Source organism: Scyliorhinus canicula, chromosome 6, assembly GCF_902713615.1.
Source record: "Scyliorhinus canicula chromosome 6, sScyCan1.1, whole genome shotgun sequence".
NCBI classification, from domain to species: domain Eukaryota; kingdom Metazoa; phylum Chordata; class Chondrichthyes; order Carcharhiniformes; family Scyliorhinidae; genus Scyliorhinus; species Scyliorhinus canicula.
The window spans coordinates 53843094-54419809 of NC_052151.1; the positions used below are offsets into that span (position 1 = coordinate 53843094).

A 576716-nucleotide genomic window follows, 5' to 3' on the forward strand; every position below is an offset into this window, starting at 1 on the left:
TTGTGTAACCTGTTAGTGGAGAAACTGGACAGTTCTGTTGTTGTTGGTTCACCTCAGTTCTATCACACAACGGAAGCTGTGGAAACTATCAGGTAACATGGGCAACTTTATATATCCATTACCCAGTAGCAAAACATATTTAATGGTTTGAGAAATTGACTTAAGACGAGCTTTATTCCTTATCCTCAAACTATGAACCCTAGTTCTGGACTCCCCATCATCGGGACCATTCTTTATGAATCTGCTCTGTCTAATCCTTAAATTCTAAGTTTATCTCACTCTTCTAAACTGCAATGAATTTAATCCTAGCCAACTCTCCTCATACAAGAATAATAAACTTTGTCACAAATAGGCTTACATTAACACTATGAAAAGCCCCTAGTCACCACATTCCAGTGCCTGTTCAGGTACACAGAGGGAGAATTCCAAATTACCTAACAGGCACGTCTTTCGGGACTTGTGGGAGGAAACTGGAGCACCCGGAGGAAACCCATGTAGACACAGGGAGAACATGCGGACTCCGCACAGTGACTTGGAATCAAACTTGAAACCCTGGTGCGGTGAAGCAACAATGCTAACCACTGTGCTACTGTGTCGTCCATTATGACAGTCCTGCCATCCAGGAATCAGCCTGGTAAGCTTTGCTGCACTCCCTCCATAGCAAGGACATCCTTCCTCATACAAGGTGGAAGAGTTAATTACTAGGGGACGTAGGTTTAATGAGCGAGGGAAGTGTTTTACAAAGAGGATAGTGGATGCCTGGAACTCGTTGCCGGAGGAGGTGGTGAAGCATGTACGATAGTGACATTTAAGGGGCCTCTTGACAAATATATGAATAGGATGGGAATGGAGGGATACGGACCCCGGAATTGTAGAAGTTTTTAATTTAGACGGGCAGTATGATCAGCGCAGACTTGGAGGGCCGAAGGGCCTGTTCCTGTGCTACACGTTTCTTTGTTCTAAGGACACCTTACTCCAGGTGTGGCCTACTAATGCCCTATACATTTGTAGTAAAACATTTTACGTAAGTAAAATTTTCAGACCGTAAAGAGGTTGCAGTCTCTTGGTATACTGAGCAAAATGTTTTTTAAAAACTTACATTAATATAGCTTCTTTCACTACTTCATGATATTTAAAATGTTTCACAACTGAGGAAATACTTTTGAAGGAAAGTCTCAGTTGTAAGAATACAGAGCAGCCAATTTGCAAGGTCCCACAATGAGAAAAACAACCAGTTAATCTGTTTTATTGATGTTGATTGAGGGATTAATATTGACCAGAGCACTGGAGAATTCTCCACTCTTTGAGTTGTATACCTTTGGACAATAAGACTTTGGCTTAATGTCCCATTCAAAAAGCAGCACCTTCACCGATCTCCATGGGGACCCTTCAATGTAACTTTGAGACAGAGGCACCTTTAATGCACCTTTGATGTAACTTTGAGATCAGGTTCAGCCCCCCGCCACCCACAAGTGGCTGTGTGATCCTTGCCAGCACTTTGAAATTGCACAGAGTGCTGTTTGGGCGGCATGGTAACATAGTGGTTAGCACTGTGGCTTCATAACTCCGAGGTTCGATTCCCGGCTTAGGTCACTCTGTGTGGAGTTTGCACGTTCTCCCCATGTCTGTGTGGGTTTCCTCCAGGTGCTCTGGTTTTCATCCCACAGTCCCGAAAGACGTGCTGTTAGGTAATTTGGACATTCTGAATTCTCCCTCTGTGCATAGTGGATAATCAGAGGCTTTTTCCCAGGGTAGAGGGGCCAATTACTAGGGGGCATAGGTTTAAGGTGAGAGGGGCAAGGTTTCGAGGAGGGTAGTGGCTGTCTGGAACCTGCTGCCGGAGGAGGTGGAGGAAACAGGGATGATCGTGACGTTTAAGGGGCGTCTTGACAAGTACATGAATAGGGTGGAAATGGAGGGATACGGACCCCGGAAGTGTAGAAGATTTTAGTTTAGACGGGCAGCATGGTCGGCGCAGGCTTGGAGGGCCAAAGGGCCTGTTTTTGTGCTGAACGTTTCTTTGTTCTTTGTTCTTAAACTCAAATCCTCTCACTATGATGGCAACATAATACTTGCCTTCTTTACTGCCTGCTGTACCTGCACGCTTACTTGACTGATGCACAAGAACACCAAGATCTCACTGAGTATAACAATAATCTTTATTAGTGTCACAAGTAGGCTTACATTAACACTGCAATGAAGTTAACGTGAAAATTCCCTAGTCGCCAGACTAAGGCGCCTGTTCAACTACGCTGAGGGAGAATGCAGAATGTCCAATTCACCTAATAAGCATATCTTTCGAGGCTTGTGGGAGGAAACCAGAGTGCCCGGAGGAAACCCACACAGACATGGGGAGAACGTGCTGACTCCGCACAGACAGTGACCCAAGCTGGGAGTTCATTCTTTGAATGCTCGCCACTATCCTTCTTTTCACTAATGTTTCCCAATCCGTCCTATTCAGCTCATGCCTCATACTATCATAGTTACCTATAATGAGGCTCAGGACACTGGTCTCAGAATCAACTACCTCACTATCCATCTTGATAAAGAATAAATAAATATATATATATATATATACAAAAAACTCAAAAGATGTGAAACATTTTAGTCACATGTCTAACCGGACTCCCTGGCACTAAGGTTCATAAAAAAATCTAAATGAAACAAACCCTTTTTATCTTCCTTAACAGACAAATATATATGTAAAACTTTTAATTTAAGATGATATATTTTTCAATTCTACAGTTATTAAAACGCAATGCCTGGACATTTTTTTCTATTTGGAGAGCCCTGCCTTTGTAACTTCTAGCAAGTATAAGTAAGCCACATTGTTAGCCCAATTGATGAACTTAAATTGGTTGTTTGTGTAATTCGTAGCACGGCCAGATAAAATGGTTAGTGTCGCCCAAATGTGGAATCGTATCTAATGTTGGACACTATGTTCGGAGCTTTGGAAGCATGAGCTGGATGTATTGAAAATATTACTTCAAACAGAAAGACTATGGCCTGTCTTGAGCCTTTTTCAGTTCAAAGCTTAGAGACAACTCTGGTACATTCCTCGTAGCAACAGCTCGACCAATCAGAGTCAACTTGCCTTTTTTAAATTAAACAAACACTTGGGGGAGTAACTGTTCCCTTGTGCAATCACTGTGGCAATGCCTTGACCAAGCAGAGTGCACTTGACAACCAGCCAGCAACCTTTTTCTTATACAATATAAATTGTTCCTGTTGAAATTTGGTATTCCTCCATCAGTCCTTCTGAGTACAAGACAAAGCTTCCTCACCATGTCTCCTTTCTAAGAAACATTCAAGAACCATTTAGGACAGAGGTGGGGAGAAATTTCTTCACTCAGAGGGTGGTGAGCCTGTGGAATTCGTTACCACAGGAAGTGGTTGAGGTTAGAATATTGTATATTTTAAAGAAGCAGTTAGATATAGCATTGGGGCGAAGGGGATCAAAGGATATGGGGGATGGAAGTCGTGAGTAGGCTATTCAGTTGGATAATCAGCCTCCCCCTGCTCCTATTTTCTATGTTTCTATGTTAACTCGCTTGATTAGCATCCCGTCCACCATCTTTTTAAAAAAACGTTTATTAAGTAATTTTTCATAGTCAATGCAACCCGAATCAAACAGAAAAAAAGACAAAGCATTACAATAAAAAAAAGGGAGAACAACCCACCTAATTAACAAAAAGTGACCATCACCAAACCCCTAACAACTGACGGTGACTAACTCTTTAAATGTGGAAATCAATGGTTGTCATCTCCACTGACCCCCTGATGGTGAACTTGACCTTTTCCAAATGCAGAAATGAGATTAAGTCACCCAGCCAAGCAGATGCACTAGACGAGAGGGGGATCTCTACCCAAGGAAAATTAATCTCCATGCTATCAATGAGGCAAAGGCAAGGACATCCACTGTCACCCCAGACTCATTGGCGAATCCCACACCCTGGATATGGCCACTAGCGGGCACTGATCATAATCCACATGGATCTGTTAACATCTCTTTACAATGTATCCAAAACAATTACTTGTCGGGTCACCCTGGCATATGATGGAGAAAAAATACAATGACCTTCGGACTGTACCGTCAGGCTGGACCCTGAGTTTGGGTTGATAGAAAAGGAGTGTTTCAGGTGCTGCCAATTTTGTTTACTGTAGGAGGAATTGTATTGTACTCCATTACAAATGAAGAAAATTAATTTCATTGTTTTGATTTTTAATTCTGCAGGAATTGTGGAAATATAAAGTAGTTATGGTACAAGTTATAATATTGTGAAGTTATCAAGACAGTTGGAGAATTTATTGATCCAGAAATCTTGACATATAGCAGATGAATAATAAAACTACAATAAATTACACTAACACGGGGGCGGCGGGATGGCAGTGGTTAACACTGCTGCCTCATGACACCGAGGACCTGGGTTCGATCCCGGCCACAGGTCACTGGCCATGTGGAGTTTTCACATTTTCCCCGTGTCTACGATGGTCTCACCCCCACAACCCAAAGATGCGCAGGGTAGGTGGATTGGCCACGCTACCTTACCCCTTAAATGGAAACATTTTAAAATAATTACACTAATTCTTCAGAGAATCTGCTGATTTCCTGCTATAATTTAGGTGGAAGATTCCTGGAATTTCCTGTGGTAATCCAGAGTTCACGTTATACTGCAGATAAGGTTGGTGCATGGGCTAACGAGTGAACGACAAAGTTAATTCTTGTGCCTCACCTACATATCCTGCCCAAATCATTGCCTGGCCGACATGTGATAACAGAAATATCAGTAGCAGGTGGCTCAGGGAATGGTTTTATTTATTTATTGTCACGTGTACCGAGGTACAGTGAAAAGTATTGATTTGCTTACAGTCCAGGCAGATTACTGCATACATGAAAACAATAAACATACTATAAATAACAGTAATAAAAGCTGTGGGAAGAGGATCTGTAGGGGAGAGTCGCTATGCTCTGGCACCACCTTGAGGGGGAAAAAAACATTTTTTAAAACAGCTGCAGCCTCAGCCTGTTGTAATGTTCATTCCCTTCTTTGATCTTAGTCCTGCATCACTGCCTTCGCTTCTCCTTTCTCTTGTTTCTCCTCCTCTGCTCCTCCAGCTGTTGCTGTTGGACAGGGGTTTTCTTCCTGTTCCTGACTCCCCCGGACCCGGCCTACTCCTGCTGCTGGGGGAATCTGGGCCCAGCACAAGTCAAGTCTGTCAGGGTGCTCCAGGAGAGGAAGCCCAGGGCAGGGGAGGCCCAATATTTCCTTTTGGGACTCTGAGGAAGATTATATTCTGGCCCCAGCAACTGTTTCTAGCATGTTTCGCTCACCACTGCTACCCTGTCCTTACAATGTCAGATTAGACATTGATATCAGAGCACAACTACCAATTTGGGGGCCCCGATCACATTCACTTTCGCAATGTGAAAAAAGGAGTCCGCTAAATTAGGACCAATAAGGGCTAGGTAAGTCTGCCGCTCCACTTTATCTACCCTGCCGCTTATTTATTAGCAGTGAGTTAAAATCTGCGGCCTTATTGTCACCTGTAATCTCTTTCAACTGAAAATGCATAAATTAAAATTTAAACCAAAGTCCATTTTGTTTTATATAGGCGACAAGCATGTCTTCGAGCTGTTGCTAACTCAAGGCGTAAAGCATTTGAAGTATGCCGATTACTTGGCCAGACCCTGGGCAGACCTTTGATCGTCCGGGAAGAAGAAACCAAAGAAAGCGATGGTCTAACCTCTGAAACAGCAACACCAGACAATACGAGGTCATTGACAATTCAGCAGCAAATTAACAATGCATCTGTGACTGTTTGTTCCAAAGTGTTTGTGACTTTTGAGCTTAAATCAAAAGATAATCTCAAAAGGAATAATTAAGGAAATCCCTTTTGAATTTACAAATTAAAGCTTTTCAGGAAACCAGCTGCATTTTTAAAAATGCCAGTGAATGTTTTAAACATGCATAAAATGCAGTTTTGTGAAAGGCAATTGAAAGGTGTAAGTGCTACATTAGCTGGTCCTTAGCAGTGCTAATTTTTAATATGCTGCTTAATGTAAGCAAAATGGATCCATTGGTCTTGTGCATGATGGCACCTGCTGCTTCTACTTATTCAACTCATCACCAGTAACCAAGGCAACATGGAACTGATGTTAACTTGTAGCAATCAATATCAATGATCCCTGGGAACAAAAAGTTATTAATGCACTTTTTGATCAAATACAGGACTATGTGGCAAATTATATTTTTGAACAGTCGTTATCCTCAATCTTTTTCCGCCATTTCACTATTGTTTGATCAATCGTCATTGTTGTGCAGATAAAAAATGGAGAAGGAAATGAATGTTGATGGTACAGATCTGTTTCAAGTTGTGACGTTGCTGAATTAATGAGGGATGTAACCCTGGCAGTTAACTGCAGCAGCGTTGTGCCTACTAATGCACACAGTAGAATTTGCATGGGTTTGGCAGACAGGTGTAAAACGAGCATCCACTTTTGATGGTGTGTTGGGGTTGTAGAACCTGGAATACCTACCCCTCTACTGTACTGAGTAGGATATATGCTGCCATCCCCCACCAAACTTATACAGGGAACCAGTGCAAATAATCTTTTTTTAAATCTCTGGTCTGGGAATCCCCTCCCACTTGGGGAGCATGTGTCATAGTCATAAGTGGTTTACAACATGTAAAGAGGCCCTATAACCTATCATGTCGGCACCAGCCATCAAGCACCTATTTATGTCACCCACATCTCAGTGGCTATTTTGGCCTCAAGCTATTTGTCAAATTCCAGAAGAGGAGGCAGGAAATGAGACCCTGGCCCCATGTCCTCTGTTGTCATTGACCTTTAGTGGAGATGCTGCCATTTACAAAATCAAGCAGGGAATCCCATCTTAGGCTGGAACCTGGCATGTCCACACCCTGCCCTATATACAAGCCCTCCCAACAGCACTTGTCAGAATAATGGCGGGAGTCTGTTGGAGTATCTGAAAATATTCTGGCATCCTTCACTTGGAAAGGAGTGCAGTTTCTAACAATTGCTGTGATCTAATCTTTTATTAAAATTCAACAGATGTGAATCAGCAAAGTGTGTCAGAATAACATATCCCCTGGTTTATGGTTGAGAACCAATACATTGTCCAGTGACATGACAGTAATTTTAGTTTTTGTGGGAATGTGGAACGAATACTTAAAACAATTTCAGACAATATGTAAGACTTTGGTTTGGCAAAAAACATTTATTTTTCTAAAGTGATAAGGATCTTTTAAAACCATCCAAATAAAGAGGATTTATTTTTGTTACAATGTACTCCAATTGCTCAAGTACCATTAAAGTTATTTACAATTGAACATCTGCTTTACAATATACTACTCCACACCAAGTACTTAGTACTTTGCATACCTAAACTTGTGATTTCACAAGCTGACTTGTCCCTTGGCCACTGCACTCTTCATGTACCCGGGTCATGATTGTCAGCTGGATATTTAACCTTACCTTAGTTGCAGGGAGGAGGTACTGAAGCCAAGCTTGATCTTCGTACCCAATATGCAAATATGAATATTTGTATCGGGATCACAGAATCCTTACAGTGCAAAAGGCACTGTATCGGAGGTAGTGGTATCGCTGGATTAGTAAACCAGAGTCATACTCAAGGGACCTGGATTCGAACCCTGCCATGACAGATGGTCAAATTTCAATTTAAGAAAAATCTGGAATTTGAAGGTGACCGTGAAATCCTTATCGATTGTCGGAAAAACCTATCTGGTTCACTAAGGAAAAAAATCTGTCATCCTTACCTGGTCTGGCCTACATGTGACTCCAGACTCACAGCAATGTGGCTGACTCAAAGAGAGGCAAGTTCAGTAAAATCACTTGCTTGAGTGATTGGAATGCACTTACCTCTATAAAATCTGGGATTTCACCACTGAACCGTGAAGGGAGATGAATGAATCAAAGCTGCAGATGGTTTGTAAAAGTTGTGAACCACAGCCCATTGCTAGAACGCTATGAATGGCTTGCAGCTAATGGGTATGGGAACCAGAGACAGGTCACAGCTGTTCTCCTTGAAGGAATGGTATCATGGAGTTTCAAGGTAAGTGCTACATCTATAGCTCTCACTGTCCAGCCTGAATTGCTCTCTAGCTTCCAGACAGGGTGTCTCTTCTGTGGGGTGGGGGGGAGCCTATTACAGGGGTTCCTGGAGAAATGCTTGGGGGGGCGGGGGAGGGGGTCTAGTTGAGGAGGTGTGGGAAGGAAGTACATTGTGGGAATTGGCACTTGGATGGTCTCGACCAGTGTGACAGACCTCACAAGGGGGCAACTATTGCTCCCCTTGGCCCACCGCCAGGTCCACCTCGCCAGGGCTATGCAGGTAGAGACCACGTGCTCGCGTGATTCCTGACCGCGGGGACCGGAGAATCACGGAAGGCTGAGCATAGAGTACCAGATCCGTTAAATAGTTGCAAATGTGTCATTAAGACCAATTTGCATTTATCTACTTGCCCCTCTGGTGCACATCGTGGACCTCTTTCACGCCGCAAACCTAAATACCTCAGTCCTTAGGTCTGAATTAGGGGTATCTTAAATGGACACAATGGAATTGAAGCGTGAGATGTTTTAATTAAAATTCCGCTTCCCTTTCTCTTTCCTGGAATTCCATCTCCTTTCATTCATACACCCGAGAAAAATTAATAGAAATGCAACGTCAAGCATTCAATGCTTATACAGTCATGTGGACACAAACACACAAGTATCAGGAAGGGAAGTTAAGAGTCTAATAAAAGTTAGAAGAATATATGGGTAAGTGTCCTTTGATTATCCTTGAGGTGTAGATTTTTAAATGTTGTGGCTGATTTGGATTAGTTGATTTCATGGATCCAGTCAGATGTAGAGGATGTTGCAATTATTAGATCTCTGGTAGACCTCGCTAGTAGATTTCCAGTAAAGTTAGCCTCTGAACTGGGTAATACAATTGTTCCAAAAGAGGCATAGCCCAGCTTTCAACCGTTTCCTTTTCTGAAAATGTCTCTGCAGTGGCTACAGCCTGGCCTGTTATACTTCATCCATTGTGTATTTCCAGGGTTTTGTGTGCGTCTGCCTGGGGGTAGTCATTGTTTCAATATCCAGCACTTTGCATTTTATTAACATCACTCCTTATTTCGACCGGTCTCTGAATTGTAGAAAATATCTCTCCCTTCACACTCCATGAGGGGACTTGTTTCCTTCACAGCTTCGCCTTGGAAGGTGGTCTTGCATTTTTAAGCAGGTTGTTCTGTCTCATTTCAAATTGCAAAATTTCCAGTCAATTCAAAGTTTGAAAATCATATTTTCAAAATTAAAGGGGCATAGCCTTGTGACACACCCAAGAGACCTGTGTTTGGGAGACAGAACCAGTGGAATTTAGGGGTTGACGCAGTAACTATTCCCCTTCTGATGTCAGGTGGGAAGGGTGGACAGAAATCTCATCCCTTTCTCATTTAGCACAGTAAAAGATTGAGATCCAGTGAAACTATATCCAATCCTAAATTCCACCCAGCCTGTGCACTCCCCTATAGTGTTTCCAGAAACCCATGAATTTCAGGGCATAGGTATTATTTTTGTTGTTACAAAATAAGTACATTCAAATTAAACATTCAAGGACAAGGCCGGAATGCTACTTTTTCAGGTTGTTTGACTTAACCAATCTCATTTGTTCTTCAAAAAACATGAATAAAGTCATCTATGCTTCGTTATAAAGTAATTCTGTTGCTCTTTAATTACCATGACCATAATTGTTTCTGATCAGAGAGACCTTTGGTTATAAATGGTGGATGAATGATGGTATCCTTTGACTCCAATCCAATTCCTAGGATATCTTGATTTGAATAATTTAGATTTAGGGTCAGTGGATCCAGAGTTACAAAATTTATGCTGATTTCTTGAAAGAATATGACATGGTAGTTTCTGTTTGTTTGCTATGGTGAGTACAGGGTTGTTCTGACCTGAAGAGAAATAGCTCATAAAAATTAAGTTTAATAAAACGGAGTTAAGAATGAGTTACAAAATGAGAGCAAAGACTTCAGGTTTATAGCTCACTTCCAACATGAAAGATTAAGTGACAAAACCCATCAGCCTGAAACATGTATTCTATTTCCAAAAAATGTTGATTGAATATGCAAAATAGATCACACCTCATTAGGTAGCCACAACCTTTTATTCATAGGAATTCATGAACGGAACAAAAGTTCTCAAATTGCAATACAAATCTGCATTTTTAAAAACGAGGGTGATATGACAGCAATGGTACAAAATTTATACCAAGCATATTTTAAATATCAACAATACTGTTACATGTTCTGTTCCAATGGAATGGTTTAGAGGCAAAAATGCATTTTTTTCAACATAAGGATATGAAGTATCAAGGATGCATTTAATCAGCTGTCTGACCAAACATGCAGAGTTGCATGTTTTGAATATACAAGTTGCAACAGCTTACATTTTGTTTTCCTAGTGCAAGTATGCCTGCATCTTTGTACATGATGGCACAGTGCCAGGGACCGGGTTCAAATCTGGCCTGGGTGACTGTGTGGAGTTTGCATGTTCTTTCCATGTTTATGTGAGTTTCCACCAGCTTCTCCCACAGGTTAGATGGACTGGCCATGATCAATGCACAGGGTTACAAGGATATGGCGGGGGGAAATGGGCCAATGTAGAGTGCTCATTTGGAGGGTCGGTGCAGACTAAGGGCCGAATGGCCTCCTGCACTGTTGAGATTCTATGGATGTATGAATATGTAAGCTAAACTAGGGTTCTGTCAAACAATGTTACTTTAGTGGATAATGAATGACTGCTTAATTGCCTATATTTACTCCCCTCCACTCTTGGGTGCATACTAGCCACCACAGGAAGTTCAAGAGGCAACTTATTCAAACATACAAGATCCTGAGGCGTCTTGACAGCACAGATGTGGAAAGGACATTTCCTCTTGTGGGAGAATCTAGAATTAGGGGTCACTGTTTAAAAATAAGGTGTCACGGTTCAAATCCTGAAAATTGAATTCAATAAAAATCTGGAATTAAAGGTCTAGCCATGATCTTGAAACCATTGTCAATTGTCGTAAAAATCCATTTGGTTTACTAATGCCCTTTTGAACCATAGAATTCCTACAGCGCAGGAGGCCATTCGGCCCATTGAGTCTGCATCAACCCTCTGAAAGAGCACTCTACCGAGGCCCACCCCCTCTCTACCACCCCTGACCTGCACAGCCTTGGACACTATGCAGCAATTTAGCATGGCCAATCCACTTAATCTGGACATCTTTGGACTGTTGGAGATAAACTAGAGCACCTGGAGGAAACCCACGCAGACATGAGGAGAAAGTGCAAACTCCAGTCACCCAAGGCCGGAATTGAACCTGGGTCCCTGGCACTGTGAGGCAGCAGTGCTAACCACTGTGTCACCTTTAGGGAAGGCAATCTGACATCCTTACCTGGTCTGGCCTCAGCAATGTGGTTGACTCTTAAACGGGCCGAGCAAGCCAACCATTCAGTCCAAGGACTGAGACAATTGGTGATGAACAATAAATGCAACCACCCACATCCCATTTAGGATTAAAAAAGGTTAGAGATGTGGGATACAGCTACCCATGGTTATTAATGTATTACAATGTAAAGTCAAACGTTTGATAACAGGAGTATTGTACAGGCTAAAAGCCAATGATACGCTGTGCCGCTGTTAAAGGAAGACAGGAATTTAATAATTTTTTCAAAAAAAATATCGAAAACATAAATTTGATTTTGTACAGTAATTTAGCCATCTTGCAATTATTTTATATTTCAAAGGAAATAACAATAAATACGAGTTTTCTTTAAAGAGTTTTGGCATTATATTTTAAATCCATTTGTATTCAAGGCATTCATGAATTTCAAGTATTCATATTAATTCTCCTGGTGCAAAATATACTTTGTGTATCATTTGGCAATTAAAACCATTCAGTCATGGGGGTAGACTTGCAACAGCCAAGGCATCATTATGTACTGGTCTCCATCAAACATGCTGAAATAATATATTAACAGAGGGTGGTACACCTAAAAACAACAAAATGCAAAACTGATCAGAATCCAGTGAACAAATATAATGTGGATAACAAATCTGAAACCTCAGCCTGGGGGGTGGTCGAGTTCTATACACAGCCTTGAAGTCCTGGAGTAGGTGGGATAAAAATTTGCCATTGCGTCCACTTTCAAGTCTCAATTACTATCCAACCACCTCTACATGTATGTGGAGGTTAGGTGAAGGCAGGATTGGATCTCAGCTGTGGCGTCGCATCCAGTTACATAGACTAGCAACACATTCTATCAAAGCCCATGGGCGGGATTCTCTGACCCCCCCCCCCCCCCCCCCCCCGGTCAGAGAATCGCTGGGGGGGGGGGGGGGAACCACGTGAATCCCGCCCCCACCGGCTGCCAAATTCTCAGGCACCGGAGATTTGGCGGGGGCGGGAAACGCGTCGCGCCGGTCAGCGGCCGCTCACAGCGGCGCCCCCCGGCGATTCCCCAATCTGCGGGGCACAAACCACTCCGGCGGCGGGCCGCCCCAATCACGCCACTTCGTCCCTCCGCGACCCCCCCCACCCCGCCTCTCCAGGTACAGGAGAATCCTGCCCCACATGTGCCTAATGGGTGCTCAGGAGGGGTACTGTGGAATTGTATCCCAGGAAATTAGGGCAATGCGTCCGGGGATGAAACGGAAGGAAATTAGTGGGAAAGAGGAACAAATCTGGGGTCCATAACCAGCAATAAGTTGAGGGAGAAAAATGATTAGAAGATGTTCAGTCCTTGAAGCTCGCCATTTCAAGGTCTCAACTGAAACCTAAGCATAATGGTGATTATTAAGCTTGACTGTTTCCATCTTGGTTTAGCTCCATTTCCTTGTACTTTAACAATATCGGGTATCAGGACTAGTCCTGAATCACTCACTTCCATAGGTGATTTACTTCATCCAGTTGCTTTTTTATAACAAATCAGTATTACTTTGCGCTCAAATTTTTGGCACTGGATTTTCCTTCTCCTTCACTAAGGCAACTCTTTTGCTTGTAGGTTGACAGCTTATTTCATTTCCACTCAAATTCACAAGAATTTGTTTTGTAAACTATCTTCAATATGGCAGTTGTTGAACAATCTCACCCAGTCTAGTCTGAAACACTAAAATAGTCTGTCAAGACCATGATCAAATGGACAATTAAATCTTGATGTGTTTCTAGACATCACTTTGTGATAAGTGGATGACGGCTAACTGGTGTTTTGTATGATGCTCCGATCGCATTTCGGCATAAAATTTCAATCTCCGTCACCTCAGCTTTTCCACAGCACCTCATCCCCAAATCTACCACACTTAAAGACATACCTGAACACCAGTTACTATGGCCATCTCACTCTCTGGAATATAGGCGGTTTCTGAATTTCTTCCATCATCTGAATGAATCAAAACTTTATAATGGGGAGTATTTCTCAAATTCTATAGATAAAAATACACCAGTGGTTATGTTCCTATGCAATAAAAGTAAAGCATTATCCTCTTGCATAATTAAAACTGTTCCAGCAGAAAATAACCCACATTTTATTCCATGGTCCTGATTGGCTAGTTTCAAAGTGACAGGGAAACAAAACAAAAAAGTCAAGATTATTCCTTAAAATATTACTCATACTTACCAAAATACTACAGCAAAACATACATCAGGCTACTTGGCCTGGATTACCTTTCCTTCCTTTGAAAACTATCCCTAATTTCTGACACGCAATGTCAGAAATATACTTTCCATCTGCTTTTAGCACCATGGACTGAATGTTGTGCTGGGGGCCGGGTCTCTATTCCTCTGACATGGAAGCCAGTGACAGGTCCACCTGCGTTTGACCAGCTACCCATTGGCAATTTATGGCCAACAGACCGTCCTTGGCACGAGGCAGGCCTTTCGCCCCGCCGGAGAGGAAGTCCCACCCCTGAGAGCTGCCAGCCAATCAGAGGGCTGAGAGCTACCTTGTTCCTGCAGTGCCATCTGGAGCCATAGCCACTGTTGGGACTACATGCAGCCTTAAAGAAGAGGGTTTTTAAATTTGTTCCATGGGACGTGGTCGTCACAGGCTGTGCCAGCATTTATTGCCCATCCCTAGTTGACCTTGAGGGGGCAGTTAAGAGTCAACCACATTGCTGTGGGTCTGGAGTCACATATAGGCCAGACTAGGTAAGGTTGGCAGGTTCTTCCCCGAAAGGACATTAGTAAACCAGATGGGTTTTTAATGACAATCAACAATTGTTTCACAGTCATTATTAGTCTTTTAATTCCAAGTTTTTATTTAATTCAAACTTCACCATCTGCAGTGGTGGGATTTGACTTTGGGTCCCCAAAGCATTGCTCTGGATCTCTGATTTATTAGTCCAGTGACAATACTACTCTGCCACCACCTCCCCTTGCCAATGAAGACCAGTCTGAAAGGCAAGCCTGATTTCGCACTGAAGCCAAGCTAGGGTGGGAGAATTACCATGGAGGTGTGGTGCCTCAGATGAGCACTGAGTGACTAAAAGGGACCCACCCACTTGACCGGCCACCAATCCCGTCAGGTTTCATCTGATGTCCCAGACACTTGGCACCAACCTCCCCCACCACTGGTAAAATTGCAGTGGGAGCAGGCATGGTTTTGGTATGGTGCTACTGTCATGATGCTCAATCTTATATCACCCTCTCTCGCAACTTCCAGAGGTCTATAAAATGTGACACCGGAGTGTAAATGGACATCAATGGCAGGCTAGATCAAGCTGAACTTCAGACAGATAATTCAGTGAATTTGATCCAAAATACATGAAAAGATAAACCTTCTTCTTGCAAAGCATTTCTGCTGTTAACCTGTTATTATCTTAGTAATGAGAAATAAATAGTATGTGGACAGATATCTCAACAGATGCCAGCGCATTTAACAAAGGTTCCTTTGTGCATCCCTCTCATACCTGCATGTCCAATGAATATCTTTCGTTAAGCCACTCTTCTGGGGCTTTTGCTCTCTCATCCCAGCCCACAATTACACCATAGTATCTGTCCTGCTTGTGTGTGAAGACCTGTCCAACTCTGTAGTTGACAGACAGTGGCCTTGGAGACCGAGGCTCAGTTGAGTCTAAGTAAACAAGTAGGAAATGGCATTTTAGTGTGCATTGAAATTTAATTTGGAGCCTCAAAATAATTCTCATAGTGGGAATATTATTCATGTACAAGCTTACATTTTAAATTGTCACTTCAAATTATTTTGATGCAATTGTGTTATTTTTGGACACTGGGTAGCACATTAAAGTTGGTAGGAGACCTTTCTCCTATCAATGTGGGATAGATTCAGTTCCTAGCCTTGGAGACGAAAGAATATTCTGGTAACTTGTGATCATTCAATTCCCTAAGCTCTAAATAGCCTTGTTAATGAAATTGAGATTTTTATCCAAGCATGATGCACATTTGTCCTTGTGCATTTAAGTGTCAAAACTATCTCACTCAGCTAAAAACAGAAAGTTTCCTGAAGCATGGCAAAGTTGATTAGTAAACAATGCTGAGATAGCAAAGCTACAACAAATTGAGATCTTAAGAATGTACAGATGTTACAGTGCTCACCATACAACATTTAGGCAACACAACTCACTAAGGCTCCTTAGCAGCACCTTCCAAACCCTCGACCACCATCATCTAGACGGACAAGCGTAGCAGAAACCTGGGAATACCACCACCTGGAGGTTCCACTCTAAGTCATTCACCACCTTGACTTGGAAATATATCACCATTCCTTCACTGTCATTGGGGCAACATCCTGGAGCTCCCTCCCTAACTGCACTGTCGTTGTACCTACACCTCAAGGACTGAGTGGTTCAAGAAGGCAACTCACCACCACCTACTGAAGGGCAACTAGGGAAGGGCAATAAATACTGGCCTAACCAGTGACGCCCACATCCCATAAATGAATTTTTTTTTAAATGATATCAGGGATCAAAGACACAAATTTAAGGTATAAGAAGAATCTGAGGAATCGTGGAAATTAAGAGTTCAATTTAGAGCAAGTTACTTTTGTAACCATGAGTTATGGAACCAAATTCACAAGTGAAAGTGAACCGTCATTTTGACCTGAAGTTTGCAAAGGTGGAGAGTCTCTCCATTTTTACGAAAATGGCAGCAGAGGCCCAAATATGGAAGTCCTGCCCCTGAACACAATCATTTCTGCAGCATTTTTGTGGCGAGGTGGTGGTTCTGGGTGGGGAGGCGGGGGCGGGGGGGGGGGGGGGGGGGGGGGGCGTGTTCTACATTGCACATGGATGGTTCACAGTTGCACCTGGACATGCTAAACTGCAGTTGATTGTTAGTGAGATATCTAAAAAACTTGTGAACTTTAGACATGGTAGAATGATTAGAGCTCCCACAGTTCTTTTGAGGGGTGGTGTATACTTTTGCACCGGTATGGTACCCTTATGGATGTGACCCCAGGACACTTTTAGTAGAGGCAACGTGTCCTTTGGGGTTGTTAAAAGTAGACAGAAGTGCACATAAAAAGTGCATAAACTCCCTGGAACTGTCGAGCTCATCAGAACACTCAAGAGTGCTGTCAAAAGGAACATAGAAAGTAAAAACCAGAGTAAGCCATTCAGCCCTTCGAGACTGCTCTGCTACTCATTGTGATCATGGCTGATCATCTGACTCAGTAAACTGTTCCCACTTTCTCCCCATATCCTTTGATTCCTTTAACCCCATGAGCTATATCTATTTCCTTCTTGGCTGGATTCTCCTTCCAGCGACGCCGGAATTGGTAAATACGATAGGTCAGCCGAAAATTGATGCCAATGCCAGGCGCCCAATGGAATGCCATGCTCTGGTGCCTCCAGAGCGGCATGAATGCATTCCACGCTGTACAGGTGTGGAATGCAAATTGTACAGTAAACGGCATTGGCATGTTATTAAAGGGCCTGACATGGTAATTTCCTGGCCCCCTATGATGCTCCGTCTCCGCCGGGAGAAATTACCGACGGCGAGTACTTGTGGTACTTAAAATCAGGAAACAGGCACCGTGGCTGCTGAGGGAGAGAAAGAAAGGGTACAAAAAGTGTCCAACATCGCTATAGTGTGCTGACAGTTGTGCCACTGGCTTCGGTGTGGTTTTGGGGGTGTAAGGCAGCCATGCAGCTGCGCATGACGCTGACTGCCCACTGTAAATGTAGTGCCACAGGTCATATGGATGCCTCCCCAGGCTAACCCCCCTAGTACCTTCTAATCCCAGCTGACCCATCAATGGGATGGGTGTGTTCCAGCAGTGCCATCTTCTTGGCTGGGATGAGGGTGTGTGGGGAGTGGAATGCCTATATGCAGCTCCTGCTTCTCAGGCTCTCCAGTGCTAATCCCAACCTTGGATGCCAGTGTTCAATTAACTTGCGCTCGTTCCACTAGGTGCCTGTGCTATCCCATTAGGATGTCCTGAATCGCTCCAGGACTGGCACCACTTTCAGGGCCATAGCACTCATACCATTCAGTCCCGATGTCAGCACTTAGTCTCTGAAACGGAGAATACGGCCCACAATGTTGTGGCCTCAACTGATTTCTAAGAGAATTCCACAGGCTCACCACTCTCTGGGTGAAGAAATTCCTCCTCATCTGAGTCCCAAATGGTTTACCTCATATTCTCAGATTGTGATGACTAGTTCTGGACTCTTCCCCTCCCCCTCCCCTGTATTGGGGATGTCCTTCCTGTATCTACCCTATCTCATCCTGCTAGAATTTTATAGGTTTCTATGAGATTCCCCCTCACTGTTCTAAATTCCAGCGAATATAATCCTAACCGACTCAATCACTCCTCTGTCCCGCTATCCGAGGAATGCGTCTGGTAAACCTTTACTGCGCTCCCTATATAGCAAGAACATCCTCAGATAAGGGGACTAAAACCACACACAATATTCCATGTGTGGCCTCACCAAGGTCCTGTATAATTGCAGCAAGACATCCCTGCTCCTGTACTCGAATCCTCTCACTAAGAAAGTCAACATACCATTTACCTTCTTTACCACCTGCTGCACCTGATTGCTTACTTTCAGAAACTGGTGCACAAGGACAACCAGGTTTTGTTGCACATTCCCCTCTCTCAATTTTTAGCCATTCAAATAATAATCTGCCTTCTTGTTTTTGCAATCAAAGTGGATAACCTCACATATATCCACTCAAAAGCATCAAAAGGAACTTTCAAGAGAACAGTCACAGTTGTCAAGCTGTCAAGGCATTTAAAATTCCTTCCCTTTAATTTAAATTAAAATAAATTTAATTTAAATATTTGGGGGTGGGAGAATTGTCTGTAGTGTTTAAAAAAAGCAGTTTTTTTTTCTTTGTCTGTTGACGGGATTAGTGATGTATAATTAATTTCACAACCTTTCATTACCACAGTGGGGTGTCTGTCAGTACCTGATTAGCAGTTTCAAGTGGTTGCAAAATCTTTGGAGCGGAGATATGAATTCCAATCTTATTTGTATATAAATAGTGAACTCATCAATAGGCATTTAAGAACATCATTTAATCTCAGCATGGGTCCTGAGGCCTGCCCCGATAGGTATTGGGTGAATTGCATGGTAGATATAAGGGCAAAGGGGTGTGAGCCATGGCTTGGCATAATTTGGCACTAAGTTGGCATGGAGACTATAAAATGCCATGGGGGTGGGCAGAGGGACATAGGAGTTTATAAAATAAAATAGGGGTAGGCATAGGTTCACATAGAGGGTATGAAGGACCATGAAAATGAAAATGAAATGAAAATCGCTTATTGTCACGAGTAGGCTTCAATGAAGTTACTGTGAAAAGCCCCTAGTCGCCACATTCCGGCGCCTGTCCGGGGAGGCTGGTACGGGAATCGAACCGTGCTGCTGGCCTGCTTTAAAAGCCAGCGATTTAGCTGAGTTAGCTAAACCAGCCCCTAGTGAGCTAAACCAGGACCATGGGGGTTGGTCAGCAGGCATAGGTTGGCATGGATTGTATGAAGGGTAGGAAGGAGGCATGCCTGGGGCTTGGTGAGTGTGTGGGGGGTGAGAAGGTGAGGGGGAGGGCTGTTTTTTGTTTCACAGTCTTTTTTCATTGTTTCGAGGCAGGCCTTTTGCCCAGGGCCCCTCTGCACCCTGCAGTCTCCATATTCATTCTGGGATCAGCAGCCACAACTCCCATACACCCTGGCACCCTCCAATAATGAGACTCCAGAGCTCTGGGGCACTTTTGCCTCGGTTGGGTTTGGTGAGCCGGGAATTATTCTGATATTTTCACCCCTGCCCCGGGAGCAAAGGTTCTGCCGATTTACCTCTTACACAAATAGTGATGGATAGGTGGAGAAAATTATTAAATTTACAATGGAGCTGCTTTTTTATTTTGGCAAAACAAGTGACTGAGATGTGCAACATATCAAAGTACACTCTTCAGATCAAACAAGGGGCGGCACTGTGGTTAGCACTGCTGCCTCACAGCTCCAGAGTTCAATTCCGGCCTCGGGTGACTGACTGTGTGGAGTTTGCATGTTCACCCAGTGTCTGCGTGTGTTTCCTTCGGGTGCTCCGGTTTCCTCCCACAGTCCAAAGTTGTACAGGTTAGATGGATTGGCCATGCTGAATTGCCCCTTAGTGTTCAAAACGTTAGGTTGGGTTACTGGAATTACGGGGATAGGGAGGAGGCGTGGGATTAAGTGGGGTGCTCTTTCCAAGGGCCAGTGCAGATTCGATGGGCTGAATGGCCTCCTGCCCTGTCCATTTTATGATTCTATCTGATGGTATTTTCTGCTCCCAAGGTACCTGTAAAGTAATCATCATTTTCTTTCAATCGAAAGACTTCCACAGCTGGGGATTCATCAGGAAGATCTTCAAACTGGATAGATCTGCAGAACATCAGAGAAAGTGTGACATTTCCTGGAAAATCCTTGCCCCACTCAATAAAACCGCATGCCTGAAGTGAAGCAGAAAAAATAACTTTCCCTAAATTATTGGTGGTGTAGTGGTATTGTCACTGGGCTAGAAACCCAGAGACCCAGGATAATGCTCCGAGGATCTGGATTCAAATTCCACCATGGCAGATGGTGAATTTTGAATTCAATGGTTGTCATAAAAATCCATCTTGTTCATTAGTATATTTTAAGGAAGGAAATCTGCCATCCTTATTTGGCTTGTCTGGCCTACATGTGACTCAAGAGCCACAACAATGTGCTTGACCCTTAAATGACCTAGCAAGCCACATTTTGTGATAACATATGGTTGAATACTTAGCCGTCAGCAGCAGTAAGCAATTGCTAAGGACTATATCACCATCAAACACATGTTCCATAAGGATCAAAACTGTGGCGCATCTATCCGATTCCATAGCAGGTCGCGTATCACCTCCTTCCTCTCTGACCTATATTCGTTTTATATTGCTAGTAAACAGAAAAATCCTTTTTCTTATCTTTACATCTGATACTCCCTCCAGGAAGCAATCTGGAAATGTAAGACAGAGCAAGCCGAGTTATCAACAAGATAATAACCAGAAAAACTCATATTTATTTCCACTTGGAAGGTGAAGAGTTTTCTGATCCAGCCCGAAGTCAACGGAAGTTTGGCCAGTCTGTCAAATTTTCCATCCCTCCCGCAAGTATTCCTGCTGAGGGCGGGACTGGAAAATCCCAACTTCTAAGATGCTTCAGATAAACGCCAGGAAAATGGGCCTTCCTCCAGGAAAAGGAAGTTTAGGAGGGGTGAGATGGGTCAACAACATGAGGATTTTTTATTCTTAAGGAGAAGAGGTCAATGGAGATTCATAGAGGGAATTGCAGAGCAGAACCCAAGCGGCTGAAGAGAGTGTGCCACAAATGAAGGAATGATCAAGAGTTGGGGAATAATACATAGAAGATCAGATTCATATACGTGTTGGGTCGGGTTGAGGGGCATGCTTGGGGATATAGAGAGGCAATAATGGATTCAAAAGATGAGAGCAATGGTTTTAAATTGAATGTATTGGGGAACAAGGGGACAATTTAAGTCGGGAGAAAAGGGTGACTTAACATGGGATTGGGATGCATGTGGCAGAGGTTTGAACAAGTTGGGAGTTTGCGGAGAAAGGGCAGAAAGGATTTGAATGGAATGGTTGAGCCTGAAAGAGCTAAAGATCGTGTCTTAGTGGTAGAAATAGGGAAAATTGTGAAGATAGAAGTAAAGCAGTCCCGGTAGTTGAGAGGATTCTGGGGTCCAAATCTCTGCTCAGACCCGAGAAATTCCAGAGTTTTAGGCATGGAAATCTCGATTACTGAGAGTGGACGGGCAGGGAATCTGTTTCCAGCCCTTTATGCACCAGAGGAAAAATTGCAACAGGAACACTGTCAGGCTGATGGGCAACAGGTAAATAAAGAGGCATCACAGATATATCTAATGCTACATAAATATCTTCCTTTATGATTTTAGGATTTGTATGCAGATGTTGTCAATAACAGAGGTTAAATGCTTATGCCAGTTAGTTTGCCCAGAATCCTACCTCTCTTTTAGATTCCATTCCATTAGCCAGTCCTTCCATGCTTGTAAATTTAAATACGATCTTCTGAATCTGTTCCAGTTATTGATTAACCTTTTAAAAAAGGAATTAGAAACATTCAATATATTAGGGAGTGAGGGAGAGAGAGAAAGAGAAAAATACAAGATCTTTGGATCATAAGAATTAGGAGCAGGAGTAGGCTGTTTGGCCACTTGATCCTGCTCATCATTCAGTAAGAACATCAATGAGGTGATTGCGGCTTTAACTCCACTTTCCTGCTGGCCACCCCACAACCCTTGATTCCCTTATTGATCGAAAAATCTGCAGACACGTGTTCAGGCCTTGATACATGAAACTCGTGTCATCCTGCAAAGGTAGGGCATGCTCAGAAATTACTTTCCATATATTGTGTAACAACTCACTCCTTTGTTTCTAGAAACCATTAGGTTCCAGAGCAACATGATGCTCCCAATCTCACCAGGAGGGGCAGGACCAAGGGAGGACTGTACTTCTCCACGTGGGAAGAACATTAGCCCACTGCCAGAGCTGGAAAGTAGGGTGACAGTCCCATTAACTGGAAAATTGTGTGAAATGAGAACAGATAGCAAATAGCACCTTCGTTCTAATCAGTAAAATAATGAATCTAGTAATGGAATGCCTGATATGATCTGAAGAAATCCATCAAAGATGCAAAGCTCGAGGCCCAGGCTAGCCACACGGACCCCGCCATCTATGGCAAGGTCTGCAAAGCATAACAGGCTACAAGATGAAAGCATGTAAAATTGCCGTCCCCAACGCACCCTTCCCTGATGAGCTCAACGCTTTGAGCAAGAGGTCAGTGAGAACGAGTCCTTCACCCCAGAAGCCTCGGATGAACTTGTATCTGAGATGATCATTAATTCAGATGTCAGAGTAGCCTTCTCGAAGGTCAACCCACGGAAAGCCACTGGCCCATGGAAAGCAGTGGGGTATCCGGACGAGCACTCAGGTCTTGCGCAGATCAGCTGGCGGGGGTATTCGCAGACATCTCCAACCTCTTTCCAACAATCTGAGGTCCCTATGTGCTTCAAGAAGACGACCATCATCCCTGTACCAAAGAAAAGCCAAGCAGCGTGCCTAAATGACTATCATCCAGTGGCTCTGCCATCCATCATCATGAAGTGCTTCGAAAGGTTAGTCATGGCACGAATCAACTCCAGCCTCCCGGATTGCCTTGATCTACTACAGTTCACCTACCGCTGTAACAGGTCCACAGCAGACGCCATCTCCATGGCCCTGCACTCTCCCTGGAACATCTAGATCACAAAGACACCTATGTCAGACTCCTATTTATTGACTTTAGCTCAGCCTTCAACACCATCATTCCTACAAAACTCATCTCCAAACTCCGTGGCCTTGGCCTTGACTCCTCCCTCGGCGACCTGAACTTTCTAATCCACACGCCACAATCAGTAAGGATAGGCAACAACACCTCCTCCATGATCATCCTCAACACCGGTTCCCCACAAGGCTGTGTCCTCAGCCCCCTACTATACTCTTTATACACCTATGACTGTGTGGCCAAATTCCCCTCCAACTCAATTTTCAAATTTGCTGATGATACCATCGTAGAGGGTCGGATTTCAAACAATGATGACACAGAGTGCAGGAATGAGATAGAGAATCTAGTGAACTGGTGCGACAATAATAATCTCTCACTCAACATCAACAAAACGAAGAAAATTGTCATTGACTTCAGGAAGCGTAGTGGAGAACATGCCCCTGTCTACGTCAATGGGAGCGAAGTAGAAAGTGTCGAGAGCTTCAAGTTTTTAGGTGTATAGATCACCAACAATCTGTGCTGGTTCCCGATATGCCGACACTATAGTTAAGAAAGCCCACCAACGACTCCACTTTCTCAGAAGACTAAGGAAATTTGGCATGTCAGCTACGACTCTCACCAACTTCTACAGATGCACCATAGAAAGCATTCTTTCTGGTTGTATTATAGCTTGATATGGAGTCTGCTCTGCCCAAGACCGCAGGAAACTACAAAAGGTCGTGAATGTAGCCCAGTCTATCACGCAAACCAGCCTCCCATCCATTGATTCTGTCTACAATTCCCGCTGCCTCGGAAAGGCAGCCAGCATAATTAAGGACCCCACGCATCCCGGACATATTCTCTTCCACCTTCTTCCATCAGGAAAAAGACACCAAAGTTTGAGGTCACGTACCAACCGACTCAAGAACAGCTTCTTCCTTACTTCCATCACACTTTTGAATGGACCTACCTCGTATTAAGTTGAGCTTTTCTCTACACCTTGCTATAACTGTAACATTATATTCTGCAGTCGCTCCTTCCTTCCCTATGTATGGTATGCATTGATTGTGCAGCAAGAAACAATACTTTTCACTGTATACTAATACATGTGACAATAATAAATCAAATCAAATCAAATGGTTCCACGATTAAAATATTTGCTTCATATTCTCATAGATTTCAGCCGTAGAACCATAGAAAATGTTAGAGTGCAGAAAGAGACCACTCTGTTATATCTGCACCAGTTAAACAAGTGAAAAATAAATTAGCCGCTCATTTTAATCTCCCTTTCCAATATCTGGTCCATGGTCTTGCCGGTTACAGCACTATAGGAGCCGATCCAGGTGCCTTTCAAATGAGTTGAGTATGGTAGGCTCACCGCCAACTTCGGCAGTGAATTCCAGACGTCCAGCACACTCCGAATGAAAAGAATTTTCCTCATGTCCTACCCCTTCTCCCCATCACGTTACATCTAGGGGCTGGTTTAGCTCACTGAGCTAAATCACTGGCTTTTAAAGCAGACCAAGCAGGCCAGCAGCACGGTTCGATTCCTGTACCAGCCTCCCGGACAGGCACCGGAATGTGGCGACTAGGGGCTTTTCACAGTAACTTCATTGAAGCCTACTCGTGACAATAAGCGATTTTCATTTCATTTCATTTGTTCTAAGGAAAACAATCCTGACCTATCAAATCCCGTCTCATAGCTGCAGTTATCAAGCCCTGGCAACATTCTTGTAAATCTCCTCAGCACTCTCTCCAGTGCATTTTGTCCTTCTTATAATGTGGTGACCAGAACTGCAGACAAAATTCCAGCTGTGGTCTAACCAGCGGTTTATGCAGTTCCATAATTACATCCCTTCTTTTATATTCAATACCTTGTCCAACAAAGGAGATTATTCCATATGCTTTCTTGAAACCGTTTCCACCAGTCCTTCCCCTAACAAAACCATGATCAATCCATGCCTTTCTAAGTAACAGTTTATCCTGCCTCAGAATTGTTTCCAATAATTTTCTCACCACTGAAGACAGATTGACCAGACTACGGTTTTCTGGCCTATTCCTTGTACCCTTTTAAAATAATGGCACACAACATTCGCAGAGCTCCAATGTTCTGGGACCTCGCCTGTATCAAATGATGATTGGAAAATGATCCTCAGAGCACCCATTATTTTCTCCCTGGCTTCCTTCAACAGCCTGGGATACAACCCATCGGGCCCTGGTGATTTATCCACCTTCAAGGATGCCAGTCCCTCCAGTATTTCCTCTCTCACTATGCTTATTGTATCTAATATTTCACACAATTAGATAGAAACTTGGATATGAGAAGTAGATATCTAAACTCACCAAATGTGAACCAATGCTAAACCAGATTAGAAGTTTCACCTTTTTCAAGCAGCTGGGATTGTATTTGGAAGAAACAAAATAAATAAATCAGTATTTATTATAATCTATGTGAATCTTTTTCAGGAGAAATGATTCATATAGTTTTGACAGATCCATTTTTGTATTGTTGTTACCCACACAGCCTAATTAACAGGAAACCATAAGGCCACATGGCACAAGTGTTAATAGTAATGAGAGCTTCATAAGCATGCAGTCTTCACAATGTTACACAACATTTAAATCCTTTTTTCATCTTTCATTTGTTTCAGCTATACTACACTAATGAACAATTAATTGTATTTTACTTTCACAGATGTCATTACTGTTGATTTTTCTGTGAGAGAATGTGTACGCTAACTTTCAAAACGTGTCTATGCCTTTTCCAGTACACTTACTGAAATGCATTTTATACCTCCAAAACTAAACCAGGGCAGCAATTAGCAGAGTGACAGCATATTGTCAAGTATCTCACTAAAGACAAAGCAACACCTTTTATTTCCGTTTCATCCATCCGTCAGCATGATAAACAAAGAGAGTATGTTAGCATTACAGTAGTAAGCAAGATAATTGTTCCATCAGGGCTTTGCCCACTGTTTGCTAGACAAATCCAAAACTAATCCCACTGTCTCACTCTCTCTTTTGGGAAATACGGTCATAATTGGTCATTTGAATGCTGTTAGGGAACAGAGACAGTTTAAATAATTCATATTTGCATTTGTGGGTATTGAAATCAGGTACAAATTTACGATTAAGCTTAATTTGTGTTTTTGTATTTGTCTACTATGAAAAGGTTAAAACTTCAGTTAGCTTCATGTGAAACAAAGGTGCCTACAAGTCTATAGTTTAGTTTCACTGCATTGTAATTCAGGGTTTATGATATAAAAGCAGTTACAGTGGGTAAAAAAAGTCCTTAGATGTTGCTGGGCAACCAGAGACTCGCACTGAAAAGCTGAAGCAGTTAGTCAGTCTGAGACCAGGTAACTGCGAAGCAAGAAGCTTTCTCCAGAGGTTTGTCAGTGGATAATAAAGTAAGAGGCAGAAAGCAAGTTCCAGATGCAAAAAAACAGAAAGTTCCAGAAACCCAGGAATGAAAGAGAGGTAGGTCCTAGGCAGACTGAAGTTAAAGGGACAAAGAACCAGAATCTGAAGTTACCGAAGTTAAAAGGGAAGAGGGAGGCTCCTAGTTAAAGACAGGGCTGCAAGGTGCAGACCTGGAATTGAGAAACCAGACATCCTAAGGTTGGTGACACCTTAATACAGCCCGTGAATCAGTAGTGTCCAGTTGATGTGGCTGGGAACCTGACAGATCCTGTGGAAGTTTGCATGCACATGGTAATCCAGGGTAGAGGAATACCGAAAGGAGAGGTTGAAATTATGGATGTGGCTCCTTGGTGAAGGTATCTGAGAGAAAGCCTTGTGTAAGAGAAAATTCCAAAGCTTGTCCATTGAGAGTGGAGTTTGAAAACCCTTGCGTGCATGTCAGAGTTCCAATGAGACCAGTTGGCTCACAGTATGACTAGCATCTGGGGGGATTTGATGGGAAATCCATGGATGTTATATTGGGTGGCATCTGTCACTTGGTTTCAGAGTGTGGTGTGTCTGACCACAGGTCGCCTGTTGGCTTAAATGGATTGTGCATTTACTGAAAACATAGAGTATAAGATAACGTTGTAACAAGGCGGTGTGCCAACTGAGGCGAGCAAGGAGTGCAGTTTACGAGCATGGGATAGTGCGGGGCGGGGCGGGGCGGGGGGGGGGGGGGGGGGTGGACAGAGCATCGAGTGTCCTTACATGCCGATGACTTGTTATATGTGTCGGAACCGAGTGTGTCAATAGGGGGAATATTGGAGCTGCTTCGGGTGTTTGGGTCTTTCTCAGGGTACAAATTAAATCGAGACAAGAGTGAGTACTTTGTGGTGTCTTGGCTGGGGGTGGGGGCAGGGATAGGGGCGCTGCCATTCCGTAGGGCAGGGGCTCACTTTAGATACCTGGGGTATAGGTTGCCCGGGAGTGGGGGGGGGGGGGCAGGTAGAACATTTCTAGTTTGGTGGGGAGAGTGAAAGCTGATCTGGCAAGGTGGGATGGTCTCCCTCTGTCACTAGCGGGTCGGGTACAAGCGGTTAAAATGAATGTGTTGGCGTGATTTCTGTTTATTTTCCAATGCCTGCCAATTTTCCTGCCAAAGGCTTTTTCCAGAGAGATTGAGGGAAGGATTATCTCGTTCATATGGGGAGGGAAGGTGGCCAGAATGAGAAAGGTGCTACTACAGAGGGGAAGGCAGGTAGGGGGTTTCAGTCTTCCGAAACCGACGAATTATTACTGGGCAGCGAATGTGGAAAAGGTGCGGGGCTTGGTCAGAGGGGTTGATTCCCAGTAGGTCAGAATGGAGGAGAGTTTGTGCAGGGGGTCGGGATTGATGGCGCTAGCAACAGCGCTGCTCCCGATGGCCCCGGGCAATTACTCAGTGAGTCCGGTAATAATAGCTTCATTGAGAATTTGGAGGCAGTTTCACCAACACTTCGGATTGGGGGCAGGGTCAAGGGAAATGCCGATTTGGTGGAACCACAGATTAGAGCCAGGGAAGTGGGATGGAAATTTTCGGAAATGGGAAGAGAAGGGAATTAAGATGCTAAAAGATTTGTTTCTTGGGGGTCGGTTTGCAGGAGCTGGAAGCGAAGTATGGGCTGGAGCAGGGAGAAATGTTTAGATACATGCAGGTTCTAGATTTTGCCAGAATGGAGATACAGAGCTTCCCGGTGGAGCCGGCCTCCACATTGCTGGAGGAGGTGCTGACGACAAGGGGACTGGAGAAGGGGGTAGTGTCGGCGGTTTACGGAGCTATCTTTGAAGAGGAGAAGGCACCACTGGAAGGGATCAAAGCAAAGTAGGAGGAAGAGTTGGAAGAGGGTATGGAGGAGGGGTTCTAGCGTGAGGTGCTCCGGAGAGTGAACGCCTCCACTTTGTGCGCGAAGTTGGGGCTGATACAGCTGAAGGTGGTATACAGAGCACACCTCACAAGGGCAAGGATAAGCCGATTCTTTGAAAGGGTAGAAGATGTGTGTGAATGTTGCGGGGGGCGGGAGGGGGGGCGCAAATCACGTTCATATGTTTTGGTTCTGTCCAAAGCTAGAGGATTACTGGAAGGAGGTTTTTAGGGTAATCACTAAAGTGGTGCACGTGAAACTGGACCCGGGCCCTCAGGAGGCCATATTCGGGGTGTCGGACCAGCCGGGGTTGGAAACGGGTGCGGAGGCAGATGTTGTAGCCTTTGCCTCGTTTATCGCCCGAAGAGGGATCCTGATAGGTTGGAGAGCAACCTCTCCACCCTGTGCCCTGGCATGGCGGGGGGACCTGTTAGAATTCTTGACTCTTGAGAAGGTTAAGTTTGAACTGAGGGGAAGGATGGAGGGGTTCTACAATTCATGGGCACTATTCATTATGCACTTTCAAGAACTGGATAACAGCGAACATTAGTTGGGGGGGGGGGGGGGGGGGGGAATGTGGACTGTGTATGTTCATGGTGACTATGGGTGATTCCTGATTCCTTTTTGTCATTTGTTTATGTTAACAGGCAGGCTAATGTTTGGGGTTTGGTGGGAGGATGGGATCGTTGTTATTGATATGGGGATTGACATTATATTCATTACTGATTATTGTTTATTGATGGTGGGTGCAAATTTGGGAGAAAATGTGAAAAAGGAGAATAAAAATATTTTAAAAAAAGATAACGTTGTAACTTGTGTTATTCTTGCAGATTTGTATTCAAAAGACCACAAGACATAGGAGCAGAATTAGGCCACTCGGCCCATCAAGTCTGCTCCACCATTCATCCCCATTTTCCTGCCTTCTCCCCACGACTTCAGAGAGTCGTGAATACCGCCCAGTCCATCACACGAACCTGCCTCCCATCCATCGATTCCATCTACACCTCCCGCTGCCGGGGGAAAGCAGGCAGCATAATCAAGGATCCCTCCCACCCGGCTTACTCACGCTTCCAACTTCTTCCATCGGGCAGGAGATTCAGAAGTCTGAGAACACGGACGAACAGACTCAAAAACAGCTTCTTCCCCACTGTCACCAGACTCCTAAACGACCCTTTTATGGACTGTCCTCATTAATACTACACCCTGTCTGCTTCATCCGATGCCAATGCTTATGTAGTTACATTGTATATATTGTGTAGCCCTATTATGTATTCTCATGTACTTTCTTGAATTCTGTTCAATTCCCTTTCTTCCAATGTACTGAATGATCTGTTGAGCTGCTTGCAGAAAAATACTTTTCACTGTACCTCGGTACACGTGACAATAAACAAATCCAATCCAATCCAATCCAATCCAATGACCCCTGATCCCCTTATTAATCAAGAACCTCGGTATTAAAGGCACTCAGTGAATTGGCCTCCACATCCTTCTACGACAAAGAGTTCCACAGATTCACCACCCTCTGGCTGAAGAAATCACTCCTCATCTCTGTTTTAAAGGATCACCCCTTTAGTCTGAGACTGTGTCCTCTGGTTCCGTTTTACCTACAAGTGGAAACATCCTTTCCATGTCCATTATATCCTGGCCTCGCAGTAATAATAATAATATAATAATAATAATAATCGCTTATTGTCACAAGTAGGCTTCAATGAAGTTACTGTGAAATGCCCCTAGTCGCCACATTCCGGCGCCTGTTCTGGAGGCTGGTACGGGAATTGAACCCTCACTGCTGGCATTGTTCTGCATTACAAACCAGCTGTTTAGCCCACTGTTAGTATAGAGGTATATATGGGGTGAAGGAGTAATGTATTATAATTAATCTTTTCTTGTTTGTGACTGACCTCCACTCCCTTTCTTCCGGGGTGCCGACAGCGTTTTTTCGGAGCGGCATTGTGGTTAGCACTGCTGCCTCACAGCTCCAGGGATCCAGGTTCAATTCCTGCCTCGGGTGTGGAGTTTGCACTTTCTCGCCATGCCTGCATGGGTTTCTCCACATGCTCCCGTTTCCCCCCACAGTCCAAAGATGTGCAGATTAGGTGGATTGGCCATGCTAAATTGCCCCTTAGTTATTTGCCAACATTCCAAATCTGGAAGTCTTGTATTTGCAATGTTGACCCAAAGAATAATCCATTATCACAGTACACACAATCATTCAGATTGTTCTAATTGTGGGATGATTGTTCTGACGTTGCATATTGTTTACTGTTTGACATGGAAGTGTTTCTTAAGTCAATATAAAAACAGACTTTGGGTTAGTTGATCAGATCAAGACTGGTAAATTGCAGGCTAAGGTTGATTTGCCGTGGATGAAAAGGGGTAGAACTTGGAGTGTGGAGGATGAAGAGTGTGGGGTGGAATGCACTATCTTGAGAGGGGAGGGGCGAGAAGGAGGAAGAGGAGGAGGAAGGGAGAGAGAGAGAGAGAGATACTGTGGGGCCGAGGGAGAGAGACTACAGAGCCTAGGGAGAGAGAGAGACAGAGAGAGTGTGTGGGGCCCAGGGATGAGAGGCAGGGTCCAGGGAGAAAGAGAGGCTGTGGGGCCCAAGGAAAAAGAGAGACTTCTTTTGTTACCTTACTGTAGTGTGTTTGGTAGCACTACGGCATGTAACACGCGTTACTCAATCCAGTTGCTGCAGAGGCTTTCTGCAGCTTGATGAAGGCGGCTCGAAGTCGTCCAGAGGTATTGAAAGGTTTATTGAGTAACAGAATTTAACAACTGCGTGAGTTCTTACTTTAAGATCAATACCAGTAGAAAGGTTACAATGTTTATATACAGTAGCTATGTCTGACCACACTAGTAGCCCTGAACTAGATCTATGCTCCTGCTCTCATCACAGTCTAATCACCAAGAGAGGCAGCGAGCCGCTTGCATCTGGCTTTTATACCCGCCAGTGCTGCCCCCTAGTGATCTTTCAATTTCCCATTAACCCTTTATGTACATACCCATGTAAAGATCACTCCAACACTGTGGGGCCCAAGGAGAGAGAGAGAGACTGTGAGGCCCGGGGAGAGAGAGAGACTGTGAGGCCCGGGGAGAGAGAGATTGTGGGGCCCAGAGGGAGAGAGACTGGGGCCCGAGGAGAGACAGAGACTATGGGGCCGGGGGAGACTAGAGCACAGGGGTGAGGGTGGTGGTGCTGTGGGGCCTGGGAGCGTTAGAGACTGTTGAGCCCGGGGAGGTGGGGGAGTGAGAAGACACAGTGCCTGGGTAGGGAATGAAGTGAGCCCCCCACAAAGGAGAGGGTGTTGACAGTGTGTGACAAAGAGAGCGAGCAAACGAGCAAGTGAGTGATCGAGTGTGCCTGGTTCATTCCCTGTCAGAGGGTTCTGTCACCCTCATACTGACATACTCACATAAACCTCTCAGCCACTTTCACAGTGGGTGATGGTGAGTGAGACCATCATGAGACTGGGAGTGAGCACAACACACAATCACACACTGCACTCTAATGGTCATTTTTATAATTCCTCTTTAAATGAGCAATTTATTGCTTTGACTTTACTATGTTTTGCTCAGCAAGTTTTGTTTCAAACATGACATTTTGTTCACATTTCTGAAATCTGCTCATTGTGTCCCCCCCCCCCCCCCCCCCCCCCCCCCCCCACCCCCCCACGCAAAAGGGTTGGACAAGCCTGAGAGAGAGGAACACATTTCAGGCAAATTACAGAGGTGCAAAAACTATAAAGTCATGATACTGGGGGTACTTGAATATATTTGTCACATAGCGTTGGTGGGCCATTGGCATCATCTTCTACTCCGGGTTTCTTCAAATCTCCCTCAGTCCACGACTCAATGTTATCCACCCATCCGGGTTTTCTTCTTCCACTTCTGTTTTTAACTCTCAGATTCTCCTTCAATTGCTACCAGGACAAGGCTTTCAGGCCTGTACTTTAATGAACTGCTCTTGGTACATTAATTATTCTAATATATACTTGCATGCAAAGGTCAGAGGTGGAGAAGGGTTTCCAAAGTATGCTCAGGAGAGTTTTCTAGATCAGTGTGTTTCTAACCTAACCAGGAAGGAGGTACTGCTGGATCTGTTCCTGGGGAACGAGGAGGGTCAAAGTGGATCAAGTATTTGTGGGGAAATACTTTGCGGACAGTGATGATTATGACATTAGGTTTAAGTTAGCCATGGGAAAGAGCAATGGACAAGCCAAAGTAATAATGGTTAACTGTTGGAGTGCCTACCTCAGTGGGGTGAGAAAAGATCTGACCCAGGTGAATTGGGATCAAAGATTGGCAGGTAACATCTGATGGAACATTGGATTGCCTTTAAAGAGATGGTTCAGGTACAGTCGAGGAACGTTCTCACAAGAGGAGAAGGATAGGACAAGCAAAGTCTGATCTCCCTGAATGAGATAGAGATAGAGGGTGCAATCAAACGGAAACGTTTCTAAGTGTTATTTATGGCGGGTTTTGCTAGACATTTTCCGCCGGCTCATTTCCCACCGCGATCTAACCACATTCACGTCATTTTCGTGGGCCCTGGGGAGTTTCTCACCGGCTTAGCCCACATTAAGAGTTATTTTCAACACTGGGGAGCTGAACTCGCTGACCAGACCAGCTCCACACAGATCGGGCCGCCATTTTGAAAGGGTGCCCCGATCTCTAAGTGAGCTTGTGGGACCCCACACCCCCACCAATCGGCAATGTCACCCCCCACAAATACTGCATAACCCCGCCCTCAAGTGATGACACCTGCCATTGGGTCCCCTCCTCTTCAGCAACCCCTGCCCCCTTCCAGGACCCCCAACCTTCAACCCCCCCCCCCCCCCCCCCCCCCACACTCAACCTCCCAGAGGCCCCTTCTTACCTGTCCTGGAACCCATTCCCATCCACCCACCCCACCCTTCATAGCCCTCCTCCAACCTCCTTTCATTGGCACTGCCCCCCTCAGGCCCTGACCCATGGCAGTGCCACTCTAGCACCACCACCGTGGCAGTGCTTCTGCCAGCTTTGCAGTGTCACCAGTGGCACTGCCATGCTGCGCTCCCGGCAGTGCCACAATGGCAGTGCTAAGGTGCTAGCCTGGCAGTGTCTTGGTGCCCATGTTCCAGGAGGAGGGCTAAGGAGCCACCCTGTACTGTCCCTGGCCACCCAAGGGCCTCTAATGGCCTGGGGCCCGGGTGCTGTTCCGCTTGGTCCACATTTGTGTGGATCAGTACGGAATAGCACCCGGCTGCAGCCTCCCTGGGGAGGCTGGTAGATCCTGGATGAGCTCACTTAAGTAGGTTTTAAACCTACTTAAGTGAATGCAGCTTGGCCACACCCATTGTGGGCAAAATCCTGATTGTGCTGCCTTGCGAGGTCCAGGTAGATCTCGCGAGGCATATTGGCTGCAGGAGGCTTTACCCGGCATGTACCTGCCATGCTGCGCTCCCGGTCGAGTGTGTCAGGACCGTAGATCGCGCCCAGAGAGTTAAATGAAACATAAAAAGGATTATTGGTCACAATTTTCCAATCCTCCTTTGATACAGGGGTGGCGCCAGAGGACTGGAGAATTGCAAATGTTACATCCGTGTTCAGAAAAGGGTATAAATAGAGGCTTGGAATGTAAAAGCCAGGAAGTTATGATAAGCCTGTAATAAAACTCTGCTTCAACCTCTACTGAAGTACTGAATCAGGTTTCGGGCACCAGACTTCAGAATGGATGTGAAGGCACAGAAAATATTATTTCTGACAGCAGCTCCTGGATTTAACTGCATATGTGCAGAAGTTAGAAGTTGCTGCCACTGATTTACCCTGTTGGATCGCCATGATAAGGGTCTTGCTGTTATTAATATGACCAAATCTGGGCTTTGGGCCACTGTGCTCAATTCTGGGCACCGTATTTCAGGAATGATTAATCATAGAATTTACAGTGCAGAAGGAGGCCATTCGGCCCATCGAGTCTGCAACGGCTCCTGGAAAGAGCACCCTACCCAAGGTTAACACCTCCACCCAATCCCCATAACGCAGTAACCCCACCCAACACTAAGGGCAATTTTGGACACTAAGGGCAATTTATCATGTCCAATCCACCTAACTTGCACATCTTTGGACTGTGGTAGGAAACCGGAGCACCCGGAGGAAACCCACGCACACACGGGGAGGATGTGCAGACTCCGCACAGACAGTGACCCAAGCCGGAATCGAACCTGGGACCCTGGAGCTGTGAAGCGATTGTGCTATCCACAATGCTACCGTGCTGTACCGATGATGGTCAATCCTTAGAGAGGGTGAAGAGGATGTTCACTAGAATCTGACCGGGGATGAGGGATTTCAGTTATGTGATGGCACTGAATTCTAATAATGAAAATAACAATCTTTATTATTGTCACAAGTAGGCTTACATTAACACTGCAATGAAGTTACTGTGAAAAGCCCCTAGTCGTCACATTCTAGCGTCTGTTCGGGTACACAGAGGGAGAATTCAGAATGTCCAAATTCTCTAACAGCACATCTTTCGGGACTTGTGGGAGGAAACTGGAGCACCCGGAGGAAACCCACGCACACATAGGGAGAATGTGCACTCTGTAAAGACAGTGACCCAATCAAACCTGGGACCCTGGCACTGTGAAGCAACAGTGCTAACCACTGTGCTACCAAACCGCCCTGAGCTGGAGTTGTTTTGCTTAAAGCAGAGAAGGTTAAGATATTTGGTAAGGATGTTCAAAATCATGAATGGTTTCAATAGAGTAAATAATGATAAATAATTTCCAGTGGTAGGAGGTAACCAGAGAACGCACATTTAATGTGATTGGTGAAAGAAGAAACACAGCAAGTTCTTGTGATCTGGGATGCATTGCCTGAAAGTGTGGAGTTAGCAGATTGAATTATTACGTTTAACAGAAAATTGGATAAATACTTTTAAATATTGTTTTTTTTCCACAGGGATATGGTGGTGGGGGAGGGGGGGGGGGCGGTGGAGGGGAAAGCAGGGTGGTGAGAGTAATTGGCAAACTCGATCAAAGAGCCAGGCATGCTTGAAGAGTCGAATGGCCCTCCTTATCTGTGCTGCCTCATTCTATGTGAATAGAAGAAGCTCAGACAGTATTGAACATGTTCAGTCTATTGTACCACAGTAGTAAATGCTGCTTTTGATCACTTATTTTGTTGTTAACCCACTGACCCACAGTCAGAAAGCAAATGCTGGACCACATGTAATGAAATGATAAGATTATGGATAGGCAATATGATTATAACCAGGATTCCCCAAATAAAGTCCAACAGTATAGTGCATTATATTTTGCTTTTCTGCTGTATATTGGGTAGATCAAGTCATTTAAGAAGCATTAAATCCTGAGTTCTGCTGATCACTGCATCAGTGAATAGCAGTGACAAAGTAAAAACCTACCAGCAGAAACTTCGATTGAAAATACATTTTGGAGGCTGTAAAATGCGCCTGGAGTTTATCCCACATTCCGACACGGGCACAGGGAGAAGGCACACTGCCTTTTCATCTTGCTGTACTTGACGCTGACACTGGTTCCACAGAGTCCATGAGGTGAGGAGTTCCCTATCCCAGCAATGGCACAATGTTAAAAACACCAACAGATGTGTAAAAAATGTAATATTACCTTCTTGATGCCTGAATGCGTTGGGTAGAATCACTGCCAGACCACCGAGATAAAAAATACTGTACAGGAAGTGCAGATATTAATAAACCAATCTGAAAAACAGCAGCTGCAGTTAGCTGAGGCATCCCAGTTGTCACCACCCTCTCCTTTCACTAACAATTGGAGGATTCGAAGATAACCAACTTGCACTGCTGTCAATTGAAAGCACAAGAATATTAAATACATGGCAATTTTATTTTGAAAATCACGTAATGTACAGGAAATCGCACATTCCAAGTTTGACACTATTAAAGCAACAAAATACATGATATCGGACTCCCAGGTATTTTATATTCAGTCAGATGTTCATTTTGTTAAACTTAATTTTGCACGGCAATCTACCAGGTCTTCTAATTATGCAAAAGCTTCACATGTGTTGTGAATATGAACAAAATAAATAAACGCTAAAAAAAGATGTAACAAAATGAGGAGCATTATATTAAAATGCTACATAGCATATTGACAAAGTGTGTTGTGATTATTCCCTCTCCCACCCCAGGTCTTTGAATGCGACTGGCAATCCACGAGTTTTAATACAGTATTTCCAATGTTAAGGCACTGATACTCGGTAGCAACATAGAGATCAATACAATTGTGTGCAGCAGTCATTGGAAACTGTTTAGTTATAGGTTGGCAACAAATGACTTTATTCCAGTGCACTCCACCCAATGTCAATTTTCTTTTGAATGCAGCAGGCTACATTTCCAGGAGTGTTGGCAGTCCTGCACAATCTATACATACCACATAAAGTAAACCCAAGGCATTGCTGACAAATTCACTATAACAATGACTTTCATTTACAAGGTGACCTTAATGTAGAAAAGGGACTTCCTAGAGTTCAATATAGTTCATACCCATCTCCAAATCTCTTGGGCGCGATTCTCCGCAAATGCGGAGAGTCGTAAAGGCTGCCGTGAAACTCGCCGTGTTTCACGGCAGCCTCCGCGCCCCCTCCCGGGACCCGATTCTCCCCCCCGGTCGGGGCTAGCAGCGCGGTCCCACAAAGCACAGCATCGCAGGTTTAGCGACCGTCGCTAAGCCCGCGCGCCAAGGGTCACGGCGGCTGACGCGCACGATGACGTCAGCCGCGCATGCGCGGATTGGAAGGCTCCAACCCGCGCATGCGCAGATGACATCATCATGCATATGCGTCAAACCCGCGCATGCGTGGGCCGTCATGCCCCTCAGCCGCCCCGCGGACTGATCCTGCGGGGCGGTGGAGGAACAAAGAGTGCGCGGGTTTCGGACCCGCTGCCCACGATCGGTGCCCACCGATCGCGGACCCATGCCACCCTTGGCACGGCCGTGCCAATCGGTGCCATGGTTGTCGGGAACGGCACTTTGCGGCCGTTTTCACGAATGGTGAGAGCAGGTGTGTTTGCGTTCGTGAAAATGGCCGTAAAGGCCTGGGAACTCGGCCCATCGGCTAGGGGAGAATCGCTGTTCGCAGTAAAAAAACGGCGAGCAGCGATTCGTGTCGTGGCGCAGCCGTGGGGGGGGGGGGAGAAAAGCGGGAGGTCGGGAAAAATGTTGGGAAGGCCCTCCCGCTATTCTCCGACCCGTCGTGGGCAGCGGAGAATCGCGCCCCTTATGTTTTCCAGCACTTTGCAGAATGCATGAAACTTTCCACCCATACACCACTTCAGCTAAAAAAAACAACTTGCCTAATTCAGTGCTGCTAGATATTATTGTCCTCTTGATCTTGATGTCTCAGAACGGAGCTATTTGCCCATGGCACATCAGGAGAGCATTACCTTAAAAATAAAAATTGAATAAAGCAAGAAATAAGAATGGCGCATTTAAACATTTTATTTCCATTAGACCATAAGACAGAGGTGCAGAATTAGGCCACTCGGCCCATCGAGTCTGCTCCGCCATTCAATCAATGGCTGACATGTTTCTCATCTTTCTCCCCATAACCCCTGATCCCCTTATTAATCAAGAACCTCTGTCTTAAAGGCACTCAATGAATTGGCCTCCGCAGCCTTCTACGGTAAAGAGTTCCACAGATTCAACAACCTCTGGCTGAAGAAATTCCTCCTCATCTCTGTTTTAAAGGATCGTCCCTTTAGTCTGAGATGGTGTCCTCTGGTTCTAGTTTTTCCTACAAGTGGAAACATCCTCTCCACGTCCACTCTATCCAGGCCTCGCAGTATCCTGTAAGTTTCAATAAGATCCCCCCTCATCTTTCTAAACTCCAACAAGTACAGACCCAGTTCTCAACTGTCAAAAAACACATCATAGTAAATTAAGTCATTTTGAAGTTTATAACACCTACCATCATTTCAAAGAGACCAAGGTCTTGACATTTAATGGGTCTCTCATTGTTTTGCATTAAAATCAGGTCTCAAGTATTAAGGGCAGCTTCTCAGAGTGGTTTGACGTGGAGTGACATCAGGCTCTGATGTTTCTGTTTATTGTGTACAAAAATTTGCATTTGGGTCTGACGGAAATGTTACCTAAATTTGCATACTGTAGAAATATATTTATTCTCCATTTACAGAAAAGGAGGAAGTGTAAATAATTTACAGAAAGAAAACAAGTGGCACATAGTGATAAGTTGGCGGAAATCGTTTAAAAAAAAGGACACAATTTCAATATCAATAAATGTGAGGGAGTGTAAGAAATAAAAATGGGAATTAAACTTTGTATAAAGGAAAGATGAGAGAGATGAAAGAGTCAGAAGGTCTGGTTCACAGAAGAATAAGTTGCACCAAGTGGCGATAAAAAGAATGAATGGATATTGGGTTTCAAATAATCAATCCCGATACCATAATCAATGAGGACTTTAAAATGGGCAGGGGGAAATGTCTGTTCCATGCTAGGGTACAAACTTTAAAATAGTGTTTCAATTGTAGCTCGTGTTAGTTCTAGGATCTCTCTTTGTAGTTTGCAACAATTCAGCAATTTTTAAAGTTAAAATGTAAATCATAGAATCTCTACTGTGCAGAATAAGGCTATTTAGTCCACCAAGTCTGCACCAACCCTCTGAAAGAGCACCCCACCCCACCCTATCACAGCAACCCACTAGGAACAGCTTCTTCTCCACAGCTACTAGACTCCTCAACGACTCTCCCTCGTCGCTGTAAGATTCACAACACCCGATGCTGCTCTTGCTCATGTATTGTTTTGTTTGGCCTTGTTCTGCACTGTAACCAATCACCATTTGTTGATGTAACATTTGTCAATGTACTCTGTCGATTATTCTTTTGTCTACTATGTATATGTTCCCTTGGCCGCAGAAAAATACTTTTCATTGTACTTCGGTACATGTGACAATAAATATCAATCAGTCAATCACCCAGCCTACACATCTTTGGACACTAAGAGGCAATTAAGCATGGCCAATTCACCCAACCTGCACATCTTTGGACTGTGGGAGGAAACTGGAGCACCCGGAGGAAATCCACGTAGACATGAGGAGAGCATGCAGACTCCACACAGTCAGTCACCAAGGCTGGAAATAAACATGGGTCCCCGACACTATGAGGCAGCAGTGCTACGTGCCACCCACTCTCTACTCCCCAAAGAGAGCAATCATTCTCAATTCCCCACATTTTTTCTCCAAAGTATCTCAGATCTCAGGCAATATATTAATCATAGCCGAGACAACCTACCAGTTGGTTGGCAACCTGGTAGTTGGGCTCCAATAGTACTGAAATGAATCAACAGACAAGTGGAGAAAAGTAATCCAAGGAATAAGCCATAGCAACTATGCCATAGCATAGTACCCATTTAGAGAAATACGTAACTACACCGTTCTGAGTACCTTCCCACAGTTCACAGAATTTACAGTGCAGGAGGCCATTCGGCCCATCAAATCTGCACCGGCCCTTGGAAATAGCACCCTATCTAAACCCACACCTCCACCCTACCCACACACTTCCACCCTATCCCTGTAACCCCACCTTAACTTTTTTTGGACACTAAGGGCAATTTAGCACAGCCAGTCCACCTACCCCTGCACATCTTTGGACTGTGGGAGGAAACCGGAGCACCCAGAGGAAACCCACGCAGACACGGGGAGAACGTGCAGACTCCGCACAGACAGTGGCCCAAGCCGGGAATCGAACCTCGGACCCTGGCGCTGTGAAGCCACAGTGCTATCCACTATGCTACCATGCTGCTCCTTGGTCAGGAACTCAAGCTAGTGGAGGAACTTGAATCATGCCCACCCACAAAGGGGTACATTTGAACTTCAATAGTTCATAACTGCACTTTCTCAATTCAAAAGATGTAGCACAAAAGATGATGGTTATGGTTGTTGAAAGTCAGTCAGTCAGCCCCAGAGGTTCACTGATGTTTGCACAATGTTCAGCAAGCACCCTCTGCAATTCTTCAAATACTGAATTCCTTGTCTATATGCTACAAAACCTGGATAACTTTAAGGTTTGTGCTGAAAAGTGGCAAGTAATGCTTGTACCACACAAGTGCAAATCTGACCATCTTCCTTTGACATTCAATGGTATTACCACCATCAACAATCAATTATATAAATACTGGCTACAAGAGCAGGTCAGGGGCTAGGAATTCTGCAGCGAGTCGCTCACCTCCTGATTCCCCAAAGCTTGTCCACCATCTACAAGACACAAGTCAGGAGCGTGATGGAATATTCTCCAATTGCCTGGTGATGGCTTCAATATGCAACATCATTTAAGATGAAGTAACACACTTGGCTGGCTGCCCATTCATCGCTTTAAACATTCACTCCCTCTACCACTGATGCAGTGACAGCAGAGTGTACCATATACTAAGATGCACTGCAGCAAATCTTCAAACTTGCTTCGCCAGCACCTTCCAAACCCACAACTTCTACCACCTAGATGAACAAGGGCAGCAGATGCATGGGAACATCAACACCTACGGTTTCCCTCCAAGCCGTACGACACCCTGACATGGAACAATATCACCCTATTCCTTCATTGTTTCTCGGTCAAAATCCTTGAACTCCACTTTGGTTACGCCTACACCAGGTGGACTGCAGCAGTTTAAGGTAGCAGCTCATCACCAGCATCTCAAGGACAATTAGGGATGGGCAACAAACGTTGGCTCTGCCAGCAACATTCACATCTCATGAAAGGATCAGAAAATGGGAACGAGACAGTGACTTAACAACAATTTCTTCTACAAAATTTCTACTTACATCAACTCCCATCTTATTAATATTTCCGCTGAGCTCATCCTTCACAATCCACCTTTAGGGTTGGGGTTCTCCTCCAGATAAAGGAAACAGGAGTCTGGGTCCCGAACCAGCCCCCAGGAGTAAACTGTATTTGGGATATTCACGAAGGTGCACGGAGACAGGTTCCCTGTCTAATTCAGTGTCGTGGGTGGACTTTCAAAACTGGATGTCCTATCACAGTCCTTCCAGCTGGAACAGCACAGCAATGAATGGTTAAGTAACTGACAGGCTGCTGCAACATGGAATACCCTCACACCATGTTTAAACAAAATACTGCTGAGTTCTGAAGGGCAGCCTTTGGCTGCACCTTCACCCAGTCAGAGAAAGAAGGGCTTCGGGTCTGTTGCTCTGTCTGCCACAGAGTGACCACCTCCAGGCAGTTCAACTGCTCCCACCCCTGTATGGTCAGGAAATTGAAAAATCCAGTTGGCCTCTTTTGAATGCATTTAACAAGGCTTTTATAACAAATCTATTTGCGACATGTACCATGAGGGTGGGTCACCCTGCTGGCTCTGAACCCCTTTCCAAAATTGCCAGTATAAGCAAACTGGCAAACTTGCTGGCTCCAGTATTTTGGGGCCTCATCCTCCACCATTCCCTCTTTCGTCAAGGCCTGTGAGTTCCACCCTTCATATTTAGATGGAGATTAATTTGATTACACATTTATTTCTTAATTTCCACAGTGATGCAGTTGTGACGAACCATTCACATCACAGACCAAGACACAGCTTAGTTATGAGGGGGAAACGTCAGACTTGGGATATTTTCTGGATTTAAAAAAAAATCACAGGCTGGTCACAACCCAGGAAAGATTTGTGGACCACCCATTGTTAGGAGACCCTGCTTGCATCATTTGAAGAACCTGTTTTTGTCAGCTTGTTTAAAATTGAGCTTAAAGACAGGTCTGAACATTCCAGTCGTCCTGGGGAATACTAAATTAGGCACAACATCTATCCCTTGCTTTGGCCAGGGAATATAAGTCTTCCACTTCAATTGTGGACGGAGATGTGAATCTCTAAATATGACTGATCACACAACATTCTTAAATCTTGAGCTGGAAGAGCAGCACGTTAGCACAGTGGTTCACAGCTCCAGGGTCCCAGGTTTAATTCCCGGCTTGGGTCACTGTCTGTGGAGTCTGCATGTTCTCCCTGTATCTGCGTGAGTTTCCTCCGGGTGCTCCTGTTTCCTCCCACAAGTTTCGAAAGACGTGCTGTTAGGTAATTTGGACAATCTGAATTCTCCCTCAGTGTACCAGAACAGACGCCGGAGTGTGGCGACTAGGGACTTTTCACGGTAGCTTCATTGCAGCATTAATGTAAGCCAACTTGTGACAATAAAGATTATTATTATGCGCCTTAAGCAGCATCTCCCACATTAAAGTAACAGCAGGGATATGCTCCCAGTGGTCAATGAAGCCGCATCAAGAAACGAAACATAAGGTGAATGTTATCTGGTATAACTTTGATTGTGGTCATGGATTGGTAACTGAGGCCATTTCCTCACTGCCCTCACTGTCGTGAGCAACCAGCCAAAGAAAATATGGGGAAGGTATTTTTTTGTTGGGAGGTAGATACATGCGCAGTGATTTTCTATTACAAAGTTCAAATGGCCGAACACAACAGAGGTCAAGCCTCCTACAAGCATTCTCCCATTTCCAAAGGGCAACATGGTGGCTAGCGCTGCTGCCTCAAAGCGCCAGGGACTCAGGTTGGATTTAAGCCTTGGGTGACTGTGGAGTTTGTTCGTTCTCCCCATGTCTGTGGGTTTCCTCCAGATTCTCTGGCTTCCTCCCATAGTCCAAAGATGTGCAGGTTAGATGGATTGGCCATGATAAATTGCCCCTTACTGTCCAATGATGTGCAGGTTAGTTAAGGTTACAGGGATGGGGTAGGAGAGAGGGCCTAAATTGGGTGCTCTTTCACAGGGTTGGTGCAGACTCGATGGGCCGAATGGCCTCCTTCTGCACTGTAGGGAATCTATGAATATGGAAAATAATGCCCTAAGAATAACCCCGTATATAATAATGCCCTGAGAATAAAAAGTTTTGATGCTTGTAAGTACGAATGAGGAAGCAAAATTGCCTCTGAACTTAATCTCAATGCGTCAGCAACAGACTTGAAAGTGGTCTTTTACTGGGTTGAGAAAGCCTTTGAATATCTGATGCCGACTAAAGAATCGGCACACAACATTCCGCTCTCCATAGGCGAAAGTTTCTTTAAAGCGGCGGTTGGCGATCAGCAGCGGTAACCGGAGCACATTTTCTCGAATGGGATTGTGAGATGCGGAGTCACAACTCTGGAGGAAGTAGACCGGAGCTCGGGACTTTATTTTGAAATGTAATTCACCTAACATTGCAAGTGCAAAATAAACGCTGCTCTCAGAAAGCAGCCCAATCCACCGGCGCCCCGGCAAATTATAAACTTCATTACAAATCACAGAAACCACGAAATATGATGTGGAGCTTCTTTCGCAACAAATAAGAACAGAAATCTTAGAAATAAAAAAAAAATGACATCATTAAAAAAACTTCCAGCTATAAAACATGTTGCGAGCTCCTTTCAAACCAGCCGGCTACTGACTTTGTAACTTTTGAGACCGGTCATTTGCAAAGCACTAAGAGTTGGATCTGGAGCAAAGGATTAAATTGAACAGTGAACATGGAACGGGCCCGACTTACCAAACACTGGATATTCTATTGTGTGGATTTTGTGGGGGAGGGAAAAGAAAGTCAGGCCCGGCCTCTGTAGCTCTTTCTATCAGACTGAACCCACGGGGGGTGGGGGGGGGCTTTGATCGCATTCACCGTCCGCTGTCATCGGCGATTGGCACCTCACCACATCATGCAAGCCGCATCTCTCTCCCTCCCGCCTGCCTGCCTGCAACTGGGTGTAAACAGGAACTGAGAGAGAAACACATCATGCAAAACAAGTGTGTTGTGTTGTGTGTGCGTGTGTCCCTCCGATTCGGCACTTCCTTAACCCAGCGGCCTGGCACATCGCCCCCAAAGGACCGCAGGTGGCGGCGACCTGGTCGCCTCCGTCTCCTCATCCAATAATTTCGCCCCACGACTTGCTCAGCCGCCGTTTCCAGCGTCGCCACGTCCCTCAGCACGGGGGCGGGGGGAGGACGCAGCGCTGCTTCCCAGCAACTATCGATGGATCAAAAATTCAGCACTCAGGTGCAGCCTGCCGATTGGGTCCGTACTTCAACCAGACAAATACTACACATGTGCATTTAAAACAAAACATTCTTGTGCACTTCTCGTCACCAGCTGTCAACAGGAAGGTTCAGTCCAGTTGCTGCGCATTGGACCATCTTTCAGCTGCAGGATCCTGAAAAGAATTGATCACAATTGTGGAAAGAAATCGAGAAAACAAATATTCCCAAAGGTCACCGAGCATTAACATCAAGAGCATACATGACGGAAAGGATAATTATCTTTTTTAAGTACAGGAAGAATAATTGTCATAAATAATGCATTGCAAGTTCTACTGAAGCCAGCTAATTATAGCATTTGCAGAGATTCAGATTTATGGGGAAATGCATTGAATAATTTTAGAAAAGAGCAAGGATATGTTCTATGAAATGGGAATATATGGATACTTTATGATGGGGAGCCAATGTTAGCAAAGACAGGGTAAGTGGATTTGCTACTTGCATATTGAAATGCCTACAGTTTTATGGTCATTGCTGTCAGAATGTTGCTGACAACAGCAGCATTTATTATCCATTCCTAATTGCTCAAGAAGGTGATGGTGAACTACCTTCTTGAATACAACTGAGTGGCTTGCAGGGCCAAATAGAAGGGCATTTCAGAGTAAATCATACTGCTGACAGTCACATAGAGGCTAGACGGGTAATGGTGGCTGAGTTCTTTTCCTAAAGTACATTAATGAACCAGATGGGATTTTGCGACAATGTGGCAGTTTCATATCACCATCACTGACACTAGCCTTTTATTTTATTTTAGTTAACTCTGATTTAGCTTCCTCGGCTACCACGGTGGGATTTAATTATTTTAAATTTGATGTTCTAAGGGCACAGTAAGAAGTCTTACAACACCAGGTTAAAGTGCAACAGGTTTGTTGTAAATCACGAGTACATGTTTATCTTCATCTTGCCAAGGTCATCCCCATACCTCCGCTACTTGTCTTCAAACAACCACGCAACCTCAAACAAACCATTGTTTGCAGCAAACTACCCAGCATTCAGAACAGCAACCAGGACACCACACAACCCTGCCATGGCAATCTCTGCAAGACGTGCCAGATCATCGACCATTACACGTGAGAACACCGTCCACCAGGTACGTGGTACATACTCGTGCGACTCGACCAATGTAGTCTACCTCTTACGCTGCAGGAAAGGATGTCCCAAAGTGTGGTACATTGTCGAGACCACGCAGATGCTGCAACAATGGATGAATGGACATCACGTGACAATCACCAGGCAGGAATGTTCCCTTCCAGTCGGGGAACACTTCAGCAGTCAAGGGCATTCAGCCTCTGATCTTCGGGTAAGGCGGCCTTCAGGTCGCGCGACAACGCAAAATCGCTGAGCAGAAACTGATAGCCATGTTCCACACGCATGAGTATGGCCTCAATTGGGACCTTGGATTCCCGTCTCATTACATTCACCCCCCACCATCTGGCCTGGGCTTGCGAAATCCTACCGACTGTCCTAGCTTGAGACAATTCACAACTCTTTAACCTGTGATTATCCCTCTCTTCAGTTGCTCCGCAAAGACTTGCATTCAAAGTATCGTATTACATCTTTGACTTTGTCTATATATTTGTGTTTCTGGAATCTTCCTCTTCATTCACCTGAAGAAGGAGCAGTGCTCCGAAAGCTAATGATTCGAAACAAACCTGTTGGACTTTAACCTGGTGTTGTAAGACTTCTTACTGTGCCCACCCCAGTCCAACGCCGGCATCTCCACATCTCGCCTAAAGGGGGAAGAGAGTTGAGGTCATCCCCAAACCCCTATTTGGCCAGTTTACTCCACAGCAGGCAGGCCATCAATTCGCTTGAGGCAAGAACTCTGCCCCCTTTAGGGAGGAAATCTCACCTCCAGGAGATGCTGGCCTATCAAACGCCACTGGCCACTGCAGCCAATGCCAACGACGATTGCTGCTGGAAGTAATTGGGGTCGGTGGGGATGGGGATGTAGCAGCAGGAATCGCCAAGACCAGGGGCGTGTGCGCCATACAGGATGGTGTAGATCTGATATTGTCCATTCAGCTCTTTATCTTTCCATTTTAACCAGCAACTGTACAAAAATCTTAAATATACAGATGCATATACTTACCAGTGAGGGCATTGAGATCACATCTTCAAGGTAGCATCGATTACGTATCATTTTATTTTCAATAACTCTTGATATAAAACCAACAATATTTTTTTTCCACAGCTTTATCAACTTGAGGTACTGCCTATACCACATGATCCATGTCCAGACCCCCAAGTTCTTGGTAGGACCTAGTTCGGGATTGGTAGAGCGCGATCTAGACAAAATAAAACAGAGTGCCGTTCTAGGCAGAATTAGTGGGGTTGTTCCTGTTGCTGACCCTGCTGTCTACCGCCATTCGTGCTTGGGCGGGGTAAGCCCTGATGAAGCTGCACTTAGCCACATTTCCAACAAGTGGAGCTCCTCAGTGCAGAAAGGGACCAGGACACCATTTCTGGTGCCGGACAGGGCACCTCTAGGTCCGATCCCCAACATGAGTACTGCCAAACTGGCACCCACATGATACGGCCCGGTTGTCCAGGATGCAGTACCAGGCTGGAAGCGCCAAGGTGCCTGGCAGACCCCCCCCCCCACCCCAGGTATTGTTCCACCTGACCCCTGTTTGTGGGGACCAGTATGGAATGGCATCCGGCTGGGGCTCCTTGGAGAGGCCAGTAGATGCCAGGTGGCCGCTCGATCCAGTGAAGGCAGTGGCAAATCAGCTTCTAAGCCGACTTCACTCTGCGAGACTGCATCCTGCCCATTGTGGGTGGGATCCAGATCACAAGATCTGAGGTGTAAAGGTGTCGGGCAACCCGTGGGAGGTTTCTCCTGGGGTCTACAGGACATGCCGTTCGGGTGCCCATAACATTTTGTTTAATGGAGACAAAGTCTGAGATTCAAGGCACCTGCTAATAGAATAAAGACAAACAAAAGTAAACTCTACTATACTATATCAGGTCAAAGATAAAACAACTTACAACATTTATTTTATACTCTAACTGTCATTCAGGGCAATATGAAGTACATATGAACTAACAGGCAAACTGTGGTCAGACACACCTCACTGCACATTACATTACAAATGTGAGCAAGACAGTCCATGGATTTCTCAACAACCCGCCCAGACAACAGTAACACAGTGAGTCAACCTCTCTCACAAGGAATTCCAGTCTTCATCTTCGAAGATCTTGACATGGAGATGCCGGTGTTGGACTGGGGTGAGCACATTAATCTGGTGTTGTAAGACTTCTTAAAGTCCAACAGGTTTTTTCGAATCTCTCGACAGGTCCGGCAGTGAGGGGACCGGGGTTTGCTTCAGGGAGCCATGTGATCGGGGCGCCATTTAGAGCACAGCTCCTTCATCAGGAAGCTATAGAAATGCGAGGGAGAAAGGAATAGGAGGATATGTTGCTGAAAGAGTTAGAGAAGGGTCGTGTGGGCAGCACAGAGGCACTGCTGCCTCACGGTGCTGAGGACCCAGGCTCGATCTCGGCTCTGGGTCGCTGACTGTATGGAGTTTGCACATTCTCCCTGTGTTTGCGTGGGTTTTGTCATAATATACACCAGTATATCATGGTGCAGACACACACTGATGGACACACACAGGGACCAATCAACATTTACAAACACCGCAGCCAATCACCAGTTAGAATACACACACTATAAAGGCAGAGGGCACCACGGTTCCCGCTCATTTCTGGGTGCTGCCTCTGAGTGTAACAAGAACTCATCCAGCCCAGCACAGACTCACAACACGTGCTGAGAGAATCAACTGGTTCGGACACGGCTTAGGTCTCTAGTTTAAGTTAGCATCATTTAGACCCACAGTCATCGTGTGTTAGTTAGTTAGAAATAGTTAATAAAATTGAGTTGAACCTTCATCAGTGTTGGAAGTGTCTGTTCATCTCTCAAGTCTACACTAGCCAACACTTCAGGTTTCGCCCTTACAACTCAAAAGATATGCAGGGTAGGTGGATTGATCACACTAAATTACCCCTTAATTGGAGAAGAATGAATTGGGTACTCTAAATTTTTTTTTTTTTTAAAAGAGAAGGATCGTGTGGACTACAAATACTGGTAATGAACTTTTTGAGTCAAATGGCCAAGTCGTGTGCAGTACTAAGAAATATAATAATATGCAATATTGCACCTGCAAGAAAGTAAGTTAAAGATGAATCGACTGAATCTAAAGAAATGGTATTTTTTTTTTCATTAAATGGTTTCTCCCAATTTTTCTCCTGTGCCTATATCTTATTTTTACAGTCAAATTGCTTCAAATTGTTTACTTCTATGACATCACTTGGTAAATAACCCAAGACTATGTTTCCTAAAGTGTACAATACCCTTTTGATATCCTAATCCAGGTGATGTGTAGAGTTGGCAGGAAGTGATGAACAGAAAGCTTTGAAAAATCAAATAGAAATTTAAAAAAAATTAATGTATCTATTTGTTTATTTAAAAATAGGAATATTTTTTCACTGCAGTTTGTGGCGGTACTCATTACACATTTGATAATCCAGTTGGACATAATATTAATTTAGTGTCAGAAGTAGTCTTACATCAAAACTGCAATGAAGTTACTGTAAAACCCCAGAGTCGCCACATTCCGACACGTGTTCGGGTACACAGGAGAATCCAGAATGTCCAATTCACCTAACAAGCACGTCTTTCAGGACTTGTGGGAGGAAACCGGAGCACCCAGACGAAACCCACGCAGACACATGGAAAACGTGCAGTCAGAGTGACCCAAGCCGGGAATCAAACCCGGGTCCCTGGCACTGTGATACTGTGCCGCCCATTAAACATTTAGTTTAAAAAAGGATGCTACACATAAAATGCTCAACAGAAAGTGCTTTTCATATCAAATCATAAAGTTTATAACATTACATCAAAAACCACAGAACACTGTAAATTTTGCTACAATTGCTGTAACAATAAACGTTCCACGAGGAGGAATGTAACACTCTGATTGTAACACCAATACATAATTCAAGATAATTGAAGATTTTTAAAAAAATACACCAGTTCTCATCAGCATGTACAATCTTACTTCCATTCAATACATATCGCAACTACTCAGAATATTCAACTTAAGGATTTATTTTGGACCTTTTGCACATCAGCATTTTCCTATCTTCTAACTTTGTATGCCCCACAATGGATATTGTCAGTTCTACGGAATGAAGTGATGATTTGGTGTTAAGAAAATTCAGATGGTACTTAGATAGATAGAAGATTGAGGAATGGTGGAATATTCAGGCTGTATTGTAAGTGAAAAATACCTCAATTACATAATGCAAAGGTATCAGAAGTAGAATAAATGGTACTCCTTAGGGGATGGAGTTTATAATAGAACACAAAGGAAAATAATGAATAATTAAAACACAATGCAGTTTTCTCCATGGGAAACATCAAGTATGGAACACCGATGAACTGCCAGTGAATTATATTATCCACTCTCCTCTCCTAAACGCTGAGAGAGAAATTTCAATCACACAAAAATACAATCTTTATCCAAATACACATTTTTCAATTGGTTTAGATACTCGGAGATCGGAATATTTGAATTGGACCGTTTAAATCTCAACACAGCCACTGAGCAAGCATACATTTGTTACTGTACATAACATGATGGAAACTTTAAACTAATATTAAGCCAATGATAGATGTGACGTGTGAATGGTTTAGAATATAAGGTGGCATGAATTTTCAATTCACCTCACTGATGACAACATGAACTTGCATTTGTATAGCACCATTAAGGTCATAACATATCCAAGACACTTCACAGGAGTATTATTAAACTAAATATGGCACCAAGTCACATAAGGATATATTAGCAATGATGGTTAAAGATAGTAGTTTTATGGAGCATCTCAGAAGAAGAAAATTAAGTTGAGAAGCAAAAGAGCTGATTAGAATCAGAAATGTGTAAGAGGCCTGAATTGGAAGAACATAAGTATTTAGGACGGGCTTAAGGCTGGAAGACATTACAAAGATAGGGAGAAAAAGACCATGGAGGTGTTTGAAAACAAGTACAAGAATTGCAAAATCGAGGTGTGACTCAACTGGCAACCGATGTAAGTCAGTAAGCACAGTGGTGATGGGTGAATGGGACTCATTGTGAGATGTGCCATGTGAGAGTATCTTTAAGAAATGGGTATTTATCAGTGATGTCAGAGTGTGGGTGGAGCTGGGCTGTCTGTCAGCTTTTTACTTTCAATTTGCTGCAGGGTGTGTTTTAGTTTCGGTTTCAGAGCTGCAGTCACAGCCAGGTGTATTAGAGTCTCTCTCTGTAATCAAAAGAATGTAAATCGATCCTTTGGTGATTTAAAACTAATAACTGCTTTCAGTAGTGACTTTAACCTGATGTGCTTCTGTTAAAAGTTCTTTTTTTAAGTCTTATGTTAAAAGGTCAGCTTAAGGATTACTTAGTGTTGTATTCTTTGGGTGTTGTATTTGAATTGATGGTTGCTAAGATGTTCACTGCATGTTGTAAAAAGGTTAACTTGAGTTCATAGAATAGACATTGTTTTGCTTTAAAATATACTTTCCCATTTCTGCTGTACCACATCTATCGAGTGGGCCGTTTGCTCCCCATACCACAATCTAGTAAAAGTTGTGGGTCAGGTGAACTCCATGATACACTTTGGGGTTCTCGAAACCCTGGCCCACAACAGATGGGAAACAGAGTTTTTGAATGACTTAACTTCATGCAGGGTGGAAGACTGGAGACTGGTCAGGAGAGCTTTTGAATGGTCAAATATAGAGGTAACTAAGGCATGGATGATTGTTTCAGCAAGAGGTGACCTAATGTGGGGTGGAGTCAGGTGACACTATGGAATGAAAATAGGCAGTCTTAGTGATGGTGTAAATATGTCGTTGGCATGTGGCGGGATAAAATACAACACTTAGTATCAAGTCTAGTTTAACTTCAGATAATTGCCAGGGAGGGGTGTGTGCATTTGGTGGCTAGGTGATGGGGTTTCTGAACGAAATCAAAGGCAATGGGCAGAATTTTCCCAAGCCATTGAAGGCATGTGGGTGGGAGAGTCCTGGAAATTGACATTGGATCAGGGTCCCAAGGTGATCCCACCCATTGCAAGCTCTGCCCAACATGGAATTAAAGAGTGGGAAACCGCCTTGGATCTGAAGGATAAGTAACTAAGCAGCTAGTGAGCTTGTTAAGAAGCCAATTATGAAGTTCATGGGTGGCCTCCCTGCAGCTTTATTCTCGACAGAAGGAGGCACCCGTCGTTGGCAGGCGGTGGGATCTTCTGGTCAAATAATTGGGATTTTCCCTTTGAATCCACCCCATGTCACCAGGAAAACCGTGCAGGGATACGCCACCAGTGGGACTGGAATATCCCACCAGTGCAAACAGCCGTAAGATCTTGTCCCTTTAGTTCTGGATCCTGAGATTCCTTGCTATGGAACATGTTTTTTAATATGTCAGCAAATCACCCAGGTGACCAAGTGGGAATGCAAAGTGGGAAGAGCTTCTTCAGTGAAATTGGCAACTGGGAAGAGTTTGATTAGCTAAACTGAAGAGCTTCAGTCATCACCCTTGAGAGATGGCTGCTCAAAGCTTTCCTTCTCTTTATGTTTGCCAACCTTTTGGAAGGCACTTTACCTGTCTTGCATTTCACTCATCTTCAGCTGCACATCTCTACTGCCGGCCTTCACCATAACATACGTAACCATACCTTCCACCTGTGCTGAGGCCACACCACTGACAACAGCTCCAGCAGGAGCAACACCAGCAGCAGCACCAGAGTCCTTCCTCCTCTGCTGCATGTCCCAATACTGGGCAGATGTGATGGACACCAAGATCCAGCTGGAAGGAGACAGAGGAGATCTCAACCTATCTGAGCACCTGTTCCTCGGGATGTTCAGGCTCTTATGGCAGGTTTCAGCTGATATCTGCAGCCTCCTGTGCAACAAGTCATTCATTTCAACGGTCAAGGTGGGTACATGCTGACAATGGGCAATAAGGTACATGTCAATTGAGGGCATCCCATGACCCCTCAAGGCCCTGGCCTCTCACCAGCATGTTTCCTCTTTTCCATAATAACAGAAAGCAGAGTTTTCAGTGCTCATAATGGTTTGAGTGCAGGGGAGGAATAAACACAACTTACAGAAGGTGACTGTGAGGCATGGGTACATGAAGTATGAGGATTGACTGTTTAGATGACGATGCGAGGAGGAGCCTCGATAGAGAGGAATGGGTGCAGCAGTAAACGTATTACCATCAGGAGTATCGTGCAGGAGACTTTGAGCAAGTCAGTATCGTGTCTGGCACCTGAAAGCGTTATGCTATTCACGTCATGCCTTCCTGAGGTCCTGGATCTTCTTGGTGCAGTCTGCAGGAAGAACAGGCCTGTTGCTGACTTCCTCAACCACTTTGATCCATACCTACTTGGCTGGGGAGGTTATCCTCTGCCTCTTGTTCTTGGGCAAGCTCCTCATTGCAGTCTCGCAGATCCCACAATAGGACTCCCAAGCAAGAGTGAGTCACCTGGGGAGCAACCTTCTTGGGTCTCCTCTCCATTCTAATGGTTGCTGCAGTGCAAAAAGCTCAGGTTCTGGTGAGCTTTCTGACACAAGCAGTGGTCCCTTTAATTAGAAATCCTTCCTTTGACAGAGACTGGTCACGTCATCCCACTCTACCACCCTCCTTAATTGGTTCTGGAGTCCGAAGGCGGGATAATAATTGGTTTATTCTGGTAGAGAGCCAAGGCTGGGCACGCTGTTCATGGAGTTGGATTCTAAACCAGAAAATGGTTTTGCCATTTCAACATGGGCTAAATTGGTAATAATTGACCAATGACTTTGGTCTTCCCAATATTTAATCGGAAGAAATTCCTTCTTATCCAATACTCAGTGTCAATTATGCAGTCTGATAATTTAGCAGCAGTGGAAGGTTCAAGAAAGGTAGGGGTAAAGTAGAGCCGAATGTCATCTGTACACATGTGGAAACAAAAGTTGTTTTTGAATAATGTCGCTAAGGGGCAGTACGAAGATGAAAAAGGGGGGGGGGGGGGGGGGGGGGGGGGAGCCAAGGCTGAATTTAGCAATTACACCAAAGGTAGTAACTCAGGAGGGGGGAGTAGAAACCATTGTAAGTCAATCTCTGGCTATGAGTGGATAGATAAGAATGAAACCAAGCAAGCGCAGATCAAAGGATCTGAAGAGGTTTAAAGCCTTGTGATGTGTTTTGGGTTTCTATGAAGTAAGAGCTGCTACTTTCTACACTTCTGTCTGAGGCAGGTGTAAGGGATTAGTAAGTGAAAAAGCAGTGATTTTCTGTCTGGACTGCTCTTTAGCTTTCTGGCAGGGATGACGGTTGGAGGGATCTCCGATATGGGAGTGGGGTGATATGGGGGTCTCTGATATGGGGGGGGCGGGGTCTCTGATATGGGGGTCTCTGCTATTGGGGAGGGGGGGTCTGTGCTATTGGGGGGGGGGGTCTCTGATCTGGGGGTGTCTCTGATATGGGGTCTCTGACATGGGGAGGGTCTCTGATACGGGGAGGGACTCTGATATGGGGGAGGGTCTGATATGGGGAGGGTCTCTGATATGGGGAGGGACTCTGATATGGGGGAGGGACTCTGACATGGGGGAGGGACTGACATGGGGAAGGGACTCTGACATGGGGAAGGGTCTCTGACATCGGGGTCTCTGATATGGGGGAGGGTCTCTGATATGGGGAGGGTCTCTGATATGGGGAGGGTCTCTGATATGGGGGAGGGTCTCTGATATGGGGGTCTCTGACATGTGGGAGTGTCTCTGATACGGATGTGTGATGGGGATTTATTGGGGGGGGGATCTCTGGTGGGGAGGATTTGCATTGTGGGGAGGGGGAAAGAGGCACTCTCTGATGGACTTTAGGGGCACCTACATTACATACTTACCCCCTTGGCCCTCTACGAAGTCCATCGTGTCATGGCCATGCTTAAAAATACATGCACCAATCTATACCTGCGCAATTCAGGCTGAGAGGACCGGAGCATCACGGAGGCTTGGAGAATTGGGTGCCTAGCCCATTAATCAGATGCAAGTGGGTTCAAATGGCCCATTTGCACCCTGTCGCTGGCGCAGGGCATGTAGCTCGCTGCCGGCAGGGCACCAAAGCATCAGGATGGGATCGGCACTTTTGCCTGTTTCATCGCCGGATCGGGAACTCCGCCACTGGTGGTGGAGAATCCACTCCAAGATCACTGATTGGGGTAATATCTATCACAATGGAAGATGGCTGTGCTTGTTGGAGGCCAATTATCTTAGACCAAGGACACTGCTGCAGGAGTTCTTCAGGGTAGTGTCCATGTCCTGACCTGAACTACATTCAGCCTTGGGTTGAAGTGGCAAGTAGCATTCATGCCACATGCATGTTGGGCAATGAGCATCTTCAACAAGAGAGAATCCAGCCTTCTACCCTAAGCATTCGATAGCATTAACATTGTTCAATTTCCCACATCATGGGAGTTACCATTGACCAGAAACTTAAATGGTCCAGCCTAAACAAACACTGTTGGCACAAGGACAGGCCAGAGGCTGTGCATTCTGAAGTTGATAGCTCACCTGCTCATGCCCAGCCCCAAAGTCTGCATATCACTTGCACAGCAAAAGTCAGGAATGTGATGGGACACTCTTCATTGGCTGGATGAATGCAGCTCCAAAAATTGAAAAGATCAACACCATTCAGAACAAAGCAGTCCAGTGATTGACATCCCATTCATTACTTTAAATATTCACTCCCTCCACCACCTGAGGTAACGCCCTGTAAACTGTTTGGATGATGAAGGGCTCAGTGTTTTTGATATTTAAAAAATATTTGGTGTGACAAAATATTTGGTATGACCAGAAGATTCCACCCCTGGCAACTGTCGAGCCGCCTTCCGCTGCCGTGGTACACTCTTATTATTCAAATAGGCAACCATTATTTGGTCAATTAGTCAGCAGTTATTATCCTCGTTTTCCTAACATATTCATTCTTGTGCAATACCCATTTGTACGGTCCTTTCACTTAACAAAATCTACCAGGTTAAATAAAAGGGAATATTTTTTCCAGTTCTTAACTCCATTGTACTTTTCAGTGGCATGCACTGTACTCCTGTCAGATAACTAACACAGCAGTCTTAACCCAGTTTCATAGGCCTACAAGTCAATAATTTGATGATAAAACAAGCATCTTACTGAGATAGACTATGATTTAAGGCCATCATAGGCACATAGAGGTATTCTTTCTCAAGTTGGCAACAAAGCACATTTTGGAGGTGTTATGAAGATGTGCTGTATAGAATATAAATTTAAAATGGGCTGAATTCTCTACTTCGTGACGGCAGCAGCGAGAATTGCAATCGGGCGGAACGAATAAAATACGTTTGCACCTGTCGCTGATTCCTAGAGTATGCTCTGTTCCCTCGCAGGCGACATTATCAGATTTGTGCCCCACGCTGGGGGTCCATGCAAAACCGTCATTTGCATGGATTTAAATATCATTAGCAGCTTGGACACCTCATGCTCCACCCCTCGGCGATGCTCCGTCCCTCTTAGGTGGAAATCTCATGGGCCCGAATTGTTGCAAGTATTTACAAGCAGGGCCTGGGCATCATGGCTGCTGAGGGGGAGCTGGAGGCTTAAAAAACCCTCACAAAGCCTCATTAACTGTCGGGCTTGCTGGTGGTGGCTGCCCAGCTGGGGGCAGTAGAGGAGAATGGCTTGGTGCCAAGTCTATGGACTCAGGGTGTCTCCCTCGGGAACGGGGTGGCCTGGTTTAGACCACTGTTGCTGCAGTATGTGTTTTAGATGAACCTCTTTGGTGCTACTTACACTGCTGACTGTGTCCTCTGGATGCTTATTGAGCCTCTGGTGATTTGGGGAGCCCACCCAGCCCACACCTCGGGAAATCCTCACCCCAGCAGCATCATAAAGCGGATGGGCGTGGCCAAGCTCAATCAATGGTCCATCAGAAGTTCTGCCCCACTGCAGAGGATCAGCAGAGCTCACCTCAACCAGAGGACACCTGCACAGTGGCCTTTGGAACCCTTCCTGGTTCTCTGCCGCTCTCAGGGTAGAGGCCTCATCAGTGATCCACACCCCTCAGAATCACGAGTTGTCTTCTCCTGGTGTGGTTGGCAGCACTGACTGCCTCTGCCACCACCTCCCAGAGGGTGTTCAGGAGGGCGGGCTTGAGCCTCTGTCCCACCCTCTCCTCATTGGTATTAAGCAGTGGGTCCACCTCGGACTTCCGACCTTGGGGCCAGGTCTTCTCTGAGCCACCTTTGTGACAGCAGTGAATGTGTGGCAAGTGGAACGCTTAAAAACAGCTCCAGCTGTCAGGCTCTTTAGCACTAACTCCGGCCTCAGTGGTTACTACGCCCGCAGGGCCAGGAATCGCTTCAATTCGCGATGGCAGAGTGCTGGCCCACTTGCCTGTCCTGAATCGCTTACCGAATAGCACGCCCAACGGTACGCACCTCAAGCGAAAATGCGAATCGCCCGCTATTCAGTCCCATGGGAACGCTTAGCCTCTCAAACAGAGAAATCAGCCTAATGTCATTGGTTGGGTATGTTGAACATTTTTTGAAAAAAAGAACACTTCTGTTAAACAAAGGACACTGGCCCGCCCATCAGCGTGATGTACTGGGAACCACCCCTCGAGGTTTTTAGCAGCCATTGGTGCTGGTGGCTTCAATGCTGCTTTTCCCACCCTCTCTCTGCCAAAAAAAGATAAAACTCAGTCAGTGAATCTTCAGAGCTCTCAGAGGCAGAGGCCCAATTGAAACCAGAGCTCACGTGATCCAGCTCGAGTGTAAAATATATTGAATTTGAACTAACAGTCAGAGTCTGCCACAGGGACTGTGATAGCTTGCCCCATTATAGGGAGAGTTTTCAGAGGGTCATGTGACCCGTTCACCCAATTGGGCGGAACGCACAAATCCTGCAGCGCAGACATGATTTTCCATGCCAATTTTGGAGTGTGAAGTTGAGGAGTACAGTAGTCTTTATCTCACTCTCTGTAAATAGTTTCATACTTTAATAAACTGTTTATTCATTGATCTACTTTGTGGTCGGCAGTCCTTCAGGATATTACATCTGGCAACATGGATCGAGGGCCTTCCTACTACTCCAGAAATCAGGAAGCCTTTTTGTGTGAAAAAAAAGTTTAAGAGTGTAAAAATCTCCCTGTTGATAATAATAATCTTTAGTAGTGTCACAAGTAGGCTTACATTAACACAGCAATGAAGTTACTGTCAAAATCCCCTGGATTGATTCCCATTCTGACGGCTGTTCGGGTACATAGAGGGAGAATTCAGAATGTCTGCGGCGAGAATTCACCTAACAGCATGTCTTTCGGGACTTGTGGGAGGAAACTGGAGCACCCTGAGGAAACCCACGCAGACACAGGGAGAACGTACAAACTTTGCACAGTCAGTGATCCTGGGTCCCTGGCACTGTGAAGCAGCAGAGCTAAACACTGTGTTACGGTGCCGTCCCTTGGGAAACATGAGCCATTCGACCCTAACTCGGAGCACATCGAACACTTGCACACATTGTTTTTTTAAGGCCAATGAAATTGAGGCGAGGGGATGAAAAGAGTAGTAGCTGCAGATAATCCTATTAACAGCCTGTGGGGCTCCGGCCAACAAAGCGTTTCAGGAGCTTGTGAAATTATTCAAGGGACATTATCACCAAAAGCCCTCGGTGATAATGCAATGATACAATTTAATTCAATGACACGGGAGACGATAGCGGTGTTCGTGACACATCTAAGACAAATGGCTGAATAGTCCTATTTCATAGAATATAATCATAGAATTTACAGTGCCAAAGGAGGTCATTCAGCCCATCAAGTCTGCACCGGCCCTTACAAACAGCACCCAACTGAAGCCCACGTATCTACCCTATCCCCGTAACCCAGCTTAACGTTTTGTGGTCACTAAGGGCAATTTAGCATGGCCAATCCACCTAACCTGCACATCTTTGGACTGTGGGAGGAAACCAGATCACCCGGAGGAAACTCACACAGACACGGGGAGAACGTGCAGACTCCGCACAGACAGTGAACCAAGCCGGGAATCGAATCTGGGACCCTGGAGTTGTGAAGCGACTGTGGTAACCATTATGCTACCGTGCTGCCCTTGCAGGTCTGCACTCAATGACATTTTGAGAAACAGGCTAGTTTGCGGTGTTAATGACGCAGCCATACAACAGAAATTATTAGCAGAGGCAGAGATGACCTTAAAGACGGCATTAGACATTTCCCGGGCTATGGAAAGTGCCAATAGTAGTGGGGGGCAAGGGCCAAATTTGATGGGCTGAGATTGGCTTCACCAAATTGGATTAAATTAGCTAGAAATCTTCAAAATTAATAAAGGAGATTTTCATGATATCTTTAAAAAAACAGGTGTTCCAAGGTGAGTTAGGCAAGATACAGGGCTTAAAAGCTAAATTTTACATGGATCCTGAGGCCACACCTAAGTTATACAGAGCCTGACCCATTGCCCTATGCCTTGCATGAGAAGGTTGAGTTAAACTCGAGTGGTTGGAAGATTTAGGCATCATCAAGCCTGTACAGTTTTCAGAGTAGGCAGCTCCCATTGTGCCAGTGATTAAGCCATATAGAATCATTAATATATATGGAGACTATAAATTAGCTGTGAATCAGGCAGCAAAATTGGACTGATACCCAATACCAAGAATTGAAGATTGATACGCTATATTAGCTCAAGGTTTAACTTAGACTAAACTTGATATGAACCATGTGTACCAACAATTAGAGTTAATTATTTATTTAAATATTTATTAGTGTCACAAGTTGGCTTACATTAACAGTCAATGAAGTTACTGTGAAAAGCCCCTCGTTGTCACACTCCGGCAACTGTTCGGGTACACTGAAGGAGAATTCAGAATGCCCAATTCACCTAACAGCACATCTTTTAGGACTTGTGGGAGGAAACCCACGCAGACACGGCGAGAACTTGCAGACTCCGCACAGACAGTGACCCAAGCCGGGAATCAAACCAGTGCTAACCACTGTGCTACCATGCCGTTAGATGAGGCATCTAGGGAATTTGTATTTATAAATACCCACAAACACTTGTGCTAGCTACCCAAGTACCTTTTGGAGTCTTACCTGTGTGTGCAATTTTCCCGCGCACGATGGAAAGCTTACTACAGGACCTACCTAAGGTGGTTGTATATCTCGATGAAGTAATACTTATAGGAGCTGCCAAAGATGAGCACCTAACATCGAGATTCAAATCAAATTTACCTCTACTGCTGGAGCACCTAGTAATGAATTATGATGGTCCCAAAGAATTGGGAAATCCTCGGACCGACTTACCTTATAAGGGACTTTGTTGCGTTCCACTGGCTGTATAATATTGGAAATAGTTCCATTGTTATTGAAATGTGTTGAACAGGAACTTAAAGAGGGAGGGATATGGTAGCATGCCCCTTTAAAAGGTGAGTTCTCGGGCAGCACGGTGGTGCAGTGTATAGCACTGCTGCTTCATGGAGCCAATGTTCCAGGTTTGAATTCCGGCCCCGAGTCACTGTCCGTGTGGTGTTTGCACATTCTCCCCGTTTGAGTGGGTTTCGGCCCCACAACCCAAAGATGTGCAAGGTAGGTGGATTGGCCACACTGAATTGCCCCTTAATTGGAAAAATTAATTGGGTACTAAAAATTTATGAAAAAAAGGTGCGCTCTCAGAGGGTCATGTGATCAATTTGGCCAATTGGGCTGGAGCGCACGAATCCTTTGGCTGAGCGCAGGTTTTCCTTGCCAGTTTGAAGTCTGTAGTACTCACTCTCTGTAAATAGTTACCTACCTTAATAAAGTGTTCATTCATTGATCGACTTGATGGTCGCCTGTCTTACAGGATACTACAGTGATAGAAGGTCTCGCCTTCTCTCTCTTTTTATCTGAAACCTCACCGATCAAAGTTGAGTTGTTTGTGGTTTGAAAACCCACCAGAAGACCTCATTACTGCAAACTGAGAGAGATCCAAATCAGCATCACTGTCTCCAAGAGAAAAGTGAGACAATCAGCTATGACAGTTCCCTGCTCCTTTGAAAAACCCAAGTATCAGCACCAACTTGGAATGTCGTAACCGAGCATCCGGACCATCCATGAATAACTTTTATTTCTGACTCTCAACTTTTACTTAGCCAAGGTTCAGATCTGATAGTCTGCAGTGTTTTTTTGCATGCTTGCAGGCAGGGACAGCGAGGAAGGCAGTGGTTTGGTGTGTGCTGCTCTACATTCGTGGGTAGTTGCACATATTTACACATTTAAAAATCTTTTGTTAATAATTTCTGCCCTTTTTCTTAAGTAAATTATAGCAATAAAGCTAACTATTTACTTTATAATTTGAGGAATCTGGCTGCCTTGATTGTTGCCGATCTACACACACTTAAGTATATATAGAATATATGTAGAATTGGCAATTTTGGGTTGATTCTCCGACTTGTGACGCCGGAAACGCGAATAACATTCGAGTGGAGAATTGGGCGACATGCAAAAATTGAGGTTTTTCACCTGGTGCCATGCTCCGGACCCTCCCTGGTGGCAAAAACAAGGTTTGCGGCCCACTCCAGGAGTGCACCATGGAGACTTGGGACTGGGACACGTACCTCAGCAAGTGAGACATGTCCCTCTGGGACTGTGACATGACCCAAGGTCAGTCAACACCCATCCAATGCTCTTGATGCCCACATCCATGACCTTTTGTGAATGGGCCCAGTTCTGGAGTGCCGCAGCAATGCCCATTTGGTTCCCGGTACATGTCTGCCTGTGACTGGGCTCCCCTGTCCAGCGCCTCAGCCATTGACCGTGGGGATTGTTGCAAGCCTTGGACATCTTGATTCATAGCTGTAACTTCTTTCCTCAGGTTTCTACAGTGGATACCACCTGTAAAGTGTTGGCCTGAGAAGCACACGTTGTTGTCACCATCTCCAAGGCGGTTGGACTCCAACTGCATCTGCAGAGGTTGGAAAGTTGCTGACAACCCCTCTTGTAAATCCTGGCCCTGTGTCTGCATCTGTACCAGTGATGGGACCATACTTTCCAAAAGCGCATTACCTGTCGACTACAGCTGTTTCCTATGATCAGACAGCCCTCCAACCGCCTATTCCCTCGGGTGTTTCTGCCCCTACCTGATGTGCACTTTATACATTCTGCAGCACATCAGAAGGTGACCCAGGAGCCTCTTCATCAAAATGCCCCACCGAGGTGCTAGTCTATGCGATGGTGGAGGGTGCAGGTGACAGCAGTGACGAGAAATCGGTGTCTTTCCCAGACTGGTGCTCTGGGTGTGCAGGGAATGTGACTGAGAGGGGGGGGGGGGGGGGGGGGGCAGCGACCCCGGATGGCCTGGCCTGGTCTGATGGTGATCCTGCAAGACAAAAGACATGGTGAGATCTTGAGGAGGAGTGGTCTGTGGAAGAGGGGTAACTCACTTGCTATAGGGACATCATTTTGCATTGGGAGCTCACCTGGTTGCTGGCTGCTGACCTCTACTTCGGATACAGCCCTTTTATCCGCCTCGCCTCCTAGTCCAGCGCCCTCAGCTCTGCGGAGGTTTAGATTCTGAGATCTGGGAAGTCCCCGCTGGTTTTCTGCTGCTCCCGGCGATTATGGTCCGCCTTGTCCTAGGGGACACATAAAGGACATGGTGAGACACATGGAAGCGAGTTCTACCGGGGGGTGAGGGAGATGAAGGCGGGTGGCTTTTGGTTGGCCCCTAGGTGAGTGGCAGGGTTACGTGAGGAGTGAGGGACAGGAGTGATGCCAGGGGGACAGAGGTGGTGACTCACCTGAGCTGCCCTGAGGTCATTAATCCTCTTTCGGCACTGGGTCCCACTGCTCCTGATTAGGCTGGCAGCACTGACCGCCTCTGCCACCTCCTCCCAGGCCCTGTTTAGGATGTCCGGCTTGAGTGTCCTACCCATCCTGAGGAAGAGGGTATCCAGCCTCTCCTCCATGGCATCCAGCATTCTGTCAAGCTCAGATTCAGTGAACCTTGGGGCAGGTCTCCTTTGTGCTATCTTCTTGACTGGAATGAGTGTTTGGGGAGGGGAGTCCTTATAAGCAGCACCAGCTTGTCAGACTCTCCAGGGCCAATTCCGGACCCAGGGAATCAGATGCCAGCATGAATGTGAATTGCTCTAGAGTGGGCAAGTGCGGGCCTACTTGCATGTTCTCAATCGCTCCCTAAATAGCACCCCCAAAGGGAATGTGAACGGCACGCAATTCAGTCCTGGCGGTAACACTTCAGGCTGGAATCTCCCGCCTGCCGCAAGAACGCCATGGGCGAGCCGCGTACAATGGAGAACTCCATTGATCTCCGGTGGGATCCTCCGGTCGCCCGGCGGACGCGGCCGAAGAATCCCACCCAAATTCTCTCAAACGGAGAATCCTGACCATCAGCCTTTTAAACCCAAACTCTGTTCATGACCAACCCGGGAATGCGACCAAGGGGGGAGTTAGTTCACCACTCCTCACCTGGTAACAACAAAAAATGTTTTAACTCCATATTTAACAGATTGGGCTAAGAGTTAAATTTTCTCAGACTGACATCCCCCACAGCCAGTATAAGGTAAACTGCTCCACACCAAATTTCTTTCCATTTCTGCCAGTGCAAAATTTCTATAGAGTGCCTCTACTATATAAACGTTTTCCATTCCGAGCAATTTGGTCCTGCACCATTGAAAATGGAGTTGGGTGCAAAGATATGTAAAAGCACATGAAAATGTTTACTCGTGTCATTATAACAACATTAGCTGATCTACTGCAAATCTTAATCTACTGATTATTAGCTTGATAAAATGAGGGCAGTAATAAGGACTTTAGTGAATATTAGATACTTTAGCGAACATTAGCTACTCTAACAATCAAAGATAATATTATTTGTGTGTAGCCTTGTTTAAATTTTCTTTGTGCTGTCCAGATTTTCTGTTTTCAGCAGTAAACTGCAATATTTGTCATTTAAAAACTAGTTTTGATGTTGAAGAAGTAGTCTACATGGACTTCAGTAAGTATTTGACAAGGTCCTGCATGGAGCTTGATCAAGAAGGTAAGAGCTCATAGGATCCAGAGCAATTTGGCAAATTGGATCCAAAATTGACTTTGTGGCAGGAGGCAGAGGAGGTGGTCAAAGGTTGTTTTTGTGACTGGAAGCATGTGTCCAGTGGTGTACTGGAGGGATCGTTGCTGGGTCCCTTGCTGTTTGTAGTGTACATTGATGATCTAGACTGGAATGTGGCAGAAACGATCAGTAAATTCGCAGAAGACACAAAAATTGGTGGTGTGGTAAATAGCGAGGAAGTAAGCATTAGATTACAGGACAACATAGATAGGCAGAACAGTGGAAAGTGGAATTTAGCCCTGAAAAGTGTGAGGTGATGCATTTTGGGAGGACGAACAATGCAAAGGAATGCACAATGAATGGTAGGACAGTAAGAAGTATAGAAGACCAGAGTGGCCTTGGGTGCATGTTCAAAGATGGCAGGAGAGGTAGATCAAGTGGTTAAGAAGGCATGTGGAATACTTGGGCAGCACAGTGGGTAGCACTGTTGCTTCACAGCTCCAGGGTCCCAGGTTCGATTCCCACCTTGGGTCACTGTCTGTGCAGAGTCTGCACATTCTCCCCGTCTGCGTGGGTTCCCTCCAGATGCTCCAGTTTCCTCCCACATTTCCCGAAAGACATGCTGTTAGGTAATTTGGACATTCTGAATTCTCTCTCTGTATACCTGAACAGGTGCCGGAATGTGGCGACTAGGGGCTTTTCACAGTAACATCATTGCAGTGTTAATGCAAGCCTACTTGTGACAATAAAGATTATTATTAGCCGAGGCATAAAATATAAGAGCAGGAAGATTATGTTGGAGCTCTATAAAACGCTCGTTGACCACAGCTGGAGTACTGTGTGCAGTTCTGGTTGCCACACTATAGGAAGGATGTGATTGCACTCGAGAGGGAGCAGAGGAGATTCACTGGGATATTGTCTAGGCTGGATCATTTCAACTATGAAGAGAGGCTGGTTAGGGTGGGGTTTTTCTCCTTGGAACAGAGATGGCTAAAGGGGGACCTGATTGAGGTGTACCAAGTTCTGGGACACAGATAGAGTAGATAGGAAGAAACTGTGTCCCTTCGTAGAGTGGTCTGTAACCAAGGAGCATAGATTTAAGGGAAGGGGCAGGAGATTTCAAAGGGGTTTGAGGAAAGCCGTTTTCACCCAGAGGGTGGTGGGAATCTGGAACTCACTGCCTGAAAGCCTAAAAGGTTGATAGAGGTGGATGATCCCTTACAACATTTAAGTAGCATTTAGGTGAACACTTGAAACATCATAGCACACATGGCTATGAAACAAAGCGCTGGGAAATGGGATTGGGACAGATAGATGCTCGATGGCTGGTGCGGCACAATGAGCTGAAGAGCCTCCTTTTGTGCTGTAAAACAAAATGTTGGTATTCCAGTGTTTAATCTTTAAAGTTTTCAAATTTAATCTATTACTCATTGTGGGTCTGTTGCTGATTGACCTTTGTAAGAGGATGTGGCTCGTTTATGTGCATATAACATATTCCTATAATACAAACCCATCAATTAAAATAACTTTCCCATCAAGTAAAATAATACTAAAGCTTTTTGAAAAAGTATTTGAAATTGGAAGTTTTGATTTAAATCAGGAAGCCTTGTTGGCTATTAATTATTGTCAAGTCTTTAAGAACAAAAGTTACAATTTCTCCAACCCACATACTATTGATAAAAGAGGGTTATATTACTGAAAAAACAAATGGTGCACTTTTCTTTTCATGCTGGCCAGAATCTATTTAAATAAAGTCGTCATAGTCCCAGATGACCCTTTTGAGGGGAGGAGCTGACTGGTTATGATTTAATCTGATTAGGGCAGCACGGTGGCCTAGTGGTTATCACGGCGCTGAGGTCCCAGGTTCGATCCCGGCTCTGGGTGACTGTCCGTGTGGAGTTTGCACATTCTCCCCGTGTCTGCGTGGGTTTCGCCCCCACAACCCAAAAATGTGCAGGCTAGGTGGATTGAACACGCTAAATTGCCCCTTAATTGGAAAAAATAATTGGGCAATCTAAATTTATAAAAAAAAATTTTTTTTAAATGATTTAATCTGAGGATCACCACACCTCAGGCGAGGGACAAGGTTCAGAAGATGGGGCCTTCAAGAATAGCTTTGGTCAGTATGGGGATAGATTACTAAGTTTGTAAAATAGCCTTTATGGTTACAAAATTTTTCTCTTGTTATTAACATTAGTTACAACCCAACTATCAAAGACTGCAATTATTATTCTACAACAATATTATTAAATAATAATAACTTTTTATTGTCACGAGTATGAAGTTACTGTGAAAAGCCCCTAGTCGCCACATTCTGACGCCTGTTCGGTAAGTTGGTATGGAAATTGAGCCCGCGCTGCTGGCCTTGTTCTGCATCACAAACCAGCTGTTTAGCCCACTGAGCTAAACCAGCCTGTGCTTATAGTGTGCACACTGTTTTAAGATTTCATCAGCAGTTAAAAGCCGAATAGGGATAAAATGCTGCACATAAAATCTAAGTAAGCTGACATCCATACCTTGCAGTGCTGGTTATGCAGCACTTATCAAAACACTCAAAAGCAGAATATGGTCATCATGCTTGAGAGTTCTCACTTAATTGTGGACAGAAATTTAGAACATAGTATACTGAAACAATCAACTAGTCTGTGGAGATAGGAAAGCAAATAAAGCAAAATACTGCAGGTGCTGGAAATCTTTGTGTTCTGATGAATGATCTGAAACATTAATTCTACCTTTCTCTCTCCACAGATGCTTGCCAAGCTGCTTAGTGCTCCGTGCATATTTTGTCTTCAACTAAAGTGGTGCTGCATAAGACCACTGCAAGTAGAGCTGCTCTGTTTGGAACTCCTGAACAATGTCCCCTGAGGACAGCAGCCTACCATCTCCATCTGAAATTAGTACATTGGTGCCATTTGCAACGCTTTGCACTCTTAGTAATCCGATCAACTTGGAAAAGTTTTCTATTTTGTTGAATTGATGCTGTTACCATAAAGGGAAAATGATAAATAGGCTGTTCTTTAAACAAGCTCTCTCGTTTGATGTTGGTGAGATCTGTGGCCAACTACTTAGCTGATTTGGTGTGTATTCAGTGGTGGTGACTTGGGACGATTCAGTGATTCAATAGTTTATTATGACAATGACCTTGGAGGGCAGCACCGTGGATCCAGGTTAGACCTGGCCACGGGTCTATGTGGAACTTGCACATTCTCCCAGTGTCTGCTTGGGTCTCACCCCCACAACCCAAAGAACCCAGGTAGGTGGATTGGCCACACTAAATTGCCCCTTAATTGGAAAAAAAATAGAATTGGGTACTCTAAATTTATTTTTAAAAATGACAACGACCTTGGCTGTGAGAACCAAATGTTGTAAATTCTTTGAAGGTTGGCCTCCAGAAACCCCATTTGTGAAGCGCTGGGACTGGCAAAGCAGGTCCGAGGGGCTGCACGGCTTACTTCTGCTCCTACTTCTTGTGTTTAATTTCTGAGACCGCCTTCCCCTGACACAGCCATTAAATGTGGGTCCTGGAATAAAACACTGGCGTGTGTATATAATGCATGCAATATAATCGCAATGGCTTTGCTTAACCCTCAAGAACTCCTCAAAATCTAAATACAGCATTGGAACCCTGCAAATACACGTCCACGCTTTGGAAGATGCAAAAGGAATGATGGCTGGAAGAAAAACAGTTATAATAGGAAATAAAAGTCCTGCAATGCAAAAAATCAACAGGGGTTAGGGAAACAAAGGTTTTTCTTCAGGTGGCTCACCATTGACTACTGACGGTTCTTCCAGTCCTGACGATGCCCACGTTGTTTTGCGCGGTTCACCCGTCCAGTCACTGGGGAACTTGTTGGGTGTGGGACTGGAAGATCTCGCTGGCTGGAAGGGCTGGAAAATCCTGCCCAATACATTGATCAGAAACTAAAACAATCCAAGTGATTTTATTCAGGTTTCTACTGTCTTAATTTCAAATGGGTGAGCATTACTAGAGCAAGGAATTAGTGTGGGATCTTTTTGGGTAACATTTTAAGCAGTGCTGATTCAACTGCAAAATTCCAGCATTTATTTTCTGGCCATAACATATATACACTCTGAGAGTTGGGTCACAAAACGTCATGTCTGATTTTATAGCCCGCACTCACTGCTTGATGGCACTCTATGGTATGTGTGGAAATTGAGGCTTAGGTACAGCCAGATAGACGTGGAGGAAAAAAAATCACCTGCACACATCCCGTTCCTCTTAATTGGCTTCTCATTTGTCATGGTAGAAACCTCTGATCAGGTGGCCTTGGTGATTATAGAGAGACAAAATATCAACCATGACATTTGTAAGAACAGCTTTCAGAATAACACTGGAGTTACTGCAGCTTGCTCTACGATGGAAGACGATCTGTTTTGTTTTTAGAATCCAGGTGAGTCATTGTTGTATTATATGTACTTTTAAAAAAAATTTGCAGACACATTTCGCATTTGGGAAATTATTCATGGAAATTCATTGAAAGCAGTAAAATTCAAGATCTTATATTTTTTAATGAAGTATCCACAGGTGTTGTCACAAAAACTTGAAATATGATTACTAACCATCTTAAAAATCATCCAATTACTCCTGGCATAATAAGGAAGAAAGATTTTATTAGCCCAAAGACATATATAAAATTCATGATGCTACTTAAACAATATTTGCTGTAATGATAACAGAAAAAATAAACGTGTCATTGATTAATGCGAACAACCCTCATCAAATGTTCAGATATACACCAACAAAATATCCTGAAAATTCAATAAACAAGCACAGTGGCAACTGAGTTTTCCAAAAGGCCAATTTTTCTTCTCAGAATTACTTCTTTTTGCGTATTAGATGTGTTTTATACAGCATTGTTCTTTTTCATTATTGATTTATTTTAATCCCAGACTGTCAAACATAATGAGCCAAAAATTCAACTGGCTTGAAAATAGTAATAGAGGGTCTGATCCCTGCACCTTAATAAACTGGCTCAAGGTGCCGATAATGGGTGTCGCCACGCAGATCACCAGGAAAGAGATTTCAATCATTGGGTAAGGCCTGCAACTATTCTCAAGAATATTATTAATATGGGTCGGTGACTAGGGTAGGAATGGAGGGTGGTGACGGTGATTGGAGAGGGCCACGGTCATGAGAAATGGTGACTGGGGTTTTAATGTGGTGCTGTTAGGAGCACTCCTATTCCTTTGTACCTCATGTTGTTAAGATTACACGTTTACGAATGGGACATAAATTTATGATCAGTTGATTAGAAATTGCCGGAGAATTACATGTCACATATTAAAAACAGGCACCACGAGGTACTGAAGAAATTGAGAAAAAAAACTAAGTAGGAACTATTTTTATTGGTTGTCTTAGTTAATAGTATCAAAATAAGATGTTGGCAAATTAGTTTTAAGAGTCAGAATTCTTAAAACATATAAACTTCAATCTACAAAATTCAGACATTTAAATATAAAATATAGAAGTATAATTATAATTGTACTTTTTAAAATTCAAGTCTCCGATTTATATTAAAAAGATGAACTCTAAAGATGTACATGTTTATGAAATTGTATTATACTTCGGAGCGTGGTCTGGAATTTCCATTAATTTCAAGGGGGGGGGGGGGGGGAAAGAAAAGGTTATTTCAGTTTGCAAAAATTGCCTGTTAACCATTGTTAAACCAAGCATGCAAGTCATATACCTTAGGCAAAAGTGTCTCCTTAGTATTGAGGCTAACGTTTTGAATAGATACCTAAACGCTACCATAATTGTAAATAGAGGGAATGCCAGCATAAACAAAATCAATACTTTACATCAGTCATTAAAGTGGGTGTTTATGCAATATTTACATACATTTTCTTCACTTTTATTTCATCTATGTAACCAAAATACATAAATTAACATGTTAAGAAACTTAATACATTCGTTTTTACTCTTTCTTTCCACCATGGGTAAAGGAGGAAGCAGCTTGCATACTTTGGCTGCATGTTCAAATACAAATAAATCGTGAATGCTCAAACTTAATAAAGACAAAGATCAACCTCTCATGAAACAATTTTCTTGAATTAAGTTTTATTTTAAAAATAGGATCGGAATAAAGATCCTAAGGGAAATGGCAAAATGCTGTTCTGCAGAGATGAACATTATAAAGGGAGTACATATAATATATACGGTGTAAGGAGTTTCCTGTTTTCCGCTGCAAATTAGTTTTGATAAACCCATTGTAATGGTGTTTGAAGGGAATAAATATTTCTCGCAATGAGCAACATTTTGGTTATGTACTGATGTTTCAAAATGCTGTTAAGACCTCTAGAAACCCACAAATCTTCACAAAACAGCATTAACTCAAGTAAAATTCCAAACACAGTATATATTATATGACAAGCATTTCAGTGAGTGAATTAAAATGTTAACCTAATCTAGGGGTTCTGATGACATTCATGAACAATTCAGATTTAATTCTTATCAGAATCCCTTAAACAGGATATGGCCTCAAAACCCACTCACAATTATTCATTAATTTATTTACACCATGTCTGACAAAGAATTACAAAAGGGAAAGAGACATTTTAATTGAGTTTGCGGGAGCATTACTGTTAAGAACCAGCAAGACTGAAACAAGGTCACATTAAACTTGTACAGAAAGTGACAATTATTTCTTGGTTCACTGGGTATTAAAAAAAATCTGAAACAGCCATTTAAACAAAATCCAGAATATTTACCATAATAACAATCTCCAACTTAATTGGATACAACACACTGCTTGGTATCTTAATGAGCATGATTCTCCTATAAATGTCTGTAATAATTGTAAGTGATGAATTGCAAAACTGTTTTCTTAACACTAACAGTTAATACAGAAATAACAGGTAAGAGGGAAAACAACCATTTGTTTTAAAAATCCAATCAAATAACAATGGTAAACCAAGAAATAAAAACTGTCACATTACTTCAGAAAAATGAATAGCAAAAGAAAACAAGCTCACCTCAGTGAGAAGATTACAGTCAAATCAAACATCAACCGTAGGTTGCCAAGGAGAAATCAGAATGGGAACAAAGTTCTTAAATGTCTTAAAGAAATATTCTGCTTAAGAATGTACTGTTTACATTTGGCAGTTTGGAAGAAAAATGATCTACAATCATGTACACATTTACTGCATGCAGTGCATGGCATCCCATCACTTTCAATAGTGATTATCTGTTCTCGCATGTTTAAAAACACAGTTTTGCTTGTTATTTACATAGAATTGGTGGTGTCAAAAGGTAGAAAACCTCCGGAGTGTAATAATCTTTGTCCCGGCCCTAACCATTAACAATAGAAAAAAAATTATATATTCAAGGCACAATCACCAAATGCTATACCTTTTGAGGGAAGATATCGACTTAATGTAGCATAACAGACATAGGCAGAAAGTGCACAAAAACAACACTGTGTAGTAATGTACTATTTGCAAACATCCAATAAAAAGTAATTTGACCACTTAATTACGGATTACAAAAAAGCCAACTTTCCTTTAAAATCAGAAAATAGGGAGCAAGCTCCAGAACAGATTACTCTATGGAATGAATGTTTCTCCATAGAAAGCCCAAGTAAGCATAATTGAGCTAATATTCATATACAATGGGACCTTTAAACCATGACAATTGTTATTTGCGTACCAGTGCCAAATAAGTTCCCATGAAATCCTGTATTGTTGAACGGGCGGGGGAAATTCTCACAAACTATACAAGTCTGGAAATTTCAGCACGATTCACATGCTTGGTCATTCTAAAATCTCATAACCAATTTCCCAACCATCAAAGGAGCTGGGCATGTTCTTATAAACCCTTTATAAAGCATTTATATGTGCATGTGCTATAAAGCCATTTGAACAGATGGCATAATTCAACCCCATCCCTGTACTATATCTTAAAATATTTTTTCTACTTACAATATACAATTTGTGTGTATGTGTGCGAATGCATGTTAGTGAAAACATAACTAAAACCAGTCTCCTTCTCTTCCTCGGCAAGTTATTTTTATCCTGATTGTATAAGGTAAGCAAGAGACAACCACTCAGTTCCAGTGCAATGCAGTCTTTTTTTTTTGTTTGCCTCTACATTCAATAAATGGGAGAAGCAGCTTACAATTACTTCAGAATAGTGGGAACATGATAGGCTATCTGTGCAATTCTTTGGAAAGCTTGAATTGCAGGTGCCCAAATGCACTTGAAGTCAAGCCTCTGCAGCACATGATGACTGGCAAATAAGCAAGGACTGATTGTTAAATTGTGGAGGGGAGGAGGAAGGGGAAGAACAACTTAAAATTATCTATCCAAATGCATTTTTGGTGGCATAAAAACACAATCATACCTGTTTAGTAATAATGAGCAGATGGTTACACATAGCTAGTAGTGCAAACACTTTCAAACATTTTCTGATTGTGAGCGAGTGTATGAAATTATCAGAAACTGGAAATTTAAGGCATGAAAGTGGAAAATCTTTTGACCTTAGGCTTTGGGGGCATATATTTTCGGATTCAAACGAGAGGAAAAGTCATCTTTTAACACCCGTACCAACTTGGTATTTAAGACTTCAACCTAAATGTGGTCACTGAAGAGTGGGAGCGCATTTGCAGACCAATCAACGATAAACAACACTATTCTAAACCTTTCCTTATAGGATGCAAGACAGTGCAGCACAGATGTTCTGTATAGAAGATAAATAAAACTACACATATGAATGTCTCTCAACACTAACAAATTTAAGGAATAACTGAAGAGTTTAAAAAATACTGACCAGAGTATATTTTTGAAATTAATTGACCGTTACTGCAGATGTTTGGGGGCTGCAAACATTTAACCTAAACATTACACGTGCTTGCAGGGATACTAAAACATGACAATCGCATTTTGAATGTATTTGAATTTATTATTTTAGATGACTTATAAATTCTTGGTAGGTACAAATAACAGTTTAAAAACAGAATGGAATACCTAAAATATCTCTGAACATAAAATAATGAAAATCAGAAGTTTAAAAGGCAGTTTTAAAAAGGAACTCGTCAAATTTAGTGGCAACCAATTGTCAATCATTACAGTTCTGTCAAATGCAAATACTAACTGATCCCAGCCCTCTAATCTGCAAGTTTGCCCCCACAACCTAAACAAAACCAGAATCTGTGGTTCTTCAGAGAACAGAAGATGGAAGTAGAAGGTGAAAATGTACATCAAAATGCCAAGATTCTACCGTGAATTAATGCTGGCAAAACATCAAAGATTTGTGCATTGAGATAGTGCACCAGGCAGTAGCTAACAAATACCAAACAAGATTTTAAACTCTCTAGAGATTAAATGTTTCATTTAACAAATCAGTCCTTGCTCATTTTGCCTTCTGATTAAACCAAACTCAAATCATATCTCCAAGCAGTCTGCAAGTGAGAATGCAGTGACCTCAAGTGCACCAATCCCTTACCTGTTCTTGTCTAAACAAGAAGCCTCATTGAGTAGACAAAACCCTACAGTTGTTTACCAACCAATCAGGTTAGCCTTTGCTTTTTCAGTCAGTTTCCGCAGCCTGCCCCTACTGGATGTTCCAAAAGTTAAAGAGGAATCTTCAAACAGTAGCTGCCTTTGCTCTTCCTCTGAATCCTCCTCATTGTAGCACGTTGTCCGTCTACCTTGATTCCTCGTTTTCATGACAGATTTAGAGCCCACGGCCTCCTCAGTCCTTTTGTCATCTTCCACAGGCTCTGCAGACTCAATGGGCTCCACAGGCTCCTCATGCTTCCTTCTGTTGCTCCTCGTCTGCATTTTACGTTTAGCAGCAACTGTCAATTTGGATTTAGCTTGTAGACTCTTTCCTTTGGGTTTCCTGCCTCTTGTTGGTTTCTTCTGCAAAGATTTTCTTTGTGTGTTGCTCTCTGAACTAGAGCTGCTTTCTGAGGTAGCTTCTTCACCATTTTCATTGGATGTGTCTTTTTTTACTTCTGCTTTCTTCATTTCATTCTGTTGTTGAATAATAAGTAGTTCTTTTTTACTTTTCCTACCTCTTTTCTTACCAGGTCCTTTTAGACTTTTTACTTCCTGCGGCTTCCTACCAGGACCTCTCTTGACCACAGATTCAGAGATACATGCACTGTGTCCATTTATTTGTGGAGTCTTCTGTGCTGAAGATTCAGCTTTGATGTCACCTTATATTAAAGGGAATATAAATATGTACGTTAAAACATACATATATAAAGCTAATATAAAATGTAAACAAGTCACATTATATTCAGAATAATTTAATAGAGTCATAGAGGTTTACAGCATCTGACAGTTAAATTTTTTTCCTTCAAATGAAGTTAATGGTGCACAAGTTAAGTTTGGGTCAAAGGCATACCCTTGTCCACTCTTTCATATTTAGGCATAGCTGAATATTTTCTCTTAAATTACCTATCAAATTTAATTTACTTAAACTTAAGAAGCAAACATAATACAAATTTGAAAACTCCTTCCCTTAAACCCTTGTGCCTCTGCATTTATTTTTTTAGAAACCTAGTCAAAACCTATCTTTATGAAAATTCCTTAGTCACCCCTCCTAATGGGCAAGGCTTTCTGGCCTCCCCGCGGTGTGTTTCTTGGTGGCAGCAACAACAGCCTGCCATTGGCCAGCAGTGGGATCTACGAGTACCGGCTCTGCCAATGGGATTACCCATCCAATCCAACCCGCTGTGCCACTGTGGTGTGCCATTGCTGGGACCAGAATATCCCACTGCCATCAACTGCCAGAAGATGTTGCCCAATATCTCCCTCCATGGCACGGCATCCATTCCCCTACCTATCTCCATTGTGAAGCATCTTTGGAAAATTTGGACTTCAAAGGCACTCGAAATAGTCATGCAAATGGTAGGTGTCATTACAGATTCAGATGTCAAATCTTGTTCCTGCTGGCTTTCCAACTTTCATAAATTATGACCCTACCAAAGCCTAGCCATCCATGTATAATTCCACAGACCCTTAACCACCACTATATTTACTGACTTACACTAGGTCCCTGTACTGCAATGCATTAAATTTAAAATTCTTACTTTAATTTTCAAATGCATCTATAATCCTCCAATCTTATAGCTAATCATTTGATCTCCAAACCTGCCTATTTGTATATTCCACCCTACCTTTGTATGGCCAGTCACAGCATAGCTTGTAGCAGCCTCTGCCATATCCTCTGGAATTTCCTATATTCACCAATTCTAAAAACTTTTATGAGGTATGTGGGATTTTGTTTTACATAAAGGCACTATATAAATATAAGGGGTTGGATTCTCTGGTCGCCAACGCCAAAATCGCATTCGGCGATCAGCTGGAGAATCAAAGTTCCCGACCGAATCGAGAGCGGCGCCGCTTTCGCGATACGTACGCTGCGTGACGTATCGACGGCCACAGGATGTTGCTTGAGGCTCTTCAACCAATGCTCCACCCCTTACCGGCCGAGTTCCTGACGGCGCCGGTCGCATGTGTTCTCATCCGTTGGGAACTCGATGTGGCGGCTGCGGACTCAGTCCAGCGCCGCCATTGTCAGGGGAGGGCCAATCCGCGGGCAGGTGGGGACGTTATCAGGGGCTGGGGCACTGTGGGGGGGGGGGGGGGTGGTCCGGGGCGCACGAGCCGGCCAAAGGGTGGGGCACTATTTTGTGGGCCGGGTCCGTGAGCAACCTCCGTCACGTAGCACCGCACGCACGTGTGGCCATAGACCTGGCAATTCTCCGGCCGTATCGTCAGCTAGAGCTGGACGCTCTACGCTGCCGGCATGCCAACCCCCGACCAAGGAGGATCGGTGGCTGTTTTAAGCCATTTCTTACACACCGGCGTGAGGACACAGCCCCAGAAATGGCGAATCCAGCCCAAGGTGTTGTTATTGCAAAGGTACCCCAGCACAGAAAAGTTTTGAAACCCCACCGCCCTAAAATGCAGGATATGGTTAGCGTATAATCTGCTGACTATGTGTGTGCAAAATTACAAAGACTTCTTCTGGTTGCTATGCATTAGTAACACTCTAGCATTATGACAAAGATGCCCTGCATTAGAAGCATTGGAAATGTAGCAGGAGCATTTTCTGGTTGTTGCGTTAGCAGTATTGTAAATATGGGATGAATTTCAGAACCCGCCGTGGAGTGTTCCTCAGTGGCAGGAGGCGGCCCGTCATTGGCTGGCTGCGGGATCTTCTGGCCCTGCCACTGTCTTTGGGCTTTCCCACTGAACCCACCCCCGCTGTTGGGAAATCCGTGGCGGAGGTCATCATCGTCGGGATCAGAAGATTTCTTCTTTCCAACAAAAAACAGTACAGCATAGGAACAGGCCCTTCAGCCCTCCAGGCCTGCACCGATCACGTGTCCTATCTAGACCAACTGCCTGTATCCTTCTTTACCCCGTCTGTTCATGTGCCTATCCAGATAAGTCTTAAAGGACGCTAACGTATCTGCCTCAACCACCTCAATTGGCAGGGCATTCCAGGCCACCACCACCCTGTGTGTAAAAAACTTCCCCAGCACATCTCCACTGAACCTATCCCTCCTCACTTTGAACTTGCACCCCCTTGTAATTGTCATTTCCACCCTGGGAAAATGTCTCCCAACTGTTCACCCTATCTATACCGCTCATAATTTTATAAACTTCTATCAGGTCGCCCCTCAGCCTCCATCTCTCTAGGGAGAACAATCCCAGTCCGTGTGGAGTTTGCACACTCTCCCCGCATTTGCGTGCCCCCACAACCCAAAAGATGTGCAGGGCAGGTGGATTGCCACGCTAGATTGCCCCTTAATTGAAAAAAATTGGGTACTCTAAATTTACATTAAGAAGTTTTTTAAGATACTTGCCTTTAGGTTGTTTAAATGGTGTTGATTTATTTCGACGTGTTAACCTCCTTTTCTCAGGCTTTTCATCTGTCAATGAAGTCTGAGTATTGTGTTTTGATTCCGATAGTTTAGGATAACAAAGATTGTTCTGGGCTTTCGATGGCTTAGCGTTATGGTCTGCTGAAACATATTAAAAAGAAAAATGTCTTAATTACATAATAGGTGGGAAATTGGGCTTGTTTACACCTATTTCTGGGCACAAGTGTCCTTTAAACTCCAAAAGATGACCGCAATGCGTGTGCAAATTGCGATGGTCACTTTATTAGTGAGGACCTTCACACACGGGCAGTGAAAGGGCAATGCAGAGCAGGAAGATCAAGACATCAACCTGCATGCAACATTAATTTAATAATAGCACTACCATTTAGGAGCTTAGCACTTCAGCCAACACTCTCTTAATTTGGCACAACTGAACACACATTCTACAGCAGGAGGGTCCCCCTACAGCCAGTTCTATTTAAAGGAATCATCAACTACTTACAGATTATTTGTGATTGAATTCGTCTAGCTATTGCTATAATTCTACAAGTGTTCAGTGCTTTCTATAATTGTTCTCAGTTGCAAACGTCTGCAGGGAGTGCTATGGCAGCTGAAGAAGGTTTTTTTTTGTTGCTAACTTCTGCACAAACCAAATGCTCCCAATGGATACATCAGTAGGCATTACCCTATGGAATGCAGCATGCCTTGGACAATGAGCAGAGCTGGACAAGCTGTTGGAAGAGTGAGGAGAAAGGTTCACGGCAATAAGCCGTGTTTTCAAAGAATGTTCAAAAGACAATTCTCCTGCTTAAACCTCAGGGAAGATAAAGTGTGAGATGTCTGTGCTTTACTAATAATACCCTTCCTGAAATGCCACCTCCTGCAGCAAGAACTGCAACCATGGAGCATAACAACAACTGCATTGGCTATACGGCCTACCTTGGCAATGAATATTTATGCTTCATGGCTCCTTCCAGGCTGGAGATGCAGCATGCAGTCTGCTGTTGTGGAAGGGAAATCACTGAAACTCTCTACTCAAAAAAAAACTAATTACATTCACCCTCTCCTTCCAGAGGACAGGCCTGTGGAAAACTGCAGCTTTCCCCTTGGCGCAAGGCGCCAATGACTTCATGCACACTGCGTGCCACTTGTCAACACCATCCCCTATACTGGAAGGGAAACAGATCCCACTCCCGCCAATTCCAACTGGTGTGTGACCGTAGCACAGAATCATGCAGGACACGCAGCCCTAGTATCCTGGTGGCCGCCATGTTGCCTTCAATCTGCATAGTCCTCTGTGCCATCAGCATTTGAGCCACAACAACAAACCCAAAGGTTGTTACAAGGGGCTACCCACAGGTGATGTGGCTGAAGACTTTGGTGTGCAAGCCCACATACACAGTGAAAACCGTGCTACCACATGACACGTCATAGTGGAAAATACTGGCATGCCGAAACACCAGACAGACTCTGCCCAGGCCGTTGAAGGCAGGTCCCGCTGCGTTTGAGTTGGGAATGTTACAGAAACAGATGTTGTGTTGGATTTGGAGTTGGCAAGTTGTGTGCTTTCTTCTCCTGTACGGGCAGTTGAGTGTTGGTAATGGCTTGTGCAGAGAGGATGGAAGGACATCATTAGTTAAGGTAACGGTGAACCATGGGTGTAAGACGATAGGAGGTTGAAGGTGAGTGTTGGCTGCTCAGATGCGGATGTCATGAGCAGCCTGGAATGTGTTGACCTGAAGTGACCTGTGCAGGGGATTGCTTTTTAATGCCACTCAGCGTTCCCAACCTCCTGAAGTCCTGGATTCTTCCTGGCACATTGTCTCCAGGTTCGAGAGACACCCCCCTCCCGGTTTTCCGATGGCAGAGACGGCTCGTTGTTGGCTGCTTGCGGATCGCGAGATACATTTCACACAGTAACCACAGCCATTATGGCAGATGTCTGAGCTTCAACTGCAGCACTTTGACATTGGGACAAATTTTGTTGTGCATAGCCATCAGTGTTCCTCAGTAGGATGCCTAATTGAACAAGAACAATACAGCACATGAATAGGCCGTTCAGCCCTCCAAGCCTGAACCTGTCTTACCACGCTTTGCCATATTCCTCTATACCTCTAGTGCCATATTCCTCTCTATCCATCCTATCCATGTACCTGTCGAGATGCCTTTTGAACACCGTTAATGTATCTGCTTCCACAACCTCCCCTGGCAGCACATTCCAGGCACTCACCATCCTCTGTGTAAAAAACCTGACTCGCACATCTCCTCTAAACTTTGCCCCACAGACCTTAAACCTATGCCCCCTGGTGACTGACCCCTCCGCCCTGGGAAAGAGTGCCTGCCTATCCACTCTATCCATGCCCCTCATAATCATGTAGGTCTCTATCGGGTTGCCCATCAACCTTTGTTGTTCTAATGGAAACAGTCCGCGTCTATTCAGCCTCCCCGCAAGGCTAACACCCTCCAGACCAGGCAACATCCTGGTAAACCTCCTCTGCACCCTCTCCAAAGCTTCTGGTAGTGTGGCGACCAGAAATGTGGGCAATATTTCAAGTGCGGCCTTACCAAGGTTCTATACAACTGTAGCATGACTTGTCAATTTCTATGCTCGATGCCCCGTCCAATGAAGGCAAGCATTCCGTACTTTCTTGACTACCTTACCCCTTGTGTTGCCACTTTCAAAGATCTGTGGACCTGTAAACTCAGAACTCTCTGACTTTCTGTATTCCTAAGAGTTTTGCCATTTACTGTATATTTCCCCTTTATGTTAGACGTACCAAATGCATTACCTCACATTTGTCTGGATTAAATTCCATTTGCCATTTCTCTGCCCAAGTTTCCAACCTATCTGTATCTTGCTGTATCCTGACAATCCTCAACACTATCTGCCACTCCACCAACATTGGTGTCATCCGCAAATTTACTAATCAGACTAGCTACATTTTCCTCCAAATTGTTTATGTATATTACTAACAACAGAGGCCGCAGCACAGATCGCTGTGGAACACCACTAGTCACAACCGATCATTCAGAAAAACACCCTTCTACTGCTATCCTTTACCTTCTGTGACCGAGCCAGTTCTGTATCCAATGAAATGTTTATCTGAGTCCTATTAAGCACAGCCTTAGTGTAACCTTGCTCTGCAATGAGGTTGGGCCTGCACTATGCTTGCCCCTCATGCCCAATATCTTACCATGTGCAGATCCTGTTTCCAATCTATCTTCTTAGATTGTGTTGTGTAAGTATCTGAACAAGCGGTTGTGAGTGGGAAGTCAGAAGACGCTGCTGTGTTTTCAACATTGGTTAAACCAATAATGGCCAGCAGGGTCTCCTCCATGGGGGTGAGGACATCATGTGCACTTGTTTGTGTTCAATTAACTCTGACTGCCATGTCAATGAGTGTTGTGCAATCTGTTTTGCAAGCTAAGAGCTGTGGACATGCAGTTGTGCACGTGGTGAGGGTGAGGTAAAGCTCATGAAAGTCAGATACGAGACCCGAATGCTCGAGACTGTTGATAATTGAGTGATGAGGATGAGGAAACTGAGCAGTCTCTGTGGTCCAGTGGGTTGGATGTGACACCTGAAGTTACAACTGACTGTGGCCACTCATGTGAGGCCATTAAACATCTTGTGGCACTTTATTCAAGTCCTTTGGGTTTGACACTTAGCATTGACCTGCATGGCTACCTGCTCAGACTGCCTTTTAAGACTGTGTTTGGAGGGCTGGATGACACCCTGCAGCTCAAATCTCCCACTTTCAACCTCCTCCAAGGGCCCTGGTGCATCATCCAAAAACCTGAGAACACACAGTTTTCCTTGTTGCACCATTTTACACTGTTCCTGGGTCAGATTCCCTTCCTGAATGACAGCCAGCCCTTACTCCAGCCGCGATGTGTTGTTCCCTTTAGGAGGTGCAGGCTAGCTTTAAATGGTGCCTTAAGTTATGATTCTGGGTTCTCTGCTGATGTATACAGCCCATGAAGAGCAGCTTTAACACTGGCTGCACGCAGCAATCATTGAAATGATGAGGCAGCATTAAGCAGGCATGCGGCCTTCATTCCATTGAATGGGCATGGGCTAATCGTGCATCACAATCCCCAGACCTGTTTTTGCTAATACTCCAATTTACCCTACTTTGTCTTTCCTTTTCCCATTAGAATAATTGTATTGTGATTTTTTCCTATGAAGAACTTCTTTCCCCCCAAAATAGCATTGGATAACACTGGATAGTCATAACAATGTTCACATAATTCTAAATTATTGCAGCAGGCAATTAACAAATAACAGTCTGGGTCTAATAACTCAAGTGACAAAGTGCTTGGATCCTGAAAATGTTATTCAAATTTCTCTTCCCACAATGAAGGATTCAATAGGCAGAGCCCTACATGGAACTTGGTGCTCCAAGAGGAGCCAAACAAGTTGTGTCCTACTGGCTCAGCTGCACAGGTGGGAGAGCGGATCAGTAACCAATGAAAGAGATGATGTGGAGATGCCGGCGTTGGATTGGGGTGAGCACAGTAACAAGTGTTACAACACCACGTTAAAGTCCAAGGGTTTGTTTTGAATCACTAGCTTTCGGAGCACTGCTCCTTCACCTGAGGAAGGAGCAGTGCTCCAAAAGCTAGTGATTCAAACAACCCTGTTGGACTTTAACCTGGCAATGAAAGAGAGTAGAGGATGAACTGTTGAGCATGGAGAATCTGAGAGTAACCTAGCAAACTGGAGCCCAAATCCCACCATGGCGGTTGAGGATTTAAACTCAGCACAAAAGTGACCAGGACGTTGTTGGATTGCTGTAAAAGTCCATCTGTTTCACTGAAGTCCTGAGGGAAGGAGACCTACCAACTTTACTTGTTCAGACCTGCACTGATTCCAGTTCCAGACAAGCTTGATTTATCCTCGACTTCCTTTGTAAGCAATTCAGTTATGTCAAACTGCAGTGGTTCATGGAGAAGGTGGGAAAAGTTGGTTTTCCAGAAATACCCATATCCCAAGAATTAATCAAACCTTGGTCAAAATGCCTTATTCTTACATGGGTTTGAGGGTTGCTGGCAAGGGCAACATTTGTTACCCATCCCCAATTGCCCTTGAGAAGGTGGTGATGAGCTACCTTCTTGAGCTGCTGCAGTCCACCTGGTCAAGGTCCACTACAGCTGGGATGGAGATTGCATGTTTTTGGCAATGAAGGAACGGTGAGATAGTTCAAAGTCAGGATGGCGCATGTCCTGAAGGGGAACATGCAGCTGGTAATTTCCTAATCATTTGCTACCCTTGTCCTTCAAGGTGGTGTTGGTCGTGGATTTAGATGGTGCTTGTCAAAGGAGCTTTGGCGAGTTGTTGCAATGCATCTTATCGATGCTGTGCACTGCTGCCACTATGGTGGGTGGGGTGCCAATCTAGTAGGCTACTATGTCCTGGATGGTGTTGATTTTAGTGTTGTTGGTAGCTGCACACATCCAGGAAAATGGAGAATAATCAATTGCAATCCTGTCTTGCAGGTGGTGGACTGGCTTTGGGGAGTCACAGGCAAGTTACTCACAGCAGAATTCCAAGCTTCTGACCTCTTGTATATATGGCTGGTCCAGTTCAGGTTCTGCTCAATGGTAATGCCTAGGATGTTGATAGTTGGGAATTCAGTAATGGTAATGTCATTGAACGTCGGGGCAGATGGCCAGATTGTGTCTTCAATGGAATGGCCACTCACTGCCTGGCACTTATGTGGTGTGAATGTTAATTGCCCCATATCAGCCCAAGCCTAATGTTATCCAGATCCTACTGTATAATAATAATCCCTCATTGTCACAAGTAGGCTTCAGTGAAGTTACTGTGAAAAGCCCCTAGCTTTATATGGAAATGGAAGAGATTGTATATGGATCTTACTGTGTATGGACACGACAGATTGGTTCTACTGGGCCACTATTCATTAAAATTTAGATGGATGAGAGGAGAACTGATTGAAACGTATAAACTTCTAACAGCAGAACAGTGAGTGGCATTAAAAACGGAAATGAGGAGAGTATAGACCACAGCGCCTCATTGGTACCCAGGTTTGAGTTGTGAGATCTGTTCTGTATCTATCCCATTTAGCACAGCAATTGTGCCACACAATATGATGAAGGACTACACAATGACTGTGTGGTGTTCGCTCCAATACTGTCATGGGCAGATGCGCTGCAAGGTGGGACCAAGGTATTGAACTTGATGATCAGCCATTATCATAATGAATGGCGGAGCATGCTCTTAGGGCCGAATGACCTCCTCCTGCTTCTATTTTCTATGTTTCTAAGTAGACTGGTGAGGGCAAGGTCAAGTAGGTTTCCTCCGTTAGCAAATTTGATTCACTCCACGTGATGTCAAGACACAGCTGAAGTCACTGGATACAGCAAAGGTGATGGGCTCTGCAATGCTGAAGACTTGTGCTTCCGAATGAGCTGCTGCTATAGCCAAGCTGTTCCAGTTGGTTTCAGTCCCACTGGCCTCAGACCGAGCCTGGTAGATATGACCTTCAGAACTCAGCCAGCTCAGTCAGTAGTGGTGCTACCAAACTCCTCTTCTTGAAGAGCATTGAAAGCCTCCGCCCAGAGTACATTCTGTGACTTGCTACCCTGGGTGCTTCTTCACAAGTGCAAACCAGATGGATTTTTACGATAGCTTCAAGGTCACTATTACTGAGACGAGCTTATTCCAGATTCATTAATTGAATTTAAATTCCTCCAATTGCCATGATGGGAATTTAACTTGACTCCCGAAGCATGAGTCCGGGCCTCTAGATTATTATTCCAGTAATTTTACCACTGTGCTACTGCTCCCCGAATAAGCACCATTAGGGATGTAGAGGGTTTAGGGATGGAATTCAAGAGAATTTATCCATCAAAGATAAAGCATGGTTGTCCATTCAGGGCTTGAGATAGCAGTGGGATTGGAGGCAGGGAGGGTGGGTGTGTGTGTGCGTGCGTGCGTGTGTGGGAAGATGCCATAAAGTCTGTAGTTGTAAGAGTAGTGTTCAAAGGAGTGGGTTGTAGAAATAAGGATGGTTGATATACAAGATGATGAATTTTAAACTGGAGTTATTAAAACCAACATATATCAGTAAGAACACAGGTGATGGGCAAGCAGCACTTGCGACAGGCTAAGATATGAGCACATTGGTTCAAATCTACAAATAGTATCAGGCAGAAGCACGCAAAAATAGTTGATTCTAGAGTTGCCATACACATCAATTGGAGATTCAGATGAAGATTTGCTGAGGTTGAATTGGTAGCTGATGATGCTACAGAAGATACAAGGATAGAAGTTTAGCATGGATGTCAAACAGGTTGCTATGGTTGCGAACAGTTAAATTCAGTTTGAGGAGGTGGCTGGGGAGATAATGGTGGCAAAGCTACTAAATGTGTGGCGAGGTCCAAGGATAATGTGAAGACTGAAGTGTCTTCACAATATTCAGCCAAGATTACATTCACTACAAACAATGGAAATGTAATGAATATCTGCAAATATAAACCCATAAATGTTTGCCAATTTTTAATGTCAGGTTTTATAAATTGAGTGCCCAAAACACAGCTACATGTTGCAGGAGAGGATATTAAGAACCTGGCTGCAGAGGGGCAACCAGCCCTGTAGGTTTAATCATCTACTAATCGCAAACGTATGAAATCTATGCTTCAGTGTTCATAAAATTATACCTATTTAATGTTGTCGTTCTTCTCTCCCCCCCTGCCCCCTTACCCCACCCCGGCCACACACACACAACTTTGCTGCATTTTATTTGGCAAGTAGTTGGCAGCACAGTGCGTTAAGAATTTTACCAACTCCAACAATAAGATATCGAGCAACAAAACCTTTCACTTACTTGCACTTCCTGTTGATGCTGCAACAGATGATTTTGAAACTGCTGCTACCGTCCCTAACGGAGATGGTGTTTCAGTTACAGAGGTGGTCCCCGGTCGTAGCCTTGTGCTTCTGGTTCGGACGACAGAAGCAGATTCGCCAGCCTTGCCGTTGGCCTGAATAACCGAGGTTTTCATACCTGCCGATCTCACAGGCAGAGATAAGAGTGAAGAAATGGGCTGCTCCACCTTGGCTTGGGGTTTTAAAAACCTTCGTTTCCTTTCAGGGCTGCAAGTAAAACAGGGATTATCATTACATAGCCACAATTGAAACCCTCATTTTTTGGCTGCAAGGTTTTTCCTTTTTCAGCATTATTCAAGGGAAGTGGTAAGAAATTTCATTATCATCTTATTCTTTGCTGCAAACCATTCGGCTAAATAAAAGACACAACTAATTCAAATTCACATCACTGTTTGTTTGAATCAAAGAATGGTAAATTACAAGAATAATTTATTTCTAGCTTGTCCCTTCATCCGTTAACAAAATGCTCCTTGTATGAAATGTTTCTTAATTCAACATCAGAATCACTGTGTTGCATTTCAACTCCATTGACAATACCAACCTACCTATCAATAGAATCACTGAATCTTACAACACTGAGAAGGCCATCGTGTCCCTCTAAAAGAGCTATCCAATTAGTCTAACATCCTTGCTCATTTCCCAGAGCAAATATTTCCTTTTCATGTGTCCAATTCCCTTTGAAGGTCACCATTGGATGGGCTTCTCCCCACCCTTTCGGGTAGCACATTCCAGATTATAACAACTCATTAAAATAAATCATATTCAACTCTGATTCTTTTGCCGATTACAGTATTTCAAATTTGCGTCCTCTGGTGATTGACCCTCAGCAGATTCAATTTCTTTAACATCATGCTCAAAGAAAACTTTTCTATATACATGCTTGAAGCTCTATTAAAAACAAATTCAAACCTCAGGAAGAAATTAAATGAAAAATCACTTATTGTCTCAAGTAGGCTACAAATGAAGTTCATGTGAAAAGCCCCTAGTCGCCACATTCCGGTGCCTGTTCGGGGAGGCTGGTACGGGAATTGAACCGTGCTGCTGGCCTGCCTTGGTCTGCTTTAAAAGCCAGTGATTTAGCCCTGTGCTAAACCAGCCCCAAAACCAAGTTTTTACAAAACTTTTGTATTCTGGTTTCCAATATTTTTTCATTTGATTTGTGCTAATTGCGCATGGCATATATGATTAACCGACCAAGAGGGGCAGGCAGGAAGCCAGCAAACAGACGCCTGCGGTCGGTATTCAATTCAGCTATAGTGAAGTTCACTGTACTTGCTTGGGGTAGCACATTATCCCAATTTTCTCTCCCTGTGCAAATCTTCTGTATCTTCTACTAAATTCACAGCCTAGATCAACCTCTACCATCACCTCAAATGCTGGACTTGATAACTTTGAGAATTTGCCTCAATCAATCTTTGAAATTTTGACCATGAGTCACCAAACTTCCCAACATTTGTCCTGTTATATATGATGTAGATTTTTTAAAAAGCTATCTATTTGACCATTTTGCTTGCTTTATCAAATATTCATCCATTACCATTTTAAAAAACATTATGGATTTTGTTTCCACCACTGTCTCTGATGTGCATTTCTTCTCTCAACAACGTTCTACATAATTTTTAAAAACGTTTTACTTCTCTGGCACAGGTGGCACAGTGGTTGGCACTGCTGCCTCACAGCACCAGGCACCCAGATTCAATGCCAGCCTTGGGTGACCGTCTGTGTGGAGTTTGCACATTCTCCCCGTGTCTACGGGCTTTCCTCCCACAGTCCAAAGATGTGCAAGTTAGGTGGATTGGCCATGATACAAATTGCCCGTTAGTGCCCAAAGATGTGCAGGTTAGGTGGTGTTACGGGGATAGGGGAGGGGAGTGAGCCTAGGTAGGGGTGCTCTATCGGAGGGTTGGTGCAGACTCAATGGGCTGATTGGCCTTCTTCTGCACTGCAGGGGTTCTATGATTCTTTGCTCTTTTGGTTCTGAAAAGAATGCAAGAATTAGGAGCAGCACTAGAACCATACTTTCAATATGATTATGACTGACTTGCCTCAACTCCACTTTCCCATCTACTCCCCATGTCCCTTGATTCCGAGAGACTAAAAATCTGCCTATTTCAGTTAAATAGACTTGACAAAGGGATATCCTACTGTGGGCGAGAATTCCAAAGATTCACAACCCTCTGGGCGAAGGCATTTCACCCAAGTTATTGTCCCCTTGTCCCAAGTCTGTGCCCCATTCTCTAGATTCCGCAGCTTGGGGGGAAAAATCTCTCAATGTCCACCCTGTCAAGCCCCTTGAGAATCCTGTATGTTTCTACACGCTCAATTCTTCTCAACTCCAAAGAATATAAACCCAATTTACTCAGACTCTATTCATAGGACAACTCTCTAATCCCAGGAACTAATCCAGTGAACCTTCACTGTACTGCCTCCAAGGCAACTATATCCCTCCTTAAATATGGAGACCAAAACTGTGCACAGTTCTTTAGGTGCGGTCTCACCAAAGCTCTGTACAATTTCAGAACGACTTCCTAATTATTGCACTCCATTCCACTTCCAATAAAGTCCATAGGTGGGATTCTCCGTTGCCCGACGCCGAAATCTGGAACAGCGATCGGGTGGAGAATGGCTCCCGACGTCGAAATCACGGCAGGTGCCGGTGTGATGTCGGGTCGTGATGCTCCCCGCCCCTTCCAAATTGGCATCATCAAGATGCGTGCCGCGCGTAGTCGCAACCCCGTTTGAATACAATTATCGGGCCCACCGTTATGCTCCACCTCCGATGGGCCAAGTTGCCGATGTCACGGGCCACGTATGGTCTCAGCGGTTTTGAGCCTGTCTGTACTAGCAAAACAAAAATCACCAGTTATTCTAGCCTAACTAAAGCTTAATGGGTGCGATTCTCTGCCCTCACGCCGGGTGGGAGAATAGCGGGAGGGCCTCCCGACATTTTTCACTCCCTCCCGCTATTCTCCCCCCCCCCCCACACCCGACCCACGCCACGAATCGCCGCTCGCCATTTTTTACGGCGAGCGCCGATTCTCCGAGGCCGATGGGCCAGGCCTTCACGCCCGTTTCAACACGGCAGCAAACACACCTGCTCGCTGCCATCGTGAAACGGGCGGCAGATGCCCGTTTGGGGGCCCGATTGGCACGGCAGTACCATGGCTGTGACAAGGGGGGCATAGGCCTGCGATCGGTGTCCACCGATCGCGGGCCGTGCGTCCGTAACGGACGCACTCCTTTCCCTCCGCCGCCCCGCAAGATCAAGCCGCCACGCCTTGCGGGGCGGCTGAGGGAAAAGACGCCAACTGTGCATGCGCGGGTTGGCGTTGTCCAACCTGTGCATGCGCGGATGATGTCATCGGCCGTGTCAGCCGGCGTGACGCTTGACGTGGGGCCTTGACGACAGTCGTCAAGGCCGCACCGCCATGACGCACGGGGCCGCGCTCCTAGCCCCGCCCGGGGGGGGGGGGGGGAATCGGCCCCGGAAGTGGCCGTGAAGGCTGCCGTGGGTCATGGCCTGTCCCACGGCAACCTTGACGATTCTCCGCATTTACGGGGAATCTCGCCCCTTATCTCTGGTATCAATCTAGCGCCTCTATATATCCTCTCCATGACCTTGCCATTCTGCTTGAGGGTGCTCCAAACTGAACACCATGTTCTAACTACAGTCGAATCAATGATTTGTCCAGGTTTAACATTATTACTTTCCATTTTACTGACCATCAACATTTTAAGATTTGTGCATTTTGAGCCACAAGTTTCTCCTTTTTATTAAACCAATTTATGTCCCATGTTCTATATTTCGTTCCACCATCTATTATGCTGCTCCTTTTACATTCTATATCATTCATTCCAAAATGCATTGCCTCAAATTTATTTGCATTACATTTCATCCCAATCTAGATACTGGATTTTCTAGCTTTGCTATATCCTCCTGAATTTAATTACATTTCTTCTCAATTAACCATGTTAAATATTTTGAGTATACATATATATATATCTTAAGAGCAACAATAGTCCCAGCCATTTACCCAAGGAAATGCATCACTGTTTACATTCCTTCAGTCCAAACAAAAATCATTACGCGCAACTTTTTTTCTCATAAAAAGTGAATTACTGCGGATGCTGAAAATCTGAAATAAGAACAGAAAATGCTGTCAACAAATCAACCAGCAATTGTGGAGAGAGAAAGAGTTAATGTTGCAAGTTGATGCCCCTACTGCTTGAGCCAAAAGAAGACATAATTTCCTCCATGTCTGGGAACATCATCTAAAGCCTCGGTTAACATGATAAAGGAGCAGTAAGAAGATTTGACCATATCAGCCTGACCGCAATTTAGGGCAATTCCCCGAGGATTCTGGTGAATTTGAAAATTGTGATTCAGATGCCACCATCCCATTCTTTCCCTCATCGCCCCCATCGATGCATTCACTTTGTCTCCTCCTATCTCTCTCCCGATCAACACCATACCCCCAAAAAAATTGAGATCCACTGTTTCATACGATAAAATGAACCGATAATTATCACTCTTTGTCAGTGTTATAACTTCTGATGACGCCCATAAATATACTTCTCCAGACCTCTTACAAAGGAGCAGCATAATAGATGGTGGAACGAAATATAGAACATAAAACTGTACAGCACAGTACAGGCCCTTCGGCCCACAATGTTGTGCCGAACTAGTCTGAAACTAAGATCAAATCAACCTACTCCCTATCATTCTAGTGCACTCCATATGCTTGTCCAATAACTGCTTGAAAGTTCCTAAAGTGTCCGACTCCGCTACCGTAGCTGGGAGTGCATTCCACGCCCCAACCACTCTCTGAGTAAATAACCTACTTCTAACATCCCTCCTATATCTTCCACCATGAACCTTACTAGTTATGCCCCCTTGTAACAGCTACATCCACCAGAGGAAATAGTCGCTGAACGTCCACTATATCTATCTCTCCCATCATCTTATACACCTCAATTAAGTCACCTCTCATCCTCCTTCGCTCCAATGAGAAAAGCCTCAACCTTTCCTCATAAGACCTACCCTCCAATCCAGGCAGCATCCTCGTAAATCTCCTTTGCACCCTTGCCAATGCTTCCACATCCTTCCTATAATGAGGTGAACAGAACTGCACACAATACTCCAAATGTGGTCTAACCAAGGTCTTGTACAGTTGCAGCAGAACCTCACGGCTCTTAAACTCAATCCCCCGTTAATAAATGCTAACACACGACAGGCTTTCTTCACGGCTCTATCCACTTGGGTGGCAACTTTCAGAGATCTATGGGCACGAACTCAGAGATCTCTCTGCTCCTCCACACACTTCAAAACCCTGCCGTTAACCCTGTAATCCGCATTCAAATTTGTCCTACCAAAATGAATCACCTCACACTTATCAGGGTTAAACTCTATCTGCCACTTTTCAGCCCAGATCTGCATCCTAGCAATGTCTCTTTGCAGCCTACAACAGCCCTCCACATTATCCACTACTCCACCAATCTTGGGTGTCAACAGCAAATTTACTAACCCAACTTTCAACTCCATCATCCACGTCATTAATAAAAATCACAAATAGCAGAGGACCCAGCACTTATCCCTGTGGTACACAGCTGGTGACTGGGCTCCAGGATGAAAATTTACCATCTACCACCATCCTCTGTCTTCTATGTGATAGCCAGTTACTGATCCAATCGACCAAATTTCCTTCAATGCTATGTCTCCTTACTTTCTGCATGAGCCGACCATGGGGCACCTTATCAAACGCCTTACTAAAATCTATATATACGACATCAACTGCTCTACCTTCATCTAGGTACTTAGTTACCTCCTTAAAGAATACAATCAAAGTTGTGAGGCAAGACTTACCGCTCACAAATCCGTGCTGACTATGCTGGATTAAGCTGTATCTTTCCAAATGATCATAAATCCTATCCCTCAGGACCCTTTCCAATGATTTACCTATGATCGAAGTGAGACTAACCGGCTTATAATTCCCAGGGTTATACCTATTCCCTTTCTTGAACAAGGGGACAACATTCACCTCTCTCCAGTCTTCTGGCACTATTCCTGTAGACAGTGAGGACATAAAGATCAAAGCCAAAGGCTCTGCAATCTCATTCCTCGCCTCCCAAAGAATCCTATGATATATCCCATCAGTCCCAGGGGCCTTATCTATCCGCGGGCTTCTCAAAATTTCCAACACATCTTACTTCCGAATATCTACCTCCTCCAGCCTATCAGCCTGTATCGCACTATCCTCCTCAACAACATGGCCCCTCTCCTTTGTGAACACCGAAGAAAAGGATTCATTTAGGGCCTCTCCTATATCTTCAGACTCCATGCACACATTCCCACTACTGTCCTTGACCGGCCCTAACTTCGCCTTGGTCATTCTTTTATTCCTCACATAAGTGTAAAAAGCCTTGTGGTTTTCCTTGATCCTAACCGCCAAGGACTTCTCATGCTCCCTTCTAGCTCTCTTAAGCCCTTTCTTGAGCTCCTTCCTAGTATCTTGTATCCCTCAAGTGCCCTAACTGAAACTTGTTTTCTCATCCTTACATAAGCCCCCTTCTTCCGCTTGACAAGACATTCAACCTCTTTTGTAAACCATGGTTCCCTCACTCGACCATTCCCTCCCTGCCTGACAGGGACATACAATCAAGGACATGCAGTATTTGCTCCTTGAACAAGCTCCACATCTCAATTGTGCCTATCCCTGACAGTTTCTGTTTCCAGTTTCCATCTTATGTTCCCCAATTCTTGCCTAATCGCATCGTAATTATCCTTTCCCCAGTTATAAACCTTGCCCTGCCGTATGTTCCTATCCCTCTCCATTGCTATAGGGAAAGTCACCAAATTGTGGTCACTATCTCCAAAGTGCTCTCCCATAACCAAATCTAACACGTGGCCCGGTTCATTACCCAGTACCAAATCCAATGTGGCCCCGCCTCTTGCCGGTCTATCTACATATTGTGTGAGGAAGCCCTCCTGCACACACTGGATAAAAATAGTTCCATCCAAATTATTCAAATTATAGTGGTTCCAATCAATATTTGGAAAGTTAAAGTCACCCATGACAACTACCCTGTGACTACTGCACCTATCCAAAATCTGCATTGCAATCTTTTCCTCCACTTCTCTGTTTTGTCTGGGGGCCTATAGAAAACTCCTAACAAAGTGGCCGCTCCTTTCCTATTTCTAACTTCAGCCCACACTACCTCAGTAGACAAATTCTCCTCAAACTGCCTTTCTGTAGGGTTTGGTACGTTTCGGCGTAGCCCATTTGGCGTAGCTGATTCGGCGTGGCCGATTCGGCATCAGGGAAATAATTGGACTATTCGGCGCAGCCGTTTAGGTGCCAGGACATTTCGACGTCATCAGCATCTCTATATTTAAAATATTTAAACTGTCTTTAAAATTTTGCAAATACTGTATTATAAAATACAATTAATTAAAAAACCTAGTAAAGCTATTTAATCTTAGAAATTACTTCTTCATTTCGTAATTATGAGCAATACTCATTGGACAGTGAGAATCTTTTTCCTCGGATGGTGATGACCAACACGAGGGAACATAGCTTTAAATTGAGGGGTGGTAGATATAGGACAGATGTCAGAGGCAGTTTCTTTACTCAGAGAGTAGTAGGGGTGTGGAACGCCCTGCCTGCAACAGTAGTAGACTCGCCAACTTTAAGGGCATTTAAGTGGTCACTGGATAGACATATGGATGAAAATGGAATAGTGTAGGTCAGATAGGCTTCAGATGGTTTCACAGGTCGGCGCAACATCGAGGGCCGAAGGGCCCGTACTGCGCTGTAGTGTTCTATGTTCTATTTTAATACCCCTCAGGAATTCAATAGGATCTAATGATTCAACTTCCAATATGACTTTTTTGATCCGTTCATCAGCATCTCTATATTTTTTTAGCTTTTTGGGGGGCGGATATCCAGCTGTCAACTTTTCGAGAAATGCATCACGTCCTTTCTGAACTTTCCGTAAGGCATCATTAAATTTCCAGATTGAAGGATGATGCATTCCTAGCTCATATTGCAAACGTCGATTGGCAGCTTCGGCGTGATTGTTGGTGCGATCTTCATTATTTAGAGTTCGCTCATAAAGGTTCCATACCTCGGGAGCGAAGAGAGGGGTCATCCTTGCATTTCGACGCCTATTCAGTCGTCCAATATAAGTATCCTCAAACCAATGGAACAAGACTATTAGTTCATTTGACGGCAAAACGTCTCTCCGCCGAAAAATTCCTCCGTCGAATCGGCTACGCCAAATGGGCCACGCCGAAACGTCCCATTCCCCTTTCTGCAGCCATTATACTATCCTTGATTAACACTACGCTACTCCTCCTCCTCTTTTATCACCTTCCCTAATCTTACTGAAACATCTAAACCCCAGAATCTATATAACCTCATAATGAAACACATAACTATATTCTGTGCCATAGTGAACATTTTTGCATTCTATAGGGCTTTAAACAATCACCATTATTTTACACGGGCAGCATTGACAAAATCCTGTTCAACATGTGAAAACAATTTAAATACCTTGAAAGCTTCACTAAATAGGCTGAAATGTGCATTAGCAGGAACAGTTTAATACTTTGAGACAAGACTAGATTAACAAATCATCAGTTTGTTGTTACACGGCTTTGTTCAATCTGTCTTTTTTGGTGATTTTGTGAGGTTTTAATATTCAGTTTGTTTCACGCAGAAAACAAAATAATATTAGATCTCCATTCTCAAAATAAAACCACTTCAATGTGCCCTGAATTAACATACCTTGATGCAGCACTGCTAGAGGGGGAGCTACTTCTTCTCCGCTTGCGCCGTTGGATGGAAGCCTTCTTTCTCGAGTAGAATCGAACTGCTGCCTTATAATCAGATATGATGGAGCTCATGTGTTCTTCAAACATTGCCGACAGTCGTAAACTCATACTGTAGATCTGGTGAGAATGAATGCTTTTTTAAGGGTCCAAATAACACGGCGGCATTTCATCGTAAATAAGGTGACCGTTACATGCTAGAATATTAGATTACTTTAGAACTTTGTTAAATAGGCTGTTTTGTTACAACAGTGTTTCCCAAATGAGGGGTGATATTTCCCTGGTGAGGCTCGATGACTTTGGAGCCATGGCACACTGGGCATTATTTTACATTACATCATCAATAAGTAATGCAATCTGCTGAATTCTGAAACTCCTTCAGAAACAGATTTTTTTTAGTACGATTGAAAGAATGGGGAAGTTCTCCATAGCATGCCCAATATTTAAGTCTCAACGAATAAGTGAAAAAAATTGAACTGGCCAATTATTCCATTGTTCTTTGTGGGATGTTGTGGCACGTAAACGATCAATTGTGCTTGGTTACATTATAACAAGGTTGCATTCCAAAAATCAAGTTTTTTAATTGGCTATGAAAGCACTTCGACAAATCCTCGAGTCATTAAAAGCACTCTAAATGCAACTTCTTTCCTTACAGTTCAATGCAATGTCACCTGTGAGCGGATGTCACAATCTAAAACTTTATAGTCAATGAGCAATTCTTTAAAAGACAATAAATTTCAATTCTCAAGAGTTCCTTCGTAGCAGTAGTTATTTTGTAGCAATGTGTACATCCCTACTGAGAATGATCACTAATTTTGTTTCAAGAAGCTCGGAGATGTTTTGCAGATATCAAGCGGCTGGTTGATTTGGAATGTTACTTCCAGCCGGTTACACAAGGAGAAGGAAAACAGGTGAGAGTCATTTGGCTATTTCGCTAGGCATGGAAGCTCTTTTTAATGCTAATTCCTTGCTTTTTGCACATAACGGGTGCGAGAGATTCAAACCCATCTAGATACCTTCAGAGCGAAGTGGGGGGGGGGGGAGGAGGAGGAAGAGCGAGAGAATGAGAATTCTAGCCCTGTAATATTTCTAAAAGGGCTATGTAAATATCCAGATTTTTGGATGGACAAGTCATGAAAAGTAAATCTACTTCCTACTTTGTCCACAGATGAATGGCCAACAAACAGGATGTACTCGTTTCTAAAATGTCAATCGCAAAAATCAAAACCAACATCATGCTCTGACTTTCTTACTTATTTTGAATAGATCATACGTCATTTTAACTGTCAGCTTACCCTTGACTTTTTGCTGGGAGTGTAAGACTTGGAGTTGCTAAAAACAAGGCGCACATCTTTACGCACTTCCATTGGCGTCTCATAATTTCCAGCTTCCAGTGTCTCTTGAACGGTTCCAAAATCCATTGGGGTGTCAACGATGTCTCTATAATCCTAGAATGAACAGAATGTTTACAAAAATAAGACCACCAATTTAAGAAATTAAGGCAAAGATCAAGAACGTGCAAGTGACATAATCAGTTAGCATGAATGCTTTCCCATGATGAAACATGTCCCAGGAATTTCCTCACCTATCTCCTAAGCGATTGGCTAAGTTTAATGAAAACATAAAATGAAATTGGAGTAATTACATTTGCACGGCTCCAGGGGTCAAGCAATAAAATGGACTGAATGAATTACTCCACGGAAAGCCAGCACAGACATGGTAGCATGGTGGTTAGCATCAATGCTTCACAGCTCCAGGGTCCCAGGTTCGGTTCCCGGCTGGGTCACTGTCTGTGCGGAGTCTGCACGTCCTCCCCGTGTGTGCGTGGGTTTCCTCCGGGTGCTCCGGTTTCCTCCCACAGTCCAAAGATGTGCGGGTTAGGTGGATTGGCCATGCTAAATTGCCCGTAGTGTCCTAAAAAGTAAGGTTAAGGGGGAGTTGTTGGGTTACGGGTATAGGGTGGATACGTGAGTTTGAGTAGGGTGATCATTGCTCGGCACAACATTGAGGGCCGAAGGGCCTGTTCTGTGCTGTACTGTTCTAAAGACACAATGGGTCGAATGACCACAAGTGCTGTAAATTACTTTCTAGACTTCTGCCAAAGTAATTTCTGGTGTTGGTCTATGTATCACAATAGTACTGGTGAAGTTGTGTGTAAAACAAAAAGTACAAATAAATATCCTTAACATAAACAGGAAATGTTGGAAATACTCAGCAAGTAAAATTGTAAGAATGGTCGAATACAATATGAATGTCTATTTAAGTGTCCAAATAACACACAAGTAATTTTATTGTGATAAGCTCAACAATACAGTTTGTAAGAATGGGTTTAGGGATGAGAAACTTACGTTCTGAAGATAGATTGGGACTGTTCCCCTTGGAAAGAGGAAGGAAAAGAAGAGATTTGATAGAAGTGTTCAAAATCATGAGGGGGCTGGACAGGGTAGATCGGGAGAATCTGTTCCCACTTGTGAAAGAATCAAGAACCAGAGGGCACAGATTAAAAAGTGATTTGCAAAAGACACAAATGTGATGTGGGAAAAAACTTTTTCGCACAAGTGGTTCAGGTTAGGAATGCACTGCCTGGAGGTGTGGTGCAGGCAGGTTCAATAAAGGCATCCAAGAGGGAATTAGATAATTACTTGATTAAAACAATGTGCAGGGTTACGGGGAAAAGGCAGCGGAATGGCACTCGGTCATGATGCGCATTTGGAGAGCCAGTGCCAACACAATGGGTCAACTGGCCTCCTTCTGCACCGTAATAATTCTGTGAATACATTACAGTGTACAAGATTTAAGAAATTTGTCAAATAAGCAGTCTTGTTTAAATGTTTCCCAGACGAAGGGTGACATTTCTCAGGTGAGGCTTCACCAGGAGGCATGACAAACTACATTATTTTGCATCACATCATTGACAATATTGCAACTCCTTCATAAATGGAGAATCTTTGGGGCGCGCTATTCAAAGAACAGGAAAGTTCTTCAAGTGTATTGTCCAATGTTAAGTCTTAAACAATATGCCAAAAAAGGATTAGTTGGTCAATTACTCCATAGTTCTTTGTGGGACGTTGTGGCATCTAAATTGCATATTGTACTTAGTTACATTTTTTAAAATAAACATTTTATTGAGGTATTTTTTGGTGTTATAACAACAACACGATAAACAATGTACATGAAACTATAAACATAGTGTGAAAGCCGTCTCCCTCACTTACAGGTCCCACCTTTGTTAACCCCCTGTTCAAAGCTAAACTACCCCCCCCCCCCCCCCACCCTTCTGCTGACAATTAATTTTCCACGAAGAAGTTGACAACGGTTGCCACCTCCGGGCGAACCCTAACAGTGACCCTCTCAAGGCGAACTTGATTTTCTCCAAACAGAGAAAGCTGGCCATGTCTGATAGCCAGGTCTCCAGCTTCGGGGGCTTTGAGTCCCTCCAAGCTAATAGTATCCGTCTCCGGGCTACCAGGGAAGCAAAGGCCAGAATGTCTGCCTCTTTCTCCTCCTGGATACCCGGGTCTTCAGACACCCCAAAAATCACCACCTGTGGACTCAGCGCCACCCTTGTTTTTAACACCGTGGACATGACATCTGCAAACCTCCGCCAAAATCCCCTAAGCTTCGGACATGCCCAGAACATGTGGACATGGTTCGCTGGTCCTCCTGCACATTTTGCACACCTGTCTTCCACAACAAAAAAATCTGCTCATCCGGGCCACTGTCATGTGAGCCCGATGAACGACCTTGAATTGTATCAGGTTGAGCCTGGCACATGTTGCAGACGTGTTGACTCTACTCAACGCGTCTGCCCATAGACCATCCTCTATCTCTCCTCCCAGCTCCCCCTCCCACTTGCGCTTCAGCTCCTCGGTCTGCGTCTCCTCCGACCCCATAAGCTCCTTGTAAATGTCCGAGACACTCCCTTCTCCTACCCATCCTCTGGAAACTATCCTGTCCTGAATCCCCCTAAGCGGTAGGAGCGGGAAGGTTGACACCTGTTTACGTAGGAAGTCCCGCACCTGCAGATACCTGAATTTGTTTCCCCATGCCAACCCAAACTTCTCCTCCAGCGCCCTCGTACTCGGAAAGCTCCCCTCTATAAACATATCCCCCATCCTCTCAATCCCTGCTCTCCGCCATATCCGGAACCCCCATCCATACTTCCCGGGGCAAACTGGTGATTATTACAGATTGCGGACCAGACCGATGCTCCCTCTGTTCCCACATGTGTCCACCATTACCCCCAGACTCTCAGGGCCGCAAACCACCACGGGGCTGGTGGAGTACCGTGCCGGCGGGAACGGCAGAGGCACAGTTACCAACGCCCCCAAACTGGTGCCCTTGCATGAAGCCGCTTCCTTACTCTCCCATGCCGACCCCTCCCCCATCACCCACTTCCTGATCATGGCTGTATTCGCCGCCCAGTAATAGTTACTAAAATTTGGCAGCGCCAGCCCGCCCTCTCCCCGACTCCGCTCAAGCATTACCTTCCTGACTTGAGGGGTCATGCCCGCCCAAACAAAGTCAGAGATCACTTTGTTGACCTGTTTAAAAAAGGACCACAGAATAAAGATGGGGAGACATTGAAACACGAACAGGAATCGCGGGTGGACCGTCATCTTCACAGTCTGCACCCTCCCAGCTAATGACAACGGGAGCACGTCCCATCTCCAAAAGCTGTCCTTCATTTGGTCTACTAGCTGGGCCAGATTTGAATTATGCAGCCGGTCCCATTCCCACACCACTTGAATGCCTAGGTACCTAACGCTTCCCCCTACTAATCTAAACAGCAGCTCCCCCAATCGCCTCTCCTATCCCTTCGCCTGGATCGCAAACATCTCACTTTTCCCCCATATTTAGCTTGTACCCCGCAAACAGGGCAAATTCCCCTAGAAGCCTCATGATTTCTTCCATCCGCTCTCACGGGTCCGATACATACAGAAGCAGGTCGTCTGCATACAGCGAGACTCTGTGCTCCACTACCCCCCGGACCAACCCCTTGAGGCTCTCAGGGCAATTGCCAACGGCTCTATAGCTAGCGCGAACAACAGTGGGGAGAGGGGGGAAATCCCTGTCTCGTCCCCCGGTGCAGTCTAAAATAGTCCGATGTTGTCCTATTCATCCGTACACTTGCAACAGGAGCAACACTTGATACAGCAACCTGACCCAGTCAATAAAGTCCCTCCCAAATCTGAACCGTCCCACTACCGCCCACAGATAATCCTCTTCTACCCAATCAAAAGCCTTTTCTGCATCCATTGCGATCACTACCCCTACCTTCCGGGGGCATCATGATCACATTTAACAGCTGTCTTACATTGGCCACCATCTACCTACCCTTAACAAACCCCAACTGGTCCTCCCCAATAAAGTCCGGAACACAATCCTCAATCCTGGAGGACAAAATTTTGGCCAGCAGTTAGGCGTCGACATTCAACAGGGATATCTGCCTGTAGGACCCACACTGCTCCGGGTTCTTGTCCCGCTTCAGAATCAGCAAAATCGTGGCCTGTGACATCGTCGGGGGCAGCGCCCTCTTTTCCTTGCCTCATTGAACATCCTCATCAAGCCTGGCCCCAATGTCCCAGAGAACCTTTTATAAAACTTCACTGGGTACCCGTCCGGCCCCGGGGCTTTGCCCACCTGCATGGCCTTCAGACCCTCCACTATCTCTTCCAACTCGATCGGGGCCCCCAGCCCTTCTACCAGCTCCCTGTCCACCTTTGGGAAATTCAGCCCCCCAAGAAGTACCTCATCCCCTCCGGCCCTGTAGGGGGTTCCAATCTATACAGCCTACTGTAGAAATCCCTAAACACCTTATTCACCCCTGCTGAATCTCCAACCAGGTTCCAATCTCCGTAATTTACTCTCCCTGGCTGCTTCCCTCTTTCTCAGCTGCTGTGCAAGCATTCTGCTGGCCTTCTCTCCATACTCATAAATCACCCCCCTCGCCTTTCTCAGCTGCTCTACCATCCTACCTGTGGTTAACAAGCCGAACTCCACCTATAGCCTCCGCCGTTCCCTTAAAAGCCCTGCCTCTGGGGTCTCTGCATATCTCCTATCGACCTGTAGTATCTCCTTTATCAGTCGGTCCGTCTCTGTCCTGTCTACCATCTCCCTAACGGCCCGTATCGAGATCAGCTCCCCTCTGACCACCGCCTTCAGTGCTTCCCAGCCCACGCTGCTGAAATTTCTCCCGTGTCGTTGACCTGCAGGTAGTTCTGAATACATTTCCTCAGCCGTTCGCACACCCCTTCGTCAGCCAAAAGTCCCACATCTAACCTTCAGTGCGGGCGCTAGTTACTGTCTTTACTAACCTGCAGGTCAACCCAGTGCGGAGCATGGTCTGAGATTGTGATCGCTGAGTACCCCATGTCCACTACCCCTGCCAGTAAGGCCCTGCTCAATATGAAGAAATCGATCCGGGAGTACACTTTGTGCACGTGTGATGAGAAGGAGAACTCCTTCACCCTCAGCTGCCCAAATCTCCATGGATCCAGCATGCCCCCATCTGCTCCATGAACCCTTTTAGTTCCTTTGCTGGCACCCTGCCCGTTTACAAGCTTGACCGGTCCAGGCCAAGGTCAATAACTGTGTTGAAGTCCCCTCCCATGACCAATCTGTGCGAGTCCAGGTCCGGTATCTTCCCCAGCAACTTCTTTACAAACTCCCCATCATCCCAATTTGGCGCATACACATTTACTAATACCACCTGCACCCCCTCCAGTTTCCCACTGACCATAATGTACCGGCCTCCCTCCACAACTATTCTACCCGCCTCAAACACCACCCGCTTATTGATCAGGATCGCGACCCCTCAAGTCTTTGAGTCCAGTCCCGAGTGAAGTATCTGACTGACCCAGCCTTTCCTCAATCTAATCTGGTCAGTTACTCGAAGGTGCATCGCCTGCAACATTACCACGTCCACCTTCAGTCCCCTAAGATGCACGAACACACGTGCCCTCTTGACCGGCCCATTTAACCCGCAAATATTCCAGGTGATCAGCCTAGTTGGGGGCTCATTGCCCCCCCCCTTTCGCCGATCAGCCATCCCCTTTTTTGTGCCCACCTCGAGCCCATCTCCACGCCTCCACCGGCCCGCCCCCAGACCTCCGCCCCAAACCTCCTCTCTGTCCCTTGGCCCAAGTCCGCCCTCGTCAGCAGAACATTCCCCCCCCCCCCCCCTCGTAACAACACTCTGTAACCCAACCCCTTTGACAAACCGAACATATGCACACCCCCCACTGCGCTTTCGTGAGCTAGCCTGCCCAGCTAGCTTGGTGGCCCCCATCCCTGCCGCTGGATAGTCTCTCACCTATTATTCCCCCCCCCCCCCCACCCCTGCTCATGCAAACATACTCCAACATCAAACAATCCCCACACAATTGCCCGACAGAAAAACACCAAAATCTAAACAAACACACCTCCATCCCCCAGCAGTACAAATGAAAATCTTAACTCAGTCAGCTCTACCGCTGGTCCCAAATCAATGCAAAGGGCATTACAAACAGCTTCCACAAAACAAAAAAAAAGAAACCTTTTTGTTTAAAAGAACAGAGAAACCAAAAGAAAAAAAGAAACCCATGAACGCTGAAGCAAAGTTCAAAAGTTCTCAGTCCACCAACAGTCCTTTCCTTTTCATAAAGTCCAGCGTGTCCTCAGGCGACTTGAAATAAAGATGCTGTTCCTCGTTCGTGACCCAGAGACGGGCCGGATACAACAGTCCGTACTTCACCTTTTTCTTAAAAAGGATCGATCTAATCTGATCTTCTCCTGGCCACCTCCACACCCAGGTCTTGGTAGACCCACAGGATACCATTGCTCCACTTACAGCTCCGTGTCTGCTTTGCCCACTGTAGAATGCACTCCTTATTCAAGTACCCGTGGAATCTCACCACCATTGCCCTCGGGGTGGGGGGGGGGTCTCTCCCGTTCGCAGCTTCCTTGCGAGTGCTCTGTGAGCCCTGCCCATCTCAAAGGGACCCCTCCGGGAGCCCAATGATTCTCACGTTCTGCCAGCGGGACCTATTCTCTCGGTCCTCCACCTTCTCCAGGAGCTTCTTCTGTCGGTCTCTCAGCATCCCCACCTCTAACTCCACCGCAATTTGATGTTCCTCCTGCTCAGCCAGAGCCTTCTCTCCCTTCTGGATCGCCCGATCTTGGGCGTCCAATCTATGCTCCAACCGCTCAATCGACTCTTTTATCGGGTCCAAGCAGTCCCGTTTCGGCTTAGCAAAGCATCAGCTGCTCCGTTGACCGCTGGGTCGGCAAGCCAGAGGTCCGGTCCTCCGCCATGCTGTCTCCCACTGCAGCTTCAGCCCAAGCCTTCTCTGTCTTTCTGTTTCTGCCTTTACGAGCACCTCTAGTCCTTCTCTCCATGCACCGATGTGGGAATTCAGTGCACAATTGCCTCTATCTTCAGTTTTACAGTTCAAGTCCGGTAGAAAATCGGGGGGAAAGGTCCAAAAGTCCGACCCGAGCGGGAGCCACCAAATGTGCGACTTACTCCTTCATTGCCGCCACCGGAAGTTCGCTTAGATACATTTTAACAAGATTATATTCCAAAAAAGTTACTTACTTGGCTGTGAAACACTTTGGCAAATTCTCAAATCATTAAACACACTCTCTAAATGCAAGTTCTTTCCTTCCTTCAAAGTCAATTGACCTGAAGTGTTAACTCTGTTTCTCTCCACAGATGCTGCCTGACCTGCTGAGCATTTCCAGCTATTTTTGATTTTATTTCAGATTTTCAACATGTTTTGCTTTTCTATCCTTAATTTAGTGCAGCAAGTATTTCTTGCTACAGACAGCACTGACTTTTTTTAGGATAATAAGAAAAAGTACAAACGCTGGAAATCAGAAATAAAAATAGACAATACTAGAAAGGTACAGATCAGTCATCATCTGCAGATAAAGAGAGAAATTAGTGCTTTGGGTGAGATGGTAACTTATTTTATCATAAGACTATAAGACAGAGGAGTATTCGGACCATTGAGTCTGCTCCACCATTCAATCATGGCTGATATGTTTCTCATCCCCTTTCTCCTGCCTTCTCCCCATAACCACTGATGCCCTTATTAATGAAGAATTTATCTATCTGTCTTGCAGGCACTCAGTGATTTGGCCTCCACAGCCTTCTGGGGCAATGAGTTCCACATATTCACCACCCCCTGGCTGAAGCAATTCCTTCTCATCTCTGTTTTAAAGGATCGTTTCTTTAGTCTGAGATTATGTCCTCTGGTTCTAGTTTGTCCTACAAGTGGAAACATCCTCTCCATGTCCTCTCTATCTAGGCCTCTCAGCATTCTGTAAGTTTCAATAAGATCCTCCCTCATCCTTCTAAACTCCTTAGAGTACAGGCCCAGGGTCCTCAACAGCTCCTCATACGACAAGCTCTTCATTCTGGATCTATTCTTGTGAACCTCCTGTGGACCCTTTCCAAGGCCAGCACATCCTTCCTTAGAAAGGAGGCCCAAAACTGCTTATAATACTCCAAATAGAGTCTCATCAGAACCTTATACAGCTTCGCCAGTAGCCTTTTCTTTTAGATGAAAATCCTATTGCACATTATTGTTATGATGTGGAGATGCCAGCGTTGGACTGGGGTGAGCACAGTAAGAAGTCTTACGACACCAGGTTAAAGTCCAACATGTTTGTTTCCAACACTAGCTTTTGGAGCACTGCTCCTTCCTCAGGTGAATGAAGAGGTATGTTCCAGAAACATATATATAGACAAATTCAAAGATGCCAGACAATGCTTAGAATGCGAGCATTTGCAGGTAATTAAATCTTTACAGATCCAGAGATAGGGGTAGCCCCAGGTTAAAGAGGTGTGAATTATCTCAAGTCAGAACAGTTGGTAGGATTTCGCAAGCCCAGGCCAGACGGTGGGGGTGAACGTAATGAGACATGAATCCCAGGTCCCGGTTGAGGCCGCACTCATGTGTGCGGAACTTGGCTATAAGTTTCTGCTCGGCGATTCTGATTTGTCACGCGTCCTGAAGGCCGCCTTGGAGAACGCTCACCCGGAGATCAGACGCTGAATGCCCTTGACTGCTGAAGTGTTCCCCGACTGGAACATTCCTGCCTGGTGATTGTCGCGTGATGTCTGTTCATTCATTGTTGCAGCGTCTGCATGGTCTCGCCAATGTACCACGCTTCGGGACATCCTTTCCTGCAGCGTAAAAGGTAAACAACGTTGGCCAAGTTGCACAAGAATGTACCGAGTACCTGGTGGGTGGTGTTCTCACGTGTAATGGTGGTATCCATGCCGATAATTTGGCATGTCTTGCAGAGATTGCCATGGCAGGGTTGTGTGGTGTCGTGGTCACTGTTCTGAAGGCTGGGTAGTTTGCTGCAAACAATGGTTTGTTTGAGGCTGCGCGGTTGTTTGAAGGCAAGTAGTGGGGGTGTGGGGATGACCTTGGCAAGATTATCTTAATCAATGACGTGCTGAAGGCTGCGAAGAAGACGTCGTAGTTTCTCCACTCCGGGTAAGTACTGGATGACGAAGGGTACTCTGGTCGGTTGTGTCCCGTGTTTGTCTTTTAAGGAGGCCGGTACGGTTTTTTGCTGTGACGCGTTGGAACTGTCGATCGATGAGTCGAGCGCCATATCCTGGTCGTACGAGGGCATCATTCAGCGTCTGTAGATATCTGTTGCGCTCCTCCTCGTCTGAGCAGATCCTGTGTATACAGAGGGCTTGTCTATAGGTGATGGCTTCTTTAATGTGTTTAGGGTGGAAGCTGGAGAAGTGGAGCATCGCGAGGTTATCCGTCGGCTTGCGGTAAAGCAAAGTGCTGAGGTGGCCAACCTTGATGTAGACGAGTGTGTCCAAGAATGCAACTGATTTTGGAGAGTAATCCATGGCGAGTCTGATGGTGGGATGGAACTTATTGATCTCATCGTGTAGTCGTTTCAGTGATTCTTCGCTGTGGGTCCAAAGGAAAAAAATGTCATCGATGTATCTGGTGTATAACGTCGGTTGAAGGTCCTGTGTGGTGAGGAGGTCTTGTTCAAACTTGTGCATGAAGATGTTGGCTTATTGAGGTGCGAATTTGGTCCACATGGCTGTTCCGTGGGTCTGGATGAAGAACTTGTTGTCGACGGTGAAGCCGTTGTGATCCAGAATGAAGCGGATGAGTTGCAGAATTGCGCCTGGAGATTGGCAGTTGTTGGTGTTGAGTACTGAATTGTTTATTGTTAGTAATTTTATATCTTTTTATCTGAATTCCTTGATCAGGTCCTATGACTTGTTCAGAGTTTATAACTGCAATTCACTTTTGGGTAGGCATTTTTTTTCAACCACAAAGCCTTATTCAACAAACCCAAGAATGACCACATAGACACGGTTGTTTGACTTTCTACAGTTCCCTAGATCAATTATAAGTTCTTACAAAGCCACATTTCACATAAAATTTTTCTTTCACAGTGGCTCTGGGTCACTGTGTGGAATTTTCACATTCTTCCTGTGTTTGCATGGCTTTTACCCCTACAACCCAAAAAAGTGCAAGGTAGGTGGATTGGCCACGCTAAATTGCCCCTAATTGGAAAAAAAAGTTTGCTAACATTTTAAACTTCAACAAACGCAACAAACATTCGACAATGAGCAACGCTGGTGTCCCAACAGATTTTAGGTTTAACTTGCTTCAAGTAATCAAAGAACTGGGGCGGAATTCTCTGAGCTTCCGCGCTGAAATCGCGATTGGCGCGGGGCAGAGAATGGGCACTGACGCTGAAAACCGGTGCGACGTTGCTCCCGCGATTCTCCAGTCCCCGTAGAATCGCCGCGAATTGCACGCACGCACGTGGTCTACGCGGCACAGGTAGGGGGGCCATTGACAGAGGCCCTCCCATGATTCACAGACGACAACTGGCCGAGTTCCCGACTGAATGGTTCGAACCACGGTTTGCCTGTCAGGAACGGTCAGGTTAACAATCAGGGGCACCAATCCACAGGCGCGCGCAATCTCGGTGGGGGGGGCTATATTTTTGGGGCCACTCTGCATTGTGAGCCGCCAAAGGCCACTGCCGTGCGCATGCGCGGACTCCTGACTGGACGCGCAGGGCCCCATATCGGCAGGCAGAGCTGCGTGGAGTATTCCGGGGTCCTGCTAGCCCCCTTCAGGGTGGTGAAGAAAGTCCAGAGTGAAACGCTCACATTTTGACGCTGGAGTGGGGACATAGCCCCATTATTGGAGAATCCCGCCACTTATATTTGGGTTTACAGTTTAGCAACTGATGTAATATTTTAACTATACCTAATTGATTACTCATAATCTTGCAAATTTCTGGGTTTCGCAAAACTGACACTTACAGATTGCCATAAACCTTGGATTTCTGGGTCAAGGAATATGGATGTTGCTGGCAAGGCCAGTATTTAATGTCCATTCGTAACTTTTCTTCAGAAGGTGATGATGAGCTGCATTCTTTAACGACTGTTAGGTACGGACGTCTTGTTCATATCCCAATGACGATGAAGGAGCCTTGACATATTTCCAAGCCAGCATGCCACGGAAGGGAACTTCCAAGTGATGTATTGATGTGCTTGCTGTTCTTGCTCGTAGGGGTTGTGGGTTTCAGAGGTGCCAATGAAGAAATTTTGATGTGTTGCTGCAATGTATCTTCGAGGTAAGGCATACTGTTGCCATGTGCGTCAATTCTGCAGGGAGTGAATGTTTTAGGTGGGGCTGCACGGCGGCTAGCACTGCTGCCTCACAACGCCAGGGACCCGGGCTCGATTCTGACCTCAGGTGAATGTCCGTGTCGAGTTTGCACATTTTCCACGTGTCTGCTGGGGGTTTCCTCCTGGTGCTTCGGTTTCTTCCCACAGTCCAAAGATGTGCAGGTTAGGTGGATTGGCTATGCTAAATTGCCCCTTAGTGTCCAAAGGTTATGTGGGCTTACGGGGATGGAGCAGGTGATTGGGCCTAGGTAGCGAGTACTTTCAGAGGGCCAGTGTAGACTCGCTGGGCCGAATGGCCTCCTTCTACACTATAGGGATTCTATGATTCAGGTGATGGATACTGTGCCAATTCGGCAGACTACTTTGTCCTGGAAGGTGTTCAGTTTCTTGAATGTGGTTCACACTGTTGCTTCACAGAGCCAGAGTCCCAGGTTTGGTTCCTGGCTTGGGTCACTGTCTGTGCGGAGTTTGCACGTGCGCCCCTGTCTGCTTGGGTTTCCTCCGGGTGCTCCGGTTTCCACCCACAAGTCCCAAAAGACGTGCTGTGAGGTAATTTCGACATTCTGAATTCTCCCTCTGTGGACCTGAACAGGCGCCGCAATGTGAATGAAATGAAATTAAAATGTGGCGACTAGGGCATTTTCACAGTAACTTCATTGCAGTGTTTTTTTAAGTAAATATTTTTATTCTCCATTTTCACATTTTCTTCAGAATTTACACCCCAACAACAAACAGTAAACGGTAATGAATACAATGTCAATCCCCTTATCAACAATAACGATCCCATCCTCCCACCACCCCCTAAATAAACCCTACCAAGGTGGGAAAAAAAAGGAAAAAAAGAAAAAGGAATTAGGAATCGCCTATGGTCACCATTGAGCTGCACTCATCTAGGCAAGTGGACAGTATTGCTTCACGCTCCTGACTTGTGCCTTGTAGATGATGAAAAGACTTTGAGGAGCCAGGAGGTGAGTTACTCACTGCAGAATTACCAGCTTTTGACCTGCTCTTCCAGCCAATTGCAACTTAAAGCAAGATGGTTGCAAGGAAAGGTAGTCCAGCTAAAAGAAAAGCAAATACAGCAACACGCAGTAATTTACCAGTGGAAGTTCAGGTGAAATAAAATAACAACCCTGCGGTGAAGGTGAAACAATGTGGCTTTGGAGGACTGCCTCCTTGTTGCTCTCGGAATCCACTGTCACCCTTTTCCACTTCCAGGTTCAACCTGCACGACGGTCCAGCTCTCTGTTCAGAACCTTCCTGCAAGCTAGACGAATCCTGAGTCCGACAACCCCTCACCCTCATCCAAGCTTGGAGTTTTCCAAACAGCACTGAAACTCCTACGGTCTTTCAGTGAAAACTCTTACAATCCCGGACCAACTAAAGAGTATTTTATGTAGGTAGGCTGCATTGTGGGGGAAGGATATACCGATGTGTCTGAAATTTGTGATGTGGTTTATTTTCAAAGGAATCAGAAGTGAAGTGAGATCATGCGGATCAGCATCAAAATCTTGAAAATGCTACACAGCAAAGCTGGGACACGAGGCTGGATTCTCTGATTTTGAGGTTATGTCCGGAGGAAGTGTCTGGTTTTACGATAAAAGAATTGGCGAGGCCCCTGCACCGACGCTCTGATCGGTGAGGGGCTAGCAGCTGCACCACGTAAAACGCACGGTCTTCCCAATATAAACGCCTGGAGAATTGCCAGGTACGTGGCCGTGCATGCACATGGCGACGACTTGCAGCGGTCGCGCCGTACAACATGGCGACGGCCGTACACGGACCCAGCCTGCCAGATAGTGGACACCCCCTCGCCCATCCCACCAGTACCCCCAGCCCTCGCTGAAGACGCCCCCCCCCCGCCGGCCTGCGGCGGCACTGGACACAGTCGGCAGCCGCTACGCCGGGTTCACGAATACTGAGAGCACACGTGTCCCACGCCGTTGGGAACTCAGCCCATCGGGGGTGGAGCGTCAGGGGAGGGCCTTCAGGTAATGTCCTGAGGCTGACTCAACGGCGTGCGGCGTACTCCTCAATGACGCCATTTTGGAGTGGGCATCCGAAAACGAGTGCCGCCCCTGATTCAGTCGTAAACACGGATTCTCCGCTCGCTCGCCGATTACGATATCGGCGTCGGGCAACGCAGAATCCCACCCATGATCTCCATACCCAATTCTACAACCTGCGAATTGCAAGGGTCCTGCGGGCAGAGTTTTCAAAATTTCCCTTTCATATATATATATTTTAAAGCACTTGACTAAAATTCCTTGATTTAATTTTTAAAAAAACGATGATGTAGACAGCACATAACCAAGTAAGTTAAAGCAGGTATTTACATACTGGATACTGAAATAAATCCACAGGCCGACGGAAAGGCTCCGAGTCTTCACACTGAAAGATTAGATGCAGCAGCTCTCTGCAGCGCACCTTCCAGGCGTTAATGTCAGGTGGCTGAACACGATTACGCGGTTTCCTCCTTGGCTGGTTTTCCTGCAATTCCCCAAAACACAAGAATTCAATGTTTATGCCTACAACATGTACATATATCACAATAAAAACAATATAAAATGCTGGAATCATTCAGCAGGTCAGGTAGCATATTTGCAGAGGTGTACTCAGTACAGACAGTGACCCAGAATTAATGGGTTGGATTAGATGCTGTAGGCGGGCTCCCTACACCCCAACTTAAATGTCAGGTGCAAACTACAGCCGTTCGAACTGCACGCCCCTCCGCCCCCCCCCTCCTTTAATTCTCCAGCTGACAGTCTTTTAATTGATATGAAGCAAGATTTCCACCCCTCTTTGGGAGGAAGTCCAGCTTCACAGAGCTGCTACCCAATTAGAGGCCGGCAGCTCTACAGTACTGGCAGTTCCTCCAAGTACAGTGACTACTGTTGGTGCTTCAGTGAGGACATCAAGAAGGCACTCAGTGATGGACTAGACCTTCGGGCGAGCCTGGGATCTGGCTGGGGCTTGGCTGGCAGGTCCTAGCAAGGGGGTGGCGGGGGGAGGCAGCTATTTTGGATAGTTTGGGAGGGGGAACCTATGATTGGCATCTGGGACCAAAATGGAGAAAGACCTCACAAATGGACAGCAGCCCTTAATGTCAAACCCAGGTAGAGACATCTCCCATCACCATTGAAGATGGGTGACAGTGGGATAAGGCCTACAAGTGGGCATTAATCAGGCGAGCAGCACACCATATGCCTCCCTGCCACTTGTAAAATGGCAGCATAGGCAGGCAGTGGGCAAGGTATACGATTTTATGTTTGCTTTCTTGCCAGTGGTGGCCTGTGGAATCCACGCCAACATTTCAGGTCTGCGAACCTTTCATCAAACTCCTTATTCTCTCACTGGACACTGCTCGACCATCTGTGCATTTGAAACATTTTGTGTTTTCATTTCAGATTCCCAGCATTGATAGTATTTTGCTTTCATAAACACATGTTTAATTCTTTTCATCATTCTCTGTGGAAAAGCTTCCATGCAACATGTACTCCAGACAGCCTAGCTAAGAACAGATGTTAATCATACAGATTATATCAGGATTGAACCTGTGTCCATGCATTCTATTCATAACATGCTGAAGCATGAGCGCCCTGTTATTTCCAAAATGGTCAACTTTGAGTACTCTAGCCATATTAAAAAATGAATGTCTTGCGAATACAAGAAAAGTTGGAGATAAAAAAAGGACATTCATGGCATTGAGGTTTTTCTCAGAAATGCATTGCAGCTAAAATGCACGAATAACATACTGTACCATCTAGGGACCAACTGCCACACCTGCCTGCTGCTGTGCTGACCACAAGCACCAAGCACCAGGAGCTGGAATTCTCCAGTTGCGTAAGCGCCAGAGCCACAGCTCGAATAGGAATTCCCTGAAGAGGTCAAGGTCCCTTCAAAACCACCCACTCACCCGATGCTCAGCCGAACCCCAGTCTCTACACATTCTAAACCTCAGTCTCTGAACACTTGAGCCCAGGCGTTGCCAAAGTGGAAACCCACGCAAACACGGGGAGAATATACAGACTCCACACAGACAGTGACCCGAGCCGGGAATCGAACCCAGGTCCCTGGTGCTGTGAAGCAACAGTGCTAACCATTGTGCTACCGTGTCGCCTTATGTGCCACTTATATCACCCACTAACAAGCCAATAGTGTACACTGAGCAGACAATTAGTATTTCATCAACTACAGTATATTGAAACATCTACTGGTATTTTAGATCAGGCTTTTTCAAACTCAGGGTTGCAACCCTCGGATGGATTGTGGGGATGGTCGTGAGTGATTGGTCGTAGCCCTCCCGATTGCGGGAAAAGCGCCCAACAGCCATAACTGGCTTTAGTCTGAGCAAGAATCTCTCAGCCCTATGACCCCAGGGCCCGGCACACACAGACTGAGAAGTCCATCACACATCCCTGCAGATCATCCAGGGCAACTCGACCATCACTCGCGCCTTGACTGCTAACCACTGTGAAACCCCCAGAGCATACTTAATTTGCATGCCTGACCCAACAGAGGAAAGTCAGAACTCTAGCATTGAATATACTTCTCCATGCAGCAGGAACTCGCCATGTTACTAACATGCCAGTATGAATGAGACAATGCCTGTATAGTTCGGAACTTCCTAGCGTTCAGTTCCTCAGGCCACAGAAAAGAAAATGGAATAAAATAAAATTCATTTCATTTTTTCTCTGATGGGGGAGGCAGTTTATTATTGTACTTTATATGTAATATAGAATACAATTTTTCTTCTCCACTCAAAAAAAAGAGTAAATAATAACGCATTACACCAGCTGCTTTAGGCTACATGCATTTGTGCTGAGACTTCTGTTACACAGAAATAAGATCAAGTTACCTTCTTATTCTTGGTGGAGGTTCCTGGAACATCAGAATTCTCTGCCTCATCATCCTTATAACCAGAAAATAGGACAGAACAATGTGACAAACATTCCAGATAGAAAGAAAAAACTATTAACATGGTATGGATGATTGTGGAGCGTTAGGTGTTAGATCACATCACAGGTTTACTTGAGGTTCAAGAATATTTTCTGCAAATTTCAAGACATTGTATGTCCATACACATTGACGACTAAATAATTAGGGATTTAATCTGATTGTTAATACAGGGAATTAATGGCTGGTTAATCTGCCGAGCAGTATTTCACACTCGTGTGCAGACGTAAAAGGTCTTTAATATTAACTAATATTGGGCTGAATCGTGTTGAGGGAGGCAGTGGCCCCAAGCCAGGCCAGAAAGCTGGGGCAAAGCCATGCCAGAAAGCTGGGGGCAAAGCCAGGCCAGAAAGCTGGGGGCAACCCCATCTCAGCTGTTTCCAGGAGACCAGAAACAATTCTGTGGCAATCACGCAATCAATTGCTTGGCATTAGGGCTCCTGTTCAAGAGCCTTGATCCCAGGAAAGCAGACAGTTCTTTCATCCTATCAAAGCAACTAGGAACAGTGGCTACTGATGGGACCACACCCAGGCTGCAGCTGTGTCAGGGGTACCGCCCTGGGACCAGGCCCCGGTGAAGGAGGCCACTGGTTGGAGAGGGTGGATGAGGTATTTCTCACTCTGAGCCACATGGCTGGCCCCAAGATTTTACTGGACGGTCTTCGTAAGTGGCACTGGGAAAAGACCCTTAGACCGGCTTTTAATTGGTCATTTTGAGGTCTCAATTGGTTGCTTTGCAGGAAGACCATTCTCCACCTTTCTGAGCTGTTGAGAGTATTCCAGTGTTGGAGACTCCACACAGACAACAGCATCCCCCGCCCCCCACTTCCCAACCCACACACCAGAACCCCATTAAATTCCACCCATTGTATGCACTTCCAGCAATATATTCATTTTCCCAGGGTGTAACAATTCCGGCAATAATATGATACTGATTAGCGGGTTAACTCTCCATCAAAAGTATCAATTCTTGTTGGGTCCAGTTCCATGAGCACTCCCAGTACAAAAATCCAAGTGCTCATTCTTAATATGGTCCTAGGCAGTGATTACTGACAGGCAACTCAATCACAGGGAGCATCACATTAGTGTTAGATCCTATCCTTGGTCGAAGTGTAAGCACGTGCACTTGATAATGAGGGGTGACTGGGCAGCAATTAGCAACAGGGATGCTGACTTATTTAATTTTGCCCTGTGAAGCCAGAGATGTTGGGGTCAATTATGGTTCCCAGTCACTGTCCTCTATGAGATCAGCTAACTCGGGACAGAATGAGGATCAAACTATGCACTCCTAGCCTGGACATAATGGTAATCCAATGTCTGACTCACTATGGAGTCAGATAAACTTAATGAATGTATTTTCTTTTACACATAAAATAGCCTACTTTGCCAGATTTCAGCCTTTGAAAATTAATCTCTGTTCATTTTCTCATTGTTATTTACCTCATCTTCCTCATCTGACATCATTTTCTTCTTTAGGTTATTGTAGAATGGAAGGATGTCAGTAGAACTCTGGTCTCTGAAACAATAAATAATAAGACAACAAAAGTGAAAGATATAGCACCTTTCGTGAATACTGGACATTGCAAAGCAATTTACAGCCAATATAGTTCTTTTTGAAGTCACTGTTGTAAAGTCAGAGATGTAGCAGACAATTTGCAAACAGCAAGCTCTCACACACAGCAAAATGATCATGACCAGCTGATCTGTCATTTGTGGGGCTGTTTGAGGGATAAATATTATAGGATCACAGAATCATACAGTACAGAAGAGGTTGTTTGTCCCATCAAGCTTGCACAGACAAAACAACTACTCTAAACTATACTAATCCCACTTCCCAGTATGTGGCCAATAGCTTTGAATGTTATGACATTTCAAGTGCTCATTTGGATTGGATTTATCATCATGTGAAAAGTATTGTTCTGCGCACAGTCCAGACAGATCGTTCCATACATGAAAAACATCGGACATACGATAAATACGCAAAGTTAATACACAGACATCGGATGAAGCATACGGACTTTAGTGCTACTCAGTAGAGAAGATGCATGGAGAGATCTGTTTGGTCCATAAGAGCGTCATTCGGGAGTCTGGTAACAGTGGGTAAGAAGCTGTTTTTGAATCTGTTGGTGTATGTGCTCAGACTTTTGTATCTCCTGCCTGATGGAAGCAGTTGGAAAAGAGAATAACCCGGATGGGAGGAGTCTTTGATTATGCTGCCCACTTTTACAGGGCAGCGGGAGGTGTAGATGAAGTCACTGGATGGGAGACGGGTTTTCGTGATGGACTAGGCTGTGTTCACGACTGTCTGTAGTTTCATATGGTCTTGGGCCGAGCAGTTGTCATACCAGGCTGTGATGCAGCTAGATAGGATGCTGTCTATGGTGCATCTGTAACATAAGAGTCAACGTGGACATGCTGAAAGTCCTCAATTTGCTGAGGCAGTATAGGCGCTGTTGTGTTTTTTTAGTTGTCGCATCAACATGGGTGGACGAGGACAGATTGTTGGTGATATGCACACCTAGGAATTTGAAGCTGTTAACCATCTCCACCTCGGCACCATTGATTCAAACAGGGATGTGTACGATACTTTGCTTCCTGAAGTCAATGACCAACTTCATAGTTTTGCTGACGTTGAGGGAGAGATTGTTGTCGTTACACCACACCACTAGGTTCTCTATCTCCCCCCTGTACTCTGACTCATCATTGTTTAAGATCCAACCTACTATGGTCGTGTTATTAGCAAACTTGTAGATGGAGTTGGAGCCAAATTTTGCCACAGTCATGTGGGTATAGTGAGTATAGTAGGAGGTAAGTATGCAGCCTTGTGGGGCCCCAGTATTAAGGATTATCATGGAGGACGTGTTGTTGTTTAACCTTACTGATTGTGGTCTACTGGTCAGGAAGACGTGGATCCAGTTGCAATGGGAGGAGCCAAGTTCATCCAAGTACTTTTTAAAGATTGTGAAGTTTCCTGCCTCAACTACCTTCCCAGGCAGCGCATTGCAAATTTCCACTACCCTCTGGGTGAAAACATATTTCCCCAAATCTCACCTTTCACCTTAAAATTATACCCTTTTGTTATTGACCTTTCAACAAAGCTGCTTTCCATCCACCCCCCCATGGCCCTCATAATCTTATACATCTCAATCAGGTCCCTTCTCAGCCTTCTCTACTTCAAAGAAAACAACCCGAGCTTATCAAGCCTCTCTTCATAACTAAAATGCTCCCTTCCAGGCAACATTCTTGTGAATCTCCTCTGCACCATCCCTTGTGCAATCACATCACTCCTATAATGAGGTGACCAGAACTGAACACAGTATTCCAACTCTGGCCTAACCAAAGTCATGTATAGCACCAACATAACTCCCCCACCCTTATAATCTATGCCACGATTCAGAACGCCCTGTATGCCTTTTTAATGACCTCAGTAACCTGCCCTGTCGTCTTCAGGGGTTTGTGGACAAGCACCCCAAGATCCCTCTGTTCCTCTGACCTTCCTAGTATTCTGCTATTCATTAAATAGTCCCTTGTTATGTTACTCCTTCCAAAGTGCGCCACCTCATACTTTTCAAAGTTAAATTCCATCTGCCACTGATCTGCCCATCTGACCAACCCGTTGATATCCTGCTGTAACCCAAGACCTTCTTCTTCATTGTCAACCATCCAACTAATCTGCAAACTTATTTATCACCACCCCCACACACACATTTTCTTCATATATCTATATATATATATAACAAACATTCAGCAACCCAAGCACTGATTCCTGTGGTACACCATTGGACACCAGTCTCCAGTCACACAAACAAGTGTCGACCACTACTCTGTCTCCTATCACTAAGCCAATTTTGGATCAAACTTGCCAGGTTACCTTGGATCCCATATACCTTTAGCTTCTTTATCAGTCCCCCATGTTGGACCTTGTCAAAGCCTTTGCTGAAATCCATTTAAACTACATCAACTGCACACCTGGTCACATCCTCAAAAAGTTAAATTAAATTTGAGGCAAACCTCCCTCTGACAAACCCATGCTCACTGTCCCTGATCAAACCTTGCTTCTCCAAATAATTTTACTAACAGTTTCCCTACCAACGATGTGAGATTCGCTGGTCTGCAATTCCCTGGTTTACCCCTGCCACCCTCTTGAAAAGTGGAACCACATTCACATCTTTCAGTCCTCTGGTACCTTCCCTGTGGCCAGAGAGGAATTAGAAATTAGAGTCATAACCTCTGTAATTTCCTCCCACGATAGCCTGGGATACAACTCATCTGGATCTGGAGACTTGTCCTCCTTTAAGCTTGCCAAAACCTCCAGTACCTCCTCACTGCCTATATCAAACTGCTCAAGAACCTCACAGTCCCTCTGCCTGAATTCTGCACCCACATACTGCCCTGTCTTTGCTCTCATAATTGCTTTTTTGAGTTCCCCCCCTGCACTTTTTATACTCCACAAGGGCCTCTGTAGATTTGCTCCCTTTGTACCTCTTAAAAACATCCGTTTTCCTTCCTGTCCAGTCTTGAATATTCTCAGACATCCAGGGTTCTGAGGTGTGGGCAGCACGATAGCAGTGATTAGAACTGTTGCTACACAGCTCCAGGGTCCCAGGGTTCAATTCCTGTCTTGGATCACTGTCTGTGCAGAGTCTGCACATTCTCCCCGTGTCTGCGTGGGTTTCCTTTGGGTGCTCCGGTTTCCTCCCACAGTCCAAATATGAGGTTAGGTGGACTGGTCATCCAAAATTGCCCTTCGTGTCCAAAAAAGGTTAGCTGGGGTAACTGGGATGAGGTGGAAGTGTGGGCTTATGCAGGGTCGGTACAGACTCGATGGGCCGAATGGCCTCCTTCTGCACTGTAAATTCTACGATTCACTTGCTGCTCCTACATTTCACCCTAAAGGGAACATTTCGGACCTGTACTCGTGCCAATTCCATTTGGACACCCCCCACTGTTCAGCTGTAGATTTACCCAGATGTAACTGTTCCCAGTCTACTTTGAAAAGACCCTTATTTAATAAAATTAGCCTTCCCTGATACAAAACAATATTTTTCAGACCATCTTTTGCTTTTTTGTGACATGGTTAAAAAGTAGAGTGTTGTGGTCGCTATCATTAAAATGCTCCCCCACTGCCACCTCAAACACCTGTCCGACTTCGTTCCTCAAAACTATGGCCAGCACTGAACCATCCCTGGTTGGACTTTGAGACGTTAATATAAAAAGCTCTCTTTAATACATAGAACATAGAATTTACAGTGCACAAGGAGGCCATTCGGCCCATTGAGTCTGCACCGGTCCTTGGAAAGAGCACCCTACTTAAGCCCCACACCTCCACCCTATCCCCGTAACCACACCTAACATTTTTGGACACTAAGGGCAATTTAGCATGGCCAATCCACCGAAGCTGCACACCTTTGGACTGTGAACCCAGAGGAAACCCATGTAGACAGAGTGACCCAAGCTGGGAGTTGAACCTGGGACCCTGGCGCTGTGAAGCAACTGTGCTAACTTCTGATACATTTCAAGAAATCTTCTCCCTCTAAACCCTTTACAATGTCTCAATTAATGTTGGGGAAGTTGAAATCCCCTAATATTATTATTGTTTTCACACACCTCAGTGGTCGACATATCGTCTCCTCTATTGCCCGCTGATTATTCGGTTGTCTAGATGACACTCTCAGCAGTGTGACTGCCCCCTTTTTATTCATAAATTCTACCCACAAAGCCTCATTAAAGACCCTTCCAAGATATCATCCCTCCTCCTTACTGCAGATGCCTTAATAATATCCAGGACAACAAGATAACTCCTGTGAACATCTTCAAAATATTTAATGATTTAATCAAAAAAAAGAGCCCCGTAATTGAACGGGACTCATTATTTTCACAGGCCTTGGCGGGGAACACCCTCGAGGCTGCACTTACCTTCATTTCCTGCTCTGAGGGTCTCTGCTCATCAGTGCAGGAAGAGATCGGGGGACCATTGTGAAATCTCTCTCGATCTCCCAACGTGACTTCCAGACTACCCCCCCCCCCCACCCAACCGTAAACTTACCTGTTGGGCGGTCCTTGAGCCCCTGCACCAACCTCATCAGTAGTGCCAAGGTGCCACCCTGCCCAGAGGCCGGTCGCCTGGGAGACCCCCAAAGTGCTGTTCCGCTTGATTCCCATCTGTGGAGACCAGTGCTAAGCGGTGTCCAGCTGGGGTCTCCTCGGCAAAGATGATTTCATCCCGGGGGCTGGTTAGATCTGGCAAGTGCATATTCAAGTGTGCAGCTAAGTATGCAAATTTGGGTCCCGCCATTGTGGCTGGGAGCCAGATCGCGATGTCTCACAAGATCCTGTTAGATCTTGTGAGCTGTGGCGAGCTGGGTAAATTTCGCAAGATTTCCCGGCCTTGTTGCATTTCAAGTCGGGCGCGATGCAGCCAATAGATTACGCCCAGTGTTTTCGTTATTTTGCGTCACCTGAAAAGGCAGACGGAACACTGGTTAGGAAGGACAGGCATAAAAGAATAGGTGGTGGTGTGGCACTGCTGGTTAAAGAAGAAATTAACACAATAGTGAGAAAGGATATTAGCTCTGACAATGTGGAGTCTGTCAGGGTAGAGTTGAGAAATACCAAGGGACAAAAACATTAGTGGGTGTCATATATAGACCCCTAAACTGCAGTGGTGATGTTGGGAATGGCATTAAACACAAAATTAGAGTTGCATGTAATAAGGGAATATCGGTGATCATGGATGATTTTAATCTGCACATAGATTGGGCAAATCAAATTAGCCACAATGCCGTAGAGGAGGAATTCCTGGAATGTAAACGGGATGGCTTTCTTGACCAAGATGTGGAGGAACCAACTAGACAGCAGGCCATCTTAGACTGGGTACTGTGTAATGAGATCGGAATCATTGCCAATCTGGCTGTGCGAGAACCCTTGGGGATGTGCGACCATAACATGATGGAATTTTTTATCAAGATGGAGAGAGAAGTAGTTGATTCGGAGACTCGGGTGCTGAATCTTATTGAAGGAAACTATGAAGGTATGAGGTGTGAATTGGTCTTGATAGATTGTGGAGAATTACTTAAAGGGATGACAGGGGATAGGCAATTGCAAACATTCAAGGAACACATGGGGAAACTGCAGCAAATGTTCATTCCTGTCTGGCACAAAAGCAAAATGGGTATGAAGGCCAATCCATGGCTTACAAAGGAAATTAGAAATAGTATCTGATCCAAGGAAGAAGCATACAGATTGGCAAGAAAAATAATAGGTCTGCGGATTGGGAGCAGATTAGAATTCAGCAAAGAAAGAGCAAGGGATTGATTAAGAAGGGGAAAATACACAAAACGTAACCTTGCATGGAACATAAAGACTGACACTAAGCATTTCTATGGATATGTGAAGGGAAATAGATTGGTAAAGACAAATGTCGGCCCGCTACAGGGGAAATGTACAATAAGAGACAAAGAAATGGTTGAGAAATTGAATACATACTTTGGTTTTGTCTTCACAAAAGAGGACACAAATCAGATACCAGAAATGTTGGAGAATGAAAGGTTTAATGAGAGGGAAGAACTGAGGGAGATCAATATTAGTAGAGAAATGGTGCTGTGAAAATTGATGGGATAAATCCCCACGGCCGGATAATATGCATTCCAGAGTGCTCCAGGAGGTGGCTCTGGAAATAGTGGATGCATTGATAGTCATCTTCTGTGATTCTATAGACTCTGGAATAGTCCCTACATAATAATAATAATAATAATTGCTTATTGTCACAAGTAGGCTTCAATGAAGTTACTGTGAAAAGCCCCTAGTCGCCACATTCAGTCGCCTGTTCGTGCTGCTGGTCTTGTTCTGCATTACAAGCCAGCTATTTAGCCCACTGTGCTAAACCAGCCCCATAGCATTGGAGGGTCGCTAATGTCACTCCAATATTCAAAACGGGAGGTAGAGAGAAAACAGAATTATAGACCAGTAAGCCTAACTGGGGTAGTGAGGAAAATTCTTGAATCCATTATCAAGGATTTTACACGGAACATTTAGAAAGCAGTGGCAGGATCAGTCAGCATGGAGTTACGAAGGGGAAATCATGCTTCACAAATCAGTTGGAATTCTTTGAAGATGTAGCTAGTACAGTTGACAAGGGGGAGCCAGTCGCTGTGGTATATTTGGACTTTCAGAAGGTGTTTGACAAAGTTCAACATCAGAGATTATTGTGCAAGATTAAAGCGCATGGGATTGGGGGAAACGTATTGAGATGGATAGAAAACTGGTTGGCAGAGAGGAAACAAAACGTAGGAATGAATGGGTCCTTTTCAAATTGGCAGGCAGTAACTAATAGTGCCACAGGGATCAGTGCTGGGACCCCAGCTATTCACAATATATATTAATGATTTGGATGATGGAACAAAATGTAACATCTCAAAGTTTGCAGATGATACCAAGTTGGGTGGGAGGGTGAAATGTGACAAGGATTCAGAGATCCTGCAGCATAATCTGGACAGGTTGGGCGAGTGGGCAAATCAATGGCAGATGCAATATAATTTGGATAAGTGTGAGGTTATTCAATTTGGAAGCAAAAACAGTAAGGCAGATTCTACCTGAATGGTTGTAAATTGGGAGAGGTGAGTGTGCAGTGAGACCTGGGTGTCCTTGTGCACCAGTCACTTAAGGTAAGCATGCAGGTGTAGCAGGCGGTAAAGAAGGCTAATCGTATGTTGGCCTTCATTGTGAGAGGTTTCTAGTATAGAAGCAGGGATGTGTTGCTGCAATTATGCAGGACTTTGGTGAGGCCACATCTGGAGTATTGTGTGCAGTTTTGGTCTCCTTCTCGGAGGAAGGATGTTCTTTCTCTTGACGGAGTACAGCGCAGGTTTACCAGACTGATTCCAGGGATGGTGGGACTGTCATATGAGGGGAGATTGACCAGATTAAGATTGTTCTCGCTGGAGTTCAGAAGAATGAGGGAGGATCTCAGAGATTTATAAAATTCTAACAGGACTAGACAGGGTAGATGCTGGTTTAGCACAGGGCTAAATCGCTGGCTTTTAAAGCAGACCAAGGCTGCCCAGCAGCCCGGTTCAATTCCCGTACCAGCCTCCCCAAACAGGCGGCGGAATGTGGCGACTAGGGGCTTTTCACAGCAACTTCATTTTGATGCCTACTTGTGACAATAAGCGATTTTCATGCAGGGAAGATGTTCCCGATGGTGGGTGTGTCCAAAACCCAAGGTCACAGTCTGAGGATTCAGGGTAAACCATTTCGGACAAAGATGAGGAGCTATTTCTTCACCCAAAGAGTGGCGAGCCTGTGGAATTCATTACCACAGGAAGCAGTTGACGCTAAAACATTGAATATATTCAAGAGGCAGCTAGATACAGCACTTGGGGCGAATGGGATCAAACGTTATGGGGAGAAAGCAGGATTAGACTATTGAGTTGGATGATCAACCATGATCGTGATAAATGACGGAGCAGGCTCGAAGGGCCAAAAGGCCTCCACCTGCTCCAATCTTCTATGTTTCTACGTATCTCCTCCTGAAGATGGCATCTCCAGCAGCACTGCAGTGGAATGTCAACTTTGATTTTTGTGCTCAAGTACTGGAGAGGGATTTGAACCTAGAACCTTCTGAATCAAGAGGCGATAATGCTGTCAAGTGACTCATAAGTAAATAAATGTGAACAGTTAAACCTTTGGACATATTCAAAAGGCCGCTTCATCAACAAAATGACTTCTGGCTGTTCATAGATATCAGTGGAAAAGGAAAAATAACAGTTTGTAGCTGTTTATACCTCCAGTGATGACATTTCCATTTTGAACATTAAGATTTTAAAAGTACACTAAGGATATTATTACACTGTATCACTTCAGGTAAGGGTACAAGCTGACTTTCTTTTAAAATGTTTGGATTGAATTATGCATAAGAATTCAAAGAATCGTAACAGAAAGGTAACAAAATATGTGTTTAGCGTGAATTATAAAAGGAAGAATTATTTAAAAAATATTAGCACTGAATGACTTCTACCAAGCTTTTTCTGAAGAAGTTAATGTGCATGGAGTTAGTCTCTTTGAAGCTTTATAATAATAATAATTTTATTGTCACAAGTATGAAGTTACTACAAAAAGCTCCTAGTCGCCACATTCTGACACCTGTTCGGGTAAGCTGGTACGGGAATTGAACCCGCGCTGCTGGCCTTGTTCGGCATCACATACCAGCTGTCTAGTCCACTGAGCTAAAACAGCCCTATTCACATCTGAACCAAGACCGCCATTCAATGATAATACCCAGTGGACGGAATTCTCCTGCCGCTCCCGCCTGGCGACCGGTGTATCTCGCCCGAGGTCAATGGAGCTTTCCATTGTCAGCATCTCGCCCGTGGCGATCTGGTGGGGCAGAAGAATCCAGCCCCATATCTTTACTTGAATTATGTAGGAAAATAATACTGGGCGCAATTCTCCCAAACAGTTTCTAAGTGGGGACTTCCGGTGGCGGCATGTAGGAGGAGGTCGCACGTTGGATGGCTCCTGTACGAGGCTTGATTTTTTGGAAATTAATGCCCGGTCCCAGGGGAAATGCGGCAATTGCCCCAGTGGGGTCGAGGACATCGGCCGAGGTGCGGGAGCAGGGTGAGAAATTGAAGGGAGTGGAGGAGGCCTTAATGCAACAGAGATCAATTCACCGCGATGGGCGATGACCTGCAGAGGGTGGTGCAAGCTAACAAGGGTCTGCGAGCCAAAGTGCAGGACCTGGATAACAGATCTAGGCGGCAAAATCTGAGGATCGTGGGCCTGCCAAAAGGGGTGGAGGGCTCGAGGCCGACGGGATATTTTGGCAAGATGTTGATGGTAGGCATGATGTGGAGATGCCGGCGTTGGACTGGGGTGAGCACAGTAAGAAGTCTTACAACACCAGATTAAATTCCAACAGGTTTGTTTCAAACACTAGCTTCCTCAGGTCCTGAGGAAGGAGCAGTGCTCCGAAAGCTAGTGTTTGAAACAAACCTGTTGGACTTTAATCTGGTATTGTAAGACTTCTTGCCAAGGTGTTGGATGAGCTGTTGGGGGAGGGGGAAGATTCCTCGCGGTACAAATGTGGTCGGACTCATAGGCCGTGGAGGCCTAAACCAAAGGCGAATGAGCCACCAAGAGCAGTTACTATTTGTTTCCGTCGGTACCGCATGAGGGAGAAGGTCCTGTGTTGGGCAAAGCAGAAGTGGGAGGTGCAGTGGGCTGGAGCTGGTATACGTATATTGACTGTGGAGTTGGCAAGGAGGCATGCGGTCTTCGGCCGAGTAAAGACGGCACTGTATAGCAGGGTGCGCTTCGGCGTAGTGTATCCAGTTACGTTGAGGGTGACCTACAAGTCCAAAGGCTTTTATTTCAAGACTCTGGAAGTGACGGAGGTGTTTGTGAAGGCAGAAGGACTGGGTAGAAGTGAGAAATGGGACTGAGGATTACCCTTGGACTGAGGGTAGGGGGGCAGTGGACAAGTGTATGAAGCTCTATTAATAATAATCGCTTATTGGCACAAGTAGGCTTCAATGAAGTTACTGTGAAAAGCCCTGAGTCGCCACATTTAAGCTGCTGTTTGGGGCAGCTGGTACGGGAATTGAACCCGCGCTGCTCACATTGTTCTGCATTGCAAGCCAGCTATTTAGCACACTGTGCTAAACCAGCCTTTATTTGTCACTTTATGGTTGTTATATGTGCTAAATGAGCTATTTGCCTATTTGGGCTGGGTAAGAGTTGAGATTTTCTTTTGCAATGATGATTCTTTGGGGTTTGTGTATTTACACTGGGTTTGTGTGTTGAAGGGGATTTCTTTGTTTTCCTAGGACCGGGCAGGTTGTGTTTTCTTTTGGTTGTTTATTGACAAAAATGTAAAAAATGAGGAGAATAAAAAGATTTTTAAAAAGCCAAACTATTTTTAAGTTAATTTCTGGTGGGTTTTTCAGAGAGTTTCCCGCTGGCTCTGTCGGCGATTTTCCCACCGCTATTCAATGAGACTTAGTTACACTTTTGGACGTTGGGATGTTTCTCACCTTTTTAGCCCACACTTAGAATTTATTTTAGCACTGAAAAGCTGAATCAGAGATCGGGCCATCATTTTGAAAGGGTGCCCCAATGTCTATGTGAGTTTGTGGGATCCGCCACACCCCCCAACCCATGAGCAATGTCACCCCCCCCCCCCCACACAGATGGACACTACCCCCCTCCCTCCACGTGAGGACACCCCACTACGGGATCCATGGAAGTCCCCCATTTCAAGTCCTCCTAATCCCCCTTATTGCACACCCTCCCTTCCAGGACCCCCATACGTCATCCCTCAAACCTCCCGGAGGCCCTATGTACCTGCTCTGCACATCCCCATGCTTCAAACCGCCGCCCCCAACCTTCCTTTCATGAGCATGGCCCTCCTCAGGCTGACCCTTGGCAGTGCCACCCTTGCACCCAAGCAGTGCTCCAGCCAGCTTGGCAGTGTCATTTGGGCACCTTGCCAGTACGAGGGTGGCAGTGCAAGGTGTCAACGTTCCAGGGGAGAGCCAGGGAGCCACCCTGCGCTGACCTTGACCACCCAGGGGCCTCCCATAGCCTGGGAGACCCCCCCTGGGTGCCGTTCCGTCTGGTCCACATTCTCGGAGACCAGCACTGATCGGCGCCAAGCTGCAGCCTCCCCGAGGAGGCTGGTGAACCAAGGGAGTCCGGTGTATCCTGGGTAGGGATGTCTTAAGTAGGTTTACGACCTACTTCAGCGAGCGTCATTTGGTGCCATCCCTTTTGGGCGGAATTCCAAATCCAATGTTTCATGGGCTTGTGTGAATCCAGCGAGGCTCGGAAGTGATATTGGAGATAAAGAGTCGTCCAAACTGAATGGGAAGAGCTCAATGTGAATTTTGCTGATTAACCCTCAAATGAAATTCCCACCAGCTCCAAGCTGCCATGTATTGCACAGAGGGCCATGGAAAGCCTCCAAAATGTTACAGCAGTAGCATAATAAACTAACAAAAGCATTACAAGTGCCTAAGATTTTAACTTGTGGGTAATGGTAAGATTTGACACATTGGTACCAAAAAAATGATCATGAAAGCTGCCAGATGATTCATGTGCCTGTACGTGGGCATCTGTTACCCTGGTTAATGTGTGACTCTCATGCCACCTAGTTGTTGCGTATCTCCTAACGTGAAATAAATACTTATATGTATATATGCTAATGAGCACAAAACAAATATAACCTGTTAAATAAAACAGCTACTTATTTTGAAAGACAAAACACTTTAGCAAGTTTTATTGTACAGATAAGAGCACAGGCAGGTTATAATGTAGCCATTCTTCCTGGAACACACTCAATTAAGCACTGAAATTTCTTGGTTAAGAAAATGTTCCCATTTCTATACCGAATTTACAAATGAAACTGTTGCTGAAGCATCCTTAGATTACTGACACACAATGTATCAGAATAACATTGAAACCAGAGCCCCTCTTTGTCTTCTTCGCAACATATTTTAAAAGTATCATCTGCAAATGTAGATACCATGTAATAATAATCATAATCTTTATGGTTGTCACAAGTAGGCTTACATCAACACTGCAATGAAGTTACTGTGAAAATCCCCTAGTCCCAACACTGCAGCGCCTGTTTGGGTACATAGAGGAGAATTCAGAATGTCCAATTCACTTAACAATCATGTCTTTCAGAACTTGTGGGAGGAAACCGGAGCACCTGGAGGAAACCCACGCAGAGATGGGGAGAATGTGCAGACTCCACACAGAGAGTGACCCAAGCCGGGACTCTAACCCGGGTCCCTGGCGCTGTGAAGCAACAGTGCTAACCACTGTGCTACAGTGTTTTCGCTCCCCTCATGTAATTCATGATATAAATTATAAAAAGTTGAGGCCCCAGCACAGGCTCCGCTTGTCGCAACCTGCTAATTAGATAATGACCCATTAATGACCCATAAATGACCCATTTATGCATACTCACTGATTTTTGCCAGCCAGTCAATCTTCTACCCCCTACATGGTGTGCTTTAATTTTCCATACTAAACTTTGATGTGGCATCTTATCAAATGCTTTCTGGAAATCCAAGTACAGTAGGGCTACAGGCTCCCCTTTATCCACAGCATGTTACTCCTTCCGGAAACTCCAATAAATTGGTTAAACTTGATTTCCCTTTCACAAAGCCATGCCGAATTTTCCCCGATTATCTTGAGAGTTTCGGTGTTTCCAACTATAACCTCCTCAATGATTGGTTCCAACAACTTTCCCACGACAGACATCAAGCTAACTGGCATGCAGTTTCCTGCTTTCTGCCTCCCTCCATTTTTGAATAGAGGGGATATATTTGCTACTTTCCAGTCTGATGGAACCTTTCCATGATTCCCGTGATTTTGGAAAATTAGCACCAGTGTATCTACTACCCCATTAGCCACCTCTTTTAAGAACTTAGGATGGAGCCCACCAGTACCCAGAAACCTGTCAGCTCGCAGCTCCATCAGTTTGCTCAGTGCTGCTTCCCTATTGACTGCAATTTCACCTGTCTCCTTTCCACCTCCTGATATACAGCTATTACTGGAATTTTTTTTGTATCCTTGATGATAAACACAGAAGCAAATTACTTGTTCATTTTATCTGACATTTCCCGATTATTGATGACTAACTCCCTATTGTCATTCTCTAGAGCAGTGTTTTTCAAATTTTTTTTCTGCCGACCCACTTTTATCAAATGACCAGCCTGCGCGGCCCACGACTATGTACTATGATATAATGAAAAAATGTTGATCTTCTATATACTGTTTCCTGGTACAGCATGCACTAAAATGAAGGTATTTAATATGTTCTGTATTCGCAAATAGATGTGTGCATGTTCAATTTGAATGTTGTATTGCAGTGTTATGTTTTAATCAGCAATGGGAATGAATGCAGACTGGGTGGAAACATTGGAAATTCACTTGCAGTTGTTACTGAGAAGCCGGACCCCTGCCTCCCACATGGCCCAGTGAGGAGTTGCGTTGAAATCGAATAGCCCCAAACAACAAGCTAGTCAGTGTTCATTTAAAAATCAGTGAAACCTGCTTCCATTTTGCACATCTACTCACAACTTTGAAGAGAGAGAAAGAAAAAATATTCAATAAAACGTGGAATCTTCCTAGGTGAGTTTAAATTCCGCCTAAATTAGATTTAAAATTAGATTTAAATTAGAGTCTAAATTAGATTTAGCCACTGCGTGTTTTAATAAAGCTGCAGGAAGAGTGGGGACAATCAACAGAACAGCGGAGACACTCTGAGCTTCTCACCCTTCATCAATTAGCATCTTTTTGCTTTCACAACAGAATGTAAGGAAGGCAGAGCGTTAGGCAGAACCTGACTTTGTGTTCAATCAGAGGCGTTGTGCCAGTGGAGACAGTGTTCAGGAAAGATTTAGTTAGTGCAGTATTTTATCGGTTAGGGCCCAGGGAGTGGGGAAACATGCATTGCAACCTCAGATGTTCAACTATGTGTGGGGGCGGACCTAAAGAGTGACACACGTCGGGGATCATTTTTGGCGACTCATTTTCAGCATCCCGTGACCCACCCCAGGTCGCGACCCTCACTTTGAAAAACACTGCTCTAGAGGATCTACACTGACTTTACTCATTTTTTTCCTTTTTAAATAACTGTAGAAATTCTTGCTATCCATATTTACATGTCTAACCAGCCTTCTCTTAATACTCTAATTTACTGCTCCTGATTTCTGCTGGTCTTTATATTCTGACCAATCATTCAGCATGATAGCACAGTGGACAGCACTGTTGCTTCACAGAGCCAGAGTCCCAGGTTTGAATCTCGGCTTGGTCACTGTCTATGTGGAGTCTGCATGTTGTCCCTTGTCTGTGTGGGTTTCCTCTGGGTGCTATGGCTTCTTCCCACAGGTCCCGAAACATGTGCTGTTAGGTAATTTGGACATTCTGAATTCTCCCTCTGTGTACCCGAACATGCGCCGGAATGCGGCGACTAGGGGATTTTCACAGTAATTTCATTGCAGTGTTAATGTAAGCCTATTTGTGACAATAAAGATTATTATTTATATTATCTGTCCTACCAGTTATATATGCTTTTTCCTTATGTTTGAAGGTTTCCTTAACCATGGATGGTGGGTCCTCCCTTTGAATTGTTCTTTATCATTGGAATACTGTATACATATTCAGAATATTATGACATATTCCTTGAAATGTCTGCCGGTATATCTCCATTGATCTATCCTCTAGCCTAGTATCCCAGTTCATTTCAGCTAGCTCAACTTTCATGCTCACATTGTTGCTCTTATTTACGTTTAAAATACTAGTCTTAGACCCACTCTTCTTCCTTTCAAACTGGATGCAATATTCAATTGTGTGTGGGGCGGATCTAAACAGATTTTGGTCACTGCTACCTAGGGTACAACTACTATGAGGTCATTAGTTAATCTTGTTACATTATACAATACCAAATTTAATATAACGTGCTCCAGAACATGCTGGTCTAAGAAACTATCTTGAAATTAGTACTCCTCATCCAGGCTATTACTGCCATTCCTCTCCCTGACAACTGTCTGCAGCGAAACAGATTTTTTTCTGAACCTTAAGTGTCATATTGACTCAGAGATGAGCTGCTGGCCACATATCTTTTCCATCATAAAGACTACCTATCCCCCACCTCCGTAACACGACCAGACTCCTGAGGCTGAAATCCACATCATGCATTTGTTGCTTTAGACTTGACTATTCCAACGAACACTAGGTAGATTTTCCACATTTTATCCTATGTAAAGTTGTCATCTAAAACTCTGCTGCTGTCCTTACTCATACCAAGTCCCGGCACCCCTGGACACGTTGATCTACTTTGTTAATGAATTCTTTAATTTAAAAAATCCTATCATTGTTTTCATGTGCCTCCAAGGCCTTGCCTCTCCCAAGCTCTAATCTCCTCCAGTCCTACAAAGCCTCTGAGATATCTGCATCTTGTGCATCCCTGAATTTAATTCTTCACCACACGTGGCCATCACTTTTTAATGCTCCACAATTGCCTCTCTAAACTTTTGCGCCTCCCTGCCTCTATTTTTTACCTTTAAGACCTACCTCTTTGAGCAAGTTCTGGCCATCTTCTTACTACTTCCTGGGGTGGCTTTATAAGAACATAAGAACATAAGAACTAGGAGCAGGAGTAGGCCATCTGGCCCCTCGAGCCTGCTCCGCCATTCAATGAGATCATGGCTGATCTTTTGTGGACTCAGCTCCACTTTCCGGCCCGAACACCATAACCCTTAATCCCTTTATTCTTCAAAAAACTATCTATCTTTACCTTAAAAACATGTAATGAAGGAGCCTCAACTGCTTCACTGGGCAAGGAATTCCATAGATTCACAACCCTTTGGGTGAAGAAGTTCCTCCTAAACTCAGTCCTAAATCTACTTCCCCTTATTTTGAGGCTATGCCCCCTAGTTCTGCTGTCACCCGCCAGTGGAAACAATCTGCCCGCATCTATCCTATCTATTCCCTTCATAATTTTAAATGTTTCTATAAGATCCCCCCTCATCCTTCTAAATTCCAACGAGTACAGTCCTAGTCTACTCAACCTCTCCTCATAATCCAACCCCTTCAGCTCTGTGATTAACCTAGTGAATCTCCTCTGCACACCCTCCAGCGCCAGTACGTCCTTTCTCAAGTAAGGAGACCAAAACTGAACACAATACTCCAGGTGTGGCCGCACTAACACCTTATACAATTGCAACATAACCTCCCTAGTCTTAAACTCCATCCCTCTAGCAATGAAGGACAAAATTCCATTTGCCTTCTTAATCACCTGTTGCACTTGTAAACCAACCTTCTGTGACTCATGCACTAGCACACCCAAGTCTCTCTGAACAGCGGCATGCTTTAATATTTTATCGTTTAAATAATAATCCCGTTTGCTGTTATTCCTACCAAAATGGATAACCTCACATTTGTCAACATTGTATTCCATCTGCCAGACCCGAGCCCATTCACTTAACCTATCCAAATCCCTCTGCAGACTTCCAGTATCCTCTGCACTTTTCGCTTTACCACTCATCGTAGTGTCATCTGCAAACTTGGACACATTGCCCTTGGTCCCCAACTCCAAATCATCTATGTAAATTGTGAACAATTGTGGGCCCAACACGGATCCCTGAGGGACACCACTAGCTACTGATTGCCAACCAGAGAAACACCCATTTATCCCAACTCTTTGCTTTCTATTAATTAACCAATCCTCTATCCATGCTACTACTTTACCCTTAATGCCATGCATCTTTATCTTATGCAGCAACCTTTTGTGTGGCACCTTGTCAAAGGCTTTCTGGAAATCCAGATATACCACATCCATCGGCTCCCCGTTATCTACTGCACTGGTAATGTCCTCAAAAAATTCCACTAAATTAGTTAGGCATGACCTGCCTTTAACAAACCCATGCTGCGTCTGCCCAATGGGACAATTTCTATCCAGATGCCTCGCAATTTCTTCCTTGATGATAGATTCCAGCATCTTCCCTATTACCGAAGTTAAACTCACTGGCCTATAATTTCCTGCTTTCTGCCTACCTCCTTTTTTAAACAGTGGCATCACGTTTGCTAATTTCTTAACTTGATTTGATAACTTATCTGTGAAGCACCATGCAATGCTTTACTACATTGAAGGCTCCACAGAAATACAAGTTGTTGTTGTGGGGATGAAAATAAATAATCTACAGTGTCTGCCTTCCTTTCTTCATGTACCTTTTCCCTTAAGCTTGTCCAGTTGTTAATCAGGCAGAACATGACACGTATTTGGTATGGGTAACAAAATGTTGTCTCTTCGGGTGTGACAGAGATATACTAGGTGCAGTATTTTTACATAGACAAACAGATGCACAACAAAGGAAAACTTACTTTATGAACTGCAGGAGAACATCGATGACTAATTTGGCAGATTTAACTATGGGGCTTCCAGGTTCATTGAAAGTCCGTGCATTGTGTTCAATATATCGTACCTCCCACATCAGAGATGACATGCGTCTGAAAAATAATAGCTTCACTTTACTTAACCATCTTAAATTTAAACTATTACAAAAGTCAGTGAAGGCCACCAGGAATGGCTGCGCGGGAGGAGAAATATACTACCATCGAGCTTCCAGAGAATGCCGCACCCAGCATAACAACACTCAAAAGAGGACAAAAATAAGTTTCCATCAGCATTTATTCATGCCATTCTTCATTTAACACAAACCAAAATCAAAGTTGAGTTGGGGGGGTCGGGTCGGAGGAGGGGGGCGGAGGGGGCGGAGGGGGGGGGGGGGGGGGGGGGGGGGGGGGGGTGACCTGGTACATGATCGGGACCCACCGATCGGCGGGCCGGTCTCTCTGTCGGCAGGCCTCCTTTCTTCCACCGGCGAGCCTGGATCCATCCGCCATGTTTGTGCGGGGCGGCCTGGGGGAGGGCGGCCACCGCGCATGCGCTGGTTGGCACCGGCCCAACTGCGCATGCGCGGGACCCGAGTCTTTTACGCGGCGCCGGGTCTCAGACGCCGGTCACGCACTCCTTGATGGCGCCCCCTAGCACATGGCGCCCCGGGCGACTGCCCGAGTTGCCGGTACCTTGAGCCGGCCCTGTAGGTAAATTGGCCACGCTAAATTGGCCCTTAAGTTGGAAAAAAGTAATTGGGTACTCTAAATTTTTAAAAATATAATATTTATTGTTACAAGTAGGCTTACATTGCAATGAAGTTACCATGAAAATCCCCTGGTCGCCGCAATCCGGCGCCTGTTCTGGTACACAGAGGGAGAATTCAGATTGTCCAAATTACAACAGCATGTCTTTCGGAAACCGGAGCGCCCGGAGGAAACCCACGCAGACACAGGGAGAACGTGCAGACTCCGCACAGACAGTGACCCAGCCGGGAATCGAACCTGGGACCCTGGCGCTGTGAAGTCATAGTGCTAACCACTATGCTACCATGCTGCCTTTATAAAAACAAATCAAAGTTGAGTTATCAATGAAGTATGTCAGGGGCTAAAAGACCAATAAATAATTAAAGGAGAAATCTGTCATTAAATATACCCATTCATTTCGGGAATGTAACTGGATAAGGATAAACAATGCCCTTTTTTTTAAACCTTCCATTGTCTTGCATTATTTTTGAAGTAACAGTGGACATTTCTGCTAATCTCGGCACCTAAATTCCCAACATTCATTACCAGAAAGCAAAGTTCCACGATAGGTGCATGAATTTGCAAATTCTAACAGTACAAATCACTATCATTTATACCCTTTTGCAGATATTTCACAGCAGATGCATCATTATCGCTTCAGCAGCCACTGAAATATAATGAAACAGACTGCAGTGTCAACACAGATCTTATCCTCAAATCTTAATTAGGACTTTAACATACAAGCTTTTGGTTCAGAGGCTAGAATGTTACCAGTGAGTTCAGCTGACACATAGGGCGCGATTCTCCGCAACGACGATGTGTGGGAGAATAGCGGGAGGTCTGCTCCCGCACCTCCCGCTATTCTCCCCCCCCCCCCCCCCCCCCCCAAAATGGCATGTCCGGTTTTGCGACACGCCGCTCGGAGAAACGTCGGCCGCCGTCCACAATTCTCCAGCCCGAGCGGCCTGCTGTTCCCGACCTGTTCACGACGGCGGCAACCACACCTGGTCGCTGCCGACGTGAACTTGGCACGCCAGGTAAGTGTGGGGTCTGTGGGGGGTGGATCGGGGATCGAGAACCACGACCGTGCTCGGGAGGGGACGGGCCCGCGATCGGTGCCCACCGATCGTCAGGTTGGCGTCTCAAGGGGACGCACTCTTTCCCCTCCGCCGCCCCGCAAGATCAAGCCGCCACGTCTTGCGGGGCGGCTGAGGGTATAAAGACCGCAACCGCGCATGCACGGGTTTGAGCTGCCCAACCCGCACATGCGCGGCTGACGTCATTAGGCGCTGCCGCGGCGTCATTCTTGGCGCGCCGGGCCTTGAAGCCAGGGACAAGGTCCGGCAGCCGAGATTCCCGGTACGGCCCTCCTATCCCCCCGGGGAGGGGAGAATAGGGGGCCGGGAGAGGCTTCCGACGCCGTCGTGAACCTCTCCGGGTTTCACGACGGCGTCGGGCCTTGCGGAGAATTCCGCCCATAGTTCTTTCTGAGAGTTGACCCTTCCTTCGTGAGCAATTGAAGGTAAATGCTGGCAGTGAATTTGTTCATTTTACAATAGGTAAAAATTGTCAGGACTTTTAAAATAAATACAAAGCAATTTTTCTCTCTACAATACTGATTGTAGCCCACACAATTTTAGCATTCCTCACATTGCAATTCGTCCTCCTCAGTAAAGATGACTGAATTGCCAGCCTATGGGCATTTCCTAACTGCTGTCAAAGGCACTCAAGTATTTGCTCCCCCTTAATTCTGGCACTTGTTTCCCTCATTGAGTGAAGAGACAAATCTGAGCTAGTGCAGGTGAATTCACCCTCTAACCTTTTCCTTCTTTCATCTGTCCAAGAGCAATGCAACTTCCTGCTACTAAACTGAGACAATAACCTGAGAAGCTGTCTTGAGCTTTTGACGTGTTATTCCATGTCCTGATACATAAGGGTGGCACAGAGGTTAGCACTGCTGCCTCATAGCACTAGGGACCCAGGTTTAATTTAGGCTTTGGGTCACTGTATGGAGTAAATACATTCCCCCTGTGTCTGCGTGGGTTTCCTCCGGGTGCTCCGGTTTCGTCTCACGTGTGCTGCTTAGGTGGATTGGCCATGCTAAATTGCCCCTTAATGTCCAGGAGTGTGCAGGTTACGTTATGGGGCTACGGGAATAGGGCAGAGTGGACAATTGAGTGGACCTAGGTAGGGTGATCTTTCAAAGGGTCGGTTCAGACTCGATGGGCCGAATGGTCTCCTTCTGCACTGTAGTGGTTCTATGATTAAGCACGTTGCCCGAGGTGGTCTGCTACAGCAGATCAAGGCACAAGTCACTTGTTCCCCTAAAAAGGAATATTTCATTATGGTATAGCCCTTCATCTGACAGCAAGTAGATCAACATCTGTCAAAATTGAGATTCGAATTTCTAATCCCCGAGTTAAATGCCCACGTTCTATCACCCATGGGTACTGGTTCCCCCTGCACCTTTACTCTTGGTCTCATATGAAATAAAGTTCAAACTCACCTGAAAAACCTATTCTCTACCCTCTCTTTAATTGTGTTGAGGTCCGTGGGGTAAGCCACTACTGTACAATATAAAGGATAAGCCTGGAGGTCCACAGGGGCCACAAATGGAGCAGCAATGTCTGAAATGAGATTGTAAATGTTTTGAGTAATTTACAATATGAAAAATTACTGCACCTAAACTGTTATATTCTAAATGTTGAAAATTCCACCTCTGTCCAATTGCTAAAACAGAACAGAATATTTACAGAAATTAAAATGTTTTCAATGCCAAATTAAGTGAACATAATAAATCTCCTCATGGAAGGCACTTCATTCAGATCGCATCATAGTTTGAGGACATCATTCATTGATGTCTTGTTCCTAATATTGCTCCACTTACCTCATTATAGGAAGTGGTGCTCTGATGGATGTTTTTTTTAATCCTTAAGGTATACTGTATGTACGAGAGATATTTGTGATACTTGTAAAACATACGAGTTGCCCATAGCAAAGCAGAAAGATAGATTTTAGTGTTTACTGTCCCCAGGCTTCAGGCACAGACAGGTAATTCAACACACAAATCTGTAGAAAATTTGTTTGGCTGTATTGCCACCCAATTTAGGCCCCACTCCATTAAGTGGTGGGACCTAGGGTGGGCATTTGGAAAACAGCATTTGATTCTGTTCGAAGTAAATGGGGAGCTTCATTAGGTAATTCAAAAGGGTATAGAAAAGGGCACTGCTCCATTTTACAGCTTATAGGTGTGATGGACACCAGCGTCAGGCTGACCTTCAGGCAGAAGAACCTTCAGGAAGCTCAAATATTTGTGCTTAAGCTACTTGCTCATTTTTAAAAAAAATCTGCAGGCTCTTAGGATTCCAAGGAGAAACTGTGCCTGCTTCTTTGCAGCCAAATCTGCATTGTTATCAGAGGTGGATTTGCTTTGGCAGATATTCTGCTGTTGTGGAAAGAGAACCCCAGTGACATCACTGTGAGATATAAATGTCCTATGTATATTTATGCTGGTTGGCACTTCAGATTTACCCCAATAACAGGATGTCATATTTTCTTTTGTGCAGTACCATTAAGGTATGGTGAAGTGATTAAATGAACCTGCCATGAAGTCACCAGTTATTTCAGCAGGTCTTGGCACACGTACGGGAAAAATGTAGAGACTTCTTCTTGAAACATTTGTCAACATAACAGCAGAAACCAAGGAGTACCATCGACTGACTTTTTCTGTAAATGGTTGGCACATACAGGTCTGCTGTGGCCTGAAAGTTGGCTGCAGCTCTTTGTAGACATGGTACAATGTTACTCCCAGGGACATCATGCTATGGTGTGGTACAAAAGCAAGGGCAACAGATGCATGGGAACACCACTTCTTGCAAGTACCTCTTCAAGCAATATACCATCAACTTGGAACTGTATCACCATTTCTTCACTGTCACTGGGCCAAAATCCTGGAACACCATTCCCAACAGTATTGTTGGTATACATACACCATGTGGACTGCAGTAGTCCAGGTTGGATTGAGAAGGGTAGTTAGGGACGGGCAACAAATGATGGTTTAGCCAGCGATGCCCACATCCTGTGAAATAAGAAGACAATGACTTCAAGGAAACATGTCAAGGTCTTGAAGAGAGGGCAGAGAAGATTTACTAGAATATCAGGGATCATAAGCTTCTGTTGTGCAGAAAGGTTGGAGAGGTGGGATTATTCCACTTGAGTATGTAAAATTTAAGTTTAAAAGAGATGTTTAAAATTATGAAGGACTTTGATACAGCTATTTTGAAATGTTGTTTTCAATGGTAGGATGGTCAGAAACTAGGTCTTGCAGCATGCAGATGCAAACTTCTACATTATCTGAATAGAAGCGAACACTGCAATTAACAGCAAACATGTTTACTTCTGACCTTAAAATGGAGGGAAGGTCACTGAAGCAGTTAAAGATCACTGGGTCGGACACTGCCTGAGAAACATATGCAGAAATGTCCAGGACCGAAAATGATTTGACCTCCAGCAAACTCATCTAAATTCCTTTGTGCTAGATATGACTCCAGCCACCAGAGAGTTTTCCCTCTGATTCCTATTGACATCAATTTTATGAAGGTCCCTAATGCTGCATTTGATCAAATGTTGCCTTGAAGTCAAGGACAGCAAGTCTCATCTCCACTCTGAATTCAGCTCTTTTGCCCATGTTTGGCCCGATGCTGTAGTGAGTTCTGGAGCCGGATGCTCCTGGTGGAACCCAAACTAAGCATAAGTGAGTAGGTTAGTGCAGAACAAGTGGCACTTGATTCCACTGTCAGCACTTTGTTTTTTTTTTAATTTAGAGTACCCAATTATTTTTTCCAATTAAGGGGCAATTTAGCGTGGCCAATCCACCTACCCTGCACATCTTTGGGTTGTGGGGGTGAACGTGCAAACTCCACATGGACAGTGACCCAGGGCCGGGATTTGAACCCGGGTCCTCAGCGCCGTAGGCAGCAATGCTAACCACTGTGCCACCGTGCTGCGTCTGTCATCACTTTGTTGATGACCGAGAGTAGGCTGATGGGGCAGAAATGGAATGGGTTGGATTTATCTTGTTCTTTTGTGGACAGGAGGTACTTGGGGGTACTTTCCACTTTTTCCAGCAGATGCCAGTGTTGTAGCTGTAGTGTAACAGTTTGGCTAAGAGTGTGGCGAGTTCTGAAGCACTACATCTGCGATGTTGTTAGTCTTCATAGCTTCTGCTATACATGATCCATTGGTTGCAACACACCTTAGCTCTTGCTGCACACGCTGTCTAGCATGTATGAGGTCCTGCATTGTCACTTAACCAGGTTGACACAAAATTTTCAGATATGATTGGTGCTGCTCCTTGCATACACTTCTAATTGAACCAGACTGTCACCTAGCTTGATGATAATGTTGGAGATATTCCTGGCTATCAGATTACAAAAGTAGTGGAATACAATTCTACTGCGGCTGATGCTTTGCAGCAGCTTATTTGACTAACTTTGACCCGCTAGATTGCAATTAGCATTCTGACAGTTCCATAGGTTATAATGGAGGGCATCCTAGGTGTTAAGATGCAACTTCACCTCCACGGGGTCTGTGCTGTAGTCACTCCTAACAATACGGAGGATGAGGTCCTATAGGTTTTCCCCCTTGTGATGGTTTCCTCACCACCTACCACAGGCCCAGTCTGGCAGTTATGTCCGTCAGGACCAGGCTAGCTCGGACAGTAGTGGTGCTACTGAGCCATTCATGGTAAGGACATTGAACTCCCCCACCCAGTGCATGTTCTGTACCCTTGCACCCCTCTGTGTTTTCTTCCAACTGCTATCAATTGATTCGTTAGCTGAGGGAGGTCAAACGGTGGTATTCAGCAGGAGGTTTCCTTGCCCATGCTTGACCGGATGCCATGAAACCTCACCGGGTTGTGAGTCAATGTGACAGGGCACATCGAGGGATGATGATGGCTGAGTCTGAGACATTAGGTGAAAGATATGGGCTGGGATTCTCCGAGCCTGCGACGGGTCCAATTGCAGTCACCCTGGCACCGGTCGGGTTGCCGCGGAAATAGGCTCCCGCGGCGATTCTCTACGGGCGACGGGCCGAACTCCCGCCGCGTTTCACCAAGTCCCGCCGACATGATTCCAACCTGGTACCACCCAGCGGGAGCTCGGGCCCGCGGCCGCTGTGGACATCCTGGTGGGGAATGGGAGGATCTGACTCTGCGGGGGGGGGGGGGGGGGGCAGCATCCACGGTGTCCAGGCCCGTGATCGGGGACTTCCGATCAATCAGCGGACGGCCCGATCTGGAGGGGGGCTACCTCCTTCCGCACGGGCTGTTAGGTCCCCGACATGTTGCTCCGTGCTGGTGCGGTAACGGCAACCACGCGCATGTGCGGACCTGTGCCGGCCTTGCAGGGCCGCCTTAGCAGCGTGCAGCACTCCGGCGCCGTGCTAGACCCCAAAAACCAGTGAATTGCCGGGTCAGGAGGCCCGTTGACGCCGGCGTACACCACTCCAGTGTTTACGACGGAGTCAACACTTGACCGGGATTTTGGAGAATCCCAGCCATGATTTGTAAGTATTACTATGCCAGGCTGTTGGGTCACTAGTCTGGTGGGTTCAGCTCAGTCCCCAAATGACAGCAGGGGGAACACTGGAAGGCTAGCTGGGATGCTGTGTCCAGTCCGCACATTGATGCAGGGTGATCTGCATCATGAGGCTTTGATTCACCCCAAAAAATTATTTTGGAATTATAGAGACAAATTTGAAGAAACACAGAGATCAAGTGACTTTGACTCACAGCTCAAGATGGCCGAGCCCAATTTGCATTACTATACATTCCACATTTCAGTTCATTGGGGTAGTGTGAAAATCGCAAAGACAATGGCTTCAGGTGAGTGCGAAGGGCTTCTCACTAGCACAACATTGAAGACAATCATCTGAGGTATTCAACTGTTGGAGATGGGGCTTTCCGACTAAACATTTGACAATGGGATCCTGACTAAGTTAGCTTCCAGACATGAGCTAGACAAGTCACCTTTGGAATATACAGGCAATGGCTGGATATTTCCGGCTCTTCACGTTGGCAGGATCTTCCGGTCCCACTGACGGCCCCGCAGCGGGTTATCTTCAACGGGAAACCCCAATGTTAATGAAAGGACCTGAAGTTCCCACCACTGGCCAACAGTGGGCCGCCTCAGCTGCCACAAATTTTGTGGCAGGTCGTACGCCAAATCGCGTCTATGATTTCTCAGGGAGAAGACCCATGGTGGATCCTCCTGTGTCCTTTTTTCTCTAAGCGTCGAGCCCCGTTTGCTGACTGTGATCATCCAAGGATGCCCTGCTACAGTCAGAGATTTTGTAAAAGAATCCAATCAGCACAACCGTCTCTCAAAAAAAACACACCCAACTCAGTCATGTGCATCTTTAAATTGAAGGCATTAAGATCATCAAATTCATCCTGAAGCCAGCTGAGTCACCAAACCACAGGCTCTTATAATCTTTTATTTTATGGACTTTAATTTGGCGACCTACCCTTCCCCACTGTGTAATCTGTTTTTTGTGTGTGTATGAACATTGAGTGTGTGCCCTAACCTCTTTCTTTATTAAACTCAAATAAACCTGTTCTTTTACTTACTTCATTGGCAATTATACCCTTTCCCAAACAAAAATGTGTGATCGAATGAGGAGAGGGCAAACAAGAGAAAAATTCAACCCCTTCTCACCTGGCCGTAACAGAAATTTGGGAAAGGGAATTCCAAAGAGAAGAAAAGGAGGAAGATTAAGTTTTTCAGAGAGAGAAACAAGAAAGGGACTTAATGCAGCTCGAACTGAGTAAGGAAAGACCTACTCTACTATGTGAAGACACAGCTAGGCAGGGAACTGCCCCTAACTCAGGGCTGGGTGCCGAGTCCTTAACGTTCTCCCAGCTAATACCAAAATTTCATGAGGAGGAGGTGGGAGAATTTTTCATCTCACTTCGAAAGCCTGCAAAATAGCTGAAGTGGTCAGCAGAAGGCGAGACCCTGCCACTGCAAAGCAAATTAACAGGAAAGACCCATGAGAGTTATTGCATATTGTCCGAGTGAAATTTATCAAATTAGGAGATGACCAAAAAAGCTAACTGAAATGAAATGAAAATCACTTATTGTCACAAGTAGGCTTCAAATGAAGTTACTGTGAAAAGCCCATAGTCGCCTCATTCCGGCGCCTGTTCGGGGAGGCTGGTACGGGAATTGAACCCGCGCAGCTGGCCTGCCTTGGTCTGCTTTAAAAGCCAGCTATTTATGGGCTCGTACTCGTGCTGGAAGCATACCACCAGAACTTCTGAACTCTCCGAGAATGGCCGGAACAAGCGCACATCTAGTTCGAAAGAGTTAAGCAATTTGCTTTCAACTGGTGGGTACAGGTGCTAAAGATAGAGTTCACCTATGAAAGGTGACACTTGTCAAGGGATTCAAAAACGAACTTCCTATTTCCATAAAAATCCACACAGAGGGACAAAAACGTTAAGACGAGGCAGGCAGTAAATCTGGCTGATGATGATGAGCTTGTCCCTGAGTCTCAAGGGAAAGACTTCCCTAGTCATCCCCAAAATCTGGAAAATGATAGAAGATGAAGGGTGATAGGAGAATGAACAGCCACTGGTGAGAAGGGAAAGCTGAAAACATAGGGCCTTAAAGAAAGGTGCCAAGATTAGGAGTAAAGCCTGAACGCCTGAGTTACTTAACCTTTTCGAACTATATGTGTGTCGGCTCGGGCCATTATTGGAGAGTTCAGAATTTTCGGTGTTATGCTTCTAGTACGAGCTCATACACACCCCAATTAGTATTTTAGGACATTTCAGAATTTATTGCCCTAATTGCGTCCCTGTAAACATACCTCTTGCGAGTGCACGAATGTGTAACAAAATCCTCAAACGTTACCAGGATTTTGAATCTACATTAGAAAGGAAAGATGGCTCCTAACCCTCGGGTGAAGCAACATTCCTAGCCATATTTAGGGATACAGGACCCACCCAATCCCTTCTGCTGTGAAACAGCATGACCTTTCCACCAGAGAGCTCATGGAATGCGAACTGTATCAGGGGAAGTTATACGCCCATACCTTTGCATCTAGTGCACCAGGAATGCTACCTTATTTCAGGGCTTGTAACTGTGGGGATTGCCCCCAGTTTACCTGTAGACGGGGTTGATCCACTCCTGGGTAATGAAGTGCCGGGGGAGAAGGCGTCAGCTTCCCGAAAGCTCAGCAGATACCCCTCCTTACAAGACATGTGAAGTGAATCACTTGGGCTGGTATAATGAGTGCACATACACACTGTGATACATATAATTCTGTGTTCAACTTTTATAATATGTTTTCAAATGAAGCATTTCTGGTTAAGATGTTTTAATCTGAGCCTGGTCCCATGACTATATTTTTGAATTCACAAAAGTAAACCATGAGTTTTTATGGCAATCTGGTAGATTCATGGTTGTCATTACGGAGACTAGCCTTGGATTCCAGGTTTATTAAATTAACTCATATTTACAGAAGTCCAGGCCTCTGGATTGCAAGTTCAGTAACAGAACCACTATGTTATCATGTCCGTAAAATAGATGACTAAAGAAAAAAGGTGAACGATAAAACTGTTGGACTGGAAAGTGGCAAACCTCAATGGACCTAGACCAAGTAATTGGAAATGAGGACTGGATCAGCAATCAACAATATTTTGCATTAAAATGGATGAAATACAGATTAAATGCATTCCAATTAGGAGTAATGAGCAATTATGGGATGTCAATGGCTGTCATTTCATGGATAAATAAGGAGATTTGCACAAAAAGGTTATTGAAGAAGGAGATATACAAGGGAGTAAAAGAAAAGAAAGACCTACAATTCTGGTCACCACATTATAGGAAGGATGTGATTGCATTGGAGGGGGTGCAGAGAAGATTCACCAGAATGTTGCCTGGGATGGATCATTTAAGTTATAAAGACAGGTTGGATAGGCTTGCATTGTTTTCTCTGGAGGGGTGACCTGATTGAGGTGTAAAAGATTATGAGGAGCGTGGACAGGAAGCAGCTGTTCACCTTATTTGAAGGGTCAGTTACGAGGAACACAAGTTTAAAGTGAGGGGTGGGAGGTTTAGAGGGGATTTGAGAAAACCTTTTTTACCCAGAGAGTGGCGACAGTCTGGAATGCATTACCTGGGAAGGTGGTAGAGGCGGGATGCCTCACATCCTTTAAAAAGTACCTGGATGAGTACTTGGCATGCCATAACATTCAATGCTATGGGCCAAGTGCTATGGGCAAGTGGGGCAGCACGGTAGTTAGCACAGTTGCTTCACAGTCCCCCAGGTTCGATTCCCAGATTGGGTCACTGTCTGTGTGGAGTCTGCGCGTTCTCCCCGTGTTTGTGTGGGTTTCTTCCGGGTGCTCCAGTTTCCTCCCACAGTCCAAAGATGTGCAGGTTAGGTGGATTGGCCAAGCTAAATTGCCCTTAGTGTCCAAAATGGTTTGGTGGGGTTACTGGGTTGCCGTGATAGGGTGGGGCATGGGCTTAAGTAGGGTGCTCTTTCCAGGGGCGGGTGCAGGCTCGATGGGCCGAATGGCCTCCTTCTACACTGTAAATTCTACGATTCTAAGTGGGATTAGGTGGTCAGGTGAGGGCCTTTCATGCATCAGTGCAGACTCAATGGGTCAAAGGGCCTCTTCTGCACTGTAGAATGCTACAATGCAGAAGATTATTAAAGATACAGAAGGGAAGCAAAAGAGATGCCAGAAATGCCAAAGGGGAGGTCAAATTAAAGGGAGTTAGTAAGAACATTTGGGAGTTACCCTTTATCGTAGAATCATAGAATTTACAGTGCAGAAGGAGGTCATTCGGCCCATCGAGGCTGCACCGGCACTAGGAAAGAGCACCCTACATAAGCTCACGCCTCCACCCTAACCCCACAACTCTATCTAACATTTTTTGAGCATGAAGGGCAATTTTCATGGCCAATCCACCTAACCTGCACATCTTTGGACTGTGAGAGGAAACCAGAGAACCCGGAGGAAACCCACACAGACACGGGGAGAACGTGCAGACTCCACACAGACAGTGACCCAAGCCGTGAATTGAACCTGGGACCCTGGAGCTGTGAAGAAACTGGGCTAACCACTGTGCTACCGTGCTGCCCTTATACATGGTAAATTATAGAAATTAAGAATTTCTAGTTAGATGTCTTGCCAAAACTGCCACTAACAGTAGGATCATACCAGGGCATGCATGACAATTTACTTAATTAAAAATTAAAAATGATGGAAATGTACAGGGCAATCATTTTCTGAAACGGACAGACAAGTTAATGTTTCAAGTGCAGTTCTTCGTCAAAGTTGAACTAAAAATCACAATATATCAGGGGTTAAGTGAAAAGAATTGGAGATCTCAACCCACCTCAAGTCAATATCATATGCTTCCTAATTAGTTACAGGAGCACTGGCAGAAGCCTGGAAAAATACTTTGATTTCTGGTTCAGGATCTAGTTGGCGAGCATGGAGTTCTGAAGGCGACGTGAAATTAACTTAAAAGGGACATTTACGTTTGCCCACAGATCCACATTCCAACTGTACGTTTGATTTAATTTAGTTACTTCAGGTTTCCTTGGATAAGAACATACCCAGCGTTATGAGCTGACTGATCCCTCCATGAATTCTTTCACATTCAGCATCTCTCTTCCTGCAGCCCCATTCTCCTTCCTGAGATTTGTACAGCTGTATCTTATGCTCAGCAGCAGTCAAGGGAACACTTGACCCAGGTTCAGTGGGGAAAACAGCTGAAATACATAAGTACAGTTGATACAAAAGGAAATAATGCATTTCTGAGATTCCCTTCTTAACAGAAAGTCAAAACTAACTCATTCCAATGCTGATAAAGTTTATTACAAACCTTTTATCAAAACAAAAATATCAACTAACTATGTGCATGTATGTGTAGCTGGACACACAAGAGCAGATGTGGAAAAGCGAAACCCCTTCATAATTATAAGAATAACAATCTTAGTGTCACAAGTAGGCCTACATTAACACTGCAATGAAGTTACTGTGAAAAGCCCCCAATCGCCACATTGTGGCGCCTGTTTGGGTACACGGAGGGAGAATTTCAGAATGTCCAAATTACCTAACAAGCACATCTTTCGGGACTTGTGGGGGGGAAACCGGAACACCCAGAGGAAACCCACGCAGACGCAAGGAGAACGTGCAGACTCCGCACAGACAGTGCCCCAAGTCGGGAATCGAACCTGGGACCCTGGCACTGTGAAGCAACAGTGCTAACCACTGTGCTTTTCTATCAGGTCATCGCTCATTCTTCTATTTTACCGGGAAAAGAGCTCCAGCTTTTCTTGTTGCCGAGTCCTCACAGCTCTGGTGACGTCCTTCGAAATCTTTCTTGCACTTTCACAAGATCTTGTTGTTGTCATAGTCTTTTGTTATACGGAGACCAGAGGCATGCTCAAAACTCTTAAGTGTGCTTTAACGAAGGCTCAAGATAAAATTTCAACATAACTTGTCTGTTTTTCAATTCTGTTCCTTGAGGAATGATCCTAGTGCTTTGTTTGCACTTTATTTATGGCTTTGTTAACATTCGGGTTAACAGAGTGGGAAGGCAAAGCAGCAAGAGGGCAAAATGGGATGAAATACAGATACATAAGAAATAGGAGCAGGAGTGGGCTTTTCAGCCCTTTGAGCCTGCTCCGCCATTCATTATGATAATGATTGACCATGCAACTCAGTAACTTATGGGGTGAGGGGCTACTGAGGAACACGTGATGGGGGAATGTGAAAAAGGGCCAAAGAGCCATGTTTTAACCCACAACTCCAACCCAAAATATAGATTTCAGTTATCATTTTCATCTCTTTCACCCAAACAAAAGAAGGAGAAGACAGGCAGAGTAGCAGAAGAAGCCGGGGAAAAGCAGAAGAAATTTAAGGAAAGAAAACGACAGAGAAAGATATACAAGCAGAAGAGGACAGTGCGGAAGCAGCAAGATGAAGGCAACAGATGATGAGAGAGACCACGTTCTTTAACCTGACATGTGCACCACCACCAAACGTCTAATACTTGTACACTTTCATCATATTACAAAAAATTTTTTACAATTGAAAGCTTTGTCATTGGGCTAGTGAAGTGATACATCAGCGACACATAAGAGCGCTCAGGAAATTCCATCAGCAATGCTTCTGGCACAATATCCGGATTTAATGGGAGGACCATCGAGCAAATGCTAGTGCTCTTTAAGCTAGTACCACAATCAATCAGGCGAAATACCTCCAAAATCAACTGCAATTGGACTTGGTACTGTGTCCAGGTGGCCGGAAAGCATCACCCTCAGAAGCACTCTTGAAGCACAACATTGACATTAGTGATTGGGAAGAGCTTGCAACGAATCATTCAAAATGACAACTTATCAATGACGTTGCTTCATGCTTTGGATCACAATGTCATTTTGATGATGAAGAGCAGCGGTGGAGAAGGGAAGAAAGAGAAGCAAACTCTTGAGTCCTACTACCTTGTGGGGCATCTTACCCATGAACTCAAAGATCTGTGGATCGAGAATAAGCCTGTTCAGTCACCTGAAGTCTAATTGCAGAAACCTGCGACCCTGAGTAGACGTCGTTCCCAAATCAAGGGACAACCAGCGACAATGACCTGTAAAGTCTGAAAGGACATTCTCAACCTGCTTTTGAATATTTGTCTAATATCAAATAAGTTTGGAAAAATTTTAACAGAGTGGCAAAGCAGCAAGAAGACAAAATGGGATGAAACACAGAAACATAAGAAATAGGAGCAGGACTGGGCTTTTCAAACCTTAGAGCCTGCTCCGCCATTCATTATGATCATGTTTGACCATGTAACTCAGTAACCTATGGGGTGAGGGGCTACTGAGGCACAAGTGATGGGGGAATGTGAAAAGGGCCAAAGAGCCATGTTTTAACCCACAACTCCAACCCAAAATAGCAAAGGCTTGAGAAAAATATTTAGGCTGCTGGTTGACCGAACAGTCCTGGGAAATTGCACAGGAGTGTCAAATCCAAACCCAGCATTTTCAGAAGCTGAGACTTTCCACTAAAAACTTTAATGAAGGCATGAAGGATAATAACGTGACATTTAGTCATGTTATTGTGAAGCTTCTGAATTTTAAATTTTGTTTAAAACCTTGTTAGAAATTTTACATTGGAAGAAAAATTAGTCGATTCTGAGTAATTTGTAGAGAAAACATAGTTAGGATCCTGTTCAATGGGATATGGCTAGCAATATCTGCCTTCTCAATTCAACTCCTCAATGCTCAGCTCCGAATACAGTGCCCTCCTCAGCAATTCAGACATTTTAAAATTGATTTTTCCATAAGAAATATTGACATAGGGCTCAGGGTCATACATGCCACATTTAACCTAACGGATAGATACATTTAACATACCTTATTTTATAAATGCTAGACATTAAAACAGGCAGCCAAGTAAACATTCAACTAGTGTTATTTATTACATTCTGACGACTAATGGATCTAATGTTCAAAATTTATCAACGAACATTGTAAAATATTACTGCCAAATCTGTGTGGGCTGTTGTACAGCCAACTGAACAGCTTTTCTGGAAGGGGTGGGGCTAATGTATGACCTCCTGGGTTGACCTGATTGCTGAGGAACAGAATTGAAGCAATCATGTTCGTGATTTACAACTTCACATTAGCAAGCATCATCGAAAGCCAACATCAATCACAGTCACAAAAACAATACAGCCTAACTGCTGCAACGTTTCCACTAAATCCCCCCATCCCACACACATGAATCTTCTCTCCTCCTATTTAAATCCACCTACAGCCAGGTGATAACATTACGAAGCACATTTGAGAATAAAATATAACGGCTACGTTATGTACCTTTAAAAAAAATTTCAATTTCAAATTTTCAACAATTTTTACAAAACGCAAGTAAACCCCTCCCCCCTCTCAAACTCCCCCCCCCCCCCCCCCCAGACAGCAACCAGATCCCCAAAATGTAAGACAAACAAACCCCATCTCTGGCACTTTATGTGGCTTGTATTGTAAGCTTGTTGCATAGTCACCCATTTTTGAAAGATGAACTCACAAGAACACATTTCGACCAATTGGTATACTCCGTGATGAATCTGCAGGAAGCAATCTGAAAGGAACATTGTACTAGTTCTGCCTATCCACCTCACTACTAGCCAAGAAAATTTGTCTTAAACTGACCCCTCAACACAAGAATGGTAACTTTTTGATTGGGATGGTCCAGCTTTAATTACAAAGCTGCTCACTCGTCAGCACATCACATTCTGACAGCTATGATCAGATATTCAGAACATGCTACACAACAAATGTCACACAAGCTATTTTTACCCAGGCGTAGCAATTCACTTTCGCTTCCTTAATCATCAATCTTCTGAAGATTGCAATAACATTTCTATATCAGAATTAAAGTGTGCTGATGCTCATATAAAAATCAACTGAGCAATGGTGTTCCTCAATTTATTTTCTAATTCTACTTCAAAATACTCAGCATTGGCTATGGAAAATTGTAAAACCTAACATGTAACTGCAAGCTCTGTATAACTGTTTCCATAGTTGCCATGTTAATAAAAGCAGTCAGGTGTTTTGCATATAAAAATCCCAAAAGATATAAAAAATATGACTTGACAAAGCACTGTACAATATGTATGGTTATGGTTCCTCCTATAATTCATTTAGTACAAAATACCTGCCCATCGCTATACAAAATCAGCACATGAAAGAAAATAGAAACACACGCACACGTGTATACACACACACACGCACACACACACACTCGCACACACTTACCAGTAATCCCTAATATGCACATATCTGATATCTAATGTTTGATAGACTATAAGTTGTAGTTAAAGCAAAAATATTCTTGGGTGATTCTTGAGTTTTCCCTGCACATACCATCAGCTGGTATCACTTCCATATCCCAAGGGCTCATCTTTTCAGTGTCTCCATTATCCCAGCTGGAAGTAGAAAGGCAAAATATAAGCCCCTGAGCCTGTAATAATATTTCAAGTTGAAAACATCACTCTTAGGTATTTCACAACCAGCTCTAGAAACAGAGGCAGATCCCTCAAGAAAACGGACCTTAATTGACCTGTGAACTATCTTAATTATCCACCCGTTGTTTGCTGGTAGTGTTAGTCCATTTGTCTCAATCCTGCCTCCGGAAAAATGGTCTGGGATTGGGATGGTTCTGGAAAGCCAGCATGGCAGCCACCAACACAAATTTATGCATATGCCCACCTAATTCTATCCCAGTCATTCAGAGAAATCTACTTCTCAGTCTCTCCAAAGCTACTTTATGCTTCCACATTGGAAAATGAGCCCATGCCTACAATTCTCTACCATGCCTGCAATTATGATGTCAAACATGTTATTGTGAGAAGGCAACTTTAAGCGGCAAAGCAGGAGTCTTCCTAACGGTGTTGCAGAGGTTTGGGGATGTGGAGGAGCAGAGAACATACATCCGCGAGACGGAGGCGAGTGAAGGAGAGAGGATTGAGGGATGAGGAGAAAAGAAGGAAAGGTGGGGAGGAAGAGAATGGAGAGCCCGGGGAGAGCAAGAGAGTGCAACAGGGAGTTGAGGGAAGAGAGAGACAGAGGCGAGAGAAGCTGGGGGGTGCGAGAGGGGGGGGGGGGGGGGGGGGGGGGGGGGGGGGGGTAAGGTGGAAAGAGAGATGGAGAGACGAGGGAACGACAGAGGCCGGGGAGCAAGGAAAAGACGGGGAGCAAGGGAGCGGGTGAGTCAGGGAAGCCCGAGGAAGGGAGTGGGGGTGGGTGGAGAGACAGGAAGGGGGGGGGGGGGAAGAGAGCAAGGGCCGAATGAGGAGCTCGAGGAGAGCAAGAAGCGACAGGTGAGAGGTGGAGTAGAAAGAGATGTTGAAAGTGACAGAGGGAAATGGGGAGAATTGTGATTGAGATGAGGAGATGCAGGGGAAAAATGACGATGGAATGGAGGGATGAGTAGAGAGAGAGTGAGAGGAATGAAAGAGATTGGAAATTAGGGGTAAGCGAGAGAGAGTTGGGGAAGTGGAGGAGAGCAAGTGAAAGACAGGGAGGTGGGGGTGAACAAGAGGCATGATGACAGGGGAGAGCAAGATAGGGAGCGTTACATTTATGTTTTCCAATCCACTTGACTTTTCTAGATTTGAGGGAATTTTGGAAGACTACAAGCAATGCATCCACTATCTCCACAGCCACCTCTTTAATGACCCTAGGATGCATACCATCTCATCCAGGGGACTTTTATCCTATTAGCTTTTCCTCATACATTTTTCTTGGTAGTGCAGGTCTATGGAGAGGTAATATGGGTTGAAGTTAGAAATAGGAAAGGAGCAGACACCTTGTTGGGAGTTTTCTATAGGCCCCCCCAATAGCAGCAGAGATGTGGAGGAACAGATTGGGAAACAGATTTTGGAAAGGTGCAGAAGTCACAGGGTAGTAGTCATGGGCGACTTCAACTTCCCAAACATTGAGTGGAAACTCTTTAGATCAAATAGTTTGGATGGGGTAGTGTTTGTGCAGTGTGTCCAGGAAGCTTTTCTAACACAGTATATAGATTGTCCGACCAGAGGGGAGGCCATATTGGATTGAGTACTTGGTAATGAACCAGGGCAGGTGATAGATTTGTTAGTGGGGGAGCATTTTGGAGGTAGTGACTGCAATTCTGTGACTTTCACTTTAGTAATGGAGAGGGATAGGTGCGAGCAACAGGGCAAGGTTTAAAATTGGGGGAAGGGTAAATACAATGCTGTCAGACAAGAATTGAAGTGCAGAAGTTGGGAACATAGGCTGTCAGGGAAGGACACAAGTGAAATGTGGAACTTGTTCAAGGAACAGGTACTGCGTGTCTTTGATATGTATGTCCCTGTCAGGCAGGGAAGAGATGGTCGAGTGAGGGAACCATGGTTGACAAGAGAGGTTGAATGTCTTGTTAAGAGGAAGAAGGAGACTTATGTAAGGCTGAAGAAACAAGGTTCAGACAGGGCGCTGGAGGGATACAAGATAGCCAGGAGGGAACTGAAGAAAGGGATTAGGAGAGCTAAGAGAGGGCATGAAAAATCTTTGGCGGGTAGGATCAAGGAAAACCCCAAGGCCTTTTACACATATGTGAGAAATATGAGAATGACTAGAGCGAGGGTAGGTCCGATTAAGGACAGTAGCGGGAGATTGTGTATTGAGTCTGAAGAGATAGGAGAGGTCTTGAACAAGTATTTTTCTTCAGTATTTACAAACGAGAGGGGCCATATTGTTGGAGAGGACAGCTTGAAGCAGACTGATAAGCTTGAGGAGATACTTGTCAGGAAGGCAGATGTGTTGCGCGTTTTGAAAAACTTGAGGATAGACAAGTCCCCCGGGCCTGACGGGATATATCCAAGGATTCTATGGGAAGCAAGAAATGAAATTGCAGAGCTGTTGGCAATGATCTTTTCGTCCTCGCTGTCAACAGGGGTGGTACCAGAGGATTGGAGAGTGGCGAATGTCGTGCCCCTGCTCAAAAAAGGGAATAGGGATAACCCTGGGAATTACAGGCCAGTTAGTCTTACTTTGGTGGTAGGCAAAGTAATGGAAAGGGTACTGAGGGATAGGATTTCTGAGCATCTGGAAAGGCATTGCTTGATTAGGGCTAGTCAGCACGGATTTGTGAGGGGTAGGTCTTGCCTTACAAGTCTTATTGAATTCTTTGAGGAGGTGACCAAGCATGTGGATGAAGGTAAAGCAGTGGATGTAGTGTACATGGATTTTAGTAAGGCATTTGATAAGGTTCCCCATGGTAGGCTTATGCAGAAAGTAAGGAGGCATGGGATAGTGGGAAATTTGGCCAGTTGGATAACAAACTGGCTAACCGATAGAAGTCAGAGAGTGGTGGTGGATGGCAAATATTCAGCCTGGAGCCCAGTTATCAGTGGCGTACCGCAGGGATCAGTTCTGGGTCCTCTGCTGTTTGTGATTTTCATTAACGACTTGGATGAGGGAGTTGAAGGGTGGGTCAGTAAATTTGCAGATGATACGAAGATTGGTGGAGTTGTGGATAGTGAGGAGGGCTGTTGTTGGCTTCAAAGAGACATAGATAGAATGCAGAGCTGGGCTGAGAAGTGGCAGATGGAGTTTAACCCTGACAAGTGTGAGGTTGTCCATTTTGGAAGGACAAATCTGAATGCGGAATACAGGGTTAATGGTAGGGTTCTTGGCAATGTGGAGGAGGAGAGAGATCTTGGGGTCTATGTTCATAGTTCTTTGAAAGTTGCCACTCAAGTGGATAGAGCTGTGAAGAAGGCCTATGGTGTGCTAGCGTTCATTAGCAGAGGGATTGAATTTAAGAGCCGTGAGGTGATGATGCAGCTGTACAAAACCTTGGTCAGGCCACATTTGGAGTACTGTGTGCAGTTCTGGTCACCTCATTTTAGGAAGGATGTGGAAGCTTTGGAAAAGGTGCAAAGGAGATTTACCAGGATGTTGCCTGGAATGGAGAGTAGGTCATACGAGGAAAGGTTGAGGGTGCTAGGCCTTTTCTCATTAGAACGGAGAAGGATGAGGGGCGACTTGATAGAGGTTTATAAGATGATCAGGGGAATAGATAGAGTAGACAGTCAGAGACTTTTTCCCCGGGTGGAACACACCATTACAAGGGGACATAAATTTAAGATAAATGGTGGAAGATATAGAGGGGATGTCAGAGGTAGGTTCTTTACCCAGAGAGTAGTGGGGGCATGGAATGCACTGCCTGTGGTAGTAGTTGAGTCGGAAAAGTTAGGGACCTTCAAGTGGCTATTGGATAGATACTTGGATTAGGGTAGAATAATGGAGTGTAGGTTAACTTCTTAAGGGCAGCACGGTAGCATTGTGGATAGCACAATTGCTTCACAGCTCCAGGGTCCCAAGTTCGATTTTGACTTGGGTTGCTGTCTGTGTGGAGTCTGCACATCCTCCCCGTGACTGCGTGGGTTTCCTCCGGGTACTCCGGTTTCCTCCCACAGTCCAAAGATGTGCAGGTTGGGTGGATTGGCCATGAAAAATTGTCCAAAATTCTATGATTAACCTAGGACAAAAGTTCGGCGCAACATCGTGAGCCGAAGGGCCTGTTCTGTGCTGTATTTCTCTATAGAATGTTGTTGCAGTGTAAATTGCTGTCAGTTTGAAATTAGGCATTCTTTTGCTCTTTCTGATGAGCGCAAGGTGCAAAACTTTGGGAACATGTCTCTCTTTTCAGCAATATTCAAGTACTTTTGCTCTCACGATAGTCCTAAATTCTTCCCTCCTCTTGCCCCTTGATTTTCTATGATGTTTTAGTGTCTAACATGTAGACAGATGCAAAATACTTGTTCACACACTGCGTAGACATAATTATAGCAGATGAAATTCAGTATGTGTAAGTGCAATGAAGTCCATACTGGAACCTGCTCAGCAAATGTCTTGAATTTGCTAGGACAGGAGCTGAACATGCAAAATTAATACAAAAGCAAAAAACTGCACTGTTTATGGTGGGAATCCCCAATTACTGAGCTCTCTCTTGAATCTAACAGTTGATTCAGCTTCAATAGATACGCAAATTTCACACATCCTAGTAATCCTATCCACGGAAAAATTTTAAATCCTTTTTATGTCTTAGTACTAATTCCAAACGTATGTCACTTGTTACCAATTTGTGAATCAGTGGTGAATTAACTCTTGGAATGCTTTTTGGGTAAGGTACTGGAAGCAAATACTTTGGAATTATTCAAGAGGCGGTTAGATGTTTTACGTTTAACTTTACATACAGTCACAGTGCTCTATCGTACCAGACATTGTAGCACTGGAATAGACTATCGGGATAGTCTGGCTGTAGAGGCTCCTGGCTTTCAATGGTCCCAAACCACCATGCATCATCAATCACTGACCGAAATCGATCACCTAAAGTGTTAGAGGAAAAAAGAACACAGGTATTCATATCAGCATAAAAAGCCTCTTCTTGTCAACTGTACTAAAATAATTCCAAGACAATCTTAAACAAATGGCACACTAGTTCATTTAAGTGTCAAGTGCTGGAAATTTCCATAGCCCCCCTGTAGGATCGCCCATTTCTCACCTATAGAATCGTTATGGCACATAATTTAATCGAAGGCCATCCAGTCCATGCTGGCTCTCCTCAGGAGCAATTCATGTACTTCCACTCCCCAGCCCTCTCCCCACATTCCTCCTTTCCATTTATATTTACTTGTTCTATTTTACAAAATTGGGGTCGCCTTATTGGCTCCACAATGTCCTGTTTAAATTTCAATAATTTCATGTCGAACTGTGGGAGACCCTGTGCAAGTATTTTATTAAAATACATGAATATTCAAGTGAAACTTTACAGTGAGCCAAATACACCATTTTTTAAAAATGATGATATTTGATCATATAATGAGCAATCTAATGCAAGTGCAACACCCACACATTCCTAACATATATTCGCTGGGAACTTTGGAATGAATGCAGTAGATAAAAGAGGGGACATGCTGATGTAATGCAACCCTGAAATATTGGTCATTGAGATCAAAACCTCACTGAGCACCCAAGGCCTGCCAGTGTGGTCAACAAGCAGAAAATAAGTACTCGAATACAATACACAACCTGTAAATGTTGTGTAATTATGGCCTGAGAGCAATTTAAATATGGCACCCACTCCAATTCTAGCTACAGAAATGGAAAACAAAATATAGATTCTTCTCCTTTGTATACCGTGGCATTAATTTGCCTCGGTCCAGTGCAAAATGCAGGTTGTAGAATCTGCAACCAGAAGCACTTCATGGCTATTTTTTGCTAAATAATGCATCCCTGGCAGCTTATTGAATTCTGCACCTTGAAAACCATTAAAATATACCATAAGCTGCCTCATTTTGTGGGACACAGTCAGATCAGCTGTGCATAGTTCTGGGTTGAATACTTGCAATGCATTGTCAATGCCATGTTCATGTTAAAATAATTGACTCCTATTTATTTTTTGTTAAACTGCTATATAGCATGTGCATTTGGGTTATTAGGTTTCTTTCTTCAATGTCACAAAGTCGATCACAATTCTGCAAGACAGATACAAACAGGAGCTATTAACCAGAGGTGACACCCAATAGCTTTTCTGCTACTATAGTCATTGAAATAATGAGCTTTGGAATTTATGACCAATGCCAAACAGAACACTCAAAAACAAACGAAAGTCATTTGATCCGCCTTTACATACCAATCTTCCATCGTCGAGATTTTGTCTCATCAAACTGCTGACGCAGCACTAGAAAATCAATTACATCTGGCATATCATGGTACCTACAGGCAAGATAAAAACGAACACAAAGACTAAATCCTTTACACACAACACAATCTTTTTTTCCCTCTCAACAAAACAGCAGGAATACTCCTCAATAAGGTCATAAACACACTCAGCCATAGGAGCCGAAATTGGCCATTCGACCCAACGTGTCTGTTCTGCCATTCAATGAGATGATGACAGATTTGACATTATCCTCAATTCCACTTTCCCGCCTTATCCTTAAGATTCCCTGACTGATGGGCGGCACGGTAGCACAGTGGTTAGTGCTGTTGTTTCACAGGGCCAGGGTCCAGCGGAGTCTGTACGTTCTCCGTGTCTGTGTGGATTTCCTCCGGGTGCTCCGGTTTCCTCCCACAAGTCCCGAAAAACATGCTGTTAGATAATTTGGAAATTCTGAATTCTCTCTGTACCCGAACAGGCAACAGAATGGGGCTTTTTACAGTAGCTGCAGTGTTAATGCAAGCCTACTTGTGACACTAAAGATTATTATTATTAAGAATCTGTCTATTTCAGGCTTGAACATATTGAATGACCCAGCTTCTACAGCTCTCTGCGGCAAAGGATTCCACAGATTCACTACCCACTGAGAGAAGAAATTCCTCCTCATCGCTGTCTAAATCAGAACCCATCTAGCTCCCACCCCCTCCTCCCAACAGAGCACACACTCATGCAACAATCCATCAAATAGCCCCCCCAACTTCCTGGGGGCAGTGCCAGGTTACCGCCAGGTATGATCTTCTCCCCCTGGGGGCTGTATTCACTGGTGCACCTCTGGCGGGATCTGCCGTGATTCAAGTCGACATGCCCTCACGCCAACATGATTAGGCAATCCAACTGGTGGTGGTGGGGGGGGGGGGGGGGGGGGGGGGGGGGGGGGGGGGGGGAAGAGAGAGAGAGAGAGAAGGAAGAGCTACAAACCTGATAATGATATTTTAATCTATTGTGGAAGTTGGGATTTCCGTTACGTCATTGCGGGATTTTTGGTTGCGCCCCCCCCCCCGGGAAAAAGGAGCAGAAATCCCCCCATGGAATCGGCAGCAGGTTATTAAAGATTTTTAGACATTTTGCCCAATACCGACATTTGATGAGACATTTAGAAAGTATACAGAGCATGCTGAAGTAGAAATCACAACTGCGTAATGATTGACTCCATCATGAGTGCAGTGAACTAGGTTGCAGCACTGGGGTATACAGAGCATGCTGAAGTAGAAATCACAACTGCGTAATGATTGACTCCATCATGAGTGCAGTGAACTAGGTTGCAGCACTGGGGAACACTGGAGTAAATCTTTGATTATGTGACAATAGAAAATAGATGATGGCGAGTTGACAGCCCTTTTCACAACTCTCCCAATTTCTATTTCCTTTGACTTTACCAAGTGAAATCTACTCCTTTTTGTGGAAACCTTAGATAATGAAGAAATTGAGCCTAGTCAAAAAGAAAAAGGAAGTATTTGTCATGGCTAGGAGGGAAGCATGTGTGGAATACAAGGAAAGTAGAAAGAAACCTAAGCAAGGAGTCAGGAGAGCTAAAAAGGGGGTCACAAAAAATCATTGGCCGGCAGGATTAAGGAAAATCCCAAGGGTTTTTATACATATATGAAGTGCAAGAGGGTAGCCAGAGAGGGTTGGCCCACTCAAAGACAGGGGAGGGAATCTATGCATGGAGCCAGAGGAATTGGGCGAGGTATTAAATTAGTATTTTGGTCAGTATTCCCCAAAGTGAAGGATCTGGTGGATGATGAGTCTGGGGAAGGGTGTGTAGATGGTTTGGATCATGTTGAGATCAAGAAGGAGAAGGTATTGGGGGTCTTGAAAAACATTAAGGTAGATAAGTCCCCAGGGCCTGATGGGATACACCCCAGAATACTGAGAGAGGCAAGGGAGGTAATTGTTGGGGCCTTGAGAGAAATCTTTGTATCCTCACTGGCTAGAGGGGAGGCCCCAGAGAATTGGAGAATAGCCAATGTTGTTCCTTTGTTTAAGAAGGGTAGCAAGGATATTACAGGCCTGTGAGCCTTACATCAGTGGTAGGGAAATAATTGGAGAGGATTTTTCGAGATAGGATTTACTCCCACTTGGAAATAAATGAACGTATTAGCGAGAGGCAACATGGTTTTGTGAAGGGACGGTCGTGTCTCATTAACTTGATAGAGTTTTTTGAGGAAGTGACAAAAATGTTTGATGAGGGTAGGGCAGTGGATGTTGTCTACATGGACTTCAGTAAGGCCTTTGTCAAGGTCCCTCATGGCAGACTGATACAGAAGGTGAAGTAGCATGGGATCAGAGGTGAACTGGCAAGATGGAAACAGAACTGGCCAGGTCATAGAAGGCAGAGTAGCAGCAATGGAAGGGTGCTTTTCTGATTGGAGGGCTGTGACTAGTGGCGTTCCTGAGGGATCAGTGCTGGGACCCTTGCTGTTTATAATATATACAAATGATTTGGAGGAAAACGTAACTGGTCTGATTAGTAAGTTGTAGATGACACAAAGTTTCCTGGAATTGCGGATAGCGATGAGGACCGTCAGTGGATACAGCGGGATATAGATCAATTGGAGACTTGGGCCGAGAGATGGCAGATGGAGTTTAATCTGGACAAATGCAACGTAATGCATTTTGGAAGGTCTAAAACAGATGGGAAATATACAGTAAACGGCAGAACCCCTGAGAGTATTGCTACGCAGAGAGATCTAGGTGTCCAGGTACACAGGTCACTAAAAGTAGCAACACAGGTGGAGAAGGTAGTCAAGAAGGCATCGGCTGGGGCATTGAGTTTAAAAATTGGCAAGTTTTATGTAGCTTTATAGAATTTTAGTTAGGCCACACTTGGAATGTAGTGTTCAATTCTGGTCGCCACCCTACCAGAAGGATGTGGTGGCTTTGGAGAGGATACAGAAAACATTTACCAGGATGTTGCCTGGTATGGAGGGCATCAGCTATGAGGAGAGGTTGTAGAAACGTGGTTTGTTCTCACTGGAATGACGAAGGTTGAGGGGCGACCTGGTAGAAGTCTACAAGATTATGAGTGGCATGGACAGAGTGGATAGTCAGAAGTTTTTTCCCAGGGTGGAAGAGTCAATTACTAAGGGACATACGTTTAAGGTGCGAAGGGCAAGGTTTAAAGGAGATGTATGAGGTACGTTTTTTGACACAGAGGGTGGTGGGGGCCTGGAACTCGCTGCTGGGGAAGGTAGTGAAAGCAGATACGATAATGACTTTTAAGGGGAGTCATGACAAATACATGAATAGGATGGGAGTAGAGGGATATGGACCCGAGAAGGGATGGGGATTTTATTCAGACGGGAAGCATGGTTGGTGCAGGGTTGGAGGGCCGAAGGGCCTGTTCCTGTGATGTAATAATCCTTTGTCCATTATAAATAGGTGGAAATAATAATAAATTTTATTTTAATAATGAGTTGCGTTCTACATTGGCTTAAACGAGTATCGGGGTTCACGATGGACCAGAGAATCGCAAAATTGGGATCCGTGCCCGAACTCATGCTCCGCACCCCCCGCCCCTCCCCCACACGCCAGAATCAAGATTCATGACAATGCGCCAGCGGGAGGATGTAAATGAATGGAATTAGGTCTTTTTTTTAAAATTTAGATTACCCAATTATTTTTTCCAATTAAGGGGCAATTTAGCGTGGCCAATCCACCTACTCTTCACATTTTTTTGGGTTATTGGGGCGAAACCCACGCAGACATGGGGAGAATGTGCAAACTCCACACAGACAGTGACCCAGAGCCGGGATCGAACCTGGGACCTCAGCGCTGTGAGGCGGTTGTGCTAACCACTAGGCCACCGTGCTGCCCTGGAATGACCAAACTGTATACATTTAGCAGGCCTGGCACCTAATGCTCTGGCTCTTATTGATTCTCCAGTTCCCGCGGCCAGGAATCACGCGAGTGTGGATCACTTGTGGTTTCTACCAGCATTTCCCTGGCATGGTGGACCTTGCGGTGGGCCTCGGGGGTGCCCCCAGAGCCCATCTAAGGGCTACCACCACCCCACCCCCCACCCCACTCCCAACAATGTACTACACCTGGCCATTCCTCCTCTACCAGACCACCCCTCCAGGGACCCACTTAATTAGGAGACCACCCCTCTAGGGACCCACTTAATTAGGAGACCACCCCCGAGACCCACTTAATAGGGACCCCCACCTGGATCCCCTATTAAAGGGAACCCCCATCTAGAGGGACCCCACACAGAGGCACCCTAACTAGATGGATCCCCCACAGGGACCCACTGACTAAAGGGACTCCACTCCCACATAAAAATATGACCTCTGTGTGGAAGCTAGAGAGCAGTCCGGCCTGGAATGGTACAATAGGTTGTACTGTCTCTTTCTCTCCATCTCCCCTCGCCCCCAACCTCCGATGAACTACTTTCTGCTCATTGCCATTTTAACAACTGAATTTCTAGCAGCATCAGCGAATGAAAGGCTGTGCCCCTGAATCTCTTGGTATACCCATAGTGCAATTTGGTACCCGACATAATGTTAACTTCTGAAAGGAACTGTGAATATTGGCGGTAAGAAGGAGCTGGGTCAAAAGAATTCCTGAAAACTCAGTTACATTATTGCTATTATATCAGGTGGAGAGTGACTGCTCTCTGACTGACAAGGGGATATCTTGGGCTTCCTGCCCTGGGTTTCTGGCCACCTCTCCTGACAATGTTTTTTGCCAGACCGGAACCAACCTCACCAACTAACCCCTCCCCACCCCCGAGCCCGCTGTGCAGATGGCAATTCCATTTATCAAGGTCCAATTACTACTTCCTATGAAAAAAAAACAGCTCTTACTTCATAGAAAACGCGCCTCCTGTCAGTTTGCCCGTGTCTGGGTCAATGAAAGCTAGTTTGATACAGCACAGAGACGGGGGTCCCACATCATATTTGATCCCAACTATTTTCACCAGCTCTTGTTCCTGCAAAAAGTAAAAATATATTTGATATTGTACCTTTAACTGTGGCTGTGTCTGCATCAGAGATGAGTACATCTGGTTTTAGCAGGACCTTTAGAACAGTGGGTTTACACTGTAGGACTTTGCATTTAATCATTTAAAGAGCAACCCGGTGGCAGATTCCTGCATTTTATTTATCGAGTCCAGCTTCTCAGTAAAAGGAAAAAGCTCGTTACACAGAGTGATTTTCTTTTCATCAGTCTGGCATCTGGCATGGACAAAGGGCCATAATCAGGTTTGGGATTTTCCTAATCATGTTCAATAAGAAATTCAAAGAGGTAGAGCTTCTGTTCGCCAACATAGTATGCACGCTCTGAACTTACCCTGAACCCAACACTTGTTGTGAATAAGGCCCTCACCACGCCCCCGCCCCCAACACTTGTTGTGAATAAGGCCCTCACCACGCCCCCGCCCCCAACACTTGTTGTGAATAAGGCCCTGTCGGAGGCAGGAGAGGAAATCAACAGGGAGAACCTGCTAAACTTGACCAGAGATCCACAGCTGAACCCACCAACAAACGAGCATTATAATTCATAATTCTTTAAGAACTACCCAGAGCGGGCAATCCCAGGCCATCTCTCCTCGTCGGTGATGATTTGCTTCCACACTAAAAATGGCTGAGGTGCCTGAGGAGTCCAATGCGCGGCTTACAGTCTGTCACAGCTGGGACAGGCAGCGATTGGAGAAGCGGGTGGGTGCAGTGTCTGGGTTGCCATATGGTCCTTTCACTCTTGAACCTTGGCTTCATCTTGCTCTCGGCGATGAAACTCAAAACTGTTCAGCTCCTTCCCAGATGCTTTTACTCCACATCGGGAGGCCTTGGGCCAGGGGTACAGCAGTTTGGGTGGGGGTTTTCTTTCCCCCACTTTTTCCAAGGATGCTTTGAGGGTGTCTTTGAAGCGTTTCCTCTGCCTTCCTGGGGCTCACCTGCTCTGTCGAAGGTCCAAGTGAACGCTTATTTCAGGAGATGCATGTCAGGCACACAGATGATGTGGTCCACCTCGCGGAGCTGATCAAACATTGTCAATGCTTTAGTTCAGGGCAGCACGGTAGCACAAGTGGCTAGCACTGTGGCTTCACAGCGCCAGTGTCCCAGGTTCGATTCCCCGCTGGCTCACTGTCTGTGCTGAGTCTGCACGTTCTCCCCGTGCGTGGGTTTCCTCCGGGTGCTCCGGTTTCCTCCCACAGTCCAAAGACGTGCAGATTAGGTGGATTGGCCATGTTTAATTGCCCTTAGTGTCCAAAAAGGTTAGGAGGGGTTATTGGGTTACGGGGATAGGGTGGAAGTGAGGGCTTCAGTGGGTCGGTGCAGACTCGATGGGCCGAATGGCCTCCTTCCGCACTGTATGTTCTATGTCAGTGGATTTACATGATCTTGCCGAGGTAGCGCTGGTGGTACATCTCCAGGGTTTTGATGCGCCTGCTGTACATAGTACATCTCTGAGACATACAGGAGGTTATTACGACTGCTCTGTAGATTATGAGCTTGGTGCTAGATCTGAGGTCCTTGTCGTCACTCTCTTCCTTGCGTGACCGAAAGCTGCGCTGGCATTGAAGACTGCCCTTTTTGACTGTAGGCTCCTAGCGTATGAAAAATGGTCCAGGTTTGATAACCAGGGGCCAGTGGTGTGTGTCAGGGACAGATGTGTCAAGGGCCTTGTCTTATGGATGCTTAGCGTAAGACTCATGCTATCATACACCCCAGTAATGGTGTGGATGATGGTTTCAAGCTCGGCCGAGTGTGCACAGATGCATGCATTGTCTGCATACCGTAGTTCAATGACAGAGGATAGGGCGACCTTGGATCTGGCCTGCAGATGGGCGAGGCTGACCAGATTCCAGTTTGTTCTGTAGTTTAACTCCACTCCAGTAGGGAACTAGCTCAGGGTGAGATGGAGCACTGCAGCAAGGAAGATTGAGAAGAACATTTGTGCAATGATACAGCCTGTCTTGACCCCAGTCCAAACACGAATTGTGTCTGTGGTGGATCCATTGGTGAGGATCGTGGCTTACATGTTATTGTGGAGAAGGCGGAGGAGGATGGCATCAAACATTTGGCGTAGCCAAAAAAGAGGAGGATGCTCCACAATCCCTCGCAGACAACAGTGTCAAAGACCTTTATGAGGTCAAAAAAGGCAATATACAAGGGTTGGTGGAGTTCCCTGCATTTCTCTTGTAGTTGCCCTATGTTGAAGATCATGTCTGTTGTGGCCCTTAGTGGGCAAAATCCACATTGTGACTTGGGGAGGCAGCCACAGTAAGAAGGTGATTAAGGAGGAAACTTGCAAAGACCTTTCCTGTGGCTGACAGCAGGGAAATTCCTCCATCGCGTAGATCTCCTGGCATGTTCTCCTCCTTAGAAGAATGCTTCTCTTTAGTACTTCAGTCGGGTTCCATCAACTCCTGTCCCCTTGTTGTTTAGCTCTCGGACGGCCTTTCCTACCTCGTGCCGGGTTTGGCTTGTGCTGAGGTGGTGACGGGTAGCTTGCTGCGGGATGGAGTCAAGGACACTCATGTTGAAGACATATTATCTATCTTTAGCTCTCTCCTCTTTAAAGGCAGAAAGAAGGTGTGATTCATTGAATTTCCTACCTCTACTTATACAGCTTGGATACAAGTTAAGATCCTGCCTAATGTTAGCACAGCTTCTGGATACTTCATTGTTACATAAGCCACTAGGTTCAATATCTTACAAATATTGATAAAATCAATGAGAGGTGGACTTCCCTGAGCCTTTTGATATTCCTTCATCTGCCCCATCCATTGTTAACACAAAACAGCTGGCAGAGAGGAATGGGGGTTGGAGATGTAACAAAATGAGTCTCTTTTATACTCAAAGTGCCCCTTGCAGTTACAGGGAGGACAAGTACCTCCAAACTTTAATGTGTGGAGGGTGGGAGATGGGAAGAATGGGGATAAAATTGGAGAGACAGTCAAACATGAGCCATTCTGCAGACCCAACAACAAAAGTTAAATCTCAGTATGCACAAGGGCCCCGATACAGGAGGTTACAGTGTACTTTCTGCAAGGACAATGGACATCAATTCATTATTACCACCACAAGGCATTTTAGGCAAGAATCTCTCTCTCCAAGGTTCTCTAAGCTACTGTCCTGATGAACGTTACCTGTACAAATGATCTCAGACAAACTGCCGACATGTCTCCAAAAATACTTTACCCGTAAATCCATCTTGTGCCACGCCTGCTTTTTAGTATTTATACGAAAAAGCTTTAGCTTCTTAGCCATTTCAACATAGGCTTCATGGCCTTGTCGAAAATAGTAGACCTAGAATTCAAACATTGAAAAAATTGTAGCGAGCTTGTTATTCCCAAAACAACACAATAAAATAAACAATCAATTTATGTTACAAAGCAATGATTCAGCACAGACAGTAAAGGAAGATTCCTGGGCCAATGTATAATAAGTCAACCATGACCAATGAAAATTCCTCAATTTGTCAGATGAGATATATATTGCAAGCAGAACTAAAATTTTAATTTATCTTCATGTTAAAACTTATATTTACTGGAAGTAGATATGGGGAAAAAAATGCTATCTTTAGCACAGATGCATGAAAAAGCACTCCTTTCACATATACATAAAAATTTCCTAGTAAAAATATGCTTTCACATATATTATAAATCACATTAGAAGCAATCACTCATGCATAATTCACACAGTTATCTGCATGAAATGCAGAGTTTGAATCTTGGAATCAATATAACAGGGAGGGACTTGGCAGTTTTTTTTTGGTGGGGATATAGTTGTGCGTTCATCAAAATGACAGATATTAGTGCTATGGAATGGAACATTTTCTCAGTTAAGACATGTAGTAGGAATATCAAGCAACACTAAATCAAGCACAACACACACAAAAAAATCTACCCATGCAATATGGATCAAAACCAAAAGAACACAAGTATCCCTTTCTTTACCCTATTGTGAGGTAAATCAAAGAACCAAGTAAACTAAATCAAATAAACTGAGGGACAAAAGGGATAATCCCTTAAAGGGGCACTGCATTAAACAAAAACAAATCACAAATAAAACTCAAGTTATCAATGATTGAAAGAGACAATAATGCACTCCAGGCAGAGAAGGCCTTGACAATGTTGGTGGACTCTGTGTGCTTCAGGAACACCCAGCCGCCCCTTTCTCTGCACCATCCTTATGGCCACCTGATTAATAGTGTCAATTCGGTAGAATTTGTAAGGGCAAACACTTCCTTTATTTTACAATAATTATGTACAGCTCCAGTAGTTTACTACTGGGTCTTCTCTAGTCTGTGCCTTACTGGCTGACTCTATTTATACAAAACCAAGTATTGTTTTTTTTAAAAATAATTTTTATTAAGATTTTCACAAAGTATCAAAAACAGAAAATATCAACAAGAAAACAGTATTAGCAACAACAAAAGAGAGAGAAAAAACCCACCCCCAGTAACTACAAAAACAAGAAATAGATTAGCACCCGGCATATTCAACAAACACATGTACACATTTCTCCCCTCCACCGAAACAAACCCCCCCCCCCCCCCCCCTCCCTCCCTCTCCCTTCTCCCTCCCTCCCCCCCCCCCTTCTCCCCTCCCTCCCCCCTCTCCTTCCTCCCCCCCTCCTCCCCCTTCCCTCCCCTCCCTCCCTCCCCCTCTCCAATTTGATGAACCCCGCCATATAATTGATCCAGGCCTCCACGCTTGGGGGCCTCGCATCCTTCCACTGAAGCAAAATCCTCCGCCGGGCTACTAGGGACGCAAAGGCCAGAACCTCTTTCACCTCCTGCACTCCCGGCTCCACTGCTACCCCAAATATCGCGAGTCACCAGCCTGGCTCGACCCTGGATCCTACCACCCTCGACACCGTGTTCGCTACCCCATTCCAAAATACCCCCAGCGCTGGGTATGCCCAGAACATATGGGCATGGTCCGCTGGGCTCCCCCAGCACCTAGCACACCTGTCTTCGCCCCCGAAGAACCTGCTCATCCTCGTCCCGGTCATATAAGCCCTATGTAGCACCTTGAACTGTATGAGGCTAAGCCTCGCACAAGAAGAGGAGGAATTCACTCTTTCCAGGGCATCCGCCCACGTCCACTCCTCAATCTCCTCACCCAGCTCCTCTTCCCATTTACCCTTCAGCTCCTCCACCGAGGCCTCATCTACCTCCTGCATTACGTGGTACACGTCCGAAATCCTCCCTCCTCCAACCCACACCCCCGAGAGCACCCTGTCCCGTACCCCACGCGGGGGCAGCAAGGGGAACCCCTCCACCTGCCGCCTGGCAAACATCCTAACCTGCATGTACCTAAACATGTTCCCCGGGGGAGCCCAAACTTCCCCTCCAACTCACCCAGGCTCGCAAACCTCCCATCTACAAACAGGTCCCTCAGCCTCCTAATACCTACCCTGTGCCAGCTAAGAAACCCGCCATCAATGCTCCCTGGAACAAACCGGTGGTTCCCCCGTATCGGGGACTCCGTCGAGCCCCCCACCTCCCCACTATGCCGTCTCCATTGCCCCCAAATTTTGAGGGTAGCCGCCACCACCGGGCTCGTGGTATACCTCGTTGGAGGGAGCGGCAACGGCGCCATTACCAGCGCCTCCAGGCTCGTGTCCAGACAGGACGCCATCTCCATCCTCTTCCATACTCTTCCCCGTCCATTACCCACTTACGCACCATCGCTGCGTTGGCAGCCCAATAGTACCCACAGAGGTTAGGCAGTGCCAGCACCCCCCTATCCCTGCCCCGCTCCAGAAAAACCCTTCTCACACTCGGGGTCCCGCGTGCCCATACAAACCCCGTAATACTCCTGTTGACCCTCCTAAAAAAGACCTTTGGGATAAGGATGGGGAGGCACTGGAACAGGAACAAAAACCTTGGGAGCACAGTCATCTTGATTGACTGCACCCTGCCCGCCAGCGACAGCGGCAACATGTCCCATCTTTTAAACTCCTCCTCCATTTGCTCCACCAGCTTGTGAGGTTAAGTTTGTGTAGGGCCCCCCAGCTCCCAGCCACCTGGACACCCGGGTACCTAAAGCTTCTCCCTGCCCTTTTCAGTGGGAGCCTACCAATCCCCTCCTCCTGATCCCCCGGGTGCACGACGGACAACTCACTCTTACCCAGGTTGAGCTTGTGCCCTGAAAAGCCCCCAAATTCCCTGAGAATCTTCATCACCTCCGGCATTCCCCCCACTGGGTCCGCCACATATAGCAACAAGCAACAAGTAAAGTGACACTCGGTGCTCCTCCCCACCCCGCACCAGACCCCTCCAATTCCCCGCCTCCCTCAACGCCATGGCCAGGGGCTCAATTGCCAACGCAAAGAGCAAGGGGGACACGGGACACCCCTGCCTCGTCCCCCGGTGCAACCAAAAGTACTCCGATCTCCTCCTATTCATGGCTACGCTCGCCATCGGGGCCTCATATAGCAGCCTCACCCAACTGACAAACTCCTCCCCGAACCCGAACCTTTCCAGCACCTCCCACAAGTACCCCCACTCAACCCTATCAAAGGCCTTCTCCGCGTCCAATGCCACCACTATCTCCGCCTCCCCTTCTACCGCCGGCATCATTATAACATTCAGAAGCCTACGTATGTTGGTGTTCAGCTGCCTTCCCTTCACAAACCCCGTCTGGTCCTCATGAATGACCCCCGGCACACAGTCCTCTATCCTTGTGGCCAAGATCTTCGCCAACAGCTTGGCATCCACATTTAACAGCGAGATCGGCATACATGATCCACACTACAGGGGGTCCTTGTCCCGCTTAAGGATCAAGGAAATCAGCGCCCGTGACATAGTCGGGGGCAAAGTCCCCCTCTCCCTTGCCTCGTTAAAGGTCCTAACCAACAGGGGGCCCAGCAGGTCTGCGTACATTTTATAAAGTTCAACTGGAAACCCATCCGGCCCCGGCGCCTTCCCCGACTGCATGCTGCCTATCCTAGTGACCAGCTCCTCCAGCTCAATCGGCGCCCCCAGCCCCTCCACGTGCCCCTCCTCCACCTTCGGAAATCTCAGCCTGTCCAAAAAGCGCCCCATTCCCTCCCCCTCCACCGGGGGTTCAGACCGGTACAATTCCCCATAAAAGTCCCTAAAGACCCCATTAACGTCTACCCCCCTCTGCACCACATTCCCTCCCCTATCCTTCACTCCACCAATCTCCCTGGCTGCGTCCCGCTTACGAAGCTGATGCGCCAGCATCCTACTCGCCTTCTCCCCATATTCATAAACCGCTCCCTGTGCCTTCCTCCACTGAGCTTCCGCCTTTCTGGTGGTCAGTAAGTCGAACTTGGCCTGAAGATTACGCCGCTCCCCCAGCAATCCCTCCTCCGGAGCCTCTGCGTATCTCCTGTCCACCCTCACCATCTCCCCCACCAACCTCTCCCTCTCTCTTTGCTCTCCCTATGGGCTCGGATGGAAATCAACTCCCCTCTAATCACCGCCTTCAATGCCTCCCAAACCGTCCCCACTCGGACCTCCCCATTATCATTGGCCTCTAGGTACCTCTTGATACACCCCCGAACCCGCCCGCCCACCTCCTCATCTGCCAGCAGCCCCACCCCCAGGCGCCAGAGTGGGCGCTGGTCCCTCTCCTCCCCCAGCTCGAGGTCCACCCAGTGCGGGGCATGATCCAAAATGACTATGACCGAATATTCGGCATCCTCCACCCTCGAAATCAGCCCCCTGCTCAGAACAAAAAAATCGATCCGGGAATAGGCTTTATGCACGTGGGAGAAAAATGAATACTCCCTGGCCCTCGGCCTCGCGAACCTCCAAGGATCCACCCCTCCCATCTGGTCCATAAACCCCCTCAATACCTTAGCCGCCGCGGGGCGTCCTGCCCGTCCTGGACATGGATCGATCCAATGGGGGATCCAGCACTGTATTAAAGTCCCCCCCAATATCAGGCTCCCGTCTCCAGATCCGGAATGCGGCCCAACATGCGCCGCATAAAACCCGCATCGTCCCAGTTCGGGGCATAGACATTCACCAGCACCACCCGCTCCCCCTGCAGCTTGCCGCTCACCATCACATACCTCCCGCCACTGTCAGCACCCCCTTTGATGCCTCAAACGACACCCTTTTTCCCACCAGGATTGCCACCTCCCGATTCTTTGCATCCAGCCCTGAATGAAACACATGGCCTACCCATCCCTTCCTCAGTCTAACCTGGTCTGCCACCTTCAGGTGCGTCTCCTGGAGCATAGCCACGTCCGCCTTCAGCCCCTACAGGTGCGTAAACACCCGGGCCCGTTTGACCGGCCCATTCAGCCCCCTCACATTCCAAGTAATCAGCCGGATCAGAGGGCTCCCTGCCCCCCTCCCCTGCCGACTAGCCATAACCCATCCCCTGCCCGCCCCAGGCCAGTGCCCCCCGCTCGGCCCGTTCCCCACAGCGGCAAACCCCCAACCCGGCCCCCCCTGCATACTCCAGCTCCTTCCTGGCCATTTCAGCAGCAACCCGGTATTCCCCCCCCCCCATCTCTCTCTCTCTCTCTCCCCCCCCCCCCCCCCCCCATCTCTCTCTTCCCCCCCCCCCCCCCCCCCCAAGGCTAGGACCCCTCCCAGCCGCGTTACTCCCTCCATAGCACTCCCGTGAGCCAGCTAACTTCTGCTGACCCCGGCGACTCCCGCCACATCTCCGACCACCCCCCCCCCCCCCCCCAAACGTGGGGCTACTTCTCCTCCCCCATGCCCATCAGCAGACCCTCCTCTTCCCCCTCCCGCTCTTGCGCGGGGAAAAAAAGCCTGCGCTTCTCAGCTCCGACCCCGCCCCCATCAACCCTCAGCGCGGGAAACAAAAGAAAAACCCTGCGCTTTCACCCTGCCCAACCCCGGCTCCTCTAGGGTAGCTCCCATTGTCGGCCCCCACCACCAGCTCCCCACATTCCAAGTCTACCCCCCGACTCGAGCCATCCACCGAACCCACGCAAAAAAACAGCGCCCCACCCACCCTAGAAACAACACACAACCAGCATAAAACAGAGAACCCCCCCACCAAAAATTAACACAGTTACATACAAACCCCACCCCCGGCCCTCAGCTAGAGTTCAACTTCTCGGCTTGCACAAAGGCCCACGCCTCCTCCGGGGACTCGAAGTAAAAGTGACGGTCCTTGTAGGTGACCCACAAACACGCCGGCTGCAACATGCCAAACTTCACACTCTTTCTGTGGAGCATCCGCCTTCGTCCAGTTGTACCCGGCCCTCCGCTTAGCCACCTCCGCACTCCAGTCCTGGTAGATCCGCACCACCGTGTTCTCCCACTTGCTGCTCCGCTCCTTCTTGGCCCACCTAAGCACGCACTCTCGGTCAACGAACTGGTGGAACCGCACCAGCACAGCCCGTGGCGGCTCATTCGGCTTGGGCCTCCTGGCCAGTATTCTGTGGACCCCCTCCAGCTCCAGGGAGCCCTGGAAGGACCCAGCTCCCATCAGCGAGTTCAGCAAGTCGACCACATAGGCCCCCAGGTCTGACCCCTCCAGCCCCTCCGTGAGGCCCAGGATCCGCAAATGTTCCCACCTCGACCAGTTCTCCATCTCCTCGAACCGCTCCTGCCACTTCTTATGGAGCGCCTCATGCATCTCCACCTTTACCGCGAGGGCTGAGGCCTCATCCTCTCTTTCAGAGGCTTGCCGGATTGCCACCCCCTGGGCTGTCTGCGTCTCCACTTTGAGCTCCCGAAAGCAGCGCTAGAGAGTCTCCTGCTGCTCCTGCGCCCACTGCCTCCGCCGGCCGCCATCTTGTTTTTCTTCCCCCGCTTTTTCCTAGGCGCTGCCACCGCTATTTTGCTCGCCCCACTCCTGGTCCAGACCATAGAACACTGGGGATCTGCTGCTGACACCGTCCCATGTCGGGAACTGTCGATCAAGTACTGCTGGGAGCCCTAAAAAGAGCCCAAAAGTCCGTTCCTGGCAGAAGCTGCCGAACGTGCGGCTTAGCTCCGCATAGCCGCAACCGGAAGTCCCAAAACCAAGTATTGTTAAGTGTCCCCCATTCCATTATCAGGGGAGCTGGTATTCTGCAAGATCCACGGAGTAGTTGATCATCCTCACCCCGTAAGACCCGTGCAGATTATAATAGTACCAAATTAAGAGCAGTTTGTGGTAATGGACTATTAACAGTCTCTGCTTGACAATGACATGTGGCCGGGATTTAGTGGGCCCCGTTAGCTGTGGGTGCAAAATCCATAATGGCTGTAAAATATTGCGAGACCAAAAACAGGATTTGCATCAATGACATTTCAGAGCCCAATCTTTCTGGGATCTCCCCGATGACATGATCGGGTTCACACCCAGGAAGCGTGCGAACCTGATTTGCCTCAATTTGAACTTATTATAATGTGTTTAGAGAGATTAAAGTCAAATCTCCAGACCTCATTAAATCTTCCCACCCACCAGGTGCGAGGTCACGCGGGCACAAATTACTACTACTTTTTAAAAACGGAAACCAGGCACAATGACCTCAGAGATGAAGGAAGGAGGAGAGCATCACTGTCTCCACCTAATACCAGGGAGTCCTAGGGGACCGAGCCCACGGGTTAGCTCCGGGGAAAATTAAAGCAGTAGCTGTCCAGGCGTTTAGAGGCCTGACAGCAGTGAAATCTCAGAATTATGCAGCCTGAGTAAGAAGGATGAATATGAGCCTTGCCTATCCCTGAAACAGAAAACAATTGTGGCCTCTAACATTCCTGAGCTTCACGCTCATCAAACTAATTGCCCATCATGAGTTAAGCCTTAACAATGTCAGCTGCACACAGTCTCAGTCAAGGATCGACCAACTAAAATAATTCAATGTCAAGGATAGGGGTGAATATTCAGGGTTCAAGGATAAACCTCTGGTACACTGGATCAAGAGGGACTGTGTCTGCATATGTGCCAAACCCTAGCACCTGCCATAGAGGATCCATTAGCCCTCAAGGAGGACATCACCATCCAGTTGGCCCTGCCCATGGGGGATGGGAGACCATGGAAACCTCCTGTCAGAATTCCCAATGATGCAGAGAATAAGGCAGGAGACAACCAGAGGTGAAAGCCAGACTCTCAAAGGGTGAACACATTGACCAGGACCGATCATGCAATAGAAATGGAAGGGCATCGGAGATATATGAGTGAGCGCTAGTAGCCAGGTGAGGTGTAGGATTGGCTACTTCCAGGACCAGGAGGCCAATGGGTAAGGGGAGGTACTGTAGTTGAGTGGCTGAGACATCTACTTGACTGTCTATCTCTCTTTCTCTCCAATTCCTCGCAGCTTACCAAGAGATATCAGAATGGAGCTGGCATCTCTGCTGATTACACTGCTGGAGCAGCACCAGGCTCGAGCAGCAACGAATGAAGCACCCAGGGAACACTAAGCGCCAGGAGACCAGGGGCCGGCAGGGCAGGCGGCCACACCAAAGGAACAGAGGGTGGTGTCTCTTTCGTGGACCTGTTGGACATGCGCCGCAAGAAACCCCGCCTCACCAGGGAGAGTGGCATATTCCTTCCAACGTAGCACCATGTGGAGGCGGAGGACATCCGCTCTCTGCAGCCGTGAAGGTCATGGCAGCACTCAATTTCCTTGCAATGGGTACGTTCCAGGGACCCACGGGTGACCTGTGTGGTATTTCGCAGTCATTGGCCCATAAGTGCATCCGTGAGGTCAAGGATACACTCTACGCAACGGCATCGGACTTCATTCATTCTGACCTGGGCGAGGCCCAACAGGAACAAAGGGCTGTGGTATTTGGTACCATATCTGGTCTGCCACAGCTTCAGGGCGTGATTGACTGCATTCATGTCTCTCAACGCACGCAATGGTAACAGGAATAGTTCCCCTCCCTTAATGTCCAGCTGGTGTGCGAGCACCAGATGAGGTTCATGCATGTGGGTGCACACTTTCCAGGGAACGTGCATGACTGCTTCATCCTTGGGCAATTGCAAATCTCTAGAATTTCTGAGGCTACCCCAGGCTGCAGAGATAGCTTGTTGGGAGCAAAGGTTACCCACTGAGGTCATTGCTGATGAGGCCAGTGCAGAGGCCTGAAACCAAAGCAGAGGCCTGGTACAACGAGGCTCACAGTGCCACCTGGTCTGTGACAGAGCAGAGCATTGGCCTCCTCAAGGTGTATTTTTGTTGCCTTGAAGGTCCGGCGGGGCCCTACAAAATAGTCCCCAAGGGTCTCCCCCATCGTGGTGGACTTCTATGCCCTACATAACCTGGTTCAGAAGCAGGGCGATAACCTCACTGATGAAGACTTGGAGGAGCTGAACGTCCAGAGGGGAGTCGAGGAAGAGGCTGAGGAGAAGCCGGAGGATGGAGGCCAGCTGGAGACAAGGGATCGCATGGGCAGGGCGATCATGGATGCCCTCATCGCAGCCCGCTGTAGGGCCAGCATGTTATCTGATAGCTCAACGAGCCACAAGACTGGAAGTAGCCTGCAGCCCATTCCCATAATGAGTAATGGGAGACTACAAGAGAAGAATGGGAAAGTCAAAAGATAAACGGTACACTATTTTCAGATATTAGTATGATCGATGAGCCATACATTAAATTCTCAGAACAATGCACAACAAGAGAACATTGTAAAATACAAAGGTGAAAATTAATAAAACTGAAGGGATTTTCTCACGGCAGTGAGATGAACCAGACCAACCTGGCCATATGTATCCCATGTTGAAATAAAAGAGTAAGCAGTTATCATAGCAGTAAAAGCGTAAAGTTATAATACCTCATCTCCCATTTGTGGTACAAAAGGGCAGCGCCTGGGCATAGTATCAGTAATCCACACAGGTGGAAGCCATTCTTCCAGAGTTTCTCCCTGCTTCGGTATGACTCCAGCTGGTGGTCCCTATAAAATCACAACATTTTCTATCAATCACATTTCTCCAGTGCAGCTATTTGCAAACGGCCTCTGTAGTGCAATCTATTAGCTTAAGTAACTATCAAACAGACACGCTCTCTTAAATTGATTCTACTGAAGGAACGGAAAAATCTTCACAAGTAGACCATCACCTTTATTCTTTTCTCCCTCGGTTTTCTTCTGATCTTTGGAGGTGCTGTGCCATCCTTATCCTCTTTATGCTTCTTCCTTTCCTTCTTGGTCTCTTTTTCTTTCCCTTTCTCTTTTTCTCCTTCGTCTTCTGAACTGCTGACAGCTTTTTTTGCTTGTTGTCGTGAAGATTTCTTTGGGGGCTGGAGGTTAATGCCGGCATCTGCTGTCCAGTCGGAATAGTCACTTGAATAGTCACTAGAAAAAGAGATCCATAATAAATGAAATGGCCATTGATCTGGAACACTAACTGTTTCTTGTCTTCGCACAGGCTGCCTGACGTGCTAAGTGCTTCCAGCACATTTTGATTTTATTGCCCAAACTACGCTTCAGACGTCTCCAGAATGCTTGCCTAATAATTTATTCAGCTTTATCCAGTTATGTGTACAAGCTTGGCTGCGCAAAGCAGCCTATATTTTTTGATGGCAGAGTAATTTAGATATGGGCATTTATCAGCAGGGTTTTAGGCCAATAAAGAGTGCTGCCTGCACCCAATTTTTCCCAGATGGTTCTTCTGAACAGCTACATGCGTGAAGTTGAACAGGTCATGACGGACAGTAATTTCAACTTTTGGCAATCATGTTAAATGGGCAATATGGAGTTGCCCCACTTTAGGTTGCTTCGATTTAGTACTGTGCATTGGATTCTCATTAATGTAGTTTCCTGGTCGGGTGCTGACCCAATCGGTGTCATTTTGGAGTGGCTTTTCCCACACCCCCGGCCACCGCTGAACCTTCTGTTGGCTGATCAACCAATTGCTGCCTCATCACTTGCGGCTTACTCCCACCACTCGGCAGCTCTGTAGGTTGCTCCCTGCTTCTCATCATTCATCCTCTGAGCCCTCGCTCACAGCAGGGGCCAGAGAGAGGGAAGTGGTCAGCGGGAGGGTTGGATAGTAGGTGGACAATGGTCCCGGGAGGTTCGGAAACAGAAGGGTCAGGGAGTTTATGGGTTGGGAGCTGGAGATGCGAGAAGTGGAAGACACAATGAGAAGGAGAGTCGATGAGTGGGAGGGACAGAGAAAGAGTTAGCATATTTCTTCCATATTTTTTAAATATACTTTACTTTACAACTTATTTAATTTACGAATATAGTAACTTAGCAATGTACGATATTTAAACTTACACAATATAAGTTTTAAAATTCAGACGGGAGGTTGCTACATAATCCAACTAAAGCTTTTATTTTGATTATAACAAGACAATCCGGTACACCTGTATGATGTCAGTCAATATGCTGTCACCTTTCTTTAGACTATTGCCAAGTGTTTACTTTTCTGTGTCACAAGGAGGCCAGGGGATTGGGGGGAGGAGGAGGAGGAGGAGGAGGAGAAGAAGAAGAAAAAGAAGAAGAGGAAGGACCAACAGAGGGGAGAACAGGCAGCGGGGAGTCCGGGGAGTGTGGGGAGACAGGAGAGGTGGGTGAAGGGAGACCGGGGTCATTTCATTTGCGGGGGGGGGGGTGGGAAGAGAGAGATTGGGCCGGTGGGGAGAGAGGACGGCGGGAAGGCGACGGGGATGGTGGGGAGCAAGCGGGTTGGCGGGGAAATAGGGGACGGCGGGGAGAGAGGAGAGGACGGCGGGGGGAGAGGGGGACGGCGGGGGGAGAGGCGGACGGCGGGGGGGAGAGGGGGACGGCGGGGGGAGAGGGGGACGGCGGGGGGAGAGGGGGACGGCGGGGGGAGAGGGGGACGGCGGGGGGAGAGGGGGACGGCGGGGGGAGAGGGGGACGGCGGGGGGAGAGGGGGACGGCGGGGGGAGAGGGGGACGGCGGGGGGAGAGGGGGACGGCGGGGGGGGAGGGGGACGGCGGGGGGAGAGGGGGACGGCGGGGGGAGAGGGGGACGGCCGGGGGAGAGGGGGGCGGCGGGGGGAGAGGGGGACGGCGGGGGGAGAGGGGGACGGCGGGGGGAGAGGGGGACGGCGGGGGGAGAGGGGGACGGCGGGGGGAGAGGGGGACGGCGGGGGGAGAGGGGGACGGCGGGGGGAGAGGGGGACGGCGGGGGGAGGGGGGGACGGCGGGGGGAGGGGGGGGCGGCGGGGGGAGAGGGGGACGGGGGGGAGAGGGGGACGGCGGGGGGGAGAGGGGGACGGCGGGGGAGAGGGGACGGCGGGGGAGAGGGGGACGGCGGGGGGAGAGGGGGACGGCGGGGGGAGAGGGGGACGGCGGGGGGAGAGGGGGACGGCGGGGGGAGAGGGGACGGCGGGGGGAGAGGGGGACGGCGGGGGAGAGGGGGACGGCGGGGGGAGAGGGGGACGGCGGGGGGAGAGGGGGACGGCGGGGGGAGAGGGGGACGGCGGGGGGAGAGGGGGACGGCGGGGGGAGAGGGGGACGGCGGGGGGAGAGGGGGAGGGGGGAGTGGGACGGCGGGGGGGGGGAGTGGGACGGCGGGGGGGATGTGGGACGGCGGGGGGGGGAGTGGGACGGCGGGGGGGGGGGAGGGGGACGGCGGGGGGGAGAGGGGGACGGCGGGGGGAGAGGGGGACGGCGGTGGGAGAGGGAGACGGCGGGGGGAGAGGGGGACGGCGGGGGGAGAGGGGGACGGCGGGGGGAGAGGGGGACGGCGGGGGGAGAGGGGGACGGCGGGGGGAGAGGGGGACGGCGGGGGGAGAGGGGGACGGCGGGGGGAGAGGGGGACGGCGGGGGGAGAGGGGGACGGCGGGGGGGAGAGGGGGCACGGCGGGGGGGAGAGGGGGCACGGCGGAGGGGGAGAGGGGCACGGCGGGGGGGAGAGGGGGCACGGCGGGGGGGAGAGGGGGCACGGCGGGGGGGGAGAGGGGGCACGGCGGGGGGAGAGGGGTACGGCGGGGGGGAGAGGGGGACGGCGGGGGAGAGGGGGACGGCGGGGGGAGAGGGGGACGGCGGGGGGAGAGGGGGACGGCGGGGGAAGAGGGGGTCGGCTGGGAGAGAGGGGGACGGCGGGGGGAGAGGGGGACGGCGGGGGGAGAGGGGGACGGCGGGGGGAGAGGGGGATGGCGAGGAGAAGGGGGCGGCGCGGAGAGGTCGACGTAGAGAGAGGTCGACGTTCTGCCAGTTGAAGGAAAATAAACTGAATACTTATGTATTGAGGAAAAGATTAATAACCCGTTGTTGAGTGTGTAAACTGCCACGGCAACAATATGCAGATAGTACTGGAGTAACTTCGCGATTTCTCTTTAAACCAGGGCCGGGATTCTCCCCTACCCAGCGGGGTGGAGGGTCCCGGCGTGTCGGAGTGGCGTGAACCACTCCGGCGTCGGGCCGGCCCAAAGGTGCGGGGCCAAGCCCTCACATTGAGGGGCATGGCCCACGCCGGAGTGGTTCCGGAGACGGCTGCGTGAACGGCCTTTGGCGCCATGGCAGCCAGGGCCGAAAGGATTCGCCAGCCGGCGTAAGTCCGTGCATGCGCCGGAGCGTCAGCGGCTGCTGACGTCATACCGGCGCATGCGCAGGGGAGGGGGTCTCTTCCGCATCCGCCATGGTGAAGGCCATGGCGGAGGCGGAACAAAAAGAGTGCCCCCACGGCACAGGCCCGCCCGCCAATCGGTGGGCCCCGATCACGGGCCACGCCACCGTGGGGGCACCTCCCAGGGTCAGATCGCCCCGCGCCCCCCCCCCCAGAACTCCGGAGCTCGCCCGCGCCGCCAGTCCCGCCGGGCAGGTAGGTGTTTTGATTCCCGCCGGCGGGAGAGGCCTCTCAGCGGCGGGACTTCGGCCCATCGCGGGCCAGAGAATCGCCGCAGGTTGCCCGCCGACTGGCGCGGGGGGCCCGCCGATCGGTGCGATTCCCGCTCCCGCCGAATCTCGGGTGGCGGAGAATTCGGGACACGGCGGGGGCGGGATTGACGCCAGCCCCGAGCGATTCTCCGACCCCCCGGGGGCTCGGAGAATCCCGCCCCAGGTCTCTCAGAATTCCCGGGAACTGACAAACCATAAATATCATGAAGCAGTTAGCAAAGACTGGGCCCATTGCAGAGACACACGCCTTAACGGGGTCTGCATCCAGCTAAAGAGAGTCCACACCCTCCACTCTTCCAAAAAAATGAAGTGGCGATGCCAGCGTTGGACTGGGGTGAGCACAGTAAGTAGTCTTACAACACCAGGTTAAAGTCCAAACATGTTTGTTTCAAAAACTAGCTTTCGGAGCACTGCTCCTTCCTCAGGTGAATGAAGAGGTATGTTCCAGAAACATATATATAGACAAATTCAAAGATGCCAGACAATGCTTAGAATGCAAGCATGAGCAGATGATTAAATCTTTACAGATCCAGAGATAGGAGCCAGAGGGTGGGGGATGAATGTAATGCGACATGAATCCCAGGTCCCGGTTGAGGCCGCACTCATGTGTGCGGAAATTGGCTATAAGTTTCTGCTCAGCGATTCTGTGTTTCAAAAAAATAAGTGGGATAAATTCAACTGGTTTTAACATCAGAGAGGCTGGATAAAGGGACAACAGTCCATCACTAAAGCCTGGTGATGCTGAGCAACAGGAGGCGATTGACAAAAGCTCTCGCGTAACTTTTAGTGATGCTCCAACGAGAACCATATCTGCAGTCAATGAAACCCAATGAAGCTTCCGCTAGAGGAGTATTTACCATCAGAAGAGTCGACAAGTGCCATGCGAGAGCTACCATGATGTCAATTTCTCAGTTTGAGGGTTAGATGTAATGCTGTTTTAATGCTTTGTGCAATGTTAGGTCAATAGATATAATTTGGGATTAAATAACACACATAACTTCGACTTCCGGTGACGGCGGGCGGGAGGCAGCCGTGCATTGGAGGGCTTCCGTTCGGGAACGGCATTTTCGGGGCTTTAAGCCCGGTGCAGGGGCCACAGAGGCGGCAAAAGCAGGGAGAAGGCAGAGAGGAGGCACAGTGAAGGAAAATGTCGAGGGTGAGCAAAGAAACGGCAGTAAAAAAAACAGCTGACGGTCCGTCGGGGAGTGGAAAGGTCACCAAGGAAAATGGAGGCTGGAGCATCAGGGGAGGCCACATTGCTTAAGGCTGAAGAAATAACTAAGGTGATGGCTGCGGAATTCGAAAGGCAGTTTACAAAATACATGGAGGCAATGAGGAATGAGATGAGGGAGGTTTTGAGTGTGTTGGTGGAGGAGGCGATTACCCCGGTGAGGACGGTGATGGCGAGCGCAGTGGCGGAGGTGCGGGAGGAGGGTGAGGCACTGAAGGAAGGGGAGGAGACATTATTGCAGCACGTTGATCAACTTACCTCGATGGGGGAAGGAGATGCGGAAGGTGATGGAGATTAACAAGGATCTGCGAGGAAAAATGGAAGACCTGGAAAACAGATCCAGGCGACAGAATCTGAGGATTGTGGGGCTGCCCGAAGGAGTTTAAGGACCGAGGCCGACTGAGTATTTTGCCGCGATGCTGGCGAAACTATTGGGGGATGGGAGGATATGAACTGGATTGGGTTCATCAGTCGTGGAGGCCTGTACCAAAGGCGAGTGAGCCGCCAAGGGTAGTGACTGTGCTTCCGTAGGTACAGTGTGAAAGAGAAGGTCCTGTGCTGGGCCAAGCAGAAGCGGGAGGTGCAGTGGGCTGGAGCTGGTATACGTGTATACCAGGACTTTACGGTGGAGCTGGCGAGGAGGCGGGCTGCTTTTAATCGGGTGAAGAGGGCACTGTACATTAGCAAGGTGCAGGGCGGCATTGTATATCCAGCGACGCTGAGGGTGACTTACAAGCTCAAGGACTTTTATTTTGGAACGGCGGAAGCAGCGGAGGTGTTTGCGAAGGCAGAAGGACTGTGGCAGAACTGAGAAATGGCCATGTGCCGATGTAACCTCATGACTGTATTTTCTTCTTTTATGTTTCACCCCGCGCGGGTGTATGGGCTAAAGGAGCCAATGTTGTATATATTTGGACAAGGGAAGTGATGGGACTTTCACTCGAAATGAGGGCTCTTTGGGGTGTAGGTGGATATGCGGGGTTTGTGTGCTGAAAGGGGATTTCTGGGCTTTCCTAGGGCCCGGCAAGGGGGAAAGGGACCCGGGCGGGGGCCTCCACGCTGGCCGGTTTAAGCTGGGTAATGAACAGGAGTGAGGTGGGGGGAGGGGCTGCGGCCATCGGAGCCTGGCAGAACAGGGTCCGAGGGGTCTAGCCGGGGTGGAAAGTTGGGGCGAAGGAACCGAAATTGGGGGGAGGAGTTTTACAAGAGGCAGTGGAGGGGAGGAGTTGGGGCGGGGTTTACAACTCTTGGGTACCATGTATAGTTTAATGGTGACCATGGGCGGGTCCCGGACTCCTTTTTCTTTTTCTCCTTTGTTTTTGTTTCCACCGTGGGAGGGTTTGTTTTATTGGATGCATATATTGACAGGTGGGCCGTTGTTTGGGGTGGTGGGAGGATGGGATCGTTGTTATTGTTAAGGGGATTGACTTTGTATTTGTTACCGTTTACTGTCTGTTGGTGGGGTGTAAATTTTGAAGGAAAATGTGAAAATGGAGAATAAAAACATTTTTTAAAAAACACGAAATAACTTCAAAGATCACTTGCCTGGAGCTGCTGCTTTCATTGTGCCAGGCATCCCCATCTTCCTCCGAGGTCACACCATTGACAGCACGGACTTCAGCCTCCTGAGGATTAAAATCAAATTCACTGAAGGTACTTATTTATATAACTAAAGGCATTTTACACAATACATTTCTTAAAATGCATGTTGTTCCTTGGAGTAAAGATGCATCAGATTAAGCTGTGCTATTTATTAATAATGAAATTTTAAAAGTGTTGGCATCTGAAGTCACAGTAGGTCACACTTACGAAAAATTCAGAAATTGTTGTGCACTGGGACTGTTGTCCACAACACAAAATGTTGTCAAACGATAAATGTTCTTTCAAACTTTTCCCAGTTACAACAGCAAGAGGAGGCACTTTCCTCGCCTGTGTGTCTTCACACCACTCTCACATGCAGTAGAACACATTGCAGTTCTAGGATGCGGGAAGCAGCCAAAATAATATACTCAAAACAGAAGCTGGTAAACCCCTTGTACAGCTTACAACCTTTTAAAATTCAATACTATGCAAAAAGCCACAATTCTTTATCTAATAAATTATCAATGCAATTATACCCTCCCATTGGATTTCCCAAAAGCCAGTTTTTGTTGTAACCCTCTGAACTTGGGTCTCTCTCGTTCATGTCAATTGAGAGAGGTGTCAATACCCTAAAGTGACTCCAGAGGCAGCTCACCCATTGAACAAAGTGAATGTGGGGAGGTAAGCTAAAATTGTCATGACAAATTTTAACTGTGGCCTGGACATCCAAAGATTTGATCTTGGGCTTTCTCTATGCTAAATTCATCACAGTTATGTCCAAATAATGAGTTTAACACTGAACAATTTTTACTCCAGTATTTCCAAAAGTATTTCTGTGCAAAATAAATCCATTCCGTTGAAAAGCTGTCTCTGTGACGTCTGGCCGAAATCAAATGTTGTGTCTTCTCGAGTTAGTGCATCAATTTGCATAATGGATATGACCCCCAGTACGCAAACTCGGTACCGTGACAACTTAAAGCCGTTAAAGCTTTAAATCCACAAAGTACCGATTTGAAGAATTAGTTGCATTAGCATCTCAAAATCTAAACTAAGTCAGCTCAATAAAGAGGGGGAAAAATGCATTTGTGTCTATAGTAATTATTCAAAAAATGGAAACTATAGAGAAGTTCCAAGGAAAACTTGTTTAACTGAACTATTTTTCACTTCATAATAAACAGTTTACAGACACAGAAAAAGTCAGTGCACTTTATTGCGTATAAAGCTTTGCGATATTCATAAGTTATTTTATATATTACGTTTATATTTGTCTATATTGTACATTATTTCAGTTGCAGTGAAGTTTATTTTTATTTGTTCATGGGATGTGGGCATCGCTGGCTGGGCCGGCATTTATTGCCCATCCCTGAGGTAATTTAAGAGTCAACCATATTGCTGTGGATCTGGAATCCCATGTAGGCCAGACCAGGTAAGGACGACAGATTTCCTTCCCCAGATGACATTAGTGAACCAGATGGATTTTTACTACAATCGACAATAGTTTCATGGTCAGACTATTAATTCCAGATTTATTTTCGTTGAATTTAAATTTCACCATCTGTCCTGGCGGGATTCGAACCCGGGTCCCCAGAGTATGACTCTGGGTTTTGGATTATTAGTCCAGCGACAATACTACTGCCTCCCCATATTTTGCACATTCTCCCCATGTCTGCGTGCGTCTCACTCCCACAACCCAAAGATGGGCAGGGCAGGTGGATTGGCCACGCTAAATTGCCCCTTAATTAGAAAAAAAATAATTGGGTCCTTGAAATGTTTTTCTTATTATTTCAGTTGCAGTGACAGTAACCTGTATTACCAACTGGAGAGAGAGATAGATTAAATTATCCAATGCAAACCTAATTATTATGAAAGCTACGTTTTTCTCCCAATGGAGCTCACCTCTGAGGAGCTGTTGTAATCTACATTCTGCTGTGAACTTCTGCTGCCCTCATCCATTGCAGACCGTGTGCAGTAATTGTGTATACTCTGGCGATTCTGTTTTCTCCCTTCTCCACTTTCTTGCAAGCGTTCGTATGAATGCATCTAGGAAGCAGGCAAGTGGGACAAGTAGATGAAGAGAGAGTTCTCAAAATATTTTTAAAACTTAAATTACTCTCAGAACGTCACATTGCACTTTTCTACTCAATTTTCAATATTAATTGCACCACCAAGTTTTGCAACAGTTTAAACTTTAAATTATTGCATGGTAAAAGCAGTATGATGGATTGCTGCAATGTAAACTTAACACTTCCTTTTCCTACTTCCATCTGGACTTTGGAACAAAATTAGATTTTACATGAAATGAGATCAGCAAGTTTAAGTGAATGTAGCTTCTGATAAAGTTGATAATTTCCTATATAAAAATGCTGTATTTTTTTTTTAAATAATTTTTATTGAAAAATTTTGAATTTATACAACAATAACGCACCATAGTAAAATACCAAAAATAACAATAATAAACATTCGCCCCACCTCCATGAACAACACAGCATTTTAACAACAATGCAAATTAACACAATATAAAGTTACAGAATAGACACTACAATAAGGAACACCACCCCCCCCCCCCCCCCCCCCCCCGGGGGTTGCTGCTGCTATTGACCAAGTTACCTATCTTTGAGCCAGGAAGTCCAGAAAAGGCTGCCATCGTTTATAGAACCCTTGTATTGATCCTCTCAGGGCAAATTTGACCCTTTCCAATTTTATAAATCCCGCCATGTCACTGATCCAGGTCTCTACACTTGGGGGCCTTGCATCCTTCCACTGTAGCAGAATCCTTCGTCGGGCTACTAGGGATGCAAAGGCCAGGACACCGGCCTCTTTCGCCTCCTGCACTCCCGGCTCTACTGCAACTCCAAAAATCGCGAGTCCCCACCCTGGTTTGACCCTGGATCCAACCACCTTCGACACCGTCCCCGCCACCCCCTTCCAGAATTCTTCCAGTGCTGGGCATGCCCAGAACATATGGGCGTGGTTCGCTGGACTCCCCGAACATCTGGTGCACCTGTCCTCACCCCCAAAGAACCTTCTCATCCTAGTCCCGGACATGTGGGCCCGGTGCAGCACCTTAAATTGGATGAGACTAAGCCTCGCACATGAGGAGGAAGAGTTGACTCTCTCCAAGGCATCCGCCCAAGTCCGGAAAGGCCTGGAAAATGTGCTTGACAGAAGTGAAGCCTAGGGACATTCAACTTAACTTGGGATCGATGTGAAAAAAATTTGCCCTCTCAACAATCTGATCTTGGGTCAACTGCTCCCTTCACCCGCTCCACACCAGTTTCCATTTTTTCAAAAAATAAACACTAGGAGGAATTTTCAAAATGAGCTTTGCAAAACCTCATTCCATAGGCATATACTCAACAGTAAATTCCTCGCTGGACAAATGGTTTCATACAATGTACATCTGCCATGTATTTCAAGTATTGTGGCTCCATTTTGTTCTGTGCAAAAAATGGTTCCTGAGACATGGATTTAACTGGTGTATAATATTTTGTCAGGGAAATTCAGGAATGGTAAAGAACTTTAGAAGCGCCCCATCACTCAACTGCAAGCTGCTTGCTCATTACATTTGTAAGTAAATCGAGAAATCTGCAGTGGAACTGGTCTATGTTAATGCTTTCAAAGTTACCATATGAAAATATTTCTAAAATTACTAATCCAGAATCTGATTAAACTCATCTCATTTAGTTACTGGAGTATTATTAATTCCTGTGGTTGGGATGTGTAGTAGAATCACTGGAAAAAGGTTTATAGTGGAGATCCCGAGGGGTTGGTGTCAGGAATCCTACTATTCCTGATATACATTATTGACCTAGACCTGGGTGTACAAGGATTCATTGCAAAGTTTATAAATAATTCAAAGTTTGGAAGCATTGTGAACTGTGAAGATGATTTGAGACCTTCAAAAGGAATAGACATGTTGGTGGAATGGGAAGACAAATGGGAGATGAAATTTAATGCAGAGAAGTGATTCATTTTGGTTGGAAGAGTACGGCGAGAGATTATAAAAGGTAAAATTCTAATGGAAGTACAGGAGTAGAGGGACCTGCATGTAGATGTGCATGTCATTGAAGGTTGAGAGAATGGTTAGCACAGCATACTAGACTTTAACATGAGGGCATAGAGTAGAAAAGCAAAGAAGTTATGTTAAGCTTCTATAAAGCACTAGTTTTCCCTCAACTGCATCCATTTCTGGGCGTCACACTTAAGGAAGGATATGAAGGCATTAGAAAGGGTGCCAAAATCATGATTGACAAATCTACTAGAATTCTTTGAAGATGTAACTAGTAGGGTTGACCAAGGAGAACCGGTGGATGTGGTATATTTAGACTTTCAGAAGGCTTTCGACAAGGTCTCACATAGCAGATTACTATGTAAAGTTAAAGCACATGGGATTACAGGTAGTGTCTCAGGATGGATAGAAAGCGGGTTAGCAAACAGGAAGCCAAAAGTTGGAATAAATGGGTCTTTTTCTGATTGGCAGGCAGTGACTAGTGGGATATTGCAAGGATCTGTGCTCGGACTCCAATTGTTCACATTATATATTAATGATTTGGGTGAGGGAACTAGGTGTTTTATCTCCAAATTTGTAGATTATAGAAAGTTGGGTGGGAGAGTGAGCTGTGAGGAGGATGCAGATAGGATTAACTGTTTTTCATGCGTATCTGGATTTTTTCTCCCAATATTAAATACATCACAATTGCTATTTATTCTGTTTTTTAAAACATATCACCTACAAAATTATGGTTAATCTTTCAAGCGTTAGTAAGTAACCAGATGACTTCAACAGACAATGCCAAGCAAAGCTTGAGCAAAAGTTGGCAGCTGTAATTTCATCTGCAAAATTAGGAATGTACGCAGCTGAGAAAATATTTTATCACATGAAGGAAAGAGGAATAAACGTGATTCATCCAGGCTGCTTTAACTTCACCTCCTAGTAGTCAGTTCAAGTGTGAAATTAACAGAGTGCGGGAAAGGTGTCTGACCTCTTAATTCCTGCTGCACTCTTAATTGCCCTCAATTAAATAGCTACTTTATTGTTAGCTCTTTTGTTACAAAATGTGTTTTTCAGTTTCATAATCACACACAAATGTGTGTCTTATATCACAGTATATATGGAAAGAGTCTCTGCAAACTCTAATACGAACAACACAAACGTTAATGAAGTAAGCTGAACCATAAAAACCTCATTTGCAGTGCTCCCTGAACAGATTTCAGCTAATTGCAAATCCATTGGATTTTTGTACATCAGATTCAGAAATGCTGTGCTTATACCCAAAGTACTGGTTTATTTCCCCTTTATAGATAAGAAGTTTACCCATCTATTTGAGGGTTCCGCAGAAAGCAAAAATAAAATAATTTTTTTTCTGATAATGGCTTGTTCCAGGATTAGGCTTTGGAATATTCGGAAGTTGTAAAAAAGAGGGACGTAATTGCTACCCTGGACCATCACCAAACTGAATTGTCTCTAAAATTGTAATATATTTTCTGTGAAAGATTCAGAACATGTAATAACTCCAGCAAATAAATCTAGCAAAATAGCTTTGCCATAATGCTGCAGAACTGGAAGGGGTCAGGAGCGAACAGAGCAGTTAGATATAAACAATGTGCTTTTCACCATCCAAGAGACAGCATCTCATATTTCTCAGGCTATCCTTTTGCAATTACTGGAAGTATCTGAAGGAGTAGTTACCTTGTTTTCTCGTTGAACCTGAATTGCTGATTTCTTTTTCTTTTCATATTTAAAAATGTTTATCTCCTCTTCCCCTTTGGCTGTTCTACATTCTTCCTGCTTACTGTAATATTAGAGAAGTATAATTACAAAAGAGAGCTCAGAGGCATACAGATACATCCATCGTTATTTATCCTACCACGCCATACAACCACTGAGGTAGCTACTAATTAGCTCCCCTCAAAAAAAAACATATTACAGATTGCTCCACTTTAAATGGACCCCGTGTAATTGGTAAAACGTCTATTAATTGATGCCTCACGTTAATTAGGTGCCTGTCTCCTCTTTCACAGCACAAGTGTCATGTACATTACGCATTGCAATTTTGAATTTCAGCAACACCTTAAGGACTGACTGAAAGCTTTATCTTTCGTTTCAGAGAGGGGAAAAATAATTAAAACAATTCTTTCCAGAATTATGTTTCGGCAGGAATTTGGTGGCAGAATTTTGGAAAAAAGCGACTGCCGTCTTCAAAATCTAGATGACAACTTGGCCTTGCAATGAGACGAGAAACTTTGGCAACGCAAACGGTCAAAAATGAAATTGGTTTTGGGCAGTCTCAATTCAATTCTTAAAGAGTAGTGTCAGTGTGGAGAGGTAAGCCCTAAATGTTTCACACAGAAACATAGGTTTGAATTTTATACTCTCCATCGATGGGTTTTGAGGAGGAGGAGGGGGGGGGGGTGGTAGAGAGCCTGGGCCTTGGGGTAGCTACTTTCGGGTTTTACCTGCCCAGCCTCAATTCTTCATTTTTTAAATTAATTTTTCCAATTAAGGGGCATTTTAACATGGCCAATCCATCTACCATGCACAGCATTGGGTTGTGGGGGTGAAGCCCATGCAAACATGGGGAGAATGTGCCCAGCCTCAATTTTTAGGTTGTCGGGCAACAACAGAGCAGGGGGGGGGAGGAGGGTATAGAATTTAAAAAAAACACATCTCTGGGTCGAAAGGGGGGTTGGGGTCATGTGCAACAAAAGCCCTCTTCTGATGCTGAGTGCAGCCATCCCACAAGGAGGCCCAGAGACCTCCAAACTTCCCTCGACCACTGGCCTCTTCCTCCAGGTGTGCCATCCCCTTCCAGGACCCCTACCAAATACCTGGCTTCCACGTCCTGCCATTTAGTCCCAGGCACGTCAGTGCAGTGCCCCTTACATCTAACACAGTGCTGTGCCTGGAGGGCCTGGAGAGCTATCGGTCAATCTGATTGATCAACAGCTCTCCAGGACGTAAATTCCTCCTTGTGACGGACGGACGTTCCACCTGTTAACAATCAAAGTTCGTTAAAGAGTGTAAAATGGCAGCAGGCTTGTTGGAGTTGGTGGGAATGGGTTCCCAGAGCCCCGCCATCTGATAAATTCAGGCCATAGAAGCTATACAATACAGCTGGTCTCACCAATGCCCTGTACAACTGCAGCAAGTCCTCTTGCAATGAAGGCCAACATACCAATTGCCTTCCTAATTACTTGCTGCACTCGCATTGGTTGCTTTCAGTGACTGGTGTTTAAGGACATTTATATTTCACTATCACCATTTAAATAATGCTCTGCCATTCTGTTTTTCATACCAAAGTAGATAAATTCATACTTCGTTGCACTGCATCTGACATGTATTTGCTCACTCACTCAACTTGTCTGAAGAGCCTTGAAGCCTCTTAACGTCCTCCTCACATTCCCATCAAGTATTGTGTCATCAGCAAACTTGAAAATATTACATTTGCTTCATAATCCATTGTTATATACATTGTGAATAGCTGGGGCCCCAAGCACTGAGCCTGCAGCACCTAACTCGTCACCACCTGCCACTTTGAAAAAGATCCATTTATTCCTACTCTCTGTTCCTGTCTGCTAACCAATTCTCAATCCATGCCAATATATTACCCCAAATCCCATGTGCTTTAATTTTTCACACTAACCTCTGTAAGACTTTATCAAAATCTTTCTGTAAACCTAAATACACCATATGCACTGGCTCTCCCTTGTCTACCCTGCAAATTATGTCATCAAAAGATTTCACCAAGCTTGTCAAACATGATTTCCCTTTCATAAATCCATGTCACTAATTATCTTCGGTTATGAAAATCTTGCTCCAAGTTGCAACAAATTTGCAGGATACTGAAAAGTGAGAGTTCTGACATTGGAGAAAAGGAATAATGCATGGGAATGTGATCACAATGTATAAATTCGGCAAATACTTACAACTGTCAGGATTGTTTATGAGTTTACATTTAAAAGTGATGCCCAAAATGGGAAAGTATTGCCGCTGAAGTGATATAAAATTTTACACTGCGAAATAAGTTTAAAAGCAAACATTAGATTTAAGATACTCAGTGCATTTAGTGTGATACTTTACCACAAACTGCTTTAGCATGGCTTTACAAACCATAATGTAGGTTGGATACTATATTTCAAAAGGTTACACAGAAGTGTAACTCACAGATTATTAGTCATACGCTAAAGATACATTTAACACCTTTAAATACGACAACAACAAAAAATGACAAGTAAGACTTCCATTTTGTTGTAATGAGTAAGTATTCCCACCTGGCTACACCTTGGGTTAGTTCTGGTACTACCACTCTTCGACTCCAGGCCACAAGGTCCCGTTCAGTGGCAATTTCGCTTCTTGGTGCATTACTGTGCATCTGCCGTACTCCTTCGATTTGTCCACTGCGTCTCAATCCAACATTTGGAGGTGAATGCATTTCAGAAGCCGAACTTTGAGAGCCTGGTATGAACAAATTCAGAAGCTTTGCAATGAATGTTACAATATCAAAGGCAGGTAAAACCGTAAATGGAGCTAATTTAGAAAAAGCATACTTCCGACACAATTTTATTTTTGGAAGCATCAATAAACAGTCAAACAACCACAAATACTGAATAGAAATAAGGAAAAGCAGGATAAGAGGGGCTTTCGAATCACTAACATTAACACAAAAATCGCAGTTTCAAATGCAGCTTGGATGAGTTTAATTCTTTCTGTAGATTTAGTTTTCCCAAGAAGCCTGCCATCAAATGATGTATAGAAAAGGCAGTAGTGATAATAACTTGTGTAAATGACAAATGATCGTAAATCATTCCTCCCAAAGTAATTAACGCCATTAATATGTGAATAGTTGTAGAAATCATAAAATTTTAAAAATAATAATTCAAAGGCTTCGCTGGCTCGGCCAGCATTTATTTCCCAAACCAATTGCCCTCGAGTTAGAACCCGAAGAATAATACATGTGCATGCAAATGTCATGATTATTGAGAGATTTTAAATATAGATTGCATTGTCTCAGAAGGGGTGCCAATTTAAGACTGAGATGAGGAGGAATTTCTTCTCTCAGAGGGTTGTGAGTCTTTGGAACTCCTTGATACAGAAAGCTGTAGGGGCAGATTCTTTGCGTATATTTAAGGCTGAGATAGACAGATTCTTGATCAATAAGAGAATCAAGGGTTACGGGGAAAGGTCAGGAAAGTGGATGTGGGGAATGTCAGATCAGCCATGATCCTACTGAATTGTCCAGCAGGATTGAGGGGCCAAATGACCTACTGCTGTTCCTTTTTCTCATGGTCTTAACAAGATTTACTTTGACATCAAAATGCTATTTTAAAGATCCGTTTTGCACGGGCCTTCACACGGACGGTTTATAGAATGGTCTAATTTGTTTTCATTTTCCTCTCGAGACGTTGGCAAGATTATATTAATCGTCCACTCTCAATTCCCCTAGTACAGTATTTATGAAGTAACAAAATGGAAGGACCTACCAAGCAATTTTAACAGAAAATTGAAGCTTAATGGTTGCGACTTATTTACATATTTGATTAAAACCTAATGAAGTTACACTTGCTGAGATTACAAATTTGTATGAGCTAATGTGTGGATTCCTGTGTGACAGCAAACAAATTCCCATTTGCAGAGCGCCTTAATACATGTTCAAAATCTAATGGTGGTAGGAATGCTGGGGCATTACTACATTGAAAATTAATTGTAGTACTGTGACTGGCTGTCTATTTCTAATTCTGTCACACTTAACTTTGTATTGCACTGTTATATTCCTGCTTGCAGTACACCCTGGGTAAAAGCAGCCGGAAATGATTTGCTGGGGAAATTGTGATTTGGACCTTCATCGACCAAATGGTAGAGTGGTAAGCTAAAAGGTAAAAAGTAAACCACCTGAGCCAGAGGCCCCAGATAGGGGGCAGAGAAATCAACAGTGCATAGAGCTAAGATAAAAAATAGCTAGGTATCAAGGCCCTCATGTTTTTCTTGCTTTAGTCAAGTTTGGCATTGGAATGTTTGTAAACTGAAGGAGTCTGAGTATGAGAAGCCAGAGAGTCTGACATGGCTTGGGCGGGCAGATGGATGAATGACATCTTTTGTAATGCAATAACAGCAAACTAACGATTGGGTTAAATCACTCTCTATAGTCTTTGCTATGTAAAGAGGCGATTCCCCGAGCAGAGGCAGTGTGTGTCTCACAAACTGATGCAATGTTACCTGGGGCACAAACAGGGAGGAGTTTTTTTTTGTTTTTTAAAAATAAATTTAGAGTACCCAATTCTTTTTTTTCCAATTAAGGGGCAATTTAGCGTGGTCAATCCTCCTAGCCTGCATATCTTCGGGTTGTGCGGGTGAAACGCACGCAAACACGGGGAGAATGTGCAAACTCCACAAGAAGAGTGCCCCAGAGCCGGGATCGAACCTGGGACCTCGACGACGTGAGGCAGCAGTGCTAACCACTGCGCCACTGTGCTGCAAACAAGCAGGGAGGAGTTAAAAGGAGATTGAATTTCTATCCAAGGCATTATGCCGCTGTGCTTTTATACTACTGCCCAAACATTAGCATGCGTCAAATCTTACTTATGCTGGATATAATACAATCAATGTCACTAATAAGGGTCATCACCAAACCATTTCAGAACTTGAGAATAAAAGGCAAAATGGTTAAATGACAATGATATGCCAAGTTCCTGATGACAAAAACATAGCATTTTTTGTGATGCATTGCATTGTTAGCCTCTTTCTTTCTTTCTTTATACAATATGTACAAGGTAATGTATGAAGTAGTATGTACAAGGCAAGGACAAGTCTCACTAAAGAAATGACGACATGCATTAGGACAGAGTTGAAGGCCTATATTATATAGGACCACACCTGGGTCCTAACCTCACTTGAGTCAGTGATGCGTCCTGGAGCACAAGAGGAGGCCACTTAACAGGCTGTTCCACATATGCCATCCAGGACACTGGGTCAGCAGCGCCATTGTAAACACAATATTTAGAGGCACATCAGTAACCAATATAGTCTACACTCATGCCACCAGTAATGAACTGACCGTCTGTGATTCATACATCGGCTCCTTTGGCATACATCTTTACTCAGAGAGGTAACCGATTCATGAAAAATAATTTGTTTTGGACCCTTTTAGTCCTTTGTCAGCTTCCAATTGATTTATGTTGAATTTAGTTCTACTTGGAAGTATCAGTTTAGCACACTGGGCTAAATCGCTGGCTTTTAAAGCAGACCAAGGCAGGCCAGCAGCACGGTTCAATTCCTGTACCAGCCATCCGAACAGGTGCCGGAATGTGGCGACTGGGGGCTTTTCACAGTAACTTCATTTGAAGCCTACTTGTGACGATAAGCTATTTTAATTTCATTTCATTTTCAATACTGAGAGACAGCACGGTACTCAATGTCTTCAAGTAATCATGAAGAATGGAATCATTTAACATACTATCTCAGGCTCATCCCCAGATTCTACATTGTTTGCATCCCTTCACCTGCCTGCTTACTGTTGCACCACTAAAATACTAACTTGCTGTCATGTTTATATATCTCCAGTTTAGTTTCAATAGGTCCCTTTTTGACCCTGTCTTTATCCTCAATGTTTCTATATGTTCTTCATTTGTCCTGGTGAACTCCTTCAGCTTTCTCCCCCCACAATTTATATATGCTGTTCTTAATTCTAATTGGGTTATATTAATTTGTTAATTTATTTAAGCATACAATAAATGTTTAGCACAGTGGGCTAAAACAGCTGGCTTGTATTGCAGAACAATGCCAGCAGCGCGGGTTCAATTCCCATACCAGTCTCCCCAAACAGGCACCGGAATGTGGCGACGAGGGGCTTTTCACAGTAACTTACTTGTGACAATAAGCGATTAATATTATATTTAATTACTATTATTCTGGTGGCAATTCTGAGTTCCGTAGGCTCAAATTGAAGTATATGGAGTGCACAAGAAAGGAGAGAATGAAGTGTATTTAAGTTTGATGCTGAAGGAGTATTGAGGCAGTCAACCATTTCATGCCAAACCCTGGAGCTCATGCTACTTTAGAAAGGAATTGTGGTATCTAATGCGATGGACAATAGTCAAGATCCCATCAAATCCTGCAGAAGCCCTCGGAAGTGACAATTTGGCCTTCTTGGACAGATGGATGAATGGTATAGATCTGTCCTATTCTAAACTTCCTGTTTTTTTTAAAAGAAGGCTATAAGAATGCATTTATTGAGCAGTTTTTAAATTATCCTACCTATTCTTCCTCTGTTCAAGGTGTTGTTGGTACCTGTAGTCAGTCTCTGGTCTTGTTCCTGTTGAAGTCGTTGAATAATGTTGTCTAAAGGGCTGATTTCATGGCTTGCTTGCTGACTAAGAACCTGGTTTAACCCTGAAGAGAAAGTGGCAAATAGAAAACCAGGAGGGTAAGCAAAAATAATTATTACTAACATAAATAATTATTAGCCAATCACTGTAGAAATGTTTGGTAACATTTTCCAAAATAGGTAACTTAGTAGAGTCTCGACTGGTGCACAATATTTTACTGAGCACCAATTCTTAAACAATGAACAAAAATAAAAATCAGGATTATATCCATATATGGCAATAGCAATATTTGAAAAATCTGAATTCCTGATTGCTACGCTTGGCATACTTAATCTACTTCCTGCACTCTACACAGTTACCCTGTTGAGACAATACTGTCCACGTACCTGTCCTTTTCTAGCTTGGCCTGTAACATGCCCTGAACATACATTTATATTCTTTAAATATGCTCTATTTTTGTTTAAGTTCACAGAAGTTGCCACATAGGAAGCATAAGGAAAGAAATATTTATTCACAGAAGAAAAAAGACTGGATAGGAGCAGACAGGAAACAAAGCGTAGAAATTAACGGGTCTTTAACAAATTAGCAGGCAGTGACTAGTACCACAGGGATCGGTGCTAGGACCCCAGTTATTTACAATATCTTTTCATGATTTAGATGAGGGAACAAAATGTCATATCCCCAAATTTGCAGATGACACCAAGTTGGGTGGGAGGGTGGGTTGTGAGGAGGATGCAGAGGTCCTTCAGTATTATTTGGACATGTTGAGTGAGTGGACAAATGAATGGCAGATGCAGTATAATTTGGATAAATGCAGGGTATCCACTTTGGTAGAAAAACAAGAAGGCAGACTATTATCTGAATGCCCATGAATTAGGAGAGGGGAACATACAACAAGACCTGGGTATCCACGTACACCTGTCACTGAAGGTAAGCATGCAGGTGCAGCAGGCTGTAAAGAATGCAAATGATATGTTGGCCTTCATAGGGAGAGAATTTGAGTACAGGAGCAGGGATGTCTCGCTGCAATTATACAGGGGCTTGGTGAGGCCACACCAGGAATATTGCATGCAGTGTTGGTGTCCTTATCCGAGGATGGATGTTCTAGCTATAGAGGAAGTGCAGCGAAGGTTGGCCAGACTGATTCTTGGGATTGAAGGACTGACGTACGAAGAGAGATTGAATCGGTTAGGATTGTATTCGCTAGAGTTCAGGGGAATGAGGGGGATCTCATAGAAACCTATAAAATTCTAACAGGACTGGACAGGGTTAATGCAGGAAGGATGTTCCCAGTGGTGGGTGTGTGCAGGACCAGGGGACACAGTCTGAGGATACAGAGTTGACCATTTAGGACAGAGATGAGGAAAAATTTCTTCACCCAGACAATGGTGAGCCTGTGGAATTCGTTACCCCAGGAAGTAGTTGAGTCCAAAACATTGTATGGTTTCAAGAAGCAGTTAGATATGGATATGGGGGAAAGCAGGATTAGGCTATTGAACTGGATGATCAGCCATGATCATAATGAATGGCGGAGCTGGCTTGAAGAGCCAAATGGCCTCCTCCTGCTCCTATTTGTTTTTATGTTTCTTTTCCTGAGACACTCCATACTCAGGTCCCAGAAGGGACTACCCGCGCCCAGCCCACACTCGGGCCAAGTTTTTATGTTCTATATATTTTATATAGCACGATGGCTTCACAGCTCCAGGGTCCCAGGTTCGATTCCCGGCTTGGGTCACTGTCTGTGTGGAGTTCGCACATTCTCCCAGTGTTTGCATGGGTATCCTTTAGGTGCTCCGGTTTCCTGCCAATAGTCCCGAAAGACGTGCTGTCAGGTAATTTGGACATTCTGAATTCTCCCCCTGTGTACCCAAACAGGCGCCGTAATGTGGCGACTAGGGGCTTTTCACAGGAACTTCATTGCAGTGTTAATGTAAGCCTATTTATGACATTAATAAAGATTATTATTATTATATTCTGGTTTGCTCTCCTGCTGATGAGGGAGCTCCACCCCTCAGTGTGGGGAGTTTGTACTCCACGAGACTCGCGGGGAGCCTGATCGGTCTGGCCCCGTGGATCTCATGCCGGTTACAATATACTAAACTCAGAAAAATATAAATGAGATGTACCATTTTGTCAAGACATCGATCCTTGGCGATATCGTTATCATCCACTTAACGAGTATCAGAAACAACACCGACTTAACAGAGCAATAAAAATTCCAACTATTGACAGGCAAAAATGTAACAAAAGAAACAACTTTTAACAGGTCATGTGCTTGCATTCCAGCAAAAGTGTAGATGTTTTTAAGTGAACATTAACCAAGTTCAGGAGAGCAAACATCTGTTTCAGAAATTTTAGCTTGTAACATAATCCATTACCTGTGGCAGACACACCCATCTGTGGGATGAGTTGGTCATCTTTACAGTTCTCGCGTCCAGGTACCAGTCGTTGGTATTTTGGTGGATGGGGATTGCCATCCACATCAACGAGGAATGGAGGTGGCATGAGATGTGGCGCCTGTTGTGTCTGCTCATCCAAGACATAGTTGTTGGCATCGCGAATTAAGGGTCGATAATCAGTGTGGAAGAACATCTGATCAGAAATCTACAGGAAAATATATTGAAAGATATTGGAATTTATTTTGAAAGCTTTGTTGAATTGATGGCATTTATCTTGGAGCATTTTCCATTGGGACCCACATAAATTAACCAAGTAGAAGAAACCATTATTATTGCTGAAATCAGAGACATCTTGCTGAAACTTTTCACCTTGCACTCATCAGGGCACACAATAATGGCAAATTTCAAATGATCACAACAATTTATACAGGGTGTTGACTGATTGGCAAGTCAACGCTGATGGACCAAGGCTTTGCCATGGAGAAACCAACGAGGAACAATTGCCTCCCCAAGCTCCAGGGTAAATCAAAAAACGTGCATGGTTTAAACATATCCTTTCATTTGCAGAGAACAGGTCACTGCATATGAGTATATACATTAATGAAATCACTGTTGCTGGATGCTGGAGATTCCCAACAGCTGACACCAGAAAAGGGGAAATAAATACGATCGCGTGATCTTTGCGGGCAACCATTTTTGAAGTCAGCAGTGAACATGATCACTTTGCTGCTGACCATAAAGCCCAGGCCATCATTACCAAAAACTTTAAAGACAATGTCTGTTTTCGATAAACATTTGTTCACCTACAGTCAATGTCCCCTGTATTTTTGGATATTCATTTATTTATATCAAACTGCATGTTATGTAGCACTTTCCAAAAACATGTCATGAGTTTTAGGTTTAAACTAATAAAAGTCAATAAAAAGCATTCTTCATTGTGGCACCTGAATAGAAAATCTTAACATTTGGTGTTTATGAAAAATAAAGATTTTGGAAAAAAAAAGAATGGTTACATATTTACCCGGCTGATATTTGCATGCAAAATACGTTGATCACATCCATAAAGTAAAGGAAGCAGTCATACCATCACTAAACCTTCCCAACCAGGCCAAAACAACAATATCCCGAATCATCATTTTACACCCTTTTTATTATTTTTTAAAAAAGATCAATAAGCTCAGATATACGCAACCGGAAAATGCTAAATTAATTAGTAGCTTCTGAAAAAAAACCACACAATATTGCAAGAAACAGTGGAATGGAAGAAAGTCATCAAACCCATACCCTCCAATGTACCAGACAAAGCCCATGCAACACAATCCAAAATGCCTGAGGAGGGCGCTTGATACCAGGTGAAACTCCTAAACAACAAATGTCCTCCAAGCCATGTACTGAACAACATACCAGGGATGTTTCCTAGCTATTTGATCACTCAGGCTTAGATCTATCTTTGTAACATTCAATGCAACTTCCTGCCAGATAACTATTCAACTATTTTTAATTCAGAGAATTAAACACTAACTCAGATGGAAGCTGATTCCACATGTAACTGTGTGGAAATATATTTCTAATGAATCTCTAACCGAGGATAGGGTTTCACGAGATTGAATCTATATCGTCTACACATCATCTGAAGCCAATAAGCCTTCTCACATCTATATGACCCATTAATTCATCACTTTAAAGACCCGAATGATGTATCTTCCCAATCTTCTTTTCATGTCGTATTTCTTGCCACCAGAGGTCATGAGTTCAAAGCCCACCACGTCAAGTTGTAAAAATGTATTCAATAAATCTGGTTAATTTGTGGACAAGTACTAGAAAATGAGCAAGAAATATGCTAGATTTTTGTAAAAATATAACCAATGTCTTTCAAGGAATGAATCTTGCTACCTCGACCTGTGACTACAGTTTCAGATTATGTGGCTCACTTTTAATGGCCTCAGGGAAACAATAAAAGGCCAAAAATTTAAATAAAGTTATGAAGCAACCGGAAGAAAAAACAGAATATGCTTAATGTCACTTTTGCTGACTTACAATAATAGATCAACAAACAAAAAAATTTGCAATCTGAAAGTAAAAAATCTCCTACATTATCAAAAATATCGATTCACTCATTTCCTTTTTTGCAAAGAGCGATCTTATTTCACACTGACAAACCCGTTCGTTACGGAATAACAGCCTGTAGGAAACACACATCTGGATAACTTTCTACCATACTCTTCTTGATCTCCAGTTTCCTATCTTCATGCTAAGTTAGCAGCTAAGAATTAAACATTTAAGTAATGAGGTCAAATTATAGCATAATCTAAATGTAGTTACACTGCTTTAGTCACAAAAAGAATTAGAAAATGTTCCTTACCAATACAAACAGAAAATTATATATATATTTTTTCCTTATGCATACCTTGTCATATTTGCTGCTTGAACCAAAACCAGAGATGAGAAGATGCCCATGGGAGTCAGTACATGCAAAATGCTGCCCATCAGGGGAGCATTTACAGTCAAACACTGCTCCATGCCCCTGACCCTCAATCTGAAAGATAAATACATACACAGCATGTAAAAATGAGCAGGAACATGCACAGGTAAAGCAGTTGTACATGTTGCATTACAAAAAAAAAATTAAATATTAGGATGATTAATAAAGAACGGAACGGTTAATTTTATTGAACCACATGGAACACTGAAATTATTGCACTTCTGGTCCTGGAGGTTTTTTTAAAAATTAGAATTACATAACTCCATTATATTCCCCAAGGACAAGAAACATTCTATAACCATACTCACCACAGAAATTAAGCCACATTTAATTCAAGAGAAGTTAGTGATTTAAAGATTAAAAACACCAGCAGCAATGGCAGAGAGACTATTCTGTTCTTTAGATGCAAAAGAAGTCTTGGAATTTTTGTAGAGTGGGCTAAAGCACAAGACAATTATTGAACTAATGCCCAAGGCTACCCGTTGAAAACAACCAGAACACTACATACAGTATTTCAGCTGCATGAATTACACTCATCGTCCCCACATGACTTAAGTGGCTTTAAATAGAACGAAGATCTCACAATTCCCAAGTAAATGTGCTGACAATGGTACGCACATTTGCATTTGTAGTGATTACTTGGGAGGGAGGTCGGTTTTAAGTGTTACACAGACTCTAGAAGTGACAGTCATTTGTAGCACCAAGGAATCAAGAGCTCTAGAATATTCAACTGGTTACAAACTAATGAAACTAAACTGACGCATAATTTCTATTCATAATAAGCTTTATAAAAATATACTTGAATACTGCTTGATCTTTTATCTTCCTAATATCAACTGAAAATACTAATGAGAGAGATCGCAAAAGAGAACAACAAAATCAGGGGCGGAATTCTCCGCTCCCGCGCGGCATCAGGAAGGCCGTCGTGAACTCGGCCGAGTTTCATGACGGCCTCAGAGACCGCTTCTCGCACCCTATTCACCCCCCCCCCCCCCCCCCCCCCCCCCCCCCCCCCCCGCCCAGGATGCTAGGAGCGGCGCTCCGTAAATCTCGGCCACCGGGCCTTGATGCTTGCGCCAAGGCGGTGCGCCGACAATGACGCGACGCCTAAGTGACGTCAGCCGCGCATATGCAGGTTGGCCGGCTCCAACCCGCGCTGGCGCGGCTGACGTCACGACAGCTGCCGGCTCCAACCCGCGCATGCGCGGTTGCCGTCTTCCCCTCCGCTGCTCCGCAAGACATGGAGGCTTGATCTTGCGGGGCGGTGGAGGGGAAAGAGTGCGTCTCTTGGAGATGTCGGCCCGACGATCGGTGGGCACTGATCGCGGGCCAGTCCCCTCCCGAGCACGGACGTGGTGCTCACTTCCCTCTCCGACCCCACAAGCCACAAACAAAACTTTGGCGCCATGTTCACGATGGCAGCGACCAAGTGTGGTTGCCGCCGTCGTGAACCGGTCGGGAACGTCAGGCCGCTTGGCCCATCCGGGCCGGAGAATCGGCGGTCGTCGTGAAAAATGGCAAGCAGCGATTCATCCGAGCGGGGGGGTGGGAGAATCGCGGGGGGGGTGCCAGGGCGGCGTGTCGTGAGTCGCCCGGCCCTCCCGCGATTCTCCCACCCGGCGTGGGGAGTGGAGAATTCCGCCCCAGGTTTCAGCTTTCTCAATTGCAAAGCTAAACCACTAAATATTTTACAATTAATTCCGGTTAACAAAGGCGGCTTGTAATATTCTATGGGATCGTGTAATATTGTTATCCAAAACCTCCACCAGGCAGTTCGGATTTGACAGGGAAAATAGGAAGTTACTATATAGAATAAAGCTCAGATATTTTCTCCAAAAACAAAACTGAGTTTCAAGAGCTGGATGAATGGCTACAAGAACAAGGCAGAGGTTGGGTACTTGGAGAAATTGGCCATTCTCTATCAAGTCAAAGCCCATCCGATTCAAGTGAGTGTGGTGGAATGTTCACCATCTGTTTGGGTGGATTTAGCCTGAATAACACTCAAAATCAGCACAATCCTGGACAGAAATTTCCTTAGTTGGTGCCCCACACTGGACTTGGTATCAATTCCACCCGTCACTCATACCCTCTCACAGACTGTATACAGCCTACAAGATTCACTGTTGTATATCACCCCAATTACTCTAATAACATTTTCATCCTCTACCACATCCACCATCAGGAATGGCAAGAACAGCAATGTTGTGGGAATGCAATCGCTTCCAACTTCTGTCGGGTATATAGCGCGGCTCGTTCATGATTGCTGGGTCTGTTCCTTGGAATTCCCTGGGCTGGATTCTCCCAGAATGGGGCTATGTCCCCACTTCGGCGTAAAAACGCTGTTGTTTCACTCCCCAGTTTCCTGGAAACAATGCAGGGGGCAGCAGGGACCCAGGGAGCTTCACACAGCTTTGGCTGCAAATACGGGCCCCCCATTTCCGGTTCCCAGTGCGCACACTGTAGCGGCCTCCAGCGGCCGCGCCAAGCACCATGGCGGCCTTGGACCGCGGACCAACCACAAGGCCCCCCTGGTGCTCGACACCCCCCCCCCCCCCCCCCCTCACCAGTGCCGCCGCGCAAGAGTACCGACCATATTAGTTCTACGCAGTTGGGAACTCGGCCGATCGGGAGCGGAATATCGCTGGGAGGGCCTCTGGCAATGGCATCCCAATTCGCGGACGAGCGATTCTCCGGAGCCCGGAGAATCGCCGGGCCCAATTCGGTCGGGAACTTCGATCCTCCGCCCCTGCGTCAAACGCGATTTTGGCGCGGGGGCTGCGGAGAATCCAGTCCCCTATCTAACATCATTGTGGGAACAAAATCAGCACAACAAGTACAGAAATTTAAGGAGATGGCCAAATACAGATGGGCAAGAATTGCACCTTACCAGTGTTGCCCACTTCCAGAGAACAAGTAATGTAAAAAGGGTGATGACCACAATCACCATCACCTTGGTTTAAAACAGGAACAAATTCCAAAACACTTCACAGGTGGCGTGACCAAATGCTTTGCTGAAGAACTCGCTTTTTCAGGGACAAAGGGTCACTGGAGGAATTGAAGGAAGCAATTCCGGAATACAGAATGTGTAGTTATAGAAACAACCACCAGTAGTAGAGTGAAGGAGAGGTGGTGCTGAGACAACAAAACGCAGTGGATTAAAATGGGGAGGCAGAGTGGGGAGAATTATGTCGCAATCCTTTCAAAAGTTACACCAATGGGGAGAGTGGAGCCATTGGAGTATTTTAAATTTGTAGCATTGTAAGCCATCATGGGTCAGTGAGGATACGGGTGCTGGGAGAGCAGGATTCAGTCTGGTACACAATATTTGGATTTGTCACCGAGGTACAGTGAAAAGTATTTTTCTGTGAGCAACACAAACAGATCATTTAGGAGATGAAAATAAAATAAAATACATAATAGGGCAACAGAAGGTACACACTATAAATACATAGACACCGCATCAGGTGAAGTATACAGGAGTGTAGAATTAATCAGGTCAGTCCATAAGAGGGTCGTTTAGGAGTCTGGTAACAGCGGGGAAGAAGCTGTTTTTGAATCTGTTTGTGCGTGTTCTCAGACTTTTGTATCTCCTGCCCGATGGAAGAAGTTGGAAGAGTGAGTAAGCTGGGTGGGAGGGGTCCCACCCAGGCAGCGGGAGGTGTTGATAGTCAATGGATGGGAGACAGGTTTGTGTGATGGACTGGGTGGTGTTCACGACTCTCTGAAGTTTCTTGTGAGAAGTTTCTTGTGGCAGTTTCTGAGCAGCTGCCACACCAAGCTATGATGCGGGGCCCAGGTATTGAGGACTATCATGGAGGTGTTGCTGTTTGTTTTTACTGATTGAGGTCTGTGGGTCAGAAAGTCGAAGATCCAGTTGCGGATTGAGGAGCCAAGTCCTAGGTTTTGGAGCTTTGATCTGAGCTTGGCTGGGATTATGATGTTGAAGGTGGAGCTGTAGTCAATAAATAGGATCTGGTTTAAGAGTCCTTGTCAAAATGCTCCAGGATGAGTGTAGGGCCAAGGAGATGGCGTCTGCTGTGGACCGATTGTAGCTGTATGCGAATTGGTAAGGGCCGCAGAGGCTTAAATTAACAGAAACATGAAGGGAATTGAGACTGGGAAGCTAGTCAGTAAAGTATTGGAGTAATGAGTCTGGAGGTGACAATGGGTGATTGCTAGTAGAGGTTGAGAGCGCGATTTAGAACAAGAACAAAGAAAATTACAGCACAGGAACAGGCCCTTCAGTCCTCCCAGCCTACGCAGATCCAGATCCTTTATCTAAACCAGTCGCCTATTTTCCAAGGATCTACTGCCCTCTGTTCCCCACCCGTTCATATATCTGTCTAGATGCATCTTAAATGATGCCATCGTGCCCACCTCTACCACCTCCGCTGGCAAAGCGTTCCAGGCACCCACCACCCTCAGTGTAAAAACCTTCCCACGCACATCTCGCTTAAACTTTCCCCCTTTCACCTTGAAATTGTGACCCCTTGTAATTGACACCCCCACTCTTGAAAAAAGCTTGTTGCTATCCACCCTGTCCATACCTCAATCAGGTCCCCCCTCAACCTCCATCTTTCCAACGAAAACAATCCTAATCTACTCAACCTTTCTTCATAGTTAGCACCCTCCATACCAGGCAACATCCTGGTGAACCTCCTCTACACCCTCTCTAAAGCATCCACATCCTTCTGGTAATGTGGTGACCAGAACTGCACGCAGTATTCCAAATGTGGCCTAACCAAAGTCCTATAAAACTATAACATGACCTGCCGGCTTTTGTACTCAATACCCCGTCCGATGAAGGCAAGCATGCTGTATGCCTTCTTGACCACTCTATCGACCTGCATTGCCACCTTCAGGGTACAATGGACCTGAACTCCCAGATCTCTCTGTACATCAATTTTCCCCAGGACTCTTCCATTTACCATATAGTCCGCTCTTGAATTAGATCTTCCAAAATGTATCACCTCGCATTTGCCTGGATTGAACTCCATCTGCCTTTCTCTGCCCAACTCTCCAATATATCTATATTTTGCTGTATTCTCTGACAGTCCTCCTCGCTATCTGCAACTCCACCAATCTTAGTATCATCTGCAAACTTGCTAATCAGACCACCTATACCTTCCTCCAGATCATTTATGTATATCACAAACAACAGTGGTCCGAGCACGGATCTCTGTGGAACACCACTAGTCACCTTTCTCCATTTTGAGACGCTCCCTTCCACCACTACTCTATCTCCTGTTGCCCAGCCAGTTCTTTATCCATCTAGCTAGTGCACCCTGAACCCCATACGACTTCACTTTTTCCATCAATCTGCCGTGGAAACTTTATCAAACGCCTTACTGAAGTCCATGTATATGACATCTACAGCCCTTCCCTCATCAATTAACTTTGTCACTTCCTCAAAGAATTCTATTAGGTTTATAAGACATGACCTTCCCTGCACAAAACAATGCTGCCTATCACTGATAAGTCTATTTTCTTCCAAATATGAATAGATCCTATCGCTCAGTATCTTCTCCAACAGTTTGCCTACCACTGACGTCAAGCTCACAGGTCTATAATTCCCTGGATTATCCCTGCTACCCTTCTTAAACAAAGGGACAACATTAGCAATTCTCCAGTCCTCCGGGACCTCACCCGTGCTCAAGGATGCTGCAAAGATATCTGTTAAGGCCCCAGCTATTTCGTCCCTCGCTTCCCTCAGTAACCTGGGATAGAACCCATCCGGTCCTGGGGACTTGTCCACCTTAATGCCTTTTAGAATACCTAAAACTTCCCCCTTCCTTATGACGGCTTGACCTAGAGTATTTAAACATCCACCCCTAGCCTCAACATCCGTCATGTCCCTCTCCTTGGTGAATACTGATGAAAGCACTCATTAAGAATCTCACCCATTTCCTCTGACTCCACGCATAAATTCCCTCTTTTGTCTTTGAGTGGGCCAATCCTTTCTCTAGTTACCCTCTTGCTCCTTATATACGAATAAAAGGCTTTGGGATTTTCCTTAACCCTGTTAGCCAAAGATATTTCATGACCACTTTTAGCCCTCTTTATTGCACGTTTGAGATTCGTCCTACTTTCCCGATATTCCTCCAAAGCTTCATCAGTTTTGAGTCGCCTCGATCTTATGTATGCTTCCTTTTTCATCTTAGCTAGTCTCACAATTCCACCCGTCATCCATGGTTCCCACTGTGTTATTTATAGCTTTGTCTAAAGGACTTGTTTTTAGCAGTGACACTAAACCCAAGTTAGATTTGAAGTGGAGACATGTAACAATAACTTTGAGATTCACTCTTGTGCCCAAATACGTCATGGCTGAGGCTTTCCAAATGTTATGTGTTTCCCACAAATGTAGTTAGAAGAATCAACAATAAGGCAACGTTGGGGGATCCATTTATATTAGAGTTGGGGGAACACATGGTGGTCCTCCCACGTTAATTAGGGATCATCAAAAATCATGATACTCAAAAAAAAAAGCTTCAAGTGCTTTTAAATTATCAGGGACTGGTTTAGCACACTGGGCTAAATCGCTGGCTTTTAAAGCATACCAAGGCAGGCCAGCAGCATGGTTCAATTCCCGTACCAGCCTCCCCGATCTAGGGGCTTTTCACAGTAACTTCGTTGAAGCCTACTTGTGACAATAAGCAATTTTCATTTCATTTCAAATTGTTCAGATTTAACTCCATTTAAACTGACAGCTCGGAGATAAGTCTGTCACCGAATCACAACAAAACACACCAATTTCAGCAGTATAATTCTAGGGAGCCATTTCCGGCCTTGTTCTCCCACAATCTGAACTACTCGAGCACCGAGTTAATACTTTCTAACAATCTTCGTGGTTACAAGAGACCATGGGTGAGATTCTCTGCAAATGCGGAGAGTCGTAAAGGCTGCCGTGAAACTGGCCGTGTTTCACGGCAGCCTTCACGCCCGTTCCCGGGACCCACGGCGCCGCGGCCTTAACGACTGTCGTTAAGGCCGCGCGCCAAGCCGGCTCCAACCCACGCATGCGCGGTTCCGCATTTCTCCACCGTCGCCCGACAAGATGTGGCGGCTTGATCTCGTCGGGCGGCAGAGGGGAAAGAGTGCATCCCTTTTGGACACAGGCCCGACGATCGGTGGGCACCGATCACGGGCATGTCCCCTCCCGAGCACAGCTGTGGTGCTCCCGCCCCAAACGGGCCTCTGGATGCCCCAAACGGGCATCCAGCGCACGTTTCTACGACGGCAGCAAGCAGGTGTGTTTGCTGCCGTGAAAAAACGGGCGTAAAGGCCCGGCCACTCAGCCCCGGAGAATCGGCGCTCGCCGTAAAAAACGGCGAGCGGCGATTTGTGACGTGGGTCGGGCGAGGGGGGGGGGGGGGGGGGGGGGGGAGAATAGCGGGAGTGCGCAAAAAATGTCGGGAGGCCCTCCCGCTATTCTCCCAACCGCAGAATCGCGCACCCCTATTTTCGTAAATATTTGCAATGCAAATAGTCAGCAGGGGTGCTGAAGACTTTATTTACTCATAATTACAATATGACTGAAAACATTCCTCTGGATTGAAGAAACCCAATTTCAGTTTTCCTATAAGGATTCCTGCTCAGAATCCTGTGGTACTGTAACCCTAAACATATATATCATAGAATTTACAGTGCTGAAGGAGGCCACTCGGCCCATTGAGTCTGCACCGGCTCTTGGAAAGAGCACCCTACCCAAGGTCAACACCTCCACCCTATCCCCATAACCTAGTAACCCCACCCAACACTAAGGGCAATTTTGGACACTAAGGGCAATTTATCATGGCCAATACGCCTAACCTGCACATCTTTGAACTGTGGGAGGAAACCGGAGCACCCGGAGGAAACCCACGCACACACGGGGAGGATGTGCAGACTCCGCACAGACAGTGATCCAAGCCGGAATCGAACCTGGGACCCTGGATCTGTGAAGCATTTGTGCTATCCACAATGCTACCGTGCTGCCCTCAAATCTGCTGCTGATATCAATTAAATAATGCAGGTCTCATTGGACAGAGAACAGGATCATTCTCTGCAATAAAATTATTCGGCTGGTATTGTTCACAGATTATTATTTGAAACTATATCTCTACAGATATTATGGGAGAACTAGGTCAGGCTCTGCGTTTATGCTCTTGTAGAAACGTCGGAACAAATTTTCACTCCCGATTTGGGAGCGCAATGACAGGAAAATCCCCAACACCCCAAACCTGTCTGTATAGTCTGATTTTTGTTCCGGGGGTGCTAATTGGAGTCGGGCCCGCCTCCCCCAGAAAGTTTTCAGAGGCAACTATGGGGCTACTGGGTGCGGAGCGGGCTGTTTAAGAGGCCCAACTCATGGCTCTGCAATTTTTTCCCAACCTTAAAAAGAAAAGAATAAAACCAAAATCAGCCCTCTAGCTCTTGCTTCTCATACCCCACCACCCACACACTTCTCATTCCCCATCCATGCCATCTAATGCCCCCACCTACCCCCATGACCTCCATACCGGCCATGCCAACCTACTCACCTCCATGGCTCTTTATAACCTATGCCAACTTACTGGCAACTCAAGGCAACCCATGCCTCATTTCTTCCATGCCACCTGATGCCCCTCTGCCAGCCCCTCATACCCTCCATGTCCACTTGTCCCTATACCCATCCCCATGGGCCTTTATAGAACCATGCCTCATCACCCTTAGTCCTTATACTTTCAACGGCAACCCACCCAGTATCCACCATGGATAGATCTCAGGAGCCATGGTGAGATAAAATAAAATTCTAAGTGTCTACTGATGACTTTACCATTTTAAAACTCTATAGCCACCCAAAGCTATCAAACTGTGGATTAACATCCCACCCTCCCACTGTGATGTTAGGCTGTGCAACCATTCATGCAGTGTTAATCATTTAATGATAGTCCTCCGGCTTGTGTGAACAGACAGCTAGTGAAGTTGCAAGCACCATTTTGTTTCAAATACAAGCAGTTATTTTTAAATGAGCTTGAGGTTTTAAATGCCTTGACAAAATGGGTTTTTACACACATTCATGTCTACTTCTTCCAAATGGGTACCTGGACCTCTCCCAAAAGGGTAACTGGACCTCTTCAAATAACTCTAGCAGGTTTGGACCTCAAATGTCAGAAGCCTACGATTTGTGTTTTGGCCATCCCCATTAACAGAAATTGCATCTGTTGAAGGCAGCTGCACTTTACATGCCTCCATGAACCATAGATATGCAAACTACAGCTCTCCCCTGCTCTCCCACACCACCGGAAATTGTGCTCATTAGGTTTGGGGTTAGGATTTTGAGAATCAGGGCTCCAGTCCCATTTTCGCTAAAGCACAGAGACCTTACTCAACAAAGATTTGGGCCATGATGTCTGAAGCATGCAGTATTTAGACACGTACATGCAAAATTCAGCAACCACTTGGAAGACCTACAATACCCACAGAACGACTGAAGTCACAACCTTCAGAAGAATGGAGATCGGCTAAGAGTCATAGGGATCTACAGCACGGACAACGGCCTTTGGCCCATCGCATCTGTACTGGACAAAATGACTGCCTAAGTATTCTAATTTTATTTTCCCATCGAGTCAAAATAGAGTTGGGGAGAAATTATATATCATTTGAAATGCATGCTTATGTTGTGCTATATGCAAAATATGCAGTGACCTGTAAATTGAATAGGTACATTTAGTGACAGCAAAATAATCCCACTATTCCATCCTGTTCAGTGATGCCTCTCCAAGGCTCGAGAGTAAAAACATTTCCATGCGCTAATGTATTTAATGATGTTCATTAAGTGCAAAAAAAGGCAACTAAACCAAAAGTATTTATAATACCAGAAAGGTGACAAAGTACCAAACCACTGGAAGATTTAAAGTAACTTTCTCTGTCAGCTGAAAATAAATAATTGTAACAATAATGGCAATTATCAATGCAAATAGGGTAAATTCATTTTTAAATTGCATTTATGCACTTCAAAAAAAACATAAACATTTGTACCATATTGAAATAAGATCGAATTTTCACTCCCCGCACTATGTCCCAAACGATCACATTGCCATCATGCCCTGCAGAGAAGAGGACCCTGGGATCAAAAGGATGAGGTTCAAGTACAAACACTTCATCTTCATGTCCCTGCAACAACAATGATGAATTATTAATAACCAGCAACACATGTATGGGAAATTAGTATGCTGCTTTTCTGAAAATATCAGCCACAAATAATTTTTTGAAATCGTATAGAGTCAGCTTATATGGAGCGAAAATGTATCATATTTTCTCAAAGTGCCGGACTCAAACTGAAACCCAGCATGTAGCTCTCCAGCTGCACAAACCAGGGGCGGAGTTCTCCGAAACTCCCGACGCCGTCGTGAAACCCGGAGTGTTTCACGACGGCGTCGGAGGCCACTCCTCGCCCCCTATCCCCCCCCCCCCCCCCCCCCCCGGGGGCTAGGAGCGGCGTTCCGTAAATGTCGGCCGCCGAGAATGACGCGGCCGGTGCGCCTAATGATGTCAGCCACGCATGCGTAGGCTGCCGTCTTCCCCTCCGCCGCCCCGCAAAACGTGGCGGCTTGATCTTGCGGGGCGGCGGAGGGGAAAGAGTGCGTCTCTTGGAGACGCCGGCCCAACGATCGGTGGGCACCGATCGCGGGCCAGTCCCCTCCCGAGCACGGCCATGGTGCTCACTCCCCTCTCCGCCCCCCACAAGCCACAAACGAACCTTTGGCGCCATGTTCACGCCGGCCGCGACCAGGTGTGGTTGCCGCTGGCGTGAACAGGTCGGGAACGGCAGGCCGCTCGGCCCATCCGGGCTGGAGTATCGCGGGTCGCCGTTCGAGCGGCGTGCCGCAAAACTCCATGGGGGGGGAGAGAGAGAGAGAGAGAGAGAGAGAGAGAGAGAGAGAGAGAGAGAGAGAGAGAGAGAGAGAATCGCAGGGTGTGCCAGAGCGGCCCTCCCGCGATTCTCCCGCCCGGCGTGGGACCGGAGAATTGCGCCCCAGTTTTCTTTCTAAATGTTGAGCCTCTCTGAGAAATCAGAAAGTGGCCGTGATTTACACCATCACCCTAAAAGGGCGGAGCCTGACGGAGCTGGCACCGGGGAGGCCTGGGCCCCCACCCATCTTGATCACCGCAGAAGTATTGTCAGCGTTCAACCCACTCAGTGCCCACTTTCCCCACCCCCTGCCTGCAAGATTTCCCCTCACTCCCCATGGGAAATACCCCTCACCATGGGGCTCCCACGAGGGCCCATCCTAGCTCTGCCCCTTGGCACAGGTCGGAAGTGCCAACCAGTGCCAGGGCACTGCGCGGCATGTTTTTCCATCCACTCCCTCACTGCCTCCCATCCTACCCAGAGGCTATATTTACCTTTGTGCACCGGGGGGCAATACTTACCTTTTCACCCCCAGGAGGGATGATGACCTTGACTGAATTTTGTCTTTCAAAACTTGTCGCAAACCTCGCCGATGTGAGGGGTAACATCAGGGGGGGGGGCATTTAAATTAATTCAAATCCATTAAAATGAAGTTCTCGCCCTCATGGGAGTGAACCATGCGACGTCACTGGAGGAAACCATATTTTTTCTCTGGATTTTCCACCTCCGTCGCCTTTCTCTCTGACGGTGAACACGGGCTGAAAATTTCTCCCCCCACCCCATCTAGTGATGACATCCAACTTTACCTATCCAAGCCCACCTTTTACTGAATAACCAGCTTTGTTCTTTGATACTGCCCATCAGGCATCAACTTTTGGATAAATAAGAATTAAGAATAGAATAGCCAAAACTGTTTATTTTTTATTTTTAATAAATTTAGAGTACCCAATTCATTTTTTCCAATTAAGGGGCAATTTAGCGTGTTCAATCCACCTAGCCTGCACATCTTTGGATTGTGGGGGTGAAACCCACGCAAACACAGGGAGAATGTGCAAACTCCACACGGACAGTGACCCAGAGCCGGATCGAACCTGGGACCTCGGCGCCGTGAGACTGCAGTGCTACTCACTGAGCCACCGTGCTGCCCAGAATAGCTAAAACTTGAGAAAAATGATGAGGATTATAAAATAAATAAGAGAGAGGGATTGGAAAGGGTGAGGGAACATGAAAACAATTGATATCAATGGAAAAAGAAAAAGCGAAGTACATAAGAAATAAAATGAAAGCAAACAAGTGTCATGGGAACATTTGGAGGAGGGGGGCAGGGTTTGCACCCGAGAGTGAGAGAGTGACAGAAATGTGTTTACAGCGAATGAAAGCTGGTCTGCAGGAATATCAGCAAGGTCGTAAATGAGGAACTATCAGAGAGAAATGATCAAAAGGACACCGTATTGAAAATTCAGTGGAAAAGGGAATTGGGCTAAAGCGGCGGGGTATGATAACTGTAACACTCCCTTGGAGAAAATGAAAATTATTAAGTCAGGGACTTCAAATCCAGTTTGTTTATTACAGCTGTGCATAAAGTGAGTTTTAGATGAAGAAAAAAAATGACGAATAATGACGGTCACGAATAACATGATTTGGCAGGAAATCTTGAAAAGAGAGGATTCTGTGCTGCTGAACCAGAATATAAATTTGATCACTGGTCTTAACATGGAGTACAAGAGTTGAGTGTTCCAGGCTGAAGGAAAGGTTTAAAAAAAGAGCTACGACTGCTAATCTTGATGTGGTGGCTTTGCTGCACGATGAAGCACTGGTCAGGATCAGACTTGTCTGCGATATCTCCCATGATCACAGAGTCGGTGCTGAAACATGAAGAGCAGTCGCTTTGAAAAGATACTAAAGAGTGGTCAAGACGAGCTTGCAGGTTTGGGAGAGAAAGAGAGACAAAAGAAGCCTTGGTGTACAGAACACATGGATTTACTCCAAGCCAGAGAGAGAGGAAGAAGGTAATCTTCATTTTGTAACACAAACTGAAAATTCTGATGATGTGCTAGATTAGGTTACTCAACACCAATACTGTAGCTTCTTACCATCAGAACATGTATAAGCTGACCAGTGCAAGAATTCCAAACCTTCAACGTAAGGTTATTGACTGCTGTAATAACAGTGTTGTCATGACGATCCCATGCCACCATGGTTACTTTCAGTTTGTTCACTTTATCTTCTAATCCTTGTGGATTATACCTTTTAAGAACAAGAATGGCTTATGTTAACAACATTCTTTCTAAAAGGAAACTAAACTTCTCAAAGTGTAAGACTTCTGAAAAAAACTTTTACATTTACATACACCTCATTGCGTCTCTCACCTGCTTCACATCTGGTAAAGTCCTCTGGGCTCCCGTGAATGTTAGAAATAAGCCACAAGCAGTACAATAGTCTACACATCATTCAATTAGTTTTAACTTGGACTCCACCACTTGACACTTAATAATAACAATTCAGTCATTTTATTCTCATTTCAACATGATAAAGCATAACATGTGCACATTTCTGGAACGTGTGCGACTCAAGCTTATAGCAAGCATACTAAAGCTTTTCTGAGAAATCACATTTTAAATAAATAATCTTTATTGTCACAAGTAGGCTTACATAAATACCGCAACAAAGTTACTATGAAAAGCCCCTTGTCGCCACATACCGGCGCCTGTTTGGGTACACGGAGGGAGAATTCAAAATGTCCAATTCACCTAACAAAGCCATCTTTCGTGACTTGTGGGAGGAAACTGGAGCACCTGGAGGAAACCCATGCAGACACAGGGAGAACGTGCAGACTCCGCACAGACAGCGACCCAAGCCGGGATTTAATAAGGGTTTAAATAAGAGTTTAGTGCACAGCACTTCGGAAGTGTAGCAAGATGTACCTGATATTAACCTACAATATCATCATTAACAACCTGTTAACCTGTGTTTTTACAGATCCACAAATAATCGCACGAACAATGTATCGCCACTTGTACAAAAGACACAGCGGAATAGGATGATGCAATGGCAGCTTCTCATAACTTTCAAAATGCATTTTACAGCACGAGGTTGTTCTCGTTGCTACTCCACTATCTATCAGCATTGTATCTTGTTTTCGTGCCCTGGCAGGTAACCCAGAGGTGATCCTGGGTGGTCTCCCAGATGACGAGAGGTCTTCTGAGCATTCAAAGGACACAGGCAGCACTCAGCCATGTGAGCAGCCAGGAGCCTGTAAGTAGCACCAAAGGGGTGCATTTAAAATACAGACCAGGCCACCGCGTTCCTGAGTGGGACACATAAAGCCCATGGACTCAACACCAAGCTACTGCCCCCGGCCTGGGCAGCCAGCCCCCCAGCAAGCCCGACAGTTTTCCACTTTTTAAATGTTTCTTTAGCCTCCCGTTCGCACTCCGCAGCCATGGCGCCCAATGCCCGTTTGTAAATACTTGTAGTAATTCGCATCAGTGTGACTGCTGCCTGCCTGAGAGGGTTGTGGCATCATGGAAGTGTCCAAGCCACTAATCACATTTAAATGCATGCAAATTCTGGTTTTACATGCCCTCGCCGACGTGAGATGCAAAACTAATTTTCGCTGCCTGGGAGGGGCCGGAGCATGGGCGCGGACCTCGATTTGTGAGGCAGAGCATACAGCCCAATATCTATGTCCAGTAAGCATCATCGGATGGCAGCACAGTAGTTAGCACTGCTGTCTCGCAGCGCCAGGAACCGGGTTCACTTGCAGTCTGGATTGACTGTCTGTGTGGAGTTTGCACATTCTCTCCGTGTCTGCGTGGGATTCCTCCAGGTGCTCCGGTTTCCTCCCAGTGCAAAAAAGTGCAGGTTAGGAGGGGACATGGGTTAGGGCGGGGGAGTGAGCCTAAGTAGGGTGCTCACTCAATGGTGCAGACTGGATGGGCCAAATGACCTCTTTCTGCACGGTAGGAATTCCATGGTTTTGCTATCTGGGTAAAACCTGACTTCTACTGGCCAGGAAAAAAACCTTAACAATAAATGCACGGGGTTCTCTGCCAACTAGTAAATTTAAATGCAGGTACAATGTCTCAAACCGGCAATCCTGGAACTGAACCCATGTGGCATTTCAGATCGTGCCGCTTTTCGGGTCAGGAGGTTTGGGCCAAGTCAGGTGGGGTTTAGGATCGCACGGACCCCTCCGAGCATGAGAACGACAGGCGCGGGAAGCAGATAACTAGTCGGCTTGCCACTGCAGCACTGAACTGAACAAGCCGGTAAGTTATTTTACTCATCTTATAATAATTAAAATTCAAGAGTGACAGCTTAAAAAAAGTCTTGTTTTCGGATTGCCAGACTCGAGACACTCTACCTGCATATAGAAAATGCAGCAGCATCTGCTTTCAGAAGAAATTAAGTTCCATTTCAGCTTCTCACACGGGTGTCTCCCAGAGTCAGGTTGAGACCTGACTCCGGAGATAAATGATCACTTTTGGACCATTACAAAGTAGAAAAGCAACAATACAAGTACCTCTGCATTCCCTGATGCGTATCAGCAAAATAAATTTGCGTTTATGTAGCATCTTTACCATAGCTAAATATTCCAAGGCACTTCACAAGAGCATTGCCAAAATTTGACAGTGGAAGATTGTACGGCTGGGACTACCCGAGTGCTCTTGCAGAGAGCAGGGCAGGTCAAATGTCCTCTTCTTCAGCTGGTACAGTGGTCAGCACAGTTGCTTCACAGCTCCAGGGTCCCAGGTTTGATTCCCAGCTTGGGTCACTGTCTTGGGTCACTGTCATGTTCTCCCCGTGCCTGCATGGGTTTCCTCCAGGTGCTCTGGTTTCCTCCCACAGTCCAAAGACATACAGGTTAGGTGGATTGGCCATGATAAATTGCCCTTAGTGTCCAAAAAGGTTAGGCAGGGTTACTGGATTACGGGGATAGGGTGGAGGCATGGGTTTAAGTAGGGTGCTCTTTCCAAGGGCCGGTGCAGACTCGATAGGCCGAATGGCCCCCTTCTGCATTCAAATTCTATGATTCTACTATTCTACATGAGAATGCCTGTTAAATCATATTAATCAAGAGACGATGGTAAAAGATGATAGCATCATGTTAAAGATGGACCTGCGATATGAGATGGTTACAGTGAGGGCAAAGGGATTTTAGAGTGTACCACGAACATCATACATAGGCAGTAGACAGATTTGGTACACCGATACTTGGATTTTGTCTGTGTACCTCGGCTCTGGAGAAGATGCTAAGGAGAGTTAACAGACTGCCATTTCTAGGAAACACTAGAACCAGAGGACAGAATCTCAGACTAAAGGGACGATCCTTTAAAACAGAAATGAGGAGGAATTTCTTCAGTCAGAGGGTGGTGAATCTGTGGAAGTCATTGCCGCAGAAGGCTGTGGAGGCCAAATCACTGAGTGTCTTTAAGACAGAGATAGATTGGTTCTAGATTAATAAGGGGATCAGGGGTTATGGGGTAAAGGCAGGAGAATGGGGATAAGAAAAATATCAGCCATGATTGAATGGCGGAGCAGACTCGATGGGCCGAGTGGCGTAATTCTGCTCCTATTTCTTATGGTCTTTTATATTTGAGTACAAGAAATACACAGAGGTTAGAAGACTAGGCCACAGATCTAGATTTCGTACCATATATTGACAGGTATTATGACAGTTAAAGTAAAATCCTCAATTGACATTTGTGATTTGGAAACCTGCTAGGTTTTTCCTTATGTTTTGAAATTCCAACATTTATATTCAAAGTAAACCAAAATGAAACAGAGTTTTATTTAGTACAATTGCAGTGATGTGAAGATTTGAGGCTAAACTGCACTTTTGACAGTGAACGTGAGATAACAGATCAGTTATTTCCGCATCTGCCATTGGTCCGCGGAAGGCATAATTTTCAGTGATCAGATTAACAACTGCAATGAGAACTGGCCCATTCTGTGAAGTAACATGATAACTAAAATCAGCTGTTTGGCTCCAATCACATCACAGGGATGGTCATTTCCAAACTTTTGTAATCAGAACCTTCTCTACCTGCAGCTCCACCCAAAGTTCAAGCCAAACTTCAGCTTCCCAGCGCTTGCAACACTGGCACATTTTCTGCCACGGACGCTATTTCTGCACTTTGCAGGCGTAGTTTGCGAACGGGAATATTTCTAGATTAATGTCCAGGGTGTTATAGTAATAACACTTTGTACCGTAGAGCAACATAAATGAAAAGATAGCTCTGGTCTCTCACCCAGCTGGCTTGACAGCCATGTCCAGTAAAATGCTTTTCCACTCTTGCCGTCGAAACTGCCAGATCCTTGCAGTCCCATCACGACTTCCGCTAACAAACCTACCAACAGAGCCAGAACCTCACATGAAAATTACATTAAATGTATATGAAAATAAGTTACGGGTGCGATAGCAGAGCTGCCATATAGGAAAGAATTAGAAAGGGTAGTGCCAGAGGATTGGCAGACAGCTAATCGGAGTCCTTTATTTAAAACAGAATTTAGAATAAATCGCGAGAAATATGGACCACTTAAGCTTAATGTCGGTGGTAGGAAAGATAATGCAATCTTTATTCAAAGATGTAACAGAAAAACATGCAGAAAGTGTAAACAGGTTCAACCCATCAATGATACAATAATGAGAACACAAATTTATGACAATCCCATAAAAGGAATAAAAGGACGATTAGAAAAAAATATTTACACAGGGCAGTTAGTATGTGAAATTCTATGCTTCAAACTATTGCTAAATCAAAATACATGAACTTTTCTAAAAGGGAATTAAAGATAGTTGCTTTAAAAAGAGCAATGATAAAACCTACTGAGAATCTGGAAGAGAGTGGATGCTCAAGAAGGGATATGGGGAGACAACAGAGCAGTGGGTTTAAATTAGAGTTACTCCAGCAAATAGTCGGTACAATCATGATGGACCAAATAGCTCTCTTTCCTATTAATGTCTGTTTCCATGAGAACAAAAATAATTTGCACAAAGTGGGGCGATGGCATAGTGGTATTGCTACTGGATTAGTAAATCAGAGTCCTAAAAATCTGGAATTTAAAATCTAATAATGACCATGAAACCGCTGTTGATTATCATAAAACCGTAAAAATCTATCTGGTTCATTGCCCTAATCCTTTAGGGAGAATGTTTGCCATCCTGCCTTGGCCTGGCCTACATGTGACTCCAGATCCACAGTAACGTGGTTAACTCTTAACAAGGGCAATTACAGATGGTCAATAAATGCTGGCACAGCCTGTGATGCCCACCACCCATGAATGAATTTTTAAAAACTTGATATTTGAGAGGCCAGTTTCTATCATATAATTCTAAAAATGTAAGTTTTGATGTACAAGAACAGTCAGGTTCACTGCATTAGGAAGCACAAACCAAGTCATCAGTTGACAAATGTTATCTAACAAACTGTAGCAATTACACGGATTTAAAGTTGCATGTCGTATTCTTATTCTTACCTGTCACTCATGTTGGAGAACTGAATACTGTCAACTTTGTCCTAACAGAAATGTAGACAGGAGTAAAAATTAGGTGACAGCAATCATTTGGCCATTTGAAAATAAATTAAACATCTATATTGGAATCTACATGCATGCCAAATATGGGTATCCATTTTGGTAGGAATAACAGCAAAAGGGATTATTATTCAAATGATAAAATATTAAAACATGCTGCTGTGCAGAGAGACCTGGGTGTGCTAGTGCATGAGTCGTAAAAAGTTGGTTTACAGGTGCAACGGGTGATTAAGGCGGCAAATGGAATTTTGTCCTTCATTGCTGGAGGGATGGCGTTTAAGACTAGGGAGGTTATGGTGCAATTGTACAAGGTGTAATGTGAGGCCACACCTGGAATATTATATTCAGTTTTGGTCTCCTTACCTGAGAAAGGATGTACTGGCGCTGGAGAGTGTGCAGAGGAGATTCACTAGGTTAATCCCAGAGTTGAAGGGGTTGGATTATGAGGAGAGGTTGAGTAGACTGGGATTGTACTTGTTGAAATTTAGAAGGATGAGGGGGGATCTTATAGAAACATATAAAAGTATGAAGGGAATAGATAGAATAGATGCGGGCAGGTTGTTTCCACTGGCGGGTGAAAGCAAAACTAAGGGGCATAGCCTCAAAATAAGGGGAAGTAGATTTAGGACTGAGTTTGGGAGGAGCATCTTCACCCAAAGGGTTGTGAATCTATGGAATTTCCTGCCCAGTGAAGCAGTTGAGGCTCCTTCATTAAATGTTTTTAAGATAAAGGTAGATAGTTTTTTGAAGAATAAAGGGATTAAGGGTTATGGTGTTCAGGCCGGAAAGTGGAGCCAAGTCCACAAAAGATCAGCCATGATCTCATTGAATGGCGGAGCAGGCTCGAGGGGCCAGATGGCCTACTCCTGCTCCTAGTTCTTATGTTCTAAATGTTCCATTTTATAGATAGGTAAACCTCTTGCATGGATTTTCCAATATTCAAAGAGCATCACGGTAACACAGTGCTTGAAAAATGAAAATCGCCTATTGTCACAAGTAGGCTTCAAATGAAGTTACTGTGAAAATCCCTTAGTCGCCACATTTCGACGCCTGTTCGGGGAGGCTGGTACGAGAATTGAACCATGCTGCTGACTTGCCTTAGTCTGCTTTAAAAGCCAGCTATTTATCCCTGTGTTAAACCAGCCCCTGTATTCACTGTTGCCTCAGTGCCAGGGTCCCAGGTTCATTTCCCGGCTTGGGTCACTGTCTGTGTGGAGTCTGCATGTTCTCCCTGTGTCTATGTGAGTTTCTTCTGGGTGCTCCATTTTCCTCCCACGTCCTAAAAGACGTGCTTGTTAGGTGAATTGGACATTCTGAATTCTCCCTCGGTATACCCGAACAGGCGCCGGAGTTTGGTGACTGGGGGCTTTTCACAGTAACTTCATTGCAGTGTTAATCTAAGCCTACTTGTGATAATAAAGATTATCAGTTGGCTGCCACAATTCCTTGTCATGCATGCGTTGGGCCCCTCGTAAGGATTTCCACTTGCAAAGTAAGCAGCAATTAGCTGTCCTGGTCTCAGGCATGCCAATAGATTCAAACTTTAGCAGTAGATTGAGCTGAGGAAGGAGCAGTGCTCCAAAAGCTAGTGTTTGAAACAAACATGTTGGATTTTAAGTAAGACTTCTTACGATATACAGGAGACCACATTGGGAGCAGCGAATGCAGTAGACCAAATTGGAAGAGATGCAAGTGAAACACTGCTTAACCTGGAATGAGTGTTTTGGGCCTGGAATGTTAAGCATGAAAGAGGTAACGGGGCAGGTGTTACACCTTCTGCGATTGCATGGGAAGGTGCCATGGGTGATGGGAGAGGTACTGGGTATGGTGGAGGAGTGGACTATATTGTCTCAGAGGGAGCGTTCTCTGCGGAATGCTGACAGAGGGAATGAAGGGAAGATGTGTTTGGTGGTGGCATCATGCTGGAGTTGGAGAAAATGGCGGAGGATTATGTTTTGCATACAGAGGCTGGTGGGATGAAATGTGAGAACGAGGGGGACTCTATCCTTGTTCTGGGAGGGAGTGGAGGGGGCGAGGGTAGTGCCGCGGAAGATGGACCGCACACTGTTGAGGGCCCTGTCCACAACTGTAGGTGGAAAATCACGGCTGAGGAAAAAGGAACACGTTTTCGAAGCACCATTTTGGAAAGTGGCATCATCGGAACAAATGCGACGGAGACAAAGCAGTTGAGAGAAAGGGATGGAGTTCTTACAGGGTGTAGGGTGCAAAGAGCTGTAGAGAATAGAGGGACATGCTTCACTTTCTTCCCACTTCTGGTTGAGACAATGTTGAAGTTATCACAATCAAGCCATGGTTATTGTAATTCCTTTTACATTATCAAGCTGTTAGCCCTTCAATCAAATTCTCAATGGAAGTACATCGGGCAGTGGGATCCAGCAGTAGCAGAAAACTGAACGACATTCTACCATAGAAAGGTGGGTGGGTACAGGCACCCAGGTGGGCTGCATGGTAGTGCAGTGGTTAGCACTGATACTTCACAGCTCCAGGGTTCCAGTTTTGATTCCTGGCTTGGGTCACTGTCTGTGTGGAGTCTGCACATTCTTCCTGTGTCTGCGTGGGTTTCCTCCAAGTGCTCCGGTTTCCTCCCACAGGTCCCGAAAGACGCGCTGTTAGGTGAATTGGATATTCTGAATTCTCCCACAGTGTACCCGAACAGGTGCCGAAATGTGGTGACTAGGGGCTTTTCACAGAAACTTCACTGCAGTGTTAATGTAAGCCTACTTGTGACAATAAAGATTATTATTATTAAATGTGAAGCAATGCATTTTGGAAATAAACAATACTGAGAGGCAGCGTAATCCAAATTGTTTTGAGGATGTTGCAAGAGGAGAGACCCCTGAGGTGCATAGTCACAAATCTTAGAAGGTGGCAGGGAAAGTTGATCAGGAGGTTAAGAAAGCCTATGGGATGCCCAGTCGGCCTTGTAAATAGTTGAAATGAATACAAAACAGGAAAGTCATGATAATTCTTAACAAATCATTGATTAGGCTCCAGCTGGAGTGCTGTGTGCAATTGTGTATTTTAGGAAGGATGTCAGGATCTTCAACAGGCAACAAGGAATGTTTATCATAGAATTTACAGTGTAGAAGGAGGCCACTCGGCCCATCGAGTCTGCATCGGCTCTTGGAAAGAGCACCCTACCCGAGGTCAACACCTCCACCCTATCCCCATAACCCACTAACCCCACCCAACACCAAGGGCAATTTTGGACACCAAGGGCAATTTATCATGGCCAATCCACCTAACCTGCACATCTTTGGACTATGGGAGGAAACCAGAGCACCCGGAGGAAACCCACACACACACGGGGAGGATGTGCAGACTCCGCACAGACAGTGACCCAAGCCGGAATCGAACCTGGGACCCTGGAGCTGTGAAGCAATTGTGCTATCCACAATGCTACCGTGCTAAAGTTTACTAGGATTCTACCAAGGATGGGGGACTTAGGTGATGTGGAGAAATTGGAAAAGTTGGAATTCTACGCCTTGCAGTGAAAAAGGTTATAGGGAGATCCAGTAGGTTTATTTGGGATTTTGATGGTTTCTCAGTTTTGTTCTGTTTCCTCTAGGGATCAAGGCAGTAACTAGATATCGTGGATTTAAAATCATGGGAGCGTAAAGAGAGAGGATTTTAGGATGAACTTTTTCACAGAGAGTTGTTAAGATTTGGAAAGCAGAATACATGGGAAAGTTCAAAAGAAATTTAACATGCACGGGAAGAGGACCAACGGGATGGGGCAAGAAGAAATAGCTGGGTGAGGACAGCTTTCCCCAAATAGCCGACACAGGTCCAAATTTCTCGTTTCCTGTTGCAAGATTCTTTGGTCACATTTAATTTTATTTCCAATATTCAACGTCATGACATTAATTTTGATTTCACCTTGGTAAATCAATTAATATCATTCCTAGAGAACAAAGATTCTTACAGTATGAAACTCCAACTCTGAAATCTTCTCAGGTTGCCCTGACCCAAAGTAGTAAACTCTTATAATATGGTCTGTGCTCCCTGTTGCCAAAAACATTCCACCTGTAAAGAAAAAGACAAGACTCATGTAAACGTTCGTTAGTCACATCTGACTAGGATTTAAAAGAACATATGTTTAATCAGCACCTTTCTCACAAGATGAAGAGTAGCACATTGACAGAAATAAACTGCCTATATGTGGCTTTCACACTCAAAATAAGCAAACCATCTAATCACATTTACAAGTCCTGCTTAGATTTATTTTCTTTCATCCAATTTGGTCTTGAATTATGTCATGGTTTATGCGGTAACCAGCGGGCCTGGAAGCAAGTCAATACTGGAGGTGGGACCGCGATGTCAGAAAATCCCCCGACTTTCATTGCCCACCTCCCAAGATGAATATTCAGCCCTAGGCGGATGTCAAACATGCAGCCACAGGACTAAAATGTCAACCATTCATGTTGCTTTCTGCTACCCTGTGATTCATCATCCCTGTTGGATCCCTTCTCTCTCCCTACCTACTTCTCAAAACCTGTCCAAAATTCTGGTTGAATCTTTCCCAGACAACAAATCATACCTTCCTTCCAAAAAGACAAAAGGATAGAGAAAGAAACAGAAAAAAGACAAAGCAAGTAGAAACTGGATTGTCATAAAAAAAATCTGGTTCACTAATGTCCTTCCACTGATGTCTAGTCTGCACATGGATCCAAATCCACAGCAATGTGGTTGACTCTCAACTGCCCTAAGAAATGGTTCAGCAAGCCATTCAGTTATATCAAACCACTACAGAGAAAGGCACCTACCCCATTCACTTCTCAACGGCAATTAGGGATGGTCAGGCAATAAATGCTGGCCTTGGCCTTCCCATGAACGGGCATAAATAAAAATTCTAAATTGAGGGAAGGCAGATGACATGTACATGATCACCCAGACAATGACATTGATTTCTAGTAAGGCATTCAAGGATTCAAACTTAAATTTAAGTATTATTTATTACGCACCACTGACAACTATTAATTGATTAGATATCATAGATTGTGGATTTCATGTTGCATATTAAACTCAACTAAACAATATGCCAACTAAACAAATTCCATGCCTTTTAAAAATAATTGATAACACTGAGTGTGAACATTTCTACTACATATAGAGACTGTTTGTGTAGATATTGATGTATTTCAAGGTTCCATATGCTTGACTGCTGGATTATGCTACCTTCTATACATTAAATAAATCTTAATAAGGACATAATTTATTTGCCAAGAAATATTGGAATCGAATTATGATACCGATGATAATTGTTGCAGCTGCAGTTCTTCTGAAGGCTCAAGTACATAAGAACATAAGAACTAGGAGCAGGAGTAGGCCATCTGGCCCCTCGAGCCTGCTCCGCCATTCAATGAGATCATGGCTGATCTTTTGTGGACTCAGCTCCACTTTCCGCCCCGAACACCATAACCCTTAATCCCTTTATTCTTCAAATAAATGTACCTTGCAGCAATAAATCACACTTTGCCAGCAAAATAACCTATGATTATTTTAAGTCCAATTAGCAGCGGTGTGATAATTGCCTTAAATGCAGGTACGTTGCACGCAACCTTGATTTTAATGAGGGTGAATCTATGAATGAATTTAGAATCACAGAATGACCACTAAAAGTAGGGGGCCATTTGGCCCAATATATGTATGTGGGCTCTCTACAAGAGGGAAGCTGGACCTACTTTCCTGCCTTTTCCACTCAGACCTGCACTATATTTCTCTTCAGATAATCATCCGATTCACTTTTGAAAGCCACAACTGAATCTCACCACATTCGCGGGAAGTTCATTCCAGATCCTAACCATTACCTGCGTGAAAAGGGTTTTCCTCGTGTTGCCTTTTTTTTTTGCCATTGATATTAAATGGTTGTCCTGGTGTTCTCCCATTTTTACTCTCTCCAGACCAACCCCTCATGATTTTCAACGTCTCTATCAAATCTTCTCCAGTCAAGATTGATTGAAAAGCAGTCTGAACTGTGGCTCAATTGGCAACATCCATGCTGCCCTCAGCAACCATTACAACGTCCCGCACATTCCTCACCGAGTTTGCCTGACTGGGTCCGGCAACCCCCACTTGCTGCAAGTGCAGCATCCATCGTCATCTCTCGTGTGACATGTGAGAGTACCTTTAAGAAATGGAGCAGCTCATTTTACTGAAGTTATGTCAGAGGGTGGGGTAGCTGAGTTGAGCTCACTTCTGCTTTTTGGGAGTTTTAGTTTCAGTTTTGAGGAAAAGAGCTTGGGTGTGTCTGTGTTTTGCAGGGAGCTGGATTTGCTGTGATCTGCCATGAAGACTATCTCTGAATCATTTGGGTGATTTAAACTCATAATAGTAATGTCTTTAACCTGATGTGTTTCTGTTGTTAACGGTGTTAAGTCATTTGGAGGTTTGAAGCAACATTTTGAGGGATTATTTAGTGTTGTCGTATTTTCGGGGTTATCTTTGGAGTAAGGGGTGGTAAATGATCCAATGTTTATTTAAAAAGGTTAATTTGAATTCATGGAATAAACATTGTTTTGTGTTTAAAAACCCATGTGTCCATAATTGTAATACCACACCTGGAGACAAAGCCGTGTGCTTCAAAAGCAACAATACATTAAAGGGAGAGGTTAGTTGAACTCCATGATACATTTTGGGGTTCTGAAAACGGCGCTCCCATAACACTGGGGGCTGGTTTAGCTCACTGGGCTAAATCGCTGGCTTTTAAAGCAGACCAAGCAGGCCAGCAGCACGGTTTGATTCCCGTACCAGCCTCCCCGGACAGGTGCCGGAATGTGGCGACTAGGGGCGTTTCACAGTAACTTCATTGACGCCTACTCGTGACAATAAGCGATTTTCATTTCATTTTTCATTTTATTTCATTTCATTTCATGCAGTGCTGGATCCATCGTTCCCGGAGTCGCATAATTAATGTTGTAAGTCACCTGCTCTACAATGCTCTCTCTCATTTGTGAAATTCAGGGGTCCTTAAATGTACCTGTGTATGTGCCATTAGAATAATCTATGCTCCCAGGACAATTGGAGTGACCCACTCCACATTAGGAAATGCTAACACCAGCTAGTCTAAAATTTCATTTGAAATGACTGGCAAATCAAATGAAAGATTTGCTGGTGCAATGCAACTAATTATAATTTTAGCAGTCAAAAGAAGCTTGTTTGACATTAATTTTCCTTAGGTAACCTGAGCTTGTAACTGAAATTCAAAGCAATTTTGCTTTAATAAAATTGTTGCTTGGATCAAAAATTAAACCAATTTATCCTCGGAAACAATGGGATTTATTTCTGAACCATATTTACAGAAATATAGGAAAACTAGTGACAAGCTAGAGTACAGAAGAGTCTACATGTTATTCAAACGTAGGACAGAAAAATAACCAAAAAATGAGAACCAGTTTTAATAATATTTATAAAGAGGTATCAAATATATATATGCAGAAGTAGCCGTTCCAGAATACACATTTGCATTTTCAATGTGTCATGTTTACGTGGCAATTTAATGTATGATTGTCAGGTGGTAGAACATGTTGAGCCAATGCACCACTGAAGTATAAAAGAAAGATTTTCAAAGACAATCCAAGGCTCAGACCCAAATCTATCAGAAACAGTCCAGAGATGGGACACAAGTACAATTAGTTAGACCCAAGGAAGGAGTTGGTGGTCACTTGTGATGCATCCCCCTATGGGGTAGGAGCCGTCTTAGCCCATAGAGGAAGGAATGGGGAAGAACGGTCAATAGCCTATGCTTCGAGGACCTTGGCGATGGCTGAGAGGAAGTATGCCCAAATCAGAAGGAAGGACTGGCGGTGATATTCGCAGTAAAAAAATTTCACCAGTATCTGTACGGGCGGAAATTCACCATAGTGACGGACCATAAGCCGTTATTAGGGTTATTAAAAGACAAGTCAATACCCCCGATTGCATCAGCTAGAATCCAACGCTGGGCGTTGCTACTGGCGGCATATAGGTACGTTCTGGAGCACAGACCGGGAACGCGAGTAGCACATGCAGATGCTTTGAGCAGACTTCCCCTCCCGGACACTCCGCCGCAAATACCAAAAGTAGAGGAGACAGTAATGACTCTAAATTTTTTGGACACCCTACCAGTAGACGCACAACATATTCGGTTGTGGACGCAAAAAGACCCAGTTTTAGCCAAGATGAAGCATTTACTGCTAACAGGGGAACTGGAAAGACCAGTGGAGCCCCAGATGCACCCGTACTGGAGCAGAAGGGACCAAATAACCGTTGAAGACGGTATCCTATTATGGGGAGCCCGGGTAATCGTCCCAGCTCAGGGCTGTCAGGGAATCTTAACTGAGTTACATCACGGACACCAGGGGTGTCTAAAATGAAGATGCTAGCTCGAAGCTACGTCTGGTGGCCAGGTTTGGACACAGACACAGCAGCCTTGGTACGTCGGTGCCAGGAGTGCCAACAGGGGCAAAGAGTGCCACCAGCGGCACCATTGCACCCGTGGGAATGGCCAGGCAGACCGTGGACCCGCCTGCATATTGACCATGCCGGCCCATTCATGGGCTCAATGTTTTTGGTGATAGTGGACGCCCACTCCAAATGGTTGGACGTCCACCGGGTAAACACGGCAAGCACAGCATCGACAATTGAAAAGCTCAGGGCCTCGTTTGCAACACATGGACTTCCGGAGGTATTGGTGTCGGACAACGGAACGGCATTCACAAGTGGGGAATTTGGAAAATTCCTGAAGGAAAACGGAGTCCGTCACATCAAAACGGCCCCTTACCATCCAGCAAACAACGGCCTGGCAGAGAGAGCTGTCCAGACACTTAAAGCGGGACTCAAGAAGCAGCCGGCAGCGTCAATGGACACAAAGCTCTCCCGCTGGCTGTTTGATTACAGGACCACACCGCATTCCACAACGGGCATACCGCCAGCTAACTCTTAATGGGAAGGCGGCTGCGAACGAGGCTGAGTCTCCTTTTCCCAAATTTAACGGGGAAAGTGGAGAAACAACAGGAGGCCCAACGCAGGGGGCATGATAATAGTCGGCAGCAGAGACATTTCCAGGTGGGGGCACCGGTTTGGGCCAAGAATTATGGGAATGGACCAACGTGGGTCAACGGCACGGTAGAGTCCCAAACAGGACCCATATCCTATGAGGTTTCAATAGGAGGTAAGGTGCTGAAGAAACACCTAGACCAAATAAGGGCAGCGGAACCACACCTGGAGGCAGGCGAAGCAGGACCGCCTCAAGCTGGGATAGCCCAGACGGAAAGGATACCCAGCCCCGAGCAATTTCTCCAGACCCCATCATCCAGTCATCAGAGTCGGAGATGGACACACTCGATGAGGCCGCCGCGACACCTCTCCCCGAGGAGGAGGAAGAACAACTTCCAAGGAGGTCTTCAAGGAAAAGACGGGCACCTATAAGGTACACCCCGCCCACTTTGGAGAACGACCCGGCGGACGACACAGAGGTGACAGACCCAGACATGAGGAGCAGGAAGAAGCTCAGAGGAATGCCAGCTGGCATCCAGCCTCCTCCGCAACTCCGCATCTCCGGCAACCTCGGCGCCAACTGGAAAATCTTCAAGCAAAAGTTCCTATTGTACATAGAGGTCACCGACCTCGAGGCAGCATCGGATGCCAGGAAGATCGCGCTATTTCTCTCCACTTTGGTGGATCACGCCATTCACATCTACATCTCCCTTACGTTCGCCGATGGCGAAGACAAAACAAAATTCAAAACAGTCCTGCTGAAGTTCGACAGCCACTGCGACATTGAGGTGAATGAGAGCTTTGAACGGTACATCTTCCAGCAGAGGCTTCAGGGTAAGGATGAACCTTTTCAGTCCTTCTTGACCCATCTCCGCATCCTAGCGCAGTCATGTAACTATGACTCAACGACTGATCCCATGATACGGGATCAGATCGTTTTCGGGGTCCACTCTGACTCCCTGCAGCGGCAGCTCCTTAAAATCAAACAGTTGACCCTCTCTGTCGCTATTGAGACGTGCGTTGTCCATGAGCATGCCAAGAATCGTTACTCCCACATCAGGGCGGCAGAAACTGCAAAGCTGGCCTCCCACGAGGCGGAAAGGGTGCAGGCCATCGCACAGATGCAGGGCCTGAGCATCGAGGAGAGTGGCTGTTTCGCGCGCTATTCCCAGATCCCTGTGCATGCGCGCCACGACCGAGTGGACAATGAGACCGACAACCCGACTGCGCAGGTGCGTACGTCGACCGAACGCACTGCGCATGCACGATGGCGCACGGAACGCGCTGACGTCAGCGTCATGACCTGTCTGAATTGTGGCTCCGCCCACTTAAAGCGGCAAAGTCCGGCAAAAGGAGGCCGATGTCTCCAGTGTGGCAAACTTGGCCACTACGCAGCCCTTTGCAGATCTGCTCCACCGCTCAGGAGCCAGCGATCCCGGCTGCGGCGCAGAAGTGTCCACTCGATACAGCAAGGCATGCCAGATTCCGACAGCCCAATGGACCCTGATACTGACTGCCTCAAGTCTCCATATCTGGTGAGCATCATAACCACACACAAGCTGGCCTCCACCATGCCTGCGCAACGCTCTCGATCCTCAGTGTGGATCCAGACGACGAGTGGTGTGCTGTCCTCACAGTTAACAAGGCTCGCATCCGATTTAAACTGGAAACCGGCGCATCTGCGAACCTCATCTCACAATCCGACCTCAATACCATCCAGGGCCGACCAAGCATTCTTCCACCGGCCTGCCAGCTCCTCGACTACAATGGCAATGCAATAGCTGCCAGTGGCTCGTGTCAACTAGGGGTATCCAACAACGCGATCAAGGCAACATTACGGTTTGAAATCGTCAGGCCTGACAGGGCGTTCCTGCTTGGTGCTCACCCCTGCAAGCTCCTGAACCTGGTTCAGCGAGTCCACACCATGTCGTCGTCACCGGCGACGGCCTCGCCCGATGGAAATTTGCAAGACGACATAGACGACATTATCACGCAGTACCACAGCGTATTCGATGGAATGGGCACACTCCCGTACCGATGTAAAATCCTGCTCAAGCCGAACGCCACATCTGTAATTCATGCACCACGCCGGGTGCCGGCATCCCTCAAGGATCGTCTGAAAAAGCAACTACAGGACCTCCAAGACCAGGGCATCATCTCGAAGGTCACAGAGCCAACAGACTGGGTCAGCTCCATGGTCTGCGTAAAGAAGCCATCAGGGGAGCTCCGCATTTGCATTGATGCTAAGGATTAAACCACAACATCATGCGAGAGCATTACCCGATCCCAAAACGTGAAGAGTTGACCAGTGAGATGGTCATGCCAAATTGCTTCAAGGGGAAATACAGCTGGACGCGTCCCGTCACAAGCTGTGCACGTCCAACACCCCGTTCGGTCACTACTGCTACAACCGCATGCCTTTCGGCATCATATCTGCCTCCGAAGAGTTTCACCGCATCATGGAGCAGATGATGGAGGGCATCGAGGGGGTGCGAGTATACGTGGACGACGTGGTTATCTGGTCCACAATGCCCCAGGAACACATCATTCGCCTCAAGCAGGTCTTCCAGTGAATACATGAACATGGTCTCCAGCTCAACAGGGCCAAGTGCTCATTTGGTCAATCGGATATTAAGTTTCTCGGTGACCACATCTCGCAGCAGGGTGTGCGGCCAGACGCTGACAAGGTGTTGCCGATCAACGCCATGAAGACCCCGGAGGACAAGACCCCGGAGGACAAGACTCCGCTTCCTCAGGATGGTCAACTTTCTCAGGAAATTCATTCCCAATATGGCATCCCACACCACGGCCCTCTGCCATCTCGTCAAGAAGTCAACGGACTTCCAGTGGCTGCCCACACATGAAGCGGAATGGCGTGAGCTGAAGGCAAAGCTCACCACAGCCCCAGTTCTAGCGTTCTTCGACCCAACCAAGGAAACCAAGATATCAATTGATACAAGCCAGGACGGCATTGGGGCGGTGCTCCTCAAGCGAGATGACTCCACGTCCTGGGCTCCAGTGGCATATACCTCCAGGGCCATGACGCCTACTGAGCAACGGTATGCCCAGATCGAAAAGGAGTGTCTGGGTCTCCTGACAGGAATAGTCAAGTTTCACGACTACGTTTACGGGCTGCCGAAATTCACGGTGGAAACGGACCACAGGCCTCTAGCCCACATAATCCAGAAGGATTTAAATGACTGAACACCTCGGTTACAGCAAATTCTTTTTTGACTCCGCTGCTATGACTTCGAACTTGTCTACACGCCAGGCAAAGAGCTGATCATTGCAGATGCCCTATCCCGGTCCATCACCACACCGTGTGAACAAGGTGACTTCATCTGCCACATAGAAGCGCAAGTGCAATTGTGTGCCACCAACCTCCCACCCTCTGACGAACGGGTGGTCCACATTCGTGAGAAAACGGCCAAGGATCCTCTACTGCATCGTGTGATGCAGCACCTTACCCATGGCTGGCAGAAGGGACAATGTCCCCAATTCTTTAACGTGAAAGACGAGCTGACGGTTGTGGAGGGAATCCTTCTGAAACTCGACAGGATCGTTATTCCTCAGAGCATGCAGGCTATGGTGCTGGGTCAACACCATGAGGGTCACCTTGGAGTCGAGAAATGCCAACATAGAGCTCGGGAGGCGGTTTATTGGCCAGGCATTAACCAGGTTATTGCCAACACAGTCTTCAACTGCCCCACCTGTCAGAAGTTTCAACCGGCTCAACCCAAGGAAACAGCATGAGATTGTGACCTCTCCGTGGTCCAAAATAGGTGTAGATCTTTTCAACGCCAAGGGGCGTGACTACATACCCCTGGTCGACTACTTCTCCAGTTACCCAGAAGTGGCGAAACTGTCCGACCTCACGTCGAAGGGGGTCATCAAAGCCCGCAAAGAAACATTCGCCAGGGATGGGATACCGCTCACGGTAATGAGCGACAATGGTCCATGCTTTTACAGCCAGGAATGGTCTGATTTTGCACAGTCCTACAACTTCCGTCACGTTACCTCCAGTCCCTACTACCCGCAATCAAACGGGAAGGCCGAGAAAGGGGTCCATATTGTCAAGCGGTTGCTGTGCAAAGCTGCAGACTCAGGCTCCGACTCAACCTAGCAATGCTGGCATTCAGGGCTACCCCACTGTCCACTGGGTTGCCTCCAGCGCAGGTGCTCATGAATCGCACTCTGAGGACCACAGTTCTCCAGGTATCCATGTTCCAGACCTTGGCCACCTCACGGTTTTACAAAAAATGCAGCAGTCGCGGGCCCAACAGAAGGCCACATATGATGCTCATGCCACGGATCTACCCGAGCTGGCTCCAGCCGATCATGTTCGCGTCCAGTTGCCTGAGGGCGGCTGGTCAGCCTCAGCTGTTGTTGCCAAACAAGTTGCCCCAAGGTCTTTCCTTGTCCGCTTGGCTGATGGCTCCCTGCTACGGCTCAACAGACGGGCATTGCGAAGAGTTCCACGCACACCACCTGACCGCAGTGCTCCGCCTGCCATCATATTTCCTCCAGACGTACCCTGCTATGAGGCCACCGATCTGCCAGCGATCCTGCTAGCCCACGCGACCACCACGATGGCAGCGATCCCACCTATCCACGTGCAGCGATAGACAAGAATTTGTCGCCCACCACAAAGACTGAATCTGTAGACTGAACTTTTGTAAATTTTGTGACTGAATTCATCGATTTGACCTTTGTAAATATTGCTTCGTTTGCCATGTATCTGCACTATCGACACCTTCCCATGTATATACGTTTGTTCAAGCACCCTTTGTATATAGTCAGGCATATATATATATACACGTATACATACTGAGTATTTATTTAACTAAAAAAAAGGGGAGATGTCATAATATCCACTCATGTATATAATGAGATGCAGACAGGCAGTGATTGACACACAGGATGACCAGTAAACATACAACACAGTACAGCCAATCACCAGACAGGACACTACCACTATAAAGCCAGAGGGCACTAGGTTTCCCGCTCTCTCGGGACTCAGCTACTGAGACAGTCAAGAGTCCACGAGCTAGCCAGTGCAAACACCATGCGGTAGCTAGTAAGTCTGGTCAGGCTGCTACAAGGTCACCAGTCAGATCAGTATAGTGTCGACCCACAGCTGAATATGTATAGCTGTTCTATAGTTGAATAAAATAGTGTTGGATCTTCTCCCGTGTTAGACGTCTGTTTCTAACTTCCCTGCATCGAGTGCAGTCCACATCGAACCAACCTGCCTAACACATCACCTTTAACATAATAAAAACAAAACTCAAGGTACAGGACAGGAATTTTATGAAGTAAGATTTGGTCTGAGCCACAGACAGCCGATGACCCAAAGCTTGGTCAAAGATGTAGGTTTTAAGAAGGATCTTAAAGGAGAAAAAAAGCAAGAGAGGCAGAGATGTTTCTGGGAGCATATTATAGGGCTTAATGGTGGAGCAATTAAAATCAAGGATGCAGAAGAGACCAGTTCGAGACCAATTAAAGAAGTGCAGCTATCTCAAAATATTATGTCGCTGGTGTTATAACTTGCCCAGACCCTATTGGCTGGGGACAATTGGTTACCCCATGTGGTCTTGGGGAATATGAGCTCCTCCCAATGAAGGGGCGGGGCAATCAATAGATCATAGAATTTACAGTGCAGCACAGTAGCATGGTGGTTAGCATAAATGCTTCACAGCTCCAGGGTCCCAGGTTCAGTTCCCGGCTGGGTCACTGTCTGTGCGGAGTCTGCACGTCCTCCCCGTGTGTGCGTGGGTTTCCTCCAGGTGCTCCGGTTTCCTCCCACAGTCCAAAGATGTGCAGGTTAGGTAGATTGGCCATGCTAAATTGCCCGTAGTGTCCTAAAAAGTAAGGTTAAGGGGGGTTGGGTTACGGGTATAGGGTGGATACGTGGGTTTGAGTAGGGTGATCATTGCTCGGCACAACATCGAGGGCCGAAGGGCCTGTTCTGTGCTGTACTGTTCTATGTTCTAGAAGGAGGCCATTCGGCCCATTGAGTCTGCACCGGCTCTTGGAAAGAGCACCCTACCCAAGGTCAACACCTCCACCCCATCCCCATAACCCAGTAACCCCACCCAACACTAAGGGCAATTTTGGACACTAAGGGCAATTTATCATGGCCAATCCACCTAACCTGCACATCTTTGGACTGTGGGAGGAAACCGGAGCACCCGGAGGAAACCCACGCACACACGGGGAGGATGTGCAGACTCCGCACAGACAGTGACCCAAACCGGAATCGAACCTGGGACCCTGGAGCTGTGAAGCCATTGTGCTGTCCACAATGCTACCGTGCTGCCCCTCAATTCAGCTGTACAAATAGAGCTGCCCAGTGTGGTACCGGCTAGCGAGAGAACCAGCAGTGAACTATTGGTGCTATGTAAATATGGTTGTACTCTACAAAGATGTGCTGGATCCCTCGTGGCCATCCTAAAAGCTGGATAGATAAGAGGGTCAGGGATACAGAGGGACTTGAAACAAGGATGAGATTCGAAAGCGAGGCCCTGTTAAACTGAGAACCAATGTAGGTCAGCGAGCACAAAGGTGATGAGTAAATCGGACAGACTTGGTGCGACTAAGGATACAGGCAATAGACTTTTGAATGACGTCAAGTTTATAGAGAGTAGAATACATGTAATGGGACGATGTATCAAATATGTAAAGAGAAAAAGGATGACTCTTTGCATCCAACTTTCTATCACTGGATAAAAGTGCATGTAAAAAATAAGAACACTAGCGATGGTCCCAGCAAAACCAAGGCAGAAGCCATCCACTCACCCAGATGAATATTTGCTTGTTTTAAAAGGCAACTGCATGCATCACAATAATGGCTACAAAGGTATTGGTCACCTCATTAATATCACGCAATGCACAGATGACCTAAGTAGGCGTTGGTACATATGAAGAAGCCTAGTCTTTGGGGAGTGGATGGGCAAAGGGATCACAAACAAGCCTATTTATGTAGTGCCTATAACAGAATAAAACATCCCATGGTGCAGTTTCTCTTTAATTTTACAAAAAGTTAATTTGCATTAGATTCAGCAACAAGTGAAAAATGAAACTAATGAAGTATCTACCTGAAAACCAAGAACTGGTCTGTAGTTTCTAGAAACAGGTAAAAGGTAAAATCGTCACAGTCCCAGATGGCCATAGGCTGCTTTCCTCTTTGAGGGGTGAGAGCTGACTGGTGGTGATTTAACCTGAGGATCACCACATCTCAGGCATGGGGCAAAGTTGATAAGGCGGGTCCTTCATGAATAATCTCAGCCGGTACAGGAATTGAACCCTCGCCTCTGGCATCGCTCTGCATCATGAACCAGCTATCTAGCCCTCCAAGCTAAACCAGCCCCTGCCAGTTGCTAACATAAAATATCCCAGGTGTATATTTTAAATTATGAGAGATTATATATTTGACATTTACCTCCACATTGAGTTTTAAAACAATTACTGTCACTCAGATCTCGCTTAAGGATCAACATCCTCAAATGTCACTTACCAGCACTGAAAGAAGAACAGATCATTTGGACCCCTGGCCTTGGTCGCTCAGTAAATTTAATTGGCCGATGGCTGTATTAAAAACAGAACATTAAAGGATTATCATTATGGTGGTCTTAACCAACATGTCTTATTTCAAACTGAGGCATAACACATTTTCTATTTACTTTGGAGAGAATTTTTTGCTCCTGGACATTAATATTATTTAAAGTGAAATTTGGCATCAGCAGCAATCATTAATATTGATTTTAAAAATAATTCCCATGTCAATGTCAAATTTTTATAAAATTAACCACTCAGGTGACATTTCTGAACAGGCTATTGGAATGACACACTTCAACGCTAATGTAAGAACAGTCTTCTGGTACAAGGGGCTGGATTCTCCAGTGCCCCTGCCGTGTGTTTCTCGGCAATGCGCCATTCACTAGCGGCAGGATTCTCTACTGCCGCCGCTTGTTAATGGGTCCCATTAAAGCCACCCCACGCCACCAGGAAACCCGTGGGCGGGGGTGCGCTGGCAGCGGCAACAGAGAATCTGAACGGCCAGAGAATCCCTGCCAAGAACTGAAAGAAACTCAAAGTTTGATATAATCTTTTTTTTTTTAAACTTCATGAATTCTAGTCATGAAAGGAAAACTTTTAAAATACAATGCAAAATTGTTAATAAAGGAGGAGTAGAAGCAGAACAATAAAGTACTCCTGTCCATCACACAAGCTATAAGGATACAGGACAATAAGCCGTTGTAGAATTGAAATTGGTGAATATTGTCTGTGGTCCTCACAAAACGAATATTTCACCCAAACAGAATAATGTATTGAACCGATACATTTTAGCATCTTCAACTCAAAGAAATTATAATTAAAATATTAGATCAATGTTCTAATAACCACCAATAAGATCACATTTCCAGCAGAAACTGGAGTTTGAGCTTTTTCCAGCTCCGGAGATAACACCTTTTTTAATGACATGAGTTACCTCAGGCATTTTGAACAGAAGGGAACGGGAACTGATATCTTAGAGACATAGAGGTTTACAGCATGAAAACAGGCCCTTTGGCCCAACTTGTCCATCCCAGTTTTTACCACTAAGCTAGTCCCAATTGCCCACATTTGTGCTGCTTCTATACCTGTCTTTCCCATATAACTGAGTTGATGTTTTTTACAAGACAAAATTGTACTCGCCTCTACGACTGCCTCTGGCAGTTCGTTCCAGACACTCATCACCCTCCATGTGAAAAAATTGCCCCTCTGGACCCTTTTGTATCTCTCCCCTCAAACCTATGCCCTCTAGTTTTAGATTTCCCTACCTTTGGGAAAAGATGTTGACTATCTACCTTGGGCTGGATTCTCCAATTTTGAGGCTATGTTCCCATGCTGGCGTGGGAACAGTGGCGTTTTACAACAGAAAAGATAGAGTAAAACGGCCACCGATCCTCCGTTTAGCTGGGTGCTAGCAGCGAGGCAGCGTAGAGCACCGGCTCGAGCTGCCGATACGGCCCGGAGAATTGCTGGGTCCGTGGCCGCACATGCTCACTGCGGCGGCTCCCCGTGCAACATGGCGCCGGCCGCTCGCGGACCCGGCCTGCAAAATAGTGCTTCCCCTTTGGCCGGCTCGCGCACCCCTCCCCCCCCCCCCCCCCCCCCCCCCCCCCACCCTGTCATAGTTCCCCTGCCCGCGGATTGACCCTCCCCTAACTGTAGTGGTGCTGGACTGAGGTTGCAGCCGCCATGTCGAGTTCCCGGCGGATGAGACCACATGCGACCGACGGCGTCCAAGTACGCTGTTTTGGACGGGCGGAGCATTGCGAAAGCGACACCGCCCCCAATTTGGTCGTGAACGGAGATTCTCCGGCCGATCGCCGAACGCGATCTATGCCATTCATTATTTTATCGAACTCTATAAGATCACCCCTAAGCCTCCCACGCGTCAGGGAAAATAAGTCCTAGTCTATCCAGCCTCTCCTTATAACTCAAACCATCAAGTCCCGGGAGCATCCTCGTAAATCTTTTCTGCACTCTTCATTACGCAACATAATCTTGCTCCTTTACTAATGTGTGACACTGATTCTTAGAAATTGCAACCACAACTTTAAATGTCAGGGGCTACACATGCACGGAGATGGGCACAGACTGACAGGCACACACTGTTGGGTTGCAAATCAGACTCCAAACTGGTTTATAAAAGCAGAGCTAAATGGCAGTACAAACACGATGCGGTGGGGGGGGGGGGGGGGGATAAAAGAGTTTACAACTGTTCTCGCCAACGGCGAACCCCGCTGTGCGTTTCCCAGCGGTGGGGATGGATTCAATGGGAAATCCTAATGACAGCGGCGGGACAAGAACATTCCGCCACCAGACAATAGCGGACCACCTCCTGAAGCAAGAAACACACCGTGTGTGTGTGGGGGGGGGGGGGGGAAGAGAGAGAGAGAGAGAGAGAGAGAGAGAGAGAGAGAGAGAGAGAGAGCGCGAATGTGGAAAATCCCCCCAGTAAGATGTCGTTCCTATTCTTTCAATTGCTCCTGTATTAGGTTTCATAACCATTAGAAAGCTGGACAATAGATAATGAGCTGGTTCCAAGTATCTTTGCATTGTTACATTATTTTACTTCACATTACAGGAATGACGCACTGAGCTGACTCAACAAATTTAATGAGTCAGAGTAGGAGGCAGTTCATTCAATGCCATTTTGAAGAATTCAAGAAAAAGTTATACATATTTCGAGGAGCATGTGGTAATCAAATTTAAGCAGCCTGGATTTTGTATTTCCAGTGGTTTCCCAAACCATATTGCAGATTTCTGGGAAACTCTGACTCACATTAATTCTGGAAAACACTAAAGAATTTGAATAGTCAGTCCATGAGCCAGCAAACATTCAAAGACATTTGCAGTCAGATCAACTGTTCTTCCAGCAAAGATTATAAACATGTTCAGCAGCAGCTTGAACAGATAAAAAATAGATCAATTTGTTTAGGATCCTATCAAGTCAAGTGATCAGCAGGTTTGGTTTTCATGAAAACGTTAAAGTCCTTTTTTTAACCCTACCTATTGAAAGTTAGCACATACTTTTTTAAAAATTGAGCACATGCTCAGGGGCTGGAATTCTCCACCGCTTCAGGAACTCTGCTACAAGCGGCGGAGAATCCTGCGTCCGGCAGAAAACGGGGTCGGCACCGAGAGCGAGGTTTGCGCCCCGCACCAGCGGGTGGATGCAAATAGGTCATTAATGTCCATTTGCATACTATTAACGCACCGAGCACCATATTCTCCTTGCCCCGGTGATACTCCGGTCCTCTGGGATGGGAATCACATGGGCGAGAATTGGTACAAATCTTGACAAGCACAGCCCTGACATGCTGTGGGCCAAGGGTCAACTTTTTGAGAGTTGCCCTAAAGTCCAGCAGAGGGCTACCCTCTCCAACAATACAAGATCTGCTCACTCCATCGCCACTAGATACCCTCCACAACCAGCGATCCCCTAATTAAAGCTTCTACACACATCCAATCCTGATGCATTGTTCCAATCATCTCCCTTCAGAAGTAGTCAGCTGTGAAACTAACAGAAAGCAATTAACTCTCTTTGATGTGGTCCTGGAGCTTCAAACATTGGCATAAACATTGGTTAGTTTCACAGCTGGCTACTTCAAAGTCATTCAGGCGTGAAGGGAGATGAATGAAACAATGCTGACAGCTGGGTGTGTGTGGAAGCTGTCAATCACAGCCCAGTAAAATCAATATCACAGAAACGAATGAAAGGCTTACAGATTAAAGGTCTGCAGAGGTTTAAACCGAGCTGACTTTCTCTCTTTCTAGGAATTGACAAGTGCAGCCTCATGTGTCAGCAGGTGTATTGCCCAGGTGAGTGTTAAAGCAGTGCCGTACTCCCTGCCATGCAAAAAATTGCATGGCTAAGGATTGGGAATTGCTATCCGATTTGTATTCCCCAGACAATTCAGCCAAGTTGGGAGAACATAGGGCGAAATTCTTCGGTCTCCGATGCCAAAATCGCTTTTGCCGGTCGGCCAGAGAATCCCCGTTTGAGTCGGAATCGGGGACATTTCGTGGTGCCGCCCCCTCCAACACAACGTACCCTAGGAGTACGCGCACACCATATTGACGTCCACTGACCCCGACCAGCCGAGTTTCTGACGGCGTGGGAATTTGTCAGGGACTCGGCGTGGCAGCTGCGGACTCAGTCCAGCGACACCACAGTGGGGGGGGGGGGGGGCCTGATCCACGGGCAGGGGTAACTTTGGCAGGGGTTGGGGCACTATTTGGCAGGCCGGGGCCGGGGCCGCGCGCGTTGTCACGGACCCGACAATTCTCTGTCCGTATCGGCAGCTGGAGCCGGGTGCTCTACACTGTCTGCCTGCTAGCCCCCCACCAGACAGGATCGGTGGCCGTTTTGCATCGATTTTTCAGTTGTAAAACGCCACTGTTATCTCAGGACATAGCCTGACAATCGGAGAATCCAGCCCATAGTCTCCCAAATGGAGAATCCTGCCCCTGGTCTCGTCCATAATTTCTAATATAAATGCCCATCAAAATTGACCATCACTTTGACCAAAATCTCCTGTCCTCATTCGCGGCCAGAATTTTCCAGTGCCGCTATGCTTTGGCTGGAAAGCCAAATTTTCCGTTCTCTCTCACAGACAGGGCCAGAGAATTCCTCCTATTGAATGGGAGGCACACAACCAAAATAAACCTTAAGCATACGATGATGTTTAAACATAAAGTGAATATTTTTCAGTGACATTTAAGATACAGAAGGTCATTCAGTGACCTCCTCTCAGCTCAGACATTTGCCACGTTACACAAAGGCAGTAGGTACCAAACAGCCACTCCGGCCAGAGAACAGTCTAACCAAGACAGTGATCAAACCACCAATCAGGTCAGAGAACAGTCTTACCAAGCCAGTAATCAAACAGCCAAGCCAAAGATGTGCAGGTTTGGTAGATTGGCCATGCTCAACATTGTCCCTTGTTTTCCAAAGATGTGCAGGTTAGGTGGGGCGGTGGGGATGGGGCAGGGAAGTGGGACAAATTAGAGTGCTCTTTCAGAGGGTCAGTGCAGAATCGATGAGCCGAATAGCCTCCTTCTGCACTGTAGGGAGTCTATGATTCTACGAAGTGTCAGAAGAGTTGCCGGCAATCACAGTCAGAGAAATCTCAGAACAGTTGGGGAGAATCAATTCAGGCGAGAAAGGGAAAACACAAAGAGCTTTAAGAGTTGTATATCATGTTATTAGAGCTTCAGTACTCAATCTAACAAATTAGTACCCACTGGTTAGTTGAACCAAAGTCAAAAGATGAAGAATGAATCCAAAGGAAGATTGCTCGGGATGATGACAGATTCTCACTTAGGTTTAAGAGCTCAAGAACTCAATTGTACTGCTAAGTACAGACCTGGAGTCACATGTAGGTCAGAGCAGGTAAGGATGACAGATTTCCTTCCCTAAAGGACATTAGTGAACCAGGCGGATTTTTACAACAATTGACAATGGTTTCATGCTCACTTTTCAACTTTAATTCCAGATTTTTATTGAACTTAAATTTTGTGGCGGGATTTGAACCCGGGTCCCCAGAGCATGACTCTGGGTCTCTGGATTACTCGTCCAGCGACAATACCACGACACCAATGACTCCCCCAAAGTGCCTCCCTTAAGTGCCTGTTGTAATATCAGTATCTTATAAAAATGCTGGCTGTACAGACTTGGACATTGATTAGATTTGTATTCTTTGTCTAGCAAGAGTGAATTAGTTCGGGCAGCACGGTGGCCTAGTGGTTAGCACAGCAGCCTCACGGCGCTGAGGTCCCAGGTTCGATCCCGGCACAGGGTCACTGTCCGTCTGGAGTTTGCACGTTCTCCCCATGTCTGCGTGGGTTTCACCCCCACAACCCAAAAAAATGTGCAGAGTAGGTGGATTGGCCACACTAAATTGACCCTTAATTGGAAAAAATAATTGGGTAATCTAAATTTTAAAAAAAATAGTGAATTAGTTCTCTTCACACAAGTTATATAGTTTTATCAAGATTGATTGACCCCAGACATACCAGTAGGAATTAAATATCTCTAAATGACTAAATTATCATTATATATTTCTTAGACATACTTGGTAAATTTCAAATCTAGTTTGTATGCATGAGGAAGGAGAAAAGACAAAAATTGGTCTGAATGATGAATATTGGAAAAGATTCTTAGGGGCAGGATTTACTCACATTTGGAAACAAATAGACTTATTAGTGGTTGGCGGCATGGCTTTGTGGAGGGGAGGTCGTGCCTCACTAACTTGATCGAGTTTTATGAGGAGATGACAAAAATAATTGATGAATGAAGGGCAGTGGGTGGTGTCTACATGGACATCAGTAAAGCCTTTGACAAAGTCCTTCATGGTAGACTGGTACAAAAGGTGAAGTCACATGGGACCAGAGCTGAGCTGGCAAGATACACAACTGGCTCGGTCATAGAAGACAGAGGGTAGCGGTGGAGGGGTGCGTTTCTGAATGGAAGGCTGTGGCTAGTGGTGTTCCGCAGGAATCAATGCTGGGACCTTAGTTGTTCATAGTATATATAAATGTTCTGGAGGAAAATGTAGCTGCTCTGAAAACACAAAGATTGGTGAAGTTGCAGATAGTGAAGAGGACTGTCAGAGGATGCAGCAGGATATAGATCAGTTGGTGATTTGGGCAGAGAAATGGCATATGGAGTTTAATCTGGACAAATGTGGAAGGTCTAATGCAAGTGGGAATTGTACAGTAAGTGGTAGAACCCGGAGGAGTATTGGCAGGCAGAGAGATCTGGGCGTACAGGTCCACAGATCACCGAATGTGGCAAAGCAGGTGGATAAGGCAGTCAAGAAGGCATACGAAATGCTTGTCTTCATTGGTTGGGACATTGAGTATAAAAAGTGTCATGTCAAGAAACTTGGTTAGGCCACATTTGGAATAGTGTGTACAATTCTGGTTACTACACTACCAAAAGGATGTGGATGTTTTGGAGAAGGTAAAGAAGAGGTTTACCAGAACATTGCCTGCTCTGCAGGGTATTAACTATGAGGAGAGGTTGGATAAACTCGGATTGTTTTCACTGGAACGACGGAGGTTGAGGGGCAACCAGATAGAGGTTTACAAAATTATGAGTTGCATGGACAGTGTGGATAGTCAGACGTTTTTTCCCCAGGGTGGAAAAGTCAATGACTAGAAGACATGGGCTTAAGAGCAGGAGGGAAAGTTTAGAGGAGATGTGCGATGCAAGTTTCTTTTACAGAGGGTGGTGAGTAGAACACGCTGCTAGGGGAGGTGGTGGAAGCAGCTACAATAGCAGTGTTTAAGTGGCACCTTAACAAATACATGAATAGGATGGGAATAAAGGGATATGGAAGTGGTTTTAGTTTAGACAGGCATCATGATCGGAGCAGGCTTGGAGGGCCAAAGGGCCTGTTCCTTTGCTGCACTGTTCTTTGTTCTTTGATACTGCTTGCCATATTTGGACTAAACATCTGAAGATCTGAAAGTATATTAGAGAAACATGGAATGTATTAAATCATGTACACTACTTACCCTGCACTTTTTTAAACAGAAGCCATGCCCAAAGATTAGTGAGTTTGCTGAAGATGTAACCAATTGTATGAAAACAGAGAAAATGAAGCAGCTTGGATAGAATGCTAACTGATAGACAAGAAGCAAGAGATTAGGGTTATGAGTGCTGTTCAAGTTCGTGAAAGATTGTAAGTGGTATGCTCCAGGTCACAATGCTGGGTTCACATTTATTCTCAAGGATTATCTAGATCATAAGAGCACAATATCAAATTATTTTAGTGACATAAAAGTAGTGCAATCAGCACTGTGGACAAAACGTCTTTAAGGGCACGTGGACAAATTATTAGAGCGGTAGAAGATGCAATTTACTGCAGATGTGTGTGAAATGATGCATGTTGAATGTAAAACCACATAGAATACACTCAATCAAAATATATAAAAAGAGAATTGGAGGCGCAAGTAGATAATGCGTTGAAAATAAAGGTACAGGAAAATTAACGATTAAAAGGCCAATACCAATTTGGGCTTTATAAACAAAAGCTGAGAGCACAAAAGCAAAGAGGCTAGAATTTTATTTATTTTTTACAAGATAGGTTGGTCACAGTTAGAGCACTGCATGCAGTTTTGAACACCCCGTTGCAAAAAGAACATTTAAGCCACAAAGGCATACAGCAGGATTTCATCAGGAGTGAGAAATTATGAGAGAAAGAGAAAGAGAGAGAGAGAGAGAAAGGAGAAGCTATTCTCACCGGCAGGATCTTCCGGTTCCGGTGGCGGCGAACCCCTGCCAGGTTCCCGATGGCAGGGGGTGGCCGAGAAACACGCCGCCAGGAGTGGAGAAGAGAGAGGAGAGACGCGGTAAGTCTCTCCGCCAAATAATAATGAGGGTTCATCGATTTCAAACACTTACCAAGAGATTCAGAGAAATTATTTAAAATGTCCTTACACAGAGGTGTTAAAACATGGAAGGCTTTCTCAAAAGAAACCGATGTGGCAGAGATCACTACATTTTTAATGGTTTGGGATAAATATTTGAAGCAGAGGAAGGTTTAAAGCTATTGGAAAAGAAGAGAGGTTGGATTCATTTAGTTTGCTGGAACAAATGGATTGAGTGGCATTCCTCTGAGATGTAGACCTTGATGGAATTACTCAGGAAAGTATTGCCTCAAAAAATGAATATCTCACACACTTGGAAATAGACTTTTTCTTAATACTGGGAGGGTTTTCATTAAAACTAAATCTTCATTCTGATGTGAAGAGCAGACGATCATGGTAAAAATTTGTATGGCCGGAATTAGCGAGATGACTGGTTTGCAAACATGCTAACTCAAATTCAATCAAAAATCCTGGCGCATATTTGAAATTTATCCCTGGACCACCCATCATTAAAACATGTAAATGCTATTATCATAGATACATAAATACATAGAAGATAGGAGCAGGAGGAGACCTTTTGGCCCTTCGAGCCTGCTCCGCCATTCATCACGATCATGGCTGATCATCCAACTCAATAGCCTAATCCTGCTGGTTCTAGACACACCCATCATTGGTAACATCTTCCCTGCATCTACCCTATCTAGCCCTGTTAGAATTTTATAAGTCTCTATGAGATTCCCCCATATTCTTCTGAACTCGAGCGAGAACAATCCCAACCTAGTTAATCACTTTACCCTTCATAATAAAACCTGGAATAAAAAGGTGACACCATTAATGGTGCCATAAAACTACTGGGTTGCTGTATAAAAATCAATCTGGTTTAGTGGTGCCCTTGAAAATCTGCCATTCTTACCTGGTGTAGTCTACAGTTGATATCAGACGTACAACCCTACTCTTAACTGCCCTGTGACATGACCAGCATCAGGATGGGAAATAAATGCTGACCAACAGACCAACCATGGCTTACAAACTAAATAAAGGCTATTATTAGGTCCAAAGAGGAGTCATATAAAGTTGCGAGAAAAGTAGAAAGCCTGAAGATTGGGAAAAGTTCAGGATCCAGCAAAAGAGGACCAGGTGATTGACTAAGTTGGGAACAATAGTCTCCAAGTAAACTTGAAATGAAAAATGAAATGAAAATCGCTTATTGTCACAAGTAGGCTTCAAATGAAGTTACTGTGAAAAGCCCCTAGTCGCCACATTCCGACGCCTGTTCGGGGAGGCTGTTACGGGAATCGAACCGTACTGCTGGCCTGCCTTGGTCTGCTTTCAAAGTCAGCGATTTAGCCCTGTGCTAAGCAGCCCCTTGACTTACAAATAAACTTACAAATAATATAACAATGGACTGCAAAAGCTTCTATAAATGTGTAAAAAGAAAATGATTGATGAAAAATGTAGGTCTCTTACATTTCAAAACAAGATAATTTACAATGGAGAACTACGAAATGGCAGAGCAATTAATAATATTAATAATCACTTACTGTCACAAGTAGGCTTCAATGAAGTTACTGTGGAAAGCCCCTAGTCGCCACATTCCGGCGCCTGTTCGGGGAGGCCGGTACGGGAATTGAACCCGAGCTGCTGGCATTGTTCTGCATTACAAACCAGCTGTTTAGCCCAGTGTGCTAAACCAGCCCCCAATGAAATAACTCCTTTAGTTTTTGTCTTCATGGAGGAAGACACAAATAACTTCTTAGAAATGCTAAGGAACCAAGAATCTAATAAGAAGGAGGAATCAAAGGAAATTAGCATTACACTAAAAGAAAGTGTTGCAGAATTAATAGATCTGAAAACTGATACCCACCACCTGATAATCTACATCCCAGGGTACTAAGGGAAGTGGTGGCCATGGAAATAATGGAAGCGTTGGATGTAATTTTCCAAAATTCTGTAGATTCTGGGACCCTCCCAGCAGATTGGAGGGTGGCAAAGGTAACTCCGTTATTTAAAAAGGGAGGGGAGCAAAAACATGGAATTACAGACTGGTTAGACTATCAACAGCAGGGAGAATATTAAAGTCCATTATAAATGATGCGATAAAAGGACGCTTCGGAAGCATTAATGGGATTAGACAAAGTCAACATGGATTTATGAAAGGGAAACCATGTGTGACCACCGTCCCAGAGTTTTTTGAGGACATAACTAGTAGAATAGGTATGAGTGAACCAGTGGACGTTATGTTTTGAGATTTTGAAAATGAAATTACATGAAAATCGCTTATTGTCACATGTAGACTTCAAATGAAGTTACTGTGAAAAGCCCCTAGTCGCTACATTCCGGCGCCTGTTCGGGGAGGCTGGCACGGGAATTGAACCCGCGCTGCTGGCTTTGTTCTGCTTTACAAGCCAGCTGTTTAGTGCGATTATCAGAAAGCTTTTGATCAAATCCCACATAAGAGGTAATGAACAAAATTTTTTATTTTTTTATTTTTTTTCAAATTTGGAGTAGCCAATTATTTTTTTCCAATTAAGGGGCAATTTAGCGTGGCCAATCCACCTAGCCTGCACATCTTTTGTGTTGTGGGGATGAAACCCACGCAGACACGGGGAGAATGTGCAAACTCCACACGGACAGTGACCCAGGGCCAGGATTCGAACCCGGGTCCTCAGCGCCGTAGGCACCGTAACCACTGTGCCACCGTGCTTAGGTAAGGAGACCAAAACTGCACACAATACTCCAGCTGTCGTCACATGTAATTTGGGGTAACATATTGGCATGGATTGAGAATTGATTAACAGACAGAAATAAATGGGATTTACGAAGCGGTAGGCAGTGACAAGTGGAGTCACAGAAGGATCACTGCTTGGGCTTCAGTATTCACAATACATATCAATAATTTAGGTACAGGAACCAAAATGTAATATTTTCACGTTTGCTGACGACATGAAACTTGGTGGAAATGTGAGTGGTGAGGATACGAAGAGGGTTTAAGGGGCTGGTTTAGCTCAGTGGGTTAAACAGCTGGTTTGTGATGCAGAACAAGGCCAGCAGCACAGGTTCAATTATGAATTCTCTCTCTGTGTACCCGAACAAGTGCCGGAATGTGGCGACTCGGGGCTTTTCACAGTAACTTCATTGCAGTGTTAATGTAAGCCTACTTGTGACAATAAAAAGATTATTATTGTTATTTTGACAAGTTGAGTGAATGAGCAAATACATCGCAGATGCAGTACATCGTGGATCAAAGTGAATCTATCCACTTCGGACGGAGAAACAGAATAGCAGAGTATTATTTAGATGGTGATAGATTGGGAAAGTTGAAGTACAAAGGGGCCTCGGTGTTCTTGTATACCAGTCACTGAAAAAAAAATGCAGGTACAGCAAGCAGTTAGGAAGGGAAATGGTATGTTGGGCTTTATTGCAAGAGGAAGTGAATACAGGAGCATGGATATCTTACTGTATCTGTACAGGACCTTGGTGAGACGACAGCTGGAGTATTGTGTGCAGTTTTGGTCTCCTTACCTAAGCAAGAATATACTTGCCATAGAAGGAGTGCAGTGAAGGTTCATTAGACTGATTCCTGGGATGGCAGGATTGTCGTACGAGGATTGGGTTGACTAAACAAAGAACAATACCACGCAGGAACAGGCCCTTCAAGCCTGCGCCGATCACGTGTCCTATCTAGACCAACCACTTGATTCCTTCTATCCCCCATCTGTTCATATGTCTATCCAGATAAGTCTTAAAGGTCGCTAACGTATCTGCCTCAACCACCTCACTTGGTAGTTCATTCCAGGCCACCATCACCCTGTGTGCAAAAAACTTCCCCCCGCACATCTCCACCGAACTTACACCCCCTCACCTTGAACTTGTGCCTCCTTGTATTTTTCAATTCCACTCCATATCCAAACCCCTAATAATTAAATAAAGTTCTATCAGGTCGCCCCACAGCCTCCATCTCTCTTGGGAGAAGAATCCCATTTTATTCAATCTCTCCTCATAGCGAATACCCTCCATACCAGGCAACATCCTGGTAAACCTTTTCTGTACTCTCTCCAAAGCCTCCACATCCTTCTGGTAGTGTGGTGACCAAAATTGGACACAGTATTCCAAATGTGGCCTAACCAACATTCTATATAACTAACATAATTTTTGAGCTTTTATACTCGGCACCCGGTCCTATAAAGACAAGCATGACATATGCTTTCTTTACCACCATTTCCATCTGTGGACCTGCACGCCAAGATCTCTCTGTGTGTCTCTATGCTCCTGATGGTTCTGCCATCTGATGGGCAGCACGGTAGCATTGTGGATAGCACAATTGCTGCACAGCTCCAGGGTCCCAGATTTGATTCCGGCTTGGGTCACTGTCTGTGCGGAGTCTGCACCTCCTCCCCGTGTGTGTGTGGGTTTCCTCCGGGTGCTCTGGTTTCCTCCCACAGTCCAAAGATGTGCAGGTTAGGTGGATTAGCCATGATAAATTGCCCTTAGTGTCCAAAATTGCCCCTAGTGTTGAGTGGGGTTACTGGGTTATGGGGATAGGGTGGATGTGTTGACCTTGGGTAGGGTGCTCGTTCCAAGAGCCGGTGCAGACTCGATGAGCCGAATGGCGTTTCCTTCTGAATTGGATTGACCAAAAAAGCATCACCTCGCATTTGTCTGGATTAAATTTCATCTGCCATTTCTCTGCCCAAGTTTGCAGCCTATCTATATCCTGTTGTATTCTCTGACGATCTTCATCACTATCGGCAACTCCTGCAATCTTAGTATCATCTGCAACTTGCTAACCAGATCCGCTATGTTTTCTTCCAAGTCATTTATATATATTAGAAAGAGCAGAGGTCCCAGTACTGATCCCTGCGGAACACCACTAGTGACAGACCTCCATTCAGAAAAACACCCTTCCACTGCTACCCTCTGTCTTCTATGGCCATGCCAGTTCTGTATCCATCCAGAAAGTTCACCCCTGACCCCATGTGATTTAATCTTTTACACCAGCCTGTCATGAGGGACCTTATCAAATGCTTTACTAAAGTTCATGTAGACAACATCCACAGCCTTTCCCTCATCAATCATTTTTGTCACCTCCTCAAAAAACACAATTAAATTAGTGAGACATGACTTCCCGCATACAAAACCATGCTGTCTGTCGCTAACAAGACCATTCACTTCAAAATGTGCAAAGATCCTGGGCGAGATTCTCCAACCCCCCCGCCAGGTCGGAGAATCGCCGTGGGGCGGCGTGAATCCCGCCTCGCCGCTCCAACACGGGCTGCCAAATACTCCGGCGCCGGTTTTTTTTGCAGTGGCGGGGATCGCGCCGCGCTGGTTGGGGGCCGTTGGTAGTGGACCCCCTGGCGATTCTCCGCACCCAGATGGGCCGAACGGTCGCCTGTTTTCGGCTAGTTCTGCCAGCGTGGAATAGACCAAATCCGTATCGGCGGGATCTGCCTCTCAGGGCGGCCTTTGGAGTCCTCAGGGGAACGTCGGGGGATCCGGCACCGGGGGGGGGCCCAGGCTGGCCTGATCCGCGATTGGGGCCCACCGATCTGCGGTCGGGCCTGTGCCGTGGGGGCACTCTTTCCCTCCGCCCCAGCCTGTGTAAAGCAACGCTATGGCCGCGCGGAGAAGAAACCCCCTGCGCATGCGCAGGAATCACGCCAGCGGTTCTGGGAACACGCTGGCACTCCTGCGCATGTGGCAACTTGCGCTGGCCGGCGGAGGCCCTTCGGCGCCGGTTGGCGCGGCGCCAACCACTCCAGCACCGGCCTAGCCCCCGAAGGTGCGGAGGGTTCCACACCTTCCGAGCGGCCCATCGCCGGAGTGGTTCATGCCACTCTTTGGCGCCAGTACGGCCCACCCCGCCGGACACCAGAGAATCCTGGCCACTATCTCTGAGAATCTTTTCCAACAATTTCACTATCACTGACAACAGGCTCAATGATTTATAGTTAACCTGGTTATCCTTGCAACCCGTCTTAAATAACGGTACAACATTGGCTACCCTCCAATCCTCTGGGATCTCACCTATGGCCAACAAGGACACAGATTTCTGTTAGATGCCCAGTGATTTCATCTCTTGTCTCCCTCAGTAATCTGGGGTAGATGCCATCTGGCACTGAGGATTTATCTACCTTAATGCTTTTTAACACACCTAACACTTCCTCCCTCGTAATAACAACTTGTTCTAAAGTGTTTACACATCCCTCTGAGACACCACCAATCAACGTGTCCATCTCCTTTGTGAATACAGATGCAAAATACTCATTAAGAATCTCACTTACTTCCTTTGGTTCTACACATAATTTTCCTCCTTTGTCCTTGAGTGCATCAACTCTTTCTCTAGCTACCCTGTGTTCACTGGAAGCTGGAAGAATGAGAGGGGATCTAATTGAAATGCATGAAATTCTGACAGGGTTGGACAGATTGGATGCAAGGATGTTGTTTCCTTTGGCTCGGTGTCTAGAAAAAGGAGGTCACATTCTCAGGATAGGGGGGGTATCCACTTAGGACTGAGAGGAGGGGAAACTTCTTCACTCAAAGGGTGGTGAACTTGTGGAATTCTCCACCACAGAAGGCTGTGGAGCAAAGTCACTGAATACATTTCAGAAGGAAACAGATAGATTTCAGGAGTCCAAAGATGTCAAGGATAAAGGGCAGAAATATGGTGCTGAGATAGAGGATCAGCCGTGATCATACTGACTGGCAGAGCAGACTTGAAGGGCTGAATAGCCTACTCCTGCTCGTATTTTCTATGTTTCTATGTGAGGATAGGTAGGGAAGTCAACTATGAAGAGGATATAAAGAATCGCCAAAAGGAGTGGGCAAAATTCTGGCAGATGGAGTATAATGTGGGAACATATGAACTTATCCACTTGGTCAAAAAGAATAAAAATGCAGTACAGTATTTAAATTTAGACAAATACGGTACAAAGGGATTTGAGTGTCTTTGTACACGAATCAGACAGACATGCGGAGAACATGCAGACTCTGCACAGACAGTGGCCCAGGCTGGGAATCGAGCCCAGGTCCATGACACTGTGAAGCAACAGTGCTAACCACTTGGCTACTGTGCCGCATATAAAAGGAGAGCTGTTTTGCTGCAATTGTAAAGGGCGTTGTTCATAGAATCCCTACAATGCAGGAGGCCATTCGACCCATCGAGTCTGCACCGGCCCTTGAGAAGAGCACCCTACTTAAGCCCATGTCTTCAGCCTATCAGCATAACCCAGTAGCCCTACCTCACCTTTTTGAAACTAAGAGGCAATTCAGCATGGCCAATCCACCTAACCTGCACATCTTTGGACTGCGGGAGGAAACTGGAGCGCCCAAAGGAAGCCCACGCAGAAACGGGGAGAACGTGCAAACTCCGCAACGTCACCCGAGGCTTGAATTAAACCCGAGACCCTGGAGTTGAGGCAGCAGTGCTAACCACTGTGCCACCATGTCACCCACATGTTGTCAATCACGAATCAAGGATATAGAAAGTAGACAGGGAAAATGAACTTCATGCCACAATCAGATCAGCCAGAGTCTTATCAAATGGCTAAGCAGGTTTGAGTGGCTGAATGGACTATTCTTGCTCTAAATTCGTATGTTCATATGTACAGGCAGAGTAATCCAGCCAGCAAAAAAACCAGTGGTGTCTGAAAACTGGACATTTTTTCTTGCACGGCACTGCCTTGACCCCACCTGGCAGAGCGTGGTGAAGTTCGAGGAGTTGCTGATATTTTCCAGGCTCCAGCGAACGTTGACCCCACCGAGCCACTGCAGATGTGGTGGAGACAGCCATACCCCGGAAGAACATTAAACGTTTGCAGAATCTAACCAGGTAGAATATCTAGCTATTTATTGTACTGGTGGGCAGGAAACAAGCCTATTCTTGCTGCACCAGATGGGGCGGTATTCTCCCCTGGTCCCGGCGTAGCGTAGTGGCGCCAACCACTCCGGCGTCGGGCCTCCCCAAAGGTGCGGAATTCTCCGCACCTTTAGGGGCTAGGCCCGGGCCGGAGTGGCTCCCGCTCCGCCGACTGGTGCCAACGGCCTTTGGTGCCACGCCGACCGGCATCGGAGCTAGCCGAAAGGCCTTCATTGGTCGGCGTGAGTCCGTGCATGCGCCGGAGCGTCAGCGGCTGCTGACGTCACCACCGGCGCATGCGCGGTGGAGGGGGTCTCTTTCGCCTCTGCCATGGTGGAGGCCGTGGCGGCGGCAGAAGAAAAAGAGTGCCCCCATGGCACAGGCCCGCCCGCCGATCGGTGGGCCCCAATCGCGGGCCAGGCCACCGTGGGGGCACCCCCAGGGGTCCGATCGCCCCGCGCCCCCCCCACAGGACCCCGGGGCCTGCTCGCGCCGCCGGCACAGAGGTGGTTTAAACTACGTTAGCGAGAGAGGCCTGACAGCGGCGGGACTTCGGCCCATCACCATCGGAGAAACACCGCGGGGTGCCCGCCGACTGGCGGGGCGCGATTCCCGCCCCCGCCGATTCCCGGGTGGCGGAGAATTCCGGCCACGCTGGCGTGGGATTTACGAAGGCCCCGGAATCGGGGGGGTGGGCGCGGAGAATTCTGCCCATGGTACCTATACTGTGTTTTGTTGCCTTTAAGGCCATCCAAATTGAACCCCACAGGCTTAAATTCAAATATAGCACTTGATTCCTAAAAGCCTTTAAAGTTCCATAGGCACTGGCTAGCATCTTGCAGCTGGATCAAGTCAGTTCAAAGAGAGTTCGGACTGAATTGAAGATTACTGTACAATCTTGCATGAATAAAAAAAAAAAATCTTAGTTACATTGACAGGGTATTTTTAGAATAATTTCAGTTCATTGATCTTTCCTCAGTTTAAACAGGGTGCACTGATATAGGGAAGTGGGGGGGAGAGGTTATTGAAACCAATGCGGGAGAAGTTAATTAATATCAGCAGGGATATGGCCATTAACCTAAAGTGCCTTGCAATCAGATTAGTTGCTTTTCCTCCATGCCCTATTCACTGAATTAAGGCATTCCGATTTTTTTACCCTGCAAACCAACAAGTTCCGAAATCCGGCATGGACCTGGCACTGAGGTTACCGGATTTGAGATACTCTACCTTTCTTTTTGTACGTGAATGGATTATGCGAACTGATGAAAAAATTTCAAACTGGGGTCGTTCAAATGGAAAGGCCTCCTGTGGCGTTATATTAAAATTGCTCAATTCAAACAATCGTGTTAATTCAATAATTCTTCCAGAAGAAAATGGCTTTGAGTTAACTGATGTAACCCACATTATTCTGTTCTGTTGAACTCCAGACTTTTAAATACCAAAATATGTCAAGAGCAATCAATTACAAAATATTATTTGCTTTAAGAAACTCTACTATCTATTTTTGAAAAGAAAGCACATCTCCTTACCTAAATTTGTACATGCCAGCATCCCACTGCCAGAAACAAACTGTGCCATCTGCTCCTGTGGAAGACAGGAATCTCATAGAGCCAGTGCACATTGGCGAAAACTGCAAAAGAAGGTTAAAAGGGTTAGCATCAAGCAACATACAAAAGCATATTTCATTGCCGAAATGTGCAACATGATTCAGCATAAAACATTTGTTAACTACGGACGATAAAAGTGGACTAGTTATAAAATCAATTTTCTCACTACCTTCCCCAAGAAGGTTCCAGATGCAGTTGTTTTCAGCCACTTTCACCATTCAATATTCTAACCACTAAGGCAGCAGGGCTCTGACAGGCAGGGAGGAAGAGTTATTGTTAGCGACTGTGTGAACAAACAAGCTCACTTGGCACCAAAATCCAGTTGAGAAAGATACTTGGCCGAACAGGTGGGGTTACAGTGGTGGGGCACCAAAATTGGCCTCAGTTTCCTTAAGCCAGGGAGTTTTCTTTTTTAAAAACTCAGCCAAATGCTCATGGTCACAACCGGAGACATTTGGCGTCATCCTGCCGGGAGCCGATTTATCGTCACATATACCGAGGTATGGGGAAAAGTATTATTCTGCGTACAGTCCAAACAGATTGTTCCATACATGGAAAAAACATAGGACATACATAAGGGGACAGCATGGTAGTAGTTTTAGCATAGTTGTTTCACGGCTCCAGGGTCCCAGGTTCGATTCCCGGCTTGGGTCACTGCCTGTGCGGAGTCTGCACGTTCTCCCTGCGTCTGCGTGGGTTTCCTCCGGGTGCTCCGGTTTCCTCCCACCGTCCAAAGATGTGCAGGTTAGGTGGATTGGCTGTGCTAAATTTCCCTTAGTGTCCAAAAAAGGTTAGATGGGGTTACAAGGATAGGGTGGAGGTGTGGGGATAGGGTGGAGGTATGGGCTTAGGTAGGGTGCTCTTTCCAAGGGCCGGTGCAGACTCGATGGGCCGAATGGCCTCCTTCTGCACTGTAAATTCTCTGATTCTATGATAAATACACAATGTAAATACATTGACACAGGCGTCGGTTGAAGCATACAGAGTGCAGTACTACTCAGTAGAGTAGAAGTGTGAAGAGATCAGATCAGTCCATACGAGACTCATTCAGGAGTCTGGTAACAGCAGGGAAGAAGCTGTTTTCGAACCTGTCAGTGCATGTTCTCAGACTTTTGTACCTCCTGCCCGATGGAAGAGATGGGAAGTGAAAACAACCCAGATGAGAGGGATCTTTGATAATGCTGCCCTCTCTCCCAATGCAGCGGGAGGTGTAGACAGAGTGTGAGGCAATTTAATACAAGAATGAAACTGTTAAATTTGCCATACTGGAGGACCAGGATAAGTGCCTGCAGAAGACAAGTACATGGATAAGGATTTAAGAAGCAGATGAAGGGCTCCCACTGTTAAGGTGCAGCAGTCAGAAGACAATTTATTGCTGGAGATGCTTTGGCTATGATCAGATCAGTAAGAAAGAGTAGGATCGGGTACGGCAATCCAAACATGCTGAGCAATGGAACAGAAGTACTGGAGGAAGTACTGGATGTGATCAACCATGCCAACAGTTGCAGAAAGATCCAGAGAGATAATGAACAATGGTCATAGTCATGGTATTGCATCATACATCGAGTACAGAAACAGGTCATTCTGTCCAACAAATCCATGCTGGTGCATATGTTCCATACAAGCTTCCTCTCATCCTTATTCATCGAACACTGTCAACATACCCATTTATTCCTCTCTCCCTCAAATTTCTCTGTAAATTCATCTATCCTAATCCTCTCAATCAGCCTTGTGTAAGCACTGGGTAAAGATATGCTACTCCTGAATTTTCTATTGGAATTATTAGTGAGCAGATTGTACTTTTGACTCTAGAATGTAATTTTGACATTTTGTTAAGAGTTATTATAAATAAATTATTTTTTATTGTCACAAGTAGGCTTACATTAACACTGCAATGAAGTTACTGCGAAAAGCCCCTAGTCGCCACATTCGGGCACCTGTTCGGGTACACAGAGAGAGACTTCAGAATTCTCAGCTGGTACGGGAATTGAACCCGCGCTGCTGGCCTCGTTCTGCAACACAAACCAGCTGTCTAGCCCAGAGCTAAAACAGCCCCACTCTATTTTCAGACTGTAGGAAAACATAAGTGAGATAGATATGGCCGTGCAGTTTGGAGATAACATCATAATCGAGGTCTAGAAAGAAAAGGAAGATTCAAGGTGGAGAGATCATTTGCAAGAAAAAAGGGATCAACCTGCTATTTCTTTTGAACAAGAGAGTGATGAAGGCAGATTTGACAGGGAGAGACAGTACCCAAGGAAACATAACCATCTTTGACTGCCCATATACAGTTACTATCTGCATTAATTTCAGATGGTGATGTTTTCCAAAACATCACCAAAAGTTGAAGGTGAGTTATACTGAGTGAACCCATTGGTTTCACAAAGCTCCTTCCATGTCAACTATATACAAAATCAAGAGATGCAGATCCTTCATTCATAAGTTCTTTAAAATCCCAGGTAAAATCATCTGATGAAAGGTCAACAGCCTGAAACTTTGGATGCAATTTTTCTACGTGTTGCGCCCGGTGCTGACCTCATTGCGCCGGGAGCAATGCCGGAGAGGTCCAAATCAGGCATTGCGCTGGGCACAGAATTGTGCACGACTCACGTAGTCTGCGGCACCCGACACAATCTGCGACCAATGAGCGCACGATCCAGATAGTCATATTTAAATGAGCCTAAATATCTGCGGCCTATTTGATGCTGCATTTTCCTGGCACCCAGGAGTCACTGGCCGCACTGGCAAGGACTTAACCGGGCACCTATTAGTACTGGTCTCCACAGGTGGAGACTTGACGTGATGGCCACTCTGGGGGTCTCCGAGGACATTGGAGCTGCCTAGCTTGTCAGGGCAGGGCAATCTTGGAGAAGCTGGTCTCACCAGCGAGTTCAGCTCCCCACTGTTGAAAAAATTTCTAAGTGTGGGCTACACCGTGAAGAAACTCCCCAAAGCCTAAAAACCAACTAAGTGTGGACGAATCCAGGTCTGGGATCACCCTCTAATAGCCGATGGAAAACACCACGCCAAACTGGCCCAAAATGATGCACAGGTAATTTATTTGGCTGCATCACGCCCTTTAACTCATGTTTCGCCTTCTACAGACGCTGCCTGGCCTGCTGAGTATTTCCGACATCTCTTTTTTATTTCAGAAATATTAATCGGCATGTGCAAATTAATTCTATTTTGTTCTTCCTAGCCTGTGTTTCCAGAATAACATCCTGCTTTGAATATTTTAGTTTTCCACAAATTAATACTCGCTTAAAAAATGTCAGTAAAAAAACATCCAAGCATAGTCTCGATTTGAAAGGCTTTGGGCTACAGTTTTGGACGGTGTTGGAGGGACTTTATAGCTATCATATTGTGTCCGTGGAGCTAAAATTACAGTTTTTGCACTAAGCTCTTCAGGTTTAAACTGCGCTCATTGTATTGACTGATCTTGCTAAAATCTCAGTTGTAAACTCCTGCAACCATTTTCCCGGACAAGAAGTTGACAAAGCTGCTGCATTCCTCAGATCCAGAAACAATTCCTCAGGCTCCCTAACAGCAGTGTTGCACCTCGATTGAAAAAAAAAGAGCAGAGGGAAAAACCCAGCAGCCAAAGATCAGTCAACCTCATGTCAGTGCTGCAAGGGACTTTTAGAGACAATGAGCCTCGACACAATTAACTGTTATTTGACAAACCATGGGCGAATCGATGAAAGCCAGCGCGGATTTGTTAACGGCAATGTCCAACTAACTTGATCAAGTTATTTGATGGAGTAACAAAGGCGATAGATGAGGGTGGTGCGATTACTGTTGTGTATAAAAGGTGAATGACGAAGTACCACAAGCATTTTTAAAGCCCATGGGAGTAAAGCAGCAGCATGGGTGTAAAATTTATTAAGGATAGAAAATAAAGATGGGCTGAGTGGCTCTTCAGACCAACTCCATTGTGGTGACCCCAAGGAACCACTATTTTCTTTTGTTATATATATTAATGACCTAAACTTGGGGACAGAGGGAACAAAGTTCACAGATAATTTGAAACTCAAAGGATGTAAATGCCTTAGAGGTGTGCAAAGCAGATTGACCAGAACCATATCAGGGTGAAATGATTCAATTATAGGGGGAGATTTGAAAAGCTGGGTTTTCTTCCTCAGGCAACAGCATGTTAAGAGACTTCATGGAGGTGTTCAAAATATAATAGAATAGAATCCCCACTGTACAGAAGGAGGCCATTCAGCCCATCAAGTCTGTACCAACCCTCTGAAAGAGCTCGCTACCCAGTACCGCTCCCCCACCCTATTCCTCTAACCCCACCTAACCTTTAGACACCAAGGGGAAATTTTGCATGCTCAATCCACCTGACCCGCACACCTTTGCATTTTCTTTCATTGGGTAAATAAAGATGACATTGTTTCCCGTGGCCGAGGTGTTGGTCGTCAGAAGGCACAGATTTAAGGGGCAGGAGTCTCCGACCCCACGCCGGGTTGGAGAATCGCCGTGCCGGTCGGCGGCATAAATTAGAGTAGGGACTTATCGGCGGGACCTGGTTGCGCAGGCGGCCTTCAGGGTCCTCGGGGGGGGATCTGGCTCCGGGAGGTGCCCCCACGGTGGATGGCCCGCGATCGGGGCCAACCGATCCGCAGGCGGGCCTGTGCCGTGGGGGCACTCTATTCCTCCACGTCAGCTGCTGTGGTCCTCCGCAATGGCTGACGCGGAAATGAACCTCCCCTTTGCACGCGCTGGGATGGGCGCTCCTACGCATGCGCCAACTCGCCCTTCAGCACCAGTTGGCGTGGCGCCAAGCCCCTTCTGCGCCGGCCGGCGGGTGCAAACCACTCCGGTGCCAGCCTAGCCCCTGAATGTGCGTAGGAGTCTGCACCTTCGGGGCGGCCTGACGCCAGAGTGGTTCACGCCACTCATTCACGCCGGAGTCGCCTGCCCCGCCGGTTCGCAGAGAATCCCGCCCAAGGTGTCTGGCAAAAGAATCAAAGGTAGCGAGTGGAAACATTTTTTAAAAAATGCGGCCAGTTGTTATGATTTCGATTGTGCTGGCTAATTGTATTGGCCATGCTAAATTGTCGCTTAGTGTCCAAAGGTTAGGTGGGATTATTGGATTACGGGGATGGGAGGCCATTCGTGCTCTTTCAGAGGGTTGGTGCAGACTTGATGGGCCCAATGTTCTCCTTCTGCAAAGTAGGGATTCTAGAGAGGTGGAAGCAGATTCAATAGCAACACTCACCAAAGAATTGGATAGCTCTACCAAAAGGTGGAACAGATATGATGTGCCCAAATGGCTTCCTTCTGCGCAGTATTCTATTAGTTTTAAAACCAAGTATGACCCTAGAGCAAGTGAAGGATTCACTACTGATGTAATGAGGCACTTATACCTTTATTGCATTAACTGCATGCATTTAGACATGCATAAGATTAATCAAATACTCAGTGAAGACATTTTTGCAGGAATAAAACAAAATATTGGCTTCATACGAATACAGAAAATTAGTGCCATATAGATTTAAAATGACTGTTTTCTGTAGGAGTGATCATTCGTTTCCAATGGCAGGAAGGTGCCTAAATTCTGTTTACAAATCAGTCTGTATTAAAGTAAAAATGAATAGCAGAGCATATTTAATGAAAAGTCATGGAGCAGCAAATCTGGGGTCCATATTAAGCCCCTCGCCACCAACCGCATGACAGGTAGGAAGGAGGCAGCCACATTAAAAGATTAAAATTTTCAAAATTAAACCCCAACCTGCTGTGTGAGATCTTGGTTATGCATTTTTATGGCAGCTAGTTGCATGGCATGCATGTGTCCCATTTCAGAGGGACAAGATCCCAGACTCAAAGCGTTAGCTCCCTTCTCTCTCAACAGATGCCGTCAGACCTGCTGTGATTGTCCAGTATTTTTTGATTTTGTTTCAGATTCTAGCATCCGCAGTAATTTTCTTTTAGCTTCATTATGATATTTAAATCATGCTCCTGCAGGACACTTTTGGAACTGGATTTAAGCATCACGCTTAACAGTTTGATTTTCCAAGGCTTAGGAAGCTTGGCAACTAACTGCAGAAGCGAAATGCTTTTTGCAACACTCCTTGTGAGCCTGGACAAGTAGAGGTGCTGCCCGCAACATCACGCACCCACCCACCCCACCCTCAACCAACCACCCAAACCCTTCCTTGCTGCTGCAACTGGCTGACTGCTCCAGAACCCATGTCCCAAGACTGATACCCACCACCCCTCCAATTTAACACAATATTTCACTCCCTCCCTACCGATTGCTAGTCCATCCTCCACCTTCCTTAATCTATGAGCTATCCCTCCATCCCACTCACCAGTCCAACCATCCCCAACAGCCCTCGACTATGGACCTCTGCTGCCAGCATCCCCACCAGACAGCTGGGAGGTCTTTCAATCTACCCAGCTTCACCAGAAGGGAAGAAAAATAAAAAATTGATATTGAGATCTTGGTGTTAAATTCGGCAGGATTTCCACGTCCACGTGATTTCCAGGTTTTGTCCGCCATCCAGATGTAAATGTCAGAGTCATTAACTCTGCCTCGTTCTCCGCAGATGCTCCTGGGCCCTTCTGTTTCTATTTCAAAATTCCTCCTTTATTTTTTCAGATCTCATTTTGGACTACATTTATTTTTAACGTTTATAGCTTGTCAACTTAATGTTCTGGTATCAAGTTTTAGATGGCAGGACCAATAACGGTTGATACGAAGTAATTGAGATTACCCAGATTATACGATTTCACATTCATAGAATCACAAAGTTACGTATTATGTTAAGGGATACATCTTTCAACAATTCCACAATGAAGGTGCATTAACATAAAGGAACAACCTGCCTTTAACTCTGAAAATACATTCCTTCTCTACAAACAACAAACATAATCAAATTAAATAAATATGAACATGCTCGTTACTGGTTCAAATACATGGAAATCTGGGAATTCTATGAGTCTCATAGCAATTATTTTTCCTATCAGTAGGAACACAGGATGCACAGTAACATTTTTATTAAATCTGCTAAAAGAAATTGCCCGTAGTGTAAGGTTAATGGGGGGATTGTTGGGTTACGGGTATACAGGTTACGTGGGTTTAAGTAGGGTGATCATTGCTCGGCACAACATCGAGGGCCGAAGGGCCTGTTCTGTGCTGTACTGTTCTAAATTCTAAATTCTAAATGCATCCTGCCTAAACATTTGCAGTTTTCTATTAATGTCAAGCAGCTCTTGCAAAATTTGGTCTAATCAGTGAAAAATGCTGCTTAGCAATCACGCCAAAGCAGCCAGCAGCTTCTACCAGGCGAAGAAAAACACCCACTAAATTAACAAAATTGCTGTTAGAAATAATATATTTGAGGAATGTTCTGTCTTTTAGCAATATCCATAATTAAAATTTGCTTTTAAAGCGTTATGTAATGCCCAGCACTTATCCGAACAAATACAATTAATGGCACTTAAATACGAATTGTTTAACACCGACAAAACTTATTTTGGACCCAAGTCCCAGTGAGCGAAAAATGTCAGCCTGCACTTGATACTAAAAAGTTGATCTTTACGGCAAAGTTTTAAGAGCCATGATTTGGGACATGGGTCTAAAATTATGTCTGGTAGCTATGATGGTTAAGTATTCAAAGAATTATCCTAGTTAAAGGCATAGGCCCCATTCTCAGGTCTCCGACATTCTGTAATCTGGCACGTGCAATGCATAATGGAAGATGTCGACAAGCATGCCTGTAGGTGCCATCATACTTACCTGATAGTGACCTTGGGAAATTCTTTCAATAAGCTCCAGCTGAACAGAGATGGAAAGCTGTATGTTGTGCTACAAAGGCAGCTGCAGCTAACATGCCAGCAATAGTCAACTGCAGACTTCAATCTGCCTCCTTCTCCTTCAAAGCATGCTGCTCTTTGGGAAGGCACTCAAGAGTGGAAAACAGTGCCACCCTCCTTGCAACCATCTCATACAGCACAACCTACCGCAGCAAACAAAATTTGGTTCTGAATGGCTTCTCACTTGCCTGTAACAACTTGTTCATGGCTTGTGGGCGCCTGAGAAAACGCCAGTACAAACATTTATTTGCAAGACATAATTTCCCCTAAGAAGGTTAAATTGCTGCAGTGCACGTTTGACATTACTGTTGTTTGACAGGAACTAGCTGTGACAAGGGAAGAATCATGATATATTTCTAATTCAGGATGGTGTGTGACTTGGAGAGGAATTTGAAGCTGGTATTGATCCAATGCGCAGGCTCCTAGGTGGTAGAGGTTATGGATCAGAGAAGTGCTTTTGAAGGAGCCTTGGTGATTTCCTGCAGCACATCTTATGGATGGTATGCACTACTTCCAGGCGCTTCATCCTGTATAGTATCAAGTTTCTGGAGTATTATTGCAGCTCCGCTCAACAGGCAAGTGGAAGAGTATTCCATCACATTCCTGACTTGAAAGGTTTTGGGAAGTCGGTTCTGAATCACTCACTGCAGAATACTCGGCCTTTAACTTGCTTATGTAGCCACAGTATTTATGTAGATGGTCCAGTTACATTTCTGGTTAATGGTAACTCTCCCAGGCAAAAACCTTAAATGAAAATTGCTTATTGTCACAAGTAGGCTTCAATGAAGTTACTGTGAAAAGCCCCTAGTCGCCACATTCCGGCGCCTGTCCGGGGAGGCTGGTACGGGAATCGAACCGTGCTGCTGGCCTGCTTGGTCTGCTTTAAAAGCCAGCGATTTAGCCCAGTGAGCTAAACCAGCCGCTGATGACGGGGAAATTGGTCATGATAATGTTCATTGAATGTCAAAGGAAGATGGTTAGATTTTCTATTGTTGGAAATAGTTGTTAGCTGGCACTAGGGGTTTGACTGTTAGCTCACAATTATTAGCCCAAACCTGACTATTATTGTTTCTTCCCAGTTCCTACCGATTTCAGTTCTGCTATGGCTTCTTGATGCCGCACTCAGTCAAATGTTTGAACCAAGGAATGAGGTCTGAAACCTGAAGAACCAAAAGTAAACTTCAGTGAGCACATTATCGCTAAATGCCACTTGATAGCACTATCGATGACACTTTCCGTTATTATGCTGATGACTGAGAATAAACTGATGGGGCAGTAACTGATGGCAGTGCATAACACTACGTAGATACACAGAAGATAGGAGCAGGAGGAGGCCTATTTTGCCCTTCAAGCCTGCTCCACCATTTATCACGATCATGGCTGATCATCCAACTCAATAGCCTAATCCTGCTTTCTCTCCATAACCTTTGATTCCATTCACTCCAAGTGCTATATCTAGCCACCTCTTGTATACATTCAATGCTTTAGAATCAACTACTTCCTGTGGTAATGAATTCCACAGGGTAACAACTCTTTGGGCGAAGAAATGTCTCATCTCTGTCCGAAATGGTTTACCCTGAATCCTCAGACTGTGACCCCGGTTTCTGGACACACCCACCATCAGGAACATCTTCCCCTGCATCTACCCTGTCTAGTCCTGTTAGAATTTTATAAGTCTCTATGACTCTATGAGATCCTCCCTCATTCTTCTGAGCTCCAGCGAGAACAATCCTAACCTTGTCAATCTTTCCTCAAATGACAGTCCCACCATCCCTGGAATCAGTCTGCTAAACCTGCGCTGCACTCCCTCGAGAGCAAGAACATCCTTCCTCTGAAAAGGAGGACAAAAACTGCACACAATATTCCAGGTGTGGCCTCACCAAGGCCCTGTATAATTGCAACACATTTCTGCTCCTGTACTCAAAACCTCTCGCAATGAAGGCCAAAATGCCATTCGCCTTCTTTCTCGTCTGCTGCACCTGAATGCTTACCTTCAGTGACTGGTGCACAAGGACACCCAGGTCCCGCTGCATACTTCCCTCTCCCAATTTACAACCGTTCCGGTAGTAATCTGCCTTCCTGTTTTTGTTTCCAAGGTGAATAACCTCACACTTATCCAAATTATACTGCATCTGCCATTGACTTGCCCAACCTGTCCAGATCATGCTGCAGGATCCCTGCATCCTCGTCACAATTCACCCTCCCTCCTATCTTGGTATCAACTGCAAACTTTGAGATCTTACATTTCGTTCCCTCATCCAAATCATTAATATATATTGTGACTTACCTCCAAGAGGGAAGTAAGTGTCTGTGTGCTCTGTTTCACAGAGACATGGTTCACCCCTGCCTCACCGAACTGTGCCATACAACCTGATGGCTTCTCAACACCCCACAGTGTTATCGGGCAAAGCGAAGCATGGAGGGGACTGCCTCCTCATCAACTCCTCCTGCTGCTCGCATGTGGCGATCCTGGTGACATACTGCTCCCATAGAGCACCTGACTGAGGTGCCACACATACTACCTTCCACAGGAGTTTACTTCTGCCATTACCATGGCGGTTTACATCCCACCCCAGGTGGAAGTGAAGAAGATGCTTGATGAATTGTACACCTCTATAAATAACAGTGAAACAGAATACCCGGAGGCCTTTTGCATCATGGCTGGGAAATTCAGCCAGGCGAACCTCAAGAGTGTACTGCCAAAATTCCACCAACACATCTCCTGTCCCAACGGCCAACATTCTCGGCCACTGCTACACAAACATCAAGGGCGCCTACCAATCGATCCCCGACCGCTCTTCGGAAAATCGGACCATAAGATGGTGCTCCTTCTCCCAGCATACAAGCAGAAACTTAAGTGGAGAGTCCAATTAAGAAGGTCAAGCAATGCTGGTCCAAGGCAACAGAATAGCTCCTATGTGACTAATTGGAGTCAGTGGACTGGTCCATATTCAAGAACTCAGCGACCAACCTAAACATGTATGCCACCACCGCCACAGACTTCATCAACAAATGTGTCGAAGACGGTGTACCAATGAAGGTAGTACATGCATTCCCCTACTGGAAACCATGGCTTAATTGAGAGATTGGCACTCTACTGAAGGCCAGATCTGAGGCATTCAAGACAGGCGACCCTGACCTGTTCTAGAAATCCAGGTACAACTTCCGCAAAGTCATCAGGGATGCCAAGAGACAATACTAGACTAAGCTAGTCACAGACTAACATCATGGATTCTAGTTGGTCTTTGCAAGGCTCAAACATGACAGGCTACAAAGCAAAGCCGAATAGAATCTCAAGTGGGAACGCACCACTCCCCGATGAACTCAATGCATCTGATGATCGGTTTGAACAGGAAACTGCCCCAGCAGCCTCAGACAAACCTATACCTACCGTCACAGCTTCCAAAGTCAAATCGGCCTTCTTGAAAGTGAGCCCTCGGAAAGCGACAGATCCTGACGGGGTCCCTGGTCGTGCACTCAGATCCTGTGCAGACCAACTTGCAGATGTGTTCATGGAAATCTTCAACCTCTCCCTACTCCATTCCGAGGTCCCCACCTACTTCAAGAAACCACCATCATACAGGTGCCAATTGAAGAATCAGGCAATGTGCCTCAATGACTATCGTCCAATGGCCTTGAGATCGATCATTATGAAGCGCTTCGAGAGGTCATGAGGCACATCAACTCCATACTCCCAGAATTCCTTGATCGACTGCAATTCGCATACCGCCACAACTGGTCCACAGCAAACACCATCTCCCTGACCTGACATTAATCCCTCGAGCATCTCGACAACAAGGACTCCTACCTCAGACTCTTATTCATTGACCACTGCTCCACCTTCAACATCATAAACCCAGCCAAGTTCATATCAAAACTCCAAAATCAAGGACTTGGCTCCTCACTGTGAAACGGGATCCTCACCCGTAGACCACAATCAGTAAGAATAAACAACAACACCCTCGACACGATAGTCAATACTGGGGCCCTACAAACTGCATACTTAGCCCCCTACTATACTCCCTATTGACACATGACTGTGTAGCAAAACTTGGCTCCAACTCCATCTACAAGTTTAATGATGACACAACCATAGTGTGTCAGATCTTGAACAACGATCAGTCAGCGTACAGGAGGGAGATAGAGAACCTAGTGGAGTGGTGCAACGACAACAATCTCTCCCTCAATATCAGCAAAACTAAAGAGCTGGTTATTGACTTCAGGGAGCAAAGTACCGTATACACCCCTGTCTGCATCAATGGTGCCGAGGTGGAGATGGTTGACAGTTTCAAATTCCTAGGTGTGCACATCACCAACAATCTATCCTGGTCCACCCACGTCAACCCTACGACCAAGAAAGTACCTATACTTCCTCAGGACGCAAAGGGAATTCGGCAAGTCCACATTGACTCTTACAGTTTTTACAGATACAACATAGAAAGCATCCTATCTGGCTGCATCTCAGTCTGGTATGGCAACTGCTCGGCCCAAGACCATAAGAAAGTGAACACAGCCTAGTCCATCACACGAACCATCCATTGACTCTGTCTACACCTCGCATTGGAAATAACCAAAGACCCTCCCACCCGGGTTATTAATTCTTCCAACTTTTTCTCTCAGGCAGGAGATACAAAAGTCTGAGAACACGCACTGACAGGTTCAAAAACAGCTTCTTCCCCACTGTTATCAGACTCCTGAATGACTCTCTTATGGACTGATCTGATCTCTTCACACACCTTCTCTACTGAGTAGTACTGCACTCCATATGCTCACCCGTTGCCTGTGTCTATGTATTTACATTGTGCATTTATGTATGACCTATTTTTTTTTCACATACAGAATGATCTGTCTGGATGTACGCAGAACAATACTTTTCACTGTACCTCGGTACATGTGACAATAAAACAAATCCAAATCCAGTAATGTCAGATTGGATTTGTCCTGCGTTTTGTGGACAATATAAACCAGGCTAATTTTTCACTTCGCCAGGTCGTTGCCAGTGGCCAGATGCCACTGTACTGGAGCAGCTTGAATAGAGGTGCAGCTAGTTCCTAAACACAAGTCATGGCTTTGCCTTGGGTTAGCTTTCCTTTATTTTCTTGCATCACTTCTTATCACATCAAATTTGACAAGCGATGCTAATCAATTGAAATGTTACTTTTAGGTTTTCCAAAGGTTGAAAGAATAATTGTCCATCATTCTGACACTTCAATGATTTGTCCGCATTGCTTTAAATTTAACCCAAATGCAATTTTCTAATCCAAACTACTAGTGAAATTGAGTACTAGTAGCACGTTACCTCCCGGACACTCTGGCTCCCAGCATCACCTAGAGCTTGAAGATGATTAACATTCCCACCTTTATATCAAGTGTTAGTATTTCGTGGTATGATTTGCACGACTTCTGACAATGCTCCGAGCTCATTTATGACAGTGCACAAAAGTCAGCCTCATTTATTCAACATTATTAATGCCCGAATGCTGAAGGGTAATTAGGGATGGGCCTAACTAGTGGCCTTGCCAGTGACGCCCCCATCACAGAATGAATAAATGCAAACCCCACTTTAAAAAAAAAAATCAATCATAATGGAACTCACGATTCAAAACTTCAATCTCAGCTAATCTTGGTTGCAATCACATTTGTAATTGACATTGTTGTCACCTGCATTGCTACGTATTTATGAGCCAACTTTGCTGTCATAATTTCTGGTTGCCTCTTAATTATACTGATATCTGGTTGGCTGGTGTGTCTTCTCTTCAGATAGAGAAATACAGCACAGAACAGGCCCTTCGGCCCGCGATGTTGCGCCGAACTTTTGTCCTAGGTTAATCATAGAATTTTGGACAATTTTTCATGGCCAATCCACCCAACCTGCACATCTTTGGACTGTGGGAGGAAACCGGAGTACCCGGAGGAAACCCACGCAGTCACGGGGAGGATGTGCAGACTCCACACAGACAGTGACCCAAGTCGAAATCGAACTTGGGACCCTGCAGCTGTGAAGCAATTGTGCTATCCACAATGCTACCGTGCTGCCCTTAAGAAGTTAACCTACACTCCATTATTCTACCCTAATCCAAGTACCTATCCAATAGCCGCTTGAAGGTCCCTAACTTTTCCGACTCAACTACTACCACAGGCAGTGCATTCCATGCCCCCACTACTCTCTGGGTAAAGAACCTACCTCTGACATCCCCTCTATATCTTCCACCATTTATCTTAAATTTATGTCCCCTTGTAATGGTGTGTTCCACCCGGGGAAAAAGTCTCTGACTGTCTACTCTATCTATTCCCCTGATCATCTTATAAACCTCTATCAAGTCGCCACTCATCCTTCTCCGTTCTAATGAGAAAAGGCCTAGCACCCTCAACCTTTCCTCGTATGACCTACTCTCCATTCCAGGCAACATCCTGGTAAATCTCCTTTGCACCTTTTCCAAAGCTTCCACATCCTTCCTAAAATGAGGTGACCAGAACTGCACACAGTACTCCAAATGTGCCCTGACCAAGGTTTTGTATAGCTGCATCATCACCTCACGGCTCTTAAATTCAATCCCTCTGCTAATGAACGCTAGCACACCATAGGCCTTCTTCACAGCTCTACCCACTTGAGTGGCAACTTTCAAAGAACTATGAACATAGACCCCAAGATCTCTCTGCTCCTCCACATTGCCAAGAACCCTACCATTAACCCTGTATTCCGCATTCATATTTGTCCTTCCAAAATGGACAACCTCACACTTGTCAGGGTTAAACTCCATCTGCCACTTCTCAGCCCAGCTCTGCATTCTATCTATGTCTCTTTGAAGCCGACAACAGCCCTCCTCACTATCCACAACTCCACCAATCTTCGTATCATCTGCAAATTTACTGACCCACCCTTCAACTCCCTCATCCAAGTCGTTAATGAAAATCACAAACAGCAGAGGACCCAGAACTGATCCCTGCGGTACGCCACTGATAACTGGGCTCCAGGCTGAATATTTGCCATCCACCACCACTCTCTGTTTTCTATCGGTTAGCCAGTTTGTTATCCAACTGGCCAAATTTCCCACTATCCCATGCCTCCTTACTTTCTGCATAAGCCTACCATGGGGAACCTTATCAAATGCCTTACTAAAATCCATGTACACTACATCCACTGCTTTACCTTCATCCACATGCTTGGTCACCTCCTCAAAGAATTCAATAAGACTTGTAAGGCAAGACCTACCCCTTACAAATCCGTGCTGACTATCCCTAATCAAGCAATGCCTTTCCAGATGCTCAGAAATCCTATCCCTCAGTACCCTTTCCATTACTTTGCCTACCACCGAAGTAAGACTAACTGGTCTGTAATTCCCAGGGTTATCCCTATTCCCTTTTTTGAACAGGGGCACGACATTCGCCACTCTCCAATCCTCTGGTACCACCCCTGTTGACAGCGAGGACGAAAAGATCATTGCCAACGGCTCTGCAATTTCATTTCTTGCTTCCCATAGAATCCTTGGATATATCCCGTCAGGCCCGGGGGACTTGTCTATCCTCAAGTTTTTCAAAACGCGCAACACATCTTCCTTCCTGACAAGTATCTCCTCAAGCTTATCAGTCTGCTTCACGCTGTCCTCTCCAACAATATGGCCCCTCTCGTTTGTAAATACTGAAGAAAAATACTTGTTCAAGACCTCTCCTATCTCTTCAGACTCAATACACAATCTCCCGCTACTGTCCTTAATCGGACCTACCCTCGCTCTAGTCATTCTCATATTTCTCACATATGTGTAAAAGGCCTTGGGGTTTTCCTTGATCCTACCCGCCAAAGATTTTTCATGCCCTCTCTTAGCTCTCCTAATCCCTTTCTTCAGTTCCCTCCTGGCTATCTTGTATCCCTCCAGCGCCCTGTCTGAACCTTGTTTCTTCAGCCTTACATAAGTCTCCTTCTTCCTCTTAACAAGACATTCAACCTCTCTTGTCAACCATGGTTCCCTCACTCGACCATCTCTTCCCTGCCTGACAGGGACATACATATCAAAGACACGCAGTACCTGTTCCTTGAACAAGTTCCACATTTCACTTGTGTCCTTCCCTGACAGCCTATGTTCCCAACGTCTGCACTTCAATTCTTGTCTGACAGCATTGTATTTACCCTTCCCCCAATTATAAACCTTGCCCTGTTGCTCGCACCTATCCCTCTCCATTACTAAAGTGAAAGTCACAGAATTGTGGTCACTACCTCCAAAATGCTCCCCCACTAACAAATCTATCACCTGCCCTGGTTCATTACCAAGTACTAAATCCAATATGGCCTCCCCTCTGGTCGGACAATCTACATACTGTGTTAGAAAAGCTTCCTGGACACACTGCACAAACAATAACCCATCCAAACTATTTGATCTAAAGAGTTTCCACTCAATGTTTGGGAAGTTGAAGTCGCCCATGACTACTACCCTGTGACTTCTGCACCTTTCCAAAATCTGTTTCCCAATCTGTTCCTCCACATCTCTGCTGCTATTGGGGGGCCTATAGAAAACTCCCAACAAGGTGACTGCTCCTTTCCTATTTCTAACTTCAACCCATATTACCTCAGTAGGCAGATCCCCCTCGAACTGCCTTTCTGCAGCTGTTATACTATCTCTAATTAACAATGCCACCCCCCCCCCCCCACCTCTTTTACCATCCTCCCTAATCTTGTTGAAACATCTATAACCAGGGACCTCCAACAACCATTTCTGCCCCTCTTCTATCCAAGGACATACATATCTGACAGCATTGTATTTACCCTTCCCCCAATTATAAACCTTGCCCTGTTGCTCGCACCTATCCCTCTCCATTACTAAAGTGAAAGTCAATTTGTTGTTAACAGGGAGTGATTTGCTGGGACAAACTTAGGAACATAAGAAATGGGAGCAGGAAGAGACTATTTTGCCCCTTTAATTAGATCCTGGCCAGTTTTCTACTTCAACTCCACCCTCCTGCCCTATTCCCAAAGCCCTTGATTGATTATAAGTAGGATAAGTTAGTATAAGGAACACTGGTATGTATACATATATTATTTTATTTTTATTTATTTTTTCCTAAAATTTTAGATTACCCAATTATTTTTTCCAATTAAGGGGCAATTTAGTGTGGCAAATCCACCTACTCTGCACATTTTTGGGTTGTGGGGGCGAAACCCACGCAGACACGGGGAGAATGTGCAAACTCCACACGGACAGTGACCCAGAGCCGGGATCGAACCTCAGCCCTCAGCGCTGTGAGGCGGTTATGCTAACCACTAGGCCACCGTGCTGCCCTGATCACACAATTCTAACCAAGTTACCAGATGGGCAAGTATCAGAATCTTGGGCAAACAAGCCTACGGTACATATATTAATATTAACAGCATAATACAATGTCAGTCAGTCAGATGTATTCAAAACTCACTTACCTGAAAACTCAAGGAAAAGCTATTGGATGTTCTTGGGAAAGCTGAAGAGCTCCTGAGTAGAATCTTCAGTGGAACAGATTGGATAGCATCCAATTCCATCCTGAACTCCCTTTTCAAATAGCTCAATTTTTTGTTCCTACCTCAACATGTAATTTCCTCTCTTAGGTTTATATTCTACTCACTCCTTTCCTTGATTTCCTCTCCCCATGTCCGATTATTCGTGTCTTGCCGCTTCCAGGTTTTCCCTTTCAGGATCCTATTCCCAACCTTGCCCTGCTCCCTCCACTCTCTGGATTCCTCCCCACATTGTTCCACTCCCGTCCTCACTCTACTTTCTCCTCTCTCAGGCTTTCCATCCCATATTTCATACCTGTCTGGTTGTTATTTCACCTCCTGAGTCACACTATTATTGCATTTTAAAGGGGAAAAAAAAGTTAATCACCGAAAACCGACATTAATGGCAGGAGTTGGCTATGGTTAATTATTAAACAATTAAGGGTTTACTTTACCTGCACGGATGTGATGGATGCAGTGTGACCCTGCAGAACTGCCAACGGCGCACATGTTCGGAGGCACCAAACCCGAATGATTTTATCACAGCTGCCTGCAGCAATCATGGTATTTTCATAGTTTACTGTCATGTCCGAGATTTCAGCAGAATGTCCTCGCAAAGTTGCCAGTAGTCTGCCATCATCTGTTGTCCAGATCTTCACCAGACAATCATCGGATCCCTGTACATTTAAGTTTTAAAGAATGTCAATTTATAGCTTGACTGATGCTATCAGACAGATTTATTCACAAGTTTTCCCATTCACCGTGTCGACACACATTGGTGCTTTATATCACAATAGCATGGATAATATATTATATACACAAACACACATTGTTGAGCAATTCCTTGATAAATACTCATCCTTATTTTCCCTCCACGGCCTCCCACATCCCTTCCCCAACGCCGCTCCATCTCTGTCATCTCCTCCAGCCCGGTGAACTCTCTGCGCTCATCTCATTCCGGCCCCTTGAGGATCCAGGTTTGATTGTCAGCTGTATCTACCAACTGCCTGGGCCCTAAGCGCTGAAATTTCTTGCCTAAGCCTTTCCATCTCTCCATGTCTTCATCCAGGGGCTGGATTAGCTCACTCAGCTAAATCGCTGGCTTTTAAAGCAGACCAAGCAGGCCAGCAGCACGGTTCGATTCCCGTACCAGCCTCCCCGGACAGGTGCCGGAATGTGGCGACTAGGGGCTTTTCACAGTAACTTCATTGAAGCCTACTCGTGACAATAAGCGATTTTCATTTCATTTCATTTCCTCCTCAAAACCTTCTTCTTTGACCATCTGCCCTCTACATGTAGCTCAGTGAAGTGCCCTGGGACATTTTATTATATGGAAGGCCCTTAATAAACACAAGCTGCTTTTACTGTCGACCACAAGTGTAGAAATCATCACCGGGACTTTTGCAGAGTACAAAGTCATTTCCAAACTGGGAACATTAACTAATTTTACTTCTAATAGTACAAGCAATTCCCCAAAGACCTTCTCCTCAGAATGTGCAGCCATTATATTTGTCATTCCTGGAATAAGAGCAATCTAACACACTGGCCACAAGAGCTGTTGCTCTGCTGGTAGAACCACATTGTGCCAGAAAATAAATCAAACCATTTATTCTTCAATAAAATGTGATTCCCTGATAGTTTGATCAATCAAACTCCTCAAAATCAACACAAATCATATTTATTTGGAAATCCTAAAATCTGAGAAGACAGCCAATTAAATGCTAAATTTGGCATGGATTTTTATCAGTCACACACTGTCTGGTTATAATACAGCTGTCATTATACCTACCGTTTGCAACATCATGTGATTGCTGACAACATTAATTGACCTGACAGCACCAAATGCTCAATGCAGAAGGCGTAGACAGATCTTCTAGGAATTCAGGGATACTGTGGGCTCAGGAAATCTTGGGTTGTAAATTAAGATGTGCAATTAAGATTGCGCATATATGTTCTTTTTAAACCTTCAAACTCTCTTGAGAGAAGGGAAAGTTGGGTCAATTTAGATTTTGGTCGAGCTCCTCGTGATCGAGGAGATATTTTGGTCCTTTGCAAAGAAAAACACAGACTATCAAAAGGAAATGCCTAATAGGAGGAACCAAGTGCACAAATGAAGGGTTACAGCAGGGTCGGAGGAGACTGGTGATGGCAAAGTCACTGCCAAACAGAAGCGTTCTTGAGGAGAAGGGAAAAGCCAAGGGCAGGGTGGAGAAACAGTGTAAGCGAGCTCAGCTGGAGAGGATCCAATGCTAAAACAAGCAACTATTTAACAGAATGGTGGTAAGGAGTAACCAGTATTAGACGAACAGGCAAGCTTGAGCGGTACAATATGGTTCCACAGTTCCAGACTTAGCAAATGTAAAACACAGGGAAATTGGCAAAATCAAGAAATGGGCTGTGCTTCATCACCCCATCTCACACTCTACTATTTAAATAGCCCCTCTGAATAGCAACATTTTTATTTAAAGGCACAGAGAAACTATACATTTCCTCAGCTCCGTAAACCTTTAAGAAAGATGCATTTTAAAAAATAAATTTAGAGTATCCAATTAATTTTTTTCCCCAATTAAAGGGCAATCTAGCATGGTCAATTCACCTACTCTGCACATCTTTGAGTTGTGGAGGTGAACCCCACACAGACACGGAGAGAATGTGCAAACTTCAGACGGACAGTGACCCGGGGCCGGGATCGAACCCCTGTCCTCAGTGCCATGAGGCAGCAGTGATAACCGCTACGCCACCATACCACCCTAGAAAGATCCATTTAACACACATCAGGCTACTTGCCATCTTCACAACAGCACGGCAATTGTCACAAAATAATGACAAATTTCTCCATTTCAAGGATCCAATTTCCTTTTGAAAACCACTATGAAATCTCCTTGCAAGACTTTCAGGCAGTGCATTCCAGTTCATGACTACTCACTATGTTAAACAATTTCTCTTAACTTCTGCTTAACTTCTGAAAATGATCTTATACCTGTGGATTACCAGCTCTTCTAACAGTGAGAGCAGCTTCTCCCTATCTACTTGATATTAAAACCCCTTACAATTTTGACAACCTCTATAAATGAATCTCCTCTCCACTTACTCTGCTCTAGGAGAACAAGCTCAGCTTCTCCAGTGTCTCCACATAACTGAAGTCCCTTAACCTGGTTCCATTCTGGTAAATTACTCCCTAAAGTGTGGTGCCCAGAATTAAAGACAATGCTCCAGCTGAGATCTAACCGGTGACTTAAAGGTTTAACATAAATTCCTTGCTTTTGAATTCTATGCCTTCATTATTTGTATCTATTCATAATGAAACATCAATATTAATATTAACATCTAAGTTTTTCTCCTTTCTTTTCCCATCATATGTTCGTCTCAAAAATTAACGCGGTGTTACTACACTCATTCTTCCACCTCAAGACTGTGGAATTAGATACCACCTAAGAAATTTCCCTTCTCCTACAATCTTTCAAATTTTTCAAATCTAACCTTGGTGTCACCAAATAACTGCTTCCTGATTTATCTGCGACGCAAATTTACGGGTCAGAAACAGAGTCACATTTTGGACACATTTACCAGGGTGTTAATCACCACTGGACGTTCAGAGAGCGACATCGCTATTTAACGGCACTTTGCTGGTTTTGTGGGTCCTGGCAAAGGACGGCCTGGCTAGGCCGCACTTGCATCATTTCCTGCACTGGCGAGCTGAGGGCAAGGCGCCCCTGGGCCTGATCCTTGGCATGGGCAACCTGGCACCCTGAGTGGCACTGCCAGGGTACCTGGGTGGCACTGCCATGATGCCAGGCTAGCAGTGCCAAGATGCCCAAGTGTCAGCAGAGTGCGAGGGTACCATCCTGCCCAGAGCATCGCCCAGGGTCTCTCAGATGGCTTGGGAGACCAGCAGCAGGTGCCATTATGCCTAGTCCATTTTTGTGGACACCAGTGCAAAACAGCACAATGGAGCGGTCTCCATGGCGAGACCATTAGTTTCCAGGCCCTGGGGGAAACAGACGAAGATATATTTAAATGAGCTTAATGGCTCACTTAAATATCTCGCCCAACGAGGGCGAAATCCAGATCTCGATGTCCCACGATTTAAACGGTCTTGTTGCGTCACCAAGTGACGAGGCCATTAAAAGGCTTCCTGGTTTACAAAGAACAAAGTACAGCACAGGAACAGGCCCTTCGGCCCTCCAAGCCTGCACCGACCTGCTGCCCGTCTAAACTAAAATCTTCTACACTTCCGGGGTCCGTATCCCTCTATTCCCATCCTATTCATGTATTTGTCAAGATCCCCCTTAAACATCACTATCGTCCCTGCTTCCACCACCTCCTCCAGCAGCGAGTTCCAGGCACCCAATACCCTCTGTGTAAAAAAAAAACTTACCCCATACATCTCCTCTAAACCTTGCTCCTCGCACCTTAAACCTATGTCCCCTAGTAACTGACCTCTCTGCCTGGAAAAAAAGTCTCTGACTATCCACTCTGTCTATGCCCCTCATAATTTTGTAGACCTCTATCAGGTCGCCCCTCAACCTCGTCGTTCCAGTGAGAACAAACTAAGTTTATTCAACCTCTCCTCATAGCTAATACCAGGCAACATCCTGGTAAGTCTTTTCTGCACCCTCTCTAAAGCCTCCACATCCTTCTGTTAGTGTGTCGACCAGAATTGAACATTGTACTCCAAGTGTGGCCTAACTAAGGTTCTCTAGAGCTGCAACATGACTTGCCAATTCTTACATTCAATGTCCCGGCCAATGAAGGCAAGCATGCCGAATGCCTTCTTGACTACCTTCTCCACCTGTATTGCCCCTTTCAGTGACCTGTGGAGCTGTACACCAATATCTTTCTGACTGTCAATACTCAAGGGTTCTACCATTCACTCTATATTCCCTACCTGTATTAGACCTTCCAAAATGCATTACCTCACATTTGTCCTGATTAAACTCCATCTGCCACCTCGCCGCCCAAGTCTCCAAATGATCTAAATCTTGCTGTATCCTCTGACAGTCCTCATTGCTATCCCCAATTCCACCAACCTTTGTGTCGTCAACAAACTTACTAATCAGACAGGTTACATTTTCCTCCAAATCCTTTATATATACTAGGAAGAGCAACGGTCCCAGTACTGATCCCTGCGGAACACCACTAGTCACAGCCCTCCAATCAGAAAAGCATCCTTCCATTGCTATTCTCTATGATCTAGCCAGTTCTGTATCCATCTTGCCAGCTCAACTCTGACCCCGTGTGACTTCACCTTTTGTACCAGTCTGCCATGAGGGGCCTTGTCAAAGGCCTTACTGAAGTCCATATAGACAACATCCAGTGCCCTACCTGCATCAATCATCTTTGTGACCCCCTCGAAAAACTCTATAAAGTTAGTGAGACAATATCTCTCCTTCACAAAACCTCTTAGCTGCCTCTCGCTAATATGACCACTTGCTTCCAAATGGGAATAGATCCTGTCTCAAAGAATTATCTCCAGTAATTTGCCTACCACTGACGTAAGGCACACCGGCCTGCAGTTCCCTGGATTATCCTTGCTGCTCTTCTTAAACAAAGGAACAACATTGGCTATTCTCCAGTCATCCGGGACATCACCTGAAGATAGTGAGGATCCAAAGACTTCTGTCAAGGCCTCAGCAATTTCCTCTCTTGCCTCCTTCAGTATTCTGGGGTAGATCCCATCTGGCCCTGGGGACTTATCCACCTTAATATTTTTCAAGAAGCCCAACACCTCGTCTTTTTGAATCTCAATGTGACCCAGGCTACATACCCTACATACCCTTCTTCTGACTCAACATCCACCAATTTCTTCTCTTTTGTGAATACTGGTGCAAAAATTCATTTAGTACCTCGCCCATTTCCGCTGGCTCCACACATCGATTCCCTCCTCTGTCCTTCAGTGGGTCAACCCTTTCCCTGGCTACCCTCTTGCTGTTTATGTACGTGTAAAAAGCCTTGAGATTTTCCTTAACCCTATTTACCAATGACTTTTCGTGACCCCTTTTAGCCCTCCTGACTCCTTGCTTAACTTCCTTCCTATTTTCCTTATATTGCACATAGGCTTTGTCTGTTCCCAGCCTTCTAGCCCTGACAAATCCCTCCTTTTTCTTTTTGACGAGGCCTACAATATCTCTCGTTATCCAAGGTTCCTGAAATTTGCCATATTTATCCTTCTTCGTCACAGGGACATGCCGGTCATGAATTCCTTTCAACTGACATTTGAAAGCCTCCCACATGTCAGATGTTGATTTACCCTCAAACATCCGCCCCAATCTAGGTTCTTCACTTCCCGTCTAATATTGTTACAATTAGCCTTCCCCCAATTTAGCATTCACCCTAGGACCACTCTTATCCTTGTTCACCAGCACTTTAAAACTTACTGAATTGTGGTCACTGTTCCCAAAATGCTCCCCTAGTGAAACTTCTACCACCTGGCTGGGCTTGTTCCCCAATACCCGGTCTAGTACAGCCCCTTCCCTAGTTGGACGAACTACATATTGTTTTCAGAGGCCCTCCTGGATGCTACTTACAAACTCTGCCCCGTCCACGCCCCTAGCACTAAATGAGTCCCAGTCAATATTGGGGAGGTTAAAATCTCCCATCACAAAACCCTGTTGCTTTTACTCCTTTCCAAAATCTGTCTACCTATCTGCTCCTCTATCTGCCGCTGGCTGTTGGGAGGCCTGTAGTAAACCCCCAACATTGTGGCTGCACCCTTCTTATTCCTGATCTCTACCCATATAGCCTCGCTGCCCTCTGGGGTGTCCACCCGTAGTAGAGCTGTGATATTCTACCTAACCAGTAACGCAACTCCACCGCCCCTTTTACATCCCCGTCTATCCCGCCTGAAACATCTAAATCCTGGAACGTTTAGCTGCCAATCCTGTCCGTTCCTCAACCAAGTCTCTGTAATGGCAACAACATCATAGTTCCAAGCACTAATCCAAGCTCTAATTCATCTGCCTTACCTGTTGCACTTCTTGCATTAAAATATATGCACTTCAGGCCATCAGTTCCGCTGTTTTCAGCAACATCTCCCTGCCTGTTCTTCCTCAGAGCCTAGTTCTCTCTCAATATTTTCACCTTCTGACCTATTGCTCCGGTACCCACCCCCCCGCCATACTAGTTTAAATCCTCCATACTAGTTTAAATAACACCAGCAAACCTCGCGGCCAGGATATTTATGCCTCTCCAGTTTAGATGCAACCCATCCTTATACAGGTCATACCTGCCCCGGAAGAGCTCCTAAGCTTCCCGTAACAGCTTCCCTGAACGTGGCGACTAGGGGCTTTTCACAGTAACTTCATTTGAAGCCTACTCGTGACAATAAGCGGTTTTCATTTTATTTTTTTCATTAGTGGTCCAGATAACGGAAACCCTCTCTCCTACACCAGCTGTTTCGCCACGTGTTTAGCTGCTCGATCTTCCTATTCCTAGCCTCACTGACACGTGACACAGGGAGTAATCCTGAGATCACAACCCTTGAGGTCCTGTCTTTTAACTTTCTGCCTAGCTCCCTGAACTCCTGCTGCACGACCTCATCCCCCTTCCTGCCTATGTCGTTAGTACCAATATGTATCTGTTGTTCTTTTCCGTCTTGGTCTGGTTGTGCACTAAGGACTTTGTCCCTTCACTTGGACTTTCCAACTGATTAAAATATTAAGCTAACCTTTTGTAATCAGAACCTACAATACTCACATAGAGGTGAGAACAACTCTGCCCTCATCAGTCTGTGTAGGTTTTCACTGTCCCTGTGAGCAAACTATACAATTCACACTTACCCACCCAGTACACATCCCCTTCAGCCCCTTTTACCACATGAGCATTGTTCCCCAATGGCTTGACAACCATGAGGGTTTAAAAACATTCTCTTAGTCCCATACATAAAAGGGCACGCGAAAAAAGAGGTTCTGCTTTCATGCGCATGCTAGTCAAAGTGGGATTCTAAACAATAACTGTGCTGTCACAAACAGGAGTTTTGGACTAATTGATTACTGCACTCACAGCCAAGATGAAAGAGCCAATCATTTCTTACGACTGCGAAAAGCCACCATATTTCTTTTGACCAAATTATTAGGTGCCACATCACCTTAATCCACAGTATGTCTGCTTTTATTACTATTTATTGACCTATTTAAGAAACCATAATGTACCACAGCCTATTCCTATTAAACCAAAGTAGCCTTCTGCTTGAAAAAAATTAAAATTATTCAGTAATCTGAACCATATTTAAATAAAACAACAAAAGAGCATTTTCCACAATTTCCATTCAAATTTATACATAATGCAAATTAAGCAGCTTTTAACTAAGAACATATGTATTATATATATCATAATGCATACATGCACATATAACTATTTATTTTTATTCATGATAAAATAAAACCACACGTACATTTATTCAAAACTGAGCTGCAATGTGCATGAGTACACAAGCAGGCATATGCATGATCGCAGACACCATTCAACTGCGTCCACCGGATGGTTAAATAAAGCACCCAGCTGATCTGACATCTTGGCTCTACTTATCCTTGGAGACTTCTACTCAAACAACATGCAGCTTATCTTCATGTTACTTTATCTTTATTAGCTTACGCTTGTGTTACCAAGTGAATGCTTCATACAAGAGACCTACTTGAATTCAGGAAGTCTCATCCTAGTTTCCAGTAAGACAACAGGCTGAAAAATATAATTTAGGAGTAAATGACACTCAGCCAACAACCTCCAAAGCCAAAGAGGAAAACCAAAATGGAAAGGGCGTTCAGTGGATGGGGCGGAGAATCCAGTTTCCCACACAAAATTGGGACCGGCGCTGGTTCTGCGATTCCCTGCCCCCCGAAAAGCGGCGTACATGGGGAGAATTCCTGACGGTGTGGGCCACTCATGGTCCCACCATCCATGATACCCGCGTAGCAGCTGCAGACTCAGTCCGGGGCCGCCACAGTCTAGGGAGGGCCGATTAGAGGGCAGGGGGCCTCATTGGGGACTGGGCTTTTTTTGTGCGGACGGGCGGCTCATCGGGGTCACTATTTCCAAGGTCCACATCCATGGGCTGAGTCCGCCATGGAGCACTACGCAGCCGCTGTAGGCCGCTGCCATACACATGCGCGGCCTCTGACCTGGACGTGCGGGGGGAGGGCGTATCGGCAGCTGGAGCTGCGAGCTCCCCGACAGCTGCCTGCTAGCCCCCTGCAAGGCTGTGAATCTGTGGCCTTTTGACACCAGTTTTCCTGGCGTAAAAGACCACAGTTTGTACAATGGCGTGGGAACATAGTCCCGAAAACGGAGAATTCAGCCCCATATTCTTGCAACAGAGGATACTCTTGAGATAGCACTCAAGTTAAAATTTTGGATTGAGCTTCTGAAGCTTTGCATTTGGATATTACCTGAGCAAGAGAGGCAGACAATTAGTGTCTAGAGTGGAATAAAGTACATCACTCTTCAGTGCAAGCATCTCTCACGTTGAAATGAAAGGAATTCAAATAGCTGCCATGGCATCACTGAAATACCCCAAGTACTTTGCACACAATTAGCTACAATAAAATGCAATCACTTTAATAAAAACCAATGCAGTAACTGTCCTGCACTCAAGTTCAGAAGAAATATATATATTTTTTTTAAAAACAGAAATTGATTCCCTCCAACATCGTGCCTTTCAGAATCCCCAAGAGGAGGCCACAGTAACAATGTATTCGGTCTCCCTTTAAGATAGGCAAAATACAAATGAGCTCCAAAAATCTCAAAAGTTCCAGATTTGGAATTTCATAACGTAACCCTGATTTGTTTTATTTCTTTCAGATCTATAGGAAACATATCTGTTTTTCCATTCTAAATTAAAGGAACACACAAGACAATTCTCGAAAACAGATTTGATAGCACAGCCAATCTATAAACTCAAGACGTGGCTGCCCTCTAAGTCAGGGATCCCATGCACAAAATCTATTTTCTCCAAAAGGCCCTATTTGTGGGTTTTTACCTCACCTTTTAAAAAAAATTTAGAGTACCCAATTCATTTTTTCCAAATAAGGGGCAATTTAACGGGGCCAATCCACCTACCCTGCACATCTTTGGGTTGTGGGGGCGAGACCCACGCAAACACAGGGAGAATGTGCAAACTCCAAACAGACAGTGACCCAGGGCCAGGATCGAACCTGGGACCTCGGCGCCGTGAGGCAGCAGTGCTAACACACTGCGCCACCGTGATATTCTAGTTTCTTCTCACCAACACGGTATTCCTTTCTCATATCATTGAATATGTGGTCAGTTTCCACATATATTCAAATAACGCCCAGCTCCTCCCCTCTCCTCTACCTTTCTCAATTCCTCACACTCCAATCTGTCAGCCTGCTGGTCTAGTAACCAAACTTCAGTGAGCTGCAATTTCCTCCAAGTTAAACATTGGGAAAATCAAGGCCATCATATGCACTCTCCGCCACTAACCAATTGCACTTGCCATCAATTCCATTCCCCTCACCAGCCGTTGTCTCAGGTTGAAAAAGACTGCTTAAATACTTTGCGTCTTCATCGACGCCAAGCTGAGCTCACAACCCATTAATACTGTGCATCGCTTACTTTCACTTTATCAAATCCTCACCTGCCTCAGCTCATCTGCTGCTAAAACCTTCATCCATGCATTTACTACTTTGGGATTTAATTAGTCCACTATTTCCCAGCTAATCCAGTAATGGTACTGAAGACTTGTGCTCCAGAACTAGCTGTGCCCCGAGCAAACTCGTTCCAAAACACCGACAACACTGGCATCTACCGGCAATGTGGAAAATTGCCCAGGTATGTCCTGGCCACAAATCCAACCCGGCCAATTACCGGCCTATCAGTCTACCTTAGCAAAGTTCCTTCAACAGCACCAGCATGGCCCCACCGACCGAGCAGAACAAGGGCAGCAGATGCATTGGAACACCACCATCTATAAGTTCCCCTCTAAGTCACGCATCATCCTGCCTTGTAATTATATCTTGTTCCTTCACGGTCAATGAGTCAAATTCTAGCACTCCCTCCCTAAAAGCACAGTGGGTGTTTCTATAGCACAGTGACTGAAGTGGTTAAAAAATACATCACACCAACACCTTAGAATCATAGAACCCCACAGTGCAGGAGTCCATTCGGCCCATCAAGTCCACACCGACCCTCTAAAAGCACACCCTACCGAGGCCTTCTCACCCGCCCTATTCCCGTAACCCCACCCAACCTACATAACTTTGGACACTAAGTGCCAATTTTATCATGGCCAATCCACCTGACACCTAAACTGCACATCTTACGGCTGTGAGAGGAAACTGGAATACCCGGAGGAAACCTACAGAGGAACGGGGAGACTCCACACAAACTCCACACAGTCACCCAAGGCAGGAATTGAACCTGGGACCCTGCCACTGTGAGGAAACAATGCTAACCATTGTGCCATCGTGCCACCCTCTCAAGAGTAATTAGGGATGGGCAATAAATACTGGCCTAGACATCTGCATCCCATGAAGAAATATAAAAAAATGATGGAAGAGGTAAGTGACAGCGGCACTTACTCAGCATAAACCTGCTCACTAATGCTCAGTTTGGGTTCCACCAGGACCATTGAGTTGCTGATCTCATTACAGCCTTGGTCCAAACATGGACCAAACTCGAGAGGTGAAGGGGGGGGGGAGAGACTCTAATTGACATCAAAGCAGCATTTGACAGAATATGGCATCAGGGAGCCCGAGCAAAACTGAAGTTAATGGGAATAAGGTTAATATTGGTGACATCTTAGTGACTATGGAAAACTTTCCACAGGCTGGAGTCATAGCGAGCACAAAGAAAGATGATTGTGGTTGTTGGAGGTCAATCATCTCAGTCCTAGGGCATCACTGCAGGCGTTCCTCATGGTAGAGTCCTAGACTCAAGTTTAGAATATTTGTCAGTGAAGCAAACCACGAGAACATGTTTTGAATCTTACACGATAAATTTTGGAAGGAATGGAAATCACTTCTGCTTTTCTAATGCTAAAAAAACCCGACATTTTGGGAAAACAAATGTATTTCGGCATAAAATTCAAAATGAGTCACGGCTTCATAAGAGAGCCTGTAAGTAAGCTGATGACATGCCTATTTATCAAACCATTTAGCCTGCATAACTACTCGCTGCAGTCTCTAACCAATGTGTACAGATGAACTGAAATGTATTAGCAGACTCTTAAATCTGTCAGTAGGCACTGTCATTAATAAAATTGCTTTATTTAATGCTTTGAAGTACTTTGCAACTATGGGCTTAGAAAACAAAGACGGAAATAAAAAATCAGCCAGGGTTTTCATTCCCGATTATTGTCCCTGCTGGAAAATGTGTGCATGTGTGCATGATGAGGGATATCAGAGCAGACACAAGTTGGTCAGCTGTGGTGCCCGACTTGTTATCTAGCTGCTGAATACCCTGATTAGCATGGCTTTCCAGGCTTCTATACGAATCACAGCTTAAGAAATGTAGCCACCCCTGCCTTCAGAACTATAAGAAAAACAGCAGAATGCGAACATCAAAAATGTTAAATAAACATATGCCCAGCCAGAATAATACGCAGAGGTTTGTCTTGCCAAACTGCTAGGCAAGGATGAAACTTGGTATATAAACATCTTGCAGTATGGAAGACAGATGGGGCTGCTTTTTACAGTCCCCAGACATGCTAAAGAGGGAGGTTCCACAAAAGGTGCAGTGTATGACAAATCCAATTCTTAAAGCTCTTTATTATAAGCACAGGCTTTATCCTATTTACATTGGATAAACACACCAGAGAAAATAATTTTCTCAAAATGGACAGGGATATTAGGATGAGAGGCCACCCTTATAAATTCATTATAAGATTTGGCTAGTTGCCACAAAACATACTGCCGAGGAGAGATGAATATGGACTTGTTACAGCCCTTCAAAAGGGAGCTTGGGAAGTGTCTCAGAGAAGACAATATAACCGGCTATGAGTGAATTTCTTGTTACATGGGATTATGCTGAGTTATGGACTTTGCCAGTCTGTGGGGCTGGTTCATTTTCGTTTGGAAGTCAGAAATAAATTTTACCAAAATTCTGCTGAATTTACAGCAGGTTTCCCCCTGTGCGTTTTGCTTAACCCACAAAAATCATGATAAGAGAGTGGATGAATGGTTGCATTGGAAAGAAACTACAGGAGCAGTTATGGTTATCCAGTTGTTATTGTGAATATCAATATCAGTTGCATTGATGACTCAGGGTGGGCTTGGTCGTTTGTTACTATTTTTATGCTGATTTTAATCGCTCGACAGCTTTCTTTCGCTTCTCACTTTTTCCAGATAGAACTGAAGTATCGCTGTTAAAGTCTACGGGCTCAATTTATTGCCTGGTCACGCCCAATTTGCCGTCAGGGCGAGAATGTTGAATCTCAGGTGAGGCTATTCACGAGATTTGCCACACTTGAAACGTCTGGTCAAATTTAATGAAATCTTGAGAGACGTTGCAATCCTGATCGTGCCCTCACTGGGCATTATGCAGATCAGCATATTTAAATGAGGCATTAGTACTGATTTCCACAAACGTGGACCAGTCGTAATGGTACCTGGAAGGGGGAGCTCCCAGGCCATTAGAGACCCCCGGATGGTCGGAGACGGGGCAGAGTGGCACCCTGGCACCTGAGCACCTTCGACCTGCCATGCTGACATCCTGAAAGTGCCACGCAGGCATCCTGCCACTGCCAGGGATCGGGTCCAGGGTGCCTTCCAAGGATTTTGGGGGGGGGGGAAAGAGAGCAGGGGAACGATCTGGGCAGCTCGACAAAATGGCAGCCCCCGATCTATGAGGTGTGTTTCCTGCTGGGTTCGCCAACAGGAAGTGACTCAAGTGTGGCCTCAGTGGAGAGAAACTCTCCGAGGTCAAAAGAAATGGCGAAGTGCTGCTAAATGGCGGGATTTCTCTCAGTGCTGCAGCTGCCAAGAAACACCCCGCTGGACGCACCCAAAAGCATAGATAGATTTTTTTTTTTCCATTGACCCGCGCCCTACTTCTCCGACCCAATTCATTAAAAATTAGGGAGGGAAGAAATTGCAAATGCATTTTTATGTTTTCCTGCCGCAAAATCATAAATTTCAGTCTTTAAGAATGGATTTCCATCGCCAAATTACAGATAGATGCCACCAGGTTTGGTGCAGCATGGTAGCATAGTGGTTAGCACAGTTGCTTCACAGCTCCAGGGTCCCAAGTTCGATTCCCGGCTTGGGTCACTGTCTGTGTGGAGTCTGCACATTCTCCCCATGTGTGCGTGGGTTTCCTCCGGGTGCTCCGGTTTCCTCCCACAGTCTAAAAATGTGCGGGTTAGGTGGACTGGCTATGCTAAATTGCTCTTAAGTGTCCAAAAAGGTTAATTGGGGTTACTGTGTTACTGGGATAAGGGGGTGGGGTGGAGGGAGTGTGTGCTTGAGTGGGGTGCTCTTTCCAAGGGCCGGTGGAGACTCGATGGGCCGAATGGTCTCCTTCTGCACTGTATATTCTATAATATAACAAATTGTCTTTAAATAACGTTTTTAACATAACTGACCACATAAACCACATTCTCATACAGTACCTTTGATGGCAATGAATCTTCCCAATTCCTGTATTTTTGTGCTTTGAATAATATTCTACGGCTTGGTCAAGTAATTGATAGTGGACCATGTAGACCTCCTGGTGGGGTAACACTCTCATTAACCAACACAGCTATTTTAAATGGGGGTGGTTTCATCCCCATCAGTCTGGGCCAGAATCAAATAGAGGTCCTGTACTGACAGAGCAGTCTGTTTGCACAATGTGCCACCAACTGCTTGTAAAGTGCATTTTCCAACTGTTTAACTGTTCTAAAATCCTGTCTCACAGAATCTTTCATAGCTGTCATTGGAAAGTTGGAGGAGACATCAAGGACAACTTCAGGAGGGTTGTTGTTTACAGTAAATGAATATTTATACAAGGAAGTCTGTCTGTGTTGATAAAAGATCAATATGTTCCTGCCAAGGGGCAAAGCTACAGTAGCAGTGATAGTTATTCAGTTGTTATCGTGACTATCGAATGCAATATATTAGATGGGTCCAGTAGCTGTTGAGCAGTATACTCTTGCTATGTGCATCTGTATGTGATCCTCAGGCCCAAATGTCATTCACATTCAATTAATCTCACTAGCCTTTTGTTTCTCCTTGGTTGAACTGCCAAATAAGATATTTCATGCAGTAAAAAAAAAATCAGATGCTGACACACAAGAATCTAAGGGGACCCCACAGAAACACTCATTATGTTGGGTTTGCTCCTGGAAAGGTGACTATAGCAGCCATGTGCCAAGTCCAGAGCCCAAACCAATCACTTTGCCAGATAAAAACTGAAAAACACCAAGGGACACAAAACATTAGTAGGGTATGTACATAGACCCCCAAACTGTAGTAGTGATTTTAGAAATAGTATTAAACAGGAAATTAGAGGACTCGATAAAGGAATGCCTATAATTATGGGTGACTTTAAAATGCATATAGATCGGTCAAAACAAATTAGTCACAATACCATAGAGGAGGAATTCCTGGGGTGCATACGGGATGGCTTTCTGGATAATTACATTGAGGAACCAACTGCAGAACAGGCCATCCTAGACTCAGTATTGTGTAATGAGAAAGGAATCATTGGCGATCTAGTTGCGCGAGACCCTTGGGGAAGAATATTTCATCAAGATGGAGAGTGACATAGATGATACTAGGGTCCCGAAGCTAAATAAAGGAAACCATGATTGTTTTTAAATTTTTTAAATTTAGAGTACCCAATTATTTTTTCTCCAATTAAGGGGCAATTTAGCATGGCCAATCCACCTACCCTGCACATTTTTGGGTTTTGGGGGTGAAACCCATGCAGACATGTGGAGAATGTGCAAACTCCACACATGCAGTGATCTGGGGTCGGGATCGAACCCAGGTCCTCAGCACCGTGAGGCAGCAGTGCTAACCACTGTGCCACCATGCTGCCCTAAGGAAACCATAATGACATGGACACAAGTTGGCTATGATGGATTGAGAAACGTTATTTAAAGGGGTGACGGTGAATAGTGTAAGGACCCTTCCTGTGGATTCCCTTATTTCCCATTTCTTTTTCTTTGTCGTCATCATTTCGATCCATGGATATTTAAGGAACATATACCTTTAAATCGAGCAGAGGAAGTGAGAACCCCCAAAGTTGTAAACTGGTACACTGCTATGGAGGTTTTGCTTCTGAACAGAAAAACTCAAGACTTTTTGGCACCCGAGATTTCGGAGGGATTTGGTTCAATTGGCTGGTTAGCAATGGCCATATTCTGCCCGGCGACAGGCGGTGATTGAGCCCTACCCAAGTGGGATGGTTTTCAGAGGACGCAAGAAGTGACAGTCGGATCCTGGACGCTGAGAGGAGCAGCTATGAGTGTCTGTCTCTCTCCAGAAATACTGCCTATCTGCTGTACATCTGAAACTGCAGAGATGTTTTTGAGACCTGGTTGAATCTACAGTGAAAACTATATACAGACCGCAAACAAAAACCTCCAACTGAAGGCTTAGATTGAAGACAGGTGTACTGAAAGATGTCCATCTGAAACAAAGGCTCGTATCCTTTTACTTTCATCATTATTTAACACCACTCTTTCCCCTCTGTATTTGCGACTTGCGTCTGTGTAGAACGTGGGGTGAATTAAAAAGGGGGAAGGGGCGGGTTAGGAATTAGATTATAGTTAACCTGTTGTATTTGCTGCATAGTTAATTATAGTTATTGCTATTATTTAAAAAAAAATTGTGTTTAAATTTACAAACATGGTGACTGTAGTTACTGGGCAGTCATAGACCAAAGACTTTGGGTATTTTCTAAGATGTGGAGATGCCGGCGTTGGACTGGGGTGAGCACAGTAAGAAGTGAAGGTGAAAGGAAGGAGCAGTGCTCCGAAAGCTCGTGTTTCAAACAAACCTGTTGGACTTTAATCTGGTGTTGTAAGACTTCTACTGTATTTTCTAAGAATTATTTGTTAATTTCAATTGTGTTGCAACTTCAGGTAATTGACCGCGCACTCTTCCAGGCTGTTGTAACAATAGGCAATGGTAAACATTCAAGGAGAGCATGGTTGAACTGCAACAATTGTTTATTCCTGTCTGGCGCAAAAGTAAAACAGGAAAGGTGGCCAAGTCATGGCTTACAACGGAGGTTAAAGATAGTATTAGATCCACATTAGAAGCATACAAATTGGCTAAAATAAACATACCTGAGGATTGGGAACAGTTTAGAATTCAGCATAGGACAACCAAGGGATTGATTAAGAAGGCGAAAATAGACTATGAGAGTAAGCTTGTGGGGAATATAAAAATTGACTGTTTCTATAGCTATGTGAAGAGAAAAGGAGTGGTGAAGACAGATGTAGAAATGTAGGTCCCTTACAGTCTGAAACAGGGGAATTTATAATGTGGAACAAATAAATGGCTGAACAACTAAATACATACTTTGGTTCTTTCTTCACGAAGGAGGGCACAGTTGAAGACTCTGTGTCTGTACTCGTTGGAGTTTTGAGGATGAGGGGCGATCTTGAAACTTAGAGGATACTGAGAGGCCTGGATAGAGTGGATGTGGTGAGAATGTTTCCACTTGTAGGAAAAACTAGAACCAGAAGACAGAATCTCAGACTAAAGGGACAATGCTTTAAAACAGAGATGAGGAGGAATTTCTTTAGCCAGAGGGTGGTAAATCTGTGGAAGTCTTTGCCGCAGAAAGCTGTGGAGGCCAAATCACTGAGTGTCTTTAAGACAGAGATAGGTGGGTTCTTGATCAATAAGGGGATCAGGGATTACAGGGAGAAGGCAGGAGAATGGGGATGAGAAAAATATCAGCCATGATTGAATGGTGGAGCAGACGTAATGGGCCGAGTGGCCTAATTCTGCTCCTATGTCTTATGGTCTAAACTGGGGAAAGCCGATTTTAATAAGAGCAGTTATGATTTGGCCAGAGTGGACTGGGAGCACACACTGTTTGGGAAATCTGTGACGGAACAGTGAGACGCATTGAAGAAGGAAATAAAGAGAGCACAAGGCCAACATGTTCCATTCAAGAATGCAGACGCAATGGGCCGAGTGGCCTAATTCTGCTTCTATGTCTTATGGACATAAATTACATACCAGAAATGTTTGGGAACACAGGGTTTAGTGAGAAAGGAACTGAAGGAAATCAGTATTAGTAGAGAAGTAGTATTGGTGAAGGTCGATAAATCCCCAGGGCCATAATCCCCATCCCCGAGTACTTAAGGAAGTGGCTCGAGAAATAGAGGTCATCTTCCAGGATTCTATAGACTCTGGTTCAGTTCCTGCAGATTGGAGGGTAGCTAATGTAACTCCACTATTTAAAAAGGAAGGTAGAAAGAAAGTGGGAAATTATAGACCAGCCAGCCTGATGTCAGAATTCTAAAATCCATTATCAAGGACTTTACCGCACTTGGAAAACTGTGGCTGGATCAAACAGAGTCTGCATGGAATAATGAAAAGGAAATCATGCTTGGCGATCCTACAGCAATTCTTCGAGGATGTAACGAGTAAAGTTGATGATGGGGAGCCAGTGGATATGGTTTATTTGGACTTCCAGAAGGTTTTCGACAATGTCCTACAGAAAATATCAGCATGTAAAATTAAAGTACATGGAATTAAGGGTAGTGTATTGAGATGGATAGAAAACTGGTTGGCAGGCAGGAAGCAAAGAGCAGGAATAAACAGGTATTTTTCCAAATGGCAGGCAATGAGTGCAGGGATCGGTGCTGCGATCCCAGCTATTCACAATATATATTAATGCTTTAGATGAGGGAACTAAATATAATATCTGCGTTTTTGGAGATGACACAAAGCTGGGTGAGCTGTGAGGAGGCTGGAGAAATCCTTCAGTGTGATTTGGACAAGTTGAGTGGGCAAATGAATGGCAGATGCAGCATAATTTGGATAAATGTGAAGTTATCCACTTTGGTAACAAAAATGGGAAGGCAGATTATTACTTGAATGGTCATGACTTTAGAGGGGAATGTGCAACAATACCTGGGTGTCCTTGTACACCAGTTGCTGAAGGCAAGTATACAGGTGCAGCAGGCGGTAAATCAGTCAAACAGCATGTTGGCCTTCATAGCAAAAGGATTAGAGCACAGGAGAGATACTGCAATTGTACAGGATCTTGGCAAGGCCATACCTGGAATATTGTGTCCAGTTTTGGTCTCCTTATCTGAGGAAGAATATTCTTGCTATAGAAGGAGTGCAGAAAAGGTTTGCCAGACTGATTCCTGGGATGACAAGATGACGTCCGAGGAGAGATTGAGTTGATCATGATTGTATTCGCTGAAGATTGAGGTGTGATCTCATAGAACCTTATAAAATTCCAACAGGACTAGACAGGATAGATGCAAGAAGGAGGGTCCCTCGGGTGGGGTGTCCAGAACCAGGGGTCACTGTCTGTGGATACGGGGCCAACCATTTAGGAATGAGATGAAGAGAAATTTTGTCACCCAGAGTGGTGAGCCTGTGGAATTCACTACCACAGAATACCTTTGAGTCCAAAACCTTGAATGGTTTCAAGAAGCAGCTACATATAGCACTTGGGGTGAAGGGGATCAAAGGATATGGGGGAAGGCGGGTTCAGGCTATTGAGTTGGATGATCAGCCACGGTCATAATGAATTGTGGAGCAGGTTCAAAGGGCTCCTATTTTCTATGTTTCTATGAATGTGGAAACAAAGTGCTGTGAGGTAGTGCACGTCTAACAGATTATCTGCAAGTTTCTGAAATACCAATTAATTTTGTTATCCGTACTGGGGTCAGCATAGAACATTTGATTGGGATGGGATTGTGATGATGGAAAATGTAGGAAAGAAAGGTTTTTTAAAAATTCATTCATAGGATGTAGAACTCGTTAGCAAGGTCAGCATTCATTGCCCATCCATAATTGCTCTTAAGAAGGTGGTAGTGAGCAGGGTTACTGCACATGTTCAGTCTCTTTTTAACCAAACTGCCCCTTCTCTCACTGCTTTCCCCAACCCTCCTGCTCACCCTCCCTCAACCTTCCCACTTGACATTTCCCTTTCTCGATCCTACCACTCAACTTCCCTCCCAATCGCTGCTACTCCCCAACACAACCCCATCCCTATGCTCCCATCCCTCGTCCGAACTCTCACCGCTTGTCATTCGCCGCCTCACTCACCACACCACTTGCTGAGGGTGTGGGCTCAGTAGAAAGGCGATGCAACAAGAGGGAGAGGGGCTGCAAGAGGGAGGGAGGGAGCAGGGCAGGTGGTGAGAAATAGAAAGCAAGTGGGCCCGAGGGGAATGTAGTGAGCGGGGTGCTCAGGCAAGGGTGATGGCAAGTTGGATCCAGGAAGCGGCTAGCTAGAGTTAAGTAGGATGTGCTAGTAGTTAAGAGTTCTTAAATTAGTAAGAACTAGGACTTTGGGATCAGTTAAGATCAGGATGGACAATAGCCTGCGTTCTGACATGATATAACATATACTGACTATTTATGTTGTTGTGATCTCTACATGGATATTTATTGAGAAAGGAAACCAAGTGATGAAAAATATTAATCAGCTACTCAAAAAATATCTTGTAGGACAGCACGGTAGCATTGTGGATAGCGCAATTGCTTCACAGCTCCAGGGTCCCAGGTTCGATTCCGACTTGGGTTACTGTCTGTGCGGAGTCTGCACGTCCTCACTGTGTGTGCGTGGGTTTCTTCCGGGTGCTCCGGTTTCCTCCCACAGTCCAAAGATGTGCAGGTTAGGTGGATTGGCCATGATAAATTGTCCTTAGTGTCCAAAATTGCTGGGGTTACTGGGTTATGGGGATAGGGTAGAGGTGTTGACCATGGGTGGGGTGCTCTTTCCAGGAGCCGGTGCAGACTCGATGGGCTGAATAGCCTCCTTCTGCATTGTAAATTCTATGTATGGCAGTTTGTGAAATGTACACCATTATTACAGTGCTAAAACCACAATCACCATTGGCAAGAATATATTCACAGCACAATTAAAAGGCAAAATGAGCAGCGATTGTCATTTCTGAACACAATTTCAAAACATAGTTGTCCATTTTACATGTTTCATTTCAAGGCAATAAAATATGAAAATTCACTCATAATTAACCAGTGACTTTTCTGCATAACTGTGCAAACTGGCATACTCCTGCCATCAAGAAAGTATATTCCATTTAGTTCGCTTTTGTTCACAGCATTTAGAGAGGTTGATGTGATATTTCAATGAATTAATTTTAATTCACTCACCAGGCTAGCGATATAACTCATGAACTGCGCAATGCATACACAGAATCAAAATGTTTACATGCAGTATTCAACTTATAAAATGAGTACATTTTTGTTTTGTTTAAAATTGATATTATTTTTGGATATTGGGGGCATTTTTGTGCTAATCATGGTCACTGATCACTGGAATATGAATAGCACCTCATTCAAAGCCCCCAGTGTGGGTTTCAAATACTCCCACTCTAGCCATAGTGCAACTGACATGCAGGGACAATGTTCTCTCTCTGTTCTCTCCCCAAAACATGCCATGGCCAAACATAAGAATAGCATCCTTTACACTATCAGTGAGGCATTTCCACTTTTCACAGCCATGTTCACAGTGGCTTATGAATTAAGTGCAAAATACTTTTAGTTTTATGCACTGGGTTTTGTCTTAGCATCTACAGAGTTGGCTTTCATCTCTGCAGTCTGCATTGAATTCAAACCCAGGTCCCAAAATGAAAACCATTCCCCACCACCACCACCTTTTCTTTTGATGTGTTTGATCACTTCCATTTTATGTTAGAAATACAAGGGGGCTGGAGCAAAATAAGCTAAACGTTGCTGAAGTAGAAACAGCAATGCTGCAATTTGTAAACAAATTAGAAGTGCAACTGGTTTATAAAAACGTGAACCTGGATACTAAAGACATTTAGATAAAAATATGCTTTTAAAAAATTGTTAAATTTTGTTATCATACTAAACAGAATGATATCATTAATTCTACCTCTCACAACTTCCACTATCGATTAATGGCAATATATAACAGCACAAAGTACTGAATTAGGGCTTAGAAGATCTCAATAGATTTTAAGAACAAACCAAAATGAATTATCAGTAATGAGCAGCTACTCTAAGCACCCCTATTTTTCAAAGTGAGATTCTAACTTATTCACTATTGAAGATCATCGTCTGTGGTTCATTACTTTCTGATACCACACAGTAAAAGTTTTACATGCAAAAGGTTTCCACTGTTAAATGTCATCATTGATTAGAAGTTACACATCCCACCTCCCCAAAGTTTCATTTTGAGGACTCACACCAACGTTAATGTTTCTTTTTAAAAACCCTCCTCAGAATCCAAAAGATCTAAAGCAACAGGAAGAAAGCAGCTAATTTACCCATTTATTTAGATAGTTCGCTTGCATTGAGCGTAGTTTTAAGGAAAGCTCCAGAATGTAATTTTACAGCCACTTTTCTGCATTGAGAAAAGAGAAAGAAAACAGCTACATATGCTTTAAGATAATTTTGTTTCATCTCTGTTCTGTTCTTTGATTACAATCATTACTTTTGCACTAAGGCTAGAGTGCAGCATATAGCAAGGCAGTCACAGACAGCGACACAACCATTCAACAACCCATGCAGTTTTCAAAGTTCTGTTCATATTATTAAATTAGTTACTGTAATTTTACAAGAATTCCACAACTTATTTTGAAAAATGCAAAATTTGACTCAGCTACTCAAAAATACTGGCACCAGCACTCAGAACTCCACTCTATTCCAATAATGCCAACTTGATCTACAATTACCCAAATTGGACACCCAGAACACTACGCTACCCCTGTTAATCTCCAAGATAAACCACGTGAGCGAGCTGCTTTTTGCACAGCTAAACCTTTGTACACCTGCTCTATATTGAAACCAACAAACTGAAATTTGCAGAACTTTGCAAAAGACAATTACAAAACAAATGCAGCATGAATACTGGACAGCACCAATAAACTTTGGGGACATATCCTAAGATGATGGCACTTACATATTTAGTTAACATCCCTAATCAACTGGCTGAGCAATAAATGCACCTTTTGCAGCAGAATGTTAAGCAAATGTAGCCTCTAAATCAGTTCCAGCTGTCAGAATGCTCCACTTGGAAAAGGATTAAGAAATGGCAGAGATTGGGACTGTCTACCCAAGTGCCACGAGCTTTCATGCAAATTTCAGAATGGCGGCTCCACTTGGAAAAAGAACATGGCTGAGGCTATGTTATGAATGGAAGATTCTTTTTGATTGAAGTGCCTGGTAATCTCAGACCTGCAGGTTAACATTGCAGGCTGTATTCCACAGCAGCTGCAGCAATGGAAAAACTGCACTCATGATCAGATTTCCATTTTCCGGCCATCAACATGTCCCAAGCAGGTTCCGCCGACTCACCGGCAGCAGCTATTTATATGTGCAGCCTTCAGCCCTGCTGCCTCTGCAACAGCCTCAGAAAACCCTTCTTCTCAATGATTCTCCAACCATACTGTAGCAGCTGCACTGCTTAATTTACATTAGAGTCATCAAATTCAAGCATGGAGCTTAAAGACAGCATAAAAGGAGCCATGACCTAAAGTCATGTGGACCAGACCATTACATACCCTATTCATGTAGTTTGTCCAATTCGGCTCAGACAAACCGTCATATTTTGGGTCAGAAAAAAAATATGGTGCAAAAATATAATTAGCTCAGTAAAAAAATACTCGACAATAATCTCATACAGGGTAGTGTCTTCCAATACATGGTTGCAAAACCATGCTGGTTGGTTTAGCTCACACTGCTAAATCGCTGGCTTTTAAAGCAGACCAGCAGCACGGTTCGATTCCCGTACCAGCCTCCCCGGACAGGCGCCGGAATGTGGCGACTAGGGGCTTTTCACAGTAACTTCATTGAAGCCTACTCGTGACAATAAGCGATTTTCATTTTCATTTTTTCATTTTCAAAAACAATACAGCATTGTTTCAAAAGTAGGACATAATTTAAATAACATTTGGGTTCAATGTGCGAGTGTTTTGAGACATGGCTTATTGTAAATGTAGCATGCTTAGGAGGGATGGGTGACTTTGAACCTGTGGTACCCAAAGGCTCACAACCACTGAGGGTGTCCTTGTACCACTTCTGGGTCTGTTTTTTTTAAATAAATTTAGAGTACCCAATTCATTTTTTCCAAATAAGGGTCAATTTAGCGTGGCCAGTCCACCTACCCTGCACATCTTTGGGTTGTGGGGTGAAACCCACGCAAACACGGGGAGAATGTGCAAATTCCACACGTACAGTGACCCAGAGCCGGGATTGAACCTGGGACCTCAGCACTGTGAGGCAGCAGGACTAACCCACTGCGCCACCGTGCTGCCCTACTTCTGAGTCTGTTATAGATGAACTGATGATGATTGATTGCTTTGATTCGCTAACAACTCCATTATCATTGTAGCTTATGTTTATGGTAAAAACAAGCAAACTAGACGGACCTTTCGGTTCACTCATCTAGCAATTCCTGCATTTCTATTTATCAGTCAGCTGCTACTTTGATTGAACTGCCTTCTTCTCAACATCGGTCTCACATACAAAAAAACAAATTCCCAAAACAAAATACATAAGCTTAGACAACAAATTGGGGGCTGGTTTAGCACACTGAGCTAAATCACTGGCTTTTAAAGCAGATTAAGACAGGCCAGCAGCACGGTTCAATTCCCGTACCAGCCTCCCCGAACAGGCGCCGGAATGTGGCGACATGGGGCTTTTCACAGTAACTTCATTGAAGCCTACTGGTGACAATAAGCGATTTTCATTTCATTTCATTTAAAGCTCCCCAACACAATTTTAATATCATTACATACCTATTAGAGAGGTGCTCCAAATGTTTTCAAATTCACTCCTTCAATACTGTGACTACAAGTACTGCTAACCTACGGTAACTTACTTACACAAGTACCCACTGTTCATGTGGGGTGAGTCTCAACAGTAAGTGATGGCTCTCAGTAGTATCATGCTAGGTTCGGTCCTGCCCTCATCAGAAATGCACAAACGTATTTTTCCAGCGCCCATTACCAGTGAGTATCAGAAGGGAAAAACCTGGCTGACTTTCCCTACCAACACAACGGTTTTGAGGCCAACCATAGTTTTCCTATCACAGCCCGAGCTGAGACCAGTTAATTGAGCTCAAACTGGTGATTGGAGCTGGTCTGCATGAATTATTTACTTCCTTGTTCAACCTGGAGGACCATGGAGAAGAGTGATTTGTTGGCATGCCAATGCTGTCAAAATATACAAAGGCAGCATTAAGGAAGCTTTCATTTCCAATAAAATCTCACATAATTATTACACTGACCCCAAAATACTATCTTTACGCATCATTGTTAAAATTATCTTTTTATTTCAAAATGGTCAAAGCAAAGGGAACGGTGGCACAGTGGTTAGCACTGCTGCCTCACAGTCCCAGGGACTTGGGTTCAATTCCGGCCTTGGGTCATTGTGTGGAGTTTGTATGTTCTCTCCGTGTCTGCGTGGGTTTCCTCCGGGTGCTCCGGTTTGCTCCCACACTCCAAAGATGTGCAAGTTAGGTGGATTGGCCATTCTAAAAATTGCCCCTTAGTGTCCACGGATGTGCAGGTTAGGTGGGGTTATGGGGTTACGGGAGTACGGCGGGGGGAATGTGATTAGGTAGGGAGCTCTTTCTGAAGGTCAGTGCAGATTTGACGTGCTGAATGGCCTCCTTCTGCACTGTAGTGATTATATGATTCTCCTAATAATTCATTAATGTATCTACTTAGTGATATCATAGAACATAGAACAATACAGCACTCAGCGCAATTTCATCCCAATAGACTGAACAAAGTTATCAGTACTCAAACACGGACTGTAATCACAGCATGAACCAGGATAAACATTTTTAAAAGTTTAATTTACCATCAAAGAGGTACAGCATACATTTAATACTCCCCTTTGGGTCACAGTCCTACATTGCAAACAGCCTTTCACAAGTTCATAAGATTTAGGAGCAGAATTGGTCCATTTGGCCCATCAGGTCTGCTCCACCAGTCAATTATGGCTGATCTCATCCTAGCCTCAACTCCACCGTCCTGTCCATTCTCCGTAACCCTTCAACCAATTACAAATTTAAACTCTGTCTAACTCCTCAAATTTACTCACTGTCCCAGCATTCACCGCAGTCTGGGGCAGCGAATTCCACAGATTCACAACCTTTTGCGGGAAGTACTTTCTCCTCAACTCTATTATAAATTTGCTGCCTCTTAATCTCTCATTCTAGCCTTTAATAAAAAACCTAACCTGATTAGGGACAAAGAATTCAATTACACTCCCAGCAACATTCAGATTTAGAAATTTAAAACAAAAAGTAAAGGAGGCAGATTTAAACCCGCAGGATATAAGAAAAACATGGTCGGAAGTTGGGAAGAGGACGACAAATTGGGTCATTGCTGTGCTTAGAATATTGTAGTAGTACAGCACAGGAGACCATTCAGCCCATCCAATACCCACTTGGCCCACACATCGGCCCTTGCACTATACTCCTGCAATTATTCTCCTGCAAGTATTTATCAAGACTCCCTTCTGAAAACTACTATTCACTCGGTTTCCAACACCTTACATACATTCTAAATGCGTAAACATATTTCTCTTCGTGTCACCGTTGATGCTTTTGCCAGTCACTTGGCAAAAGTGGGGCTGTTTAGCTCACAGGGCTAATCGCTGGCTTTGAAAGCAGACCAAGGCAAGCCAGCAGCACGGTTCGATTCCCGTAACAGCCTCCCCGAACAGGCGCCGGAATGTGGCGACTAGGGGCTTTTCACAGTAACTTCATTTGAAGCCTACTTGTGACAATAAGCGATTTTCATTTCATTGAAATCTGTGACCTCTGGTTATCAATCCTTCAGCTACTGGAAACAGTTTCCCTTTATTTGTCCTACCTAAACACTTAATAATTTTGAATACCCCCACTAAATCTCCCCTTAGTTTTCTCTGAGGAGAAGGAGCACAGCTTCTCCAGACCATCTACCTAACTATAAAGCCTGGAACCTGTCCAGTAAGTCTTCAGTGTCATGACAACAGATCAGATCACCGAATTACGTTACAGACATATTGAACTTTTAAGTAAGATATGTCTTTTTTTTTTAAAAGGGCACACAATGAGACTCAAAGTAGCCACTTGCTGGAAAATGTCATTGTGGACCACATTTGACCAACTCATCAGAGAGAACAAAATGTTGCACCTTTCTAAACAGAGACACTTCAAAGGAAGAGATACGATGCAAAAACTGAACTGTAAACTCCTGTGGAAGCTGATTACATAAACATAGACAATAGGAGCAGGATTTTGCAATTCAGCCCTTCGAGCCTGCTCCACCGTTAATTATGATCATGGCTGACATAGAACATAGAACATAGAACAGTACAGCACAGAACAGGCCCTTCGGCCCTCGATGTTGTGCCGAACAATGATCACCCTACTCAAACCCACGCTATACCCGTAACCCAACAACCCCCCCCCCAACCTTACTTTTAAGGACACTACGGGCAATTTAGCATGGCCAATCCACCTAACCCGCACATCTTTGGACTGTGGGAGGAAACCGGAGCACCCGGAGGAAACCCACGCACACACGGGGAGGACGTGCAGACTCCGCACAGACAGTGACCCAGCCAGGAACCGAACCTGGGACCCTGGAGCTGTGAAGCATTTATGCTAACCACCATGCTACCGTGCTGCCCATCCAACTCGGTAGCCTGTTTCCACTTTCCCCCCATATCCTTTGATACCTTTAGCCCCCCCCCCCCCCCCCCAAGTACTACATCTAACTCCTTCTTGAAAACATACAATGTTTCGGCCTCAACTGTTTTATGTGGTAGAGAATTCCACAGGCTCTTCACTCTCTGGATGAAGAAATGTCTCTTCAACTCAGTCCCAAAAGGTCTACCCTGCGTCCTTATACTATGATCCCAGGTTCTGAACAGCTCCACCATCGGGAAAATCCTTCCTGCATCTGCCATCTCCTGTGGGTAATAGACCCCATGTGGGCATGATGAGAGTTAAAATAAAGTAATTCTGAGCGCAAAACGTGGCGGAGGATTTACCGCACGTGCTTCACAGCAACGAGAGGCGGCCCATCATTGGCCAGCGACGGATCTTCTGGTCCCATTGTGGTCAGCAGTATTTCACATGGAATGCACTCCTTGCCACTGGGAGACTCGAGGTGGGGATGCACAGTCGACGGGACCAGAAGATCCTGCTGGCATGAACAGCTGGAAGGTTCTGACCGTTGTTGTATTTTTCCTCTTCCAGGAATACGCAAGAAAAGGGGTTGAAAAAGCAACTGCAACTCTGGTCTGTGTGTGGTGGTCTGATGTTCTTCTGCGCGAGTGAGTGCTGTGGAGGTCACAGCCAAAGACCATCCATTAAGCATCCCTGCACGTGCAGGTGAAAAAGTATCTCTCTCTGACTGCTGGAAGTCACAAGTCAGTAAAGCCACAGTCAAAAATGAAACTGGACTACTCCGCAGAACCAAGAATCTCCTAACCGACTGCTCAACTGCCAAAGTCAGCGCCATCGGAATCGTCCAACTTAACAGCCGCAACTTTTCACCATCTACTCCTCAAAGGCAAAGACCGATTCATATATATTTTTATAGGTGCTGCATTTTATTATTTTATTCTTGCATTTTAGTAATTAATAAACTCATTCTTTTTTTTAACTCAAGAAAGCCTGATTAAAGTGGCTCCTTTTAAAACATAAAATAAGTTTGGACTGGGGAACGGTATCCACAAGGGAAGGATCGTTTTTAAATTAACCCCATTGCGACAAATGAGGGGGTTGAATAAAGAAGAGGAGCCAGTTCACCCCTCCTCATCCAGGAGCGTAACAATTTGGGGATATCTCATCAGGAATCACTACATATTGGGGAATCTTGACTGGGCATCAGTCGGAACACCTGTCTGAATCCTTCACAAAGTTTCCATTTAATCCAAATTTCCCAGAATTGCTTACAATACTCCAACTGGGACCAAACTCACATTTTGTACAGGTTTAGCATAACTTTGTGCCTTTTGCAACCTTGGGCTCTATTGGTAAAGCCCAGGTTCAATATTCTTTATTAACTGCTCTGTGAATCTGTCCTACCACCTTTGAAGATTTATGCACATACATACTGAGGTCTCCATGTTCTTCCACCCACTTAAACATTGCACCATTTAGCATGTGTTGTCCCTTCTTGTCTCTTGAATAAGCATATGGTTTGGTTAAAAAAGGGAGTAGATAAGGGGCTTTAGGGCAAGCCTGCATCCGTGATATGCTCCTGTGCTATGTGGCAAATCATGGAAGCTTCAGTTGTCCCTGGCGGCCACGTGTGCTGGCGGTATGTCCAACTGCAACTACTGGCTAGCCGCATTTCGGAACTGGAGAGGGGGGTGGGTTCACTGTGGAGCAACCGCGATGCTCAGCAGGTCATGGATAGCACATTCAGTGAGGTGGTCACACTGCAAGTGAAGACTGAACAGGCAGAAAGGGCATAGGTGACCACCAAGCAGAGTAGAGAATGGGTGGTAGTGCAGGAGTCTCCTGTGGCCATCCCCCTTTCTAACAGATAAGGGGAGGTTATGTCTGACTAACTTGATTGCATTTTTCTAAGAGGTGACCATGTGTGTAGTTGAGGGGAATGCATTTGACATATCTTCTTGCACCTCAGCAAGACTTCTGATGATGTCCTACATGGAAGACGTGTAGCGAAGTTAAGAGCCATGGGATCCAAGGAAAACCGGCAAATTGGACCCAACATTGTCTGAGTTTCAGGAAGCAAGGAGTGATGGTCGAGGGGTATTTTTCTGACTGACTGTGTCCAGTGGGGTCCCGCAGGGATCAATATTAGTGCCCTTGATGTTTGCGCTTTATATAAATTATATGAACGTAGATGGGGTGATCCGTAAATTTGTGGATGGTACAAAAATTGGTGGGGTGGCAATTAGTGAGGAGGATTGCCTTTGATTACAGGAGGATAAAGATGGGCTGGTCAGATGGGCTGATCAGTGGCAAATGGAATTAAATCCGGATAAGTGTGAGGTGATGAACTTGGGCAGGACAAACAAGGAAAGGGAAATCATGATAAATGGCAGGACCCTGGGAAGCACCGAGGATCAGATGGATCTTGGTGTACATGTACACCGGTCCTTTAAGGTAGCAGAGCGGGTGGATACAGTGGTTACTAAGGCAATTGTAGTTAGTAACCAAGGCATGGGGTTTAAGAGGTTATGCTGGAACTGTAACTGAAACCATTGGTTAGGCCATAGCTAGAGTATTGTGTGCAGTTCTGGAATCCACTTTATAGGAAGGACGTGATAGCACTGGAAATGGTGCATAGTAGATTTACCAGGAATTTGCCTGGGTTGGAGAGCTTTAGCTATGAAGAGAGTTTGGATAGATTGGGGTTGTTTTCTTTGGAGAAGAGGAGACTGAGGAGGAAATGATTGAGATATACATAATTAAGAGGGGCATAGATAGAATAGACAGGAAGAAACTTTTCCCCTTGCTGGGGGAATCAATGACCAGGGGCATAGATTTAAGCTAAGGGGCAGGGACTTGAGGGGATGTAAGGGGAAACTTATTCACCCAAAGGGTGGTGAGAGTCTGGAACTCACTGCCTGAAAGGATGGTGGAGGCACAGGTCCTCATAACATTTAGGAAGTATTTAAATATGCACGTGCGAAGCCAAGGCACACAAGACTATGGGTCAAGTGCTGGAAAAGTGGATTGGAAAAGTTAGATGTTTGTTTTGACTGGAGCAGATGCGATGGGCCGAAGGGCCTTTTCTGTCTATAGCCCTGAATGACCCATGTGCAATGCGCCCTTACATATGAAGTTTCACATGTAGTTTGATCCCATTTTAGTACATAACTTTAATATGGTCAGAGGTGAGGCTGACAGGACCCAGAGCAAGACATAGCTGCACACATTAGTTTTCCCATTTCATATTCAATAGTTGTAGCCCTCCACCATTCCTCTTTACACTGTGACAATGTTATATTCATTTTACACGCTACCAATGAAACCAGAACATATATTTCAAGGTCTCTAAATATATAATAGTTATAGTGACAAAACCATTTGCTTTATTTTTGGTGATTTTGCCCCTATTCATCACTACTAACAAGTCATAAAACACCCATCAAGGATCCAACTTTACAATTTACAGTTCAGTAAATGAATCAGCCGAAACCTTTAAACCCTTTTACTTCTCCGGCAGGTTAGGTGGATTGGCTATGCTAAATTGCCCCTTAGGTGTCCAAAAGGTTGGGTGGGGTTATTGTGTTACGGGGATAGGATGGAGGCGTGGGCTCAGAATGGATGCCCTTTCCAAGCTCCGGTGCAGGCCCATTGGGCCGAATGGCCTCGTTCTGCATTGTAAATTCTATGGATTCTATGAAAAGATGAGTAATTTAATAGGTTAAGCCTGCATCAGCTCAACCTTCTATCTGCTTCAATATACAGATGGATACGTATATTTTATCTCCTTTACCACTAAAGAAAAAAACATGTTTGGAGTATACACAGCTGGCTTCACCCTCCCTATTATTTTGCACACATTAGCATAAAATGAAAATATCTCTGACAGCTAAACCATTTTTTAAAATGAACATTACGCTTGGTGTATGGGCCTCGCTGGCAAAGTCAGAATTTACTGCCCTTGAGTCTATTTCTTGAATAGCTGTGTCTTCTGGAGAAGTCAGTTCCACAATTTCGGAAAGGCAGGGAGTTCCAGGGTTGTGAATTACGTCCAGGAGGTAGGGAGGCGAGTCACTAGCTGCACAAAACTGAGCCTCTGACCTGCTCCATAAGCCACAGTTTATTATCCATCTATTACACTGGTTCTACGTTGACAAATCGGAGGCAGTCCTGGAGCAAGTCAGGACCCATTAATGGGCTAGCACTGGCACCACGTGCATCTAGTGCAATTGCAATGCATCACAGCATCTGATTCGCCACGGTCAGAATTGGCACTCGAGAGCCTGATAAGCTGCAGCTGTATATAAGCAGTCCACTCCCCACACACACTCATTCCAGCCAACAAGATGGCACCAGAAAAGCAACACCCCGTTTCAACGATGCGGAGTTAGAGATCCTGCTGGATACCAGACGAGAGGGGGAATCAACTTGTTCTTCAGGGTGGGAAAGCAGCTGCCATCCGCAGATGTTAACCGGGCCTGGATGCCACCCACCTGGGTGCAGGTGGCAGGGGCCGTGAGCCCCACCGCCTGGACCAGCCACAGTGGCAGGGCGGCAAGGGTAACCAGCCCCGTGCCCCGAACACCGCCCCCATCCCAACCCCCCACTGCCCCCCCAGTCCCACACCCATAGCCCCTCCCCACTCCACCTGGGCCCCACCTGGCAGACCGGTGGGCAGCGCTGGGCAACCCCCCAGGCCAGCCAGGGTGCTCCTAGCACCAAACCTGTCCCACACATGCATAGTCCCCACCCCTCTCCCAGAGGGTGATCGAACCTAACTCACCGGCAGGCCACCCACACACCACCCTGAACCACATGTCAACAACCATATCGCCAACCATGGCCGGTTACCCTGCACAGAGGCCTTGAGCAGCAGGACCCCTGATCTGCCTGTGTCCAAGTGTCACAAGCAGCCATGTACCAAGGCCACCTGGACATTGCTGCTGCGTTCCACGGCTTGGCCCAGTCACAAAGGGCCATGGCTGTGGACATCAACGGCATTGTCCTGCCACTGGTTGACATAATCCAATCACAGAGAGACCTGGCACGATCACTGAGTGACGTGGCACAGTCCCAGGTGGTGTGGCACAGTCCCAGGAGGACATGGCACAGTCCCTGTGTCCAATGGCAGTGAGCATTGAGACCCTAGTTGAGACAAGAACAGGCCAACAGGACTGGCAGCGACAGGTGGCTCCATCTGGTGCACCCCGCCCCCAGGTGTAGCTGGGGCGGGGGGGCGTTGGGCACCCCCAATATGCTAGTAGAATTTGCTACCACGGTCAGCCTCTGGTTCTGCAGGGCCCTCCCCAAGCAGCTTCTGTTCATAGAGCCTCAGTGCATCCACCAGGGCTGCAGCGGCTAGGATGATGGCAACTATGCCTGGTTGAATATCGAAATCCATTGTCTGCGGTGTGTAAAGTGCAGACATGTTAGCATGGTGGGTCCTGCAGTGCCTGATCAAGCCCAACAGACTGCACAGTGACCCTGGCCTGCATTGCAGCCTCTGCCCACTCATGTGTCCCCCCCCCCCCCCCCCCGGCCCTCTCTGACACTCTGCCCCCCACATCGTACCCCTGGTCCCGTTAGTACCCTGAACCAGGGGAGCCCCAGCACTCGTCCCTACTGGCAGGGGTGTCTGGTCTCATACATGCCAACTATAAGCTCTGCAGCCCCTGTCCCACGCCCTCCTGTGGGGTCTACTGTGGGCATCCTCCTTGGGTGGGCAGTGATGGCCCGCTAGCCGGGTGGTACCCAGGTATATGTGGGTGCGGGCACCCATATGGCCGAAGTCGCTCTGCTCAACCACTGTGGACGGTCAATGGGGTGCGCAGCAAGATGACAGCCTTGCAGGCCATGGCAATGGCGTCCCATTCCTGGAGACTGGTCCTAGCGGGGTCACCTCGACCCCACGGCCCATCCCCTAGTTACCCCTCTCTACTCCCCGCGGGCCTGACAGACGTCCCCCAGGCCGGGCCAGCGGCAGCACTGGCCTGCACAGTGGGTATACCTACTCCTCAAGGACTGCAGCAGTCCAAGAAGGCAACTCACCACCACCTTCTAAAGAGCAACTAGAGATGGGCAATAAATACTGGCCTAACCAGAGACGGCCACATCCCGCCAATTAATTTTTTAAAAAGCCTTTGAGCTGGGCCTTTAAAGCTGGGCCTTTGAGAACATGTCCTACCGCCTCCCTCAGCAGCCACAGTGCTTGCTTCCCGATTTTATATACCGCAATTGAATATTGCAATCAGGAATTTGTCTTGGCGGAGGTGGAGCATCGCTGAAGGCCGGGAAAATACCGAGTGGGGCAGTTAATGATCTGCCACGACGATTACTGTACAATGTGCATGGCTAAGCCAACATGCAGCGTAGAATGCATTCACACCGCTGTCGAGGGGCCGGAGCATAGCATTCCATTTGACGTTCGGCGCCGGCCACAATTTTCGAGTGACACGTGATTCTCCGCTCCATCGTATTTCCCGATTCCGGGGTATCAGCTGACGGAGAATCCCACCCATTGTCCTTGGCTTTGCTCCTGGAAATGCTGCTATGGAATTTGTATCCCCCTCCGCTGCCCACAGTCCGATGGCAAACAGGGTCCAAACATCATTGTGAGAGAGGGAGAGCCTTTCTGAAGCCTTCAGACGGTCCTTTTCCAGACTGCTCCAAAGCAAGCTGAGGCACGTAATAACAATATTTTAAAAAAGACAGATTCAATCATATGACTGCTCTCCATGATGATTGGGTATTCTGCAGAAGGTAATTAATTATCCCACGTCTAGAAAGACCAAAGCTATAAGTAATGTGGCCCTGGTGATTCATTTTCAGGGTCCATATCCAGGCAAATGCGAGGTGATGCATTTTGGAAGATCCAATTCAAGAGCAGACTATACGGTCAATGGAAGAGTCCTGGGGAAAATTGATATACAGAGAGATCTGGGAGTTCAGGTCCATTGTACCCTGAAGGTGGCAACGCAGGTCGATAAGAGTGGTCAAGAAGGCATACAGCATGCTTGCCTTCATCGGACGGGGTATTGAGTACAAGAGTCAGCAGGTCATGTTACAATTGTATAGGACTTTGGTTAGGCCACATTTGGAATACTGCATGCAGTTCTGGTTGCCACATTACCAGAAGGATGTGGATGCTTTAGAGAAGGTGCAGAGGAGGTTCACCAGGATGTTGCCTGGTATGGAGGGTGGTAGCTATGAAGAAAGGTTGAGTAGATTAGGATTATTTTCTTTGGAAAGACGGAGGTTGAGGGGGGACCTGATTGAGGTCTACAAAATTATGAGAGGTATGGACAGGGTTGATAGCAACAAGCTTTTTCCAAGAGTGGGGATGTCAATTACAAGGGGTCACGATTTCAAGGTGAGAGGGGGAAAGTTTAAGGGAGATGTGCGTGGGAAGTTTTTTTACGCAGAGGGTGGTGGGTGCCTGAAACGCTTTGCCAGCGGAGGTGGTAGAGGCTGGCACGATAGCATCATTTGTGATGCATCTAGACAGATATATTATCGGGCGGGGAACAGAGGGAAGTAGATCCTTGGAAAATAGGCGACAGGTTTAGATAAAGGATCTGGATCGGCACAGGCTGGAAGGGCCGAAGGGCCTGTTGCTGTGCTGTAATTTTATTTGTTCTTTGTTCTATCACATCTGAATGATCCATTCGTCCATGTAATGAGCTGGGAAGAAAGTATCAACTCCCATAAAGCAGCAGGAGCTCAGAGAGAGAGAGTGCCCATAGAGCAGTGGGAGTTTTGGGGGAGGGGGGGGGGGGGGGGAAGAGAGAGAGAGAGAGAGAGAGAGAGAGAGAGAGAGAGAGAGAGAGAGAGGGGGAGAGAGAGGGGGAGAGAGCCCAAAAAAGTAGAGAGAGAGAGAGAGACAGTAAGTTGATTGGTTGGTAAGTACAGGCCTTTCCGGACTCGACAGAGTAAACAATTGGTGAGTGGCAGGTGAGTTATTATATTATACAGACTGTAGTGAACACTTTGTAAAAAGGTATGCCAGTGCCATTCGGCCATGTGAAATATGAATCCTACAAGATGTGGGAAATCATGCAGCCAAAAATGCCATTGATGAGTACATCTGCATGAAGTGACACCAGCTGCAGAAACATGAGCCCGGGGTTGTGGAATTTAAGCTGGAGTCACTGTGGTACATCTGCATGGCTGAGGATTATCTGGATAGAACATTTAGAGGGGTGGTCACACTGCAGCTAAGAGGTACACAGGCAGAGAGTGAATGGGTGCCGCCAGTGTATACACAAGAGAAAGGCAGTTAACACAGGAATTGTTTGAGGCTACCTCGAGCACCACGGTTGGCACAGCTATACAGGAGAGGAGAAGGAAGAGTGGAAATGCTATTGTGGTAGAGCATTCCATAGTTAGGGGAGCAGACAGGCAGTTCTGCAGCCATAGACACAACTCCAGGATAGTATGTTACCTCCCTGGTGCTAGGGTCAAGGATGTCACAGAGTAACTGCAGGATTTTCTTTTGGGGAGGGGGAACAGTCAGAGGTCATGGTCCACAATGCGACCAATTTGAATTTGAATTGTTTTTGGAGCAAGCAATGAGATGGATTAAGGGTTGGCCCTGTCCACTCTGCGCATTGGCTGTTTCTTTAAGGACGGGATAAAAAAAAGTAACTAAATTGTTAAAAAATATCAAGGTAGATTCGTTTGAAGGGAAAGATAGGACATATAAATCCAGGCCACCCTGGGTGATGAGAGAGATAGGAGATGAAAATGAAATGGGAGGGAGAGCAAAAAATTAGTCAAGACAAATGTAGTCAGAATTCAGGGAAATTAGGGCGACAAAGAAATGGCAGAAGAATTGAACACATACTTTGGTTCTGTCTTCACAAAAGAGGGTACAAATAACCTCCCAGAAACCTTAGGGAACCAAGGGTCTATCTAGTGAGAGAGCAGAATTGAAGGAAATCAGGATTAATAAGAAAATGATGCTGGGGACATTCATCGGGTTAAAGGCTGACAAATCACCAGGACCTGATAATCTGCATCCCAGACTATTGAAGGAAGTGGCCATGGAAATACTGGATGAATTGGTGGTCACCTTCAAAAATTCCATGTCTCTGGAACAGTTCCTGCAGATTGGAGGGTGGCAAATGTGACCCCAGTATTTAAAAAGGGAGGGAGAGAAAAAAGGGAGAATTACGCACCACTTCGTCTGATATTAAGGAATGGAAACTGGCGGCCACCCATTCATTCACTGCCTGTGTACCTCTTAGCTGCAGTGTGACCACCCCTCTAAATGTGCTACTGACAGTGTAAGGAGTCTCTCGCTGTTTTATGTCCCAGGAACTTCACCCTGGCAATAAGGATGAAGTAAAATAACAGGCATTCCTTCCCAGTGTGAATTTTCTTTGGAGGGTTTTGTCCAAGGTTGAAACAGATAAATTTTTAATCATTAAGGGAATCAAGTGTCATGGGTATAAGGTTGGAAAGTGGAGTTGAGGAATATATCAGATCAGCCATGATCTCATTGAATAGTGGAGCGACTCAATGGGCCGAGTGGCCTACTTCTGCTCCTAAGTCTTCTATAGAAAGTTGCAGACAGCATTTCAAGCTGCAGACTTCGAGGTACACCCAGGTTGTGCTAGTGTACGCAAGTCAGATCTAACAAGCAGGGAAGCTTTTACAGAGATGTTTTATCATTGCTGCTGATGAACCTGGCAATGAGCAGAGACAATCTACCATCTTTGAAAGTGTATTTAGAGCCATCAACCTGTTCCCAGGTTGGCAAAGGTGAGTGGAGTGCTTTGAAGGTGCAATGGCAGGTTTTGCAATCACAGATGACAAGAGGAAAAATGCCTCACTTCTCCACTATGGTGGTGAACAATTGGAGGATATTTCTGAGACATTTACACCAGAGCAAAATGACTATGACTCAGCTACAAATTGGCTAACTTTCTATTGAAAAGCCCCAAAAAATACAACATACAAAAACAATTATCTTCAAATGTAGTTTGAACAGTGAAAATAGTGAAAAGAAAATCACACCCCAAATTCAATTCCTGTGAACACCAGGAAATCAGCTGCAAAGCAACAACTGCAGTCCGCAAAGAGAGCTGCGACTTGTCCAGACAATGGGCTGGATTCTCCCAAAAGACTCTGGCGTTTTACTGCCGTGTTCCCAATAAAAAAGAACACTTACTGCAGAGGGCTAGCAGGGACCCAGATTGATTCACGCCGCTTTAACTGCGAATACGGGTCCCTGCACTTCCCGTCTGGAGTCCGCGCGTGCGCACGGCTGAGGCCTCCAGCGGCCGCACTGAGCGCCATGGAGGCAGCTTCGGAATGTAGGCTCCCCTGATCGGCCGTGCACCCAAAATCTGTCTGGCCCAATCTGTCCCCCGGCCATCCATAAGGCACCCCCCCCCCCCCCCCCCCCCCCCCCGATCCCCCCACGCCCCTTATCAGGGCGGCCGCACGAGCATCCCGACCAGCCATAGTATGTTAGTTCCACGTCGTCAGGATCTTGGCCGGTCGGGAGTGGAGGACCTCTGGCAATGGCCTCCCAGCCGTGTGGAGTATTACACACACACACACACACGCCGATTTTGGGGCTCGGACAATCGTCGGACCGGCACCGGGCCCCGATTTCAGCACCAAATTAGATTCTCTGCCTGCACGCCGAACGCAATTTCAGCACGGGGCTACGGAGAATCCAGCCCAATGTTTCCACAAGGTTACCCACACCAAACAGTGTCCTGCTACTAGTAAACAGTGCAGGTCTTGTGGAAAATACAAAATCTTTTCTCATGTGTCGCTCATCAGCAAAATCAGTTACCTACATGAATACCAACAGAAAGGAGCCACATTTGCGTAACCACAACAAAAGGATGAGCAAATGTGGCCAGTGTGGAGGCGGATGGCCCTCAACATGCTTTGTGACTTATCTCAGGCACAGCCCCATATGACCCATTGGGCAGCACGGTAGCACAAGTGGATAGCACTGTGGCTTCACAGCGTCAGGGTCACAGGTTTGATTCCCTGCTGGCTCACTGTCTGTGCGGAGTCTGCATATTCTCCCCGTGTCTGCGTGGGTTTCCTCCGGGTGCCCCAGTTTCCTCCCACAGTCCAAAGACGTGCAGGTTAGGTGGATTGGCCATGATAAATTGCCCTTAGTGACCAAAAAGGTTAGGAGCGGTTATTGGGTTACGGGGATAGGGTGGAAGTGAGGGCTTAAGTGGGTCGGTGCAGACTCGATGGGCCGAATGGCCTCCTTCTGCACTGTATGTTCTATGTTCTATGACAGTGATCATAGAGGTCATATGGAGCTTTTTGCATATAAGACCCTGAGGAAATTTGATTTGAGTAGACACTGTTTCCACTTGTGGGAGAGTCTAGAACCAGAGGACATAATTTAAGAATACGAGGCCTACCATTTTAAGACAGGGATGAGGAGAAATATTTCCTCCCAAAGGGTCATTAGTATGTGAAACTCTCAAGCTCAGACAGAAGTGGAGGCTGTGCCTTTAAATTTACTCAAGGAAGAGTTGGACAGATTGATAGACAAAGGAGTCAAGAGTTATGGAAGAGCAGAAGACCAAATGGAGTTGAGAACACAAGATCAGGCATGGATGGCAGAACAAGCTCAAAGAGGTGAATGGTCTTCTGCTGCTCCCAAGTCCCATGTTCTAAAGACCATTGGTGCTTGAATGTAGATGCTCTCATAGAAGGAGGAGTATCTGTTGCTGTCATGGGAAACAAAACCTTCAGGATTGCCCCATTCTCTGCATACCAGGTAATGCAAACGTTTTTTCTTACAACAGTGACAAACCACTGAAATGTACCAAGACTTTTGAAATACCAATTTCATTCAAAGACACCACAACAAATGCTGTATTTTACAACATATCTGGAGATTGTGGCAAGCTTATTAGTTTTCACACAGCATTTGATTTTCACATGATTGCCATCACGTACGTGATTCCTACTCATACCACCAACATCCTTAAACTGTATGCTGATCACTTCACTGGCATTGGCAAAAAGAAAAAGGTACTACATGCAAGTTTCAGGTAGACCCCAAAATGCCCCCAGTCGTGCATCAAAGCCAACAAATACCATTTCAATATCAGGAAGCAGACCGAGAAGGAACACAGTAACTACTTGATTATTGAGAGAGATGAGCCGACCCATTAAGACTTACCCGTACAAGTCATCAAGAAACCCAAGAGCGAGGACCAGATTAGAATCCAAACTTGTGGCACAACGGTAGCACGTCTGACTGTAGATCAGAAGGATACGCGTTCAAATCACGTCAGCTCAGAGAGTTTGGGGGCCTGTTCAGATCAGTTGGCTAGACAGCAAGACCAACAGTGTAGGTTCAATTCCTGTACCAGCTGAGGTGATTCATGAAACCCGCTTTCTCAACATTGTCCCTCGTCTGAGGTGTGGTGATCCTCAAGTTATATCGCCACCAGACAGTTTTCTCCCTTCAAAGGAGAAAGCATCCTGTGGACATTGGGATTATGGCCACTTTATTATATGTTGTCACCAAACCAATTCCATACAACGAGGAAGATATTTGACACCAATAACTGCGGATATCAAAGAACAAGTACACCGTGCTAAACACTTCACTAAACTGGACCTCAATACAGGCTACCATCAAATTGAGTTTGCAGAAGAATAGAGAAAGTATTCACCTAAAACATTGGACAAGAGGCTCAACTTTGGAGTTGATTCAGCAGCTGAGGCATTTCAGCACATGATTCAATCTACATTCCAGGACTTGAAGGTGCCTGAACATCAGTGATGACATTCTCATTGATGGCCATAGTGAACTCAAAACATGCCTTACTGCATGACATGCCTTAAACATGCATGATTACAATGTCGTAGAGAACATAACCTTATCTTGAGAAAAGACAAGTGAGTGTTTGCTCAATGACAGCAGAATCAAATTCCTTGTCCTTTGTTCAGTGGCGTAGAGGTATCACTCGATCCACAGAAGGTTGGAGCCATTGCAAATGCTGAAGATCCTACAATGTGCAAAAAGTCCAAAGTCTGCTGGGACTCATCAGGTACCATAGTTACTTCATTGCTGACCTCACTACACTATTTGCCGCTCTATGGAATCTGACAAAGAGGCTATCAAGTGGGAGTGGACAGCACCACATAAACAGGCTACATTCAAGATCAAACAATGGTTGCCTGCAAGTTGCACAAATGCCTATTTCAACCCCAAGGTAACGAACGAGCTAGTCCTGTGTGCAAACCTAGTGCAGTTCTCGTGTAAAAATATGAGGCAGAGAACCCATCAATTGTTGCTACGGCATGGCAATCGCTAACATCCATAGAACAATGTTTTTCGCAAAAAGAGAAGCACTCTCACAAACATGGAGTATCTTACACTTTCATCATGACTGCTGTGGAACAGAGTTTGAAGTCATAACCAATCATAGATCAACTATCTGCACAGCTAAACCACGCAATCAAACAGAGTGCTGGACCCTCAAATTATAATAGTATAAATTCCATGTTGAACTTCAGCCAGGCAAGCTCAACCCTACTGTAGTGATATCATGGTTGTGTTGTAAAATCAGTACACAAGTGAATGCTCGGATCAGGTTCAGACTGCCTAGGGATCTGGGAGAGGTGATGCTTGCACATGTTATTCATCTGTTGCTTTAAATATATTTGACCCTCAGTTAATGTTAATAAATTATTTATATCTTTAGCTACAAAAGTGTTCTTGTAATACAACTCAGTGCATCCAACAACAACATTACATGGTACCAGGCCTGGACAGTATTAAATACGGAGATAAAACTATCGCATCATCGAGTGAAGCAACGATGTCCACAGAGGTTTGAAGATTTTGCAGACTGCAAAAATGAACAACATGGCGTCATTGAAGCCACCAATGAGTCTCAGATTTCATGGTAATATGGAGAGCAACTGGTGTGTGTTCAAACAACAATTTCATTTCTTTCTTACTACAGTAAATTTGGGAGTTCAAACAGATTTTCATAAGGTAGCGATGTGGCAGGGCCCGAAGAAATTGCTGTGTTTAATATGTTTAAATTTGCAGACAATGAAGATCCAGCAGAGGGCAGCAGAGCAGAGCTACTGATCAGCTGTTCTGGGGAAATTTGCATACGTGCAGTGCGGTCAGCCTAAGTTGAAGGTGAATCTGCGAAGGAGACCCGAGGAGTTTGAGTGAAGGCAATCATCCAGCAGAGGGCAGCAGAGCAGAGCTACTGATCAGCTGTTCTGGGGAAATTTGCATACGTGCAGTGCGGTCAGCCTAAGTTGAAGGTGAATCTGCGAAGGAGACCCGAGGAGTTTGAGTGAAGGCAATCATCCAGCAGAGGGCAGCAGAGCAGAGCTACTGATCAGCTGTTCTGGGGAAATTTGCATACGTGCAGTGCGGTCAGCCTTAGTTGAAGGTGAATCTGCGAAGGAGACCCGAGGAGTTTGAGTGAAGGCAATCATCCAGCAGAGGGCAGCAGAGCAGAGCTACTGATCAGCTGTTCTGGGGAAATTTGCATACGTGCAGTGCGGTCAGCCTAAGTTGAAGGTGAATCTGCGAAGGAGACCCGAGGAGTTTGAGTGAAGGCAATCATCCAGCAGAGGGCAGCAGAGCAGAGCTACTGATCAGCTGTTCTGGGGAAATTTGCATACGTGCAGTGCGGTCAGCCTAAATTGTAGGTGGTTTGTGGAGAGGCTGTTGGCAAGTGACAGTTAAACCCGAAACACTTCGTGAGTGTTTCCCACCCTACCTCCTCCTCTAACCAACCCCCCCACCCCACGGTGGTTGGGGAGCAGGGGCCTGTCGTGAAGGTGAGTGAGTGCCTTTAAATTTGCTTACCTTTCAGCGGGAGCAGGGTTTGAGGTAATATCAGGTAAGCTCTTCCTTTCTTTTTCTTTTTCTTGTTTTTTTTTTTAAATCTAGAGGTGATGTCAGGGAAGGCAGTACAATGCTCCTCCTGCAGAATGTTTGAGGTGAGGGACGCCGTCAGTGTCCCTGCTGATTTCATCTGTGGGAAGTGCACCCAACTCCAGCTCCTCAAAAACCGTGTTAGGGACCTGGAGCTTGAGCTGGATGAACTTCGGATCATTCGGGAGGCAGAGGGGGTCATAGATAGGAGCTTCAGGGAAGTAGTTACACCAAAGACTGGAGATAGATGGGTAACTGTAAGAGGGACTGGGAAGAAGCAGTCAGTGCAGGGACCCCCTGCGGTCGTTCCCCTGAGTAACAAGTATACCGTTTTGGATACTTGTGGGGGGGGGGACTTACCAGGGGTAAGCCATGGGATACGGGCCTCTGGCACGGAGTCTGTCCCTGTTGCTCAGAAGGGAAGGGGGGAAAGGACTAGAACATTAGTAATTGGGGACTCAATAGTCAGGGGCACAGATAGGAGATTTTGTGGGAGCGAGAGAGACTCACGTTTGGTATGTTGCCTCCCAGGTGCAAGGGTACGTGATGTCTCGGATCGTGTTTTCCGGGTCCTTAAGGGGGAGGGGGAGCAGCCCCAAGTCGTAGTCCACATTGGCACTAACGACATAGGTAGGAAAGGGGACAAGGATGTCAGGCAGGCCTTTAGGGAGCTAGGATGGAAGCTCAGAGCGAGAACAAACAGAGTTGTTATCTCTGGGTTGTTGCCCGTGCCACGTGATAGTGAGATGAGGAATAGGGAGAGAGAGCAATTAAACACGTGGCTACAGCGATGGTGCAGGCAGGAGGGATTCAGATTTCTGGATAACTGGGGCTCTTTCTGGGGAAGGTGGGACCTCTATAGACAGGATGGTCTACATCTGAACCTGAGGGGCACCAATATCCTGGGGGCGAGATTTGTTAGTGCTCTTTGGGGGGGTTTAAACTAATTCAGCAGGGGCATGGGAACCTGGATTGTAGTTTTGGGGTACGGGAGATTGAGAGTATAGAGGTCAGGAGCACAGATTTGACTTTGCAGGAGGGTGCCAGTGTTCAGGTAGGTGGTTTGAAGTGTGTCTACTTCAATGCCAGGAGTATACGAAATAAGGTAGGGGAACTGGCAGCATGGGTTGGTACCTGGGACTTCGATGTTGTGGCCATTTCAGAGACATGGATAGAGCAGGGACAGGAATGGTTGTTGCAGGTTCCGGGGTTTAGGTGTTTTAGTAAGCTCAGAGAAGGGGGCAAAAGAGGGGGAGGTGTGGCGCTGCTAGTCAAGGACAGTATTACGGTGGCGGAAAGGATGCTAGATGGGGACTCTTCTGAGGTAGTATGGGCTGAGGTTAGAAACAGGAAAGGAGAGGTCACCCTGTTGGGAGTTTTCTATAGGCCACCTAATAGTTCTAGGGATGTAGAGGAAAGGATGGCGAAGATGATTCTGGAAAAGAGCGAAAGTAACAGGGTAGTTGTTATGGGAGACTTTAACTTTCCAAATATTGACTGGAAAAGATATAGTTAGAGTACATTGGATGGGTCATTCTTTGTACAATGTGTGCAGGAGGGTTTCCTGACACAATATGTTGACAGGCCAACAAGAGGCGAGGCCACATTGGATTTGGTTTTGGGTAATGAACCAGGCCAGGTGTTAGATCTGGAGGTAGGTGAGCACTTTGGAAACAGTGACCACAATTCGGTGACCTTTACGTTAGTGATGGAAAGGGATAAGTATACCCCGCAGGGCAAGAGTTATAGCTGGGGGAAGGGCAATTATGATGCCATTAGACATGACTTAGGATGTGTTGGTTGGAGAAGTAGGCTGCAAGGGTTGGGCACACTGGATATGTGGAGCTTGTTCAAGGAACAGCTATTGCATGTTCTTGATAAGTACGTACCAGTCAGGCAGGGAGGAAGGGGTCGAGCGAGGGAACCGTGGTTTACCAAAGAAGTGGAATCTCTTGTTAAGAGGAAGAAGGAGGCCTATGTGAAGATGAGGCGTGAAGTTTCAGTTGGGGCGCTTGATATTTACAAGGAAGCGAGGAAGGATCTAAAGAGAGAGCTGAGACGAGCAAGGAGGGGACATGAGAAGTCTTTGGCAGGTAGGATCAAGGAAAACCCAAAAGCTTTCTATAGGTATGTCAGGAATAAAAGAATGACTAGGGTAAAAGTAGGGCCAGTCAAGGACAGTGGTGGGAAGTTGTGTGTGGAGGCTGAGGAGATAAGCGAGATACTAAATGAATACTTTTCGTCAGTATTCACTCAAGAAAAAGATAATATTGTGGAGGAGAATGCTGAGACCCAGGCTATTAGAATAGATGGCATTGAGGTGCGTAGGGAAGAAGTGTTGGCAATTCTGGACAAGGTGAAAATAGATAAGTCCCCGGGGCCGGATGGGATTTATCCTAGGATTCTCTGGGAAGCCAGGGAAGAGATTGCTGAGCCTTTGGCTTTGATTTTTAGGTCATCATTGGCTACAGGAATAGTGCCAGAGGACTGGAGGATAGCAAATGTGGTCCCTTTGTTCAAGAAGGGGAGTAGAGATAACCCCGGTAACTATAGGCCGGTGAGCCTAACGTCTGTGGTGGGTAAAGTCTTGGAGAGGATTATAAAAGATACGATTTATAATCATCTAGATAGGAATAATATGATTAGGGATAGTCAGCATGGTTTTGTGAAGGGTAGGTCATGCCTCACAAACCTTATCGAGTTCTTTGAGAAGGTGACTGAACAGGTAGACGAGGGTAGAGCAGTTGATGTGGTGTATATGGATTTCAGTAAAGCGTTTGATAAGGTTCCCCACGGTCGTCTATTGCAGAAAATACGGAGGCTGGGGATTGAGGGTGATTTAGAGATGTGGATCAGAAATTGGCTAGTTGAAAGAAGACAGAGAGTGGTAGTTGATGGGAAATGTTCAGAATGGAGTTCAGTTACGAGTGGCGTACCACAAGGATCTGTTCTGGGGCCGTTGCTGTTTGTCATTTTTATAAATGACCTAGAGGAGGGTGCAGAAGGATGGGTGAGTAAATTTGCAGACGACACTAAAGTCGGTGGAGTTGTAGACAGTGCGGAAGGATGTTGCAGGTTACAGAGGGACATAGATAAGCTGCAGAGCTGGGCTGAGAGGTGGCAAATGGAGTTTAATGTGGAGAAGTGTGAGGTGATTCACTTTGGAAAGAATAACAGAAATGCGGAATATTTGGCTAATGGTAAAATTCTTGGTAGGGTGGATGAGCAGAGGGATCTCGGTGTCCATGTACATAGATCCCTGAAAGTTGCCACCCAGGTTGATAGGGTTGTGAAGAAGGCCTATGGTGTGTTGGCCTTTATTGGTAGAGGGATTGAGTTCCGGAGCCATGAGGTCATGTTGCAGTTGTACAAAACTCTAGTACGGCCGCATTTGGAGTATTGCGTACAGTTCTGGTCGCCTCATTATAGGAAGGACGTGGAAGCTTTGGAACGGGTGCAGAGGAGATTTACCAGGATGTTGCCTGGTATGGAGGGAAAATCTTATGAGGAAAGGCTGATGGACTTGAGGTTGTTTTCGTTAGAGAGAAGAAGGTTAAGAGGTGACTTAATAGAGGCATACAAAATGATCAGAGGGTTAGATAGGGTGGACAGCGAGAGCCTTCTCCCGCGGATGGAGGTGGCTAGCACGAGGGGACATAGCCTTAAATTGAGGGGTAATAGATATAGGACAGAGGTCAGAGGTGGGTTTTTTACGCAAAGAGTGGTGAGGCCGTGGAATGCCCTACCTGCAACAGTAGTGAACACGCCAACATTGAGGGCATTTAAAAATTTATTGGATAAGCATATGGATGATAAGGGCATAGTGTAGGTTAGATGGCCTTTAGATTTTTTCCATGTCGGTGCAACATCGAGGGCCGAAGGGCCTGTACTGCGCTGTATCGTTCTATGTTCTATGTTCTATAGTAAAAATTTTAACAAAATAATTCGGAGATTTGATGAACATTGCCTCCCAGAAAGAATGGAATTTAGGAACGCTATGTGTTTAGATCAAACAAGCCACTGCAGTTGGTATACAGCATCCGTACAGGATTGAAGCAGTGTTCCAACGATTTTAAGCAAAATGTCTACAATTTCAGTGATGTGTTCACAGGTTGTGGTGCACTACTATTCACCTGCAAGATACAACTCAAAGAGGATGCAACACCTGTGATATATGCACCAAGAATACCTGCCGGATCGCCTCAAAAAGGAACATTCCTCCCAGTCGGGGAACACTTCAGCAGTCAAGGGCATTCAGCCTCTGATCTACGGGTAAGCGTTCTGCAAGGCGGCCTTCAGGACGCACGACAATGCAGAATCGCCGAGCAGAACTGATAGCCAAGTTCCGCACGCCTGATTACGGCCGCAACCGGGACTTTGGATTCATGTCTCACTACATTTAACTACATTTAACACTCCAGCATCTGGCCTGAACTTGCGAAATCCTAACAACTGTCCTGCCTTGAGAGAATTCACACCTCTTTATCCTGTGATTATCCCTCTGTCCAGTCGCTCTGTCTGGACCTGTAAAGACTTAATTACATGCAAAGACTTGCATTCAAAGTATCATCCCGTACTAGCCTCCCTGAACAGGGGCCGGAATGTGGCAACTAGGGGCTTGTCACAGTAACTTAATTTGAAGCCTATTTGTGACAATAAGCAATTTTCAATTAATTTCAGTTCATTCATTTTGCATCATTAGCTTTGTCTTTAGATGCTGTGTTTGTATAACCTACCTCTTTACTCCCCTGATGAAGGAGCTGTGCTCTGAAGCTAGTGATTCCAAATAAAGCTGTTGGATTTTAAACTGGTGTTGTAAGAACTCTTACTGTGCCCACTCCAGTCCAACGCCAGCATTTCCACATCAGTATTAATGTAAGCCTACTTGTGACAATAATAAAGATCCAAGGACCACAATGTCAAATCTTGGTGACAGTCTCAAGACGTCTGAACTACATGCAGGACGATAGATGGAGGTTAGTGTTGATTTTGCAGACTTGCACACTGCTGAACACTTATTTTTTGCCACTGACACCTACAGCAGATTCCCAATTCTGGAACTTCAACGAAAGCAGTCATCCCAAAGTTTGACCAGACCTTTGCCTGGTTAGAATCCTTCAAATCCTGAGTAGTAACAATGGACTTCCATTCAACAGTGATGAATTCAGTAAATTTGCAAACCATTTGGATTCCCACCCTATTTGTATGTAAATTGAAAAAAGTGATATGTACAGCTACAGACTGTCATAGAAGCTAGTGCTACACCATTTTCTGCGCAATTACAGAGTGACTTTTCACTCAACTATTGGAAAGCCTCCAGCTACACTCAACTTTGCACATCGTATGTGCATGTCATCTTGAGCTACTTCACAAAGCTAATGATCAACCAATAATTGAATGAAAACAGAAGGATCAAACGAGGCAATTGCAGAGCAAAATATGAAATTCAGAGGTACACCAGGAAATAAGAAACTTGTGAAAGTGGATGGTGATGTTGGGAAGCAAACAACCACTCATGACATTCAGCCATTTGTTGCGACCAATGGCGTCACAGTGGCACAGTGATTAGCGCTGCTGCCTCACAGCACCAAGGACCCGGGTTCGATTCCTACTTTAGGCGACTGACTGTGTGGAGTGCACATTCTTCCCGTGTCTGCATGGGTTTCCTCCGGGTGCTCTGGTTTCCTCCCCCAGTTCAAAGATGTGCAGGTTAGGTGGATTGGATATGCTGAATTGTCCCTTGCTGGGGTTACAAAGATAGGGTGGGGGAGTGGGCCTAAGTTAGGGTGCTCTTTCAGAGGATCGGTGCAGACTTGATGGGCCGAATGGCCTTCTTCTGTACTGTAGGAATTCTATGGTTCTATGAAAAGGATCAATGATCACTGCTGAGTGCAGTTTACAAATCGTCAAACAAAATACATTATTCTTCAAAGCACTGAAAATGCCATTCGTAGGCATTGAATCGGATTTCCACATCAGCATCTCAGGTAAGGAATGAGGTCAGACCTGAAGCTAGACGATAGCCTACTCATGACGGAAAACATCTTGCTTAGTATATTGAAAAGTGCAATGTTAATTTTGTTCACTCGAAGCTACCATACCTATTTCTACCAGCAGATGGTATCTGCTAAAGTATGCAGAAGCCGTTCAATAAAGGAAGCCATTGCTTTTGCATGCAATTTTAATTCTGGATGTTTCTGGCCATTTATGTCCCAAGAGCTTCAGTTGGGCAAACAGAGCTTCCCCTTCATGCTATTAGTTATATTTGTCATTTCTAGATGTTCTTCTATTCTCTCCTTTAGCAAATGTAATTTTCCCAACCGTCAATGTTAAGCTGTAACCGATGTTAAGCCATACTTCAAGACTTAGCCAGCTTGGTCAGCGGTGGTATTACCAAGCCATCTTTGGTGATGAACCTCAGTACCTTCCCCAATTGGTGTTCAATATGGAGGAACACTGATTATCAGCTGAGGGAGGGTGGTATGTGGCAGTCAGCAGGAGGACTCCCTGTGTAGGTCTGACTGGATCCCATCACAAGTCTTCACAAGTTGGCTTCACAAGCCAACTTAAGACTTCTACTGGCGATTTCAAGGACACTGAACATGAGGAATGATTTTGTGAGCATAATAGGAGCCTCACGGTAGCATGGTGGTTAGCATCAATGCTTCACAGCTCCAGGGTCCCAGGTTCGATTCCCGGCTGGGTCACTGTCTGTGTGGAGTCTGCACGTCCTCCCCGTGTGTGCGTGGGTTTCCTCCGGGTGCTCCGGTTTCCTCCCACAGTCCAAAGATGTGCGGGTTAGGTGGATTGGCCATGCTAAAATTGCCCGTAGTGTAAGGTTAATGGGGGGATTGTTGGGTTACGGGTATACGGATTACGTGGGTTTAAGTGGAGTGATCATTGCTCGGCACAACATCGAGGGCCGAAGGGCCTGTTCTGTGCTGTACTGTTCTATGTTCTATGTTCTAATGTTGCTTGACTTGTCGGTGGGGCAGCTCTCCCAACTTTGTCACAAGTTCGCAGGTGTAATGTGTGTACTCGGATGCTTAAATCACAATCGAGTAATCCATCCAGTTTTATTCTTTATAGCAATCTCACACAACCAACTGATTTGCTTGGCCATTTCAAAGGCGCTGAGGTCATATGAAGTGGTAGGTTTCTTTCCCTAAAAGGATTTTGGTGGAATTCTTTCTAGCAATTTGACAGCTCCACAATCACTTTAAGTAATAACTGGTCTCTATTTTAACTGAATTCAGGTTTTCATACTGCCAGCGTCAGATTTGAACTATGTTCTCTGGATTATTAGGGCAAATCTCTGGATTACTATCCCAGTTGCAAGACCAAGAGGTTTCCAGATCCAGAAATGTCTGGAATTGAAGCAGTCATGATCAGAGTTCAACTCAGATGGAGTAGATATGTAGGAGGCTGTTGATAAAATCCCAAATGTGGTATTCTAGTCTGCACTGTGAGCTGTTGAATGTGAAAGTTTAAAGAGTTAATTTCAATCTAAAGTCTAGTTTTACGAAGAACAAAGAAAAATACAGCACAGGACCAGGCCCTTCGGCCCTCCAAGCCTGTGCCGACCATGCTGCCCGTCTAAACTAAGATCTTCAACACTTCCGGGGTCCATATCCCTCTATTCCCATCCTGTTCATGTATTTGTCAAGATGCCCCTTAAATGTCACTATCGTCCCTGCTTCCACCGCCTCCTCCGGTAGCGAGTTCCAGGCACCCACTACTCTGTGTAAATAAACATGCTCGTACATCTCCTCTAAACCTTGCCCCTCGCGCTTTAAAGCTATGCCCCCCCAGTAATTGACCCCTCTACCCTGGGAAAAGGTCTCTGACTTTTGTTATCCTTTAATTTAACAATTAAGTCAAAATTATTACATAAGCCAGAAGTTAAGTTTTTTCAGTAACCACAGATGAGTCTACGGCGAGCAGATAAAGAGAAACTAGTTTTATTGCAAAGTAATAATATGTACAGAACATTCAGATCCCAGCTGGGTCAGAGGTGTTGGTTCCAAATCTGGCCAACCTTTATATCAAAGTCTATTACCCTGTCTATGGGCTGCCCACCCCTCAGCTGGGAGCTTGTACACAATGAGGCTCATGGGGAGACTAATTGCTCCAATCCCATAGGTCTCGTGTGGGTTATAAAATCCCTTCTGCAACAAAGTCTGATGAGGGTGGAGTAGGAGGATGTCTGCATCTTTTCGCTCGTGACTGCGCTTCTTGCGCCTACTGGGCCTAAATTGGCAATGAGAATAAAGGTGGAGTTGCAGTCGACGCTGCTGACTATCGGACGAACAACCACCTCCTCTGCACTGGTTGTAACAGTTTTATTCCCACCTTAAAACAGGGACATACAAGCTCTTCAAAATCAGCAGCTACTTCATTAACTAGTTGCTTAAACTGGTTTTTCGGAAGTAATTTGTTGTTTTGGGGGAACCATAAAGAGGGACTTTCCTCACTGCTGTTTCTTGTGTTTTATAAATTTAGAACACCCAATTCTTTTTTTTTCTAATTAAGGGCCAATTTAGCATGGCCGATTCACCTACCCTGCACATCTTTTTGGGTTGTGGGGGTGAGACCCACAGACATGGAGAGAACGTGCAAACTCCACACAGACAGTGACCCGAGCCTGGACCGAACCTGCGACCTCAGGACCGTGAGGCAACAGTGATAACCGCTGCGGCACGTTGCTGCCCCCCTCACTGTTGTGGTAATCTGAACTGAGTGCGCTGCATTGGGTGCACATAGTGTAGAGTGCACATAGCGGAAAGGGGACTTTAATGAGAGAAGGAGATCGATAAAGAAGGGCAAATGCATTCCTTTCTTTTTCTACCTTTTTTCAGCCTCCAGTAGCTGGCTCTTGCTTTGGTGCATGGGAAGAAGTTGATTAGCGAGTAACTGGTAAATTAATCGACTTATTCTAATTGTAATAAATAGTTTTTAAAGTTAAGGTAAGTGGTTAAGGTGTATTCTATTCCTAAGGTTTAAAAATAATGCAAATTGATGGTCAGGAAATAAAATAATCAGTAATCAATTAAAACTCATTAAAGGATGCCAGAACAGGTGATATGTGAAGGCTGCAGAATGTGGGAGCCCCTGAATGCCAGCGTGATCCAGGGCAAACACATCTATTGAGATTAGGTGGCGCAGTAGCACAGTGGTTAGCACTGTTGCTTCACAGTACCAGGGTTCCAGGTTTTCAATTCCCAGCTTGGGTCACTGTCTGTGCGGAGTCTCCCTGTATCTGCGTGGATTTCCTCCGGGTGCTCTGGTTTCCTCCCACAAGTCCTAAAAGATGTGCTGTTAGGTCATTTGGACATTCTGAATTCTCCCTCTGTGTACCCAAACAGGTGCTGGAATGTGGCGACTAGGGGCTTTTCACAGTAACTTCATTGCATGTTAATGTAAGCCTATTTGTGACAATAAAGATTATTATTACTGTAAGTGTTTACAGATCGAATCATTGGTCTGGAGGCCGAGCTGCAGACACTGCAGTCCATCAGTGCCAAAGTTACCTGATGCTTTGTATGAAGAGGAGGTTTTATCACTTAAAGTGGGGTCTTCTGATTTGGTGAGTGGTCAGGGACAAGAAGGTGTGAAGCAGGTAAGGTCCATGGGGCAGGAGTGCAGGCGCCTCATCTTTTGCAATCGTTCAATAGGGTTTGAGGTTCTCTTGAATGAAAGTGGAATCTGCAGGGTGGATGCACAAACTGACCATGGCACTGTAATCCAGGAAACCATTCATGTCAGAGGGGCAGAAGCAATGTAATGGTAGCATGGGACAATATAATGAGGGGGATTAACACTGTTCTGTGCAGAAAAAAATGAAAGTCCAAAAGACTGTCTTTCTACCTGGTGCCAGGGTTTGAGGCATCTGCTCAGATTGGGACAGGAACTTATCGTGGCCCACATGGGTACGTCTGTGTCAAATGGTTCCAAAGTGGAGAATAGTTGATAGCTTTAAGTTCCTGGGGGTCACCATCACCAAAAGTCGGTCCTGGTCCACTCACGTTGATGCAATAGACAAGAAAGCCCAACTATGTCTCTACTTCCTACAGAAGGTAAAGAAATTTGGCATGTCTGCATTGACTCTCTCAAACGTCTACAGATGCGCCATAGAGAGCATCCTGTCTGGCTACATTACAGCTTGGTATGGCAATTGCTCAGCCCAGGATCGCAAGAAATTGCAGTGTGGTGAACTAAGCCCAACGCATCACATAAGTTTGCCACCCTCCCATTGATTCTGACTACACCTCCCACTGCCTCAGAAAGGCAGACAGCATTGTTAGAGATCCTTCATACCCAGGCTTTGCCCTCTTCCAGACCCTTCCATCAAGCAGAAGATACAGAAGTCTGAAGACCTGCACATCCAGACATAGGAACAGCTTCTTTTCCACAGCTACTTGACCCCTCAACGACTATCCCTCGGGCTGATCTGTTCCCTGTAAGAACACTATTTACGACGCCCTATGCTGCTTTTGTTCATGTATTTGCTTTGTTTGGCCCCTTATTCCGCACTGTAACCAATCACTATTTGTTTATGTGCCATTTGTCGATGTACTCTGTCGATTATTCTTTTGCCTACTATGTGCGTACTGTGTACGTTCCGTTGGCCACAGAAAAATACTTTTGACTGTACTTCAGTACGTGACAATAAATATCAATCAATCAAATAGAGTATGAGGAGCTAGGCACTAAATTAAAAAGCAGAATCTCAAAGGTAATAATATCTTGGTTATTACCTGAGCCACATCCAAATAGGCAAAGGGAAAATTAACATGTGGTTCAAAGACGAGTGTGGTAAAAGTGGGTTCCAGTTCATGGTGCACTGGCACCAGTATTGAGGAAAATGGGATCTGCACCATTGGAATTGTCTACAGTTGAACTACGCTGGGACTGGTGTTTTGGAAAGCCACTTAACCAGGGTGGTAGAGAGAGTTTTAAACTAATTGTGGGGCAAGAGATCAAATCTGGGAAGATGTACACCAGAAATTAGATACAAGGCAAGAGAGAAGGGTATTAACATGTGAAATCATAAACTGAATGTGACAAAAAGGAATAAAGAGTACAAATCTAAAGACTAATACAGCTGTCTATGCCGGAGGTTGCAAACATAATAAAAGTACAAGACTACGGTGTCTGTATCTGAATGCACCTCGCATTCTAAACAAAACAGATGAACTGATAGCACAAATAGAAATAAGTATGATGTCTTCGCCATCACAGAGATATGGCAGCAGGATGATAGATTGGGACCTGAATACTAACAAGTATGTGACCTTTATTAAGGACAACAAGCTACAGAAAGCCGGAGGGGTGGTTCTGCTAATTAATGATGCTCTTAGAACATTAGAGAGGAATGACCTCAGTTCAGGAAACCATGATGTAAATGGGTTGAGATAAGAAATGACAATGGCAAAACGTCCCTTGTGGGAGTGATGTAGAGGCCCCTAATTATAAATTCATGGTATGACAGAGTATAAAGGAAAAAGTAAGAGGAGCTTGTCAAAAAGGTATGGTGATAATCACGTGGCACTTGAATCTATATATAGATTGGAAAAATTAGATGGGCAAAGGTAACCTGGATAAGGGGCTCACAGAATATTTTCAGGATAGTTTCTTAGAATAAAACATGTTCTGGAGCAGAGAGCAGGCTACGCTATCCCCGGTATTGTACAATGAGTGGGCATCCCTGGGTAGCAGTGATATGATTGAATTTTACATACAGTTGAAGGAGGGAAGAGTGGGTCCAAATCTAGTATTTTAACCTTAAATACGGGCAAGTGTATAGGAATGAAAGCAGAGCTAATTTAAGTGAAATGGTAAATGAGGTTAAGGGATAAGTCAATAGAGATGCAGGGGTAGAAGTTCATCAGGATCTTTCAAAATATTAGGGCTGGTTTAGCTCAGTGGGCTAGACAGCTAGTTTGTGACACAGAACAGGGCCAGAAGCGCGGGTTCAATTCCCGTACCAGCTTGCACGAACAGGCGCCGGAATGTGGCGACTAGGGGCTTTTCACAGTAACTTCATACTTGTGACAATAAAAGGTTCTTATTATTAATACACAGACATATTCCAACGAGGAAGAAAATGTATAAGTCCACGGAGGCAGGAGTCCCGTCACCAGAATTCCTTTTACTTACAAACCCAACAGCTGAACAACCATGACCATTCAGCCTGCTGTCTACACCGGGAGTGCAAAGGATCTGACACTTCCTGTTATATACACAGAAAGGGGTTCCCTGATTGGGCCGGCTCCTCCACTTCGGCCTCTGATGTAGGGGGGTTATAACGGCTAGGCACCCGTCCTTTCCAATGTAAGCGCCTGAGGGGCGGTTCGCCCCTTTCCTCCGGCGACAGGGTACAGCTGTGACATCATCCATGGTGTCCATATCCGAGTCCGATGTACTCACCAGTGGTGTCGGAGGGGCGTGAATAGTTTGTCGGGGAGGACTCTCCACGGTCCTTGGTATGCTGGTCTGAGTCAGCTCCGGGAGAGGAAACGAATCTGAGGCCCACAACTGGTTCAGGTGTTTCTTTATTACATGTTTTCCCACACGTATCTCATACGACACAGGTCCTGTCTTGGCTTTAACTGTTCCTGCTACCCATGTGGGTCCATTCGCGTAATTTCTGACCCAAACATTTTCACCCGTGTTGAACTGCCTTTCTCGGCGAGTGTTGTCGTGGCCATTCCCATGGGTGCAGCGGGTCTGCCGGTGGCACCTTCTGCCCTTGTTGGCATTCTTGGCACCGATCTACCAATGCCGCTATGTCTGTGTCCAGGCTCGGCCACCAGACATAGCTTCTGGACAGCATCTTCATTTTTGAGACTCCAAGGTGATGTAGTTCAACCAGCATAGCTCAACAACCTTGACTTGGAACTATTACTAGAGCCCCCCATAGCAGGATCCCGTCTTCCACGGTGATCTGCTCTCTTCTGCTCCAGTAAGGGTCGAATTCCGCCTGGACCGGTCTTTGCATCACCCCAGTTAGCACCATGTGTTTTATTTTTGATAAAACAGGGTCCCTTTGGGTCCATAAACGAATGTTTTGTGCGGCCACTGGAAGGGTATCCAGGAAATGTAACATCATTACCGTTTCCTCTATTTTGGGTACAAAAGGCGGGGCATCCGGTAATGGCAGCCTGCTTAGTGCACGGCGTTTGCCACCCAGATTCCTGGCCGATGCTCCAGTTGATACTGGTACGCTGCCAGTAGTAGGGCCCAGCGTTGGATCCAGGCTGAAGCTATTGGTGGTATTACTTTGTCTTCTTTCAACAAAACCAGCAATGGCTTGTGGCCTATAATCATAGTGAATTTCCGCCCGTACAAGTACTGGTGAAATTTCTTCACCGTGAAGATCACAACCAGTCCTTCCTTTTTAATTTGGGCGTACTTTCGTTTTGCTGCTGCCCGCATCCTGGAAGCAAACGCTACAGGTCGTTCCTGTCCGTTTTGCCCTCTGTGTGCCAAAATTGGACCAACGCCATACGGAGACGCGTCGCAAGTGAGCACCAACTCTTTCCTGGGTCGTAGTGTGCCAAGACGTTCTCTGAGGAAAGCTGTTGTTTTATCTTTGTGAAAGCTCTGTCTTGGCAGGCGGACCACTCCCAGGCTTGCCCCTTTTTTAGTAATTGGTGAAGGGGGTCCAAAATGGAAGCTCTGTTCTGTATGAACTTTCCATAATATGTCACCAGTCCTAAAAAAGACCTTAACCCCTGGATTGTGGTGGGGGGCCGGGGCATCTTTACTCGCCCGATCCTCCAAAGGGTGTAGCCCTGATTTGTCAACCTTGCACCCCAGATAGGTTACTTGAGGTGCTAGGAAAACACACTTGTCCCTCTTTAGGTGCACGCCTACTACTGAAAACCTCCCAAGGACTTCCTCCAGGTTTTGCAGGTGTTCTACCTTTGTTTTTCCTGTAATGGGGACGTTGTCCAGGTAAATGGCGACTTGCGGTAGCCCTTGCAATATATTCTCCATTGTCCTCTGGGATATCGCACAAGCTGACGATACCCTGAAGGGTAAATCTTGCATACTGAAAAAGGCCCTTCAGGGTGTTTATCATTGAGAATTTTGGGGACTCTTCTTCCCGCTTCAGCTGTAGATGTGTGTGGCTCATATCCAGCTTTGAGAATAGGAGTCCTCCAGCCAGCTTTACATACAAATTTTCAATCCGGGGAATTGAGTATTTGTCCAGCTGTGAGTAGCAATTAATCGTTTGTTTCAAATCTCCACAAAGACGGAACAAACCAGCCGGCTTCAGGGTAGGCACCATGGGTGCGCCCACTCTGCAAACTGGACCGGTTTTATTATTCCCTCACTCTCTAATCGTTTTATTTCCATATCAACTTTCTGCCTTAATGCGAAGGGTACTGGTCGGGCTTTGTAGAATTTTGGGGATGTCTCTGGATCTACATGCAATGTTGCCTTTGCTCCCTTTATTGTTCCAAGCCCTTCTCGGAAAACCTCTGGATTTTGCACAGGAGTTCACTTAGGCGGCTATTTTCCAGCTGGAAAACGTTTACCCAATCCAGCTGGATCTCTTTTAGCCGATTTCGTCCCAATAAGCTTGGCCCCACACCATTAAAGGCAGCCTAACCGGTTGCTCTCAGCCACAGTTACATGCGTTGTGCCCAACACTCTCAGCGGTTCCAGTGTATGGCCTGTTTTTCCGAGGTCCTGGTTAGGAATAAGGGTTGGAGTCCAGTGCGAATTTTATTGAATACTGTTTCCCCCATCACCGATGCGGCTGCTCCAGTGTCGACTTCCATCAGTATGGGACGTCCATTCAACTTTATGGATAATTTAATGGGTTTTGATTTCACCATTGTTACACAATTCAGTTGTTCCTCATCGGAGGTAGGTGGGCTTCTAGGGTATGCATTCTTCTGTACCCCAGCCTAAGTGACCTTCTCCAAGATGATGGTTTTGGGCTTCTATTTCTCCTTTCTGGCTTCGATCTCTGGCAGTAACTACAATATTTTGCCGGGCGAAAGGCTGCAGGCTGTCTGGACCTAATTTTCCCTTGCTTGGGATGGCTTCTGCGAGTGGGCCTGGTTAACTTAGTATCCGAGTCGTTCCAGAGGGTGGCTATGCAGTTGCCTGTCCCCCCAGCGGTAGTCCCTTAACTCAGTTTCACTGGTATGGGCGTCTAGCTCCATCCTAGTACCCTGTGGCTCATGTGCTCCGCTTGCCGCTTTTTCTAAGGACAAATCCAGCTGCAATGCTGGTTTGCAATCCAGCTCAGCCTCTGCTAACAGATGTTTTTTGTATTGCTAAATTATTTATTCCACATACCAAACGGTCTTGGAGCATCTCATTAAGCGCCAGGCCAAATTTGCAAGCCTCTGCTAATCGCCTTAATCTTGTTAAAAGGTTTTGTAACTGACTCCCAGTGTCTCGGAATGCTGAGTAAAACCGGTACCTTTGGATCAGAGGTGGCTTCGGGTCATTGTACTCTTTTACTTAGTCCGTCAATTCCTGGAACGTTTTCGTCTCTGGTGCCTCTGGAAAAGTGAGACTGCGCATAATGGCAAAGGCTGCTGGCCCACACCCAGTCAGCAGAATGACCCGTTGCTTTTCATCCAGAATTATATTGTTTGCTCTAAAGAAGTACTTCATCCGCTCTACATATTGGGCCCAGCCTTCCACTGCAGGGTCAAAAGAGTCAAATTTTCCGAATAAAGGCATTTTGCCTGTCAGTGGCTTACCCTCAATATGCGGCAGCTGCTGACAAGCAGGTTTCTTCGGGTCGTTCCATTTTCCTCGTCGCCACTGTAATAAGTCCACGGAGGCAGACGTCCTGTCACCAAAATTCCTTTTATTTACAAACCCAACAGCTGAAGAACCATGACCATTCCGTCTGCTGTCTACACCGGGAGTGCAGAGGATCTGACACTTCCTGTTATATACACAGAAAGGGGTTCCCTGATTGGGCCACTAATCAGGGAATTCGTATTCTAATTGGCCAATCTCAAAGGCCTGGCCTAAGTCATTACAGAAAAATTCCAAAGGACCGACCACCATCCATTGTTAAGATAAAGCATATAATTGTGTGAATTAGTTAGCTAGAAATAAAGACAGATAAGAATTTTTAAAGATACTTATATGAGAAGAATTAGTAAAGTTGTTGTTGAGGCAGCACAGTGGTTAGCACTGCTGCCTTACAGGGACAGGCTGGGCTTGTATTTGTTGAGTTTTGAAGAGTAAGAGGCAACATGATTGAAACATACAAGATCCTGAGAGGTCTTGACAGGGCAGATGTGGAAAGGATGTTTCCTCATGTGGGAGATTTTTGAACTTAGGGTCCCTGTTTAAAATTAAGGGGTCGTTAATTTAAGATGGAGATAAGAAGAATTTTTTTTCTCTGAGGGTCATGAGTCTTTGGAACTCTTTTCCCCAAAAGGGAAGGCGGTGGAAGCAGAATCTTTCAATATTTTCACGGCAGTGGTGAACAGATTCTCAATAGTAAGGGGGTGAAAGGTTATTGGGAGTAAGTGGGAGGTTAGTCAGATCGGCATGATCTTAGTCAATAGTGGAGTAGACTTGAAGAGCCAAGAGGCCCACTCCTGCTCCTAACTCATACGCCCATGGTCATACATTCACAACTTAAACTTGGACACCACCTGCGAGATAGGCAAGATCAAGGTTCATGGACTTCTTGAAGGCAAATATTAGGAAATGTGAAATGTCCACCATAGACTGGGAGAACAAAATATCTGGAGAGCAATCTTTGAACAGCAAATAACACAGCCAGCTAAGGCCAAAATGCAAGCCTGAAAGTCACACAATTCATCCTTGCCCGCGCTGTGGAAAGCCATATGTCTGCAGTCTGGCTCCACCACCACGTTAGAACACATAACAGACGATATGCAAGAAACAGCTATCTTCGATAATGAAGGGAAGCCAACAACAATGAGATCCATAGATCTATTCTGGATTTGTAACATTTAATTAATAGCATGGAAACAAGTAATTGATATCCATGAAAACTATCTTTCATTATTCACCATACTAATATATGGCATAATTTTCAACCCATTGTCTCAAACAACAATTTTTCAAGTCTTTCACAACTATGACCTCTCACAGGTCTAATTAATCTCTTCATGCTTCAAATGACTTTCTTAAGATAGGGTACAATATTCCCTATAATGGCCTAACTACCACTCGTACCTCCTTGTGCTTGTTTTCAATACTCTGAATCACTTTTTTTTTTAAAACAGCTTCTTCTGTCTGCACTCACACATTTAATACATTGGTGCAGTGGGCCAGATGACCTCCTTTTTTTTTTAGAATTAGAACAGTACAGCACAGAACAGGCCCTTCGGCCCTCAATGTTGTGCCGAGCAATGATCACCCTACTCAAGCCCACGTATCCACCCTATACCAGTAACCCAACAACCCCCATTAACATTATTTTTTAGGACACTAAGGGCAATTTAGCCTGGCCAATCCACCTAACCCGCACATCTTTGGACTGTGGGAGGAAACCGGAGCACCCGGAGGAAACCCACGCACACACGGGGAGGACGTGCAGACTCCGCACAGACAGTGCCCCAGCCGGGAATCGAACCTGGGACCCTGGAGCTGTGAAGCATTGATGCTAACCACCATGCTACCGTGCTGTTACTGTTATTTCAGAATATTCTTCAAAGCTGCCCTTTGCCACCTCTCCCTAAATATTAGTGGTCTATCTTTAATGACAAAGTCTTTTTTTTTAAACTTAAGAGTACCCAATTCATATTTTCCAATTAAGGGGCAATTTAGCGTGGCCAATCCATCTACCCAGCACATCTTTGGGTTGTGCGAAACCCACGCATATACGGGGAGAATGTGCAAACTCCACACAGACAGTGGCCCAGAGCTGGGATCGAACCTGGGACCTCAGTGCTGTGAGGCAGCAGGGCTAACCACTGTGCCGCCCTAATGATCAAAGTCTTAAGCAGCTGGATCAGCATCCAGAAAAGACACAGATTTGAGATAATTGGTAAAAGGCAACATGCGTAAAATAAACAATTTGTGCAGCAAGTTGTTATTATCTGGAATGACAGCAACTTCAATATTAACTTTCAAAAAGGGGGCTGGATAAGTACTGGACTTGAAAAGGAAAAATCTGCAAGGCTTCGGGGAAAGGGCAAGGCAGTGGGACCAATTTGACAGCTCTTACAGAAAGCCAGCAAAGACACAACGGTCCAAATGGCTTCCTGCTGTGCTGTATCATTCTATAGAACACTTCATTGTTCCACTATGCGTAGTGCAGAGTTCAATCAAAATTCACCCCCACAAAAATAGTTTCATGAAACTGAAAGTTGTATTAAAATGTGATTGTAAGTCAGCTACTTTCACACCTGTACACAGAAGGGCTCACTCAATATGTTCTATAGAACTGCTCAGGAGGTGTGAAGTGCAAAACGATATACAATAAATTACTACCTCATCGAGGGAGGTCCCTGGCATGTAATTTAGGAGTTCAATTCTGTGACAATTTGAATGTCCACCTTCAGGAAATTACATTTTAGATTACAGTTTTGATGTCCATAATTTGGCTGTTAACATTATTAACTTTAACAGTTATATTCATTCTGCCTCTTTTGGACTTACTAAATGAAACGGTAATTGTGTAGGAATCCAGCGGATATGAAGCACTTAAGTTTTATAAAGAATGTAGGTTAACATACAGGACACATTCTCCGAGACTATTACTGTCAGCTAAGAACCATATCCCACTGTTGAAAAACTATGAATAAGTAACTAATAATGAAACCAGAACTAAGTGTTTCTATTCTTTAGAAAAGGCACAAACACAAAATAAAGACATTCAGTATCTTTAGAGATTTAGTTCTCAAAATATTCATCTACTACCTGTCATTTAAACATCTAACAAGCACTCATTCATTTGAATATTTTTGCATAAAACATACACTTATATATTACACAACTGAGCTGTACTCATTTCGCAATGTGAAATGAAGCAGATTATGTAGCCAAAAAATGTCAATGTATGTTTAAGATAACCCATTATCTACATCCTACACAAATAATAAATGCAGTACTTCATTACAAATTATACTGATTTAGACTGAGTCAGACCCTACTGATGCATTGTTTGATTACGCTAAATTCATTTTATTTATTTTTCTCACCAATCTTGCCTCCTTCTGCATCTTCTCCTATATTTCATGGATGCCTCTTCTAGTACTTGCCTCAAGGGTTCATTCTTTATGTGTGAGTTTGTTGGCTCATTTATAACGAACAGCACAGCTAAGCTGATGCCCACACAACTGTACCTCCAGCAGAGGGTGTTAGCAGATCAAAAGCAGGAACTCGGACTAATTTTACACTTTTAACTCAGAAGTGCTGAATCAACCTGTGGTGCCTTTAACATCACGCAGAGTGAGTTTGGAATTGATTCCTACGGTATCGTTGGACCCGTCTTCTGCAAGCAAAAGGAATTTGGCCAGACATTGGGCCTTCTTTGAAATAAGTAAAAGCATGTGGGGAAAATAGCTCCCTCGTGCATTCTGCAAGGCTGTGCCTTGACTAATCTTGAGCTGACTTGCTAACCAATAAGCACCCTTTTCTCAAGCAGTTGAAATTGTTGTTCCCTTCGAAATTTGGTATTCTTGCAAGACAAAAAGCTTCAACAGCATGCCCCTTTCCTCAACAACACATGTTCTGCACTACCAACTGATTATTTGACCCTCCGGGCCAGATATCCATGCCTACGTCTATGTCAGAGTGGAGGCGGGCCAGCAGGAAACGTGGGGATGGATGGGTCGCGCTTCTGGGTTTCCTGTCCCCATTCCTATCGGCAACAATTTTTAGCATTGCGTTATGAAGTTATGGATCACATGCCCTAATGTAGAAGTCCTAACGTTGTCCACTGGTCATTTCAGAGGTGGGCATTTCAGATCACTTTAACATTTTGATGGAGTTGTGAAGGCTTCTGAAGGCAACATAGTTCACACCAGCTCCGAGATGTCATAAACCATGGGGGAGCCCTTGTCTGGAGCTCCATACAATCCCAACAGTAGAGAAATAGGCCATTCGGTCCATCGAGTCTGCACTGATCCTCTGAAAGAGCACCTTATCTAGGCCCGGTCCCCGTAACTCCACCTAACTGGCACATCTTTGGACACCAAGGGGAAATTTAGCATGGCCAATCCACCTTATCTATGCAACTTTGGAAAGTGGGAAGAAACCGGAGCAGCCAGAGGAAACCCCAAGCAGGCAGGGAGAGAACATGCACCTCCACACAGACAGTCACCCAAGATCAATATTGAATCTGGGTCCCTGGCGGTGTGAAGCAGCAGTGCTAACCACTGTGCCACCATGCCGCCCACGTTGGGAACCTTGGGGGGTCCCTTGATAGGCAAGTTCAAACGGTGCTGCCAGCTTCTTACAGAATAACCACACAGTTTACATGTTGCTGGCCTTACGAGGTAAGTGTTTAAGCACGTTCCTCGAAGGTGTTTAGAAGGTTTAGTCTGTTTCAGCCTGACGTCAATGGCAAGGTCAGAACATAGCAAGACAAACTGAAAATGAGTCATGATACACCAGGCATGAAATTTAGGAAGTTCAGTTTTGGGCAGTAAGTATTTGTGAAAACCACCAATGTGATGAGGACAAGTATGGAATTTGAGTTGTTGTAAACAGACTAGGTGCAATTACACGTTGAATGAAGAATGGAGACATACTCTGTCAGTGTCATTGACTTGAGAGGAAACCTGATGAAACAGGAAAATGGGAAACCTCGTACAGTCAAATTTCTCCTCAAGCCTAAAGTGAAAGTCAGAAATAAAAGGTTGCCAAGATACTGATAGTTTGCCAGTCTCACAGAATCCATTGGTAGAGCAAAATGAGACAAGAGGCGAGATTCTCTGGCCTCCCCCGCAGCTTGTTTCTCGCTGATGGGAGACAGCCTGCCACTGGCCAGCCATGGGATCTTCTGGTCCCGCCGCTGTCAATGGGGTTTCCTATTGAATCCACCCCACACCACCAGGAAGCCGGTGGCAGGGGTGCCCCATCGGCAGGACCTTGTGAACAGACAGAAGGTCTCGCCCAAGGTGTTTGATTAGGATTAATTTATAGTTGTCACAGACCCAACCGTTAAATGGAGTTGATAAGTCAAAGTTCAGGGGTTTGGCACATTTAAAGCTATTGAGAGCACACAGGCAAGTTCAATGGAAATAGAAGGGAGTATCCAGACAGAAAGAGAATGAAGCCAGATATGTTAATTGAAAGTATGTAAGAAGGAAGACGAAATATGTTGTTCTTTTCATTATTTCTTGAAAACATTTTTACTAAATGCAGCATGCTGCCATTAAGGGAAACTTTTTTTTAAAACATGTAAATAAGTTTGGCAGTACCAGTACGTGTTGGTTGTGATTACGGTAAAAAAGGAGTATAGAACTCAAACTGTTTAAATTTTCAGGTATTATTGATATTGGTTTAGTAATATCGCATTGACCACTTATGTCCATGTATTATTTTACATTTTAATGTAGTTGTTTTATTTTAAAGTGGCAAAAGATTGAATCATATGAGGTCAGGGGTGAACTAGCTGGATGGATTCAGAACTGGCTTGGTCTTAGAAGACAGAGGGTAGCAGTGGAAGGGTGTTTTTCCGAATGGAGGTCTGTAACTAGTGGTGTTCCACAGGGATCAGTACTGGGACCGTTGCTCTTTGTAATACATATAAATGACTTGGAAGAAAACGTAGAGGGTCCGATAAGCAAGTTTGCAGATGATATGAAGATTGCAGGAGTTGCAGATAGTGATGAAGATTGTCAGAGAATACAACAGGATATAGAGAGGCTGCAAATTTGGGCAAAGAAATGCCAGGTGGAATTTAATCCAGACAAATGCGAGGTGATGCATTTTGGTAGATCCAATTCAAGTGGGAGCTATAAAATAAATGGCAGAACCTTCAGGAGCACAGAGACACGGAGAGATCTCGGCGTGCAGGTCCACAGATAAAAGTGGCAGCACAGGTGGAAATGGTGGTAAAGAAAGTAAATGGCATGCTTGCCTTCATAGGACGGGGTATCGTGTATAAAAGCTCGAAAATAATGTTCCCGTTATATAAAAAGTTGGTACGGCCAGATTTGGAATACTGTGTTCAATTCTAGTCACCGCACTACCAGAAGGACGTGGAGGCTTTGGAGAGAGTACAGAAAAGATTTACCAGGATGCTGCCTGGTATGGAGGGTAATAGTTATGAGAAGTGATTGAATAAACTGGGGTTGTTCTCCCAAGAGAGACGGAGGCTGAGTGGCGACTTGATAAAAGTTAATAAAATTATGAACGGTATAGTTAGGGTGAACAGTTGGAGGCTTTTTCCCAGGGAGGAAATGGCAATTACAAAGGGGAACAAGTTCAAGGTGAGGGGGGAAAGATTTAGTGGAGATGTGCAGGGGCGTTTTTTTTTTTTACACAGAGGGTGGTGGTGGCCTGGAATGCACTGCTAAGTGAGATGGTTGAGTCAGATACGTTAACAACCTTTAAGACTTATCTGGATAGACACATGAACAGACGGAGTATAGAAAGATACAGGTTGTTGGTCTAGATAGGACACGTGATCGGCACAGGCTTGGAGGGTCGAAGGACCTGTTAATGTGCTGTATTGTTTTTTGTTCTTTTGAAAGGAATATAGCATATTGCAATGTCTGAACATTTGCGACATTGCCCTCTCTGTTAGAGAGATATCAATAAAGTTAGTTCACTCATGGCCTTTCCATATTTATTATTTTTGTGGGACATGGGCTTTGCTGGCTAGGCCAGCATTTTTACTGTCCATCCCGAATTGCCCTCGGGAAGGTGGTGGTGACCCACATTCTTGAACCACTGCAGTCCATGTGGTGGAGGTACACCCACAGTGCTGATAGGGGTGCGAGAGTGGCAGGACTGTAACCCAGCAACAGTGCAGGCCGCCTGCGGTTGAGCCTGTTAATGTGTTCTCATTGCAATAAGAACACAACCAGCTTCCAGAGGCAGACTCCAGCCCGTCCTTGCCAAACTATCTTGAAAATAGCATGGGCAGACACTGCCAGGATTGCAATATCATAAAATGGCTTGACTCACAATTCCAGCTCAAGAAGAAAATCCAGCTCCTAGTCTGTATAGCTCACCTCCACGCAGCTGAAGCACCATGGGAGCTCTAGACATTATTTCTGAACTAGCGAATACAGCAAATCTTACAGTTGAATCAGTTCCAATGGGACAGTAACATATTGTGTAGGGAAAGTTGAATCAACTAACCATCTTATCAGTAAATTAAATATAATCTTATTTCATGCCATGCAAATGCTTTCATGTTTACTTGCGTCATTAAACTTTTTACCAGTACTGAACACGCTGCATCTAATTCAACCTTACGTCTTTTGAGAATCAGGTGGGGAGATGGGGGTCAGGAGGTGAAAGTGGGAGAAGAAACGAATTTCACTTGAGCACTAGCCAATCCTACATCAATAATACCCTACCCAGTTTAACATCTAAACTTACAGTGATCACCTTCTGAGACGATTCACCAGAACAAATGGTTTCATAGTTTCATAGTATTTAGAGTGCAGAAGGAGGCCATTCGGCCCATCGAGTCTGAACAGGCTCTTGGAAAGAGCACCCTACTTCAGCCCACACCTTCACCCTATCCCTGTAACCCTGCAACCCCATCTAACCTAAGGGTAATTTAGCACGGTCAATTCACCTAACTTGCACATCTTTGGACTGTGGGAGGAAACCGGAGCACCCGGAGGAAACCCACGCAGACATGGGGAGAACATGCAGACTCCGCACAGACAGTGACCCAAGCGGGAATCAAACCTGGGACTCTGGCGCTGTGAAGCCATAGTGCTAACCACTATGCTCCATGCTGCCATTAGGAAACAGCAACCAAACTCACAATCACATGTACTACACCATTATGAGGTTGTTAACGAAGGTGAAAGGAAAGAGTTGTATTGTTCAATGCAACAAACATTGCACACACAAAATTAATTGAAACATTCAAACAAGGAAAATATGAAGACTGAATATTTTAGGATCTTGGAGAAATAAATATTGTCTGCATGGGTCTAACTCCCATAACACAAAAAGATATGCAGGGTAGGTGAATTGGCTACGATAAATTACCCATTAATTGGGAAAAAAAGAACTAGGTACTCTAAATTTATGGGGAAAAGAACAAATGATTATAAAGACTACAACAAAAAGAAAACAAAGACGTTACAAAAAAAGGCATACTTTAAATGGAATAGACTCGACTTCTGCATGTTATTTAACCATTGTGTAACACCCCTGAATGCAGCAGCTAATGAGAGTAGTTCCACTGGCAGCTACTGACCTTCAGGTAGCATGTCACCTGTAGTTCTGTCTACAACTCTAAAGCTTGTCCCTCACTGAAATCTTCAATCTATCTGACAACCTGAAGCACTAATCTGGCAGACTATCTGAACATTTAAGAGCACTATTAGTCTCCTAGTCAGCAAGTGTTAAATTCAAATCCTGTGAATGTCACTTAGTTTAAAGCATGCCTACGAAGCAGCAAAAGGTCAAGCATTTTCTCAAGAAAACCTTGAATGTCTAACAGGCTCAATAAAATCGGGGGGGGGGGGGGGGGGGGGGGGGGTTGGTGGTGGTGTTTGAATACAGTCTCGGGCAGTTCTTGATACTTGTCTTCTTGAGACAGAGGAATATTCTTTATCTGCTCACTTTTCTACAATTCTAGGATTCGTGCAATTGATTACAAGCTTGATAATATTTCTCCCAGATCAAAAGTATCTTTCAAGTTATAGATTAGTCCATAAAATATGTATTAGTATATTCTAATTTATCATGTCCTTATGAACAAACACAAAATTATCATTTTCCAAAATAATAATTCTTCTTGAAGAACATTGGGCATCATTTAGCTCAGTCGTCATCGAGATAGCTTGAATATGATGCAGCATGACATCAAGAGCACAGGTTCAATCCTTGTACCCTGGCTGTTGAAGGCCTTGGAGACCTGTCTCGTTGTCTTGACCCAGGGTCATGCCCCTCAAGCCATATATAACTAATTGACTGTCTTTAAAGGAGAGAGATGCCTATGGTCCTTTTGTGAACTATGACTAATTAACTATAAAGAACATGCTACAAGCTTCAATAGGAGGTTTGGTAGAATTGATCATCTATTTAGCAGCCTTAGGCAGAAAAGCAAGTTCTTAACTGGTGTGCAAAACAGCATACTCATTACATCCTATTATTTATTTTTTTTAAGTATTTTATATTGTACAATGAGAAAGGTGACAAGATATAGCCTACATTTTTGTTGCGTTTGTTGATTTGGGGTTTTGCTTTGAAAAGATGGAAAATAGCAGCAGCAGTAGAAATATATTACACCATTTTCCATTCTTCAGCAGTATTTGACATTTTAAAAACCATCATCACTTCAAATCCATTCAAGCCTTGCAACACAAACATGACAATTTCAATCATTCGTCACCTGCACACACTGGATTGCAAGCCCAAACTGACTACTTCAAAAGATACATCCGGATAGAACCCTGTTATCTTTCCGCACCAAGTCTTGGTCAGAAAGTTAACCAAGAGAAACAGTAAAACCTGAGAAAGTTATTTTCCAGATTGGACTAATTTTTTGTTTTACAAGTTAGGCAGGAACATATACAAAAAACAAATAACAATACAGCACAGGAACAGGCCCTTCGGCCCTTCGAGCTTGCTCCGATCACGTGTCCCATCTAGGCCAACCGCCTGTATCCTTCTATGCACCATCTGTTCATGAGTCTATCCAGATAAGTCTTAAAGGTCTCTAACGTATCTACCTCAACCACCTCACTTAACAGTGCATTCAAGGCCACCACCATCTCTGTGTAAAAAATTTCCCCTGCACATCTCCACTGAACCTTTCCCCCCCCTCACCTTGAACTTGTGCCCCTTTATAATTGTCATTTTCGCCCTGGGAAAAAGCCTCCAACTGTTCACCCTATCTATACCCCTCATAATTTTATAAACTTCTATCAGGTTGCCCCTCAGCTTCCGTCTCTCCAGGGAGAACAAACCCAGTTTCCTCAATCTCTCCTCACAGCTATTACCCTCCATACCAGGCCATTATTTCTGCAAATAATGTACATATTACAATGCAGGCAAGTACACTTGTGCAGAAACAATCTTTATTTAGCTTATTTCATAACACACATTTGTGTTAATCTAAATATGTGGACAGGAAAAATGGCAATGTACAAAATACATGACAGGAACCTTTTGCTAGCATCACACAAACTACAATAAAAAGGTTACTCAGTCAATTGTGCCTGTGCACGTGTCATCTCTTCAATAAGACGCCCAAATCTAATCCTTTTAGATTCCTTTTTAAATACTCAACTATTCTACGAAGCTCCTCAGAGAATTTTTATTTTAAAAATGAATTACTTATATAAATATTTTTGAGAAAGAGTCTTTCTTTATGTAAAATAGGCCAATAATTCTATATTTCCATCCGAATGAGCCTAACCTAAAGTCATCCGACCTCGATGAAATTCCCTTTCCCCAACCCATCAAATATATGCAGAACCAATTGTAAACTAAAAAATGAACATTTCTCCATTTGCATCCTCGTTTCCTTCAGGCAATAATTTGTGAAAGCAAAAGAAACCACAAAATCCTCACAGCACAAAAAAAGGAAGCAAAAATAAAACGCCAGCAAGCCTCTGGCAACTTTATCCGGAACTGCACAAGCAGTGTAACTGAGAGCACTAACAGTCTGATTTCAATTCCAAATCCTCAAAGGTATTTCATTAATATTATGTTTTACATGCATAAGCAACGATAACCACAGGCAATCATAATCAGTGCTTTGTATTTTTAAATAAAATGTAGCATCATTGGTGTCGTCTAAGAGCAGCACGGTAGCACAGTGGTTATCACAGTTGCTTCACAGCTCCAGGGTCCCAGGTTCGATTCCCGGCTTGGGTCACTGTCTGTGCAGAGTCTGAACGTTCTCCCCATGTCTGCGTGGGTTTTCTCCGGGTGCTCCGGTTTCCCCCCACAGTCCAAAGGTGTGCAGGTTGGGTGGATTGGCCATGATAAATTGCCCTTAGTGTCCAAAAAAGGTTAGCTGGGGTTACTGGGTTGCGGGGATAGGGTGGAGGCGTGGGCCTGAGTAGGGTGTTCTTTCCAAAAGCCAGTGCAGACTCGATGGGCCAAATGGCCTCCTTCTGCACTGTAAATTCTGTGATTCTATGATTCTTTTTATTCTTTCGGGGATGTGGACGTCACTGGCAAGTCCAGCATTTGTTGCCCACCTCTAACTGCTCTTGAAATGAGTGGTTTTCTCGGCCATTTCAGAGGGTAGTTGAGATTCATAGAAACATATATGGAAACACACATAGAAAATAGAAGCAGGAGGAGGCCATTCGGCCCTACGAGACTGCTCTGCCATTCATCATAGCTGATCATCAAGCTCAATACCCTGATCCCGCCTTCCCCCCATAGCCCTCACCAATGTCCTATACAATCGTAGTAAAACATACCGATTCCTATACTCAAATCCTCTCCCTATGAAGGCCAACATACCATTTGCCTGTTTTACTGCCTGTACCTGCGCACTTACTTTCAGTGACTGATACACGAGGACACCAAGGCCTCACTGAGTACCCATCTCTCTCAATTTATACCTATTCAAATAATAATCTGCCTTCCTATTTTTATTACCAAAGTGGATAACCTCACATTTATCCACGTTATGCTCCATCTGCCATGCATATGTCCACTCAGCCAGTCCAAACCCCGCTAAAGAATCTCTGCATCTTCTGCACAGTTCACCTTCCCACCCAACTTTGTATCATTTACAAATGTGGAAATACTACATTTAGTTCCCTCATCCAACTCATTAATATATAATGTGAAGAATTGGAGTCTTAGCACAGATCCTTGCGGTACCCCACGAACCACTGCATGCCGATCGGAATAAGACTAATTATTCCAACTTTTTGCTTCCTGTCTGCTAACCAGCTTTCTTTTTTAAAATAAATTTAGAGTACCAAGTTCATTTTTTCCAATTAAGGGGCAATTTTAGCGGGACCAATCCACCTACCCTGCATATCTTTGGGTTGTGGGGGCGAAACCCATGCAAACACGGAAAGAATGTGCAAACTCCACAAGGACAGTGACCCAGAGCCGGGATTGAACCTGGGATGCTCGGCGCCGTGAGGCAGCAATTCTAACCACTGCGCCACCGTACTTCCTCCAACCAGCTTTCTATCCATATCAAGATACTACCTGCAATCCTATGGCCTTTAACTTTACGTAGTAGTCAAACTATATTGCTTTGGGTCTGGAGTCATATATAGGCCAGGACCAGTGAGGATGGGAGATTCCTTTCATTAAAGGAAATTAGTTTAAGAATGCATGCCTATGCTCTTACTTCCTATAACCTGATTCTAAGTTTTTTTTATAGCACTGAATAGTTTTTACTTCAATTATTTTTCCCCAAAAGTATGTCATGGAGCACAACTGTTACTCTTTAATAAAAATACAAATCTTAGTGTCTAATCTACAGCTCTTCTATGAGGAAAAGACCACCACTGCAAGTTAACGGGAAACTTTAAAATTGGCAGTGTTAAAACAAACGTTTAAAACAATATTTAACTTTGTAATAGATGGGAAAAATGTGTAAAATATTCCAAAGTGGAAAGGTTTTTTTAAAAACTCACAGTAAATATTCTCCTCCCTGTTCGATCAAAAGTAACACAGTAAACAGATGATAGGTGCCCCAGAATTCTCTTGTGCATCTTCATATGTAGATATACAGCAGTAGGAACAAGCTGACTGAGTCGCAGGCTCCCGGTAAGCTGCCGTGCCCGAATAGTGTCCACTGCAAATAAGAAGAAAGTTTATGATATGCAAGTTGCAGGAGATGCGGTCTTAAACATAATGCACGCTGTAAAGCAGAAAACAAAATGAGTATCATGGCGCATTATTTAACAATTAGCGATGGCTCCAGTTAAGCATGAAACCATTCCAGCCCTTAAGAAAGGGAGTGTGCATCAAATTGAAGCACAGAATTCAAGCTTTGTGTTTTACGTTCAGCTTCAAGCTCCTGTGATAAAATAGAACCCCCACACCACTGAGATTAAAGCAGTGTTCTTTGTGTGGTCTCTGCAGGAATATCAATATTGAGATGTTTTTTTAGATTCAAACAACATGACAAGAATGAAAGAATCCGGCAATCCACTCTTAAACCTATCTATTAATATCCGATAGCACTGCAACAGCAAACATTTCAGGGAGCGACAGACGTACAGTCGTTTCCAGTGATGTTACCATTTCACAATTCATTACAAAATAGTAACAACAATGATGTAGATAACTGCATCATCAGTTTGACTCACAACTACAAGACCTTTGACTTGAATCAATTGTGAGTAACATGCACATTCTAGCATGCTGTGTAGGGTAAGAATTCCTTGCCTCAGTAGAATTTTCTATTGCAATAAATGAGAGGAGAGGGAAGTAATTGGAGTACAAAGAGACAAGAAAGTTCCGGGAATTATGAATGAACGTATATGATACAAAATTAGAATTTGATGATAGTGTCATTAAAGTTGTCATAGTCCCAGCTGGTGGCGACTTAACTTGAGGATCACCACACCTCAGGTGAGGGGCAAGGTTGAAAAGGCGTGGCCTTCATGAATAACCTCAGCCGGTACGAGAATTAAACCCGCGCTGCTGGCCTCGCTCTGAATCACAAACCAGCTGTCCAACCAACTGAGCTAAACATTAGTGACAGTATGCCAACAACTGTGCACCATATATGTACTAGTTTAGCTCAGTTGGCTGGACAGCTGGTTTGTGATGCAGAACAAGGCCATCAGCGTGGGTTCAATTCCCGTACCGGCTGAGGTCATTCATGAAGGCCCTCCTTCTCAACCTTGCCCCTTGCCTGAGGTGTGGTGATCCTCAGGTTAAACCACCACAGGTCAGTTTTCCCCCTTCCCCCGAAAGGGAAAGGCAGCCTCTGACCATCTGGGACAATGGAGACTTTACTTTATGTATGCATCTCATTATACAGTTTTATTTAAACATTTTATTTTGTTCAAAGTTTCCCCTCAAGAATGCAAATCTTGACTTTGGAAGGGTCAGTGTTAACATTTCAACTATTCTCAGCAGCTTTTCTTTTAAAAGAATTTTCTTTATTTAAAAAAAACACGTTAAACATCATACATTGTTGGTGCCCTCATTTTCCCATTTGTGAAATTTGTTCTCACTATAAAGAAATACAAAACCTGTTTTTTTGTCAAGTAAAATGGAAAAGAACTACAACCATTAGTGAAAATAATTATCAACGCTCAGCCCTCTACCCACCCCCATTATTTGGCCTCTATTCTCCCTTCCCCAGAATATCCACAATATTCACTCAAAATAAAAAATAAACAATGCAACATGTGTGTTATATCCCGACCAGAGGCTAAGGGATCTGCAACCTCAAGGAGTTCCTGTGGCCTCACCCGAGTACAATCTCCCTAGATGGGGGGGCACCACCGCCTTAAGCCAGGGGCCTCCGGGACGTTAAAACCCTGGCCAACAAGAACCTTCAAGGTGTATATAATAGGTATAATAAACTGGAGTTATCTTACAGTCATCGCTTCCGAGTGGTCGCTTGCCTGGGACTTTACACTGTGGATATTTGTGTACAAACTATCAACATTGCTCTTTTGTCTTCACTCAGAGAGTTGAACTAATTAAGCAGATGATCTTCTATGTACATATGAATACAGAGTAATGCATCTTGATCAATAAGTCCATATACAAGTCCTTGTTTGAAGGTCCATCAGCAAATGCAGAAGAGAAAAAGAATCCAAGTGCTAATTCCCTGAAAACCCCCATCTCAACATGAAAGTGTTGTACTGCCGACACATTCTGGAATATACAAGTCAGTAATATGTTACCTTAAATATCTCTGCAATATTCTTTGTAGTTATGGGCATACTACAAACAACTCTAGTATCATTCCTTCACTGTTACTGGATCAAAAACTTGGAACAGCATCTACCTTTTTAACAGCAATGTGGGTGGACTGTCACTAGATGTACTGCAGTGGTTCAGGAAGGCAGCTCACTAACACCTTCTCAAGGGCATTTATGGATGGGCAACAAGTGCTGGCTTAGACAATAATGCTCACATCCCATGAAAGGATAAGCAGAAGTTTGCATGTACGGCATTGCTACCAATGAATTTGCCTCCCCCACCACTGCAGCTACAGTTCATAGTATCTTATGTTGACAGCACAGCTGTTTTGCCTCCCCCAAGGCCACATGGACAAGAGCAGCAGCATCACAAATACTGCATTAGAAGCCACATTCTTCATCGCTGCTGGTCATAAGCTCAAAGGTCCCTACTCTACAACATTACAGAAGCATGTACATCACAACAGCACAATGCCTCTCCACAATTAGGGATGGCCATTAAATATGGGTTTGCTTGCATTGCCACATTCAAAGAGCAGATATGAAAACGGTAGACGTCAAATACATGGAATGGCCACAGAAATCAACAAGGGTGAGTCTGGCATTTTGGGCTTTAAGTTCTGAGATGCATAGGGATAATTCTGTTTTCATTGGGTATTGAAGATGGTTTTATTTTTGCATTGCTAACATGGCCAGCACCTGCTGCCCATGCCTAATTGTGTATAAGGTGGTGATGAGCTGCCTTCTTGAGCCACTGCAGTTCATCTCATGTAGGTACACTCACAGTGCTGTTAAGGGAGGGATATCCAGGGTGGCACGGTGGCGCAGTGGTTAGCACTGCTGCCTCATGGCACCGAGGACCCAGGTTCTATCCCAGCCCAGGTCGCTGTCCATGTGGAGTTTGCACATTCTCCATATCTGCGTGATTCTCACCCCACAACCCAGGAAGATCATGATTCTCGCATGCCCCCAGGGATTCTCTGACCCGGCACGGGGTCGGAGAATCCCGGCCAGGATATGCGCCGACGTTCGGAACGCGATCTTCCCGGGCCCTCCCCGATGATGCAATCAGGTTCACGCAAAGGAAGTGGGCTAACACGATTAAGATTAATTAGAATCCATTAGCAACTACTTTGCAGGGTTAGCGTTGCATCTTCTTCGAACAAACATAGAACATACAGTGCAGGAGGTCATTCGGGCCATCGAATCTCCATCGACCCACTTAAGCCCTCACTTCAAGGTGGTAGGCTAGCAATTTAAATATTTTAATAAGGTAAGCGGCCAACTCTGATTCAACCCACTTTGCAGGCTTTGTTATGGATTGGCAGGTTTCCCAGGCCTCAGGAAAACCAGCAGCTCAAGTGAGTCAAGGGCAACCTTAGGGAGAAATTCACAGCATTGCTGGTGGGTCAAAACTATGAATGCTTCCCCCCAACACACCACAGCACCACCAAATTCTCCTGGATCAGATTCACCTACTCCAGTAAAAGCCCATTGTGTTAGGGATCAGACACCGATGGTGAGGGATAGTGTAGAAGGGAGGGGTTTAGATTTTTGGACCACTGGTATCAGTTTTGGAAAAGGAGGAAGCTGTGTAGAAAAGATGGGCTTCACCTGAGCCGAAATGGACCCAATCTCCTGGCTGAGAGAGTAAATAGTGTAGTGGGGGTGGATTTAAACTTGTAAGACAGGGGAGTGGGTTGACTAATGAGCCTAGTTTTAGATTAACCAGTGAGGGCAAAAGAGAGATGAGAAATAGGAAAAGGAAGTGAGAGAAGGCTTGAGTGTTGACAGTGAACAAAGAAATGGTCACCTTCCAAATGGCAAGAAAGAATAAAGGCAGGGTTAAATTGTATGTATGTAAATGCACTGAGTACAGTGAATAAAATTGGGGAATTGGAAGCAGAAATTGCTCTAGGGGCATACGACATAGTAGCATTGACAGAAACATGACTCAAGCCAGCACAGGACTGGATACTTATCATCCCAGGTTATAAAGTAGGAAGAGAATGGGTAAAAAGGGAGGAGGTGTAGTCCAAGATAGTATCACAGCTCTTGAACGAGATGCAGTTCATGAATTAGAATCTATATGGTTCAAGGTGAGAAATAGGAACGGAGCGGAGACCTTGTTTGGTATTTATTATGGACGTCCAAATAGTGAGGAGGAAGTGAAAGAGAGCATTTGTAGGCAGTATGCACACAAATATTTGAAGGTAGTAGGACAAAGCGAGAAGGCTGTTAAAGAAAAGTATGCAGAATGTTTGACTTTGCAAACAGAGGGGCAAATTGCACAAAAGCAAGCAGGTTTTAACCTGCAATTCAAGCTGATGACTTGTCAACTAATTTTTCCTCCTTCCTTTCACTGTTCTGTGTTATCGCCTGCAACTAAAATCGTACGGCATTGGTCCACTTGACTGTCTGCACCACCTATAAAAAAAAAGCATGCAAGCTTGTCTGCACTGCTATATCACAGGAAATAATAATAATAATCGCTTATTGTCACAAGTAGGCTTCGATGAAGTTACTGCGAAAAGCCCCTAGTCGCCACATTCTGGCTCCTGTTCGGGGAGGCTGGTACGGGAATTGAACCCGCGCTGCATTGTTCTGCATTACAAGCCAGCTGTTTATCCCACTGTGCTAAACCAGCCCCCAAGGATGGCATATGCAAAGTGATCAGCTGTAGATAACACCTGATAAGATATGAGAACATTAAAATTTAATAATTAAAGTACATTTTTAAGATGATAGAATATAGTGCCTCATCACACTCAGGATAGCCCAGAAGTGTCTAATTAATCAGATTTGAAATGCCATTTTGAACAAATGCAACAAAAAGAACAGCAGTATTCCATGAACAACAGAGGTAAATGATCAGTTACATGTTTTTGTTTGTTGGTTCGCTTGCGAGGTGGTCCAGTGAAATGTTGACCAGGTCATCGAGAAAAGGCAGATGAGTCCTTGGTTTTGACACCACCAACAGTGAAACATTATTGCCAGTATTGCACTAGAGCGTCAGTCTGTATATCGGCAGCTAAATAAACCTAATCCTCAAATGTTTATTTCTTGACTTTAATAGAAACTAAGGAAACCCTGAATTGCAGTTTAAAATGTTTGTGCAGTGCAGCCCAGTTTGCATTTGATAGTCAGTAGTTGTACAGTTAATCTGGTTTTAAGATGAATCAAGTGACAATGTCTGCTGACAACAATGGCTCACTGCAGAAATGCAGTTTGAACATTTTCAAACCAACAACAAACAATAACTTGTATTTATAGAGCCCCATTAATTAAATAAAATGTCCCAAAATACTTCACAGGAATGTTTATATTAGAGCAGATATCCAAAAGGTTGTTCAAAGATGTAGTTTTAAGGAAAGTCATAAAAGAAGAGAGAGGGGTAGGGAAGCAGTGAGGCTAAGGGACAGAATCCCAGAACTTGGGTCCTTAGCAGCTGGAGGCAATCCGGGATGCTCAAGAGGTCAGAGCTGCAGAGGCACAGGTATCTCAGAGGATTGTGATGCTGGAGGAGATTAGATAGATAGGGACAGGTGAATTCACAGCACAGTGGTGTCACTTTGAGCGGCACGCTAGCACAGTGGTTAGCACTGTTGTTTCACAGCACCAGGGTCCCGGGTTCGATTCCCAGCTTGGGTCACTGTCTGTGCGGAGTCTGCACGTTCTCCCCGTGTCTGCGTGGGTTTCCTCCGGGTGCTCCGGTTTCTTCCCACAAGTCCCGAAAGACATGCTGTTAGGTGAATTGGACATTATGAATTCTCCCTCGGTGTACCCGAACAGGCGCTGCAATGTGGCGACTAGAGGTTTTTCACGGTAACTTCATTGCAGTGTTAATGTAAGCCGACTTGTGACAATAAAGATTATTATTCATTATTATTCATTTAGCGATTCCACTCAGGAAGCCATCAGTACAACTGCTGTAGGAAATGGAAATGTCAGACTGGGACAGTAGAGGGTGCTGTTCTGAAGTCAGGGTTACGGCATACAGCTAAACACAGAGAGAATTTTACTTTGCATTTGCTATTCATCTTCTGGCCTGAAAGTAAGTAATATCAGGTGCTTAAAATGAGAAAGCATTCGACTCTGCAGCAGTAGCATTCCTTACATGGATGAGTAGAGAAACTTACTAAATAAAAAGAGAGAGTTCAAAGCTGTTGTTCTCTTTGTGCTGCCTCTCACAACGAGCTGCAAACAAAGTTCACCTTGAAACAGCCAACAGCCCAAATTTTATAAGGAAAATTGAACGACGATGTAGATCAAAAGCAAAATCCTCGGAACAGTTTATGTTAAATATTTGTGCTACCTTATTGACACACAAACCTTTTCAGCTCAAAAAATTTTCATTTTAGTATGGTGTTGACATTTGCTTGAAGAGGTGATCAGCTTTTCAAGAATTTTCTCAGCTCAGTTCCCTTCACAATCTAATATGCTTCTGCATGAGGAACTCTTTTAAAAAAAAAAAATTGTCTCCACTTCACTTCTTTAGTGCCTCAACATCACACAACGTCAACTAAAGGTAGACAAACAGCCCACTTAGAATTTCTGCCAGAGTCAATCTAAACAAAAGCTGGAAGTCTTGTGAATGCAGTCCAGGGCAGCACAGTAGCACAAGTGGCTAGCACTGTGGCTTCAAAGCGCCAGGGACCCAGGTTCGATTCCCAGTTTGGGTCACTGTCTGTGCGGAGTCTGCACCTTCTCCCCATGTCTGCGTGGGTTTCCTCCGCGTGCTCCGGTTTCCTCTCACAGTCCAAAGACATGCAGGTTAGGTGGATTGGCCATGATAAATTGCCCTTAGTGTCCAAAAAGGTGAGAAGGGCTTATTGGGTTACGGGGATACGAAGGAAGTGATGGCTTAATGTGGGTCGATGCAGACTCGATGGGCTGAATGGCCTCCTTCTGCACTGTACGTTCTGTGTTCTACGTTCAGGATGAGGCTCTCCCCAATTTTCCCTCCTTCTGTGTCAAGTAGCAGCAGTCACCCAAGGTGGAAATAATGCACATGGTCACAAACAGTGGGTAACCAAAGCAGGATTTTTTAAAAACATTTTCTACTCACGAACTCACCAAAGGAAAACACATATGTGGCATCTAAACAATCTACAGAATCCTGACATATTGGTATCATAGTGTCTTCTTTTGTGTATCAGTAGGATAAGGATGAAAACAACGGGTTTTATTTACCGGGGAATAGCAGAGACCCATTTTGGGCGCGTTTAGTAGTGTGTTTCTTGGCGCTATGACCCAGCAATAAACTGGACTCTGGTCTGTTTTTGGCCTCGGTGAGGAACACTCTGCCGAAGTTGCAATTACCTTCATGTGTTAGGGTGGCACTGCCAATGTGCCCAGGTGCCAGCGGGAGTGTCGAGGCACCACCCTACCAAGAGCCCAACCAAGCGGGAGTCCCCCCAGGTGCCATTATGCTTGGTCCACATTTGTGTAGACCAGAGCTAATCGGCACCATGGCACGGTGCGGGTGTTCGATCCTAGGCCTTGGAAGAATACGGCGCATGAATATGTGAGAGCATAACTGCTCACTTAAATATGCAAATCTGGATCCCACCCAATGAGAGCTCGATCTATCACGTGAGGCGTCCTGAGCATCACTAATCTCGCAAGAGGCCTCTTGCCTCGTAGAATCCTGAGTCAGCGTGAGGGGCCGTCAATCGAGCCTAACATTTCCTATTTGCCGCTCATCCTCCCTGAAATTAAAGTTCCTGATGCAATGGCCCATTTCGGCCAGTAACAGTCACTGACAACAGAGACGTTGTCTGCTGGACATTGTCTGCAGCTGGCACACCAGGCTCCCGACCGCTGGGACCACACTTGGCCCGTGCCGTGAGAAACTCGGCCAATCGGAAGCGGAGCATCGCGGGTGAGCCGGCTGATGACGAGCCAACGGTGTTGCGACTGCGCGCGGCCCGCGTCCCGACGACGCTGATTTGGAGGGGGCAAAGCATCGCGAACCAGCGCCTGTCTCCATTCCAGCATCGGGAGCCATTCTCCGCCTGATCACCGTTCTCAGTTTCGGCATCAAGCCACAGAAAATTCCACCCAGTCAGTTTCTCTCAGTGAATGCTGGACAGAAGGATGTTGATGAGGAGAGAGTAGAATTTTCTTCTCCATTTCATTTGTGCAATTAAGAACTGAAGAATATTCTGTCATAGATTTGGACCTTTGAGGAAACTGGAGGAAGAATTTGTACAGTGGCCACTCAGCCCATCGAGTCTGCACCCACCCTCTGAAACAGCACTCTACCCAAGCCCACTCCCCCACCCGATCCCATAACCCCACAGTCTCATCTAACCTATACATCGCTGGAGACTAAGAGGCAATTTAGCATAGCTAATCCACCTTACCTGCACATCTTTGGAATGTGGGAGGAACCCAGCGCTGACACTGGGCAAAAGTGCAAACTCCACATAGTCACCCAAGGCCGGGTCCCTGGTGCTGTGAGGCACAGTGCTAACCACTGTGTCACCATGCCGCAATTTGAAAGATTTCTCTATGTGCACATAATGTTCAGGTACACATTCAGTCAGCATGGCACGCAATTGAAAAATTGACACTGAAGGCATATTTGAGGAGAATGGGGTAATTCAACCTTGTCAAAGAGGACTGGCATAATTCCTGAGCCAGCCGGGGAGGTCCATCGGATTTCAGTGAGTCCCAGGCCACGAGAACCATGTTCACAGTCTCAAGGATCACAAAGTTAGATGCTACCATTGACATGGTAACCACCAACCATTTATATGCCCCTCATTCCAGTCAAAGTGCTATGCCTGTGGGAAAGCCGATCATATCCAGACATCAGGCGGGAGGAAACAGTAATGTTTGAGGTCATGGTAAAGCTCCAGGTCATAGCCCTGCTCCAGGTTGAGGTGGTGGTGGATCTAAAACTAGTAAGAAGTCATACAACACCAGGTTAAAGTCCAACAGGTTTGTTTCAAATCACAAGCTTTCGGAGCACTGCTCCTTCCTCAGGTGAATAAGACTTCTTACTGTGCTCACCCCAGTCCAACGCCGGCATCTCCACATCAGATCTAAAGCCAGATCAAGAGTCCAGGAATCCTTAAATGTGCTTATGAGCAGAAGTTGATGATGTCGAGCATGAAGATCAAAAGTTGTACTCAAGTCAGAGAGTAAGAAAAACAGCATGTGGAAGATGAGAGTAAAAGGATTGACGATATAATTCCAGCACCCATGGTAAAAATGAGGTCGGAGATTCACAACTTACATTCTCCATTAATACAGCTGCAGTTGGGTATGCTGTCTTGGAAGGAGATTACAAGAAGTCTCGAAGTCACATTCTCTTGCACAAAACTGATGTGAAACTGACCAGTTATTCCAATAACAGTATTCCAGAGTTAGGTGATGTTAATGTTAGGGTGGAATACACGAAGGGGCTGGTTTAGCACAGGGTTAAATAGCTGGCTTTTAAAGCAGACCAAGGCAGGCCAGCAGCGAGGGTTCAATTCTCGTACCAGCCTCCCCGAACAGGCACCGGAATGTGGCGACTAGGGGCTTTTCACAGTAACTTCATAGGAAGCCTACTTGTGACAATAAGCGATTTTCGTTTCACTTAATTTCATCCTATTGCTTGCCATTGGTAGGAGTAAGAGGAAACAAAGCCTCCTAGCTGGGAAGACACCAATAAGAAAATACAGTTAAACTGGGCCGAGCTATCCACAGTCGAAATCTGTAAGAGTGCATCGGTCATTGAGGAAGTGTTAAGAGAGCACAAATAATCTCTGACCAAATTACAAAATTAGGTATCACAAGGCTGATGTCAAGATAAAGCACAATGTACAGCCGACATTTTGGAAGACTAGATCAGTGCCTTATAATAATAATAATCTTTATCAATGCCACAAGTAGGCTGACATTAACACTGCAATGAAGTTACTGTGAAACTCCCCTAGTCGCCACACTCTGGCGTCTGTTCGGGTACACTGAGGGAGAAGTCAGAATGTCCAATTCATCTAACAGCACGTCTTTCAGGACTTGTGGGAGGAAACTGGAGGAAACACATGCAGACATGGAGAACGTGAAGACTCTGCACAGACAGTGACCCAAGCCAGGAATCGAACCCGGGTCCCTGGCACTGTATACATAGAATTTACAGTGCAGAAAGAGACCATTCGGCCCATCGAGTCTGCACCGGCTCTTGGAAAGAGCACCCTACCCAAGGCCAACACGTCCACCCTATCCCCATAACCCAGTAACCCCACCCAACACTAAGAGCAATTTTGGACACTAAGGGCAATTTATCATGGCCAATCCACCTAACCTGCACATCTTTGAAATGTGGGAGGAAACCCACTCACACACAGGGAGGATGTGCAGACTCCACACAGACAGTGACCGAAGCCGGAATCGAACCAGGGACCCTGGAGCTGTGAAGCAATTATGCTATCCACAATGCTACCGTGCTGCCTATGGAAAGTTAGAAGCAATAAATAATACACTAGATAGATTAGAAAGAAAAGGGCAATTAAGAAAGTGCAGAGTAGTGAACAGACTGCACCTATTGTGGTAGTTTAAAAAGCAAATGGGCTTGTTTGGATTTGTGGAGATTATAAGCAAAAGGTAAATATGGTGATCGAGAAAGATACTTACCCACTTGCCTACCAGTAAAGATTAGTTTTCTAATTTCGTCAATAGAAAGATATTCAGAAAGATAGATTTGCCAAATGCATACTTGCAATTAGAAGTAACTGACAAGAGCAAGGCAATGTTACCGATTCAAACGCAAAAGAGTCACACCAGTTTGAAAGATTACCATTTGGGGTTTCTACTGCTCCCCCAGTGTTCCCCTGAGCATCATAGATCAGGTACTAAATGGGATGAAAGGAGTCTGTTGAGTCTTAGCTGACATTCCAATGAGCAGGAAGACAGAGAAAGAGAACATTGTACGGTTGAACAAATTCCTAGATTGACCTCAAGAGCATGGCATCAAAACTAACCGCATTTTAGAGCTGGAGCTGTGGGTGGATTCGCTGTGGGAGCATCAGTGATGCTGAGCAGGTCGTGGATAGCAGGTTCAGTGAGGTGGTCACATCGCAGGTGAGGATTGAACAGGCAGAAAGGGCATGGGTGACCATCTGGCAAAGTAGAGGAAGGCAGGTAATGTCCTCTGTGGCCATCACCCTTTCTAACAGACATACCGTTTTGTATACTGTTGGAGGAGATGACTGTGTAGGGGAAAGCAGTGGCTGCCATCTTCATGGCAAGATGGGGGAGTCTGCTGCATATAAGAGGGGAATAGGAAGAATGTCAGGGCGATAGTGGCAGGAGATTCAATTGTAAGGGGACAGGCAGGCATTTATGTACCTGCAAAGAGACTCCAGATTGGTATGTTGCCTCCCCGATGTCAGGGTCAGGGATGTCACTGAACGGCTGCAGGGTATACTGCAAGGGGGGGGGGGCGGCAAACTGACAGATATCATGGTACATTTTATACAAAAAAGGCAGAAAAGGGGATGAGGTTCTGAAAGCAGAATTTAGGGAGCTTGGAAGTAGATTAAAAGACAGGACCCAGAAGGTAGTAATGCCGGGATTACTTCCAGTGCTAATGAGTATGGAAATAGGAAATTAGTCAAGATGAATGTCATAGATCATAGAATTTACAGTGCAGTAGGAGGCCATTCGGCCCATCGAGTCTGCACCGGCTCTTGGAAAGAGCTCCCTACCCAAGGTCAACACATCCACCCTATCCCCATAACCCAGTAACCCCACTCAACACTAAGGGCAATTTTGGACACTAAGGGCAATTTAGCATGGCCAATCCACTTAACCTGCACATCTTTGGACAGTGGGAGGAAACCGGAGCACCTGGAGGAAACCCACGCACGCACGGGGAGGATGTGCAGACTCTGCACAGACAGTAACCCAAGCCGGGAATTGAGCCTGGGACCCTGGAGCTGTGAAGCAATTGTGCTATCCACAATGCTACCGTGCTGTATGGTTGAAGAAATGGTACAGGAGGGAGGGACAGCTTTAGATTTCTGGGACATTGGGACCATTTTGGGGGACAGTGGGACCTGTACAAGGCGGCCAGTTTGTACCTGAACCAAAATGGGACGAGTGTCCTTTCAAGAAAGTTTGCCAGTGCTGTTGGGGAGGATTTAATCTAACTTGGCAGGGATTTGAGATAGACCATCTGAGATTGCACATAATGCTTACTGGATTGCAATACAGTTGATTTCATCTGCTCTCGTTGTTTTTGAGACAAATCTCTGAAATCTCCGGACAATATTTTATGCAAATGGGAGAAGATTCAGCAGGGATAGGTGCACACCCAAAATTAGAGGAGACATCAAGTGAGTCAGGAAGGCATAGAATGTCGAGACCAGTTAAGTCACAAGGGAGTTCAGCAAGATTGGATGGTATTTATTTTAATCGGAGGAGTCTGACGAGCAAAGCAGATGAATTGAGGACACAAGTTAAAACATGGGACTATGATGTCATTGCTATCACTGAGACGTGATTGAGAGAGGGGCAGGATTGGCAGCTCATTACTCCAGGATACAGAATCTTCAGGCGAGATAGGAGGGACGCCATCTTAGAAGGCTCTTCTATTGAAGTCATATGGATGGAACTTAAAAACCCAAAAGGAGCAATCTCATTACTGGAAATATCCTATAGCCCCCCTAATAGTCTGAGAAAAATAGAAGAGCAGATATGTAGGCAAATTTCAGAGAATAGGTTAGTGGGGGATATCAACTTCCTCAATGTTAACTGGGGTAGCCATAGTGCGAAAGGTTTTGAGGGAGCGGAATTCTTCGACTGCATCCAAGAGAACCTTTTAAGCCAGTACGAAGAAAGACCTAAAAGAGAAGGGGTGGTTCTGGACTTAATTTTTGGTAACAAAGCTGGGTTTGAAGTATCAGTGGGGAAGCATTTTTTTTTTAATAAACAATTTTATTGAGGTAGTTTTTGGCTTTATAAACAGTTACAGACATCATCAGAAAGAAAGCAAAAAAGGCAAAAATGTGCAAACATCCACGTACTTTCAATACTTCCATCGTAACATATTGCACAAGCCCGCTCCCCTCCCACCGGTACTACCCGCCATATTTTCCCTCCTACTCTACTCTACCCCCCCCCCCCCCCCTCCCCCCCAACCCCCTGCTGACGCTCACTCTCCCGCAAAGAAGTCAATAAATGGTTGCCACCTCCGGGTGAACCCCTGCACAGATCCCCTCAAGGCGAACTTAATTTTTTCCATCCCCAGGAAACTCGACATGTCCGCAAGCCACCACTCAGTCTTCGGGGCTTTGAATCCCTCCACGCCAATAATTTTCGTCGCCGGGCTATCAGGGAAGCAAAGGCCAACACATCGGCCTCTTTCTCCCCCTGGACGCCCGGGTCTTCCGAAACCCCAAAAAATGCCACCCCTGGACTCATCACCACCCTTGTTTTTAGCACCTGGGACATGACCCCCGCAAATCCCTCCCAGTACCCCCTCAGCTTAGGGCATGCCCAAAACATGTGAACATGGTTCGCTGGTCCTCCCGCGCACCTAGCGCATTTGTCCTCTATCCCGAAAAATTTGCTTATCCGAGCCACCGTCATATGGGCCCGGTGAACGACCTTAAATTGGATCAGCCCGAGCCTAGCACATGTCGCGGTCGAATTTACCCTACTCAGGGCCTCTGCCCACAGCCCATCCTCCATTTCCCCGCCTAGCTCCTCCTCCCATTTAAGTTTCAGTTCCTCTGTCTGGGACCCTTCCTCACTCATGAGCACCTTATATATACCCGCGACTCTGCCCTCCCCTTCTTCCCTCCTAGAGACTATTCTGTCGAGGATCCCCATTGGCGGGAGGCGCGGGAAAGATGGGACCTGTCTACGAACAATGTCCCGCAACTGTAGGTATCTAAAATCATTTCCCCTTACCAACCCAAATTTCTCCTCCAAGCTCCTCAAACTCGCGAAGCTCCCTTCCAGGAACATATCACCCACCCTTCCCACCCCTGCTCGCCGCCATACTCGGAACCCCCCATCCATACTGCCGGGGGCAAACCGATGGTTGTCGCAGATTGGCGCCCAGACAAACGCCCCCATCTCCCCCACATGCCTCCTCCACTGGCCCCATATCCGCAGGGTCGCCACCACTACCGGGCTGGTGGTGTACTTGGCTGGCGGCAGCGGTAGAGGAGCCGTGACCAGGGCTTCCAAGCTGGAACCCCTGCACGAAGCCGCCTCCACCTGCTTGTGGGGAAGCATTTTGCAGACAGGATTCAGAACTCTATCAATTGAAGAATGTTGTGTCGAGGACCTGGGTTCGATCCTGGCAACCCGGGTCACTGTCTGTGTGGAGTTTGCACATTCTCCCCAGGTCTGCGTGGGTTTTACCCCCATAACCCAAAGATGTGCAGGTGAGATGGATTGGCCACGTTAAATTGCCCCTTAATTGAAAAAAAATAATTGGTGCTCTAAATTTATTTCTTTAAAGTTTCAAGATCATTACGGAAAAGGACAACGATGGGCCTGAGATCAAATTTCTAAACTCCCGAGGAGGAGGAAACATGCTAAAGGGAGGACAAGGCATCCATGGCTGATGAGGGATGTCAACGGCTAAAGCTGAAGAAAAGGCATAAAAAGTGGCGAGGATTAGTGGGAAGCTCGCAGATTGGGAAGCCTTAAAAAGCGAGCAGAGGACAACTAAAAAAGCAATAAGGGGGGGAGAAGATGAAGTATGAGTGCAAGCTAGCTAGTAATATAAAGGAAGATAGGAAGAGATTTTTTCAATATATAAAAGGTAAGAGAGAGGCAAAAAAAGATAGACATTGGACCACTGGAAAATGTGACTGGAGAAGTAAAAATAGGAAACAAAGAAATGGCAGATGAACTGAATAGTTACTTTGCATCAGTCTTCACGGTGGAAGACACCAGTGGGATGCCAGAGCTCCAGGAGAACCAGGGGGCAGAGGTGAGTGCAGTGACCATTACTAAGGAGAAGGTTCTGGGGAAACTGAAAGGTCTGAAGGTGGATAAGTCACCTGTACTGATCCGACTACACCAGGGTCCTAAAAGAGATAGCGGAGGAGATTGTTGAGGCATTAGTGATGATCTTTCAGAAATCACTGGAGGCAGGAAGGGTCCCGGAGGACTGGAAAGTAGCTAATATAACACCACTGTTTAAGAAGGGAGGGATGCAGAGGACGGGAAATTATAGGCCAGTTAGCCTGACTTCGGTCATTGGTAAGATTTTAGTTTGTTATTAAAGATGAGATTGCAAAGTACTTGGAAGTGCATGGTAAAATAGGACTGAGTCAGCACGGCTTTGTCAAAGGGAGGCCGTGTCTGACAAATCTGTTAAGAGTTCTTTGAGGAGGTAACAAGGCATTTAGACAAAGGAGAACCAGTGGACGTGATTTATTTAGATTTCCAGAAGGCCTTTGACAAGGTGCAGCATTGGAGACTGTTAAATAAGTTAAAATCCCATGGTGTCAAAGATCCTGGCAAGGATAGAGGACTGGCTGACTGACAGAAGGCAGAGAGTGGGGATAAAGGGGTCTTTTTCCAAATGGCAGCCCGTGACTAGTGGTGTGCCTCAGGGGTCTGTGCTGGGACCACAAACGTTTCACAATATACATTAATGATCTGGAAGGAGGAACTGAAGGCACTGTTGCTAAGTTTGCAGATGATACAAAGATCTGTAGAGGGTAGTATTGAGGAAGCAAGATTTGGACAGGCTAGAGTGGGCAATGAAGTGGCAAATGAAATACAATGTGGACATGTGTGAGGTTATGCACTTTGGAAGGAGGAATTTAGGCATAGACTATTTTCTAATTGGGGAAATGCTTAGTAAATTAGAAGCACAAAAGAACTTGGGAGTCCTTGTTCACGATTCTCTTAAGGATAATGTGCAGGTTCAGTCGGCAGTTAAGAAAACAAATGCAATGTTAGCATTCATGTCAAGAGGGCTAGAATACAAAAACAGGGATGTACTTCTGAGGCTCTATAAGGCTCTGGTCAGACTCCCTTTGTGAGCAGTTTTGGGCCCGGTATCTAAGGAAGGATGTGTTGGCCTTGGAAAGGGTCCAGAGGAGGTTCACAAGAATGATCCCTGGAATGAAGAACTTGTCGTATGAGGAACGGGTGAGGACTGTGGGTCTGTACTCGTTGGGAGTTTAGACGGATGAGGGGGGGATCTTATTGAAACTAACAGGATCCTGCGAGGCCTGGATAGAGTGGACATGGAGAGGATGTTTCCACTTGTAGGAAAAACTAGAACCAGAGGACACCATCTCAGACTGAAGGGACAACCCTTTAAACTGAGATGAGGAGGAATTTCTTCAGCCAGAGGGTGGTGAATCCGTGGAACTCTGTACCACAGTAGGCTGTGAAGGCCAAATCATTAAGTGTCTCATTAAGACCGAGATAGATTGGTTCTTGATTAATAAGGGGATCAGGGATTATGGGGAGAAGGCAGGAGAATGGGATGAGAAAATATCAGCAATGATTGAATGGCAAAGTAGACTCAAATGGGCCGAGTGGCTTAATTCTGCTCACGTCTCATGGTCTAAACTGGGGGAAAGCCGATTTTAATAAGAGCAGTTATGATTTCGCCAGAGTGGACGGGGAGCACATACTGTTTGGGAAATCTGTGACAGAACAGTGGGACGCATTGCAGAAGGAAATAAAGAGAGCACAAGGCCAATATGTTCCATTCAAGAAAAAGTGTGGAAACAACAAATCCAGTGAAAGGTAAATTCCGAAGGATATAAAACAATGGATCAGGAGTAAAAGGGAGGCTGATGGCAGAGACCGAGGGCTCAAAATAGCAGAAGCCCTACAGGTGTAAAGAAAGTGCAAGAGGGAACTTAAAAAGGAAAATAGGAGAGCAAAAGGGGTATTTGAAAGGATGCTGGCAGGTAAAATAAAGGAAAATCCTAAGTTGTTTTACAAGTACATTAGGGTAAAGGATAACGAGGGAAAGAATAGGGCCCCATTAAGGACAACAGTGTGTGGAGCCGGAGGATGTAGGTAGAGTACTAAATTAATATGGTGTGTCAGTGTTTACTCATGAGAGGGACAGTGTGGATATAGGAATCAGGGAGAAGGACTGTAATAAAATTAAAGAGATTAACATGGACAGAGAGTAGGTTCTGAGTGGTCTGGCAGGCTTAAAAGTAGACAAATATCGCCACAGGAGGCGGTGGGATAGTGGTATTGGCGCTGGACTGGTAATCCAGAGACCCAGAATAATGATCTGGGGACGCGGGTTCGAATCCCACCACGGTAGGTAATGCAATACTCTCCACTTGCCTGGATGAGCTCCACTAACACACAAGAAGCAAAACACCATTCAGGTCAAAGTAGTTCTCTTAATTGCTCTCAAAATACCTGGAATTAAAAATTATAATGATGACCACAAAACCATTGTTGATTGTCAGAAATACCCATCTGGTTCACTAATGTCCTTTAGGGAAGGAAATCTGCCATTCATACCTGGTCTGGCCTACATGTGACTCCAGACCCACAGCAATGTGGGTGACTCTTGACTGCCCCCTCAAGGGCAATAAATGCTGTCCCATGAACAAATTTTTTAAACAAGGTCACTCAGCTCCTGACCTCTGAGCCTTGGTTCAAACAGGGACGGAATGCCAGAGTTGAAGTGAGAGTGACTGCCCTCGACATCAAGGTAGCATTTGACCGAGTATGGCATCAAGCCCTAGCTAAACTGGAATCTTTGGGAGTCAGGGGGGAAACTCTGCACTAGTTAAGAGTCATGTCTGGCACAAAGGAAGATGGTTGTGGAGTACATAGAACATAGAACATAGAACGATACAGCGCAGTACAGGCCCTTCGGCCCTCGATGTTGCACCGACATGGAAAAAAACTAAAGGCCATCTAACCTACACTATGCCCTTATCATCCATATGCTTATCCAATAAACTTTTAAATGCCCTCAATGTTGGCGAGTTCACTACTGTTGCAGGTAGGGCATTCCACGGCCTCACCACTCTTTGCGTATAAAACCCACCTCTGACCTCTGTCCTATATCTATTACCCCTCAATTTAAGGCTATGTCCCCTCGTGCTAGCCACCTCCATCCGCGGGAGAAGGCTCTCGCTGTCCACCCTATCTAACCCTCTGATCATTTTGTATGCCTCTATTAAGTCACCTCTTAACCTTCTTCTCTCTAACGAAAACAACCTCAAGTCCATCAGCCTTTCCTCATAAGATTTTCCCTCCATACCAGGCAACATCCTGGTAAATCTCCTCTGCACCCGTTCCAAAGCTTCCACGTCCTTCCTATAATGAGGCGACCAGAACTGTACGCAATACTCCAAATGCGGCCGTACTAGAGTTTTGTACAACTGCAACATGACCTCATGGCTCCGGAACTCAATCCCTCTACCAATAAAGGCCAACACACCATAGGCCTTCTTCACAACCCTATCAACCTGGGTGGCAACTTTCAGGGATCTATGTACATGGACACCGAGATCCCTCTGCTCATCCACACTACCAAGAATTTTACCATTAGCCAAATATTCCGCATTCCTGTTATTCTTTCCAAAGTGAATCACCTCACACTTCTCCACATTAAACTCCATTTGCCACCTCTCAGCTCAGCTCTGCAGCTTATCTATGTCCCTCTGTAACCTGCAACATCCTTCCGCACTGTCTACAACTCCACCGACTTTAGTGTCGTCTGCAAATTTACTCACCCATCCTTCTGCGCCCTCCTTTAGGTCATTTATAAAAATGACAAACAGCAACGGCCCCAGAACAGATCCTTGTGGTACGCCACTCGTAACTGAACTCCATTCTGAACATTTCCCATCAACTACCACTCTCTGTCTTCTTTCAACTAGCCAATTTCTGATCCACATCTCTAAATCACCCTCAATCCCCAGCCTCCGTATTTTCTGCAATAGCCGACCGTGGGGAACCTTATCAAACGCTTTACTGAAATCCATATACACTACATCAACTGCGCTACCCTCGTCTACCTGTTCAGTCACCTTCTCAAAGAACTCAATAAGGTTTGTGAGGCATGACCTACCCTTCACAAAACCATGCTGACTATCCCTAATCATATTATTCCTATCTAGATGATTATAAATCGTATCTTTTATAATCCTCTCCAAGACTTTACCCACCACAGACGTTAGGCTCACCGGCCTATAGTTACCGGGGTTATCTCTACTCCCTTCTTAAACAAAGGGACCACATTTGCTATCCTCCAGTCCTCTGGCACTATTCCTGTAGCCAATGATGACCTAAAAATCAAAGCCAAAGGCTCAGCAATCTCTTCCCTGGCTTCCCAGAGAATCCTAGGATAAATCCCATCAGGCCCCGGGGACTTATCTATTTTCACCTTGTCCAGAATTGCCAACACTTCTTCCTTACGCACCTCAATGCCATCTATTCTAATAGCCTGGGTCTCAGCATTCTCCTCCACAATATTATCTTTTTCTTGAGTGAATACTGACGAAAAGTATTCATTTAGTAAAAGTTCATTTAGTAAGAGTATGGAGGTCAATTATCTCAACTCCAGGACATCACTCAGGAGTTCCTCAGGGCAGTAACCTAGGCAAACATCTTCAGCTGCTTCATCAATGAAGCTATGAAACAATGAAACCTCCCTTCCATCATAAGTTCAGAAGTGGGGACATTTGCGGATGACTGCACAACAGCCAGCACCATTCGGAACTCCTCAGTTAATGAAGCAGTCCATGTCCAAATGCAGCAAGACCTGGACAATATCCAGGCTTGGGCTGATAAATGGGCAAGTTACATTTGCAACTCACAAGTGCCAGGCAATGACTATCTCCTACAAGAGAGGATCTAACCACAGCCCCTTGACATTCAATAACATTACCATCGCTGAATTCCTCACAATTAACATCCTGGGGTTGCCTTTGATCAGAAACTGAACTGGACTAGCCACATTAATACTGTGGCAGGTAAAGACTAGGAATCCTACAGCAAGTAACTCACCTCCTGACTCCCCAAAGCCTGTCAACCACCTACAAGGCACAAGTCAGGAGTGTAATGGAATACTCTCCACTTGCCTGGATGAGTGCAGCTCCAACAACACACAAGAAGCTCAACACCATCCAGGACAAAGTAGTTCGCTTAATTGCTCTCCCTTCCACAAACATTCAAATCCTCCACCACCGATGAACAGTGACAGCTATGAGTACCATCTACAAGATGGACTGCAGTAACTCACCAAGGTTCCTTGGACAACACCTTCCAAACCCATAACCACTAGCATCTAAAAGGGCAAGAGAAGCAGGTACCTGAGAACTCCAATACCTGGAGTGTGCTATGAATTACACTAACAACCACAGTGTAGCACATTTCTGTCTACAGGAAGCTGCATATATCAATACACAGGGCCCTGTTCTTTGTAGGCAGGAGGAATATGCACACTCATTGTGCTTGTTTCTGCTAAACAAAATAAGTGATGGCCATTCGCTGGTGCAGTCCTTGGGGCAATGCCTTCACCAATCAGAGTCAATCTGCCTTGTTTAAATTTTCAAACATATCTGGCAGTTAACTGTCAGTCAAAATTAACTGGTGCATTCTCCATGGCAACGCATTTACTAATCGGAATCCACTTGCCAACCAATTAGCACTCGCTTCTCATGCAGTATAAAGTTACTGTTTGTTTCCCCTAACATTGGTATTCTTGTGATTGTCCTGATGACTGCAAGATGAAAAACTTTGACAAAATGTCTTTTTACAGCAAACTGTACTACCAAACGAATATTTTATACACCTTCACACATTTATTTAAAGCCAAATCCCGCCATTGCACACGGCAAAATTTGAATTCAATAAAAAAATCTGCAATTAGATGTCGAATGGTGGCCATTGTCGATTATCATTAAAACCCATCTGGTTCACTAATATCCTTCAGGGAAGGAAATCTGCCACCCTTACCTGGTCTGGCCTACATATGACTCCAGATCCACGGTAATGTGATTGACTTTTAACTGCCCCCCTCAAGGGCAATTAAGGATGGGCACTAAAATGCTGGCACAGCCTGTGACGCCCATGTCCCATGACAAATTTTTTTTAAATTATTTCCCCTAATACTATATTCTACAACTAATTAAACTCAAAACATTCATGATTGTACCTGCTTAAGAACAAAGAACAAAGAAAAGTACAGCACAGGAACAGGCCCTTCGGCCCTCCAAGCCTGTGCCGACCATGCTGCCCGACTAAACTAAAATCTTCTACACTTCCTGGGTCCGTATCCCTCTATTCCCATCCTATTCATGTATTTGTCAAGATGCCCCTTAAATGTCACTATCATCCCTGCTTCCACCACCTCCTCCGGCTGCGAGTTCCAGGCACCCACCACCCTCTGTGTAAAAAGCTTGCCTCGTACATCTACTCAAAACCTTGCCCCTCGCACCTTAAACCTATGCTCCCTCGTAATTGACCCCTCTACCCTGGGGAAAAGCCTATGACTATCCACTCTGTCTATGCCCCTCATAATTTTGTAGACCTCTATCAGGTGCCCCTCAACCTCCGTACTACCAGTGAGAACAAACCGAGTTTATTCAACCGCTCCTCATAGCTACGCCCTCCATACCAGGCAACATCCTGGTAAATCTCTTCTGCACCCTCTCTAAAGCCTCCACATCCTTCTGGTAGTGTGGCGACCAGAATTGAACACTATATTCCAAGTGTGGCCTAACTAAGGTTCTATACAGCTGCAACATGACTTGTCAATTCATATACTCAATGCTCCGGCCAATGAAGGCAAGCATGCCGTATGCCTTCTTGACTACCTTCTCCACTGTTTAGCTGTTTAGCACGGGGCTAAATCGCTGGCTTTGAAAGCAGACCAAGTAGGCCAGCAGCACGGTTCGATTCCCGTAACAGCCTCCCCGAACAGGCGCCGGAATGTGGTGACTAGGGGCTTTTCACAGTAACTTCATTTGAAGCCTACTCGTGACAATAAGCGATTTTCATTTCATTTTTTCATTTTTCATTTTCATTTCATTTTCACTTGTGTTGCCCCTTTCAGTGACCTGTGGACCTGTACACCTCGATCTCTCTTTAGGGTTCTACCATTCACTGTATATTCCCTACCTGCATTAGACCTTCCAAAATGCATTACCTCACATTTGTCCGGATTAAACTCCATCTGCCATCTCTCCGCCCAAGTCTCCAAACGATCTAAATCCTGCTCTATCCTCTGACAGTCCTCATCGCTATCCGCAATTCCACCAACCTTTGTGTCGTCCGCAAACTTACTAATCAGACCCGTTACATTTTCCTCCAAATCATTTATATATACTACGAACAGCAACGGTCCCAGCACTGATCGCTGCGGAACACCACTAGTCACAGCCCTCCAATTAGAAAAGCATCCTTCCATTGCTACTGTGCCTTCTATGACCTAGCCAGTTCTGTATCCATCTTGCCAGCTCACTCTTGATCCCGTGTGACTTCACTTTTTGTACCAGTCTGCCATGAGGAACCTTGACAAAGGCCTTACTGAAGTCCATATAGACAACATCCACTGCCCTGCCTGTATCAATCATCTTTGTGACCTCTTCGAAAAACTCTTATCAAGTTAGTGAGACACGACATCCCCTTCACAAAACCATGCTGCCTCTCACTAATATGTCCATTGCTTCCAAATGGGAGTAGATCCTGTCTTGAAGAATCCTCTCCAGTAATTTCCCTACCACTGACGTAAGGCTCACCGGCCTGTAGTTCCCTGGATTATCATTGCTACCCTCCTTAAACAAAGGAACAACATTGGCTATTCTCCAGTCCTCCGGGACATCACCTGAAGACAGTGAGGATCCAAAGATTTCTGTCAAGGCCTCAGCAATTTCCTCTCCAGCCTCCTTCAGTATTCTGGGGTAGATCCCATCAGACCCTGGGGACTTATCTACCTTAATATTTTTCAAGACGCCCAACACCTAGTCTTTTTGGATTTGTGACCCAGGCTATCTACACACTCTTCTCCAGACTCAACATCCACCAATTCCTTCTCTTTGGTGAATACTGATGCAAAGTATTCATTTAGTACCTCGCCCATTTCCTCTGGCTCCACACATAGATTCCCTTGCCTATCCTTCAGTGGGTCAAACCTTTCCCTGTCTACCCTCTTGCTTTTTATGTGCGTGTAAAAAGCCTTGGGATTTTCCTTAACCCTATTTGCCAATGACTTTTCGTTACCCCTTCTAGGTCTCCTGACCCCTTGCTTCTTACTTTCCGTATATTCTTATTTCTAAAAGATGAAGTGTATGTATTGCATTAAAACAATGACTGTAATGATACCAAAAATCATTGAAAATCTTACCACCAGAATCCAAAATAAACCTCCCCGAATTCCTCACTTTACGAACATATGAATCAGGCCTCCTAAACCTGCTCCGCCATTCAATTAGACCACAGCTGACCATGGCCTCAACTCCTCTTTCTTTCCAATCCCTATACCCTTTGATTCCCTTGTCAATCAAGAGTCTATCTTATTCAGTTTTAAAACTGCATTGACCTTGCCCACACCTCTCTCTGGGGAAGAGAGTCCCATAGACTCTCAGCTTTGAGAGAAGGTATTTCTCCTCATCTCAGTCTTAAATGGGAAACCCCTTATTTTTAAACTTTCTCCCCTAGTTCTAGTCTCTGCCAAAAGCGAAAACATCCTTTCAGCATCCACAATGTCAAGTCTTCTCAGGAACTTATATGTTTCAATAAGGTCACACCTCATTCTTCTAGTGACATGGAATACTAAAAAGGAGTCATGTTTAAGGAGCGTACATTAAAAAGGATGCATATTCTAAATAACCCATCAGTCTGATCGTAGTATTTTGCACCATTGTACTACAAGTGCTCATTGTATGAACACTTGATGTTCTGTGAATTAACAACCACTGCAAATAATTCCTGCCATCAATGCTGAATTAACAAAGATAGAATTTTATGCGGGCTTCTAAATTATAACCTCAAACCACTAAAATGTGCAGGTTTGTTCTGTCAGGCTGGTTAAAACTATAAAAAGCCTTACAAACGTTTCAAAACACAGAAACAATTACATGTACAGGTTTAAACAACTTGCAATTTATCTGGTTATTTACCACAAATCCCCAGTGAACTGATTTTGAAGACAAGTGCTCAGAAACTGCAAAAATAAGGATCATTTCATCCTTCATGCTTGTTCTATATATTTGGTTTGTGATGGAGTCCAACCAACCTGTTGTATCCTAAATCTCCACCATTAGCTTCAATCCTATCAACAGACTTAGGTTTTCAACCTTACTGCAAAAAAGCACTTATGAGGATTTTCTGTAAATTATTTTCAAATGAAGATGTTCAATGTGCATTTCTAGAAATATCCTAAATTTGCTATCCATGCTGTGCATTAGCATCACCATTGTTGGTCTGTCTCTCTCTGTCTCCCACAGTCATTCCTAACGCTAAACACGTCTAACAGTGGATAGAGCTACTTCAGCTCTGGAATTTACAGACCCCGAGACCTAATCTTCAAACGAAACCGTTCAAGCAACCTCTCAGCATACTACTAACATTCTTCACCTTCGGTAACTTTGAAACAATCACTTACTGTTGTCTTCTTCACATGCTTCAGCTCACCCCCATTCAATGTGTAAATGATGTATTAAACTTTTCTGAGTGTTTGTCACCAAGAGATCAATTTTATAGGTTATTCCTACCACGTCCTCTTACATCTCCAGCTACACATTTCTACCACCTGACTGAGCTTCAGATTTTGGCCACACAGAGAATTAAATACATAACGGAGAATTGCTTACAGGAGAGAAACAAGTCATTCATCTCAACTAGTCTATGTTAGTGTTTATCCTCCCACCTTACTTCATCTCGCCCTGTCAATATACCCTTTTATTCCTTTCTCCTCCATGTATTTATCTAACTTCTCCTTAAATTAATCCATGCTATTCTCCTCAATCATTCAATGTGGTAGTGAGTTCTATATTCTCACTACACGGAATTAATACATTATTGCATTTAATAATGACTATCTTATCTCTATGGCTTCTAACTTTGATCCCCACATATTGAAGCATTTTCCCTACATCTATCCTATCAAAACGCAAGGTCACCCTTCCGCCTTCTATTTTCTAGGGAAAAATACCCCAGCCTATTCAGTGTTTCCTGATAAATTATAACGTCTCAGTTCTGTAATCAATCCCATCAATCCTTTTTGCACATTCTCCTTTTTGCAATATGGAGGCCAGAACTGTGGATATCAAGTGTGGTGGAACCAAGATTCTATTTGTGAGTAACTTAACTTCTCAGCTTCTGATTTGTATTCTTCTAGAAATTAATCCCATTATTTAGCTTTCATTTTGTAATGGCTTTGTTAACTCGCGTTGCTATTTTGAATGATTTGTGAATCTGTAACCCCCCCCCCGATTCATTTGTGTCTCTTCTCCATTTCGACTTACTTACAGCATCACTAATACAAAGAGAAATCACTTTGTCCTGACTTTCCAACTGCAATGCAATAAAATTCCTCTAGTATCTTAGACATTGACCAATGGTCACAGGTACTCCAGTTCACTGGATATATCATGGGCTGTCACATAATCCTAATTTCAGAAAAGGTACAAGAATAAGCATTGCATCAGACGTTTGTCCTGAACTGACGTTCAGCAAAAAAAAGTGACTTTTGAAACATTAAAGAACACTGGACATTACAGCACAGGCAGAGGTTTGTCTTTTGAAAGAGGTACCCAGTTAATTTAATCCCTTGCTCTTTCCTCATAACCCTGCAAATGTTCCTTGGTACATCCAATTCCTTTTTGAAAGTTACCGCTGCATCCTTTCAAGCCGTGCATTCCTGACAACTTTAAATGTGTCCTTCGGTTTCCAACCCTACTACAATATTATGATTTTGAACATCTCTATCAAATCTCCCCTTAGCCTGCTCTGCTTTGAAGAGAACACTCCCAGATTCTCTTAGATTGCCAAAATCTTACCTCAATACTTATGTCCTTTCATGCTATTCACTACCACCTGCCCTATTGCTATCAGAATGACTGCTGATTGATAAAGACAGTGTTAGATATATACGCCATTCAAAATCCTTTGACAACTCACTGGGGAAAATAAAAATTAAAGCACATTCTGTTAAATCTACATGAGGTTCGCATTCATTCATTCCCAGGATTCAAAACTATGTTTATCCACACAAATACAGCTGTTAGTTACAACAAGGTTCAAATTCTCCTCTTAATTTCAGGTGTCATAATTTCATTGATAGACTTCCTTTGCAGCACCTTCTCAATTACCTTTGAAAATCCAGATAGACAACATTCACGACATTTCTATCATCAATTTATTGCTTCTTCTTCAAAGAACAAAATTAAACCACTCAGCCCATGGAGTCAGTGCCAGTTCTTTGCTGGAGCAATTCAACACTAATCTCATCTTTTTTTAAAATTATTTCATGGAATGTGGGCCTATTAGCGAGGCCAGCATTTATTGTCCATATCTAATTGCCCATGAAAAGGTGGTGATAGGCTGCCTTCTTGAACTGCTAAAATTCATGTGGTGTAGGTACACTCACGGTGCTGTTAGGGAGGCAGTTCCAGGATTTTAACCCAGCGACAGCGAAGGAACAGTAATATATTTCCAAGTTGGATGGTGAGTGGCTTGGCGGGAAACTTCCGATGTGCTGCAAGTTGTCTCACCTGTTTCCGTGCCTTGTCGCCCTCCCTTAAATATTTATCCAATTTTCCGTTAAGGATGCAATGGTCTCTTTTTTGTATTTTTTCATTGGATTCTGGCACGGGCAACATTTGCTGCCCTCGAATTGCCCTTGAACTGATTAGTTTTAAGGCTATTTCAGAGGACAGTTAAGGGTTCACCACATTGCTGCGGGTTTTGAGTCACATGCAGACAAGACCAGGTAAGATTGGCAGATTGCCTTCTCTAAAGGACATTAGTGAACCAGATGGGTTTGACAATAATCGTGAGATTAGCTTTCAATTCCAGATTTATTAATTGAATTCAATTCCACCAGCTGCCATGATAGGATATGAACTCATGTTCCCAGAACATTGTTCTGGGCCTCTGGATTACTAGTCCAGTGACATTACCACTACTTTACCATCTCAACCATTCCCTGTGACAAAGCATTTCACGCTGCAACAACTTTCTGTGAAGACAAATTTCTCTATCTTCAGAAAAGATTCACTGTTTTAGTGACCCTTCAATCATCATTTGATCAACTCAAGGACATAATCTTTCCGTCAAATCCTTCAGAAACTAACGCCCTCTATTAAATAGGAACTCAGGAACAGATGTACACCATTCTTCCCCTCAAGTCTGTTGCTCATGACTGATCTCCAACGTCACTCCTTTTCCTTAATACCTTAGCCTAATAAAATCTGCTACTCTCAGTTTTCAATTTTCAATTGACCTAGTCTCATTTGTTTTTTTAAGGGAAAAGAGTTCAAGCTTTCAATACCATTTGTCTGGATTAACCTACCAGATTAATTTATTTCTCTCTATCTACACTATAAAATCATTCAATCATCTTTAACAAATTAGGGTTAGAGTTAGGGTTAGGTCCAAATTAGGGTTAGGGTTAGTCTGCACATCCTCCCCGTGTATGCGTGGGTTTCCTCCGGGTGCTCCGGTTTCCTCCCACAGTCCAAAGATGTGCAGATTAGGTGGATTGGCCATGCTAAATTGCCCTTAGTGTCCAAAATTGCCCTTAGTGTTGGGTGGGGTTACTGGGTTATGGGGATAGGGTGGAGGTGTTGACCTTGGGTAGGGTGCTCTTTCCAAGAGCCAGTGCAGACTCGATGGGCCGAATGGCCTCCTTCTGCACTGTAAATTCTATGACCGCTATTAAATCATCCCTTAATCTTTAATAACCAAGGGAATACAATACTAATCTGTGCAACCTTTCCTCATACTTTAACCCTTTTAGTGTCAGTTTCATTCTGGTGAATCTGTACTGTACCCCATCCTACAGCAATGAATCCTTCACAAGATGTGGTGCCTTATACAACTGTAACATAATTTGCACCGCTTGGTAACCCAACCTAACTCCCTATTAGCCTTTTCTGCTCCAGTGGGTGTTGTCCTAATACCTCAAATCTCTTTTCAGAATTAGTGTCCCACCTCTCACATCGTTATGGTGAATCAACACTTCCCACAGCTTTAATGTCCTTTAAATAATATGATATCCAAATTGCACACAGTAATCAGTGGTCTCACCAATGCTGTATTCAAATAATTACTTATTTTCTCTTTTACTCCTATTTTATAAGCCTAAAATGTTGTTTACCTTTTTTTATCTAACTAAATATCCAAAACTTAATAACTTGAATCTCAAGTCTCTATTCACCCACATTGTTCACCATTTTCTATGGGTGCATACTGTCATTCCAGCATTGTTTATTTTGTTTTAGTTTTAACTCATGTCAATCCATAACAACACATGTCTCTTTGGGTAAGTGTTCATTTTACCACCCTTTACCACCCTTAATTAGCCTAATATTGTCCCATTTTGGTGCTATTAAGGATGACATGTAATAATCAGTTCAGTCAGCTTTAATCCAGATCACTGTGAACTTGGACCCACAGCACAATATTGTCATGAATTTGGCATGAATTGGTAATATCACCAAGACAGATGTTTAAGGATGTTAGGTAGAGAATGGAAAATAAAACACACTGGTGTAGAAGGGGCATTCTTTTGAGCTTAGTGAAGAATAGAGTGGGCTTTGCTCTACATTTGTTATACAAGACCAGACACAACAATGTTGAATGCTAAAACAGGGAGCCTAAAATGGAAAAACGTTCAATGACCAGCACTTTTGTGTTATTTGCACATGGTACGCAGCTTCGCTGACAAAGCAAGCATTTATTTCCACCCCCAATTGGCCTCAAGGCGCTGATGGTGGTGAGCCACCTTCTTGAACCACTGCAGTATACATGGTGTAGGTATGCCAACATTACTGTTAGGAAGGGGGTCTCAAGTTTTGATCCACAGGTAAGGAAGGAACAGCCACATATTTCCAAGTCAGGATGGTGTATTACTTGAAGACTATATTGGAAAAGCTTTTGCTTCTCTTGTTCTTCTTGGCAGTAAACATTGCAAGGTTTGGATTATGCAGATGAAGAAGCCTCGGCAAGTTGCCCAAACTATTTTCTGGATAGTTCACACTGCTGCCACTGTGCACCAATAGTGGGTGGTGGATGCAGTGCCAATCAAGCAGGTTGCTTTATCCTGAATAGTGTCAAGCTTCTTGAGCCTTATTGGAGCTGCATTCATTCAGGTAACTTGAGTGTATTCCCCCACCATTCTGCAATGCAGATAGTGGAAAGTAGTCAGGAGGTGAGGTGCCCATCACAGAATACCCAGTCCCTGACCTGGCCCTGTTGGCAGGTCAGGTTAGGTTTCTGCTCAACACGTTTTCTTTTAAAGAGCAGGAAAAAAACATGGTTCTAATGGAGGATTACAACTAGCAGATTAACCAATCTTTGCCTTTTAGGTGCTGTTAACTTGCTATGAACTCCCAGTATTTTCTTTTTCTCCTCAAAAAGCTCTATAGTGAGAAACAGCATGAAATGCAATTAATGCTTTTATTAAGTCAATAAAATGTTATTGGGCTTATGCACCTTGCAATTGGCACTACACCCAGCTTTCTGCTTAAGATGACATCTTAGTCTATTTTACACATCTGCAAATTTTCCTTCAAACAGCCCCACCTGTAACAAAATTCATCAGATGATCACAATGTTTCAAAATATCTTACTACATACTGGGTCAGGACTTGCTGGAAATTTGCATCATCAGTTTTGGACACATTTGCATTTTCCCCATAATTGAGGCATATGTGCTTCAAAACAGCAGTTAAGAGCCAACCACCTTGCTGCGGATGATAAAGTCACATGTAGGCCAGACCTAGGTATGGGTGGCAGATTTCCTTCTTTAAAAGGTTATTAGTGAACAGATGGGTTTTTACGACAATGATTTCATAGTTAAGATCAGACTTTAATTCACATTTTATATAATTCAAATTTCACGATCTGCAGTGGCGGGATTTGAACCTGGGTTCCAAAATATAATAGTCCAGTGATAATACCACTACTCCACCACCTCCCCAGATGTCCCAGCTGGGAATCTTGCCGCAGCACGATAGCGCAACGGTCGGCACTGCTGCCTCACAGTGCCATGGACCCAGGTTCAATTCTGGCCTTGTCTGTGTGGGGTTTGCACTTTCTTCCCATGTCTGCGTGGGTTACCTCCGGGTGCGCCGGTTTCCTCCCACAGTCTAACGATGTGCAGGTTAGGATAAGGGATAAGACGGGGTGGGCCTGAGTGCTCTTTTGGAGGGTTGGTGCTGACTCGATGAGGAAAATGACCTCCTTCTGCACTGTGGGGGATTTTATGATCTATGTGTTTGGCTAAAATATTATGGCCCTGTCATCTCCTATAAAATCAATGGTGATGTATAATTTTCAGCCATTGCTACTTAGACTCATCCAGACCATACTGATGACCATGTCAGTGGAGTGATTCGTAATAAAGGAAGAGAAGTACAAATTTCCTTCAGAAAATTCAGCAAACTGGAAAAGGCACTGGCTTAAATATTCAACGAATGTAACGGCAATTATATTGAGCAAAATAAACACACTGAGACATAGAATGGACCATTACAGCGCAGTACAGGCCCTTCGGCCTTCGATGTTGCGCCGACCTCTGAAACCAATCTAAAGCCCATCTACAGCCCATTTAGCACACTGGGCTAAATCGCTGGCTTTTAAAACAGATCAAGGCAAGCCAGCAGCACGGTTCAATTCCTGTACCAGCCTCCCCGAACAGGCGACGGAATGTGGCGACTAGGGGCTTTTCAAACTAACTTAAATGAAGCCTACTCGTGACAATAAGCGATTTACATCATTTTTTCTTTTCATCACTATTCCATTATCATCCATATGTTTATCCAATGACCATTTAAATGCCCTTAATGTTGGCGAGTCCACTCCTGTTGCAGGCAGGGCATTCCAGGCCCTTACTACTCCTTGAGTAAAGAACCTACCACTGACATCTGTCCCATATCTATCTCCCCTCAATTTAAAGATATGTCCCCCTCGTGCTAGCCATCACCATCCGAGGAAAAAGGCTCTCACTGTTCACCCTATATAATCCTCTGATCATCTTGTACGCCACAATTAAGTCACCTCTTAACCTTCTTCTCTCTAACGAAAACAGCCTCAAGTCCTTCAGACTTTCCTCATAAGATCTTCCCTCCATACCAGGCAACATCCTTGTAAATCTCCTCTGCACCCTTTCTAATGCTTCCACATCCTTCCGATCATGCGGCGACCAGAACTGCTCGCAATACTCCAAATGCAGCCGCACCAGAGTTTTGTACAGCTGCAACATGACCTCATGGCTCCAAAACTCAATCCCTCTACCAATAAAAGCTAACATAGCGTACGCCTTCTTAACAACCCTATCAACCTGGGTGGCAACTTTCAGGGATCTATGTACATGGACACCGAGATCTCTCTGCTTATCCACACTACCAAGAATCTTACCATTAGCCCAGTACTCTGTCTTCCTGTTACTCCTTTAAAAAAATGAATCACCTCACACTTTTCTACATTAAGCTCCATTTGCCACTTCTCAGCCCAGCTCTGCAGCTTATCTATGTCCCACTGTAACCTGCAACATCATTCCACACTGTCCACAACTCCACCGACTTTAGTGTCGTCCGCAAATTTATTCTCCCATCCTTCTACGCCCTCCTCCAGGTCATTTATAAAAATAACAAACAGCAGTGGCCCAAAAACAGATCCTTGTGGTACACCACTAGTAACTGAACTCCAGGCTGAACATTTCCCATCAACCACCACACTTTGTCTTCTATCAGCTAGCCAATTTCTGATCCAAACTGCTAAATCACCCTGAATCCCATGCCTCTGTATTTTCTGCAATAGCCTACCGTGGGGAACCTTATCAAACGCTTTACTGAAATCCATATACACATCAACTGCTTTACCCTCGTCCACCTGTTTGGTCACCTTCTCAAAGAACTCAATAAGGTTTGTGAGGCACGACCTACCCTTCACAAAACCGTGTTGACTATCCCTAATCAAATTATTCCTTTCTAGATGATTATAAATCCTATCTCTTATAATCCTCTCCAAGACTTTGCCCACAACAGAAGTAAAGCTCACTGGTCTATAGTTAGCGGGGTTGTCTCTACTCCCCTTCTTGAATAAGGGGACATTTGCTATCCTCCAGTCTTTTGGCACTATTCCTGTAGACAATGACGACATAAAGATCAAAGCCAAAGGCTCTGCAATCTCCTCCCTAGCTTCCCAGAAAATCCTCGGAGAAATCCCATACGGCCCAGGGGACTTATCTATTTTCACACTTTCCAGAATTGCTAACACCTCCTCCTCACGAACCTCAATCCCATCTGGTCTAGTAGCCTGTATCTCAGTATTCTCCTCGACAACATTGTCTTTTTCCTGTGTGAATACTGATGAAAAATATTCATTTAATGCCTCTCCTATCTCCTCGGACTCCACGCACAACTTCCCATTACTGTCCTTGACTGGCCCTACTCTTACCCTAGTCATTCTTTTATTCCTGACATACCTATAGAAAGCTTTAGGGTTTTCCTTGATCCTACCTGCCAAGGGCTTCTCATGTCCCCTCCTGGCTCTTCTTAGCTCTCTCTTTAGGTCCTTCCTGGCTAACTTGTAACTCTCAAGCGCCCTAACTGAACCTTCACGTCTCATCTTTACATAAGCCTCCTTCTTCCACTTGACAAGTGATTCAACTACTTTAGTAAACCACGGTTCCCTCGCTCGACTACTTCCTCCCTGCCTGACAGGTACATACTTATCAAGGACACGCAGTAGCTGTTCATCGAACAAGCTCCACATTTCAATTGTGCCCACCCCCTGCAGTTTCCTTCCCCATCCTATGCACCTGAAGTCTTGCCTAATCGCATCATAATTGCCTTTCCCCAGCTATAACTCTTGCCCTGCGGTATATACCTATCCCTTTCCATCACTCAAGTAAACGTAATCGAATTGTGGTCACTATCACCAAAGTGCTCACCAACCTCCAAATCTAACACCTGGCCTGGATCATTACAGAGTACCAAATCCAATGTGGCCTTGTCGCTTGTTGGCCTATCTACATACTGTGTCAGGAAACCCTCCTGCACACATTGGACAAAACTGACCCAGTACTCGAACTCGAACTAAAGTACTCGAACTACAGCGTTTCCAGTCAATATTTGGAAAGTTAAAACCCCCCATAACAACTACCCTGTTACTTTCGCTCCTATCCGGAATCAGCTTTGCAATCTTTTCCTCAACATCTCTGAAATTTTCAGAGGCCTATAGAAAACTCCCAACAGGGTGACCTCGCCTTTCCTGTTTCTAACCTCAGCCCATGCTACCTCAGTCGATGAGTCCTCATCAAACGTCCTTTCTGCCACCGTAATACTGTCCTTGACTAATAATGCCACACCTCCCCCTCTTTTATCACCTTCCCTGAGCTTACTGAAATATCTAAACCCTGGAACCTGCAACAACCATTCCTGTCCCTGCTCTATCCATGTCTCCGAAATGGCCACAACATCGAAGTCCCAGGTACCATCCCATGCTGCAAGTTCACCCCTCTTATTCCGGATGCTCCTGGCGTTGAAGTAGACACACTTCAAACCACCTTCCTTCCTGCCGGTACACTCCTGCGACCTTGAAACCTTACTCATGACCTCACTACTCTCAACCTCCTGTATACTGGAGCTACAATTCAGGTTCCCAACCCCCTGCTGAATTAGTTTAAACCCTCCCGAAGAGCATTAGCAAATGTCTCCCCCAGGATATCGGTACCCCTCTGGTTCAGGTGTAGACCATCCCGTTTGTCGAGGTCCCACCTACCCCAAAATGAGCACCAATTATCCAGGTATCTGAATCCCTCCCTCCTGCACCATCCCTGTAACCACGTGTTCAACTGTTCTCTCTTCCTATTCCTCGTCTCGCTAGCACGTGGCATCGGTAGCAACCCAGAGAAAATAACTCTGTTTGTTCAAGCTCTAAGATTCCACCCTAGCTCCCTGAATACCTGCCTTACATCCCCATCCCTTTTCCTACCTATGTCATTGGTGCCTATGTGAACCACGACTTAGGGCTTCCCCCGCATCCCCCTTAAGGATCCCAAAAACACGATACGAGACATCACGGACCCTGGCACCTGGGAGGCAACACACCAACCGCAAGTCTCTCTCGTTCCCACAGTCTCCTATCTGTCCCCCTAACTGTGGAGTCCCCAATAACTAATACTTTACTCCTCTCCCCCTTCCTTTGTGAGCAACAGGGACAGACTCTGTGCCAGAGACCTGTACCCCACGGCTTACTCCTGGTAAGTTCTCTCCCCCCCCCCCCCCCACCAGTATCCAAAGCGGTATACTTGTTACTAAGGGGAACGACCACAGGGGATCCCTGTACTGACTGCTTCCTCCCAGCCCCTTTCAAAGTCACCCATTTATCTTCATTCTTCGGAGTAACCACATCCCTGAAGCTTCTATCAATGACCACCTCTGCCTCCCGAATGGTCCGAAGTTCATCCAGCTCCAGTTCCCTAACGTGGTTTTTGAGGAGCTGGAGATGGGTGCACTTCACACAGGTGAAATTAGTAGGGACACTGATAGTGTCCCTCACCTCAAACATTCTGCAGGAGGAACATTGCACTGCCTTCCCTGACATCCCCTCTAGATAACTTGCTGATAAAACAAGAAAAAGAGAGCAAGAAAGAACGAGCTTACCTGACATTCACTCAACCCCATTGGCGAGGAGGTGGCTCCTCTCCTGCTTTCAAATCTCCGGCTCCCCTCACGCGCTTTTAAATCTCCAACTCCTCTCCCGCGCTTTCAAATCTCCGGCTCCCCTCCCGCGCTTTTAAATCTCCAACTCCTCTTACGCTTTTTGAGGCATGTTGGGCGGGTGGAGAATCCCCGGGGGGGGGGGGCAAATCTCGCCTCTCCGCCGGCTGTCTTATTCTATGGCGGCAGTTTTCGGGCGGCGCGGGGTTCACGACACGTCGATCAGGGCCCGTTGGCAGCAACTCCCCGGCAATGCTCCAGGCCCCAATGGGCCAGTCCCGCCGGCGTGGGTTACGCATGGTCCCACATAGCGGGACCGGCTGGGGCGCGCGGGGAGATCAGACTGGGGGGGGGGGGGGGGGCTACTACGGTTACCTGGCCCATGATCTGCGGGCGGGCCTGTGTCGTGGGGGCACTCCTTCCTTTCGCGCCGGCCCCTGTAGGGCTCCGCCATGGCCGGCGCAGAGAAGAGAACCCCCTGCTCATGCGGCAAAATACACCGGCCGATCTGCGCATGCATGGAGAATTCCGCACTTCCGGGGGCTGTTGACTCCAGAGTGGTTGGCACCTGTTCTCCTGCCGGCGTAGGACTTAGTCCCCAGAAGGGAGAATCCCGCTGGTTATGTACAGAAAGAACTGGTTGAACACCTTTTAGTTAAAGTCACTGACCAACCTGCCGCAGAAATTTTACTCTATGCAAATATTAAGGTTAAAAGTCAAACAGACATGTTTATGCTGGATTGTTCACTCACCCTACCAGAAATCACAAGAATTTTAAAAGAGGGGCCACTTGCCACTTTTCCATGACCCAGATTATTGCTGATTTTATAGCAGATTTTGGTCAGTATTTATCCTCGAGTGCTTTGCTGACTTGTATTTGGTAGCGGTGGTGGTTGATTGGTTGAGGGGGGTTCACAGACTCACCAGGGATGATGCCAACGGAGAGCCAGGATTACTGCTTGAAACAAATTTTCTTGTTTCTTACTCTCTTTATTCTGTCATTTAATCTTACTAATAACATTTTTTAACACAACTGAATACGTTTCAACATTTTTCAAACATATTTCTCTGCCATGGTGTTTGCCTGATTTCCTAGGTTTTTACTTACCCCTAACAGCATTCAGATTTGACGTTTCAAATTGAGGCATTCTAGCATCACCATGTTTCTAACTGATCCTCATCTGAAGTCAGTCTCACTTGTGGATAAACATCCTCTACTTATCTACCATGTGATTACTAACCCTAGACGCTACACCTTTTCAGAAGAACCACAAAAACAAACTTGCATCAGGTCACATTTACTTCTACCCCACCTTAGCATAATCACGGTTACAACCTTTTAGCACTATCAAACTATTTTAGAAAAGACAGTACCTTCTCACGTATCTCAGCAACACTGCAAAAAGCATTTCACGTACACGGAACTACTTTGAAGAGCAATGACTTATGAAGATGAACTTTGCAGCCATTCTGTGTACAAGTTGCTAAAATCAGCAACGAGCTGAATGACCAGCTAATCTGTTTTTAGCGGCTTTGGTTGAGCGAAGGCTGATCACAAGGACTCTGGGGAGACACGTGCACTTCTCTGGAGTGTCATGGGATATTTAATATCCACATGAACTGCTGGAACAAGCAAAGGGGACCTGAAGGGCTGCACCGCTGACAGTGCTGTCATCACTGCATTTAAACAAGTCTAAATGATATGCTCAAGACCTGGAGTGGGCCTTGACCTCTCAACCTCCTGACTATGTCATTTGGTTGCTGAGCCCTACTGGTCATTGAGTTATGAATAATCACTTTCCCACTTTTCTCATCATCAAACTTACTCAACAAAATTGGATTATTCACTTTTCATGAATAATTAGTCCTCCCCTTCTTTCTTTTATTTCATTGATCAACATTCACCTGGCATAATCCCAAACAATTATTGTACTAAATTTCTTGACCATCTCCAGGAATTAAACACATATTAGATATAGTGTTGTAATTCACTTTGATGCATGTTTCCATGTAAAGACTGTTCATTCCTATTATTTTTTTTACATTTCGAGACCTTCCAAATCTCACACCCCTTGTTGCTTTGTCCATTTCATGCAGTATTCATGCAGAGCCCACAGATGTCTCTCAGGTTATAATCCTCGATTCGGATGTATGCAAAATAATGTGGGCAGTCTTAATTCTACTTCTACTGGTCACTAGTTGACAATACAAGCCTCCTTATCATTCAGTACGAAATGCATTTGATAAGGGTATGCATTTGCATTGTGGCTGGTTTAGCACAAGGCTAAATCGCTGGCTTTGAAAGCAGACCAAAGCAGGCCAGCAGCACGGTTCAATTCCCGTACCATCCTCCCCGAACAGGCGCCGGAATGTGGCGACTAGGGACTTTTCACAGTAACTTCATTTGAAGCCTACTTGTGACAATAAGCGATTTTCATTTTCATTTCATTCATAAGGTGCCACAACAGAGGTGGACTAAAACATCATGGAGTGGGGGGTAACATTGGCGTCGATAGAAGATCGGCTGGCTAACAGGAAACAAAGTTTTTGACTTAATTAATTAGTGTTGAAATGCAGTGCTCTAACTGTGATCAACAACCAGAGCAGTGGCACCCGGCTGGCTCTGTTGTTCAGCAGGGAGGGTCAAAGTGCAGAAGACTAATAGTCATAGGGGACTCCATAGTCCGGGGCACAGATAGGCGCTTCTGTGATTGTGAAGAAGACTCCAGGGTGGTGTGTTGCCTCCCTGGTGCCAGGGTCCAGGATGTCACTGAACGGCGGCAGGGCATCCTGAAGGGGGGGGGGGGTGATGAAGCAGAGGTCATGGTACATGTTGGTACCAATGACAGAGATAGAAAGAGGGATGAGGTCTTGCATTAAGAATTCAGGTAATTAGGCAACAGACTAAATGAAAAATGAAAAAATAATGAAAATCGCTTATTGTCACGAGTAGGCTTCAATTAAGTTACTGTGGAAAGCCCCTAGTCGCCACATTCTGGCGCCTGTTCGGGGAGGCCGGTACGGGAATTGAACCGTGCTGCTGGCCTGCCTTGGTCTGCGTTAAAAGCCAGCGATTTAGCCCAGTGTGCTAAACCAGCCCCTAAAAGAGCAGGACCTCTTGGGTTGTAATCTCTGGATTACACCCAGTGCCATGCGCCACTGAGTACAGGAATAGTAGAATAGCAGAGATGAATGCATGGCTTAAGAGTTGGTACAGGAGGGAGGGTTTTAGATTCCTGGACCACTGGGACGGTTGTTGGACCCGTACAAGCGGGACAGTCTAAATATAAACCAGAGCGGAACTAACGTCCTTGCTGGCTGTTTTTCTAGTGCTGTTGGGAAGAGTTTAAACTGGTTTGGCAGAGGGAGGGGACACAGACTGATAGCAGAATAGGGACACAGTTTAACATAAAAAAGCAATCAGGTCAGAGGGAATATAGCGGTAGTAAGTTTCAAGGGATAAGACAAGGCTGGATGTCCTCTATTTAATGCCAGGAGTATTAAAGTTAAACGGATGAGTTAAGGGTGATGATTGGCACGTGTAATTATGATATAATAGGTATCATAGAGACATGGTTGAGTGAGACACAGGATTGGTAGCTAAACATCCCGGGATATAGAATATTCCGACAAGACAGAGGAGGAGGTAGAAGAGGAGGAGGGATTTCATTATTAGTTAAGGAGGCAGTTACTGCGGTAAGGAGAGATGATATCTTGGATGGGGCATCAAATGAAGTTTTGTGGGTAGAGCTTAGGAATAAAAAAAGGGACAGCTACGTTGCTAGGTGTTCATTATAGAACCCCCAAATAGTTAATGGGAAATTGTGGAGCAAATATGTGTGTTAAAATCATAATAGGGTCATTATAGTGGGTGATTTCAACTTTCCCAAAATATATTGGGATAGCCACCATGTTAAGGGCATAGATGGAGCAGAGTTCTTAAATGTATACAGGAGAACTTTTTAGCTCAATATGTAGATGATCCAACAAGGGATGGTGCACTGCTGGACCTAATTCTGGGGAATGAAGCCGGACAGGTGGTTGAGGGGTAGCGACCACAACATGGTTCAATTTAAATTTGTTATGGACAAAGAAATAGACAAGTTGCAAAAAAAGGTTTTAGATTGGGGGAAGAAGAATTTTAATAAAATAAGGCAGGATCTGTCCAAGGTAGACTGAAAAGAGTTACCTGTGGGGAAACCTACAGAAGAATAATAATTATTATTAGTGTCACAAGTAGGCTTACATTAACATTGCAATGAAGTTACTGTGAAAATCCCCTATTCGCCACATTCCGGCACCTGTTTGGGTACCCAAATCTATTTCCACTTGGAGAGGGAAGGTTTGATCAGGGATAGTCAGCATAGCTTTGTCATAGGGAGGTCATGCCTAACAAATTTGACTGATTTTTTTTAGAATGTAACCAAGTGTATAGATGAGGGTAGTGCAGTTGATGAGGTTTACATGGATTTCAGCAAAGCCTTTAACAAGATCCCACATGGGAGGCGTATTAAGAAGTCAAATGCACGAGATGCAGGGTGATTTGATCAGATGGATTCATAATTGACAGAGGTAGGAGACTGAGGGTGATGTTAGACGCCTATTTTAGTGTCTGGAAGCCAATAACCAGTGGCATCTCATTGGGATCCATGCTGGGCCCCCTATTGTTTGCTATTTATATAAATGACATAGATGACCATGTGGGGGGTAGGATCAGTAAGTTTGCTGATCACACAAAGATTGGCCAGGTGGTTAACAGTGAGGTTAATGTTATGGGTTCGGAAGATATAGATGAGATGGTCAAATGAGCGGATAAGTGGCAGATGGAATTTAACCCTGAAAAGTGTACAGTGATACACTTTGGAAGGAGTATTTTAGTAAGGAAGTATACTATGAAAGGTCTGACACTCTGAAGAACAAAGGGACCTTGGCGTGTTTGTCCATAGATCTCTGAAGGCAGAAGGGCAGGTTAACAGGGTGGTGAAAAAGGCAAATGGGACACTTGCTTTTCTCAATCGGGGCATAGATTACAAAAGCAGGACGGTCATGATGGAGCTGTATAGAACCTTGGTGAAGCCACAGCTGGAGTACTGTGTACAATTCTGGTCGCCACATTATAGGAAGGATATAATTGCACTGGAGGGAGTGCAAAAAAGATTCTCCAAGATGTTGCCTGGCATGGAACATTTAAGTTATAAAGAGAGGTTGTATAGGCTTGGGTTGTTTTCTCTGAAGCACAGAAAATTGAGGGGTGATCTGATTGAGGTATACAAGATTATGAGGAGCATGGACAGGGTGGATAGGGAGCAGCTGTCCCCCTTAGTTGAAGGGTCAGTAACGAGGGGACAGAAGTTCAAAGTGAGAGGTGTGAGGTTTCGGGGGGATTTGAGGAAAATGTTTTTACCCAGAGAGTGGTGACGTCTGGAGTACAATACCTGGGAGGGTAGTAGAGGCCGGATGCCTCACATCCTTTAAAAAGTATCTGGATGAGCACTTGGCACACCATAAAATTCAAGGCTATGAGCCAAGTGCTGGCAAGTGGGATTAGGTGGGCAGGGCAGGGCCTTTCATGCGTCGGTGCAGACGCGATGGGCCGAAGGGCCTCTTCTGCACTGTAGTATTCTGTGAAAGTTGATATAAATGGGTATTTTCTGATTGGCAGGGTGTGACGAGTGGTGTGCCACAGGAATCAGTTCTGGGCCTCAACTTTTACAAATTATATAAATTAATTGGATGAAGTGTCTGAAGGTGTGGTTGCTAAATTTGCTGATGACACAAAGACAGGTAGGAAAGTAAATTGCGAAGGGGACTTAAGGAGGCTACATAGATAGGTTAAGTGAGAGGGCAAAAATATGGCAAATTAATTATAATGTGAAATCATCCATTCTGGCAGGAAGAATAACAAATAAGCTTGGATGAGAGACTGCAGAGCTCTGGCGTACAGAGGGATCTGGGTGTCCTATGGGCAAATCACAAAAGGCTAGAATACAGGAACAATAAATAATTAGGAAAGCTAATAGAGTGTTATAATTTGTGAGGGGAATTGATCACAAAAGTAGAGAGGTTCGGCTTCAGTCGCACATGACATTGGTGAGACCATGTCTGGGGTTGTGTGTGCAGCATCAGTCTCCTTATTTAATGTAAGATATAGATGCATTAGCTGCAGTTCAGAGAACGTTTGCTGGACTAATACCAGGAATGGGAGGGTTGTCTTATGAGGAAAGGTTAGAGAAGTTGGATTTGTATTCACTAGAGTTTGGACGAGTGAGAGGAAACATAATCGAAACCTTTAAGATCTTGAGGGGAATTGAAAGGGTGGATGTGGAAAGGGTGTCTCCTCTTGTCAGAGAATCTAGAACTAGGGGTCACTGCTTAAAAATGAGGGGTCGCTCATTTAAGACAGAGATGAGAAGAGTTATTTTCTCTCAGAGGGTCATGAGTCTCGGAAACGTTTCTTCAAAAGGCAGTGGAAGCAGAGATTTTGAATATATTTAAGGCAGAGCTAGATGATGAGGTCATGTTTACCTATTTTGCTCTAATAACATGTCAAACCCGATGATGCACAAACGTCTATGAAATTCGCCCAGTTTTGCCATCCCTCACCTTACTCGATATGATAATGTAAAATATAATAGAGAACATTACCAACATAAATATAATTTTTAAAAAACAGTAATTGCTGGAAAAACTCAGCAGGCCTGACAATTCTGAAGAAACGTCGTCTTGGCCTTAAGATATTAACTGTTTCTCTCTCCACAGATGCTCCACAGACTCAATTTCCAGCACCTTCTGTTTTTATCTCAGATTTGAAGCATTCACAGTGTTTTGCTTTTATTATAGCGGCAACATAAACATACCTATATTAGGTGGGCTACCATAATTGATTGGTAGCTCAGGAGGCCTCCCTCGATGCAATGCTGCAAGTGCCGATCCTTTCCATACGACATGTTTACAACCTGTTTTTTATAAAATTAAAAAAAATCCAGAATCATCACAAAACAAATCACCATGGGAGAAAAATTATATATATTTTTTACTGCTGAGCGGCACATACTTTTGTTTGTTCGAAGCATAGACTGTCTTCCAGCTCCCAGTAACGAATGCACCCCTGGGACACTCTGTGGGGTCTCTTTCTCTAAGAGAGGTCCAAGTCGCTGACATATCTGAAGAAGATGATCTGGAGCTACGTGTCTATGAGTTTTCACCTTTTTTAATACACAGAAAAAAAAAATTTCATCAGAAATAACCATGAGAAATTATTAGATACTTGGGTTCACACGCTACACAAGACCATTCTGCAGCAGAAACGGTGGTAAAATTGTCAGCGTTCACCATCCTTATCCTCTAAAACTGACAGCAATTCTGGAATACCGATGTGCACAGTTAAGCACAGAAATCCGAGATAGTTGTCAGTGATTCCATGCTTATCTCTAGGGTACACGGTTGAAATCCCTGCAGACTACAATCAAAAAGAGATGACTGAATTGACAAGATCTTGCTCTTTCGCACTATTACAATTGCTGTGAAAACCCTTAAAAAGATTGATCTTGTTGAATTCGGTGAAAATGGGTTTCGAAATGGCATGCTATGTTCTGAAAAACCTCTCCGGTCATGGAAATCTGACTTTATATTTGTGGAATATAAATTTCCGAATTCTGCCCAAAATTACACATTTTTAAAAAAATTTATAATCAGCTTCTGCTTTAATCCCAGATGTATGGCACAATCATTTATTTTGCTCTTTGCAAAATAATAATAAAGGAAAGGATTATCAATGCATTTTGCTTTCTGGTTTCCAGTGCATGAGTATACTTCAATGTGATTAGCTGCTTATCCTGCTTGATTATGTCACTGTTGCAGGAGACCTGGAGATCCCTCGGCGTGATGCTGGATTCAAAGTACTGTCAGGAATGGGGAAATTTATGCCACAGAGATCAGTAGATCTCTGCAGGCTACTTTCTTTGAGGTCAGCACCAAGTGCCATCGCTTCATCTACTGAGTCATACATGTGTACTTTGTAATATAGTTCATTACATAGGGGAGGCAGTGGTGTAGTGGTATTATACATGGACTAGTAATCCAGAGACACAGAATCATTCTCTGGGGATTCAGGTTCGATTCCCGCCATGGCGGATGGTGAAATTTGAATTCAACAACAACAAAAAAATGAAATTAAACCATGAAACCATTGTCAATTGTCGTAAAACCCCATCTGGTCCACTATGTACTTTAGGGAAGGAAATCTGCCATCATTACTTTGTGAGGCCAACATATGACTACAGATATTTAGGTCATAAATTGAGCAAGACTTAGACATAACACTGTGCAGTGTGCTTTGATAAACAAGAGGCCAGCAGCTTGCAAAGAGCAGTTATCACCTTGATTATCAATCCCTTAAATAAAGACTGGGATGATCACATGAAATTGCTCCAGAATATTTGAATATCAAAGCATTTCTAGAGATCATAATATTAAATTTTTACCCAGCATAGAGTACATTTGGGTATAAAACTTGGCCCTGGTTAATAGTGAAGAAGATAGTGACTGCAGAAAGATATAAATGAACTCATCTGGTGGGCAGAAAAGTGACTAATAGAATTAAATCCAGAGAGAAAAAAAAGTTTGCCGTAGTACATTTGGTAAGGGCAGACAAGCAAGAACACAGCAAAAGGTAGGAGTGTGAAGTGTGGAGGAAAAAATATGACTTTGGGAGTGCATGTGCACAAATCCCTGGAGGTCGCACAGGTGGATAAGGTGGTCAAGAAAGAACACAGGATTCTTTCCTATAATGATGAGGCACAGAATAAGTGCAAGGAGGTTATGCTAAAACTGTATAAAAGACTAATTTAGACTACAGCTAGAGAACCAGTCAGCATAATGCAGGAAGGATTTGATTGCATCCGAGAGGTTAGAGAGATTAACTAGGATGTGAGGAATTGAGAATTTTAGCTAAGAGAAAAGACTGGATAAGCCAGGATTGTTGTCTTTGGAAGAGGAAGGAGAAGGAAATTTAACTGAAATGTATAAAATTGTGAGGAGCCTCAACAAAATTGATAGGAAGAATCTATTTTCCTTCGCGGAGGGGTCATATCTAAGGGGCATACATTTAAATTAATTGGCAGAAAGATTAAGAGGAGGGGAGTGGAGGAAAAAAATTTCATTCAAAGGGTAAAATTCACTGCCAGAAAGGTGGAACCAGAAATGCTCATCATATTCATAAAGTACTTGGGAGTACTTGTAGTACAGTAACCTAGAGGGCTATGGACCAAGAACTAGAAACTGAGATTAAGCTGGAACCATCTTTTTCTGCTGACAGACACAATGAACCAAATGGCCTACTTCTGTGATATAAATGTTCTGTTTCCACGTGATACAGGAGGAATGGATTATGGGAAAGACAAATTAGGGATTTTTATTAAACTGAAGCCCAGATGAATCATAGATTTACCTTATTCAATAAAATGCAGGTGTTGAAATTCAAAGGATCACCTAGGTTTACATTCAAATATGCAGGGCAGAGCCCTTTGGCATCGCCCATTTCCAAATAATGAGAGTTAAACACAATAAAACTCTCAGCGAGGAGCATAAATGCAGGCCCAGCTGTCAAAAAGGTCTTACTAGGTCTAGCAAATACAGAACATTGGATTAAACTATTTCAATTAGTGAAACAATTAACATATTATAAATTCTGAAAGATTAAATCAAATGCATCACATTCCTTTAAAGTGGTTTTCTTTAGCACACAGCAAATTCTTTAATATATAATGAATGCTCATCACAGAACAGGGTTCATTCTACCTGTTGAACATTGATCTGATAAAATATATTCAGCTTGTGCCCACACACACCCCCCACAGCTCAGAAGCAGCGCATAAAAGGAAAAGACAAGTTGCTGGAGGAGGAGAGGAGCCGGGTCACAGGAAGGAGGGGAGGGGTGTGCAGGAGGAGAAGATGGCATGAAGGAGAAACAAGAGAAATAAAGGTCACAGCAAAGAGTTATTGGAGACAAGATGGAGAAAGAGGAGACAGACAAAGAAAAGGAAACAGAACCAAGGGAGATGGAAGAAAGAGGCTAGCTGATGTGTTTAGCTGATTAAGAGTTTGGAGAAAAAACGTAGATGGGGAAGCTGCAGAGTTCAGACACAAGTCTATTAATCCACACATAGATATATGAAATGTTGTCTCGAATTATATAATGCCAGTGTGATTTATTCATATTTTCATAACATAAATTTATACTATTATTCGATCAGACACAAATAGGCCACAAAAGTGCAAGTAAGCATGCTTTGAATGCAAAATACAAGGAATTAAAGGGCAGATTTTTGTTTAATAATGCCATTTTTGCTGCCTTTTTTGGCACAAAAATCAGTGCAATTCCCGCCGGCCCCAGCAGCGCAATCCGGACAGCAATTTTCAGGGACTTAGAAGAAACGATTGTTCCCCACGTAAAAAAACATGCTTGAGATGCAAAGCATCAGATTCGCCTGCCCCGGGGGTCATCAGATCATTTTAGGGGGCCTTGTTGGATGCTGTGGAGGAGAGACAGGCAGCAATGTACCCTTGTGCTGGCAGGGGATCTGGGGACCCTCCAGCAAGATAACACATCCCAGCTGGGAGGCGGTCGCAGTGCTGATTAGTGCCAGCAGCCCGTACAAGAGGACGGGGGTGAAATGCCAAAAGAAGATGAATGGCCTACTCCATTCTGCCAGGGTAAGTGCTCCGCATCCCCTCCCTGCACCCCTTTCGAGGAGAGCGCCCTTGAACTCGAAGGCTAGGACCGGGCCTAAGCTGATAGCGAGGTGGACCTGTGAAGGTAAAGTGAGGAGCCACAGCACATTTATCCAGATAATCAATCTCAAGTGGCTTCTGTGTATTCCAAACCTTTGACCTTGCTATGTACTCATATAGTGTTCCTTGCCTTGCAGTAACACCAGCGAAACAGACTGGCCCATTCGCCAGCAGTGTCCCACCGCCCACCTGCCACCGGAGGAGATGTTGGGATGAGGACAGCGAAGAAGCGTCATGGCTATCACCCACACCATTCACCAGTGCAGATACACAACTCGGTGGGCGATCTTAGCAAGTAGATTTAATCAGCTTAATCCGGGATAGTCAACACAGATTCGTGAACGGTAAGTCTTGACTCACAAATTTGATTGAATTCTTTGAGGAGGTAACTAAGTGTGTAGATGAAGGTAGAGCAGTTGATGTCGCATACATGGATTTTAGAAAGGCGTTTGATAAGGTTCCCTATGGTCGGCTCATGAAGAAAGTAAGGAGGTGTGGGATAGAGGGAAATTTGGCCAATTAGATACGTAACTGGCTATCACATAGAAGACAGAGGGTGGTGGTGGATGGAAAATTTTCAGACTGGAGACCAGTTACCAGCGGTGTACCACAGGGATCAGTGCTGGGTCCTCTGCTATTTGTGATTTTTATCAATGACTTGGAGGAGGGGGCTGAAGGGTGGGTCAGTAAATTTGCTGGTGACACCAAGATTGGTGGGGTAGTGGATGAGGTGGAGGGCTGTTGTAGGCTGCAAAGAGACATTGATAGGATGCAGAGCTGGGCCGAAAAATGGTAGATGGGGTTTAACCCTGATAAGTGCGAGGTGATTCGTTTTGGTAGAAAAAATTTGAATGCGGATTACAGGGTCAACGGCAGGGTTCTGAGGAATGTGGAGGAACAGAGAGATCTTGGGGTTTATGTTCACAGATCTCTGAAGGTTGCCACTCAAGTGGATAGAGCCGTGAAGGCGGCATATTATGTGTTAGCGTTTATTAACAGGGGGCTTGAGTTTAAGGGCCGCGGGGTTATGCTGCAACTGTACATGACCCTGGTGAGACCACATTTGGAATATTGTGTGTAGTTCTGGTCTCCTCATTATAGGAAGGATGTGGAAGCATTGGAAAGGGTGCAAAGGAGATTTAGCAGGATGCTGCCTGGTTTGCAGGATTGGTCTTATAAGGAAAGGTTGAGGGAGCTAGGGCTTTTCTCTTTGGAGCGGAGGAGGATGAGAGGCGACTTAATAGAAGGTTTATAAGATGATGAGGGGATAGATAGAGTGGACGTTCAGAGACTATTTCCTCGGGTGGATGTAGCTGTTACAAGGGGGCATAACTATAAGATTCAATGTGGGAGATATAGGAGGGATGTCCGAGGTAGGTTCTTTACTCAGAGAGTGGTTAGGGTGTGGAATGGACTGCCTGCTGTTAAATTGGAACTTTCAAGCAGTTATTGGATAGGCACATGGAGCGCACCAGAATGACAGGGAGTGGGATAGCTTGATCTTTGTTTCGGACAATACTCGGCACAACATCGAGGGCCGAAGGGCCTGTTCTGTGCTGTACTGTTCTATGTTCTATTTCTGGGTCACTAGCTGATGAGCAACACACAGCTTATTCCGATGCCACAAAAGCAAAATACACCACCACCGACCACCCCACCCCCCCCCCCACCCCCCCACCACAGCCTTATGCTCCCAACTGCTGCCCTCTTTTTCTCACACCCCCTGACCCTACTCCAAAGCACCCCTCAGTGGAGACATGGTGCTCACCTCCTACCTTCCTCTCGGAAGTCATGGCGCCTGGTTCATGTTTCATAGAAAGCAATAGGAATATGTGCCAGCATGAGAACACGCCTGTTTGGTGGGAAGATTCCATGAGGGCTGGAGATGCGACGTTAACCCTGCTATTTAGATGATAATTGATTCAAATTCATGTTAATCAGGTTTGTACCCTTCCCAGGCGTGAACCTGATTGTGTCATCTGGGAGGGCCTGGAAAGGTCGCGTCTCAAAATATCACTGGCCCAAATCCTGTTTTTAGCCTCCCGCAATATTTAGCGGCCATTATGGGATTTGTGCCCATGGCTAGCGTGCCCGCTAAATTGGGCATGCATATTGCCCCAGATTTTTAATCTGTCCTCCCCTCCACCCCTCCCATCTACTTTCGGACTAAATAATCTTTGGATGGTTGAGAACACACACACATACACTCACTATTATTAAGGATATCTACAATAGCCAGAGTGCTTTGTGGGGTTAATGTTCCTCTCATTTGAAGCATCTATGATTTTCTTTGCAGTGACAAATATAATTTGACGATTCATTAAAAGAAAAAAGATAATTCAACTCCCCAATGACCAGTAAGGACAACCTGAGAAAGAGCCAGACAATTTACAGTACAGGAGGCCATTCGGCCCATCGAGTCTGCACCGGCCCTTGGAAAGCGCACCCTACGTAAGACCACGCATCCACCCTATCCCAGTAACCCAGTAACCACACTGGGGTAGGGAACATCCAGATTACCAATACTCTCAGGCAGAGACCCGAGTCTGTCAGGAGTACATCATCACATCTGCAAACAGCTTGCCAATAGGAGGAAGGGGGCACACATCCCGGCCAGAAGTTCAGAATAAGGCAATTGGAGGAGAGATAGTGCAATTAGGCCTCAATTTGTGTTCCTTCTGGCTCTACAAAAAGAAAACCAAAACCACAGTGTGCGCAAATTGCACTGATACTGATTTTTAATTTGCTTTAATTTAGGACCCGACCCCAGGACTGCTAGCTAGACCAAGCCGTGTCCAGCACCTTGAACATAGCGTGTATGGAACACACAGCACTGCGGCACCCAAAATCTGTATTGGGGCAGGATCCCAATTTTTACACTGTGAGTAGCTTCCAACATGCAAGAGTCAGGTCACAGCTAGTAGCAAGTGAATCAGGAGCAGTACTGGGAGGTAAACTCAGCAATGCACATTTTTGATACGCTGGCCACCCTGTTTCTGCCCAGCATTACGAATTTCAAATTTACATAACTGCCACACACCACCTTCCCACTCAATAACCTAATGGATAAAGGAATCAACTACTACAGGCACTAAGACCTGAATATCCCTATTACAAATGCTGTGTCTATTTTGAGTCAGCATATCTTCTTTGAGGCAAGCGAGACTCTGACTGGATGCGATTCTCCTGGACTTGGGAAGGTACAAAACGCGTGGTCACTTCACTTGGATGAGATAGGGCCAGCATCTCTAGAACTGCACCCAAACAAAAGTTAACAAAATCAGGAAGGAACAAACTATACTAGCTTTGGTGAGGTGGGGAACTTGTGTCAGTGTGAGAGCTTAATTTCAGAAAATAGAACTTCTGGTGCAAAAAGCATATTCACTAAATTGATTTACGATTACAGATCTGCACTACCCAAAAATATAAACAAAAAAGTTGAATAATATTTTAAGCCACTTGGTTCTCCTTCATACATAGACTTGCTAAGATCACAGAAAGAGCAAAAAGATGTAATTATATGAGGGAGTTGCAAAACTAGAGTTGTAATTGTTGGAGCAGAGGAGGTTAAAGGTGATCTATAGAAGTGCTTAGCATTTTACTTTAAACTTGCCAGAGATAAATGTATCATAAAGCAGGAGGTAAAAATTAGGACTTTGCATTTGAAAGCATAAAAAAGGATAAAAGGCAGCTTTTCCCCCCCATAAAAGGTTGCTACAATACAGAATATACATGACCAGAAGTAGCTACTGCAGCCAAGTTAATCAATGTATATAAGAGAGAATGTCATTGGACAAAAAGCCAGAAAGGCAAATATTAACAATTAAGCAGATTTAAATATTAATCCCAAACATGGAGCTCGTACTGACACCAGCACACGTCTGTCTGAAAATTCTATGATTCTGAAATATGCTTACACTGCATCAGTTGAATCCCTGCATCCGCTCTGCAGCTTACAAAACATATTCCGAGAATTTTCTTATCAAAAATACCTTAATGAGCCATAAGAAAAAAAACCTTCCTTTTATGATTTTTGTGATGCATCGTTTCATATTCTATGCTTGGCCTAGGGCTAAAAAGGTCCTGTAACTTAGCTGTATCAGCATATCTCAGACATCCTCCTAAAAAGATCATCAATTCAAGTTTCCAACAAATTACTTTTTTTTGCTTAAATACAGCATTTTTAAAGCTGTTATAACTGTCTATTTAAAATAAAACTTATAAAAATAAAAATGCTATTTATATGCTTTGCAGGCAAGGAAGTGAAATTGAGGACATGCAATTCCTATCAGTGGTTTTATTGCATTTAACAAGCACTCGTTAGTTAGTCTATTCAGTCATACTATAAATATTAGGCCTCTATTAGGAGAATGCATGCTGTACATGCTTGCAAATTTATCATTTATCAGAACATGGTTCCATTTTGTAATCATTGAAAAACATTTCAACACTTAATTTTTGATCTTCTAGATGGACAATTAACCTTCAAATGTGATCTTCCTACATTTTATGAGAATTATTTCCAAAAGAAAGGAGATTCCTAAAACACTACAGTCGTCTACAGTAGAGCAGTGAACTCTCAATCAGCTCCATTTATGCAGGGAGTCAGAGGTTGTATTAGCTCAAAATTAACGGAAAACAGACTTCAATTTGGCAACCAAGAGCAAGTGTATGTGCTGTCTTGGTAAGATTTAATCCTGTGCAGATTTCACAGCATCCTGTAATAAACTAAAGGTAGATGTCAATAACAAAACGGTCGGTGACCCGGTTATGTTTTAATTTAAATGACACAAAAACTGCCCACACAGATGAAATTCTGACTTTTAGGTGCCGCAAGCATAAATAGGGCAACTCTGCTTATTTCATGTTCACATTCAGATTAGCGAGCTCAGATTGTGGCACATTACACAATAAAGCACAGAGGACATAGGTTAGTTTCACTGTTCAGAAATGTTCACAACTGAGCTTCCAGCTGGGGATGGTTGAAGAGAATTATTACTAGTCTCTCTCAGGTCCGTAAGGGAGGATTTGATTTCTAATCCTTATGGTGTCTGAGAGGTGATTCCATCGTGATATGCAAGTTTACAATATGGAAAAGATAAATCCAGGAAATTGTTCTACGTTAAATAGAGAGAGCGGGACGAGAGGTCACAGGCAAATTTAGATGAAATATCATGTGGTATTTCTTCAGCATCTGAATAGAGTACCGTATTGTAACTTCAGAAATAGATGGAAATGTGGCTAGATAAAAAGCATTTCACATATAATTCAGCATTACGTCCGGGTGGTTCTGTCAGGAAACATTGCTAGAATCCATGAAAATATCCACAAACTGGACTGTCCTAACCCCTGGGTCAATGAATTAAAACAGGTGGCACCTTTTTTTCAAAAAAAAGGCACACTTATCAATTTTACAATGCACCTTGTTATTTAAACAAATTATAAACGCTATACATATTAAAATGTTATTCTGATATAACAACAAATGTAGTATTTTATAGTTTTCAGTTGTCCGTGGGACTGTCTACTATAGGATGTTTAAAATTGGATTGTCGATAAGATTGTTGATCCAGATCCTTTGATTTTAATCCCTCCAAATCGTCTGGAATTTAATTAATCTTATATTTTACACTGAGCAGGGGAATGCTTTTGCACTTTTCCACTAGGTTAAACCTGTTTGAAGTTTACAACTGTTCTGTACGACAGAAATGCTGTGTTTGGAACTGTCAACAAACTTCCTTAAAAGAGCAAAGCAATAATTCATCCAATGATGAAGCAAAATTATATTAAAAATAATTCCTGAATTTCTTTTCGCATTTGAAGCCATGCACAATTAACAGTTTTATGTAAATGATGGCAGCATGCAAATTAAAATTGGGCCACGGTAAATTTTATCGCAATACATGGTGTTCAGAAGTAGCAGTTGTACAGATTTGATTGTGGGTCTGCCTTCTTTGGTTAGCCAACCATCGAAAATGCTAGCAATGCTCCTACAGTAATTTAATTCTCCGATATTTTATACAAATAAATTGTCCATTGCAATACACTAAAGGTCATCAGTTTGCTGAAAACGGAGTTTTCAATTTATTGAACAAGTGCAACTCAAAGTTTTATTTTCCGAATAAAAAACATAATGGGACATATGCACAAAGCATTGTAATATTTGGCATAAACCTGACCATTGTACTCGTGACATTTATTTGCAGCTTCAACGTAATACAGCATTTCTACCAATATAAAACATCTAGCCTGATTTGGTTCTCTTAGAATTTAGGTCAGACACATCTTTAAGATTATAACTATGACAACGGGTGTATACACACATGTGCACACAAAGTTCAGTAAACTATTGTCCATTTTGGCACCTTTCTGACCGGCTGTATCTTACCACTTTTGTTTGGGTTGAGGGTTGGAGGACGGAGAAGTTCTGCTTTTTCCAATCAAAAGAAACAATTCAAGGGAGGTTTCAATCACTGGGAATCCAACTTTATCAATGGGAGAAGTACGCCAAAGAATTGAACACTCACAAAAAACAATCAGCCATAGATTTTTTTTAAAGAACTCAAACACGGATATTTACAAATATTCTGAATAAACAGGATGCCATCTGTAGAATGCCTACCCAAGCCTTGTGTAGTTGAGGCCACACACCACATATTATATATTTTCAATATGCACTTTTGTTTATTCCCAAGGCAAATTTATGCACTATTTTCATCATTACCAGTACCTTCATAAAAACTTGTGTGGAATGTTGTCAATATTCCACAGTACATTGTGGTAAAAATAAATATTCCAAAAGTTAGTCTGCATATGATTGCAAACATGAGTATTGAATTGCAAAAGATCACAGTGGGGCTGCTTTCTTGGAAAAAGTCAAAAGTCTCGTTACAACAGAAATAGACCAAATCACCAATGTCCTAAACCACTTTCCAAGAATAATGAAATAACTTCAATGTCCACCTTAATGAAAGCATTTGCACACTCGAGGAAAAAACAGTTACTGATATTCACATTTAGGAAAACAACCAAATGATTATTGGCTTTTTCATAAAAACATCAAAACAACTCAAAAATGCTGTGCCGCCAGTTTCCCCGTTTTCCCTGTCCTCACTCTTCTTTCCTCCCACCAATCGAACAGGTGCATTGTTTTCCAATTTGTATTATTTAAGCGTCAAAAATAACTTTACTTAGAATATCCTTTCACCAAATGTTCCAAATGCAGCTTTGCACAGTTAAGCTTCTGGTGTACTATTTTAAGGGTTAGGAGTTCTGTAAGTTTTTGCTTACTAACTGACCACTGCCTAAAAAAAAATCGACCATTTGTAGTTATATTGAAAATAATTCTGCAAACTTATTCTTAAAACGACTGGACTCCATCCATGCCTGCAGCAATACTTGCTACCATCATGTGAAGAAGAATTGTAAAAATTATCCATCTAATTTCTGACCCAAAAGCATTTCGTACAATGCTTTTTAATGTATTTAATCTTGTTTGACTTGCTTTTTTTTATAAAATGAAAATTTCCCCCTTCACCCAAAACTCTAGTTAATGTTTCAAGTTATTTCAACTACATGATCCTGCATTTTCTTTTTTTTAAATCCGATACTTTCGCCTTTTTCTCAGGCAATGAACTCACAGCTGCAAAAAAGAAAACTTACCCACTCATTTCTGCAAAAATCTGATGTTGTTTTGATTTTTGTGTGTGTTTGTGTGCAGATCTGTAAATGAACTGGAGAAGCTTTCAGACCAATCAGCGTTGCCAAGCTGCATTAGTGCTAGGACTGTATAAAAAGAGTCAAACGCGCCTCCCTCCTCTCTCTCACTGCTGCTTTCTCACCACACTGAGCGCTCGAGTCACTCAGGCAGCCCTGCTCCTGCACAATAATCATGACGTATCTTTATTTCCACTATACTTAAAACTACATATTTTTTCTGATAATAATAATTTTAATCCCAATCTTCCAATACATTCCCAATCACCCACCACTAAATACTGACTGTTTTATTTTCTTCCTAAAGCATTGTTTTGGGGGGGCTAATCCGGTTTTCCTGGTAATTTTTTTGCGGGAGATTCAATTTTTCCTCTCTAAAAGTTTTCTCAGTGATATGAATCTCTCACCAAATTTTCGTAGGTCCTGGGATGCTCAATGCCCTTCCAGTCTATCCGTTTCGGCAGCAGCTGTAAAAAATAAACCATGGTTACAACCTCCAAAATCCCCCCAAAATCCTCGCCAAGCATCTTTTCCCAAAATATTAAAAGGCGATAGTTTGAAATTAGAAGCGAAAGTCCTCTGCAGAGTTAGAATGCGAGCTGAATGCAGCCTACCTGCTTCTCCTCCACTTCGCGTATCAGGACCTGAAAGAGCACATAAAAGCCGTTTATTGTACATAAAAATCAGTCACAAGACATCATTAAACCCCAAAAGGTAGATTTACTCACCTCGGTCGCCTTCTGACAGGGTCCTGATGCCAAAAATCTGGCTATTAGGAAGTACAATTCTATTAAAATAATAAGACAGTGTTCAGTCATCAGATGCCTGATGGTGGCTGTAAATTTAAAAATAACCCACATAATCCTGTGCTTACTCACCAGATTCCAACTCATAGATTTGTTTAGTATCAGCAGGCATGTTTGGGGGTGATTTTTTAGTGTTAAACGGTGAGGGATCCGATGTAATCAGCTAGTCTGTGCGTGAGTGTTTACTCTCCAGGAAGAGTCTCCTCCATTCACCCACATAGAGAGAGAGGAGCCGACTCCTCCAGCAGATCGACTCCTTCCGCACCCAAAACAGAGTCCCTCCCCGACAACAAACACACACACCAAAGAACAAAACTACCCTCTCCCCGCCACCCACGGGCACTTGCAAATGCTAACGGGGGAGGGGAACCTGGCATGAAATCTGTGGCAGGCGTGCCAGCGTTGGGAAGCGGTGGGGTGAAGCTTTCGGGTTTTCTTTTTTTTTGTGTGTGTGGTGGTTGTCGATTTTTTTTTGTGAGCCTGTGCTGGCGGATGGATCTGACGCATGGTTTGGGGTCGGGGGAGGAGGGAGGGAAGGAAGGAAGGAGGTGGAGGGGGGTGGGGTGAGGTGACATTACGCAGAGTTACAGGAATGAACGCAGCTACAATGTAGCGAGGCAAGGGGAAGGAAATGTAGCGAGAGACAGACAGACGGATACCGGGAGCCGGCCTGGGAGCGCGCGCGCTCCGGGGACCCAGCCCAGCCCTCTACCACCGCCCTCCCCACCCCCACCCTTTCTTTAGGCAGCAATCAATTCTTAACCACCTTACAATGCAACATACAACAAATATATATTTATTCATATTGGGGGGAGGGGGAACCCTCCGTTCGAAACCGAAAGTGGCCCGAAGACGGTGGAGGACACACAAAAAAGAGAGGAAAAAAAACACCCCCAAGAGCATGCTCGTTTTTGTTATCCGGAATCGGGGTCCGGCCAGCCCCCACCCCTCCCCAAAAGCATTCCTTCGCCTCGAGTCATTGTGTCTCCCTGTTGCCGGTAACTGGAGCGACCGATTTGTACAGCAAATCTTAGCTTGGCCGTCGTTTTGCAAGAGGGGGGGGGGGGGAAGTGAGCTATTTGTTTCCGTCGTTGCAAATGTGGTCCAGGAGGGCGATGGACGAGACCGCGGACAAAACTGCTTCGCCCGCCTCGTGCCTTTTTGTTTTTTTTTGTTTTGCATTTTCATTCAGAATTTGGAAATAGCCAGGCGTATCTGCTTTTTTTTTAATGTGTTTTTTTGCGAAGCCACGCCGTAGGCTTAATCGTGAGTTCTTGCATTGCGACCTTTGCTGTTTCGCGCGCGGATTAGGAGTGTATTGAGTCAAATAGTGTGTGAATGTTATAATTCGACATCTTCTGAGATATCTTAAACTGTGGTGCAAGTTATTTGATTAATTTGGATTTGTAATAGATTTCTAATAAAAATGCTATTCGGTTGGCTTCTGATTCCATATTAAGAGGTCGTTCTTTTTTATTTTAGAGTGGTTTGAAACCATGTGTGTGTATATATATTTAGTTTAGCCGGTGGACCCAAGAAATCAAAATAACTAACTCCTTGTTTATTTTTTAAATAATTTCTGGTCAAATAAATAGCATACAATTTGTTCATCATTAATTTCTGACTTGTTGGACGCTGTTGTCTCAGTAATTTAGGAGTCGTATTGAAGGATTAATCTAGTTTGAAATATCCAAAACCGTCGACAAAATTATTCATCTTTTTTGGCTAAATGTGTGTTCAGTATCTGGCACAATTAAAAATTTGTGTTAAATTTTCCATCAGTGTTTGTGTTTTTGTTTTGTTTTTTAACTTCAGTTTATATGATGGGCTACAATCAATGTTTAAATGGTTCCTACCATAATCATGTCAATGTCTAGAACAAATTTTGTATGAGTTGATCAAGGGTATAATACCCTTATAATATGTAGTATAATACCAAGGTAAAATTGATGTAGGTTGTATTCCTATTGGTGTTGGTGCGAAATGTACCGCCCATCATAATTAATATTTTAAAAGTATTAGTTATAAATGTATCCATTTGTACCTTTTTGTTTTTATAAACAATGTATCATACACAAATTACATTTTAGTATCCTCATTATTTTATAATTTGTTTCCTGAGTAGAAAAAAGTCAACTGAATCAGTAACGGTGCATTACTGTAAATCTGCAAGGGGGATATTGTTTCTTGATATGCAAATTAGTAGTCAACCTGCGAATAATTTTTCTTTGTCCTTTTTGCAGTTAAAAACCTTGGTTTCTATTTGGAAAAATGAAAGATTTTTTAATGTCGGTGTAGTGTATTAATTCCCCTGAAAAATGTTTGCCACTCTTTTGCATTTTAAATGTAATGCAAAATGTATTGTGAAAACATTTGTCTTACAGGTTCTGTTGAAGTTCCAATTTTGCTTTCCACTAAAAGATTTGAATTCAATAATATCGTGTGTTGGTATCCTGCATGTTTTGCCATATTAGTTTAATGGTTTACAGTGCCAGTTCTGCACAGTGACTGGATTCTCGCAGCTGCAATACCAAGTAGAGATTAGGGATTTCTCGCACTCAACTCGGGTACAAACAAATGGGGAGCAATGTGCTGTTGTACCATGTGTATTTCAATAAATTCCGATCGCAGTCCCACAAAAGAGGTGATCGTAGCTTGTTGTTTTACCCATAGTAACTAAGCAACCACCCGGTTAAAGCAGCAAACTAGGTTTGTTTGTTTTATATTTTTCACCCGATTCATGTCACCAGTGTTGCTGTTCTTCAGGAAGGAAACAATCAGGACCTAATACTTTCTCATCATTGTCGAAGAGAAGTGAATCAGCCACTGTCAGCTCAACATTCATAAAATAGGGTGTTGTGCCTCTGTGTGATGCTGCCAGTGACCCACCATAACACTTTCAGACCAACTGTCTTGATCAAGGTAAGAAATTTAATTGTGGAGTTATACAAAGTAAATTCTTAACCCTTATAACTGATCAGATCAGATAAATTAGTTTTACAGCAAATTACAGTGCCAAATAATATAATGGCAGCACTGGACCTCCCATGCCATCCCAAGTGACGTTCTTTGAGTGGGCCTGATGAGGAAAATTGGCAAGGTGTTTTGCAGCGCAGGCATCACAGCTAAGACAGATCCTGCCCTTATTTGGCATCCACATGTTAAATTTCCAGTGAGCGTTACTAGATAGCAGTGAGGAGTCGGAACCATGGCTGGTGTTTATCCTCTTCTTCATCGAAGGACACTACAGCTGATTGCAACCTGATCACTTTCTTGGCTAAGATTAACTAACTCAGCATAGATCAAAGAATGAACTCTGATCCTTGGTGTTCAATATGATTCAGTACCATGTTAAGACGGATCAGTAATTAAAGCAATAGATTGTGCCTACAGCATTCAACTGTATATTTGAGTGAACTGCTCCATTATTTTACAAAAGATTAAAGATTCTCCATTCTAGTTTGCTGAACCTTCTTTGGTTGGCATCACAGCAATATACGAGTTGCCCATATGAATAGCCTCTTTCATTTTGGATGTAGTAATTTCTGTGTGAATGAAGTGGCACACTGGAGTTGGTGACCGCATTCAGGCTTCCAGTTGAACAGGTTACGGGCGTGAATTCTGTATGAGCAGCCCAGGATTTGTACTCCCTGGTCCTCCGGCCTTGCTGAGAATTGATGTGCAAGGCCAGGTCAGATTCTAGTGATTTTGCATTAGTTCTAAGTAAGCTAAAAGATATCCACATGAGAAAATAAATTAAAAAGAAACCCCTATTTTCCTGGATTACTTAAAGATGCTTTTGCCATACAGTGACCTTCTGCATTTGTACGAGGAGACACCTGGTCAATAAGGAACACTAAGGATTGATAACATTTAAATGTTAGTAAGTGGTGTAATTATTGTCAATATACGGAATGGTGAATGCTTAAAAACTAACTTCAATTCAGTCATAATTTCAGAAGTCCTGTTTTATGATTACAATTTACATCTGATTATAAACATGTATTTTCCTACATGTTTTAAAAAAGGACCTAAATATGTCAGGAGAGGGAGAACATGATTGAGTTTTGACAATGCTTAGAATGTTTCTATGGTATACTTCTGCATTCATATTATTGTCAGTTTGTCATTTATTGATGATGGCAGATAAAGCTCTTGAATATAAAACACAGAGGTTCGGAGCTAAACAACAGTGCCTTTTGAGTAAGTTTTCCCTTTTGGCGCTCAGGTTGTTACAACGGACTCGGATCTTCCAAAAAAGATTTCTGCTTCTGTATAACTAACATTCTTTTGCCATTAGATTTGGAGGCAGGTGGACAGATCCGAGCTTGCTTGTGGAATGTGCCAGTCTTTGTCTTGCATATCGGCATCTCTGTGGAGTCCTAGGGAAAAGTGTAATGGAGGGAAATTGCATCGAGAATGTAAGCAGATTAAATAATTGGTACCCACTAGTATTTTTATCTGTATGAAAATTGAACTGTGAAGTGCACCAATCTAGCTAGTTGTGTTGCTCTAGCCATGGTTGCAGGATCATTATACCCTCCTATGACTGTGCTTTCAAGTACAGTAAACTGAGACCATGCCACAGATTGTTTGTCCAGAGTAAAGTTATGCATTTTCCAACATTGCATCCAGTGACGAGTGGAAAATCATATGTTGAATATCATGGTAGACTGGCTGAAGAGGTCCAGTTTTAGTTGATACAGTCAGTCAGACTGTGGATAAAGCCATTAGCAGTGTGAACATTGTCCATCACCTTTGCAAAGGGGTCAGTGACTGAGTAGTGAAAATGGGGATCATAAATTCTTCTTACATGAGCTGAGAAATTAAGGGGAAGGAATTCCTGAAATGTGTACAAGGAATCTTATTCACCAATGTGATAGCCAAATGAGGAAGGAAGCTGTACTAGTTCCACAATAGAAATTGGAGCAGCGTGTAGTTATAGTGGTCACAATGTTATTTAGTTTATAGTTGTTCAACATCCAACTGAAGAAGGCTAATTTCAGTGAGTTGAAAAAACGTTTTGTCCAGATAGATTGGAATCAGCTTTATTTTACTGATTCATGACATTCGGGCATTTCCGGTAAGCCTATCATTGTCCATCCCTAAATGCGCTTGAAATGGTGGTGGTAAGTCATCTTCTTAAACCAGTTTGTCCTTGTGCTGGTAGACAGGCAGTTCCAAAATTTTGATCCAGCAGCGAGTGGGTGGTGTGCGACTTTGAGAAAGAGCATATGAGTGGTGGGTTATCTGTACGCCTGCCTTCATCCTTCTACAGGGTAGAAGTCGGAGATTTATGAGGTGCCAATTAAGGATCTTAATAGAATGGTGAACCAAGCTGAATACAGAAACTACAAAAGAGAACTGGGGAATAATATGAGGCGCAATAAGAGGGGCAGAAAGATTTAATAAGACTAGAGTAGCAAGTGTTATAAAAAGGAACCCAAATGTTAAACATATAAGTAGTGAAAAGTCAGAGTGGAAGACAAGAGTGGCACAGCGACCTGGGTTCAATTCCGACCTTGCTTGATGGTTGAGTTTGCACATTCTCCCCATGTTTGCATGGGTTTCCTCCCACAGTCGAAAGGTGTGCAGGTTATGTGGATTGGACATGCTAAACTGCCCTTTAGGGTCCAACGGTTCGGCAGGGGAGTGGGCCACGGTAAGGGTGCTCTTTCTGAGGTCCGGTGCAGACTTGATAGGCCAGACAGCAGCCTCCTGCACTGTACGGATTCTATGAAAAGAGAAATAAAGGAGAATGGAGATCAAGGGCATAGCAGAGGTACAATGAGTACTTTGCATCCACCTTCACTAAAGAGGAACTGTGAGAGAGGGAACCTCGGAAATTATAGTTAATTTGTTGTTAGGAAATTACTGGGATCTATGTTTAAGGATGATTTGACCTTCGTTTTCACCTGATCAGAGAGAGCCAGCATAACTTTGTAAATTGAGCTTATGCCCGGTGAATCTGATTGAACAGTGATCTGTATTGGGGCCTTCACTAACTGTATTAATAATAACTTAGATAATGGGTTAGAAAGCTAAATATCCACATTTGCTGCTGATACAAAGATGCTTCATAAATCAGTGTGTGATGAAATATAACCGTACCCAGACATTGGTAGGTTAAGTGATTGGACAAAACTCTCAAATGGGTTTCAGTGGAAGTTTATTTTTATCCACTTTGGACCTAAAAATGTTAGAACAAGATGTATTTCACCACCAGGTATTAAACCAGGGGCTGGTTTAGCTCACTCAGCTAAATCGCTGGCTTTTAAAGCAGACCATGCAGGCCAGCAGCACGGTTCGATTCCCGTACCAGCCTCCCCGGACAGGCGCCGGAATGTGGCGACTAGGGGCTTTTCACAGTAACTTCATTTGAAGCCTACACGTGACAATAAGCGATTTTCATTTTTCATTTCATTTCATATTTTCTAAATGGTGAAAAGCTAGAAACAGTGGAGCTCTGAAGAGATTGTCTAGGTACACAAATCATTAAAATGTCATGAACAAGTGCAGCAAAAATCAAAAAGGCTAATGGAACTGACCTTTATATCTAGAGGACTGGAAAATAGGAGCAGGAGAAGGCCATACTGCCCTTCGAGTCTGCTCCACTATTCATTATTATCATGGCTGACCATCCAACTCAATAGCCTGATCACGCTTTTCCTCCCATATCCTTTAATCCCCTTCACCCCAAGTGTTATATCTAACTCTCTAAGAAATACAATGTTTTGGCCTCAACTGCTTCCTTCAACTGGAGAGTAGGTCTTACGAGGAAAGGTTGAGGGTGCTAGGCCTTTTCTCATTAGAACGGAGATGGATGAGGGGCGACTTGATAGAGGTTTATAAGATGATCAGGGGAATAGATAGAGTAGACAGTCAGAGACTTTTTCCCCGGGTGGAACACACCATTACAAGGGGACATGAATTTAAGATAAATGGTGGAAGATATAGGGGGGATGTCAGAGCTAGGTTCTTAACCCAGAGAGTAGTGGGGCATGGAATGCACTGCCTGTGGAAGTAGTTGAGTCGGAAACGTTGGGGACCTTCAAGCGGCTATTGGATAGGTACATGGATTAGGGTAGAATAATGGAGTGTAGATTAATTTCTTCTTAAGGGCAGCACGGTAGCATTGTGGATAGCACAATTGCTTCACAGCTCCAGGGTCCCAAGTTCGATTTCGACTTGGGTCACTGTCTGTGTGGAGTCTGCACATCCTCCCCGTGTGTGCGTGGGTTTTCTCCGGATGCTCCGGTTTCCTCCCACAGTCCAAAGATGTGCAGGTTGGGTGGATTGGCCATGATAAATTGCCCTTGGTGTCCAAAATTCTATGATTAACCTAGGATAAAAGTTCGGCACAACATCGTGGGCCGAAGGGCCTGTTCTGTGCTGTATTTCTCTCTCTTTCTCTTTCTGAGATAATGAATTCCACAGGTCAACCACTCTCTGTGTGAAGAAATTTCTCCTCATCTCAGTCCTAAATGGTCTACCTTGTATCCTCAGACTGGCACCTGATTCTGGACGCCCCCATCATCTGGAACATCCTTATTACATCTGTCCTGTCTAGTCCTGTTAGAATTTTATAGTTTCAATGAGATTCTCTCTCTCTCTCCCCCCCCCCCCCCCCCCCCCCCCCCCCTCATTCTTCCGAACTCCCAACAATCACATTCCTAATCGGCTCAATCCCTCCTCATATGTCCATCCTGCCATCCCAGAAATCAGTCTGGTAAACCTTCGAGCAAGAACATCCTTTCTTCGATAAGGAAACCAAAACTGTATACAGTATTCCAGGTGTGGCCTCACCAAGGCCCTGTATATCCATGGTCCTGTACTCTAATACTCTCGCTATGAAGGCCAAACAGAGGTTGTACCTCAGCTACACAAAGCCCACGTTAGACCACACCCAAGTGCTTTGAGATGTTCTTACTCCACACCTTGAGATGGATATATTGGCCTTGGAGGCAGTCGAGCATAAGTTTACCAGAATGGTACCTTGAAGGGTAAAATTTACAAGGAACTATTAAACAAAGCAAGAATGTGTTTCTTGGAATTTGGACGGTTAATGAGGAATCAACATTTTCAAGATATTGTGAGGAACAGATAGGGTAGGTAGAAGGTATTTATGCTGTTTGGGGAGTCTTAAGACCAGGGAACAGGGTCTAATCATTAGAGCAAGGTGTTTCGGGAGTGAAATTAGGAAATACCTACAAGAAAAAGTGGTAGAAGTTGGACCTCCCAGCGATTGATGGTAAATCAGTTTAAAAGCTGAGATTTAAAGGCTTTTGTTAACCAAAGTTACTAAAGAATATGTGGCAACGGTGAAGATTTGGAGCTAAATGACAGATCAATCATAATCTCACTAAATGGTGGAACAAGCTCAAGGGGCTGAAGAGTCTCTTCCTAAGAACATTCTGCCAATATCAAAAATAAGGGAGGTAGTCAAGAAATTAAATAGGATAAAAATAGAGATATGAAAGGGTTGACCACTCAAAATACAAATAGCAACCTGGTGCTAGTTTGCTGATGGTCATGAGCGGAGATGACTGACGCCCTGTCCGTAACCTGCCAAATCTCAGATATGGGGGTGTTGCAGGATTGCAAATATTACATTTATTCAAAAGCAGGGAGAAGGATAAACCTGGCAAATACGACTGGTCAGAAGCTTTGAAACAGTAATCTAATTCACAGTTATTTAGCACTTAAAGGAATATGGGTTGATGAGGGTGGTGAGGACAATGTTCTGTAAATGGACTTTCAAAGGGATTTTATAAAGTATCACAATAGACTAGTTACCTAAATTGAAATTTATGAGATTAAGTAGCAGTGGCTGCAAAAGTATGAAATTGGATAGGGAGCAGAAAGTTAGTTGTTTGTTTTGCACACTAGAGGGAAGTATGCACTTGTGTCCCCCAAGGTTGGTATTTTGACTGCCCTTTTTGATCTATATAGTAATGACCTGGACTTGGATATACAGGGCATAATTTCAAGTCTGCAGGTGACCGAGAACTCAACTGTAATAATCAGCGAGGAGAATTACAACAGACTTTCGATGGGCATTGACCAGTGAAATGGACAGAGATAAGGCAGATATTTAATACAGAGAAGTATGAAACCATTTATCTTCGTAGGAAGAATGAGGAGAAACATAAACTGGTACAATTCTAATGGGGTGCAGGAACAGAGATACTCAGAGGGTGTTTATGTTCATGTGTTTTTGACGGTGGCAGGATGAATTTAGAAAATTGGTATCAAGATACGCAGGATACTTGGTTGTATAAGCAGGCGTAGACTGCAAAACCATAAATTAACCTAAACCTTCATAAAGCACTGGTTAGGCCTCAGCTGGGGAATTGTGGCTATTTCTGGGCAACATGCTTCAGGATGGATGTCACCATTGGAGAGGTTGCAGAGGAGGTTCATAAGAATAGTACCAGTGATGTGAAGAGGTTAGCAAAGCTGACATTGCTCTCCTTCAGAGCAGAGAATTTTAAAGGGCGATTTGAGAATTTTAAAGGGCGATTTGATAGAAATGCTCAAAATCATGAGGGATTTTTTTCGAATATATTTTCTTCCAAACACAAACAATCAACAAACACACAATTTTTAAACAGTTTAAGGGGCAGCACAGTGGCCCAGTGGTTAGCACTGCTGCCTCGCGGTGCCACGGTCCCGGGTTCAATCCCAGCACCGGGTCACTGTCCGTGTGGAGTTTGCACGTTCTCCCCGTGTTTGCGTGGGCTTCGCCCCCAAAACCCAAAAAGATGTGCAGGTAGGTGAATTGCCCCTTAATTGGAAAAAAGAATTGGGTACTCAAATTTTAAAATATTTCATACAGTTTGTTTTTTTCCCCTAAACTACCCCAAACATCACCCTACCCGCTGGTGCCAAACAGATGCTCAAATAGAGAAAGAAAGACCCTCTATCTTACATAGAACCCCTCTCCCGATCCTCTGAGAGCAAACTTAATTTTCTTCAATCTTTTTTCCGCAAATCCCCCAACCACGCCGAAACTTTGGGTGGTGGCCCCCAAAGCAGGTCTGAAACATTACAAATCGCCACCAACGGGCATAGTGAATCTACACCCCCACAATTCCCGACAGGATTTCGAACATCGATGCCCAGAATCCCCCTAACTTCAGGCACGCCCAAAATATATGAACATGATTCGCAGGCCCCCCCTCCCACACATCTCGCATATGTCCTCAACCTTGGAAAAATCCACTCATATGGGCCTGTGTACCACCTGTGTAAGGCTCATCATGGCACAGGATGATGTCACGTTTATCTGGTGCATAATTACTCTGACGAGGGTCACTGTCTGTGTGGAGTTTGCACATTCCCATGTCTATGTGGGTCCCTCCCCCACAACCCTAAGATGTGCAGGGTAGATGGATTGGACACACTAAATTTCCCCTTAATTGGAAAAAAAGAATTGGGTACTTTAAAACAAAAATAATAATTTTACGATCTGTACCCTCTCCACCAAGGTCAGCGGTAGAGCAGCCCAACTCTTCAAAACCCCTTTAATTCCCTCTACCAAACTGGCCAAGTTCCACTTAAATACCCAGATACTGAAACTTTATCTTGACCAGCTTAAATGGCAAGGCACTTAAATGCGCACTTCTCTCCAGGCGTTCACCAGGAATACCTCACTTTGTGCCATATTTATTTTGTACCCAAAAAATTCACCTTACTTCACGAGAAGGTCCATTATTTTACTCCCGCACTACAGCAGGTTTGAGGCATAAAGCAAAAAATCACCAACATATAATGACACCCTGCTCTCCCTACTTTCCCTTGCAATGCCCTAGCAGCCCAAAGCGCACAAACTGTTATCCTTCTCCCCTTTATGCTCACCAGCTTCTACTTAGATACATCTTTATTTTTTGTTTCAGCTACTCCCTGTAGTAGCAAGCTCTATATTCTCTCCACTCAAGGTAAATAGGTTTCTTCTGAATTCCCTATTTGATTCGGTGATTACCTTGCATTGATTGCATCTAGTTTTGCCCTACCCATAAGTAAAAACTCTCTTTCTAATCTATTAAAGGCTTTAGTATTTGAAAGATTTCTGTTCCATTTATCTACATTTAAGCATGCCAGACCACACAAACCTCTTCTCTGTCAATGATAATTTTAAAAACCTTAGCACAATACTTCACCCTGGTTTCTTCACCTACATTGTACCTCCCACTAGTGAACATAGACGCAAAGGCTTGGATTCTCCACCACCAGTAACTGGGTCCGCGATGTAGCAGAGAATCGAAAAACTGTGATTGAGTACTTAGCCATAGCTTTGAGGACTTGAGTACGTGCATTGGCGGAGCAGGGGGTGTGACGATTTGAATGCGATACTCCCAACGCCCGGTGGTGGTGGAGGGATTGAAGTTCACGCCCATGTGCCAGCGAGAGCATGTAAATCAATGCAAATAGGTCTGAATGAGGTAGACGTGTCGACGTTTTTAAATTGGTTGGTGTTTCCAGAGGTGGGGGTTGAGAGAAGAACTGGAGGCCCTGTTAGACCCAGAGGAGATTTTAGCTGCTATTGGGCGGATGCAAATGGGTAAAGCGCCTGGGCCTGATGGGTTCCCTCTGGTATTCTACAAAGGAGTTTGTGCATCAGTTTGTCCTGTTGCTGGTAGACATATTTAATGATTCTTTGCCCCCCAAATTCCTGCCTGCTACACTCTCGCAGGCCTCCATTTCACTGCTATTGAAAACGGTATGGACCCAACTGAGTGTGGGTCATACCAACCTACCTCGCTGCTAAGTGTAGACACCAAGATACTGGCTACAGTATTGGTGGTGAGGCTGGACTCTGTCTCCCTGCGGTGATTGTGGAGGATCAGATAAGCTTTTGTCAAGGGCTGGCAGTTGTCAGCCAACATACTGAGGGGTTCCCTGTCTGAGGAGCCTGCGCCGGAGGTGATTGTGTCTTTAGATGCCGAGAAGGCATTTAACAGGGTGGAGTGGAGGGCAGCATGGTAGCACAGTGGTTAGCACAGTTGCTTCACAGCTCCAGGGTCCCAGGTTCGGTTCCCAGCTTGGGTCACTGTCTGTGCGGAGTCTGCCTGCTCTCCCCAGGGTTTCCTCCGGGTGCTCCAGTTTCCTCCCACAGTCCAAAGATGTGCAGGTTAGGTGGATTGACGATGATAAACTGTCCTTGGTATCCAAAAAGGTTAGGTGGGGTTACTGGCTTATGGGGATAGGGTGGAGGTGTGGGCTTAACTGGGGTGCTCTTTCCAAGAGACTGTGCAGACCGGATGGGCCAAATGGCCTTCTTCTGCACTGTAAATTCTATGATCTGTTTGAAGAGGTTCGGTCTCCATATGCGGACGATCTGCTGCTTTATGCTAAGGACCTGGTCCTCACTATGGGTGATGTAATGGAGTTATTGAGGAACATTGGTCCATTTTTGGGCTACCAGCTGAATACCCATTTCATGGGTATGGTCATTGTATAGGGCCCCCTAGGCTAGAGTTCATACCAATACCTTGAGGTCGAGATTCTTCCATTTGAAAAGGGGGATTAGACAGGGATGCCCGATTCTTCCATTTCATATGCTTTAACGATTGAGTACTTAGCCATAGCTTTGAGGACTTCGGATACATGGAAGGGACTAAAGAGAGAAGGGGTGGAGCATAGGGTGGCTCCATATGCGGACGATCTGCTGCTTTATGCTAAGGACCTGGTCCTCACTATGGGTGTTGCCTTTTCGCTTGGCCAGCTCTAGTTTCAGATATCTGGGTGTCCGGGTGGCCCATGATTGCGCCCGGCTGCATAAATTGAACTTCACAAATCTGGTGGACAAAGTTGATCTGTAAAAGTGGATAACCTCCCTCTAACCCTGGCAGGCAGAGTCAAGTCTATCAAAATGAATAGTCTTCCAGGTTTTGTTTTTGTTTCAATGTCTTCCTATCTTCCTCCCTAAATCTTCCGGTGTGAGAGTGAATAGGTCGATTTTGTCTTTTATGTGGGAAGATGAGACTCCGAGGATCTGTAAGGTGGTTCTTCAGCACGATAGGCAGTCAGGGGACCTAGTTTTGTCGAATGCTTTATTATTATTATTTGGCGGCTAATGGTGAAAGGTGCTGGCGTGGTGCAGTGAGCCAGGTTCCATATGGGGCATATAGAGGTGAGGTCGCGTAGGGGAGTCTAGTCTGGGGGCATTGGTGTCAGCCTCACTTTTCTCCGGCTAGGTACTACTCGAGCCCAGTGGTTGTGTCTACTTTAAGGAGATGGAGACCATTCAGGCAGCATGTCATTCAGACAATTCTGGTCTTGCCCCAAACTGGTAAACTTTTGGGTGTCCTTCTTCAACACCATGTTGGCGATTCTGAATATCAAACTGGCTCCTTGTCCTCTGATGGCTGTTTTTGGAGTGTAGGACTCTCTGGGGCTGCAGATGGGAGTGGAGGCAGATGTCCTTGGCTTTGCCTTGCTGATTGCCCGGAGGTGAGTTCTGCTGAGGTGGAGATCTTAGTCTCCTCCCTCTAGAGCCTTGGGATGATTGGATTACCTAATGGAATTCTTGTACCTGGAGAAAGTCAAATACACCGTCAGGGATTTGGTTGAAGGGTTCTACCAGAGGTGGCAGCCATTCATTAATAAGGAATTAGTCACCGTTTTGGGGGGGGGGGGGGGGGAAGAGTTTAGTTGATTTTGTTTTTTCGATTGTCATTTTTGTATCCTGGTGGAATAGGGTGGGCATGGTTAGTCGGGGATTTTGTTGTGTTGGTTTTTGTGTATCATCTATTGGGTAATATGGATTTTGTTGTAAAATTAATTGTAAAATCGAAAAATCTTTCATAAAAATATTTTAAATATTAATTGAACTGACTGGTCTATGGTTCTGTATACCTGTTCTATCTCTCTTCTGAAATAGTGTTTTGTAATAGCTAGCCACCAGTCCTCTGGCACTACACCTAGATCTAACTAATCATTAGTGTTCTCATGCCTCAGTGATCTCTTTAGATTCTTTTAGAAGGCATGGACCAAGCATTAGCAAAAGAACTGAGGAAATAATTTTTTATGCAGCGAGTTAAGAAGAGTTGGATGCACTGCCTGAAAAGATTACTGGAAGCAGATTCAGTATTAGCTTTCAGAAGAGAATTGGCTGAAGACTTGAATGGGGACTTTCGGTGGTGGCTATGGAGTGAGTGGTCACACATTTGGTGGCTCCTGCTTGAAGCAGAATTGTTTGGTTCTTGTTAACCATTCACGGGGGTGTTTGCTGGTACAAAGTACAGGAACAGATAGAGCCAAGAATTCACCTTCAGGTGCGTGTGTCTCAGCCCAATCAAACAAGGAGTGCAACTTTAAAGAGGCAACAGAACATGAGCTTTCAAGGAGTACGGTAGAAGAAAAGATGGCGTAGAGTTCTGATGTCATTGCCCACTCAATGGTCCACGCGACAGTTGGTGAAACGTTTGATGGTGAAGTTTCAGCAGTAACGGCAAGAGGCCTCCGAAGACCTGGCTACGGTGGCTGACCCAATTGAGGCAGTCATTGAGAGAGTGGAGCAGAGGTTGGAGGCATATCGTGCATCGCTCCAATAAGTAGAAGAGTCGGTTGCGGACCATGAGGACTGGTTGGAGACAGAGATTACCCTGGTGGCGGACAGCCAAAGGCAACTGAGGGCGAAAGTGGATGATTTTGAGAATTGGTTGAGGAGGCAGAATATCCGGATTGTGGGATTGCGCAAAGGCTTTGAGGGAAGGCGGGCCATGAAGTAGGCAGCTAATATGCTTGGGAGGCTGGTGGGGGAATGGATCTTCAACTGATCCCCAAGGTTGAGGAGGAGGCCGAAGGCGGGTGAGCAGCCGAGGACAATGGTGATACAACTGCACAGATATTTAGACAAGGAGAAGATTCTGCGGTCCTGTTAAAGGAAAGAATGAAGTTTGAGGTGCTGTACCCAGCCCAGTTGTGGGTCACATACCAGGGCCAAGAGTTCTTCATGGACAATGCTGGAGGATGCAAGCAGGTTTTTGTGAGACCAAAAACGTGGGCACTTGCAAGAACTTTGAGACTATGGAGATGATCTTTATTTGTGTCACAAGTAGGCTTACATTAACACTGCAATGAATTGAAAATCCCCTAGTCACCACACTATGGCACCTGTTCAGGTACACTGAGGGAAAAATCAGGACGTCCAATTTACCTAACAGCACGTCTTTTGCAACTTGTGTGAGGGAACTGGAGCACCCAGAGGAAGCCCACGCAGACATGGGGAGAATGTGCAAACTCCACACAGACAGTGACTCAGGCCAGGAATCTAACCTGGGACCCTGGCGCTAGGAAGAAAGAGTGCTAACCACTGCTACCATGCTGCCTATAACAGTGTGTGGAGTGTTGGTATTTTTTGGTTGGGTTGAATGTTGTATATTGTGAGTTATGGGGGTTGTGGGTATAAAGAGGAAGGGGGAGTACGGGGGTTTTGGGGGAAGGCAGTTGCCTCGAGTAGGGGGCCATCATGCTAGAGGATAGGCTAGTTAACAGGAGTGAGATGGGGGATAGATCTGTCGCGGGGGGACATGAGGGTGTGGCTTTTGGGGTTTATTTCTTGATCTTTGGGGGTGGTGGGGGGATGATGGTGGGAGGTTGCTGACGTGAACAGAGTTGGTTTGGCGCAGTTGCTTAAGAGGTGATGGTAGCGGACATCTAATAATAATCTTTCCTGTCACAAGTAGGCTTACATTAACACTGCAATGAAGTTATTGTGAAAAGCCACTAGTCGCCACTTTTCGGCACCTGTTCGGGTACACGGAGGGAGAATTTAGAATATCCAATTCACCTAACAGCATGTCTTTCGGGACTTGTGGGAGGAAGCAGGAGCACCCGGAGGAAACCCACGCAGACACGGGGAGAACGTGCAGACTCCAAACAGTGACCCAAGCTGGGACTCGAACCTGGGACCTCGGAGCTGTGAAGCAACAGTGCTACCCACTGGGTAGATCTGAATGCTGCTTGCGTTTGGAAGAGATTGGCACACCTGGACTCATTGGAAGCTTGCTATTCTGAATGCCAACAGTGCTGATGTCATGCCAGTCGAAGCGGCAGGCAGGCAAAGCAGTCCTCCAAGAAGGAAACGCTGATGAAGGTGCACATTGTTCCTTATGCTCTGTGTCACCATTCCTGAAATAATTTAAGACAACATTGTCTTTCTGGCATGTTTACCAACTGATTAGGCACCACTGCATCAATAAGCTCCAGTGGGCAGGATGGCCAGCCGCCATTAGGTAACTGGGGATCCCAAGCTATGCTAGCTTTGCTCGCAAGTCGACCTTCGCTGACTGCCAGTTTAAAAACCTGCTGATTAGCCTATGCACAACACGTAAGGTATTCTGCTGCAATAATGTGTGCACAATATAAACTTCAGTTCTTTGAACGGCAAAATGAAATGCATCTTTTCATGGATAGAATCAGAGGTAACATGAGGAAATAATTTGTTTTGCACAGCAAGTAATGAACTGCAATGCACTGCCTGAAAGGGTGTTGGAAACAGGTTCAATGATAACATTAAAAAGAGAATTAGGGTTGCTGGGAGAACGGCGCAGGTTGCAGGCCAATTTTGACTTGTTGACCACCAGAAAGGCGGAGACACAGTGGAGGAGGGCGCAGGGCGCGGTATACGAGTATGGAGAGAAGGCGAGCAGGATGTTGGTGCATCAGCTCCGTAGGCGAGATGCGGCTAGGGAAATTGGGGGAGTGAAGGATGGGGGTGGAAATGTAGTGCAGAAGGGGACAGAAGTAAACGGGGTCTTTAGGGACTTTTACGAGCGATTGTACCGGTCAGAACCTCCGAGGGGGAGAGAGGGAATGGAGAGCTTCATAAACAGGCTATGTTTCCCAAGGGTTCAAGAGAGGCTGGTAGAGGGGCTGGGGGCGCCGATAGAGTTGGAGGAGCTAGTCAGGGGGATCGGGCAAATGCAGTCAGGTAAGGCCCCGGGGCCGGACAGGTTCCCGGCAGAATTTTACAAAAAATATGCGGACCTGGTGGGTCCCCTGCTGGTGCGAACTTTCAATGAGGCGTGGGAGGGGGGGGGGGCGGGCGTTGCCCCCGACGATGTCGCGGGCACTGATCTCTTTGATCCTAAAACGGGATAAGGACCCCTTGCAGTGCGGATCATATAGGCCTATCTCGCTCCTTAACGTAGACGCTAAGTTGCTGGCGAAGATCCTGGCTACCACGTTAGAGGATTGTGTGCCAGAGGTAATTCATGAAGATCAGACAGGATTTGTCAGGGGGCGGCAGCTCAACACGAATGTGCGGAGACTGCTCAATGTTATCATGATGCCGGCAGTGGAGGGGGAGGCGGAGATAGTGGTGGCGCTGGACGCAAAGAAAGCGTTTGATAGAGTCGAGTGGGGGTACCTGTGGGAGGTGCTGGAGAGGTTTGGATTTGGGGAGGGATTCATCAAATGGGTGAGGCTGCTTTACGCGGCGCCCATGGCGAGTGTAGTCACTAATGGAAGGAGATCGGAATATTTTAGGCTTTATCGTGGGACCAGGCAGGGGTGTCCACTGTCCCCCCTGCTCTTTGCACTGGCGATTGAACCGCTGGCCATGGCGTTGAGGGAGTCAGGGAAGTGGAGGGGTCTGGTGCGGGGTGGGGAGGAGCACCGGGTATCGCTGTATGCGGACGACCTGCTGTTATATGTGGCGGACCCAGAGGGGGCAATGCCGGGGGTGATGGAGCTGTTAGCGGAATTTGGGGGCTTCTCGGGCTATAAGGTGAACTTAGGAAAGAGCGAGGTATTTGTAGTGCACCCGGGAGATCAGGAGGAAGGAATTGGGAGGCTCCCCTTCAGGAGGGCAGTGAAGAGTTTCAGGTACCTGGGGGTGCAGGTGGCCAGGAGTTGGGGGGCTCTTCATAAGCTGAACTTCACCAGACTAGTGGAACAGATGGAGGAGGAATTTAAAAGGTGGGACATGGTGCCGCTATCGCTGGCGGGCAGAGTGCAGTCTGTCAAAATGACGGTTCTCCCGAGGTTCTTGTTCCTCTTCCAGTGCTTGCCCATCTTTATCCCTAGGGCCTTTCTTAAAAGGGTGACCAGCAGCATCATGGGATTTGTTTGGGCGCATGGCACCCCGAGGGTGAAGAGGGTCTTCTTGGAGCGGAGTAGAGATGGGGGGGGGGGGGGGGGGCTGGCGTTGCCCGACCTCTCGGGGTACTACTGGGCGGCCAACGTGTCGATGGTGCGTAAGTGGGTGATGGAGGGGGAGCGGGCAGCATGGAAACGGATGGAGAGAGCGTCCTGTGGGGATACAAGCCTGGGGGCCCTGGTAACGGCGCCGTGGCCGCTCCCTCCCACGAGGTATACCACGAGTCCGGTGGTGACGGCTACCCTCAAGATTTGGGGGCAGTGTTGTTCAATATAAAATACGAAAACTGAATAAAAACATTTATTAAAAAAAAAAAAGATTTGGGGGCAGTGGAGGCGACATAGGGGAGAAGTGGGGGGCTCGATGGAGGCTCCGTTAAGGGGGAACCACAGGTTCGTCCCGGGGAACATGGATGGGGGAATTTCGGGGATGGTATAGAGCGGGCATTAGACAGCTGAGGGACCTGTTTATCGACGGAAGGTTTGCGAGCCTGGGGGAGTTGGAGGAGAAATTTGGGCTCCCGCCGGGAAACATGTTTAGATATCTGCAGGTAAAGGCATTTGCTAGACGGCAGGTGGAGGGATTCCCTGTGCTCCCCGCGAGGGGGGTGAGTGACAGGGTGCTCTCGGGGGTCTGGGTCGGGGAGGGGAAGATATCCGATATCTACAAGCTTATGCAGGAGGTGGAAGAGGCGTCAGTAAAGGAGCTGAAAACGAAGTGGGAGGGGGAACTGGGGGAACAGATCGAAGACGGGACATGGGCTGATGCCCTGGAGAGTGTAAATTCTTCCTCCTCGTGTGCGCGGCTTAGCCTCATCCAATTCAAGGTGCTGCATAGGGCCCACATGACTGGGACGAGGATGAGTAGGTTCTTTGGGGGTGAAGATAGGTGTGTCAGGTGCTCTGGGAGTCCAGCGAACCATGCCCATATGTTCTGGGCATGCCCGGCATTGGAGGAGTTCTGGAAGGGGGTGGCGAGGACGGTGTCAAGGGTGGTGGGATCCAGGGTCAAGCCAGGATGGGGACTCGCGATCTTTGGGGTTGGGGTAGAGCCGGGAGTGCAGGAGGCGAAAGAGGCCGGTGTGCTGGCCTTTGCGTCCCTAGTAGCCCGGCGAAGGATTTTGCTACAGTGGAAGGACGCGAGGCCCCCAAGCGTGGAGACCTAGATCAATGACATGGCGGGCTTCATTAAGCTTGAGAAGGTTAAATTCGCCCTGAGAGGATCGGTGCAAGGGTTCTTTAAACGGTAGCAACCTTTCCTCGACTTTCTGGCTCAACGATAGGGTACTGGGACAGTAGCAGCAGCAACCCGGGGGGGGGGGAAACGTTGATTATGTTTGCTTATTTTATTTAAATTTGATTTATTTAATTTTAATTTATGGTTAAGTTCTCTTGTTGGGGGGGGTGGTGGGGTGAGTGTTATACATGTGATGTTACGGTATGGGGGGAATTGTGGGTGTTATGGGGCTGTTAGTTGCATATTACTGCTTGTTGCTATACTTGTTGTTATATTTTTATATTTTCTGTAAAAAATTCCAATAAAAATTATTTTTTTTAAAAATAAATAAATAAAAAGAGAATTAGATAAATACTTCGAGGGAAAATTTGCAGTGTAAATATCGAGAAGTCTGAAGCTGTTTTTGGTCCCCACACCAAACTCTAACTACCAATTCCCTCCCTTTAACTGGCAACAGTCTTGTGATTAAGACAGTCTGCCAATCAGCTTGCCAGTTCATGTTAGAGCTCATGTTGAGATTCTGGCCTAATATTTGTGCCAACATATGTCAACTTCCATAACATCATAGAATTTACAGTACAGAAGGAGGCCATTCTGCCCATCTGAGTCTGCACTGGCCCTTGGAAAGAGCTCCTACTTAAGCCCACGCCTCCACCCCATCCAGTAACCCCACCTAACCTTTTGGACAATAAGAGCAAATTTTAACATGGCCAATCCACCTAACCTGCATTTCTTTGGACTGGGAGGAAACAGGAGCACCCGGAGGAAACTCACGCAGACACAGAGAGAAAATGCAAACTCCACATGGATGGTCATCTGAGGCCAGAAATGAACCTGGATCCCTGGGGCTGTGAGCAGTGCTAACCACCTTGCCTCTCCACATCAGCCCTATATCTACTCATCTGCTGCTGCAACCCTCATTCATGTCTTTGTCACCTCTAGACTTGACTATTCCAATGTGCTCCTAGCTGGTGCAGCACATTCTACCCTCCATAAACTTGCGGTTATCCAAAACTCAAGGTGGCAATGGAGCACAGTGGTTGGCACTGTTGTTTCACAGTGCCAGGATCCCAGGTTCGATTCCCGTCTTGGGTCACCGCCTGTAAGGAGTCTGCACGACACCTGTCCCTAGAGCAGAAACCACAAAATGCTCACTTTTCCCCAAGTTCCGCTTATACTCCAAAAGTGCCCTAAATGTTTGAAGCAGACACATTATATCCCATTTATAAGGACACCCAATGCTCCACAACACCCCAGCCCCAACCACTATCCCCTTCTACAACTCCAAGCTCCTCTGCAATGGCCAAGGGCTATATCACTAGTACAAACAGAAGGGGAGACGGGCATCTCTGCCTCGTTCTCCGGTGCCACAAAAAAATACACTGACTTCATGTCGTTCTTGTGCACGCTCGCCATCGGCTCCTTTATACAGCAACTCCACCCATGCCGCAAATTTAGGCCCAATCCCCAACTTCTCCAACACGACAATCAGATAACTCCACTCCACCCGATCAAACGCCTCCTCCACATCCAATATACCACCACTACCTCCAACTCCCTTCCCTCTGCTGGAGAAAGCACCACATTCAGCAGCTGCTGCATATTCAACGACAGCTGTCTGCTCTTAACGAATCCCAGCTGATCCTCCCCAATCACCCTCTGAAAGCACACCTCCAAACTTAACACCAGCATCTTTGCCAATATCTTAGCATCTACATTCAGTAGAGATATGGGCCTGTACAATCCACAATCCACCGTGTCCTTTTGAGATCATCATTTTCAGCAACCCCTCCCCCTGATGATAGCGTCCTCGAACATTTCCACCAATAATGGCACCAACGTATTCTTAAATTTCTTGGAACCCAGCCGGTCCCACTGCCTTCCTCATCTGCATTTTCCAAATTGCTGCTTTCACCTCTATCCTCACCGACTCCTCCAGTCCTGCCCTCTCCATTTCACCTATCTTCGAGTACTCTAACCTCCCCAAAAACTCCCTCATCTCCCGCTCAACCTCTGGTGGCATACAAGTCCCTATAAACTCCTCAAACACCTTATTAAACCACCCGAACTATCTCCCTCTCCGCAACTTGGCTACGAATCTGACCTGCCAACATATGACCCGCCTCCTCCCCATACTTATGGCCTGCACAGTGGCTAACACTGGGTCTGGATTCAATTCTGGCGACTGTGGAGTTTGCACTTTCTCCCCTTGTCTGCATGGGTTTCCTCTGGGTGCTACGGTTTCTTCCCACAGTCCAAAGAAGTGCACATTAGTTGGATTGGCCATACTAAATTGCCCCTTGGTATCCAAAATGCCAGGGGGGGGTTATGGGTGAAGGCATGTGCTATAGGAGGGTGCTCTTTCCAAAGGCCAGCGCAGACTCAATGGGCCGAATGGCCGCCTCCTGCACAAAATTCTTTGATTCATAGACATCCCCCTTTTTAAAAATAAATTTAGAGTACCCAAATCATTTTTTCCAATTAAGGGGCAATTTAGCGTGGCCAATCCACCTAGCATGCATATTTTTGGGTTGTGGGGGTGAAACCGACGCAAACTCGGGGAGAATGTGCAAACTCCACACTGACAGTGACCCAGATCCTGGACCGAACCTGGAACCTCAGTGCCATGCGGCAGCAGAGCTAACCTACTGAACCAGCGTGCTGCCCTCATAGACATCCCCTTTGCCCTTCTCAGCTGGCACACTGCTTTCCCCATTGGCAGCAGATCGAACCTTGCCTGCAACTCCTTCCTCTTCAACAGGAGTTCTGCGTCCTGGTCCCCTACGTACCTCCCATCCACTTCCAGGATCTCTACTATCAATCATTGGCATTCATCCCTTTCCAACTAAGCCTTAAAGGAAATCACCTCCCCCCCTCACCACTGCCTTCAGAGCCTCCTAAACCATCGACATGTTAAACCACACATATACCTCAATCACCTTCCCCATCCTATCACAGCACCTCTGGCCCGCCAACAACCCCACACCGGCCTCAACCCCTTCTGTAGAATCCCGACCATCAAATGTGGAGAGTGATCCGAAATCACAATTCCCTCATAACTCCAGCTAACAACGCCTTTCCCACCACAAAAAAATCAATCCTCGAGAACACATTGTGCATCACCACATCAGCTTTTAAACTCTTCAAGTGCAAGAAACCTCTCGCCCTCTTCACCGGACCCCCCTAACCGTCACGATCCACGTCACCATTCTGACTAGGGGCCTCTAAGCTCACCAGGCCCTTCATGCCCAAGACCATCAACCCCCCCTCTACACTCTCACCAAAAAGCAAACTTCAACCCACCGTCCATACGGTCAGAGTGGGAAGAATACATCTACAGAACAAAATTAAAAAACCCTGTCTATAAAAATTTATGAAAAGAGACTTCAGTCCACATCATCCAAGTCCAAATCCCAAAATCATCTCAGCCCAATCCTTCAGCCTTCACGCAAACGTCCGCCTCCTCCGCTGTCTCAAAATAGAGTCCTTTAAATTGAGTAATTCTCAACTTCACTGGGTAGACCACTCTAAACCCCACTCGCTGCACTATACAACCTTCAGCTGACTAAAGGCCGCCCACCTTCTCGCCAATTACGCCGTAAGATCTTGGTATAGACACAATGCCAACACTTTCCCACTTCGTCTCCCGCTTCTGCTTCACCAAACTCAAAACCTCCTCCACTTGGTATAACCGCCCTTGGTGGTTCATTCGTTTTAGGCTGCAGCCGGAGCAACCGATGGGAATGTGCAGACTCCGCACAGACAGTGACCCAAGCAGGAATTGAACCTGGGACCCTGGCACTGTGAAGCAACAGTGCTAACCACTCTGCTACTGTATAGACTCTGGTCTCCTGTTCCAAAAATTGTTGTTCAAGGCTGTAGCCTGCACTTTGATTTGAAAAGCATCTTTACAAATGCAGCTTTCCATGTAACTTACAACAAAGTGGGAGATGATGACGCACACCATATCCCCACATCATCTCAATGTGTCATGACAGAAAATACATATTCAGAAATGATATTTATGAGTGTGTTAGATGAAGGAAACCTGCTGAATGTACATTGAAATACAACCTGAAAAAGTGATTTAAACATAAAAATAAAAGCAAAACCCTGGCAATCTGAAATAAAAACAGAAAGTGCTGGGAAAGTTCAGCAGGTCTGACAGCATGTGTAGTGAGAGAAAGTCCAAAGAGTCATATTAGATGCAAAATGTTAGCTCTGTTTTCTCTCTCCACAGATGCTGCAAGACTTGCTGAGCTTTTCCACCAGTCTTTTTATTTCAGTAAAAGTGATTAATTACTGCTTGTGTTTCTCCATACAAGTGTTCCAGTACTATTATTTCCCCACAATATCAAGTGGTTTTGGCCAACTGATTTTCCATACCAAAAGTGCCCTAAGGAGTCTCTGATTCCAACTACCTGGAGATGATATCCTCTAATTGTGCACGCAAGGCTCATTGGGAAACATCTGTGTCTGTCTTCACAGAATACACTATGTGAAATGTTGTCATCACCTGCATGTCTTTAATCCCCTAACATCTGTTCCCCATAATGGTTTACAAAAAATTAACCTCACTTTTGTCTTCTTTCAGCCACAATGCCAACCATCTCGTGAATAAATTTCACACACTATCATGCACGTTTGCATATATCACCTGTGCAAACAACTGCCTCACATGGCACACACACAAGGTTTGCAATGGAATATATTGCAACATAAACGATTGAGAGTCTGGTAATGATTTTATTTAACACATATGCAGGTGATTTAATTTGCTCATTAAGTGCATTTACGCTTTAGACTGAGGCCTACAATGGCAGTTCTGTGTAAAGAAAAAACCCTTTCAGTGGTTTCAAAACAAAGTATTTATTCATTATCTTTCTAGTATTATTTTCCCTTCCACTCATTTGCATTTTGTTGCAAAAAAAAATCCTAAAACTGAATTGAAGCTGCAATGGACTGCATCTTTTTGCCACCACTCTTCCATCACATGAGAAGAAAATTGTAAAAATGATTAACTCTTAACAAAGGATGCATTTCCGTTTGTGTGCATATCTGGTATGTGCCCTCCACTGGCAATTGGGGCTCAAGCTGAAACAATCATAGACTGATATAGTACCGAAGGAGGGCATTCAGCTCATTCGGTCTGTACAGGCCCTTTGTAGTCTTATCCAATTGATTTAATTCCCCTGCTCTCTATCCCCTTAGCCCCAAAGCCGAATAGTTGCTGTGTACAAAAATATTCCTGGCATGAGAGAGTATAGAGTTTAATTTATATTTTGGGTAAGGATTCTTATTTGAAGTGTGAAAATAGCATGTAATCTAAAAACCACAAGCTAAATTGCAAAGGAAAAAAAATAATAATTTGCACTCCTTGAAATATCTCACCATGTTTTACAGCCAATGCAATACTATTGAAGTGTAGTCACTGCTGTAGAAATATTACAAGCCCAATGCATAGCTCAAATAGTGGCCCACCAGCAAGATTTTAAGTGCCATCTGTTCTGTGGTTTAGAGGGAATTTCCGAACATTTGTCACAGCCAAGTTCAGCTAACTTTGTGCAAGCCCGGGATCAAGCTGACAACTTTCTGCGTTGCATGGCTCGGCTACTCAATGGATAAACGTGCTGACGACGGAGGAACCTTCACAATTTTGTTTGAACTGCAGAAAAAATTGCTTCATCTAGTAAGATTTCTCAACTGGATCAGTATGTCCCATGTACACTTGCAAAGGAAAGCTATTGCATATCTCTTGACAGCCACGGGAGGTACTGTTACATAAACGTTTGAAGCATGGATGGGGATTCATTGCCTGCGAACGAGGGGAGAAAATTAAGAGAAAGAAAAGTAACAATGATGGCACAGCAGAGAGAATGCTGGAAATATCAGGACAGGCCACAAATGTGGAGGGAGAAACAAGTCAGAATTCAAAGAATTTAGAGATTTAACAATTTTTAAGCAAGTTCAGAGGCACAGTGGGGAAATGAAAAGAAAAAGAGGGAAGGAACGTGTTGGGTGCAAGGGTAGGAGTGATTAAATTGGTCAAAAGGGGCCATGCTGTATAACAAAATGGACTAGTATTCTTTCGCTGCACAGAAGATGCAGATTGCCACTTCAGGACAGGAATGAAATATGTGCTGTGCAAGCTCTGACTAGTTTTATTGGTGAGCAAGTTATGTTTTTCTTTTTAAAAAGGTAAGTTGAAACATATTTTGTGAGGCATGCTGCTCCAGGAACCAGAAAAGTAATTTATGTCCCTGATTAATTGTCCCGACCACACTCCCTGAATTGACCTTACTGCTGGTCAGTGGCAACTGTGCTATCCTATATCATGCCGGTCCAAATCCAGCAACTACTTTGGGATGCCTGTTTAAGTTCGGGCCACTGCAGCCTTCTTTGAGGCAATGTCCAAAGCGGTGGGGATAAAGGTGGAGCCATGCCCAAGAGTGGCAGCCTTCGGTGTATCAGAACAGCCAGATCTCTTCATGGGGCGGAGGGCGGATGCTCTTGCCTTTGCCTCCCTAACCGCCTGCCGGAGAATCCTGCTCGGCTGTCGGTCAGCAGTGCCACCCAAAGCTGCAGACTGGCTGTCCGACCTCTCGTAATTTCTCCAAATGGAGAAAATTAAATTCGCCATCCAAAGTTCGGAGGAGGGCTTCCACAAATCATGGGAGCCATTCACTGGGTTGGTCCAACACCTGTTTGTAGCCAACAACTAAGAAACCAAAGATCAGGAGGGGGTAGCCACGACACAGTAAGGAAGGGGGAGGGGTGGGGTGGTCAGGGGAACAAAGATACCAGCCTAACCCAACAAAGGAGACATGAGGGGGGGGCGTGTGTAACAACAACCTGAACCAAAGGGAGGAAAAGCAAAGGGAAAATCGGTGGGGAGCATAACGCAGGGAACCACAATTACCACAGCAAACACTAAGGAAGGAATGAAAGAAAAGGAAGGGGAAACTGATGTATTTCTGTAGTCAAAACCGATCATGGTGTAAATAGTTCTAGTTTTACTTACATATTCCCTTGCTTAACTCCCACTGTTCATATATTTGTTTTGTATACCAAAAGCTCAGTTAAAAAACACTTAAAAAGAAAAGCTGGTTGGAGGCACTGTCCAGTTCTACTGACATCAAGGCCGTGAAAATGCTCTTGGCTCTTCGACTCTGGCACAGACTCCTATTTAGCCATCTGGCAGTTAAAATCTACCCTGAAGTCTTCAAAGGAGGAGAGGGGGAAGAGGAAGCAGATGTACTTAACAGTTATATTGGCATCAATTGGGTGACACGGTAGCACAGTGGTAAGCAGTGTTGCTTCACAACTCCGGGGTCCCAGGTTCGCTTCCTGGCTTGGGTCACTGTCTGTGCAGAGTCTGCACGTTCTCCCTGTGTCTGCGTGGGTTTCCTTCGGGTGCTCCGGTTTCCTTCCACAGTCCAAAGATGTGCAGGTTAGGTGGATTGGCCATGATAAACTGCCCTTAGTGTCCAAAAAGGATAGGTGGGGTTACGGGGCTAGGGTGCAAGTGTGGACTTATGGAGGGTGCTCTTTTCAAGAGCTGGTGCAGACGTGATGGGCAATTGGCCTCTTTCTCCACTGTCAATTCTATGAAACAACAACTTGTATTTATGTGGTACCTGTAACATAAAGCATTCCATGGCAACCCATTGGAAATCAAACACTTAGCAAGGCTACATCTTCGCAATTTATCTTAATTAAACTAATGAAGGTTTGGACTTTTGATATCTGTACCTTGGCAATGCACAACAAAAAAAGTTCAATCCAGTTCCTGAAAGATGCAGTTTAAGACCATGTGAGCATAAGATCATGTCCTTGCAACGTGCTGTATTGATCCAATAATCAGACCATGGTCATCACTCATTGTAAGAAGTCTTACAACACCAGGTTAAAGTCCAACAGGTTTGTTTCAAACACGAGCTTTCGGAGCACGGCTCCTTCTTCAGGTGATTCACCTGAAGAAGGAGCCGTGCTCCGAAAGCTCGTGTTTGAAACAAACCTGTTGGACTTTAACCTGGTGTTGTAAGACTTCTTACTGTGCTCACCCCAGTCCAACGCCGGCATCTCCACATCATCACTCATTGTGACAACTGAAGTATTTGTGGTTTAGTGTCTGTTCCCCTAAGTGTTTGTAAATTCAAACACCATACTCAAGTGTTGATAGACAGAATGATCTGGGTGTACAGGTCCACAGGTCTCTGAGAGTGGCAACGCAGGTAGTGAACGTAGTCAAGAAGGCATACGGCATGCTTGCCTTCATCGGTCGGGGCATTGAATTTAAAAATTGGCAAGTCATGTTGCAGTTTTATAGAACCTTAGGTAGGCTGCATTTGGAATACTGTGTTCAATTCTGGTCACAACACTACCAGAAGGATGTGGAGGCTTTAGAGAGGGTGCAGAAAAGATTTACCAGGATGTTGCCTGGTATGGAGGGCATTAGGAGGAGGCGTTCTCACTGGAACGACGGAGGTGGAGGGGCGACCTGATAGAATTCTACAAGATTATGAGGGGCATGGGCAGAGTGAATAGTCAGAAACTTTTTCCCAGGGTGGAAGATTCAATTATTCAGGGGCATAGGTTTCAGATGCGAGGGGCAAAGTTTGAAGGAGATGTATGAGGTAAATTTTTTAAACAGAGCGCGTTGGTAGCCTGGAACTCGCTGCCGGGGAGGAAGTGGAAGCAGATACGATAAGTGACTTTTAAGGGGCGTCTTGACAAATACATGAATAGGATGGGAATAGAGGGATATGGTCCCCAGAAGAGATGGGGGTTTTAATTCAGTGGTGCAGGCTTGGAGGGCTGAAGAGTCTGTTCCTGTGCTGTAATTTTCTTTGTTATGAAAATCGCTTATTGTCACAAGTAGGCTTCAAATGAAGTTACTGTGAAAAGCCCCTAGTCGCCACATTCCGGCGCCTGTCCGGGGAGGCTGGTACGGCTGTTATTTGCTCTTTGTCCACATGTAGAAAGTTTACAAATTAGCTTTGGAAGGGCTGGTGGGATATTGGATAGCATTCCTGCCTCTGAGCCAGAAACTCTTTCAAGTGCTACCCAGGACGTGATGGCCAAGAAAGGTATGTTCATAATGTGACCAAACAGGTTGAGATTCAACCTGCAAATCCTTCCAACACGTACCAATGTTAGATGGTAAGAGTGGGAGAGATTTCTTGTCAGCAATGTGATAGGAAGAATGTTGGATGCTCCACCATCACTGTCCATATATGTAGACTACATAAAAGTGCCATGTTGGCATAGCCTGGAATCCCTGAGTGAACTGTAGCACAGGAAAGGTGCAGTTAAGTTTTAATTCCTGTTCTAAATTGACGTGAAAAAACTAGCTTTGTTTAGTTGTCTCCAACAAACAGAAGAAAGCCATTTAACATCTAATCTATTCCACCATTCTATTGTATCATGAATGATCTTTGTTAACCTGCCTTTTTCTATATCCACCAGAACCTCAAGATCTCTCTCTCCTGATTCAATACCTCAATTACGTTCCTATTTAACATATTATCTACATCAATCTTCCTTCTGTCAAGTCCAATAACCTTACATTTCTCATATTAAATTTTGTCTGCCATTTCTCCACCCACTGAGCTTGTCAAAGCTCCTTTACTACTCATTAATATTCATCAACTGCCACTATTCTGAATTGGTAATAATCTTTTTTTATTGTCACAAGTAGACTTACATTAACACTGCAATGAAGTTACTATGAAAAGCCCCTAGTCGCCACATTCCGGCGCCTGTTCGGGTACACAGAGTGTGAATTCAGAATTCTCAGCTGGTACAGGAATTGAACCTGCGCTGCTTAGCCTGGTTCTACATTACAAACCAGCTGTCTAGCCTACTGAGCAAAACCAGCGTATGAGAACAAATGTATGCAAATTTAGAGACTGTTCCTTTCTCTAAATTCTTCGGGCGAAAAGAAAACTATAAACATCAGTGAACTTTGTGATACTTTCTGGCCATCAACAAGCTACATGCCCATGCACTGCGACTCAATGGTGGCTACCAATTAACATTTGCCAATCCATTTTAATACATGTCCAGTTATTTCACGATCATGGGGCCTTGTGTGGTAACCTATTATCTGAGATCACATCAAATCTAGGCGGGTAGGAGGGATAACCTTTAACTTCAGCAAGGCAAAATGAAAAGGGAAATTTGTGTGGGACATTTAATTGATAGAGTATGGTTAGTTTTCTGCCTAAGCCAAAGTTGAAAGTTACCTTCATCATTTATTGTCTCGTCCCCGTCTATTTAGTCCGTCAATTTCTTATTACATAACTGTGTCCACAGGATTGAGCCCAACTGATTCGACTACAAGGAGTTGCCTACTAGTATAGCTGAGTGCTAGAGATTATATTGGAAATCTGCCATTCAGTGCCACCAGTGCATCACCTGCTTGTAGTTTCACTGAAAGAGCTTGCTTATAATTGAGATAAATAATGTAAACTTTCACATTTCTGCCTTCGACTAAACCCATTTATACTATTTTTTTAAATACTTTATGCCCAATAGCTGTTCCCTTCCTCCAGCGTGCCACAAAATTGTCCCACTGATAAGTATGAACTACAGAATAATGTTTCACATCCGTTTTCTGTGCTTAAAGGTGTTGAGTCCTTGATTGAGGCATGGTTCTATGAATGCCAGTTATCCTCTTATTTTTCCAGACTGTGCAGGCAAACTATTCAACCAACAACCACAATATGAACTTCCAGTTTTGTGGACGTCCATGTCGACCTCGCACCAAACTCTTCAGTCATGAGAGAACCCACAGAAGACAATGAAGTCACTCCGGCTTGTCTCGCCCAGGAGTGCTAAACGTCATGCAACTGACCTTAATAGAGATCAGGAACATGGATTCTCTCTTTTCCCCTTAACTTCCCACAGTTACCTCCGCTGAGAGGAATTAATGCGGCACAGGATAGGATTCAATCTGGGCAAGTCCTGGTATCTCTGGCTTAATTGTTCACTGGATCAATTTGCTCAGAATTGGAGAGCTGAGATCATTTTCTTAGCAGCAATGAATACCATTTCACTTGTCAAAATGCTAAAATATAAAGTGCGTCAGAAGTGTGTACTCTGGGATTCGCATCCAGCATTAAAGTACTAGCATGTAAGCGCAGGATCGTGTGCAAGTAGTAAAACCATTCGCTGCACTAATGATTCAGTTCTTTATAATGAGAGAAAATGAGATGTTAGAAAATAATTACCAGCAGACTTTTACAAATATGGAGAAACTGATGTTATTCAGACAAATTATTGCTCCACATATCTTTGGCATGAACTTATCCATAGGGCAGAAGGTATGATGTGCCAAACTAGCCTACAGTTTCTACATGTTCGTTTAGCATGCAAGAAACAATACTTTTCACTGTATGCTAATACATGTGACAATAGAATCAAATCAAAAAACGTGATATAATGGGCAACACGGTAACACAGTGGTTAGCACTGTTGCTTCATAGCACCAGGGTCCCAGGTTTGATTCCCGGTTTGGGTCACTGTCTGTGAGGAGTCTGCACGTACTCCTTGTGTCTGCGTGGGTTTCCTCCGGGTCCTCTAGTTTCCTCCCACAGGCACTGAAAGATGTGCTGTTAGGTAATTTGGACATTCTGAATTCTCCCTCAGTGTACCCGAACAATGTGGCGACTAGGGGCTTTTTGCAGTAACTTCATTGTAGTGTTAATGTAAGCCTACTTGTGACAATAAAGGTTATTATTATTAATTTGGCAAATCTGAGGTAACTGACTGCCGGTTGAAATATCTGACCAGTCATTTGCACGTTAAGGACTGAAGCCCCTTAAAGACAAAACCACCATTCATGCTGTGGAAGAGTGGCCACATTTGGTGATAGGCAAAACAGTCCTTTTCAAAAGTGGTGAAGTTCTGCAGAGGAGAAAAATTATGCTTTTGTTCTGCAAAAGCAGCAACACATGAGATAACCGATCAGGGCAACACAAGACTCCCAGGAGTTGTAAACCTGGGAGCAACAAATGGAAAATGTTTTCATATGCTTAGTAAGTTGGCTGCTTGTTGAAAAGCAACTTCTTTTTCTGCTAGAATTGGTGTCGTCTTAATGGTACAGAATGATGAGAACATTGCTTTCTTTCTTACATAAAATATGCGGGAATAAATGCAATGGAGCATCATATGCATTTTATTTAATACATGAAGTATTACACAATGCAGTGCCCCCATGAGAAAGAGTATGGTGAGGTGAATTAGTCTTTTCTTGTCAACCAAGAAAGCCTGCAGTCAGAAGGTTGAGGTTTCAAATCCCACTCCATAACTTCAGCAGAAAATTCAATGGTATAGTACTCCAATTCAATACTAAGGAAATGCTGCACCACCAGAGGCGCAGACTTTAATATTACGTGTTGAACTGAGGTCCATCTGATCTCTCAAGCAGTCAAACTACTTCAAAGGAGGTGGGCCAACATCTATCCCCCAATAAACGTCATAAAAAATGGTATGGTCATGATCACATCGCGGTTTGCTGTGTTCTTTCCGTGTTTCCTACATAACACCAGTGAGTATACTGCAAAAAAAAATTGGACTTAGCTATGATATCACCTGTCTGCTTAAGTAATCATGGTAACATTAACCATATGTTTCGCTAGTGTCCTCTAAGGAAGGAAAATTTCTGTCCTGACCAAGTCTGACCTGCATACCTCTCCAGGTCCACAACATTGTGGTCAACTCGTACCTGCCCTTTGAAATGGACTAGAGAAATGGCGAGACCATGCAGACGCTGCGACAACGGATGAACAGACATCTCGCGACAATCGCCAGGCAGGAATGTTCCCTTTCAGTCGGGGAACACGTCAACAGTCAAAGGGCATTTGGCCTTTGATCTTCGGGTAAGCGTTCTCCAAGGCGGCTTTTAGGACGCGCGACAACGCAGAATCGCAGAGCAGAAACCTGTAGCCAAGTTCTGCACACATGAGTACAGACCTTAGATTCATGTTGCATTACATTCACCCCCCCCCCTTAGATTCATGTTGCATTACATTCACCTCCCACCTCCCCCCCCCCCCCACCACCACCACCATTTGGCCTGGCTTGAAACAATTCACACCTCTTTAACCTGTGATTATTCCTCTCTCTAATTGCTCCCTCAGGACCTGTAAAGACTCGCATTCAAAGTATTGTCTTGCATCATTTACTTTATCTATGTTTCTGGAACCCACCTCTGCATTTACCTGAGGAAGGAGCAATACTCCGAAAGCTTGTGATTCGAAACAAACCTGTTGGACTTTAACCTGGTGCTGTAAGACATTCTAGAATAAGAGACCACAGTTTTAGCCTAAGGGGTGGCAGATTTAGTCAGAAATTAGGAGGAATTACTTCACCCAAAGGGTTATGAATCTGTGGAATTCTCTGCCCCAAAGTGCAGTAGATGCGGAACGTGAAACAAATTTAAGGAGGATATAGATAGATTTTTAATTAGTAGCAGGATGAAGGGTTATGGGGAGTGGGCAGGAAGATAAGGGCAATGAGATTAGCCATGATCACATTAAATGCTAGAGCAGGCTCGAGGGGCTGGGTTGCCTTTTTTTAAATTTGGAGTACCTAATTAATTTTTTTACAATTAAGGGGCAATTTGGCGTGGCTGATCCACCTGCCCTGCACAACTTTGGGTTGTGGGGGAGAATCCTACGCAGACGCTGGGAGAAAGTGCAAACTCCACACGGACAGTGACCCAGGGCCGGGATTCGAACCCGGGCCCACTGCGCCACCGTGCCATCCTTGGGGCTGGGTTGCCTACTCCTCCTCCTAACTCTTGTGTTCTTACGTTCACATTAATATATGAATTGGGAGCAGGAGTAGACCACCCAGCCCCTCGAGCTTGTACCACCATTAAGGAATTAGGACAGAGACTGTGCTCTGGGTATAGGACCTGAATGTACATCACCAAGGATGACTCAATGGTACCACTACTGACCTAGCTGGCAGAGCCCTGAAGAACACAGCTGCTAGACTGGATATGGAGAACGTAGTGAGGGAACAAACAAGGGGGGAAAATCTGGTTGAATCATAGAATCCCTACAATGCGGAAAGAAGCCATTTGGCCCATCGAGTCTGGACCGACCTTCCAATCATTCCACTCTCCTGCCCACCCTGCCCTACCCTCCTAACCTAATCTGCACCTCCCTGGACACTAAGGAGCAATTTAGCATGACCAATCCACCTAACCTGCACATCCGGATGGTACGGAAGCACAGTGGTTAGCACTGTTACTTCACAGTGCCAGGGACCTGGGTTTAATTCCCGGCTTGCGTCGCTGTCTGCGCTGAGTCTGCATGTTCTCCCGTGTCTGTGTGGGTTTCCTCCAGGTACTTCAGTTTCCCCTCACGTCCAAAGATGTGCAGGTTAGGTGGATTGGCCATGCTAAATTGCCCTTGGTGTCCAAAACGATTAGATAAGGTTACTGGGTTATAGTGGAGGTGTGGGCTTAAGTAGGGTGCTCTTTCCAAGGGCCGGTGCAGACTCGATGGGCCAAATGGTCGTCTTCTGCACTGTAAATTCTATGATCTTTGAACTGTGGGAGGGAACCAAAGCACCCGGAGGAAACCTACGCAGACATGGGGAGAACATGCAGACTCCGCACAGACTGTCACTCAAGGCTGGAATCGAACCTGGAACCCTGGCTCTGAGGCATCAGTGCTAACCACTGTGCCGCCCTCATCCTCAACAGTTTACCTATCACAAATGCATCCATCCATAATATATTGGTAGGAGTAACCACCGTACAATCCTTGTGGAAGCAAAGTCCCATCTTAAACTGAGGTCAAGCTCATCTGGCACTGCCACACTATTAAATTGGATAGGTTCAGAATAGGGTTAGCAGCTATAAATGACATTAATGAGGTGCTGCGGGCAATTTGTTTTATTCCATCATAATCCATAACCTCATGGCCCAGCAAATCCCTCATTCTACCATTATTTTCAAGCAATGGCGCCAACACTGGTGCATTGAGGACTTCAGGCGAGCCTGTCAAGAGTAGTACCAGGCACACCTAAAAATGAGACCCAACCTGCTGAAGCTGCAAACCAAACTATATACATACTATAGAAAGCTATGTGATCCTTCAAACAAATGACCAGATATCAAAGCAAGCACTACAGTTCTGTCGCATCCTTTTGTGAATGGGGTTGGTTGGTAATTAAAGGATTGATAGAATCAAACCCATCCTCAATGATTGCAGATCCCAGCATCAGTGCAAAAGTCAAGAATAAAGTGTTTGCAACCATCTTCAGTCTGGATGATCCATTTTGGCCTCCTCTTGTGGCCTCCAGCATCACTGATGCCAGTCTTCAGCTAATTCAATTCACTCCAAGTCATATCAAGAAATGGCTGAGTGCACTGAAAAGGCTATAGACTCAGATAACATTCCAGCTTTAGTACTGAAAACATGTGCTCCAGAACAAGCTGCATCCCTAGCCCAGCTGTTGCGGTAAAGCTACAGAACCAGCATTACCTAATAATGTGGAAAATTGCCCAGGTACGTGCCATCCACAAAAGCAAAACAAATCGAACCTGACCAATTATCACCGCATTGTTTATTCATCAACAGAATGAAGAAAGGAGTCATCATCAATGCTATCAAGCAGCACTTATAAAGCAATAAACTATTGTTATGGGCCAGGGTTTAGAGAACACCAAAGTGTATCATGGAGTTCACTTGACCCACGACTTTTAATAGATTGTGGTTATGGGGAGCACAAGGGCCTACTTTACAGGTGTGATGCAGCAGAGATCTCAAGTACTTTTGAAACAAATCCATGTTTATTTATGAATCAAGTTTACACTTTATAAACCCAGTGTAAACATCTCAACAACTATCAACACCAATAATCCCCACAGATACAATATTCTATAAGTAACCCTTCATAACTTTCCTAACATCCATAAGACCAAAATACCCTTTTTACAGAAAGGCAGCAGGTTTAAGTTCTCTACAGAAACAGGTATTACTTTGAAATCCTCAAATAACCTGGAGTCAGTCTTTAGATTGTAGAAAGAGATCAATGCACCTTCTTTCTGTGACTGCAGTTTCTTCAAAAACTCTGAAAAAGAAACTAAAACACAGACACACACCAGCTTTTTTGCTCAAAGCAAAAGTAAAAGCAGAGTCACAGCTCAGCTCCACCAACACACTGACGTCACTGCATCTATTTGATAAACACCCGTTTCTTAAAGGTACATCCGCTACAGCTATTTGCTAAACATCCATTTCTTAAAGGTACTCTCACATGACACTATTCACTGAAGCTTGGAAGCGCAGGGTCGGATTAGGACAAGTGAGCATGGATTTAGTAAGGGGAGGTCATGCCTGACAAACCTGTTAAGAGTTCTTTGAAGAGATAACAAATAGGTTAGACCAAGGAGAGTCAATGGATGTTATCTATCTTGACTTCCAAAATGCCTTTGACAAGGTGCCTCACGGGAGACTGCTGAGTAAAATAAGGGCCCATGGTATTCGAGGCAAGGTACTAACATGGATTGACCATTGGCTGTCAGACAGAAGGCAGAGAGTTGGGATAAAAAGTTCTTTTTCGGAATGGCAACCGGTGACAAGTGGTGTCCCGCAGGGTTCAGTGTTGGGGCCACAGCTGTTCTCTTTATATATTAACGATTTAGATGACGGGACTGGGGGCATTCTGGCCAAGTTTGCCGATGATACAAAGATAGGTGGAGGGGCAGGTAGTATTGAGGAGGTGGGGAGGCTGCAGAAAGATTTATACAGTTTAGGAGAATGGTCCAAGAAGTGGCTGATGAAATTCAACGTGGGCAAGTGCGAGGTCTTGCACTTTGGAAAAAAGAATAGAGGCATGGACTATTTTCTAAACGGTGACAAAATTCATAATGCTAAAGTGCAAAGGGACTTGGGAGTCCTAGTCCAGGATTCTCTAAAGGTAAACTTGCAGGTTGAGTCCGTAATTAAGAAAGCAAATGTAATGTTGTCATTTATCTCAAGAGGCTTGGAATATGAAATGAAATGAAAATCGCTTCTTGTCACGAGTAGGCTTCAATGAAGTTACTGTGAAAAGCCGCTAGTCGCCACATTCCGGCGCCTGTCCGGGGAGGCTGGTACGGGAATCGAACCGTGCTGCTGGCCTGCTTGGCCTGCTTTAAAAGCCAGCGATTTAGCCGAGTGAGCTAAACCAGCCCCTATATAAAAGCAGGGATGTACTTCTGAGGCTTTATAAAGCACTAGTTAGGCCCCATTTAGAATATTGTGAGCAATTTTGGGCCCCACACCTCAGGAAGGACATACTGGCACTGGAGCGGGTCCAGCAGAGATTCACACGGATGATCCCAGGAATGGTAGGCCTAACATACGATGAACGTCTGAGGATCATATTCATTGGAGTTTAGGAGGTTGAGGGGAGATCTAATAGAAACTTACAAGATAATGAATGGCTTGGATAGGATGGGCGTAGGGAAGTTGTTTCCATTAGCAGGGGAGACTAGGACGCGGGGGCACAGCCTTAGAATAAAAGGGAGTCACTTTAGAACAGAGATGAGGAGAAATTTCTTCAGCCAGAGAGTGGTAGGTCGGTGGAATTCATGGCCACAGAGGGCGGTGGAGGCCGGGACGTTGAGTGTCTTTAAGACAGAAATTGATAAATTCTTGATTTCTCGAGGAATTAAGGGCTATGGGGAGAGAGCGGGTAAATGGAGTTGAAATCAACCATGATTGAATGGTGGAGTGGACTCGATGGGCCGAATGGCTTTACTTCCGCTCCTATGTCTTATGGTCTTAAGCTCCGTTTTAGGTTCGACCGGGACCACTCGACACGAGAACGCATTGCAGCCTTGGTCCGTCCAAGCATTGTTACAATGTCCTAGGGTAGTGCACAGCCAATTCCAGCCCCCTTGACCCAGAGTCACAACACAGGTGAATTAACCAATAATTCTTAGAAAAATACCTGAAGTCTTTGGCCCTCGGCTACCCAATAATTAGTCGCCAGGTTTGTAAATGTAAACACAATTACTGTTTATTTATAACAAGAACTATAATGAAATGTGCAGTAAATACTACTGGTGTATTATCTAATTCCTAATTCCCCAGTTTAACTTGCTCCCCCACGCTACACACACACACACGCAAGGCAGACAAATATAGAAGGGAAGAAAGGAGGTTAAAAAAATAAGTAAGATTTTTTAAAAGTTTTTGTTTCAAATGGGTTCTTCCAGCACCTTATTCCGCTTCAGACTTTACTTTCAGTTTGAGGTTTTTACTGTAGATTCCTTCAGGTCTCTAGTTTCAGAAATACAGCACTCACAGACTTTCTGGAGAGAGAGTCGGTCCTGGTCTTTTGCTTGCAGCCTGCAATGGTTTTCCTGTAGATTCATTCTCTGCAGCTTTATGGATACATCACTCACAGCCTTTCTGGAGAAAACATTGAGAAGAGAAAGAGAGTCCCTGTCTGTCTGCTACCCAGAGTCAAACTGAGCTTTTTTGGGAGTCATTCCAAGTGAAAATCATTCCACTGGGATAGGATCCAATCGCCATCTATTATTGGGCAGAGTGTGGTCTTTTGGCTAATTCATTGCCCACCAGCCAATCAATCAAACCGAGTCCCACCCCATCTCTATCTCTGACGCCGAAAAATCTGAAGCTCCTGTTCAAACTAGCAGAGGGTGGCAGAGTGTTCTCTCCTGTAATTTCTGAGTTCCTCATTCTATCTGCAGCTTCACTTAAAGATACATGTCCATCAATCACCCATAGATAAAAAATGATAATGGCAAAATAAAAGAAAGGGGAAATAAGGGAATAAAGAGGAAGGACCCTTACAACATATACAAAAGAGTTGAATTCAAGAGGTTAGATGAGATGACTGCCTTTAACATCAAGACAGTGTTTGACCGGATATGATTTCAAGGAGCCCTAGAAAATTGGAGTCAATGGAAATTGGGAAAAAGTCTCCACTGGTTGGTGTCATACCTAGCACAAAGGAAGATAGCTGCAGGAGTTCCGCCTGACAGTGTCCTAGATCCAACCATGTTCACCTGCTTCATAAAATTATCTTCTTTCTATCATAAGTGGCCATACAATGTTCAGTTTCATTTGCAATTCCTCAGGTACTGAAATAGTCTGTGCCTGCATGCAACAAGATTTGGACAATATTCAGACTTGGACTGATAAATAGCAAGTAACATTCATGCCACACAAGTGTTAGGCATTGACCATCACCAACAAGGGAGAATCTAACTGTCTCCCTGTGATATTCAATGGTATTTCCATTACCAAACTTCCTGCTATCAATATCCTGGGGATCACCATTGTCCAGAAATTCAATTGGACCAGCCACATAAATATTCTGGCTACAAAAGCAAATCAGAAGCTGGAATTTTTGGGGCAAGTAGCTCAGCTCCTGACTCACAATGTACAAGACACAATTCAAGAGTGCAATGCCCTACACACCATTTGAATGAATGAGTTCAGCTCCAACAACAGTCAAGAAGCTGATGCCTTTGAGGACAAAGCAGCTCACTTAACTGGCACCCCATTCACCACCATAAACATTAATCATTGGTGCACTGCATAAGCAGCGTGTACCATCTAAAAGATGCATTGCCATCAAGATGCCTTTAACAGCACCTTCCAAACTGGAATAACCAGGACAGCAGACAAATGGAAGCACACCATCTGCACTTTCCTCTGCAAGTCACGCACCATCCAGACTTGGAAATATTATCACCGCTCCTTCACTGTAAGTAGGTCAAAATCCTGGAACTCCCTTCCTAACAACACTGTGGGAATATCCATGCCACATGGTTGCAATTGTTCAAAAAGGGGGCTGACCACCAACTTCTCAAGGGAAACTAGGGATAGATAATAAATGCTGAACTTGCAGCCCACTGACGATTAAAGAATAATAAAAGAAAACCTGCCTTCAAAACTTACATGTATAAAGAAAAATCACAGGAGTGGTGCAGATATGCTGCAGTGACCCAATGTGAGCTACTAAATTCCACAACGGTAGAGAAGAGAACTGCAATTTTCCAAGGGTCAGTGTCGGAACCATTGCTCTTCCTGGGATATATCAATAACCTAGACCTTGGGTACAGGGCACAATTTAAAAATTTGCAGATGACACAAATTGTTCAAGCATTATGAACTATGAGGAGAATAGTGCAGACTTCTAAAGGACAAAGACAAGTTAATGGAATAGGCAGATGAATGGTGGATGAAGTTCAATGTGGCGAAACGTGAAGTAACTAATTTTGGTCGGAAGAATATGGAGAGACAATATAAAACAAAAGGTACAAATCCAAACAGTGTGCAGGAGGAGTAGATGGACCTGGGTTAATATGTGCATAAGCAATTGGATATGACGACAGGACAGATCAAAGCAAATAGGAGCATAGAATACAAGAGCTCATCTTGAGTATTGTGTCTAATTCTGGGCACCTCACGTTGGGAAGGATGTTGAAGGTACTGAAACAGGTGCCGAAAAGATAAATCTGGTTAAAGTCCAATAGGTTTGTTTCAAATCAGCAGCTTTCAGAGGGCAGCTCCTTCCTCAGGTGAATTCATATATTTTATAAGACTTTTTACTGTGCCCACCTCAGTCCAACGTCGGCATATCCACATCATGAAAAGATAAATGAGAATGGTAACAGAGATGAGGAACTCCAGTTATGAAGATGGATCAGAGAAGTTTCCCTTGAAGAAGAGACTTGATAGGGTATTCAAAATAACAAGTGGTCTGGGCAGCATAAATCGGGAGAAACTGTTTCAACTTGTGAAAGGATCGAGAACGAGAGGACACAGATTTAAAGTAATTGGCTAAAGAAGCAAAAACTACATGAGGAAAAGCTTTTTCTCGCAGCGAGTGGTTGAGGTCTGAAATGCACTGCCTGAGAATGAGCTGCAAGCAGGTTCAATCAAGGCATTGTTACCTGAAAAGCAAGAGTGTGCGGGGTTATGGGGGAAAAGGCAGGGGAATGGCACTGGGTGAATTGCTCATCCAGAGAGCTGGTGCAGACAAGATGGGCAGAATGGCCTTCTGCATTGTAACAATTCTGTGATTCTTTGGCGTTCTCTTCAAAATGTCAGTTTGTTGGTGTCCATATACCACTGACTAAAATAAAGCACTCCTCTACTGAATAAAAAACAATACGTATGAATAGCCTTCTATTAGTCACAGGAGAGGAAAATCACTGTCTCATTCAATCTTCTGAACGAGTCAAATATATTGTAAATAGGTTCTGAAGTTTGGATAAAGCATCATTGCTGCATTCAGCTATTACTCAGATAAAAAAATTCCATTTAGTGCCTGCTTTATGCTTTGGACTCCTGCTCATACAGAATTGGCTGAATTGCTAAACTCATTTTACGTGGGACAGCAGAGAAATTAAGCATTCATTTTGTTGAACAATAGAGGTTTGCAGCGCAGAAGAAGACCACCTTAATCCACTCTAAATTAACTGAACTATAATAATTCTTCCTGTCCCCTTTCTTTGCTTCAAACATATACACATTTTTTCCTTTAAAGATGTCATGGTTTCCACTTCGGCTGTTGTCTGTGATAAGGCTTTTCCACGCTCCAGCATTCCTCTGGACTGCATTCAGATTAGGGGAGGCAGTGTTATTGGCACTGGACTAATAATCCAGAGACCCGGGGTAATGCTCTGTGAACCTGGGTTAAAATCCCACCAGGGCATATGTTCATATCTGTATTCAATAAAAAATCTGGAATTAAAAGTCCAATGATGACCATGAAACCATTGTCGATTGTCGTAAAAACCTATCTGGTTCACTAAAGTCCTTTTGGGAAGGAAATCTGTCATCCCTACTGGTCTGGCCTACATGTGACTCCAGACCCACAGCAATGTGGTTGTCTCCTAAATGCCCTCAGCGATGGACAATAAATGCTGACCCAGCGATGCCCACATCCCATGAAGAAATAAAGAAAGAAACGCCAGGTCTAAATGGTGAAGGTACTAATCAATTGTAACATTTATTCACTGACTGAATTCTCCAATTCAAATTTGATTTAGGTGACATTAGCATTCATGGCGAACAGCTCCTGGCTAATGATTTTTCTTTATCCTTTCACAGGATATGAAACATAACTGGCCAGGCCAGCATTTATTGCCCATCCCTAATTGCCCGTGAGAAAGTGGCAGTGAGCCACCTTCTAGAAGTGTTGTAGTTCATGTGGTGTAGGTTCACCCACTATTCTGTGAGGGAGGGAGACCCAGGAATCTGACCCAGCGACAGTAAAGGAACGGTGGTGTATGTCCAATTTAAAATAGTTTGGAGGGGAACGTGCAGGTGTTGGTGTTCCTGTACATCTGCTGCCCTTCTCTTTCTTGGTGGCAGAGGTGGCGAGTTGAAATGACCACATCTATGCTGAAGGGTGACAACATTACACGTTTATTAAAATCAACAGGTGAGTATTGGAAATCATACTGTTAGTTATCCTAGAACTTCCCTAAAAGCACTGTGAATGTACCTCTGCACCACATTGACAGCAGCAGTTCAAGAAGGCGGCTCACCACCACCACCTTCTCAAGGGCAATTAGGGATGAGTAATAATAATGCTGGCTGAGTCAGTGATGCCCACATCCCATGAAAGAATAAGAATATAATGGAATGTGACTTGATGGCTCATTGAAAGCGATCCATTTAGTCATACTCCCTAGCCTTTCTTTTAGTCGATCATTGAATGTGAGCATCTTTGGCAAGACCTGAATTCTTTGCCCACACCGAGCCCTGCAAATGTTGTAGCATTTTTTATTTCAAGGGTTTGTGATGTTTCTTACTGGTACTTCAAAGGGCACTTTTATTGGTCTGCAGTGAAATGACTTTTTTTCAATTTAGTAGAAAGTTATGAAATAATTACTTTTTTTTATTCCTCACCTGTCTACAAAATTATGAGGGGCATAGACAGTTTGGATAGTCAGAGAATTTTTCCCAGGGTAGAGGGGTCAATTACTAGGGGGCATAGGTTTAAGGTACGAGGGGCAAGGTTTAGAGGAGATGTACGAGGTAAGTTTTTTACACAGAGGGTAGTGGGTGCCTGGAACTCGCTGCCGGAGGATGTGGTGGAAGCAGGGATGATAGTGAAGTTTATTTATTTATTTATTTAAAAAAAAAAAATAATTTAGTGTACCCAATCATTTTTCCAATTAAGGGGCAATTTAGCGTGGCCAATCCACCTAGCTTGCACGTTTTTGGGTGTGGGGGCGAAACCCACGCAGACACGGGGATAGATAGTGACGTTTATGGGGTATCTTGACAAATACATTAATAGGATGAGAATAGACTTCCGGTGGCGGCGATGTCCGAGTGAGCCGCACATTCGGCGGGCTCTCACTCCGGTGGGGCTGAGCAGCTGATTCCCCGCGATAGCGGCACCACGGGGGCGGCAAAAAGGCTGCCGCGGAAGGAAGAGGAGAGCGGGCTGCAGCGGATGGAAGCGTGGGAGGCCAGCAGGTAGAGGAAGAAAGAGAGAGAGAGAGAGACGGAGGCAAGGAGGAAACTGACCTGAAGGGTAAGATGGCGGACCCACGGACCTTCCTTCCTCCAGGACAAGGGGGGGAAAAAGTTTGGAGTTGCTGAAGAGGGTCAGCTTGGACCCACTTCAGATGCCCAGAAGGTAAGATTTAAGGAGCTGGGCGGAGGAAGGCGGCAGCGAAGGTGCTGAGGAGCGGGCTGCGGCACATGGAACAGCGGGATTCCAGAAGGCAGAAGAAGAAGGAGAAAAAGGGACAGAGACAAGGACCTGAAGAAAATTACCTGGGACCTAAGATGGCGGACACACGGGCCCCGGACTCAGCAATCCAGCAGGCGCTGGATAACATGCTCCAGGTAATGAAGTCCAGTTTTGAAGCGCTGAAGCGGGACAGCTTGGACCCAATCCAGAAAGCGGTGGATCAGCTGAACCAGAGGCTGGACGCCCAGGATGTTAAAGTTAAGGAGCTGGGAGAGGCGGTGGAGGAGCAGGCGGATGCGCAAACGGTTGCAGCGCTAAAAGTTGACGGCCTGAAAGAGCGGCAGAGAAGACTGCTGGACAGAGTGGAGGAGCTGGAGAATAGAGTCTGCAGGAACAATCTGAGAATGGTCGGCCTCCCGGAGGGGGCTGAGGGAGCTGATGCTGCAGCGTTTGTAGCAGACCTGCTGAAGCAGCTGAAGGGGGCCGAAGCCTTCCCGCGACCGCTGGAGCTGGAGGGGGCACACAGAGTGCAGGCAAGACAGGGGCGGCCGGGCGGACCCCCCCGCCCGATGGTGATTAGGTTCCACAGGTTCGTGGACAAGGAGCGGGTGCTGCAGTGGGCAAAGAGCGCCAGAAGCAGCACGTGGAATAACAGTGTTCTCCGCATTTATCAGGACCTAAGCCAGGAGGTGGCTCGGCAGCGAGCAGCCTTTAAGAATGTCAAGGAGGTGCTGTTCAAGAAGCACGTGAAGTTTGGTCTGCTGTTCCCAGCTCGGCTATGGGTCACGCACCAGGGTCAACACCACTACTTCTCCGAGCCCGAAGAAGCGATGATTTTGTGAGGGACCTGGGGCTAGTCCCGAAAGGAGGCCCCAAGGACGCGAGTTAGGGCCCGAGGATTTCTGTGGGAAGGAACGCCGAATGTGCCTGGACTGCTGCTCAATGGTTTGCTGGGCCAAGCGGAACATTTGAGACTCTTTCCTTTGTTCATGGACATTGGTTTAGGGGGTTAACCCCCCCCCCTTTCCCCCCCCCCCCTTTTTTTTTGTTTTTTGTTTTTTTTGTGGTCTCTCTTGTTTCTTATGGGGGGGGGGGGGGGGTTGGGTATATATTTATGTGCTTTTTCTCTTTTTTTCTGTGGTTTTTTTTTCCTGTTTGGGCTGGTTTGTGCTTTCTGTGCAGCTCGCGGAAGACACTGGAGCCGGCTTGCCCCAGTGGGTGGGGAGGAGGACGGGGAAACAATGGGAATGAGACAGGAAGGCGCCGGAGTGTTGAGTCACCGGGCTAGCAGATTGGCTAGTCAAGGGAGTCAGATGGGGGGGGAAGTTACAGCCAGTAGATGGCAGGGTGGCGGTATCGGGGGATAGGGTTAGGGGAGGGGGGGGGGGTGTTCTGCTGACGGGAGAGGGACTTGAAATAGGCACTGGAAAGGAGGTCGAGGGTGGAGGCAGCCAAAGGGCGGGCCAGGAATGGCGCGACGCACGGGCCAGGGACCGGCCCGAGAAAGGCTATGGCTGACTGGCGGGGTGGGGGGGGTGGGATGTGCCCCCCGACCAGGCTGATCACCTGGAACGTCAAGGGACTGAATGGGCCGGTTAAGAGGGCGCGGGTGTTCGCGCACTTGCGGGCCCTGAGGGCGGACGTAATTATGTTGCAGGAGACACATCTGAAAGTGTCGGACCAGACCAGGCTAAAGAAGGGCTGGATTAGCCAGGTCTTCCACTCGGACTTGGACTCGAAGTCCAGAGGGGTGGCAATCATGATCAACAAGCGCGTGCAATTTGAGGCAGAGGGCATATCCGCAGACAGGGGGGGCAGGTGCCTGATGGTACGGGGCAGACTGGAGGGGAGAAGAGTGGTGCTGGTGAATATATATGCCCCGCACTGGGATGACGTGGACTTCATTAAAAGAGTGCTGGGGAAGATCCCGGACTTGGATTCTCGCAGGCTAATAATGGGGGGGGGGGGACTTTAACATGGTCCTTGACCCGGCTTTGGATCGGTCGTGTCCCAGAACGGGTAGACTCTCAGCAATGGCAAGGGAGCTGAAAGGGTTTATGGAGCAAATGGGGGCAGTGGACCCCTGGAGAGATAGACAGCCAACAGGAAGGGGCTACTCGTTTTACTCGCACGTCCATAAAGTATATTCCAGGATAGATTTCTTTGTACTGAGCAGGGACTGTATGGGGGAGGTAAAGAACACGGAATACTCAGCAATTACCATTTCAGACCATGCCCCGCATTGGGTGGACCTGCAGTTCGGGGGAGCGAGCTATCAACACCCGCAATGGAGGCTAGATGTGGGACTGCTGTCGGAGGAGGGGGTCTGTGAGAGACTGCGGAAATGCATAAAAAATTACCTGCAGGTGAATGACACAGGGGAGGTCTCAGCGGCGACCTTGTGGGAGGCGCTAAAGGCAGTAGTGCGGGGGGGAGCTGATTTCAATTGGGGCCCACAGAGCCAAGGCAGACCGGGCAGAGATGGATAGATTGGTCAGGGAAATGGGTCGGATAGATGAAGAGCACGCGGAGTCCCCGGGGGAGGTTTTACTCAGGGAGAGGCAGAGACTACAGGCGGAACTGGGGGCACTATCCACGAGCAGGGCCGTGGAACAGCTTAGGAAGGCGAGAGGAGTGGTGTACGAGCATGGGGAAAAGGCTAGCAGACTGTTAGCGCAGCAACTCAGGAGGAGGGAGGCGGCCAGGGAAATAGGTAGAGTGAGGGACGAGGGGGGGCGCAAAGTGGAGGACCCGGCAGAATTGAATAGGGTATTCCGGGACTTCTATCGTAAGCTGTACACTTCGGAGCCGCCGGAAGAACCGGAGGGGATGAAAAGGTTTCTGGACAGGTTAACATTCCCAAAAGTTGGTGGGGGGCGAGTGGAAGAGCTGGGGGCCCCGATTAGAGTAGAGGAGGTATTGGGGGGCCTTAAGGCTATGCAGTCGGGGAAGTCCCCGGGGCCGGATGGATACCCAGTAGAGTTTTATAGGAAGTTCTCTGAGCTGGTGGGCCCGGTCTTGGCGAAGGTTTTCAATGAGGCAAGGGACAGAGGGACCCTGCCGCCGACAATGTCACAAGCCACCATATCTCTGATATTGAAGCGGGGTAAAGACCCGGAGGCGTGCGGGTCCTACAGGCCAATCTCCCTGATTAATGTAGACGCCAAGCTCCTGGCAAAAGTACTGGCGGGTAGAATGGAGGACTGTGTACCGGAGGTGATTGGGGAGGATCAAACGGGGTTCGTGAAAGGTAGGGAGCTGGCGGCCAATTTGAGGAGATTACTCAATGTGATAATGATGCCCCTGGCGGGTAGAGAGGTGGAGGTAGTGGTGGCAATGGGCGCCGAGAAGGCCTTTGACCGGGTGGAGTGGGACTATCTATGGGAGGTGCTCGGACGGTTTGGGTTCGGGGAGGGATTGGTGGATTGGATCAAATTATTGTATCAGGCCCCGAGGGCCAGCATCAGGACTAACAGAGAAGTGTCGGAGTACTTTAGGTTGTACCGAGGGACCAGACAGGGCTGCCCGCTCTCCCCGCTGCTGTTTGCGCTGGCCATAGAGCCGCTGGCGATTGCACTGAGAGCCACAGAGGGTTGGAAGGGGATGGTGAGGGGCGGGGTTGAACACAGGGTTTCTCTTTATGCAGACGACCTGCTCCTGTACGCGTCGGACCCAGTGGCCGGGATGGGAACTATCCTGGGAATGCTGAGGAAGTTCGGCCAGTTCTCAGGATACAAATTAAATACGGTCAAGAGTGAAATGTTTGTGGTCCAGGCAAGGGGCCAGGAGAACAGATTGAGAGGGATACCGTTTAGGCTGGTTGAGGAAAATTTCCGGTATTTGGGAATCCAGGTGGCACGAGACTGGGGCAGGCTGCATAAGTTAAATTTCGCCAGGGTGGTGGAGCAAATGAAGGGAGAGTTTCGGAGATGGGATGCACTCCCGCTGTCGCTGGCAGGGAGGGTGCAGACGGTAAAGATGACAATCCTCCCTCGATTTTTGTTTATTTTTCAGTGCCTCCCGATCTTTATCCCACAGTCCTTCTTCAAAAGAGTTAACAGGATGATCATGTGCTTTGTCTGGGCGGGAAAATCCCCGCGGGTGAAGAAGGCGATGTTGGAGAGGAACCGCAGCGAGGGAGGGCTGGCTTTGCCGAGTCTGATCAATTATTACTGGGCGGCCAACATCGCTATGATAAGGAAGTGGATGGTGGGTACGGGGTCTATTTGGGAGCGGGTGGAGGCGGCTTCATGCAGGGGCTCCAGCTTGGAAGCCCTGGTCACGGCTCCTCTACCGCTGCCGCCGGCCAAGTACACCACCAGCCCGGTAGTGGTGGCGACCCTGCGGATATGGGGCCAGTGGAGGAGGCATGTGGGGGAGATGGGGGCGTCTGTCTGGGCGCCAATCTGCGACAACCATCGGTTTGCCCCCGGCAGTATGGATGGGGGGTTCCGAGTATGGCGGCAAGCAGGGGCGGGAAGGGTGGGTGATATGTTCCTGGAAGGGAGCTTCGCGAGTTTGAGGAGCTTGGAGGAGAAATTTGGGTTGGTAAGGGGAAATGATTTAAAAATACCTACAGTTGCGGGACTTCGTTCGTAGACAGGTCCCATCTTTCCCACGCCTCCCGCCAATGGGGATCCTCGACAGAATAGTCTCTAGGAGGGAAGAAGGGGAGGGCAGAGTCTCGGGTATATATAAGGTGCTTATGAGGGAGGAAGGGTCCCAGACAGAGGAACTGAAACTTAAATGGGAGGAGTTGCTAGGCGGGGAAATGGAGGATGGGCTGTGGGCAGAGGCCCTGAGTAGGGTAAATTCGACCGCGCCATGTGCTAGGCTCGGGCTGATCCAATTTAAGGTCGTTCACCGGGCCCATATGACGGTGGCTCGGATGAGCAAATTTTTCGGGATAGAGGACAAATGCGCTAGGTGCGCGGGAGGACCAGCGAACCACGTTCACATGTTTTGGGCATGCCCTGAGCTGAGGGGGTACTGGGAGGGATTTGCGGGGGTCATGTCCCAGGTGCTAAAAACAAAGGTGGTGATGAGTCCAGCGGTGGCAATTTTTGGAGTTTCGGAAGACCCGGGCGTCCAGGGGGAGAAAGAGGCCGATGTTTTGGCCTTTGCTTCCCTGATAGCCCGGCGACGAATATTATTGGCGTGGAGGGACTCAAAGCCCCCGAAGACTGAGTGGTGGCTTGCGGACATGTCAAGTTTCCTGGGGGTGGAAAAAATTAAGTTCGCCTTGAGGGGATCTGTACAGGGGTTCACCCGGAGGTGGCAACCATTTATTGACTTCTTTGCGGGAGAGTGAGCGTCAGCAGAGGGGTGGGGGGGAGGGGGGGGTAGAGTAGAGTAGGAGGGAAAGTATGGCGGGTAGTACCGGTGGGAGGGGAGCGGGCTTGTGCAATATGTTACGATGGAAGTATTGAAAGTACGTGGATGTTTGCACATTTTTGCCTTTTTTGCTTTCTTTGTGATGATGTCTGTAACTGTTATAAAGCCAAAAACTACCTCAATAAAATTGTTTATTAAAAAAAAACAGGATGAGAATAGAGGGATACGGACCCCGGAAGTGTGGGAGATTTTAGTTTAGACGGGCTGCATGGTCGGCGCAGGCTAGGAGAGCCGAAGGGCCTGTTCCTATGCTGTACTTTTCTTTGTTCTTTGTTCTAAAGCTATTTTTGACATACTCTACTGTCCCTATAGGGTTCATTGGTTCTATATAGTGTATAGTAGGTCAAGCACATGAAAGTGCTATGGTTTGGCATGAGGGGGACCACATAGAGTCATGGGGTGTGTGTGAAAGAGCACAGATTGTCATGGGAGCATAAGGAGAACCTTCTCAACTCACATTCACGCAGTCTAAGATTCACAACTTCTCTGATGGATCGTGAACCATGGACCTTTAAAAACCTGGTACGAATCCATGAAAATTGCAGAGAATGACATGTCTCCATAATAGAGCTGGCCAGTGGGGAGTGCTGGATGTGGGCTTTTGACAAGATCCAACCTGCAACCTTTAAAAATCACCTAAATTTCAGACAGTCTGAGAATGTGATTGAGAATCCCGGAATCGGGACCCACCCACCATTTTAAAGGGCACCCAAGTAATAGAATCATGGAACCCCTACAGCGCAGAAGGAGGCCATTCGACCCGTCAAGTCTGCACCAACCACCAAAGGAGCACTCTACCTCAGTGCACTCCCCCATCCTATTCCTATAACCCCATGCATTGATCATTCCCAACCCACCTAACCTGCACATCTTTGGAGTCATCCCGACTCGGGCCAAACCTTTACAGAACGTTTCAACTGAGATCTAGATTTACCTCTAATCTCAATCATACGTTATCTTAGCCAATTTATTTTTCCCAGGTTATACACAAATTATTGTTGCAATAAAATGTTATCTCCAATATGGACCGTTAAGTCACAGATTTTGACCTCTTAATTGTCACTGATCTTGGTTGTTTCTTAGCTCCTTCTTTGATTTTACTTCTTATTTTCCTATCACTATATGTTTCCATTTCCTTCTGATATTTCTCTTTTTTTTTTCTCACCCCATATTCTATCCCCTGGATTTATTCCTGTCTCTTTTATTAGTGGAAAAGAGAACATTCTGTGTATGTGAATTTGAGCATTTGGTGAAGGCAAGGCTTGGAGGCAGCAGGGGTGAGGTGAAGTACATAATTGTCCCTGTGTACTTCGGGCGTCTTGAGCATATCTACTTCGCTGAAGGATTCTATGGAGTGATGTCGGTTATAATTACTCATTGCAGCCACTCATTAAGGATTGAAAAGGAGATTCCTACAGAGGAGACAGTAAACATGATGGGTACAAAATTCAGTAACACAGCGTCTCTTCTACTGCCATTACTGATGCCTACCTTCATTTCAATGGGGCATAATATGTCCCTGGTCATTTTCTTAATGGTCCGCCTGATGTTCTGCAAGGATATGCACACACCTAAGTGTTTTTTCTACTTGTTTCACGACGACAATGTATATCTGTATATAATGCCTTTGACGTAATGAACCTTGCCAAGGTGCTTCACAGGGTCATTATAAAAACAATGTATGGGGCAGCACTGCAGTGCAGTGGTTAGCACTGCTGCATACGGTGCTGAGGACCAGAGTTCGATCCTGGCCCCGGGTCACTGTCCTTGTGGAGTTTGCCCCCAAAAAGATGCACAGGGTAGGCCATGCTAAATTGCCCCTTTAATTGGAAAAAAATAATTAGGTACTCTAAATTTAAACAAAAATTTTTTTAAAATAAAAACAATGTATGAAGTCAAGTCACGGAGGGAGATATTAGACCTGATGGTTGAAGGTTGGTCAAAGTGGTAGGTTTTAAGAAGTGCCTTAAAGACAGAAAGCAAGGTGAAGAGTTGGAGAGGTTGAGGGAGTATTATGAGCCCAGACCAGACCTCAACTATGGCTAGGATACTGGCATGAAACCCTAATATTTTAGTTTATTTGAAAGACTGTGCAGAAAAAAAGATTTGTTCCAGAAGTGATGACATAAAGAAATAGGGCTTGGTTATTTTTAAAACAAAACTTTATTATAAACACAATATTGAACTTTTAATTTCACACCCAGAAAAGAACAGTTTACAATTATCCTTGAACACAACTATCCAATTTCCCATTAAACAAGAAAAGAAATGTAGAGCTCTTAATGCAGTTTAAAATTTGCAGGGCATAGAGTAATACTTGCAGTACAAAACTGATTCTGGCTCTTGTTAGAGCTCCTTCATACTCTGGCTGAATATATTCAAATAGCTTCTTCAACTTGGTTGTTTCAGCCTCTTTCTTGTCCTCAGAGAAGAATGCTCAGCCTTTATAATATTATTACTCTTTCTTCTCTATCCTACTGGGAAAGAAAACTGCCTTTATCTATGGTCTAAAAACGCAAGGATTGGCAGAACAGACTTCACTTCCAAAAGAGTTTCTCAAAACCATGTCTCTCTCATTCCAGGATCAGGAATCCTACTCCCAGATGAATTCTAGGTATCAATCCCCCCCACTCAACTGCATCACTCATGCGACAACATTTTAAAATGTAAACACCCTAATTGTACAGAAAGTGCACTCAGTGCCTTAATGGCACTATGCCAAGAAGTTCGATCTGCCTGCCTGGTGCCAGCAGCAAAGGCAGGTGGCAGCCACCCTAGCGTCTGCCACTGCCTTGCTCATCAGATAGACATGGAAGATAAATTCTTCAGAATGAGGGTAACCAGGTCAAACAAAGGTAATGCAGATATTCTAGTGCATTCCTTATTACATAGACCCCTATAGGAGTATAATAGGTCTTTAATTGGTAGCGATAAGGTTGTCCCACTAGTATTTTGAAAATCTCCCGTAGGCATCAGAATGCTGAGATGACCTCCAGGACTACAGGTCGAGATTCTCCGCACTCCCGACGGTGCGGAGAATAGCGTGGCTCGTAAAATTTTACGGCCACGCTGTTCCGACGCCCTCCCGCTATTCTCCCCCCCCCACGCCCAACTCCCGACACGAATCGCTGCCGCCGTTTTTTTACGGCCATCAGCGATTCACAGCTGTTCGATGGGCCGAAGTCCCAGCCCTTTAAGGCTGTTTTTACGAACGGCAAACAGACCTGGTCTGGCCGTTCGTAAAAACGGCCGTAAGCTCTCGCTTTTTATAACCATGGCACCGATTGGCACGGCAGTACCACGGCCGTGCCAAGGGTGCCATGGGCCCGCGATCGGTGGGCACCGATGCCCGCGCACTATTTGTTCTTCCGCCGCCCTGCAGTATCCATTCGCGGGGCGGCTGAGGGGCATCCCGGCCCGCGCATGCGTGGGTTTCGCGCAAATACGCGATGACGTCATCTGCGTATGCGCGGGTTGGAGTCTTCCAATCCGCGCATGCGCAGCTGACGTCATATGACGCGTCAGCCGGCGCTAACTCTGGCAAGCGGGCTTAACGAAACTCGTTAAGCCCGTGATGCCGGAGTTTACGGCGTCGGGCTGCTAGCCCTGACCGGGGACCAGAATCGGTTCCCGGTCAGGAAGGGGGGGGGCTGGCATCAAACCCGCCCGGATTTGACGCCAGCCTTACGATTTCTCCCGGTTTGGGAGAATCGCGCCCACAGTTTTCAAATTGAACCTGCATTGAGTCCTGACCCCACCAACATTTGAAAATCCAGTCTTAAGTGTCGGAAAGTGTTTTTTATGGTCATTAGGTGAGTTGTGCACCTAACTTCTACAAGTAAGGGGCAGGAAAGGCAGTGCCACAAGCTCTATAGCATGATAAAGTAGCGGAGCAGAGGCAGTGTTGAGGGCAAACTCTGCACCATCCCCATTACCAAGTTGGAGTGGGGCTTGAGTGCATCTTGACAGTAGCTGCCTAGCAAGTGAGAAAATGCACCCGCATATTGGTGTGCATGTCCCATTAAGCACTCTCCTGTACAGCAACGTATCTTTGTCCTCATCTAAGTCAACTACATCAGTACTTGTCAGCTACTTCACCCTTTGATGAGCTGCCATTGAACCACTCTTTAACCTTAGCACGGTACCACCCACTCGATCCCTTGTGACTCACCACGTCCTGATCCCAAACTGGGGCTGGTTTAGCACAGTGAGCTAAACAGCTGGCTTGTAATGCAGAACAAGGCCAGCAGCACGGGTTCAATTCCCGTACCGGTCTCCTCAAACAGGCGCCGGAATGTGGCTACTAGGGTCTTTTCACAATAACTTAATTGAAGCCTACTTGTAACAATAAGCAATTATTATTATTAAGGTTTATTCAGGAGATTTTGCTCAGAAAATAGAAGGTGGAGGCAGAAATCTTTGTATCGTCATTGACTACAGATGAGGTCCCTGGGGACGGGAGATTAGCCAATGTTGATCCTTTAAGAAGCACAGCAGAGATAATGCAGAAAAATATAAGCCGGGAAATTATTGGAAAAGATTCTTAGGGACAGGATTTACTCACATTTGGAATCAAATAGACTTATTAGCAGTAGGCAGCTTGGTTTTGTGAAGGGGAAGTCGTGTCTCACTAACTTAATCGGGTTTTTCGAGGAGGTGACGAAGATGATTGATGAAGGTAGGGCATGGACATCAGTAAAGCCTTTGACAAGGTCCCTCGTGGCAGACTGGTACAAAAGGTGAAGTCACACAGGATCAGGGGTGAGCTGGCAAGATGGATACAGAACTGGCTAGGTCATAGAAGGCAGAGGGTAATGGTGGAAGGGTGCTTTTCTGACTGGAGGGCTGTGACTAGTTGTGTTCCGCAGGGATCAGTGCTGGGATCTTTTTGTTTGTAGTATATACAATTATTTGGAGGAAACTGTAGCTGGTCTGATTAGTAGGTTTGCGGATGACACAAAGGTTGGTGGAATTGCAGATAGTTAAGAGGATTGTCAGACAATACAGCAGGTTATAAATCGGTTAGAGACTTGGGCGGAGAAATGTCAGATGGAGTTTAATCCGGACAAATGTGAGGTGATGCAATTGGAATGTCTAATACAGGTGGGAATTATACAGTAAATTGCAGAATCCTTAAGAGTATGGACAGAGAGATCTGGGTGTACAGGTCCACAGTTCACTGAAAGTGGCAACACCGATGGATAAGGTAGTCAAGAGGGCATACGGCATGCTTGCCTTCATCGGTAGGAGCATTGAGTATAAGAATTGGCAAGTCAGGCAGTACAGAACCTTAGTTGGGCCACATTTGGAAGATAGTTTTCAATCCTAATCGCCATACTACCAGAAATATGTGGAGAGGTTACAGAAGAGGGTTACCATGATGTTGCCAGATCTGGAGGGTATTAGCTATGCAAAAGGTAGGATAAACTCGGATTGTTTTGACTGGAATGAAGAAGGTTGAGGGGCGACCTGATAGAGGTCTACAAATATATGAGTGACTTGGACAGAGTGGAGAGTCAAGGCGCTTTTCCCCAGAAAATTACGCCGGTGCTAGCCCCTTAACGGTCCTTGAATCGGTCCAGGTGCAGCACCTGTTTTGCTGTTGTAGAAGTCCATGAATCCTGCCCCGGCATCAACACTTAGTCTCGGAAACGGAGAATCCTGCCGCAGACCTTTGTGCATCACGATAGTGAATAGCGGCTGTGATTTTGTAGCCACATTCATTTTTAAATACGTCTGTGTTAGATTTATTTACTGAATTTTTGAGCGCCAGAAACTCCAGCAAACAAGTCTTCAATCAGAGGCAGTGGATAGTGATCTGTGCACAATACCAGATTTATCGTTGTCTTGAAAACTCCATATATCTTTACAGAGCCATCAGATTTTAGTATGGGAACTATTGGTGTAGCCCAGTCACTTGTAATAACTGGTTCAATGAATCCTTTTTAAACCAATCTTTCTAGCCCTTCTTCAACTTTTGGCCTGATGGCACATGGGACAGTTCTGGCTTTGAGACATTTCAGTGTCTTGTTTGGCTTAATTTTGAGTTGGACTTCAACTCCTGTCATTGAGCCCAGTGAGTCTTCAAACACCTTTTTAGACCTTTTCCAGAAGTTTCTGTAGGTTATTCTTTGAATCAACCACTTCCCAGTTGAGTTAAATTTTTCCTAACCATGCTCTACCAAATCAAGTAAGAAAGTTTCCACGGATAACGTGGAGAGGCAACTCCACTGTTTGTCCATTTACTTCCACTTTTACCATAATGTATGCTTTTAGTGGCATGACCTCTTCTGGGTACTTCTGTGAAATAACATTTGATGTTTTCAGTGGCAGATGCTTTAACTTGTGGTTATAGATTGTCTCCGGTATCAATGATACAGCCACCCCCATATCCACTTCCATTTTGATTTGGTTACCATCTGACCTTAGGAATACACAGAAACATTATTGATTGACTCATAACGACAAGCCACCTAGTTTCAACTTTTGAAGTAATTTGGGGACGTCATCTCCTGAACTTTGTCTATCATCTTGTAGACTCGACAAGTAGGCATAAATGCTTTCTTCCTTTTGCACATCTTAGGTTTTGGCGAAGTTTGCCATGCCCAACATCCTTTGACAATATGGCCTTTTTTGTCACATTTCTTGCACGTACTTTCTCTACTCCAGCATTCCCCTGCTGAGTGTCCATCTTGTGCACATCGATGACATGATTGTACCCTGCAGACTTGTTTTTGGCAGTCTCCATCTTGTGGATCTTCCCTCCAGCTCCTATCTGTGAAGCATCTTTTTCTGCTAGTTCCATTGAGGTGGCAATTTTTACAACAGATTTAAGAGTTAAATCACTTCCAGTAAGCAGCTTCCTCTAAATAGCTTTGTCGCGGTGTCCTATTACAAACCTATCACAAAGGGTGCCATCTAGTTGCACCAAACTCTCAGTATTTTGCTAACCTTCTTATGGCTGCCTCAAATTGTAAGATGCTTTCAACTTCTTCCTGACCATGGCGGTGGAATCCAAACCTTTTTGCTATTATAAGTGGTCTTCTTGTGAAATGTCCTTCTGGAACCTTCATCAATTTATTGTAGGTCTTATCTCCCAACTTTATTAGATGAAATAGGTTTTGCAGTAGAATCATAGAATCATCGTAGAATCATAGAATCCCGACCGTACAAAGAGGCCATTCGGCCCATCGAATATGCACTGATCCTTTGAAAGGCCACACTGCCTAGGCCCGATCCTCCACCCTGTAACCTCACCCTAAAGGGCAATTTAGCATGTCCAGTCCACCTAACCTGCACATCTTTGGACTCTGGGAGGAAACCAGAGCACCCGGAGGAAACCCACACAGACACGGATAGAAAGTGCAAATTCCACACAGACAGTAACGCAAGGTGGGAATCAAACCTGGGCAGCCACGGTAGCATCGGGATTAGCACAGTTGCTTCACAGCTCCAGGGTCCCAGTTTCGATTCCCGGCTGGGTCACTATCTCTGCGGAGTCTGCACGTTCTCCCTGTGTCTGCGTGGGTTTCCTCCGGGTGCTCGGGTTTCCTCCCACAGTCCAAAGATGTGCGGGTTAGGTGGACTGGATTGGTCATGCTAAATTGCCCTTAGTGTCCAAAAAAAGTTAAGTGGGGGTTACTGGGTTACGGGGATAGGGTAGATATGTGGGCTTGAGTATGGTGCTCTTTGTAATGGCCGGTGCAGACTCGATGGGCTGAATGGCCTCCTTCTGCACTGTAAATTCTATGTATCTATGGATCCCCGGTGCTATGTGGCAGCTGCGCTAACTACTGCACCACTGTGCCGGCATAAAAAGTAGCATAAATGCTTTACTTCCTACAGAACTGAGAAATGTTGCAACAATGAGGTCCTCCGATGTTGATTCACTGTGAGATAAAAGTTGAAATCCCTCTTCATATAAGTTCCAAGTCTTACTGTCTTCATCAGATGCATTCATGGCGCCACCTTTGCCCACCATTTCGAATATTAGCTCCCAGAGTCTATGCTTTATTCAACCTTCCTCTTTTTTTAAACTTATGAATCAAGAGGCCTCCTAATCCACAATGCAAAATTTTTTTTTCTTTTGCCTGGACTGTGGTTTGTCTTAGTCGAGTAGTAGCTTGCACAGAATCGGAAAGATTTTTGAACCCCACCCCACATCCCGTTTCACTTCACCACGTGCGCGATCCATACAACCTAGAGTCTATTCACTTTCAACAGCAAGGACGTTTTTGAAACTGTTTGTTCTGCTTACTCAACGTTGAGCTTAGTTTTTTTTCCAAACCTTTCTGGATCGGCGCTCCAGAGAACCCTCTCCTCCACTCTCGTCACTCTTCTCATCGACAATTTTAGTGCCTCACCAGTTTTCTCTAACCTCAATCGTCATCGCCAATTTCTCTTTTGTTATATTGCCTCAAAGAGGAAAGGTATGTGGGTGTCACACACACTTGGGTTTCTTCCAAACACAATGCGAGGTTTATTCAGGAGTTGTTGCTCATACAATATTAAGATGGAGACTAAAGCCATTCTGCTGACGTCACAACAGATCAAGTGACATTCCATCAGCAGAGATGTATTACTTAAATATATAAAAATGGGCTGCAAGCAGTCCATGGACACAGAATGAGCAACTTGTTCATCGTGCTAGATAGCTGGGTGAGCATGTCCCGGTTTTGAAAATGAAAATTGGACTTGAAAATACTGTCATCCTCATTAATATTCTCAGTGATATCAGATGCTACCGTACTCTTAGCAGCCAGCGCCATGATGCAGGGAACCATGTTCTCTGTAGAGATCTTGAGATGCAGGTGTCTTTGACCCCATCAATTCTATTGTGCTTCCTTCTATCACAGATCTCCTTGTCCTGCATTCTGCCTTTCACACAACTGAGCAATGCCATGTATTACGACCAGTCCCCACGGGAGGTTACCCAGATTTGTTTTTTTTTTATATTTTTATTCTCCTTTTTCACATTTTCTCCCAAATTTTCACCCAACAATAAACAATCATCAGTAACAAATGCAATGTCAAGCCTCATATCAATAACAACAATCCCATCCTCCCATCAATCCCCAAACAATTGCCTACATGTTAATATAAACAAATAACAGAAAGGAGTCGGGAATCACCCATAGTCACCATTAACACATAGAGCCCCCTTCCCCCCCAACTCTACCAACACCCCCGCAATTTTCGATGTAATCCAATGCTCGAAAGTGCATAATGAATAACGTCCATGAACTGTAGAACCCCTCCATCCTTCCTCTCAGTTCAAATTTGACCTTTTCAAGAGTCACGAATTCCAGCAGCACCCCCCCCCCCCCCCCCAACCCCCCACGCCAGGGCACAGGGTGGAGAAGTTGATCTCCATCCCAACAGGTTCCCCCTTCGGGCGATCAACGAGGCGAAGGCTACAACATCTGCCTGTTTTCAACCCCGGCTAGTCCGACACCCCGAATATGGCCTCCAGAGGGCCCGGGTCCAGTTGCACGTGCACCACTTTAGAGATTACCCTAAAACCCTCTTTCCAGTAATCCTCCAGCTTTGGATAGGACCAAAACGTATGAACGTGGTTTGCGGGCAGCGGCCCGCGACCTCCCCCCGCAACGTTCACACACATCTTCTACCCCCTCAAAGAGCCGGTTCATCCTCGCCCTTGTGAGGTGAGCTCTACATACCACCTTCAGCTGTATCAGCCCCAACCTCACGCACGAGGTGGAGGCGTTCACCCTCCGGAGCACCTCACACCAGAACCCCTCCTCCATACCCTCTTCCAACTCTTCCTCCCACTTTGCCTTGATCCCTTCCAGTGGTGCTTTCTCCTCTTCCAAAATAGCCCTATAAACCGCCAACACTACCCCCTTCTCTATTGTCCCTGTCGTCAGCACCTCCTCCAGCAATGTGGAAGCCGGCTCCACCGGGAAGCTCTGTATCTCCTTTCTGGCAAAGTTTCGAACCTGCACGTATTAAAATATTTCCCGCTGCTCCAGTCCATACTTTGCCCCCAGATTTGTTAACACGAGCAAGATCCCTCAATTTGTTACCTTCCGCCTGGGTTAGCCTCTAATTGTTCTACCCCAGGTGAGGAGGGATGAATAATCGGTTTTGAGATCTCAGTAGCGCTGACTTCAGCAGGCGAATAGTCAGTTTTGAGATTCCGTTTTTCTGCAGTTTGGTGGAGTTGCTTCTCTATTTCCATTTTAGTGTGGCCTCTGGTGACTTGGCTCAGTGCAACAATCAGAGACAGCAACAGAGATAAGCCTGCAAAAGGATTTTGCAGGGATGTTGCTACTGCTGGCTGGCTTTTTGCCTCTGTGTCACACTCTCTGACACCTCCAACACTAGCACACACGCACACATGCATGCACGCACACGCAGGATATCTTTTGAGATGATACTCACCTTCCATTAAGTCCCATTGTTTCCATCGGAGATGGCAATTAGTTTTTGTGTGCTTTACAAATATCTTTGTCTGGAAACAGAGTGGTTCCATTATCTCTCAGGGCATCACCCACCAGATGTCCATCCAATGATCGACTTTACATCCTCAACCATCTTTTGTTTGTATATAATTTTTTTTTTAAACTCACAGGTCTTATGTAAAGTTCAATACTTCCAGACGTAATTCTGTATTTTCCTTCAGTGCGCTGAATGCATGAGCTCATTTCTTTTCTACATTGGTATCTTGGGGGAAGGCCATCAGAAAGTGATCCTCCGGATTGTCTGCAGGGCCCCAACGTTTGGAATTGTAAAGAGTCTCATTTGCCCAGCTGCACCAGGCTCCAAATCATTTGATGAGCTGGTTGCACTAGTGGCTGAACATAATGATACCTTTCATTGTAGTGCAACGGTCCCTTTTGGAAATGTTGAGGGATAGGCTGGTTTGTGGAATAAACAACACAGCCTCTCAAAGGAAGCTGTTGGCAGAGCCCATGTTAGAATTGAGGTTATTCATAAAGGCACCATCTTCTCAACCTAGCCCCTCGTCTGAGGTGTGGTGATCCTCAGGTTAAATCAATACCAGCCAGCTCTCCCCCTCAAAGCGGGAAGCAGCCTATGGTCATCTGGGACTATTGCGATTTTATCTTTTTAACCTAAGAATTGAAGCAGGCTATTGAGCAGTCACTCTTCTGTGAAAATGCAGAGAAAGGGGTGCCGTAGCTGCAGGGGTCCATGGAATATGGCGTTCATTCTTTGGCCCGCCCTCTGTTTCGGACTCCCGCTGCATCACCGGGCAATGCTGCACTGGCCAGTTCACCTCCCAAGAGGAAACCCGCAATTCCGCAGCCACGGCAGACCTATGGGATACTTCCCTTGAGGGCGAAGGGGCGAGCTGGCCACATTGCCAAATGCGTGGTTGGCGGGCCCTTGGTGGTCAGAGCTGCCAGATCCAGCAACGTGAATGCCACTCAGGGCAGCCATCGAGGTCACCGTGATCCAGGGCTTGCACATGATCCCTCCTGATGATGAGGACCGTATGATGCAGTTAAATTGTGGCACGGCCCCAAAGGTGGCGCCGATTAGTGTCACATTGCAAGTGAACAGGAATCCTTTAGTAATGGAAATGGACACTGGAGCTGCCATTTCCATTGAGGCTTTCGCCGGCTCCATGCAGCGATCTTGCTGCTGACATTGTGAGACACCAAGGCGAGGTTGGCAATCTTTACCGGTGAACCGCTGAGCATTGTAGGGACCACCGTGCCTTTGGTTTCACACGGACAGCAAGTCAGGCTTCCCTTGGTCGTGGTATGGGAACAAGGACCCAATCTGCTGGGGTTTGGCTGGTTGCAACTCCTCCGTTTTAACCGGGAACAGATTTTTCGGATGGGCACCGGAAACTTATATATGTCCTGGGCAAATGCCTTGAACTGTTCCAGGAATGCCTGGGCAGGATAAAATATGTGGACCCTGAGGCTCAACCCAGATATTTTAGGGTGAGACCTGTTCCCTATGCATTGCTTGTGAAAGTTGACACGGAAATAAAGTGCCTGAAGAATCTGGGAATCATATGCCCAATAACGTCTGTGGAGTGGGCCACACCCATGGTGCCCGTAATGAAGCCAAACAAGGTTGTCCAACTCTGCGGGGATTACAAGCTCACGGTAAACAGGGCTTTGCGCCTGGACCATTACCCAATCCCCAGACTGGAAGATTTGTAGTCAAAACTGGCTGGAGGTTGTTCCTTTACCAAACTTGTCATGAGCCACGTGGAGCTGGACCCCTGATCCAAGAAATGTACGACTATAAACACTCAGAGGGTTATTTGAATGCACCTGGAAAGGTTCTTTTATTCCACACAGACTGGTCTCGGATGCCACTGGTAACTGTGGGTGTCTCTCCTGCAGGTGTTGAAACCACAACCCGGAAGTGTCGCGTTGGGACAGTTTTGCAAGAGAGAAGGAGAAAGACTCACTGTTTATTCCCGATAAGTGAGCTTGCCTTTATGCCACATGAGTTACCCTGGCTGCCACCTATGACCATGTGTGTCTCTCTCTTGTAGGTAGTGAAATACAACCCGGAAGTGCCACACTGGGATAGCTTCACAAGAGAGAGAGAGGGACCACTGTTTATTCCTGACCAGTAGACCCCCATGAGTGAGCGTTTTTGAAGTGCTTTACAGTTACAGTTCTGTACCCCAGAATTATGTTATGGCTTTTTAGTGACTCACCAGGACGGACGATGAAAGAGAGAGACGAGTCAAAGTTAAAAAATAGTTTATTCAAGAATATGTTCAACCAAACTCTTTTTTAAAATATAAATTTAGATTACCCAATTATTTTTTCCAATTAAGGGGCAATTTAGCGTGCCCAATCCACCTACTCTGCACATCTTTGGGTTGTGGGGGCGAAACCCACGCAGACACAGGGAGAATGTGCAAACTCCACACGGAGAGTGACCCAGAGCCGGGATCAAACCTGGGACCTCAGCGCCATGAGGCAGCTGTGCTAACCACTAGGCCACCGTGCTGCCCTAAGTTCAACCAAACTCAGTCAATAAAATACAAACACCACAATACTAAGCTATGGAAGGAAAACTATAATGGCACAACATAAATTCTTAGCATTTACAAAGATATCCTAGACCCCCTCCTCAAGCTCTATCTAATTGGGGATTTCCGAAGGCTGAGAGAACATACTCACCACTCCTCGGCTCGATTTAAAAACAAAAGTCCTTCCTGCAGCTGAGGATAATAGTTGATCTGTCTTGCTTGTTGCTGGCTCTTAGTTTTGCTGCTGGATCTTCCTTGTTTCTTCCCCTGCCCACGAAGTAGAGATCTGGCCGGACACCTGAATTCACTGCTTTCCGACTTCACACATCATTCCTGCAATGCTGTTCACTTCACAGAACCTTTCAGTGGACTGCCTCTGAATTAACTGCTGGAAATCCACCCTTCCCCTTGGCCAGAGTTCGATATCTTAAAGGCAGTTTACCTGATTCAAATTGGCTGGCTCCTCCCATCGGTCAGTTTCAGAACAATGGGTGTAAATAGCCTACAGGATAAAACTGATATTGATCAGTTTCAATAACAAAGAGCCCAAAATGTTTTGGGAGGTATCTGATGTGTTGCAAAGTGTCCCAAGGTAGTTTCTGGGAATACTAATTATTTTTCCATTAGTGGAAGCACTATTCTACATAGCTGGGGTAAAACTCATTACCATTTCCATTATCTCTCCCTGCAGCAGGTCAGGGCTGTTGAAACGCCTCTGCATAATCATGTCAGCTAGTTTTGCCATGAATCTGTTCACTTCTTGGTTGGTCTGGTGGTGTTGTATATTCTGATGTCTGCTTTGCAGCCATTATGCTTAAATGTAACTTTTAAAATAATACTGTCTTTAAAATGTCAGTTTTTCCACTTGAAATTGGCCAGGTTGTATCAGGTTTAATACAATGTCCATGTATCCCTTGGAGTTCATCCAAATAATGGATTTGTTACATCTTACATACCTGCCTCCCGTTCAGAGCCTCATCTGCTTCAGCAATTTTCCAGCAAGTGATGGAGAGGATTCTTCAGAGTCTACCAAAGGTAGCCATTTGCTTAGATGACATACTCATCATGGGTGCTGTCGATAAGGAGCACAAGGACAACCTGCAGGAAGTGCTTAGGTGGTTCTCCCAAATGCGCATCTGGCTGAAGAGGAGCAAGTGTGTGTTCAAAGTGAAAGCAATTACTTACTTGGGGTGCAGGTTGTACAAGGATGGCCTTGGAGGAAAAGGTTTGGGCCATAAAACTCTGAGGAATGTCACTGAACTCTGGTCATTTTTAGGCCGGGTGAAATATTATGGGAAATTCATCCCCAACTTGACCACCCTATTGGTTCCCCTCCACAGACTGCCAGAGAAGTACCAGAAATGCACTTGGGGTGCCTTACAGGACGAAGCATTCACCGGGGTGAAAAAGAGTCTACCATCCACACAGCTCCTTATTATGACCCAGCTCGGCCACTAATCCAAACATGTGATGCCTCACCCTTTGGCATCAGGGCGGTACTGGCCCACAGATGTGATGACGGCGCAGAATGCCTCATTGCTTTTGCTTCAAGGACCTTAGCAGACATGGAACAATTAGAACAGTACAGGACAGAACAGGCCCTTCGGCCCTCAATGTTGTGCCGAGCAATGATCACCCTACTCAAGCCCACGTATCCACCCTATACCAGTAACCCAACAACCCCCATTAACATTATTTTTTAGGACACTAAGGGCAATTTAGCCTGGCCAATCCACCTAACCCGCACATCTTTGGACTGTGGGAGGAAACCGGAGCACCCGGAGGAAACCCACGCACACACGGGGAGGACGTGCAGACTCCGCACAGACAGTGCCCCAGCCGGGAATCGAACCTGGGACCCTGGAGCTGTGAAGCATTGATGCTAACCACCATGCTACCGTGCTGTTACTGTTATTTCAGAATATTCTTCAAAGCTGCCCTTTGCCACCTCTCCCTAAATATTAGTGGTCTATCTTTAATGACAAAGTCTTTTTTTTAAACTTAAGAGTACCCAATTCATATTTTCCAATTAAGGGGCAATTTAGCGTGGCCAATCCATCTACCCAGCACATCTTTGGGTTGTGCGAAACCCACGCATATACGGGGAGAATGTGCAAACTCCACACAGACAGTGGCCCAGAGCCGGGATCGAACCTGGGACCTCAGTGCTGTGAGGCAGCAGTGCTAACCACTGTGCCGCCCTAATGATCAAAGTCTTAAGCAGCTGGATCAGCATCCAGAAAAGACACATATTTGAGATAATTGGTAAAAGGCAACATGCGTAAAATAAACAAATTGTGCAGCAAGTTGTTATTATCTGGAATGACAGCAACTTCAATATTAACTTTCAAAAAGGGGGCTGGATAAGTACTGGACTTGAAAAGGAAAAATCTGCAGGGCTTCGGGGAAAGGGCAAGGCAGTGGGACCAATTTGACAGCTCTTACAGAAAGCCAGCAAAGACACAACGGTCCAAATATTATGCCCAAATAGAGAAGGAAGGCTTGGCGGTGATATTTGGAGTCAAGAAATCTCCCCAGTATGTCGATGGGTGGCACTTCTCCATTGTAACTGATCACTGTAACTGCGAACGTGAAAATCACACTGGATGAAATATTCACCACCACAAATAACCTTGAAACAAAACATCCCAAGGCCTTGTTCATTGTAGCTGGGGACTTCAACCAGGCCAAGCTCAAGAGAATACTACCAAGTTACCACCAACACGTCACCTGTTCCACCAGAGGCCCAAACATCCTGGACCACTGCTACACAAATATTAAACATGCCTACCGCTCTATCGCCCGCCCACACTTTGGCAAATCTGACCACAAGGCTGTGCTCCTGCTCCCGGCTTATAAGCAAAAACTGAAGCGGGAGAATTCGTCAAAGAAAGTTGTGCAATGTTGGTCTGAGGAATTGGATGATCTCCTACGGGACTGCTTAGAGTCAGTGGACTGGTCAGTATTTAAAAACTCTGCAACCAGCCTGAACGAGTCGCCACTACAGTAACTGACTTTATTAGTAAGTGTGTAGAAGACTGTGTGCCAAAGAAGCAAATCCGCGTGTTTCCCATCAGAAACCCTGGATGAACAGGGATATCCACTGCTTGCTGAAGTCTAGGTCTGAGGCATTCAAGTCAGGTGACCCTGACCTATACAAGAAAGCCAGATATGATCTATGGAAATCCATCAAAGATGCCGAAAGACAATACAGCCCAAGCTCGAGTCCCAGGCTAGCCACACGGATCCCCGCTGCCTATGGCAAGGTCTGCAAGACATAACGGACTACAAGATTAAGGCATGTAAAATCACCGGCACCAATGTGCACCCCCCCCCCCCCCCCCCCCGATGAGCTCAACGCATTCTATGAACGCTTTGAACAAGAGGTCAGCGAGAGCAAGCCCTCCACCCCAGAAGCGTCGGGTGAACTTGTATCTGAGATCACCATTGCAACTGTCAGAGCAGCTTTCTGGAAGGTCAACCCTCGGAAAGCCACTGGCCCGGATAGGCACTCAGGTCTTGCACGGATCAGCTGGCGGGGTATTCGCAGACATCTCCAGCCTCTCTTTCCAACAATCTGAGGTCCCTATTTGCTTCAAGAAGACGACCATCATCCCTGTACCAAAAAACGTCAAGCAGGGTGCCTTAATGACTATTGTCCAGTGGCTCTGACATCCATCATCATGAATTGCTTCAAAAGGTTAGTCATGGCACGAATTAACTCCAGCCTCCCGGATTGCCTTGATCCACTACAGTTCGCCTACTGCTGCAACAGGTCCACAGCAAACACCATCTCCCTGGCCCTGCACTCAACACAGGAACACCTAGATAACAAAGACACCTCTGTCAGACTCCTATTTATCGACTACAGCTCAGCCTTTAACACCATTATTCCTACGAAACTCATCTCCAAACTCCGTGGCCTTGACCTCGGCTCCTCCCTCTGCGACTGAATCCTGAACTTTCTAACCCACAGGCCATAATCAGTAAAGATAGGCAACAACACCTCCTCCACGATCATCTTCAACACCAGTGCCCCACAAGGCTGTGTCCTCAGCCACCTACTATACTCCTTACACACCTATGACTGTGTGGCCAAATTCCCCTCCAACTCGATTTTCACATTTGCTGATGAGACCACCGTAGTGGGTCGGATTTCAAACAATAATGAGACAGAATACAGGAATGAAATAGAGAATCTGGTGAACTGGTGCGACGATAATAGTCTCTCCCTCAAAATCAGCAGAACGAAGGAGATTGTCATCGACTTCAGGAAGCGTAGTGGAGAACATGCCCCTGTCTACATCAATGGGAACGAGTAGAAAGGGTCGAGAGCTTCAAGTTTTTAGGTGTCCAGATCACCAACAACCTGTCCTGGTCCCCCCATGCTGACACTATAGTTAAGAAAGCCCACCAACGACTCTACTTTCTCAGAAGACTAAGAAAATTTGGCATGTCAGCTATGACGCTCACCAACTTCTACAGATGCACGATAGAAAGCATTCTTTCTGGTTGTATCACAGCTTGGTATGGTTCCTGCTCTGCTCAAGACCGCAGGAAACTACAAAAGGTTGTGAATGTAGCCCAACCCATCACGCAAACCAGCCTCCCATCCATTGACTCTGTCTATAATTCCCGCCGCCTCAGAAAGGCAGCCAGCATAATTAAGGACCCCACGCTCCCCAGACATACTCTCTTCCACCTTCTTCCGTCAGGAAAAAGATACCAAAATTTGAGGTCACGTACCAACCGACTCAAGAACAGCTTCTTCCCTACTCCCATCAGACTTTTGAATGGACCTACCTCGTTTTAAGTTGATCTTTTCTCTACACCTTGCTATAACTGTAACATTATATTCTGCAGTCTCTGTTCCCTATGTACGGTATGCATTGTTTGTACAGCATGCAAGAAACAATACTTTTCACTGTGTACTAATACATGTGACAATAATAAATCAAATCAAATCAAATCAAAAACAAGCCTCTGCTGGGCCCTTTTAGGGAGGATAAGGGGATTTCACCCATTGCATCAGCCAGGATTCTACGGTAGGTGCTCATGCTCGCCACATACACGTACTTGATCCAACACTGCCAGGGTATGCAGATTGCCCTCACTGATGTCCTAAGTCATCTCCCATTTCTCATGAGTTCCCTGTCCCTGCCAGGGTCGGATGAAGTGGTAGCAACCCGCCCTCAATTTTATGGATATTTTGCCAGTGACGGATGCTCGGGTTCGAACATGGACTCAATGGAATCCTCAACTGGCAACACTCTGCCACATGCTTTTAAATGGCGTATTGCTGCCCCCTCCCCCCTCCAGTAGTCCTGTAGCCTTCTGCACAGAAACTTCCAGAGCTAAGCATGGAGAATGGTATCATACTGTGGGGAGCTCACATGGTCATCCCTCCGCAAGGGAAGGAGTCTGTCCTGAGGGATCTACACAGCCACCTGAGCGCTTCAGAGATGAAGATGCTGGCTCAGAGTTATGTCTGCTGGCCTGGCATTGTTGGAGACACAGAGCGGGTCGTATGCAGTTGTCCAGTCGTCAGGAGCACCAAAAGGTCCCGCCGGCGGCCTCCCTTCATCCCTGGGAATGACCAGGAGTCCATGGGTGAGACCCCCACAGAGACTTCACAGGGCCTTTCATGGGGTACATGTTCATCATTATTATTGATGCCTACCATAAATGGCTTGACGTTGACAAAATAGCCTCAATGACGTCAAGAGCCACTTTCGAAAATCTGAGGTGCATGTTCAGTGTCCATGGGATGTGGAAGTCTTTGTGACGGGCAATGAGATGCCTTTCAGGAGTGAGGAATATGCCAAATTCGCAAAACGTAACGTCATTGGGCTCATCAGGATGCCCCATACCATTCCTCATCAAACGATCTGGCAGAAAGGGCAGTCCACATGTTCCAAAGAGGCATAAAGAAGCAGTGCATATGCCGGCATGGTTCCTTTTTAACTATCGAATGACATTGCAATTGATGACAGGGGTGGCAGCAGCAGAACAGGACCCGGTTGAGACTGACTTTCCCGAACCTAGGCGGGAAAGTGGAGGTGCAGCAGGAAGCACAGAAACTGCATCATGACTGTCAGATGCCAGGGCAGCAGTTTCAATCAGGGAACATTGTCTATGCCTGCAGTTTTTCAGACAGAGCACTCAGGCACCCAGGAATCATACTCAGGGGACCAGTCTCCTGTAAAGTTAAATATCAAGGAAGAGTCCAACAGAAATATGTGGCCCCCTCAAAAAGCGGGAGCCCGCACTACATGACTAACATTGATGCCTCCTCCATGCTGAGAACCACCCCACTGCCAAGGAACCCAACCGGACTTGACCTGCCCCCGATCCAGCAGGAAGAAGCTGACTCCAGTTCAGATATGGACACAGAAGCATCCGTGCAGGCGGACGATGTCCGGACTCAGGTTCCGGCGATTGCTCCCCAGACAATGGCCAGAAAAAGGTTGTCAATGAACCGGTATACACCATGCCACCCAGAACCGCTGCAGGCAGAAGCTCAACCTCGGGCAAAGCGAAACAGAAGGCCCCCGCTGATGACAGCAGAGAGCAAACTTTTATCTTTGGGGCAGAGGGGTATCATAACCCCCACAAAGCCGATGGGGAAACCATTATCAATCTCCCACTGGGACCCCTGGAGTACGAGTTTTCCAGGTAGGGGGCGGAGGCCACCCAGCTAGAGCTCGTCAGAACTGAACATAAAAGCCAGTCCAAGCAGGGCCGGGGGAGTTGGTTGTCCCAACAGGGATCCTGATTGTAGATAGTTACTGCCATGGCCAGCTTATTGTAAATAGTTAAAATAAGTCATGAAAATGAAAATCGCTTATTGTCACGAGTAGGCTTCAATGAAGTTACTGTGAAAAGCCCCTAGTCGCCACATTCCGGCACCTGTCCGGGGAGGCTGGTACGGGAATCGAACCGTGCTGCTGGCATGCTTGGTCTGCTTTAAAAGCCAGCGATTTAGCTGAGTGAGCTAAACCAGCCCCTACCAATGTCTCCTATCTATCCACTTTCAAAAACATCCTCAAAAATCAATTGTCTTTGTTCATGTTTCCAGACATGCTCCATTATGAAGTGCTTCCTACCGTTTCCTACCGTTGTTTCCTACCATTGTTTCCTACCGTTGGCTTCCTCGCTCATTAAACACGTAACATGGCTCATTTACATTTGTAGAAGAAACATTCATTCACATGCAGGGACCTGCTCTCAGAAAACAAAAGGAATATGCCCAAGCCTTGAGCTATTTTTGAATTAGTTAGGAGATGGAGAGCCTACAGCTTCCCATTGCATTTTCCATGGCAATGACTCAGCCAATCAGAGTGGACATACCAACCAATCAACACTGTTCACCTGTGGTATATGTTGTTCTGTTCATTTGAAATTTGGCATTCCTCATCATCATGAACGCAAGACGAAAAGGTTTGGCAACATGTCTCTCTTTTCAGCAATATTCAAGTTCTGTACTAACAATGAAAATTGAAATGTCCCAAGGCACTTCATAATGGAGCATGTCTGGAAACATGAACAAAGCCAATTGATTTTTGAGGATGTTTTTGAAAGAGGATAGATAGGTAGCAAAGAGGAGATTGCAGACATTGGAATAGTGAGGCCAAGAGAGAATTTAAACACATGAATGGGAATTTCAAACCTGAGTTGCTGGAAGACTCATGCAAATATTGGTCAGCAAGAACAGGGATAACAGGTGAAGGGAATTTGGTGTAGGATAGGATACAAGCCACAGAGGTTTGGATGAGTGAGAACTTGCAGAGGATGGATAATGTTAGGAAAGAGTTGGAATAATGAAATGTGGAGTGACAAAGACATGGCTGAGGGTTTTAGTAATTAGCTGGGCTGAAGTAGGGGCAGCACAGTAGCATAGTGGTCAGCACAATTGCTTCACAGCTCCAGGGTCCTAGGTTCGATTCCTGGCCTGGGTCACTGTCTGTGCGGAGTCTGCACGTTCTCCCAGTGTGTGGGTGGGTTTCCTCCGGGTGCTCCGGTTTCCTTCCACAGTCCAAAGATGTGCAGGTTTGGTGGATTGGCCAAGTTAATTGCCCCTTAGTGTCCAAAATTGCCCTTAGTGTTGGGTGGGGTTACTGGGTTATAGGCATAGGGTGGAGGTGTGGGCTTGGGTGGGGTGCTTTTTCCAAGAGCCGGTGCAGACTCGATGGGCCGAATGGCCTCTTTCTACACTGTAAATTCTATCTATCTACGAGGGCTGAGCCAGGGGAATCGCTGTCACAAAGCAAAATTGTGTTTTACAATCGGAATGACGTAAGGTCAGAATACAACTGAATGATTTAATTCATTTTTTATTTTGCAAACTGATATAACGAAGTATGTAAATAATATGAAATTCTCTTTAAGGATTAAGTTTTATAGTTTCTTTTGGTGTTACCTGCTGTTTGTACCTGATGTTGTTAAGTGTTCAAGAAAACTTTGTGGACAAGATTAATCACATTATGTCACTACTGTAAATCTCCCTCAGGGCAGCAAGGTGACGCAGTGGTTAGCACTGCTGCCTCACGGCGGCGAGCACCCGGGTTCGATCCCAGCCCGGGTCACAGTCCGTGTGGAGTTTGCATATTCTCCCTGTGTTTGCGTGGGCCTCACCCCCACATCCCAAAGATGTGGAGGGTAGGTGGATTGGCCACGCTAAATTGCCCCTTAATTGGAAAAAAAGAATTGGGTACTCTAAATTCTGAAAAAAAAAGAATCCTGTCTCCCTACTTTCTCCTCCTTGGGGAAATAGTGCGCAAACGATTTTGGAAGAGAAAACCTAACCAACGTCCAGGCACAAGGATAAATTTTGCATGGCTTATTGCTGAACTAGTTTTTCTGATTTGCTTTGGTTGGATGTAAGGCCAACAAAATCTATCGAAAAAGGTTAGTTTTATTGAAGATTAGTTTTCAATGTCAGCTGATTGATTTTTTTTTTGCGATGATGTAGCTCAATACTAAAGTAATTATAAGTCTCCTTCGAAGAATTTTGAGGAAGGTATTTTAAAATCAAAATGAAAACTGTTGCCCTGCTATGGTAACACCAGAAATTTGGCAAATCACAATTCCCTGGAATGAAGCCACTTTAGTACTTCTACTTATGAACGTCTTATTTGACAGCCGCAGGGTATGAAAAGACTGTGATGGCTTGTCAGTGAATTTGCACAACCAGAGTGTGGACAATTCTGCAGATGCATTCTGAATTCTTCTAGAAATTGTGTCAGTTAGACTCAAGTGATCTCCAGAGCAAAACTTCACCCTTTTTCACCCTTGTGGCTCGACCATGAAGACACAAGGAACAGGAGGCCATTTAGCCCCTCAACCCCGTTCCACAGTTTATGGAGGTCATAGAATCATGGAATTTACAGTGCAAAAGGAGGCTATTCGGTCCATCAAGTCTGCACTGGCCCTTGGAAAGAGCACCCTGTTAAAGCCCATGCCTCCACCCTATCCCCGTAAATCAGTAGCCCCACCTAACCTTTTTGGACACCAAGGGCAATTTAGCATGACCAATCCACCTAACCTGCACACCTTTGGACTGTGGGAGGAAACCGGAGCATCCAGAGGAAACCCATGCAGACATGGGGAGAACGTGCAGACTCCACACAGACAGTGACCCAAGCCAGGAATCGAACCTGGGACCTTGGAGCTGTGAAGCAACTGTGCTAACCACTGTGCTACCGTGCTGCTCATGGGCTGATCTGCAGCCTTATTCCATATACACGACTTTGCCCCTGTTCCCTCAATATCTTTGGTTAACTACAATTCATCCATTTCAATTTTAAATATAACAATTGGTCTTGCAATAATAGCCATTTGTGGAAGAGAATTCCAAACATCTCCCACACTGGGTGTAGGAATGCTGCCTAACATTGTTCCTACAACAGTGACTACGACATTGGTTTTAAAGCACCTTGAGACGTCCAGCGCTCATGAAAGGCACTATAAAAATTTAATTCTTCTTTTTGTTTACTTTCACTCGAAAAGCTCATTCTAATTTTCAGGTAATATCTCCAGTCATTCCAACTCACAGGAATGTTTTTCTCCATCCATGCTAATGTTTCTCCTTATTATCTTGAAAACTTAAATCAAATCACCTCTGAATCTTCTCAATTCCAGCGAATTCAACCTTTGTTTTTTGCCTCATAATTTAATTCTTCGAAACCAAGTCCCTTTCTTGTAAAGTCACCATTGTTCCAGATGACCATGGGCTGCTTTCCCCTTTGAAGGAGGAAATGCTAGCTGGTGGTGCGTTAACCTGACGATCACCACACCTCAGGCAAGGTTGAGAAGGTGGGGCCTTCATAAATGACCTCAGCCAGTATGGGAATTGAACCCACGCTGCTGGCCTTGCTCTGCATCATGAACAAGCTGTCCACCCAACTGAGCTAAACCAGTCCTCATCTTTCTAGTAAACCTATGTTGCACCTTCTCCAAGGCCAATATATTCTTACTGCAGTGTGAATTGAATATGGAACTCAAGGCGTGGTATAATTACGGCTTTGTGTGGCTGCAATATGATTTGGGTATTTTAGTATTGTAATCCTTTGGATAGAAATTCCTTTACCCTTTTTAATTATTTTTTGTAGCAGTCCTTGTCATGTCAATGATCTATGAACCTGGACCCTGAGGTTTCCTTGGGATTCCATTTCTCCTAATTTTAAATCCAAAGTGCATTCCCTCACACTTGCCGATATTAAATCTATTTGCCACGGTGTTTCCCATGCACTTGATTCATTAGTATATGGTGGCTTGTGGTAATGTTACTGCACTAGACACCCAGGCTAATGCTCAGGGGACACTCGATCAAATCCCTCCATGGCAGCTGGTGGAATTTAAATTCAATTAATAAACCTGAAATAAAAAAACAAAGCTAGTATCTTATGACCGTAAAAATGTTGGATTTTCCTTCAGCGAAGGAAATCTGTCTTCCTCATCTGCCCTGGCTTACATGTGACATCAGATCCACAGCAATGTGGGTGATTCTCAGCTGCCCTCAGAAATGGCTTACCTCACGGCGCCGAGGACCCGGGTTCAATCCCGGCCCCGGGTCACTGTCCGTGTGGAGTTTGCACATTCTCCCCGTGTCAAAGTGGGTCTCAGCCCCACATCCCAAATATGTGCAGGGGAGGTGGATTGGCCACGATAAATTGCCCCCTAATTGGAAAAATAAAAATAAAAATAAATGGCCTAGCAACTGCTATAGAACCAAACTGCAGTAGAAAAGTCAAAAAGGAGTAAAACCCAATGGTCCACACAGCACCCAACCAGAAATGGTGATGGCACACCCTGCCCGACTGAACTTGCAAAGTCCTCCTCACCATTACCTGGGGTTTGTCACAAAATTAGGAGATCTGATTCAATGCAAGCAGCAGCCAAGCATAGCCATACTAGCAGTATCATGCTTTTTAATTCTTTCATAGGACGTGGTATCACTGGCTAGGCAGTATTTATTGCCCATTACTAATTGCCCGTCAGAAGCTAGTGGTGAGCTGCCTTCTTGAACCACTGCAATCCATGTACGTACATCCACAATGCTGTTAGGAAGGGAGTTCCAGGAGTTTGACCCAGCAACAGTGAAGTAACGGCGATACATTTCCAATTCAGGATGGGATGTGGCTTGGAGGGGAACTTGCAGGTGTTGGTATTCCCATGCATCTGCTGCCCTTGCCCTCCTGTGTCGTAGAGGTTGGAGGTTTGGAATGTGCTGTCGAAGGAGCCGATAGTCATTTCCTGGCACTTGTGTTCCTTGTCACTTATCAGCCCAAGCCTGAACACTCTCCAAGTCTTGCTGCATATGGATATGGACTGTTTCAATATCCAAGGAGTCATGAATGGTGCTGGACATTGTGGAATCAACTACAACATCCCCACTTCTGACCTTATGATGGAGGGAAGATCATTAATGAAACAGCTGAAGATGGTTGGGACTAGGAAACCACCCTGAGGAATGCATATAGCAATGTTCTGGGATTGAGAGTTTTGACCTCCAACAGCCACAACCATCTTCCTTTGTGTTAGGTATAACTCCAACCAGTGGAGTGGTTTACCCTCAATTTCAATTGACTTCAGTTTTGCTTGGGGTTCCTTGATGCCATACTCAGTCAAGTCAAGTAAGGTTAAGGGGGGGGGTCGTTGGGTTACGGGTATAGGGTGGATACGTGAGTTTGAGTAGGGTGATCATGGCTCGGCACAACATCGAGGGCCGAAGGGCCTGTTCTGTGCTGTACTGTTCTATGTTCTATGTTCTAAATGCTGCTTTGATGTCAAGGGCAGTCGCCCTCACCTCACTTCTTGAATTGAGCTTGTTTGTCCATGTTTCAACCAAAGCTGTAATGAGTTCAGGAGCTGAGTGGCCCTAATGGAACCCAAACTGAGCATCAATGACCAACTTATTGCTATGCACGTTCTGCTTCACAGCACTGTAGACGACACCTTCCATCACTTTGCTGAAGATTGATGGGGTGTACAACTCATTCCTGACTGCCCAAAGCCTGTTCACAATCTACAATGCATAAGTCAGGATTATGATGCAATACTCTCCACTTGATTAAATGAGTGCGGCTCCAACAACGTTGAAGAAATTGAACACGATCAGGACAATGGGGCCAGCTTGATCAGCTCTCCATCCACCACCTTAACATTCACTCCTTCCTTCACTGAAAGACAGTGACAACAGCGTGTCGCAGATAAAAGATTCACTGCAGCAAACAACTCACCAAGGTTTCTCCGACACACCGTTCAAACCCACCATTTAGAAGGAAAAGGGCAGCAGATGCATGGAAATATGGTCACCTCCAAATCACTCACATCCTTTCTTCATTAGAGCCAATTCTCCACCTCCACAGATGCGTGTTTCTCAGTGGGGTGCCATTGTTGGCAGCGGAAATCTCCATTCCCACCGCCGGCCAGTGGGATTTCCCATTATAGCCACCCCACGCTGCTGGGAAACCCACAGGCTGGGGTGCACTGCCAGCAGAAAGGGAAATCCTGCCGGCAGAGAATTCACCCCACTGTTGCCGGATCAAAATCTTGGAATTCCCTCTCTAACAGTACTATGGGAGTACCCGCACAAGATGGACTCCAGTGGTTTAAGAAGGCTTACAACACCAGGTTAAAGTCCAACCCCAGTCACCCCAGTCCAACGCCGGCATCTCCACATCATGTTTAAGAAGGCGGTCAACACCACCTTCTCAAGGGCCATTTTAGATGAGCAACAAATACTGGCATTGCCAGTGATTCGCATATGCCATGACAGAATAAAAGAAAAATCACTACTTGCTATTCCATCTACCTTTGTATCATTGGCAAAGCTGGATATCTGGCTCTCTTCCATCATCAAAGTAGTTAACCAATACAGTTAAAATTTGTGGTCCCAACACATGCAAACTCATGCAAATTTATCATCGAGATATTCTCCGAAATCCCAACCAAGTGTTGACGCCGGCGTCACAACCGACGCGAGCGACGCTGGCGTCAACAGGTCCCCAAGGCCAGACATTCAGCCCTTCCTAGGGGGCTAGTACGGCACCAGAGTGCTGTGCGCTGCTCCGGCGCCGAAAGCCGGCGGGCCATGACGGGTGAGGATTTGCACATGCGCGCCATGGCCGTCTCCACGCTAGCCGTGGGCAACATGGGGGAGCCCTACAGAGGCTCAGCATGGAGGAACATAGGCCCCCCCCCCCTCGGAATGAGCCCGCCTGCTGATCGGTTGCCCCCAATTGTGGGCCTGGCCACCATGGGGGCACCACCCGGAGTCGGCACCTCCCCCACCCCCCTCCCCCCCCCCCCCCCCCCCCCCCCCCCCCCCCACTAGGATCGCAGCCAGAACACCGAGGTCCCGCCGGGTAGGACCGTGCATAAACGATGCCAGCGGGACTTGGCGGAACGCGGTAGGCACTCGCCCCGTCGTATGCGGAGAATTGCCGGGGGGGGGGCACTTTCAATGGCCCCTGACTGGCGGCCGACGTCCGGTTGCCAGAGAATTGGCAGCCCAGTGTTGGAGCGGCGCGGCGGGATTCGCGCGCCCTCCCCGCGATTCTGACGTGGGATCGGAGAACCCCGGACTTTATTTCTCAGTAAATTTAAGCTTCACTCATGATCTTGCAAGATGGCTCGGGAAGTCAGGAAGCATTCAAGAGCACACCTTTCGTAGGCTGCTTTGTCCTGCTGCTGCCCCAGAGATAGAGTGCAAAATTGTTAGTGGCATGGAGACAGTGTTGAGCGACAGGTTGCAAGAGCCTCTGTCATGCATGTCGGATGTTCTTAATGCTGTCTCCCATTTGTACTCTGTGACCAGTGGGTGCAGACCCAAGCACTGGGAGGTGACTGTCCAATGAATCATTGTCCCTGAGAATACATTAAAGCTGTTACCAATTTGTAAATTCTTTATCTATTTGACTGACTCCAGTATAATCTCAGCACTATTAAACTGGTTTACAATTGACATGAAATCAAGCTGGTTTCCAACATTTTCCCTTTGATTGCTGCTTGGGGAGCTGAATTAAAGCGGGTTTCTGACCATTTGCTATATGGTGACTTGGTAACTGATGGCAGCTTTACAAAGCCCTGAAGCAGCCTCTGGCTTTTTCTTATATTACCTTCAGCTCACAACCGCTTCCTACAAAATAGCACTCACCACCTCTAAAGAGGTAAGCATTGTGAGATTGTTAAAGGAGCAACACGCATTAATTGTATAAATAATCGCAGCTTTACAATTCCTGAGTAGTTTGTAACTTTTCCAACCTAGAATAAAATGTGCAGAATACGACGACGCTTGTTGCATACACATCGAGTAAAAGCACGTATAATAGAATAGATTTTGTGATTTGGTCAACTTATAATCAATTTTTTATGATGATAAAGTCTATTTAATTTGACTCCATTTCTAAAATTTGAAATAGTAAAATACTAATTTGACTTTCTACAATCTATTCACCTACACACAAGGAAAATGGTTATTTTAGTGTCCAGATGGTTAACTGATGAAGTATGGTCATGTCCATGTATATGTTTATCGGAATTTCTGTTGCTAGGATGGATTAAATTGATGAGACTGGAGCTCCACTGATGGCATTTTTATATAAGTAATAATCTAATAATAATCTTTATTAGTGTCACAAGTAGGCTAACATTAACATTGCAATGAAGTTACTGTGAAAATCCCCTAGTCGCCACACTCCGGCGCCTGTTCAGGTACACAGAGGGAGAATTCAGAATGTCCAATTCACTGCTCTGGTTTCCTCCGAGGTGGAGATGGTGAGCAGTTTCAAATTCCTAGGGGTGCACATCACCAAAAATCTGTCCTGGTCCACTCACGTCGACGCTATCACCAAGAAAGCACAACAGCGCCTATACTTCCTCAGGAAACTAAGGAAATTTGGCATGTCCACATTAACCCTTACCAACTTTTACAGATGCACTATAGAGAGCATCCTATTGGGCTGCATCACAGCCTGGTATGGCAACTGCTCGGCCCAGGTCCGCAAGGAACTTCAGAGAGTCGTGAATACCACCCAGTCCATCACACGTACCTGCCTCCCATCCATGGACTCCATCTACATCTCCCGCTGCCTGGGGAAAGCGGGCAGCATAATCAAGGATCCCTCCCACCTGGCTTACTCACTTTTCCAACTTCTTCCATCGGGCAGGAGATACAGAAGTCTGAGAACACGCATGAACAGACTCAAAAACAGCTTCTTCCCCACTGTCACCAGACTCCTAAATGACCCTCTTATTGACTGACCTCATTAACACTACACCCTGTATGCTTCAACCGATGCCAATGCTTATGTAGTTACATTGTATATCTTGTGTTGCCCTATTATGTATTCTCATGTATTTTCTTGTATTTTCTTGAATTTGTTTAATTCCCTTTTCTTCCACGTACTGAATGATCTGTTGAGCTGCTTGCAGAAAAATACTTTTCACTGTACCTCGGTACACGTGACAATAAACAAATCCAATCCAATCCAATCCAATCCACAGGCCAAAGATGTGCAGGTTAGGTGGATTGCCATGCTAAATTGCCCTTAGTGTCCAGAAAGGTTAGGTTGGGTTATGGGGATAGGGTGGAGGTGTGGGCTTATGTGGCGTGCTCTTTCCAAGGGCCTGTGCAGACTCGATGGGCCGAATGACCTCCTTCTGCACTGTAAATTCAATCATTCTATGAACTGTTTGGCGGGCGACATGGTGATATGACGGCTCACAGGCCGTATATTTGACACTCCTGCCATGACATAATCTATCTATTGTGCTTCTCAATTTACTGTTGTCTACCACATTGATTACTATAGAAACAAAATAGGAGCAGGAGGCCATTCGACCACTTGAGCCTGCTCCACCATTCAATCTTACCATGGATCATCCTCTATCTTAACACCTTATTCCTGCTCTCTCCCCATACCTCATGGAAAACATTAAAAATAGGACTGGTTAATATTTGCTCCATTCACCGACTGCCACCTGATTAGTTACTTGTTGTCCCATAGCATTTTTTCTGTCTTGCTTGAATTATTGCTTTTTAAAATTAATTTATGGGATGCGGGTGTCGCTGGTTAGGCCAGTATTTATTGCCCTTCCCTAGTTGCCATTCAGAAAATGGTGGTGAGATGCCTTCTTGAAACGCTGCCAACCTTTTTTTTTTATAAATTTAGAGAACCCAATTCATTTTTTTCCAATTAAGGGGGCAATTTAGTGTGTCCAATCCACCTAGCTTGCACATCTTTGGGTTGTGGGGCGAAACCCACGCAAACACGGGGAGAATGTGCAAACTCCACACGGGCAGTGACCCAGAGCCGGGATCGAACCTGGGACCTCGGCGCCGTGAGACTGCAGTGCTAACCACTGCACCACCGTGCTGCCCTAAACACTGCCAACCTTGCGGTGTAGGTACTCCCACTGTGCTGTCAGAGCGGGAGTTCCAGGATGTTGCCCCAGTGACAGTGAAGGATTGGCGACAGATTTCCATGTCAGAGTGGTGAGTGACTTGGAGGGGAACTTCCAAGGTGGTGGGGTTCCCAGGTATCTGCTGCTCTTGCTTTGTACTAGATGGTGTCAAGCGCCTTGAATGTTGTTGACAATGTACTCCTCCAGGCAAGTGGTGAGTATTCCATCACACTCCTGACTGGTGCCTTGTAGATGGTGGACAGGCTTTGGGGGGGAGTCAGGAGGTGAGTTACTTGCCATAGGATTCCTAGCCTTTGACCAGCCCTGATAGCCACAGTATTAGTATGGCAAGACCAGTTCAGTTTCTGATCAATGGTAACCACAGGATGTTTAAAAAAAATTTTTTTTTAGAGTAGCCAATTATTTTTGTTTTCCAATTAAGGGGCAATTAAGAGTGGCCAATCCACCTAACCTGCACATCTTTGGGTTGTGGGGGTGAAACCCACGCAGACATGGGGATAATGTGCAAACTCCACACGGGCAGTGACCCAGTGCCGGGATTCGAACCTGGGTCCTCAGCGCCGCAGTCCCAGTGCTAACCACTGCCCTTATCTTGGCTCTCCTCCTGACTTGTTGAAATCAGACTTCTCTGTTGGGTGAAAAGGAACAATTTCTCTGTTTTTAAAGTCTGGAGTAGAATTTACTCAGGAATTCCCAAGCTCTCAATATAACTGTTCCGGAAGGGCTGCATGGAATTGTTAAGCGTTAAGGATTGCCCTGCGGTCTCCAGCAATTAAAAACTTGCCTCCAGGATGCTGGCGCGATCAACCCAGGAGAAAAATCATGGGGGAAATGTATTTTCTGTTTTCTTTGAGCACTTTTGGTGATTAGTCTTAAAATAAAAATGTACCTGATAAATTGGGCTGTTGGTCGAAGAGTGAAAGGTAAATAATCCAAATATCCCTCACCCAATGAAGGTGATGGTGGTGTAGTGCAAATGTCACCGGCCTAATAATCCTGAGGCTAATGCCAAATCCCACCACGATACAGGGGGGATGGGAACCTAAATTGTAGACCCAGTGTACAGGATGTTGAGAGTAGTGAGGTCAGGGATAGGGTTAAAAGTTCGAAAGAGGGCACCGGCAAGCAGGACGCTGGTTTGAAGTGTGTCTACTTCAACGCCAGGAGCATCCGGAATAAGGTGGGTGAGCTTGCAGCATGGGTTGGTACCTGGGATCTCGATGTTGTGGCGATTTCGGAGACATGGGTAGAGCAGGGACAGGAATGGTTGTTGCAGGTTCCAGGATTTAGATGTTTCTGTAAGAACAGAGAAGATGGTAAAAGAGGGGGGGGTGTGGCATTGTTAATCAAGGAAAGTATTACGGCGGTAGAAAGGACGCTTGAGGACTCGTCTACTGAGGCAGTATGGGCCGAGGTTAGGAACAGTAGAGGAGAGGTCACCCTGTTGGGAGTTGTCTATAGACCTCCGAATAGTCCCAGAGATGTAGAGGAAAGGATTGCAAAGATGATTCTTGACAGGAGCGAGAGTAACAGGGTAGTTGTTATGGGGGACTTTAACTTTCCAAATATTGACTGGAAATACTATAGTTCGAGTACTATAGATGGGTCAGTTTTTGTGCAGTGTGTGCAGGAGGGTTTTCTGACACAGTATGTAGACAGGCCAACAAGGGGCGAGGCCACATTGGATTTGGTACTGGGTAATGAACCCGGCCAGGTGTTAGATTTAGATGTAGGTGAGCACTTTGGTGATAGTGATCACAACTCGGTTATGTTTACTTTAGCAATGGGCAGGGATAGGTATATACCGCAAGGCAAGAATTATAGCTGGGGGAAAGGCAATTATGATGCTATTCGGCAAGATTTAGGAGGTATAGGATGGGGAAGGAAACTGCAGGGGATGGGTACAATCGAAATGTGGAGCTTTTTCAAGGAACAGCTACTGCGTGTCCTTGATAAGTATGTACCTGTCAGTCAGGGAGGAAGTTGTCGAGCAAGGGAGCCGTGGTTTACTAAGGAAGTTGAAGCACTTGTCAAGAGGAAGAAGAAGGCTTATGTTAGGATGAGACATGAAGGCTCAGTTAGGGCACTTGAGAGTTACAAGTTAGCCAGGAAGGACCTAAAGGGAGAGTTAAGAAGAGCGAGGAGAGGACACGAAAAGTCGTTGGCGGATAGGATCAAGGAAAACCCTAAGGCTTTCTATAGGTATATCAGGAACAAAAGAATGACTCGAGTAAGATTAGGGCCAATCAAGGATAGTAGTGGAAAGTTGTGTGTGGAATCAGAGGAGATAGGGGAAGCATTAAATGGATATTTTTCGTCAGTGTTTACACTGGAGAAAGACAATGTTGTCGAGGAGAACACTCAGGTTCAGTCGACCAGGCTAGATGGAATTGAGGTTCAAAAGGAGGAGGTGTTAGCAATTTTAGAAAATGTCAAAATAGACAAGTCCCCTGGGCCAGATGGGATTTATCCTAGGATTCTCTGGGAAGCCAGGGAGGAGATTGCTGAGCCTTTGTCCTTGATCTTTATGTCGTCTTTGTCGACAGGAATAGTGCCGGAAGACTGGAGGATAGCAAATGTTGTCCCCTTGTTCAAGAAGGGGAGTAGCGACAACCCTGGTAATTATAGACCTGTGAGCCTTACTTCGGTTGTGGGTAAAATGTTGGAAAAGGTTATAAGAGATAGGGTTTATAATCATCTTGAAAAGAACAAGTTGATTAGCAATACTCAACACGGTTTTGTGAAGGGTAGGTCATGTCTCACAAACCTTATTGAGTTTTTTGAGAAGGTGACCAAACAGGTGGATCAGGGTAAAGCTGTTGATGTGGTGTACATGGATTTCAGTAAGGCGTTTGATAAGGTTCCCCACGGTAGGCTATTGCAGAAAATAAGGAAGTATGGAATTGAAGGTGATTTAGCGGTTTGGATCAGTAATTGGCTAGCTGAAAGAAGACAGAGGGTGGTGGTTGATGGCAAATGTTCATCCTGGAGTTCAGTTACTAGTGGTGTACCGCAAGGATCTGTTTTGGGGCCACTGCTGTTTGTGATTTTTATAAATGACCTGGAAGAGGGTGTAGACGGATGGGTTAGTAAATTTGCAGATGACACGAAGGTTGGTGGAGTTGTGGATAGTGCTGAAGGATGTTATAGGATACAGAGGGACATAGATAGGCTGCAGAGCTGGGCTGAGAGGTGGCAGATGGAGTTTAATGCGGAAAAGTGTGAGGTGGTTCACTTTGGAAGGAGTAACAGGAATGCAGAGTACTGGGCTAATGGCAAGATTCTTGGTAGTGTAGATGAACAGAGAGATCTCGGCATCCAGGTACATAAATCCCTGAAAGTTGCCACCCAGGTTAATAGGGCTGTTAAGAAGGCATATGGTGTGCTAGCCTTTATAAGCAGGGGGATTGAGTTTCGGAACCACAAGGTCATGCTGCAGCTGTACATAACTCTGGTGCGGCCACACCTGGAGTACTGCGTGCAGTTCTGGTCACCACATTATAGGAAGGATGTGGAAGCTTTGGAAAGGGTTCAGAGGAGATTTACCAGGATGTTGCCTGGTATGGAGGGAAGGTCTTACGAGGAAAGGCTCAGGGAATTGAGGTTGTTTTCGTTAGAGAGGAGAAGGCTGAGAGGTGACTTAATAGAGACATATAAGATAGTCAGAGGGTTAGATAGGGTGGACAGTGAGAGTCTTTTTCCTCGGATGGTGATGACCAACACGAGGGGACATAGCTTTAAATTGAGGGGTGAGAGATATAGGACAGATGTCAGAGGCAGTTTCTTTACTCAGAGAGTAGTAGGGGTGTGGAACGCCCTGCCTGCAATAGTAGTAGACTCGCCAACTTTAAGGGTATTTAAGTGGTCACTGGATAGACATATGGATGAAAATGGAATAGTGTAGGTCAGATAGGCTTCAGATGGTTTCACAGGTCGGCGCAACATCGAGGGCCGAAGGGCCCGTACTGCGCTGTAGTGTTCTATGTTCTTCTATGATACCTGGTGTCAAAACCCATCTAGTTCACCAATGCCCTTTCTTTCGGGAGGGAATTCTGCCAATCCTACCTGGTCGGTGGTAAGGGGAAACTCTGTCATCCAAACAATGCTGGTCCATTTGATGAAATCCAGAGCAATGTTGTTTGCTCTTAACTGCCCTCAGTTCCAGAGCATTTAGGGATGACCAGCAAATGGCGCCCACCTCCCATTACATGGAATAGATAAAATCAGATAATACAGAGTCAATTCACTGACAAAGGGAGACCATAAGATGTAGGACCAGAAGTAGGCCACACAGCCCATCGAGTCTGCTCTGCCATTCAATGCGATCACGGAGATAGTGCACTATGAGATGAACAAATTGGATGACCCATGGCAGGAGTGTGGGGAAGGAATTTTTGCATGAGATCAAGACAATTTTACATTCCCCCACCAGCGAATTTGTAAGGGGGGGAAGCACGGCGGGAGTGGAAGGTGGGATTGGGGAGTTGTAAGGTGGTGGGAGGGTTGTTGGTGGCCATAAGATTTTTCATGTGGCCTTCCCACTGGGTTCCCGCCCACTCTGACCTCTCTAAAATTTCACGTTGGGTTGGGCAAGGTCCCCAAGTGGCCAATTATTGACCATTTAAGGGCTGTCTCCCAGCCAGCCTCAATTTTCAGGCTGACAGGCAGAGTTAAGGGGAGGGGGGGGAAGCTCGAAACATAACCCTGCTCAGGCCTCGAGTGGGATGTTGTGGGGATTCCCTCCATCTGCAGTTTCTTTTTAACATGCTCCATTCCCCCCTCCCCACTACTCCCCTCTGCAAGGTCTGGCCTTGACGGAAGTTCCTTCACCCCCCAACCCACTCAGTCTCTCCACCATCACCCCTACCCCATTTTCCCAGGTTCCACCCCCCCCCCCCCCCCCCCCCCCCCCCCGCAACTGGGTCACTGTTACAGTCCCTAGCCTGAGACCCCCAAAACCTACCTGGTCCTGGACATCTCGGATTTGGACTTTGGGGGCTGCTTGCAGTCCTAGTCCTGACCACTGCAGCTTCTGGCACTGCTAAAACTAGAGTTTGCCAGCAACCCTGATGTGAGACTTCTTACCGATTGAGGGGTGGAAGTCCCACCTCCAGCTAATTAATGCTCGGTGAAGTATGATACAGCTGCAAGGCAGCCAGTATTGGTGCGGTTGTGTTTGGTCCTGACTCTTCGGCTTAATCCAGGCCCATGTAGTGAAACCTCCATGGATGGCATGGTGGCACAGTGAGTTAGCACTGCTGCCTCACAGTGCCAGGGACCCGGGTTCAATTCTGGCCTCGGGTGAATTGTCTGTGTGGAGTTTGCACTTTCTCCCTGAGTCTGCGTGAGTTTCCTCCGGGTGCTCCGGTTTCCTCCCACAGTCCAAAGATGTGCAGGTTAGGTGGATTGGCCATGCTAAATTGCCCCCTAGTGTGCAAAAGGTTAAGTGGGGATAGGGTGGGCACATGGGCCTAGCTGGGTACTGTTTCAGAGGGTTGGTGCAGACTCAATGGGCTGAAAGGCCTCCTTCTGCACAGGAGTGATTCTATGATGATTCTATCATGAATATGTCCAACCACACTTGATAATTGTGGGTCAGCAGAAACTCAAGCCATACAGTGAAAATTGTCGGTTTGCCAATTCTCATGGGCTTCTGCCAACCTCCTGCCCAGAAAACTGCCCAGAGAGATTCCAAACATAAGTCTTTGCCAGACTTTCTTCTGATTGGTGTCTGGCCAGTTATTCTCTGTTTTTCAAGGTTTCGTGATTCCACGTTTAGCAAAGAAAAAAAATAACCACTGCCACCATTAGATATTTTAGGTCAGGGCAGCATGGTGGCCTAGTGGTTAGCACAGCCGCCTCACGGCGCTGAGGTCCCAGGTTCGATCCCGGCTCTGGGTCACTGTCCGTGTGGAGTTTGCACATTCTCCCCGTGTCTGCGTGGGTTTCGCCCCCACAACCCAAAAATGTGCAGAGCAGGTGGATTGGGCACGCTAAATTGCCCCTTAATAGAAAAAATAATTGGGTAATCTAAAAAATTTTTTAAAAAAAAGATATTTTAGGTCTGGACTCATGCATAATTGATGTCAAGAACAACATTTTATTTACATTTTTTCTGGCGCTTTCTAGTTTCCAGCTAGGTCAGGAAAATTCCGCAATTCATGACCCCTGCCTCAAGCCATTGTTTTTTTTTATCTTTCCTGTGATTCAGCGCTCCACCTGCTGGTCTTTATTTATATTTCACAAACATTGTATAGAACTTAACCCTAAAATAGCATAGCTATCTATACTAAAACTCTTTCATATGATATCCACCTCCTATACACTTTAGCCTTATTTACTGTGTCATGCTGTTTTAGTTTTTTTATAGTATCAATAGTTGTGTGTTGCTTGGTCAATGTGAACTGTTGTCAGTATGTTAACATTTTGGCTGTCACATCTTTCCTAGCCATGTCTTCCACTTCCACGCACCATTTCTTTTTCTTTTGTTTAACCATTAACCTTTTCAAAAATAAATTTAGAGTACCCAATTCATTTTTTGTTTCAATTAAGGGGCAATTTAGCAATCCACCTACCCTACACATCTTTGGGTTGTGGGGGCGAAACCCACACAAACACGGGGAGAATGTGCAAACTCCACACAGACAGTGACCCAGAGCCGGATCGAACCTGGGACCTCGGCGCCGCGAGGCAGCAGTGCTAACCACTGTGCCACCATGCTGTCCTAACGCACACCATTTCTTTACTCCAATTTTCATCTTTATCACTGCCATTTTGTCCATTGTTGCCGCTTAATTGTCCTGTAACCAATACACATGGCATTAAGCCCTTACCGCCTAAGCAATTTAAGGCCTCCCAATTCTGTTGCACCTTTGTTTTGTATCCTCATTACTAGTTATCAAGTCTTGAGAATACCACCTTGAACCTTCACGCCCCACATATCCCCTTATGCAATGCAGCCCCTGATTTCGTAATTACCTAACCACATAACCCCTGACCCTTAAAACTTTATCCTAACTCCTACTTACCTCTGACCCTCCTTGGCCTTCGAGCTTGATGTTTCCTTGCTCCATTCTGTGTTGCCTGAACTGAGCTGTAAAGCAACATAGACTTTACTGAACTTAAAAAGATTGTCGCATGCAAGAATATCATATTGACTCTTTAAGTCACATACAGACCCAAAAACCTGTTTCCACATCAGTGCTCCGAAAAATAATTCAATTTTTTAAGCAGTGACAGTTCTGTGAGAAATGCAACAGAACAAGCATACAGGGAAAGTGTTTATATACTGCATAGAGATATTTGTAAACTTTTTGTAAACTAAAATCATGTTGCCCGGTTCAATGCTATGAAACAAATTAACATCCCTCTAGTTGCCCGAACAAGATTTGTAACAGGGCCACTGTATACATGGCCCAGTGGAGAGCTAAACAGTGTATCTGTCAACTGACTGTGAGTGGTGTGACAGGACATCCGCTAATAATAAAAGCCTTTAATATATAATGTCCCATCTCTGTAAATGTCAAAGTACACGTAGTATCACTTACCTACCTCATTGCACTATATTGATAGCTGCAAATTGTTCCAACTCACCATGAGCAACACTAGAAAATATTGCTCAATAAGGATGGACATATAAAAGGTTGTCCATTTTGTAATTCTTGGTGGGGAACAAATCTTCGGCATAATCACTTTGGACAATGGACTCTGGCTGAGAAAGGAACCTATCGAGCCATAATCAAACCATGTCTGAACTATGGAACTGGAATCAACCTGCGATGACCATGTTTGGGTAACTGATCAGTTGATGAGAGGGGCTCGTGTGACAAGGTCAACTAACTCCCTTCTTTTTGTTTAATAAGCTGTTTTTCTCCAGGTCACGGAACCGAAACAGAAGAGACACCAAGGAAATAAGACCCTGAGTGAGGCACTCTTTCTCTCTCTTTCACCATCCAGCCTGCCGGTTTGAGCCTTGCCTGCTGCTTAACCACCCACACAGTGCAGGCAGTGTTTTAAGAATCAACCCAGCAGCTGCTTCCAGAAGAACAAATAGATCATCAATCAACACCTCTTTAAATTGTCTTGACACCAATCCTGATGGCCCATCGAGCCCAGACTGAAAGGACCCAAGTCATCAATCTCTGAATCTTTGAAACCTAATTATGTGTGTGTGTGAACCCTGAAATCCATGTGCGCATGAAAGTCAGGGCATTTCTATTATTTTTACTTGGATTGGGTATTAAGTACAATAAATACTTTTCTAATTTCCTTTTAAGAGCTTGCAAGGAAATCTGTCTGTCTGTGTCTACAGCCACATGTAAATAGTTAAACACTCTCTGAATTGGCAAGCATGTGTTTTTTTTAAACCCTGTTGCAGCCAACTGAGGAATGGGAAAAGAAGGAAGCTAGTTTACCCCTTCTCATCTGACCGTAACAATATTTAAATGCGTATGTGTCAGCTTAATTTCATTCCTATTTTATTTTTTTTTTAATGTAGAGTACCCAATTATTTTTTTTCCCAATTTAGGGGCAATTTAGTGTGGCCAATCCACCAATCCCGCACATCTTTGGGTTGTGGGGGTGAAACCCACGCAGACATGGGGAGAATGTGCAAACTCCACACGGACTGTGACCCAGGGCCAGGATACGAACCGAGGTCCTCAGCGCCATAGTCCCAGTGCTAACCATCGCGCCACATGTCGCCCTGGGTAGCACTGTTAATCAAAGGCGGCATTGGTGCAATAGTTAGAGATGACCTTAGATCAGGTGATCAGGATGCAGAATCGATTTGGGTGGAGATGAGGAATAGTAGGGGAAATAAACCATGTGCACAAAGAAATATTGGGTGCTTGTGATAAAGGAACAGCAATAATCATGGGTGATTTCAATTTACATATAGAACAAAGAACATACAGTGCAGAAGGAGGCCATTCGGCCCATCGAGTCTGCACCGACCCACTTAAGCCCTCTCTTCCACCCTATCCCGGTAACCCAAAAACCCCTCCTCACCTTTTTGGTCGCCAAGGACAATTTATCATGGCCAATCCACCTAACCTGCACGTCTTTGGACTGTGGGAGGAAACCGGAGCACCCGGAGGAAACCCATGCAGACACGGGAAGAATGTGCAGACTCCACACAGACAGTGGCCCAAGCCGGGAATCGAACCTGGGACCCTGATGCTGTGAAGCAACATACTAACCACTGTGCTACCTTGCCGCAGTTTTTGAATGTAGGTGATCAAAGGGTATGAGGGGAAGGCAGGATCACGCTATCGAGTTGGATGATCAGCCATGATCATAATGAATATTGGAACAGGCACGAAGGATTGAATGGCATCTTCCTGCTCCTATTTCTTATGTTTCTAGAACTGACAAGTTAACAGCATTGAACAAATTAAAGATTATACTCTTGCAGTTAGCAATATTTCTGGATTCTTGTAAACTGGCCTGGAATGGTTGTCTCATTCTCATCTGGGAGCACAGCATTAGCCTTCAAAGATATCAGTCTCTAAAGATACTGCTGATTCCTGCTGGATCGAGGGAAATTGAACCAAAACAGATTGATGGAGTTGGGATCCAGATCAACAATGATCTCACTGAATGGTTGAACAGGCCTATTCCTCCTCCTATGTTCCGATATATCTAGGTTCCTACCCTCTGCTCCTGGGTAAATGAATCTCGTGGGAAAGGGATAGCTTAAGATCAAGATCTCAAGAACGTTTGTACATCAAAGTGTGCATCTGCTTGCATCTCGCTAGTATGGTGGTACAACCTTAACTTTCATAACTTTCTTGTCAAAAATATTCTTTTGCTTATGCTTAATTTCCGAACGAGGGGATGTTAGAACTGTAGATCAGGTTAGATCGCACCTGGAATACTGTGTACAGTTATGGCCATCATTACGGAAGGATGTGGTCACAGCCAAAAAGATAGAGGACATTCACGGGATTTTTGTCAGCTAGGAATGGAGAATTTTAGCTGTGAGGAAATGTCGGATGGGCTGGAATTGTTTTCTTTAGAGCACAAGAGGCTGAGGAGTGATTTAATTAGGGTGAGTAAAGTTATGGGAGGTTTTGATTGTGTGGATATAAAGAACCTCTTTCCATTAACAGGGAGGTCAATAACAAGGGAGCACAGATTTCAATTAATTGTTGGAAGGATGGGAGGGGATTTCTTTCACTCAGAGGGTAGTTGGGGTCTGGAATTCACTGACAGGAATCCTCACTCACTGTGTTTAAAAAAGGTGCAGTAACCTACAGGGCTGTGGACCAAGAGCTGCAAAGTGGGATTAGGCTGGATAGATCTTTTCAGACAAATGGGTGTACCCTAAATTCTTCTGTGTTTATTTCTTCTCGGTTTCCATATTTACTCAAAACTAATTGATAAATATTCGAGGATTTGAGTCCTTCTCGTGCAAGTTACCTCACAGAACCCTGCTGTTATCCCTGTTGATCTGCAGATCAATGGGCCATTGACAAAATAAAAAGGTTAGGTGGGGTTACTAGGTTACGGGGATAGGGTGGAAGCATGCGCTTAAGTAGGGTGCACTTTCCAAGGGCCGGTGCAGACTCAATGGGCCGAATGGCCTCCTTCTGCACTGTAAATTCTATGATTCTATGACACTGAAGCAACTCATTTACTCCCTTGCTTCTCAGGTCTCACACAGTGTCTCACACACGTCCAGATAACGCGGCCGTCATTATGTTAATTTTAATGAGCTGTCTCTGATGATGCTGATTGTTCTTTTTTAAGACTGGCAAGGAATGCTTTGCTGTGTTTTTCCTTAATGATTTAATTAACAGAAGCCTTTTCTGAGCATTCAGACTGATTATTGACTTCACTCATACCACCTATGTGGTCGGCACGGTGGCGCAGTGGTTAGCACTGCTGCCTCATGGCACCGAGGTCCCAGGTTCGATCCTGGCCCTGGGTGGAGTTTGCACATTCTCCCCGTGTCTGCATGTGTCCCACCACCACAAACCAAAAGATGTGCCGAGTAGGTGGATTGGCCACGCTAAATTGTCCCTTAATTGGAAAAAAATAATTGGGTACTCTAAATTTATTTTAAAGAACACTCACACCACCGAAAACCTTAAAGCAGAGGCTCCCATGTAGGATGTCGATAAGTGGTTCTGCAGGAGTGTGTGAATGCAGCAGGGCATTTCTCCCTCCCTAAGAGAAAGCATTGTTCAAGGATAAAAGCTTAATGGTTCTTTAAAAATGGTTCTCAAAATTAACTACAACCAAGAGTGTCGAGTGAGCAGATTAGAGGGACTTGTGCTGCTTGCCTCTCACAGTCGGTGAGCGATACTTCATTAATCACAGTCAGCAGCAATGGGTGGTGGTGGATCACAAAAGCTAATATGTTGGGTGGAATTTCCCCAAAAAATGGCAAAGTGTCATTTTGGGGAGATCCCACCTGCTTGGGCTGCGAGATCCAGATCGCAATCTGAAGGCACTTGGAAAAAATATTTCTTCCCACTTGAAAATCGGCTTGCCTGAGTCATACAGCACAGAAAAGGCCCTTCGGCCCACACTGGTCTGCACCGGTGAGAAACAACCACTGAACTATCCTAATCCCATGTCCTAGCATATGGCCCACAGCCTTGTATGCCCTGAGCACCTCCTGGGACCTCCTCACCCTTCTGAATCTTCCCTTCTTGACTCCAGTGCACCTCAAGAGCAGCGGCCTGAACAGGGTGATGCAGCAACACCCAAGAGTAGGCCAGAGCTCTCCAGCGCCCGGCCCTCCAGAGGATGCCTGCCAAGGGCATCTCACGCAACAGGAAGTGGAAGATAGCAAACTGTCTCCACTTCTGATGAGCATCCTGGGTACACACCTAGATGTAGTGGGAGGGTTCACAAGGCTAAGAAATTGTAGGGGCACAAAGTGGGCACAGGTGAAGTTAGGCAGAAACCGGGGGGAGTCTTTATCAAATGTCACAAATGCACGTGACCACATTAAAAACTCTGGGCAGTCATAACCATAAGATCTCACTGTCATTAACCCTCCTCCGAGTAGGATAGCAATTCACCCCATCTGGATACAGATCTTCTCACAGGCCCTCAAAGTCAGACAGATGGTCAGGACCACTCAAAGCGAAAATAACATAATTCCTGAAAAGCCTCGGTGAGCCCCAGACGCTCGCCTCATGCACAAGGTTAACTGAACGGTGATGTCCATGTCCAGACTATTGGACAACCTTCTTACTCAGGCTGCATCATCCTGAGATCTCACTGCTGTCAGGCTGTCACACTTAAGACTCCTGGACAGCACTCAATTCATTTTTAATGAATGCACACCCCCTACCCAGGCTGGGCACCGGTGGTTGCCTTCTCTTTTGGGGTCTCATCCACCCGCTTTGGCCCGCGTCCTTATGTCTCATCATGCCCTTCCCCCTAACTCATAAATCCCACACCCACATGCCCCCCCCCCCCCACCCCCATGCCACTAACAGTCGACTAACTCAGCTCATTGCACTTAACTAAAAACAGACAGCCGACTGACATAATGCTATTAAAAGTATTTAAACACGGGCAACAGACTTCAGAGCAACAAACCCCAGTTGCAACCCTCACCCCAGAGGCCCCCAACCCCCACCCCCATCCAGAAACCCCCATCCCCACCCCTCCAATAGCTTTGAACTCCCCCCACAAACCAGAGCTGGGCAGTGGGCTCTGTCCCCTTGGACTCCCTGGTGTTTGGTGAAGAGGGGTGCTCACTTCCGTCCTCCCTCTCGGAGGTCATGGCGCCTGGTTTCTGTTTTAAAAAAAGCAGTGGTAATGCACAGCTACCTGACATCACACCAGGAAGGTGGGACCATTCACTGAGGTCTAAGGATTTGATTTTCATCTCGTACATTTCATGTGGGCATCATGGTAGCATAGTGGTTAGCACTATGACTTCACAGCTCCAGGGTCCCATGTTTGATTCCCGGCTTGGGTCAATGTCTATGCGGAGTCTGGTTCCCGTACCAGCCTCCCCGGACAGGCGCCAGAATGTGGCGACTAGGGGTTTTTCACAGTAACTTCATTGAAGCCTACTCATGACAATAAGCGATTTTCATTTCATTTCATTCATTCCTCCGGGTGTTCCCACAAGTCCTGAAAGATGTGCTGTTAGGTGTATTGGACATTCTGAATTCTCCCTCTGTGTACCTATGGTGAACCACTGTGCACCTGTATTAGGGGATGTATGGTAGGATCTACACTACAGGTTCGCTGGTAGCCCCTGCCGGCTAGCTCCGCCCACAAGGAGCTGTATAAATATGCGCGTCCTTCTCCTGATCAGCCATTTCGCCAGCTGTAGTAGAAGGCCATGCATTTGACTGTAATAAAGCCACAGTTGTACCAATCTGAGTCTTTCGTGCAATTGATCGTGCATCAGTTTATGACAGTCAGATTTTTCTATATTATGGACATCAGGATCAAACCAGATCGCCTGCAGCTGGATCCGCTCTCGCCAGATGCCAGAAAGGACTTTAATTACTGGCTGGCTTGTTTTGAGGCCTACATCAACGCTGCGACCCCTGCGCCGACAGAAGCTCAGAAGATCCAAGTTCTATACTCCAGGTTGAGCTCCAGCGTGTTCCCGTTGATCCAAGACGCCCCAAGTTACACGGAAGCAATGACACTCCTGAAAGAGAACTACGCTCAGAAGACAAACACACTCTTCGCAAGGCATGTACTCGCCACTCGTGTACAACTACCTGGTGAGTCGATCGAAGACTTCTGGCGGGCTCTTATCCCACTTGTACGGACTGTGACTGTCAGGCCGTCATGGCCACTGAACATTCCAATCTCCTCACGCATGACGCATTTGTAACAGGGATTGCGTCGCACCCCATCCAACAACGACTGCTAGAAGCTGGAAGGGGCTAGGCTCGACCTAACGGAGACGAAAACCTTAGCGCTCTCCATGATGGTCGCATCTCGAAACGTCCAAGCCTACCGCGCTCGCCACGCGGCCCACCCCTCCTGCCCCTCCTGGACCCCGCAAACGACTCCCCCCCCCCCCCCCCGGCTGGGGCCCCTCCTAATCAATATGCCTGTGCCGCCCACCACGCCACGCACCCTGGGGGTCCCCGCTGCTACTTCTGCGGCCAGCAGAAGCACCCCTGCCAACGCTGCCCAGCCCGCACCGTCACTTGCACATCCTGCAGTAAAAAGAGCCACTTTGCAGCTGTGTGCCAGGCCTGCGCAGTCGCTGCTATCGCGCCAGCAATCGCCCCCTCCCCCCGGCCGAACGCACAATGGGCGCCGCCATCTTCTCCCCCAGGTCCACGTGCGGCTCGTGGGCACCACCATCTTGCCCCGCCCCCACAACATGCACACCATGGGTGCCACCACCTTGCCCCACCCCACAACGTGCGCTCCATGGACTCCGCCATCTTGTTCCCACCAGGTCCTCCGGACGCCGCCATTTTGTCTCCCCCACGGGACTGGAACGCTGGATCTGGGTCGCCGACGCTCCCCATCTGAATCCTCGGATGACCACCCGCAGCTCGCCGCGATGACACTGGACCAGTCCCGTCTTCACAACCTGGCCACTGCTTCAACGACAGTGAAAATCAATGGCCATGTGACCTCTTGCCTGCTGGACTCCGGGAGCACCAAAAGCTTCATTCACCCAGACACGGTAAGGCGCTGCTCCCTCGCAGTCCACCCCGCCAACCAACGGATCTCCCTGGCCTCCGGATCCCACTCTGTCTCGATCCGAGGGTCTGTGTGGTCAATCTCACTGTCCAGGGCGTAGAATTCAGCGGTTTCCACCTATACCTTCTACCCAACCTCTGCACTGCACTATTGCTGGGTCTGGATTTTCAGTGTAATCTCCAGAGCCTCACTCTCAAATTCAGCGGGCCCCTACCTCCACTCACCGTTTGCAGCCTCACGACCCTCAAGGTTGACCCCCCCTCCCTCTTTGCCAATCTAACTGCGGATTGTAAGACCGTCGCCACCAGGAGCAGACGGTACAGCGCCCAGGACGAGGCCTTCATCAGGTCTGAGGTCCAGTGGCTGCTTCGGGAGGGTATCATCGAGGCCAGCAATAGCCCCTGGAGAGCCCAAGTGGTAATGGTTAAAACTGGGGAGAAACACAGGATGGTCGTGGACTACAGCCAGACCATCAATCGGTATACGCAGCTCGACGCGTACCCCCTCCCTCGCATATCTGATATGGTCAATCAGATTGCACAGTACCGGGTCTTCTCAACAATTGACCTGAAGTCTGCCTACCACCAGCTCCCCATCCGTAAATCGGTCCGTCCATACACTGCCTTCGAGGCGGACGGTCGCCTGTATCAATTTCTTAGGGTTCCCTTCGGCGTCACTAACATGGTCTCGGTCTTCCAAAGGGAGATGGACCGAATGGTCGACCGGTACAGTCTGCGGGCCACGTTTCCGTACCTGGCCATGACCAGCAGGACCACGACGCCAACCTCTCTAAATTCCTCCACACACTCTCCTCAATCTTACATACAACAAGGAGAAGTGTGTGTTCCGTACGACCCGTCTCGCCATCCTCGGCTATGTAGTCCAAAACGGACTCCTGGGGCCCGATCCCAACCGCAGGCGCCCCCTCATGGAGCTCCCCCTCACCCACTGGCCCAAGGCCCTCAAACGCTGCCTTGGGTTCTTCGTCTAATACGCCCAGTGGGTCCCAAACTACGCGGACAAGGCCCGCCCACTCATACAGTCCACTCAATTTCCCCTCGCGGCCGAGGCACAACATGCATTTGCCCGTATTAGAGCAGACATAGCCAAGGCTGGGATGCATGCAGTAGATGAGACACTGCCCTTTCAAGTAGAAAGCGACCCTTCAGACGTCGTCCTCGCTGCCACTCTAAACCAGGCAGGCAGACCCGTGGCATTCTTTTCCCGCACCCTTCATGCCTCTGAACTTCGGCACTCATCCATTGAAAAAGAGGCCCAGGCCATCATTGAAGCTGTGCGGCATTGGAGGCATTACCTGGCCGGCAGGAGATTCACTCTCCTCACTGACCAGCGGTCGGTAGCCTTCATGTTCAACAACACGCAGCGGGGCAAGATCAAAAAGAATAAAATATTGCGGTGGAGAATTGAGCTCTCCACCTATAATTGCGAGATTTTGTATCGCCCCGGCAAGCTCAACGAGCCCCCAGATGCCCTCTCCCGAGGTACTTGTGCCAGCGCACAAGTAGACCAACTCCGGGCCCTGCACGACAGCCTTTGTCACCCGGGGGTCACACGACTGTTCCACCTCGTCAAAGCCCGCAATCTGCCCTACTCCGTCGAGGACGTACTGACAGTCACCAGAGACTGCCAGGTCTGTGCGGACTGCAAGCCGCACTTCTACCGGCCAGACCGTGCACGCCTGGTGAAAGCGTCCCGCCCCTTTGAACGCCTCAGCGTGGATTTCAAAGGGCCCCTCCCCTCCACCGACCGCAACACATATATCCTCAGTGTGGTCGATGAATTCTCCAGGTTCCCCTTCGCCATCCCATGCCCCGATATGACATCTGCCACCGTCATCAAGGCCCTCAACACCATCTTCACTCTGTTAGGTTTCCCCGACTACATCCACAGTGACAGCGGATCCTCATTCAAGAGCGATGAGCTGCGTCAGTTCCTGCTCAGCAGGGGTATCGCCTCCAGCAGGACGACCAGCTACAACCCCCGGGGAAACGGGCAGGTAAAGAGGTAGAACGGGACGGTTTGGAGGGCCGTCCAGCTGGCCCTACGGTCCAGAAACCTCCCAGCCTCTCACTGGCAGGAGGTCCTCCCTGATGCACTACACTCCATCTGGTCTCTACTGTGCACCGCCACAAATAACACACCCGATGAACGTGTTTTTACCTTCCCTAGGAAGTCCACATCCGGGGTGTCTCTCCCGACTTGGCTCGCAGCTCCAGGACCGGTCCTTCTACGTAGGCACGTCCGACTCCACAAGGCAGACCCCTTAGTGGACAGGGTACACTTGCTCCACTCCAACCCCCAGTATGCCTATGTGGAGTTTCCCGACGGCCGCCAGGATACGGTCTCACTCAGGGACCTGGCTCCCTCAGCTACCACTCCCACACACTTCCCCACCCACGCACCACCCTTCCCTCCCCCGGCGTTCCCAACATTAGCCCCACCCGGTCCATCCCTCCTTCCCCTGCCCACGCTAGAGGACGAGGAAGATTTCGACACGCTTCTGGAGTCATGCGACTACTGGCCAGCACCAACAACGCCAGCACCGATGTCGGCGACGCAAGCATCGCCAGCACTGACATCGCCGCCACCGTTACGTCGCTCCCAGCGAACCGTCAAACCACCAGACCGACCTAACCTCTGACGGGCACCGGACTACCAAAATGGACATATTGTTTTCACCTCCCCACTGTACATTATTTGTAAATCTGTATATAGTTCTACGCCACCCCCGCCGGAATCATTTTTAACAGAGGGTGAATGTGGTGAACCACTGTGCATCTGTATTAGGGGATGTACGGTAGGATCTGTACTGCAGGTTCGCCGGTAGCCCCTGCCGGCTAGCTTCGCCCACAAGGAGCCGTATAAATATGCGTGTTCTTCTCCTGATCAGCCATTTCGCCAGCTACAGTAGGAGGCCACGCAACTGACTGTAATAAAGCCACAGTTGTACCAATCTGAGTCTTTTGTGTAATTGATCGTGCATCTGCACCCGAGCAGGCGCCGGAGGGTGGGGGTGATGTGCGTTTCACAGTAACTTCATTGCAGTGTTAATGAAAGCCCACTTGTGAGAATAAAGATTATTATTTCAATGTATTCAAATTAATACAAATCAGGTTCACCCCCATCCTGGGCATGAACTTGATCACATCACTGGGGCGGGCCTGGGAACATCGCGATTGTAAATCTTACCGGCGAAAATCCCATTTTTGGCCTCTCGTCATATTTTGCGGCTGCGGCTAACGGGCCAGCTAAATCCCGCCCATTATGTCTAGATGTGAATCTGAATATAGCAAGAATCTCCAGGTGGGACACTAAAATGTTCAATTTAATTTTTAAATCATTTTTGAAAATAAACATATGCTATAGAACATTAAGGAGGTTTAAAGAGTAATGGTTAAAAGTAGACCATTGTAATAATATTGTCTTATATTTATGTTTATTTTTCTTTTTGCATGAACATGAATAATATAACCTCTAGAGGGAGATTGTGAGCTCTTTTGCTTAAAATGGCCACCGCAGTTTCATTTGCAGATTTCTTACTGACTCACTCGTCACTGTGGATTTTCTGCACTTTTTATTTTTTTTTAAACTGGAGAATGTATTATGTTTAGCTTTTAGCATTGGGATTTACTAATTGAAGTACTATTTTAAGAAATTAACGGAGAATTAAATTTCCGTGTAATAGCTAGGACTATTTTATTCATTGACAACTAATTGAGCCAATTACCATTTAGCCAAGGTAGCTGCTGTCCAATCAGCATATGAAAACTGAATGATTGACAGAGAAGTCCAAAAATTAGAGAAGGGATTTGTTTAGTTAGTAGGCGCGATTTAACGCATAAAAAGAAGAGTCCCGTTTTGGGCGGGTCTGTGTTGGCGCTCAACCCCACTATCAAATTGGACCATTTTTCTTTTGGGGCCACGGTGAGGAACGGCACACCAAGGCCGCACCTGCCCCATTTCCTGTACTGACAAACTCAGTTCGCCAGTGCAGGAGGAAACCGGGACGTCATTTGTAAATGCCGCCCCTATCTCTTGATCCGCCTCAGATACCCCACCTGGCCTCCAGACCATCCACAGCCCCAACCTACCTTTTAGGTCCTCAAGTCCCATCTCACACCATCTCTTAAGGGCAGGGCACACATAGGCCCGATACTTGGCACCGCAACCTGGCACCTGGACACCTTCGTTTTGCCACCAGGCTGGCAGTGCTATGGTGCTTGGGTGCCAGGGAGTGAGTACCTTGGTGCCCGGAGCCCGACCACCCAGAGGCCTCCAGTAGCCTGCGGGACCCCACCAGGTTGTGTGAACCAGGGACAAATGCAGTCTTCTCCGGCATTGAAACTCTGATATTTGCTGGTAGGATGTCCAATGTTGGAAGACCCTTTGCCGATAGTGTCTCCTACGAGGCTCCACAATCTGTGGTGCTGCTCCCGGAACAGTGCTTTCAGCATTGGGATTTACTAATTGAAGTACTATTTTGAGAAATTAATGGAGAATTCCATTTTCGTGTAATAGCTCGGACTATTTTATTCATTGACAACTAATTGAGCCAATTACCATTTAGCAAAGATAGCTGCTGTCCAATCAACATATGAAAACTGAATGATTGAGAAGGCACAGCCTCCCCATTCTCTTCAGGGCGCTGGTCCTTGCCACATGCAGCGGCATTTCGATGTCTCTGCTGGTGCTCCATCGCCATGAGTAGAATAGCCAACTTGACCGGCTCCATGATTCTCCAGAATCATGCAATGAAAAGAAGTGTACACCAAAGTAATCAATGAGGATTCCTGACAGAGCCCTGACCCTCAGAATTCCACTCAGCTGGGGCATCCACCCATTCACTTCCCCCTTACTGAGTTTAAAAAAACATTCATTTATGGGATGTGGGTGTCGTTGGTTCGGCCAGCATTTATTGCCTATCCCTAGTTGCTCTTCAGAAGGTGGTGGTGAGTTGCCTTTTTGAACCACTGCAGTCCTTGATGTGTAGGTACACCCACAGTGCTGTTAGGGATGAAGTTCCAGGATGTTACCCCAGTGACAGTGAAGGAATGGCTATATATTTCTAAGTCGGGGTGGTGAGTGACTTGGAAGGGAACCTCCAGGTGATGGGGTTCCCAGGTATCTGATGCTTTTGTCATTCTAGATGGTAGTGGTCGTGGGTTTAGAAGGTGTTGTCTCAGGAGTGTAATGGAATACTCTCCACTTGGTGAGTTACTGCAGTGCATCTTGTAGATGGTACATATGGCTGCCATTTTTCAGGTGGTGCAGGGTTTGAATGTTTGGGGAAGGTGGAGCAATCAAGCGGGCTGCTTTGTCCTGGATGGTGTCAAGCTTTTCCACTGCTATTGGAGCTGCACTCATCCAGGCAAGTGGAGAGTATTCCATTCCACTCCTGTCTTGTAACCTGTAGATGGTGGACAGGCTTTTGGGGTCTGGTGAGTTACTCGCCATATGATTCCTAGCCTTTGACCTGCCCTGGTAGCCACAGTATCAATATGAAATGAAATGAAAATGAAAATCGCTTATTGTCACAAGTAGGCTTCAAATGAAGTTACTGTGAAAAGCCCCCAGTCGCCACATTCCGTCGCCTGTTCGGGAATCGAACCGTGGTGCTGGCCTGCCTTGGTCTGCTTTCAAAGCCAGCGATTTAGCCCTGTGCTGGCCCTCCATCAACTGAAGCCATGCCTCTCCTCTTACAGACCTCTGGGCTGCTGCCAGCCCTCAATGGGCCTCCTTTTCCTCCTGCCCCTCTCTTCCTCTTCAAAGGACGTCTTACCAGTAGAGTAGACTGTTCCCATTGGTGCAGATGCAGAGGACCAGTGCCTTGCCAATAGAGTCATAGAGTCACACAGCACAGGAAAGGCCCTTTGGCCCATCGAGCCTGAACCAGTCAAAACAACCACCTAATTACTCTAATCACATTTTCCAGCACTTGGCCCATAGCTTTGTCTGCCTTGGCATGGTAAGTGCATGTGATGTTCACCTGACCTATAACCTTTATGTTGAATTTGGCGAGGGTGAGCACAAGAGCCTTCCCTTCAGGTGTGATTCGTTAGACTTCTGAGGCGCTTTAATCAAAACAAGATTTATTCTAAGACTATAGTTAACATATATATAAACATAGCAAGAATTTTTTATCAATATAAACATAAAGACAACACAATAGCTACAGTATTCTATGTATATAACACTTAATGAATTCTCACTTAACTGTTGCAATTCAGTAACAAAATCCCATAAACCAAAACCCCTCTCAGTGGCCAATCACATTGTATTCTCAGTTGACTGGGACTGGTACTTTCCCCAAGATTCTGATCCAGTTTCAACCAGCAGATTCAAACTCCTTCAGGAAAGCAACTCGATCTTTAAACTTACCAAAGCAGTTTGCCACACCCAATGTGCTTTTCACTGGAACAACTTTTAAAATTCAAACAAAGAAAAATAGGGAAAACATGCCTTCTTCTTTCTGCAGTCAAAAGCAACCAAACAAAAACTGAAACCGAAAAAAAACCCTCTCACCTAACAGCCAAACCCCAGCTCCACCCACAAAATTACATCACTGAAGCCATGCTACGAGTCACATGATAGGAGACCAGACCTTTCTTAAAAGGACACTCACATGACAACATCTAAATACTCTTTAAATGTTATGAGGGTCTCAGCCTCCACCACCATTTCAGGCAGCGAATTCCAAACCCCTACCACCCTGTGGGTAAAAAGATTTCCCCTCTAAACCTCCTGCCCCTTACCTTAAAATAAGCCCCCGGTCATTGATCGCTCCACGAAGGGGAAGAGTTTCTTTCTGCTTAGCCTATCTATGCCCCTCATAATTTTATACATCTCAATCATGTCCCCCCTCAATCTCCTCTGCTCCAAGGAAAACAATCCAAGTCTATCCAATCTCTCTTCATTACTTGTGGCACTAACAATTGTACACAAAGACTCGAGTGAAGTACAAGAGAGGTTTTATTACAGTGAGATGCTATTCCTCCGGCGGCAGCTGTAGAATGGCATCTCAGTGAAACTTACGAATATTTATACTGCTCCCTGTGGGCGGAGCTAGCCGGCAGGGGCTTACCGGAGAAACCTGTAATACAGGTACGGCCATACATCCCCCTACTGCAAGCACACATATATACAGTGGTTAGATCACCACATTCACCCCCTGTAATAAATGAGTCCGGCGGGGGTGATGTGGAACTATAATACATAAAGAGATCTATTTACAGAAGTGCAAAACAGAAGAAAACCAAGAGTCCATCAGGCAATCCAGTCACAGGTTGAGTCGGATCGTCGGTCGAACGTTCCGTTGCGAGCAATGTAGCTGTGGTGGCGACGTCAGCACAGGCGGCGTTGGTGACGACGGTGCAGGTGCTGGCGGTGTTGGTGCTGGCCAGTGGCGGGATGACTCCGGGAGCGAGCCAAAATCTTCCATGTCCTCCAGCGTGGGCAGGGGAACGAGGGATGGACCTGGTGGGGCCGAATGCGGGGGCGCCGGGGAAAAGGAGGGTGGTGCGGGGGGGGGGGGGGGGGGGCGTGGGCATAGGATCGGCACCCGGGAGAGCCAGGTCCCGGAGCGAGACCGTGTCCTGGCGGCCGTCGGGGAACTCCACGTAGGCATACTGGGGGCTCGCGTGGAGCAGGCATACTTTGTCCACCAGGGATTCCACCTTGTGGTGCCTGACATGCCTACGGAGAAGGACTGGGCCCGGAGCCGTGAGCCAAGTCGTGAGCGACACCCCGGATGTAGACTTCCTAGGGAAGGCAAAAAAAAGGTTCATGGGGTGTGTGGTTAGTCGTGGTGCACAGCAGTGACCGAATGGAATGGAGTGCGTCAGGGAGGACCTGCTGCCAGCGAGCGGCTGGGAGGTTCCTGGACCGTAAGACCAACTGGACGGCCCTCCATACCGTCCCGTTCTCCCTTTCTACCTGCCCGTTTCCCCGGGGGTTGTAGCTGGTCGTCCTGCTGGAGGCGATACCCCTGCTGAGCAGGAAATGATGCACCTCATCGCTCATGAATGAGGATCCCCTGTCACTGTGGATGTAGTCTGGGAAACCGAACAGAGCGAATATGGAATCAAGGGCCTTGATGACGGTGGCAGACGTCATATCCGGGCATGGGATGGCGAAGGGGAACCTAGAGAATACATTCACCACACTAAGGATGTAGGTGTTGCGGTCGGTGGAGGGGAGGGGCCCTTTGAAATCTACGCTGAGGCGTTCAAAGGGGTAGGACGCTTTCACCATGCGCGTGCGGTCTGGCCGGTAGAAGTGCGGCTTGCACTCCGCACAGACCTAGCAGTCTCTGGTGACTGTCCGTACTTCCTCGACGGAGTAGGACAGATTGCGGGCTTTGATTAGGTGGTACAAAAGAGTGACCCCCGGATGGCAAAGGCTCTCGTACAAGGCACCAAGCTGGTTCACTTGTGCGCTGGCACATGTACCTCGGGAGAGGGCGTCTGAGGGCTCGTTGAGCTTGCCGGGGCGATACAAGATCTCGTAGTTAAAGGTGGAGAGCTTGATCCTCCACCGCAAGATTTTATCATTTTTGATCTTGCTCCGCTGCGTGTTGTTGAACATGAAGGCTACTGATGTACCATCAATTGAACGCGAGACGAGTTGCTGTACAAAAGTATGGCTTTAATCAGATAGATGTTAGCCCTGCGGTCGATTACAGTAAATGGACGACCGCCGGGAGTACTGGGTATATATACCCCGCCCTGGAGGCGGGGTTAACTCAGCCTCTCGACCAATCGGGGAGCCGTCGCATGACTGGTCTCAACCAATCGGTCGAGAGGCACATGACCGACTAGGGCCAATGGTAAGCCAGTGTTCTGCACCAATGGCAGGCAGCTATGCTAATCATACCACCACAGCTACCGACCGTTGGTCAGTGAGGAGAGTGAATCTCCTGTCGGCCAGGTAATACCTCCAGTGCCGCACCGCTTCAACGATTGCCTGGGCCTCCTTTTCACCAGACGAATGTCGAATTTCGGAGGCGTGGAGGGTGCGGGAAAAGAATGCCACAGGTCTACCTGCCTGGTTCAGCGTGACGGCAAGGGCGACATCTGAAGCGTCGCTCTCTACTTGGAAGGGCAGTTTCTCATCTACTGCGTGCATCCCGGCCTTGCCTATGTCAGAGCGAATGCGAGCGAAGGCCTGTTGTGCCTCGGCCGTGAGGGGAAATTGTGTGGACTGGATTAGTGGGCGGGCCTAGTCCGCGTATTGTGGGACCCACTGGGTAGTAAGAAAAGAACCCCAGGCATCATTTGAGAGCCTTGGAGCAGTGGGGGAGGGGAAGCTCCCTGAGGGGGGCGCATGCGGTCGGGATCGGGCCCCAGTAGTCCGTTTTGGACAACGTAGCCGAGGATGGCCAAACGGTCTGTGCAGAACACGCACTTCTCCTTGTTTTACATGAGGTTAAGGAGAGATGCGGTGTGGAGAAATTTAGCAAGGTTGGCGTCATGGTCCTGCTGGTCATGGCCACAGATGGTGACATTGTCTAAGTACGGAAACGTGGCCCGCAGTTCGTACCGGTCAACCATTCGGTCCATTTCCCGTTGAAATACCGAGACCCCTTTAGTGACGCCGAAGGGAACCCTGAGAAATTGATACAGGCGACCGTCCGCCTCTAAGGCAGTGTAGGGACGGTCAGATTTACGAATGGGGAGCTGGTGGTAAGCGGATTTCAGGTCAATTGTAGAGAAGACCCGGTACTGTGCAATCTGATTGACCATATGAGAAATGCGAGGGAGGGGGTACGCGTCGAGCTGCGTGTACCAATTGATGATCTGACTGTAGTCCACGACCATCCTGTGTTTCTCCCCAGTTTTAACCACTACCACCTGGACTCGCCAGGGACTGGTGCTGGCCTCGATGATACCCTCCCGAAGCAGCCGCTGGACATTGGGCCTGATGAAGGCCTTGTCCTGGGCGCTGTACTGTTTGCTCCTGGTGGCGACGGGTTTGCAATCTGCGTTCAGATTGGCAAAGAGGGAGGGAGACTCAACCTTGAGGGTCGCGAGGCCACAAACGGTGAGAGGAGGTAGGGGTCCGCCGAATTTCAGGGTGAGGCTCTGGGGGTTGCATTGAAAATCCAGGCCTAGTAAGAGTGATGCGCAGAGGTTGGGGAGAATGTACAGGCGGAAACGGTCGAATTCCACGCCCTGTACAGTGAGTTTAACCAGGCAGAAGCCCCGGATTGGGACAGAGTGGGAATCGGAGGCTAGAGAGATCTGCAAGTTGGCAGGATGGACCGCAAAGGAGTAGCGCCTTACCGTGTCTGGGTGAATGAAACTCTCGGTGCTCCCGGAGTCGATGAGGCAGGAGGTCACATGGCCGTTGACGAGCACTGTCGTGGAAGAGGGTGCCAGGTTGCAAGGACAGGACTGGTCGAGCGTCACGGAGGCGAGTAGCGGGTGATCGGCCGACGAGTCTGATGAGTCCGACGAGTAGCAGCAGCGACCCGGGTCCCGTGGTCCCATCCCGAGGGAGGACAAAATGGCGGTGTCTGGAGTACCTGTGAGGAAGAAGATGGCGGCGGACAATTTGGCGGCGCCCATGGAGCACACGTTGTGGGGGCGGGACAAGATGGCGGCGCCCATGGAATGCATATGGAGGCGGAGGGTGATGATGGCGGCGCCCATGGTGCGCACATGGCGGGGGCGGCCACTGATCGCACGTGGGGTCGGGGCAGCGGACGGCAGGGCCCATTGTGCGATCGGCTGAGGCGAGGGGGGGGGGATTTGGGCGCGATAGCGGCCACCTTCCGGGACTGGCACACCGCTGCAAAGTGGCCTTTCTTGCCACAAGCTTTGCAGGTTGCGGTGCGGGCCGGGCAGCGCTGGCAGGGATGTTTCTGCTGACCACAGAAGTAGCAGCGGGGACCCCCAGGGTGTGCGGTGTGTCGAGCAGCGCAGGCGTAGTGCGCGGAGGCGGCTGCTGCGGGGGCCGGTTGCGGGGTCCACGAGGGGTAGGACGGGTCGTCCGGGGGGTCGTTTGCGGGGTCCACGAGGGGTAGGACGGGTGTACCGAGTGGCTAGCGAGGCAGGATTGTGCATTACGGGAGGCGGCCGTCATTGATAGCACCAGCGTCTTTGTAGCCGCGAAATCGAGAGCGGCCCCTTCCAGCAGTCGTTGCCGGATGGGGTCCGATGCAATACCTGTAACAAAGGCATCCCGCATGAGTAAGTCGGAATGTTCTGTAGCCGTGAGGGCCCGGCAGTCGCAGTCTCGTACTAGAGGTATAAGGGCCCTCCAAAAGTCCTCAATCGACTCGCCCGGCTGTTGGACGCGAGTAGAGAGTAGATGTCTCGCAAACAGGGTGTTCGTCGACTGTGCGTAGTTCTCTTTGAGCAGTTCCATGGCCCGGACGTAGTCAGGCACGTCTCGAATTAGCGGAAACATGCTGGAGCTGAGTCTTGAGTAAAGAAGCTGTCGTTTTTGAGCCTCCGAAGGTGGAGGGTCCGCTGAAGAGATGTAGGCCTCGAAAACTGCAAGCCAGTGAACTAAGTCTTTCCTGGCGTGGGGCGACTGCAGATCCAGCTGCAGGCGGTCAGGTTTGATCTTGATGTCCATGGTGTAAGAACATCTCACTGTAATAAATTGTGGCGCTAACAATTGTACACAAAGACTCGAGTGAAGTACAAGAGAGGCTTTATTACAGTGAGATGCTATTCCTCCGGCGGCAGCTGTAGAATGGCATCTCAGTGAAACTTACGAATATTTATACTGCTCCCTGTGGGCGGAGCTAGCCGGCAGGGGCTTACTGGAGAAACCTGTAATACAGGTACGGCCATACATCCCCCTACTGCAAGCACACATACATACAGTGGTTAGATCACCACATTACTAACACTCTCCAGCCCAGGCAACATCCAGGTAAATCTCCTCTGCACCCTTTCCAGTGCGATCACATCCCGCCTAGAATGTGGATTCCAGAGTTGCACACAATATCCTAGCTGTCGCCTAATAAATGTTTTATACAGCTCCAGCATAACCTCCCTGCTCTTAAACTCGATGCCTCGGCTAATATAGGCAAGTATACAGTATGCCTTCTTAATCACTGTATCCACCTGCTTTGCTACCTTAAGGGACCGGTGTAGATGCACATGAAGGTCCCTCTGACTTCAATACTTCTCAGGGTCTTGCCATTTATCATGTATTCCCTTTCCTTGTTTGTCCTGCCCAAGTGCATCACCTCACACTTATCCAGATTGAATTCCATTTGTCACTGATCAGCCCATCTGACCAGCCCATCTGTACCCTCCTGTAATCTAAGGCCAACTTCCTCACTATTTACCACCCACCAATTTTCTGATCATCCGCAAAGTTACTGAACAACTCTCCAACATTTATATTTAAATCATTTAAATATTCAACAAACATCAATGGCCTCAACACTGATCCCTGAGGGACACCACGGGACACAGGCTTCCAGTCAGAGAAACACCCCTCGACCATCACCCTCTGCTTCCTGCCACTCAGCAAAGTTTGGATCCAATTTGCCAAAGTTCCTTGGATCCCATGGGCTCTTATCTTCGCTATCAGTCTGCCATGTGGGACCCTATCAAAAGCCTTGCTGAAGTCCAATTAGACGACGTCAAATGCATTTTCCTCATGGTCACACCTGGTCACATCTTCGAAAAATTCAATCAATTTGGTCAGACATCACCTGCCCTTAACAAAACTATGCTGACTGTTCTTTTTAAAAAAAAATATTTTTATTCTCCTCCTTTTTCACAATTGTTCTCCCGAATTTACACCCAACAACAATCAATAACCAACAACAAATATCTCAAACCCCATAACAATAACAACGATCCCATCCTCCCACTATGCCCAGACATCAGCCCGCATGTTAACATAAACAAATGACAAAACAAAAACAAAGGAATCAGGGATTACCCATAGCCATCTTTAACATACACAGCCCCCCTCCCTCCCAACCCACCCACCCATCCCCCCCCCAACTAATGTTCGATGTTATCCACTTCTTGAAAGTGCATAATAAATAGTGCCCATGACTTGTAGAACCCGTCCGAGCTTCCCCTCAGTTTGAACTTAACCTTCTCAAGGGTCAAGTATTCCAACAGGTCCCCCCGCCACGCCAGAGCACAGGGTGGAGAGGCCGCTCTCCATCCCAGCAGGATCCGCCTTCGAGCGATCAACGAGGCGAAGGCTATGATATCTGCCTCCGCACCCATTTCCAACCCTGGCTGGTCCGACACCCCGAATATGGCCTCCCAGGGGCCCGGGTCCAGTTTCACATGCACCACCTTGGAGATGACCCTAAACACCTCCTTCCAGTAATCCTCTAGCTTTGGACAGGACCAAAACATATGAACGTGATTAGCCCCCCCCCCCCCCCCCCCCCCGGCAACATTCACACACATCTTCTACCCCTCCAAAGAATTGGCTCATCCTCGCCCTTGTGAGGTGTGCTCTGTACACCACCTTCAGCTGTATCAGCCCTAACCTCACACACGAGGTGGAGGCATTCACTCTCCGGAGCACCTCACACCAGACCCAATCCTCTATAACCTCTCCCAACTCTTCCTCCCACTTTGCTTTGATCCCCTCCACTGGTGCCTTATCCTTTTCCAACATAGCTCTGTATACCGCTGACACTGCCCCCTTCTCCAGTCCCCTTGCCACCAGTGCCTCCTCCAACAACGTAGAGGCCGGATCCTCCGGGAAGCTCTGTATCTCCTTCCTGGCAAAGTCCTGAACCTGCATATATCGAAACACTTCTCCCTGCTCCAGACCATACTTTGCGTCCAGCTCCCTCAATCCCGCAAATCGACCCCGAAGAAACAAATCTTTTAGGGTCTTCATCCCCTTCTCTTCCCATTTCCGAAAGCTTCCGTCCCACCTCCCTGGTTCAAATCTGTGGTTCTCCCGAATCGGCATATTCCTTGACCCTGCCCCCAACCCGAAATGTTGGCCGAAACTGCCTCCAGATTTTCAATGAAGCTATTATTACCGGACTCCCTGAGTATTTCCCCGGGGCTATCGGGAGCGGCGCTGTTGCTAGTGGTTTCAATCCCGACCCCCTGCACAAACTCTCCTCCATTCTGACCCACTGGGAATCAACCCCTCTGACCCAGCTCCGCACCTTCTCCACATTTGCTGCCCAGTAATAATACATCAGGTATGGGAGACCCAAACCCCCTGCCTGCCTTCCCCTCTGTAGCAGCAACTTCCTAACTCTGGCCACCTTCACACCCCATATAAACGAAGTAATCCTTCCCTCAATCTCCCTGAAAAAAGACTTTGGCAGGAAAATCGGTAGGCATTGAAAAATAAACAGAAATCGCGGCGACACATTCATTTTAACCGCCTGCACCCAACCTGCCAGTGACAGAGGGAGACCATCCCACCTTGCCAGGTCGACTTTCACTCTCCCCACCAAACTAGTGATGTATCTGCGAAGCCTATCATACTGACTATTCTTGATTAATCCCTGCCTCTCCAAATGCAGATTAATTCTGACTCACAGAATTGCTTCTAATAGTTTCCCCATCACTGAGGTTAGACTGACTGGATTGTCGTTTCCCTGTTTATCCCTTCCTCCCTTCTTGAATAATGGTACCACATTGGCTCTACTCCAGGCCTCCGGCACCTCTCCTGTGATCAGAAAGGAATTGAAAATTATTGCTAGTGCCCTTGCTATTGCCTCACTCAACAGCCTGGGATACATTTCATCTGGCCCTGGAGATTTATTTTCTTTTAAGTCTGCCAAACCACGCAGAACCTCCTCTATATCTATGTTAATCTTTCACAATTTATTACAGTTCTTCTTCCTAATTTCTATACCCACACTGTCCCTCTCACGAGTGAACACTGACACAAAGTATTAATTTAGAAACCTATCTATCAGACCTGGCCTTCAGTAGGGAGTGAATGTCCCGATTAAACTATGGTTTCTGGTTGGGGAACATACGTAGCACCTTCTTGGGCAGCACGGTAGCATAGTGGTTAGCATCGATGCTTCACAGCTCCAGGGTCCCAGGTTCGGTTCTCGGCTGGGTCACTGTCTGTGCAGAGTCTGCACGTCCTCCCCGTGTGTGCGTGGGTTTCTTCCGGGTGCTCCGGTTTCCTCCCACAGTCCAAAGATGTGCGGGTTAGGTGGATTGGCCATGCTAAATTGCCCGTAGTGTCCTAAAAAGTAAGGTTAAGGGGGAGTTGTTGGGTTACGGGTATAGGGTGGATACGTGAGTTTGAGTAGGGTGATCATTGCTCGGCACAACATCGAGGGCCGAAGGGCCTGTTCTGTGCTGTACTGTTCTAAAATCTAAAATCTAAAATCTACAGCCTTCGGCTCCACACACTAATTATCACTGTAGCCCTTAATGGGCCCTATTCTTTCCCTAGCTATCTTTTGACCCTTAATGTACTTGTAAAGCAACTTAACATTTTCCTTTATTTTACTGTGTGCCTCTGTCCTTTCATGTCCCAATTTTGCTCTCCTAATTTATTTTTTCATGTTCCCTCTTGCACATTCTATCCGGCTCTATGGCTTCCACTGTTTAGTGCCCTCCCTCAGCCATGAGCCTCCCTTTTTCTCCTGATCCAACGCTGCATATCCATCGATGTCCAGGGTTGACTTGGATTTCTTGATTAGGATTCCCTATTTCCTTCTGGAAAGCGTCCCCTGTTCTGTCACAGATTTACCTAAATGTTATCGGGCAAAGTGAAGTGTGGATGGGTTTGCCTCCTCATCAAGTCCCCCTGGTGCTCGGACGTGGCGATCCTGGTGAACTACTAGTCTCCGGACCTGGAATACCTGACTGTGAGTGTCACCCGTACTGCCTTCCATGGGAGTTCACTTTTGCCATTATCACGACAGTTTATATCACACCCCAGGTCGAAGTGAAGAAGGTGCTTGATGAATTGTACACCGCTATAAACAACAGTGAAACAGAATACTAGGAGGCCTTGTTAATCATGGCCGGGGACTTCAACCAGGCCAATATCAAGAGTGTACTGCCACAATTCCACCAACACATCTCCTGTCCCACAAGGGGCAGTAACATCCTTGATGACTGCTACACAAATATCAAGGGTGCCTGCCTATCCATCCCCCGACTGCGCCAGCATGCAAGCAGAAACCTAAGTGAGAGAATCCGATTTAGAGGGTCATGTAATGCTGATCCGAGGCAACGGAAGAGCTCCTACATGACTGTTTGGAGTCAGTGGACTGGTCCATATTCAAGAACTCAGCGGCCAACCTAAATGAGTATGCCACCACCATCACTGACTTTATCAGCAAGGGTATAGAAGATTGTGTGCCAAAGAAGGTGCTACGTATGTTCCCCAACCAGAAACCATAGTTTAATCGGGACATTCACTCCCTACTGAAGGCCAGGTCTGAGGCATTCAAGATAGGCAACCCTGACCTATACAAGAAATCCAGGTACGACCTCTGCAAAGCCATCAGTGATGCCAAGAGACAATACCAGACTAAGCTAGAATTCACAGACTAATAAGACAGACTCTCGTCGATTGTGGCAAGGCTTAAACAACATAACGGGCTACAAAGTAAAGCCAAGCAGAATCTCCGCAGCAGTGCACCCGTCTCTGATGATTTAATGCATTCTATGCTCGTTTCAAGCAGGAAACCATCAAAGATTGTCAACTGCCCCAGCAGCCTCGGACACATTACTGTCACAGCTTCCGAAGTCAGATCGGCCACCTTGAAAATGAATCCTCAGAAAGCAACGGGTCCTGTCAGAGTCCCTGGTCATGCACTCAGATCCTGCGCGGACCAACTGGTGGGTCTGTCTGTGGACATCTTCAACCTCTCCCTCCTCCGTCCTGAGGTCCCCACCTGCTTCAAAACGACCACTATCATACCAGTGCCAAGAAAGAACCAGGCAACGTGCCTCAACGATTGCTGTCCAGTTGCCTTAGGAGACAAATCACTCCATACTCCCAGAATGCCTAGATCCACTGCAATTCGCATACCGCCACAACAGGTCCACAGCAGACGCCATCTCCCTGGCCCTACACTCATCTATGGAGCATCTCAACAACAAAGACTCCTAAATCAGACTTCTATTCGTTGACTATAGCTCCGTCTTCAATGCCATGATCCCAGCCAACGTCAAATGAAAACTCCAATACCTAGGACTTGGATCCTCCCTCTGCAACTGGATCCTTGACTTCCTGACCCATAGACCACAATCAGTGAGGATAAACAACACCTCCTCCACGAAAGTCCTCAATACCAGGGCCCAAAGGCTGTGTACGGAGACCCCTACTATACTCCCTATACACACATGACTGTGTGACAAAATTTGGCTCCAACTCCATCTGAAAGGTTTGCTGATGACACGACTGTAGTGACTCGTATCTCGAACAAACGGTGAGTCAGAATACAGGAGGGAGAACCCAGAGGCGTGGTGTAACAACAAGAATCTCACCCTCAACATCAGCAAAACTAAGGAGCTGGTCATTGATTTCAGGAAGCGAAGTATCACACACACCCCTGTCTGCATCAAGGGGGCCAAGGTGGAGATGGTTGACAGCTTCAGATTCTGAAGTGTACACATCACCAACAATCTGTCCTGGTCCACCCACGTCGCATGACGACAAAGAAAGCACAACAGCACCTATACTATCTCAGGATACTAAAAAAAATTTGGCATGTTCACATTGACTCAATTTTTGCAGATGCACCATAGAAGCAACCTTTTTAAAATCATCTTTATTGTCACAAGTAGGTTTACGTTAACACTACAATGAAGTTACTGTGAAAAGCCCCTAGTCGCCACATTCCGGCGCCTGTTGGGGTACACAGAGGGAGAATTCAGAAATGTCCAATTCACCGAATCTAATTCACCGATCTGGTTGTATCACAGCCTAGTATGGCATTTTTGGGGCTGGTTTAGCACAGTGGGCTAAACAGCTGGTGTGTAGTGCAGAAGAAGGCAACAGCGTGGTTCAATTCCCACACCAGCCTCCCCGAACAGGCGCCGGAATGTGGCAACTAGGGGCTTTTCACAGTAACTTCATTGAAGCCTACTTGTGACACAAAGCGATTATTATTATTATTATTATTATGCTTGGCACCAAGACTATAAGAAACTATAGAGAGTAGTGAACACAGCCCAGTCCATCACGCAAACCCGCCTCCCATCCATTGACTCTGTTTATACCTCCCGCTGCCTTGGGAAAATGGGCAGTATAATCACAGACCCCTCCCACCCGGGTCATTCTCTCTTCCAACCTCTTCCATCAGGTAGGAGATACAAAAGTCAGGTTCAAACCGGTTCTTCCCCGCTATTACCAGACTCCTGAATGTCCCTCTTATGGACGGAACTGATGTCTTCACACATCTTCTCAGACGAGTAGAACTACACTCCGTATGCTTCATCCGATGCCTGTGTCTATGTATTGACATTGTATTTACATTGTGTATTTATGTATGTCCTATGTTTTTTTCATGTATGGGATGATCTGCCTGGACTGTACACAGAACAATACTTTTCACTGTACCTCGGTACACATGACAATAAATCAAATCAAATTAAACCTCCATTTTCAAACCTCAAATCCAATCTAACCTCCAGCATGCAACCACCGTCACAGACTTCATCAGTAAGTGAGTCGAGGACTGTGTACCAAAGAAGACAATACGGGTATTCCCCAATCGGAAACTCTGGCTCAACCAAAGGGTTCACTCCCTGCTGAAGTTCCGGACGGAGGCATTCAAGTCTGACGACCCTGACCTATATAGGAAATTCAGGTACGACATACAGAAAGCCATCAGGGATGCAAAAAGACAATACTGCATCAAACTAGAGTCCCAAGCCAACGGCACTAACCCACAGCGACTATGGAAGGGCCTACACACGATCACAGCCTATAAAGGAAGGCCAGGCGAAATATCTGGGGCTAGAGCATCCCTACCCAATGATTTGTACAAGTTCTATGCCTGCTTTGAGTGGTCAGCCAATGTATCAGTGCCACCCGCTCCAACAGCCTTGAACACACCCAGACCCACTATTACAGCCTCAGAAGTAAGAGCTGCCTTCTTGAAAGTGAATCCACGGAAAGCGACGGGCCCCGACGGAGTCCCTGGGTGAGCATTCAGAGCCTGCACAGATCAGCTGGCCAGTGTATTCGCAGACATCTTCAACACCTCACTCCTCGGCTCTGAGGTCCCCGCATCCTTCAAGAAGACCACCATAATACCAGTATCAAATTAGAACAAGGTAGCCTGCCTCAACGACTGCCGACCAGTGGCCCTGACGTCTGTTATCGTGAAATGCATCGAGCGGCTCGTCATGAGACGGCATCACTGATAGCCTCCAGACGGTCTCAATCCACTGCAGTTTGCCTATCGTCGCAACCAGTCCGCAGCAGATGCTCTCTCACTGGCTCTGCAATCAACACTCAAACACCTCAACAACAAGGACACCTATGTAAGACTGCTGTTCATTGACTACTGCTCCACCTTCAATACCATTAACCCAACAATAGCCAAATAGCCAAACTCTGCAATCTTGGACTTGACTCCTCCCTGTGCAGCTGGATCCTCGACTTCCTCACCAACAGACCGTAATCTGTCAGGGTAGGTAACAGCACCTCCTCCACATTAGTCCTCAACGTCGCAAGGATGTGTGCTCAGTCCTCTACTAATCACCTTATACACAAATGACTGTGTGGCAAGATTTAACTCCAAACTCAATCTATAAGTTTTGTGATGATACGACTGTGATGGGCCGTACCTCAAACAACGACGAATCAGACTACAGAAGGGAGATAGATCACTTGGTTGCATGGTGTAACCGAAACAACCCTCTCTCTAAATGTTGGAAAGACCAGGAACTGATCATTGATTTCAGGAAGCGGCGCACGACACACACTCCCGTCTACATCAATGGCTCCGAAGTGGAGATGGTTGATAGGTTTAAGTTCCTGGGGTTACCATCACCAACAGTCTGTCCTGGTCCACTCACGTTGATGCAACAGTCAAGAAAGCCCAACAACGTCTCTACTTCCAACGGAAGGGAAAGAAATTTGGCATGTCTGCATCGACTCTCACAAACTTCTACAGATGTGGGATAGAGAGCATCCTATCCGGCTGCATCACAACCTGGTATGGCAACTGCTCGGTCCAAGATTACAAGAACTCTAGAATGTGGTTGACTTAGCCCAACGCATCACACAAGCTTGCCACCTGCACATTGATTCTGTATACACCTCCCGCTGCCTCAGGAAGGCAGACAGCATTATCAGAGACCCCTCCCACCCAGACATTGCCCTCTTCCAGACCCTTCCATCAGGCAGAAGGTATAGAAGTCTGAAGACCGCACATCCGACCTAAGAACAGCTTCTTCCCCACAGCTACAAAACTCCTCAACGACTCCCCCTCAGACTCGATCTGTTCCCTGTAAGAACACTATTCACGACGCCGTGTGATGCTTTTGCTCATGTATTTGCTTTGTTTGGCCCCTTGTTCTGCACTGTAACCAATCACTGTTTGTCAATCTACCATTTGTCAATGTTCTCTGTTGATTATTCTCTTTGTCTATTATGTATGTCCTGTGTACGTACCCTCGGCCGCAGAAAAAAACGTTTCACTGTACTTCGGTACATGTGACAATAAATCAAATCAAATCATTTAAGTAGCAGACAGAGGAATTTCATTTGAAAGCAGTAATAGGTTGGTCACTATATACCATATAAAATTTCAACCAAGCTAACGGCAACATTCAGCAAAGATACTGTCACAATGGGATATTTTCAAACACAATTGCGCTGAAACCATACTCTGGAATGTTCATATTAAAATTTCAGAGCTTAACATACAAACTCATATTTGTCAACATAGGACTGTTTAATATTAAGAATACCAGATCCCTGTGCTCCAATCCTCAGGAAAACCTTCCAAGAAAGTCCTGAAATGTTGAACGGCTGGGTTCAAACTCTTAAGAATAACTGGAATCTCAAGGAAAACCTCTCGCACAACTACACACTCTTGATCGCAGAGAAAACTGCTGCTCCTCCCTGGGACGTTGTATCCATCCTTGGATTAGGAAATACAAAAAACGATAGGCGCCAACCTGTCTTATTCGTGCGATAAGCTGAAAATTGCGCGGGCAGTGTGAAATCACTGTCTGTTGGACTGTTCAGGCCTTAAGTGACCTTTTAACATCCTGCAAAAATGTCTGAAACGCACATTCTCGCACGATTTCACGCACTTCCGGGTCCGTTGCGTGCCTGCCCGAGCAACAAGAATTTGTGGTTACTGACACCTATGAGACTACAAAAGCATCCAGAAGGGAAATTAAATTTAACAGAGACTGTAATTAAGACATCGATTTTACCCACAATCAGTGGTAATTAATGGGCAGTAAGGTAGCATTGGCGACATGGCAGCACAGTGGTTAGCACTGCTGCATCACAGCACCAGGGACCCGGGTTCAATTCCGGCCTTGGGTGACTGTGTGGAGTTTGCACTTTCTCCCCGTGTCTGCGTGGGTTTCCTCCGGGTGCTCTGGTTTCCCCCCACAGTCCAAAGATGTGTAAATTAGGTGGATTGACCATGCAAAAATTGCCCCTTAGTGTCCAGGGATATGCAGGTTAGGTGGATTTACAGGGAAAGGACAGGGGGAGTGGGCCTAAGTAGGATTTCCTAAGTAGGTTTGTTCAGAGGATCAGTGATCATTCGATGGGCCAAATTGCCTCATTCTGCACTGTAAGAATTTTATGGTTCTAAAAATTATAGGCTTGCTTCTTGCAATTTTAAAGGTTATATTTCTGACAGATAGAGCAACACGGTCTTGCAAAATTTTTCCTATTTAGCAATGGGGATTTCTGCTTTCCTCCTTTACGATACACTGGGAAGTAAAAGTTGAGACCATTGGCTGTGATTTTCTGTGCATTAAAAATTAATGGTGGAAAATCAGGAGCTGCATGCCAGCAATTTCCTGAAATGCAATACCTATAGGCACTGTTCCTTGACGCTTGGACACAGCATCATCCTTCAAATATCACATAAAACATGAATACTTGAAGAAATATGGACAGTGTCTTCAATTCTTAACATTAACCCTTTGTGGGCATTGGGACAACTAGGCAATACCTGTTTTCAGCGATTACTGAATTTGATCCATTTACTCAAATAGAAAAAAGATATCTTTGAGTTATTGAGTAGAGTCAGGGGGATTTCCCACGTGCCCCAGGGCGCGTTTCTCTGAGTTATTGAGTAGAGTCATGGGGGGATTTCCCTCGTGCCCTGAGGGTGCGTTTCTCTGAGTTATTGAGTAGAGTCATGGGGGGATATCCCTCGTGCCCCAGGGCGCGTTTCTCTGAGATATTGAGTAGAGTCAGGGGGATTTCCCCGTGACCACTGGCGTGGTCCTCGGTGCTGGGAGGCAGCACGCTATTGGCCGGTGAGAGGGTTTTCTGGTCCAGCTGCTGTCAATTGGATTTGGCATTGAATCCACCCCACGCTGCACGGAAACCCGCGGTGATGATGCACCATGAGCCGGTGACGAGAACCGACAGAAAATTCCTCCGATCAAGTTAATAAGGTTAGTGGAGTGGCACGGTAGCACAATGGTTAGCACTGTTGCTTCACGTGCCAGGGACCCAGGTTTGATTCTGGCTTGGGTCACTGTCTGTGTGGAGTCTGCACATTCTCCCCGTGTCTGCGTGGGTTTCCTCCGGGTGCTCCGGTGTCCTCCCACAAGTCCCGAAAGACGGTCTTATTAGGTGAACTGGACATTCTGAATTCTCCCTCAGTGTACCCGAAATGGCGCCGGAATGTGGGATTTTCACAGTAACTTCATTGCAATGTTAATGTAAGTCTCCTTATGACACTAATGAAGATTATTAGAAAGAGGTCGTTTGATCCATTTAATCCATGGAGGTTATTTATGGAGGCCCCGCCTTCTCATCTTTACCCCCAGTCTGAGGTTAAACCACTACCAGTCAGCTCTCCCCCCTCAAAGGGGAAAGCAGCCTCTGGTCATCCAGACTATGGCGACTTTACATTTATTATTACTTATCGAACCACTGTGTTTATTCAGCAAGAACTCTGGTGTCTGCACTATTGTTTAATAATAACCTTAGGTGCACAAAACAGTTTCAGTGTCAACACTTCAAACTCAGCATGGTCTACACTATTTTCCACAACTACACATGTGCACACTTTTATTTTCAGTAGAGACAGATTAGTTTATATAGACATATTTAGCCTGAAGTCCTGCACTTGTATAATTCCTGAACACAGTGCAAATTTTGACTACAAACTTTGATGCTTTTCGACCTGTCTCTATCTTCATTCTAGCTCTATTTCTTTCCTCGCATGAATAAGGACATGGGGACTCCACACCAAATAAAGAACATTGTTTTATTTACAATACAAAAGATACTCTGCCCGGTAGATGGCCAGTTGCGCTCCTGTCTGATCAGTGCCTTACTGGCTTGCCTTTTATACAACGGTTACCAGTGATCACCCGAGCGGGGGACCTCGTACTCCTAAAAGACCCCGGTGAAGATAATCATTCCCACTCCGTAGGTCCCGTGTGGGATATTACATTCCTCCCTGTCATAATATACACCAGTATATCATGGTGCAGACACACATACTGATGGACACACATTAGGACCAATCAACATGCAGAACCAATCACCAGCTGGAGCACACTCACTATAAAGACAGAGGGCACCAGTTTTCCCGCTCATTCTGGATGCAGCTTTTCACTAGAGCAGAGCTCACATCTCTCAGCACACAACCTCACCATGTGCTGAGCAACTAGGCTGGTTAGGATAGGTACAGGTCTTTAGTTAAACCTAACGTCGTGTAAACCCACAGTAAGCGTATGTTTAACAGTCTGTAGTTAATAAAATAGTGTTGTACTATTTTACGTGAGTACTATTTTATCAAGAATACACAACACCCAACACATCACTCCCCCCCGCAAAGTCCGAACACCCCCTCGACGACCGATGAGACAGAGAAGGAGGAGCGGGTGGAGGACGTCGGACTCGCTTCGGTTCTGGCAAATTGTTCCTGATGCACCGGATCATGTTGGCGTATACCTCGCTGGTGAACATCGTCTGCAGCAGGAACGTCATGGCGGATGACAGGCAGATGTACTATGGAGTCAGTTGTCTGCTTCTCCATTTCAGAGTCAGGAGATACAACGTCGGACATGTCAGCGTCGAGGTAGACTTGCTGCGTCACAGCAGGTCAGTTTGGCAATGGAGCCGGAAGAACCTGGGCAGGCTTCTTTCGAGGAACCTCACGAGGGAGCAACCTCCGCAAATGAACCTGATTCAAATACCATCTCAACAGTTGTCCCTGGACGCAAACTTGGTAAAAGACTGGTACTGTTTGATGGATGACAAATGCAGACAGCCAGTAAGTACCGTTGTTGGATTGGATTGGATTGGATTTGTTTATTGTCACGTGTACCGAGGTACAGTGAAAAGTATTTTTCTGCAAGCAGCTCAACAGATCATTCAGTACATGGGAAGAAAAGGGAATTAAACAAAATTCAAGAAAATACATGAGAAAACATAATAGGGCAACACAAGATTGTTGAAGTTAGGTGCGACGTGTCTTAGAGGTGGGTGGCGAAGGGATCAATGTCCTTGCAAATCTTGGTTACGGTGCACCTTCGCCCATGTCCAGGAGAATCAAGCTCAGATGGGTATGAAACCTATGACCCATTAACATCTCAACAGAGGCGATCCCAGTTAATACATGCAGTGTGATCCTGGATTTGAATAAAAGTATTTCTAGCCTGGTGATCAGCAAGCCCAAATTCTGTTTCTTTAGCCCCTGTTTAACCGTCTGCATGGACCTCTCTGTCAGGCCAGTCAATGCCAGATGGTATGGGACAGTGTGGAGATGGCGAATCCCTTACTTTTCACAAAGTGGCAAATTCTTCTCTCATGAAAGAGGCCCCATTATCTGTCACGAGCACTTCAGGGATTCCATGGGAAGAAAAGAAATGCACAATCGCTCAACGGTTGCCCGGGCGGTCATCGTCTCCATCCTGTGGATCTCAAGTCACTTGGAGTGGGCAAAAACCAAGACGAGAAACATCGACCTCAGGAAACACAGGCCCAAGGGTGCCCTGACCACTCCCAAGGATGTGGGGCTGTTGCCAAGGGAGATTCTGGTGATCTTGACAGATGGAGGGCTGTTGGGCCAACGTCTCAACGTCCATGTCCAAACCCGGCCACCAGAATTCACTTCTCACCAGCATCTTCATTTTGGGAACTCTGGGGTGCCTGTTGTGGAGGTCCTTCAACACAGCTGCCTGGTCCTTCACCGGAACAGCAACCATCATGCCCACAGGAGGATGCCATCTTACAGGGTCAGCTCCGGGTCTCTTCGCTTTGAGAGCCGAGTCCAAGAGAGCGATTCCCTCTCGGGGGTTTCTTCTTATACCCGAAGGGGCTTCGCGCGCTTTTGGGCGGGCCTTAAACTTGGCCCCAATTAATTGGGCCGTATCTTGATCACTCGTATTGATCTTGACCAATAAAGGGGTGGGTGCCCTGATGGCTGGGCATGTCCTAGGTGGCCGTTGGCCTTGCTTTGTTTATGCTTTTGGTTTGGGGAACTGGCGCCGGGATGTCTGGAGCTAGATCGGTTGCTTGAGTGTCTTTCCTTTGTTCCGGAGATGGGCCATCAATATGTTAAATGATCTATAGTTTCAGTCTCGTCTGGGAGCTGCCTTCTCCAATATGCATACAGGCTCTGTGCCTGCTTGCTTTCTTAACATTGTCCATATTTACCTGCAGTCATTGCGATCATCCATTTTGTATTCTGGAAGTGGCCATCCCAGATGGCTACACTACAACAAGACGCCCAGTGGATCTAGGCATTCTGGGAGTATGGAGTTGATTTGTCTCCTAAGGCAACTGGACAGCAATCATTGTGGCACTGAATCCTTGCAGACGCAATTGGTGGAATCACGGGAAGGAGCCCCACAATGGCTTGTGACCAGCGACAATAAAGAAATGGCGGCCATAGACGTACTGATGAAATCACTTTGCACCAAATATGGCCACCAAACCGTTTTTTCCAATTTGGGCATATTTTTTCTCAGCTGCAGCCAGAGTCTACTGGCAAAGCCGATCTCACAATCATGGCCATCGCTCATCTGATGGGACAGGACTTCCCCAATCCCAAATGGCATGCATAGCACATGACGTATAATGGTTTCAAAGAGTCGAAATGCGTCAACATCCCCAAAGAGGATAACTGCCATTCCACCTTCTTAGATGCCTCATCATGAGCCTTGCTCCAGTCCCAAGGCTGGTGTTTCTTGAACAGCAAAATGAAGGGGACCAGGACCATTGCCAAATCCAGAATAAACTGTCCATAGTAATTGACCAGTTCATGATAAGAGTGAAGCTCTATGGCGTCCTACGGGCGGGGGCCATTTTGATAGCTCTCACTTTCTCGGCGACCAGGTGCAAGCCATCTCAGACCACCCGATACTCAAGCGCGCACCATTGAGGGGAAGGCAAACTGATTGGTGCCCCTGAACTACCGAATGGTGGACCCCAAAATATTCAGTTGTTCCCCCCGTATAAGTGGCCAAATGAGCCATTGTGTCAGCCAAAGTCTACTCACCTCGTTTTTCATGATCAAAGATGCTCTGTGCCACTACAGGAACAGCAGCTTCGTATCCAGCTCCATTTGGAGCATACAGCCATTCACCTGTATCGGAATAGCAGTGAAACGGGGCGATGCCAAACAGTTCAGCTGCATCTCGGACTCATCCTTGCCCTCTTCTGGGTCATCCACATGCAAGGCCCCGTGGCTGACGCCTACTTTGACTGGGGCACCTGGATCGCAGGCCCTCCTGTTGCCTGTGGATAAGCCTAGACCACATGTTGTAGCTGGGCCGGACTCGCCTTCAGCCGAGTCTGGGGATGTCCCACATCTCAGCAGCTGACTTTTTGCCCAGAGGCCAGAGCTGCTGCGGAGGTCGGTTCAAGCCGTGGGGATACCATGTGAGGGGCGATGTCCGAAAATGTTCACCTCCATCCCTTGTATATCTTGGATGTCGCACCCGTGCTTTCTCAGGACAAGAGATCTGCAGTGCCTGCTGAAAGGTCAGAGAGATTTCTCCCAGAAGTTTTTCTGTGTTTCCATATTATTTATACTGCAGACCAACGATCGCAGAGCATATCTGACAAAGCAGTTCCATAGTCACAAAACTGGGCTATTTTCCGTAACTGTGATATGAACTTAGTGACGGACTCACCGGGGGGGACCATTGCTGTATCAAACCAATATCTTTGAATGATCACTGATGGGGTTCGGTTGAAGTGTCTCGTGTCAAGTGCCACAAGTTAGTAGGATGAATGGGTATTAGGCACCGCCAGGTATGTGAGACTCTGGGTCACCTGGACGTTTGCACTCCACAGTATAGCTATCTGGTGCTCGTTCGCTGTGATGTTATTGGCCTGGAAGAAGTAAAGCGACCTTTCTGCGTACTGGTTCCAGTCTTCTGCACCGGCGTCAAATACATCTAACCATCCAAACAGAGGCATGGTGAATCGAGTAAATCCAATCCTGGGTCCAGAAAATGGGGGAGGTGGCTCAGCCGAGTAGGTCGCAGCATCAACAGCAAACCAGTTTACTCCTTGTCGCCAGTCTACTCCGAGTAATCAACTTAGTTTTATTTACAATACAACACGTACACTGCCAGGTAGACCCCTACCAGGCTCCTGTCTAGTCAGTGCCTTACTGGCTGCCCTTTCATACAATGGTTAATAGAGATCCCCCTCCCCTAGCGGGGGAGCTCGTACTTTGCAAGGACCACGGGGAAGATAATAATTTCCACCGCGTAGGCCCCAAGCGGGATATTACATTTAGAAAGCTCACAGTTCTTCCCAACCCCTCCTGTTCGTGAGTCCATTTAATTTCCTGTTCCATCTCCCCCCCCATTTCAAGCTTCTTCCACTGCTTCTATTTCTCATTCATGCCAACGTCGTTTCTCTGAAGCAGTGAAAACATCGTTCAGTGAGAGTCCTGCAGGGCAAAATATATTTTTGACTGGCTGCAGGATTTTCCAAAGGTTTCGTTTTACTGCTACATTTTCCTTTTGTGCGACAACAGGATAGTAGCCAAAAGGAAGGCCAAACTTTTCCAGCCCTGAATGTAATTCGAGCTGCCGTGTGATTAATAAATTTATCAATTGCAAAGTATTCATTTCCCTTCATCTTTGCAAAGTTATGTACAATCGCTGCGACTGTAAGATATAAGTGCTGTAAATTGTTTTCTTCACTGATTCTCTCGAAGGTTGTTTCAGTTTATGGATTCAGGCTATCGGATTCACAGTGATTTAGTTGTATGTTGAAAACAAACGCTTGTTAAATAGGGCAGACCTGGAACTCGTCCGACTTTGCTGTGGAGCATATGCCAGTATAAATAGAACATGATTGACTCACAGTTTTATTGGGAAATTCACAATGAAGCTATATATCTCAGTCCCCTTCCCTTACATATATCTTCAAAAAAAAAAATAGGACTGGACCTCATTCGGCCCATTGTGGCAGGAAACATGGCAATGGTGCTACTCGTTCATGGGAGAGGCCCTACTTCCATCTCCAGGCAGTGGTAAAACCTCCCCCAATAAAGGGGGGGGGAAGGAAGGAGCAATTGAATGAGGACCGCCAAGGTTTCCCGGACACTCGGACAGCCACCCAGCAGACCCCGCCAGGGTTTGCCAGGGGTCTCGCAGGGGAGACGTCAATGACGCTGTGATCCAGTTAACATCTAAAAGAGAAACACAAAAAGTGCAGAAAAATAGTAAGAGAAGCAACATTAAATGAAAGCTATGACTGCACTCAAATGCAAGCAATAGTTTGCGGCATTTCATACCCGAAGCCGAGGTTGTTTGGCAAGTTGGATTGCACCAACTCGTCATTTTGATCTGTAAAATGCAAGCATGGGCTAGACTCCTGCCTTCCTACATTTGTAAGGAGCTGAACAGGCTTGTAGATATTTGTGACAGGTGTTGGGAAAGTCTGTGTGAATGTTTGGTGAAAGTGAGTACGGATATTTGAGTTCGTCATTTATCTTTTATCCCTAAATTAGAACAGCTTGTGTTATTGATTCCAGGAATGGTGTCGGGATTGAAAATTGTGGTGCTGTGGCACTGTCACTTGATTCATAATCCAATGGCCCAGGCTGAAACTCTGGCAGCCTGGATTCAAATCCCAGCATGGCAGCTGGTGCAAATTAAATTCAATTAATGATTTTCCTCACAGCATTTAAGAAGCATTTACATGAGCACTTGAAATGCCATAGCAGACAATGCGATGGGCCAGTGCTGGAAAATGGGTTTAGAATAGACAGGTGTTTGATGGGCGGCACAGACACGATGGGTTAAAGGGCCTCGTTCCGTGCCGTAAAACTCTGTGGGCGCGATTCTCCTAAAAGATTTCTAAGTGTGGCGAGCAGGAATTGCCGCGAGCTTTGGAGAGTTGGGTCCAGAGAGGCCGGCAACGCAATTCAACGTTAATTGGTCCACTTAACGAGGCCTCATGGGCTTCTTGCCTCAAATGAAGGCTCGCCAGCTGATTCACTAGCACCGTGCTCACCAGCCCCCGCTCACAAGGTCGAGCAGCACTTAAGCTGCACTTACGCAGCCAACCCCAGCGCAGATACACATACCTCAGTGGGAAATGTTAGTGGCCAGACTACTGGGCCATAATCTGGTGAGCACCACACAGCTTGTTAATGTACATCAGGTGGGGTCAGTAACCCCCAGGTGAGGCAGCCGTCGAAGGTCTGCTGGATCCCAGGACCCAGCTGGGTCGCAGCCTGATGCTGAACCTCTGGAACAGGGTTACTCGGAGCTGATGGAGACGTTAGCGAGCAGCCGGGACATTCAAAGGGAGATGTCAGCAACACAGCAGCAGATCCATAGCCAATAGGAGGAGTCTCAGAGGCTGCGGGCGCAGGAGAAGTCGCTGGCAATGCATGGGCATTGAATCCAACACTGCTGTGGTGGCGACCGCAGTGGAGAGCCTGGTGTACACCTCAACACCATTAGTGTCCAAGGCTTTGCACAGTTTGTGTCGGCCATGGCTGAGGTTCTCGGCAATATGTCTTCCTCGCAGGGGGATGTCACCTAGTACCAGGCTAACCTTGTTGAGGTTCTGCGGGGCATGTCCTGCTCTCAGGCAGGAATGGCCCAGGCTCCGGTAATAATAGCTTCATTAAAATTGAAAGCACTAGCAACAGCGCCGCTCCCGATGGCCCCGGGGAAATACTCAGGGAGTCCGGTAATAATACCTTCAATGAGAATTTAGAGGCAGTTTCGTCAACACTTCGGGTTGGGGGCAGGGTCAAGGGAAATGCCAATTCAGGGGAACCACAGATTTGAGCCAGGGAAGTGGGATGGAAATTTTTGGAAATGGGAGGAGAAAGGGATTAAGACACTAAAAGATTTGTTTCTGAGAGGTCGGTTTGCAGGATTGAAGGAGCTGGAAGCGAAGTATGAGCTGGAGCAGGGGGAAATGTTTAGATACATGCAGGTTCGAGATTTTGCCAAAAGGGAGATACAGAGCTTCCCGGGGGAGCCGGCCTCCACATTGCTGGAGGAGGTGCTGACGACAGGGGGACTGGAGAAGGGGGAAGTGTCAATGGTTTTCGGAGCTACTTTGGAAGAGGAGAAGGCATCACTGGAAGGGGTCAAAGCAAAGTGGGAGCAAGAGTTGGGCGAGGATATGGACGAGGGGTTCTGGTGTGACGTGTTCCAGAGAGTGAATGCCTCCACCTCGTGCACGAGGTTGGGGCTGATACAGCTGAAGGTGGTACACAGAGCACACCTCACAGGGGCAAGGATAAGCCGATTCTTTGAAGGAATAGAAGATGTGTGTGAACGTTGCGGCGTGGCCCCGCTAATCGCGTTCATATGTTTTGGTCCTGTCCAAAGCTAGAGGATTACTGGAAGGAGGTTTTTTGGGTCATTTCTAAAGTGGTGCACGTCAAACTGGACCCGGGCCCCCGGGAGGCCTAGGGCGCAATTCTCCGCACTCATGACGGTGCGGAGAATAGCGTGGCTCGTAAAATTTTACGGCCACGCTCGTCCGACGCCCTCCCGCTATTCTCCCCCCCCCCCCCCCCACGCCCGACTCCCGATACGAATCGCTGCCGCCGTTTTTTTACGGCCAGCAGCGATACTCAGCTGTCCGATGGGCCGAGTTCCCAGCCCTTTACGGCTGTTTTTACGAACGGCAAACACACCTGGTCTGGCCGTTCGTAAAACCGGCCGTAAAGTCCCGATTTTTAAAACCATGGCACTGATTGGCACGCAGTACCACGGACGTGCCAATGGTGCCATGGGCCTGCGATCGGTGGGCACCGATCGCGGGCAGCGGGTCCGATGCCCGCGCACTCTTTGTCCCTCCGCCGCCCCGCTGTATCACTTCGCGGGGCGGCTGAGGGGCATCCCGGCCCGCGCATGCGCGGGTTTCGCGCAAATGCGCGATGACATCATCCGCTCATGCGCGGGTTGAAGTCTTCCAATCCGCGCATGCGCGGCTGACGTCATATGACGCGTCAGCCGGCGCAAACTCTGGCAAGCGGGCTTAACGAAATTCGTGCCGGAGTTCACGGCCGCGGCATACTAGCCCCGACCGGGGACCAGAATCGGTTCCCGGTCAGGGAGGGGGGGGCTGGCGTCAAACCCGCACGGATTTGACGCCAGCCTTACGATTTCTTCCCCTCTGGGAGAATCGCTCCCCATATTCGGGGTGTCGGACCAGCCAGGGTTGGAAACGGCTGCGGAGGCAGATGTTGTAGCCTTCGCCTCGTTGATCGCCCAAAGGCGTGGCGGGGGGACCTGTTAGAATTCTTGACTCTTGAGAAGGTTAAGTTTAAACTGAGGGGAAGGATGGAGGGGTTCTACAATTCATGGGCACTATTCATTGTGCACTGTCAAGAACTGGATAACATCGAACATTAGTTGGGGGGGATGGGTGGGAGGATTGGGGGGGAGGGGGCGGTGTGTGTTAATGGCAATTATGGGGGATCCCTAATTCCTTTTTGTCATTTGTTTATGTGAACATGCGGGCTAATGTTTGGGGTTTGATGGGACGATGGGATCGTTGTTATTGATATGGGGATTGACATATTTGTTACTGATCATTATTTATTGTTGGTGGGTGTAAATTTGGGAGAAAATGTGAAAAAGGAAGAGAATGAAAAATATTTTTAAAAAAAGGAACAGCCGAGGCGATGTGGAGTTTGCCCCAGTCGTAGGTGGGCATTGCCGAGGCGCTACAGAGCATGTCCCAATCACTGAGGAGCATCGCCGATGGCATCGACACGATGGTGCGGATCCTGGGTAACCGGATGCAGGGGCATCCAGGGTTCAAACCAGCTGCCCTTCCATCCCAAGGTGGACCCTAGGGCCCTATGGGCACCGATGGGAGGAGGGTCGCCAGATCTCAGAAGAACATGGTAGCGCGCCTTAAGGACTACCAGCCGGTGGCCTTGACGTCTGTTACCATGAAATGCTTCGAGTGGCTAGTCATGAGAAGGATCAACGCCACCCTCCCAGATGCTCTCGATCCACTGCAGTTTGCCTACCGCGGCAACTGATGCACAGCAGATGCTATCTCTCTGGCCCTACAATCAACACTCAAACATCTCGATAACAAGGATACCTACGTCAGACTGCTGTTCATAGACTACAGCTCCGCCTTCAACACCATTATCCCAACAAGACTAATAACCAAACTCTGTAATTTTGGACTTGACCCCTCCCTGTGCAGCTGGCTCCTCGACTTCCTCACCAACAGACCGCAATCTGTCAACAAAGTGATGTTTAATACAAGGGCAATATTACAATGGTGACCCACAGTTTCTTACTCTTTCTCACCCTCCCACTATGTCTAAGTGTATCCCCAGTATCCGCAGCTGAGGTTGAAGCTGCCTGTTGCCTTCCATGTTGCCTGAGATGATCTTGGCAGGTCACCCCCCTGGGGGGTACTGGACCTAGAGGGTCTGGGTCCACTTACGGACAGCATGGCCATTGTAGTCCTACTCTCCTGGATGTGCTGTGCTGTCGCCGTGTCGCTCACAGGGAAGGGGTCGTCAGATGGACTGGACAGCCCCAACAACCCCAAGTGGAGATGTCTGGGCTACGCTCCTGCCAATAATCTACCCTTCGGGTGCCCAGATACCCTCCATGGGCCTGAAGGCCAGAAGGAATGAGGTTCAGAAGCCCGCCATCCTCTGGTGTAGACACTTGTGGATTCCCACCAGTATCAGTGCCATGGCTGAGCCATAGAACAGACATCCCCACCATGGAGTGCACCTCCTGCACCTAGGTCTCCACTGTGGATGCCACCCTCGCAGTGTTGGCTTCATTGCGTAGGAGTGATGGCACCATCTCCTCGGACAGAAAGTGGTGGGACTCCTCCAGGCAGCCTTGCGGTCTGAGGAGAGATGCTGCCATCTCTTTGTGATACCCGCAACTCTGCCTCTGCAGTTCCAGCAGTTGTGGCAGAATCCTGGATTTCAACATCCCTCTGAGTGCCAGTTCCCTGTGGCATCCCTTCCTCTCTGCCTGCTGTGGATCTTCAGCTGTGAGGTGCTCACCAGTGAGTGACTCCGAAGCTTGCCTCACTACTTAATCTCACTGAGGTGTGAATATCTGCACTAATGGAGGGTGTGGCTGACAGATGTGATGCCACTTCTATGGTGGTATCTGAGATGTCTCCGTTGGAGAGTCTCGTATCCGTGGTCTCCAAGGGATGTGAGGATGGTCCGGGCTGGTCGACTGATTTCCCGGCAAGGCAAGGGAGATGGCATTATTCCATCACGGGGGACAATGTTTACTAATGTGAGGCTTGAGAAATGACTCCGTGTCATGAGGGTTCTCACTTTAGTCCGCAGGCCCACTTCGCCCTCTACCAGCCTTGCTCTTCCCCGAACAGCTCAAGCATTCTTTCCTCACCGGGGGTGAGGCATCTGAGCTTGCACATGACTCCGGCAACGCTCGAGTTTGTCCTGCAATGAGAGGGATGGGGAGAGTGCAGGCGGGAGTCCTGCCAGTTCAGATGGTGATCAGGATTGGCATGCGTGGGACTTGAGTGGGAGCGGGGATGTCAGGAGCAGATTAGATACTGGGGAGACCATGGAGATTGGGAGGTGGGAAGAGGGTCTTGTGACTGGTGTTGGTAACCTGCAATGGTGCTGAGTAAAAGCTTGGAGTTGCGAGGGGTGTGTGAGGGGGTGCAGCGAGAGACTGGAGTTGGTAGATTTACCCTGGCCATGTGAAGGTCAATCGTTTTTTTAGGCACTGTTGCCCCGTCCCCCGAGCTGGCACTGACACGGGCTGCCAGGTAGTGACCTTACTGGATGGGTGCCTGCGTGACCGGGGATACAGGGAATCCCTCCTCTGTTGCACACCATCCAAGAGTCTGGTCAGGGCTCCCTCTGAGGGATGTGGTGCTGGCTTCCTGGCAGTAATCCTCTTGAATGGATCTGGAACAAATGCAGGGGAAGCCTTTATATGGAGCTCACCAATGATTGCAAAAATTAAGATGCCCAGGGGCGAGCAAATCAGCGAGAGGGTGGCACGAGCATGTTGTGATTCACATGGTAAGAAATATGGGCTGGATTTTCCATCCTGCCGCGCCAGATTTCTGGTTCAGCACACCGGCAGGGTGCTCCATTATGCCGGCTGGTCAATGGGGGTTTCCCATTGTGCGGCAGCCCCACGCCGTCGGGAAACCCCCGGTCTGACGGCAAAACGGAGCATCCCGATGGCAGAGAATCCAGCCCCATGATAAGATTCTCCGCCTAGCCTCTTCCTGAAACTAATTCGGAACAGTAATTTGAGACTGAATTTCTCATTCAAACACAATGACACAGGCTGTACCACATTCTCAAGGTGTTAAACAACAGCAGACCACCATTTTGTTTTTGAAAAAGGACTTCAAACTTGTACAAGTCAGAAAATGAGGAAGCCATTTTGTTGTTTACTTTAAAAATTCAGCAAGAAGCTGCTCGGAGACAGGATTCCACGTAAAACCATCCAATCTGCTGAGATAATAACAGCATTTCTTCGAAAGCAACTTCAAATTCACTTGAGAACCTGAAAATTCGACAAAATGAACTCACAGCTTACGGAGGATCCTCTGCTGTACAAGGTGTTCTGGCGTCCTCTGAACAATAATCTTCCAAGAACTGAACATTACCTCTAAAGTATTAGTGTGAACCACAAATTGGGTAAACTTAAGAATTTTCAGCTTTTGCTATTTTCATAGTAATGGACGATTTGAGTCAACATAACAAAAAACCTGGAACATCGAAGTGTTTGTTTTTAACTCTTTCGCGGGATGTGGTGTCGCTGGCTAAGCCAGCATCTACTGCCCATGACTAATTGCTGATGGCCAAAGCTAGTGTCCAATGAAAATAAAGTCGAAAAATGCAACAAATTAGAAGGACATTGTGGGAATAAACTGAAAATGAACAGTTGAATTAGTAAGAGAGAAAGCCCCAGTCTTTGGTTATATGGATCATTAACAAGCCTTTCTGAAGAGCAACTAGGGATGGGCAATAAACGTTGGCCTAACCAGTGACACCCACATTCCATAAATGAATTTTAAAAAACATGAATTTAATGTTAACTGACAAGGAAATTGTGAATGGATCTCATTTTCCTTTGCGCAGTGTGGTGGTATGACTAGGAGGTTTACGGTACCTATCTGCCATTGGTGCAGAGCACTCACTGCCCATTGGCTCAGATCGGTCATGTGCCTCTCTGCTGATTGGTTGAGGCTAGTCATGTGACTGCTCACCCATTGGGGCCGAGAGGCAAGTAGTCCTGCCTACAAGGCAGTGTATAAGAACCCGTAGGACCCGGCAGTCGGCCTTTCTCTGTAAGTCGACTGCCGGGCACACAACTAGTTGATTAAAGCCTGATATATGGAACTTATTCACGACTCGAGTCCAATTGATGGTACATCACGCAGCTGGTCTCAATTCCATTCACTAGCAGATTGTTGCAGGCAAGGTTCATGATCCTATGTATTAGTAGCTCAGGATTCAATCTTTATTTTAAAAACTAACTGGCAATCTCATTTAGATACAGATTGACTTTGTTTTTCGAAATGAGAATAGCCCATTAGCGTTTGAAGTTTAAAAAAAAAATTCCAATCAAGAGGTAATTTAAAAAGATGTGCTTACCCTGCACATCTTTTTGCGTTGTGGGGGTGAGATCCAGGCAGGCACAGGGAGAATGTGCAAAGTCCACACGAACAGTGACCCGGGGCCGGGATCGAACCCGGGCCTCGGCGCCGTGAGGTAGCAGTGCTAACCATTGCCCCATCGTGCCGGCCAGCGTTTAGAGATTTTTTAACCGAAATGTTATAATAATAAAACAACAACTTATATTTATCAAGTACTTTTAATGTTAAAAAAGTCCCAAGGAACTTCACAGAAGAATGATAACAAATTGTGCCATCCACCAGATAAGGAGATATTAGGTGGGATGTCAAAAATATTGGTAGGTTTAAGGAGTGTATTTGTCACGTCCGAGCCTTGTCTGAACTTCAAATTAATTTTTATATTTTAATACTAACCTCAAAACCCAAACAGATGGTTGCCGTGCATCATGACACCCTTTGTCGATTGAAACACTTCCCAGTCTCCGGAGGAAACAAAAGTAACCACCCAGACTAATGTTGACTCAAAAGGGGGTCATTTTGAGCCCACACAAACCTTGCGCGGGATCAGTGACGCGGGCTGAATCACCAGAGAGAATCGGAAAACGCGAACCTCTCCGGCGAGATCGCGATTTCAGATTTTCAGCGCCCTCACCAATGGAAAAACGCGAGACACACCGCGGGAGTCTGGGAACCTCATTTGAATGTATCAGGATGTCATTAGTGAGCACTCACACTGGGACCTCCCCCCTCATGGAATGTTCCGCAGACGCTGGTGTTTACATAAACGTGAACCTGCCAACCTCACCTCTGAGGGGGATTTCGGAGATTAACGCTCAGGCCGCTATCACCTTCCAGGGTGTTGAAAGCACGGAGAGAACCGGAGAGGGCGCGGGAAACACAGATACGGTCAAATTGATGCTGCGGGTGGGTTTCAGCGTTGCAAACTCAGGAGCAGGGATCGCTTGCAGTCCGTACGTACACTTTATGCCGGAGTGACCCTTGCTTTTAGGGGAGGCTGGGGTGCAGGCAGCGCTTCTCATGTCCGCTTTACTGGGCTTGTGTCCAAACTGCCACTGAGGGTGTGCCCGTCTTTAATGAGAGCTGGAAAATGGGTGGGACAAGGTGAATACAGAGGGTCAGCATTGGGGATGACTGTGAGCTCCTTGGGTGGGGTTAAAGGATCATAAGACATAGGACCAGAATTAGGCCATTTGGCCCATCTAGTCTGCTCCTCCAGTCAATCATGGCTGATATGCTTCTCATCTCCATTATCCCGCCTTCTCCCCATAACCGGCGTGGTGGCACAGTGGTTAACACTGCTGCCTCACAGCTCCAGAGACCCGGTTCAATTCCAAACTTGAGTGTTTGTCTGTGTGGAGTTTGCACTCTCCCCCCATGGCTGCATGGGTTTCCTCCGGGTGCTCCGGTTTCCTTCCACAGTCCAATGATGTGCAGGTTAGGTGGATTGACCATGCTAAATTTTGCCTTATTGTTCAAAAGGTTAGGTGAGGTTACGGGGCTAGGGTCAGGGTGTGGGACTAGGTCTCTTTTCAAGTGCAGGCTCGATGGGACGAATGGCCTCCTTCTGCACTGTAGAGATTCTATGAGTCTATGATCCCCGGGCCTGAGATGGTGTCCTCTGCTTCTAGTTTTTCCTGCAAGTGGAAATATCCTCTCCACGTCCACTCTATTCAGGCCTCGCAGTATCCTGTAAGTTTCAATAAGATCCCCCCTCATCCGTCTAAACTCCAACGAGTACAGACCCAGAGGCCTCAACCATTCCTCATACAATAAGCTCTTCATTCCAGGGATCATCCTTGTGAACCTCCTCTGGACCCTTTCCAAGGCTAGCACATCCTTCCTTAGATACGGGGCCCAAAACTGCTCACAATACTCCAAATAGTGTCTGACCAGAACCTTATACAGCCTCAGAAGTACATTCCTGGTCTTGTACTCTAGCCCTCTCGACATGAATGCTAACATTGCATTTGCCTTCTGAACTCCCGACTGAACCTGCACATTAACCTTAAACGAATCATGAACAAGGACTCCTAAGTCCATTTGGGCTTCTGATTTCCAAAGCCTTTTCCCCACTTAGAAAATAGGCTCTGCCTCCATTCTTCCAACAAAGTGGGTTGTATGAGAGGCCATGCTGCAACGGCAAAGTAGGAGACTTAGGAATGGGGCAATCTCTGTCTCATGAGGCATGAAGACCCTGGGCAGGATTCTCTCAGCCTACGCCGAGCTGGAGAATCGCTGGGCCGGGCGTAAATCGCGTGACGCCGTCCTGACGCCTGTCCACCGATTCTCCGGAGAGCGGAGAATTGGCACCATTGACGCCAGCGCCTGTTGGGGGCCGCTCTATCCCCCCCCCCCCCCCCCCCCCCCCCCCCTCCGGGCGATTCTCCATCCTGGATGGGCCGAGCAGCCGCAAAACAAATCCGAGTCCCGCTGGCGCCGTCCACGTGTGGTCTTTAACCAGCGAGACCTCGTCGTACATCCCTCCGGGGGCGGCCTGGTGAGGGGGTCAGGGGAGGTCCGACGCCGGGGGGGCGGTTTCCACTGTGGCCTGGCCCGGAACCGATCGGTGTGCCGGCCTCTCGGGCTGGGGGCCTCTTTTGCTCCGCATCGGCCCTGTAGCCCTCCATCATGTTGCGTCGGGGCCGGCGCGGAGAACGGTGCCGCCGTGCATGCATGCAATCGCGCTGGTCGCAGTGCGCATGCGCAGACTCGCAGCGCCCATTTGACACGGCATCTGGAGCGGTGTGCGTCACTCCAGTGCCGTGCTGGCCTACTGAGGGGCTCGGAATCGCTGCTCCTGAGGGCCTGCTGACGTGAAACAGAACGACATTTACCATGGCGTCAACACTTAGCCTCAGGATCAGAGAATCCGGCCCCCTATAACTGGACGGGGAGGACAACTGCAGCGTGAGGTGGACCCCACACTCAGGCAGAACTGCAAGGACAAAGGGGTTAAGCTGCATGGAAGTTCAAATTCACTTGTCAGGGAAGTTTGACCATCAGGAATTAATGTTGGGTGAATGTTGGCTGTGGCTGATAGAAGGCTTGTCAGCTCTGCAGCCCTCTGACCTTGGAGAATGAGGGTGTTCACTAGGGATGTGCTAGTCATGCTAATTTCAGGCTTTATGTGAATCAGCTGTGCCTCGTCTGCCCACAGGAGGCAGTCATTTGCCTGAAATGCGACCTCACCCTTCTTGGACTCGTCTATTTTTGCCAATTCAAGCTGCGGAGCTAAATGACCCTAAGCATTGAACACCAATGCTCATACAAGTATTAGCATTACACAGATAACACTGATGTGTACCCCTATGCAAGGCATGATGGTGATGTTTATCCTCCCTCACCCTATTCAAGATTATGATGGGGCACGTTTGAGGTCCCACAAGAGGATGCTGATGCTGGTCCCATGCATCCATTCACCTGTCCTTTTACCTAACATCAATGTTGGGCTGGGATGGAGGAATGGTCAGGGGGAAGATGCTACTGAGATTCTTGCCTGTGTTATGGGCCAGGGTTTCGAGAACCCCAAAGTGTATCATGGAGTTCACCTGACCCACAACTTTTAATAGATTGTGGTATGGGGAGCACACAGCCCACTCTACAGGCGTGGTACAGCAGAAATGGAAAAATATTTTTTAAAGCAAAACAATGTTTATTTTATGAACTCAAGTTAACCTTTTTAAAGCATACAGTGAACATCTTAGCAACCATTAATTCAAATACAACCCCAAAAGGATACAACACTAAGTAATCCTTAAGCTGTTCTTTTAACATCCATAAGACTTTTAAAAAACCTTTAAACAGAAGCACATCAGGTTAAAGTCACTATTGAACAAAGAACAAAGAAAATTACAGCACAGGAACAGGCCCTTCGGCCCTCCCAGCCTGCGCCGATCCAGATCCTTTATCTAAACCTGTCTCCTATTTTCCAAGTTCTACTTCCCTCTGTTCCTGCCCGTTCATATACCTGTCTAGATGCCTCTTAAATGAGAGCAGTTATTAGTTTTAAATCACCAAAGGATCGATTTACAGTTTTTAGATTACAGAGAGAGAGACTAATACTCCTTCTGGCTGTGACTGCAGCTATCCAGCTTTGAAAACGAAACTAAAACACACCCTGCAGCAAACAGCCTAAAACAAAAGTAACAAGCTGACAGACAGCCCAGCTCACCCTACTCTCTGACATCACTGCAGTAATAAAAACCCATTTCTTAAAGGTACATTTGTTAAACACCCATTTCTTGAAGGTACTCTCACCTGACACCTGTCCACCAACCCTCTTCCAGTTGGAATTGAGAGGGACAACTGTGAGGACGTTGCGATAGTGTGAGAGGAGAGGGTGTGAGGTTTAGTGGAGTCGCACTCAGTAATTAGTGATTGTCCCAGAGGAGTAGAGTTCCAAGGGTCAGGGCTCTGTCAGGAATCCTGGAGAACCATGCACGATTCTGGAGAATCATGGAGCCGGTCAGTTGGCTATTCTACTGATAGAGATCATAGAGGGCAGCAGCAGAGACATCAACATGCCACTTCACGTGGGCAGGTCCAGAGCCCTGCAAAGGATGGGGAGTCTGTGTCTGTAGCTGTTCCGGAAGCAACACCACAGATTGTGGAGCCTCGTAGGAGACACTATCAGCAAAGGGTCTTCCAAAGTCAGACATGTTAACTGGAAATGTCGGAGTTTCAGTGCCGGAGAAGACTGCATCTGTCCCAGGGAATGGTGGATCATCTTTGCCAGGTCCTACAAGAGCTGGCACCACATGGGATGGGAGGGCGACTCAGGTTGAATCCCCCCAGAGCAGATAGTGACATTTGAATCCAATAAAAATTTCACTCAGTTCGAGGGTAATAATAATAATAATAATCTTTATTAGTGTCACAAGTAGGCTTACGTTGACACTGCAATGAAGTTACTGTGAAAATTCCCTAGTCGCCACATTCCAGCGCCTGTTCAGGTACACAGAGGGAGAATTCAGAATGTCCAATTCACTTACCAAGCATGACTTTCGGGGCTTGTAGTAGGAAACCGAAGCACCCGGAGGAAACCCACGCAGACACTGGGAGAACGTGCAGACTCTGCACAGTGACCCAAGCTGGGAATCAAACCCGAGTCCCTGGCGCTGTGAAGCAACAGTGCTAACCACTGTACTATCAAAATTAGCGATGGGCAGCAAATGCTGGCTCAGCTGGTGCCACCTACATCCCATGAAAGATAAAAGAAAGAAAAGAGGATGAAGCTAGGTGAAAACACAGTTTGGCACTTACTGTAAAAGCTTGAGCAGTTCCCCAAAATGCACATTCATCCTCAACAACATCCACTAAAATGTTTGGTGACTTGCCTGCTGACTTCAACCTACCGATTTCCAGAGACAACACATCACCTGAGAGACTTGAGCAAAATGAGGACTCTGAAATGGGAATGGAACCACAAGATAATACTCAAGCTCATTGTTCGACTGATCGAGTTTTTCGAGGAGGTCACAAAGATGATTGATGCAGGTAGGGCAGTGGATGTTGTCTACATGGACTTCAGTAAGGCCTTTGACAAGGTCCCTCATGGCAGACTGGTACAGAAAGTGAAGTCACACGGGATCAGACGTGAGCTGGCAAGATGGATACAGAACTGGCTAGGTCAGGGGTGGGCAAACTTTTCCGTGCAAGGGCCACATTCAGAAATTCACAATTCACAAAGGGCCGCATAGTATATTAAGTAAAATAATTACTTCACCCGGTTATGATTCTGGGCGCCTCATATAGAACATAGAACAGTACAGCACAGAACAGGCCCTTCGGCCCTCGACGTTGTGCCGAGCAATGATCACCCTACTCAAGTCAACGTATCCACCCTATACCAGTAAGTAACCCAACAGCCCCCCCCCATTAACCTGAAAAAAAAATTTAAAAAAAAAAAATTTAAAGAATTTTTTTTTTTTTTTTTTAATGACTTGGTGGGCCGCAGAAATACCTTTGGCGGGCCGCATGCGGCCCGCGGGCCGTAGTTTGCCCACCCCTGGGCTAGGTCATAGGAGGCAGAGAGTAACAATGGATGGGTGCTTTTCTGAATGGAGGGCTGTGACTAGTGGTGTTCTGTAGGGTTTAGTGCAGGGACATTTGCTGCTTGTAGTATATATAAATGATCTGGTGAAAAATGTAACTGGTCTGATTAGTAAGTTTGCGGATGATATATAGGTTGGTGGAATTGCAGATAGTGATGAGGACTTTCAGAGGATACAGCAGGATTTAGAGAAATTTGGAGACTTGGGCGGAGAGATAGCAGGTGGAATTTAGTCTGGACAAATATAAGGTGATGCATTTTGGAAGGTCTAATACAGGTGGGAAATATACAGTGAATACATAGAACCTTTAAGAGTATTGACAGAGGGATATGGGTGTACAGGTCCACAGGTCACTGAAAGTGGCAACGCAGGTGGAGAAGGTAGTCAAGAAGGCATACAGCATGCATGCCTTCATCAGCCGGGGCAATCAATATAAAAATTGCCAATTCATGCTGCAGCTGTATAGAACCTTAGTTGGGCCACACATGGAATATAATTTTCATTTCTAGTCACCACACTATCAGAAGGATGTGGTGACTTTGGAGAGGGTACAGAAGGGGTTTACCGGTATGTTGCCCGGTATGAGGGGCATGAGGAGAGGTTGGATAAACTCAGTTTGTCCTCACTGAAACGATGGAGGTTAAGGGGTGACCTGATAAAAGTCTACAAAACTATGAGAGGCATGGACAGAGTGGATAGTCAGAAGTTTTTTTCAGGGTGGAAGAGTCCATTACTGGGGGATAAAAGCAAATTACTGCAGATGCTGGGATCACTCAACATCGCAAGGAGTGTGCAGAGCACCTGGCCCGGGCGGTGGACTCGATTAGGGCGGTGGTCGACCGTGTAGAGGAGACCAACAGAAATGACTACTAGAGAAAGTGGAGGACCTGGAGAACCGTTTTTGGAGACAGAATATCCGGATTGTTGGTCTGCCAGAGGGGAACATAAAAACTAGGAGCAGGAGTAGGCCATCTGGCCCCTCGAGCCTGCTTCGCCATTTAATGAGATCATGGCTGATCTTTTGTGGACTCAGCTCCACTTTCCGGCCCGAACACCTTAACCCTTAATCCCTTTATTCTTCAAAAAATGATCTCTCTATCTTAAAAAGGAGCCTCAACTGCTTCACTGGGCAAGGAATTCCATAGATTCACAACCCTTTGGGTGAAGATGTTCCTCCTAAACTCAGTCCTAAATCTACATCCCCTTATTTTGAGGCTATGCCCCCTAGTTCTGCTTTCACCCACCAGTGGAAACAACCTGCCCCCATCTATCCTATCTATTCCCTTCATAATTTTATATGTTTCTATAAGATCCCCCACATCCTTCTAAATTCCAACGAGTACAGTCCCAGTCTACTCAACGTCTCATCGTAATCCAACCCTTTCAGCTCTGGGATTAACCTAGTGAATCTCCTCTGCACAACCTCCAGTGCCAGTACGTCCTTTCTCAAGTAAGGAGACCAAAACTGAACACAATATTCCAGGTGTGGCCTCATTAGCACCTTAGACAATTGCAGCATAACCTCCCTAGTCTTAAACTCCATCCTTCTAGCAATGAAAGACAAAATTCCATTTGCCTTCTTAATCACCTGTTGCACCTGTAAACCAACTTTTGCGACTCATGCACAAGCACACCCAGATCTCTCTGTGTACAGCAACATGTTTAATAATCCCTTTTGCTGTTATTCCGACCAAAATGGATAACCTCACATTTGTCAACATTGTATTCCATCTGCCAGACCCTAGCCCATTCACTTAACCTATCCAAATTCCTCTGCAGACTTCCGGTATCCTCTGCACTTTTTGCTTTACCACTCATCTTAGTGTTGTCTGCAAACTAGGACACATTGCATTTGGTCCCCAACTCCAAATCACCTATGTAAATTGTGAATAATTGTGGACCCAGCACTGATCCCTGAGGAACACCACTAGCTACTGATTGCCAACCAGAGAAACACCCATTAATCCCCACTCTTTGCTTTCTATTAATTAACCACTCCTCTATCCATGCTACTACTTTACTCTTAATGCCATGCATATTTATCTTATGCAACAACCTTTTGTGTGGCACCTTGTCAAAGGCTTTCTGGAAACCCAGATATACCACATCCATTGGGAAGGAAGGATCGGATGCTGGTGCGTATGTGGGGAAGATGCTGGAGAAGCTGATGGGGGAGAGTGCATTTTCTAAGCTGTTGGAGGTGGACCGGCCCACAAGGTGCGTATGCATAAGCCCCAGGGGCATGAATCCCCGAGGGCGATGGTGGTACAACTGCACCGGTTCCTAGACAGGGAACGCATCATGAGATGGGCCAGGCAGACAAAACGGTGCATGTGGGAAGATTCTGAGATATGGGTGTATCAGGACTTGAGAGCAGAACCCACAAAGAGGAGGGTGAGTTTTAATAAAGTCAAGGCAACCTGTATGAGAAGAAAATAAATTTTGGACTGCTTTACCCGGCCCGTCTATGGGTGACCTATGAATTGGGAGCTGTACTTTGGCTCACCGGAGGATGTGGCGGACTTCGTGAAGGACAATAAGCTGATGGGAAAACAAGGACCTTGAACCTTGACTGTGGAGAACTGAGTTATAAGTGATGTTTTGCCTTGTAAAAACCTTAGTCTTTTAACTTTGTAATTTAATTTACGTTGTTTGAAAAGTCGTTTGAGATTCTGCATGTATAATTCCGTTTTCTTGCTTTTTCTCAGTCTGTTCCATCTGGCTGTTTGGCTTCTGTAAACTACTGACGAGGAGGGAACTTTTAGGGTGTTGGAGGAGGAGAGTGGATGAATGCAGCTGCCGGGAGGCGGGCCAGGTGAGGTGCGGGGCATGGGCCAAGGGCTGGCTGAGCAAAGGTCATGGCTGATCGACAGGGGAGGGGGTATAGAGTGCCCCCTGACCAGGTTGGTCACGTGCAATGTTCATGGACTGAATGGACCGGTCAAAAGGGCCCGTGTGTTTGCACACTTGAGACAGCTGCTGGCGGACGTGGCCATGTTGCAAGAGACGCATTTGAAGCTGGGAGACCAAGTTAGATTGAAGAAGGGATGGGTCAGGCAGGTGTTTCATTTGGGATTGGACTTTAAAACAAGGGGGGTGGCAATTCTGGTGAACAAAAAGGTGGCGTTCGAGGTGGGAAAGAGAGACGGCTTCCCGGGGGGTAGATTAATTATGGTCAGTGGGAAGCTGGAGGGAATGGCTGTGGTGTTGGTGAATATATATGCCCCAAACTGGGATGATGTCGCGTTTGTCAGGGGGGTGCTGGTGAAGATTCCGGACCTCGACTTGCACCGGCTGATCATAGGGGGGTGGATTTTAACACGGTTCTGGATCCGAGACTAGACCAGTCGAGTTCCAGGGCGGGAAAAGTATCAGCAATGGCAAAAGAGCTGCGGGGGTTCATGGAGCGCATGAGGGGGTGGATCCATGGAGATTCGGGAGGTCAAGGTGCAAGGAGTATTCATTTTACTCCCATGTGCACAAGGTGTATTCCAGGATAGACTTTTTCGTACTTGACAAAACGCTGTTAGCGGGGGTGGAGAGAACTGAATATTCAGCAATAGTGGTGTCGGATCACGCCCCATACTGGATAGACCTACGAGTGAGCAGAGGAAAGACCCAGCGTCCGCAGTGGAGGTTAAATGTAGGGCTGCAAGGGCAGCACAGTGGCCTAGTGGTTAGCACAACCGCCTCACGGCGCTGAGGTCCCAGGTTCGATCCCGGCTCTGGGTCACTGTCCGTGTGGAGTTTGCACATTCTCCCCGTGTCTGCGTGGGTTTCGCCCCCACAACCCAAAAATGTGCAGAGTAGGTGGATTGGCCACGCTAAATTGCCCCTTAATATAAATAATAATTGGGTTATCTAAAATAAAACAAAAAAAAAATGTAGGGCTGCTAACATAGGATGAAGTCTGTGAGCGGGTGAGGGAGGTCATCCGAGGGCACATAAAGAGCAACGACATGGGTGAGACTGCGGCAGGGGTGGTTTGAGAAGCACTAAAGATGGTTATCAGAAGGGAATTTATTTCAATTTGGGCTCACAGGAATAAGACTGAATGGGTGGAGTTGAACAGGCCGGTAGGTGAAACCTTACTGGTGGACAGGAGATATGCGGAGTTTCCGGATGAGGAACTCCTGAAGGAGCGTTAGAGACTTCAAATGGAATTTGGGCTCCTGTCCACAGGTAAGGCAGAGGGGCAGCTGAGGAGGGTAAAAGGGACGATATACGAATAGTAGGATGTCAGCACATCAGCTGACGAAGCAGGAGGCGGCGAGAGAAATTGGGAAGATAAAGGATATGAGGGGGAAGGCGGTGGTGGAGCTGGGGGCGGTAAATGATGTGTTTCGCGAATTCTATATTCGACTTTATAAATCGGAACTCCCAGCCGGGGAGGAGGGTATGATTTTTGAGGGAGCTAGAGTTTCCGAAGGTAGATGAGGAGCTGGTGGAAGCCTGGGGGTCCCAATTGGGCTCGGAGAGGTGATAGACGGATTGGGGGCGATGCAATCGGTTAAAGCCCCGGGACCTGATGGATATCTGTTCGATGTTTAGCTGCTGTTGTATAAAGAATCAAAGGTTCTGCTCCTTTTCCACAAACACCTTTATTTCACTTTAACAGACTCTGCACAGAACTCTATCTTCACATCACCTGACACAAAGGCCATCTGAAGCCTCTTTACATATCAGTGTCAATTATTGGATACTTAACATAAATGAGACAACTAATTGGAATGTATCTTAACCTATTACTTAACAGTCTCCACTTCCTTGGAGAAAAAAAATAATTAGTTGAAAACAAAATTACAAGAAACTCAAAAAACTCAAAAACACGCACGTCTGCTCAGAAGCAAAGGCATCTCACTTGATTCAACATCCGTGCCAATTAAATGATTCACTCCAGCAATATTGCAAGGGATCACCACTCTTCAGCAACTTCAGAGTATTATCATCCACAAACCTGAAACTTGTGGAACTTTCAAATTCCTTAACCTTGTTATGATTTTCAGCATTCAAGGAGTCCAGGTAACATTTTAACCAGTCAATTCCACACACAGTAGATGTGCAGCCATTGTCCAATACAGCACAATTGAAGGATTCTGCAACCAACACCCTCATTATCGGCATGAAACTGCTTGTTAATAGAACAATGCCTTCTTTCTGGTCACTATCTTTTTCCACTTCTGACTCTTCCGTGTCATGTGTCGCTTCAAACACTTTATTATAACGTGTTGGACAGTTAAAAGCATAATAGCATTGAGAGTCATATCAAAAACATTGATTTATCATGCCCCGTGCATTTCTGGGGTTCATCTTCCTATTGTAGGTTCTAACTGGGTTTCTGTCTCTATACGTTCTGGGCCCCGATCTCCTATAGTCTTGGAACCTGTTTGTAGCCGTGCGATTTTGCCATCCTGTTAGTAGTGTATCTTCCATACTCTGCTTTATTGCCGACTGACCTATTTGGGTCATCAGAGCCATCGGAATCGAATGTTTCCCCAGAAACTTTCCTTATCCGCAAACTGAACTCCTGTCAAAGCCAGGAGCTTATCCACGCTGCTCGCTCTAGCACAGTCAAGTCATTTAAAGGCCAACACAGACTGTGGAAATTCCAGGTTGTGTTTCGGCAGCCTTTTGTATAGTCTGCCAAATTCCATTATATTGTCTTCCATGGAGAGGTCCTCTATTTTCCGGAACCTATCAAAATCCGACCTTGCTTCATACGCATTTAACAAGTCATCCTTTTTTAAAAATCTTATCCATATAACATAATAGAGTCTCCAGACCTTCTTCTGAGTCTAACTTTTCCAATTCCAACTCAGAAAACACTGATTTTACTGTCATGAGGTAAAGAAAGAGCCAATGCCATACCTTGTTTTCTCTTTCCCAAGGCAGTTACCTTAGTCCACATAACTACTGCACTTCAAGGGCAGCACGGTGGCCTAGTGGTTAGCACAACCGCCTCACGGCGCTGAGGTCCCAGGTTTGATCCCGGCTCTGGGTCACTGTCCGTGTGGAGTTTGCACATTCTCCCTGTGTCTGCGTGGGTTTCGCCCCACAACCCAAAAATGTGCAGAGTAGGTGGATTGGCCATGCTAAATTGTCCCTTAATTGGAAAAAATAATTGGGTAATCTAAATTTAAAAAAAAAAAAAAAAAAAACTACTGCACTTCTCCATTGGTCATACAATCCCCTTTCAGAAAATAGGGCGGGCGGGGGGGGGGGGGGGGGGGGGGGGGGGGTTAGTCATATCCGGCAATCTTTATCGTTGTTTCAGCCATATATCTGTTTGTTTTTCTTCTCACTCACTCCTTGGTTTGGTCTGGAAAACCCTTCACATTTGCACAGCATCCTTTTTTCTGCTACCAATTGTTAGATGTTTAGCTGCTGTTGTATAAAGAGTCAAAGGTTCTGCTCCTTTTCCACAAACACCTTTATTTCACTTTAACAGACTCTGCACAAAACATTACCTTCACACCGCCTGACACAAAGGCCACCTGAAGCCTCTTTAAATATCAGTGTCAATTATTGGATACTTAACATAAATGAAACAACTAATTTGAATGTCTCTGAACCCATTACTTAACAATACCCAGTAGAATTTTATAAAACGTTTTCTGGGGTACGGATGCCATTCCTGGTTTAGGCCTTTAATTAGTCTAAGGAACTGGGAGTGCTCCCCCAATGCTATCACAGCCATCAATCTTTCACATCTTGAAAGGACCTCAACCAAGACCTTAGATTCATGTTGCATTACATTCACCCCACACCATCTGGCCTGGGCTTACAAAATCCTACCAACTATCCTGGCTTGGGACAATTCACATCTCTTTAACCTGTGATTATCCCTCTCCCCAGTTGCTCCGTCTGGACCTGTGAAGACTTAATTACCTGCAAAGACTTGCATTCAAAGGATTGTCTTGCATCATTGACTTTTTCTATATAAATGTTTCTGGAACCCACCTCTTCATTCACCTGAGAAAGGAGCTGTGCTCGGAAAGCTAGTGATGCAAAACAAACCCGTTGGACTTTAACCTGGTGTTGTAAGACTTCTTACTGTGATCAATAAGAGGGTGGCTTTTTCGGTGGCTAATATTTTGGTGGATTTGGGGGTGGGGGGATGATATGTGATAGTGAGTGAGGTGTTGCCAGGTGGTCTGGTGGTTTTGTGGAACATATACGTGCGGAACTGGGATGACATAGACTTCATTAAGAAGGTGCTGGTGCCATCCCCGAGTTTGATTCGCATCAATTAATCATGGGGGTCTCTAATTGCATGTTAGCCCCCAGGCTAGACAACTCGAGCCCAAAATCCTTTCTAACATTGGGCGTGGTTAAGGAGTTGCGAGTGTTCATGAAACAATGGAACAATGGTGATTTAGATATCTGAGGGAGAAGGAGTTTTCCTTCTTTTTGCATGTTCATCGGGTCTAGCCCCATGTTGATTTCTTTGTTAGTGGGGAAGTTGTTACTCCCCGGGATTGTAGGGGCAGGGTACATGGTGATAGTAATATCAGACCATGCCCCCCACTATGTGGATATGTGGTTGGAGACGGGTCACCATCACAGACCCCCGTGGAGTTTGGACACTGGGCTGCTTGCGGACGAGGGGTTTTGTGAAAGGATAGCTTTTGCAATTGGAAATTAATAAGAATGAGGAAGTTTCACCTTCCACATTCTGGGCAGCACTGAAGGTGGTCCTCTGGGGGGGAGATTAAAGCCCATAGAGATAATTCTAGTATGGTGCAGAGGCAAAGGTTGGTTGTTTCTATCCTTGAGGTGGACCGTCAATACTCTGCTGCCCCAACGGCAGAGCTTTAGTGGAGAGGAAGAAGCTACAGATGGAGTTTGAGCTAGAGCCGATGGGGAAGGCAGTAAGCCAACTTTGTTGTTCAAGAGAGACATTTTATGAGCATGGGGAGAAGGCCAGCCGTTTATTGGCTCACCAGTTGAGCCGACAGGCGGCCTTACGGGAGATAGTCCAAGTTAAGGATTCATGGGGAGGGTTGGTTTCTGCTCCAGAGAAGGTCAATGGGGTGTTTGAGACCTTTTACCGGGAGCTGTACAAGTCTGAGCCTCCGGATGAAGACTAGACAATGGTAACGGTTTCCGGATGGGTCGGGTTTCCCCATGGTGGGAAGAGAATGAAGGAAGGAGCTGGAGGCGCCGCTCGGGTTGGAGGAACTTCCGAACTGTATTTGTTCAATGCAGGCGCGGAAGGCACCAGGCCTGGACGGATTCCCTGTGGAATTTTATAAACAGTTTGTGAATGTGTGGGGACCACACCTGTTGAACATGTTTAATGATACATTGTCCCAGGGGGTGTTACTGGTGTCATGGGAATGTTACTTTAAGAAATGTTTGTCTTCTCAAGTGGCTGCAGTGATGTCAGTGTGTGGGTGAAGGTGGGCTCTGGCTCTACTTTGTACTTTCGTTTTGAGCTGTAAGCTGTTTTTGGTTCTGAGTTTTAGTTCTGTTTTCAGCTGGAGAGCTGCATTCAAACCAAGGAGGTGTATTCTGGTCTCTCTCTGCATGCTAAAGAATGTCTCCAGATCACTTGATGATTTCAAAGTAATACCTGTTTCTGTAAGGAATGCAAACCTACTGTCTTTGTTAAAGAGGGTCTTTGACTTATGGATGTTGAAAGGAAAGTTACTAAGGGTTACCTATAGAGTACTGTATCTATGGGGGAGTATCAGTGTTGGTAGTTGATAAGATGTTTACTGAGTGTTTATAAAATGTTAACGGGATTCATAGAATAAACATTGTTTTGTTTTAAAATATTTTAGGTCTCTGTTGCATTACACTTGTAAAGTGAGCCTTTGTGGTCTCCATAACCAAAATCTATTTAAAGTTGCAGGCCGGATGAACTCTATGATATACTTTGGTGTTCTCTTAATCCTGGCCCATAATAAATTGGGGGCTCGTCCGGGATACAAGTCTATCTTTTGTAATTGGATTGGCTTAGTGAACTTAAAGACAGTGAGGGGTGAGCATATTTGTGTTTGCTTTTCAGGTGTGGTATTTCAGTTTAAGTACGGAGTGTGTTGTGGACAATGGCTCTTTCAGAGGCTCGGAAGTTTTTGCGGGTGGAGAAGGTCACACACAGTACCTTACGAACAGAGACTAAAAAAAGGCGTTTAGATTTGACAAAAACATTGCAGCTACTGTTACCTGACAGCACACAAAAAGAAGAGGTACTTATGGAGGTAGCTGAGCATTTAAAATTGCCTGAGATACAGTCTGACTCATTTGAAATGGCAAAAAATTCAGTTACAGATTAATCAACTGGAACATGAAAAAGAATTAAAGCAGCTTGAATACAAAATGAAGGGAAAAGAAAGAATAGCCCTAGCAGAAAAAAAGGACGAGAAATGGAGGTACAGATCAGAGGGAAAGAAAAAGGGAGAGAAAGAGGTCGACAGAAAAAGAAAAAGAGAGTGAAAGAGATAAAGAGGAAAGGGAAAAAGAGAGAGAGATTGAACTTCAGAAAATGGCCATGAAACATGACAGTCAGTTAAAAGTGGCAGATGTAAAGGGAAAAGTACAGTTGGAGGATAGTGATGAGGATAAAGAGAAAGAGTGTCATAGTCAAAGGCTTGGTGGGGATCTATTTAATTATGTCCAAGCATTGCCCATGTTTGATGAGAAGGAGATAGATGCCTTTTGCATTTCATTTGAGAAGGTAGCTAAACAAATGAAATGGCCACAGGACATGTGGGTATTACTGATTCAAACAAAGCTGGCAGGCAGGGCTGGTGAAGTGTTTGCATCACTACCAGAGGAGATATCTGGGACGTAGGAGGAGGTGAAAAAATCTATCATAGATGCATAGAGGGACTGTTTAGCTCACTGGGCTAAATCGCTGGCTTTGAAAGCAGACCAAGGCAAGCCAGCAGCACGGTTCAATTCCCGTAACAGCCTCCCCGAACAGGCGCCAGAATGTGGCGACTAGCGGCTTTACACATTAACTTCATTTGAAGCCTACTCGTGACAATCAGCGATTTTCATTTCATTCATTTCATTTCATACGAACTAGTGCTTGAAGCCGACGGACAAAGATTTAGAAATTTAAGGAAAGAACCTGGTCAAACATACACGGCATTTGAAAGGATCCAACAGAATAATTTTGATAGGTGGATAGGGGCTTTGAAAATAGGACAACCGCAGGAACGGCTGGACTGATTGCTCCACTATCCTCCCGACACCCGCTTGTGACTCACCTGCGGTTGCGACCCTGACCTTGAAAAACCCTGATGTAGACCCTTCTTTCAGTTGAATGCTAGCAACCCATTTGGAAGGCTAGGTTCTGAGGATCAGACGGTTTTGTTAAGGGCCGATAGGAGACTGCTGAATGTAGTGATGTTGCCCTCCTCGGGGGTCGATCTGGAAAAGCGTTCGACAGGGTGGAGTGGGGTACCTTTATCAGATATTGTGGTGGTTTGGCTTTGGGCCTAAATTAATTTTGTGGATTAGGCTTATGTATAGGACCCCGCTGCGAGCATCCGTACCAATGGACTGAGTTTGGGGCACTGTCGGTTATATAAGGGTACAAGGCAGGAGTGTCCACTTTCCCCATTATTGTTTGCTTTGGTGATTCAGCCATTGGCCATTGTGCTTAGTTCATTTGACAGGTGGAAGAGTATAGAGAGGAGAGGTAGAGAGCATAGGGTGTACCTGTATGCGGATAATTTATTGTTATATGTCACGGAACCTTTGTCGAATGTGGGGAGAATATATATAATGGAAGTTTGGTTCCTTCTCAGGATATAGAATGAATGTGGGCAAGAACACCAAAGAAAATTACAGCACAGGAACAGGCCCTTCGGCCCTCCCAGCCTGCGCCGATCCAGATCCTTTATCTAAACCTGCTGCCTATTTACCAAGGTCTACTTCTCTCTGTTCCCCACCTGTTCATATATCTGTCCAGATGCATCTTAAATGATGCTATCGTACTCGCCTCTACTACCTCCGCTGGCAAAGCGTTCCAGGCACCCACCAACCTCTGCGTAAAAACCTTTCCACGCACATCTCCCTTAAACTTTTCACCTCTCACTTTGAAATCGTTACCCCTTGTAACTGACACTCCCACTCTTGGAAAAAAGCTTGTTGCTATCCACCCTGTCCACTGATACAGTCCACTCAATTTCCCCTCACGGCCGAGGCACAACATGCCTTCGCCCGTATTCGCTCAGACGTAGCCAAGGCCGGGATGCGTGCAGTAGATGAGACACTGCCCTTTCAAGTAGAGAGCGACGCTTCAGATGTCGCCCTTGCCGCCACTCTAAACCAGGCAGGCAAGCCCATGGCATTCTTTTCCTGCACCCTCCATGCCTCCGAAATTCGACATTCGTCAGTTCAAAAGGAGGCCCAGGCAACCGTTGAGGCAGTGCGGCACTGGAGGCATTACCTGGCCGGCAGGAGATTCACTCTCCTCACTGACCAACGGTCGGTAGCTTTCATGTTTAACAACACGCAGCGGGGCAAGATCAAAAACGATAAAATCTTGAGATGGAGAATCGAGCTCTCCACCTATAATTACGAGATCTTGTATCACCCCGGCAAGCTCAACGGGCCCCCAGATGCCCTCTCCCGAGGTACATGTGCCAGCGCAAAAGTGGACCAGTTCCGTGCCCTGCACGACAGCCTTTGCCATCCGGGGGTCATTCGGTTGTACCACCTAGTCAAAGCCCGCAATCTTTCCTACTCCGTCGGGGAAGTACGGACAGTCACCAGAGACTGGCAGGTCTGTGCGGAGTGCAAGCCGCACTTCTACCGGCCAGACCGCGTGCGCCTGGTGAAAGCGTCCCGCCCCTTTGAACGCCTCAGTGTGGATTTCAAAGGGCCCCTCCCCTCCACCGACCGCAACACATATATCCTTAGCGTGGTCGATGAATTCTCTAGGTTCCCATTCGCCATCCCATGCCCGGATATGATGTCTGCCACCGTCATCAAGGCCCTCGATTCCATATTCGCTCTGTTCGGTTTCCCTGACTATATCCACAGTGACAGGGGATCCTCATTCATGAGCAATGAGCTGCGTCAGTTCCTGCTCAGCAGGGGTGTCTCCTCCAGCAGGACGACCAGCTACAACTCCCGGGGAAAGGGGCAGGTAGAGAGGGAGAACGGGACGGTTTGGAGGGCCGTCCAGCTGGCCCTACGGTCCAGAAATCTCCCAGCCGCTCGCTGGCAGCAGGTCCTCCCAGATGCATTGCACTCCATCTGATCTCTACTGTGTATTGCCATGAATAGCACACCCCATGAACGTGTTTTTACCTTCTCTAGGAAGTCCACATCCGGGGTGTCGCTCCCGACTTGGCTCGCAGCTCCAGGACCGGTTCTACTGCGTAGGCATGTCCGACTCCACAAGGCGGATCCCTTGGTGGACAGGGTATGCCTGCCCCACGCAAACCCCCAGTATGCCTACATGGAGTTCCCCAACGGCCGCCAGGATACGGTCTTGCTCAGGAACCTGGCTCCCTCGGGTGCCAATCCCACTCCCACACACCTCCCCATCCACGCGCCACCCTCCCCTCCCCTGGCGCCCCCAGCATCAGCCCCACCTAGTCCATCCCTCCTTCCCCTGCACACGCTAGAGGACAAGGAAGATTTCGGCATGCTCCCGGAGTCATCCAGCCACTGGCCAGCACCAACACCGCCAGCACCAACGCCGTCGAGGCCGACACCGCCTGTACAGACGTCGCCACCGCTGTTGCGTATCTCCCAACGAACCGTCAGACCACTGGACAGACTCAACCTTTGACGGGCGCCGGGTTGCAAGATGGACACTTAATTTTTTTCCCCCTCCCCTCTGTAAATAATACAAAATTCTGTATATAGTTCCACGTCACCCCCGCCGGACTCATTTTTAACAGGGGGTGAATGTGGTGATCCACTGTGTAATTGTGTGTGCACCTGTATTAGGGGATGTACAGTAGTACCTGTACTACAGGTTTGCCGGTAGCCCCTGCCGGCTAGCTCCGCCCACAGGGAGCCGTATAAATATGTATGAGTTCTCCTGAGCTGCCATTCTACCAGCTGCAGTTGGAGGATAAACAACTAACTGTAATAAAGCCTCTCTTGTACCGATTCGAGTCTTTAAGTGCAATTGATAGCGCATCACTGGATAAAAAGTTGGCTAAGTAACAGGAAACAAAGGGTCGATGGCTGCCCTTGCAATTGGAAAGTTGTTTCAACTGGTGTTCCATAGGGCTCGCTGTTGGGACACTTACTGTTTGTGTTATATTAACAACTTGGATGTCAGCGTGGGGGCATGATTGGGAAATTTGCGGACGACGCAAAGATTGGCCGAGTGGTGGACAAAGTGTAGAGGATAGCTATAATCTCCAAAATGATATAGATGCGTTGATGGAGTGGGTGAGAAAGTGGCAGATGGAATTTAACACAGAGAAGTGTGAGGTTATGCATTTAGGAAGGTCAAACAGTTGTAGGGAGTACATAAAAAAATGGGAATATACCAAGAGGGGTTGATGAAGTGAGAGATCTTGGCATACAGGTACGCAGGTCTCTAAAGGCCAGCAGTTCAGGTGGACAAGGTAGTTAAGAAAGCAGATGGAATGACTTCCCATGGCAGCCATGGAGTGAGTGGTTGCACACAGAGCAACTCCAACTTGAAGGTGGTGATTTGAACTCTTTTTGAGCAAAGGTAGAGGAGCAGGAGAATAGATCCAGAAGGCAGAACCTGCATATCGTTAGCTTGCTTGAGGATGTGGAAGGCACGAGTGCTACGAGATATGTCTCAAGAATGCTGGTGGGGCTGGTGGCAGAGGGGGCGCCTGACAAGGCCACAGAGGTGGATAGAGCTCACATGTCCCTAAGACAGAAGCCGAGAGCGGGGAAGCGGCCACTGGCGGTGATAGCAAGGTCCCATAACTTGTGGAGAAGTGGAAGATCCTGCGGTGGGCCAGGGAGAAGTGGAACTGCGAAGGGGAGTGCAACAGGGTCCGAATCTATCAGGACATTGGAGCAGAGCTGGCGAAAAGGCGGCCGGGTTCAACAAGGTCAAAGCGGTTCTACACTGAAGGCAGATCCGGTTTGGGGTACTGTACCCGGTGGAACTGTGGATAACTTTTGAAGGCCGGTGAGCAGGTAAAAGAAAGTGCTGTTGGAGCGGAGCCAAGGGGCTGGGGTGAGCTGGCACAGCCGAACTTTAGGAACTATTACTGGGCGGCAAATATAGCCATGATTAGGAAGTGGGTAGTAGGGGAGGGGTCGGTGTGGGAGCGGGTGGAGGCAGCCCCATGTAAGAGCACCAGTTTGGGGGCATTGGTAAAAGCTCCTCTGCCGATCACGTTGGCACGGTACTCCACAATCCCGGTGGTACTGGCGGCCCTGAGAGTTTGGGGGCAGAAGCGAAAGCATATGGGAGTACAGGGAGCATCGGTATGGGCTCCAATTTGTGGTAATCACCGGTTTGTACCGGGGAGGATAGATGGGGGGTATTGGAGATGGCAGAGAGCAGGGATTGAGAGGCTGGGGGACCTGTTTATTGAGGGGAGCTTTCCATGTTTGGAGGACCTGGAGGTGGAGTTTCAATTGCCGGGAGGGACTGGGTTTCGATATCTGCAGGTAAGGGATTTTGTGCGAAGGCAGGTTTCGACCTTTCCGTTTCTACCGCCGCAGGGGATACAGGACAAGGTAGTTTCTCAAACAGGGGTGAGGGAGGGGAAGGTATCGGAAATTTACGAAGAACTTGAGTGGGAGGAAACCTTCATGTGCCAGGCTTAGCCTGATACAATTCAAGGTGATTCACCAGGCACACATGACAGTGGCCCGGATGAGCAGGTTTTTTGGGGTGGAGGACAGGTGTGGGTGATGTGCAGGAGGACCCGCAAATCATGTTCACATGTTTTGGGCACGTCCGAAGCTCAGGGGATTCTGGCAGGGATTTGCTGATGTCATGTCCACGGTGCTAAAAACGAGGGTGGGGCCGAATCAAGAGGTGGCGATCTTTGGAGGTCGGAAGACCCGGGAGTCCAAGGGGCGAGAGAAGCCAACGTTTGGCCTTTGCCTCCTTGGTAGCCCAGAGACCGATCTTAGTAGCATGGAGGGACTCAAAGCCCCCGAAATCAGGGGTGTGGGTTAGCGACATGGCTGGGTTTCTCAGACTTGAGAAATTTAAGTTTGCCCTGAGAGGATCAACATTTGGGTTCGTTCGGAGGTGACAGCCATTTATCGACTTCTTTGGAGAAAATGAAACTGTCAGCAGATTCAATAAGGGGGAGGGTGAGGGAGTAAGGAGGGGTAAGGGGGAGTTAGGCTATTTGTGTCTAGCTTAGGTGGGAACAGTGGGAAATGGAGGGGTGTGCTATGCACTGAACTATGTTTACATTTGTACTTGTATATTTTGTTATTCGAAAGCCATAAATGTCCTCATAAAATGTTTGTTTAAAAAAAAACTTTTGAAGGCCGGGAATATTATTTTGAAACCCCGGAGAAGGCTAATGGCTTCATTAGAGACCATAAACTGGGGGAGAACTGAACGTTGATGGGAGTCGGAGGAGCTGGAACAGCAGAGTTCGAAGGTGCAGGTAGCATGGGGGCCGGAGCGTGGGGAGGTTTTCTTCTTGGGTGGGGTGATTTTGTTGTGATTGTTTGCTTATGGGCAAAATGTTTTTAAAGGGGAAGCTGCCCCCCCCCCCCCCCCCCCCCCCCCCCCGCCCCGGCCGCCGTTTGTGGTGTTTTTCTTTTTGGAGGGGGTGACCTGTGGTTTATGGATGTGTCTTTGTTTGGGTGGGGTCCACAGGGAACCATTTGCACAAACCAGGGGGGAAAAGGTGGGGGGAGGAGTGGATGGGAGGGGCCATGCTGGCATGTAATGCCGGTGAACGGAAGCGAGGTGGGAGAGGTGGCCACGGAGTATGGCCAGGTGGGGGTGGGGAGAGGTAGGGGGAGGGGGATTGCGATGTGACAATATTGGAGTAGGATCAGGGTCATGGGCAGAGAAGGGAACCATCTTGGATGGGCCCACATTAGGGCTAAATTAAAGGTGGCGGAATTGGAAGGGGAGGATGGCGGTCAGTAGAGAGGAATGGAGGCGCAAGCCTTCAGTAAGGTTCATAACAGGGAAAGTACAGGGACTGAACGGGCCGGTGAAGAGATCTTGGATCTTTGCGCACTTGAGGAGCTTGAAGGCGAGGGTGGACTTTCTGCAGGAGATGCACTTCCGGGGGAAGGATCAGGTTAGGTTGAGAGAGGGATGGGCGGGGCAGATATTTCACTCGGGGTTTGGCTCAAATTCGCGGGGGTGGGGGGGGGGGGGGGGTGGGAGTGGGTGCAGTGGCCATCCTGTTGAGCAAAAGGACGGGTTTATAGGGGCCAAGGAAGTGCGGAGCCAAGGAGGAAGGTATGTGATAGGGTGTGGGGTGCTGGAGAAGATTCCGGTGGTAATAGTGAACGTTTATGCGCCAAATTGGGATGACGTGGGGTTTGTGAAGGGGTCTCTGGGAGTGATTACAGAACTGGACACGCATCAGTTGATTATGGGTGATGATTTCAATTATGTGCTGGAGCTGAGGGTGGACAGGTCGAGCCCTAAATCAATGGGAAGGTTGAGGATGGCGAAGGAGCTGAGAGAATCATAGAATTTACAGTGCAGAAGGAGGCCATTCTGTCCATCGAGTCTACACCGGCCCTTGGAAAGAGCAACCTACTTAAGCCCACACCTCCACACTATCCCTGTGACCCAGTAACCCCACCTAACCTTTTGGACACTAAGGGCAATTTAACATGGCCAATCCACCTAACCTGCACATCTTTGGACTGTGGGAAAAAACCGGAGCACCCGGAAGAAACCCACGCAGACACGGGGAAAAAGTTCAAATTCCACACAGGCAGTCACCTGAGGCCAGAATTGAACCCGGATCCCTGGAGCTGTGAGGCAGCAGTGCTAACCACTGTGTTGGGAGCATGGGAATGATGGATCTGCGGAGATTTAGGAACTCATGGGAGAGGGAGTACTCCTTCTTGCACATGTACAAAGTATACTCCAGCATTGACTTTTTTGTAGGGAGACAAGTGGTGTTGGTGGGAGGGGTGGGGGCGAAGTACACGGGAATCGTAATCTCTGTCCGTGTGCCACACTGGTTCGAGGTTAGACTTAGCTTGAGGCAGGAGCAGAGGCCGGGATGGAGGTTAGACACGGGGCTTCTACCGGACAAGGGGTTCTCTGAGAAAGTGCGTTTGGTGATCAGAGACTATGTGGAGGATGGGGAGGTATCAGTGGCCACATTTTAGGAGGTGTTGAAGGTGGTTCGGGGGAGGTTATCTCGTTCAAGGTGCACAGAGATAGGAGAAGCAGGGAGGAGGGTGATCGGTAATTGGACGAGATAGTCGAGGTGGACAAAAAATATTCTAGTGCCCCACCAAGGAGGGGTTGGCGGAGAGTTCGATAGGTTGATGACGGGGAAAGCAGTGGGGCAGCTGCGGAGGGCGAGAGGGTGCAGTATGAATATGGAGAGAAGGCGAGCCCTATGCAAGCCCATCAGCTACGGAGGTAGGCTGCGTCTAGGGAAATCCTGAGAGTACGGACAGGGAAGGGGAAGGTGGTGTCAGAGCCAGGAAGATTAATAAGGTGTTCAAGGAGTACTATAAAAGTTATATAGGGCCAATCTGGGTGGTGAGGTAGGGGTCCTGGGCTGTATTTGGATGAGTTGGAATTCTACGGCTGGATGAGGAGAGGAGGCATGTGCTGGAGGACCTGTTAGAGTTGAGAGAGGTGATGGAAAGCATAAAAAGCACCTTCTTCAAGAAGACCACCATAATACCAGTACCAAAGAAGAACAAGGTAGCCTGCCTCAATGACTACCGACCGGTGGCCCTGACGTCTGTTATCATGAAATGCTTCGAGAGGCTAGTCATGAAATGGATCACTGCCAGCCTCCCAGACGGTCTCGATCCACTGCAGCTTTTCTATCATCGCAACTGGTCCACAGCAGATGCTATCTCCCTGGCTCTACAATCAACACTCGAACATCTCGACAACAAGGACACCTATGTAAGACTGCTGTTCATAGACTACAGCTCCGTCTTCAACACCATTATCCCTACAAGACTAATAACAAAACTCCGCAATCTTGGACTTGACCCCTCCCTGTGCAGCTGGATCCTCGACTTCCTCACCAACAGACCATAATCTGTCAGGATAGGCAACAGCACCTTCTCCACAATAGTCCTCAACACCGGAGCCTGCAAGGATGTGTGCTCAGTCCTCGACTGTACTCCCTATACACACATGACTGTGTGGCAAGATTTAACTCCAACTCAATCTATAAGTTTGCAGATGATACGACTGTGGTGGGCCGTAACTCAAACAACGACGAATCAGACTAGTAGGGAGATAGATCACTTAGTTGCATGGTGTACCGAAAACCTCTCTAAATGTTGGAAATACCAAGGAACTGATCATCGACTTCAGGAAGTGTTGTACGACACACACTCCCGTCTGCATCAATGGCTCCGAAGTGGAGATGGTTGATAGCTTTAAGTTCCTGGGGTTACCATCACCAACAGTCTGTCCTTGGTCCACTCATGTTGATGCAACAGTCAAGAAAGCCCAACAACGTCTCTACTTCCTACGGAAGCTAAAGAAATTTGGCATGTCTGCATCGACTCTCTCAAACCTCTACAGATGTGCAAGAGAGCATACTATCCGGCTGCATCACAGCCTGGTATGGCAACTGCTCGGTCCAAGATCACAAGAAACTGCAGAGTGTGTGAACTCAGCCCAACGCATCACACATTCTTGCCACCCCCACATTGACTCTGTATACACCTCCCGCTGCCTCAGGAAGGCAGACAGCATTCACAATGCCCTTTGCTGCTCTTGCTCATGTATTTGCTTTGTTTGGCCCCTTGTTCCGCACTGTAACCAATCACTGTTTGTCGATGTACCGTTTGTCAATGTTCTCTGTTGATTATTCTTTTGTCTACTATGTACATACAGTTTACGTTCCCTCAGCCGCAGAAAAATACTTTTCATTGTACTTTGGTACATATGACAATAAATCAAATCAAATCAAAAAATCAAATAAAACGGATGGAAGTCAGGGAAGTCACGAGGGTCGGATGGTTACCTGGCAGACTTTCATAAGGAGTTTGCGACGGAGTTGGCACCACATCTATTGGGGATTTTTAGCAAGGGGCTGGAGAAGGGGGAGCTGCTGGAGACACTGACCCAGGTGTTGATCATGCTAATCCCGAAGAAGGGGAAGGACCCATTGGAGTGTGGGTCATACCGTCCCACATCATTATTAAACATGGATGTGAAACTTAGTGGTGGGGGAGGCTGGAAGGATGCGTTCCGGGGGTGGTTGCAGAGGACCAAACAGGTTTTGTGAAGAGCAGGCAGCAGGCAGTTATTAAATGTGAGCATGACCCTGTCGAGGGGATGGGTACCGGAGGTAGTGGTCTCTATCAATGCAGAGAAGGAGAGGGAATTAGGATGGAGGAGGAGTCCTGTCGGGGGTCCAGCCTGAGGGCCATGGTGACGGCGGCCCTTCCTCTGGCACCAGAGGTACACGGAGAGCCCGGTGGTGCAGTCCACGATTAGGGTGTGGAATCAGTTGAGGAGACACTTTAGGATGGAGGCAATGTCGGTGTTAACACTGCTGTGTGGGAACCACGGGTTTAAGCCGAGGGAGACGGATTGCATGTATAGGAGTTGGAGAGAGGTAGGCTGGTGGGAGTGAGGGATCTATACCTGGAGGACTGGTTGGCAGTCTGGAAGAGCTCGGGAGAGGGTGGAGCCTACGAAGGGAAGCAAATTCAGGCATATGCAAGTAAGGGACACTGCGCAGAAGGAATGAGAGGGTTTCCCAAGCTTATATGCTGGAGTATACCTTATTGGAACAGTTGCTGCTCCTGGATGTGGAAGGGGAGGGTAGGATTGGGGATATATACAGGTGGCTGGGTGAGTAGGCAGGTGTGCAGGTGGTCAGGATTAAGGAGTAATGGGTGGAGGAGCTGGAGGGGAGTTAAGATGGGGAGTGTGGACTGAGCTTATGCGTAGGGTGAATTTGACCTCCGTGTATGTGAGGATGAGTTTGATTCAGTTTAAGGTGGTGCACAGGGTGCATATGACTCGGGCGAGGCTGAGTGGGTTCTTCCAGGGGATGGCAGATGAGTGTGAGAAGTGTAGGCGAGGACCAGCAAATCACCCGCATATGTTCTGGGGCTGCGAGAAGTTGGAGAAATACTGGATGCGGTGTTTGGGATGCAATCAAAGATTGTAGGGGTAGAGACTAGGTCGGACTCTATGGTGGCGATTTTTGGGGTGTAGGAAATGCCGGAGTTGATGGAGGAGAAGAAGGCCGAGGATGTGGCCTTCGTCTCTCTAGTTGCCTGGCGAAGGACTCTGCTGGAATGGCGGCCAACAGCGCCACTGGAAGTGGCAGCCTGGCTGGGGGGACCTGTACGACTTTCTCTGGCTGGAGAAAATTAAATTTGAATTGAGGGGATCAGCGGAGGGCTGTGAGACACAGTGGGAACTGTTCATGACCATGTTTAATGAATTGTTCGTCGCGGGATGGGGGAGGAGGGAGGGGGGCAGGCAATGAAAGGAGGAAAAACTTGCCCAAACTGAACTGTAAGATGTGGCGAATTTTCTTTGATTTATCTATGATTTTGTACTTTTGAATATGTTTGGAGTAAAATATATTTAAAAAAAGAAAACATATGGAATGCTCTCCTTCAGAGGTATAGAATACCAGGGGGCTATCAGTGAGTTAAACAGCTGGTTTGTGATGCAGAACGAGGCCAGCAGCGTGGGTTCAATTCCCGTACCAGCTGAGAATTCTGAATTCTTCCTCTGTGCACCCGAACAGGCGCTGGAATGTGGCGACTGGGGGCTTTTCACAGTAACTTCATTGCAAGCCTATTTGTGACAATAAAGGTAATTTAATTTAATATAAATATAAGGATATAATGTAGAATTGTATAAAATACTGGTGAGGCCACAACTGGAATTTTGGTCACCACATAACAGGAAGGATGTTATTGCTCTGGAGAGAGTGCAGAGGAGTGTAATGAACTCCAATTGGCTTTATTGGTTAGCCAATTGGAGTATGAGCTCCCTCAATGATTGCTCATTGAGGGGGCCCATATAAGCACCTGTGTAGGCTTTGTGAGCCATCCTTAAGGTGACTGGACTGCTAGCAGCACTGTTTGTAGCTGCTCCTGTAATATCATTATTGTAAATAAATATTGGTGTGGTGACGGAACTCCTGCCTCCCGTGGATTACTACATGAGGTTTACAAGAATGTTGTCAGGGCTAGAAAAGTGTGGCTCCGAGGAGTGATTGGATAGGTTGGGGTTATTTTCCATGGAGCAAAGAAGGCGGAGGGGTGAGTTAATTGAGGTGTACAAAATTCTGTGGGGAAGAGATAGGGTGGACAGGATAAAATGATTTTCCTTGGTCGAGAATTCTAGAACCAACGGACATAGATTCAAGATAAGCGGCAGAAGGTGGAGAGGAGACATGAAAACGTTTTTAAGCAGAAGGTAGTGGGAGTCTGGAATTCGATGCCTGAGTTGGTGGTGGAGACAGAGACCCTAAACTCTTTCAAAGATTTCCTGGATCTGCACCTTAAGTGCTCTAAGGTGCAACTTATGGATCAGTTGCAGGAAGGTGGGATTAGAAAGGACACCTCTGGGGCGGCATGTGGTGCAGTGGTTAGCACTGGGACTGTGGCGCTGAGGACCCGGGTTCGAATCCCAACCCTGGGTCACTGTCCGTGTGGAGTTTGCACATTCTTCCTGTGTCTGCGTGGGTTTTACCCCCACAACCCAAAGATGTGCAGGTTAGGTGGATTGGCCACGCTAAATAGCCCCTAAAATTGGAAAAAAAATAATAATTGGGTACTCTAAATGTATTTAAAAAAGAAAGGGAATCTTAGTGTCCTTGGGCTGGCATGGACAAGATAGGTTGAATGGCCTCCTTCTGTGCTGTAATGTTTCTATGACTCTATGATCTGGATGGTATGCGGCTCATAGGGGAAGTAGCAAGTGGTGGTGTCCCCATGCATCAGCTGCCCTTGTCCTTCTTGATGGTACAGGTCATGGGTTTGGGAGGTGCTGTTCATCTTGTGGATGGTACACACCGCTGGCAATGTGCATCAGTGGTGGAGGGAGTGAATGTTCAAATTGGTGAGTGGGGTGCCAATCAACTTGCTTTTTTGTCCTGAATGGTGTCAAGCTTCTTGAGTGTTTTTGGAGTTATACTTGCCCAAGCAATGGAGAGTGTACAATCACATCCCTGACTTATGTATGTAGATGGTGGACAGACTTTAGGAAGTCAGGAGATGAATAACCTGAGTAGGTGGACAATTCCCCATCCTCTGCAGGTAATATGGCCACACATTTATATGGCTGATCCAGTTCAGTTTCTGACCAATGATGTTCACAATGGGGATTCAGCGATGGCATTGAACTTGAATGTCAAAGGGAGGTGGTTATTGCCTGGCATTTATAGATGGCAAATTATAGAATTTACAGTGCAGAAGGAAGGCCTCCTTCTGCATGTAGGGATTCTATGAGAACCCTATCCCCATAACGCTGTCTAACCTTTTTTGGACGCTAAGGGCAATTTAGAAAGCAAATCCAACTAACCTGCACATCTTTGGACAGTGGGAGGAAACCGAAGCACCCGGAGGAAACCCACGCAGACACAGGGAGAACGTGCAGACTCCGCACAGACAGTGACCCAAGCCGGGAATTTAATCTGGGACGCTGGAGCAGTGAAGCAACAGCGCTACCCACTGTGCTACCATGCTGATTCTGTGATTACCATTGAGGAGTATTCCACCCCTCCTATCCCTGGAATCTGTCTATTCAGTATTAGGCCTTGTGGAAGTGGGAGAAAAAGGAAAACTCCTTCTCCCTCGGTTGGCTGCCACCTTCCTCTCCATCAATCTCAACATGTGACCTGTTGAGCTACCCAGTCCCCCCCGCCCCCCGCCCCCCACCCGCTCCCCCGCACCCCCCCCGCCACCCCCCGAACCCCTCCAATTGTGCGATCTATAATTTCTGCTCCCGACACACACCCTCCCACCCCTCCTTTACACCTCCCTCTTATCCTTCTATCTCCCCCCCCCCAGTCTACTGACTAACCCCCCCCCCCCCTCCATCCCTGCCAGACGCTCCCTCCCTCCTTCTTGGGAGACCCGCCGCGCCCCCCTCGCGTTACTCCCATTCACCAGCATGTTCGCTGGTGTAGTCCCCGGAAAGGGAGGCCAATAACCCCAACCCGTCTAACCATCACCCTCCCCCCGCCCCCACAGGTTAAAGAGCTGTGAATTGTCTCAAGCCAGGACTGTTGGTAGGATTTTGCAAGTCCAGGCCAGATGGTGGGGAGTGAATGTAATACGACATGAATCCAAGGTCCCAGTTGAGGCCTTATTCATGCATGCAGAATTTGGCTATCAGTTTCTGCTCTGCGATTCTGTGTTGTCGCGCGTCTTGAAGGCTACCTTGGAGAACGCTTACTCGAAGATCAGAGGCTAAATGCCCTTGACAGTGGAAGTGTTCCCCGACTGGAAGGGAACATTCCTGCCTGGTGATTGTCGTGCGATGTCCGTTCATTCGTTGTCACAGTGTCTGCATGGTCCTGCCAATGTACCACGCTTTGGGACATCCTTTCCTGCAGCGTATGAGGTAGACAACATTAGCCGAGTCACACGAGTATGTACCACGTATCTGGTGGGTGATTTTCTCACATGTAATGGTGGTACCCATGTCAATGATCTGGCACGTCTTGCAGAGATTGCCATGGCAGGGTTGTGTGATGTTGTGGTCGCTGATTTCCTGAAGGCTGGGTAGTTTGCTGCAAACAATGGTCTGTTTGAGGTTGCGTGGTTGTTTGAAGGCAAGTAGTGGGGGTGTGGGAATGGCCTTGGCAAGATGATCATCTTCATCGATGATGTGTTGAATGCTCTGAAGAAGATAGTCATAGTTTCTCCGCTCCGGGGAAGTACTGGACGACGAAGGGTACTCTGTCAGTTGTGTCCCGTGTTTGTCTTCTTAGAAGGTTGGAGCAATTATTTGCTGTGGCACGATGGAAATGTTGATCGATGAGTCAAGCTCCATATCCCATTCTTACAAGGGCATCTTTCAGCAACTGTAGATATCTGTTACGCTCCTCCTCGTCTGATCAGATCGTGTGTATACGGAAGGCTTGTCCATAGGTGATGGCTTTTTAAATCTGTTTAGGGTGGAAGCTGGAGAAGTGGAGCTTTGAACATAGAACATAGAACGTACAGTGCAGAAGGAGGCCATTCGGTCCATCGAGTCTGCACCGACCCACGTAAGCGCTCACTTTCACCCTATCCCCGTAACCCAATAACCCCTCCTAACCTTTTTGGTCACTAAGGGCAATTTTTCATAGCCAATCCACCTAGCCTGCACGTCTTTGGACTGTGGGAGGAAACCGGAACGCACACAGGGAGAACGTGCTGACTCGGCACAGACAGTGACCCAAGCGGGAATCAAACCTTTGTGAGGTTATCCATGGGCTTGTGATAAAGCAAAGGGCTGAGTTGACCGTCCTTGATGGAGATGAGTGCATCCAAGAATGCAACCATCTTCCAAGCAAACTGCATTCCCTCAACTTTTACAGCATTTGAATTTCATCTATCATGTGTCTGTCCATTTCCACCAGCCTATCTGCGGCTCTTGGAGTCCATTAATACATTTTTCAATGCTTACCATACTTCCCAGATTCTTTTCATTTGCACATTTGGAATTGTTCACTATACCCCCAAGTTAATAAATGAGGTTATCCATGGGCTTGTGATAATAAATATCAAAACATGCACTAATATTGCAAAACATGATTTCAATCTATTGGAAGAGAATGCATTTTGAGGGCAAGTACTTCAATTGGCTCCACCTCTGACCAAGTCATTCCAAGCATCAACGTAAGAAAAGATCATAATTTAACATTTCTCATTTTATCATTGTGCAAATTGATCCCAATAAAATATTGAGAAGTTCACCCCTGAAATCACCCACCCCACACAGAGAGGTAATTAGAGCCTCACTATTCAGGGTACGGGTAACAGAATGGGAACTTTTTACACTAGCTGCCAAGTGATTCGGGATCAATTTGCACAATGATAAAATCAGAAATGTTAAATTATGATCTTTGATAAAGAAGAAAGAAGAATCCTTTGGACCACAAATGTAAAACCAGGCAGAAGGATAACGACGGTTTAATTTGTAATAACAATGAAAAGTAGTTTTGCCAAACACCTTTTCCTGAAAAAGAAACTCTTATATCTGCTCTTACTTGCAATGAGGCCCAAATAATATCAACTTGCCCTCTGATTATTTACCAACAATCTGAGGTCCCTATCTGCTTCAAGAAGACGACCATCATCCCTGTACCAAAAGAATGTCAAGCAGCGTGCCTTAATGACTATCATGCAGTTGCTCTGACATCCATCGTCATGAAGTGCTTCGAAAGGTTAGTCATGGCACAAATCAACTCCAGCCTCCCAGATTGCCTTGATCCATGACAGTTCACCTACCAGTGCAACAGGTCCACAGCAGACGCCATTTTCATGGCCCTGCACTCTACCCTGGAACACCTAGATAACAAAGACTCCTATGTCAGACTCCTATTTATCAACTACAGATCAGCTTTCAACACCATCATTCCTACGAAACCCATCTCCAAATTCCATGGCCTTGGCCTTGGCTCCTCCCTCTGCGACTGGATCCTGAACTTTCTAACCCACAGGCCACAATCAGTAAAGGTAGGCAATAACACCTCCTCCACAATCATCCTCAACACCGGTGCCCCACAAGGCTGTGTCCTCAGCCCCCTACTATACTCCATATACACCTATGACTGTGTGGCCAAATTCCCTCCAACTCGATTTTCAAATTTGCTGATGACACCACCGTAGTGGGTCGGATGTCAAACAATGACGCGACAGAGTATAGGAATGAGATAGAGAACCTGGTGAACTGGTGCGACGACAATAATCTCTCCCTCAATGTTAACAAAACGAAGGAGATTGTCATCGACTTCAGGAAGCGTAGTGGAGAACATGCCCGTGTCTACATCAATGGGAACGAAGTAGAAAGGGTCGAGAGCTTCAAGTTTTTATGTGTACAGATCACCAATAGCTTGTCCTGGTACCCCCCCCATGCTGACACTATAGTTGAGAAAGCCCACCAAAGACTGCTTTCTCAGGAAATTTGGCACGTCAGCTACGACCCACACCAACGTCTACAGATACACCATAGAAAGCATTCTTTCTGGTTGTATCACAGCTTGGTATGGAACCTGCTCTGCCCAAGACCGCAGGAAACTACAAACATCGTGAATGTAGCCCAGTCCATCACGCAAACCAGCCTCCCATCCATTGACTCTATCTATAATTCCCGCTGCCTCAGAAAGGCAGCCAGCATAATTAAGGACCCCACGCACCCGAGACGTACTCTCTGCCACCTTCTTCCGTCAGGAAAAAGATACCAAAGTTTGAGGTCACGTACCAACCGACTCAAGAACAGCTTCTTCCCTGCTGCCATCAGACTTTTGAATGGACTTACCTCGTATTAAGTTGATCTTTTCTCTACATCTTGCTATAACTGTAACATTATATTCTGCAGACTCTCCTTCCTTCCCTATGTACAATGTGCATTGTTTGTACAGCATGGAAGAAACAATACTTTTCACTGAATACTAATACAAGTGACAATAACAAATCAAATCAAATCAAAGCAGTATTAATTCATAACAAATAGGTGGTCTTGGTGCTAAAATTTGTAAAAACCAATAAGCAACATGCTGAATTTATTCAAAATATCTCCCAATTCTTGTCTGGAGGAATTATCTACCCAGTCAGAACCATTTGAACTGCTGCAATTAATTAAGTTGCCAGTGGGGGCAATATGTGTTTCCCTGTTGCTGATGTCACATAGCAACAAAGGCAAGACCGTAGCAACAACTGGAAAAACCTGCAGGCACAGTGAAAACGTCTGTGAACGATTAAAAATTGATTTAAAACACTCATTGCAGGAATGCAGTATCATTCCAAGTGGTGCATAAGAGACCCACAGCAGGCCCAAATAAGACAAGTCACTTAAATATCTTGACAATCACGGATATAACCTCGAGGGGTTTTTTTAGGTAAAGTAAAAGGGAAAAGTCTGCTTCACAAATGATAGTTGTCATTTTTCCTACGTGAAGCAAAGCATTATGCCTACGCATAAAATAATTTTATGCTTGAGTGTTTCTTCAGCAGGGCAGGAAATGCTATCATCAGGAAGGCGGGGAGTGCAGCCAGCAGGAAGGGAGGGAGGGCAGAGAATATTATCACCTGCAGGGAAGGGAAGGTTATTATCTGGAGGGAAGAGTTGGCACTAACAACAACTTATATTTAGAAAGTAACTTTAATGTAATAAAATGTCCCAAGATGCTTCGCTGCAGCATATAAAACAAAATATGACAGCGAGTCACCTTAGGATATATTGGGCAGGAGGGCAACAGTTTAGTCATAAAGGAGAAAAGAGAGGAGTGAGGTGAGGAGGTGTAGGAAAAGTATTCCAGACTTTGAGCTCTAGGCCTGAATTTTCCAACTGTTCACACCGGTTGGATCTTCTGACCCCTGACCCCTGGCCAGATTCCAAGGTGTAAACATCACCAACAACCTGTCCTGGTCCACCCATGTCGCCGCTACGACCAAGAAAGCACAACAGCGTCTATACTACCTCTGGAAATTAAGGAAATTCGGCATGTCCACAATGACTCTTAACAATTTCTATAGATTTACCATAAAAAGCATCCTATCTAGCTGCATCATAGCTTGGTATGGTAACTGCTCGGCCCAAGACCGTAAGAAACTACAGAGAGTCGTGAACACCGCCCAGTCCATCACACGGACCCGCCTCCCATCCATTGACTCTGTCTAAATCTCCCGCTACCATGGTAAAATAGGCAACATAATGAAAGACCCCTCCCACCCGGGTTATTCTCTCTTCAAGGGGCGATGGTTTGATTCTCCCTTATTAGAGAAAGTCATTGCCCGGCACACCCTCCAGTGCCAGTACGTCCTTTCTCAGGTAAGGAGATCAAAACTGGACACAATACTCCAGGTGTGGCCTCACTAACACCTTATACAGTTGCAGCATAACCTCCCTAGTCTTAAACTCCATCCCTCTAGCAATGAAGGACAAAACTCCATTTGCCTTCTTAATCACCTGTTGCACCTGTAAACCAATTTTTTGCAACTCATGCACGAGCACACCCAGGTCTCTCTGCATAGCAGCATGTTTTAATATTTTATCGTTTAAATAATAATCCCTTTTGCTGTTATTCCTACCAAAATGGATAACCTCACATTTGTCAACATTGTATTCCATCTGCCAGACCCTAGCCCATTCACGAAAACTATCCAAATCCCTCTGTAGACTTCTGGTATCCTCTGCACTTTTTGCTTTACCACTCATCTTAGTGTCATCTGCAAACTTGGTCCCCAACTCCAAATCATCTCTGTAAATTGTGAACAATTGTGGGCCCAACACTGATCCCTGAAGAACTCCTGCAGTGATGTCCTCAGACTGAGATCACTGACCTCCAACCACCACAACCATCTTCCTTTGTGCCAGGTATGACTCCAACCAGTGGGGAGCTTTCTCCCTAATTCCCATTGATTCCAGTTTAGCTAGGGCTCCTTGATGCCATGCTGCCTTGATGTCAAGGACAGTCACTCTCACCTCACCTCTGGAGTTCAGCTCTTTAGTCCTGTTTGAACCAAGGTTGTAATGAGGCCAGGAGCTGAGGGACCCTGGCTAAACCCAACCTGAGCACCACTGAACAGGATATTGCTAAGTAAATGGCACTTGATGGGACTGTTGATGATCCCTTCCATCATTTTGCTGACAATGGAGAATAGACTGTTAGGGTGGCAATTGGCCAGGTTGGATTTGTCCTGCTTTTTGAGTAAAGGATGAGGATGAGGATATTTGTGGAGCCTCCACCTCCAGTGAGCCATCATTCACGATTGCATGTGGCAGGACCGCAGAGCTTAAATTTGATCCGTTAGTTGTAGGATCGCTTAGCTCTGTCTATCTCTTGTTGGTTACGTTGTTTGGCACACAAGTAGTTCTGTGTCGTAGCTTCACCAGGTTGACACCTCATTTTTCGGTATGCCTGGTGGTGCTCTTGACATGCTCTTCTGCACTCTTTATTGAACCAAGTTGATCCCCTGGCTTGGAAATGGCAAAGATGTAAGGGAGCAATAGACAAAGAGAGTGATGATGGTGGTAATAAAGAAACAAAGCAGTGGTCCAGAGGAGGTGGAACTGGACCGGTACAGCAGGTAAAGGACAGGTAAAGGACAAAAGGACAGGGGCTGGTTTAGCACAGTCAGCTAAACAGCTGGCTTGTAATGCAGAACAATACCAGAAGCATGGGTTAAATTCCCATACCAGCCTCCCTGAACAGGTGCCGGAATGTGGTGACTAGGGGCTTTTCACAGGTAACTTCTATAGCAATCTGAGATGGCTACCTGCAAAGGGCCTTGGGAATTATGGCCAACCCAGGACTCAGACAGATACAGAGTTTCTGTGTATTTGAAACGCAGGTAGCTAGACCTGATCAAAACCCCCGCACGTTTGCATTTTAATGGCCCATTTCCCCAGAACAATAGGACTCCAATCAAGAAACTGATATAGCCCCAGACTGATCGGCACCACTCCCTTTACTCAGAGAGCCCAACTGCCAAGGTCAATGACCGCTAAAGACCCGCTCAGCCACCAAGGCACCGTCCCTTTATTGGCCGAAATCAAAGGCAGTGATCGAAGCCTGTCGAATTATTGGGTCCAAGATTAAGGACCGCCCCAAAGAGTGCAAAACCCTAGAGGGATGAAAGGGGACACAGCCATGTGTTCTGTCTCTTTTGGACCCGGCCTGTGCCAGCCTCCTTTGGGATTGGCCTGTGCCCACACCAACTGCAGCATAACGACCAGACAGCCAAGTTCAAGACCAACGATCGCTACCTGACGGATGAGCACAGCAGAGACAGAGCCACTTCTTCAAACCAGCCACGTGAGTTCAAGATAAAGGCCTTATCCATCTGCACAGTCCCTGAAGTTAAGTATAGGTTATTGTAGCTGATAGGTGTAGTTTAACTCGTAGAAGATATTGTGTTTGCATGTCGAAGTAATCTTTGTGTGTGTAAATAAACTATCTTTTGAACTGCCTAACTTGTTGTGTGGCCATTTGACCGATATAAGGGAAAGACTTGTGGTTCACTGAGATAAATAGAAATACCCACAGTATTGGCGCTGCTGTTGGGACATAACATCATATTATAAATAGAGCCTCATTACTAAAAAGGGCAACACTTCATTGAAGCCTACTTGTGACAATAAGCGATTATTATTGTTATTACTAAATGGGAGTCGGAGAGCGGTAGTGAATTGAAATGGCAAGTGACCAATAGGTCAGGGTCAGGATTGCAGTCTGCTGCAATATTCCAGTGAAGCCCAACACAAGCTTATGGAAGAACATCTCATCTTCCAGTTAGGCACACTACAGCCTTCTGGATTCAACATTAAATTCAACAACTTCATTCCATAAACTTTATCTTCCACTGGGACTTCCAGTGGCAGCATGTAAGAGAAAGTCGCCCATAATTTAGCTCCCGCTAGAGCGTGTGTTTTTTGGTCTTTTTTACCCAGTTCCCGAGGTAAATTGGTTGACAAGCCCGACCCATTTACTTGTATTTGATGAAAGAATGGCGGCAGCCACAAAAAAGATGGTTCTATGCGCCCAACTGGGACGACACGAGCTTCATCCAAAAGACCATGGCAGAAATCCCGGACATAGCGACGCACCGACTAATCATGGGGGGGGACTTCAACTGTGTACAGGACCCAACGACGGACAGATCAAACCCCAGAACGGGGAAAACCTCAAACATGGCAAGGGAACTCAGTCACTATATGGAGCAGATGGGAGCAGTAGACCCCTGGAGATTCGCCCGCCCGGGGGAGAAAGAATTCTCTTTCTTCTCCCCAGTACACAACGTGTACACCAGAATTGACTTCTTTGTGGTGGGGAAAACGGTGCTTCCAGAGATAGACAAGGTGGAATACTCCGCAATTGTGATATCAGACCACGCTCCACACTACATGGATGTGCGGCTAGAGACGGGAAGGGCCCAGCGCCCCAAATGGAGGTTGGACGGTGCCTTACTAGCTGACAAGGCCTTCAGCGAAAGGATAGCGCAGGCCATAGCGGAGTACACTGAGATCAACCAAAACGGGGAGGTCTCACCCTCCACGTTCTGGGAAGCGCTTAAGGCCGTACTAAGAGGGGAAATCATAGCCTACAAAGCGCAAAGAGATAGGGAGGAAAGGGTGGCTAGGCAGAAGCTGGTCGACTCCATACTGGAGGTAGACCATAAATACTCCGAGGCCCCGACCGTAGAACTCCTGGCGGAGAGGAAAGAATTACAAAGGAACTTTGACCTGCTCTCCACCAGGAAAGCAGTACACCAACTCCGCCAGGCACGCGGGGCCCTATACGAACACGGAGACAAAGCCAGCCGCCTGTTGGCCCACCAGCTGAGAAAGCAGGCAGCCAGCAGAGAAATTGCGCAAATCAGAGATACCAGAGGCACGTTGGAAACAGAACCAGAGAGGATTAACAAAACCTTCAAGGCCTTCTACCAAGAGCTGTACACCTCAGAGCCCCCAACGGGGAAGGCTGGGATGAACCGGTTTCTTGACGGACTGGACATACCAGTTGTGGGAGAGGGCAGAAAACGGGATCTGGAAGCACCACTAGCACTGGGAGAGATCATGGACAGCATTAGCTCCATGCAGGCGGGGAAGGCGCCGGGACCGGACGGATTCCCGGCGGACTTCTACAAAAAATTTGCAACAGCGCTGGCCCCGCACCTGCGGGAGATGTTCACAGACTCGCTAGCTAGGGGCACGTTGCCACCCACGTTAGCACAGGCCTCAATCTCGCTGATACCTAAGAAAGACAAAGACCCAACGGAATGTGGGTCATACAGACCCATATCTCTGCTGAATGCAGACGCCAAAATACTGGCCAAAATCCTAGCCAAGAGGCTAGAAGACTGTGTACCTGAGGTGGTCACAGAGGACCAGACGGGCTTTGTCAAAGGTAGACAGCTTACCGCAAACATCAGGCGCCTGCTGAACGTGATAATGACCCCCTCCGGGGAGAGAACACAAGAGGTGATCGTCTCCCTGGACGCAGAAAAGGCCTTCGACAGAGTCGAGTGGAAATACCTCATAGAGGTACTGGAGCGGTTCGGGCTTGGAACAGGGTTCACCGCTTGGGTAAAGCTCCTGTACAACGCTCCCATGGCGAGTGTACAGACCAACAATACCAACTCCCAATACTTCCAGCTGCACAGGGGCACCAGACAAGGATGCCCACTGTCCCCGCTGCTGTTCGCACTAGCAATTGAACCGCTAGCAATCGCGCTCAGGGCAGCAAAAAATTGGAGGGGGATCCGAAGGGGAGGTAGAGAGCACAGAGTCTCACTCTATGCGGATGATCTGCTCCTCTATATCTCGGACCCACAAAGCAGCATGGACGGAATCATCGCGCTCCTGAAAGAGTTTGGAGCCTTCTCGGGCTACAAACTCAACATGAGCAAAAGTGAGATCTTCCCAGTACACCCGCAAGGGGGGGGGGGGGGGGGGGGGGGGGGGGGGGCAGCACTAAAGGGGCTGCCGTTCAATCAAGCCCGACATAAATTCCGCTACCTGGGGATCCAAATAGCCCATGACTGGAAAGGGATCCACAAATGGAACCTCACCAGCCTGACGGAGGAAGTTAAAAAGGACCTGCAAAGATGGAACACACTCCCGCTCTCCCTCGCGGGGAGAGTTCAGACGATCAAAATGAACGTACTGCCCAGGTTCCTCTTCCTGTTTAGATCCATTCCGATCTACATCCCCAAGGCCTTTTTCAAAGCGCTGGACAAACTCATCATGGCGTTCGTATGGGGGGGTAAAAATGCTAGGATCCCAAAGAAGGTCTTACAAAAAACAAAAACCAGGGGAGGGCTAGCCCTCCCGAATCTACAATTCTACCACTGGGCAGCAACAGCCGAGCGAGTAAGGGGATGGATCCAGGAGCCAGAAGCCGAGTGGGTGCGTGCGGAGGAGGCCTCCTGCATGGGAACCTCCCTCCGGGCCCTCGCCACGGCAGCACTCCCATCCCCACCCAAAAAACACTCCAGCAGCCCAGTGGTGACAGCCACCCTCCAATCCTGGAACCAACTGCGGCAGCAACTTGGCCTGACCAAAATGTCGAACAGGGCTCCCATCTGCAACAACCATAGGTTCACACCAGCACTGACTGACGCCACCTTCAAAAGGTGGAGGCAGGACGGGGGACACTGACAGTCAGGGACCTATACACGGACGACAGGATCGCAACACTGGACGAACTGACAGAGAAATTTCAGCTAGCTGGGGGGAACGAGCTACGGTACCTGCAGCTCAAAAACTTCCTACGAAAGGAGACAAGGACGTACCCACAACCGCCACGACAGACACTACTGGAAGACCTACTGGACGCAAGTATCCTAGAGAAAGGGAACTGTAGTGACATGTATGACCGACTGGTAGATAGGGACGACACCGTACTGGACGCAACAAGAAGGAAATGGGAGGACGACCTGGGGATGGAGATAGGGTGGGGACTCTGGAGCGAAGCACTGCATAGGGTCAACTCCACCTCCACGTGCGCAAGGCTCAGCCTGACGCAACTAAAAGTGGTACATAGAGCCCACTTAACAAGAACCCGTATGAGTAGGTTCTTCCCGGAGGTGGAAGACAGATGTGAACGGTGCCAAAGAGGCCCGGCCAACCACGCCCACATGTTCTGGTCTTGCCCCAGACTCGTGGAGTACTGGACAGCCTTCTTCGAGGTTATGTCCAAAGTGGTGGGAGTGAGGGTGGAGCCATGCCCGATAGTGGCGGTCTTCGGGGTTTCAGAACAGCCAGATCTATTCCTGGGGAGGAGGGCGGACGCCCTTGCCTTTGCCTCCCTGATCGCCCGCCGTAGAATCCTGTTTGGCTGGCGGTCAGCAGCACCGCCCAGAGCTGCGGACTGGCTGTCCGACCTCTCGGAATCTCTCCAAATGGAGAAAATCAAATTTGCCATCCGAGGGTCGGACGACGGCTTCCACAGAACGTGGGAGCCATTCATGCAACTGTTCCGGGACCTATTTGTGGCCAATGCACAAGAGGAAGAATAGTCGGGGGAAGGTAGCGGGAGGGGGGGGGGGGGGGGGGGGGGGGCTACAGGTTCGGTACGGGGGTTCGATGGCTAGCTAAGGCCCAAAACCAAACTAAATAAACATGTTGAGGGGGGGGGGGGGGGGGGGGGCGGGCGCAGTTACTACTACGAAGATGCTTACCTGTAAATATGTATGTTAATTTTTGCGTGTTTGTTTGTTTTTTTTTGTTCTTTTTCTCTCCTAACAATTTGTAATTTGTTCAATATAAAATATGAAAACTGAATAAAAACATTTATAAAAAAAAAAGATGGTTCGAAAGAAGGGTAATCCTTCGATGGAGCCAGAGAGAGTGCGTAGCTCACTGGGAGGAAAGATGGCGGAGGCAACCTCGATGGGTGGAGCTGCTCCTATCACAGTAGAAATGCTAGCTGGTAATGGCACTTGAATTTGAGAACAATTTGGGAAACACTTTGAAAGGTAAGGAAGGGAGATGATGGAGACCCTCCAAAAGTCCACTGGGCCCGATAAGAGAGAAGTTGGAAAGGACCAGGGAGGCCATGAGAGAGCATGGAGAGGAACTGAAGGGGGCGGAGGAGATCTTGTTGCGGCACAGCGACCAAATAGCCTTGCTGGAAGCCAAGATGCTGTTGATGGAGGAGAGGAATAAGTTCCTGAGGGCGTAGGTCGAGGACCTGGAGAACAAGTCAAGGAGGCAGAACCTCAGGATCGTGGGGTTGCCAGAGGGGGTGGAAGGCCTGAGACCAACCGAGTACTTTGCTCAGATGTTCGCAAAGTTGTTGTTGGATGGTGGGGGGGAGGGATGGGAGGACCAGGTGTCCGCTCCTGAGCTGGATAGTGCCCACAGAACATTCTGACAGACGCCTCAAGCGAATGAGCCACAATGGGCGGTAATAGTTCGTTTCCACAGCTACCAGAAGAAGGAGCCGGTTCTGAAATGGACCAAAGAGAACTGGGATGTGAGGTAGGAAGGAAACAGCATTCAAATTTATCAAGATATCGGGGCAGAGCTTGCAGAGAGGTAAGCGGCCATTAATAGGGCGAAGTCAGCGCTATTTAAAAGTGGAGTGTGTTTTGGTATGATGTGAGTGTGGTGAGGGTGAGAGCTCCACATAACTCAAAAGATTATTTTTTCGCGGAGGTGGAGGCTTTTTACAAGGAACAAGGGCTGGACTGAATTACAAGGGTTTGAATGGGACTTTAGTGGGTGTTGATGGGAAGGGCTTATTCAAGGATGTTTCAGTTTTTAGTTTATACATTTGGTTAACTGGGATTTATGTTCTGTATTGGAGTGTATATATTGTTGGGGGAGTAATGGGGGGCCAAAGGAATAGGGTGTAATGGTCAAGGCAGTAATGTGGGCAATAAATGGCAACGGTGGGATGTTGGATTTATAAATGCTTTACATTTGGTTATTCTTTTTCAGCGGGGGTGGGGGTGGGAGTTTCTGTTTCTTTACTTTGTTCTTCGGTTGTGGGCCCTGGCAGGGAGTGGGCTATCTCACTAGCAGACAGAGTTAAGCTACTGAATGGGAGTGACGTAGAGGGAGGGGCTGCTGCTTGTTGGACCTGTTTGGACAGGTTTCGATGTGCCTAGCGTGTTGGATTGGTGAGGGGAGGGGGATGGCAGGAGGGAGCATTGTTCAGTGAGAGTTTCCAGGTTCTTGAGTTGGGGGTGGGGGGGGGGGGGAATACTAACAGTGACTGGGGATTTTTCTTTGTCTCACCTTATAGGTGGGGTCAGTGGTCATCTTGGGTGGGCCTTGGCTTTAAGAAATTGGAATAAGGATGTGATAATTCCTCATGATGGAAATGGCTGATTTGGGAGGGATGGGGGGAGGGGGGGCGGTAAGAGCCCCCTGGAAGGCTCCTGGAAGGCTGGTTTGCCAGTCTAGAGGAATTGATGGGAACGTTTGTGCTCTTGGGTTCAGATTTATTTAGATATCTGCAAGTTCGCAACTTTGCGAGACGGATTTTCCCGGCATTCCCGAGATGAGAGGAGGAGCTGGGGCCCATACTGAACGATGGGGTATGGAGTGAGGCACTTTCCTAGGGTGGACTCCACATCCTCGTGCATGAGGCTTGGTTTGTTCCAACTTCAAGTAGTTTTTAGGGCGCACCTGACCAAGTCCAGGGGTGGAGGATAGAAGCGAGTGCGATTCAAATGATTCGGCTAACCACGCGCACATGTGAGGGCGAGACCCACGCAGACACCAGAAGAATGTGCAAACTCCACACGGACAGTGACCCAGGGGCGGGATCAAACCCGGATCCTAGGCGCCATGAGGCAATAGCGCTAACCACTGCGTCACCATGCTGCTCCAATAGTTTTTTAAAACATATATTTTCATTCAAAATTTTCATTTTACACAATACATAAAAAACACATTTGCATTCATAAAAACACCCTAAATTACCACAACCATCAGGCAACCTAACCCGCCCTCTCCCATCTCCCCCCTTAACAACGAACAATGACCAATTCCTTGAAATAAACACTAAAATGCTGCCATCTTCCACAGAACCCTTCAATTGCTCCCCTCACGGTGTACTTGACTTTCTCGAGGTGTAGGAACTCCATCAGGTCTTCCAGCCCCACCAAGGCACTGGCTAAAGACACCGCCCTCCATCCTAACAATACTTGCCTCCGGGCACTCAGCGAGGCGAAGGCCAGATCAGCCCCCACACCCGTCTGCACCTCCAGCGGGTTTGACTCCCCAAATATGGCCAATAAAGGGCAGGACTCCAGTTCAATCTTCAGAAGAGGCTGGTTTAGCTCACTAGAGGCTGGTTTAGCTCACCCGGCTAAATCGCTGGCTTTTAAAGCAGACCAAGCAGGCCAGCAGCACGGTTCGATTCCTGTACCAGCCTCCCCGGACAGGCACCGGAATGTGGCGACTAGGGGCTTTTCACAGTAACTTCATTGAAGCCTACTCGTGACAATAAGCGATGTTAATTTCATTTCATTTTTCAGAATCACCGACAAGGTGCTAAAGAAGGAGACCCAGCAACACACGAGCTTGGGACAGGACCAGAACAACCTAAAAATAGGTGCAGGCTACATGGATTGGTCTTGCTAAATTGCCCCTTAATTGGAAAAAAATTATTGGGTACTGTAAATTTAGTTTTTAAAAATGTTATCCTTCATTTCTGCTCTCCCCCCACCACAACCTCCCCCCCGTGCCAGTCTGTACTACGTCCTCTTATTTTCCTTTCAAGCAGCATTGACTTTTATTCTGTAATAAACACCTACACTGGACCAATGCTTTGTTCCTTTACGACTACCGATATCTCTCTTTGCCTTTTGCATTTTGTTCCTTGGCATCTTTATAATTTAATCTCCTCTGCCCTCCAAACTATCGCTAACCTTCCATTTTGTTTCACCTGACCCTCCTCTGCTTTCTCGACAGCATGAAGCACATCACATTTCTACCATCGTCATACTGGATTTGAAACATAGAACATAGAACAGTACAGCACAAAACAGGCCCTTCGGCCCTCGATGTTGTGCCGAGCCTTGTCCGAAACTAAGATCAAGCTATCCCACTCCCTGTCATTCTGGTGTGCTCCATGTGCCTATCCAATAACCACTTGAAAGTTCCTAAAGTGTCCGACTCCACTATCACAGCAGGCAGTCCATTCCACACCCTAACCACTCTCTGAGTAAAGAACCTACCTCGGATATCCCTCCAATATCTCCCACCCTGAACCTTATAGTTATGCCCCCTTGTAACAGCTACATCCACCCGAGGAAATAGTCTCTGAACGTCCACTCTATCTACTCCCCCTCATCATCTTATTAACCTCTATTAAGTCGCCTCTTATCCTCCTCCGCTCCAAAGAGAAAAGCCCTAGCTCCCTCAATCTTTCCTCATAAGACCTATACTCCAAACCAGGCAGCATCCTGGTAAATCTCCTTTGCACCCTTTCCAATGCTTCCACATCCTTCCTATAATGAGGTGACCAGAACTGCACACAATACTCCAAATGTGGTCTCATCGGGGTCATGTATAGTTGCAGCATAACCCCACGGCTCTTAAAACCAAGCCCCCTGTTAATAAACGCTAACACATTATAGGCCTTCTGAACGGCTCTATCCACTTGAGTGGCAACCTTCAGAGATCTGTGGACATGAACCCCAAGATCTCTCTGTTCCTCCACATTCCTCAGAACCCTGCCGTTGACCCTATAATCCACATTCAAATTTTTCCTACCACAAAAAATCATCTCGCACTAATCAGGGTTAAACTCCATCTGCCATTTTTTGGACCAGTTCTGCATCCTATCAATGACTCTTTGCAGCCTCCAACAGCCCTCCATCTCATCTACTACTCCACCAATCTTGGTATCATCAGCAAATTTACTGACCCCCCCTTCAGCCCCCTCCTCCAAGTCATTGATAAAAATCACAAATAGCCGAGGACCCAGCACTGATCCCTGCGGTACACCGCTGGTAACTGGTCTCCAGTCTGAAAATTTTCCTTCCACCACCACTCTCTGTCTTCTATGTGATAGCCAGTTACTTATCCAATTGGCCAAATTTCTCTCTATCCCACACCTCCTTACTTTCTTCATGAGCCGACCATGGGGAACCTTATCAAACACCTTACTGAAATCCATATATACAACATCAACTGCTCTATCTTCATCTACACACCTAGTGCACTCCAGCAGCCCGGTGGTAATAGCCACCCTTCAGTCCTGGAACCAACTACAGCAGCAATTTGGCCTGACCAAAATGTCGGGTATAGCTCCCATCTACAACAACCATAGGTTCACACCAGCGCTGACTGACGCCACCTTCAAAAGGTGGGAACAGGACAGAGGGACATTGACAGTCAGGGACCTATACACGGACGGCAGGATCGCAACACTGGTCGAACTGACAGAGAAATTCCAGCTAGCCAGGGGGAACGAGCTAAGGTATGTGCAAAACTTCCTACGAAAGGAGACAAGGACATACCCACAACCACCATGCCAGACACTACTGGAAGAGTTACTAGACGCAAGCATATTAGATAAAGGAAACTGTAGCGACATGTACGAACGACTGGTAGAAGGGGCCGACACTGTACTGGATGCAACAAGAATGAAGTGGGAGGAGGACCTGGGGATCGAAATAAGGTGGGGACTCTGGAGCGAAGCACTGCATAGGGTCAACTCCACCTCCACGTGCGCAAGGCTCAGCCTGACGCAACTAAAAGTGGTACATAGAGCCCACTTAACATGATTAGGTTCTTCGCGGAGGTGGAGGACAGATGTGAACGTTGCCAAGGAGGCCCAGCCAACCACGCCCACATGTTCTGGTCTTGCCCCAGACTTGTGGAGTACTCGACAGCCTTCTTTGAGGCAATGTCCAAAGTGGTGGGGATGAGCATGGAGCCATGCCCGAAAGTGGCGGTCTTCGGGGTTTCAGACCAGCCAGATCTATTCCTGGGGAGGAGGGCGGACGCCCTTGCCTTTGCCTCCTTGATCGCCCGCCGTAGAATCTTGTTTGGCTGGCGGTCAGCAGCACCGCCCAGAGCTGCAGACTGGCTGTCCGACCTCTCGGAATCTCGCCAAATGGAGAAAATCAAATTCTCCATCCGAGGGTCAGACGACGGCTTCCACAGAGCGTGGGAGCCGTTCACCCAATTGTTCCGGGACCTGTTTGTGGCCAACAAACAAGCAGAAGAACAGCCAGGTAGCCAAGAAATGGGAAAGTAGCCAAAGCAAGAGGGAGAGATAGACCGGGAGAGGGGGGAGGGAGGGACAGCTAAATCTAAGAGGAAAGAAAGGCGAACCACAAGGCGGGGGGAGGAGGGCAGAAGCGGGGAGGGGGGGTTAGAGGGAAGAGACAGGGAACAATAGAGAAGAGCCAGGGAGTGGGAGGGGGGAGGCAGGGAAACGTTAACAAACTTGGCATCCGCAGGAACAGAGAAAACGGGGAAGACGAGAGAGCCATAGAAGCGGAAGTGCGCATGAGACGACAAGTCAGCGAACTTTGTCCGGGAGAAGCAAGGGACAACACCACAAACAGATGCCTACATATGTGTCTAAATAACTTCGCCAAGTGTACAGAACTGCTGCTGTTCAGCGGGGCATAATACCGTCCACTGACTTCTCGGGGAAAATTAAAACGTCAGCAGCAGCAGCGACCCATGGAGGGGCGGGGGGAGGGAGAGTGAGTGCCGCGATGGGAGGGGGTGAGAGGACTGAGGCGCTTGGGGTAACCTCTCGTTGATTGCTGTTGTACATTCTCTTTCTGCACTATGTTAGTGTTCACTAATTTGCTGTGTTAAGATTATTACTATTTACATAGAACATAGAACAGAACAGGCCCTTCGGCCCTCGATGTTGTGCTGAGCAATGATCACCCTACTGAAACCCACGTATCCACCCTATACCCGTAACCCAACAACCCCCCCCTTAACCTTACTTTTTAGGACATTACGGGCAATTTAGGATGGCCAATCCACCTAACCCGCACATCTTTGGACTGTGGGAGGAAACCGGAGCACCCGGAGGAAACCCACGCACACACGGGGAGGACGTGCAGACTCTGCACAGGCAGTGACCCAGCCGGGAATTGAACCTGGGTCCCTGGAGCTGTGAAGCATTTATGCTAACCACCATGTTACTGTGCTGCCCCAAATTATTTATTTATTTATTTATTTATTTAGTTATTTATTTATTTATTTATTTATTTATTTATTTATTTGTTTATTATGAAAAATTTTGCAAAGCCTTAATAAAAAAAAATTAAGGAAAAAAAAACAACAGCAGCAGCAACCCAGGGGAGGGCGGGGGGGGGGGGGGGGGGGGGGGGGGGGTGCTGGTTTATTTTCCTTTTTGTAAGGTGTGCATGCTCTATCCTGTTTTGAATTGGGTATTAATTTGTTAAACTGGTTATCGGTTAGAGGGTTAAATTGTTTTGTTTTGTTGGCATGTTGCCCTTCTTTCTTTGTATTATTTTCCTTTTTGGAGTGTTTTGTAAACTTACTGAATAACTTTGAATAAATACATTTTAAAAAAAATCTACACACCTAGTAACCTCCTCAAAGAATTAAATCATATTTGTGAGGCAAGACTTACCCTTCACGAATCCATGTTGACTATCCCGGATTAAGCTGCATCTTTCCAAATGGTCATAAATCCTATCCTTCAGGACCTTTTCCATTAACTTACAAACCACCACAGTAAGACTAACCGGCCTATAATTACCAGGGTCATTCCTATTCCCTTTCTTGAACAGAGGAACAACATTCGCCACTCTCCAGTTCTCTGGCACTATCCCCGTGGACAGTAAGGACCCAAAGAGCAAAGCCAAAGGCTCTGTAATCTCATCCCTTGTCTCCCAAGGAATCCTAGGATATATCCCATCTGGCCCAGGGGACTTGTTGGCCCTAAGGTTTTTCAAAATTGATAATACATCCTTCCTCTGTTTCTCTCTCCACAGATGCTGCCAGACCCGTTGAGTTTTTTTCCCCCGGCAGCCTGCTTTTATTTCACATCTTTCCCATAATGTGAGATAGAGATAGAGAAATACAGCACAGAACAGACCCTTCGGCCCACGATGTTGCGCCGAACTTTTGTCCTAGGTTAATCATAGAATTTTGGACAATTTTTCATGGCCAATCCACCCACCAGAACTGCACAAAGCACTCCAGCTGTTGCCTAACCAGTGTGCTTTGCAGTTTCAGCATAGCCTCCCTGCTCTTGTGTTCTATGCTTCAGCTAATGAAAGCAAGTATCCCATCTGCATTCCTTTTTTTTTTCTTTTTTTAAATTTAGAGTACCCAATTAATTTTTTCCAATTAAGGGGCAATTTATGTGGCCAATCCACCTACCCTGCACATCTTTGGGTTGTGGGGGCGAAACCCACGCAAACACGGGGCGAATGTGCAAACTCCACACAGACAGTGACCCAGAGCCGGGATCGAACGCCGTGAAGCTGCAGGGCTAACCCACTACGCCACCGTGCTGCCCTCCCGTCTGCATTCTTGGCCACCTTGACTACCTGTCCAGCCACCTTCAGGGATCTGTGGACATGCACTCAAGGTCCCTCTTTTCCTCATTTTTCACTATACTACCATTTATTGTGCATTCTCTTGTCTTGTTAGCCTTTCCCAAATGTATTACCACACGCTTCTCTAGATTGAACTCTATTTGTTACTGTTCTGCCTGTCAGGTCCATCGATACTTTCCTGCAGCCTGGAGCATTTTTCTTCATTATTAACTGCACAGACAATTTCTGTGCCATCTGAAAACTTCTTAATCATGTCCCTGACGTTCAAGTTCAAATCCCTGATTTATATACCATAAAATGCAAAGGACCTGAACTGAACCATTCAGAAATCCCAGTGGAAATAGCCTTCAGGTCTTTGATCTAATTTTGGAAATAATTCACTTTGCCTTGGATCCAAAGAGCTTTCTCTTTTGTGGCTAGTCTTCCATATGAGACCTTATCAAAAACCTTGCTAAAATCCAGGCTACGTCATAAGCAGTATCCTCATCGAGCCTCCTTGTCCTGTTCCCCAGAACTATTTACAATAATTTTTCGCCACTAATGTTAGGCTTACTGTCCTATAATTACTCTGCCCATTTTTTTCTCCTTTGTAAACAATGCTACCGAAACATTAACTGTCCTCCAGTCCTCTGGCACCACGACTGCAGCAAGAGAGTAGTGGAAAATGATGGTCGGAGCCTCTGCTATTTCTTCTCTTGCTATCCTTAACAGCCTAGGATACATTTCATCCAGGTCTGGGGATTTATCCACTTTCAAATCTGTTAAGCTCCTTAATACTGCATATCTTACTCTGTTAATTTCATACTTTTGATTGTGGTGTCTGTATTGTTCCGCTCTTATGTAAAAACGGATGCAAAACATTAAAAAGCATACCCATGTCCCCAATATTCATACATAGGTTATCCCTACCATCCCTCCTAGTCCTACTATCATTTAGTCATCCTCGTGCTCTTTATAATTTTTTTTAAATCCTTGCGTTTCCGACGATTTTACTTACCAATTTGTTTTCCTGCCCTCTCTTTGTTTTCCAACTTTTCTTTTAAATTTTTCTCCTGCACTTTTTATGTCATCCAGATGCACCGCAGTTTGAGTCCTTGCTATCTCTTTATTTCTTTATCCTCCCCATTGACATCCAGGGGGCTCTGGATTTGCTAGTCCTACCCCATTTCTTTAAGTTACTCTGAACCCACAATATTTCTTCCTCGAATGACTCCTACTCATCTGCACTGATTTGCCTTCAAGTAGCTATTTCCACTTTAGCTAAATCACCACCAGCTCAGTCAAATAAGCATTTCTCCATTAGCGTTTTGATTGTTGCGGCCACGGGATCAAGGTTAGATCCTTGGGGAACTGTGTCGGAATGGGAAGGGAAATCATTGATGTCAATTCTCTGGCTATGACTAGATGGATAGGAATGGAACCAAGCAAGAGCAATGCCATCCAGCTGGATGACAGCGGAGCGGCGTTGGAGAAAGCTGGTGTCATCCGCCGCATGATTGTCGACAGGTCGAGAAGGAGGAAGAGCGATGGTTTACCTTCACCATGTACTATGTCATTTGTGACTTTGCTGAGAGCTTTTTTGATACTGTGACAGGAATGGATTGGAGGAATGCAAATATGGAGTTCTGGGCAAGATGGAGACAGATCTGGGAGGCAACAGCATACTCAAGGAGAAGAAAAGGAGATTGGAATTGGGTAGCGGTTGGCAAAGATGGAGGGGTTTTTTGAGAAGGTGGTGATTGCAGCAGACTTAATTGAGAGAGGAACAGTACCTGAGGAGAGAAAACCGTTAATAATGCCAGCTACAGGGCAGCACGGTGGCGCAGTGGTTAGCACTGCTGCCACGCAGCACCGAGGTCCCAGGTTCAATCCTGGCTCTGGGTCACTGTCCGTCTGGAGTTTGCACATTGCCCCTGTGTTGTGTGGGTTTCGCCCCCACAACTCAAAGATGTGCATGCTAGGTGGATTGGCCACGCTAAATTGCCCCCTGATTGGAAAAATAAATGAAGTGGGTACTCTAAATTTATAGAAAAAAAAAACAATGTCAGCTACCATGGGAGCCAGGGAGGGATGGGCGGCACAGTAGCATTGTTGCTTCACAGCTCCAGGGTCTTAGGTTCGATTCCCAGCTTAGGTCACTGTCTGTGAGGAGTCTGCACATTCTCCCTATGTCTACGTGGGTGTGGTAGTCACCGCTGTTGTATTATATTGTATATACTGCACTGCATACGAGAGTATTATGGTAAGGCCCCTGTACTACAGGGTAGACCCCTGCCTGCTGGCTCTGCCCGGTAGGTGGAGTATAAATGTGTGTGCTCTCCGAACTGCAGCCATTTCGGCAGCAGCTGTCGGAGGCCACACATCTCTGTATAATTTAAAAAAAAATTTAGAGTACCCAATTCATTTTTCCAATTAAGGGGCAATTTAGCATTGCCAATCCACCTACACTGCACATCTTTGGGTTGTGGGGGCGAAACCCACGCAAACACAGGGAGAATGCACATCTCTGTATAATAAAGCTTTGATTACTCTCTACTCTCACCTCGTCGTAATCGATAGTGCATCAATTTATTACACAGAGATTTTACAAAGATGTATCTCCGCATCAAGCCGGATCGCCTGCAGCTGCACCCTCAAGCAGACAACGCCAAAAAGGCCTTCGCACATTGGCTAGCTTGCTTTGAAGCATATATCGGATCTGCGACAGACCCAATCCCAGAAGCACAGAAGCTCCAGATTCTGTACACGCGGCTGAGCTCCGATGTTTTTCCCTCATCCAGGACGTGCCTACCTACGCTGAGGCCATGGCGCTACTGAAGGAGAACTATGCTCAGCAGACCAACAAGATCTACGCCAGGCACCTCCTGTCCATGGGGCATCAACTCCCCGGTGAGTCTGTGGAGGATTTCTGGCGTGCCCTGCTTGCCCTGGTGAGAGACTGTGATTGCCAGGCCGTTTCGGCCGCTGAACATTCTAACCTGCTACTTAGGGACGCGTTCATTACGGGTATAGGGTCAGCCTACATCCGCAAGTGCCTCTTAGAAGGGGCTATGCTTGACCTCGCGGTGACTAAGAAGCTAGCGCTCTCACTCACAGTCGCCTCACGCAACGTACAGGCGAATGCTCCCAACCGGACGGCCCACCCCTCCTGGGCATCGTGGACCCCGCCAGCGGCCACCCCACCGTGGACCCCATCAGCAACTGCCCCCCGCCAATCCCACACCTGCGTTGCGTGGCAGCCAACCAACCCCGGGGGACCCAAGTACTACTTCTGCGGACAGACAAAATACCCCCAGCAGCGCTGCCTGGCGCGGAGCGCGCTATGCAAGGCCTGAGGCAAGAAAGGACATTTCGCTGCAGTGTGCCAGGCCCGCTCAATCACTGCTATTGTCCCTGCAGCCCTCGCGTGCAGCCAGTGGGCGCCGCCATCTTCCTCGCCTCAGACCACCTGTGGCCCGTGGGCGCCGCCATCTTCCCTGCCTCAGGACCCCTGCCCGTTGGGCACCTCATCGGGCCGCTCATCGCCAGCAACCACCAATGACCAGCCGCGTCTCGCCTCCATCATGATCGACCAGTCCCGACCGCAAAACCTCGCGACTGCGTTGACAAAGGTGAAGGTTGACGTGCCTGTGATATCCTGCCTTCTGGACTCCGGGAGCACTGAAAGCTTCATTCACCCCGATATGGTAAGGCGCTGCTCCCTCGCGGTACACCCCATTAACCAGAAAATCTCCCTGGCCTCCGGATCCCACTCCGTAGAGATCCGGGGGTACACCGCCACCCTCACCATCCAGGACGTAGAGTTCAGCGGCTTCCGGCTCTCCGTCCTCCCCAACCTCTGCGCTGCCTTCCTACTCGGCCTGGACTTCCAGTGCAACCTCCAGAGCCTAACCCTGAAATTTGGCAGGCCCCTACCACCCCTTGCTCTGTGCGGCCTCAAGACCCTTAAGGTCGACCCGCCTTCTCTGTTTGCAAACCTCACCCCAGATTGCAAACCCGTCGCCTCCAGGAGCAGACGGTACAGCGCCCAGGACAGGACCATCATCAGGTCTGAGGTCCAGCGGCTGCTGCGGGAAGGTATTACCGAGGCCAGCAACAGCCCCTGGAGAGCTCAAGTAGTAGTTGTGAAAACTGGGGAGAAAAACAGGATGGTTGTTGACTACAGTCAGACCATCAATCGGTACACGCAGCTCGAAGCTTACCCCCTCCCACGCATATCTGACATGGTCAATCAGATTGCACAGTACCGGGTCTTCTCGACAGTGGACCTGAAATCTGCCTACGACCAGCTCCCCATTCACAAGGCGGACCACCCGTACACCGTGTTTGAAGCGGACGGCCTCCTTTACCATTTTCTTAGGGTTCCCTCCGGCGTCACTAACGGAGTCTCGGTCTTCCAACGGGAGATGGACCGAATGGTTGACCGGTACGGACTGCGGGCCACTTTCCCATACCTGGATAACGTCACCATCTGCGGCCACGACCAGCAGGACCACGACGCTAACCTTTCCAAATTTCTCCTGTAGCCACCTGGGGTGGCCACGTCCCGATTACAAAATGGACACTTGCAGAGAATGAAGGGAAAATTGGACAATGCTGTGAAAGCAAGCAGGTGCAAGGTTTGTCTGTGGATTGAAGTTTGCAGCTCCCAGACAAGACCGATACTGCAAAGCCATTAGCATACTAATGAGCTATCTCCGGGGACAAAAGAGAAACATTTGAGCAAATGATACCAAAGCAGACACCCCGGCCCCAGAGGAGACTAAACCAAAGCAGCTCAACGGTCACCTAGGGCCCGCCCAATGATCAGGGCAGCCACCCTTTTATTGGAGGAAATCAAGGGCAGCATGGTGGCGCAGTGGGTTAGCCCTGTAGCCTCACGGCGCCGAGGTCCCAGGTTTGATCCCGGCTCTGGGTCACTGTCCGTGTGGAGTTTGCACATTCTCCCCGTGTTTGCCTGGGTTTCACCACCACAACCCAAAGATGTGCAGGCTAGGTGGATTGGCCACGCTAAATTGGCCCTTAATTGGAAAAAATGAATTAGGTACTCTAAATCTTTTTTTAAACAAATTGGAGGAAATCAATACCAATGATTAGGGGCCAAGTTCAAGGCCCACCTAAAAGCGCGCGAAGCCCCTTTGGGGTATAAGAGGAAGCCCCCAAGAGAGAATCGTCCTTCTTGGCCTTGGCTCTCAGCAGCGAGAGACCTGCCTAGCAGCTGCACCAGACAAGTAAGTCCAATGTCAACGCATGCTATGAGATAGGCGCTCCTAGCTACTATTCTCCACACGGACAGTGACCCGGAGCCGGGATCGAACCTGGGACCTCGGCGCCGTGAGGCAGCAGTGCTAAGCACTGCGCCACCATGCTGCCTCATAGAAAAATATTTAAAACACCTTTTATCATTTGTTCGCAAACGCATAATTCAATAATGGAAATCCTTTTGATACACATTGAGATATTACTTCTGGGTGATATCATTATGACAGAAGTAATTCATGATTTAGCCAATACGTAAAGCAGCAGTTTGCTTTAATTTGTGGCAAACACTAGCTTTTTGAGCACTACTCCTTCCTCACCTGAGGAAGGAGCAGCGCTCCGAAAGCTAGTGTTTGAAACAAACCTGTTGGACTTTAACCTGGTGTTGTAAGACTTCTTACTGTGCTCACCCCAGTCCAACGCCGGCATCTCCACCTCATTAATTTGTGGCGATAGCAGGGAAGTTGCTAGTATTGCTATTCAGCTACCAGCATCTGCCAAGGAAAATTATTTATTACACAGAGAGCCACATTCCTACTACCCTGTTAGGGCCTCCACTTTGTCGCTGAAAAGGCCAAGCAAAATGCTTCCTGTTACTTAGGTTCTCATTCTGTTTTACAAATAGGTTGTGGCATAATGACTAAATAGGCTTATCATTGCATCCGTTACTTTTACCTGACCTTCTGGCACAGATTGGGCCAAATACAGCAAGAGAAAAAGAAATTGAAAAAACACAGGTCAGACATTTTTTTTAGTTAAACACACTGTGCTCGACTTCAATATCTATCTATTTATTTCAGTTGATGCCAAGACCAGGGAAGTTCAGGGATCTGAATACAAGTTGAAGGACTGGATCAGACAGTTTCTGGCTTTTGAGTTAAACTCTTTATAGATCAGTTCCTGGAACAATACACTTACGTTTCCTGACTCACTCAATCAGACACTTGAACGAGTAGATTACTCTTTACACCACTGCTATCCTGCTGGCACCCAAAGGTAGCAAAATTGTTCCCTTTTAACATAAAACAGTTTTTGTCTAAATTTTCAATGTGGTGACCTTTGTAGTGGCTTGAGCAATTCTTCATCCTATTGTTACCCAGCAATGGACAACATGTCCTTCACTTACCTGTCCAAGTGTCACACCATTAAGCAGTCAAACAGCTGTCCTTGATTCCAATGACATCCAAAAATGACAAATGCACATTTCAGTGGATAGTAATTCACACTTAACTATGAATTAAAGACAGGCCCTTCAAGTCTCTTTTCTCCTGCGATAATCCACACAATTTTTAATATGTACAAATTCACCATTAACTTCAGATAAAATTGATCCTTTTGAGTTCCCAGCATATCTCTCTCCATCTTCCATTTTCCACTTTTCTGATTTTCACTTATTGAAATCCAAGGCACAAGTGGTGCACAATAACTTGAACTCTCAAAGTTCCATGTTGCCCAATATCTAGCATGCCTTGAGTTGTAACATCAACATGTTATCTGTCCTGAATCTTCACTCCTGAGGCAGGTGTGCTGAGTTAGGTGATCTCCCCATAACCGGTGCCCTGGATGGTAGGATCTCCATTCTGGTGGGGGAAGAGGGGGCTGCAGAGTAGATTCAGGCCCAATAACCCCAGAGGCAGTTCAGAGGTGGCCATGGGGGACTGTTGAGGTGGGCTGGATAAAAATAATCCTTTATCTATCGATGTAGATTATGAACAGAACATCCATCTGAACTTGCAATGCCCCTTGTTTTTTACCCTCCTACATCATCGAACTAGATGGTCAAAAAATATCTGCACAAGTTAAATGAGCAAAATTGAAGTATGAATGTGCACAACTTCCAATTCTTCCCAACTGTTTATCTATTCTTTGATGGGATGATGGTCAGCATTTGTTGTCTATCTCTATTTGCCCTTGAGGAGGTTAGAACATAGAACAGTACAGCACAGAACAGGCCCTTCGGCCCTCGATGTTGTGCCGAACAATGATCACCCCACTTAAACCCACGTAACCCGTATACCCGTAACCCAACAATCCCCCCATTAACCTTACACTACGGGCAATTTAGCATGGCCAATCCACCTAAGGTGAGCTGCCTTCTTGAACCATGTCGTCCAAAACACTCTATTAAAGGAAATTTGTGCTCATATTTCTGCAGGCCGACGATGGGTTACCAGGTGTCTCAGAATAATCAGGAGAGATTCACTCCAGTCTAATCCATATTTGTTTCCTGACCAAACTTTTTCTGTCCTTAGTGGGCAGCATGGTAGCACAGTGGTTAGCATAGTTGCTTCACAGCTCCAGGGACCCAGGCTCGATTCCGGCTTGGGTCACTGTCTGTGTGGAGTCTGCACATTCTCCCCGTGGCTGCGTGGGTTTCCTCCGGGTGCTCCGGTTTCCCCCCACAAGTCCCAAAAGATGTGCAGGTTAGGTGGACTGGCCATGATAAATTGCCCTCAGAGGCCAAAAAAAGGTTGGGTGGGGTTACTGAGTTACGGGGATAGGGTGGAGGCATGGCTTGGGTGGGGTGCTCTTTCGAAGGGCTGGTGCAGACTCGATGGGCCGAATGGCCTCCTTTGGCACAGTAAATTCTATAACCTGCAGTCTATGAAGCTCAGACTGGCCTTGGTCAGTCTGACAAATATGGCCTGGCAGTGTTTGGAAAATTCACTTAATGTCGTTTCAGTTATTCTTTTGCATTTTTTTATTGAATTCAAAATACATTGTTTTAACTCATACACAGGTTGTGGGCATCACCAGCAACTATTGCCCATTCCTGGGGGGAGGCAGTGGCGTAGTGGTATTATCGTTGGACTAGTAATCCAGAGGCCCAAAGGCATGTTTTGGGGACCCGTGTTCGAATCCCGCCATGGCAGATGGTGAATTTTGAATTCAATAAAAATCTGGAATGAAAGGTCTAAAGGGTGACCATGAAACCATTGTCAATTGTTGTAAAAACCATATGGTTCACGAATGACCTTTAGGGAAGGGAATTCGCCGTCCTTACCTGGTCTGGCCTACATGTGACTCCAGGCCCGGTGATGCCCACTTCCCATGAACAAATATTTTTTAAATTGCCCTTGAAAAGTTGTGGCATATGTTTGTATTCTGTTGGTTGCATATAAATGAACTTCACAATATTAATTATGTTTATTCTTGGATGCTGGATCTTTTTTGTTTAATTTTCGAACTTTAGGGATGTTTTCCAGCTGACTTCACAAGTAGCAAGTTCTCTGAAGACCATTATTGTGTTGTTTGTTGTTCAGCTGTTACATTCATGTTACAATCATGGATTTTCATTTCAGTGTAAGCAAGATCTGTGGCAATAAGGTGTAATAACAGGGGTTTGGAAATCACGTTGTCTTCAAAAGGCTGCTAGATTTTTAAAAGGTCAATATCCATTCGTGTTTGATTACTCCATTTCCTCCTCCTCTCAGTGACAAATACATATGTTTCTCTAGAAAGAGTGCTCAAGCTTAATAGTTTTCACAGTTTTGTGTTAGCCATGACATCAAATTGCATCTTGTTTCAGAAACAGTTTTTTAAAAATACATATTTCGTTTCAAACCAATTCAGGTTTCAGATCTACAAGCAGCTTTCAAGCTTGGGACTGAAAACAATCACTAATTCAGCAACCCTTATCGAAAAACAAATGCCCTGACACTTATATTCATGGATGGTTATAATTTGCCAGATATTGTCAGAGCATTTGACACATAACGAAATG

General features: G+C 45.9%; 3 protein-coding genes and 1 long non-coding RNA gene across 7 annotated transcripts in view; 2 read left to right on the forward strand and 2 right to left on the reverse strand.

Annotated features, from left to right (window-relative positions):
* The window catches only part of irak1bp1 (interleukin-1 receptor-associated kinase 1 binding protein 1), a 14515-nt gene extending 7162 nt beyond the window's left edge, over positions 1-7353 (forward strand). Inside the window, exons 3-4 of the mRNA XM_038799291.1 lie at positions 1-92; positions 5614-7353. The exon at positions 1-92 is cut by the window's left edge and continues 39 nt beyond it. Of these exons, the coding sequence (XP_038655219.1) occupies positions 1-92; positions 5614-5884 (363 nt within the window). The 3' untranslated portion in view covers positions 5885-7353. The remainder of the gene's footprint in view (positions 93-5613) is intronic.
* A 2824-nt stretch (positions 7354-10177) lies between these two features.
* si:dkey-261l7.2 lies at positions 10178-44035 on the reverse strand. 2 transcript variants are annotated; one of them, XM_038799293.1, is made up of 8 exons: positions 43643-44035; positions 37445-37534; positions 35742-35929; positions 21516-21605; positions 19811-19893; positions 14984-15147; positions 13388-13498; positions 10178-12069 (listed from the first exon to the last, which is right to left on the reverse strand). In XM_038799293.1, exons 3-8 carry the CDS (start codon positions 35864-35866, stop codon positions 11974-11976), a joined length of 669 nt encoding a protein of 222 aa, XP_038655221.1. In that variant the 5' UTR covers positions 35867-35929; positions 37445-37534; positions 43643-44035; the 3' UTR covers positions 10178-11973. The 2 variants fall into 2 exon arrangements, with proteins under 2 accessions (XP_038655221.1, XP_038655220.1); XM_038799292.1 differs by having other exon boundaries at positions 35742-35932; positions 43643-44033.
* Positions 44036-67900: 23865 nt separating this feature from the next.
* LOC119967148 (pleckstrin homology domain interacting protein) lies at positions 67901-390596 on the reverse strand. Of its 3 annotated transcripts, none has more exons than XM_038799297.1 (40): positions 390229-390596; positions 390079-390137; positions 389965-389994; positions 389758-389817; positions 377898-378048; positions 377701-377799; positions 335730-335890; positions 264785-265006; positions 246965-247065; positions 229164-229234; positions 216597-216697; positions 212594-212634; positions 211366-211464; positions 207205-207358; positions 204238-204372; positions 194164-194292; positions 191736-191961; positions 189320-189421; positions 185308-185491; positions 182726-182828; positions 178933-179076; positions 177001-177080; positions 170472-170706; positions 170188-170307; positions 160662-160769; positions 157323-157447; positions 152428-152510; positions 151010-151121; positions 146130-146191; positions 141822-141977; positions 132688-132808; positions 129423-129548; positions 111969-112044; positions 110431-110484; positions 107913-108062; positions 94183-94335; positions 92844-93007; positions 83999-84264; positions 76131-76289; positions 67901-73466 (listed from the first exon to the last, which is right to left on the reverse strand). In XM_038799297.1, exons 1-40 carry the CDS (start codon positions 390266-390268, stop codon positions 72802-72804), a joined length of 5427 nt encoding a protein of 1808 aa, XP_038655225.1. In that variant the 5' UTR covers positions 390269-390596; the 3' UTR covers positions 67901-72801. The 3 variants fall into 3 exon arrangements, with proteins under 3 accessions (XP_038655225.1, XP_038655223.1, XP_038655222.1); XM_038799295.1 differs by having other exon boundaries at positions 76131-76286; positions 189287-189421; XM_038799294.1 differs by having other exon boundaries at positions 189287-189421; positions 390229-390594.
* A 149-nt stretch (positions 390597-390745) lies between these two features.
* On the forward strand, positions 390746-477103 carry LOC119967149. Its single transcript, XR_005460927.1, has 4 exons — positions 390746-391422; positions 392923-393078; positions 422205-422385; positions 476381-477103. It is a non-coding gene; the product is annotated as an uncharacterized LOC119967149 (long non-coding RNA).
* Positions 477104-576716: the final 99613 nt, after the last annotated feature.

Coding starts and splice junctions, on each gene's coding strand:
- si:dkey-261l7.2 (XM_038799293.1), bottom strand. CDS start 35,866: ATGCCTCAGCTAACTGCAGCTGCTGTTTTTCAGATTGGTTTATTAATA. Junction 15,148..19,810: donor AAATGATGATTACTTTACAG/GTACCTTGGGAG, acceptor TTGTTTACTTAG/ACTCAACTGAGCCTCGGTCT. Junction 12,070..13,387: donor CCATAGTAACTGGTGTTCAG/GTATGTCTTTAA, acceptor TGTTGTTTTTAG/GTGTACCACCCTCTGTTAAT.
- LOC119967148 (XM_038799294.1), bottom strand. CDS start 390,268: ATGCCTGCTGATACTAAACAAATCTATGAGTTGGAATCTG. Junction 216,698..229,163: donor CTGTTCTTCTTTCAGTGCTG/GTAAGTGACATT, acceptor TTTTCTTTACAG/GTGGAATGTTTTTGGCAACA. Junction 207,359..211,365: donor ATGGCTGTCAAGCCAGCTGG/GTGAGAGACCAG, acceptor TGTTCTTAAAAG/GTATAATCCACAAGGATTAG.